This window comes from Gorilla gorilla, chromosome 18 (assembly GCF_029281585.2).
Source record: "Gorilla gorilla gorilla isolate KB3781 chromosome 18, NHGRI_mGorGor1-v2.1_pri, whole genome shotgun sequence".
NCBI lineage: Eukaryota > Metazoa > Chordata > Mammalia > Primates > Hominidae > Gorilla > Gorilla gorilla.
In genome coordinates this window covers 3557539-3988708 of record NC_073242.2, presented here as the reverse complement: position 1 = coordinate 3988708, position 431170 = coordinate 3557539, and the positions used below count along the sequence as shown (strand labels likewise).

The window sequence follows — 431170 nt, the reverse complement described above, 5'->3', positions numbered from 1 at the left end:
TGTGGGGAGGGGTCCCAGGGACTGTACCGGCTCCAACATGTGGGTGGGGAACCGAGAAATGAGCTGGGAGCCTGGGCAGCCAACCTGGGAATGGCTGCTGGCCACCCCTCCCCGCCCCCCCCCGCACCCACCCATCCCCCTCCCCCTCCCCGCGCCCACTCCACCCCCTCCCCGCCCTCCCCGTGCCCACTCCACCCCTTCCCCGCGCCCACCCCACCCCTTCCCTGCCCTCCCTGTGCCCACCTCACCCCTTCCAGAGCCAGGCCGGGCTGGGGCCACCAGACCCTCCTTCTGCCATCCTCACCAATCACACCTGTCGGGCTCCTTCCTGAAGTGTTGGACTCCGTCTCTGAGAACGGCCAGTTCTCCCTCACTGAGGCCTGCAGACCCTCAGGCACCTGGAGCGGGAGAGGGATCTGTGCAGAGCAAGATCAACCCCACGGGAGGCAGAGCTGCCCTGGGCCGGCCTGCACCAGCCCCAGCCTCTCGGAGTCCTCAGGGGCCAGGAGTTCCCCACATGTGTCCCAGGCTTGGCAGAGGCCATGTGTTTCCATGACAACAGTCAGCCGCGGTGTCGGGCGGAGAATGGGCTGTGGACCTGGGGGTGGACTCCGGGGTGGACCCTCACCGTGGCTATGGGCAGGGATCCCTTGGGGGTAGAAAACTGGAGGCCTGGAAGGGGCGTCGGTGACCCCATCACTCCACATAGAGACGGGGGAGCCAAGGCCAGGAAGGGTAGGGTGGAGTGGATGTGAGGCTGGCCTGAGGCACCCAGTCACAAGTCCATGTCTGACCCCTGACCCCAAGGGTCTCACCTGCTTCCTGAGTCCTGCTCAGGTGCACAGAGCAGCAGGATAGTGGAGGGAACGGCATGGAGAGCGGGCGGGCCCTCTGGGTCGCTTGGCACCTCTGCTCCTGTCCTGTGCCCCCGTCAGGGTGCTGGGAGCCCAAGGGAGCTGCCGGGAGACCACTGTGTGTCCCGCGGGCCTGCTTAGGGCTCCGCCTCCACCTTCAGTCCTTGGCCGCCCTCTCCCTCTCACCAGTGCCTGTCTGTAACTCCAGCCCTCTGCTGCCCAGGCACGGGCTGGGTTGTGTGGGGCTCCCAGGCTCCCTTGAGTCACTGTCCCTCTGACACCCACCAGCCACCCAAGCTGGAACCCTGGCCACATGGCCACACCCAGCAGCCTGGGCTCCCGTGCAGTCCTGGCTCCCTCTGCCGCGGCGCCCCGCAGCCCTCCCTAGGCCGGCTGCAGCCCTGGACCATCCTCCCCAACCACTGCCTGCTGTCCCAGGATAGCGTCCCTACCCACACCCTGTCCCCAGACAAGCTGGTAGCTCTGAGCGTGGCATGGGAAGGGCTTCAAGGCCGGGTTCCATCCTGGGACAGGCGGCTCACAACCAGGCCAGTGTGAAGAAGCTTAGAGCCAGACCCAGAGTCCTGGGGGAGCAGCCGCGGCCCGAGACCCCCGGCGCCCAGAGTCCTGGGGGAGCAGCCGCGGCCCGAGACCCCCGGCGCCCAGGCCCATGCCAAGCCCGGTTCCCTGGGACTGGCCCCGAAGTCGCTCTCTTGAAGGTGGATCCCCATGGACCATGCTCCAGGCTCCCCTGGCTCCCGGGTCCCTCTGATGGCCTTGGTAGTGGCCTCCCTGGGCTGCAGCAGCCCAAGGCTCTCGCTTGCTCCTTGCAGTCCTGCAGCTGTTCATCACCAGATTCTGCTCATCGGGTGCTGGGCCTGGGCCAGGAAGTGGGACTCAGCTTCCCTGGCTTAGGGGAAGCCTTCGAAGGGGCCTTGGCCAGGCAGTGCTGCTGTCAGAGCGCGTGGACAAGCCAACACTGTTTCTGGCTGTCACAGGGCTGGGGGCAGGGGGTGGTTCCGGGGATGCTCAGTGCCCTGCAGTGCCCAGGACGTCCACGGGTGACGGTTGAGAAGCCTCGTCTCCAGACATACGGGAAAGCTTTGCCAGGGGCCGATGCTGGTGCGCCCTGGAGGGAAGAGGCATTCTTGGGACGCAAGAGGGCACTGCAGCCCAGGGGAGAGCGGGTGCAGCCTCAGGTGTGTGACTGATGGCCAGACGGTCTCCTCAGTGTGGCCAAAGACCCAGAGTCCTGCCCAGTGGGAACCCGAGGTCCAGGGAGCAAGGCCTCGGGAGGGGCCTCAGGGGGCTTGTGAGACGGGACTGTGTGAGCACGTGCGCGTATTTCACGGGCCGCAGCTAACGAGAGGGTGGCGGAGTGGACTGTGGGTGGAGAGAAAGCTGGCAGCCTTTGCCGTCTGAGGTGGGCGAGAGCTTGGCTCTGCCCAGTGGGGCTGGGAAGTTCTCCCTGCTCCCCCTTCCACTGCTCCCACCCTTTATTTTCCCACCAGACTGGGCCTGGCCTTCAGCCCCTGAGGCAAGCCTGACCTGAAGTCCTCCTCTCAGCAGGGGCTGCAAGGCCAGTGCTTCTGCCTCCGCTGGGGGTCAGGCAGGGCACAGAGTGGCCCCGGACAGGCCAGGAGAGGGGCAAGGACCCCACACACTGGACACGAACGAAACACACGCAAACGCTTAACAGCTGTTGTGGGGACAGCTACCATGCAGCCATGCCCGCCTCGTTCCTCCAAGGGGACCCTGGCATGGGCCCACGGGCAGTGCCGCCTGCTCCCTCAGCAGTCAGGAGTGGCTCGGGGGTGGCGGTGTCTAAAGGGGCTGGTTGCCATGGCTACCATAGGGTTCTGAGGCCCGTCATCTGGTCCCTGCCTCAGCCAATCGGCGGCAGGAGCCCGAGCTGCAGCCCAGAGTCACGCTTCTGCCTCCCAGCCACACAGTGGCCAAGAGCAGGGACCTGCTTCCCAGAGTGGCTGAAAGTGCTCGGACGGACGGCCAAGCCCATCATGGCGGACAGCGGGACGGTGGGGCGTGAGCAGGCACACGGAGCCAGGCAGGTGAGGTAAGCCGGGCAGGCAGCCGGGCGGACAGGTGGACGCGCCTCCTCTGCCCATTGTTCTCGCGGCTGCGGCCGTGCCCTCGGCCCACCCCACCCTCGAGTGCAAGCCCACACGCAGCGCCCGCACCCTCACCCTCAGACCCTCTCCGGGTGTCCCGAGGAAGGGTCAGGGGAAGAGACAAAGGGAGCAGGCTGAGGCAGGATGAATCCTGACGGACCTCGGACCCCAAAGCCGCCCCGGTGGGTCTTCCACGTCAGGTTTCACATGGAGGCGGCATCAAAGACCCCCGACTGATCCAGGCCGGCGTCCCGGCCACCACTCCAGGGCTAGGCGACAAGCCATGTCAAGTCGGTGCCGTTTAAGCAGCATTTTTTCGAGGAAAAAAAAAAAAAAAAGAAACAGAAGCGATATAAAGAAAAAAAATGTCCACCTATGACAGGGGAAGCGGCCAGCCCGATGGATCAGAAGCGCCAAATCCCATTACTTGGGACTTCAGGGACAGGCCCTGCAAGGGCAGCTGCGATTAAGAGCTTGTCAATGGACTCTCCTCTAGAGATCAAAGCGGGGCGTGCTTGTGTGTGTGTGCGTGTGCACGTGTGTGCGCATGCATGCGTGTACGTGCAGGAGCGGACACTGTGGGGTGACAGCACAGAGGTCGTGCACCGCAGCGCCATGGGGCCCATACGTCGCCGACGCGGCCATCTCCACACTGCTTGTGTCCTTGCGGCCGTGTGCGACGTGTGTGGACGCGGCTGGGGGCCTGGGCTGGGTACCTGGTCCCAACACCAGCACCCTTTCAAAGGCCTCCACCTCCTGCTAGAGGCCGTGCCTTCCCCAAGTTCTGCCCAGAGGAGCCCGCAGGGGCCGAGCTGGATGTGAGGACAGCCGTGGCTGTGTCTCCTCCCCCTGACCACGCCCTGCTGCCCACAGAGGCCTTGCGCTCTCAGTTGGCCTGGCAGGCGCGCCCTGGGGGTTCAAAGCTCCCGTTGACACGATTGTTAGGTTATTAGGTAAACTCTGAGAAGCAAATCTTTTAATCCACTGTGGCTAATCCAGTGCACTTTTGTTTGCCACGACAGATGCTGCGGCAACAAAGGGGCCTGGGGCCCAGCACACACAATCACACACTCAGAACTTGGCCGCGGCCTCAGGGTTCCTAGGCAGCGGAGAGAGACATCTTGGGACAGCCGAGCAGAGGGAGGCGGCGGAGGGCACAGGTGGGCGGGGGCACAGGTGGGCCGGGGCAAAGGCAGCTGCCCGCCAGGGGCCGCGCTTCCTCACCTCCCATTTAATGTCCCCTTGCCAGCTCGAGGGGGAACCGCTGGGCACTGGGGTGTGCAGGTATCGGGGCCGCTGAGGATAGTGGGTAGAAGGACAGAGGAGCACCAACGGGGGCGGCAGCGCCCGGAGAGGCATGTGGGATGGAGGCTGTCAGGGCAGGGAAGGGCGTTCAGGTGAAGGAACAGCAGGGACAAGGACTGTGGTCGGTGTGGCAGGGGCAGGAGTCCCCCCAACAAGGACAGGAAGCGGCCTGAGGCTGCCCAGGGAGGTGGGACGTCACCTGCTGCTTCCCGAAGTCAGCGCGAGGCCCCTCGGGGCATGGCCCCTGCACTTGGATGCCACCTTTTTTTGGGAAAACAGCACTGAGGTTGGGGGAAGCCAGCAGGCCCTGCCCTGTGCTCACAATGTGCCTGGGACACCAGACCTGGTCCATGGCCAGCCATGGGCTCCATCCCGCCACCCGGCCTGTCAGAGAGGGTCACACACGGACCTCTGGGGCTGTGAGGCCAGGTCAGGACGATCACTTTGCCCAGGGGGACACTGGCACAAGGAGGTGCCTGCTTTGCCTAGGGCTACAGGCTGGCCCAAGACAAGGATGGGCACTCAGGTCTCCTGGGAGGCAGGTGCCAGGCCAGGCCCAACAGTCTCCTGATGTCAGCAGCTCCCGAGTTGGGAAGTGGTGGCCGCCCTCCCCTCCTACTTCCCCAGCCCCTGCGGCCGGACCCTCCAGGCAGGCCTACTTGACCACATCCTGGTATCCACCTGGCCCCAGTCCCAGCCCCTGGACACCCTGGGGTCAGAACTCTTCAGAAAGGCAGTGCAGGAGGACTCCCCTCAGGACACTGGGAGGTGTGGACAGTACCCTGGGATGGAGGGGACTGCCTCTGGGCTGCCCGGCTGGCCAGGCCCCCGCCCTGTTGCCAGTGCTTTCCTGTTGGCCTTGGGGTCCTGACCCTTGACCCCTGGAGGCCGGCGGGGATGTGGGGACTGTCAGGTCTGCTGGACGGGGCTGGGCGCAGGCGACGTGGGTGACGGCAGGTCTGGGGCCTGCCCCAGGGGACAAGTATGGACCCGGAGCCAGCGGGGACCAAGCATTGTGGCCACAGCAGCCGTTTCATTTCTTTTTCTTTTCTTTTTTTTGTGAGATGGAGTCTCACTCTGTTGCCCAGGCTGGAGTGCCTTGGCACAATCTTGGCTCACTGCAACCTCTGTCTCCTGGGTTCAAGTGATTCTCTGCCCCAACCTCCCCAGTAGTTGAGATTACAGGGGCCTGCCACCACACCTGGCTACTTTTTTGCATTTTTAGTAGAGATGGGGTTTCACCAAGCTGGCCAGGCTGCTCTGGAGCTCCTGAACTGAGGTGATACACCCACCTTGGCATCCCAAAGTGCTAAAATTACAGGCGTGAACCACTGTGCCTGGCCTAATTTTTGTATTTTTAGTAGAGACGGGGTTTCACCATGTTGGCCAGGCTGGTCTCGAACTCTTGACCTCAGGTGATCCACCCGCCTCAGCCTCCCAAAGTGCTGGGATTACAGGTGTGAGCCACCGCACCTGGCCCAGTGTCAGGTCTTTCTCTCACCCAGACTGGAGTGGAGTGGCACCATCTCAGCTCACTGCAGCCTTGACCTCTCAGGCTCAAGCCATCCTCCTGTCTCCGTGTACCTGGGACCACAGGTGCACACCACCATGCCTGGCTAATTAAAAACAATGCTTCTATAGGGAAAGGGTCTTGCATTGTTGCCCAGGCTAATCTTAAACTGCTGACTTCAAGTGATCCTCCCACCTCAGCCTCCCAAAGTGCTGGGATTACAGGTGTGAGCCACTGCGCCCGGCCCACATTTTCTATTTTCAGGAAAAGTGGTGCCCTGTGTGCGTGGCCTGGCGGCATCTCTCCGGGGTGTTGTAGCTCCTTGTTCTCTGTTGGGCTTGGGATGGGGGCACAGGCAGCATCTGGCCTCTCCTGTGGGCTCAGAACTGATGGAAAAAGAAGGCTCAGGGATGAGAGCTGGGGCTTGCCTTACAGCCTGGAAGGCGGCGGAGGGTGGTGGGAGCTCTGCCTGCGATGGAAAGTGTAGTCCTCCCTCGCCTGAACGGGATGGTCCAAGGCCTCCCTCCCCCTCCAGGGGCCTCCCTCCCCTCCAGGGGCCTCCCCTGCCTGCCCACTCCCACCTCTCACACCTATGGACTGAGCGGAGGGGGCAGAGAAGGGGCAGACAGGAAGAGGCTGAACCCAAGGCTTCCCTCAGCCTCCAGAACCCTGGATCAGAACCGTCTGTCCTCTTCCCCCGCTCCCCTTACACTGGTGCAGGGTCGGTGGCTGCACAGTGTCCATCTCTGCAGCTGGCTCTCTCCATCACACATCGTACAGCGGCAAACACTCCCCAGCTAACGTCCTTGGGGTGTCTTCCAGGGTCTCCTTTGGGTCATTTTTTATAAGTGATCTTCCTCAGTTAAATGGATAAACACACTTCAGGCATCAAAACTCACTTTATTATTTTCTTAATTTTTATTTCTTGGAGACACGGTCTTACTCTGTTGCCCAGGCTGGCATGTAGTGGCTCAATCACAGCTCACTAAAGCCTCCAACTGCCGGGTTCAAGTGATCCACCTGCCTCGGGCTCCCGAGTAGCTGAGACCACAGGTGCGCAACACCACGCCCAGCTAGTTTTTAAAAATTGTTTAGTAGAGACAAGGTCTCACTATGTTGCCCAGACTGGTCTTGAACTCCTAAGCTTAAGTGATCCTCTGGCCTTGGCCTCCCGAACTGCTAGGACTACGGATGTGAGCCACCGTGCCTGGCCTTTTCTTTATTTTTATTTTTTTGAGACAGAGTCTCGCTCTGTCACCCAGGCTGGAGTGCAATGGGGCGATCTCGGCTCACTGCACCCTCCGCCTCCCAGGTTCAAGCAATTATCCTTCCTCAGCCTCCTGAGTAGCTGGGACTACAGGTGTGTGCCACCACGCCCCGCTAATTTTTCTATTTTTAGTAGAGATGGGGTTTCACCATGTTGGTCAGGCTGGTCTCGAACTCCTTCGTGATCCACCTGCATCGGCCTCCCAAAGTGCTGGGATTACAGGCGTGAGCCACCGCTCTGGGCCAGCCACTTTATTTTCAAAGTATTCCTTTTAGGCTGGGCATGGTGGCTTGGGCCTGTAATCCCAGCACTTCGGGAGGCCAACGCAGGTGGATCCCTTGAGCTCAGGAGTTAGAGACCGGCCTGGGCAACATAATGAAACCCTGTCTCTAGCAAAAATACAAACAATTAGTGGGGTGTGGTGGCACACGCCTGTAATCCCAGTTACTCGGGAGGCTGAGGTGGGAAGATCACTTGATCATGGTAGATGGAGGCTGCAGTGAGCCAAAATCACGCCACTGGGCTCCAGCCTGGGCAACAGAATGAAACTCCGTCTCCAAAAACCAACAAACAAAAAAAATACCTTTTATGTCTACATTGAAGAAAATAATTTCATGTCTGCTCTTAAGTGTCTCATTTGGTGCCTAGAAACAAAACCTGATTAAATGTCATCCACGGTCAATCAAATAAAAGCCTTCATGGCAAACTCGCGCTCGAAGCACAGGGCGTTTGCCTCTTCAAGGAGCTCTGTGAGGAAGGGAGGTGGCTGAACCTCACCCTGCACACCACAGGCCCCCGCGCGCCTCCCTGCCCCTCCTCAGGGCCTTCCTCTACCTCTCTTCTGCCTGGCCTGCCTCTGGTCTCCTCCTACCCCCACTAGGCTCAGAGAATCTCCCCTCCACACCCACACCACAACCTACTTTAGAAGGGCTGCTGCATTTCCTCCAGGCTTTCTGACCCCCTTCCTGTCCCTGCAGGGCAGGGGCCCCGAGGAGCTGGAGGCCCAAGGGCCTTGTTCTGGTCCCAGTGCCTGGGGACACCTGCCACCGAGGGCCAAGAGGAGGATGGACGTGGACACAGCCCCGAGAGCCTGGCCCGGACACAGCAGCAGCTCTGCAGAACCAAGGCAAGCATTGGGGACCTTGTTGGGAGTCGGGGGGCAGCCCATGGGCCAGTGTCTGAGGTCCTGCTGTCTGTCTGGCCACCCAGGACTCCCTCATCCCTGGAAACTGTGCTTTACCATGGAGGCCACCCACTCTGTCTCCTCTAAGGTTCTGAGGCTGAATGGGCTAGGGGGCTTGCGGGGAGGCCCCAGTGTCCAGCACTGTGGGACCTGGCAGGGTGCCTGCAGCCAGGACCCAGCGGGGCCAGGTGTTAGCCTAACAGTGCACCTTTGTTCATATCCCTAGCCCCTGCCCGCCTGCTCTGAGCACAGTGATGGCCCTGGGAGGTGGGCCTAGGCCTTGGCAGGCTGGGGACAGCCTAGTGGCCCTTGTCCCGTGCTACCCCCTTTCCCACACAGCGATGCTGGCATCAGACACCATGCTGAGTGCTGGCAGGGGCGAGGGCTGGGAGGCTTCCACACATGGTTCCCCATGCAGTCCCACCTGTGGGCATCTGGTGGGGGGTGGGCTGGAAGCTCAGGGAGCCTGGAGCTGGGACTTCTGTGCTTGCCTGGGAGCTCTGAAGGGTGAGGCTGGGCATCCAGGGTGACACAGCCCAGGGAAAGACATGGGGGTGACGTGAGAGGTGCCTGGAGGGAGCTGGCAGGTATGGACATGATGGACACGGAAGCACGGAGGCGGGCAAGTGGCCAGACGCATCTAGGGGAAGGTGTGGGGGAGGTGCCATTAGGAAGGGCCCTGAAGGGCTGTGGGCAGCAGGGAGCCCTGGGAGGCCTAAAGCAGAGGGCAGATAGATAGATGAGGGCTGTTGGCTCAGGTGTGGGGCAGACGAGGTGGGGAGCCCTCACCCAACAGGAGGCGAGCTGGTCCTGTGTGGCCTGAACTGCAGCTGTCTCCTCTGTGAAACGGGGGTATAGCTGACCCCAGGGGGCTGCCTGGAGCATCCCGGGAGGTGCCAGGCCCAATAGTGCTCTGGGAAGGACAGGGCCCTGGGCTGTTGTGGGAGGCGGCAGATCCTGGTACTCACATCCTCCTCCTTGGGGAGGGCCTGATGGTCGGCTGAGGCCTGGGTGGAGAGCAGAGGGTTGGTTCTGAAAGGGTTGGGCTGGCCAGAGCTGGTGCTGGGGCTGCTGCTGGGGGCCCGTGCCTCTCTGCCGTGGGGTGCCTGGGGCTGTGACCTCATGCTCTGTGGCCTGCAGGGCAAGAGACACGGATATGGGCAGCCAGGGTGGTGGGATCGGACTGCACTCCTTGGCAGGGCCGCTGTGGAGACAGCCCAGGGGAGGGGGTGCAAGGGTCTGGACACTCCAATGGCCTTGCTCTGGGGCTGGCCTGGGCAGCGGAGGGAAGGAGAACCCTTCTCTGATACTAGATGGTGCCTGGGAGAAATCAAGGCAGAGGGTCCTAGCCGGTGGGCTCTTTGGAGGTTGTGGCTCCTGTCCGGGTGAGAGCCGCCATATATTGGGGCCTAACGTGTTCCCTGGCGCTGTGAGTCCAGGCTGCCTGGGGACTCAGGAGGGTGGAGCCCACCCCACCTTCCAAGGGCCCTGGCCATCCCTGCCTGCCGACCACCCCACTCCCGGGAGCCTGCTTCCCTCACGGCGGCGGGCAGGCCGTGGCGGTCCCCACGAGGGCCTCCTGTCCAGGGCCGGCTGGGCAGGGAGCCCCGAGGCCTGCAGCCCCCTGGCTGCCCTCCGATGTACTGGCGGCAGAAAAGGGCTGCGCCCCACGTGCGCCCGTCGGGGCGCGCAGTCCGCCCAGTGCTCCCCACGGCCGCGGCCATTCCAAGCACCTGCAACGGCGCCTCTCCCACTCCGCACTCCGGGAAGCCAGAGCCTCCCGGGCTCCGCTTCCGCACCGCCCCTCGGGAAGACGGCGCGACCGCGCCCCCGGCACGCCCCGCCCCCGGCAGGCACTGACCACGCCCCTCTCCCGCCCATGCAGAGACCCCGCCCCATGTTTCTCACCTCATCTTCTCGCTTCCGGCCCCGCCCCGCGCCGGAGGCCCCGCCCCACGCTCTTTACCTCTTCTGCTCGAGGCGGGCCCCGCCTTACTCCCCGGTCCCCGCCCCACGCCCGAGGCCCCGCCCCGCGTTCTTCACCTCTTCTTCTCGCTTCCGGCCCCGCCCACGCCCCGGCCCCGCCCCGCGCTCCTCACTTTATCCTCGCGCTTTCAGCCCCGCCCCGCGCCTGAAGCCCCGCCCCACACCGTTTACCTCGTCCCCGCGCTGCCGGCCCCGCCCCGTGTTGAGGCCCCGCCCCGCGCTCTCACCTCGTCCCCGCGCCCCGGCCCCGCCCCCGCACTTCCGGACGCCGCCGGCGGGGGCGCTCGGGCCTGGGCTTCGGCGCTGTGGCTCGGGCTCTGGCTCGGGAGGCGATCGTGGCCGCTGCCGCCGCCAGAGCCGGCCGGAGTCGGCCCGGAGCCGCGTCCACGCGGAGCGGGCGGGTGGGAGCTGGCGGCTGGGCCCCTGCGGCGCCCCCGCGGCCTGCCCCGCGTCCGCCTCCGGGCCGCCGAGCCGCAGCCGCCGAGATGGGGGCCGCCCCGGGCCGCGCCCCCGCCGGGTCCCGCCCGCCGCGCTGCCGCTGAGCGCATGGGCCGGGCCGCGCCGCGCCGCTCCGGGAGCCGGGCCCGGGGTCCCCCCACCACCGCGCGCGGGTGAGTAGGGCCGGGCTCCGGGGCGGGCTAGGCCGCGGAAGGCCGGGCGGGCGGGACCCGGAAGCGGCGGGGGGCGCGGGTGGCTGACGCGCGTGGGACCGAGGGGGTGGGCGCGCGGGGAGCTGGAGCCGGGGTGTCCCTGGGCAGCGGGACTGGCGGCGCGGTGGCCGCTTGGAGGTCCGAGGCCTCGGGCGCGTCTCGGGGCGCGGAGCAGCTTCAGGGGCCGCGCATCGCGTGCGGGGGCCCGGGAGAGCCGGGCCTGGAGCCCTCCCCGCCGCCCAGAAGTCGGCAGGAGTCCGGCTGCCCCGGAGGAGGACACTCCCGCCCGCCCTCGCCGAGGCCGCGTGCCGGGTCCGGGTCGGGGTTCGGCCTGAGTAGCCGCGTGCTCCGGCGTCCGTACCCTCCAGGTTGATGCCTTGCTGCCCAAACACTGGTCTTTCTCTTGGGTGTGGTTCTTAGATTCTACCCCCTCCCCGCACTTTGGAATTTAGCCCCCCGTGAAACCAGAGCTGCACTGCCCGAGCAGTGAAACTTTCAGCTTGGCATTGAAGAAAGTAGAGAAAAACATGTCAGTTCTCTGGGGATTTTTCTCAGCCCATCTATAAGATAATTTTTTTTTTTTTTTTTTGTAGAGATGGGGTGTCACTATATTGCCCAGCAGGTGTTGAATTCTTGGCCTCAAACGATCCACCTGCCTCAGCCTTCCAAGGTGTTGGGACTACAGGGGTGACCACCGTCCTCCTCTAAGATAATTTTTTTTTTTTTTTGAGACGGAGTCTCGCACTGTAGCCCAGGCTGGAGTGCAGTGGCGCTATCTTGGCTCACTGCAACCTCCTCCGCCTCCCGGGTTCAAGCAGTTTTCCTGCCTCAGCCTCCTGAGTAGCTGGGATAACAGGCATGCGCCACCACATCCGGCTAATTTTTGTATTTTTAGTAGAGACAGGGTTTCACCATGTTGACCAGGCTGGCCTGGAACTCCTGACCTCAGGTGATCCGCCCACCTTGGCCTACCAAAGTGTTGGGATTACAGGCATGAGCCACCGCGCCTGGCCCCTTCTAAGATAATTTATAAAGGGTTCTTATTGTGCATGTCAGCCCCTTGTTTTTGCTCACACTTCTGTTCTCTGCTTCTTCAGGAAGAATCTCGAGCTTACTTGGATCCACAGGCCCTGTTTTGGAGAAAACACAGTCTAAACCGGCTACCCGAGATACTCAGCAATAGCTCGGTTTCAGTTTTTTTTTTTTTTTGAGACAGAGTTTTGCTCTTGTTGCCCAGGCTGGAGTGCAATGGCGTGATCTCCACTCACCGCATCCTCCGCCTCCCAGGTTCAAGCGATTCTCTTGCCTCAGCCTTCCCAAGTAGCTGGGATTATAGGCATGCGCCACCAAGCCTGACTAATTTTGTATTTTTAGTAGAGATGGGGTTTCTGTATGTGGGTCAGGATGGTCTTGAACTCCCGACCTCAGGTGATCCACCCACCTCGGCCTCCCAAAGTGCTGGGATTACAGGCGTGAGCCACCTCACCTGGCTTTGGTTTCAGTTTTAAGATCTCCATTCAGGGACAAGGATGGGAAAGCATGAAAAACAGACTGTTTTTGTTTGATTTTCAGCTGGTGTTGACTTGTCTTGGATTTCTAGTTTCAGAAAAGCTAAGCAGACTTTTTCGGATTACATTGGTCATTGAGAATTTCAGTGATGGGGGAACAAATTACATGTGAAATAGTAGCCCTGAACCTTCAAGAGTTAAATCAATGGACAGCTGGGAAGATGTCAGAGTCGTGTTACTTGCCTCCTCCATGTAAATCAAAATGTAAAAAGTTACGTTTGGGTAAAATAAATACCTACACACGTAGGTAGCATTGAGTTTGCTGCCATGGTGCCTGGAGCATATGCCTAAGCGGTGACGAAAGGGAATTTTAAATACAGTGTCATACTTGTAGGCATCCCGCCCGTTTTATGGACTCACTTTATTGATGGTAGCTACAGGCTGTGGGCCATATTCAGTGCTTGCAGGCATTTGATACTGAGCTGAGTAAACATGACTGCTGTATGTGTGGTGTGTACTTGTGTGTACACTAAATGCTTGGTGTGCTTCCCTGTGGGAACCCAGAGATTTCAGGAATTGGGACATGTTTCAACAACATCAGTAACTTGTAGAGGGGTTCATGTGCTTCCAGGGACACCAAAAGGTCTTCTGTCAGTTGACAGCCAAAAATACACATGATTATAAGAAAATTTTCTTCTGGGCTCTGAAAATTTGGTTCACACATGAATTAAAACATTAGTTTTGGGGCCAGGCAAAGTGGCCTGTAATCCCAACACTTTAGGAGGCCGAGGCGGGTGGATTGCTTTGAGCTCAGGAGTTTGAGACCAGCCTGGCCAACGTGGTGAAACCCAAAATACAATAATTAGCCGGGCGTTGATGGCTCGTGCCTGTAGTCCCCGCCACTTGAGAGGCTGAGGCTGGAGAATTGCTTGAGCCTGGGAAGCTGAGGCTGCAGTGAGCTGAGATCACCCCACTGCAGTCCAGCCTAGGCGACAGAGCGAGACCCTGTCTCAAAATAACAAAAAACAAAACAACAAAACCCATTAGTTTTGGAAGAATTTGCTGCTGTTTCCTGTGGTACAGTAGTTCAGCCCCTGTAGAGAGCCAGTGTTTGGCGTCTGTGACAAATGTCTTTCTTTTTTACATCAATGAATGACTTATTGGTGCCCGTTAGTTGCAGGACCTTGTGCTGGGTGCTGTGGGTCCCGCTACTACCAATAATCAACACAGAAGACTTAAGTCCCTTATGAGAGCATGATGGTGACTTGTGGTTAGCCTCCTTTCTGAGCACTGTCTGGTTAGTCACTTTCCATTCTCCAGTGACTTGGTTCTTCAAGCTAGTGAATGGTAGTACATCTATAGTGGTAAGGCTCAGGTGGTCAGGGTGCAGGCCTTCTTTCCTGTGATGGCGTCCCAGACAGATGACCGTGAGCTAGTGTGGAGGTGCCCACGCCCAGGGTGCTCCCTCCATGCTGATGTGGCTCACGGAGTGACTGCCGCTGAAGTGGTCTGTGAGCAGCAGGATGTCACTGCTCACTGGGCCTTGACCTTTAGAAGCTGTGTGTTCCTGCTGAGGCCAAGATGACATACTACCCAGCAGCGTTCACAAAAAGTCCTTAGCTGCTGAAATGTCATTGGGGGCACAGAGTTGCAAACCATCCTCCATCTATGGGTGCTTCTTATTTATTTACTAATTTTATTTTATTTTATTTTTTTGAGACGGAGTCTCACTTTGTCGCCTAGGCTGGAGTGCAGTGGCCGGCACGGTGTCGGCTCACTGCAAGCTCTGCCTCCCGGGTTCATGCCATTCTCCCACGTCAGTCTCCCGAGTGGCTGGGACTACAGGTGCCCACCACCATGCCTGGCTAATTTTTTGTATTTTTAGTAGAGATGGGGTTTCACCGTGTTAGCCAGGATGGTCTTGATCTCCTGACCTCGTGATCCGCCCGCCTTGGCTTCCCAAAGTGCTGGGATTACAGGTGTGAGCCACTGTGCCTGTCCTATTTTTTTTTTTAGAGACAGGATCTTGCTCTGTTGCCCAGGCTGGAGTGCAGTGGGGTGCGATTATAGCTCACTGCAGCCTTGAACTCCTGGGTCAAGTGATTCTCTTGCCTCAGTCTTCCAAGTAGCTGAGACTACAGGCATACGCCACCATACCCGGCTAATTAAGAACTTTTTTTTGGTAGAGATTGGGTCTCACTATGTTGCCCAGGTTAGTCTTGAACTCTTGGGCTCAAGGGATCCTCCAGCCTCAGCCTCCTGAGTAGCTGGGACTACAGGTGCGTGACACCACGCCTGGCTCTGTGGATCCTTCGTGCTTCCAGCCGTGAGCAGCTGTTGGCTGGTAAAGTGTGTGCAATGTGAGGAAGTTGGTGTGGGGGACAGATTCCACATAGACAAGGAACAGCAGTGTGGAGTGGTGGCTGGGGGATAGATCCCCCTTCAGTTGGTCCTGGGTTTTAGGGTTTTATTTGTTCCCTGTGACTTGTTCAGCACTCCAGGCTTTTGAACCCAACATGCTTCTTTAAAGCCCTCTCTCCAGCCCCTTTTAGCCAGGACCACTTACATCATGGCAGGATGTTGTTTCAGTCACCTGCTTGGCCGGGTTGACAGGCATAGCCAGAGCTCCTGGGCTCCGTAGGACGTGGCAGGAAGGACCATAGACCATGGCAGGGGTTCTGTTGGAGCCCTTATCTACTCTCTTTTGCACACCCCTTGCAGGCTTGTAGCAGCAGCAGCAGTAGTAGCAGCAAATTCTATAGTTCGCTGATGTCTAAGAGGGTGGGTGGTTTGGTTTTCAGCTTAAGGAGTGAAGTCACATGAACTATAGCTTCCTTAGCTGAAAATTGTATTTGCATTTCCTTTTATTCTGTACCTTCTCTGTTCCTTGAAGTACCCATTTACTATTTGCTATCTGAATCCTCATCAGAGAGGCTTTTCAGAGTCAAGTGCAGCATTCTGACAGAGCATTTTAAGATTGTCTCCAGTGACGGTGTCCGAGCGCCTCTGTGGGCGTGGGTGGTGTCCTTGATCCCTCGGTCGATGGGGCTGAAGGTGACCCATGATTATCTTTCTTTGAGGCGTGTGTTGAGAGTCGGAGGAACACCCTGCAGTGTGTTCTCATGTGTTGGAAGGTGTACCATGCGTGACGTGATGCAGCAGGTGGAAAACAGTGGCCGTGAGCCTGGAGGACGTGGGGTTCAGAAGATGCCCACCACCTTCGGGGCTGTAGCGCACCTTCCTTTCTCTCTGAGTGTTGCTGGGGCTGGTGGAGTGATTGTCTCCATCTTACTTGTGAGGGTCCAGCCCTCACTCAGGTTTATACACATAGTCAGGACTAGAGGCAGCTTTCCTTCCTCCGGTCTTCCTGCCTTCCCTGTCCCTCAGCTCTGCAGCTGAGGTGGGAGGTGCTCAAGCTGCCAGCCTCCGTGATGTTCATGCAGTGAGACTTGTGGGGAGTGGCATTCCCATGTCCTGGGCATCCCTTCTTAGCATGAGAGGCATTCCTGTAGTTGTAAAAGTTTCCAGAAATTGCTTTAAAGTAGAACTATGCTTATGGCCAAAATATATCTTGATTGAACATTTAAACTGAGTTTCTTGCTTTGAGTTTGAGCGGGAGGGCGTCATCGTGAGTCTTGTCTTGAGAAAACCTCTGGTCGTGTTTCATGGACCCACCTTTCCTAATCCTTGTCCTCTTAATGGTTTCAACAGGACAGATTGATTCACTTTGGAGCTGTAAGTACTGATGTATTAGGGTGCAGCGCTCATTGTTCATTGACGCAGAGTCCCAAAATGAATATCCAAGAGCAGGGTTTCCCCTTGGACCTCGGAGCAAGTTTCACCGAAGATGCTCCCCGACCCCCAGTGCCTGGTGAGGAGGGAGAACTGGTGTCCACAGACCCGAGGCCCGCCAGCTACAGTTTCTGCTCTGGGAAAGGTGTTGGCATTAAAGGTGAGACTTCGACGGCCACTCCGAGGCGCTCGGATCTGGACCTGGGGTATGAGCCTGAGGGCAGTGCCTCCCCCACCCCACCATACTTGAAGTGGGCTGAGTCACTGCACTCCCTGCTGGATGACCAAGATGGGATAAGCCTGTTCAGGACTTTCCTGAAGCAGGAGGGCTGTGCCGACTTGCTGGACTTCTGGTTTGCCTGCACTGGCTTCAGGAAGCTGGAGCCCTGTGACTCGAACGAGGAGAAGAGGCTGAAGCTGGCGAGAGCCATCTACCGAAAGTACATTCTTGATAACAATGGCATCGTGTCCCGGCAGACCAAGCCAGCCACCAAGAGCTTCATAAAGGGCTGCATCATGAAGCAGCTGATCGATCCTGCCATGTTTGACCAGGCCCAGACCGAAATCCAGGCCACTATGGAGGAAAACACCTATCCCTCCTTCCTTAAGTCTGATATTTATTTGGAATATACGAGGACAGGCTCGGAGAGCCCGAAAGTCTGTAGTGACCAGAGCTCTGGGTCAGGGACAGGGAAGGGCATATCTGGATACCTGCCGACTTTAAATGAAGATGAGGAATGGAAGTGTGACCAGGACATGGACGAGGATGATGGCAGAGACGCTGCTCCTCCCGGAAGACTCCCTCAGAAGCTGCTCCTGGAGACAGCTGCCCCGAGGGTCTCCTCCAGTAGACGGTACAGCGAAGGCAGAGAGTTCAGGTGAGTCCGACGCCAGGCGTCCGCTTTCTGTCCTCACCTCCGAGAGCTGGAGAACAAGCCAGGGAAAGGTGCTGATGAGGCGGGCGTTAACCCACACCGGATGTCCTGCTGCCGCTGGGGTTGAATTTTGGTTCTGTTCTTATTTGTGATACTTTTGCATTTGTCATTAGATACTTTTTTATATTTGTAATGTTGAGAACACTTTTACTGAGAACAGACTAAAATATATGACTTTATGAGTCATTAGGAACATCGGAATTCTTAGAAGTCACAATGACATGTAAACTTTACCCTTCGGCAGTAAAGTCTGTCACATCTTAAATAGGAGCTGGATCTACCCAGTAGACATTGTGCTTTGCGCTTAATAAAGGGAGAAGTGGACGTTTCAGGGCATCGATAAGAATTGGAGAATTGGATTCTTGCCTTTTTTTTTTTTTTTTTTGAGACAGAGTTTCACTTTTGTTGCCCAGGCTGGAGTGCAGTGGCACAATCTCAGCTCACTGCAACCTTCGCCTCCCGGGTTTGAGCGATTCTCCTGCCTCAGCCTCCTGAGTAGCTGGGATTACAGGCATGTGCCACCACGCCCGGCTAATTTTGCATTATTAGTAGAGGTGGGGTTTCTCCATGTTGGCCAGGCTGGTCTCGAACTCCCGACCTCAGGTGATCTGCCTGCCTCGGCCTCCCAAAGTGTTGGAATTACAGGCGTGAGCCGCCGCACCCGGCCAGATTATTGCTTTTGTAATGATCTTCTAAGCTTCTTCCTACAGGCTGAGAAATAGTAGAGGGGACGTTTTACGTGTGGGGAATGGTCAGAGTACTTTGAAAACTTCCTGTGGCTATAGTGGGCATTCCAGGATTGGGCCTTTTTTCCTGCCAACAAAATCTGTTGGTGCTGTTGTGTAGTCCACAGCAGCCTGGACCCTGAGGTGATCCTGGCAGGGTGTGTGGGGTGCGTGTGTTGCCTGGGAGGGAGCAGAGTGGTGCTCAGCCTTGGAACCTGTTTCTTCGTTCTTCCTTCCCTGTGATCCCTGCGTGGTTCCTGGAGGTTTATTTGGCTTTCGGGCTGGCATCTACTGTGCTTGTGAGCAGAGCACGTGCATTTCCCACTCTTTCCCTAGAGCTGGTGACCGGAGGCTCCGGCCTGTGTAACTTTGAAAGCCTGGAGTTCATATGACCCCTGCTGATCTAATCAAGACTCCGAAAGCACAGCCCCATGTGCTGGGACTCTCCCGAGGAGTTATTAAAAACTCGCATTAGTTCTTCAAGCTTACTGTGACACATAAATTGGCTACTTGCTCATAAACACAGGGTTAAACATGTCTAAGGTTACACTTGTAGTCTAAGTGATACGATTTAAGATGGACTGTCGACTGGGCGCAGTGACTCACGCCTGTAATCCCAGCACTTTGGGAGGCCGAGGCGGGCGAATCACCTGAGGTCGGGAGTTTGAGACCATCCTGGCCAACGTGGTGAATCCTCATTTCTACTAAAAATACAAACATTAGATAGGCGAGTTGGCGCATGCCTGTAATCCCAGCTACTCAGAAGGCTGAAGCAGGAGAATTGCTTGAACCTGGGAGGCAGAGGTTGCAGTGAGCCTTGGTTGTGCCATTGCACTCCAGCCTGGGTGACAAGAGGACAAGAGTGAAACTCTGTCTCAGAAAAAAAACAAAAAAAAAAACAAAAAAGGATTCTCTAGGTTAATTGGTTAATTTTTTTTTTTTTTGAGATGGAGTCTTGCTCTATCACCCAGGCTGGAGTGCGGTGGCGCCATCTCGGCTCACTGCAAGCTCCGCCTCCTGGGTTCATGCCATTCTCCTGCCCCAGCCTCGCAAGTAGCTGGGACTACAGGCCTGCCACCACGCCGGCCAATTTTTTGTATTTTTAGTAGAGACGGGGTTTCACCATGTTAGCCAGGATGGTCTCGATCTCCTGACCTCGTGATCGCCTGCCTCAGCCTCCCAAAGTGCTGGGATTACAGACGTGGGCCACCACGCCCGGCCTGTTTTTCCTTTTGTTCATTGTCTTTAGCCAAGTGCTATTTATTTAGCAAGCATTTTAGGACACAATATGCCGCAAAGTTATCCTGTTGAGTAAGCCTGGTATAACTGAGAGTTTCTTTTTTTTTTTTTTTTTTGAAATGGAGTCTTGCTCTGTCACACAGGCTGGAGTGCAGTAGCACTATTTCACTATCTCGGCTCACTGCAACTTCTGCCTCCTGGGTTTAAGTGATTCTCCTGCCTCCCGAGTAGCTGGGATTACAGGTGTGTGCTACCATGCCTGGCTAATTTTTGTATTTTTAGTACAGACAGCGTTTCGCCATGTTGGCCAGGATGGTCTCGAGCTCCTGGACTCCAGTGATCTCAGCCTCCCAAAGTGCTGGGATTACAGGTGTGAGCCACTGCACCTGGCTGGTTATTCTTTTTGCTTGTTTTTTTGTTTGAGATGGAGTCTCTCTCTGTCGCCCAGGCTGGAGTGCAGTAGTGCAATCTCAGCTCACTGCAACCTCTGCCTCCTGGGTTCAAGTGAGGCTCCTGCCTCAGCCTCCCGAGTAGCTGGGATTACAAGTGTGAGCTATCATGCCCAGCTAATTTTCTGTATTTTTAGTAGAGATGGGGTTTTACCACGTTGGCCAGTCTGGTCTCGAACTCCTTTCCTCAAGAGATCTGCCCACCTCAGCCTCCCAAAGTGCTGGGATTCCAGGTGTGAGCCACTGCGCCCGGCCCCGGCTGGTTATTTTTAAGATGGGACTAAAGTTGAGGGCTGGGCTGCAGGAAGAAAATGAGCTCTGTTCTGATTTCTGCCGTTAGAACCCCAGTGCCTCCCTCCCAGCCACTCTTCAGTTCTTGGCTGCGAGCAGTAGCTTTGCTGTCTGTCCTTGGTTTGCTGTATCTGTAATAAGGAGCCTTTGCTATGAAATAGTGGAATACATTGGCTTCTCTTGTCTAATTTTGTGTAGCTCTGTCTACACAGTTTGGGTCCTAACTTGCCTGCTCTGGGGCTGCTGGTGGCAGAGGACCCTGGGGCTTGGGAGTCCTGTCTGCGGTTGAATCCTCTCTGTGGGAGGTGGCCTGTGGTGCAGCCTTGTGGCTTGAAGATCTCTGATGTTGGAATGGTTGCTTGTCAGCACAGACAGGGCATGAAGTCCAGGCTGTGTTCCTCCCATTTGGACCATTCTCTTTGTCCTGCCAGGTGTAGGTGAGGGTGCACTAGGTTGGAAGTCGTGGAAACCCACCCACCTGAGCCCAACCCTGAAGGGCACTGTTGAGGCAGAGCCTCAGGTGTGCCTTAGGGCCTGGCACCTTTGCTTCGTGCCAGTCTGACTTTGCCTGCCTGGTGGGCGACTTCGTGGGCTGCTTGTTGGAGGTGGCTGCTGCACTGACCTTGGGCTCTGGGCTCCCTTGTTTACAGATGCTTCCCGCAGCTCTGACGGAGGGGCCTGCTGTTGCTCTGAGGAGGGCACGTGTGCCGCTGTGTCCTGTGTGTCTCAGCACAGTCATGGTGCTTGCGCCGGGGGCTGTGCAGCAGGGCCACTCCTGAAGGAAAGTGGGGTTCTCCACCCAGACAGACGGCTGCTCCCCAGTGGGGAGCTGGGGATGGTTCTCCAAAGGAAGGCTGCGGGTAATGCAAAGGGAAAAGGAGAGTGGGTACTGAACAGGCAGCCGGTGAGCATCGCTACCACAACAGGGCCTGGAGCTTAGGCCTCACGTGTTAGGGGATGCATTTCCTGTGCAGAGCCAGTTAGTCATCCCGGTGTGTCCGGAATTGGTGGGTTCTTGGTCTCACTGACTTCAAGAATGAAGCCGCGGACCCTCGCGGTGAGTGTTACAGTTCTTAAAGGCGGCGTGTCTGGAGTTTGTTGCTTCTGATGTTCGGAGGTGTTCGGAGTTTCTTCCTTCTGGTGGGTTCGTGGTCTCCTGGCTCAGGAGTGAAGCTGCAGACCTTTGCGGTGAGTGTTACAGCTCTTAAAGGCAGTGTGGACCCAAAGAGTGCGCAGCAGCAAGATTTACTGGAAAAAGAGAAAGAACAAAGCTTCCACAGTGTGGAAGGGGACCCGAGCGGGTTGCCACTGCTGGCTCCGGCAGCCTGCTTTTATTCTCTTATCTGGCCCCACCCATATCCTGCTGATTGGTAGAGCCGAGTGGTCTGTTTTGACAGGGCGCTGATTGGTGCGTTTACAATCCCTGAGGTAGACACAAAGGTTCTCCACGTCCCCACCAGATTAGCTAGATACAGAGTGTCCACACAAAGGTTCTCCAAGTCCCCACCAGAGTAGCTAGATACAGAGTGTCGATTGGTGCATTCACAAACCCTGAGCTAGACACAGGGTGCTGATTGGTGTGTTTACAAACCTTAAGCTAGATACAGAGTGCCGATTGGTGTATTTACAATCCCTGAGCTAGACATAAAGGTTCTCCACGTCTCCACCAGAATCAGGAGCCCAGCTGGCTTCACCCAGTGGATCCCGCACGGGGGCTGCAGGTGAAGCTGCCTGCCAGTCCCGTGCCGTGCGCCTGCACGCCTCAGCCCTTGGGTGGTCAATGGGACCGGGCGCTCGTAGGGGAGACTCGGGCCGCACAGGAGCCCACGGGAGGGGGTGGGGGGCTCAGGCATGGCGGGCTGCAGCTCCTGAGCCCTGCCCCACGGGAAGGCAGTTAAGGCCCGGCGAGAAATTGAGCGCAGCTCCGGTGGGCCGGCACTGCTGGGGGACCCTGCACACCCTCCGCAGCCGCTGGCCCGGGTGCTAAGCCCCTCATTGCCGGGGGCCGGCAGGGCTGGCCGGCTGCTCCGAGTGCCGGGCCCGCCAAGCCCGCGCCCACCCGGGACTCCAGCTGGCCTGCAAGCGCGTGCAGCCGCGGTTCCCGCTCGCGCCTCTCCCTCCACACCTCCCCGCAAGCTGAGGGAGCCGGCTCCGGCCTTGGCCAGCCCAGAAAGGGGCTCCCACAGTGCAGTGGTGGGCTGAAGGGCTCCTCAAGTGCCGCCAAAGTGGGAGCCCAGGCAGAGGAGGCGCCGAGAGCGAGCGAGGGCTGTGAGGACTGCCAGCACGCTGTCACCTCTCACCGGGGTGGAATTTGCGTGGAGGAACGTGCCAGGAGGGCCAGGCCTCGGGTGCTGACCCCTCTGTCCTGGAGGCTACTTTGCCTGCATCTCTGCCACAGTCCCTCATCCCCTGCGGTGGGGCTGCTGCGGTCCAGCACGGCCACAGGCGTCCAGTTCCCCTGTGGGACGCCTGGGTGCGGGTCCTTGTTGGTCCGTGCGTGAGCCGCGTGGTGGTTTCACATACTTGATTTGAGGAAATCAAGTTCTGCTTAGGTCTTTGTCTCAGCCTAGGAAAGAGCTCCATTCCTGGCCCTTTTCTGCATTTGTCCCACTCACCCACTGTCATTTTGAGCTCCTGGGCCAAGGTTTCATGGGGTTCCTCCCTGGCTCCCCCGCTCTGCCTCTGTGGGAACACTTTCTGCACCCTCGGGTCTTTGTTCCCATTGTCAGTGGAACTTTGAACAGAGCTGGCTGGTTCACCTCGTCATTTCAGCGGTGTGGATCAGCAGGCAGGTTCTGCTGTTGACTGAGTGTTGGGCGGGAGGCCCAGGGCCCGCACTCCCTGGCTGGCGGGCTCAGGCTCTGCTTCCCTTCAGGGTGGCTTGGCCCACCAGGTGGCCTTCAGGGCTGGCCTTGCATGCCCCTGCCAGGTCCGCCTGGTCAGGCCCGCAGTCCCCTCGCCGCTGGCCCCTTCTGTTGACTGCCCTGACCTTCCTTGCTGGCTGGGGGACAGGGTCTTCCTAGATATTTTCGTGTGTCTTCCCGGGCCAGTCCAGTGATGCACTTGTGGATAGGGCTGGTCAATGTGGCTGTGGCCAGAGAGTGGACAACAGACATGTCCACAGCAGGAGCAACATGGTGGCTTGTCTTGTGCTCCTGGTTCCTGGAGCTGCTCAGAGGACCGGTGAGTCTTTTCAAGGTGGGCAGCCAGCCCTTGCCGTTCAGGTTCCCGCAGGGGTGCGTGAGTAACCGTCGGACCTGCGCATTAGTTTATTGACTGTGTTTCTGGTAATGGCCTGAAAGGTTAAGAGAAGAAATGGTTAAAAAAAAAAAAGAAGAAGAAAAAGAAAGGGCCCAAGATGTGCACAGAGTTGTGTGTGGAGGACTGGTTTTGGGTGTCCATGTCCGTTGGGCCTCAGGCGTTGGTGCTGTTGAAGGTGCCCGGCTGCAGAGGGGCTGTGTTGCAAGGGTGAACTCTGCTTCCTGTGCAAAGGGTGTGGCCCAGGATGGGGTCGCCCCCAGGCTTGTCTTGTTAAGGGGACCTCTGCTGTGGTGCAGAGGGGGCGGAGGTGCTTGTGAGCCATACTGCCCCTTGTGTGGGCTCCCCTTGCCTGGGTGTGGGGGGCTTTCTAGTCTTCTTTGGGGTATTTGCTTCCCCTGTTTGAGCAGATCTGAAGAGAATTTTTTTTTTTTTTTAGACAGAGTCTTGCTCTGTCACACAGGCTGGAGTGCAGTGGCACCATCTCGGCTTACTGCAGCCTCCACCTCCCAGGTTGAAGCAGTTTTCCTGCCCCAACCTCCCCAGTAGCTGGGATTATAGGCACCCGCCACCATGCCTGGCTAATTTTTTTTTTTTTTTTTTGAGATGGAGTCTCGCTCTATCGCCAAGGCTGGAGTGCAGTGGCACAATCTTGGCTCACTGCAAGCTCCACCTCCTGGGTTCAAGCAATTCTCTTGCCTCAGCCTCCTCAGCAGCTGGGACTATAGGCGCGTGTCACCACGCCCGGCTAATTTTTTTTTTTTTTTTTTTTTGTATTTTTAGTAGAGACGGGGTTTCACCTTGTTAGCCAGGATGGTCTTGATCTCCTGAACTTGTGATCCGCCTACCTCAGCCTCCCAAAGTGCTGGGATTACAGGCGTGAGCCACCACGCCCAGCCTTTTTTTTTTTTTTTTTTTTTTGAGACCAGGCTGGCTGGTTTTGAACTCCTGACCTCAAGTGATCTGCCCGTCTCGGCCTCCCAAAGTGCAGGGGTTGCAGGTGTGAACCACCACGCCCAGCCCAAAGAGAAATTTTTTTGTTTGTGGATGTCCAAGGAAAACTTTAAAAATGATTCCTGGCAAGGCACGGTGGCTCATGCCTGTAATCCCAGACTCTGCTGGACTCTGCTGGTGCTCTGCTGGACTCTGTCACCACAGCACCAGCTTGCATCCCACTTTTTTTTTTTTTTTCCCAAGATGGAGTCTCGCTCTTGTCGCCCAGGCTGGAGTGCAATGGCGCGATCTTAGCTCACTGCAACCTCTGCCTCTCAGGTTCAAGTGATTCTCCAGTCTCAGCCTCCCGAGTAGCTGGGATTACAGGTGCATGCCCCCACTCCTGGCTACTTTATGTATTTTTAGTAGAGACAGGGTATCGCCATGTTGGCCAGGCTGGTCTCGAACTCCTGACCTTAAGTGATCCGCCCACCTTGGCCTCCCAAAGTGCTGGAATTACAGGCGTGAGCCACTGTGCCCAGTCCATCTTGTATTTTTATGCACCTGTCAGTGGGCAAGGACTCCAAACATATTTTTTCTCTTCCTTAGCCACGTAAAGCTCCATAGTCTCAGACAGGTTTCAGCAGAGTCCATGAAAGTATCTGTAGTTGCCTGTCAGGCCAAAGGATTCTGGAACCGAGAGGCCCCTTTGCCTGGGCAGACCTCAGTCATGAGCTGTGTGGGTGGGTTGTGAAAGGGAAGCACTTTGCAGACAGCCAGTGGCAGACGCGCTGATGAGACTGTGTGCCTGGCCCTGGTGCTGGTGCTGACCTGCAGCAGCTGTTTCTGGAGGGCTTGGGGCAGGTGTCCCTGTGGGCCCCTGTGGCCCTTCTTGGAACTGTGCCCTAGCCGTGACTGGCTGCCTGGCACCCCAGCCCATTCTCACATTTTGCGCCAGTGTCACAGATTTGAATTGACGCACACGCTCCGGTTCTGCTCATCCTTGTCAAACGCAGACGTCATTTGTAGCAGCGTACCCTGCAGTTATCGGAGGTGGGGGCCAGGCTGGGCCATGGTGGCTGTCAGGGAGAGAGGGCCGCCTGTTGGCTCTTTCTTGGGCCCGTCCACTGCCTACTTGTGCGTGTGGAGGGAAGCAGCTTCACCTCAGTTTTTCCCTGTGTCACATCTGTGAGAATAACCACTCAGGGTTCTCTCAGAACCCATTAGCTCCAGAATGTGTTCGGTCTCTCCACTCCCTGAGAGATGGAGACTGGTCACAGGGCTCTGTGAAAACACACACAGCTCTGCCATACTGCTATGGCGTCCAGGGGGCCCCCAGAGGCCGCACGCCCGGCTGAGTGCGCATAGGGCCCAGATTCCATGCCCCTTCTCCTTCAGCAAGGACCCTGGGCCCTGTCCGGAGTTGGACGCTGGCTTGTGTGGATTGCAACCTCAGCCCACGGGCTTCCTTTGTGATCCGTTGAAGCATCTGCTGGCAAATGGGCTCAGCTCTTGGCTCAGCTGGCTAGGTGGCCAGGTGGCCGGGTGGCTGGGCGTCCGGGTGTCCTGGCAGGCGCTGTCCTCACTGTGAGCTGCAGTGGGCTGCTTGGTCCTGGGCCCTGCTCATGGCACTCACCCTCCTGCCTCCTTTGAGGTTGCTCCAGTGCTTTTTTTTTTTTTTTTTGGTTTTGACCCACTCTGGATCTTTACTAGCTCACCTGTAGTCTATGGGATTGGTGTCTGCTCCTAAACAAACATTTAAAATAACCCTAAGGAGTGCTACTTGTAATATTCCAGCAAATAGGATGACTTGAATGCACAGTGGCATTCATAGAGTTGGATATGTGGGCTTTTAATTTTTTTCTTTGTTTTTCTGTATTTTCCAAATTCCTATAACAGCATGTTTATAATTAGAAAGTATATTATTAAAAGAATAAAAGCTTTAAAATATGCAGCTATTCAAAAGCACATTTTTTCTTTAAAAAGGATACACGTAAATGTGTCTTTTTTTTTTTTTTTTTGAGACGGGGTCTTGCTCTGTCACCCAGGCTGGAGTGCAGTGGTGTGATCTCAGCTCACTGCAACCTCTCCCTCCCAGGCTCAAGAGCTCCTCCTCCCTCAGCCTCCCCAGTAGCTGGTATTACAGGCGCCCGCCACCACGCCCGGCTAATTTTTTTGTGTTTTTAGTAGAGACGGGGTTTCACCGTGTTAGCCAGCGTGGTCTCGATCTCCTGACCTTGTGATCCACCAGCCTCGGCCTCCCAAAGTGCTGGGATTACAGGCGTGAGCCACGCCTGGCCCACACCTGGTTAAGTTCTTGTATTTATGGTTTTTTTTTTTTTTTTTTTGAGGCGGAGTCTTGCTCTGTTGCCCAGACTGGAGTGCAGTGGTGCAACCTCGGCTCACTGCAACCTCCGCCTCCTTGGTTCAAATGATTCTCCTGCCTCAGCTTCCTGAGTAGCTGGGATTACAGACATGTGCCACCACACCTGGCTAATTTTTGTATTTTTAGTAGAGATGAAGTTTCACCATATTGGCCAGACTGGTCTTGGACTGACCTCATGATCTGCCCGCATTGGCCTCCCAGAGTGCTGGGATTACAGGTGTGAGGCACTGCGCCCAGCTGGTGTCTGTTCTTTTAGGGACACCAGCCCTCGGGTCAGGGCCCCACCTTTACGTTCTCATATAACAATAACACTTCCTTACTTCAAGCACAGCCACCTGATGGTCAGGGCTGACACATATTAATTGGGCGACACGGTTCAGTTCTTAGTGCCTTTTCTGAGTAACGTGCTCACTGCTATCTTGTGTCCACTGGCTCTTTGAGAGCTTTGCTGCTCTCCTGTCTCACCCCTACCCTGAGGTGTTCATGCACCAGGGTTGGTGCTTTCACTTCTGAGCCAAGTGGGTCAAGCATTTTCTTTTTTGAGACGGAGTTTTGCTCTTGTCCCCCAGGCTGGAGTGCAATGGCACCATCTTGGCTCACTGCAACCTCTGCCTCCTGGGTTCAAGAAATTCTTCTGCCTCAGCCTCCCGAGTAGCTGGGATTACAGGCGTGCATCACCACACCCAGCTAATTTTTGTATTTTTAGCAGAGACCAGGTTTTACCATGCTGGCCAGGCTGGTCTCGAACTCCTGACCTCAAGTGATCCACCTGCCTTGGCCTCCCAAAGTGCTAGGATTATAGGCGTGAGCCACCACGCCTGGCCATTTTCTTTCCTGTACAATTTTGTGTGTTTGTTTTTGAGTTAATAATGACCGTTTTTTTCATTTGATTAAATATTTTACTTTCCAACTTAAATCTTCCCATATTCTTCAGCTCAATAGAGTGCTTGTGAATATTCTTCTCCTCACTGTAAAACCTGTTGGATAAAGTATTTTTTCTCTGGAAGTCTTGTGTTCCGAAGTCTTCCATATTCCCACTCTGGTTGAAACAGTTACTCTTTAGGCGTCCTGTGGTACTGGGTGCCTTGGCGCTGGTGTGTGTGGTACTGGCATGCTGTGTAACTGGGTGCAGTGGTACTGGGTGCTGTGTTATTGGCATGCTGTGGTACTGGGTGCTGTGTTATTGGTGTGTTGTGGTACTGGGTGCTGTGTAATTAGCGTGCCGTGGTACTGGGTGCTGTGTTATTGGTGTGTTGTGGTATTGGGTGCTGTGTAATTAGCATGCCATGGTACTGTGTGCTGCATTATTGGCATGCTGTGGTACTGGGTGCTGTGTTATGGGCATGCTGTGGTACTGGGTGCTGTTATGGGCATGCTGTGGTACTGGGTGCTGTGTTATGGGCATGCTGTGGTACTGGGTGCTGTGTAATTAGCATGCCATGGTACTGGGTACTGGATGCTGTAGTACTGGGTGCTGTGTTATTGGTGTAATGTGGTACTGGGTGCTGTGTTATGGGCATGCTATGGTACTGGGTGCTGTGGTACTGGGTGCTGTGGTATTGGGTGCCATGGTACTGGGTGTGCTGTGGTACTGGGTGCTGTGTTATGGGCATGCTGTGGTACCTGGTGCTGTGTTACTGGTGTGCTGTGGTACTGGGTGCTGTGGTATTGGGTGCCATGGTACTGGGTGTGCCATGGTACTGGGTGCTGTGTTATTGGTGTAATGTGGTACTGGGTGCTGTGTTATGGGCATGCTATGGTACTGGGTGCTGTGGTACTGCGTGCTGTGTTATTGGATGCCATGGTACTGCATGCTGTGTTATTGGTGTGCTGTGGTACTGGGTGCTGTGGTATTGGCATGGTATGGTACTGGGTGCTGTGTTATGGGCATGCTGTGGTACCTGGTGCTGTGTTACTGGTGTGCTGTGGTACTGGTGTTATGTGCTCATGCCAAAAGAACCTGAAGGAGAGATGAGTTGGGTTTAGAATTTAGGTTGGGTGGCACCCCCCCATAAATGTGGAGGAATTTGCACCATCACCTTCTGTTTTTCTGAGCTGCACTGGAAAGACCTGGCTCCGTTCTCTTCATACGGTGTGGATGGGGCTTTTTTCCTTCCCTCCAGACATTTTTTGGATGTTTTCTTTATCAACAGTGTTATTTCATAATACTGTGTTTTGCTTGGGGCTTTTTTCTTTCATCGTGCTGAAGAAACTTGCCCTTTAATTCTGGACTTTAAGTGGTATTTGTTTCTTTTCTTTTTTTTTTTTTTCTGAGGCGAGTCTGGAAAAAAAGGCTTGAGCGATCCTCCTGCCTCAGCCTCCAGAGTAGCTGGGACTATAGGCACCAGCACACCCCACTAATTTTTTTTTTTCGAGATGGAATTTCGCTCTTGTTGCCCAGGCTGGGGTGCAGTGGTGCGATCTCGGCTCACTGCATCCGCAGCCTCCCGGGTTCAAGCAATCCTCCTGCCTCAGCCTCCTGAGTAGCTGGGATTACAGGCATGCGCCACCACACCCAGCTAATTTTGTATTTTTAGTAGAGATGGGGTTTCTCCATGTTGGTCAGGCTGGTCTCAAACTCCCGACCTCAGGTGATCCGCCTGCCTCGGCCTCCAAAGTGCTGGGATTACAGGCGTGAGCAATCGCACCCGGCCCACCTCGCTAATCTTTTTTTACAGTTTTTTGTAGAGACAAGGTCTCCCAGTGTTGCCCAGGCTGGTCTCAAGCTCCTGGCCTTGAGCACTCCTCCTACTTTGGCCTCTCAGAGAGTTGAGATTTCAGGTGTGAGCCATTGATTGCATCTGGCCAGAAATGTTATTTCTTTGATAATTCCTTCTCTCCATCTTTACCATTTCTCATTTTAGAACTTATTTGAGATCTTATTTAGATTTTGGGCCATTTAGAGTGATCCTTTAAATTTTAAATCTTTCATATATTTTGCATTTCTTTTTGTTGTGTTTTCATATCTTTTCAATACATTTTTTTCCTACCCTTGCTTTCTGAATATACACTCAAAAAATTATACTTTTTTATTTTTTTTGGTTTAGATCAACATTGTTTAGATCAAAATCTTTCTGGAGATGTTAAGATGTTAAGTGTAATTTTTTTGTTTGTTTTCTTTTTTTTTTTTTTGAGAAGGAGTCTCGCTCTTTCGCCCAGCCTGGAGTGCAGTGGCACGGTCTCAGCTCACTGCAACCTCCACCTCCCGGGTTCACGCCGTTCTCCTGCCTCAGCCTCCCTAGAGCTGGGACTACAGGCGCCCGCCACCACGCCCAGCTAATTTTTTGTATTTTTAGTAGAGACGGGGTTTCACTGTGTTAGCCAGGATGGTCTCCATCTCCTGATCTCATAATCCACCCGCCTTGGCCTCCCAAAATGCTGGGATTACAGGCATGAGCCAGTGTGCCCGGCTTTTTTTTTTTTTCCTTGAGATAGTCTTGCTCTGTCATCCAGGCTGGAGTGCAGTGGTGTGATCTCAGCTCATTGCAGCCTCAACCTCCTGGGCTCAAGAAATTCTCCCACCTTAGCCTCCTGAGTAGCTGGGACCACAGGTGTGCCTCACTGTGCCTGGGTAATTTTTTATTTTTTTATTTTTAATTTTTTAATTTTTTTTGAGACAGAGTCTCGCTCTGTTGGCCAGGGTGGAGTGCAGTGGCACAATCTCGGCTCACTGCAACCTCCGTCTCCCGGGCTCAAGCAATTCTCCTGCCTCAGCCTCCTGAGTAGCTGGGATTACAGGCATGTGCCACCACCCCTGGCTAGTTTTTATATTTTTATTAGAGACGGGGTTTCACCATGTTGGCCAGGCTGGTCTCGAACCCCTGACCTCAGGTAATCCGCCCGCGTTGGCCTCCCAAAGTGCTGGGATTAAAAGCGTGTGAGCCACTGTGCCTGGACTGTTTTTTTAAGTTTTTATCATTTTAATTTCTTTTATTGTTATTTTTAATTTTTATTAATTTTATTATTCTATTGTTTTATTATTATTTTTTATTTCTGTCACCCAGGCTGGAGTGCAGTGGTGTGACCACTGTTCACTTTAGAGATGGGGTTTCACCACGTCGGCCAGGCTGGTCTGGAACTCCTGACCTCAGGTGATCTGCCTACCTCTGACTCCCAAAGTGTTGGGATTACGGGCGTGAGCCGCCGTGCCTGGCCCTGGCTAATTTTTTTTTTTTTTTTTTTTGTAGGGGTGGGTTCTTGCTGTGTTGCCTAGGCTGGTCTCAAACCCCTGGCCTCAAACAATTGGGATTAAAGGTGTCAGCCGTGACGCCTGGCTGCAGGGTGGTTTTTTTTTTAGAGACGGAGTCTTGCTTTGTTGCCGAGGTTGGAGTGCAGTGGCGTGATCTCGGCTCACTGCAAGCTCTGCCTCCCCGGTTCACGCCATTCTCCTGCCTCAGCCTCTTGAGTAGCTGGGACTACAGGCGCAAGCCAGCGCCTGGCTAATTTTTTCATATTTTTAGTAGAGACGGGGTTTCACTGTATTACCCAGGATGGTCTCAATCTCCTGACCTCGTGATCCGCCCGCCTTGGCCTCCCAAAGTGCTGGGATTACAGGCGTGAGCCACCGTGCCCAGCCTCGCTGCAGGTTTTATATCCTGTTTCTAAAAGTTAAATATGCTTTACTTGTGGTCGTGATGTTGCTGCTGCCAGTTCTCTAAACTGTCCTTGGACCATGGGGCCCTCAGTTGTTGCTGGTCCACCACCATCTGCAGGAGCTGTGAACAGAGGACTGTCAGGGACCATTGTCGCTGCTGAAGGCTGCCGACCTGTGGACTCTCGCACTGCCTGTCTCAGGCGTCAGGCCATCTGCGAGCCCCTAACGAGGTGTGGGAGTGTCATGCCATCCATGTGGAAACTGAGGCCCTGGGAGATTAAGTAACTTCCCATCTGCTGTAGTCAGGGTCGGGCCCTTAGTCACCGTGGTCTCTGGAACCCACAGGCCTGGAAACAGCGCTTTTGAGCAGGGGCTCAGCGAGGCTGGGGGTCAGACTAGTGGCCAAGGTGCGCCTGTGTGGAGATCTGAGGGTGACGTAAGTAGAGGCACTGGCGTGAGGGCCCCTCATGCAGTGTCAGGCTTGCACCTTTGCTTGGAAATTCCATTAGCTTTGGAATTTATAGCTTCGTGGTGCAGTGTGGAGTTATGTTGGAGATACCACAAAGATTAAGCATTTCCATGGTGAACAAAAAAGTTTGCAAATAAAAGCAGTCCAGGCCGTTTTTGTTTTGGCTTTGTTATGCGTCCGCTTACTGCTGTGCATTCTACACGCTGATAGGAGTGTTTGATAGATTCTCATGAGTTGGTTGCGTTTGGTTCATTTGGGTAAAGTGAAACTCCTTTTAAAAGAAGCAGAAAAAAATTAAATATCTCATAAAAATAAAGATTTTCTATTTCTGCCTCAGAGTGTTTCTTTCCAGACAGAGGCTTCTTCCTGCTGCACACTCAGAGTCAAGGATACTGGACACAGCTGCTTTGGAGTGTTAGGGACGTCCATGAGCTGTCAGCCCACGGAAGGGCTCCAGGATCCCTGAGAATGTCATAAAGAGGGTAGACCCAGCTTGGAACTTGCAGTTTCTAAATTACTTCAAGGGAACAAACCAGAGTGCTTCATGTACAGAATTTTTTTTTTCATGTACAGAATTTTTACCTTAACTAGATTGATAAGTGTCCAGTGTTTTAATTTTTAATAAGACGTGGCTTTCAGAAGTTGTTATTTTCGTCTTGTAGCTTCAGCACTGAGAGCTGGTCTCCTTCGGGTGAGTTTTATGCAGGATTCAGGGACCATGACTGTAAGCCGGCAACCAGGTTCTGGGTAAGTGATGGATTCAGACTTCTGCTGAGGAGGCTCTGAGGCTGGCGTGAGACTTGCTACCCTGCAGTCTGCAAGGGCTGCAGTCCGGCTGGCCTTTGTAAAGACCCTGGAGCAATAGGGCAGATTGCATCTTGGCAAATGACTCTAAATTGCCTGCAATTTGCTGGGAATTGCCACTTCCAAATGTTTGTTGCAGCATAGATAATCTGAGCTTGTGAAAGGTCATTGGTTCTTCTTTGGAACCGGTAAATTCCTGGGGGCTTCTGCTCCAGGGGTGAAGGCTGGAGTGAGGGGCTAGTGTCTCCTGGGGAGGAAAGCATAAAACATTTTTTGTTCTACTTTTTAAATGTTACCACTCTTCATTACATAAAGTGTTTCTCATCAGATCCTTGTGAACCTAAAAATGTGATGTGAAGCCATTTGTGCAGTTCCAGGCTCTGAAGAGACTTTTGTGACATTGAAGAAATGTGGCAGTGAGCAGCACAAAACTGATTTCAATGCACGGTGTTCGCGCTGAGCAGAGGAAAGAGGCCTTCAGTTTCATAACTGATTGTGCTGAGCACTAACTAGTGAGTCTCATTAGTGAGTTCTTTGGTGCATTATAATTTTCAAAGTGTTCTTCATGTACATTATTTCATAGTTTTCAGTCAATGCAAAGACAGATTGTTGTCAGAGTTCTATATGAAAGGCGTTTGGTAGCCGGCACAGTGGTTCACATCTGTAATCCCAGCACTTTGGGAGGCCAAGGTGGGTGGATTGCTTGAGCCCAGGATTTTGAGACCAACCTGGGCAACATAGGGAGACCCCCATCTCTAGAAAAAAATAGAAAAATTGAGATGAGTGTGGTGGCGCGCATCTGTGGTTCCAGCCACTAGGGAGGCTGAGATGGGTGGGTCACCTGAGACCGGGAGGTTGAGGCTGCAGTGAGCTGTGAATGTGCCACTGCTCTCCAGCCTGGTTGACAGAGAGAGACCCTCTCTCAAAAAAAAAAAAGGGCCGGGCACAGTGGGTCATGCCTGTAATCCCAGTACTTTGGAAGGTCGAGGCGGGAGGATCACGAGGTCAGGAGTTCGAGACCAGCCTGACCAACATGGTGAAACCCCGTCTCTACTAAAAATACAAAAATTAGCTGAGCATGGTGGCGCCTGCCTGTAATCCCAGCTATGCCAGAGGCTGAGACAGGAGAATCGCTTGAACCTGGGAGGTAGAGATTGTAGTGAGCTGAGATCGTGCCACTGCACTCCAGCCTGGGTGACAGACACTCCGTCTCAAAAAAAAAAAAAGAAAAAAAAAGACATTTGGTGTGGGAAATTAGAAAACACAGAACAGGCCGGGCACGGTGGCTCACGCCTATAATCTCGGCACTTTGGGAGGCCAAGGCGGGCAGATCACGAGGTCAAGAGATGGAGACCATCCTGACCAATGTGGTAAAATCCCGTCTCTACTAAAAATACAAAAATTGGCCGGGCGCGGTGGCTCACGCCTGTTATCCCAGCACTCTGGGAGGCCGAGGCGGGTGGATCACAAGATCAGGAGATTGAGACCATCCTGGATAATACAGTGAAACCCCGTGTCTACTAAAAAATACAAAAAAAATAGCCAGGCGTGGTGGCCGGCACCTGTAGTCCCAGCTACTCGGGAGGCTGAAGCAGGAGAATGGCATGAACCTGGGAGGCGGAGCTTGCAGTGAGCCAAGATTGCGCCACTGCACTCCAGCACTCTAGCCTGGGCGACATAGCGAGACTCCGTCTCAAAAAAAAAAAAAAAAACAAAAATTAGCCGGGCATGGTGTTGTGCACCTGTAATCCCATCTACTCGGGAGGCTGAGGCAGGAGAATTGCTTGAGCCCGGGAGGCGGAGGGTGCAGTGAGCCAAGATCACGCCATTGCACTCCAGCCTGGGCAACAGAGAAAGATGCCATATCCGAAAAAAAGAAAAGAAAGAAAACACAGAACAAAGAAATGGTCTGATATCCCACTGCTCAGAGATACTGCTATTCTATCTAGATCGCTCTAGATTTTTCTTAGCACATTTTTTCATCAAAAATGGGATCCTAATTCATGTTACCCACTCTGTATGTTTTTCAGTATCTTTTTTTTTTTTTTTTTTTGAGACAGTCTCGCTCTGTCGCCCAGGCTGGAGTGCAGTGACGTGATCTCAGCTCACTGCAACCTTTGCCTCCCGGGTTCAAGTGATTCTCCTGCCTCAGCTCTTGAGTAGATGGGATTACAGGTGCATACCACCACGCCTGGCTAATTTCTATATTTTTAGTAGAGACAGGGTTTCACCATGTTGGTCAGGCTGGTCTCGAACTCCTGACATCGTGATCCTCCCTCCTGCCTTGGCTTTCCAAAGTGCTGGGATTACAGGCGTGAGCTACCGTGCCCAGCCCACTATCATTTTAAATAATTACTGGTGTGAGCAGCGTGGCAGCACCCGGGGGTTGTGCAGAGAGGACAGGGTGCCTGGCAGACCCTCCCTGCCCGCCATCTCTCCTGGAAAGTGGGGCAGCAGCTTCAGTCTGTGGGGGACTGTGCAGAGAGGACAGGGTGCCCGGCCACAGTCTCCCTGCCTGCCATCTCTCCTGTCTGTAGCACCCGTTGCCATGTGCCTTTCAAAATCATGAGTGTTTGGGTTCCTGTGAATATGCTGTTCTTGTTAAGTATTTAATTTATTATTTTTTTTTTGACATGGAGTTTCGCTCTTGTTGCCCAGGCTGGAGAACAATGGTGTGGTCTCGGCTCACTGCAACCTCTGCCTCCTGGGTTCAAGTGATTCTCCCGCTTCAGCCTCCCGAGTAGCTGGGATTACAGACATGTGCCACCACGCCTGGCTAATTTTTTTTTTTTTTTTAGTAGAGATGGGGTTTCTCCATGTTGGTCAGGCTGGTTGCGAACTCCCAACCTCAGGTGATCAGCCCGCCGCGGCCTCCCAAAGTATTGGGATTACAGGCGTGAGCCACTGCACCTGGCTGTATTATTATTATTTTTTTTAGTGACAGAGTCTTGCTGTGTTACTCAGGCTGAAATGCAGTGGCATGATCATGGCTCACTGCAGCCTCAGCCTCCTGGGCTCAGGCGATCCTCCTGCCTCAGCCTCCTGAGTAGCTGGGACCACAGGTGCATGCCACCACACCTGGCTAATTTTTTAAATATTTTGCAGAGACGAGGTCTTACCTTGTTGTCCAGGCTGGTCTTGAACTCCAGGACTCAAGTGATCCATCTACCTCAGCCTCCCAAAATGCTGGGATTACAGGTGTGAGCTACCCCACCCAGCCCTTGGCTAATTTTTGCAACATTTTTTTGTAGAGACAAGGTCTGGCCTTTTCACTTAGGTGGGTCTTGAACTCTTGGCTTTAAGGCTTTCTGCCTCAGCCCCCTACAGTGCTCGGATTACAGGCTTGAGCCACTGTCCCCAGCCTGGTGAAGCATTTGTTTAGACTCTCACAGACAGTTAGTTGGAATTGTGGGTTTAACTGTGACCTGCAGCCTTTCCCACCCAGTCCCCTAACTAATGTGCAGGACACTTTGGTTGCTGGGCTGTAGTGAGGGCTTTCTGCATCATGTGCCTGGCCTCACCCAAGCACTGTTTGCTGAAATGCTCAGAAACTTTATAAAGAAGTGGCCACTGTCATTTCCGCTTTGTAAGCTAGGAATTGGCAGACTGCCTGTGGTCAGTAGCCAGTAAGTGCTGGTGAGGGGCATTTGGCCGCAGTTTGAGCTGTTGGCCTCCCGGGATGGCAGGTGTGGGTGGCTGCCGGGGCCGCCCCGCCTGTGCTGTGCCTGTCGACAGTCTGCAGAAACACACGCCCTCCCTATCGTCACTGTTTGATTTTGATCATAAAGGGCCTTTGGTGTGTCGTGCGGTTCACAGTGAGTGGGTGGGGGCACCAGCGGTGTTATAAAACAAAGAGAAGGCTGGCTGCAGCGTGGAACCACAGCGAGGCCTCCTAGGCACAGGCCGCAGGGCTGAGCCGGAAGCTCCTGCCTGGTGCCTGGTGACTCATTCTCTTGCCCTTTTGTGTCTGCCACCCTCAGTGACCGGGAAATCACCTGCTCATTCAGTGTGAGCAGAATGGGTGAGAGTGCCCTGCCCCATGGTCATTCAGTGCTGTCTGGTCAGCCCATCACCTGTTCCTGCCCCTGAGGGTGACACCAAGTGTCTGCCGCCATGCAGAACACCCACGAGATACGTAGGTGGGGTATTCTGGGACCTGATGGGGGTGCTGGCAATCTTTTTTTTTTTTTGAGAGGGAGTCTCTTGCTCTGTTGCCCAGGCTGGAGTGCACTGGCGTGATCTCGGCTCACTGCAAGCTCCACCTCCCAGCTTCATGCCAGTCTTCTGCCTCAGGCTCCCGAGTAGCTGGGACTACAGGCACCCGCCACCACGCACGGCTAATTTTTTTTTGTATTTTTAGTAGAGACGGGGTTTCACCGTGTTAGCCAGGATGGTCTCCATCTCCTGACCTCGTGATCCGCCCGCCTCAGCCTCCCAAACTGTTGGGATTACAGGCGTGAGCCACCACACCCGGCCAGTGCTGGCAATCTTGGCTGACGGTTCAGACAGAGGCCACATCCCTGATTTTATGGAGGAAGTAAAATAGAGATTTTTATAGCTGACGGTGGCCTGATTTTGATCACTTTTTTTTTTTTTTGATCCCACTCTGTCACCAGGCTGGAGTGCAGTGGCGCGATCTCGCTCACTGCAACCTCCGCCTCCCAGGTTCAAGTGATTCTCCTGCTTCAGCCTCCCGAGTAGCTGGGACTACAGGCGCCCACCACCACGCCCAGCTAGTTTTTTGTATTTTTGGTAGAGATGGGGTTTCACCATGTTGGCCAGGATGGTCTCCATCTCCTGACCTCGTGATCTCCCCGCCTCGGCCTCCCATGGTGCTGGGATTACAGGTGTGAACCACCGTGTCCGGCTCTCAATCACATTTTTTAGTATAAACTTTGTGACCTTTGGGTGCAAAGGTAGGTTATTTGTTTTATCTATAGGTGTGTGTGTATATGTGTATATATATATATATATATATATATATATATATATCTTTTTTTTTTTTTTTTTTTGAGACGGAGTTTCGCTCTTGTTGCCCAGGCTGGAGTGCAGTGGTGTGATTGTGGCTCACTGCAGCCTCTGCCTCCCCAGTTCAAGAGATTCTCCTGACTCAGCCTCCCGAGTAGCTGGGATTATGGGCGCCCGTCGCCATGCCCAGCTAATTTTTTTTTTTTTGAGACAGAGTCTTGCTCTGTCGCCCAGGCTGGAGTGCAGTGGCGTGACCTCGGCTCACTGCAAGCTCCGCCTCCCGGGTTCACGCCATTCTCCTGTCTCAGCCTCCCAAGTAGCTGGGACTACAGGCACTCGCCACCACGCCCGGCTAATTTTTTTGTATTTTTGGTAGAGACGAGGTTTCACCATGTTTGCCAGGATGGTCTTGATCTCCTGACCTTGTGATCCGCCCATCTCGGCCTCCCAAAGTGCTGGGATTACAGGCGTGAGCCACTGTGCCCGGCCAATTTTTTGTATTTTTAGTAGAGATGGGGTTTCACCATGTTGGCTAGGCTGGTCTTGAACTCCTGACCTCATGATCCGCCCGCCTCAGTCTCCCAAAGTGCTGGGATTACAGGCATGAGCCACCACGCCCGGTCCTTGTTATATATATAGTATATAAGTGACAGCATCTGCATGAATGGGGGCCAGTTGTCAGTATTGCTAAAACAGAAGCGAGACCTCTCCATGCCGGTGTGAACCAGGGCGGGCCTTTTCGTGGCCAGCGTGAGTGAGTGGGACCCTCTGTGTGGTCAGCATCTACATTTTGTGCGCTGTGCCTTTGTCACATTCATATGGAAGTTCATGTGAGGTGAGGAAATGCCTTGCCCTGCTTCTCCCAGTGCCTGTCTGCTTTGGTCGTTTCTTGGTGTTTCCGAAGGCCCCGTCATAAGAGAAGATGGAGCTAACACAGAGCAAGGTGCCTTGTTGGGGAATGGCCCTCCTCTCTTCTTCTCAGGGCTGGAACCTGCAGCCACGTGGGACAGACCATAAGTTGTACACACGACGCTGTGGCAGCCATCACTCTGGGGCGGTGACCGCTCCTTGGCAGTCAGCCCCTGCGGGCAGTGGGTTGAGCCCTGGTCTGGGTGCCCTTGACCAGGTTTGTGTCTGGACTGGGGGAGGCGAGACGTGGGGAGGGCGCTGGCTGTGGCCTGGCTGTTGGCCTCGGGGTCAACTCTGCCCGCTGGGAAGCGCTGCCCCAACTCCAGTGGCACTGCCAAGCAGTTGGAGAAAAACACCGTGGTGCATCCTGGCATGCCACGGCATAAAAGGGATGAGTCCCTGATAACCATGGAGGCAGGGGTGCATCTCAGGATCCTGTGCCAGTGAAGAAAGCCAGAGCGGAGGGGGCGCCGGAGCAGGGGGGGCACAAGCTCCCCATGAGACTGCGTTTATCCAGAACTCTAGAAAAGCCCGACTGACCTCGAGCGACAGGTGGATTTCCCCAAGGGAAGCCTGGGGGACCGGGTTGAATACGTCGGCTCAGGCGATGGTTTCCTGGGGTGCGGGGGCGCCCGCGTGGCTGAGGCGATGGTTTCCTGGGATGCGGGGACGCCCGCGTGGCTGAGGCGATGGTTTCCTGGGGCGCGCCCGCGGGGGCTGAGGCTGTGATCTGGTGCGCATCGGAACTTACCAGGTAGGACTGTAGTTCTATGCCGGTCCACTGAGCATCCAGCTGTGCGTCAGTAGAGCTGATTTTTACCAAGCCGTTTCCTTGCCTTTGTTCATCCCGGAGTTCTGCGCCCTTAGGAACTGTGCACAGGGCGGTGCTGCCTCCCTGGAGGCTTGGGCAGAGCCTTTCCCTGCGCGGGACTCGGAGGCTGGGCCTGGGAAGGGCCTGCGGCTGCCGGAAGCTGCCTCTGCAGGGCGGGTTCTGTCTGCTGGCTGTGCTGTTCCGGGGGGTCGGGATGCAGGTTGCTGATGGCACTGGCCGTGTCTGAGGATTGGACCGCTCACCTGGGGTGCGCCTCCTCCTCCTGGTATAAATTACGACTTAGCTTGTCAAAATAGGGATCAAGTAAGTGTGTCTGTGTCATGTGCTAACGTGAGGCGTGTGGTCTTGTCATAACACTGGAAGCGTCTGCTGACCACCTGCGGGCGTTTTCTGCTCAGTTGTGTTTGTCAAGCTTCTGTTGATCTTCACAAGCTCTGCGGGACACTGGGCGGGTTGGTTGGGAAGCTGCTCATGGTGCCCTTGGCCATGTGATCCTTGCAAACCTCCCCGGAGGACCGCGGGCCCGTGAGGCCTGTGCCTGACCTGCCTTTCCATATCGCTTCTGCCCTGCGCTGCTTCCACCAGTTTCTATGCACCCGCATTCCGGCCCCCAGCCTCCTCCCAGGAGGGCTCAGAAAGGATCCGGCAGGAGACCTGTAGAGCAAATGTAGCCCCCATGCCATGGAATCGGCGTCCTTGAGCAGGTGGCCTCGTGCCCAGTGCTGACCCATAATGTGGCCCGTAAGACCCGTAAAGACCCGTAAATTTGGCCCGTAAAGACCCGTAAGGCGGCTCACTGACACTTGGCCCCAGATCTGCCCCTCATGGAGGCTGCTGGTCAGTGCGGATGGTCCTGGGTATTTCAGATGTGACTCTTGTGGGCTGCAGGGCTCTCATGCACTGGGCTCCCCATGGTCTGCGGGGTTTCCTGTGGGCTATGGGGCTTCCCATGGACAGGTCTCCCCATGGACTGTGGGGCTGTCCTGTGGGCTTTGGGGCTCCCACAGGCTGGTGTCTCCAGGGTGGGTTGCTGATTCTGTGCCGTATTCCATCCCCTGTGGCAGTTTACACCTTTTCCCTTTGCACCCAGAGTGGTGAAGACCTGTGCTTATGCTCCTAGAGAGACGCAGGTGAGAACCCAAGTCACACCCCTCAGTGTTTTGTTTTGTTGGTGTGTGTGTGTGTGTGTGTGTGTGTGTGGTGGAGTCTCGCTCTGTTGCCCAGGCTGGAGTCAGTGGTGTGATCTCATCTCACTGCAAGCTCCGCCTCCCGGGTTCACATAAGTCTCCTGCCTCAGACTCCCGAGTAGCTGGGACTACAGGTACCTGCCACCACGCTTGGCTAATTTTTTGTATTTTTGGTAGAGACAGGGTTTCACCGTGTTAGCCAGAATGGTCTTGATCTCTTGACCTTGTTATCCACCCGCCTCAGCCTCCCAAAGTGCTGGAATTACAGTTTTGAGCCACGGTGCCCCGCCTGTTTTGTTTTTTTTTTTAAATCTTATTTTGGCTTTTTCTTTCTTTCTTTTTTTTTTTTTTTGAGACGGAGTGTCGCTCTGTCGCCCAGGCTGGAGTGCAGTGGAGCGATCTCGGCTCACTGCAAACTCTTCCTCCTGGGTTCACGCCATTCTTCTGCCTCAGCCTCCTGCGTAGCTGGGACTACAGGCGCCCGCCACCACGCCCGGCTAATTTTTTGTATTTTTAGTAGAGACGGGGTTTCACCGTGTTAGCCAGGAGGGTCTCGATCTCCTGACCTCGTGATCCACCCATCTCGGCCTCCCAAAGTGCTGGGATTACAGGCGTGAGCCACCACGCCTGGCCTCTTTCCTTTTCTTTTCTTTTCTTTTTTCTTTCTTTCTTTCAAGACAGGGTCTTGACCTCTTGCCTAGGCTGGTCTCGAACTCCTGGGCTTAAGCAGCCCTCCTACCTCAGTCTCCCAAGTGCTGGGATTTCAGGCCTGAGCCACGCTTGGCTCTCAGTTTTGGGAAGCAAGTGGCACTGGCATCCATGGCCTCTGCCAGGTGACCGCTCCCTGCCATCTGGTGCCAGAGCCCCTTCCCTGGACATGACTGCAGACCAGAGCTGGGACGCAGCTGCAGGCCATGGCTCACCTCTTCCCCCAGGCCACTGCCCGCCATCCTCAGAGGCCTTTTCTGCCTGTGTTGCTTCTTGCCAGGCTTTTGTGTCTGCCAATGTCTGGGCTCTAAAGGATGCACTCATCCGTCCACCGCCCACAGCTCCAGAAAATGAAGAGGGTCCCCGGGAGCCAGCGATTCTGTGTGTAGGATTCACCCACCATCCTCAGTGGCTCTGTGGGACTGAGGTGGCTGGAGACACATGGATGGGGTCTTGAGGGGCAGAAGCACACCAGAGTCTGCATGGACTCCTTGCCTCGCGGACAGCCAGGTCCCACTTGCTTTGGAGATGAGGATGTGCAGCCCAGGGGATTCTGCCTCTGTGCCCAGGTGAGGCACAGGTCAGCACCAGCACCTGCCATGCTAACTCAGCTCCTGCACAGGCCTCCCACACCTGTGCAGAGGAAACACAGCCGTAGGAGCACATCTGTCCCCACACCTGGGCACAGGTGCACACTCCACTGCGGGCAGGTACAGGATGATGGGTTGAGGGGAGACATACTCAGTCATGAGTTATTGCCTCCCGTTAGACCGCACTACCAGCAGGGCCATCCCTGGAGCCTGGGGTGTGCGCCATGTTCCCCAGCTGCCCCTCGGTCACCTCCTCCTGGAGCCTGGGGTGTGCACCACTGTTTGCAGCCACCCTGCCCTGAGCCAGGCCTGGGAGAAGCACCCAGCCTCATGCCTGCGGCGTGCGCTGCCTGGGTTTCCCTGGCCACAAGACGGGGCTCTCTGTGCTTCTCAGAAGGTCGTGCATCTTTGGGTCTGTGCGGCCACCTCCGTCTTCATGTCCAGCTCACTTGGAATTGGGCTTTCATTGGCTCATTCCTGCTTATCATCCAGGGCTCACAGATGTGTGTTCCCAGCCATTTTACTAATTCCAGCCTCTGTCTTTCAGAATACAGCTGGTCTCTAACTTAGGATGGCTCCACTTAGGCCTTTTCAACTTTACAACCAGCCTGAAGCATTCAGGGTGCCCGTCAACGAAGGGCAAGGCTGTGTCTGGATAACCCTTTGAGGTTGGAATCCACTTTCCACCTCATATTCCCAGCTATGAGAGGGTTTAACCCTTCATGGGTTGGAATCCACCTTCTACCTCATATTCCCAGCTATGAGAGGGTTTAACCCTTTGTGGGTTGGAATCCACCTTCTACCTCATATTCCCAGCTATGAGAGGGTTTAACCCTTCGTGGGTTGGAATCCACTTTCTACGTCATATTCCCAGCTATGAGAGGTTTATCAGGACGCAGCCTTGTCGTGAGTTGAGGAGTTCTGTGGTTGGAGAAAAAGGCGATTTGCCTTTCAAAATGGCTATAATTATTTTAGGTGGTGTACTGACCTGTGCTGCTTAAGCAAAACCATCAGAACTTACTTTTAACAACACAGAGGTCTTGGCGGGGTGGGGCACGTGCTATGCAGAGCTCTCCTGGGGCTGCTGTTTGCTGTTTCCCCATAGTGGTTGTCACCAGCAGGTGCCATGTGGTGCCTTACTACCAGGGAGGGTGGCGGCTCCTGCCTCGGTATGGAAGGCACAGAGAGCAGCGGGCCCAGAGCATCCCAGAGCGTGGGTAGCATGAGTCAGGAGGGCCTGTAGCAGTGGTTTTGGGTGATTCCCAGGGCCAGATCTACCTCCAGCCTCCTCTTCCCATGTTCTGGGTGGCATCTGTCACACCCAGGTGGTCTTTTGGCATTAAACATTTTTTGTGGGCAGGCGCAGTGGCTTAAGTTCGAGACCAGCCTGACCAACATGGCAAAACCTTGTCTCTACTAAAAATACAAAAATTAGCCGGGCGTGGTGACGTGTGCCTGGAGTCCCAGCTACTCGGGAGGCTGAGGCAGGAGAATCGACTGAACCCAGGAGGCAGAGGTTGTATCCAGGAGGCGGAGGTTGTAGTGAGCCGAGATCGCGCCACTGCACTCCAGTCTGGGCGAAAGAGCAAGGCTCCGTCTCAAAAAAAAAAAAAAAAAAATATATATATATATATATATATACGCATATACGTATGCATATATACGTATATACACGTATATACATATACATATATACATATATATTTGTTTTTAATTTTTATATTCTTGAGTGTACTTAGTAATTCTAAAGGTAATTGATGAGGAAGGCTGGAACTCTCTCAAATTTGCACGTTTGTGTTAAGGGATGTGGAGGGATGCTGTGAAGCTTGACCTGTTTCTGAATTTCTCCATGAAACCATCACAGCGAAGCTTCATAATTTTGTGTAACTTTTCTGTTTAAATTTTATCCGCCCCTGTGTTGCATTATTGGTGTTGTCATCTTACCTTGCTGGAATCCTTTTAAAGCATTTACCCCTTTGCAGTTCAGTAATTAAAATGATTTGATTTGTGGCCAGGCACGATGGCTCACGCCTGTAATCCCAGCACATTAGGACACCGAGGTGGGCAGATGACTTGAGCCCAGGAGTTCAAGACCAGCCTGGGTGACATAGTGAGACCTCATCTATATAAAAAATGAAAAAGTAGCCAGGAGTGGTAGTGTGCGCCTGTTGTCCCAACTACCCGGGAGGCTGAGGTGGGAGCCCAGGGAACAAAAAAGAAAATGTCAGTGCAGGAAATGCGTTGCTCGTGAGTGTGTGGGGGGCTGTCGGTTCTGAGGTTCTCATGCGGCCTGGGAAGAGGCAGGTGTGATGTGTGGGATTGAGACATGTCCAGGCACAGGAACCAAGGAAAGAACTGTACAACATTTACTTTTTCAGAGGGAGGAAATGGAAAGCAAAAAATACCCCAAAGAAGGCAAGAAAGAGCAAAAGGAAGTAGAGCAGATGTGATAAACCAACCCGATCCGACGGTGGCCCAGCTCCCTCCACATCACACTAAATGTAACCGGACCAGACAGCCTCATTAAAAGGAAAAATTGTCATTGCTACCTTTTTAAAAGGCAGGCTGCTTACACAAGTACAAGAATATAGAATGGTTAAATGTGAAAAGACGGAAGATGAAAGTACCACAGTGACCAGAGAGCCAGTGCCGTGGCCATGCTGGATGTGGGAGCAGCCGCGGGAGTCCCAGAGAGGTGCCTTCCTGGGGCAGGAGGAGCACCTTTCTCCACCATCCATGAACACCTGGGCAGGGGAGACCTTCTGTGTGGCCCTGACATTTGGGCGTCTTAGGCCAGCCTAGAGTGCACTGGCCGCCTCATGGCTTCTCATTTCCTGTTGCCTTGAAGCTAATAGGGTCCTTGTAGCTGTCAAACCCCGCAGGTGTTTGTTTATGACATGGCTCCTGGGCATCGATTCTGCCATCAGCGCCTCCTCACCACTTCACTGGACTTTCCCGTCTGTGATGGGCACGTTTTCCCCTAAGTCACCATGTCTTCTCATGCCTCCTCTCCACGACATTTTTGTTTTTGAGACAGAGTCTGGAGCACAGGCTGGAACACAGTGGCGTGATCATGTCTTACTGCAGACTCCTGGGCTCCAGCGAGTCTCCTGCCTTACCCTCCCAAGTCGCTGGGATTCTAGGTGTGCGCCACCACACCGGACCCTAAAGAAAGCCTTTGAACACACAGAAGAGTTGCGAGGAGTCTGTCACTACCTGGCTCTGCAGGGTCTCCCAGCCTCTGTGTCCCCGGACTCTGCCTGAGTCCTGGCACCTGTTCCAGAAGAGCTGTGCACGTTTTCCTGTTTGAGGTCATCAGCGTGTGGGGCTGGGCACAGCTCTCACCAAGTCTCCGGCCGCATTCTCTCCGCACAGCCAGAGCCGCTCTCACCAAGGCCCCGGCCGCATTCTCTCCGCACAGCCAGGGGTCAGAGCCGCTCTCACCAAAGCCCCGGCCGCATTCTCACCGCACAGCCAGGGGTCAGAGCCGCCCTCACCAAGGCCCCGGCCGCATTCTCACCGCACACAGCCAGGGGTCAGAGCCGCCCTCACCAAGGCCCCGGCCGCATTCTCACCGCACACAGCCAGGGGTCAGAGCCGCCCTCACCAAGGCCCCGGCCGCATTCTCACCGCACACAGCCAGGGGTCAGCATCTCCACGTGTCTGAGAAGTGCAGGAGTAGGTGGAGGTGCTCGCGAAGGGCGGGCATACAGGTGCACACATGGGCATGCGGGCGCGCACACAGATGGATACGTGGGCACGCACACACAAAGCACGCATCCATAGGCGCACGCACAGGCAGGCACGCGAGCACATGCCCCTCCCGCCACTGGATCCCAGCTGTATCTGGGGGGATCCTGGAACTCCCATGTGACCTCCCCTCGGACGTGTCTTTGACCAGAACGTTCTTGGTCGCATCTGCTGGTCGTGAAGGCCAAGCCCGGCCGCCTATGTCTTCAGGTACAGGAGCCATCTGAGTGCTGAGGGCAGATCCTGGGAGCCAGGGCAGTTGTCTGGGATTGTTACGAAGATCAATAGTAAACAGGCTGCCCTTCTTCCTTTTCTTTTCTCCCAGCCGCCTTCTCCCGCTTCTCTCCCCGTTGCTGCCTGACCTTGGTTCTTGTGTGCAGTGGGACTTGCTGTGCGCCGGAGCTTGTGGAAAATGGGAAACCTGCGTTTCTCCTGCTTCTCATTTTAAAGACAAACAGGTTTTCCAAAAATGTGAAAGGCACACCTGGGAAGTCAGAGTGGGAGAAGGATTTGGAATTGGACACGTGAACACAGAAGGCTTCGTTCTGCTGTATGTGGCTCCCAAGTGACGGGACAGGTGTGAGCCCCATGGCAGGATGAGGGCAGGGCACGTGCTTCCAGTGCGTGCCAAGACACACGCGCCATGTGCCGTGGGCTACAGACGCGCCGTGTGCCGTGGGCTACAGACGCGCCGTGTGCCGTGGGCTACAGACGCGCCGTGTGCCGTGGGCTACAGACGCGCCGTGTGCGGTGGGCTACAGACGCGCCGTGTGCGGTGGGCTACAGACGCGCCGTGTGCCGTGGGCTACAGACGCACCCGTGTGCCGTGGGCTACAGACGCGCCGTGTGCGGTGGGCTACAGACGCACCCGTGTGCCGTGGGCTACAGACGCGCCGTGTGCCGTGGGCTACAGGCGCGCCGTGTGCCGTGGGCTACAGACGCACCCGTGTGCCGTGGGCTACAGACGCACCGTGTGCCGTGGGCTACAGATGCACCCGTGTGCCGTGGACGTAGACTTCTTAAACTTCCGTGCAGCAGTGGCCTTCTCTCTTCCATTTGAAATGTTTTTATTTGGCCAAATAGATGTTTATAGAAAGTTACCAAAGTTCAGTGTTCCTTCATAGTAACGGAAACTTTAGTACTTAACCTGAGATCTGAGGTTGGCTGCAGTAGTTGTTAGAGTGATAATATCAGTAGCTGCTGAGCAGCTGTGGCTTAAGTATCAAAGGAATGATGGTGTCATTTACAAATACTGCATGATGCTTAAAGCAAAGAGCCTGAAGCTGCAGGCTGGTATCATTTTATCTGCTCTATGTCAGGTACAGAGAGGAGATGAGGAGTGAACCAAACTTACAAAGCCCAGCCACCGGTGGTCGTTGTTTCCAGAGAACCCCTTTCCCAAGAGCGGCCCCATGGTTGCTGTCAGCCTGAGGCTGCCGTCACCTGGCCGTGACTGTCCGTGGCCCGCAGTGAGCGACCAGGCCATAGTGGGTGGGTCAGAGGGACTCGTGGACGTCGGCGCTGGCAGGGGCCTGACATCGTGAACCGTGTTTTCCATTGTGGTGTGGGGTCCTGCACCTGCCTCCCAAGCAGCTGAGCACGGTCACCCGCACTGTTCGTATGAAAGGCCGTGCTTCTGTGTTCTGGCCCCACGCGATACCCTCCAGAGTGCATGGAGGCCACAGCCCCAGGGGAGATGGCCCCGTGCAGCGAGGCCCTGCCCACCATCGCCACAGGCTATCCCCAGCTCGCGGTGCTCGCTCATCTCCCCAGGCATCCCATGTCACCAGAGTCCAAGGTGCTGGGCTGCCTGCCCCCCTCCCATCTTGTCAAAGGGCCTTGCCTGGCGTGAGTAGAACTGGGGCTTTCCCTAGGTTCTGCTCATCAGGTGGATGGCTGGAAGCCGCGCTGGTCCCTCCCTCCACACCAAGGACTCTGATGCGCAGGTGTGCTTGCACCTCCGACATGGCAGTTCCTCCGGCCACGTGCACGTGCAGGGCGGCCCATTGTGGTAGCCTTGGGAGGTGTCTTGGTTATCTCGTGTCGCTGTGACCTGTGGAGATCCAACTGAGGTAGTCATCACCCCTCGGGGGACACATTCCAAGACCCAGGTGGAGGCCTGAAACTGCGATAGTGCTGAACCCTGTATATACTGTTTTCCCCTCTGGGAACACACCTCTGATCAAATTTAACTTACAAGTTAGGCACAGTAGAGACTAAGAACAATCGTGAATCAAATGGAATGATTGTAAGGGTGCACCATGATAAACCCCCTGTGAGGCTGACGACTGTAAGGGTGCACTGTGATAAACCCCCTGTGAGGCTGACGACTGTAAGGGTGCACTGTGATAAACCCCCTGTAAAGCCGGTCTCTTTCTCTCGCAGTCTTACCGCTCTGTGCGCACCTAGTTTCAGACCTTGGCTGAACGCAAGTAACTGAAACTAGGGAAAGCAAAGCCGAGTGGGGGCAGCCGCTAGAAGGGAGGGGCAGCCTCAGGCACACTGTGGGGATTGGCAGTTCGGACCCTGCAGAGTCCACATGCCAGCTGGTTCGCAGCACAGCAGAGCGCCCGGAAGGGGCACATGCCTTTGACAGGAGTTAGATGTGGTGGAGAGAGGCGCTTAAAATTATTGAGGACAAGATGGATTATTCGGTATTTAATGCTAACAGCTGGCTCTCCATTTTGATGTGAAGGAGTGAGCTAGATTTTATTTATTTTTTATTATTTTATTTTTTACCTCTAGGCTCTGCTGGACTGGCCTAGATTTTGTATACACACATTTCAGGTGAAGGTCTAAAAAAAACTGGAGCATATAAAGAAAAATAGAATATATTTGTAATTTTGGAATAAGGAAGGACTGTGTTTCCAAAATAGAAAATAAATAAATAAATAAAGGAAAAGATTGGAATATCTGATTTATTTATTTATTTATTTATTTATTTACTTTATTTTTGAGACGGAGTCTTACTCTGTTGCCCAGGCTGGAGTGCAGTGGCGCGATCTCGGCTCACTGCAAGCTCCGCCTCCCAGGTTCACGCCATTCTCCCGCCTCAGCCTCCCAAGTAGCTGGGACTACAGGCGCCCGCCACCACGCCCGGCTAATTTTTTGTATTTTTAGTAGAGACGGGGTTTCACTGTGTTAGCCAGGATGGTCTCGATCTCCTGACCTCGTGATCTGCCTGCCTCGGCCTCCCGAAGTGCTGGGATTAAAGGCGTGAGCCACCGTGCCCAGCCTGTCTGATTTCATAGAAATGAAAAATTTTGTTTGACCAAAATCAACCTGAGCAATGTTAAAAAGAAAAATGACATTTAGGGAGAAAATGTTTTTTGCGTATATAACCAGAGATTAATAACAAGTCTATTTGAAGACTTCTGTAAATCACCAAGAAACTCATAATCCACCCCATAGAAAATGGCAAACCATGTGAACAGATAAAGAGGAAGAAGTTTAAATGACAAATACCCTAAACTGCCAATCTGACCATTAATCAGGGAAATGCAGATTGAAAAAAGGTGTCGTTTCCCGGCTAATTTTGCAGTAACAAGAGGAGGTGAATCGTCCCAGGAGCTGGGGAGGAACCTCTGCTCTAGGTAGGGGGACAGGAGGTGGCACCACCCACACACATTGTCACATACCGGCCCTGACATCAGTCCCGTGGCCATGCTTGGACTTGGGCACAGGTGCAGAGATGTCTGAGCTGAATCCCAAGGGCCTCATCCTGATCAAAACCCAGTGTCCTCTCCCGACGTGCACTTCAGAATGAGCAGAACATCTGCGTCCCATTTCTAGTGCCGTGCACGGAGAACAAACCCAAATGATCACGTGTGGATGCTCTGTGTGTGCACCAAAGCCGCCGCCTAAAATCGGAGGAGAGATCTGGAAAGATGCCCGGTGCTTTAATGCACCCCGTTGAAAAGGACAGAGGGACAAGAGGACAGGTGGAGATGTTGGTCTTTTCTCCATGCTCCTTATTTTTCTCCAAATTGCTTGTGTTTTTAATTAATACATGGAGATATTCAGATAACATGAAAATGTGGAATAAAATGAGAGGCTGTTGGCAGGCTGTCACTAACGTGCCCTGCTTGCCTGTTTGCAGGTATGGATCCTGGCGGGAGCCAGTCAACCCCTATTATGTCAACGCCGGCTATGCCCTGGCCCCAGCCACCAGTGCCAATGACAGCGAGCAGCAGAGCCTGTCCAGCGATGCAGACACCCTGTCCCTCACGGACAGCAGCGTGTAAGTCCTGCCCCGGATACCCAGTCCCTCACGGACAGCAGTGTGTAAGTCCCGCCCCGGATACCCAGTCCCTCACGGACAGCAGCGTGTAAGTCCCGCCCCGGATACCCTGTCCCTCACGGACAGCAGTGTGTAAGTCCGGTCCCAGACACCCTGGCCCTTGAGGACAGCAATGTGTAAGTCCTGCCCCAGACACCCTGTTTCTTGCGGATGGCAGCGTGTAAGTCCCACCCTGCTGCAGAGCACGGCCAGCTCAGAGGGGGCTTCGTGCTGACCCAGAGATGCCTGGGCTTTGTCTTCAGGAGAAGCGTTTCCTGGCTCCCCAGGTCTCAGTGAGAGTGCGTCTGACATGCAGGCAGGCTGGACTGCAGAGGCTGTCCCCCACGCAGTACAAGTGAGGGCTCAGCTTTGCGTCGGTTGCTTCTCTCTGTGACCAGGGCTGCTGGGACCTCCCTATGAGGAAGGATCAAGGGTGAACCTAAGACAGTCTGTAGGCTGCCCGGGCTAGAGTTTGCTCTTTGGTTTTCAGAGTCTGGGGTTTCAGCTTAAAGACAGGCACAGGCCAGCTGCCTCACCCCTGGCTGTGGTGAGTGATGTGGTCCCTGAGGGTGGCGTTTCTGCCGACGCTGGTGCAGTACAGGGTCCTGTCTTGTCCCTGTCACCCACTTGGCAAGGGGCTGGGAGCAGGAGTGAGGGCAGATGCTGTGGTTGTGCTGAGGCCTGGGCCACACATGTGTGACGCTCGAGGTGACAGGCGGAAGCTTATTCTTTCATTGTCCAGGGAAACCCCATGTGTAGGAACGTGCTTGTTTTATGACCTCTTCCCTGTGCTTCGCAGCTGGCTTTTCGGGACCTAGGTACACCCCAGGCATTAGATGATGCCAACAGTCTTGTTGCAGTAGGGCACTGGCTGCCAGCCTGTGGGGGTCATTTGGGGTTTTGGTTACCCACGAAGCTCAGACCTTCCCAGCTCTGGTCTGTGCGCCACACGCCACCTGCCCACCAGCCATCCTAGCCAGGGCTGGGGCCGAGCCGCAGGAACCAGGGTCTCCCTGCAGCAGCCTCAGCATTGGAGGAGGCCAGCGGCTATGAACTTGTGAGCAGCTGGAGCCCGCGGACCACCACCCTCCATCCCCACTGCGGCCAGTGGTGTCCCAGATGTCTTTCCCGCTTAGCTGGGTTCTCCATGAGGAAAGCCTGGAGATCTGGATAGGGCTGGAGGAGGAGAGAGGGACTTCTCACCTGCTGGTGATTCTGCCCATCTTTTTATGAATATGTTTTAAGTGATGGTCCCACTCTGTGTACCATTTTTATGGTTCTTTTCATTTTGAGACAGGATCTCGCTGTCACCCAGGCTGGACTGCAGTGGTGCGATCTTGGCTTACTGCAGCTTCTGTCTCCTGGGCCCAAGCAATTCTGCCTCAGCCTTCAGAGTTGCTGAGGCTACAAGCGTGCGCCACCACGCCTGGCTAATGATTACTATAATTTTTGTGGAGACGAGGCCTCACTCTGCAGTCTCGAACTCCGAGGCTCAAACAGTGCACCCACTTCAGCCTCACGAGTGCTGGGATTACGGGCATGAGCCACTGTGCCCGGCTGGTTTGTTCTTTTCATTTGCCTGTCTTTAAATATTTTTCCAAAACCTGAATTTCAGATGAGGAGAACAAGTTGTCAGATTCTGTTTCTGAACCAGATTCAGCCAGCCCACATTGCCGTAGGTCTTGGCCCCTTGGTTTTTCCCCAGGTAGCTGTGGTAGTGCAGGGGCAGCTCCCTGCCCCTTCCGGGCAGAGCTGCTGTGTGTGGCTTCTCCTGGTTTCTTTCATCCTCGTTTAATTTTGAATCTTCAAAATAAAATGTCGTTGACCTGCTTTTCGCAGCACCTGACTTGAGGTTACTGGAGTTGAAGCAGTGCCTGCCGTGGTCCTGAAGCCTCGGGCCAGGTGGTTGGGTGCAGTGCAGCCCACGGAGCGCCTGACGTGCATCCTAGCATCTGGTTTCCCTCTTCCCCAAAACTGTGTTACTACAACAAAAAGTAACCTGCCAACTCAGTTTTCTCAAAAAGTCTCCTAATTCTCTCCAAGAAAAGGGACGTATGTTTCCTAAAGGGAGGACCTGAAATAAATAGGTATTTTTTTCTTGATATTCTGTTCATCTTGGTTTGTACTGAAGTGTTTAACGATTTGGAATGTGAAATTGCTACACGTACTCGAAAGCAAATCAGAGGTAAAAAGTGGACAGGTGAAGAGCATCGTTCCGGTGGGGCAGCTGGCTCAGCTTTTGTGTGGCGGCAAGCTCACAACCATTCCACATGGCAGGCTGTGGACACAGATGTGGGGACAATGTCTGATCCACAGAGGCCTGTGGAGGTTACCCAATCCAAGTATCATGTCTAAGAAACCAGTAGGTTGGTGGCTTCAGGACACTTCAGCAAACCCCGAGGCAAGTGTTAGGTGAGTTTTAGATTCACTTGTTCCTGACGCCCACCGTGGCTGACCCAGACCTGGACTCGGCTCACCATTGCCCACAACACTCAGTGGTGCTGTGACAGCCGAGGATGCCTCAGGAGTTGCCGTGTCTGCCACGCAGCCCTGGGTCGGGCACTCTCTTCAGTTGTCCCGTGTCTCCTGGCAGCTCTGGGAGGCCCCTGGGTGCGACACGGATCCCTGGAGCTGCCGTGCTTCCGAAGGCAGCTTTTCTTTCTTTCTTCCTTTTCTTTTTTGAGACGGAGTCTCGCTCTGTCGCCCAGACTGGAGTGCAGTGGCACAATCTCGCCTCACTGCAAGCTCTGCCTGCCGGGTTCACGCCATTCTCCTGCCTCAGCCTCCCGAGTAGCTGGGACTACAGGCACCCGCCACCACACCCGGCTAATTTTTTGTATTTTTAGTAGAGACGGGGTTTCACCGTGTTAGCCAGGATGGTCTCGATCTCCTGACCTCGTGATCCGTCCGCCTCGGCCTCCCAAAGTGCTGGGATTACAGGCGTGAGCCACCGCGCCCAGCCCGAAGGCAGCTTTTCTAATAGCTGGGAGAGGGCGAAGGCTTTCATGAAGGATGGTTGTGTGTGAGTTATCTTAACCCTGGGGTAATTATTCAGACCATGTATAATCTGACTTACGTGTTTTTTATGATCTTCTAAAGGGTTCATAAAGAAAACCTGTTGTGGGCCGGGCGCGGTGGCTCACGCCTGTAATCCCAGCAGTTTGGGAGGCCAAGGCAGGCGGATCACGGGGTCAGGAGATCGAGACCATCCTGGTTAACACGGTGAAACCCCGTCTCTACTAAAAAATACAAAAAATTAGCCAGGTGTGGTGGTAGGCACCTGTAGTCCCAGCTACTCGGGAGGCTGAGGCAGGAGAATGGCGTGAACCCGGGAGGCGGAGCTTGCAGTGAGCCGAGATCGCGCCGCTGCACTCCAGCCTGGGCGACAGAGCAAGACTCTGTCTCAAAAACAAAAAGAAAAAATAAAAGAAAACCTGTTGCTAAAGAGCTACCTTGTGCCTCCCTCAGAGACCACACTGCCCTGCCAGCTCCTGGAGAGAAGCAGAGTGTGCAGCCTTGGCATCTCTTATCTTTCCGTGGGGCACTGGTTGTCCTGGCTGCCCACTGTGTAACCCTGAAATGTTTTTGGTCCATTTAGCAATGCCCTCCAAGGCAGGCACACTGCACAGTGGTCTAGGCCACAAGCAGGGGCCGGCAAACGTTTCCCGTGCAGGGCTGGCAGTGAATATGTGAGGCTTTGCAGCCACATGCAGTCCCTGTCACAGATTCTTCCCCTACCCTTTAAAAATGTAGAAACCTTGGCCGGGCACGGTGGCTTGCGCCTGTAATCCCAGCACTTTGGGAGGCCGAGGCAGGCGGATCACGAGGTCAGGAGATTGAGACCATCCTGGCTAACACAGTGAAACCCCGTGTCTACTAAAAATCCAAAAAAATTAGCTGGGTGTGGTGGCGGGCACCTGTAGTCCCAGCTACTCGGGAGGCTGAGGCGGGAGAATGGGGTGAACCCGGGAAGTGGAGCTTGCAGTGAGCCAAGATCGTGCCACTGCACTCCAGCCTGGGCGACAGAGCGAGACTCTGTCTCAAAAAAAAGAAGAAAAAAAAATGTAGAAACCACTCTTAGCTGTCAGGCCCTAAAGAACAGGCAGGCACAAGGAGGCTTTGCGGAGGTGCCCAGTAAACACCAGATAGGAGAGCGCGTGGCTGGGCACCTGGGCTTTACCATCACGTGTGAACCTTTGTGTGTACATGTTCCCCTGTGCACACATGGGTGCCTGCGTCACCTGTGTGCACGTGTCTCAGTGGTGGTGGCTCACAGGTGTCATCACCATTGCCTGCTGACCGGCGGTCGGGGCCAGGAGCTCTACTGGCACGGTGCTGGCCCTCCTGCTCCTCTCTGAGTTAACGGCTGCCTCTTTCTCCTGGACAGGGATGGGATCCCCCCATACAGGATCCGTAAGCAGCACCGCAGGGAGATGCAGGAGAGCGTGCAGGTCAATGGGCGGGTGCCCCTACCTCACATTCCCGTAAGTACCGGCTCTGTGGCCCTCAGCCCATCGTCCTCCCCACTCAGCGTGGGCCTGGTGAACTGGTCCGCGGCAAAGGCACTTGCCTGGCCTCCCACGAGCCAGGCTTACCTCTAGGTGTAAGTGTGTGATCCCAGCAACATCTGCAAGTGGCCAGTCCCTGAGGGCAGCAGGGGACATCAAGTCTCAGGCAGCATTTAGGGCCCAGAGGGAGCTATTCATTCAGAAGAGCCCCCACGCCCCAAGGCCACACCCTCCCTGGTGGCAGGAAGTGTCCTGCCTTGTGAAGGTGGATGCTTCCCCTCAAGAGGGGGAGCTCTGAGCCTTTCTCAAGACTCAGAGCCCAGGCCTGGCCCCTGCACAGCCCTTGGGGAAAACTTGGTGTTTTTGTGGCTGAACAGTGGTTGTCTCCAGGTAAAGGTCTTGATTTTAAAGCTGCCTTGGCTTTCGCTGTTGCATGGAATCATGGCATCTTTGCCCAGTCTCGGGCCTGGGGGCTAGTCTTGATTTTAAAGCTGCCTTGGCTTTCGCTGTTGCATGGAATCATGGCACCTTTGCCCAGTCTCGGGCCTGGGGGCTTGGCTGGGCAGCTTGGCTGGGCAGTAGGTCACGGAGCTGAGTGCTAGCTGGAGCCCAGCAAAGCCTGACTCCGTCTACAGAGCATTCCTGCGTTGATGAACGGATTAATGATCTTTCCTTATTTTGATGGGTTGACTTTGAACAGCAAAGATGTTACAAGAAGATGAGAAAAGTGTTTTCTTTTTTTTTTTTGAGATACGAGTTTTGCTGTCACTGCAAGCTCTGCCTCCCGGGTTCACGCCATTCTCCTGCCTCAGCCTCCCCAGTAGCTGGGACTACAGGCGCCCGCCACCACGCCCGGCTAATTTTTTGTATTTTTAGTAGAGATGGGGTTTCACCGTATTAGCCAGGATGGTCTCGATCTCCTGACCTCGTGATCTGCCCGTCTCGGCCTCTCAAAGTGCTGGGATTACAGGCGTGAGCCACCACGCAACCCACTGTTAGCCGCGGTGTCTGAGGTTAAACCACGTGACCATCTGAGTGTCTGTGCAGGGAAGTAGGCATTTTGAGAGCACTGACACAGTCTTGGTCAGGATTTCTTAGCCTTTTAGCTTTTCTGCAGACATCAGTTTCCAAGTAAGGAATTTCTTTGTGGTTGAAAAGAAAGGACGTTGGTTTGTTCTCACTTCTGAGAAGATGCCAGCCAACCCTTGACTCAGGTTTGGCTAAAACTAGGCACTGATGGTGTCTACTTAACAAAAAGTGGCTGACATTGTAGGCTGTGTGTGGCTGCGTGCGTGTGTGCGTGCATGTGCTGTGGAAGATCTGGGGCCCTGCCTGCCAGGCAGGGCCCAAGGCTATCATGAGATCACAGCCCAAGTCGAGGGCGCCTGCACAGCCACCAGCCTCTGATTTTCAAGTCACAGGTCCTGAACGTCAAGAACGCGCGGAGCCGCTGGGATGAAGGAGGCCCGAGAGACAAGACAGCTGAGCAACCACAGGCCTGGGCCAGCCCTCTGTGCCCATGAGGACGGGGCTTGAGTGGGCTGAGGCCCGCGGGAGGCTTCTGTCCACAGGGGTGCCCCGATTTTGGGGTGCTGGTCAGAGTCTTCGTGTGTAGAAAGTGCACGCCACAGACTCTGGATGAGGGGGCGTCAGGCAGACAACCTCCCCTCAGAAGGGTCAGGAAGGACAGAAGCTGTGGAGTGTGTTGGTGCCTGGAACGTGGACCTGGAAAGACCTCTCAGGATGCAACACAGCGAAAAGAGGACGCCTATGGCGAGTCCCTGGTGTTGTCGTCAGAACCTTCCAGAACCGAGGGAAGCACAGAGCCCTCAGGTCCTGGAGGGTCACATTTGAGTCGCCAGGAAGATGAAAGCCAACAGAGGCGGCAGGCACAGACAGGAGCAGGCCCTGCTGCGTTCCGCACCCCCAGAGGGCCCTTGTGTGGTGGGGTGGGGGCCGCAGTGTGTGTTTCTGTGTGAACAGTCTGCAGCAAACAACCTCATCGGAGGTTCTGTAGGAACCTACATCAGGTCCGTGTGGCCTGTCAGGTGGGGCTGTGGTTGGAACCTTTGGTGGGAGGTCCCTCAGCCAGAGGCCCAAGTGAGAAACCCACATCACGGGCACAGCTGCCCGGGGCCTGCTCACTGCTGCTACTGGGAAACTGGACCCGAGGATGGTGGTGAGCAGAGGTGGGGGGAAGCCCAGGAAGCGGATAAGGTAGCAGGTCGTGCCGTGGCCGCACTGCCCACTTCTGCTCTGTTGAGGGCCTTGGTTTTGCAAAAGCTATGCCGTTTCTCTGGTGGGTCCATAGCTCTGCAGCAGGGACAGCAGGAGGGGAGCAGCTTAGACGCTCATAGGAGCAGAACCCTGTTGTGGCTGCACCCATGGAGGCCCAGGCTGTGTGCACCTTGTGAGACTCTTTAACACCTGACCATCAGAGTTGGAGCAGGTTCATCCCGAAAACCCCCCTGCCCCCACTGTCCATGGAAAAATTGTCTTCTACAAAACTGGTCCCTGGTGCCAAAAGGTTGGGGGCCATGGCTTTACAGCATCTGGTACCAGAATCCGTGCCCTGCGGGGAGGGGCCTCTTCATCTTTAGCCTTTGCAGTTACTTGGAAGTTTCACGTTTTCATTTACTTGGCTTTTTCCTTTATGATATTTTTTTCTGTTCCTCTAAAGCTGGAGAGGTTGCCATTCTCTGTAAGTCTGATGACTCTGACAGTTTTGCTGTTCTCAGAACCGTGGTGACGCAGCCTGCAGGGCCACCTGGAGTCTTTTTATGGAGCTCTCGTGGCGGCATGAGCGCTCCTGTTGGCCCCTCAGCCGTGCTGCTCTCTGGGCCTGATGATGGGCTTTTCGTCCTGCCCTTGGTCTCTGTGGTGCTGACTGTTCAGACCATGAGCGCTTCTGTCTGTGCCTCTGGCTGTCTGCAGACACAGCAGCCGTGGTCCCTGCAGTGCTGGCAGCTCCCATTCCTGTGTGTGCCACTCCCACGTCTGCGCCTTGCCCAGCACTGGGCACGGAAAAGCCAGCATGGCCCCCCAGCCACCCAGCCTCCAGGCCCCGGGTGCAGCGGGAAAGGGCGGCTTGTTAGTTCCTTGCCATCTGTGTGGACGCCCTGCTGTCCACACACCCAGACACACCGGCCCACATCCCTGCTGGTGCCAGCCCCAGCCTTCCTCATCATCTTCTAGAAGGACTGGATGCTCCTCCTTGGCTCCAGGACAGACCCCTTCCTGGCGCTGTGCACAGCCCAGACTCCAGCAGTGACTTTTCCCAGCTCTGAGGCATCACTCAGTGTCCTGGGCGTGCCCTTGGCCCCTTCATACTCCACGTTCCTTGAAGTGAAGCCTGTGGCTCCAGGGCCAGCCTCTCTCTGAGCCTCGTCTACTATGGAACATCTGAGCCTGGAGGAGGCCTTTTGTGTGGCCCCTGTGTCCAGTCTCACCCCATCCTTCTGAGGTTTAGGTGCTGTTTCTACTCTCATTGTGTAGATGAGAAACGGGTGCACAGAGCCAGGACCGCGCCAGAGCCCACGGCAGGAGGGCAGGAAGGCCACACACACGGAGGGTCCCGCCTCCCATCTGCCACCCCGCTTGCTTGTCACAGGGGAGCTGTCCCTGGCTGCATCCCTCCGCGGCTTAGACACTAGCGGCCTGGATTTTAAAACCTGTTTTGCTATGAAGGATGTTATTGGAGCAGCTGGCAAAATTGGAATAAGATCTGCCACGTGATGTTATTGTATCAGGGTCAGTTTTTTTAACCATCCATATTTGTACTGTGGTTAGGTATGAGAGCGACCTTGCTTTTGTTAAATACACTCTAACTGGTTCAGAAAAGTGAGCGTGCCTGTGTGTGTGCACGTGTGTGGGTGTGTGTGTGTACGCATGTGCCTGCCAGTAAGGGGATGATAAAGCAGTTACGGCAGAATGTGAGCCCTTGGGGAATCTGGGTGAAGGTGGACGGGAATTCCTTGTTCTATTTTTGCAGCTGTTTTGAAGTTTGAAATTTAAAATGAAGTACCCTCGAAAGTTACACAGGGCCAGGCATGGTGGCTCACACCGGTAATCCCAGTGCCTTGGGAGGCCGAGGTGGGAGGAGTTTGAGGCCAGCCTGGACAGCAAGACCCCCATCTCTGTTTTTAAAAAAAGCTATAGAGGGGCCGGGCACAGTGGCTTATGCCTGTAATCCCAGCACTTTGGGAGGCTGAGGCAGGCAGATCACGAGGTCAAGGAGATCGAGACCATCCTGGCTAACACGGTGAAATCCCGTCTTTACTAAAAATACAAAAAAATTAGCCGGGCGTGGTGGCAGGCGCCTGTAGTTCCAGCTACTCGGGAGGCTGAGGCAGGAGAATGGCATGAACCCGGGAGGCGGAGCTTGCAGTGAGCCGAGATCGCACCACTGCACTCCAGCCTGGGCGACAGAGCGAGACTCTGTCTCAAAAACAAAAACAAAAAAACAAAAACAAACAAAAAGCTATACGGTATATTACTATAAAATACATTGCAGATGTATTGTTATTATTTTGAGACGGGGTCTCACTCTCTCACCCGGGCTGCAGGGCAGTGGCATGATCTCGGCTCACTGCAGCCTTGATCTCCCAGGACTTATGTGATCCGATCCTCCCACCTCAGCCTCCCAAGTAGTCGGGACCACAGGTGCCACCACACCCGGCTAATTAAAAAAAATTTTTTTTTGTAGAGATGAGGTCTCACTTTGTTGGCCAGACTGGTCTCTTTAATTTCTGGGCTCGAGTAATCTGCTCGCCTCTACTTCCCAAAATGCTGTGACTATAGGCGTGAGCCACCACCTGGCCTTTACATTCTTTTAAAAAGGAAAGCCTGCCTTTCCCAGACCTCCCCTGTCCTCCAAATTCTGTGCATCCTTCCCTGCCGTGGGGCCTTGGGGGCCTTCTGCTCACACCTTCTGCAGGCGTCTCCTCCAGTGTTTTTCTGAAGTGGGTGGGGAGCGCCGGCTGTGTGTCCTGAAGCTGCCCTGCTCAGGCCTCGTGATCTGGTAGTCGGGAGACGCTGGAAAGAAGCAGCCCTGTCTCCTGGGTCCGTGGGGAATGAAGGACAGACTGGCCAGACATGAAAAGGGGGGCTGTGAGGAAGTTGATTCCCAACTGAAAGGAGGAAAAAGTAAACTCTTGCTTTAAAATACAACAAAGGCCGGGCCCGGTGGCTCACACCTGTAATCTCGGCACTTTGGGAGGCTGAGGTGGGCGGATCACCTGAGGTCAGGAGTTTGAGACCAGCCTGGCCAACATGACGAAACCCCATCCCTACTAAGAATACAAAAATTAGCCAGGCGTGGTGGTGGGCACCTGTAGTCCCAGCTACCTGGGAGACCAAGGCAGGAGAATCGCTTGAACCCGGGAAGCAGAGGTTGCAGTGAGCCAAGATCACGCCATTGCACTCCAGCCTGGGTGACAGAGCAAGAGTTTGTCTCAAAAAAATAAAATAAAATACAGCATAGATAGCACACGCTCTTTCCCTTCACAAAGAAATGTTTAGCCAGTGACCTCTCAACCCCCGTGCCTCACAGTCCTGTCCCTCGCAGCGCACGCACCGGGTGCCGAAGGAGGTCCGTGTGGAGCCTCAGAAGTTCGCGGAGGAGCTCATCCACCGCCTGGAGGCTGTGCAGCGCACGCGGGAGGCCGAGGAGAAGCTGGAGGAGCGGTTGAAGCGCGTGCGCATGGTGAGTGGGCCACGTCAGTGTCGCACTCCGCGTCGGTGTCGTGCTGTTTTCTTACAGCCGGGATGTCCTGACGTTCAGGACAGCTTTGGCCCCCGTTCTTCATGGGGATGCCCGGGGCTGGCCGAGGCCTGCTGACCCATGAGGCCTCCCGGCTGAATCCCCTGTGCCCCTTTCTCTGCAGCCGAGCCCCAGCTCAAGATGGGATGTCCCAGCGGCCCCATGCCACCCTCAGAGGCCCAGAGACACACCTTGGTCACCTGCATTGAAGGGGCTGGGGGTGACACAGCTGCCTGCTGTGTGCCTGGTCCTTTGTGGGTGGCAGGGCCACAAGCTGAGACTGCAGCAGGTGATCTCAACTTCTTCACCCCATGTGGCTGGCAAGTGAGATGAGCATGTGCAGAGCAGGAAGGGCTAGTGGCGTGCAGGAGTTTTTTCTACGTGCAGTTGGGGGCTGCGATGCCTGAGACTTTCTGCCACCTCCTGGTCACTTTTGGTTCCTTGAGGCCATGGTGCACGGCCTTCTAGGCACTTGTGTTGTAGGACTCTTTGCTTAGTTCAGCTAAAAACAGGTCCCTTTCACATGGCCACGAAAAATTAGGCTCACAGACAATTTGAAGGGTGAGAAGGACAGAGTTTATTGGGTGAAAAGGTAAAAAGGGAAACGGGCGGGCGCAGTGGCTCACGCCTATAATCCCAGCAATTTTGGGAGGCCGAGGTGGGTGGATCACCTGAGGTCAGGAGTTCGAGACCAGCCTGGCCAAAATGGTGAAACACCATCTCTAATGAAAAATACAAAAATTAGCCGGGTTGGTGGCGGGCGCCTGTAATCCCAACTACTCAGGAGGCTGAGGCTGGAGAATCGCTTGAACCCAGGAGGCAGAGGCTTCAGTGTGCCGAGATTGCGCCACTGCCCTCCAGCCTGGGTGACAAGAGTGAAACTCTGCCTCAAAAAAAAAAAAAAAAAAAATCACTTCCCGCAAAGCCAGAGTTCTGCTAGTGTGCTTCCCGCCTCGCAGATTGAATCCCAGGTTCCACCTAGGAAGAGGCGGGGCCCGGCTCCTCCCCGCTGCAAATGGTGCAGACTTCTGTGGCTCCACCCCAGTGTGCGCTCCTCCCAGTGCGCAAGCCGGCTGGAGTTTCTCTGGAGACCCCTTCCCACCTGGTCGTCTCACTTGCAAGGCTGCCTTTGCTGGCCGGGCGGGCAGTGCACACCTGTGACCCCAACACTATGGGAGGCTGAGGCGAGTGAAGCACTTGAGCCGAGGAGTTTGAGCCCACCCTGGGCAATGTGGCAAATTCCTGTCTCTAGAAAAAATTTCAAAATTAGCTGGGCGTGGTGGCACACACCTATGGTCCCAGGTATTCAGGAAGCTGAGGTGGGAGGATCACTTGAGCCCAGGAGGTCAGGGCTACAGTGAGCCGAGGCTGTGCCACTGCACTCCAGCCTGGGTGCCAAAAAAAAATGCCTTTGCTTTTCTCTTAGCCAGATTAATTCCTATGGGAGGTCAGTGGGCACCATTGAGTTGGGGGGTGGTCCTTCATTCTCCTTTCAATGTTCGTGAATATGAATACTTAGAAAATGTATACACTTCTGAGCGTTTCCATTCACCTGATCCTTGATGTAAAATGCAGACCTTCAGCTCTCCTCAGACCACAGGAGACCCCTCAGTACACTCACTCTTTCACCCACTACCCGGGTGAGCTGTGCCCTGAAGCCTGGAGATGCCACCATGAGGATGGACGCAGGGTGCCGCTGGTGGTGCCCATCTGGGACACCGTGCGCCGGGCACTCCATTGAGATGGCAGGCAGACCTTACATAGCTCGTTGAGCAGCTGGGATTCATGGCGGGGACCAGGTGTGGTCGCTGCAGATGGTGGAGCTCTCCATGAAGGGGTTTGTGTGGAAATGTCTCACACACACACGTCGATTTGTTTTATCCTCAGTAAATTGTTTTGCCACCGTGTGGAGCTGCATCCTCTCGTCTCCCCTGGCCGTTGGTCTGAGGGTGACCCTCATCTGGGTAGGGCACAGGTGTGGGTGGTGCCAGCTCCAGGGCTCTGCAGGTGCCAAGTTCACCTTCTCCACAGTCCCCCAAGGAAAGGACTCAGGGAATTTGTCCTCCAATATCGGGAACCTAGCCGGGGCCGCAGGGCTGGCAGGAGCAGCATCAGTGCTGCGTGGTCCCTGTGGCGGTGAGAGTGAGGCCTCGCCTTGCAGACCTGGTGGTCACTGGAGCGGCTCGCTTGCTTCCTGGGGTGGCCCTGAGGAGGCTGGCTGTGCGCACCTGAGGCCAGCGGCGTTCTGTGGCGGCCCTGGGGAGGCTGGCTGTGCCCACGTGAGGCCAGCGGCATTGGGGCCTGCCTGGGAGCCTTACTGGGCTGTTGTCTGAAAACCAAACATTGGGAACAGAGTTACCATGAATATGGACATGTCAGCAGGCCACATCTGGGCCCACGGGCTGTGACGTCAGCATCATCATTTGGGTGACAGGTGAAGGTTAGCAGCCCTTAAACAAACATGCTCACAAAAGAAACGTAAGAAAGGAAGCCTTTGCTGTTTTGCTGCCGTGTTGGCTGCTGTCATTTTCTGTGGAAGCCTTTGCTGTTTTGTTGTTGTGTCGGTCGCCAGCCGCTGTAATTTTCTGTGGAACCCTTTGCTGTCATGTTGGCCCTCTGTAATTTTCTGATCTTTGCGCCTCGACCCATTCGCAGTGTGTGCTTCTAGTAGGGCAGGTTCACATTTTGAGTGACACATTTTTTTAAAAAAATATTTTTGTAGAGATGGAATCTTGCTATATTACCCACACTAGTCTTGAACTCCTGGCCTCAAGTGATCCTCCTACCTCAGCTTCCCGAAGTGTTGGGATTTCAGTCACGAGCCACCGCGCCTAGCCTTAAGCAAGACATGTTAAAGGCAGGCGTAGCCACAGGTGCTGAGTGTGTGGCTCTCCCCTGTGACTCTCAAGGCTTCCCCACCCCATGGAGTCCTGGCTCTGTCCCAGCAACAGGGAGCATGGCAGTGCCCACAGGTGTGTGGATCCAGCACCACCAGGGCCCAGGAGTGGTGGTCCTTCCCTAAAAGGAATAACTCCAGTTTTTTGTTTGTTTGTTTTTTTGTTTGTTTTTTTTTTTTGCTTTGTTTTGTTTTGTTTTGTTTTTTGAGACAGAGTCTCGCTCTGTCTCCTAGGCTGGAGTGCAGTGGCGCGATCTCGGCTCACTGCAACCTCCGCCTCCTGGGTTCAACCAATTCTTCTGCCTCAGCCTCCTGAGTAGCTGGGACTACAGGCGCCCACCATCACGCCCGGCTAATTTTTTTGTATTTTTAGTAGAGACGGGGTTTCACCGTGTTAGCCAGGATGGTCTCGATCTCCTGACCTCATGATCCGCCAGCCTCGGCCTCCCAAAGTGCTGGGATTACAGGCGTGAACTCCAGATTTTTTAAATTACCTATTTTCATTGTGAAATTTGGGAAATTAAAGCACAAAGAAGAAGACAAAAACCATTAGCCGAGTGGTTAAGTTAATCTGTAACATTTCACAGCCCCATGATAGAATTCCTGCCGATGTGGAGCTCGGCCAAGGCAGCAAACGGCATCAAAACTCCAAACACTTTTAGTCCCTAGGAAGACCCTCGGTTAAGATTTCTCCCCAGAGTGCCCGGGCCCTTTAGTCCTACAGAACCAAGGAAAGGGAGGCAGCATAGCTGCATCCGCCAGGGGATGCCCACCACCCACCTGTCCCCCGGCTCTGCCCCAGCGTCCATCTGTCCTCTTTAGTGCCATATTTCACCCTCAGCCCCAGTGCAGGTGCCCACAGCCAAGCCCACACCAGCTCCAGGGCACGCCTGTTCCAGTTGCATTTGGATACTTTTGCAGGTGTGAGAGTTGGGTGCTAAATGTGGGGAGGTTTGTTTATGTTAAAATATAGAGGTAGGTGGGGCACAGTGGCTCACATCTGTAATCCCAACACTTTGAGAGGCCAAGACAGAAGGATCACTTGAGGCCAGGCGTTTAAGAGCAGGCTGGACAGCATAGTGAGATTCCCCATCTCCACAAAAAAAAAGAAAAAGAAAAAATTAATGGGACATGGTGGCATGCACCTGTAGTCCCAGCTACTTGGGAGGCTGAAGCAAGAAGATCGCTTGACCCCTGGAGGTTGAGCTGCCTTGAGCTGTGATGGCACCACTGCGATCAGGTGTGGTGGCTCACACCTGTAATCCTAGCACTTTGGGAGGCCAAGGTGGGTGGATCACCTGAGGTCAGGAGTTCGAGACCAGCCTGGCAAACAGGGTGAAACCCAGTCTCTACTAAAAATACAAAAAATTTAGCTGGGCATGGTGGTGGGTGCCTGTAATCCCAGCTACCCGGGAGGCTGAGGCAGGAAAATTACTTGAACCGGGGAGGCGGAGATTGCAGTGAGCCAACCTTGCGCCATTGCACTACAGCCTGGGACACAAGAGTGAAACTCCGTCTCAGAAAAAAAAAAAAAATTAAAAATAGGCCGGGCACAATGGCTCACACCTGTAATCCCAGCACTTTGGGAGGCCGAGGTGGGCGGATCACGAGGTCAGGAGATCGAGACCATCCTGGCTAACACGGTGAAACTCCATCTCTACTAAAAATATAAAAAATTAGCCGGGCGTGGTGGCGGGTGCCTGTAGTCCCAGCTACTGGGCAGGCTGAGGCAGGAGAATGGCGTGAACCCGGGAGGCAGAGGTTGCAGTGAGCCGAGATCGTGCCACTGCACTCCAGCCTGGGTGACAGAGCGAGACTCCGTCTCAAAAAAATGAAAATAAATAGGCCGGTTGCGGTGGCTCACACCTGTAATCCCAGCACTTTGGGAGGCCGAGGGTGGTGGATTACCTGAGGTTAGGAGTTTGAGACCAGCCTGGCCAACATGGTGAAACCCCGTCTCTACTAAAAATACAAAAAAATTAGCCAGGCATGGTGGCAGACTCCTATAATCCCAGCTACTCGGTAGGCTGAGGCAGGAGGATTGCTTGAGCCCGGGAGGTGGAGGTTGCAGTGAGCCAAGATCGTGCCACTGCACTCCAGCCTGGCTGACAGAGCAACTCTGACTCTAAATAAATAAATACACACATAGATACATGGTAGCTTAGTTCCCGCTCTTTCTTTTGTATTGACACCAGATTTACTCAACACTGTTTTAGTTTGTCAGTCCAATAAGATGAGAAAATAAGTATGAGATGCAACTTGGAATAAAAGTGATCAGATGTTTGCTCTGACAGATAAGCTTCGGCACCTGTTAACTTGGAGAATCAAGTGAAACTCCACCGGCTTCATGTGGAAGCTCGTCAGGCAGCATCACAACATGTACATAACCCAAGAGCCGTTCTGTACAAGGGCGAGGTTCTCCTTAAAATATAATGGGAGGCCGGGCACGGTGGCTCACGCCTGTCATCCCAACACTTTGGGAGGCCGAGGTGGGTGGATCATGAGGTCAGGAGTTTGAGACCAGCCTGACCAACATAGTGAAATCGTGTCTCTACTAAAAATACAAAAATTAGCTGGGTGTGGTGGCGCACACCTGTAGTCCCAGCTACTTGGGAGGCTGAAGGAGGAGGATCGCTTGAACCCAGGAGGCAGAGGTTGCAGTGAGCCGAGATGGCACCATTGCACTCCAGCCTGGGTAACAGAGCAAGACTCTGTCTCAAAAAATATATATATATGCAGGCCAAGGCAGGCAGATTGCTTGAGCTCGGGCATTCGAGACCAGCCTGGCCAATATGGTGAGAATCGCATCTGTCCCCAAAATACAAAAAAATTAGCTGGGCGTGGTGGCACACGGCTGTGGTCTCCGCTATTCTGGAGGCTGAGGTGGGAGGATCGCTTGAGCCTAGGAGGCGGAGGCTGCAGTGAGCTGAGATCACACCACTGTTCTCCAGCCTGGGCAACAGAGCAAGAACTTGTCTCAAAAAAAGAATAAAACTAAACTAAATCTGTGCAGAGCTCCGCCCACAGCCGATACATACGCCGCATTCCTTGAGGCCCTGCTGTCTCTGCTCCTTCTGTCTATGCCCCGTCCTGCCTCTCCATCCTCAGGGACAGGACTGGTGGGGAGGGGCCCCCGGCCACCCTGGGCTGGGACGGCATCTGCTGGGGCTGCTGGGTCAGGCCTGATGCTTTTTGTTTTCCCCAAGTGTGCAGCTGGTGCTGAGAGGTGATGGTGCTGCTTGTCCCCACACAGGAGGAGGAAGGTGAGGACGGCGATCCATCCTCAGGGCCCCCAGGGCCGTGTCACAAGCTGCCTCTCGCCCCCGCTTGGCACCACTTCCCGCCCCGCTGTGTGGACGTGGGCTGTGCCGGGCTCCGGGATGCACATGAGGAGAACCCTGAGAGCATCCTGGACGAGCACGTACAGCGTGTGCTGAGGACACCTGGCCGCCAGTCACCTGGGCCTGGCCACCGCTCCCCGGACAGTGGGCACGTGGCCAAGATGCCAGTGGCACTGGGGAGTGCCGCCTCGGGGCACGGGAAGCACACACCCAAGTCAGGGGCGAAGCTGGACGCGGCCGGCCTGCACCACCACCGACACGTCCACCACCACGTCCACCACAGCACAGCCCGGCCCAAGGAGCAGGTGGAGGCCGAGGCCACCCGCAGGGCCCAGAGCAGCTTTGCCTGGGGCCCGGAACCACACGGCCATGGGGCAAGGTCCCGAGGCTACTCAGAGAGTGTGGGCGCTGCCCCCAACGCCAGTGATGGCCTCGCCCACAGGTGAGCGTGTGCCTGTCAGTGAGGAGGGGGCTTGGGGTGAGGCTGTGTCCCTGCAGAAGGCCAGAACCTCCTCATAAAACTCAGCAAACCCAGGACTGCCAGCAACAGGCAGGAGGCCCCTCTGCTGGAGGGAGTGGACTGGGCCCTGGGTCAGGGGAGTCCACGCCGTGACCTCAGGTGGGAGATGAAGGTTAGGAGCCACAGCCCGACCCTGGCTCCCACTCTGGCCCTCAGTCTTCAGGGGGTGAGCAGTGACTGCTTGTGTGTTTAGAGAGGAAACCAACCCCCAGACAGCACCAGGACAGCGGGCAGGGGACAGCAGGTGGGGGACAGGGGGCAGGGGACAGCGGGTGGGGGACAAGCGGGCAGGGGACAGCGGACAGGGGACAGCGGGCGGCGGCTGCACCACGGGAGCCTTACAGATGCCAGGAGGGGGCCTCGCAGACGAGGAAGGGGCACAGCCTCGGCCACCGGAGGCCAGGGCGACTCGCAGCTCTTGCTCTTGCCCTTGCAGTGGGAAGGTGGGCATGGCGTGCAAAAGAAATGCCAAGAAGGCTGAGTCGGGGAAGAGCGCCAGCACCGAGGTGCCAGGTGCCTCGGAGGACGCGGAGAAGAACCAGAAAATCATGCAGTGGATCATTGAGGGGGAAAAGGAGATCAGCAGGCACCGCAGGACCGGCCACGGGTGAGCACCCTGCACGCAGCCAGCCTCGTGGGGCCTGCTTTGCCACCCCTGGCCTCCGTACAGTCTCAGTGTGTGCAGCTTCAGTGTGTGTGGCGAGTGTCGCCTGTGACGCCTCACACTTCCCCTGTCACTGTGGCACCCTCCCGGGCACCCTCTAGCAGGCTCCCTGGGCCCGTCTCTAGGAGGAAAACCTCATGTCCCCAGAGAGAGGCTGTCCCTGAAGCCCCGAGCAGGAGGGAAGTTGACGTGGCTGTCACCCCGCAGGCAGCACAGATGCTCTCGGAAGGTCATTTCCAGTCTGACCCCCACATGAGAATGACCTAAGTCACCTGGGAAGGCCCCCGCTGACCGTCACTCCCGAGGTGCCCACGGAGGAGCCTTCTGTGCTCACACCTGGCCGTCCTGCTGAGGGCTGAGGAGGGCTCTTGTGTAGCGTGAGCACTTCTCTCCTCCCAGAAGGGCAGAGGCCTTGCGTGTGGTGTGGAGCAAGGCCCCGTCGCCACAGGTCCAGCCCCTGCTGCTGCCCGCCAGGCCAGTCTTGGTGTTGCCCCTGCTCGCCCCCTGGGCCTGCACTCGTGCCCGGAACCCAGCAGAGGGCCAGGGGCCCCACAGTGGTGGTACCCCCCACCTTCCTGTCGTGGTCAGAGGCAGGTCAGCTGGGAAGTGTTGGCTCTGGTGGGTGGATGGCCCCAGCTTCCTCAGTCTTAGGTCCTGATCTGTCCCCCACCCACACCCAGGCCCTGGCCAGGACGCACCTCCCTTCGCATTACTTGATGAGAACTTGTGAGGCAGCTGAGTGCCTGGGGCGCGGCCCTCCTGCCTGTGTTGGAAGCCTGTCCCGCAAGGCCTTGGGGTCCCCATCGGTGCTGACTGGGGTGGGGATGGGCTCATCGTTTTTCTGGGGCTCCTGAGGGAACAGGGGTGCACAGCACCTTGCCTGGCTCATTTTTTGTAGAGGGGGTCTCAGTGTGTTGCCCAGGTGGGTCTCAAGCTTTTGGGCTCAAGCGATCCTCCCACCTTGGCCTCCCAAAATGCTGGGACTACAGGCATGAGCCACCATTCCTGGCCTTCGAGTCTTTTTTTTGAGACGGAGTCTCGCTCTGTCGCCCGGGCTGGAGTGCAGTGGTGCAATCTTGGCTCACTGCAACCTCCACCTCCTGGGTTCAAGCGATTCTCCTGCCTCAGCCTCCTGAGTAGCTGGGATTACAGGCGTGAGCCACCACGCCTGGCTGATTTTTGTATTTTTAGTAGAGACCGGGGCAGGGGGTGGTTGCCATGTTAGGCTGATCTCGAACTCCCAACCTTTGGTGATCCGCCTGCCTCGGCCTCCTGGAGTGCTAGGATTACAGGCGTGAGCCACCATGCCCTGCCGAATCCTTTTTTTAAATAGCTGTATATACTAAATATTGCATGTCCCATATTTTAGGATAAGTATTAATACATTCCACTTTGAGACATATTTATACTTTTTATTCATTAAGACTTTTTTTAAATTTTTTGAGACAGAGTCTCCCTCTGTCACCCTGGCTGAAGTGCAGTGGTGTAATCACACCGTTCACTGCAGCCTCAGCCTCCTGGACTCAAAGCTATCTGCCGGCCTCTAGGATTAGTATATAATTTATATCCCAATAAAGCTGTTACAAATAAAATGTAAAAGCAGCAGCCTCATCCCAGCACTTTGGGAGGCCGAGGCAGGTGGATCGCTTGAGGTCCGGAGTTCGAGACCGTCCTGGCCAACATGACAAAACTCCATCTCTACTAAAAAAATACAAAAAATTAGCCATGTGTGGTGGCGAGTGCCAGTAATCCCAGCTACTCGGTGGCTGAGGCAGGAGAGTCGCTTGAACCTGGGAGGCGGAGATTGCAGTGAGCCGAGATCCGAGGTCGAGCCGTTGCACTCCAGCCTGGGCAACAAGAGCGAAACTCTGTCTCAAAAAAAGAAAAAAAAAAAGTCTCCATGAAAGAATTTTTTTTTTTTTTTTGAGATGGAGTCTCGCTCTGTTGCCCAGGCTGGAGTGCAGTGGCCTGATCTCGGCTCACTGCAAGCCTCACCTGCCGGGTTCATGCCATTCTCCTGCCTCAGCCTCAAGAGCAGCTGGGACTACAGGCGCCCGCTACCACGCCCAGCTAATTTTTTGTATTTTTTTAGTAGAGGCAGGGTTTCACCGTGTTGGCCAGGACGGTCTCGATCTCTTGACCTTGTGATCCGCCCTCCTCAGCCTCCCAAAGTGCTGGGATTACAGGTGTGAGCCACCGCGCCCGGCCTTTTTTTTTTTTTTTTTTTTTTTTTTGAGATGGAGTTTCGCTCCTGTGGCTCAGGCTGGAGTGCAACAGGCCAGTGTCAGCGCACTGCAACCTCCACCTCCCGGGTTCAAGCGGTTCTCCTGCCTAACCCTCCCGAGTGGCTGGGATTACAGGCACCCACTATTATGCCCAGTTAACTTTTTGTATTTTTGTAGAAACAGGGTTTCAGCATGTTGGCCAGGCTGGTCTTGAACTCCTGACCTCAGATGATCCACCCGCCTCGGCCTCCCAACGTGCTGGGATTACCGCACCTGGCCACTTTTTTTTTTTTTGAGATGGAGTCTCACTCTTGCCTAGGCTGGAGTGCAGTGGTGCAATCTCAGCTCACCGCAACCTCTGCCTCCCAGGTTCAAGCGATTCTCCTGCCTCAGCCTCCTGAGTAACTAGAATTACTGGTATTCACCGCCACACTTGGGTAATTTTTTGTATTTTTTGAGTAGAGTCATGGTTTTGCCATGTTGGCCAGGCTGTTCTTGAACTCCTGACCTCAGGTGATCCACCCACCTTGGCCTCCCAGAGTATTGGGATTACAAGTAAATGAGGGATGGTTTTTTGTTGTCTTTTTTTTTCCTGAGACCGAGCCTCACTCTGTCACCCAGGCTGGAGTGCGGTGGCGTGATCCCAGCTCATTGTAACCTCCGTTCCCCAGTTCCAGCCATTCTCGGGCCCCAGCCTCCAGAGTAGCAGGGATTACAGGCGCCCAGCTAATTTTGTATATTTAGTAGCGATGAGGTTTCACCATGTTAGGTTGATCTCGAACTCCCGACCTCTGGTGATCTGCCCGCCTCGGCCTCCCAAAATGCTGGAATTACAGGTGTGAGGCACCGTGCCTGGCCGGGATGTTTTTATTGTGTGGTCTGTGGAGGACGTCCATGTGGCTTGGTGGCCAGGCCCCAGTGCCCCATCCCATCCTATCCCTCAAGGAGGCTGCCCTTGTGAGATGAGTGTAGCCCCACCAGGCCACCTGGCCAGGGTGTCGGCCACAGCCACAACTTGTTCTCTTATTCCCCAAGGTCTTCGGGGACGAGGAAGCCACAGCCCCATGAGAACTCCAGACCCTTGTCCCTCGAGCGCCCCGGGGCCGTGCACCTCTGGGCCGGCCCTCAGCTCCGGACCTCCGTGCAGCCCTCCCACCTCTTCATCCAAGACCCCACGATGCCACCCCACCCAGCTCCCAACCCCCTAACCCAGCTGGAGGAGGCGCGCCGACGTCTGGAGGAGGAAGAAAAGAGAGCCAGCCGCGCACCCTCCAAGCAGAGGTACGGCCGCATCGTGGGGTGGGGTGGGTCGTGGGGGTTACCACAGCGCCACTCCTGGGGCTGAAGCTCCCCAAGGCCTGAGGTCTTCAGCGGAAAAACGGCTCTCTGGGTGTCCCCCAGCCATACTGGGCCCTTCCTTCCACTGAGAACCACTGAGGGGCCACGTGGCAGGCCACCCTGCGGTGGACGGAGGCTGGGGCTGGAGCTTTCACACATCCGAGGCCGCTGCGCTCATTGCTCTGGAGGCGGGGTCCCTCCTCAACCTGAGCCCAGTCTGCAGGGAGGCTGCAGGGCCCCAGTGTGTGGGGAACGCCGGTCCCCAGCCACAGGCTGCTGACTGCTGGGCAGCCTGGGCTTTAGGGCCGGGGTCCTGGAGGCATGGCGGCTGCCTCTTGACAGTTGCATCCCAGGAGCCCTGAGTGGCTCTGCACGGTTGGAAAGCTACGTGCTTCTGAAGCCTGTGCAGATGTAGAAGTGTCATCCTGGACGTCCAGCCCACAGCCCTCCTCACTGTGTCCTCTTGTCGTCCTGGACGTCCAGCCCACAGCCCTCCTCACTGTGTCCTCTTGTCGTCCTGGACATTCAGCCCACAGCCCTCCTCACTGTCCTCCTGTCGTCCTGGACGTCCAGCCCACAGCCCTCCTCACTGTGTCCTCCTTGGCCTTCGGGGCCCCATAGCCAGACCCTGTTCTCTCCCTAGGGCAGGGAGGCTTCTGTCTGGGCTGCAGGGAGGCCTCCCCTTTGTGTGGGCAGCATTTTCGCTCCAGGCCAGAACCTGGCTTCTCCATTTTCAGCTTCCTCATGAGGCCAGTTTTCTCGGCCATCCTGGGTCATTGGAATTCCCGACAGATCAGCGTCTCTTTGAGGGTCCTGGGAGCCTATAGCTCACCCAGGCCCTGGGGCTGTGGTCACAGAGGCCATGGTTGCCTTCAGAGGTCACCAGTTCCTCCTGTCCACCTTGGGTCACCTGGGGCCTGGGGTCCAGGCCCGCCTCCCAGGCCTCCAGCTTTGGGGCTGTGCCACTCCAGGGAGGCTGTGGCTGGGGGCCTTATTCTGCCGAACCAGCATCAGGGTTCAGACCCTTCCCAGCTGAAAGCCTGTGTGGTCTCAAGTCATTAAAGGTTCATGAGCTTCTGCCAGGCTGTGAGCCTAATGACTGCTCTGGGGCCAGAAAGGGTCACAGTTACCTCAAACCCAAAGGGTGACCACTTTATGACCAAACGTCTGTGACCCTGTGATCGTGTTCGGCCAACAAGGAGCCGGAGCCCCCTGCCATGCAGGAGCCTGGAGTGTGGTGCTTGGAGCCGGGGCGTGTGACCGGGCTGTGGTGTGTGGTGCTCGCAGCCGGGGCGTGTGACTGGGCTGGCAGATGAGCCGTGGCGGGCATCGTGTGCAGCAGGTCTGAGGCCCTGGGCGTGTGTGGGCTCTCCTGCCGGGGCTTCCTGGGCCCATCCTTGCTGGGCTGAGCAGGGGTCTCTCAGGTTGCGTCTGCCCTTTCCCCTGGTATCCACAGGCCCCACATGATGGCAGGGGATGCCCGCTGAGCCGTGGGACCACTCCCGCCGTTCTGAGACACGACCCTCCCGCCCGTTTGGCTGCTGGGCTCCAGCATCCCCCCATGGGGAAACCCAGAGTTGCTGGGTTTGTCCGTCCAGGGGATGTGGGTTTTTGCGAGAAGCTGTGAAGACGGAGTGAAGGCCCATAGGCAGGTTGGGTGCTGGGCCCTGTCAGGATGTCAGAGTAGAAACCACCATCAAGGTCGCCCCGTGCACCCCGGTGGAGGTGTCCACGTGAGAGGAGCTGCTGTGCTGCCCCAGGATGGCCTCAGTTGTGGCGCCGGGGGGCCCTCAGCCTCCCTGAGGTGCAGACCGAGTTGCCACGCCCCAGAGCCAGTGTCTACGCCATCGGTGGGGAATTCATGCCAAGAGACCGAAGGACAGACTCTCGGGACGAGATGTCATCCCACCAGAGGGGATGAGGTGGTGGGATCCCAGCACCCCGATCAGAAGCTCCCCAAAGTGCGGTCCAGGGAACTCAGGGGGTCGGTGCCCGGATCATGAGTGTGGGGCGCGCTGCAGTGTCCGGCACCACCGAGGCAGGCCTAGGAGGGGATTCGGTGTCTTGTCCACCCTGCAAACTGGAGCCTGCGCAGGGCGGGTTGTTCGGGCCCTTCACGCTCCGTCCGTCCCTGCGCAGCAGCATTGGTCGAGGCTCCCTCCCCAGGGCTGGTGGCCGCCGGCACAGCCACCTTTGACGCGGGTTGTTCCCTAGGTATGTGCAGGAGGTTATGCGGCGGGGACGCACCTGCGTCAGGCCAGCGTGCACACCGGTGCTGCACGTGGTACCAGCCGTGTCGGACATGGAGCTCTCCGAGACAGAGTACGTGCGTCCTGAGGGTCCTCCCGGTCCTGCCCACCCCAGCCCGGGCGTCCCAAGTCAGGTCCCATCATAGAGCCGCCATCCTGGGGCTTGAGCTCCGGTACCACGCTCAGAAGCAGCTGTGGCAGGAGAGGGTCCCGTGGCATCAGACTCGAAGCTGCCCGAGAGCCTTCTCGTGTCTCCATCAAAGGAGACGCTGACTGTCCAGCATGATGACAAGTGACCAAAAGGCCTGGCTGGAGGCCTGAGCACAGCCAGCCCCTGCACCCACACAGGTGTCACGGCCAGGCCCCCTGTGGGGCAGAGACCTGCCTGCGCCTCCACCCGGCTTGGAACTGGCCGGTCCCTGCCAGGCCTGACTTGAGCAGGCTCGGGGCTGCAGGTGCTGAGGTGCCCGGCGTGCGTCTGCTTGCAGTGTGGGTCTCAACCATGCGCGTCTGTCCAGCCCGTGCAGTCAGTGAGTCGGGGCTCTGCTCCCACCTACAATGCTGACTGCTCTGAGCCCGTGAGAAAGGCTTGCTGTGTCCACACCGTGTGATCCCACATGGGCCGTGTCGACGGCGCCTTTGTGTGCTCAAGGTGGCAGGAGGAGGGGGCACACCCCAAAAGGGGCCTTGAGAACAGGGGTCCCCCAGGCCTTGCCAGGCTTGCCCCAGATGCAGGTTTGTTGTGGTCCTCATCGTGTAGGCGGTCTTGGGGCAGCCTTCACCTGTCCCTGGGGCAGCCCCCATGTGTTGGCTCTTCTCCGATGGGCCTGGCTCCAGGAGGCTCCGAGGATGTGGCACTGGGAGGAAGTCTAAGAGCGCACGTGGCTGGGGGCCTGGTGTGCAAAGAGGATGGTCACATGGCTCAGGTGGCCATGAGGCCTTCCTGCCCTGGTGTTGGCTCTGGAAGCCTCTGGTGCACCCAGCCAGGAGGAGGCCCAAGGGCTGAACCCCAGTGGGCCAGGGGCAGCTTCTGGAGTCACTTGAAGGACACGTGGCGGCGGGGTAGCCGAATGGGGGGTGCGAGAGCAACCAGGCCCCGCCTGTCATCCCGGCACGGCTGTGGAAGCACAGCACCTGTAAGAGGAGGGCCCAGCTCAGCCTGGGCAGGAGACGGTGCCAGCCCCGCCCCCTCTGAAGGGCCTGCTGGCCACCCCCGCCCCAGTCCTCCGACAAACTTCGCTGCCAGGTCAGGCTCATCCAGAAATCACGCACAGTTCTGTTTGTCCAATCCCTGCCCTTCAGATGTTTTTAAGGTTTGGGGGCCGTAGGTCTTCCTGAGATAGGAGCCATGCAGCCTGCCCTGCCATCCTAGAGGTGGGAGCTGCAGTGCGCCTGGCAGCCAGGCCCTGGCCAGTCGAGGGTGGGGCTGTGAGGCAGCGGGGAGACCTTCGTGCTCCCAGTGAGTGGAGTCGACTCCACTGCTGGTGGACTAGATCCCAGATTGAGATGCTGTGCCGGGGCAGCGGGGTCTGAGGCCCCAGGTGTTTGAATGGGGCCCTGCTCACCCCTGCAGGCCTGCCCCGCCTTACACTGGCAGCCTGAGGCCAGCAGGAGGGACCCTGTGGGACCTCAGTCCAAAACCAGGCACCACCGCTGCATCTCTTTCCCCAGGACAAGATCACAGAGGAAGGTGGGCGGCGGGAGTGCCCAGCCGTGTGACAGCATCGTTGTGGCGTACTACTTCTGCGGGGAACCCATCCCCTACCGCACCCTGGTGAGGGGCCGCGCTGTCACCCTGGGCCAGTTCAAAGAGTTGCTGACCAAAAAGGGCAGCTACAGGTGAGTGTGAGGGCTGGGGTGCCCACTCCCCGCACGAGTATGTGGGTACCCAACGGTATGAAAAAGAGGGTTTCCAGCCGGGCACAGTGGCTCACGTCCTAATCCTGGCACTTTGGGAGGCTGAGGTGGGCGGATTGCCTTAGCTCAGGAGTTCGAGACCAGCCTGGGCAACATGGTGAAACCCCATCTCTACTAAAAATACTGAAGAAATTAGCCAGGTGTGCTACTTGGGAGGCTGAGGCAGAATTGCTTGAACTCGGGAGGCAGAGGTTGCAGTGAGCTGAGATCACGCCACTGCTCTCCACCCTGGGTGACAGAGCGAGACTCTGTCTCTACCCCCGCCCAAAAAAAAAAAGAAAAAGGGCTTCCGGCCATTTCAACTCATGTCCCTCATCTGCAACTAAAGCCACTTCTCCAAGCCCTAGGCTGAGGGTGGCATCAGCCTTTCGGCCCCACAGGACTGAGAGGGTCCAAAGGGACCCCCGTCCAGGGCCCTCATCTTTGGGGTGGGAAAACAGAGGCCAGAGGCCTAGACAACGATGGTCTGAACCTTGTGTTAGGCTCCCCTGGGCCGACCTTGTCTCCAGGCTCTGGATTCATCTGCTTTTGCCTGACTGAAAAGCCAGGCCCCCTCCTACCAAGGTTCATTCGCCCTGGGCCACTCAGCCCTGCAGGGCCCTGTGTGCAGCCAGCCTTGGAGGCTCCCGAGTGAGCTCTGGGCGGTGAGCAGAGGGGGCCTGACTCCAAGAGCCTGGCAGAGCCTGGCTGGTGGTTCCCACCGTCCACAAGCCACTGTGCAAACGCCCCATGACTGCGGATGTGGTGCTGAGGGAGGGCCCCAGTTGGGGTCACCTCCATGACGGGGCTCAGCCCTTGGGAAGCAGACACCCCACACCCGTCCACTTCCCCCCTGCAACTCCTGAGAGGCTGGGGCAGGTACTCCCAGGGGGATGCGGGGTGCTCCTAGCAGGCAGTGAACTCACCCCCCATGGCTGCCCACTTCACCCACATGTGGTCATTGCACTGTTCACTGTTGCCCTGGGAGGGGGCGCACATGCAGTGGGGGCCATGGGGCATGGACAGGAGGCTCCTCGGGATGGGGGTGTGGACACGCCGTCCCCTGCCACAGGCCTCCTTCCCACCTGCGGTGCTGCCTGCTCACTGCCCTCCTCACCTCCGTCCTGCAGATACTACTTCAAGAAGGTGAGCGACGAGTTTGACTGTGGGGTGGTATTTGAGGAGGTTCGAGAGGACGAGGCCGTCCTGCCCGTCTTTGAGGAGAAGATCATTGGCAAAGTGGAGAAGGTGGACTGACCGGCTGGTGGGCTGACCGGCTGGTGGACTGACCGGCTGGTGGGCTGGTCGCTGCACCAGGCGAGGCCCTTGGCGGGCACGGGTGTCACGGCCAGGCAGATGACCTCGTACTCAGGAGCCCGATGGGGAACAGTGTTGGGTGTACCACCCATCCCTGTGGTCTACCCGTGTCTAGAGGCAGGTAGGGGATCCCTCCAAGTGGTCCACAAGCTTCTGTCCTGCCCCCAAGGAGGCAGCCTGGACCACTCCTCATAGCAATACTTGGAGGGCCCAGCTCAAGTGGGGCAGCCGAGGTCCCTGCTGCCAGCTTCAGGTGACCCCCCCCCCATCCCCCAGCACCTCCCTTGGGCACGTGTGCTGGGATCTACTTTCCCTCTGGGATTTGCCCACGTACCCTGGTCTGGCTGGGGCCCAGGCCCGGGTGCAGAGGCCTGCAGGGCCTCTGTCAATTGTACACGCCACCGAGTGCCTTCAACACAGCTTGTCTCTTGCCTGCCACTGTGTGAATCGGCAACGGAGCACTGCACCTGCCTCCAGCCGCCGGCTGTGCAGTCCTGGGTCCTCCTTTCTGAGGGCCCGTGTAAATATGTACATTTCTCAGGCCAGGGCCAGCAGGGGCTGCCCGAGTCTGTTTTTCATGCGATGACACTTGTACAATTATCTTTTCAAAGGTACTTGGATAATAATGAAATAAAACTGTTTTTGAACCTGCCCTGGCTGTGGTGTGTCTGCTGCGGGGGGGCCTGGCCTGGGTCTCCCAGCCTCAGCCCCCGTGGTAAAGGAGGGCACACTGGCCTCCAGCAGGCATGGGGATCATCCTGTGACTGACTCAGAGGCTGGCAAGGCTAGAGCATGAACGTGCTCCACCTTCCTGCCCTGGAGCCCCCAGCTGGGCAGAGCTGCATCAGGCCAGCCTTGCTGAGGGACCAGGCACACAGAGTCCAGAACCAAGCTCTTTCTTTATTCACAATGCACAGCTCCCTCCGGTACCCAAGGGGGTGGCTCCTGTCCAGCAGTGATGGGGGTGGTGACATGGGGGCAGCTACAGTTCCTCCTTGGACTCCATAGTGGAGTTGGCCGGTGGCTCCTAGAAAGGGTCACAAGTGCAGCTCGAAGCTCTGCTCCCAGCCTACCCCTGCCCCCACCCCTGCCAGCCCTGTGTAAAGAGGATTTGTGCAGAGGCCTGGAGCCCTGGCTTAGGAACACCCACCGGGAACGGGGCTGCTGGCTCCTCCGGGGGCTCCTCCATGGGCAGCACGCCCCCGTTGTCCAGGAACTTGGAGAAAGTCTCCAGGTCCCTGGTGCTTTTGTATTCAATCACCTGAGGAGAGGCAGGGGGATCTGGAGGAGAGGCAGGGGGATCTGGAGGACACGTGGGGCCCAGCCCCACGCCCAGCAAGATGGCACCCCAGCTTCCTCCCCAGCCACCTGTCCACCATACCTTCCGACCTGGTCCTGCTGGGAAGTACTTGAGGGTAGGGAAGCCGTGCACGACGAAGGCCTCCAGCTCGTTGGCTGTGGCATCCAGCTCAGCAATGATGATGTCCTCGTGGTCTTGGTACTTCTCAGCCAATGCCTCCCAGGCAGGGGCCATCTCCTTGCAGTGGGTGCACCACGGGGCATCTAGGATGGGAGCCGTTGAGCACAGCCATCTGGGCAGCCCCTGCCCAGCCCACACCACCCGTGCCTCCCTCAGCACTCACAGAACTTGACAAACACATTCTTGGTTTCGTCAAAAGCCACCTGCTCAAAATTCTTGCCCACGAGGGTCTTAACTGGCCGCTGATCCCAACCAGGGGGTATCTCCTGGCTCAGGAGATAGGGCTGGGGGAAAACCAGGACAGGCGCTTTGCCAGGGGTCCTCTGCAGGGTTCAGGAGGTCCTGTGCGGGGCCTGGGGGGTAGGGGGGGAGGTCCTGTGCGGGGCCTGGGGGGGGGGGGTCCTGTGCAGGGCTGGGGGCAGGTGGGGGGGAGGTCCTCTACAGGGCCGGGGTGGGTTGTGGGGGAGGTCCTCTACAGGACCGAGGGGGTGGTGGGGGAGGTCCTCTGTGGGGCCTGACAGGGAGATCTTCTTCAAGTTTGGGAGAACTGCGGGGTTTGGTGGGGGGAGGGACCTCTCTGGGGTTGGGGTTGGGAGAACCGTGAGATTGGGAGAACCGCGGGGTTGGGGTTGGCAGAACCGTGGGGTTGGGGTTGGGAGAACCGCGGGGTTGGGAGAACTGCAGGGTTAGGGTTAAGGTTGGGGTTGGGAGAACCCCGGGGTTGGGGTTGAGGTTGGGGTTGGGAGAACCCCGGGGTTGGGGTTGAGGTTGGGGTTGGGAGAACCGTGGGGTTGGGGTTGGGAGAACCGTGGGGTTGGGGTTGGGAGAACCGTGGGGTTGGGGTTGGGGTTGAGATTGGGGTTGGGAGAACCGCGGGGTTGGGGTTGGGAGAACCGCGGGGTTTGGGTTGGGAGAACCGTGGGGTTGGGGTTGGGAGAACCGCGGGGTTGGGAGAACCGCGGGGTTGGGGTTGGAAGAACCGCGGGGTTGGGGTTGGAAGAACCGCGGGGTTGGGGTTGGAAGAACCGCGGGGTTGGAAGAACCGCGGGGTTGGGGTTGGAGTTGGGGTTGGGAGAACCGCGGGGTTGGGGTTGGGGTTGGGGTTGGGAGAACCGCGGGGTTGGGGTTGGGGTTGGGGTTGGGAGAACCGCGGGGTTGGGGTTGGGAGAACCGCGGGGTTGGGAGAACCGCGGGGTTGGGAGAACCGCGGGGTTGGGGTTGGGAGAACCGCGGGGTTGGGGTTGGGAGAACCGCGGGGTTGGGGTTGGGAGAACCGCGGGGTTGGGGTTGGGAGAACCGCGGGGTTGGGGTTGGGAGAACCGCGGGGTTGGGGTTGGGAGAACCGCAGGGTTGGGGTTGGAGTTGGGGTTGGAGTTGGGGTTGGAGTTGGGGTTGGGAGAACCGCGGGGTTGGGGTTGGGGTTGGGGTTGGGGTTGGGAGAACTGCGGGGTTGGGGTTGGGGTTGGGAAAACCGCGGGGTTGGGGTTGGGAGAACCGCGGGGTTACCAGGTTGGGAGAAACGCCAGGTTGGGAGAAACGCCAGGCTGGGAGAATTGCCGGGTTGAGGGGGCCTCTGCGGGGCCTGCAGGGGCGGGGGGCCCTTAGAGCTGCTGTTCCCACCCCCTGCCAAGGTGGTGGGATGAGGTCAGGGTTCCCCTTCCGTTATGAGTAGTCTGCAGCGGACCTTGACTTGGCCGTTGAGGACTGCATGGCAGAAAGCAGTGATGGACGCTGCAGTGACAGGGCCGCCATCCACAGGCGCATACTTTTTAGTGGTTTCAAGGTTGACCAAGCGCAGAGTGGGGGCTGCCTCAGCCTTGAGGCCAAAGTACTGCAGCACGTGCTCATTGTCGGCTGCCACGTCCACCACCACGAACAGCACCTGTGGCAGGGAGTCCATGCTGGCACCGGCCACTCTCCGGCTGCCCCTTTCCCCCAGCCCCCCAGTACCTGCCCCCATCCAGCTGCCTCTCCCCCTGACCCCAGTACCTGCCCCCGGAAGCGGGGAGCTGCCTCCCCAAAGCCCGCTAGGAGCTCCCGGTGCGCAGCCAGCGTCTGGTTGACAAACAGCAGCAGGTGGTTGAGGATCCTGGCCGCGAAGATCTTGGCAGACGTCTACAGTAGGGAGGGTGCTCATGACTCCACAGGACCCCCAGCCTAGGCACCCCCATCCCTGGACTCCTCTACCCTGGGACACCCCCAGCCCAGGCACTGCAGCCTACGCACCTGGCTGTTGAACTCCGTGACCAGGCGCATGCTGTGTGTGACCAGGAAGCGCGACAGATCCCCCACGTCCAGGCCAAGCTCCTCGTCCACGGGGAAGTCTGCCCGCCCCTCATCAAACTGGACAGCAGCAGGTGGGTCAGCGGGCGCTGCAGCCGGACCCCAACCCACACACCTGGGCCTGACCTACCTTCTTGAAGAGAACCACAGTGTCCTTGGTGAGGCCAAACTGCTCAAAGAGCCGCGGCCGGTCGGTGAGGCCAAAGGTGATGTCCAGGGCGTCCTGGGCCAGGGCCAAGAAGGTGGCCACGTCCTCGTCCTGCAGGTCCTGAGGGGCCTGGCCCTGTGAGGCCACCCGGTCCCACCCACAGTCACTGCCCTCATGGCCCGGCCCCCCATGCCCAGTGGCTCACCTGGAAGAAGCCGATGACCACTAGGTCCCGGCCACCGATCAGCGCCTGGGCGGCCGCCTCGTCCTCCAGCCGCATGGCACTGGGCCCCACCCGCCGTCGCAGCCACTCGGCAATGCCCTCAGCGTCCCGTGGTCCTGCAGGGAGTCCCCCTCAGCCTCGGCCTGGCCACCGCCCCCCCGTGACCGGCCTGCCCCTCACCTGTGTACTCCTCCGGGTGGGTGCGGTTCCCATTGCGGAAGAACTTGAGCGTAGGGTACTCCGTCACACCAAACTCCTCAGCCAGCTCGCGCTGCGCGGGCCCATCCACCTTGGCCAGCGTGACCACCGTTGACTCGGCCGCGAGCACGGCAGCTGCCTTGCTGTACTCGGGGGCCAGGGCCTGGCAGTGCCCACACCACGGGGCATCTGGGGGATGGGGCCGTGAGTGCCCCAGGCCACCACAACCCCAGGAGCACCCTCTCCACACCTGACAACCCAGCAGGGAACAAGCGTGCTGCTCCATTCTGCCCTGAGCCCTGGCCGTGGACAAGCCGAGCACCAGTGCTTCTTCGTGGCCCCCCAGGCTGCAGCACAGGGACCAGTAAGGCTTGGGAGAGCTTGAAAGACCCCCCCCACCCCCCACAGCCAGGCTCAGTGGCTCACGCCAGTAATCCCAGCACTTTGGGAGGCAGAGGCAGGCGTATCACCTGAGGCTGGGAGTTCGAGACCAGCCTGACCAACATGGAGAAACCCCATCTGTACTAAAAATACAAAAAATATTAGCCGGGATTGGTTGCGTATGCCTATAAACCCAGCTACTCGGGAGGCTGAGGCAGGAGAATTGCTTGAACCTGGGAGGCGGAGGTTGCAGTGAGCCGAGATAGAGCCATTGCACTCCAGCCTGGGCAACAAGAGCAAAGCTCCATCTCAAAAAATAAAAATAAAAAGACCCTTCCCTTTCGTGCCTTCTAAGGCTGGGGCTCCCGGGCCCATGTGGCTGTGAAGGCCTCCTAGGCAAGAACAGTTCCCATGTGTGTCAAGGGTTGTGAAAAGATCACAGGGCACACGTCAGGGACCTCCATGGGCCCCCAAAGCCTGGACACTGCCTGGGCCTCTGCAGAGTCTGTGGGATGCCCCTGGCAGCTGGAGGAGTGGCCAGCAAGGTGGTAACTCTGGCACCGTGGCTGCTGGTCGAGCAGGGAGGCACAGGTGTTCTCAAGTCCTGCGGGTACCCCCAGTACTACCACACTGCTCCTGCCTGCCCCAACCAGACCCCCAGGCCCCTCCTAGAGAGCTCCTGGGCACAGTGGGGGCAAGTGCCTGCGGGGAGGCCCCTCTTGGGTACATGCCCTGCATTTGCCGGCAAAGGGTGGGGCCCCCAGGTGGGCTCTGCCGGTCCCCGCCGGTCCCCAGCCCCACTGGCCCCAGCACTCACAGAATTCCACCAGCAGGGCAGGGTGCTCCCGCAGGGCCAGGCCCAGGGTGTGGCGGCTCAGCACCAAGATCCCATCTTCCTTGGGGATTTCCTCCTCTGGAGGCTCCTCCGAGGGGCTCCTGGCTCCCTGTTCCTGACCCCATGGGCACGAAGCCCTGAGCAGCAGCAGCAGCAGTACGGGCAGAAGCTGGCGGCTCATGGTGCTGCCAGGGCCCGTGGGGCAGGGGCAGATAAGGGGGCCAGAAGCCAAGCAGCAGCTGCCACGTGGCACACAGGCCCAGTCCCAGCAAAGACAAGGCCCATGCGGCCGCCCCCAGCCCCCAGGGGAGGGGAGGCAGAAAGAGACGACACGCAGGGCACCGAGACAGGGCCATGTTTAATGGGACAGCTCAGGGGACAGCGCCAGGCCCGGGGGGTCCCGGGACAGAGCAGGGGCAGCAGGGGCAGCAGGGGCAGCAGGGGCAGCAGGGGAGGGTCTGGTCACTCACGGGGGGTGCTGGGGATGCTTGGGGGTCCCTGTGCCACAACTGAGGGAGGTAGGGGAGACAAGGACTGGCGGTTCAGTCCTTCCAGTCCTGACAGATGCGGAGACCCCACTCCCAGGACAGGTGGTGCGTCCTGTCATCGTCGGTGAAGAGGGACACCACCAGATAGGGGCCCCGCACCAGCGCACCCCTCGGCGCTTCCTCCACCGGAGTCACAAACTCATACTCCTGGGCGCTCGGGCCGTAGCTGCCCACCATGTAGACGGTCTTGTCCACTAGGGAGAGCGAGGGCATCAGAGCTGTCCTCTGTCTGCCCCCGCTTCCCCCCCGCCCCGTTCCCCCCACCGCTGCCCTCACCGCGCAGGCCCCGACGGTAGGTGTGGTGCAGACACTTGAGGCCGCTGACAATCTCCCTGTGGACCTGGGAACAGAGGCATTAGGGGTTCCTCTGGAGGCCAGGCCTCTGGCTGTTGCCCCCACCCCCATCCCCTCCGCCCATTGCCCCGGCTCTCACCTTGAAGGTGATCTTCACTCTGTAATCAACACCTTCCTTCAGGACAAACACCTGGTCCTTCAGAACAGCCAGGTCCCCTATTGGGGAAACCGCAGCTAGGGTCGGAACTCCCCTACAGGCTGAGACCTGCTCCAGGAGCCCCCACGTGGGGTGTGGTACCCATGAGGTCTGCGACTGTGATGGCCCAGGGCTCCGAACGCAGGGGTACAGAAGCGTGCCTGGGAGGGCCCTACCTGTGTTCAGGGTGCAGCATCCTGCGAGTTACCTGTGAGATCCATGACGACGGGCCCTGGAGCCTGTTCCGACAGCAGTGTCAGCCTGGTCACCTGCACATTGGGCAGGCTTGGGTCTGAGGAGAAACTGGAAGTCTGCAGGATGCCCCCCCACCCCCACCAGGCTCCTCACCAGCCCCCCAGACCCAGCCCTCCAAGCCTAGGCCCCTGCCATACCCACGGCCGGTGGCAGGGGCCCCAGCAGCACCCGCTTGTACTTGGCCAGGCTCCTGTCGTCCGGGTCCAGCTGCCGGATCTCCAAGAGGCTCTTCCTCCCCGGCGCCCGGTACTCGGGCACAGCCTCATCCAACACCTCGTCCACTGCCGGCGGCCCACCCTCCTTGTCAGCCAGGAGGACTGGGGGTGGGGAGGGGCGTGAGCAGCAGCCACTAGCAGACCCTGGCATTCGAGCACCAGGCTGGAGCCCCCTCTGGCCAGCTGTACCTCCCACTATCCAAAGGGACTCAAGGGAAGCCTCTGGGGGCTCAGGGAGAGAGTGAGCAGAGAGGGCAGGGCGGCCTGGGGAGGTGCCGCACCGCACCCAGACCTTCAGGAGGGGCCTCCAGAGACCGCCAGGCCTGCAGCTCCTCTGGCCCAGATGTCCACAAAGGGCCCCCTCCCTGACTCGGAGACCAAAGGGTGGGAGAGCGAAGACTTCAAATGAGGGCAGCCCAGGGTCAGGGGCTACCTGCTAGAGAGCAGCGGCCCTCGGCGGCCCCCCAAACCTACTGACCCTCTAGGGTCCTCTACCATCCTGCTCTGGGCTGGGGTCTCTGAACACTTTCCCACAGTCTAGGAGTTCCTCCCCATGGTGCTGGGGTGCCGGGGGCGGCTATCTCCAAATCCCTGGGCTCAGGCTCTGCGCCGCCTCCCATGGCGCCCCGGGCTGGTGGTCTCCTGAAGCCCCTCTCCCTGGTGCCCTGGGCAAGGGTTTCTGAGTCCCTGCCCACTTCGCTCCAGTCTTCTCGGGGATCACCACACGCCCTACAGAGCCGGAGCCCCAGCCCCAGCCCCACCCAAGGGAGAGGGGCTCCAGGCGGCGGTGTCCAGGGGGAGAGGGTCCCAGCGCCGCCGCTTCACAAGCGGACCCGTCCACACCTGGTCCCTTCCCCACAGGGGTGGAGCCTGGATGAAGTCCCCCACCCCTGCCAGACCCCAGCCGGGGGGTCGGCGCCGCGAGGTCCCCATGCGCGCCCCCAAAGTTGCCGCGGGGGAGGGGCTACTCCCCGCCCGGGGCTGAGACCAGCCGAGCCCCCCGCCCCTGCCCGGCCCGCTCACCTCGGGCGCACAGCGCCAGCCGGAGCAGCTCCAGCAGCTGCGCCCCCAGCTCGCACGCGTCCAGGCCCAGCATGGTGGCGCGCGGCCCGGGCCGCCGCGGAGCCGCCGAGGAGCCGCCGCCCGCCCCGCCGCCGCCCCGCCGCCGCCCCGCTCGGCGCTCAGCCCCGGCGCGACTGCGGTGAGCTCATCCCGGCCGGGAGCGCCCCCCGCGCCCAGCGCCGCGCCCGCGCCGCGCGCCCCCAGCCGCTCCGCGGACCCCGCGCAGCCCCGCAGAGACGCGCGTGTCGCCCGCACGGCGCCGGCACCCGGGTCGCCCCCGCCGGCGCGGCAGGACCCCGCACAGAAGCGCCTGGACGCGGACGCACGCAGCCGCGGTCACGATCCCCGCCGCCCGCCCGGCCCGTGCCCGGCTCTCGCCGGCAGGGCTGCCCCACCCCCACGGCGCGGCGGGAGTCTGAGGGGGTCTCCTGGGGAACCCTCTGCGGGGCGCCGTGGCGCAGGTGCGCCCCTATCCCCAGGGTCTCATTATCCGCGGCCACACCTGGGGCCGGACCGTGCTTCCCCCTTCCCCTCCCCCGCTCCTGAGGGAGCTTCTGTCTGGGCCGAGGGGGACTCCGGGGGCCTGCCCAGCCTTGGGGTGAGGGGCTGGCCCAACACCCTACAGGTTCACGGTCATCAGTAGGGCGGGACCACAGTGGGCACGGGTCGCACGCACACCGAGGTGCGTCTGGAGCCACAGAGGCAACAAGGGCCCCTCAAAGTCTTAGCGACCTGGCTGGGCTGTGTGAGTTCCCAAGAGGGGGTGTCCCTGCAGGGCTCTTGGAAACCCAGTTACCGAGCCCCCTGTCCTCAGGGAGAGGACACTGACAAGGAGGCGGAGTACAGAGACCGGAGCACAGAGGGGGCTTCTGATATTGACACCTAAACTGAGACCTGTGGGTGGGTGGGATGGGACCCGGCAGGGGACAGGGGTGAGCAGGCCCTGGCTGGGACAGCTGGACCAAAGGCCTGGGTCTGAATAAGGGAGAAGGGGTCCGAACACCAGCCTGAGTCCCTTTCTTAAACACCCCTGGCCCCCTATTCCTGGTTCCAGGGACACCAGAAATTAGACCCACCCTTGCCAAGGAGCTCCTCAATTGAGAGAAAACCACCTTGGGTGCTAGGGGGCATTGGGGTTTGGGTGGGGACTGTCTCCCTTGGCCCCCTAACTGCCCACAACCTTTCCAGGGCAGGATCCTATGAACTTGTGCCCAGGCCCCCCTAGAGCGCCACCTCTGCTGACCCTTCACTGCAGGGAGCGGGGGCTGTTAGGACACTTGTCCCCAGGCCCACAGCTCCAGCTCCTGCAGCTGTTACCGGATAGAAGGTCTTGGAGGTGAGTTGTCCAGGTTCTTGGTGGGTTGAACAAAGAATTGAACAAAACGCACAAAGTAACAAAAGAACAACGAAACACAAGGAAACAAAACTGAGTCAGAAGAACGGAGTAAGAAAACACAGATTTACGGAAGGCAATTCACATAGTGGGAGTGGGCTGGAGCAAGTAGCTCCAGAGCCTCTGTAATTAGGATTTTTATTAAGCAAAGGAACCTGACCACAGCCCTTGTGCCCTTTAGAGGCCTCCAATTGGCTACACCCTGTGAAGGATTGGCCCAAGACCAATCAGAGGTGAAGTGGAAACTTCTGTCTTGTTATCACAGCAGCCAGGATGTGGCCTGTGAGCTGCCCAATCCTGCCTAGAACTGGCTGCACCTGCTGTTCCGTTTCTTATGCCCAACCCTTGGCTACCCTCATTCCGTATTCTGCCTCACAGCTACCATGGGTGCCCACCCCTGCAGACAGAGCAGCCAGACCTGGGCCACCTCACCCCACCTGGGTGTGGGGCATGGGAGGGCTCACTGGGATCCAAGCAAGATGGTACCCTGGAGTAAGAGACCCCACAAGCCCCCTGCCCCAGCTCATGCTGAACCTGGCCTCTCTGGCAATGGAAATAGACTCAGACCACTATGTTAGGGGCTCCCAGCCCAAGGCCAACCGCCCACCCTGCCCAGCCCCTAGCATCCTCTGAGTGGGTAAGGATGGGGAGAGGTACTCTGACTCCAAGAAAGCAGAAATAGACCAGATGTGGTGGTACACATCTGTAGTCCCAGCTACTCAAGACGCTGGGGTGGGAGAATCACTTGAGCTCAGGAGTTTGAGGCTGCAGTAAATTTATGATTGCACCGCTGCACTCCAGCCTGGGTGACAGAATGAGACCGCCATCTCTCAAAAAATAAATACATAGCCAGGTGCCATGGCTCATGCCTGTAATCCCAACATTTGGGAGGCTGAGGCAGGAGGATCACTTGAGGCCAGGAGTTCAAGATCAGCCAGCCTAGGCAATACAGCAAGAAACTGAGGCCCTTACAGACAGGGATAAGCGAGGAGCTACGTGTATATTTATCTACAAAAATAAAAATGAAATTAAAAAAAATTAGTGGCCAGGCGCGGTGGCTCATCCCTGTAATCCCAGCACTTTGGGAGGCCAAGGCAGGTGGATCACTTGAGGTCAGGAAGTTCGAGACCAGCCTGGCCAACATGGTGAAACCCCATCTCTACTAAAAATGCAAAAAAAAAAAAAAAAAAAATTAGCCGGGCATGGTGGCGCATGCTTCTAATCCCAGCTACTTGGGAGCTGAGGCAAGAGAATCGCTTGAACCCGGGAGGCGGAGGTTGCAGTGACCCGAGATTGCACCATTGCACTCCAGCCTAGGCAACAAGAGTGAAACTCCATCTCAAAATAAATAAATAAATAATTTAAAAAATCAAGCAAGCAGAAATAGATGCATTTGCACCTTTTAAAAATGATGCTGAGGCTGGGCTCCGTGGCTCAAGCCTGTAATCCCAGCACTTCGGGAGGCCGAGGTGGGCAGATCGCCTAAGGTCAGGAGTTCAAGACCAGCCTGGCCAACAAGGTGAAACGCTGTCTCTACTAAAAATACAAAAATTAGCCAAGCGTGGTGGCGGGCGCCTGTAATCTCAGCTACTCAGGAGGCTGAGGCAGGAGAATTGCTTGAACCTGGGAGGAGGAGGTTGCAGTGAGACGAGATCGCGCCATTGCACTCCAGCCTGACAGAGCAAGACTCAGTCTCAAAAAAAAAAAAAAAAAAAAGATGCTGGCTGGGCATGCCTGTAATCCCAGCATGTTGGGAAGCTGAGGCAGGAGGATGGACTGAGCCCAGGAGTTCGTGACCACCTTAGGCAACATAGTGAGACCTCGACTTAGTTTTTAAAAAATGATCCGACCAGGTGTGGTGGCTCACGCCTGTCATCCCAGCACTTTGGGAGGCCAAGGCAGGTGGATCACCTGAAGTCAGGAGTTCGAGACCAGCCTGGCCAACATGGTGAAACCCCCATCTCTACTAAAAATATAAAAATCAGCTGGGTGTGGTGGCGGGTGCCTGTAATCCCAGCTACTAGGGAGGCTGAGGCAGGAGAATCGCTTGAACCTGGGAGGTGGAGGTTGCAGTGAGCCAAGATGGTGCCATTGCGCTCCAGCCTGGGCAACAAGAGTGAAACTCCATCTCAAAAAAATAAAAAAATAATAAGATCTAGCCTCACTTGAGGTCAGGAGTTTGAGACCAGCCTGGCCAACATGGTGAAACCCCATCTCTACTAAACATACCAAAATCGGCCAGGCACAGTGGCTCACACCTGTAAGCCTAGCACTTTGGGAGGCCAAGGCAGGCACATCACCTGAGGTCAGGAGTTCGACACCAGCCTGGCCAACATGGTGAATCCCTATCTCTACTAAAAATACAAAAATTAGCTGGGTGTGGTGGCGCGTGCCTATAATCCCAGCTACCTAGGAGGCTGAGACAGGAGAATCGCTGGAACCCAGGAGGCGGAGGCTGCAGTGAGCCAAGACCGCATCACTGCACTCCAGCTTGGGTGACACAGTGAGACTCCGTCTCAAAAACAAAAACAAAAACAAAAATAAAAATAAAAATTAGCCAGGCGTGGTGGTGGGAGCCTATAATCCCAGCTACTCAGGAGGCTGAGGCATGAGAATTGCTTGAATTCAGGAGGCGGAGGTTGCAGTGAGCCGAGACTGCCCGGCGGGGCCTGAAGATCCTGGGCCTGGCTTGGGGTGCACCTGGGGGACAGGCATAGCCGTTGGAGGAGGGAGAGAGCTGGGAGTGGAGTGGGGCCTGAAGCTGGGCGGCCGCTGGTGAGACTAGGTGGGTGTCTGTTGAGGTCCTCCCTGCAGTAAAGCTCCTCTCCAACAGTGTCAGGGTGCCCTGGGCAGGGTTTCTGCCCATTCCCCAGCAGGCCCACCCAGGCCTGCGTGAAACTGAGGGAAGTGAGCCATGAGCCATCAGCCACTCTCCTGGAAGGACCCCCGATAAGGGACCCACAGCAGATGGGGACAGCTGGGTCACACTCTGCAGCAGCCACGTGCTCCACTGACAGCCGGCATCCAGCCCATGTAGAAAGCTGACCCAGTCTCTCATGCACCCTGCCCCTAACCAGCCACTGTCACAGCAACGTGTGCAGCCTTGGCCACAAGCATCGCAGGACACAAGGCCTCGGGCAGTCATACCCCTGGCCCTGGCCCCGGCCCCACAGCCAGGCCTCTAGTCCCTGAGTGTCCTCAGGGCCCCACACATAGGACCGGGGTTACAGTGGGCCCTAAACCACGTTTCCCACCCCAGTTCACTCTCCCTAGGGGTCTCCTCTACTCACGGAACCCCTCTCCGTCTCTGAACCCCCATCCCCTCCGCTGCCCTCCCTGAGACCCTCCCCATAGTAACCCCCCCTCCCTGATGAGCCCCTCTGCCTCTCCCAGAGACCACCCCCTGCTCCAGCTGAGCTGCATCCCCTCACATCCCCCCTCGGTCCCCGGCCCACGCCTCCACCCACGAGGGCCTCAGCGTCCCGGGACCTGGGGAGGGGGGGTGACTCGTTTGCCTCTGGGCCGTGGCCGTGACTCTTAGACCCGAACTGGGGCCTGGGCGACTCTGGCCTCGCGGCCCGAGGGTTAACCCCGGCGCGGCGCGGCGCGGGGCGGGGCTGGGCGGGACGCTCGGTCATCCCCGCCGGCCTCGCCCCGCAGCCATGGCCGCCGGCCCCGCGCCGCCCCCCGGCCGCCTCCGGGCGCAGATGCCGCATCTGAGGAAGGTGCGAGGCGGGTGGGTGTCCCGCCGTCCCCCGATTTCCCGGCGCCCGAGGCCGGGAGGGGCCGGAGAGCATGGGGCACGGGGGCGCGCGGGGCGGGGCGGGCCTGGGGCTGAGGCTCTGTGAGGCCGGGAGGGGCGGCGAGGCCTGGGGCCCCTTGGGGGGTCTCCCGGGGTCTCCCCGGCCCTCCCCGGCCCTTCCCGGCCCGCCCCGCGTCCCCGCCGCCAGCTGCGGCCTGGAATCCGCCGCCGCCGCGCGTTAATCTCCGCGCTCCCGGATCCGGGGCATCCCGGCCGGTGCCAGGGAATCAGGGTTGCGGGGGCGGCCAGACACCTCCTGACGACTCCCTCCGCCCAGATGGAGCGCGTGGTCGTGAGCATGCAGGACCCCGACCAGGGCGTGAAGATGCGGAGCCAGCGCCTGCTGGTCACCGTCATTCCCCACGCGGTGACAGGTGAGGCGCGCCCGGGCGGGGGTGCGTGCGCGCCTCGGCCTCCCTCCACCTCCGTCTCTCCCGTGCAGGCAGCGACGTCGTGCAGTGGTTGGCCCAGAAGTTCTGCGTCTCGGAGGAGGGTGAGCGCCCTGCCTCCCACTGGGCCCTGGGGTCACTGGGCTGGTGGCCTGGGCCTGGGTTTTCCTGGGGTCTGGCAGTTCTCAGAGCCCTGCTGAGCGCGCTCTGCAGGGGTGGGGAGCACATAGGGGAGGGGAGGCCCGGCTCGTCCCGCCCTCGCCGGCTTCCGCGGCCCCGCGCTCACCGTCCCACCCCTCCCCAGAGGCCCTGCACCTGGGCGCCGTCCTGGTGCAGCATGGCTACATCTACCCGCTGCGCGACCCCCGTAGCCTCATGCTCCGGCCAGACGAGACGCCCTACAGGTTCCAGGTCAGGCTCGGGGGTGCAGGTGGGAGCCGGTGGGACCCCCACCCCCACCCCCCCAGCTTACCAACTCGGGGAGACAGGAGGGGCGCCGAGCTTGCTGGGATTGGAGTGGGACTCCGCCATGTCACCGTGGGCTGGTGGTCCATCGCCCCCTCCCCAAAAGTCCTGGACCGCAAGTACCGATGTGGTGAGAAGGACCCGGCTGAGGGATGGAGCCTCAGTTTTCCTGGGGGCCACAGCAGGGCCGCACAAAGGGTCGTATGTGCAGAGGATTCTGCTGTCTTCCTGGGGGTCCTTAGGCCCAGGCCCTGAGGGAGGGGCTGTGAAGGCCTGAGGACAGCATTCCTGCCCTCCCTAACCACATCAGGGTCCCGGGCTGACCTGCCGTCGGTTGTACCCCTCCCCAGGCACAGACTGTGACTACATCCAAGACTTGTGCAGGCCCCCAGCCCCACCCCACCTTGAATGGGGGCTTAGGGTGACCAGTGAGGGAGGCAGTCCCTGAACAGGGCCCTAAGGAGCGAGTTGACCTCAGTTCTAGTTGGAGAGACTGGCCAGTGGTCAGTGGAGTCTCTGGGTGGTGGGCAGGCAGGGAGACCCTCAGACACCCCCTGCCCAGCCCAGGCTTCTTCCCAGGGAGGTCTGAGGGTGGGGTGACACTGGGGAGGCACAGACGCAGGAGTCCTGGACACCTTCTCCCTGCACCATGCCAGACCCCGTACTTCTGGACAAGTACCCTGTGGCCGGCTGCAGAGCTGGACTATGGTGAGCAAGGGGACGGCTGGCCCCAGACAAGTTCCCAGGACTGGGGGCCTCAGGGTGATGCCGTGAGGCAGGGCAGAGCTGGCCCCTCTGCAGGCTGTCCCTGTCCTTCCAGCCATCTACCTGGCCAAGAAGAACATCCGAAAACGGGGGACCCTGGTGGACTATGAGAAGGTGGGACCCCCCACACTTCCCGCCCCGGCTGGGTACAGCTGGAGGAACCCAAGCCTCACTCACGGCCCCCCGGGGCCTCATAGTTTACCCCAGAACATACAGCCCAGGCCCCAAAACCCAAGACAGTCCCCAAACCCCCAACTGCCCACACAGTCTCACTGGGGGCAGGGGCCGGGGTGACCCACTGGAAACCTCGCTGCCCCCAGGACTGCTATGACCGGCTACACAAGAAGATCAACCACGCGTGGGACCTAGTGCTGATGCAGGCAAGGGAGCAGCTGAGGTGAGGCCCCGCCCCGCCCCGCCTGCAGGCACCCAACCCAGGCTACTCGGGAAGCCCAGCCCAGGCCAGGCTCTGATGGCCCTGGGACCGTGGAGGGCACCCCTGGGTGTGGCTGCCTGCCCAGGTCCAGGCCTAAGGATGGGGGCGGAGGGTCTGCTGTGTGCAGGGCATGCCCTCAACTCGGCCTCCTCCTCCCAGGGCAGCCAAGCAGCGCAGGAAGGGGGACAGGCTGGTCATTGCGTGCCAGGAGCAGACCTACTGGCTGGTGAACAGGCCCCCGGTGAGCCCACCTGCGGTGAGGGTGGGGGTCACTGGCCAGCGCAGGGGTCAGCGTGCTTCCCTGACAGGCGCTCTCAGGACCACCATTTTGAGCCTGTGGAAGGACCTGCCTTGGAGCTCCTGGTGGGGGCAGGACGTTTTCACTTTGTGACTTAGTTGCATTTCTGCCAATCAGAACCCAGGTCTCCATCCCTAGACCACAGGACAAGCCAGCTTCTCTCTGGGCCCAAGGGCCTTGGCTACAGTGGGGGGACCAAGTTCACAGGCCGGGAGCAACTGGGGCTGTGGGGAGGCCCGGTGGACAGGCCATTTGGAGGTGGTGAGCAGAGAAGAGACAGCTGAAGGCTAGGTCGGGACTCTTCCCGAGTTCCTTTGAGTGTCAGTTTCCACATGGGGGTCTGGGAGGGGAACTTAGACTTAAAGGGGGTCAGCCACCGGAACTGCATCCCCACCTCATCTCGTCTCCCCTCCGCAGCCCGGGGCCCCCAATGTGCTGGAGCAGGGTCCAGGGCGGGGATCCTGCGCTGCCAGCCGTGTGCTCATGGTGAGCCCCTGCGTGCGTGCTGGCCGCCCTCTCACCCTGCACACCGGCTGCACCCTGCTGGACCCACCATGGCACTGCCCGTCTGTCCGTCATTTGGTCCACCCAGAGGGCACTTGGTGCAGCCTCCCCAAGTCCCTGCTCACTCCCGGTCACTCCCTGTTCCCCAGGTCCCTGCTAACTCTCGCTTTCTCTCCCCTCCCACCTGCTGCCCTGGGTGCAGGTAAGTGGAGTGGTGGGGACGAGGGGGCTGGCGGGGAGGAAGGGGGCTCTTCTCCAGAACAGTATCAGGGTTTGCTGGGAATTGGAGGGGTGACAAGCAGGGTTATGGCCTCTGACAGACCTCTGACAGACCTGAGCAGATCCAGCAACCTCCCTCCAGGTGGAGGCCTCCAGAACCAGAGGGACCAGACCAGAGGGAGCATCTGAGCCCCGCAGCAGCAAAACCCTTTGTTCAAACCTGTCCCATCCAGACCCAACATCTGGAAAGATGCACCTAGAACCTCACTGATAAAACTTCTTAAGTTCACGACCCTAACATTTCCCCATACAAAGCTGGTCAGAGAGAGCGGGGACGCAGGCCAGGACTCGCAGCGCGTCCGCCTCCTCCGCTCTGGCTCCAGTGAGGTGCCGACCAATGAACGTCACACCTGGTTCCCCAGTGATTCCCATTAGCAGTATTTCTCAACTATGTGTTGTTTAAAAACATAATTTAAGTACATTTGAAAATGTGACATATTAGGCTGGGCGCGGTCGCTCACGTCTCTAATCCCAGCACTTTGGGAGGCCGAGGCGGGCAGATTACCTGAGTTCAGGAGTTCGAGACCAGCCAGATCAACATGGAGAAACCCCGTCTCTACTAAAAATACAAAATTAGCTGGGCGTGGTGGCGCGTGCCTGTAGTCCCAGCTACTGGAGAGGCTGAGGCAGGAGAATGGCTTGAATCCAGGAGGCGGAGGTTGCGGTGAGCCGAGACCTCACCGCAGTGATGAGCTCACCACCGCAGTGGTGAGCACCACTGCACTCCAGCCTGGGCAACAAGAGTGAAACTGTCTCAAAAAAATAATAAAGAAAAAAAATGACATATTACTCACAATTGCAACTTTGAGAACCTGAGGGTTCCGTGGAATATTCCACAGATCGCCAGACATTAGGCCCCCAGAGGTCTCCTCGAAAGATCCCTGATTGGAAGAAGGGGCTCCAAGGGGCGGGACTGGGGGCCTGGGCCACCATCTCTGCCAGGTCTATGGGGCAGGGGCTCAGCCTGGGGAGGTGCCCTCCTGCTGGGGATTTTGGACCCCAGCAGGGGACCTGCATCTAACTGCAGCCCCCCTGTCCCCTTCTAGACCAAGAGTGCAGATTTCTATAAGCGGGAGGTAAGTTCTGGAGCTGGGAGTGGAGGGTGCCAGGTGCCTTGCCCAGCCCGGGACCTGACTCACAGGCCCCAAATCCTAGATCGAGTACTTCAGGAAAGCACTGGGCAGGACCCGAGTGAAGTCCTCCATCTGCCTTGAGGCGTGAGTGGGGTGAGGGGTGGCAGCTGGAGACCCCTGCTGAGTGCCCTAGCTCCTGAGGCCCCTCCTGCAACAGCCCCCATACCCCCTTCCAGGTACCTGAGTTTCTGCGGCCAGCGTGGACCCCACGACCCCCTCGTGTCGGGGTGCCTGCCCAGCAATCCCTGGATCTCAGATGACGACGCCTACTGGGTCATGAATGCCCCCACGTGAGCCCAGGCGGGGCAGCGGGACTGCGGGTGTGCTCCCAGCCTGGGGGGATGCAGGAGGGTCAGGCCCCACCCTCTCCAACAGCCCTGCCCTCCCCCCAGGGTGGCTGCCCCCACGAAGCTCCGTGTGGAGAGATGGGGCTTCAGCTTCCGGGAGCTCCTGGAGGACCCCGTGGGGCGGGCCCACTTCATGGACTTTCTGGGAAAGGAGTTCAGTGGTGAGAACCCCCCAGCCCCTGCTCCAGTCCCAGTGGGGAGGCTGCTGCCTGGGACCCCTCCCGCCTCGGTTTCCACCAGCTTCCTGGGAACCCCCCACCGGCCCTGGCTGCCACTGTCGATGGGATCCTTGACTGGGTGCCCGGCCCCCAGGAGAAAACCTCAGCTTCTGGGAGGCATGTGAGGAGCTTCGATATGGAGCGCAGGCCCAGGTCCCCACCCTGGTGGATGCCGTGTACGAGTAAGTGCTGCGTGGTGGGCACCGGTTGGCCAACGGGCAGGTGCACCCAGCCGAGACTACCCAATGCTGTCCCCACCCCTAGGCAGTTCCTGGCCCCCGGAGCTGCCCGCTGGGTCAACATCGACAGCCGGACCATGGAGCAGACCCTGGAGGGGCTGCACCAGCCCCACCGCTACGTCCTGGATGACGCCCAGCTGCACATATACATGCTCATGAAGAAGGTGGGTGCTGGGCCAGCCTGGAGGGGCGGGAGGGGTCATCCCAGATGGGCCTCCATGTCCCCACCCTCAAGGACTCTGTCCACACAGGCACTGCCCATGTTGACTCTGCCCCTGGGGAGCGCCTTCCCCACCTGGTTGGGGCCGCCCTGGCCGCTCTCCTGTCAGTGTTCCGTCCTGAGCCCACTCCGGGTTCAGACGGGCTGAAGGACTGGCCCAGATCACATGCTGAATAAGGGTCAAGCTTCGATCTAAAAAGTTTTGTTTTGTTTTCTTTTGTTTTGAGGCGAGTCTCGCTCTGTCGCCCAGGCTGGAGTGCAGTGGTGCGATCTCGGCTCACTGCAAGCTCCGCCTCCCGGGTTCACGCCATTCTCCTGCCTCAGCCTCCTGAGTAGCTGGGACTACAGGCGCCCGCCACCACACCCGGCTAATTTTTTGTATTTTTAGTAGAGACGGGGTTTCACCGTGTTACCCAGGATGGTCTCGATCTCCCGACCTCATGATCCACCCGCCTCAGCCTCCCAAAGTGCTGGGATTACAGGCGTGAGCCACCGCGCTGGGCCGGGATCACAGCCGTGAGCCACTCTGCCCGGCCGGGATCGCAGGCGTGAGCCACCATGCATGGCCTACCTTGTTTTTTTATTTGACTCCACAACCCTGCCCTCACTCTGTGGGGAACACGGAGCCATTCCTGGTTCCTGGTAATGGCTGAGGAGGTGCTGCAGTTTATTCCTCTACACATGGCCACCAGGGCTCTTGCCATTTTTGCTGTGACATGGCCCAGGCAGATGGGAGCTCAGGTCTCCCTGAGTCTGCCTTGGTCTGGGCAGGTCCAGGGTGGCTGCCTCCAGCACCCTGTCCGCCGGAGACTCTGTGGCTGGAGGAGGCTCCAGCCATGTTTGGCTGCCCCTTCGGGGGGAGCTGGCTGAGAGGTGAGGAGGCAGAAGGGTCAGGGGCTGGACGCTGTCTCTTGTAGGACTCCTACCCAAGGTTCCTGAAGTCTGACATGTACAAGGGCCTCCTGGCAGAGGCTGGGATCCCACTGGGGACGAAGAGACGGTGAGCCCAGGCAGTGCCCTGTGGCTGGCAGCTGCGGCCTAGGGGCTGCTGGGGCCCTTCAGTGAGGTGGGCAGGACACCAGCTGGCCAGCCTGTTCTCAGCCCCCTTCTCGCCCACAGCGTGTTCCCGTTTATGTGGAGGCCACGGCACTCGAGCCCCAGCCCTGCACTCCTTCCCACCCCTGTGGAGCCCACAGCGGCTTGTGGCCTTGGGGGTGGAGATGGGGTGGCCTAGCGGACCTGGCCCATCTGCCACTCTAGTCCCTGCAGCTCAACGTCCTGCGTGAATGCAGCAGCCACCCCCGTCTTGGCCCAGGTCCTGGGGGCTGCTGAACCCAGCACCAGTGTCCCCTTGTGCCCAGGGGGCCCAGTCTTGCTGTGGGGTGCACAGCCTCCCTCCCTCCAGCAAGCCCTCCCTGCCCAGAAGGAATGGGTCCAGGTGTGGATTCCCAGGGAGGGGGTTCATTGGCTCAGCTTGGCTCAGGGCAGCGCCTGTTACCTGAAGAGAGGTGAGACCAAGGCCACAGGGAGCTCCACCTTCTCTGGTCTTCAGTCCAGCACTGGGTGCCCATCCCCATCTCTAAAACCAGTAAATCAGCCAGCGAATACCCGGAAGCAAGATGCACAGGCGGGCGGCTTCCCACACACCCGTCACAAGACGCAGACATGCAGGTCTCGGCGCGAGCTCTGCCCCGTCCAAGAGCCTCTCCGCTGTCGCCCAGTGTGAGCCTGAAAGAGGACCCAAGAGAGTGCCGTGCTGAGGCTGCCTCGAGGTTACTGCCTTCCGGAGCTGCGCCTATTCCTCCCTCGCCAAACGCGTTCCAGAATTTGTCCACAGGTGCGCCGGCACCTGCTTTTCCACCTCGAGGCCGCGGCTTCCCCCCCAGATTTATAGACAACTCTGACATTGTCACCCCACTGACGAGGCCCCTGATTTCATAGGGTGGGTCCTTGCCAGGTGTCCCTGATCCTCCCTGCCCAAGCCTTCCTTCGTGAGCTGGCATTGCTCCCCATCCCCTAAGTGCCTCACCACTCCCCCAGACTGGGTGAAGGTACAGCTGGCTCCTTTCGGGGGTGCAGCTTCAACTCTCTCGGCAGTAGGGCGGTGCCATCCCCACCCATAGGGCTGGCTCACATCCAGTCACTCCCAACAGCGTCCAGCACACAAATAAAAGACCCTTGGGCCCTGGCTCTGAGCCCTTCCTGCTGTGGGTGCAGCTTATGGTGTGACTGTGCATGTGACACATGCATGGGTGTGTGTGCGTGTCCATATGAGGCATGTGGAGCACTGAGGCACACGTGGTATGTACGCATAGCATGTGTGATTGTGTGTAGTGCACGTGTGCAGGTGTACTGAGGCATGCATATGTGGTGTGGTGTGCACGTGTCGTGTGCATATAAGGCATGTGGAGCACTGTGAGGCACACGTGTGGTGTGTATGCATAGCATGTGTGATTGTGTGTAGTGCACGTGTGCAGGTGTACTGTGAGGCATGCATATGTGGTGGGTGCACGTGTCGGGTGTATGAGGTATGTGTAGCACTGTGAGGCACACGTGTGGTGTGTACGCATAGCACATGCGTGATTATGTGTAGTGAACGTGTGCAGGCGTACTGAGGCATGCATATGGTGTGTGTGCACATGTCGTGTGTGTGACGCATGTGTAGCATTGTGAGGTACACGTGTGGTGTGTACGCATAGCATATGTGATTGTGTGTAGTGCACGTGTGCAGGCGTACTGTGAGGCATGCATATGGTGTGTGTGCACGTGTCGTGTGTATGAGGCATGTGTAGCATTGTGAGGTACACGTGTGGTGTGTACGCATAGCATGTGTGATTGTGTACTGCACGTGTGCAGGTGTACTGTGAGGCATGCATGTGTGGTGTGTGCACGTGTCATGTGTATGACGCATGTGTAGCATTGTGAGGTACATGTGTGGTGTGTATGCATAGCATGTGTGATTGTGTACTGCACGTGTGCAGGTGTACTGTGAGGCATGCATGTGTGGTGTGTGTGCATGTGTCGTGTAGGATGCATGTGTGGTGCACATTGCATGTATGAGGTGTGCATGTGTATAGTACATACGTGTGAATGTATTGTGCATGTGATGTGTGCAGTGTGTGGTGAGGGAGGGGGCAGGTCCCAGGTGTGTGGAGTCGATGGTGGAGGAGGGACTTGACCCTCTCAGACCCAGGCAGCAGACTTGGGGCATTTGGTCTTTGGGAGGAGACAGCCAGGGGCACTGTGCTCTGGTGGGCTAGGGTGAGCAGGGTAGTGTGTGGGGACGCCTGCCCTCCAGAGGGGGAACAGTGAGGAAACTGTTAAGGAAGCCTTTGGGGAGGGGCAGTTGTCCCCAGCCTGCCCTAAGGCCACAGAGCTGCAGAGGGCATGGCATGGCATGGCCCAGACTCTCTAGGGCCCGCAGTGACCACAGGGCAAGAATCCCTTCTTCACAGTCTGGGGGTGCAGCCTGTTCCTGCAGGGAGGGAAACTTCTGCCCATCAGCAACGGCACCCCTTGGCCCAGCCCCTCAACTCCAGCTTCTCAGGGTGGGGCTCATGGCCCTGCCCACCCCTCCATGGCCAGGGACACAGCTGCTCCTCTGACCTGCAGGGTGTCCCCTCCCTTTGGGGACCCCCTGCACTCCCTCCCATACTGTCAGGGGGCAGCTCTTGCAACCCCAGTGAACCTTCCCTTCTCCCTCCAGCCCACCCTGCCCGCCTGGCGGTTCTCACTTACAGGACGCGTCCGCAGAGCCCTATGGCCCTTTCATACTCAAGGCCTTCTGGGCTGGGTTACTTTTCTCAGGGACAAGAGAACCGCTTCCTGGCACGAGGGCACCCACCTGTTCAACGTCATCCCCCGCATCCCCCTCCCACACCTTGGAAGGAGCAACGGGAATAAGGTTACGCCTGTGCGGCTCTGATGCGGGGCTTTTCACACTTGCATACATGGCCGTGGGACAGGCCTGCAGGGTTCTCTAAAGCCCCCGCCTGCCCCTCACTGCTGCCACACCCTAAGCTGCGTCTCCGGGAAGCCCCTGCCTGCCCCTCACTGCTGCCACACCCAAAGCTGGGTCTCCGGGAAGTCCCTGCCTGCCCCTCACTGCCGCCACACCCAAAGCTGGGTCTCCGGGAAGCCCCTGCCTGGGCTCCTCTTGCCTGCAGGGTCACCAGAGCTCACCCCGGCCCTACCATCATCCCTTCACACTGGACTCCAGCCAGCCCTCAGACATCACGCGGTGCCGAGGCCACTATCTGTTCCAGGTGAGAGCACACCCGCTTGCATGGGGCCAGGGTGCCCAGCTTGGTGGGCAGGGGTCCTCAAACCGGAGACCCCCTGAGGCTGTCAAGATTGCTGGGTGCCCAGTTTCTGACTGAGCAGGTCTGGGTGGGGGTGCTCGCCTCCTCGGCAGCCCTCCCCACCCTGACCCAGGCTGGTCAGCAAATTCCTGGTCACTCCTCCAGGAACAAATCCATTTGACTACTTAGGGAGCAGACAGACAGGCAGACGCACACACGCTAGGCTCACACCTGACCACCGGGGTTTTTCAGGCAGTGCAAAAATGTTTATTCTGCTTTCTTCCTTAGTGGGTGGGTCATCAGGCTGCTTTGGCTACGAAGCTCAGGCTCTGTGACCTGGGCGGCCCGAGCAGTACAGAGCACCATGGCTGCCCTTGGGCCTCAGGAGCAGCAAGGCACAGAGGTGAGTCCTGCATCGGGTGACACGGCGTGGGCGTGTGAGCACCGGAAGGGGAGAGGCAGGCGCTTGCCATGCCTGGGGCACGGGGCCTCTTCAGGGATAGAGCAGCTCCAGTGTCTACTGAGAGGGCACAGACTGACCCAAACACGCATTCCACAGCCAGTTCCTTGGGATATTCACAGCACATGCAGCCAGTAGACAGCTGCAACACCACTAAGGACACCTGTGAGCGGCCACGGGCTCAGCTCCAGAGCAGGCCCCACCCATCCTGCTGGGGGAGACCCTTACTCCAGGCTTCCTCACAGGACCTGGTCAAAAGAACCAAGTCACAACCCCCATGCTAGAGGATCCCCCTGTAGCTCCGGGAAGGGCTGCGAAGCTGGAGCTGTCTCAGGTTCCCGTTGAGGCCCAGTACCCTGAATTCCATGACTCCTTGGGGGACAGAGCACAGGAGGGAAAAGGGGAATGGACTTCTACAGGATGGGGTGGGGGACGGCCTGTCCCGGCGACACCCTGGTTCTTTCTACGCGATGGCCGCTCTGGCCTGGGGAGAAGCTGGCAAGGAGAGGGCACCGGGTAAGGATGGGGTGCTGCACGACCCAGCTCTGCCCAAGGTGGCCAGGGAGACCACTATGAAGGCCGCCTGGTGTGAGCGGGACCCTGGTGGGGTGCAGAGTGAGGCCCCGTGTGGGGACTCAGGGAGGACGCTGGGCGGGAGAGAGGCCCAGGGTGTCCCCTCACCCATGCAGGTCCCTGGGTGTGATCATGGAGGACTGGTAAGGCCGCTGCTGCCCAGTGGCGACCACCACCAGGGTCAGGAGTGGGGGAGTCAGTGCAGAGACCCAGGGAAGGGCCCACTTCCCAGGACGTTTAGTGTCAGCAGGCGGAGTCTCTCCACAGGCTCTGGCTGGCGTGCCTCTACGCCTCACTCTGGTACCGCAGCCGGGAGAACCGGTCCCTGATGGCCTGGTCACTGTCTGGCACACCCTCACCCAGGCGGACCACCCTGCTGCTTGGGACAAGGTCCCGCACCTTGTGCTTGATCACAGAGACCAGGCCGGGTGCCTCTGAGTCTGCCGGGCCTGTCAGAAGGATGTAGGCAGCGTGGCGGCTTGGCTCAAACAGGACGGCTGCAGGGTGGGGGACACAGCTGTCAGGGCGGCTCAGGACCAGCCAGGGCAGACCCCGCGGAACACCCGGGTCCCTGGCCGAGGCTGCACTCACCGTCGAAGGCGACAATGTGGGTAGAGACATTGGCCAGCTCCAGCAGCACGCGCGGCAGGGTGGGGTGGAACATGTACAGGCTGTGCCGGGCCTCCCCGGTCTCCTGCAGCGAGAACCAGCAATGGACCCCACGCCCTTCACTGAGCACTCCCACAGGACACTGCTGTCAGAGTGACCGTGCCTGGAGCTCTATGTCTGCTAGGGGCCCTATCTGGGTCCCCCAAACGCCAGCCCCCAGCTCTGTGGCCACCTCCCAGGTCCTCCCGCCCCACCTGGTCCTGACACTGGTCCTTGCCGGCAGCCACTCCCTTAAGGACATGGCTGTGCGCGCCCCTATCCACCGAAGGCCATCAGCCCCTTCTCGCTGGACTCCTCCAAGGTCACTTTGCCTCAGCTTGCACCACCTCATCCTGACTGTCACTGGACTTCAACTTATGTGAGGTTGCCCAGGCACCGATGAGCTTCTGGGCACTCCCTGGTGGAGCCCCAGCCTGGGTCTCTGGCCCCGGCTCCCAGCATGGCTGCTCCGAGGGTGGCTCCCGTACCGTCTCACTGGTGCTCCCCAGCTCGTGGAGGCCCCAGAAGAAGAAGGCTGAGCGGTGGTCTGCGGTCGGCAGGCTGGCAGACAGTGGACCCCCAGGGAGGCTCGGGAGGGCTAGGCTACACAGGACGGCTCCAGTGCCAAGGTCCAGAAACAGGATCTGGGGAGGGAGGGGACACTGTGGGGGCCAACGTGGGGGCTACCGGGAAAACCTTGAGGCTTGCACAGGCACACGTGCCCTCAGCCATGCCAGCCCTGGAGGCAGATGCTCTGAGGGAGGCAGAACCTTCTCAGCAGCTCTGAGGGCAGCAGCCTCCTGGGCCGCAGCCCCGTCTGCTTTCAGACCAGTCTATCCTCAGCTAAAAACAAAGGTGCCACCTCCGAAGGAAGAACAACGAACCTGTCTGTCGGTGCCAGTTCCGTTTTCAATGACTACAGCCAAGGTGTCTGGTTTGTAGCGGCCGAAGATGGGTTTTCTGGAACAATATGGAGGAAGCGCTCACGAGGGGTCTCAGTGAGGAGACTGAGATGAAAGAAGCACCCAGGAACAGGTCCGCCCCTCAGTCTCCCATGGCCACATCTGGACCAGGGCCCAGGACACGGAGCCGACATCTGGGGCAAGGGGCAAGTACCAGAGACAGGCAAGAGGCCCAGGCAGCAGCACACGGCCTCCGGCCCCAACCCCAGCGCTGTCTCCTCGCCAGCCAACGGGATGTGCCCGGGATGCCGGGAAGGGGTGCAGCACCTGTGCGGTCCTTGGGGAAACCCCGTACCTCAGGACATGGGCTGCCTTGGGTGTCCAGCGAGGCGTCAGCTGCTGCCCGTCCAGCAGCACGAAGGCCTCTGAGCCCACAAGAAGCACATCTGCACCGGCGTTCCCTGGGACATGCATCAGGTAGCGCACTGCTCCAGAGCTAGACAGGAGAGTGGGAGAAAGGGGCGCCAGGTCCCCGGGGCGGCCTCAGGCACCCAGTGGAGGCTCTGGCACCGCTCGTCTCAGGGTGCTCCTCTCAGGCCCCCATAACCCGTTTCTCAGTTCTACAGCTTGAAAAGAGAAAAGCTGGGCACGGTGGCTCATGCCTGTAATTCCAGCACTTTGGGAGGCCGAGGCGGGTGGATCACGAGGTCAGAAGTTCGAGACCAGTCTGACCAACATGGAGAAACCCTGTCTCTACTAAAAATGCAAAAATTAGCTGGGCGTGGAGGTGCGCACCTGTAATCCCAGCTACTCAGGAGGCTGGGGCAGGAGAATCACTTGAACCCGGGAGGCGGGGTTTGCAGTGAACCGAGATCGCACCACTGCACTCCAGCCTGGGGGACAGGGCGAGACTCTGTCTTAAAAAAAAAAAAAAAAAATAGAAAAGAGAAGAAAGACCCCCACTTTCCGTGGAGACAGACAGGCACAGCGTCGGGAACCTTTCTTCTCTTTACTCGGCTTTTATTTGACCATTTCTCACATCTGAGCCCAGGGTGACCTTGCGGTACCCCCAGCACCTCCCTGCCTGTGGCGCTGCTCTGAGCTCCACACAGATTGTCCGAACACTGAGGCAGGGGAGCAGAGCCATGGGGTGGGCGCTCTGCATGGAGAAAGGCTGCGGCCCGGACCCACCTGTGGGAAAGCATCCTGCGGGTGGTGGCATTGAGCATGCTCTCCCAGTGCGGGTCATTCTTGAATGGGCCGTCGCTCCCGGTCACCTTCTCGTAGAGACCCTTCACAGAGCAGCCGCAGAGGGAGCTTGCTATTCAAAACACAGAGGGGCCTGAGGTCACCAGGGTCACGCTGTGAACCCGGACCAGGAGCACGCAGTGCCACATGGAGCCAGGCCCCTGGGCTTCCTGACTCCAGCACCTCGAGAGCAGAAGCAGGACCTGAGGAGCCGCAGAGCAGTCATGCTCCACGAGTGAGGCCGGCCAGGGATGTGGCAGAAACAACGTACCGCAGGGAAAGAGGATGTAGTGGGCACCTGTCCTGGTGACGTGAAGGAGGAAGCCACTTTCCCCGTCCACACCAAGGCTGCCTCTGAGGCCAATCTGGTGCCCGGTGCTGCCGGAGTAGAGGTGGCCACTAACCTGCAATGACACAGGATGACACAGGAAGAGAGGGACCTGAGCCTGGGGCTGCAATGACACAGGGCCCAGGAAGACAGGTACCTGAGCCTGGGGCTGCAATGACACAGGGCCTAGGAAGAGAGGGACCTGAGCCTGGGGGCGGGGCACTCTACAATGGGAGATGTGGAAGGGTAAGGGGCCCACAGGCTCTTGGTTTTGAGGAAAGACAGGCTGACATCAGAGAGTCTGCCACGATGGTCGGTGCCTCCACACTGCACGGGGCACATGAGGCAGGCAGGGCAGCCCCAGTGCCTCACAGGTGCTCCCAGCCCTCAGAGCTTCACCCCCAACACTGCAACAGCACAAATGGGAAGTGTGTACTCCACCGTTCTTGGGGAGGCCCCAAAGCTGCCTGGTAGAGGTGGAGCCCCCTGAGTATGCTGGGTCTATGGGAGTTGGGAACGTGGGGCTCTGGGCGAGTCCCCGGCAAGTGGTCAGACCCGAATCCTGTCTGGGAAGTGGCAGCAGATGGGGAGGTAGAGCAGGGCCGTGTGGCAGGTGGCCTCGTGACTTGGGAGGAGAGCCAGGCTGGGCTGTACCTCCTCCCGCTCCTGGGTGAGAACCAGCAGGTCTGGGGCCCCGTCGCCGTCCACATCAGGCACCTGCAGCAGAGGGCTCAGGATGGATGCATTCCCGCTGAAGCTGCTGCTGTGGTTCCACAGGGTTTCCCCTAGAATCAAGCACACGGTCACGGAACGTGGCCCTGAGTCCCCTTCAACAGCAGCCCGGCAACTGCACGGCCTGTGACAGGCAGGCTCCTGTTGAGGCGTCACCCTCGTGAGCCCACGGCTCACCGCACACTCAGAGCAGATGCCAACAGGAGAGGAGGGCGGCATTCCCGTGCTCGTGAAGGAGCAGCACGTGGAGGTGGTGGACACACGTCCTGCCCGTGTATGGAGACTCGGTGGCAATACGCCAAACACCGAAAGCCTCATTCCTGGGAACCGCAGAGGTCCCCCTTCCTTTTCTCCTATCTGCGTGTCCTGGAACCTCTAGGGCCCATGCTGACCCTCCCGCCCGAGTGGATGAAGCCTGACCTCACCCACCTCTCGAAGCCCCTGCCTCCTGCTGGGGTTGCAGGCGTGCCCTTGGTAACATGCAGGCCCCAGCTGAGAGGCCCCTTCGTCTGCCCTCCACATAGACGGCAATAATGGAGGTGTGCACCCGGAGGCGGATCTACTGACCACAGGTCCCCGTGCAACTCCTTACGCACATACAATCTCATCCAAACCTTTTTTTAAAGACAGATTCCTTGATTCTTAAAATATTTTCAGCCTGCTCTTTATTCTCCTCCATATCCTTAAAATGACAGCTTGTAAGGGAAATATGAACATTCACCAAATCTAGGCACAGAATTCTTCCAGACCGCGATGAGGTGCAAGGAGCCCACACACACACATGGCCCCGCGCACCACGCGTTCTTTCCCTCGTGCTTCCACGAGGCCGGCTCCGCTGGGGCTTGGAGACCTGCACCCTCAGGCTTAGGGGCACTGACAGGCCCCGATCTCCCCTGATGGGCCAAGTGCTGGTTCATGTTCTGGGCTCGCCCTGGGCACTGCCACTACTGACACCCCAGGAGCAGCCGGGGGCCAAGCTGCTCCTCCTCTCTGCTACCCCAAGGCAGGTGACATCGGACTGCCCCTGTGTGTTACAGCCCACCAGCAAGGTGTAACGGGAGGTAACAGACACAGTGCAGCTGAAGGCAGCTGAGGCGCGTGCCTTCCACACGCTTGCAGCCTCACTTGGAGGTTCTCCCCATAACCTTCTTTCCCATCCAGCCACCCTCAAGATCACAGGGCTGAGCCTCGTCGCGGCCTCCTGGCATTGGCCCTCAGGGTGAGGTGGCTCAGGTGAGAGGCCCTCAGTGAGAACCCCGCTGCCTGGCTGGCCTACCTGTGAACAAGCTGACTGCAATGAAAGAACTGGGTCTGCCCACAAGGATGCAGGCAGAAGGTGCCTCACTGCCTCTTGGCTGGGGCACAGCACACTCCACGAGGGCTACGTCTTGGGCCACAGGTCTCTCCCAGAGTGTGCTGCCGTTGGCCCCCGACACAGCAGCTGCAAAGGTGCAGGGAGAGGAAAAGCCTGTAGGGAGAGACACCGGCACCTCAATGTTGCAGCATCCGGGCAGGCAGGCCGGCCAGCCCCAGCATGTGCTGTTCCAGGTCTGTCTTCCTCACACCTCTCCTAGGCCACAGCCCCTCCCTCCCAGGTGGATCTCCTTTATCTTGCAGGCTCCCGGGGCTCTAATGCCGACCCCGGGGCTCAGTGGCTGGGGCAGTGCTAGGACTGGGCTTCCAGGCCTCTTTTTGGTCTGCCAGGAAGGATGACGAGATGGGTTCCAGAAACACCACCATCTGCTTCCCCCAAACACTGAAAGCGAGAGGGTGACCCAAAATGACGATTCCTCTTTCTACAGGGAGCTCCGCCTTTTTCATATAAAATGAAATTACCTTCGTCCACACAGGATCGGCTGAAATTGTTGCTGCTGTTGGTGTTTTTATAAAGAAAAAGAACATCTTGGATCCTGTCCCCGTTTATATCATCCACAGCCAGAAAGTCATAGATAACTGAAAGAGAAAACCACAGACTATACTCCGCGGGCCATGCCTGGTTTCCAGGAACGATCAGGTCTAGCACGACCTACTTCTCTGCTCCATGGAACCTGCCACTGTGAGGGCACCCAACAAGGACAGTGGCTTCTACCTCACTAGGATGAGTAATTTCCTTCCTGAACACCAGGGGGTGGACAACAATGCCTAGCGTTAACCTTCAGAAAGGAACAAGCAGGACATCTGGGCATTAAGAATTGGATGTTCTGGCACCTTCTGTTCAGGGATAAATCCCTCCCTAGACCAGGGGGCATCTAGACAGTCCACACTCCATACTCGTCAGGGTTTACACTTCCTTTCATTCAGAGACTCAAGTGATAAACTTTATGCCCTAAAATCAAACACCAAAAGAGTGAAGTTGGCTGGGCGAGGCGCCTCACGTCTGTAATCCCAGCACTTTGGGAGGCCGAGGAGGGCAGATAACGAGGTCAGGAGATTGAGACCATCTTGGCCAACGTGTGAAACCCTGCCTCTACTAAAAATACAAAAAATTAGCTGGGTGTAGTAGCGCGTGCCTATAATCCCAGCACTATGGGAGGCCGAGGCGGGTGGATCACCTGAGGTCAGGAGTTTGAGACCAGCCTGGCCAATATGGCGAAACCCCGTCTCTACTAAAAATACATAAATTAGCCAGGCATGGAGGCGGGCACCTGTAATCCCAGCTACTTGGGAGGCTGAGGCAGGAGAATCGCTTGAACCCGGGAGGTGGAGGTTGCAGTGAGCCGAGATCATGCCACTGCACTCTCCAGCCTGGATGACAGAGCAAGACTGTCTCCAAAAAAAAAAAAAAAAAAAAAAAAAGACTTCATTGAAACTAAAAGCTTTTATGCATCGAAGGACACTATCAAGAGAGTGAAAAGGCCGGGCGCGGTGGTTCACACCGGCAGTCCTAGCACTTTGGGAAGCCAAGGCAGGCGGATCACTTGAGGTCAGGAGTTTGAGATCAGCCTGGCCAACATGGTGAAACCACGCCTCTACTAAAAATACAAAAGTTACGGCCAAGCGTGGTGGCACGTGCCTGTAATCCCAGCACTTTGGGATGCTGAGGCAGGCCGATCACCTAAGGTCGGGAATTCGAGACCAGCCTGACCAACATGGAGAAAGCCCGTTTCTACTAAAAATACAAAATTAGCCTGGTGTGGTTTCAGCTACTCGGGAGGCTGAGGCAGGAGAATCACTTGAATCTGGGAGGCAGAGATTACGGTGAGCTGAGATTGGGCCATTGCACTCCAGCCTGGGCAACAAGAGCGAAACTCTGTCTCAAAAAAAAAAAAAAAAAAAAAAATTAGCCAGGCATGGTAGCCTGTGCCTGTAATCCCAGCTACTACTTGGGAGGCTGAGGCAGGAGAATCGCTTGAACCTGGGAGGCAGAGGTTGCAGTGAGCCGAGATTGCGCCATTGCACTCCAGCCTGGGGTAGAAGAGCAAAACTCCATCTCAAATAAATAAATAAATAAATAAAAATAAATTATTTTTAATTTTTAAAAATGGGCAAAAGACTGCAAGAATAGACATTCACCAAAGAAGATGCAACAATAGACATTCACCAAAGAAGATGCAAGAATGGCTAAAACTCATACGAAAAGAGGGACCCAACATTTTCAGTCACTGGGAGATTCTAATTCACACCCACTAGCATGAGTGTAATAAGACAGACAATAACAAGAAACTAAAGGCCTCCTCAGCATTGTAGTAGGAATGGAAAATAGTCAAACGGTGCAGTCGCTTTAGAAAACAGCTTGACAGCTCCTCAGAAAGTTAAACATAAACTTACCATAGGGTTCAGCAATTCCACTCCTAGCAATCTACCCAAGAGAAATGAAAACACATCCACACGAAGATCTGCACGTGAATGTTCACGGCAGAATTATTCATAAGAGTCTCAACTGAGAGCCATCCAGGTGATCGTCAGCCAACCCTCCCAGGAGCACTGCTCAGCAACGGAAAGACACAGACAGACCACGACACGAACGAACGGCAAAACATCATGCTAAGTGAAGGAAGTCACACTCCTTCACTTACATACTGTATGATTTCACTTCTAAGAAATGTCTAGAGGCCGGGCGCGGTGGCTCACGCCAGTAATCCCAGCCCTTTGGGAGACTTAAGCGGGAGGATCATCTGAGGTCGGGAGTTTGAGACCAGCCTGACCAACACGGAGAAACCCCATCTGTACTAAAAATACAAAATTAGCTGGGCGTGGTGGTGCATGCCTGCAATCCCAGCTACTCGGGAGGCTGGGGCAGAAGAATCACTTGAACCTGGGAGGTGGCGGTTGAGATGAGCGGAGATTGTGCCACTGCACTCCAGCCTGGGCAACAAGAGCAAAACTCCGTCTAAAAAAATAAAAAGACTAATCTTTGGAGACAGGAGACTAGGTTGCCCAGGGCTAGGAGAGGAGGGAACAGGGAGTGATGGCAAAGGTAATGAGGAATTTTCTCTTTTTGAGACAGGGTCTCCCTCTGTCACCCAGGCTGGAGTGCAGTGGCGTGATCACAGCTCACTGCAGCCTCAACCTTCCAGGTGTAAGTGATACTCCTACCCCAGCCTCCCAAGTAGCTGGGACCACAGCTGCATGCCACCACGCCTGGCTGATTTTTGTATTTTTTGTAGAGATGTGGTCTGTGCCCAGCCTCTTGAGGAATCTTTTAGGGATGATGGAAATATTCTAAAACGGAATTGTACTGACAGCTACATAACTCTACAAATTGACTACAAATCACTGAATTGGGCCAGGTGTGGTGACTTAACGCCTGTAATCCCAGCACGTTGGGAGGCTGAGGGAGGAGGATCACTTAAAATCAGGAGTTCAAGAGCAGCCTGGCTAACATGGTAAAACCCAATCTTTACCAAAAATACAAAATTAGGGCCAGGTGCTGTGGCTCACGCCTGTAATCCCAGCACTTTGGGAGGCCGACGCGGGCGGATCAGGAGCTCAGGAGTTCGAGACCAGCCTGACCAACATGGTGAAACCCGGTCTCTACTAAAAATACAAATATTAGCTGGGCGTGGTGGCATAGGCGGATCACGAGGTCAGGAGATGGAGACCATCCTGGCCAACATGGTGAAACCCTGTCTCTACTAAAAAATACAAAAAAGTAGACAGGGGTGGTGGCAGGTGTCTGTAATCCCAGCTACTCGGGAGGCTGAGGCAGCAGAATGGCATGAACCCAAGAGGCAGAGCTTGCAGTGAGCCAAGATCGCGCCACTGCACTCCAGCCTGGGCGACAGAGTGAGACTCCATCTCAAAAAAAAAAAATTTTTTTTGAACACAAACTGACCCTAAGTGAGGTTTCAACGAGAAACCCTATTGATGGCATTGGAGAAGCCCTGAATTCTCTGCCAGGAAACACTGAGGCTGTCAGTGCTCACACCCACTGACCTGGGTGACTGCAGCTGCTGTTCTCCTAGAAGCAGAATGTCCTGACTAAGGCTGATTCCATTGCTTTTCGTAACGGCCAAGACTCCAGAATGGCAAGGTCAGGAGACAGGAATGAATGCCTGCTTTCCTTTCACTAACCAGGATGTGAGCTGGGTCACCCTAGCAAGACTGGACCATGCGAGCTGGTGCGGCTTTTTTACATTTTATGACAGCCTTCTCTCTATCTTTCACCCACAAGCTCTGTTTCATTAAATTTTTTAATTTAGAAAAGTACCCAAATGGGCTACTTTTGTTTATTTACCCAACTCATCCTTCCTAAAAAAGGGAGAACTGGCTGGGTGCGGTGGCTCACGCCTGTAATCCCAGCACTTTGGGAGGCCAAGGCAGGCAGATCATGAGGTCAGGAGATCGAGACCACCCTTGCTAACACTGTGAAACCCCGTCTCTACTAAAAATACAAAAAATTAGCCAGGTGTGGTGGCGGGCACCTGTAGTCCCAGCTACTCGGGAGGCTGAGGCAGGAGAATGGCGTGAACCCGGGAGGCGGAGCTTGCAGCCAGCCGAAATCCTGCCACTGCACTCCAGCCTGGGTGAAAGAGTGAGACTCTGTCTCAAAAAAAAAAAAAAAAAAAAAAAAAAAGGGCGGGGGAGAACCGAGGCCAGATGTGGTGGCTCATGCCTGTAATCCCAGCACTTTGGGAAGCCGAAGTGAGCAGATCACCTGAGGTCAGGAGTTCAAGACCAGCCTGACCAACATGGAGAAACCCTATCTCTACTAAAAACACAAAATTAGCTGGGCGTGGTGCTGCACGCCTGTAATCCCAGCTATTTCGGAGGCTGAGGCGGGAGAATCGCTTGAACTCCGGAGGCGGAAGTAGCGGTGAGCTGAGATTGTGCCAGTGCACTCCAGCCTGGGCAACAAGAGCGAAACTCCATCTCAAAAATAAAAAGGCTGCTCTATCACTCCCTAAAACTCCGGGAAAACCTTGGACATAGAACTGGCAGCCACTTGGGATTGATTCACTGTTTAAAGGCCACTTCTAGACTCTCAGACACAGTTCTGCCCCCTCCGCCCCATCCCCTGGGAAGAGCTGCTTTGGACCCCACTGGGCGGGGAAGCCGAGGCTCACCAGCGGCACTGTAGTCTATCCTCCACATTCGCTGTGACGCCGGCCGGTCTGGACACGGGATGACGAATGAGACGACGAACACCACAAAAAGGCAGAGAAACAATGAAAGAAAAAACGCCGCCGCTCGGCACCGGGAGAGCCGGGACTGTGGAGGCGCGCTTTTCACGCTATCCTCATGTTTTGATGGATTTCCCAGATTTTCCTGCGATTTTCTTTCTTCATTTTTCAAGGGGTGGATTTCGGCTTCTAAGTCCTTGTGGTCCAACATCACGGGCACATCCCAAAGTTTAACTCCTGGTCACTGTGTCGATAAAGCAAGAGGTCGGCGAGGCCAGCAGTCCCACGGCACAAAGCTGCAGCACAGAGGGCTCTGCTGGCGTCGGCTTCTTGGGGACTGGCTGCAGCTCTAACTATCGGCCATCAGCCCAGGAAATAAAAGCTAAATAAATGTTTAGGGTGTCAGTCTTAACAGACTATACTTAAGAAGGTCTCTAATTAGTGTGGAAAGGCGAGTTAGCTGTGGAGGGCCAGCAGGCAGGAACTATTTTCATCCAGAACACGCTAGTGCTTCCTGCCTGCGGAACCCAGGAAATGCTGAATGAGCTCCAGGGCAGTGCTGGGCCAGGGCTGAGGGCGCTGAAACCCACACCCAGCATGTTAACTAAGCCCCACCTACTCAGCCTCTGAGCATATCTGAGCCACCTTCCACCAGCCTCAAGCACGGATGGAAACGGTGACCCAGGTGCGCACACATGGACTCCCTGGAGGGCCACAGACCCAAAATTCAAAGTACCCGGAGTGAAGATGGGCTCTGGGCGGGCAGGCTTGCACCTCCCTAGCTGTGTGACCAGGACATGTGCTTTGACTGAACTGTGCCTCAGTTTTCTTATCTGTAAAAGAAACAATATCTACTTTAGAAGCCTAAGGATTAAATAATTAAATGCAGCCGGGCGTGGTGACTCACACCTGTAATCCCAGTACTTTGGCAGGCCGAGGCGGGCGGATCACGAGGTCAGGAGATCGAGACCATCCTGGCTAACGCGGTGAAACCCCGTCTCTACTAAAAATACAAAAAATTAGCAGGGCACGGTGGCGGGCACCTGTAGTCCTAGCTACTTGGGAGGCTGAGGCAGGAGAATGGCGTGAACCCGGGAGGCGGAGCTTGCAGTGAGCCGCGGTCACGCCACTGCACTCCAGCCTGGGCGACAGAGTGAGACTCCGTCTCAAAAAAAAAAAATTAAATGCATATAAAGTACTTATAAGATCATATGAGACACAGTAAACATTCAAACACTACCTAATTATTATTAAAATATGTTCATGGATAAGCAGAGACTAACTAGAAAAAAATAAAATATATTCAAACAGAAGTCCGCAGGGGAGGACAGGGGACAGCTGTGTTGAGTGAGCTCGGTGCTGGGAGTAACTTCTGAGCCCCGATTCTGAGGGGAAAAACATGCCCTCTCCTTCCCCTGGTTCCTGCTGGCCAGACCGGGGGTGGATGTGGTGGGGAAACTGGCAGTCGATGTCTTAGAAATCAAAACGGAAAACACATTTGAAGATGGGAAAGGCACAGGGCCCCTGATATCTGCCAACCACCACCACCCAGCCTGAGCTGCTTCGACTGTATTAAACGAGAAAAAAACAAACTTCCATTTTGTCTCAGGCAAGATTTTTGTTATTTTGGTTCCTTTTAAACAACCAAACCGATGTCCTAACACATCATACTGAGAGACTGGACGTGATCATGCAGATTTGAGGTAAAACCTTCACCTACCCAAAAAGGAAGTCAACAGTTTACAGCAAAGGGAGGGGTGAAAGATGAAAGAAGGCGTGCGGAGGTCAGCGAGGGAACGCGAGGAAAAGCTGAGCTGAAAGCCGCACCCTCTGGGGAAGGGTCAGGAAGACAGAGAGATAAGGGACTGCTGGCTTTTGTTTTAAACTGTTCACTCGGACTTTGTCTTTTCCTAATTCTCTAATAAAAGTAATTTACTTAATAACCTGTGTATGACACTAGAATGGCTTTAATTTTAAAAGGGAAAAACGACGAGTCTGGGTGAGGACGTGGACAAATCGGAACATCGTACGTTGCTGGTCGGACTGTAAAATGATGCCGCTGCTGTGAAAAACAGTCTGGCAGATCCTCAGAAAGTTGAACACAGAACTACCATACTCTCCAGCAAGTCCAGTCCTAGGTGTACACCCACAAGAATTAAAAACGGAGACTTTCCGGCCGGGCACAGTGGCTCACGGCTGTAATCCCAGCACTTTTGAGAGGCTGAGGCAGGCAGATCACACGGTCAAGAGATTGAGACCATCCTGGACAGCATGGTGAAAACCCCATCTCTACTAAAAATACAAAAATTAGCTGGGCATGGTGGCGGGCACCTGTAGTCCCAGCTACTCGGGAGGCTGAGGCAGGAGAATGGCTTGAACCTGGGAGGCAGAGGTTGTAGTGAGCCAAGATCACGCCACTGCACTCCAGCGTGGGCGACAGCGAGACTCTGTTTCAAAAAAAAAACCCAAAAAAACAAAAAAAACAGAAAAACAGAGACATGGCCAGCACGGTGGCTCATGCCTGTAATGCCAGTACTTTGGGAGGCCAAAGCAGCAGGATCCCTTGAGGATTGCTCGAGGCTGCAGTGAGCTCTGATTATGCCACCGCACTCTAGCCTGGGCAACAGAGTGAGAACCATCTCTTTTTTTTTTTTTTTTTTGAGACGGAGTCTCATTCTGTTACCCAGACTAGAGTGCAGTGGCATGATCTCGGCTCACTGCAAGCTCTGCCTCCCCCGTTCACACCATTCTCCTGCCTCAGCCTCCCGAATAGCTGGGACTACGGGCGTCCGCCACCATGCCTGGCTAATTTTTTGTATTTTTAGTAGAGATGGGGTTTCACCATGTTAGCCAGGATGGTCTCGATCTCCTGACCTCGTGATCCACCCGCACTGGCCTCCCAAACTGCTGGGATTACAGGCGTGAGCCACCACGCCTGGCCAAGACCCCATCTCTTAAAAAAACAAAACAAAACAAAAAAACCTGGCTAGGCATGGTGGCTTATGCCTGTAATCGCAGCACTTTGGGAGGCCGAGTGAGTGGAGTGCTTGAGCTCAGGAGTTTGAGACCAGCCTGGGCAACGTGGCGAGACTCTGTCTCTACTAAAAATACCAAAAAAATTAGCTGGGTATGGTGGCGCTCGCCTGTGGTCCCAGCTACCCAGAGGCTGGGGTAGGAAGATCACTAGAGCCCAGGGGGGTGGAGGCTGCAGTGAGCTGAGATCACGCCACTGCACTGCCACCTGGGTGACAGAGCAAGACCCCGTGTCAAAAAAAATAAAATAAAAAAAACCCCACTGCAGAGGCTCAAACAAAAACTTGTAAATAAATGTTCATATTGATTCATTATTAACAACAGCCAAAATGTAGAAACAACCCAGATGTCCAACAACATATGAACGTATCAGCCGGGCGCAGTGGCTCACGCCTGTGATCTCAACACTTTTAGAGGCCAAGGTGGGAGGATCACGAGGTCAGGAGTTCGAGACCAGCCTGGCCAATATAGTGAAAGCCATCTCTACTAAAAATACAAAAAAACTAGCCGGGCATGGTGGCGCTTGTAATCCCAACTACTTGGGAGGCTGAGGCAGGAGAATCACTTGAACCCAGGAGGTGGAGGTTGCAGTGAGCCAAGATTGCACCATTGCACTCCAGCCTGGGCAATAGAGGGAGACTCCTTCCCAAAAACAAAACAAAACAAAACAAAACAAAACAAAACAAAACAAAACATGAATGGATAAACAAAATGTGGCCTATCCATAATACAGTGCATAATTACACCATAATGCAGTGGTGTGTTTTTCAGCCATGGTAAAAACTAAAATTCTGACACGTTATAAAATTATGCTAAATACAATGACTAGGATACGAAGGTCCCCTGTGGTGTGAAACGCCCAGAAAAGGCAAATCCACAGAGGCAGGGAGTAGACTCGTGGGTGCCAGGTGTGGAACAGGGAGAGTCGGGAATGACTGCTATGGGCTGTGGGGTTTCTTTGTGGGATGATGAAAATAGTGGTGATGGTTACAAAATGCTGTGATTATACCAAATGTTACTAATGGCAAATTTTATGTTATGTACATTTTGCCACAGTAAGAAAAAATGTGTGCATTCTCCTAGGTGCTGAGGCTTAAGTTTTAACATCTTGGAAGTCAGAAAAGGTGTGCTTATCAAAGGCAGTGAGTTAGAACACGGAAAATCAAACAATGAGTCATGACCAAGGACCTCATTAAACCCAAGCAGCTGGCATGGGGGTGGGGAAGGCAGGGCATGGGTTGTCTAGAAAAGGTAACTAGGGAAAAAGCCAGCAACAGAACGTAGGAGTGTCTCATTGCCAGGGCCTGAGGGGCTGGGGCCAGGGCTTGAAGAAGAGGAGACAGCCATTAATTCAGCAAATCTAGCCACCATGTCCCCAAGGAAGGGATGTGTGAAATGTTTAAAACATAGATTCCTGGCTGGGCACGGTGGCTCACGCCTGTAGTCCCAGCACTTTGAGAGGCCGAGGTGGGAGGATCACGAGGTCAGGAGATCTAGAGCATCCTGGCTAACACGGTGAAACCCCCGTCTCTACTAAGAATACAAAAAATTAGATGGGTGTGGCGGTGCGTGCCTATAGGAGGCTGAGGCAGGAGAATGGCGTGAACCCGGGAGGCAGAGCTTGCAGTGAGCCGAGATCGCACCACTGCACTCCAGCCTAGGCGACAGAGCCAGACTCCGTCTAAAAAAAAACAATAAATAAATAAAACATAGATTCCTTTGGCAAAGGAAAGAAAAAAACGGAGTAAGAACCGGAATGTTACAATTCTGGATTTCTATCTTTACGGCTTTAAACTTCAGAGCTTTAAAACTGCAGCCAAGAAATTCCAGCTCTGAGCCTCAGCTGTCCTCATCTGGTGGGAGCTAGAGCATCAAAGAAAGCGTGCAGGAAAGCACTACTCAAGGAGGGCATCAACCGCCACCGCCAGGAATCTGAAAACACCACCCACCCAGCCACGGGCCCACCAGTCCTCACCTACCTGGTCGTGGGAGTGCCCGGAGGACGTCCTTGATGTGGACTCCTGCTGGTGCATCTGGTCGTGAGCTGTGGACGGGGAATCTGTGCCTTCGCAAGCCCAGGTGGACCTAGGGATCATAAAGCCACTTGTCAAGTGCAGCTCAGGCAGCCTGCGAAGGTGGCAGGTCAGGAACTTAGATCCTCCCAAAGACATGACTCTCAGTGGTGGCTCCACATGAAAATAACTTGGGTGCTTTCGCAATCCTGATGCCACACCCCAGAAGGACTAAGTTGGCCACTTTGGGTGTGGGGTCCCAGTCAGGAGCGGCTGCTGGCACTCTCCAGCTGATTCCAGGGTGGAGCCAAGCAGAGAAGAACAGACTGAGAAGTCTGCCCTTGTTCGGTTCATCCCACTCTAACTACCAGATGATGGCCAGACATCTCCTGACCCTCAAGGGGAGACTGCATCCCCCCACAGCCAGCCTGGAAGCAAGCAAGGCAAAGGGGAAAGGGCCTCTTCCTCTGAAGATGCCGCCCGGCCTGTATTCTGGGTTTTCTGTTCCTTGGAGTTCACAGCAGGCTTAGTAAAGTCAATCCAAATGCAGACCTCAAGCTAGTAAATTACATCGCTCCCTTTCTTAATCATTCTTCTAATATCTAAGCTATGACCAAAGGACACTGCAAGACAATTATTATTAATGTAGTTTGGATTTATAATTTTAAAAAATCAGTAATAAATATATACAACATTTAAAAGGGCCAGTTGCAGTGCCTCACACCTGTAATCCCAGCACTTTGGGGGGCTGAGGCAGGTGGATCGCTTGAGCCTAGGAGTTTGAGACCAGCCTGGGCAACAGGGGACACTTCATCTCTACCCAAAAATGCAAAAATCAGCCAGGTGTGGTGGTGGGCACCTATAGTCCCAACTACTCAGGAGGCTGAGGCAGGAGGATTGCTTGAGCCCAGGAGGTCAAGGCTGCAGTGAGCCATGGCCAGGACACTGCACTCCAGCTTGGGCAACAGAACAAGACCCTGTTTCAAAAAAACCCACAAAACTTAAAAAGTATAAAAGCGTAAATCTCCTTTCATCTTGTGGCTCCCAGGCTCAAGAGGGGAAGCGTGGTACCAGTTTCATATGGGTCCTTCCAGAAGTATTCTCTATGTGGATAAGCATGGAGTATATAAAGTATACAATCTATATGAAAAAAATGTGACTAGAATGGTCGAGTTATAAGGTGGCTTCTAAAATTTAAAGGAAAAATAAAATTCAAACTACTTACTTATCTCTACAGCATGATTTGTCATGTTAAATCAGACCAAACTGGACATTCTGTGGCAGGGACAGAGAAACTACTGTCATTTTCTCAATTCCTGCCTTTTGAATTGGAGAGCCTGGCTGAAAGGACAAACATTTCCCCCATGCACGGACCATCTCTGTAACAAGATTTAGAAGGACAAAGGGAAAAAACTCTCTAAATGCTCATTAGTAACACGGTTGGGGATGTGGGTCATCTGTGTCTTGAAGCCAGTGTCCTCACCTGCAGAGCAGAATGAAATAAGACATATCACATACGTGTGAGGGAAGACAGAAACAGAGGCTTCAGAAGGCAAAGCCCCATTACGGGACGCAAAACAATGCAGGCAATTGACTTAACCAGATGAGCACCCACCTGAACCCAGCACTGGGCTCCACTCTGAGAGGGTTCCCAGACAGTCAGGCCCCACAGTGCCTCCATGGGGACTCTCCCACCACTTGGGCGAACCCAGGTCAGAGTAGAAAATGGCACTGAACATTTTTGGGAGGATCATCATTTTAACTGACAAACACGGGTTTCTAAAACTGAGCCAGCTGTTGAGGCATTTGTGAAAAACACAGACTGATCTAAGATCAAAAGAGTTTGTGAGAAACTGGTTTAAAAATCATTAATAAGGCCAGGCGCGGTGGCTCACGCCTGTAATCCCAGCCCTTTGGGAGGCCAAGGCAGACGGATCACCTGAGGTCAGGAGTTCGAGACCAGCCTGGCCAACATGGTGAAACCCCGTCTCTACTAAAAAATACAAAAATTAGTTGGGCGTGGTGGCGGACACCTTAATCCCAGTCACTTGGGAGCCAAGGGCAGGAGAATTGTTTGAACCTGGGAGGCAGAGGTTACAGTCAGCTGAGATTGAGCCATCGCACTCAAGCCTGAGGGACAACAGCAAGACTTCTCTTAAAAAAAAAAAAAGTCATTAATAAGGCTGGGAGTGTTGTCTCATGTCTATAATCCCAGCACTTTGCCAGGCCGAGGCGCATGGATAGCTCGAGTTCAGTTCAAGACCAGCCTGGGCAACACCGTGAGACCCTGTTTCTAAAAAGAAAGAAAAAAAAAATCAGCCAGGTGTGGTGGCACACGCCTGTGGTCTTAGCTACCCAGGAGCTGAGGTGGGAGGGTCACTTGAAGCCAGGAAGTGGAGGCTGCAATGAGTCGTGATCACGCCACTACCCTCCAGCCTGGTGACACAGAGTAAAGCTCTGTCTCAAAACAAAACAAAACAAAACAGAACAAAACATCACTAAAAAAACAACAAAACCAACAATCAATCAATTAAAAAAACACCAACTGACCGGGCGTGGTGGTTTGCGCCTGTAATCCCAGCACTTTCGGAGGCCGAGGCAGGCAGATCACGAAGTCAGGAGTTCGAGACCAGCCTGAACAACATGGTGAAACCCCACCTCTACTAAAATACAAAAATTAGATGAGTATGGTGGCATGCGCCTATACTACTCAGGAGGCTGAGGCAGGAGAATCACTTGAGCCTGGGAGGCAGAGGTTGCAGTGAGCCAAGATCATGCCACTGCACTCCAGCCTGGGCAACAGAGCAAGACCCCCAACTCAAAAAAAGAAAAAAACAAAAACAAAACAAAACAAAAAAAAAACACCAATCGATCGAAAAAAAAAACCACCAGCTGGCTGGGCGTGGTGACTCACGCCTGTAATACCAGCACTTTGGGAGGCCAAAGCGGGCGGATCACAAGGTCAGGAGATTGAGACCATCCTGGCTAACACGGTGAAACCTCATCTCTACTAAAAATACAAAAAATTAGCCGGGTGTGGTGGCGGGCACCTTTAGTCCCAGCTACTTGGGAGGCTGAGGCAGGAGAATGGCGTGAACCTGGGAGGCAGAGCTTGCAGTGAGCCAAGATCGCACCACTGCACTCCAGCCTGGGCGACAGAGCAAGACTGTCTCAAAAAAAAAAAAAAAAAAAAAAAAAAAAAAGCCACCAGCTACTCAGGCGGCTGAGGCAGGAGAATTGCTTGAACCCAGGAGGCAGAGGTTGTGGTGAGCCGAGATTGCACCACTGTGCTCCAGCCTGGGTGAGAGTGAGACCCTGTCTCAAAAAAAAAAAAAAAAATCCACCAATCAAGATAAACTCCAAATGAATTAAAAATGTAAACATTATTATTATTATTCTTTTTTTGAGACAGAATCTTGCTCTGTCACCTAGGCTGGAGTACAATGGCGTGATCTTGGTTCCCTGCAACCTCTGCCTCCTGGGTTCAAGCGATTCTCCTGCCTCAGCCTCCTGAGTAGCTGGGACTACAGGCACCCGCCACCGCACCCAGCTAATTTTTGTATTTTTAGTAGAGACAGGGTTTCACCATGATGATCAGGCTGGTCTCGAACCGCTGACCTCATGATCTGCCCACCTAAGCCTCTCAAAGTGCTGGAATTACAGGCGTGAGCCACTGCGCTTGGCCAAAAATGTAAACATTATTTTTAACAAACATTAAACTAAAAGAAAATAGAAGAGAATGTTTATGTATTGTTAGGGAAAGTCTTGAACGCATGACCCCAAAGGTGGAAATCATTAAGAAAAACACTGATGGACTAAATCTATTATGAAATGTCTAACCCAAGCCTGTCCAACCCTTGGCCCAGGATGGCTTGCAGTGTGGCCTAACACAAATTCAGAAACTTTCTTAAAACATTCACAGATTTTTTTGCAATTTTTTTTTTTCAGCTCATCAGCTATCATTAGTGTTAGTGTACTTTATGTGTGGCCCAAGACAATTCTTCCAACGTGGCCCAGGGAAGCCAAAAGATTGTTGTTAGCTCCACAAAACAAACCAGGATATTCTTAGGGTTTTCACGAACCCACAAAAGAAAGGCAAGGACTCCAGTGGGGAAACAGGAAGCAAATTCATAACTGGGCAGTTCACTGAAGAGCACAAGCCAGTGGCTGGTGCCCAGGGGAAACACGCTCAGTCTCACTCATAGACACAGCAGGACCAATGACATTAACAAAAGTTAAGCATTTCATTTTATCTGATCTTGAGACAGGGTCTCACTCTGTGGCCCAGGCTGGAGGGCAGTGGTGATCTAGGCTCACTGCAACCTCCTCCTCCTGGGTTCGAGAGATTCTCCCACCTCAGCCTATCAAGTAGCTGGGACCACAGGTGTGCACCACCGCGCCGGGCAAATTTTTGTATTTTTTGTAGAGACGGGGTTTCGCCACGTTGCCCAGGCTGGTCTCGAATTCCAGGGCCCAAGTGATCTGCCTGCCTCAGCCTCCCAAAGTGTAGGCCACGCCCAGCCTAAAAGTGAAGCATTTTAAAATGTGTTGGTGAGAATATACGATAACAGGTCTGCAGTACAATAGTCGTGGGAATTTGAAATGGTAGTTATTGGTCAAGCGCGATGGCTCACGCCTGTAATCCCAGCACGTTGGGAGGCTGAGGCGGGCAGATCACCAGAGGTCGGGAGTTTGAGACCAGCCTGACCAACATCTCTACTAAAAATACAAAAAAAAATTAGCCGGGCGTGGTGGTGCATGCCTGTAATCCCAGCTACTCGGGAGGCTGAGGCAGGAGAATCACTTGAACCTGGGAGGCAGAGGGTGCAGTGGCCGAGATCGCGCCATTGCACTCCAGCCTGGGCAACAAAAGCAAAATTCCGTCTCAAAAAAAAAAGATGTTACCATTCAGGGAAACAGACTTCAGGGTCCAGCCCTGTGCTATTTTTACAACATTTTGTGAATCTATAAGTAGTCCAAAATAAAAAGTATAAAATAGAAAATCAAAAGAGAAAAGAAAACCGTTAGTAAGGGGGAGTGGGGTCAGAGGTTCATGTAAGTTTTAGAGGAAGAACCAGCTTCTCCACAGGCAGCTTAGTTTGTGCCTCAAAGCTACCTTAATATGAAGCTATTTTGTTCCAAAGGCAGGAGTCCTTTCAGTGTTTTGTTTATTTTTGGAAGAATATCAATAGTGGAGTTTTGTGGTAGCCTGAAGAAATGCTGGAAGAAGAGCCAAACCCCCGGCATGTTACAATTCTCCATTACAAAATAATCACCAGCTTCCTCAAAACCATCCATTAAAATTATTTTCCGGCCGGGCGCGGTGGCTCACGCCTGTAATCCCAGCACTTTGGGAGGCCAAGGCGGGCGGATCACGAGGTCAGGAGATCGAGACCATCCTAGCTAACACAGTGAAACCCCGTCTCTACTAAAAATAGAAAAAATTAGCCGGGCGTGGTGGCGGGTGCCTGTAGTCCCAGCTACTCAGGAGGCTGAGGCAGGAGAATGGTGTGAACCTGGGAGGCGGAGGTTGCAGTGAGCCGAGATCGCACCACTGTACTCCAGCCTGGGCGACAGAGCAAGACTCCGACTCAAAAAAAAAAAAATCATTTTCCTTTCCACTGTGGGGAAAAAACGGATATGCACAGCATTTATACTAATACTCCCCAAATACTTACCTGAGCAAATGCCAGAGTTTAAAAGGGGTCATCTCCAAAGTCAGACAATGTGGTGACAATGAAAATGCCCCAAGGGGTGGGAACTCTTACTGCTATACAGCCTCTGCACACGCTTTCACACCAGCCTGGCCACAGAAAAGGGGTGTGTGTTTAACACTAATAAGGCCTGTCTTTGGAAAATTAAAAAGCTGGTCAGGAATTCCTTCACAGGATCTCCAGGTAAGACTTCCTTTTTGGAAACTTGACTCAGCCACCAGAAATAGGGGTAGTTATTAAAAGCCACAACGGCAAGGCAGCCAAAGCCAGGCAGTTCACGATTCAACCAGTTTGCAAATAAGGACACCATGAGATAGGTCCAAAGATTTGCTCATCAATGGCAAGAAGATACCAATGCTTTTCTCTACTGTGGTCATTAAAAATACCAGGAGCCGTAGCCAGAGCTTCAGGAACCTGATTGGCAGAGGAAATCCCCATGGACCCAGGTCAGAGAGACATGAGCAGGGCACTGTCCTTGCTGTACTTTAGCATCCATACCATTGGCCACAGAGAGTCAGGCCATGTGGCTATTTAAAAAAACAGAAAACAGAACTCAACAAGCTAATAACCAAAAATTTAACTTCATGGCCGGGCAGGGTGGTTCACGCCTATAATCCTAGTGCTTTGGGAGGCTGAGGCAGGAGGATGACTTGAGGCCAGGAGTTCGAGACCAGTCTGGGCAACATGGGGGAGACCCCATCTCTACAAAAACTAAAATAAAATTAGGTGTAGTGGCATGTGCTTGTAGTCCCAGCTACCTGGGAGGCTGAGGTGGGAGGTTAGCTTGAGCCCAAGAGGTTGAGGCTGCAGTGAGCTGTGATCATTATCACTACATTCCAGTTTGGGCAACAGAGTGAGACCTTGTTTCAAAAAAAAAAAAAAAAAAAAAAGTGAGGGCTCAGAAAGAAAAGAAAATTTGTCAATATAATACGTATTAATTAAGGTAAAAGACCTGACACGGGATGGGCGTGGTAGCTCCCGCCTGTAATCCCAGCACGTTGGGAGGCCGAGGTGGGTGGATCGCAAGGTCAGGAGTTCAAGACCAATTTGGCCAACATGGTGAAACTCCATCTCTACTAAAAATACAAAAAATTAACCGAGCGTGGTGATGCGCATCAGTAATCCCAGCTACTCAGGAGGCTGAGGCAGGGGAATCGCTTGAACCCGGGAGGCAGAGGTTGCAGTGAGCTGAGATAGTGCCATTGCACTCCAGCCTGGACGACAGAGCGAGACTCTGTCTCAAAAAAAAAAAAAAAAAAAGGAGCTGACACCAAGAATAACTCAAAGAAAGAAAGATAAACACAATACCTCATATATGGTTATTCAAACAGATTATTCCTCTGGCCTACAGAACTATCAGTAAGCCCGCGGTGACTCACGCCTATAAACCCAGCATTTTGGGATGTTAAGGTGGACAGATCACTGGAGGACAGGAGTTCAAGACCAGGCTGTCCAACATGGTGAAACTCCGACTCTACTAAAAATACAAAATTAGGTGGGTATGTTGGTGTCTGCCTATAGTCTTAGCTACTGGGAAGGCTGAAGCACGAGAATCACTTCAGCCTGGGAGGTAGGGGATGTGGTGAGCCAAGATCGTACTACTGCACTCCAGCCTGGGTGACAGACCAAGACTCTGTCTCAAAAAAAAAGGACTATTGGTAAACCAGCTGTCCATTCTAGGCCACTGAGGCTGCCACACCTGTCTGTCCTCCAGGGAGTCCACAGGCTACCCAGTCCTGAGTGGAAACTCTGATTAAGGGGAAGAACAAAACAATCCAGCAACAGTTTGCACAGGTCATTAACATTTCGGCAGGGGTGGGGCAGGAATACCACAGTCCATGCAGAAAGGAAGTGACAGGTCTCTCCCTTTTCTCCAAGAGTTCTTTCTCTAAGAAGTTTACTGAGTCACAGAGAACAGAAAATAAAAACAAAAGTCTCATTCTAATTGCCCTTTTTTTTTTTTTTTTGAGACGTCTCGCTCTGTCGCCCAGGCTGGAGTGCAGTGGTGCAATCTCGGCTCACTGCAACCTCCGCCTCCTGGTTTCAAGCAATTCTGCTGCCTCAGCCTCCCCAGTAGCTGGGACTACAGGTGCCTGCCACCAAGCCCGGCTCATTTTTTATATTTTTAGTAGAGATGGGGTTTCACTGTGTTAGCCAGGATGGTCTCGATCTGCTGACCTCGTGATCCGCCCGCCTTGGCCTCCCAAAGTGCTGGGATTACAGGCCTGAGCCACCGCGCCCGGCCTCTCATTTTTTTAATTGCAGAAATTTGATGAAAACTTTTTTTTTTTTTTTGGACACAAGGTCTTGCTCTGTTGCCCAGGCTGGATGAAGTGGTGCAATCATGGCTCACTGCAGCCTTGAATCCCCGGGCTCAAGAGATCCTCCCGCCTCAGGCTCCCCAGTAGCTGGGAGCACAGGCATGCACCAGCTAATTTTTGTTCAGCTAATCTTTAAATTTTTTGTAGAAATGAGAGCCTCACTATGTTGCCCAGGCTCCTCTGTAACTCCTGGGTTCATGTGATCCTCCCACCTCTGCCTCCCGAAGTGCTAGAATGACAGGTGTGAACCACTGTGCCCAGCCTGAAGCAGACAGCTTTTTTTTTCTTTCTTTCTTTTTGTGTAGACCTCCTCTGCGGTCAAGATAGTGTTTTAAGGCTAGGCACAGTAGCATACACTTGTAATCCCAGCAACTTCGGGAGGCTACAGCAGGAGGCAGGAAGATCACTCGAGCTCAGGAGTTCGAGACCAGCCTGGGCAACGTGGCAAAACCCTACCTCCACAAAAAAATACAAAAACTAGCCGGGTGTGGTGGTATGTGCCTCTAGTCCCAGCTGTGCGAGAGACTGAGGTTCCCTTGAGCCTGGGAGGTGAGCGGAGATCACACCACTGCATTCCAGTCTAGGCAACAGGGCAAGACCCTGTTTCAAAAAAAAGAGAAGAAAACAGTGTTTTAAATGGATAAAATATTTAGTTAATATTTAGAGGAAAACTATGATTATAGATTAATGTTACTATCTAGTTTCACCAGTTAGAAACAGAAACTGGAAGGATTTTGTCAATGGATTAAAAATAATAATAATAAGCCCAGCTGGGTGTGGTAGCTCACAACTGTAATCTCAGCACTTTAGGAGGCCTAGGCGGCTGGATCACTTGAGGTCAGGAGTGCGAGACCAACCTGGCCAACATGGTGAAACCCCGTCTCTACTAAAAGTACAAAAATTAGCCGGCGTGGTGGCACACGCCTGTAGTCCCAGCTACTAGGGAGGCTGAGGCAGGAGAATCGCTTGAACCTGGGAGGTGGAGGTTGCAGTGAGCCAAGATCACACCACTGCACAGCCTGGGTGACAGAGCAAGACTCCGTCTAAAAAAAAAAAAAAAAAGCCCAGATGCAGCGGCTCAAGCCTTAAATAAGTTTGGGGTGACCCCCACTGACCCTGGTTAACCACACTCCCCCCAGAGAACTCAGTATTTTTCTTTCAAAGCACTCATCATACTTCTCTTACCTGGCAGAAAGAAAGCTATTTAAGGCCAGGAAGATGTCTGCTGTGTCCCCTGAGCCAAATGGATGAAAGAGAATTTAAAAGACAAGTAAGATAACTCACAATCAAGATCTGAATTTTCCGACAGACTTCATCATCCATAATCACTAACCAATCTTGTAGCAAGTGTGCCCAAATGCTTGCCCCCAAATCCAGCTGCTATACACACAAATGACTTAAGAAATGTATTTACACAATGTGGCTGTGTCACCACCAAGAACATGCTGGGCATTTGACAGCAATTCAACATGAGCTTCAGAGACACCCACAACAGCCAATGAGGCAGATGTTTCAGCTGAGCAAAGCAGATGTCAGACAAGGACAGCTACTGTGTCCAGTTGTTTACAGCAAGCAGCTATTTCTCTCTCCACCAAGAATAATCTCAAGACAAAGAATAGGCCCATAACCATTTTTCCAGAACCACTTTAAAGATCATGGTTCCATGAGAAAGGCAAAAGTATCACAGCACATGCAGTCAGCACTCAAAAGCCCAAACACAAGTTCCTTTCCTTTGCAGAACTGAAAAACTTTTACAGTACTTGAGAAGGGCTCACAATGCCTCCTAAAAATAAGTTGAGGGTGAACAGCTGACAGGCAACTATTACACAGAATAAGTTTTGTAGTCTGTCCAGAAAACACCATGGGGTAAGCCTTTCTCCTGAATTCCAAGGCAGATTTCCTGCGATTCCCCCACAAATTAGTGTTAATTTTTTTTTTTGAGACGGGGCCTCGCTGTGTCACCCAGGCTGGAGTGCAGTGGTGCAATCTCCACTCATTGCAAGCTCCGCCTCCTGGGTTCATGCCATTCTCCTGCCTCAGCCTCCCAAGTAGCTGGGACTACAGGTGCCCGCCACCACGTCCGACTAGTTTTTTTGTATTTTTAGTAGAGACGGAGTTTCACCACGTTAGCCAGGATGGTCTCGATCTCCTGACCTCGTGAACCACCCACCTCGGCCTCCCAAAGTGTTGGGATTACAGGCGTGAGCCACCGCACCCGGCACAATTTTTATTTATTTTTATTTTCTTGAGTCAGAGTCTTGCTCTGTCGCCCAGGCTGGAATGTAGTGGTGCAATCTCAGCTCACTGCAACCTCTGCCTCCTGGGTTCAAGCGATTCTCCTGCCTCATCCTCCCAAGTAGCTGGGACTACACATGCCCGCCACCACGCCTGGCTAACTTTTGTATTTTGGTTTCATCATGTTGGCCATGCTGGTCTCGAACTCCTGACCTCAGGTGATCCGCCTGCCTCGGCCTCCCAAAGTGCTGGGATGACAGGCGTGAGCCACCACACCCAGCCATGTTACTCATTTTTGTCCTTCATTAAGTAGGGGGCAGAGAAAGAAAAAGATAAAGTATAACTCTAAACTTGGTCACTTCTGCTAAACTCTACAAGATAAGCCAGTTAATTAGGCCTTAGCTTCAATTTCTTTTTTTTTTTTTTTTCTGATCCTTGCACAGCAGGGCTAACCCATGGGCAGTGTGCCCACAGTAGCCTCAATTTACTTCTTTTATCATTATTTTTTTAAACCTTTGATCCAGGTGTGGTGTCTCATGCCTGTAATCTCAGGACTTCAAGAGGCAGAGGAGGGAGGACTACTTGAGCCCAGGAGTTTGAGACCAGCCTGGGCAACATAGTGAGACCTCATTTCTATATACAATGAAAAAAAAAAAAACCTTTATTATGTAAATGCTCAAACATTAACAAAAGTAGAGAACACCAGCCCCATAAACCCATTACCCAGGTCCAACAGTTATCAACAGTTATCAGCACAGAGCCAGTCATTTTCATCTATAAGCCAGCATACTTCTCCCCCAGGCCCCATCTCTGATGATGTTTAGATTTGCTCCTTTGATCTCTCAGCGTCTGCTTCATAGTTATTTGGTTAGGAGTCAGCATTCTTTTTTTTTTTTTTTTTTTTTTTTACATTCTGATATAATCTAAGTTCCATGAAGAATTTTGCAAAGCACGAGTGGGTAAAAAATTCACCAAGTTTGCAGGGTTTTTTTTTTAAATTTTTAAATTTTCATTATTTTTGTTTTTTTTTGAGACAGAGTCTCGCTCTGTCCCCCAGGCTGGAGTGCCGGAGTGTAGTGGCGCGATCTCGGCTCACTGCAAGCCCCACCTCCCGGGTTCACACCATTCTCCTGCCTCAGCCTCCCAAGTAGCTGGGACTACAGGCGCCCGCCACTATGCCCGGCTAATTTTTTGTATTTTTTAGTAGAGACAGGGTTTCACTGTGTTAGCCAGGATGGTATTTTTTTTTTATTTTTGAGACGTAGTCTCGCTCTGTCGCCCAGGCTGGAGTGTAGCAGAGCGATCTCAGCTCACCGCAACCTCCGCCTCCTGGGTTCAAACAACTCTCCTGCCTCAGCCTCCTGAGTAGCTGGGACTACAGGCACATGCCATGGCACCAGGCTAATTTTTTTTTTTTTTTTTTTGTAGAGATGGGGTTTCACCATGTTAGCCAGGATGGTCTCGATCTCCTGACCTCGTGATCCACCCATCTCAGCCTCCCAAAGTGTTGGGATTACAGGTGTGAGCCACCACGCCCAGCCAGGGATTTTTTTTTTTTTTTTTTGAGACGGAGTCTCACTCTGTTGCCCAGGCTGGAGTGCAGCGGCACGATCTCGGCTCACTACAACCTCCGCCTCCCAGGTTCACGCCATCCTCCTGCCTCAGCCTCCGGAGTGGCTGGGACTACAGGCACCCGTCACCACGCCTGGCTAATTTTTTGTATTTTTAGTAGAGACGGGATTTCACTGTGTTAGCCAGGATGGTCTCGATCTCCTGACCTCGTGATCCGCCCTCCTTGGCCTCCCAAAGTGCTGGGATTACAGGCGTGAGCCACCGTGCCTGGCCAGAACAGTAATTTATTAATGCATTCATCAATAAATCAGGCCTGGCCCTAGCTAACTAATCAGATTCCCAGAGATTAGGGCCAGCACCCCAGCTGAAATCACAGGACCAGGCACTCTTTGTCCCACAGGAGTGGTAAGCTGCATAGTGGTTTAAAAATGTTCGGACAGGGGCGGGGGCGGTGGCTCATGCTTCTAATTCCACCACTTTGGGAAGCCAAGACGGGCAGATCACTTGAGGTCAGGAGTTCAAGACCAGCCTGGCCAACATGGCAAAACCTCGTCTCTACCAAAAATACAAAAATCAGCCCGGCATGGTGATGCACACCTGTAATCTCAGCTACTCAGGAGGCTGAGGCAGGAGAATCGCTTGAACCTGGGAGGCGGGGGTTGCAGTGGGCCAAGATGGAGCCACTGCACTCCAGCCTGGGCAACAGAGCGAGAATCCATCTCAAAATAAATAAATAGATAACATAGGCCGGGCACGGTGGCTCAAGTCTGTAATCCTAGCACTTTGGGAGGCTGAGGCGGGAGGATCACCTGAGGCCAGGAGTTTGAGACCAGCCCAGCCAACATGGTGAAACCCTGTCTTTACTAAAAATAAAAAAAATAGCTGGGCGTGGTAGTACATGCTTGTAGTCCCAGCTCCTCCAGAGGCTGAGGCAAGAGAATAGCTGGACCAGGGAGGTGGAATGAGCCAAGATCACGTCACTGCACTCCAGCCTGGGTGACAGAGGGAGACTCTGTCTCCAAAAAAAAAAAAAAAAAAAAAAAAAAGAATTTCATTAACAGGTTTTGTGGTGGAAACCTTCCACTTTCACTCTGAGATCACTTGCTCTAAGGGAAGATAATTACCATGTGAGGACATGGGCCCTAAGGAAAGTTCCATGATGCAAGGAACTGAGGGCTCCTGCCACCAGCCAAGAGGGAACTGAGGCTTCCAGTCACTAGCCTTGTGAGTGAGCCATCTTGGAATCAGATCCTCCAGCCCTGGTCCAGCTTTTATTTTATTTGTTCTTTTTAAATTTTTGACCTCTAGAAAAAACAGAAAAGACTCCATCCAGCTTTTAGACGCCTGCAGCCCCAGCCAACATCTTGGCTGCAACTCCATGAGACCCAAAGTCATAATCACCCAGATAAGCCACTGATCAATTCCTGACCCACAGAAACTGTTGGATAGTAAATATTCGTCACTTTAATCCATTAAACTTTGTGTTGTTACAAGCAGCAGACAACCATTACAAGTCAGCAGAATGGAAGCAGGAGCCTGAAAAGAAAGAGAAGGGGTGGGCATGGTGGCTCACGCCTGTAATCCTAACACTTTGCGAGGCCAAGGCAGGAGGACTGCTTGAAGCCAGGAGTTTGAGACCTGCCTGGGCAACACAGTGAGAACCCATCTACATATTTTTTTTTAAAAAAATACATAAATAAATAAACAGGCTGGGCGCAGTGGCTCACACTTATAATTCCAGCACTTCAGGAGGCCAACAAAGGAGGGTTGCTTGGGCACAGGAGTTCAGGACCAGACTGGGAAAGAGAGATCCCATCCCTACAAAATAATTTATTTATTTATTTATTTTATTTTATTTTTTTGAGACAGAGTCTCGCTGTGGCCCAGGCTGGAGTGCAGTGGCGCGATCTCGGGTCACTGCAGGCTCCGCCCCCCGGGGTTCCCGCCATTCTCCTGCCTCAGCCTCCCAAGTAGCTGGGACTACAGGCGCCCGCCACCTCGCCCGGCTAATTTTTTGTATTCTTAGTAGAGACGGGGTTTCACCGTGTTAGCCAGGATGGTCTCCATCTCCTGACCTCGTGATTCGCCCGCCTCGCCCTCCCAAAGTGCTGGGATTACAGGCGTGAGCCACCGCGCCCGGCCTATTTATTTTGAGACAGAGTCTCGCTATGTCGCCAGAGTGTAGTGGCGCGATCTTGGCTCACTACAACCTCTGCCTCTCGGGTTCAAGCTGTTCTCCTGCCTCAGCCTCCCAAGTAGCTGGGACTACAGGTGTGCGCCACCACACCCAGCTAATTTCTATATTTTTAGTAGAGACGGGATTTTGCCATGTTGGACAGGATGGCCTCGATCTCTTGACCTAGTGATCCGCCTACCCCAGCCTCCCAAAGTGCTCGGATTACAGGCATGAGCCACTGCGCCCACCCAGAAAAAAATTTTTAAGAAAAATAAATATGGTGGCACATGCCTGTAGTCCCAGATACTCAGGAGGGTGGAGCAAAAGGAAAAAAAGAGGGCCAGGTGCGGTGGCTCACACCTGTAATCCCAGCACTTTGGGAGGCCGAGGCGAGTGGAACACCTGAGGTCAGGAGTTTGAGACCGGCCTGGACAACATGGTGAAACCCCTACTAAAAATAAAAAAAAAAAAATTAGCTGGGTGTGGTGGCGGGCACCTGTAATCCCAGCTACTCGGGAGGCTGAGTGGGGAGAATCGCTTGAACCCGAGTAACTGGGATTACCGGCACCTGCCACCATACGCGGCTAATTTTTTTATTTTTAGTAGAGACGGGATTTCACCATGTTGGCCATGCTGGTCTCGAACTCCTGATCTCAGGTGATCCGCCTGCCTCGGCCTCCCAAAGTGCTGGGATGACAGGCGTGAGCCACCGCGCCGGCCCAGCAAGCTCCATTTTTTATTTATCTAATTTACTATCTGTACCCTCCAGTAGAATAGAAGCTCCTTGAGGACAGGAAGTTCTTTCGTGGAGTACTACTATACCCTTAGCTCCTACAACCATCGCTGGTTCCCAGCAGACACTCGCAGAGTATTTGTTGAGTTATTCTGCTCTAATTGAATGCAGACTGAAATTGCAATAAGGGAAGTAGTGTAATCTGATGCTGGCGCCGTAAAGACACCGGCAGCCAGTACACGGAAGGGAGCGCGTCACAGCCTCCTCAGCTGGAATCACAAGGTTTAGAACCAGAGAGTAAGTGAAATTGCCTACCCTGATATCCTATCAGTCTGTCCAAGGGCAAACTCTCTCCTTGACAACTCTCGGCCAACGAACGTAGGGGAGAGCCAAGAACGCTAATCACAGTGTTTTCCTCCCATCTAGCCTCTGTTTTGTGTTCTATGCCTGAGTCCCTCCCACAGACGAGCAGCCTCGGCTGCGCTCGGGGCGCTTTCCCGGCGTGCCGGACGGACAAGCTTGCAGACAGCGTCCTGAGAGAGGACACGCCTCTCTGATCCCCGTGAGGCTTCTCATCCACATTCTTCCACCATAAAAAAAACACTCTCAGGCAACCCAGGCGGCACCAAGAGCGAAAGCGGCCACGGCCGGCTCACCTACGCTGCGCCACGGCGGGGAGCTCGCTACCGGGAGGTAAAACCCCGCTTTGAGGAACATTTGGGCTTGTTCTGAATGCCAGTGAAACCCAGGCTGCGGCAATGGGGGAAACCCGAAAGAATCAGCCTCCAGAGGCGCTGCTGCCGACCCGCTGAGGGACTTGGGGCCCCGCCGCAGCCTCCCGGCCCGCACCCGACTCGGGAAGGCGGAGGAGCTAGGGGGCAGCACGGCGGGGTCCTCCAGGGGCCGAGGGACTGGGGAACCTGGGGGCCGGGGGTCCCAGAGCGAAGGGGCGGCCTGCGGCGCCCCTGCGGCGTGCACGCGCGAGTACGAGGCCGCGCTCACTCACCTGCCGCCGCGCCCTCTCACCCGCCCGCGCCGCTGGCCCCGCCCCCTTGCGTCACTTCCGACCAGCCGGGCGGGCGGGGCCGGAAATGCGCGGGCTCCGACCCCGCCCCACCGCCATGCTTCGGTTGCTTGGCAACGGGGATCTTGGGCGCTGCCTCCGCCGGGAACCTGGCCGTGTCCTGTTTGTCGCTGTCGCAATGGATGCTGAACGTCCTCGACCCTCTTCGTTCCCGTCCCCCCTCCGTCCTCGCTCCTCTCCGTCCTCTTTCCCCTCCTTCCCTGCGTCCTCGCTGCGTCCTCGCTCCCCTCCGCGTCCTCGCTCCCCTCCGCGTCCTCCCTCCCCTCCTCGTCCTCTCCCGACCTTGTCCTCTTCCCGCCTTCTTTCTTGACGTCGACCCCCGATCTCCGTCCTCGCCCCCACCTCCGGGTGCTCCCCCCAGTGTTTCTCCTCTTTGACCACGAGGAGAATTGCTGGCACTGGGGATGCGAGTTTTCGGCCTTGAAATACTGTGCCAGGGCCGGGGGGCGGCGGCTCACGCCTGTAATCCCAGCACTTTGGGAGGCCGAGGCGGGCGGATCACGAGGTCAAGAGATCGAGACCATCCTGGCCAACACGGTGAAACCTCGTCTCTACTAAAAATACAAAAAATTAGCCGGGCGCGGTGGCGTGCGCCTGTAGTCCCAGCTGCTGGGGAGGCTGAGGCAGGAGAATGGCGTGAACCCAGGAGGCGGAGGTTGCAGTGACCTGAGATCATGCCACTACACTCCAGCCTAGGCGACAGAGCAAAACTCCGTCTCAAAAGAAAAAAAAAAATTACTCTAGGCCAGGCATGGTGACTCATACCTGTAATCCCAGCACTTTGGGAGGCCAAGGCAGGAGGAGGATTGCTTGACCTCAGAAATTTGAGACCAGCGTGGGCTACATAGTGAGACTCCCATCTCTATTTATTTAAAAAAATTATTTTTGGCTGGGCACAGTGGCTCATGCCTGTAATCCCAGCACTTTGGGAGGCCAAGGCGGGTGGAGCGCGAGGTCAAGAGATCCAGACCAGCCTGGCCAGCATGGTGAAACCCCGTCTCTACTAAAAATACAAAACTTAGCTGGGCGTGGTGGTGCATGCGTGTAGCCCCAGCTACTCAGGAGGCTGAGGCAGGAGAATCACTTGAACCCAGGAGGTGGAGGTTGCAGTGAGCCAAGATCGCGCCACTGCATTCCAGCCTGGGCAACAGAGCGAGACTCCATCTCCAAAAAAAAAAAGAAAGAAAAAAAAAAGGCCGGGCGCGGTGGCTCAAGCCTGTAATCCCAGCACTTTGGGAGGCCGAGGCGGGCGGATTACAAAGTCAGGAGATCGAGACCATCCTGGCTAACACTGTGAAACCCCGTCTCTACTAAAAATACAAAAAATTAGCCAGGCGTGGTGGCGGGCGCCTGTAGTCCCAGCTACTCAGGAGGCTGAGGCAGGAGAATGGCGTGAACCCAGGAGGCGGAGGTTGCAGTGAGCCGAGACTGCGCCACTGCACTCCAGCCTGGGCAACAGACCCAGACCGTGTCTCAAAAAACAAAAAAAAAAAAGGCTAGGGGCTCATGCCTGTAATCCCAGCACTTTGGGAGGCCGAGGCAGGTGGATCACCTGAGGTCGGGAGTTCAAGACCAGCCTGACCAACATGTATAGACCCAGTCTCTACTAAAAATCCAAAATTAGCTGGACTTGGTGGCGCGTGCTTGTAATCATAGCTACTCAGGAGGCTGAGGCAGGAGAGTTGCTTCAACCTGGGAGGCAGAGTTTGCGGTGAACTGAGATCTTGCCATTGCACTCCAGCCTGGGCAACTAGAGTGAAACTCTGTCTCAAAAAAAAAAAAAAAAAAGGATGGGGTCTCCCTCTGTCCCTCAGGCTCAAGTGCAGTGGCGGGATCACAGCTTACTGCAACCTCTGCTTCCCAGGCACAAGTGATCTTCAAACCTCAGCCTCCGGAGTAGCTAGGACTACAGCTGTAAGCCACCATGCCCAGCTAATTTTTTTACTTTCTTGTAGAGATGGGGTTTTGCCATATTACCCAGGCTGGTCTTGAACTCCTGGACTCAAGTCATCTCCTGCTTTGGCCTCCCAAAGTGCTGGGATTTCAAGCATGAGCCACTGTGCCTGGCAGTTGTCTGATTTCTAATAACTGTGGCAGTTTGGTAGGCGCGTAATTCAGATGATTTAATTGCTTTGTTCAAATGGCCAATTGGAAGCAAAGTCATGCCTTAAAACATTATTTAAAACTTGTCAGCCGGGCACAGTGGCTTATGCCTATAATCCCAGCACTTTGGGAGGCCGAGGCGGGCGGATCTCAAGGTCAGGAAATCTAGACCATCCTGGCTAACACTGTGAAACCCCGTCTCTATTAAAAATACAAGAAAATTAGCCAGGCGTGGTGGCGGGCGCCTGTAGTCCCAGCTACTTGGGAGGCTGAGGCAGGAGAATGGTGTGAACCTCGGAGGCGGAGCTTGCAGTGAGCTGAGATCGCGCCTCTGCACTCCAGCCTGGGCGACAGAGTGAGACTCTGTCTCAAAATAAATGAAAACAAAACTTGTCTAACCGTGTCTGGACTTTTGATGCTTCTAGCCCATGAACAGTCTTTGTTGTATTCTTAGAGTAAGTCTTTTTTTCCCCCTTCCAGGGCAGCAATCATATTAAATTATCATTTGTGAAATGATTTTTTTAAATTCAAATTTTATTTTTTAATTAATTAATTTAATTTTTTTGAGGTGGAGTGTCAAAATAGACCACTCCCGGCCTGTTTTTGAGATGGAGTCTCCCTCTGTTTGCCCAGGCTGGAGTGCAGCAGCACAATCTTGGCTCACGACAACCTCCGCTTCCTGGGTTCAAGTGATTCTCCTGCCTCAGCCTCCTGAGTAGCTGGGACTACAGGTGTGTGCCACCACACCAGGCTAGTTTTTTTGTATTTTTAATAGAGACAGGATTTCACCATGTTGGCCAGGCTGGTCTTGAACTCCTGACCTTGTGATCCACCCACCTCGGCCTCCCAAAGTGTTGGGATTACAGGCGTGAGCCACCGTGATCGGCCTTTTTTTTTTGGTGGGGGGAGAGGGAATTTTGCTTTTGTTGCCCAGGCTGGAGTGCAACGATGCAGTCTCGGCTCACCGCAACCTCTGCCTCCCAGGTTCAAGCAATTCTCCTCCCTCAGCCTCACGAGTAGCTGGGATTACAGGCATGCGTCACCACGCCTGGCTAATTTTGTATTTTTAGTAGAGATGGGGTTTCTCCATGTTGGTCAGTCTGGCCTCAAACTCCTGACCTCAGGTGATCCGCCTGCCTCAGCCTCCCAAAGTGCTGGGATTACAGGCATGAGCCACTGCCCCCAGCCTGGCATGTTTTTTAAGTTTTAATTTCATTTTTGAGACAGGGTCTCGTTCTTTTTTTTTTTTTTTTGGCCTCCCAAAGTGCTGGGATCACAGGTGTGAGCCACCGTGCCTGGCCAAGACAGGGTCTCGTTCTTTTGCCCAGGCTGCCATGCAGTGGTATGATCACAGCTTACTGCAACCTCAACCACCCAGGCTCAGTGCATCCTCCAACCTCAGCTTCCTGAGTGGCTGGGACTAAAGGCACATGCCACCACACCCGGCCTATATTTATTTATTTATTTATTTATTTATTTATTTTTATGTTTGTTAACTCTTGTATTCAACCAACAGTGAGTGTTGTGTGACCCTGTTTTAGGTGCTGGGGATACAGAATGAAGCACAATCATTAGCTGTAGACAACGTAGCCTAATGGAGCTGGATCCACCACTGGCAACCTTAAAGTTACCTCCCTTGGTCCTTAAGATGAAATGCAACTTCAAACTCTGCCATGCTTAGCATCTTGTTGCAAAACAAATAATGGTCCACCTAGTTTGCTATTGGTAGCCCTGTGGCTCTATTAATATTAACCATCTATTGATGAAGTTAACTTTCATAAAGGATTCTACGAAGGTTCAGAGGCATAAAGTATTTAAGGACAAACAAGTACTGGTCAGCAACAAAAATAGCATCAGTATTCTGCTTTCAGAAAAGCCAAGAAAACCAATAAAAAATTCATTCTGAGTATATACAGAACTGCTGGACAGAGGTCATCCTATACGTGTGGTACACGTACAAATATGACATAAGAAGAAGTATGAATTATTGCAGTCATTATTAAACAACGAAGTATGCCAAATTAGTCATCAGGTTTCAAAGAATCATAGCCTTCTTTCAATAGGTCCCGCCACGTTTTAAGGAAACGTGCCTTTTCTGTACATTTGAAGGCAAGTTCTTCCACTTGAGCTGATACTGCAGATGTGGCTTCAAGAAGTTTGGTTAATGAAAAGGCTGCGTCTCCGATCTGCAGCTCCACTTCCTCCAGCGGGTACACCGTTCGGCCGCTGCTCCTGCTCGGAACTGGCCAGCCCAAACTCACTGGGCTGCCAGGGGAAGATGCTGCAGAGGCGTCTGAAGAGGAGGGAGAAGAAGGAGGCAGCGGGGGCGGCAAAGAAACCCGCAACTTCTCAGGGTCGGCCATGGGGAAGGGCTGGGACCGCGGAATCCGACCCGAGCAGCCCAACCGACACCCTATTTATTTATTTTAAATAGAGAGCAGGGGCCTGGCGTTCTGGCTCACAGCTGTACTCCCAGGACTTTGGGAGGCTGAGGTGGGCGGATCACCTGAGGTTAGGAGTTTAAGACCAGCCTGGCCAACATGGCGAAACCCCGTCTCTGCAAAAGTACAAAAAAAAAGTTAGTCGGGCATGATGGCGGGTGCCTGTAATCCCAGCTACTGGGGAGACTGAGGCAGGAGAATCGCTTGAACCCAGGAGTCAGAGGATGCAGGAAGCCGAGATCGCGCCACTGCACTCCAGGCTGGGCGACAGAGGGAGACTCCGTCTCAAAAATAAATAAAATACGGCAGGGCGCGGTGGCTCACGCCTGTAATCTCAGCACTTTGGGAGGCCGAGGCAGGCAGATCACAAGGTCAGAAGTTCAAGACCAGCCTGGCCAATAAGGTACAACACCGTGTCTACCGAAAATACAAAAATCAGCTGGGCATGGAGGCTGACACCTGTGGTCCCAGCTACTTGAGGTCAAGACTTTGAGACCAGCCTGGCCAGCATGGTGAAACCCCGTCTCTACTTAACATTCAAAAATTAGCCGGAGGGGGTGGCGGGCGCCTGAAATTCCAGCTACTGGGGAGACTGAGGCAGGAGAATCGCTTCAACCCGGGAGGCGGAGCTTACAGTGAGCCGAGATCGCGCCACAGCATTCCAGCCTGGGTGACAGAGCAAGACTCCGTCTCAAAAAAAAAAAAAATAAACAAATAAAAAATAAAGACCGGGCGTGGTGGCTCATGCCTGTAATCCCAGCACTTTGGGAGGTTGAGGCAGGAGAATCGTTTGAACCCAGGAGGCGGAGGTTGCGGAGAGCCAAGATCCCGCCATTGCACTCTAGCCTGGGCGAAACTCCGTCTCAAAAATAAATAAATAAATAATAGAGGTTTAATATAATAGAAGTATATGCCAGACTATGCACACATAAGTGCATGCTATAATTCTATTATCACATAAAGTAATTGCTTACATATGCCTTTTTTTTAGTCCCTGGGACAGTAGACCATGAGCTCACAGAAGGACGACCACGAGGTTGTAATCACAGAACCTAATATTAATGCCATGACTGATGGCCAAACGTGGTGGTTCACACCAGTAATCCCAATACTTTGTCGGGCTGAGGCGGGAGGATAAGGAGCCGGGGAGGTCGAGGCTGCAGTGAGCGGTAATCACGCCACTGCATTCCAGCCTGGGCGACGGAGCAAGACCCTCGCTCTAAATAAATAAATAAATAAAATTCCATGCTTTATTTAACTTTCACAAAAATCATGAGGGGCACCTTTAGAACCCTCATTTCACAGATTTAAAAAAACGAGCGTCGAGGAGGTAAATAATATGCTCACGGTTTCATGGCTAGCTTAGAAAAAGCACGGATTTATCTTGTTTTTGATTGACTGTATTTCATTTTATTGTAGTTTACCCTCCGTAGAGACTCGTTTGAGGTCCTGGGGGTCTAGAGTAAAATCAGGGTTGGGATTTTGGTTCCGCCGTTGGACAACTTGCGACCACTCAGAGCCTCAGCTTCCCTAAGCACCCACCCCAGAAACTACATTTCCCAGCAGGGCGTGCGCCGGCGCCGTCGTACTTCCTCCCGGCGTCCCCCGCGGCGGGAAAGAGTCGAGTGGGCTCGAGGCCGACGCGACCATCGTTTGTCGACGCCGCTGCCACCGCCTGCCTGAGAGAAGCCGTCGCGGCCGACCCCGTCGCCTCCGCCGGCTACCATGTCCGCCCAGGCGCAGATGCGGGCCCTGCTGGACCAGCTCATGGGCACGGCTCGGGACGGTGAGTCAGAGCGGCCAACCAGGCGAGGGTCTGGGGTGGGAGTGAGGCGAGGCCGCCGGGCGGCCTGAGGCGGGGGCCGCGATCGTCTGCGCCTGCGCCTGCGCGGGGCATCGCTCCTCCTCCCCCGCGCGCCGACCGCAGGCGCCGGGCCTTTGTCTAAGCCGGTTCGTCTCTGAGGCGGCCGTGGGTCCAGGTCGGGCTCCTCTCTCGGAGTCTGCGCCATGGATGGGGCTTCAGCCTCCATCCTATGTACCGTCCTGCTACTTCCTCCCCGGCGGGCGCCGCGGCTCCGTGCCCCTCCGCGAACTGTGGAGTCGGCGGAGGGCTGGAATCAGCGTGGGCTCCAGGTCGCTGGCAGCCGGGTGGCAGAACTCTTCCGAGGCTCCTTGGGAAGAAGCTACACCCGAAGGAGCCGGATGGGCCTCGAAACCCTGGCCCGCTCTGGTTCTGTACCATTGCAAGGGGAGCCGTAAACTGAGCTTTTCTAACGTGGGTTTCTGCCGAGTACTTTTCCAGCTGCCCCCTTCCCCCCAGCACACAGGAGAGCCTCTGTGTAGCCAGCGCTTGACAGTCGTTAGGTAGGTTGTACTGTGTAGGGAGGAGCTCAAGATCATGATGGTTGTCACAGGAGAAAGCGGTTGCATCTTTGCACAACTATATACCTGCTGTGGTTTGTGTTTTCTTTTCTGCTGAGTAATGAAGTTGTAAGTTCACACTGGCACATTCTCAGGGCTGTGCGGATTATTTGCACTTTATTTCATAGGTGAATAAGTGCTTTTTAGCTTTCTTTGTATATTGAGTTGCTTTTGAATTGCTTCCCATATTTTTATTTCATACAAACTGAACAATTGTGGCCCCTCTATTTTATTTATAAAGGTTCAGTGTATCTTTGCCTGCCTACATCAATCTGCAAGGGAGTTGCAGAAAGCCTCATGTTCATCGAGCCGTGAGTCACAACCAATTTCTAAGCTGTTATAACAAAAAAGTGTTTGCTTTTTTTCACAAGTAACTTTAAAAGTGTAGTTTAGAAAGAAAACATTTTCAATAAAAAGACACTACATTAATCCTGGATGCTTGCAAATCCTAAAATATATTCCTCTAGCGTTGCACAGCTCTGTGTTGTATACACAGACTAGCTTTAAAATTTGTCACATACCACTTTACCTTTACTTTTATGTATCATTCCCCCGACTTCCTTACTGCAGGTGTGGGCAAGAAAACTTTTCCTTTAACACTTTTCAACAGCGGGCATAAAATTCTGCAGCTGAGGTCTTGAAGAATGCAGATGGGTACAGTATGTGTTGGAGCTCACAGTGTGTATTGACTAACCTAGTTCCTTTTTTGCTTTTTTTGGTATTGTCTTGTTAAAAGTGACTCCCAGGTAGCAACTCTCTTTTTTAAGGGTGGGAACGAAAGGGACGTAGGAAGAATAGATCTAGATTATTTAACAGTCTTCGATAGAGTCTGAAAGCTTTCTTCTTCATTCAGTTTTGGGCAAAATACTGCCTCTGCATTTGTTCATAACAAAAAGATTAGATTAATAAGTAGCTTTTGTTGGTGGAAATTACCAGCTCTATAAGTCACCCTTGGTGGTTCATGGACCTCTGATTAGCTTGGGTTTTGCAGTCTCATTGCCACATGTATATGTGGAGCCAATGGCCTTTTGGTGCTCAGCTGTTTACGTCTGACTCCTTGACTTCTTTGGTACAATGATGGAGTCAGATCTCATTAAGTGTGATTCTCCATGATATAACTAGCCTCAAAAAAATGTGTATTCCACTCCAGTTGTAAATATCTTTAGATCAGCTTTTCATTGTATTTGATGGGGAGAACACAGAAATGATAGTCTGCAAATCATCCAGGTGAATTGTTATACTAGTTTTTTTTTGTGGTTAATGTGATAATATTGTCTTATTTAAAACCACAAATGAATTTCAGGAGACGAAACCAGACAGAGGGTCAAGTTTACAGATGACCGTGTCTGCAAGAGTCACCTTCTGGACTGCTGCCCCCATGACATCCTGGCTGGGACGGTAGGTGCATTTTGGGGGACCTCATGGAACACTCTGACATGAGTGCTGTATAGGCAGTGACGGATTTTCTATGTTGAATTTTCTTTTAACTTAAGTCTCTTTTTCTCTAAGTGGCTGAATTACGGCAGGTGTTCCTCCACTTGTATGTATGTTTGCATGCATGCATGCGATGGAGTCTCACTCTGTGTTGCCCAGGCTGAAGTGCAATGGTGTGATCACAGCTCACTGCAGCCTCGAACTCCTGGGCTCCAGCGATCCTACCACCTCAGCCTCTTGAGCAGCTGGTACTACAGGCATGAGCCACTGCTCTTTTCTCAATCCTCCACTCTTTAACAGGCAGAAATCCCTGATGCCCTTAAAATGATAGATTCTATTCATTTGGTAGGATTTTATATTATGGAACAAATTTCACTGTTGTAAAATTCTGTCTGTAAAGTTACCAGATTTTTTTGTAAAGTCATTTATACTGAGATATTCACAACTAAATAGGGCAAGTATTCTAATTTGGCTGTAGCAAAAAATATGCTTTAGGTCAGCCTGAAGTTCTTTGAAGATTCTGTGTGGGTTTGTTTGACCTCAAGTTGGTTGTGTGGAAAACTTTTGATCTAGCAAGGTACATTTTCTTCCCCCAGTTTTTTGGTTTTTAAAAATCAGTTGAGGATACATTGATTTCGTAGTTTTGTGTTGTGCCACCCTTTCAAGAAATCAACATGCTGTCTAATGAATATAGAACCCTACAATTTTAAGTTCACTTCAGATGAACAAAACAGATAAACGCTAGCTTTGTATAATGTGCATTTATTCGAAGTAGAATTTGAAAAGACTGAATAGTGGAAGGTTATCTGTGGTGATTACGCCACTGAGAGAAAAGGAGTCCTGTAGAGACCACCCCCATTTTAAGGTTTCACAGCTACCTCACGGAGGTTAAAAACTATCCTCTCATTTTAAGGATGAAATGTGCATATGTTAAAGGAAGTTTTCTTCATGATGAATCATTGCTTATATTAGGGAGGAGCACCTTCTGGAAAACCGCTCTGATGTATTAAAACTTCTCAAGCTGACTTTTCTGACAGCAAATGCGAAATGAATGCCAAACCTTTGTGTTCCTTGGGGTGTTGTCTGCTGTTTGGCCTGGGATGGGAAAACGTTACTGTTTGCTGCAGATTGTTGTGGGTACCGAGGTCAATACAGATTAATGATTTCAACTCGTCAAAGGAAGTTTCACTGTAGGGTATTTTCATAGGATGCACAACTTGGAATTCTTGATAAACCCATAGTGAAGGAAGTCAGAGGGAGCAGATAGATGTGCACTCTCGGGAAGATTTCAACCATGCTTTCCTTGGCCAGACCCTGTGTAGCATAGCTGCAGAATACTGGTGAGAAAAATAATCTGAATGAGAGTATTTCTTTTCTTTTCTTTTTTTTTTTTGGAGACAGAATTTCAGGCCAGGTGCGGTGGCTCACGCCTGTAATCCCAGTACTTTGGGAGGCCAAGGCGGGTGGATCACCTGAGGTTGGGAGTTCGCGACCAGCCTGACCAACATAGATAAACCCCGTCTCTATTAAAATACAAAATTAGCCGGGTGTGGTGGCGCATGCCTGTAATCCCAGCTACTCGGGAGACTGAGGCAGGAGAATTGATTGAACCCGCGAGGCAGAGGTTGTGGTGAGCCGAGATCGAGCCATTGCACTCCAGCCTGGGCAACAAGAGCAAAACTCCATCTCAAAAAAAAAAAAAAAAAAAGAGATGGAGTTTCATTCTTGTTGCCCAGGCTGGAGTGCAGTGACATGATCGTGGCTCACCGCAACCTCTGCCTCCCAGGTTCAAGCCATTCTCTTGCCTCAGCCTCCCGAGTGGCTGGGATTACAGGCATGCACCACCTCGCCCGTCTAACTTTTGTATTTTCAGTAGAGATGGGGTTTCACCATGTTGACCAGGCAAGTCTGGAACTCCTGACCTCGTGATCCACCCACCTTGGCCTCCCAAAGTGCTGAGATTGCAGGCATGAGACACTGCCTCCCGGCCAGAACTGTGTTTTCTGAAGGTTCCGGAAACTTTGATGCCCTTCCTGGTCAGTAGTGTTAGACCAGTAGAAGGTACAGAAGAGAACACAGGTTGTGGAGTAAAAAACGCCAGACACACTGGATTTAGCAGCCATGTGGAATATTGTGGAAGGACTCAGTGAATGTGATATTTCAGCTCTGCTTGATGTTGGGCATCCGGGGGAATGGCCAGTAGTATTTTTCCCTGCCTCCTTGGCAAAGCTGAAAAGCTACATCCAAAGAGGGTAATCATAGAACCCAAGCCTATCCTCAGTGTGCTTAAGCAGGGACTGTTTTGGGAGCTCTCACATTGAAAAGTAAGTGCTGAATTTTGCTTCATGTGAGGTTTTTTTTTTTTAGACGGAGTCTCACTCTGTTGCCCAGGCTGGAGTGCATGGTGCTATCTGCTCACTGCAACCTCTGTCTCCTGGGTTCAAGCAACTCTCCTGCCTCAGCCTCCCGAGTAGCTGGGATTATAGGCGCCCGCCACCATGCCGGGCTAATTTTTTTGTATTTTTAGTAGAGATGGGGTTTCATCATGTTGGCCAGGCTGGTCTCAAACTCCTCACTTCAGGTGATCCGCCCACCTCTGCCTCCCAAAGTGCTGGGATTACAGGCATGAGCCACCGCGCCCGGCCTCATGAGGTTTTCTTTTTTTTTTATTTTGAGACTGAGTTTCGCTCTTGTTGCCCAGGCTGGAGGGTAATGGCTCCATCTCAGCTCACTGCAAGCTCCGCCTCCCGGGCTCAAGCAATTCTCCTGCCTCAGCCTCCCGAGTAGCTGGGATTACAAACGTGCGCTACCACACCCGGCTAATTTTTGTATTTTTAGTAGAGATGGGATTTCACCACGTTGGCCAGGCTGGTCACGAACTTCTGACCTAAGGTGATCCGCCCTCCTCGGCCTCCCAAAGTGCTGGGATTACAGGCATAAGCCACTGCGCACGGCCTCATGAGATTTTCTAATGTCATATCTTTCTTGACAGTTGAGGTATTTATAATGGAAATCAATTTGCACTTAATACTTTGTTGTACTTAAGGTTTTAGGGTCTACTTCCTTTGGTAGTAGTTTTTTCTTTGAACAACAAAGCCTTGATTAGTTTAAAGCATTTTTTCTGATAGCTACCATTCATTTTTCAGCTACAATGCTTAGTTTGTGGAAACTATGTATTTTAAAGGACAACACCCACAACTTAGAAGAGTGAATGAGGCCAGGTGCGGTGGCTCATACCTGTAATCCCAGCACTTCGGGAGGAGGAGGAGGCGGGTGGATCACTTGAGGTCAGGAGTTTGAGACCAGCCTGGCCAACATGATGAAAACCTGTCTCTACTAAAAATACAAAAAAATTAGCCGGGCGTGGTGGTGTGCCCTTGTAGTCCCAGCTATTCGGGAGGCTGAGGCAGGAGGATTACTTGAATCTGGGAGGCAGAGGTTGCAGTGAGCTGAGATCGTGCCACTGCACTCCAGCCTGGGCGACAGAGTGAGACTCCGCCTCAAAAAAAAAGAAAAAACAGAGTGAATGAAGTAAAAGTTGTCAGATTTTCAGTGACAGTGATTTTAAGTGCAAATTTGGCTTCTAGAACCACTACTGTCCTATCTCTGGGTCTTCTATGTAACCGACCATAACGTGAGTCCCATCTGACTTCAGAGTAAGAATGATAAAGGAGAAGAGTCAATCTTTTGTCAAAATAAACATCACCATACAAGGCAGACCCGTTGTCTGCCGCCTCCATATTAGCTTTATTATTGATGATACTGAGGGATGTTTTGTTAGTGAGTATGCCACGTGCTTTTTTTATTTATTATTTTATTTTATTTTATTTTTTTGAGACGGAGTCTCGCTCTGTCGCTCAGGCTGGAGTGCAGTGGTGCGATCTTTACTCATTGCAAGCTCTGCCTCTCTGATTCATGCCATTCTCCTTCCTCAGCCTCCCGAGTAGCTGGGACTACAGGCGCCCAGCTAATTTTTTTTTGTATTTTTAGTAGAGAAGGGGTTTCACAGTGTTGGCTAGGATGGTCTTGATCTCCTGACCTCGTGATCCGCCCGCCTCGGCCTCCTAAAGTGCTGGGATTACAGGAGTGAGCCACCGTGCCCAGCCTAGCATGCTACATGCTTTCTATGAGACTGCATCCCAAGAGTCAGACATGCAAGCCTATTTTTTTTCCCCCTCAAGATGGATTAAAGGTTTAAAGCCTTCCTTTCTTTTTTTTTTTTTTTTTAAAGACGGGGTCTCTTTAAAAAGCTGGGCGAGGTGGCTCACGCTTGTAATCCCAGCACTTTGAGAGGCCAAGGTGGGCAGATCACCTGAGGTCAGCAGTTTGAGACCAGCCTGACCAACATGGAGAAACCCCATCTCTACTGAAAATACAAAATTAGCTGGGCGTGGTGGCACATGTCTGTAATCCCAGCTCCTTGGGAGGCTGAGGCAGGAGAATCGCTTGAACCTGGGAGGCGGAGGTTGCGGTGAGCCGAGATTGCACTCCAGTCTGGGCAACAAGAGCGAAACTCCATCTCAAAAAAAAAAAAAAAAAAAATTAAAAAGACAGGGGTCTCTGTTGCTCAGACTGGAGTGCAGTGGCTCAGTCACAGCTCACTTGAAGCCTTGACCTCCTAGGCTCAAGCGATCCCCTCCCCTCAGCCTCCCAAGTGGCTGGGACTACAGGCACATAACACCACACCTAGCTAATTGTTAATTTTTTCATAAAGACAGGGTCTTGCTATGTTGCCCAGGCTGGTCTCAAACTCCTGGGCTCAAGTGATCCTCCCATCTTGCCCTCCCAAAGGTGTTGGGATTACAGACATGTGCCACTGCAACTGGTACTAACGTCTTTTTTTTTTTTTTTCTGGTTATGTAGACATGTTCTTTTGTCCTACTGGGGGTGTCTCGTAGTTGGGATGTTGGGTTTTGTTAACATGCACTCTATAACTTGACACCATGATCCTCAGCACACAAACCTCCCTGTTGCTGTGTAGATGGCGAGAGGCAGAAGGTGTCTGCATAGTCCTATACTTAGGATTTAGATTAAAATCATACACTGTTTTCTAATTGTACTGCATATGGTACACATAATAGCACATCATGCTGTTCTTACTGACAACATAAATCATTTTGTTTTAGTAATGGAACGTTTTGCTTGTCAAATGGAGGAACTGAGTGGGACAATTATCTGTCCTCACTTGGATGTCCAGGGTCATTTCCCAGGCTAAGAAAATGTGTAGAGCATGTATTTGGCTATGAACCAGCCTGTTCTCCTTTATTCCCTTTGATACACAATTAGCTACACAAAGGCAAATGTTAGGTTGTGATGTAATTGCCAAAATCTAACTTCTGTCCGCTCTTTCCTCTTCCTCTGTCTCTGCATCTTAAGCATCGAGCATCTCAAGTAGTCAAGACTGCAAGACAATGCCTAGAAATTTGTTGCAGTGAGACTGTTTTCTGGCCCTTTCCTTTTTTTTTTCCCCCTTTTTTGAGACAGAGTCTCACTTTATCACCTAGGCTGGAGTGCAGTGGCACAGTCTTGGCTCACTGCAAACTCCACCTCCTGGGTTCAAGCGATTCTTGTGTCTCAGCTCCCCAAGTAGCTGGGATTACAGGTGCCCTGCCACCACACCTGACTAATTTTTGTAGTTTTAGAGGAGACTGGGTTTTATCATGTTGGGCAGGCTGGCCTTGAACTCCTGACCTCAAGTGATCCGCCTGCCTCACCCTCCCAAAGTGCTGGGATTACAGGCGTGAGCCACCACGCCCAGCCCTGGCCGTTTCCTATCCCTGCCACCCCACATGCTGCCATTTACTGAATCCTTGGACTGATGCACAAATAAAACTGGGCCGGGCTCCGTGGCTCACACCTGTAATGCCAGCGCTTTGGGGGGCCAAGGTGGGTGTATCACTTGAGGTCAGAAGTTCAAGACCAGCCTGGCCAACGTGGCGAAACCCTGTCCCTACTGAAAATACAAAAACAAAAAACAAACAAAAAAAAATTTAGCTGGGTGTGGTATCACGTGCCTGTAATCCCAGCTACTTGGGAGAATGAGGCAGGAGAATTGCCTGAACCCGGGAGGCGGAGGTTACAGTAAGTTGAGATCACGCCACTGTACTCCAGCCTGGGTGACAGGTGAGACTCCTTAAAAACTGGCAAAAGGCAATTAATTTAGTTGTGATGATTACAGTCCAGTTATCTCCGGGTCTAAAATAGAAACTTTATTAAATGCATCAGTTTCAAGTATCACGTGGTCACGATGGTAAAAGCGAAATGAGGCTTCTCAGCCGTATCTCCTGTCTTAATTTTCTGATTGCAGTGTCAGTGTTCCAAAAGTGATCATTTATGCTGGTGACAGTTGAAACACCAAGTCCCGTTGTGTGCTTTCCACAGTAGGTAGGCACTGAGGTCTGCGTTTTTTGTTTCTTTCCCACAGCGCATGGATTTAGGAGAATGTACCAAAATCCACGACTTGGCCCTCCGAGCAGATTATGAGATTGCAAGTAAAGAAAGAGACCTGTTTTTTGAATTGGATGTAAGTTTTATTTAATGTTGATTTATTCCTACTGCGAAGAACCCAATATTGAACTAACAAGAAAAATGTAACATACGTAAGTTATGAAGCAAAATAATAAAGTAGTTGCTTGTTATCCTGCCACTCAAGCTGAGAGCTAGAATACAGCCAGTACTGTTTATATCTTGTGTCCAACGTCCTGTCAGTGTCCTAAATGATGATATGTGTTATCTCATTTTGTTGCTTTTAAAAATTTTAATTACATTTTTATGAGTCCTTGAACAGTGTTTGTTTTTGCTTAGTTTTGAATGGTTTCATAGTGTAGAGTCTTTAAAGTTAGATTTTTTTGGTTCAGTATTATGTTTCTGTTTGCCCAGGTTGTTGCATATTGTTTTCATTGCTGCTTGAATAATTCTCAAACGATCTTTCCTTTCTTCATAGACATTTAGATTGATTCTAGTTTTGCTATTGCAGACAATATGAATATTTTTGCATAACTTCCTTGTCACGTGGATAAGGATTTATTTTGGGTATATTCCTAGGAGAGGGATTGCTGGTTTGTAGGAGATACCCGTATTTATCCTCGCAAGACAATTTTGTAATGTTGTCTTCTTGTTTCTATTTGGTAAAGTCCCATAGAAGTGTCTGCACACTCACCAACACTTTGTATTATCACACTATTTAATTTTTGCAGTTTAGTGGTTGTAAAATGGCATTTCTTTCTGATCTCAATTTGCGTTTTTTAGTATTCAGTAGTTGTGTTATTTTATCTACATTAGTAAATTCTTTTTTTTTTTTTTTTTGAGACGGAGTTTCACTCTTGTTGCTCAGGCTGGAGAGCAGTAGCGTGATCTTGGCTCACTGCAACCTACTCCTCCCAGGTTCAAGCAATTCTGCCTCAGCCTCCTGAGGAGCTGGGAATACAGGCATGAGCCGCCATGCCCGGCTGATTTTGTATTTTTAGTAGAGATGGTGTTTCTCCATGTTGATCAGGCTGGTCTCGAACTCTCGACCTCAGGTGATCTGCCTGCCTCAGCCTCCCAAAGTGCTGGGATTACAGGTGGAGCCACCGTGCCTAGCTTCTTTTTCTTTTTGATACAGAGTTTCACTCTGTTGCCCAGGCTGGAGTGCAGCAGCATGATTATAGCTGACTGTAAGTGGATTGCTGGGCTGAGGTGATCCTTCTTCCACAGTCTCCTAAATAGCTAGTACTACAGATGCACACGCCCATGTCTGGCTAATTATTTAATTTATTTTAATTTTTATTTATTTATTTATTTTGAGACAGAGTCTTGCTCTGTCGCCAGGCTAGAGTGCAGTGGCACCATCTTGGCTCATTGCAACCTCCGACTCCCTGGTTCAAGTGATTCTCCTGCCTCAGCCTCCCAAGTAGCTGGGATGACAGGCATGCGCCACCATGCCCAGCTCATTTTTGTATTTTTGGTAGAGACGGGGTTTTACCATGTTGGCCAGGCTGGTCTCGATCTCCTGACCTTGTGATCCGCCTGCCTCGGCCTCCCAAAGTGCTGGGATTACAGCTGTGAGCCACCGCGCCTGTCCTATTTATTTTTGAGACAGGGTCTTGTTCTGTCACCCAGGCTGGAGGGCAGTGGCGTGATGATGGCTTGCTGTAACCTTGACCTCTTCGTCTCAGTGATAGCCCTGCCTCGGATTCCTGAGTAGTTGCGGCTATAGGTGTGTGCCACCACACCCGGCCTTTTTTTTTTTTTTTTTAGACAGGGTTTTACTATGTTGCCCAGGCTGGTCTCAAACTTCTGCCCTCAAGTGATCCTGCCACCTTGGCCTCTCACAGGTATTGGGATTTCAGGTGTGAGCCACTGTGCCTGGCCAGTAAATTCATTTAGAGTAGCATTTTTCAGCTTTTTTTTGTTTTTGCCCCCAGTGGAGCCTTTTTAGACTCTTTTTTTCTGTTTTTTTTGAGACAGAGTCTCCCTCTGTTGCCCAAGCTGGAATGCATTGGCGCAATCTTGGCTCACTGCAACCTCCGCCTCCTGGGTTTAAGCGATTTTCCTGCCTCAGCCTCCCAAGTAGCTGAGATTACAAGTGCCCGCCACCACACCCAGCTAATTTTTGTATTTTTAGTAGAGATGTGGTTTCGCCATGTTGGCCAGGCTCATCTTGAACTCTTGACCTCAGGTGATCCACCCACCTCACTCTCCCAAAGTGCTGGGTTTACAGGCGTGATTACACCGTGCCTGGTAAGAATACATGATTTAAACTCACTCAATTTTAATTATTTTTTAATCCCTAATCATCCATCGCTAGTATGACCAGAGGTTAGTAGAGGGGTTTGATGCCATTTTGGTTCTTGAGTGAAGACCGGGAAGGAACTGAGCATGGGATGAGGGAGCCAGTGAAAAATATAAAACCCAAGGGAAAGGGTCCCTCCCCTTGCATTACAAGATGTCAATACATTTTACAGTAAATTCTTCCTTTTTTTTTGAGACGGAGTGTCACTGTTGTTGCCTCGGCTGGAGTGCCGTGGCATGATCTTAGCTCACTGTAACCTCTACCTCCTGGGTTCAAGCGATTCTCCTACCTCAGCCTCCTGAGTAGCTGGGATTACAGGTGCCTGCCACCATGCCTGGCTAATTTTTTTTTTTTTTGGAGATGTAGTTTTGCTCTTGTCACCCAGGCTGTAGTACAGTGGCATGATCTCGGCTCACTGCAACCTTCTTCTCTTCTCATGCCTCAGCCTCCCAAGTAGCTGTGATTACAGGCACCCGCCACCACGCCCAGCTAATTTTTATATTTTTAGTAGAGATGAGGTTTCACCATGTTGGTCAGGCTGGTCTCAAACTCCTGACCTCAGGTGATCCACCTGCCTTGGCCTCCCACAGTGTTGTGATTATAGGTGTGAGCCACTGCACCTGGCCTCGAGTAAATTCTGTTTATTTAAAAAAAAAATTTTTTTTTTTTTGAGACAGAGTCTCACTCTTGTTGCCCAGGCTGTAGTGCAGTGGTGTGATCTCGGCCCACTGCAACCTCCGCCTCCTGGTTTCCAGCGATTTTCCTGCCTCAGCCTCCTGAGTAGCTGGGATTACAGGTGCACATCGCTACGCCTGGCTGATTTTTGTATTTTTAGTAGAGACGGGGTTTTGTCATGTTGGCCAGGCTGGTCTCAAACTCCTGACCGCAAGTGATCCACCCGCCTTAGCCTCCCAGAGTGTTGAGATTACGGGCGTGAGCCACTGCACCCAGCCTATTTTAAAAATTTGTTGTGGCTACATAATAGGCGTATATATTTGGGGGGTATCTGAGATGTTTCATTTGATACAGGAATGCAATTCTCAATAAAGAATAAATTCTTGGACCGTGTGCAGTGGCTTACAGCTGTAATTCCAGCAATTTGGGAGGCTGAGGTGGGTGGATCACCTGAGGTCGGGAGTTCAAGACTAGCCTGGCCAACATGGTGAAACGCTGCCTCTTCTAAAAATACAAAACTTAGCTGGGCATGGTGGTGCTGTCCTCTAATCCCAACTACTCGGGAGACTGAGGCAAGAGAATGGCTTGAACCCGGGTGGTGAAGGTTGCAGTGTGCTGAGATCACACCATTGCACTTTATTCTGCTTGGGTGACAGAGCGAAACTCTGTCTCAAAAAAAAAATTCTATTTAAAATAGTAGCCTTGGCCAGGCATGTGGTGGCTCATGCCTGTAATCTCAACACTTTGGGAGGCTGAGGCAGGAGGATTGCTTGAGCCCGGGAGTTCGAGACCAGCCTGGGCAACATGGGGAAACCCCGTCTCTACAAAAAAATGCCAGAGTTAGCCAGGCGTGGTGGCATGTGCCTTGAGAGAGTGGGTTAGAGAGCTAGAACAGGTCAGAGACCTTTTTGTCCTATGTGAAAATGTACAATATACAAGAGTTACTCCCTGAAAACTACCCGCATCTCCCACTCCCTAAAAGTCATTTTTGACCTTACAGGGGGCTCATATTAAAATATTTAGGTCAGGCGAGGTGGCTTATGCCTGTAATCTCAGCACTTTGGGAGGCCGAGGCGGGCAGATCACGAGGTCAGGAGTTCAACACCAGCCTGGCCAAATAGTACAACACCGTGTCTACCGAAAAGACAAAAATCATCCGGTCATGGTGGTGGGCACCTGTAGTCCCAGCTACTTGGGAAGCTGAGGCAGGAGAATCGCTTGAACCCAGGAGGCGGAGGTTTCAATGAGCCGACATTGCGCCACTGCACTCCAGCCTGGACAACCGAGCGAGACTCCGTCTCAAAAAAAAAAAAAAACAAAACAACTATTTGATAACCAGTGTTTATAAGCATGTGGAGAAGAAAAAGGGCCTCCTCCCTCAAAGAATTAGAGTAAACCAGGGCCGGGCGCTGTGGCTCACACCTCTTATCCAAGCACTTTGGGAGGCTGAGGCGGGCAGATCACCTGAGGTCGGGAGTTCGAGACCTGCCTGACCATCATGGAGAAACCCCCATCTCTACTAAAAATTGAAAATTAGCCGGGCGTGGTGGCGGGCACCTATAATCCCAGGTACTCGGGAGGCTGAGGCAGGAGAATCACTTGAACCTAGGAGGCAGAGGTTGCAGTGAGCCAAGATCGCGCCATTGCACTGTAGCCTGGGCAACAAGAGCGAAACCCTGTCTCAAAAAAAAAACAGTAAACCGAGCTGGGCAGGCAAGGGGGCTTCTGCTTGTAATCCTGTCACTTTCGGAGGCCAAAAGTGAAGGATCACTTGAGCCCAGGAGTTTTTGCCTGAAGAACATGTTTCTAGAAAAAAAATAGAAAATTAGCTGGGTGTGGTGGAGCAGCAGTGTTGTGGGAGAGTGATCTGTCAAGACACTGTCGATGTTTTTGTTTTGTTTTTTTTGAGACAGTGTCTTACTCTGTCATCCAGGCTGGAGTACAGTGGCATGATCTCAGCTCACTGCAACCTCTGCCTTCCCGGTTCAAGCAATTTTCCTGCCGCAGCCTCCTGAGTAGCTGGGACTACAGGTGCATGTCACCACACCTGGCCAATTTTCTGTATTTTCTTTTTTTTTTTTTTTTGAGACGGAGTTTTGCTTTTGTCACCCAGGCTGGAGTGCAGTGGCGCGATGATCTTGGCTCACTGCAACCTCCGCCTGCCGGGTTCAAGCAACTCTCCTACCTCAGCCTCCCGAATAGCTGGGATTGCAGGCACGCGCCACCATGCCCGGCTAATTTTTTGTATTTTTAGTAGAGACGGGGGTTTTACAATACTGGTCAGGCTGGTCTCAAACTCCTGACCTTGTGATCCATTCGCCTCGGCCTCCCAAAGTGCTGGGATTACAGGTGTGAGCCACTGCGCCCGGCCCAATTTTTTGTATTTTCAGTAGGCAGGGTTTCACCATGTTAGCGAGGATGGTCTCAAGCTCCTGACCTCGTGATCCGCCCGCCTCACCCTCCCAAAGTGCTGGGATTACAGGCGTGATCCATTGCACCTGGCCTACTGTTGGTGTTTTAAACATTTTTTTCCGGAATTCCACTGTTGGAAATGTGTCTTAAGGATATGTGAAAATGAATGCAGAGAAAAGATGTTTATTGTAACTTACTTTAAGAGGAAAAAAAGATGTAATACAACTATTGAGATAGGATCTTGTTCTGCCCAGGCTGGATTGCAGTGGCGTGATCATAGCTCACGGTAGCCTCCAACTCCTGGCCTCAAGCTATTCTCCTACTTCAGTCTTCGAAGTTCTGGGATTACAGTCACAAGCCACCATGCCTGGCCTAAAAGTATCTCTGCCTTGTGACTTATTTCTAGAAATCTCTATCCTAAGAAAGTAATTGGAAATACATGGAAACATGGTTATAGTAAAGATGTTTGTGGGCCAGGTGCAGTGGTCCATGCCTGTAATCCTAGCGCTTTGAGAGACTAGGGTGGGTGGGTCGCATGAGCCCAGTTGGAGACTAGCCTGGGCAAGATGACAAACCCTGTCTGTACAGAAAATACCAAAAAACTTAGCCAGACAAGGTGGCCTGCAACTATAGTCCCAGCTACTCGAGGGGCTGAGGCTGGAGGATCAGTTGAGCCCAGAAGATCAAGGCTGAAGTGAGCTGTGGTAGCACCACTGTGCTCCAGCCTGGAGAACAGAACAAGAGTCTGTCTCAGATAAATGAATGAATGAATAAATGATACTTATGACAAAATTGTTTATGAGATTGAAATTTGGATCCAAGAAAAATGCCCAAGAAGAGAAATGAATGAATAAATTATAATGAACCTATATGGTAGACTCTGCCCTTGAAACTAATGTTTGTGCAACCTGTCTAATGATTTCAAATTGCTTATGATAGGCAGGGCTCAGTGGCTCACACCTGTAATCCCAGCACTTCGGGAGGCTGAGGTGGGTGGATCATGAGGTCAGGATACCAGCCTGACCAACATGGTGAAACACTGTCTCTACTAAAAATATAAAAATTAGCTGGGTGTGGTGGTGCGCATCTGTAATCCCAGCTACTCAGGAAGCTGAGGCAGGAGAATAGCTTGAACCCAGGAGGCAGAGGTTGCAGTGAGCCGAGATTGTGCCATTGCACTCTAGCCTGGGCGACAGAGCAAGACTCCATTTCAAAAAAAACACAATTGCTCATGAGAACACAAAACAAAGACACAAAATATAAAGCTGTAACGATTTCAACTCAAGCCAGGCACAGTGGCTCACTCCTGTAATCCTAGCACTTTGGGAGGCTGAGGTGGGCAGATCACAAGATCAGGAGATGGAGACCTTCCTGGCCAAGATAGTGAAACCCCATCGCTACTAAAAATAGAAAACATTAGCCAGGCGTGATGGTGGGCACCTGTAATCCCAGCTACTTTGGAGGGTGAGGTAGGAAAATCGCTTGAACCTGGGAGGCAGAGATTGCGGTGAGCCGAGATTGTGCCACTGCACTCCAGTCCAGGAAACAGTGCCAGACTCGGTCTCAAATAAAGAAAAAAAGAAAAAACATCTGCCGGGTGCGATGGCTCACGCCTGTAATCTCAGCACTTTGGGAGGCCGAGGCGGATGAATTGCATGAGGTCAGGAGTTCGAGACCAGTCTGACCAACATGGTGATAACCTGTCTCTAATAAAAATACAGAAATAAAATTAGCCAGGTGTTGTGGCGTGCACCTGCAATCCCAGGTACTTGGGAGGCTGAGGCAGGGGAATTGCTTGAGCCTGGGATGCAGAGGTTGCAGTGAGCTCAGATGTTGCCTCTACACTCCAGCCTGGGTGACAAGATGACGCTGTGTCTCCCTGTCCCCTTCCAAAAAAAAACAATTGTGGGCCTTTATTTTCTGCCTGGACCATCACCTTAAGCTTGATGGATGGAACTCCTGGCACATTTCTACCCAGGATCCTCCCAGTACTCAGTTGTTTTACGTGGGAGAAGATGCCCTCCCTGTCCTCATCATTGCCTGCTTCCAGCCTGAGTCAGCCTCAGCCTGACCACAACAGAGCCAGGCCTTGATATGTTTTATCTGGAAGTTGCCTAGGAAAGGATGTGTGCTATATTTGTTATAAGGCAGTCTATAAATAAACTAAGTTTCTCAACTTGTAAACTGTCAAACAGCAATATTAATCATATTAAGCTCTGAAAAAGTTACAGATGGCCAGGTGTGCGCTCACGCCTGTAATCCCAGTACTTTGGTGGGAGGCAGAGGCCGGAAGATTGCTTGAGCCCAGGAATTCGAGACCAGCCTGGGCAAAGTCTCTACAAAATCAGAAATGTTAGCTGGGTGTAGTGACGTGTTCCTATAGTCCTACCTGATTTGGAGGCTGAGGTGGAAGGATGGTTTGAACCTGAGAGGTCAAGGCTAAAGTGAGCCGTGATCGTGCCACTGTATTCTAGCCTGGGTGACAGAGCAAGATCCTCTCGGGAAAAAAAAAAAGGTATATTTCTTTAGTGTTCACATGTTGAAAATGTAATGAATGTGTCTTTGTAATTCACCAAAAGTGTAATTAACCTTTACCCCCATGTTGTCTGGCCATGTGATGTTTTGAAAAGTTTTCAAAACAACATATATGGGCTCATTTCAAAGCTGTTTTTAATATACCACGAGACCAGTTCTGATTGTATGTAGTTTTCCTGTCTTACAGTTGTCCAGTATAAGAGTGACATTTTTCTAGGTCAAATGTCTTGAGTTAGAGTCCCTGTGTGACCCTGGGCCAGTTATTTCACCTTCTTTTTTTCATCATTTTTGACAGCATCATTGAGGCAGCTGATGATGGCTGCCTCAGATTTGTGAGGATGAAGTGCAGGTCTTTGGAGCCAGACCGCAAGGGTCCTTGGATCCTGACTCCATTGCTTACTTAGTGGTTTGGTAGCTGTACTTCACTTTCATCATCCATGCAATGGAGACCCGACGAGCTCCTCTGCGGCTGTTTTTTTTGAGATGGAGTTTCGCTCTTGTTGCCCAGGTTGGAGTGCAACGGCACGATCTCAGCTCACCGCAACCTCCGCCTCCCGAGTTCAAGTGATTCTCCTGCCTCAGCCTCCTGAGTAGTTGGGATTACAGGCATGCACCACCATGCCCGGGTAATTTTGTATTTTTAGTAGAGATGGGGTTTCTCCATGTTGGTCAGGCTGATCTCAAACTCCTGACCTCAGGTGATCCACCCGCCTCAGCCTCCCAAAGTGCTGGGATTACAGGCATGAGCCACCACGCCCGGCCCCTCTGCGGCTCTTTTGAGGTGTTTAGCTTACGTGCCTAGCGCAGCACAAGGGCACCTGTCTGCTGTGACAGTTCTGACTGACATCATGGGCTTTTCTCAGGCTCAGTGACCACCGGCCTGTGTCAGTGCTGCTGGGCCGGGAGAGCTGGTAACAGCACCAGGCGGTCCGTGTGTGGAGGGACAGCCTCCTCAGTGGAGATGATGTGTGCTGATATTGCCCAGTTTTGCCATACTGTTAGGACACAAGTCTTTGTGCTGGTGCTGTCTGTGCTCAGGGGCTTTTAGGGTTTATGTTTCATAACGCTACTCAGAGATAGAGAGAGGTTGGGTGACTTTCTAGTAAGTGGTAGGTTGTGATTAGGACCTAATTTTTGGAGTCGAATGTCTTTTTTTTAATCATTTAAATCTGCTCTTTTAAGAAACAGGCTAAAGTTGAGAAACACTTTGAAGGGAGAGGGCAGTAGAACAGAAAGCCACCTTTTAAAGAACTTGGCAGCTCTTGGTTGGCTTGTTCTCTGTTGTGAAGTTTACCATTTATAGTTGTTGTTTTCTGTCTGAGCCAGTCTCGCTCTGTCACCCAGGCTGGAGTGCAGTGGCGTGATCTTGGCTCACTGCAACCTCCGCCTCCCAGGTTCAAGCGGTTCTCCTGCCTCAGCCTCCCTTGTAGCTGGGATTCACCTCGTAAGGTGAATTAACCTTAGCATATGATAGTTCTCTTAGTGTTTCCCACCACCCTTTTCAGAGTAAGCAATTAGACGTCTAGAGTTTCTTTTCCTTTATCTCTTTGGGTAAATAGCAACCAGTGGTGCCCGCCACCACGCCCGGCTAATTTTTTTGTATTTTTAGTAGAGATGGGGTTTCACCATACTGGCCAGGCTGGTCTCGGACTCCCAAAGTGTTGGGATTACAGGCGTGAGCCACCGTGCTGGGCCTACCATTTAGTGTTCTTTTTTTTCTTTTTTTGAGACGGAGTCTTGCCCTGTCGCCCAGGCTGGAGTGCAGTGGCACACAGTCTCTGCTCACTGCAAGCTCTACCTCCCGGGTTCATGCCATTCTCCTGCCTCAGCCTCCCGAGTAGCTGGGACTATAGGTGCCCGCCACCACGCCCGGCTAATTTTTCGTATTTTTAGTAGAGACGGGGTTTCACTGTGTTAGCCAGGATGGTCTCGATCTCCTGACCCCGTGATCCGCCCACCTCAGCCTCCCAAAGTGCTGGGATTACAGGCGTGAGCCACCACGCCCGGCCACCATTTGGTTTTTAGGTTATCAGACATCTGAGTCTATAGCCAATTTGGATTCTGCTTAAGGTGCAGGTAATTGCTTTGATGGGTTAAGGTATTGGGAGAGTTGTCAGCTGCCTATTTCCCATTTGACCCCTTGAGTGAATCCCTGAATCTGTCTCAGGTTGGTGATTGATTGCTCAGCTTGAGCAGACAGTACAGGGCCACTGTGTGGGTGAACCTGGAGCATCTCAGACTGGTCTGTTAGGGGCTGTTGTCTGAGGTAAGCACAGAAGAGAAGGCACAGTGACCCTTGTCAGCTCCTTAATACTTGGATCCTGATGAGCTCCAGCCAGCTGTTCACCTTTCCAGAAAGTCCAGTGTACAGGTGCATAGAAGCAGTCAAATGCCGGATCATTTGTTTTCCTGATTCTTTGATTTGAACATACTGAAATGTTTACTAGAGAATATCTGGATGACCAACAAGAAGCAGTTTATGTATTTTTTTGAGAGGGAGTCTCGCTCTTGTTGCCCAGGCTGGAGTGCAATGGCACGATCTCAGTTCACTGCAACCTCTGCTTCCCAGGTTCAAGCAATTCTCCTGCCTCAGCCTCCCAAGTAGCTGGGATTACAGGCATGCGCCACCACTTGTGGCTAATTTTGTATTTTTAGTAGAGATGGGGTTTCTCCATGTTGGTCAAGCTGGTCTCGAACTCCTGACCTCAAGTGATCCACCCGCCTTGGCCTCCCAAAGTGCTGGGATTATAGGCGTGAGCTACCGCGCCTGGCCAAGAGGCAGTTTTTGAATTCCAGAATTATGGAGTGATATCTGGGAGTCAGCCTTCATCAGTGATGCTGCTTGTGCTTTCTCCAGCTTCTTGGGAGACTGGGCACCAGGAGACTTGGAGATTCTTCCCTATCTTGACCTACTCCCAAGTATGCATGTTTTTGAAAAAAATATTTAAGATTTCTAGAGAAGATCACAATCTTCTCCAGTGTCTGTGTAATCCATTGTGGAGCAGTTTATTACAGCTGACCTACTGTCTCCTGTCCGTTTTAGGAGCGGTGACTTAGATTATCACCCCTTAGTGTTTTCCTGTCATCTGCCTTCTCATGTCCACCTTAAATTTAGTTTTTGGTAAAAGATCGTGCTATCTAAACCTGTCATCATTGCAAAGCAAACTTATTTATGTTTATCATGATGCTGACATTAGCAAGCTGACTCATGGTTTAATGTTAGTGTTTCTTACTACTGGTCACTGGCTGACAGTCGGAAAAGTGATGCCCGGTTTTTTGTTTTTTTTTTTGAGATGCAACCTTGCTCTGTTGCCCAGGCTGGAGTGCAGTGGTGCCATCTCGGCTCACTGCGACCTCTTCCTCCCAGGTTCAAGCGATTCTTCTGCCTCAGTCTCCTGAGTAGCTGGGACTACAGGTGCATGCCACCACGCCCAGCTAATTTTTATGTTTTTAGTAGAGATGGGGCTTCACCATATTGGGAAGGCTGGTCTCGAACTTCTGACCTCATGGATCCTCCCACCTCGGCCTCCCAAAGTGTTGGGATTACAGGTGTGAGCCACTGGGCCCTGCCTTTTTTTGTTTTTGTTTTTGTTTTTGATACGGAGTCTTGCTCTGTTGCCTAGGCTGGAGTGCGGTGGTCTGGTCTCGGTTCACTACAACTTCTGCCTCCCAGGCTCAAGCGATTCTCCTGCCTCAGCCGCCTGAGTAGCTGGGATTACAGGCACCCGCTACCATGCCCAGCTAATTTTTGTATTTTTATTAGAGACCATGTTGGCCAGACTGGTCTTGAACTCCTGACCTCAGATGATCCGCCCACCTTGGCGTCCCAAAGTCCTGGGATTACAGGTGTGAGCCACTGCGCCCGGTTCTGTCTCTATTTTTATCTGAAATTACGTTAGCCTTTGCCTAGTTATGGTAAATTAACCTTAGCATATGATAGTTCTCTCAGTGTTTCCCACCACCCTTTTCAGAGTAAGCAATCAGACGTCTACAGCTTCTTTTCCTTTATCTCTTTGGGTAAATAGCAACCAGTTTTTCCTGCTACTTTAGATAGTAGGCAATAACGAAATGTATTCATAGCTCTCAGTAATATTTGTTCTATTGTTTTGTTTTTGAGGTGAAAGGGGGGACCCTACCCTCAGAACATGAGGGAATAATATTTACGTGGCTCACAAAGACCAGTGAGTACATCATATGCATCTCTCACAACTCCCCAGAAGAGGGCCTCCAGCAAGAGTCTAGGCTCAGCCTTTTCTGTCCCTCCGAGAACTCTATGAATTGCTGCCAAGTGTTTTAATTTTCCTCAGAATTTCTTTGTAATGTTATTAAGGGTTGGAGGTCCTTTTACAAATTTTGGAAATAAATAAATCAAATGAGAAGACCATGCTTCCAAACAATCATTCTGTTTAACAGATCCCCTTGATTTAATGCAATTATGAATGTGTTAGTGGTAGTGTAGTTTAAGATCTTCCCCTTGAATCTACAGGCTTTAAAGAAACGAACCTAGGAGTGTATTTCCTATCAAGCAAATGGGTTCTAAGACTTTACGCTTTACACGTCATTGATTATAGTGCTCTGCTTTTCCCGTGCTAGGCAATGGATCACTTGGAGTCCTTTATTGCGGAATGTGATCGGAGAACTGAGCTCGCCAAGAAGCGGCTGGCAGAAACACAGGAGGAAATCAGTGCGGAAGTTTCTGCAAAGGTATGCTTGGGTGGCTTCGGTGTCTGGTGTGTTCTTAAAAATACTGGCTTGTCAATAGCTTTTTTTTTGAGATGGAGTCTCCCTCTGTCACCCAGGCTGGAGTGCAGTGGCGCGATCTCAGCTCACTGCAAGCTCTGCCTCCCAGGTTCACGCCATTCTCCTGCCTCAGCCTACCGAGTAGCTGGGACTGCAGACGCCCGCCACCACGCCCGGCTAATTTTTTGTATTTTTAGTAGAGACGGGGTTTTACTGTGTTAGCCGGTATGGTCTCGATCTCCTGAACTCCTGATCTGCCTGACTCAACCTCCCTAAGTGCTGGGATTACAGGCGTGAGCCACTGCGCCCGGCCTTGTCAATAGCTATTAACTCACCCTCAGCACTGATTGTGTGGACAGTACTCTGTGCCTTACTCCAGTTAAGGATAGAGGGCTGTGATCAAGCATTCATGTGTCATTGAATTCTCATCCCTCAGGAGCTGCTATCTCTGTCTTTTTATTCTGTCCATTTTCGTCCTCTGTACATGGTTTATTATCATTATTTTTTAATTTCAATATATTCTTCGCTGAGTTTGGTGGCTTATGCTTGTAGTCCCAGCACTTTGGGACACCAAGGTGGGGGCAGACTACTTGAGCCCAGGAGTTTTAGACCTGAGCAACATGAAGAAACCCCATCTCTACAAAAAATACATATGTTAGCCAGGCTTGGTGGTGCACATGTGTATCCCAGTTACTCAGGAGGCTGAGATGGGAGGATCACTTGAGCTTGGGGAGATTGAGGCTTCACTGAGCTGTGATCATGCTACTTTGCTTCAGCCTGGATAACAGAGTGAGACCCTGCCTCAAAAGAAAAAAAAAATTATTGTCGGTTTTTTTTTTTTTTTTTAAGAGACAGAGTCTTGCTCTGTCGCCCAGGCTGGAGGGCAGTGGCGTGATCTCGACTCACTGCAAGCTCCGCCTCCCGGGTTTACGCCATTCTCCTGCCTTAGCATCCCGAATAGCTGGGACTACAGGCTCCCGCCACCATGCCCAGCTAATTTTTTGTATTTTTAGTAGAGACGGGGTTTCACCGTGTTAGCCAGGATGGTCTCGATCTCTTGACCTCGTGATCTGCCCGCCTCGTTTTCCCAAAGTGCTGGGATTACAGGCATGAGCCACTGCGCCCAGCCATCTTTTTTTTTTTTTTTTTTTTTTTAAATAAAGATGGAGTCTGTTGCCCAAGCTGGTCTGGAACTCTTGGGCTTAAGCGATCCTCCCGCCTTGTCCTCCGGAAGTGCTGGGATTACAGGTGTGAGCCAGCATGCCCAGCCTCTGCATGTTGTTTTAAACTCTAATATCTCCACATAAAACTGGAAAGAATTGGTAAGGAAATGGTCAAACTGTGGTACATCCATATCATAGAATGAAAAGGAGGTAGATTTATATGTAATTAGACTGAGTGCCATTTACATCACTCTTCTGTTTTTGTCTTCAGTGGAACTAAGTCTCTCCTTGTTTTTTCTTTTCAGTGTTGTAAAAGCATTTCTTAGGATTTACACAATTGCTAATTTGACCAAAGGTGCTATTTTGTTTCAGAAGGTAAATCCTAGTAATTAGGTATTTTGCTTACAGCTTAAATCTGTACATTTAAACCTAGGCATTTTATTACCCATACCCAGAAGAAAAAGTCATAAAGAGAGACAGCCTAGACAATGACCAATCTATGGTGATCCTTGGAAGCATGTCGGAAGTGACAAAGGTGCTACTGGTTTCATTGGAACATAGGACTCGTTTATGGTTACAGTCTCAATGCTGGCAGTAAGGATGCCTTCATTGTTAAGTGTGGATCTTTAGCTCTTCCACTTATTTTCAGTAGAACAGACTGGAAATGGAGCAGGAGAAACCCTTGTTGCCTTTGCATTCACTTTCATTTTCGGATGTCTGCTTACCTCATTCTTTCTCCTCACAGGCAGAAAAAGTACATGAGTTAAATGAAGAAATAGGAAAACTCCTTGCTAAAGCCGAACAGCTAGGGGCTGAAGGTAATGTGGATGAATCCCAGAAGATTCTTATGGAAGTGGAAAAAGTTCGTGCGAAGAAAAAAGAAGCTGAGGTTGGTGAGAGAAGTGTCTTAGGGCAAGAGAAATCTTAGTAATTTTTGGCAGAGTTGACCATTTGAATTAATTTAGCCCATGCTTGCTCCCATTTTTAAAAAATTTATACATTTTGGGCCCAGCACAGTGGCTCATGCCTGTAATCCCAGCACTTTGGGAGGCCGAGGCGGGCAGATCACGAGGTCAGGAGATAAGACCATCCTGGCTAACACAGTGAATCCCCGTCTCTACTAAAAATACAAAAAAATTAGCCGGGCATGGCGCCAGGCGCCTGTAGTCCCAGCTGCTCCGGAGGCTGAGGAAGGAGAATGGCGTGAACCTGGGAGGCGGAGCTTGCAGTGAGCCACTGCACTCCAGCCTGGGCGACAGAGCGAGACTCTGTCTCAAAAAAAAAATATTTATGAACGTTGTTTTTGCAAGCAGTTTTAGCTTCATAGCTAAATTGAGAGGAAAGTACAGAGATTCTCCATGTACCCCCTCCTCAGACAGCCTCCTCCATTCCTAGCATCTGCCCACAGTCAGTGGGTCTACATTGACTCGTCATTATCACCCAAAGTCTGTAGAAAATGTTAGGTATGTCATGAATACATAAAATATATGAGGATACTAGTCTTTTATTTACTGCCATGAAATATACACAAGTCTATTATGAAAAGGTCACATTTGTCAAAACTTAAGCGTATGGCCAGCTATGGTGGCTCTTGGCTTTAGTCTCAGCTGTTCGGGAGGCTGAGATGAGAGGATCCCTTAATCCTAGGAGTTTTGGAGTCCAGCCTGGATAACATAGCAAGACCCCGTCTCTAAAAAAGAAGAGGCTACATGCAAACGCTTACAGACCATACATGACACCATTCGCCGTCGAGAGATGTTAACAAACGTAGCGCAGAGGTGCAGTATTAGATCAGGGCTGCCTAAGAATAGCTGTAATAGGTACTGTACTACTGTAATAATTCATGCCACTTCCTGTTGCCGTTGTGTGGAGCTCAAGGGTCGTGAGTATCCCCTTGAAACACCACGTGACACTCATCATCTCCGAAGGAGCAGTTCACCTCTCCAGTACGTTCCTACTGCAGTAAAAAGTGAACTCACAGGGTTCCTAGGCGTTTTTCATCGTGTTTAGTGCAATACCATAAACTTTGAGTAATGCCATAGGATCCATATGCCACTAGTGATGCTGAAAATGCTCCCAAGAAGGCAAGAAGATATTACAAGAAAAAGTTGAGTTGCTTGATATATACATTAGATTCAGGTCTGCAGTTGCAGTTGCTACCATTTCAGACAGACAATTCATCTTGTAAATGAGCAGTGTAAACATACAGAATTGATCAGTACAGCACAGTACTGTAAATGTATTTTATTTTCTCTTCCTTATAATTTTCTCTCTTTTTTTTTTTTTTTGAGATGGAGTCTTGCTCTGTTCCCCAGGCTGGAGTGCAGTGGCACGATCTCAGCTCACTGCAAGCTCCGCTTCCTGGGTTCACACCATTCTCCTGCCTCAGCCTCCAGAGTAGCTGAGACTACAGACGCCCACCACCACGCCCGGCTAATTTTTTTGTATTTTCAGTAGAGACGGGGTTTCACTGTGTTAGCCAGGATGGTCTCAATCTGACTCGTGGTCCACCCGCCTCGGTCTCCCAAACTGCTGGGATTACAGGAGTGAGCCACCATGCTCTGCTCGGCCCATGGCTAATTTTTTTTTTTTTTTTTTTTGCATTTCTAATAGGGATGGGGTTTCACCATGTTGGCCAAGCTGGTCTCGAACTTCTGACCTCAGGTGATCCGTCTGCCTTGGCCTCCCAAAGTGCTGGGATCACAGGCGTGAGCCACTTTGCCAGGCCATTTGATACCTTTTATGAGTCTCGTAATTTTTCTCATAGTGAAGATCTTATACAGGTTTTGTTAGATTTCTACCTAAATATTTCATTTTTGTGGGTGCTGGTGTAATTGGTCATTTGTTTTTTGGTTTTTGTTTTTGTGTTTTTTTGAGATGGAGTCTCATTCATTCGCCCAGGCTGGAGTGCAGTGGCGTGATCTCGGCTCACTGCAACCTCCGCCTCCCGGGCTCAAGAGATTCTCCTGCCTCAGCCTCCCAAGTAGCTGAGACTATAGGCGTGTGCCACCATACCTGGCTAATTTTTTGTGTTTTTAGTAGGGATGCGATTTAACCGTGTTAGCCAGGATGGCCTCGATCTCCTGACCTCATGATCCGCCTGCCTTGGCCTCCCAAAGTGCTGGGATTACAGGTGTGAGCCACCGCACCCCGCCCTCCCCGCCTCCACCCCGCCCCCCGCCCTGAGACGGTCTCACTTTCTCGCCCAGGCTGGAGTGCAGTGGCGCGATCTTGGCTCGCTGAAGGCTTGATCTCCTGGGCTCATTTGATCCTCCCGCCTCAGCCTTTCAAATAGCTAGGACTGAAGGCGCATGCCACCAAGCCCAGCTAATTTTTTGTGTTTTTTGGAGAGACTGGGTTTCGCCATGTTGTCAAGGCTGGTCTTGAAATCCTTGGCTCAAGCGATCTGCCCAGCTCCGCTTCCCAAAGTGCTGGGATTAGAGTCATGAGCCACCATGACGCCTGGCCTCTTGTAATACCTTTATCTGGTTTTGGTATTATGGTAATGTCCCCATAGAAGGAGTTAGAAAATACTCTCTCTGCTTCTATTTTCTGAAAGCGATTGTAGAGAATTGGCATGATTTGCTCCCTAATGCTTTGGTAGAATTCACCAGTAAACCCATCTGGACCTGATGCTTTCTGTTTTGGAAGGTTATTAATATACAGATCAATTCAGATCATCTGTTTCTTCTTGTGTGAGTTTTGGCAGATTGTGTTTTTCAACATTATAATTTTTTTTTACATGGAGTCTCTCTCTGTTACCCAGGCTGGAGTGCGGTGGTGCGATGGCTCGCTGCAACCTCCAACTCCTGGGTTCAAGTGATTATCCTGCCTCAGCCTCCTGAGCAGCTGAGATTACAGGTGCCTGCCACCATGCCCAGCTAATTTTTGTATTTTTAGTAGAGAAGACGGGGTTTCACCATGTCGGTCAGGCTGATCTCAAACTCCTGACCTCAAGTGATCCACCTGCCTCCGCCTCCCAAAGTGCTGGGATTACAGGCTTGAGCCACTGCTCCTGGCTGTCTTTGAAGGGATTGGTCCATTTCATCTAGTTTATCGCTTTTGTGGGCATGGAGTTGTTGTTTTTAAGAGTTGTTTATATTATTCCTTTAAAGTGGGTGGATCCGTAATGATGTCCTGTCTTTCATTTCTGATATTAGTACAGTCGTATCTTTCTTAAGGATTAAATATTCTGAGGAGTGCGTTCCATGGTTCATCATTGTGAGAACATTATAGAGTGTGCTTAACAAACCTGGATGGTATAGCCATGTGGGCTGTGTGGTGGAGCCCGTTGCTCCTAGGCTCCACACCTGTACAGCATGTTACTGTGCTGAATACTGTAGGCAGTTGCAACACAGTGGGCCCCTAAATATTTGTGTATGTAAACATAGAAAAGGTACAGTAAAAATACAGTATAAAAGATAAGAAATAACACTTGATACAGTTTGGATGTGTGGTACGTCCAAATCTCATGTTGAAATGTGACCTCCAGTGTTGGAGGCGGGTCTAGTGGGAGGTGTTTGGGTCATGGGGGTGGTCCACTCGTCAGTGGCTTGGTGCCCTCCCTGGGGTAGTGGGTTCACCTCAGAGCTGATTGTTGAAAGGAGCCTAGGTCCTCCTCTCTGTCTCACTCCTTCTTTTGCCATGTCATATGCTGACTCCCCTTTTGCTGCCTTCTGCCCAGCGTAAAAGCTTATGGAGGGTGGGTGTGGTGGCTCATGCCTGTAATCTCAACACTTTGGAAGGTCGAGGCAGGAGGATTGCTTGAGTCCAGGAGTTTGAGACCAGCCTGGGCAACATAGGGATACCCCATCTTTACAAAGAAATTAAAAATATGGCCGGGCACAGTTGCCCATGCCTGTAATCCCAGCACTTTGGGAGGCCAAGGTAGGTGCATCACCTGAGGTCAGGAGTTTGAGACCAGCCTGGCCAACTTGGTGAAACCCCATTTCTACTAAAAATACAAAAATTAGCCAGGTGTGGTGGTGGGCACCTGTAATCCCAGCTACTTGGGAGACTGAAGTAGGAGAATCGCTTGAACCCAGGAGGCGGAGGTTGCAGCGAACGGAGATCGTGCCATTGCAGTCCAATCTGGGTGACAGAGCAAGACTCTGTCTCAAAAAAAAAAAAAAAAGCCTGGTGCGGTGGCTCATGCCTGTAATCCCATCACTTTGGGAGGCCGAGGAGGGTGGATCACGAGGTCAGGAGATCGAGACCATCCTGGCTAACATGGTGATACTCCGTCTCCACTAAAAATACAAAAAATTGGCCGGGCGTGGCGGCATGCGCCTGTGGTCCCAGCTACTCAGGAGGCTGAGGCAGGTGAATGGTGTGGACCCGGGAGGCAGAGCTTGTAGTGAGCTGAGATCGTGCCACTGCACTCCAGCCTGGGCGACAGAGCGAGACTCCGTCTCAAAAAAAAAAAAAAAACAAAAAAAAGTTACGTAAATGGAATCATACAGTAGGTAACCTTTTGGGACTGACTTTTTTTACTCAACATAATCAGAGTTTATTTTGAAAGATGTTAGAAGGTGGCATTTAAGGTTTCAAAACTATAGAATGGGACAGAGTAATGTTATGAATATTTGTGTACCACAATATTGTTTTTGCTTAAGATTTTTTTTTTTTTTAAGTTATGTAGCATACTATAATGGAAATTCAAGTTCTTGCTAGTTCCTTGTCTACTTTTTTTTCTCAGACAGAGTCTCGCTCTGTCGCCCAGGCTGGATTGCTGTGGCGCGATCTTGGCTCACTGCATCCTCTGACTCCCAGGTTCAAGTAATTCTCAGACTCAGCCTCCCAAGTAGCTGGGATTACAGGTGCCAGCCACCGTGCCCAGCTAACTTTTTTGTATTTTTAATAGAGACGGGGTTTCACCATCTCGGACTCCTGACCTTGTGATCCACCTGCCTCGGCCTCCCAAAGTGCTGGGATTGCAGGCATGAGCCACTGTGCCCAGCCTATTTTTTTAATATTAGAGGGTCCTGCTGTCAGCCAGGGTCGCCCCGGCTGAAGTACAGTGGCGCAATCACAGGTCACTGCTCCTCCGACCTCCTGGGCTCAAGCAGTCCTCTCGAATCAGTCTCTTGAGTAGGTGGGACTGTAGGCGCGTGCCACCACATCGGGCTAATTATTTTCTCAAGTGATCTGTCTGCCTTGGCCTCTAGGAGTGCTGGGATTACAGGCGTGAGCCACTGAGCCCAGCCTGTTAGTGCCCTTTTTTTTTTTTTTTAGATGGAGTCTCGCTCTGTTGCCAGGCTGGAGTGCAGTGGCACGGTTTTGGCTCACTGCAACCTCCGCTTCCCAGGTTCAAGTGATTCTCCTGCCTCAGCCTCCTGAGTATCAGGGACTACAGGCGTGTGCCACCACACCCAGCTGATTTTTGTATTTTTAGTAGAGACAGGGTTTCACAAAGTTGTCCAGGATGGTCTTGATCTCTCTCTCTTTTTTTTTTTTTTTTTTTTTGAGACAGGGTTTTGCTCTTGTTGCCTGCGCGATCTCAGCTCACAGCAACCTCCGCCTCCCAGGTTCAAGCCATTCTCCTGCCTCAGCCTCCAGAGTAGCTGGGATTACAGGCATGCGCCACCACACCCTGCTAATTTTGTATTTTTAATAGAGACGGGGTTTCTCCATGTTGCTCAGGCTGGTCTCGAACTCCGGACCTCAGGTGATCCGCCAGCCTCGGCCTCCCAAAGTGCTGGGATTACAGGCGTGAGCCACCGTGCCTGGCCTGGTCTTGATCTCTTGACCACATGATCTGCCCACCCTGGCCTCACAAAGTGCTGGGACCGTGCCTGGCCACGTTTCTTAAATAAACAGTGAAAATTGAGTTGGTTATAAATATCTGAAGTTTTGTTTGTGTTTTTTTTAATATTTGTTTAAAAGTCACCTCTGTCATCTTATCAAATATTTTCGTTTTGGAGATTGAATTTGTGGTGGCAGTTCTGTATACCTCACTTTTATTTCTCCATTTTCTTTCTCCAGGAAGAATACAGAAATTCCATGCCTGCATCCAGTTTTCAGCAGCAAAAGCTGCGTGTCTGCGAGGTCTGTTCAGCCTACCTTGGTCTCCATGACAATGACCGTCGCCTGGCAGACCACTTCGGTGGCAAGTTACACTTGGGGTTCATTCAGATCCGAGAGAAGCTTGATCAGTTGAGGGTATGTTCATCTGTTTCTGGAGAAAGCTGAGGAGTCTTGGGGTGTTTTCACATTTCTTTAATTTTTAAAAACCTTATGTTTTGGGTGGGCGTGGCGGCTCATGCCTGTAATCCCAGCACTTTGGGAGGCCGAGGCGGGCGAATCACCTGAGGTCAGGAGTTCGAGACCAGCCTGACCAACATGGTGAAACCCCCGTCTCTACCAAAAATTAGCCAGGTGTGTTGGTGTGAGCCTGTAATCTTACGTACTCGGGAGGCTGGGGCAGGAGAATTGCTTAAACCCAGGAGGCAGAGGTTGCAGTGAGCCGAGATCATGCCATTGCACTCCAGCCTGGGCGATAGAGTAAGACTCCATTTCAAAAAAAAAAAAAAACAACCAAAAAAAAAAGCATTATGTTCTGATCTCTAAAAACTTGAGTTTTATAGTGAAATACTCAGATTTCATCATTTGGATTCACATAAGAGACATGATAGCTCAGAGTCCAAAGGAGCCTTGGAGATTTATTTTGGACCGTGTCGTTAAGGGAAAAAAATGGCAGAGCCTGTTCCCAGGATACATACAGCTCGTTGTGTATCTCTGAATATCTCTGAAATAACTTCCGTTAGGAGATGAGAAAGAATCTCTGGTTGGTCAAGACAGAATGTCACACATCCTGGCTCCTTGCCTGTGAGCCACCTCGGAAGGGCGGGGTGAGGATGGGATTTTTCTGGTAGCATTGTACCATCCCGGCCCAGAGAAAACCTCTGTTCCTTCTTCAAGGCTCTAAGACATTTAAAAACTTTTTTTTTTTGAGACGGAGCTCTGTCGCCCAGGCTGGAGTGCAGTGGCGCGATCTCGGCTCCCTGCAAGCTCCGCCTCCCTGGTTCACGCCATTTTCCTGCCTCAGCCTCCAGAGTAGCTGGGACTACAGGTGCCTGCCACCACGCCCGTCTAATTTTTGTTGTTGTTGTTGTTGTATTTTTAGTAGAGACGGGGCTTCATCGTGTTAGCCAGGATGGTCTCAATCTCCTGACCTCGTGATCCGCCCGCCTCTGCCTCCCAAAGTGCTGGGACCACAGGCGTGAGCCACTGCACCCGGCTGACATTTAAAAACTTTAAGTACGGAATGCTAGGAAGGAAGGTTGGACATATTTCTACTACTTTGAATTGTCTCCCTTCACACTGATGGAGCCCCCCTTACCGCATACTAGGACCTTAGGATAGGATGGTGAGAAATTAGCCGGCCTCCCCCTGTATACCTGAAATGTAGTAGAGGGACAGACGTGTCGCTGACTGCAGAATGCTGCAGTGACCACGGCTGAGGGCCTTTTGTGCCCCAGGAAGGAGCTGCTCACTCAGGCAGCATATGGCAGGGCTGTGCACCTCAGGAGGGTCCCATAGGTGATTGTGTGAACCTGGGACTGTGATGGGAGCTGGTGCAGCAGTGAGGTTATTCTCGGCCATTGGTCTTGAAACATTTTGCTTCCGTGTTCCCAAGAGAATTTTGAAAAGCAATGTACTCTGTCACATTTTTAAGTTGGAATTTTTCTTTATAAGTTTATAGGTATGAAAGACGTAAAAGTGAGGCTGGGTGTGGTGGCCGAAATCGAGCCACTGCACTCTAGCCTGGGCAACAGAGTGAGACTTTGTCTTAAAGAAAAAAAAATTGTTTGTTAGCCACTGGAAATGTTACTTTCCCATTTCTCCTTTAAATTATATTTTCATTTCACAGCTCAGAATTTTGTCCTACTGTAGTTTTTTTTTTTTTTTTTTTTTGAGGCAGGGTGTTGCTCTGTCACCACCCAGGCTGGAGTGCAGTGTAACGAACTCAGCTCACTGTAACCTCCACCTCCCAGCTTCAAGAGATACTCCTGCCTCAGCCCCCCAAGTAGCTGGTACTATAGGCGTGCACCACCATGCCTGGCTCATTTTTGTGTTTTTAGTAGAGATGGGGTTTCGCCATGTTGCTCAGGCTGATCTCGAACTCCTGAGCTCAGGTGATCCACCTGTCTCGGCCTCCCAAAGTGCTGGGATTACAGGCGTGGGCCACAGTGCTTGGTCCTAATGTAGTAGTTATTTTTTAATATCTGCAATCTTTTTTTTCCTTAATGCGTATCTCTGCATTAGAAATGTGAATACTGTGAAATGTTTTTCCCTTCTACCTTAAGAAGCATTAACTTGGTTAGAAAGCTTGTTTTATCATTGCAGCATAGAGTTGACCAAAACAACACAACTTGTGTTATAGACTTTGATAAATAATTATTAAAGTAACAGTGCACAATGTATTTGGAAGTGCACGTCTTAATGCGAAGGAGAGTGGGAGTTCTGTGCCCTAATTAGAGGAGGCCTCACTCACAGTAGTCCCAGAGGTGTCCACCTTCCTAGGCCTCCCAAAGTGCTGGGATTACACATGAGCCACTGCACCTGGCTAATCCTTAATTTTTTTAAAAACTGCCATCCTTGATGCTGGGTGTGGTGGCTCACGCCTGTAATTCCAGTCTTTAGGAGGCCAAGGCAGAAGAATTGATTGAATCCAGGAGTTTGAGACCAGCGTGGGCAACATAAGGAGACCCTGTCTTTACGAAAAATTTAAAAATTAGCCAAGCATGGTGGTGTGTGCCCGTAGTTCCAGCTACTCAGGAGGCTGAGGTGAGAGGATTGTTTGGACCTTGGAGCTCAAGGCTGCAGTGAACTGTGATCATGCCACTACACTCCAACCTAGACAACAGAGGATTTTTTTTTGGTTTTTTTTCAGAGACAGGGTCTCCCTCTGGCACCCAGGGTGGAGTGTACTGATGTGATGGTAGCTGATAGCTTATTGTCACTGTAACCTGGAACTCCTGGACTCAAGTGGTCCTGCGTCCTGTGTCTCCTGAGTAGCAGAGACTACAGGCATGCACCACCACATCTGGCTCATTTTTTTTTTTTTTTTAGATAGGAGGTCTTACTATGTTTCCCAGGCTGGTCTCAAACTCCTGGCCTCACATGATCCAGTTCAGCCTCCCAGAGTGCTGAAATGGCATGAGCCACCTTACCTGGCTTAAATGCCATCCCTAAACATCACCTTAAAGGTGTCCATCCATGTGTGCCCTGCTTCAGACACAGGATGATCATGGGTGAAGGTTTAGAGCTGGAGATGCCAGTCGCCCAGCTCTGCATCCCTGCCGTGCCCTTGTGGGGAGCGTGCTCTCATCCACACTGGGTATGGAAGATTATCCTTATGCCATCGTGGCACTCTGGATAGAGAAGACTAGTGATTCTTTGTCTTACTGGCTCTGACTTGCTCCCACTCAGGGCTTCACTTGACACAGATGAGGGGCATTAAATGTCTTAGAGTTGATATTGGGAGTAGCGGGTACACAGAACGGTGCCCGGTGCTTTTCCACTCAGCTTGCGTTGATGGTATTTTCATTGGCGAGGTTTCTCATCCCCTTACATTGCTTTCTTCATCAAGCCTGATGATTCACATCATCCTGTGTTGAAAGCCAGTTGCAGAGGATTTGTGGTCCACCTCCCCTGGCCTGCTGCCCTCCAACTCAGTTTGGTCTAAAGCCAGCATAGCACCCAGCACCCTGAGGTTGGGCTGCTTTTTGGCTGCAGGGATTCTGCTCCCAGTAGCAAGATGTGTTTGATCAGATACATGCGTTCTTTTTTACCGTAAAGTTTGTAGAGTCTCCTACCTATCTGGGTTGGTTTGAAACAATGTGATCAATTCTCTGTGAGTTAGAAGTATAGCACCACTTAGAATGGACAGTTTGTTACCAAATTGTTAAAATCTAATGATAGGCTGGGTGGTTCAGGCCTGTAACCCCAGCACTTTGGGAGGCCAAGGCAGGGGGATTGCTTAAGTTGAGGAGTTCAAGCCCAGCCTGGGCAACATAGCAAGATTCCATCTCCATAAAAAATGTTTAAAGATTAGTCTGCCATGGTGGCACACGCCTATAGTCCCAGCTACTCAGGAGGCGGAGCTAAAGAGGCTTGCTTGAGCCTGGCAGGTCAAGGCTCCAGTGAGCTGTGATTGCGCCACTGCACTCCATGCAGCCTGGGCGACAGAGCAAGACCCTGTTTCAAAAAAAAAAAGTGGCCAAGCGCGGTGGCTCACGCCTGTAATCCCAGCACTGTGGGAGGCCGAGGCGGGCGAATCGCGAGGTCAGGAGATCGAGACCATCCTGGCTAACATGGTGAAACCTTGTCTCTACCAAAAATACAAAAAAAATTAGCCGGGCGCAGTGCCGGGCGCCTGTAGTCCCAGCTACTCGGGAGGCCGGGACAGGAGAATGGCGTGAACCCGGGAGGCGGAGCTTGCGGTGAGCCGAGATTGCGCCACTGCACTCCAGCCTGGGCGACAGAGCGAGACTCCGTCTCAAAAAAAAAAAAAAAGTAAATGTAAACGAGGCTGGGTGCGGTGCCTCACGCCTGTAATTGCTGCACTTCGGGAGGCCGAGACAGGCAGATCACAAGGTTAGGAGTTTGAGACAAGCCAGACCAACATGGTGAAAACCCGTCTCTACTAAACATACAAAAATTAGCCGGCCGTGCTGGCACGCTTGTAATCCCAGCTACTCAGGAGGCTGAGGCAGAAGAATCGCTTGAACCCAGGAGGCAGAGGCTTCAGTGAGCAAAGATCGCGCCACTGCACTCCAGCCTGGGCAACAGGGCGGACTCCGTCTCAGGAAAAAAAAATGTAATGATAAAGCATTTTTTCATGTGTTATCTTCTTCATTAAGAAGTTTTAAAAATGAATGTGTTGGCCGGGCGCGGTCGCTCATGCCTGTAATCCCAGCACTTTGGGAGGCTGAGGCGGGCGGGTCACAAGGTCAAGAGATCAAGACCATCCTGGCCAACATGGTGAAACCCCATCTCTACTAAAAATACAAAAATTAGTTGGGTGTGGTGGCGTGTGCGTGTAATTCCAGCTACTTGGGAGGCCGAGGCAGAAGAATCGGTTGAACTCGGGAGGTGGAAGTTGCAGTGAGCCGAGATCGCGCCACTGCACTCCAGCCTGGTGATAGTGAGACACTGTTTCAAAAAAAAAAAAAAAGTATTCCCATTTCCTAAAAGTGTCCCTTCAATTTTTAAATTACCAATACTGAGCTCATATAAAGGTGATTTGTTAAGTAGCATTCACACTCTGGTTTGTGTAACTTGCTCTTCCCTCATTTTTTGTTTCATTTATTTAGAAAACTGTCGCTGAAAAGCAGGAGAAGAGAAATCAGGATCGCTTGAGGAGGAGAGAGGAGAGGGAACGGGAGGAGCGTCTGAGCAGGAGGTGAGCCTGAGGGCTGGCACTGGATGGGCTGCACTGGCCTCAGGCATTCCCTGCTCGGTCCATTCCACTGTTGCTTGGAATGGTCAGGGCCTGCTCAATAGGCCATTATCAAAGAAAGTAGTAAGTCCAGGCCTGGTGGCTCATGACTGTAATCCCATCACTTTGGGAGGCTGAGGCGGGCAGAACACTTGAGGTCAGGGGTTCGAGACTAGCCTGGCCAACATGGTGAAACCTTGTCTCTACTAAAAATATGGAAATTAGCTGGGCCTGCTGGCATGAGCCTGTAATCCTAGCTACTCGGAGGCTGAGGTGGGAGAATCACTTGAACCCGGGAGGCAGAGGTTGCAGTGAGCCAAGATCGTGCCACTGCACTCTAGCCTGGGCAACAGAGACTCCATCTCAACCAAAAAAAAAAAAAAAAAAAAGTAAACAGCATATTCAGTGCAACAAAACAAAACACGGCCCAGCGCAGGACTGTGTGTGCATGGCAGTCAGGGAAGGGATCCAAGCTGTTGGAGGCTGTGTGTGGGCACTGCTGTTTATTTACTGAGTGCTGTGGGGACCACTGGACACCTGCTTACAGAGGAGGGGTGGTGCCTGCTCCCCTTTGGCAAGCGTGCTGGGCTGGAGTAGAAGCAGCAGGACCTTGGGGAGCTAGGTGGGAGAATCCAGATGGAGGAGGTGGCAGTTTAAGCCAGGTAAGGGGCGCAAGGAGTCCGGGAAAGTTCTGGGATAGAAGTGATGGGATTTGCTGGTAGTGTGTGAAGTGTGCAGAGGAGGAAATGAAGCTGGTCTCCCGGCTTCTGGCCCGGAGTTGCTGCTTGGTGGGGTTGGAAGGCTGGGTGTGGTGTATTGGAGTGGGAGGAGGTGGGAAGTAGAAGATGCCTCTGGCCACACTCAGCTTGAGAGGCCATCTTGAGGTGGGGCTGCTGAGTCTGATTGGAGTTCAAAGAAGAGGTAGGAGCCAGAAGTAACCACATCCTCCTGGACACAGCTCATTGTCCAGGAAGGTTCCCAAACCACTTTTCCTGAAAGAATTGCTCAGTGCATAACTCAGGGCGAATGTTTATTGTGTTTGTTTTTGAGACAGGGTCTCGCTCTGTCACCAGGCTGGAGTGCAGTGGTGTGATATCGGCTCACTGCAGCCTCCACCCCCTGGGTTCAAGCGAGTCTCCTGCCTCTGCCTCCCAAGTAGCTGGGACTACAGGCCTGTGCCATCACGCCCAGCTAATTTTTGTATTTTTAATAGAGACAGGGTTTCACCATGTTGGCCAGGCTGGTCTCGATCTGTTGACCTCATGATCTGCCCGCCTCGGCCTCCCGAAGTGCTGGGATTACAGGCGTGAGCCACCACACCCGGCCGTTTGTTGTTTTACCAGCAGGAGATTCTGACTGGAGAGAAACTTAAACAGTATAGAAAAAAATATTAAGCAAAACACACAATCCATTTTTTGCATGGAGTGGGACATTTTTACATGCACTGTCATGTTTAGGCCATTTATGTTGTGGATGTACATGGGGCCACTTGACCTTAATGGCTATGGGCATAGAATGAGGCCTCATAGCTTGCCTTTTTCAGCCTCTTGGTTGTGTGGCAGAATGAGCTGATGACTCTCACCTGACAGGAAGCCTGTGTCTGGAACTTCGGGCTTTGCTTTTACTTTTCTGTGTTTTTGGTGTGCCCCACTCGCTGTCTGCACATTCTGTGCTGGTGTGTGTTGTAAAGACTGGAGAATCATTTGTAGGACTTGAGTGCAGCACAGTCAGTGTGCACAGACTTTTCACGGCCCTTGTAATGTTACAGGGCTGCGTCTGATGCTCGGATGTGGGCCCGTCTGTGAGGCTCAGGTGACACTGAGTGTGCCACAGAGTGACTGCCACAGAGTGGCTGTGGGGATGGGAGCATTGGCACTTCCCATTCAGACTGGGAACATGCAGGCAGCTTGAAAACAGCAGGTCTTTGGGGGAAGTGCCTGACTTCTTAAATTTGGAGTCCTCCCCCAAGAGGGTGAGGAATAGGGGTGCTTTCGGGAAGTCATTCACTCTTTTTTTTTTTTTTTTCTTTTTGAGACAAAGTTTTATTCTTGTTGCCCAGGCTGGAGTGCAGTGGCACAATCTCAGCTCACTGCAACCTCTGCTTCCTAGGTTCAAGTGATTCTCCTGCCTCAGTCTCCTGAGTAGCTGGGATTACAGGCGCCCGCCACCACGCCTGGCCAGGTTTTGTGTTCTCAGTAGAGACGGGGTTCCACCATGTTGGCCAGGCTGGTCTCCAGCTCGTGACCTCAGGTGATTGTCTGCCTAGGCCTCTCCGAAGTGCTGGGATTACAGGTGTGAGCCACCATGCCTGGCCTTGTTCATCTTTTCTTCCCCCTTTTAGGTCGGGATCAAGAACCAGAGATCGCAGGAGGTAGGTTTCCAGGTCCATTAAAACGTTCTCAAATTTTTTTTTCCTTAAGCATTTTTCTTAATATTTAACGATTATGCCTTTACAAATGTTATCTGGCAGGTAGGGCTGGCTTGTGAAGGGCACAGGGCAAGGGGTTGCTTGGTGCCATGGAGGGTTCCCAGTGTTAATGAGAGGGAAGGTTGGGGCCTGCAGGGTGACAGGAGTATCCAGGCCAAATGTTTTCAGGAGGCCTCATTGGAAGGACCTAGCCATTGGAGATTAACTGATGGAAATATTTTAAACCTAAATTTGTGGGAGTAAAGGAGACAATGTCAGTAAAGCAGCAAGCAGAATCTGCTGAGGGGTGGGGCCCTCGTAGTGTTGGCACCTATAGAGTCTCAGCCTTGGAACCTTCTGATTTTTCAGGTCACGCTCCCGGGATCGGCGTCGGAGGCGGTCAAGATCTACCTCCCGAGAGCGACGGAAATTGTCCCGGTCCCGGTCCCGAGATAGACATCGGCGCCACCGCAGCCGTTCCCGGAGCCACAGCCGGGGACATCGTCGGGCTTCCCGGGACCGGAGTGCGAAATACAAGTAACTACTCTGACTCCTTCGGTAGCTGCAACCAGGAGTGAGCCCTTCTCTGTGTTCCCAGGGTCTGCTGAGGGCCGTGTGTGGTGGGGATGGGGCTGGGCTCGCCCTCAGGAGTAGGGCTGGGGAGTCGTGAACGGGACTCAGGTCTGGGAAGAGGCGAGAGGGCTGTGGAGGAGCTCGCACGGCGCCAGGTGATGGGCTGCACATGCACTGTCCCCTGCCTGCGTCCTGGGGCCTGTGCACTGTTGCGTCCATGCTCAGAGTGGCTGAGACTTGTGTCCTGACCAGGCCCTGCTTACCTCTGTTTTGGTTTTTGTTTTTGATATTTTTTTTTCCATTGTGTTTTTACGTAGTGTCATGTTCTGTGCATATAGAGTTGTATTCTCCTTTGCACTGTTTATGTTACAGTGAAGGCTCTCCTTATTAAAAATCTTTGCAAAGGTCACTTTTTAATGGCTATCTAACACTCCATATGTGGTGGGCAAGTCTGGTTGGCCTCCGGGGGGTTTCCAGGTATAGGGGATGTAGGGCCTTGCCTGGCCTGGTCTGCGGGTCCATCGACAGTGCCTGAGCGGCCAGCAGAAGGGGGGCAGCAGCCTCCACTGAGCCTCTGGTTCCCATTTCCCAGGTTCTCCAGAGAGCGGGCATCCAGAGAGGAGTCCTGGGAGAGCGGGCGGAGCGAGCGAGGGCCCCCGGACTGGAGGCTTGAGAGCTCCAACGGGAAGATGGCTTCACGGAGGTCGGAAGAGAAGGAGGCCGGCGAGATCTGAACCCGTCTCCCGGGTGCTGTAAATAGTCTGATAAACGTTCACACAGTCTAAAATTACCCTTTATATTTGCTGAATACAACTCATCTTTTGTAGTTTAAAATTTCTATTGTTTTGGAGCTAGCTGTGAGTTTCTAGAAGTGTACAGAGTTGCTACTGTGTTCCGGGGTCATGTTGAGTAGGAATAAATCAATCCGATGCTGCCTCCTGAGGCTGCGGTGGGGTTTCTGCTGTCCTCTGCTTAGAGGCTTTTCACTGTGACCCTGTGCCAGTGCCACCATCACCTCACAGAAACCGTGACTTACTCGTGGGCCACGTCTTGTCTTCTGGCATCCAGTAGATGGCGGGGCACTTCCTGTCCCCTGCACCTGACTGACGGGACCCAGGTGTGCATGGCTGTTTGTTTGCTCGCTCCCACACAACCTTCTGAGTGTCTGAGCTGCCCATCTCCCATGGGGAGGAGGGAGGGGTCCCCATTCTGCATTCATTTATTTAGGAAAAGCTGTCTTGTCTGGTCAGCTGCTACCATAGCCTTAACTTGGGGCTCAGGTGAGTTACACTGCATGTCCCCTTTTGAAGTTACTAGCACAAAACAAAGACCCATGGGGCTGGGCATGGTGACACATGCCTGTAGTCCCAGCTACTACTCAGAAGGCTGAGGCAGGAGGATCTGTTGAGCCCAGGAGATTGAGGCAAACCTTGATTCCGCCACTGCACTCCAGCCTGGGTGACAAGAAAGCCCTGTCTCAAAAAAAAAAAAAAAAAGATCGTTTGACTCGTATCCCATGTGGGCTGATTATGTTTCCCACCTCTCAGTTCTTTCTTTTTTTTTTTGAGACAGAGTCTCACTCTGTCGCCCAGACTGGAGTGCAGTGGTGCGATCTCAGCTCACTGCAAGCTCCGCCTCCCGGGTTCACGCCATTCTCCTGCCTCAGCCTCCAGAGTATTTGGGACTACAGGTGCCCGCCACCACGCCTGGCTAATTTTTTGTATTTTTAGTAGAAACGGGGTTTCACCGTGTTAGCCAGGATGGTCTCGATCTCCTGACCTCGGGATCTGCCCGCCTCGGCTTCCCAAAGTGCTAGGATTACAGGCATGAGCCACCGCGCCTGGCAAACACCTTTCACTTCTTTCTAACGTACCTGCTGTACATCAGGCAGGTACTTTAAGACCAAAATAAAGGGGGACGCAGTGGCTCACGCTTGTAATCCCAGCACTTTGGGAGGCAGATAACCTGAGGTCAGGAGTTCGAGACCAGCCTGGCCAACATGGTGAAACCCTGTCTCTACCAATATAAATTAGCTGGGCGTGGTGGCGGACACCTGTAATCACAGCTTCTTGGGAGGCTGAGACAGGAGAATCACTTGAACCCGGGAGCCAGAGGTTGCAGCGAACCGAGATTGCGTCCAGCCTGGACGACAGCAAGACTCTCAAAAAACCCCCCAAAAACCCAAAATGAAGCCCTTCTGAAAAGGATAACTGCTAACTAATGTGTAGATGATGGGAGCTCCTTCCCTTTTTCACTTTGTGGGAGATTTTTTGGAGGGAATTCCTGAGGTTCACATTGTTAACACACAGTCATCCTCATCCGCTCTGTTTCTGCAGGGGTACAGATGCCACCCTTGAGCTGGTTGGCTCAGTGGGCGCACACGGGCGCTGTGGTCTGGGTCTTTTTGCCACCGGTATCACAGTGTAGCTGGTGGCCCTGCTCTGGGCTCTTCTGCCACAGGCTGTCCCCTCCAGGAGGACAGATGGGTAGGTGGGCTGCTCTGCCAGCCCGTGACACAGGTCTAGCCCAGCCAACTGTCTCCAAGGAAAGGAGGGTGGAAGGGGCCGCCCTGTAAAGGAGTCACTTGGGATTGATGCTGTGCTTTGCAGGCATCACCCATGTTGGTATTCCCTGCGTGTTGCTGTTCCTCCCGTGTCGGTATTCCTCCCGTGTCGCTGTTCCTCCCGTGTCGGTGTTCCCCCCGTGTCGCTCTTCCTCCCGTGTCGGTGTTCCCCCCGTGTCGATGTTCCCCCCGTGTCGCTCTTCACCCCATGTCGGTGTTCCCCCCGTGTCGCTGTTCCCCCCGTGTCACTGTTCCTCCCGTGTCGCTGTTCTCCCTTGTCCGTATTCCCCCCCGTGTCGCTGTTCCCCCCATGTTGGTGTTCCCCCTGTGTCGCTGTTCCTCCCGTGTCAGTGTTCCCCCCGTGTCACTGTTCCTCCCGTGTCGCTGTTCCCGTGTCCGTATTCCCCCCATGTCAGTATTCCCCCCGTGTCGCTGTTCCCCCCGTGTCCGTATTCCTCCCGTGTCAGTATTCCTTACCTGCACCTTTTCCTGCACGTGGGACTCTGGGTACTTATTCAGCATATGTGCTTTCCTCTTCGTCTTCTAGGAGGGAGTGGTTGGGTCTGGGCTCCCTGTTCCCAAGCCCACGTTGTGGTCATGGCTGTGGCTGCCTGGGTGATGAGTGTTGGTTTGCACCCTGGGTTTCCCTGGGCCTTAAGCAGACAGCGTCACCCTCAGAGCCGTTACCACTGTGAATCGTTTGGATCTTTTTCCATCTAGGCATAACTTTGTATGTGTAGACAAATAGTTGTTTTTCCCTTTTTTTTTGGAGGGGGGTGGGGTCAGGGTGTGGGGTTTACAGAAAAGGTGCTGTGCCCCTGGCCTTCAGTACCCACATCCTGTCCCCTGTGTCTGCTGATTACAGCTGAAGGACAGGTCCCCCTGGGATGCAGCATCAGTGTCCTTGGCCATCCCTGGTAGCCTCCAGGGCACCGTCCGTGCAGGGAGAGGAGCTCCTGCTTCTCTACCGTGCAGGGACAGTGCAGCCGTGCAGGGCACCGTCCGTGCGGGGAGAGGAGCTCCTGCTTCTCTACTGTGCAGGGACAGTGCAGCCGTGCAGGGCACCGTCCGTGCGGGGAGAGGAGCTCCTGCCTCTCTACCGTGCAGGGACAGTGCAGCCGTGCAGGGCACCGTCCGTGCAGGGAGAGGAGCTCCTGCCTCTCTACCGTGCAGGGACAGTGCAGCCGTGCAGGGCACCGTCCGTGCGGGGAGAGGAGCTCCTGCCTCTCCATCGTGCAGGGACAGTCGGGTGGGCTCTTTGTACACCTGCCCGGTGGTGCTGACCAAACTGAGCTTCATGCCCCAGGTGCAGTTTTGCTGATACCACCCACAACAGCTCTTCCTTTCTCCCTCCTCCGAAATAACCCACGCCAGGTTCTGCTGTCAGAGTCTGCGATAGACCCATGTTTTCACTTTTTTCACCCAGTACGGCGAGTCCTTCCTTTCCACCGCAGTAGCAGTAAATCTCGCTGAAGATGGCTACTGGGAGATATAGGGGTCTGGAAGTGTATCCCTCCCATGTGAAGGAGTCTGTAGTGTCAGGTGGAACAGGCCCTTGTCTCCACCCACAGGGACCACCTTGGCCTGCAGCCCAGGCTGGAAGAGAACAGAAGAGAAGGGGCCTCTCCAGAACATTTGGCGATTAAAAAAATTTTTTTTTTTTTTTTTTTTTTTTTTGAGATGGAGTCTCGCTCTGTCTCCTAGACTAGAGCGCGGGGATGCAGTCTCGGCTCACTGCAACCTCTGCCTCAGCCTCCCGACTAGCTGGGAATACAGGGGCCCGCCACCATGCCCGGCTAATTGTTGTATTTTTAGTAGAGACAAGGTTTCACCATCTTGGCCAGGCTGGTCTTGGACTCCTGACCTCGTGATCCACCCGCCTTGTCCTCCCGAAGTGCTGGGATCACAGGCGTAAGCCACTGCACCTGGCCAAAATTATTTATTTATTTTTTTGAGACGATGCTTGCTTTGTCACCCATGCTGGAGTGCAGTGGTGTAGTCATGGCTTACTGCAGCCTTGAACTCCTGGACTCAAGTGATCCTCCTGCCCCAGCCTCCAAGTAGCTGGGACATAGGCGTGCACTACCACACTTGGCTAATTTTTTATGTTTTTGTAGAGACAGGTCTCACTATATTGCTCAGGATATTCTTGGGAACTCCTGGGCTCAAGCAGTCTTCCCACCTCAGCCTCTCAAAGCACTAGGATTACAGGTGTGAGTCACCACAGCTGGCAGTGATTTTTTTAAAGGTAAATGGCTCTGTTTGGTGGGTGCTGTCGACGCCAAACTAGCTGGACAGGCTGTGCCTGGTGCCACCTTTGCCTCCTGCACAGGGTCCCCTTGGGCTTGGGGAGCACATGGGCCTTGACCGAAGCCCTGAGTGGGTTAAGGGTAGTCCTGGGGGGAGGAGAGGAGGATGCGGAGGCCGTTTCCTACCCCAGTGTGCAGCCGTCATGGGACAGGCAGGTGCTGGAGCAGGCCGAGGACCCCTATCTGGGGTGGCATCCTTTGGGGGAGGGGTGGCAGCCTGGAGTCAGAGCCACGTTGGCCAGGATGGAACTTTTCCTTTTTTTTTTTTTTTTGAGATGGAGTCTCGCTCTGTTGCCCAGGCTAGAATGCAGTGGCGCAAACTCGGCTCACTGCAAGCTCCGCCTCCCTGGTTCACGCCATTCTCCTGCCTCAGCCTCCCGAGTAGCTGGGACTACAGGCGCCCACCGTCACGCCTGGCTAATTTTTTTTTGTATTTTTTTAGTAGAGACGGGGTTTCACTGTGTTAGCCAGGATGGTCTCAATCTCGTGACCTTATGATCCGCCCGCCTCGGCCTCCCAAAGTGCTGGGATTATAGGCGTGAGCCACCGCGCCCGGCCAGGATGGAACATTTTTTATTATAGTAAAGTGCACACAAAACGTGCTGTTGTAACAGTTTTTCAGTGTACAGTTCAGTGGCATGACGTGTATCTACATTGTTGTGCAGCCTTCACCACCACCTGTAAAGGGGTGGCTTTGAAAAGGCGGAGTACGAGCTACTTGGGAGGCTGAGGCAGGAGAATGGCGTGAACCCGGGAGGCGGAGCTTGCAGTGAGCCGAGATCGCGCCACTGCACTCCAGCCTGGGCGACAGAGCCAGACTCTTGTCTCAGAAAAATAAAAAAAATAAAATAAAATAGAAAAGGCAGAGTACGGCCGGGCGTGGTGGCTTACATCTGCAATCCCAGCACTTTGGGAGGCCAAGGCAGGTGGATCACGAGGTTAAGAGATGGAGACCATCCTGGCCAACATGGTGAAACCCCGTCTCCTAAAAATATAAAAATGAGCCAGGCGTGGTGGGCGCCTGTAATCCCAGCTACTCAGGAGGCCGAGGCAGGAGATTCGCTTGAACCCGGGAGGTGGAGATTGCAGCGAGTTAAGATTGCACCACTGCACTCCAGCCTGGGTGACAGCAAGACTCCATCTCAAAAAAAAAAAAAAAAAAAGGCGGAGTGCAAATTCCCCTGGACTTGAGTGGGCATATGAGTCTCCCCAACAGTGTGGAGGGCCCACAGCTGCTCCCCTAGATCTGCACCTCTGGGTGGGTTCTGTACCAAGTGGGCTGAGCCCTTGAGCCAGGGCCAGCTCCCTCCAACCTCTACATCTCCAGGGAGGATGGGGTCTGGCTCTTCCAACTTCAGTGATGCTCCAGATGTAATCCCAGGCCCAAGAGGGTGTCCACACCTAGTCACAGGAGTCTGAGAGCCTGGTGCTTCCTCAGGGCCCCTGAGCCTCCTGGGCTCCAAGTGCTTGCTCTGTGTGCAAAGTTGCAGCAGCCGCAGGTCCTGTGCTCTGGGAGCACACAGGATGATTGAGGTGAGACTGACTCGAGCTACCCCAAGGACAGAAACTAGAACGTGGATCCAAGAGGGGCGCTCATGGGTGGGCTAGGGGCCAGGTTTTTTCTTTTTTTTGTTTGAGACAGTCTCGCTCTGTGGCAAGGCTGGACTGCAGTGGTGCAATCTCAGCTCACTCCAACCTCCGACTCTCTGGTTCACGTGATTCTCCTGCCTCAGCCTCCCGAGTAGCTGGGAGTACAGGCATGCACCACCATGCCCAGTTAGTTTTTATATTTTTAGTAGAAACGGGGTTTCAACATGTTGGCCAGGATGGTCTAGATCTCCTGACATCATGATCAGCCCGCCTCAGCCTCCCAAAGTGGTGGGATTACAGGCGTGAGCCACCGTGCCGGGTGTTTTTTTTGAGACAGAGTCTCGGTCTGTTGCCCAGGCTGGAGTGCAGTGGCGCGATCTTGGCTCACTGCAAGCTCCGCCTCCCGGGTTCACGCCATTCTCCTGCCTCAGCCTCCCAATTAGCTGGGACTACAGGCGCCCGCCACCATACCCGGCTAATTTTTTGTATTTTTAGTAGAGACAGGGTTTCACCATGTTAGCCAGGATGGTCTCGATCTCCTGACCTCGTGATCCGCCCGTCTCGGCCTCCCAAAGTGCTGGGATTACAGGCGTGAGCCACCACGCCTGGCCAGACTTTAAATTTTTTAAGATTTGAAAATGTTATTCAGTATTTTTAGTTACGCAGAAATGAAACTGCAGCCTCTCTGCTGAGGTTGGAAATGGTGGCCCAGAGCAGGCAAAGCCCTGGAGCCAGTACAGGGGCCCAAGGCCTGAGGGGAGAGGTGGTTAGGATCACCCAAAAATAAAGACAGAAAAGCAACATGATGTGGCCAGGCGCGGTGGCTCATGCCTGTAATCCCAGCACTTGGGGAGGCCAAGGCGGGAGGATCATCTGAGGTCAGGAGATCGAGACCATCCTGTGAATGGTGAAACCCCGTCTCTAATAAAAATACAAAAAATTAGCTGGGCATGGTGGCGGGCGCCTGTAGTCCCAGCTACAGGCTGAAGCGGGAGAGTGGAGTGAACCCAGGAGGCGGAGCTTGCGGTGAGCCGAGATTGCGCCACTGCACTCTAGCCTGGGCGATAGAGCAAGACTCCGTCTCAAAAAAGAAAAATCACTCACCCCCCAACTGCGTTCCTTTTCTGGGATTATATCAAGTGGTAACAGTTGCCTTCTCTATCCCTGTAGTCCCACACCCATGCAAGACTGCTGCCAGTGTTTGGTATGTATTGTCAAGTTGTATCGTGGTTATGTTAATATAAACATGGATTTACGCTTTACATACTAGCTGTGGCATGATCTGTTATGTGAAGGTCCTGCCATTGCTCCATGTCTGTGCTCAGACTGATTCTCTGTGATGGGTACACAGCATTCCCTGGTGACTCTACCATAATTTAATACGTCTCCTGTTTATGAATATATTGGTTGTACATCATATTTTTTATTTTCCTTTTTTTTTTTCTTTGAGACAGAGTCTAGCTCTGTCACCAGGCTGTAGTGCAGTGGTGGGGTCTCGGCTCACTGCAAACTTCACCTCCCAATTCAAGTGATTCTCCTGCCTCAGGCTCCGGAGTAGCTGGGATTATGGCACACGTTGCCACGCCCAGTGAATTTTTGTATTTTTAGTAGAGACGGGGTTCCACCATGTTGTCCAGGATAGTCTCTTCCTGACCTTGTCATCCACCCACCTCACCCTCCCAAAGTACTGGGATTACAGGTGTGAGCCACCACGCCCATTTTTTTTTTTTTTTTTTTGGAGACGGGGTCTCACTCTGTCACCCAGGCTGGAGTGCAGGGGCACGATCACAGCTCACTGCAGCCTTACCTGCCCTGCTTAAGTGATTCTCCCACCTCAGTGTCCTGAATAGCTGGGACTACAGGCACACGCCGCCACGCCTGGCTTATTTGTAATTTTTTGTAGAGACAGGGTCTCCCTATATTGCCCAGGCTGGTCTCAAACTCCTGGGCTGAAGCAGTCTTCCCACAGCCTCTCCAAGTGCTGGGAGTACAGGTGTGAGCCACCGTGTGACCGTGTGCCCAGCCAGGTGCATGTCTTTGAACATCACTGCAAATGTCCATTGGCCCTTGGTCCATCTGAGTTGCCTATCTTCTGGCTTATTTTTCTGTTAGGTTGACTGACTAGAAAGGGGTAGGGAGTATAGGGCCAGAAGGAAGATTATTTGGAGATCTGTCTCTTTTTTTGAGATGGAGTCTCGCTTTGTCACCCAGGCTGGAGTGCAGTGGCTCGATCTCAGCTCACTGTAACCTCCGCCTCCCTGGTTTAAGTGATTCTCCTGCCTCAGCCTCCGAAATAGCTGGGATTACAGGCGCCCGCCACCATGCCTGCTAATTTTTGTATTTTCAGTAGAGATGGTTTCACCATGTTGGCCAGGCTGGTCTCAAACTCCTGACCTCAGGTGATCCACCCGCCTCTGCTTCCCAAAGTGCTGGGATTACAGGCGTGAGCCACCATGCCCTGCCCGGAGATCTAATGTAGTAGAGATAATGACCTTTATCTGCCACGTGTATCAAATATTTTCTCTGGCTCTTGCCCCCCCCCCCCCCGTTTTTTTTTTGAGACGGAGTCTCGCTCTGTCGCTCAGGCTGGAGTGCAATGGTGTGATCTCGGCTCACTGCAACCTCTGCCTCCCGGGTTCAAGCCATCCTCCTGCCTCAGCCTCTTGAAGTTGGGATTACAGGCGCCCGCCACCACGCCCAGCTAATTTTTTGTATTTTTAGTAGAGACGGGGTTTCACAGTGTTAGCCAGGATGGTCTCGATCTCTTGACCTCGTGATCTGCCCGCCTCGGCCTCCCGGAGTGCTGGGATTACAGGCGTGAGCCACCACGCCCAGCCTGTCCACTTTTCCTCAGTGTCACCTTGAGAATACCATGTCTGAGGAAAAGCATCTCTACATGTGCCTAGAAGACTGGAACAGCTACGCATTAAATGTTAGGGGTCTGGATGGGGCCTGTCTCTACCCCGTGTGTGTGTGTGTGTGTGTGTGTGTGTGTGGCATGTCTGTGTTAACACATGTGCTCTTGGATGTGACAGCCATGTCCTGTTCTTGTTTACACATGACACAGTTTGCCGCGTGTCAGGCGGCAGCTGAAGGATGTGCTGGACCTGGGATACACAGGAAGGTGCAGCAAGCCTTGTTTTCGGAAGTTCTACTATGACCGTGACTGGTTTTATGTGGACAAATATAAAAAAGCTTCACTCTCCGTAGTGGTGTCGGGTGACGGCAGGGGTCTGGGTCGGTTCCTGGTCCACCTCGCCAGCTACGTGGCTAGGTGCTGGGGCTGGTCCCACCTCCCTCACCACAACCCCCCGGCACCCCAGGTCCCCAATTCCAGGCCACAGCCGTGGAGGCTGGGCGCTGCGCAGGTACCGGCTCGCGCCGGGAGGGGGCGCTGTTCCCTAACCTGCTCCGAGTCAGCCCTGGGCCTTTACGCCGCCCGCGTGCGTTCAGGCTGCAGGTGCGGAGTTCCCGCGGTGGGTCCGGGCCGCGTGCTTGGCCCAGAGTGGGGAGGACGAAGCCAGCCGCCCTCGGGATGGGCAGAGTCGGCCGTCCTCGCAGCCCGCCGCCCGGGGCGTCCCGCGGCCCCCACCTACCACCCCATTCGGGAGGGTCAGGCCGCACGCAGTTCGGTGCCCCGGTGGCCGAGGCCCCAAACCTGCTAGGGGTGGAAAGAGGCGCGCCTGGATCTGGGCACTGGGGGTGCGCCCCAGGCCCTCGTCTTTCCTTGGGGAGGGGCGGCGCCTTCCTCTCGCGTCCTGCCCTCGAGAGAGCACGGCAAGAAGGCTGCTCCTTGGGGAGGCTTTACTCAAACACGGGGAAGGTCTCCTGGGGGTCCCGCGGCCACCCACCCACAGTTCAGCGGTACTCGGAAACCAGCGCCGAGATCACGTGGCTCAGGAACTTGTCCAGCGACGCCTGCAGCGCGGGGCTGAAGTCTCCGGGGTAGTGCCGGGCGAGGGTTACCAGCAGGCAGTGGCCCAGGAGCTGCGGCGAGCGCTCAAGGCTCACTCGCCTGCACCCGCCCCGCACGCCCCCCGCACCCGCCCCGCCGAGGCCCTCCCGGGGACAGGGGCCCAGCACGGCAGCCGCTCACCTGGAAGCTGGCCGGGTCCACTCGCAGCTGGCACGCGTGCAGGCGGCTCAGCGCGGACAGCGCGTGGGGTAGGTCGTCCAGGCGCTCCACGGCGAGGCTCAGCGCGTCCGCCACCTTCTGGCCGTGGGCTCTGACCTGTGAGGAGCCGGGGCTCAGGTCCAGGTGGGAGAAGTAGGTCTTCGTGGCGGGGAAAGCCAGGAAGGTCCTGCGAGAGGAACGTGGGTGAGGCGCGTCCGGGGTACTTGGGGAGGGAGGGCCCCTGGGGGCGGGGGCGCCCAGCCTCGCGCTACCTCTCCAGGGCCTCTGTCGTGTAGACGCCGACGTTGCTGCCCAGCTTCTTCCACAGGGCGCGCACCAGCGCCCGGTCCTCCGCGGACAGCGCCATCCCCGCGCTGGAACCCGCCGCGCCCTGGGCCCCCGCTGCGCCTGCGCAGACCGGCCAGGGGTCCCGCGGCCTCCAGGGGGCGCCGCGCCGCAGCTTCGCCGCTCTGGGGTCCAGGGCCTCGTCCGAGATCCCGGGACCGCGCGCGCTCAATCTCCGACGGCTCCGACCGGGGCCCTCTGAATCGCCCTGCATCCAAGGCCCCCCGTCTTAGGTGTTCACCATATGGTTTTTAGTCTCTACTAAAAACACAAAAATTGGCCGTGTGCGGTGAGTGCAGTGGCGCCATTCCGGCTCACTGCAACCTCCGCCTCCCGGGTTCAAACGATTCTCCTGCCTCAGCCTCCCGAGTAACTGGGATTACAGGTGCATGCCACCATGCCAATTTTGTATTTTTAGTAGAGACAGGGTTTCACCGTGTTAGGCTGATCTCAAACTCCCGACCTCAGGCGATCCTCCCGCCTCAGCCTCCCAAAGTTCTGGGATTACAGGCGTGAACCACCGCGCCCGGCCATGTATATTATTATAGCACTGAATTTCGGCATGGATTTGGCATTGGAAGTCAGTTTATTCTGCCTCTTGATTCTATTGTGACACTTGCCCGAGTCTGTTTTCTCATTTATTATATAAAACGAGGGTGACAATTTCTTCTCAGATTGTGGGAAACGGATAACAGCTGTCAGGTGCCTGACTCGTAGCAGGTGTTTCTTCAGGGCAATGAACATTTATTGAGTGCCTGGGATGTAACCCAAGAATAATAGTAAATGCTTATGCAGCACTCACTCTGCTGTACCCCTTATATCTTTTTTGTTTTAAAAAAAGTGATAAAATAGTCATAAATTACCATTGTAGCCATTTTTCAGGTATAAAATTTGGTGATATTAAGAACATTTAGTGTTATGCAGCCATCACCACTATCTAGGTCATAACTTTTTCATCATCCCAATTGCCACCTCGGTACTCATTAACAGTAACTCTGGCCCCGGCAGCCACTAATCCGCTTTTGGTCCCTATGGATTTGGCTGTAGCGGATATTGCATATAGATGGGGTCATGCAGTTTGTGACCTTTGGTGTCCGGCTTCTTTTACTTGTCAAATATTTTCAAGGTGCAGCTACATCCTATCAGGGCTTCATTTCTTTTTATGGCCAAATAATATTCCATTGTGTGTGTAGGCCACCACATTTTATTTACACATTCATCTACTGATGTATAATTTTTATAATTTTTTTTGAGATGGAGTTTTGCTCTTGTTGCCCAGGCTAGAGTGCAATGGTGTGATCTCGGGTCACTGCAACCTCTGCCTCCTGGGTTCAAGTGATTCTTCTACCTCAGCCTCCCGAGTAGCTGGGATTACAGGCGTGCGCCACCACACCCGGCTAATTTTTTGTATTTTTAGTAGAGATGGGGTTTCACCGTATTGGCCAGGCTGGTCTCGAATTCCTGACCTTGTGATCTGCCCACCTTGGCTTCCCAAAGTGCTGGGATTACAGGCGTGAGCCACTGCGCCCAGCCACTGTGCTAATTTTTTAATTTAATTTAATTTAATTTAATTTAATTTTTTTTTTGAGACAGAGTTTCGCTCTTTTTGCCCAAGCTGGAGTACAATGGTGCGATCTTGACTCACTGCAACCTCCGCCTCCCAAAGTGCCAGGTTTACAGGCGTGAGTCATCGCACCCGGACAATTTTTGTCTTTTTAGTAGAGACAGGGTTTCACCATGTTGGCTAGGCTGGTCTCGAACCCCTGACTTCAGGTGATCCACCTGCCTCGGCCTCCCAAAGTGCTGCAATTACAGGTGTGAGCCACCGCGCCCGGCCAATTTTTATAATTTTTTCTTAGGCTTAGTCAACTGAAGCAGCAGGAGTGGAGAAGGAAATGATAAATTTATAACTGGTTCTGATCAATTAATTGTAAAAACCGCTGCACTCCAACCAGCCCACTGCTGTACATTTGACATATTTCTACCTTTAGGTAGACCTTTAGGTAGACCTCCATTCTTCCTGATGAAATAACGAAGATACCATCTTCCTGACAGTTGATACTGTACCCACAGGCTGCGGGAAGGACATCACAAACGCAGGCAGAGGGCCTGCCATAGGTATTTACCAAGGGTGATTCATGGGCTCAGGGAAGAAAAGATATTCCTATCAGTTGAGGGCCAGGGCTTTATGGCTACCAGGTCCGGGAACCCTCTCTCTGATACCCCAGGCACTGCAAGGCTGCTCAGCACAGAGAAAACACACACCAGGGAGAAGGGACCTTCTAGCCAGGCCTCTGTGGCCCCGCTCTCCTCTCCAGTCACAATGGGACAGGCTCCCCAGCCTCAGGGGAGCTGAGTGGGTGCTGAGCTGGGCCCTGAGCTGGGCCCAGAGACAACTTCCTGATCTTGACAGCCCGAGGGCATCAGTGTCTGGAGTTTGAGCATTCTGGGGTGACCTGGGGCTGAAAGTAGAGCCCCTGTTGAATTATCTGGGGCCTGCAGTTGCACCCCTCACCCCCGATTTCATCTAGACTGTGCCTGTATCTGGGAGGTTTTACGGAGACTAGTGGGAACGATGGGGGATCAATGCAGCCGCGCTGGAGTGGGATTTCTCTGACCTACCCACCACCCATATCTGGGAGGACCTCTGGGAAACCAGTGAGGTCCCAGGCAGAAAGCCAGCCAGTTCATGGCACAAGAGTGCCCAGAAACGTAAAGATGGATAAATTCATTATTTCAGCAAACCTGCATTGAATCTGAAACGCCTGGGAATAAAACTCGGGAAAGAGCAAATGCATCCTCAAAGCACTCTAGGGTCCAGCGTTTTTCCAGCTGGACTTCGCGGTGGCTCAACTTTCCCTCCTCCATCCCCTCCTCCCGCCCCTGCCTTTTCCTACTCTATCCAGCTGCAGACAGGTCCTAGCCATGTGTGTCCCAGCCATGTGTGTCCTAGCCATGTGTGGACAGCCAGCTGCTGTCCACGCCCATGCCTGGCACGTTTGCTGAGGGAAGAAACTCAGGCACACACAGGCTGCCGCCCACTCAGACTTCATTCAAAGACCAGGGGGGTACGGGTGCAGGAAGGGGAGGAGGGCCTGGCGGGAGGCCCAAGGGGCAAGAAGCATGGCCACCGAGGCTCCAGATTAACGGTATTTGGAGGTCAGCACGGTGCTCACAGAAGCCAGGAACTTGTCGACGGAAGCGTGCACCGCAGGGGTGAACTGGGAGGGGAAGTTGGCGGCCAGGGTCACCAGCAGGCAGTGGTTTAGGAGCTGTGCAGAGAAGAGGGTCAGTGAGGCCGAGGGCCCAGGGCCCGCCGCCGCCGCCTGCGCTACACCTCCCGCAACCCGCGTGATCCTCTGCCCTGCGAGGAAGGCGCCATCTCGCCCCTCGACCCAGATCGCTCCCGGCCCGCCGCTCACCTTGAAGTTGACCGGGTCCACCCGAAGCTTGTGCGCGTGCAGGTCGCTCAGGGCGGACAGCGCGTTGGGCATGTCGTCCAGGTGCTCCACGGCGTTGGTCAGCGCCTTGGCCACCTTCTTGCCGTGGCCCTTCACCTGGGCAGAGCCGTGGCTCAGGTCGAAGTGCGGGAAGTAGGTCTTGGTGGTGGGGAAGGACAGGAACATCCTGCGGGGAGAAGCAGAGTGAGGGGTGGGGTTTGGGTCCGGGGCCAGGACGGTTGAGGGTGGCCTGTGGGTCAGGGCGGGCGAGGAGCCCGGGTCGGAGCAGGGGAGGGAGCCTCACCTCTCCAGGGCCTCCGCAATATGGTCGCCAGCGTACGGGAGGGCCTTAACCCAGGGGCCTAAGATCTCCTTGACGTTGGTCTTGTCGGCAGGAGACAGCACCATGGTGGGTTCTTTCTGAGTCTGTGGGGACCAGAAGAGTGCCGGGCCGCGAGCGCGCCGGGGTTTATGCTTGGGGCGCGGGGGCACGCCCGGCCGGGCGGTGTTCATCCGCTGGCGCGGAGCCCGGGGCGCAGCCTGGACCGCAGGAGAGTCCCCAGCAGGGCTTGCGCGGGGCCGGGCGGCGAGCTTGGCCTCCGCTGGGGGTGCACGCGGGGCGGGGGCCAGGACGTCTCCACCCTCCACCCGCCACTCCACTCCCGCCCATCCCGCTTGCCCGGGAGCAGGGCGGTAGCGGCGCTGGTGGGGCCGGCCCGTTGGGGTCGGGCGCTGTCGGCTCTTGCACCCCGGAGCGCAGCGCCACCCTTTCCTTTCGGGCGCCGGAGCGTCCCTAGTGAGGGAGAAAGTCAGCCCGCACCCCCGCCCCGGCCTGGCACGCGCTGGACGCGCATCGACTCCAGCGGGATCAGGGAACACACGGGCGAGCGAGTGCGAGCCGGGAGGCTTCGCCCAATCCTGGGGCGGAGAGGAATGCGCGCACCCGGACGCCCTGGCCCCTAGGAACTCAAAAGAATTTCTGCGCAGAGCCCCTCCTGCTCTCCAGCCTCGCTTCCTGCAGCTCCCTTTCCCTCTGGCGATAGTCACTAGTGTGCTTGAGTGACAGGCACCGGGAAGGAACAAATAGCAGGACTCAAAAGGCACGGGGCTGGGCTGGGGGCGGCTCCAGATTCAGACTCCTCTACCCGGGGTTGTGGGGTGGCGCGTGGGGGTGGTGGGTGCTGGCTAAGCCCCAAGTCATGGACTCACAGTTTGTGTGACTGACTCTCCCACTGGCCTAGAGGTCGTGGTTCACTGTGACACCCCCAGCTCTCCAAATGCTATCTGATGGAAGACTTGCTAGGTAAATAGTGGTTAAACAGGTAAACAAAGCAACAGCCGGAAGCGGCTGGAGCATTCAACCTCCTCTGGGAGGTAGGCAGTCCTCTAACCATCACACAAGTACACACAGAGGTGCAGACCTCATCACAGGCCCTGAGGAAGTCTGGAGGTGTGGACGAGGCATTCAAGGGGACCAGGGTTAGTCTGAGGGCTTCCTGGAGGAGGTGAGACTTAAGGATATGTATTAGGTGGAGGAGGTGGAGGAGAGAGGAGGCTTGGCTCGGGGAGGGGAAAGGACAGAGGAGACAAGGCCCCTGTGGTTGGAGAATGGAGGTGGGGAGATGTTGGGGTGATGAGGCCGGCCAGCTCCTGCAGGGTGAGGAAGGAAGGGGTGGACTTCTGGGGAAGGGTGAGAGGTGCAGGAGTGCCAGTGGGTGCATCCCTGTGCATGAAAAGTGATGTTTTTTGGGGGGATGGTACTGAGGAGAAAACAGCCTGAGAAATCACTGATAAGTCATTTCCTGGGGGTCTGGCAGAAGATCTTGCTTTGAGGAGTGCATCAGGTCAGCACCCTTCAGCCTGCTCCCTGCCCTGTCTCACCAGGCCCTTACTCAGGCCCTGCCCTGGGTGTCCAGGAGCAAGCCAGGGTAAGCTGCCTTGGGCAGAGAAGGAAGTAGCTCCGACCAGCTTAGCAATGCTTCCCCCATTGGATCTTCTCATTTCCCCTCCCTGTCTGCCACCCTCTTCTGACTCTGCCCACAGCCTGAAGGAAAAAAAAAAAAGATAAGATGTGGGGGCTTTTTCTTTTTTGAGGCGGAGTTTCACTGTTGTTGTACAGGCTGGAGTGCAATGGTGTGATCTCAGCTCACTGCAACCTCTGCCTCCTGGGTTAAAATGATTCTCCTGCCTCAGCCTCCCGAGTAGGTGGGTTTACAGGCATGGGCCACCATGCCCGGCTGATTTTGTATTTTTAGTATAGATGGGATTTCTCCATATTGGTCAGGCTGGTCTCGAACTCCCGACCTCAGGTGATCCTCCCGCCTCAGCCTCCCAAAGTGCTGGGATTACAGGTGTGAGCCACCGTACCTGTCGGATTTTAGTTTATTTTTTAAGTGTTTATGCTGAAATAACAATGCTCTGGGCTGTGAGGCACAGGAAGAGTGGGTGGTGGAGAGGGGAGGGAACTCCCCAACAATTCAGAGAGGTCCATGTCCAGAAGAAAAGCGGTGACAGGGTCCTCTCCACCCTCCCCAAAGCTCAATCCAGTACTGTCAGTGTGGAGGAGGAGGCTTGCTGTGGGGCAGGGGCTGGGCTGGAAGTGCTGCTCGTGTTCCTAGGCTGGCTGAGAGCCAGATGGGCTGTGCGACTTCCCAGCATGGATTCCAGGACTTCAGCACCGGGGACAGGGACCTTTCCAGAAGTTGCTGGCAGCACAGGAAGCAGAAGCACCAGGAGGTCCCAGAGGCCCTGGGTGGGGCAATTAGCTGGGAGCTCAGGGCTGGGCACACAGTGAGTTCTGACTGCACCTTACAAAGTGCAGGAGAAGTGCAGGAGCAAGGCCGCAAGGTGCTCTGCTGAGGAGTCTCCCCAGGTGTGGGCTGCTGGCTGTGAGCATCCCAGCCCCTTCCTCCTTCCCCACTGACTGGGCTGCTCTCAGAGGGTCACCATGACAGAGGAAGCGTGGGTAGGGCCAGCACCCTCACTCCAGCCACCTACCCTCTGGCAGGAAGGGGTGGGAATGAGAGAAATGTTCTGGCACCTGCACTTGCCTCAGTAACAGCCTATTTTGCTAGTTTGTTTTGTTTCGTTTTGTTTTGATGGAGAGCGTATGTTAACTGGGTTCAACCAGGGAGATTTCAAAGGAGGGTGGTGATGCTGGGACTCCCTGAGTAGAACCCTGGATGCCTCTCTCCTCCCCAGCTCCTGATCCACTACCTGCAGGCCTGGCACCTCTCAGGACTGGGGCTGGTTCAGCACCTTCTCTTGAGCAGGCCCACCTCAGCTTCCCCTCCCACACTCCCTGCAGTTCTCCCTCCCCAACCCCATGCAGCTGCAGAGAGGTGCTTGGTCAGAAACAGGAAAAAACCCCGATGGCTGGCACATTCCGGGACAGAGAGAACGCAGGCACACACAGGCTGCCGCCCACTCAGACTTTATTCAAAGACCAGGAAGGGCCGGTGCAAGGAGGGGAGGAGGGCCCGTTGGGAGGCCCAGCGGGCAGGAGGAACGGCCAGCGAGTCTCCAGCTTAACGGTATTTGGAGGTCAGCACGGTGCTCACAGAAGCCAGGAACTTGTCCAGGGAGGCGTGCACCGCAGGGGTGAACTCGGCGGGGAGGTGGGCGGCCAGGGTCACCAGCAGGCAGTGGCTTAGGAGCTGTGCAGAGAAGAGGGTCAGTGGGGCCGAGGGCCCAGGCCCGCAGCCGCCGCCTGCGCTACACCTCCCGCAACCCGCGTGATCCTCTGCCCTGCGAGGAAGGCGCCATCTCGCCCCTCGACCCAGATCGCTCCCGGCCCGCCGCTCACCTTGAAGTTGACCGGGTCCACCCGAAGCTTGTGCGCGTGCAGGTCGCTCAGGGCGGACAGCGCGTTGGGCATGTCGTCCACGTGCGCCACGGCGTTGGTCAGCGCGTCGGCCACTTTCTTGCCGTGGCCCTTCACCTGGGCAGAGCCGTGGCTCAGGTCGAAGTGCGGGAAGTAGGTCTTGGTGGTGGGGAAGGACAGGAACATCCTGCGGGGAGAAGCAGAGTGAGGGGTGGGGTTTGGGTCCGGGGCCAGGACGGTTGAGGGTGGCCTGTGGGTCAGGGCGGGCGAGGAGCCCGGGTCGGAGCAGGGGAGGGAGCCTCACCTCTCCAGGGCCTCCGCACCATAGTCGCCAGCGTGCGCGCCGACCTTACCCCAGGCGGCCTTGACGTTGGTCTTGTCGGCAGGAGACAGCACCATGGTGGGTTCTTTCTGAGTCTGTGGGGACCAGAAGAGTGCCGGGCCGCGAGTGCGCCAGGGTTTATGCTTGGGGCGCGGGGGCACGCCCGGCCGGGCGGCGCTCATTGGCTGGCGCGGAGCCCGGGGCGCGGCCTGGACCGCAGGGGAGTCCCGGGCGGGGCCTGCGCGGGGCCGGGCGGCGGGCTTGGCCTCCCCTGGGGGTGCACGCGGGGCGGGGGCCAGGACGTCTCCACCCTCCACCCGCCACTCCACTCCCGCCCATCCCGCTTGCCCGGGAGCAGGGCGGTAGCGGCGCTGGTGGGGCCGGCCCGTTGGGGTCGGGCGCTGTCGGCTCTTGCACCCCGGAGCGCAGCGCCACCCTTTCCTTTCGGGCGCCGGAGCGTCCCTAGTGAGGGAGAAAGTCAGCCCGCACCCCCGCCCCGGCCTGGCACGCGCTGGACGCGCATCGACTCCAGCGGGATCAGGGAACACACGGGCGAGCGAGTGCGAGCCGGGAGGCTTCGCCCAATCCTGGGGCGGAGAGGAATGCGCGCACCCGGACGCCCTGGCCCCTAGGAACTCAAAAGAATTTCTGCGCAGAGCCCCTCCTGCTCTCCAGCCTCGCTTCCTGCAGCTCCCTTTCCCTCTGGCGATAGTCACTAGTGTGCTTGAGTGACAGGCACCGGGAAGGAACAAATAGCAGGACGCAAAAGGCACGGGGCTGGGCTGGGGTCGGCTCCAGATTCAGACTCCTCTACCCGGGGTTGTGGGGTGGCCCGTGGGGTTGGTGGGTGCTGGCTAAGCCCCAAGTCATGGACTCACAGTTTGTGTGACTGACTCTCCCACTGGCCTAGAGGTCGTGGTTCACTGTGACACCCCCAGCTCTCCAAATGCTATCTGATGGAAGACTTGCTAGGTAAATAGTGGTTAAACAGGTAAACAAAGCAACAGCCGGAAGCGGCTGGAGCATTCAACCTCCTCTGGGAGGTAGGCAGTCCTCTAACCATCACACAAGTACACGCAGAGGTGCAGACCTCATCACAGGCCCTGAGGAAGTCTGGAGGTGTGGACGAGGCATTCAAGGGGACCAGGGTTAGTCTGAGGGCTTCCTGGAGGAGGTGAGACTTAAGGATATGTATTAGGTGGAGGAGGTGGAGGAGAGAGGAGGCTTGGCTCGGGGAGGGGAAAGGACAGAGGAGACAAGGCCCCTGTGGTTGGAGAATGGAGGTGGGGAGATGTTGGGGTGATGAGGCCGGCCAGCTCCTGCAGGGTGAGGAAGGAAGGGGTGGACTTCTGGGGAAGGGTGAGAGGTGCAGGAGTGCCAGTGGGTGCATCCCTGTGCATGAAAAGTGATGTTTTTTGGGGGGATGGTACTGAGGAGAAAACAGCCTGAGAAATCACTGATAAGTCATTTCCTGGGGGTCTGGCAGAAGATCTTGCTTTGAGGAGTGCATCAGGTCAGCACCCTTCAGCCTGCTCCCTGCCCTGTCTCACCAGGCCCTTACTCAGGCCCTGCCCTGGGTGTCCAGGAGCAAGCCAGGGTAAACTGCCTTGGGCAGAGAAGGAAGTAGCTCCGACCAGCTTAGCAATGCTTCCCCCATTGGATCTTCTCATTTCCCCTCCCTGTCTGCCACCCTCTTCTGACTCTGCCCACAGCCTGAAGGAAAAAAAAAAAAGATAAGATGTGGGGGCTTTTTCTTTTTTGAGGCGGAGTTTCACTGTTGTTGTACAGGCTGGAGTGCAATGGTGTGATCTCAGCTCACTGCAACCTCTGCCTCCTGGGTTAAAATGATTCTCCTGCCTCAGCCTCCCGAGTAGGTGGGTTTACAGGCATGGGCCACCATGCCCGGCTGATTTTGTATTTTTAGTATAGATGGGATTTCTCCATATTGGTCAGGCTGGTCTCGAACTCCCGACCTCAGGTGATCCTCCCGCCTCAGCCTCCCAAAGTGCTGGGATTACAGGTGTGAGCCACTGTGCCTGTCGGATTTTAGTTTATTTTTTAAGTGTTTATGCTGAAATAACAATGCTCTGGGCTGTGAGGCACAGGAAGAGTGGGTGGTGGAGAGGGGAGGGAACTCCCCAACAATTCAGAGAGGTCCATGTCCAGAAGAAAAGCGGTGACAGGGTCCTCTCCACCCTCCCCAAAGCTCAATCCAGTACTGTCAGTGTGGAGGAGGAGGCTTGCTGTGGGGCAGGGGCTGGGCTGGAAGTGCTGCTCGTGTTCCTAGGCTGGCTGAGAGCCAGATGGGCTGTGCGACTTCCCAGCATGGATTCCAGGACTTCAGCACCGGGGACAGGGACCTTTCCAGACGTGGCTGGCAGCACAGGAAGCAGAAGCACCAGGAGGTCCCAGAGGCCCTGGGTGGGGCAATTAGCTGGGAGCTCAGGGCTGGGCACACGGCGAGTTCTGACTGCACCTTACAAAGTGCAGGAGAAGTGCAGGAGCAAGGCCGCAAGGTGCTCTGCTGAGGAGTCTCCCCAGGTGTGGGCTGCTGGCTGTGAGCATCCCAGCCCCTTCCTCCTTCCCCACTGACTGGGCTGCTCTCAGAGGGTCACCATGACAGAGGAAGCGTGGGTAGGGCCAGCACCCTCACTCCAGCCACCTACCCTCTGGCAGGAAGGGGTGGGAATGAGAGAAATGTTCTGGCACCTGCACTTGCCTCGGTAACAGCCTATTTTGCTAGTTTGTTTTGTTTTGTTTTGATGGAGAGCGTATGTTAACTGGGTTCAACCAGGGAGATTTCAAAGGAGGGTGGTGATGCTGGGACTCCCTGAGTAGAACCCTGGATGCCTCTCTCCTCCCCAGCTTCTGAGCCACTGCCTGCAGGCCTAGCACCTCTCAGGACTGGGGATGGTTCAGCACCTTCTCTTGAGCAGGCCCACCTCAGCTTCCCCTCCCACACTCCCTGCAGTTCTCCCTCCCCAACCCCATGCAGCTGCAGAGAGGTCCTTGGTCAGAAACAGGAAAAAACCCCGATGGCTGGCACATTCCGGGACAGAGAGAACGCAGGCACACACAGGCTGCCGCCCACTCAGACTTTATTCAAAGACCAGGAAGGGCCGGTGCAAGGAGGGGAGGAGGGCCCGTTGGGAGGCCCAGCGGGCAGGAGGAACGGCCAGCGAGTCTCCAGCTTAACGGTATTTGGAGGTCAGCACGGTGCTCACAGAAGCCAGGAACTTGTCCAGGGAGGCGTGCACCGCAGGGGTGAACTCGGCGGGGAGGTGGGCGGCCAGGGTCACCAGCAGGCAGTGGCTTAGGAGCTGTGCAGAGAAGAGGGTCAGTGGGGCCGAGGGCCCAGGCCCGCAGCCGCCGCCTGCGCTACACCTCCCGCAACCCGCGTGATCCTCTGCCCTGCGAGGAAGGCGCCATCTCGCCCCTCGACCCAGATCGCTCCCGGCCCGCCGCTCACCTTGAAGTTGACCGGGTCCACCCGAAGCTTGTGCGCGTGCAGGTCGCTCAGGGCGGACAGCGCGTTGGGCATGTCGTCCACGTGCGCCACGGCGTTGGTCAGCGCGTCGGCCACTTTCTTGCCGTGGCCCTTCACCTGGGCAGAGCCGTGGCTCAGGTCGAAGTGCGGGAAGTAGGTCTTGGTGGTGGGGAAGGACAGGAACATCCTGCGGGGAGAAGCAGAGTGAGGGGTGGGGTTTGGGTCCGGGGCCAGGACGGTTGAGGGTGGCCTGTGGGTCAGGGCGGGCGAGGAGCCCGGGTCGGAGCAGGGGAGGGAGCCTCACCTCTCCAGGGCCTCCGCACCATAGTCGCCAGCGTGCGCGCCGACCTTACCCCAGGCGGCCTTGACGTTGGTCTTGTCGGCAGGAGACAGCACCATGGTGGGTTCTTTCTGAGTCTGTGGGGACCAGAAGAGTGCCGGGCCGCGAGTGCGCCAGGGTTTATGCTTGGGGCGCGGGGGCACGCCCGGCCGGGCGGCGCTCATTGGCTGGCGCGGAGCCCGGGGCGCGGCCTGGACCGCAGGGGAGTCCCGGGCGGGGCCTGCGCGGGGCCGGGCGGCGGGCTTGGCCTCCCCTGGGGGTGCACGCGGGGCGGGGGCCAGGACGTCTCCACCCTCCACCCGCCACTCCACTCCCGCCCATCCCGCTTGCCCGGGAGCAGGGCGGTAGCGGCGCTGGTGGGGCCGGCCCGTTGGGGTCGGGCGCTGTCGGCTCTTGCACCCCGGAGCGCAGCGCCACCCTTTCCTTTCGGGCGCCGGAGCGTCCCTAGTGAGGGAGAAAGTCAGCCCGCACCCCCGCCCCGGCCTGGCACGCGCTGGACGCGCATCGACTCCAGCGGGATCAGGGAACACACGGGCGAGCGAGTGCGAGCCGGGAGGCTTCGCCCAATCCTGGGGCGGAGAGGAATGCGCGCACCCGGACGCCCTGGCCCCTAGGAACTCAAAAGAATTTCTGCGCAGAGCCCCTCCTGCTCTCCAGCCTCGCTTCCTGCAGCTCCCTTTCCCTCTGGCGATAGTCACTAGTGTGCTTGAGTGACAGGCACCGGGAAGGAACAAATAGCAGGACGCAAAAGGCACGGGGCTGGGCTGGGGTCGGCTCCAGATTCAGACTCCTCTACCCGGGGTTGTGGGGTGGCCCGTGGGGTTGGTGGGTGCTGGCTAAGCCCCAAGTCATGGACTCACAGTTTGTGTGACTGACTCTCCCACTGGCCTAGAGGTCGTGGTTCACTGTGACACCCCCAGCTCTCCAAATGCTATCTGATGGAAGTCTTGCTAGATAAATAGTGGTTGTAAACAGATAAACAAACTTGGCTCTGGGTAGGGAAAGGACAGGGGAGAGAAGGCCCCTGTGGTTGCAGAATGTAGGTGGGGCGATATGGGGTGAGGAAGGAAGGGGTGGACTTGGCGGGGGGGAGGGGGGAGGTGCAGGAGTGCCAGTGGGTGCATCCCTGCTCATGAAAAGTGATGGTTTGGCCAGGCTCGGTGGCTCACGCCTGTAATCCCAGCACTTTGGGAGGCCAAGGCGGGTGGATCAGCTGAGGTCGGGAGTTCGAGACCAGGCTGACTGACATGGAGAAACCCCGTCTCTACTAAAAATACAAAAATTAGCTGGGTGTGGTGGTGCATGCCTGTAATCCCAGCTACTCGGGAGGTGGAGGCTGGAGAATCCTTTGAACCAGGGAGTTGGAGGTTGCAGTGAGCCGAGATCGTGCCACAGCACTCTAGCCTGACGACACAGCGAGACTCTGTCTCAAAAAAATAAATACATAAGGCCGGGCGCGGTGGCTCACGCCTGTAATCCCAGCACATTGGGAGGCTGAGGCGGGCAGATTGCGAGGTCAGGAGATCGAGACCATCCTCGCTAATGCAGTGAAACCCCGTCTCTACTAAAAATAGAAAAAATTAGCCAGGTGTAGTGGGGGGCGTCTGTAGTCCCAGCTACTCAGCTACTCGGGAGGCTGAGGGAGGAGAATGGCGTGAACCTGCGAGGTGGAGCTTGCAGTGAGCCAAGATTGTGCCACTGCACTCCAGCCTGGGTGACAGAGCGAGACTCCGTCTCAAAAATAATAATAATAATAAAAATACATAAAAATAAATAAATAAATAAATAAAGTGATGATTTTTGGGGGGGATCATGATGGAAACATAGTAATAATCAGTGAGAGTGTGGAATGGCACAGAGCTGAATGAACTGGCTGAAACGGATACAGGGGAGACACTTCACTGAGAATAGGAAGTTGTACACAGGTATCTACAGTATGATGGTATTTTTGTCCAAAAAGAGAGCCTGTGGCAGTAGTTGTAGATGTAGCTCTGTTCCCTCAGCATGGGATGGGGCCCATGGGCTGAGTTCCAAACCCTTCATTTTGGTCTTTTCTGGGGGTGGGTGTGAGGAGACAGGAAAGAGAGACACTCTCCTACTTTAAGTAACACAAAAAAGGGTGTGTGTGTGTGTGTGTGTGTGTGTGTGTGTGTGTGTGTGTGTGTGAAAGCATGGATAGATTTTAGTTTATTTATTTATTTATTTATTTATTTTTTGAGATGGAGTTTTGCTCTTGTTGCCCAGGCTGGAGTGCAATGGTGTGATCTCAGCTCACCTAAACCTCCACTTCCCGGGTTCAAGTGATTCTCCTGCCTCAGCCTCCCTAGTAGCTGGGATTACAGGCATGCGCCACCCCACCCAGCTAATTTTGTATTTTTAGTATAACTGGGATTTCTCCATATTGGTCAGGCTGGTCTCGAACTCCCGACCTCAGGTGATCCTCCCGCCTCAGGCTCCCAAAGTGCTGGGATTACAGGTGTGAGCCACTGTGCCTGTCGGATTTTAGTTTATTTTTTAAGTGTTTATGCTGAAATAACAATGCTCTGGGCTGTGAGGCACAGGAAGAGTGGGTGGTGGAGAGGGGAGGGAACTCCCCAACAATTCAGAGAGGTCCATGTCCAGAAGAAAAGCGGTGACAGGGTCCTCTCCATCCTTCACAAAGCTCAATCCAGTACTGTGAGTGTGGAGGAGGAGGCTTGCTGTGGGGCAGGGGCTGGGCTGGAAGTGCTGCTCGTGTTCCTAGGCTGGCTGAGAGCCAGATGGGCTGTGCGACTTCCCAGCATGGATTCCAGGACTTCAGCACCGGGGACAGGGACGTTTCCAGACGTGGCTGGCAGCACAGGAAGCAGAAGCACCAGGAGGTCCCAGAGGCCCTGGGTGGGGCAATTAGCTGGGAGCTCAGGGCTGGGCACACGGCGAGTTCTGAATGCACCTTACAAAGTGCAGGAGAAGTGCAGGCGTAAGGCCGCAAGGTGCTCTGCTGAAGAGTCTCCCCAGGTGTGGGCTGCTGGCTGTGAGCATCCCAGCCCCTTCCTCCTTCCCCACTGACTGGGCTGCTCTCAGAGGGTCACCATGACAGAGGAAGCGTGGGTAGGGCCAGCACCCTCACTCCAGCCACCTACCCTCTGGCAGGAAGGGGTGGGAATGAGAGAAATGTTCTGGCACCTGCACTTGCCTCGGTAACAGCCTATTTTGCTAGTTTGTTTCGTTTTGTTTTGATGGAGAGCGTATGTTAACTGGGTTCAACCAGGGAGATTTCAAAGGAGGGTGGTGATGCTGGGACTCCCTGAGTAGAACCCTGGATGCCTCTCTCCTCCCCAGCTTCTGAGCCACTGCCTGCAGGCCTAGCACCTCTCAGGACTGGGGCTGGTTCAGCACCTTCTCTTGAGCAGGCCCACCTCAGCTTCCCCTCCCACACTCCCTGCAGTTCTCCCTCCCCAACCCCATGCAGCTGCAGAGAGGTCCTTGGTCTGAGACAGGTAAACACCTCCACTGTTGGCACATTCCGGGACAGAGAGAACCCAGGCACACACAGGCTGCTGCCTACTCGGACTTCATTCAAAGATCAGGAAGTGCTGGGGCAGGGAGGGGAGGAGGGCCTGGTGGGAGGCCCAGCAGGCAGGGGGCATGACCACCAATGCTCTAGCTTAATGGTATTTTGAGGTCAACACAGCACTCACAAAAGCAAATAATTTGTCCATGGAGGCACCACATGGGTAAACTGGGAAGGGTGTGGCAGGCCTAGGTCACCAGCAGGCATTTACCCAGGAGCTGTGGAGAGAGAGTCAGGGGATGTAGATACTACTGCCACCTGTGCTCCACCTCCCTGAACGCGTGGGATGGTCTGTCCTATGAGGAAGGCCAGCTGCCCCCACACCCTAGATTCCTCCCAGCCCAAAGCTCTCCCTGACGTTGCCTGGGTCCACCCACAGCCCGTGGACATGCAGCTTCCTCAGCTCAGACACATCATTGGGCATGTCATCTAAGTGGACCACGGCATTGGTCAGCATGTCGGCCACCTACTTGCATTGTTTCTTGATCTGGGCTGAGCCATAACTCAGGGCCAAGTGAGAGGAAGGTCAGGAACATGCTTCAGGGGGAAGCAAAGAGTGAGGGGCTGGGGGCTGTGTCCAGGGCAAGAATAGTTAGGGGTGGCCAGCGGAGCCCTGGAGTGGGTGTTGGACCGAAGGTGTGAGCAGGGAGAGGAGGGTTCTTGCCTCTCCAGGGCCTCCGTGGCATAGTCAGCAGTGTGGTCGCCAACTTTCTCCCAGACCGCCTTGGTGTTAGCCTTGTCCTCAGGAGACAGCACCATGGCAGCTTATTTCTGAGTCTGTGTAAGCTCAGAAGTGAAAGGTGGGGGAGAGTAGGAGCTCTTATGCCTGGGATGCAGGGTCATTGGCTGGCAAGTTGCCAGGAGGTGCCTGGCACAGGAAAGGGGAGGAGGAGTGAGTGAGAGTAGACAGGTTGCCCAAGGCTGCCCTGCGTCTCTTAGTCCTGCCCAAACAGAGACCAGCTCTGTACGTGGTAGCCTTCCCGCTGCCATTGTCCTGAGCTTCCACACGGGGTCCTGAGCCGCTAATACCCATAAGGTATCCACATATGGCCCAGACCCAGGCAGCTTCCTGGATGGGGAGAAGAGCACAGTTTTTCCAAAGTGAAACATAAGCTGCTTTCACACCAAACTCTGCCTGGGACAAAAAGCTGTTAATTATCCATGTAAACAGTTGCGGGGGCTGGGTGTGGTGGCTCACGCCTGTCATCCCAGCACTTTGGGAGACCGAGGAGAGCAGATCACTTGAGGTCAGGAGTTTGAGACTAGCCTGATCAACATGGTGAAACTGTCTCTATTAAAAATACAAAAATTAGCCAGGAATGGCGGCTCATGCCTGTAATCCCAGCTACACGGGAGACAGAGGCAGGAGAATCGCTTGAACCCAGGAGGTCGAGGCTGCAGTGAGCCAAAACCGTGCCACTGCACTCCAGCCGGGGTGACAGAGCAAGGGCCCATCTCAAAAACAAAAACAAAGCAAAAAAAAAAAAGACCCCCAAAAACAAAAAAACAGTTGGGGGATGTAGATAACATGGGGCCAAGTTCTCCAAACTACCCGGCTGGCGTCCCAGGCAGTGCGGGGCAACAGGTCACTGGCACTGACTGGTGGGGAGAGTTTGGCCGACTCACAGTCAGGGCTCCGCTTCCAGCAGCTCTCTTCAGACCTCGTTGCTGACTGCCAGGTCAGACCTGGGTGCCAGGCCTGGTCCAGTGCTCCCCACACAGACCCAGGATGGCCAACCCAGAGCCAACCCTATTCAGGGTTTGGAGACCTCCAAGGTCCCACTGCTTTCCTCAGCCCCTGTTCTTTGTCTGAAAAGCCTGGGGTGGAGCCCTAAGATTCCCTTCCCGGTCCTGGGGAGGGAGAAGAGGGAACCTGGGGAAGGGAGTGCCTTGGCCTGGGCACCTGCAGAGATTGAGACACGGCAGCTGGGGCTGGGTGGAGGGGTGGGGTGGCAACGACCCTGCAGGCACCCACCCTGTGTTATGATTTCAAAAATTATTTCAAAAATCTCGTGAGTTGGACGTTGTTTTTCTATTCGATAGGTAAAGGCCTGAGAGCTCTGGGACACGCCCAGGGTCGCACAGCTTGTCATTGAGCAGGCTGGAAGACTAAACCTGCTCTGTCTGCCAAATTGTGGCCACTGAGGACTTCCTCCCGACCTCATCCCCAGGGCTGCAGGGTCACAGGCAGGGCTAACCAGGCTAGCGCAGGTTTGCCACTGAGGAAGTGTCCATGGGGGAAGGAAGGGGAAAGGAACAGGGCTGCGGAGTCCTCTGCTCTGGGCCAACGAATTAGGTTGCACATTTGGCTCTGGGACCTCGGTTTCTGCATCTCTCTGCAAAAAGGGCCAGGATTAGCATCTACAGGTCCCAGCAGGAAGTGGGGATAGAGGGAGAATGAATGAATAAATGCGTGAATGGGGAAGTGCTTTGCGAACAGTATGGTTGGAAGCCCGATTCAAGAGTTGAAGTCGAAGGCCACCCTCCCTACCCCCGCCACACCACAGTGCTCCCTCTGCCCCACCGCACTCCTCGCCATGGGAGGACAAACCTCCGGGGTGGGGCGCATTTGAGAGTTCTAGGAGGCTCCTTTTAGGTCCCTGAGCTTCTCTGGCCAACAATAGTAACCTCGCTTTGCTAGCTCCCCAAAGACCACACAGGCAGGGGCAGATGTTTCGGGCCTCTGTTTATTGACAGGCACAGACCAAGGCCTGCGCAGCACAGGGCTCAGCGGTATTTTTCGGTCAGCACCACGGCCACACCAGTCAGGAACTTGTCCCACGCCGCTTGCATTTGCACGGTGAACTCGTCCTGCAGGTGGGAGGCCAGCACGACGTGGAAACACTGGATTAGCAGCTGCAGGAGAAGGGGCCGGTGAGACGGGGTCTGCCCCGCTAGGGACCCCCAGAGCCCCCCCCCCTCCGGCTGCGCGCTGCACCATTGCCCCAGCCGGAAAGGCCTCACCGGAAAGTTGGCTGGGTCCACGCGCAGCACGAGCGCGTGCAGGTCCGCCAGCGGGCTCAGCGCGGCGCGCAGGTTGTCCATGTGCTGCACCGCCGCGCCCACAGCCGCCAGCATGCGCTGCCCGTGGCTCAGCAGCTGCGTCGCGTCCTGGCAGGCGCTCAGGTGCGGGAAGTAGACCTTGGTGCTGGGGTACACTGTGAAGAGCCTGCAGGACCAGGTCAGTGACCGGGGAGGAGGGCGGCTGCGTGGGGCTTCACTAGCGCCCACACCGCCCAGAGCCCCGGGGATCCGCACCCGAAGGACCTTGGATGGCGTTGGCGGCCCACGCGCCCAAAACCCTCATCTCCACCTCCCTGAGCTCCCGGAGACCCCGCCTCTACCGACCTGAGCAGCAGCTCCGCCCCGAATTGCGCCTCGTGGCCCGCAATCAGGTCCCAGACCTGCGCGATTTGGGCGCGCTCCTGGGCGCTGAGCATGGCGCCGCCTGACGTGCTCTGGGGGCCGCGCCCGCCGCCCTGGCCTCCTTATAGAGCCTCCGGGCACCCCGCCCGTCCTTATCGGCCCGAGCGCGGCGGGAACGCGGGGACCCTCGGCCTGCGTCGGGGAACGTAACCAGCCCGGGTTCCCGTCTATGTGGAGGCCTCGACCTCCGGGATCCCAGGGTTTCTGGCATTGACCCACGCTGTTGCGCGTGGGCACCTTTACTGCAGACTTTAGGGGCATCTGTAATTACTCCCCTCGGGTAAAGTTACTGCTGTGCCAGGAGGGAGCACATGGGAGGAACCGGAGAGAGAACACCGGGCAGGAAACCCCCTACTCTCTTAGGAGTCGAGGAGGGACCGGCCTCAGGGACCCCCGTAGCTGCCAGAGTCCCGGGATTCGGACGTCAGGCTTTGTGGAAAAGTTCCCTGAGCCCCGACACGCTTCCAATACGCTTAGTGAAGTGACAATCTTTGTGCGATATGGGAAGCCGGGAGACGCACGAACGCCCGCCCGACTCAAGAACCCCAGGAGACGCCGCGGGCCGGCCCGGGACTGCTCCGCTCCACCCGGGCCGCAGCTCCGGTGCTCAGGGGCTAGAACCTCCCCAAGGCGCCCCCCAAGTGATCCCCAGGCCGCGACGACAGTGGGGACGACCGAGTTCCTGCGAAGCCCCCGGACCCATCACTCAGCTTCTCCCCTCCTTCGCTCCAATACTGAGAACACAGAGCCCAGATCGCTCCGTCCTCATCCATTTATTGGAGTCAGGGCAGGAATTGTGGGAGGGTGAAGGGCAGGGGAGGGGCCGCAGCCTGTCCTGGGGGTCCTGGGGGTCCCGGAGGCGGCGCTCAGCGGTACTTCTCGGTCAGGACAGAGGACACGACCGATAGGAACTTGTCCCAGGCGGCGTGGGCCTCGGCCGTGAAGTCGGCGGGGAAGCGCGCGGCCAGGGTGACCAGCAGGCAGTGGGACAGGAGCTGGGGGCGGGGGCGGCTCAGTGCGGGGGGCGGGGCCTAGCCCGGGCCCCGCCCCGCGACCCCGCCCCGCCCCGCGACGCCGCCCCGCCCCGCGACCCCGCCCCGCCCCGCCCCACGACCCCACCCCGCCCCGCCGGGACCCCCGCCCCGCCCCGCCCCGCCCCGCCCCGCGACCCCGCCCCGCACCGCCCGCACCGCGCCCCGCGCACCTTGAAGTTGACCGGGTCCACGCGCAGGATGTAGGCGTGCAGCTCGCTCAGCTTGGACAGGGCGCCGCCGATGTTGTCGATGCTCTTCACCGCGTCGCCCACGGCGGCCACCACCTTGGAGCCGTGCGCGCGCAACTGCGCGGACCCCGGGTGCAGGTCGAAGTGCGGGAAGTAGGTCTTGGTCTGCGGGTGGCTGAGGAACAGCCTGGGACGGGGGGCGGGGGCCGTGAGCTCCCAGCAGCGCGGCCTCCCGCCCACGGCCCACGCGCCCTGCGGCCCTCTCCGAGCACCGGGACACGTCTGCGACCCCGCAGCAGGCCCCAGCCCCTCCTCGCGGGGCCCGGGTGCCCAGGCAGCTGCCCCTCCCAGGCTGCCCTGGGCTAGAGGCCCCCCAGGCCTCTGCAGCTCCCGGCTGATCGCCCTGCTTCCAACGGGTTCTGTGCAGCCTGGTCCCCAAATCTCCCGCCCTCCGCCTCCAGCACGCCTGGTGCCCCCAGCCCCATCCACCGTCTCCTCTGGCCACAGGACCTCCCTCCCAGCCCCAGACTGGGTTGCCCGCCACCCCCTCTGCAGGCTCATGACCTCCCAGCAGCGTTCCAGGGAAGGAAAAGCTCCCTGGCCCTCCCAGGGGATCAGATGCTGGGAATTTGAAGCTGGGACAGTGCCCTGATCCCAGATGCTGGGACTTTGACGCTGGGACAGTGCCCTGATCCCAGATGCTGGGACTTTAGAGGCTGTAGTGCACTGGCTGCCCTGTAAGGCCCTTCAGGCCTAGAACGAAACCTTTCACACTCTGCTTGTCAGAACCTGGGCTGTGCCTGCCCAGGTCTCAGCGAGCCCAGATGCTTGTGCAACTCCTAATCGTACCCTCCTTACCCTGCCCTCCTCACTGAGAGGGAATGCTATCTGTCCCCACAGTCCCCTCCCCACAGTCCTCTCCTCACTGTCCCTTCCTCACTCTCCCCTCCCCACTGTGCCCTCCCCACGGTCCCCTCCTCACTGTCCTCTCCCCACAGTCCCCTCCTCACTGTCCCCTCTCCACTGTCCCCTCCTCACTGTCCTCTCCCCATGGTCCCCTCCTCACTGTCCCCTCCCCATGGTCCCCTCCCCAAGGTCCCCTCCTCACTGTCCCCTCCCTACGGTCCCCTCCTCACTGTCTCCTCCCCACAGTCCCCTCCTCACTGTCCCCTCTCCACTGTCCCCTCCTCACTGTCCTCTCCCCATGGTCCCCTCCTCACTGTCCCCTCCCCATGGTCCCCTCCCCAAGGTCCCCTCCTCACTGTCCCCTCCCTACGGTCCCCTCCTCACTGTCTCCTCCCCATGGTCCCCTCCTCACTGTCCCCTCTCCACTGTCCTCTCCCCACTGTCCCCTCCTCACTGTCCCCTCCCCACAGTCCCCTCCCCACTGCCCGCTCCCCACTGTCCCCACTCACATACCTGGCCTCCCACCCAGTCCCTCTGGCAGTCCCGTCTGACACTCATCTCTCCAGAGTCTCGGTGCCGATGGTGTCGGCCTGCGTGGAGATCTTGGCCCACATGGACACAATGATGGTCCCCTCAGTCTTGGTCAGAGACATGGCGGCAGGGTGGGCGGCTGCACTGGAGTTGGGCCTGCTCAGGACTGGCCTTGGTAGTGCTCAGCCCCCAGGGTCCACTTATATACAGGGAGCTGGGCCCAGCCAGGCTGTGGCCATTGGTCAGCTGAGGGGAGGGGGCTGCAGGGGTGGTGTTTCTTATCAGATCCAGTGACAAAGGGGCCCTCAGGTGGGACTGGGGGCTGAGGAACCTATCGCTTCTGTCTCCCCTTCTGCCCACCCCTGGGCAGCTGGAGCCCCAGCTTCAGGGAGATTGGGGCCCCGATCTGGGCATGAGAGTCCACGTGGTCAGCCCAGCCCGGACTGGCCTCAGGAGTGACTGTCCTTGACCTCCCTGTCCCTGTGATGACAGGGTGACCTAGAGCACATGGGCCCTGGCAGAGGGACGATCCATTCCTCACTTCACTGAAACTTCTCTGGCCCACCTTATGAGCTCCAGTTTGCAAATGAGGAAACCGAGACCCCCTAGAGAGAAAGTGGGACCCAGTGTCACAGGGTGGGAAGGGACAGACCTCTCTCACCTCCGCTGTGCAGCCCCCTCACCTGAATGAGGCTTGGTCTGGGGTTCTCCTCCAGTAGCCTTGTGGGGGACACTCTGAGCCGGGCACCTAGGCAGGAAAGCGTCTTGGGAGGCCAGACTCCTCACAGAAGGTGAGGTCATGCAGGCCTACAATTCTGCTCACTATGTTCTCATCGCAGCCTGGAGGAGACCCTCCTCCAGCTCTATTGATTTATTTCTTTTTATCCTCTCTGTTTATTAACTACTCCCTCCTCCATTAGACAACCATTTCGATGTGCTGAATATATTCCTTTTAGTACGTGTGCTTGCAAAGGGTATGATTTTATGCATGTATTTTAAATTTATATGAATTATAGGTAGATATAAAAATTTTGTTTGTTAGTTTGTTTCTGAGATGGAGTCTTGCTCTGTCTCCCAGACTGGAGTGTGGTGGAGTGATTTTGACCCACTGCAACCTCTGCCTCCTGGGTTCAAGTGATTCTCCTGCTTCAGTCTCCTGAGTAGCTGGGATTACAGGCACGCACCACCGCGGCCTGGCTAATTTTTGTATTTTTAGTACAGATGGAATTTCACCATGTTGGCCAGGCTGGTCTCGAACTCTTGACCTCAGGTGATCTGCCTGCCTCGGCCTCCGAAAGTGCTGGGATTACGAGCGTGAACCACCGTGCCCGGCCCAAGCACATCTTTTTTAAATAGAGGATTTTTTAAAACAAGGGAAAAAAAGGCTGGGCGTGGTGGCTTGCTCATGGGGCCGCACGTGGTGGCTCGTGGTTGTGATGAGGTCGCATCACTGCACTCCAGCCTGGGTGACAGAGCGAGGTTCTGCCTCAGAAAAAAAATAAAATAAAAATAATAATAATAGAAAGAGAGAAAATACATCTTCACACACTGATGCTTTTCCGTTGCTGCGTCGGCAAGCGTGCCCCCATCCCCGCTGACAGGTGCGACATCTTCAGCCTGCAGAGCTCCTGTTTGTGAACAAGCTCTAGTTTTTTCTATTATAAACAACTCCATGAAGAATATCAGTGCTTTGGATCTTTTCCTGGTGATAGACCTCTACAAGGGGAATTACTAGAAGGAGACTCAAGAGTATTCATTTTTTAGCTTTTTGAAACAAATTACTTTTCAAGACAATTATATGGAATTACAGTTGCAAAATTAGCTGTTTGAGGCTCACCGTGGGTGCCCTTCCTGCCCTCGGGGCTGTCACGGCTGGCCTGGAGTAAGTTGGAAGTTTAGCACTACACACCATGGGGCAGCTTTCGGACCGCAGGCTGCAGAGGTGAGGGAATCCCACAGAAGACTGACACCTTTTGTTTTGAAAACTCCCTGGAGGGGGTCTCCAGCCAGAGTCAGGGTAGGGGGAGCAGGTGAGGCAGGTGAGGAGGGTATTGAAAGGACGCACAGGACCTTGGGGCCTGCAGTGTACCAGGCCTTGGGGTTGGGTGCATGGGGCAGAGGGATGCGTGTGCTAGGACGTTAGCAACGGTAAATCAGCCTGGCTTGGAACCGGGTCAGGTGACTCCCCTGAGCCCCCTCTTCCCAAGCAGGGGCACCTTTGGTCCTCAGAGGCTGGGGCATGGGGCAGCAGGGGCCTGGGCGAGAGGGGCCGGGAGATCCTGAGGGCAGCAGATAAGGGCTGTACCACCAGCCCCAAGGCAGGCCCACAGCACCAAGTCTTTTCTCCCTGTAGCTGCAAGCTGTGCCGGGCATCCTCACAGCCTGTGCCCCACAAGCCATCCCGGGCACCCTCACAGCCAGTGCCCCACAAGCCGTCCCGGGCACCCTCATAGCCTGTGCCCCACAAGCCGTCCCGGTCATCCTCACAGCCTATGCCCCACAAGCCATCCTGGGCACCTCTCACAGCCTGTGCCCCACAAGCCATCCCGGGCACCCTCATAGCCTATGCCCCACAAGCCATCCCGGGCACCTGTCACAACCTGTGCCCCACAAGCCGTCCCGGGCACCTGTCACAACCTGTGCCCCACAAGCCATCCCGGGCACCCTCACAACCTGTGCCCCACAAGCCGTCCCGGGCACTCTCACAGCCTGTGCCCCACAAGCCATCCTGGGCACCCTCACAGCCTGTGCCCCACAAGCCGTCCTGGGCGCCTCTTGCAGCCTGTGCCCCACAAGCCATCCCGGGCACCCTCACAGCCTGTGCCCAAGCTGTTGGAAATACCAAGAGCTTCCTTGCACCAACAGCTTTTCACCTTTCTTTCTCCTTCTGGATAGTCTTGTGTCCCGCCTCCACCCCAAGCCTGTGCTGTTATTTTCTAATAATGTGGGTGTGGCAGCTCAGCACCCATCCTGTCTACAACATGACATTAGCCTCCGTCTGTGTCCTGGTGCTCCTACTGATGGGTGTGTCCATACAGACCTCTCTTCCGGACTCAGGCCCCAGGGCCTGATCCAGGGATGTATTTGATGTCCTCATCTGTGTGTCTCCAGCAAATCGTCTCTACAATGGAACCGTGAAGTTCCCCACAAAGCCTACTCCGCTGTCCTTCCCTGGCCTCCCTGACTACTGCCCTTCCTTCCTGAGGCTCAGGCCGGAGAGCACAGCACCCTCGACACCCCCCACTCACTCCTGAAACTTACACATGGAGGAAAAGACAGACAAGGCCTCCTGTCCTCCCTCCCTCTATCCGTAGCTCCTGGCCACTCCCCTGAAGCCCCTTCCCTAGTATTGCCACTCCCTCAAATGTCACCACGTTAATAGACCTACAGTGGCCAACCCATTTAAAATCTGAATCCTCCCCTCCTCTGTCTAAGCCCCTACTTGCCCTGCTTTTCTTTATCCACAGGAAAAAAAAGTTTCTGTTTACAGTCCACTAGAATGTAAGCTCAAGAGGAGCTTCAGGATTTTTTTTTTTTTTTTTTTGACGGAGTCTCGCTCTGTCTCCCAGGCTGGAGTGCAATGGCACGATCTCGGCTCACTGCAACCACCACCTCCTGTGTTCAAGCGATTCTCCTGCCTCAGCCTCCTGAGTAGCTGGGATTACAGGCTACCATGTCAGGAGTTTGAGACCAGCCTGGCCAACATGGTAAAACCCCGTCTCTACTAAAAATACAAAAATTAGCCGGGCGTGGTGGTTCGCGCCTGTAATCCCAGCTACTCGGGAGGCTGAGGCAGGAGAACCTCTTGAACCCAGGAGGCAGAGGTTGCAGTGAACCAAGATTGTACCACTGCCCTCCAGCCTGGGCGACAGAACAAGATTCCGTCTCAAAAAAGAAAAATAAATACATACATATTTTAAAGAACATCCATTTCCTTCAGTAAATAACATCAAAAAGACTGCATTGACACGGTTAAATTCGCAGGACCTTCAGTCCTTTAGGGATGGAGTAAATGGCTGGTATCATTGCTTTCAAAAGGGTCTTGAACTTGATGTTGCTTCTGTTGATGAATGGATTTGGATCAATATTAACCTGATTGTGATGGTTGTTCTCTGGCTATGCAGGCTAGTGTCCTTGTTGATTTTAGGAAATACACAGTACATGGAGGATATTTAGAGTATGGATGTTTGCATACCCCTCTCCAAGGGCTCCGAGAGAAAGAGCAAGTGGAGGCAGGACAGAGAGCAGGCCGATGTGGTAGAATGTTAACAGCTGGAGAGTCTGGATGAGTAGTATTCAAGAGTTGTTCATATTCTTGTTATTTTATTTAACAGTTTTATTGAGATAAAATTCACCCACTTAATGTGTACATTTCAATAATTTTTTTTTTTTTGAGACAGAGTCTCACTCTGTCGGCCAAGCTGGAGTTCAGTGGCACAATCTCGGCTCACTGCAACCTCTGTCTCCTGGGTTCAAGCAATTCTCCTGCCTCAGCCTCCCCAGTAGCTGGGATTACAGGCGTGTGCCACCATGCGTGGCTAATTTTTGCATTTTTAGTAGAGACGGGGGTTTCACCATGTTGGCCAGGTTGGTCTGGAACTCCTGACCTCAGGTGATCTGCCCGCCTTGGCCTCCCAAAGTGCTGGGATTACACGGGTGAGCTACCACCCCCGGCCCATTTCAATAATTTTTAATGTGTTCACATAATTGTGCGACCATCACCATAATCAATTTTAGAAGGTTTCCATCACCCCCCAAAAGCCCCAAACCCACCAGCAGTCATCCTTCCTTCTCCATCGTTGTCTTATTCTTGCAGGGTGTTTTTATTTCTTGATAATTTGAATATGTTTCAAAATAAAAGCTTATGAAATTATTATACATATGTTATGAGGAACAATAAACCACGGAGTGTTAGAGTGCTCAGAATCACCTGGAACAATTCTTTTTTCTGATTATTATATCACCACATTCTTACATTGGTTCATCTATTTAAGTTGGTTTTCAATTTGGGGATTTTCAGTTAGGAGTTTTCAATTTTCTCTCTCTCTTTTTTTTTTTTTAATATAGATAAGGTCTCTCTCTGTTGCCCAGGCTGGAGTGCCGTGGTGCAATCATAGCTTACTACAGCCTGGAGCTTCTGGGCTCAAGTGATACTCCCCTCTACCCCCAACCCAGCCTCCCAAGTAGCTGGGACTGCAGGTGCACCACCACGTCCAGCTAATTAAAAAAATATATATATATTTTAGTAGAGATAAAGTCTTGCTATGTTGCCTAGGCTGGTCTTGAACTCCCAGGCTCAAGTGACCATCCCACCTTGGCCTCCCAAAGTTCTAAGATTCCAAGTGTGAGCCACTGCACCCAGTCACTCTTTTTGTTTGTGTGCTTTGCTTTTTAAGAGACAGAGTATTGCTGTGTTGCTCAGGCTGAAGTGCAGTGGCACAATCATAGTTCACTGTAGCCTTCGACATCTGGGCTCCAGCCATCCTCCAGCCTCAGCCTCCTGAGTAGCTAGGACTGCAGGTGTGAGGTAGGAGGTGGGACTCTGCATGTGCTCCGGAGGTTGGGCTCGGACACTGGACCAAACTGAGGACCAGCTAAAACAAGTAGCAGCTTTCCATAAGACACACCCACCAGTGTGCCATGGGAGTTGATTACCATCCCTTTCCATGGCAGTGACTGGACCACCCAGAAGTTACCACACTCATCCTAGATATTTGTGCATAACTTTCCCTTGATTTGCATATAATTAAAAGTGGGTATAAAGATGAGTGCAGCAGTGCCTCTGAGTTGCTCTCCTGTGCACACTGCCTATGGGGTACCCCTGCTCTGTAAGGAGCAGTGTTCTGCTCCTGCTGTCTGCTGTGGCTTCGATATCAATCAGAGTTGCTGTGTAACACCACCAGCTTGCCCTTGAATTCCTTCCTGGGCAAACCTCCCAGGCTAACCCCCAATTTGGAGGCTACCATGCCCAGTTCATTTTTTAATCTTTTTGAGACGAGGTCCTGCTGTGTTACGTAGGCTGGCCTTCGACTCTTGGCATCAAGTGATCCTCCAGCCTTGGCCTCCCAAGTGGTAGAAATAGAGGCTTGAGCCACTGGCAAGGCCCCTCTTTTTATTTTAATCTTATTAATTTTGTAATTTTTTTTTTTTTTTTGAGAAAGAGTCTCACTCTATCACCTAGGCTGAAGGGCAGTGGCACGAACTTGGCTCACTGCAAGCTCCGCCTCCCGGGTTCACACCATTCTCCTGCCTCAGCCTCCCGAGTAGCTGGGACTGCAGGTGCCCACCACCACACCCGGCTAATTTCTTCTACTTTTTAGTAGAGACGGGGTTTCACCGTGTTAGCCAGGATGGTCTCAATCTCCTGACCTCGTGATCCGCCCACCTCGGCCTCCCAAAGTGCTGGGATTACAGGCATGAGCCAACGCGCCCGGCCTTAATTTTGTAATTTTTTTTAAAGGCAAGGTCTCTCTATGTTGGCCAGGGTGGCCTTCAACTCCTGGCCTCAAGCAATCCTCTCCCCTTGGACTCCCAAAATGCTAGGACTACAGGTATGAGCCACCATGCCCAGCCTGAATTTATTTTTGATAATGTAAAATATTTACACAAATCAAAGGTCAAAACTATGTAGAGAGTCAGACTTGGAGGAGCTTCCTTCCACCTTCCCCTCCATCCCTACCCACCTTATTATTTGTATTCATTTCCGGTTTGTCCTCCCATGGTTTATTTTTGCAGAAATAAGCACATGTGGGCACATACGTGGCTGTGCACAAACACACATGTCCACACGCAGCCTCACACATAGTTATGCATAAGCTCACATATATGTGCACACACATATTCGTGTTTCTCCTCTGTTCCACCATTGTATACACACCATTCTAACCTCTTTATTTTCATTATTAGAAATTATCCTCATTTTAGGCTGGGCGCGGTGGCTCACACCTGTAATCTCAGCACTTTGGGAGGCCGAGGCGGGTGGATCACGAGGTCAGGAGACGAGACCATCCTGGCTAACATGATGAAACCCCGTCTCTACTAAAAATACAAAAAATTAGCCAGCCGGCGGGCGCCTGTAGACCCAGCTACTCAGGAGGCTGAGGCAGGAGAATCGCTTGAAACCAGGAGGCGGAGCTTGCAGTGAGCCGGGATCGCACCACTGCACTCCAGCCTGGGCGACAGAGCGAGACTCCGTCTAAAAAAAAAAAAAAAAAAAAAAAGAAAGAAATTATCCAATTATCCTCATTTTTTTTTTCAGTCGAGCTCTCCATGGTGCGGATACCCTTGGTTTTTCCAGTTAGTCCTGATGATGGATACCTGGGTTTTCAGGTCTTTAGCAAATGAGATGCCCCGGTGGACTTGCGCCCCGGGCTGGTTCCCTCTGCCCTGGATGAGGGGTGCCCAGTGGAGGAGGGGTGCCCAGTGGAGGAGGGGCGCCCAGTGGAGGAGGGGCGCGCAGTGGAGGAGGGGCGCCCAGTGGAGGAGGGGCGCCCAGTGGAGGAGGGGCGCCCAGTGGAGGAGGGGCGCCTGCAGTCTGATCAAACTCTTGGATTTTTGCCTATCAGGGAGGTGAGACATGGATCTCAGTGAGGTTTTTTATTTTTGTGTAGTTTAACTTGCGTTTCTCTTATGAGTGAGGCTCAGCCTCTTTTCCTGTCTCATTTCTGTGAACTGTGATCTGACTGTCTTCATCACGTCTGTATCCCCCACTAGACTGTCAGCCCCACGGGGCAGAGGGCTTTCTTTATTTCAGCTGCGGTATCCATAGCCTAGAAACAGGCCTAGGCTGTCTTATGCCCAGTAAATGTTTCATTGAGGAATGGAAGAAGGAATGAGTGAGCGCAGACGCCCATCACTCCCCTCTTCGTCCTGATCGTTCTGAAATCAGGAAATAGTACACATTCGGGAGAAATAAAGAAGGAAGACCACGGAGGTCCCAGGGAGAGCCGCGGCGGGTGGGCGCCAGCACTGCTCCCCCCTCCGCAAAGGCCTAACTGCACCCCTTCTCCACCACGCCTGGGTCCCGAGTGACCCCCGCTCCCGCCCCGGGAGCTGCACATCCCTCTGCCTCTTAGAGACCCTGGGGTCGGTGCAAGGATCCCTGCGGCCCAGCAGTGGCCCCGAGACAGCCGGGGCGCCCTCCTCCCGCTCCGCCTCCCCACGCGCCCGCCGCCCAGGGACAACAGAGACCAGGTGGACGCTGCTTCGTTCATTGGTTTATTGGCGCATCACGCGGTAAGCGGGGCTGGGGAACCTCGAGGACGGGGGAGGGGCCGCAGCCTGTCCTGGGGGTCCTGGGGGTCCCGGAGGCGGCGCTCAGCGGTACTTCTCGGTCAGGACAGAGGATACGACCGATAGGAACTTGTCCCAGGCGGCGTGGGCCTCGGCCGTGAAGTCGGCGGGGAAGCGCGCGGCCAGGGTGACCAGCAGGCAGTGGGACAGGAGCTGGGGGCGGGGGTGGCTCAGTGCGGGGGGCGGGGCCTATCCCGGCCCCCGCCCCGCCCCGCGACCCCGCCCCGCCCCGCGACCCCGCCCTGCCCCGCCCCGCGACCCCACCCCGCCCCGCGACCCCGCCCCGCCCCGCCCCGCCCCGCCCCGCCCGCACCGCGCCCCGCGCACCTTGAAGTTGACCGGGTCCACGCGCAGGATGTAGGCGTGCAGCTCGCTCAGCTTGGACAGGGCGCCGCCGATGTTGTCGATGCTCTTCACCGCGTCGCCCACGGCGGCCACCACCTTGGAGCCGTGCGCGCGCAACTGCGCGGACCCCGGGTGCAGGTCGAAGTGCGGGAAGTAGGTCTTGGTCTGCGGGTGGCTGAGGAACAGCCTGGGACGGGGGGCGGGGGCCGTGAGCTCCCAGCAGCGCGGCCTCCCGCCCACGGCCCACGCGCCCTGCGGCCCTCTCCGAGCACCGGGACACGTCTGCGACCCCGCAGCAGGCCCCAGCCCCTCCTCGCGGGGCCCGGGTGCCCAGGCAGCTGCCGCTCCCAGGCTGCCCTGGGCTAGAGGCCCCCCAGGCCTCTGCAGCTCCCGGCTGATCGCCCTGCTTCCAACGGGTTCTGTGCAGCCTGGTCCCCAAATCTCCCGCCCTCCGCCTCCAGCACGCCTGGTGCCCCCAGCCCCTCCACCGTCTCCTCTGGCCACAGGACCTCCCTCCCAGCCCCAGACTGGGTTGCCCGCCACCCCTTCTGCAGGCTCATGACCTCCCAGCAGCGTTCCAGGGAAGGAAAAGCTCCCTGGCCCTCCCAGGGGATCAGATGCTGGGAATTTGAAGCTGGGACAGTGCCCTGATCCCGGATGCTGGGACTTTGACGCTGGGACAGTGCCCTGATCCCAGATGCTGGGACTTTAGAGGCTGTAGTGCACTGGCTGCCCTGTAAGGCCCTTCAGGCCTAGAACGAAACCTTTCACACTCTGCTTGTCAGAACCTGGGCTGTGCCTGCCCAGGTCTCAGCGAGCCCAGATGCTTGTGCAACTCCTAATCGTACCCTCCTTACCCTGCCCTCCTCACTGAGAGGGAATGCTATCTGTCCTCACTGTCCCTTCCTCACTGTCCCCTCTCCACGGTTCCCTCCTCACTGTCCCCTCCCCAAGGTCCCCTCCTCACTGTCCCCTCCCCACAGTGCCCTCCCCACTGTGTCCTCCCCATGGCCCCCTCCTTACTGTCCTCTCCCCACTGTCCCCTCTCAACTGTCTCCTCTCCATGGTCCCCTCCCCACTGTCCCCTCCCCACCGCCCCCTCCCCACTGTCCCCACTCACATACCTGGCCTCCCACCCAGTCCCTCTGGCAGTCCCGTCTGACACTCACCTCTCCAGAGTCTCGGTGCCGATGGTGTCGGCCTGCGTGGAGATCTTGGCCCACATGGACACAATGATGGTCCTCTCAGTCTTGGTCAGAGACATGGCGGCAGGGTGGGCGGCTGCACTGGAGTTGGGCCTGCTCAGGACTGGCCTTGGTAGTGCTCAGCCCCCAGGGTCCACTTATATACAGGGAGCTGGGCCCAGCCAGGCTGTGGCCATTGGTCAGCTGAGGGGAGGGGGCTGCAGGGGTGGTGTTTCTTATCAGATCCAGTGACAAAGGGGCCCTCAGGGCCTGGTGGGACTGGGGTTTGGGGGCTATCACTCCTGTTCCTCTCCTGTGGCCTTACAGGGGGTGTTGGCCAGAGTCTGACCACAGAGTCTAGGAGAGATAGGGGCCCCACCCTCCCAGGAAGTCACTCCTGCATTTGCAGTCCAGTTCTGCACCGTCCTTATTCATTTCAGAATCACGACTTGGGGGAACCAGAGGAGCAGGGCCCAGTAAGCAGCCTCCTGGGACCAAGTCCCACGGTCGGCTGACACCGACCTCAGGCAGCCCTGCCCAACCACATGCCAGTGCCCTTCCGCTTTGTCTCTGGATTCCTGGGTCTCCTCCAAGAAAGCAAGGGTTAGGTCCACCCAGCGCTGAGGGGAGATGTATTGGGTCTGTCCCCTGACAAGCAGGAGAAGGCAGCAGGTCCGGGGACAAAGGAGAATTCACCTAATGTCATGTGCTAATAGGCATTGCAATATTGCTTTCCATATTAGTTATTGTAACATCATGAGGCAAATATTCCTTTTAATTTTTTTTTCTTTTTTTGAGATGGAATCTCGATTTGTCGCCCAGGGTGGACTGCAGTGGTGCGATCTCAGCTCACTGCAACCTCTGACTCCCTGGTTCAAGTGATTCTTCTGCCTCAGCCTCATGAATAGCTGGGGTTACAGGCACCCGGCATCATCTCTGGCTAATTTTTGTATTTTCATAGAGATGGGGTTTCACCATGTTGGCCAGGATGGTCTCGATCTCCTGACCTCCTGATCCACCTGCCTCAGCCTCCCAAAGTGCTGGGATTACAGGCATGAGCCACTGTGCCTGGCCAATTTTTTTTTTTTTTGGTAGAGACGGGGTTTCACCATCTTGGCCAGGCTGGTCTTGAACTCCTTACCTTGTGATCCACCCACCTTGGCCTCCCAAAGTGCTGGGATTACAGGCATGAGCCAGCGCACCTAGCCAACATCTTTTCAAGTATTTTGTCTTTTTTTTGAGACGGAGTCTCGCTCTGTTGCCCAGGCTGGAGCGCAGTGGTGCGATCTCCACTCACTGCAAGCTCCACCTCCCAGGTTCACGCCATTCTCCTGCCTCAGCCTCCTGAGTAGCTGGGACTACAGGCACCTGCCACCACGCCCGGCTAATTTTTTTGTATTTTTAGTAGAGACAGGGTTTCACCGTGTTAGCTAGGATGGTCTCAATCTCCTGACCTCGTGATCCGCCTGCCTCGGCCTCCCAAAGTGCTAGGATTACAGGCGTGCACCACCATGCCTGGCCTGTTTTGCCCATTTAAAAATTGGGTGGTTTATTCTCTTAAGGATGAATTTTTAGAATTCTGTGTATCTTCTGGATGCAATCCCTTGTCAGATATGCAATTTGCAAATGTTTTCTCCTAGTTTGTAGCTTGTTAGTTCATTCTCTCAACATTGTCTTTTGTAGAGCAAAAGTTTTAATGAAGTCCAATTTGTCAAAAAATTTTAAATGAATCTTACTTAGTGCCATGCCTAGGAACTGTCTGCCTAACCACAGAACACAAAGAGTTTCACCTATGTTTTCTTCTAAAGTTGTATAGTTTATGTTTATATTGAGATCTACAATCCATTTTGAGATGACTTTTGTCTGAGGTGTGAAGGGCAGGTCCAGATTCTTCTGTTTGCTTGTTTGTTTTTTTGCCTACGGATGTCCAATTGTTCCAGCACTATTTTTTGAAAAGGCTATACGCTTTCTATTCAGTTGGCTTCTCGCACTTATTTGTAAAAAATGAATGGGGCATAGGTTTGCGGGTCCATTTCTGGGCTCTCTGTTCTGTTCTGTGTCTATCCTTTACCACAGCCACAGTGCCTTGATTAATATAGCTCTGTGATGTCTTAAAATTGAATGATGTCTCACAGAATGAGAGAAACATATTTGCAAATCGTATATCTGATAGGGAAGTTATCCAAACACATACAAAATATCTTTTTTGTTTTTGTTTTTTTTTAGACAGAGTCTTGCTCTGTCACCCAGACTGGAGTGCAGTGGCGTAATCCTGGCTCACTGCAACCTCTGCTTCCTGGGTTCAAGCGATTCTCATACCTCAGCCTCCTGAGTAGCTGGGACCACAGGTGTGCACCACCATGGCTGGCTAACAGTTTTTTTTGAGACAGAATTTCACTCTTGTCTCCCAGGCTGGAGTACAATGGCACGATCTCAGCTCACCACAACCTCTGCCTCCTGGGCTCAAGCCATTCTCCTGTCTCAGCTTCGTGAGTAGCTGGGATTACAGGCATGCACCACCCCACCCGGCTAATTTTGTATTTTTAGCAGAGTCGGGGTTTCTCCATGTTGGTCAGGCTGGTCTTGAGCCCCTGACCTCAGGTGATCCACCCGCCTTGGCCTCCCAAAGTGCTGGGATTACAGGCGTGAGTCACCACGCCCGGCCACGCCTGGCTAATTTTTTTGTATTTTTAGTAGAGATGGTGTTTTGCCATGTTGGCCAGCCTGGTCTCGAACTCCTGACCTCAAGTGTTTTGCCCACCATAGCCTCCTAAAGCGCTGGGATTACAGGCGTTAGCCACCGTGCTTGGCCCAAAATATCTTACAACTCAATAATAAATAGACAAGTAATCAATTAAAAAATGGCAGCTGGGTGTGGTGGCGCGATCTCGGCTCACGGCAACCTCCGTCTCCCGGGTTCAAGCAATTCTCTTGCCTCAGTCTTCCGAGTAGCTGGGATTACAGGCATGAGCCACCACGCCTGGCTAATTTTGTATTTTTAGTAGAGACGGGGTTTCTCCATGTTGGTCAGGCTGGTCTCGAATTCCCGACCTCAGGTGATCTGCCCGCTTCAGCCTCCCAAAGTGCTGGGATTACAGGCATGAGCCAGCGCGCCCGGCCTGAATTATATACTTTAAATGGGTGAACCGTATGGTATGTGAATTTTATCTCAATAGAGCTGTTAAAAATTGAGGAATGTGATTCCTCTCGCTTTATTCTTCCTTTTCAAAATTTCTTTGGCTATTCTAATTTCTTTACCTTTCTGTATGAATTTTAGAGTTAGCTAAAGAGTTATCTGCACAAAATCCTGCTGGAATTATGATGCAATCAAAGGCAAATGTTTTCTTTAAGGAGAAGTTTGTTTTGTTTTGTTTTCCCCTGTCAGGAGAGCTTTGACCGCAGGCATTTTTTTTTTTTTTTAAGATGGAGCCTGGCTCTGTCATCCAGGCTGGAGTGTATTTGATGTTTTACTCGTGTAACGGCCCTCATTCTTCCATGCCTGAGATGTGAGATGATGAGATTGTCAGGGGTTGAGGGCAGCAGCAGCCTTTGATGCCCTCCGGGATTAGCAGATGGGAGGGGCTCTCTACCAGGCTTCCAGGAACTCCCTTCTAGCACTGCCTAGGTCCTCCTTGCTGGTCTGTTCCTCGTGCACATTTCACAGCGGCTCCTCTCTCCCAGGGGTGTGCCCACCCACTCTGGCCTTACCCCTGTCTTGCTCACTGTCCTGGGAAGTGCTGCTGACCGCAGGAGGCCAGTGTATCCTTTGCTCATCTGGGGCTTCTTTCAGACCAAGATGAACTGGCCCTCCCTGGTCACCCTTCGCTGTTGCTGGGTTCAGAAGGACACTCCTGGTTCATCTCAGCCTGGCGCCTAGGGGCACCTTGGGCACATGGGCCCATGAGGAGGGGGTGTGGGTCTGTGCCTGAGGTTTCGGCTTCTCAATAGGAGAGAAGGTGGCAGAGAGAGGGACAGAGACAGATGAATAGACTGGCAGAGAAGACAGTGAGTGATGGAGGAGGCTGAGGGTCAGGCGGAGGGAGATATACAGAGCAGGGAAGGCAAGTCCAGAGGCCGAGCACACGGGGCATTTGGGCCGTGAAGGGCTCTCAGTGCCTGGGAGAATTCCTCCAGCTGCAGTGAGGACCTGTGCCCAGAAGGCACTGCAGGGCTGCTCTGCTCCCTAACAGAGGAGGAAGTAGAGTCCTGTTTCCAGGGTAGGTGCCGCCCACGCTGAGGAATGGTCCTTAGCTACTTTGAGGCCCCAGGGCCTCCTCTTTCCCTACTGGAACCACCTGCCCTTCCCATCCTTGGCCCCCACAAGGAGAGGAATTGAATCTGAAATTTCCAAACCTGCAAAGCAGCATTATGGGCAGGAGTTCTTTTCTGTTTTTCCATTGTGAAATACAGCACAAGATGTAGACTATAGTTGAATGAATTATTAGAAAGCGGACAGCACCCCAGTCCTCCCCAAAGGTAACCTCCACCTGACTTCTTGCTTTTCAGTAAGTTTTTTTTTTGAGACGGAGTCTCGCTCTGCTGCCCAGGCTGGAGTGCAGTCGCGCGATCTTAGGTCACTGCAAGCTCCGCCTCCTGGGTTCACGCCATTCTCCTGCCTCAGCCTCTCGAGTAGCTGGGACCACAGGCACCAGCCACCATACCTGGCTAATTTTTTGTATTTTTAGTAGAGACGGGGTTTCACCGTGTTAGCCAGGATGGTCTCGATCTCCTGACCTTGTGATCCGCCCGCCTCCCAAAGTGCTGGGATTAAAGGCCTGAGCCAGGCCTGCTTTTCAGTAAGTTTTTAACTACTCAGATATGCATCTGCAAGCACTTTGGTTGTTTTTGCCTGCTTTTCACCTTCATAGAAATGAAACAATACAGAATGCTCTCATTTGTGTCTGTCTGGCTTTTGTTTATTTGTTTTGAGACAGGGTCTTGCTCTATTGCCCAGGCTGGAGTGCAGTGGTACGATCATAGCTCATTGCAGCCTCGACCTCCCAGGCTTAAGTGATCCTCCTGCCTCAGCCTCCCAAGTAGCTGGGATCACAGGCACATGCCACCATGCCCAGCTAATTTTTTTTTTTTTTTTGTAGAGGTGGGGTTTCACCATGTTGCTCAGGCTTGTCCTGAACTCCTGGGCTCAAGTGATCCTTCTGCCTTGGCCTCCCAAAGTGCTTGGAATACAGGCATGAGCCACTTTATGCAATCTGTTATTTATTTATTTTATTATTATTATTATTATTATTATTATTATTTTTTTGAGATGGAGTCTCGCTCTGTCGCCCAGGCTGGAGTGCAGTGGCACGATCTCGGCTCACTGCAAGCTCCACCTCCCGGGTTCATGCCATTCTCCTGCCTCAGCCTCCTGAGTAGCTGGGACTACAGGCGCCCGCCACCATGCCCAGCTAATTTTTTTGTATTTTCAGTAGAGACAGGGTTTCACCGTGTTAGCCAGGATGGTCTTGATCTCCTGACCTCGTGATCTGCCCACCTCGGCCTCCCAAAGTGCTGGGATTACAGGCGTGAGCCACTGCTCCCGGCCTGTTGGTTATTTATTTATTTATCTATTTATTTTCAAGTCGCAGTCTTGCTCTGTCACCCAGGGTGGAGTGCAGTGACGCGATCTTGGCTCACTGCAACCTCCGCCTCCTAGGTTCAAGTGATTCTCCTGCCTCAGCCTCCCGAGTAGTTGGGACTACAGGCATGTACCACCACACCTGGCTAATTTTTGTATTTTCTAGTAGAGATGGGGTTTCACTGTGTTAGCCAGGCTAGTCCTGAACTCCTGACCTCAGGTGATCTGCCCGCCTTGGCCTCTGTTAAGTGCTAGGATTATAGGTGTGAGCCACCAAGCCTGGCCTTTAAAAAAATATTTTTAATCCAACTGTCTGCACACTGAATGTCCATCTTCTTTCACTCTCTCATGTCAGATTTACCAGACATGTTATATGTGTTCATTTTCATTGCTGTATCTATTAATATTTCCTTGTAGGAATATACCACAGTTTATTCATTGTACTGGGGCTGGAACTTTGTGTTGTTTAGTTCTTGGCTATTATGAATAATGCTGCAATAAACATTCCTTTACATGTCACCTGGTACCCACATGCCTGAAATTCTATTTTGTACACACATACCTAGGAGTAAAGTTGCTGGGTCATAGGGCATATATATTTTCAACTTTAGTAAATAATGCCAAACTTTTTCAGAGTGGTTAACCAACTTATGTTTTCCCTAGTGGTGTGCGAGCATTCTCCTTGCTCCAAATCCTTGTAAACATTTGATATGGTCGGTGTAGTACTCCATTTTCTGTTGCTTATAATAGAATACCTGAGACTGTGGAATTTATTTTAAAAGGAATTTATTTCCTACAGTTACAGAGGCTGAGAAGTTTCGAGCCCAGTGGGGACTCTGTGCAGAGTCCCAAAGTGGCACAGAGTATTCACCGCAGGTCGTGTGGGCTGAGCGTGCTTGTGTGCCACCTCAGATCTCTCTTCTTCTTTTTTTTTTTTTTTTGAGACGGAGTCTTGCTCTGTCGCCCAGGCTGGAGGGCAGTGGCGCGATCTCGGCTCACTGCAAGCTCCGCCTCCCGGGTTCACGCCATTCTCCTGCCTCAGCCTTCCCAGTAGCTGGGACTACAGGCGCCCGCCACCATGCCCGGCTAATTTTTTGTATTTTTAATAGAGACAGGGTTTCACCATGTTAGCTAGGATGATCTCGATCTCCTGACCTTGTGATCAGCCCGTCTCGGCCTCACAAAGTGCTGGGATTACAGGTGTGAGCCACCGCGCCCGGCCAGGTCTCTCTTCTTATAAAGCCACCAGCCCCACTCCCATGACAACTCATTAATCCATTCCTTGGGGGAGGACCCTCATGATCCAACCTCCTTACCCCAAAGGCCCCACCTCTCAATGCTGCCACACTGGGGATTAAGTTTCAACAAGAGTTTTAGAGGAGACAAACGTTCCAACCATAGCAGTCAAACTCCTGGTCTTCTTAAATTTTAGCCTTTTTTAGGCCGGGCACAGTGGCTAATGCCTGTAATCTCAGCACTTTGGGAGGCCAAGGCGGGCAGATCACGAGGTCAGGAGTTCGAGACTAGCCTTGCCCACGTGGTGAAACCCCGTCTCTACTTAAAAATGCAAAATTAGCTGGGTGTGGTGGTGGGCGCCTGTAATCCCAGGTACTCAGGAGGCTGAGGCAGGAGAATCGCTTGAACCCAAGAGGTGGAGGTTGCAGTGAGCCGAGATCGCGCCATTGTACTCCAGCCTGGGCAATAGAGTGAGACTTCATGTCAAAAAAAAAAAAAATTACCTTTTTATTGGGTGTGTGATTTTTGGTGAGTGTGTAGTGGTTTCTCTTGTGGTCTTAGTTTACATTTTCCTGATAATTAGTGAGGTTGAGCCCATATTTACTGGCCATTTCGGTTTCCTCTTTATTAAAGTATTTCAGTCTTGGCCACTTTCCCACTGTGTTGCCAGTCACTGATTTGTAGAAATTTCAAAAATATTCTGGATATAATTCCTTTGTCATTTTTATGTGTTAGATCTCCCCCAACTCTGTATCCTAGTGATATTCTAGTTAAACAAAAGTTTGTAATTTTAATGCAGTCAAACTAGTGACTTTAAAAATCCAATTAAAAAATGTTATCCCTTCCATTCCCAATAGCCAAAAGGTAGAAACAACCCAAATGTCCATCACTGGATGAACAGATAAGCAAACTGTGATATTTCCACACCGTGAGATATTATTCAGCCATGAAAACGAAGTTCTGACCCAGGCTACGACATGGACAAGCCTTGAACCATTACACCAAGTGAAGGAAGTCACACACCAGAGGCTACCTGCTGCACGAAATTGTGGGGCTTAGATAAGCCATTTTTAGGAAATGTCCAGAATGGGCAAATCCCAGCAGAGAGTAGATTAGAGGTTGTTAGGGCCGGGGAGGAGAAAGGCCGGGAGAGATGCCTCCGTGAGGAGGGCGTTTCCATCTGAGGCGATGAAAATGTCCTGGAACCAGGGAGAGGTGGTTGTTGCACAACACTCTGAATGTGCTGAATGCCATTGACTTGCTCTCGTTAAAATGGTTATCTTTACGTGATGTAAATTTTATCTCAAAGTGAAGAGAGTCTTATAGACCACATTTTTTTTTTTTTTTTTGAGACAGGGTCTCACTGTCTCGCCCAGATTGGAGTGCAGTGGCGCCATCTTGGCTCACCGCAACCCTCTACCTCCCAGGCTCAAGCAATTCTCCTACCTCAGCCTCCCAAGTAGCTGGGATTACAGGTACGTGCCACTACCACCCGGCTAACTTTTTTTTTTTTTTTTTGAGACGGAGTCTCTCTCTGTCTCCCAGGCTGGAGTGCAATGGCGCGATCTCAGCTCACTGTACCTCTGCCTCCTGGGTTCAAGCGATTCTCCTGCCTCAGCCTCCCGAGCAGCTGGGATTACAGGCACGCAGCACCACACCCGGCTAATTTTTTGAATCTTTAGTAGAGACGGGGTTTTACCATGTTGGTCAGGTGGTCAGGCTGGTCTCGAACTCCTGACCCTGTGATCCGCCCGCCTAAGCCTTCCAAAGTGCTGAGATTACAGGCATGAGCCACAGTGCCCGGCCACTAGACCACATGTCTAAAAGCTTTACTGTGTGGTCTTTTGCGTTTGGTGACACTCAACCTTGGGTTGACTGTGTTGAGGGGAGTCCATGTCTGTTTGGCTGGCATTTGTTGAGCACTTTCTAAGTTCTGCACATGGCACCATCACTCTTCATTCTGGGTGCTTTATCCTCACAACCGCCCTGTGAGGGAGGGTTTATTTTATTGTCATTAGTTGGGTTTTTTGTTTGTTTGTTTGTTTTGTTATGTTTTGTTTTGTTACAGGGTCTTCTTACTCTGTGCTCCAGGCTAGAGTGCAGTGTGACAATCTTGGCTCACTGCAGGCTCAACTTCCCAAGCTCAGGTGATCCTCCCACCTCAGCCTCCTGAGTAGCTGGGACTATAGGCATGTGCCACTATGCCTGGGTAATATTTGTATTTTTAGTAGAGATGGCGTTTTGCCATGTTGCCCAGGCTGGCCTCAAACTCCTGAGCTCAAGTGATCCACCCACCTCGGCCTCCTAAAGTGCTTGGGATTACAGGAGTGAGCCACTGCACCTGGGCATCATTACATTGGAAAGATAAGGAAACGGAGGCTCCAGGAGGTTATGAAACATGTCTGAGGCTTCCATGGAGCAGGAAACAAGCCCTGATGGTTTGTGTGGGCTGGGAGTCCGGCTGGGGCTGGGGCTTGTCCCTTCCTGTCCCTGGGCCTTGGTTTGAGCCCAAGCCTGTGCAGTGAGTGTGGAAATGCTGGTGTCCACTGGTGGTTTCTGGCCTGAATTCCAAGCTCCAGGCACGTTCTGTGCCTGAGCAGCTGAGGCTGAGCTCAAAGGGCGTCTGGCCACTTACAAGCCACTGGACACTCAGCAGAATGCTGGACTGGGCATCTGCAAACTCTCCCATGAGAGTGGACCCTCGGTGACCCTGAACAGGCTAATTTGCCTTTTGAGTCCTAGTTTCACTGTTTTCACCTCTAGGATGGGGATTAGACTAGCCCCCACCTCAGTGTTGGGAGGGCGCTCAGGAACTTGCAGCATGAATTTTAAATTATTTCTATTACTACTGTGTGTGAGTGGTTCTCCCTGGTGGGGCAGCAACACTCAGCTGAGAAGGTGGAGGTGTCCAGGCAAGTCCCAGATAGCGTCTGTGAACCCCACCCGGCCCTCCTGCAGATGGCGGTGGCCCTTTGAGGCCCAGACCAAGTGGCAGGACCGATAAGGCCTCCTATCCTGCCAAGGGCAGGCCCAGGCTGGGAGGAAGGGTCAGGGGTTTCAGTTTCCAAAAATCTACTTACCGTCAAGAAAGCAGGTCATGAAACAGCTATTTAAAGGTAAAATGAGGAGACTTGGAGGTGTCGGCTCTTAGCAGAGAAGAGCCTGAGGATGTCCCCTGTAGCAAATGGAGCTTGGCCCTCGTGCTTCATTGTCCAGGAGACACTGGGAGAACTCAGAGCTGGGACTCACTCAGGGACCATCTGTTCTGAACCCTGTTACTGGTGGGGAAACTGAGGTCCAAAGCAAGGCCCACTGACCCTCAGGCCAGCGTGTGACAATGATGTCTCATTTCTGTCACAGCCAATGAGGTGCAAACATGGACAGGAGGGTGGCGCTGGGATCCAGAGTGCTGCTGCGAGGGCAGGGACACACCCAGGACCTCTGTGGGCACATGAAGTGCTGCCCATGAGGGTGGCGCTGGGACCCAGAGTGCTGCTGCGAGGGCAGGGACGCACCCAGGACCTCTGTGGGCACATGAAGTGCTGCCCATGAGGGTGGCGCTGGGATCCACAGTGCTGCTGCGAGGGCAGGGACGCACCCAGGACCTCTGTGGGCACATGAAGTGCTGCCCATGAGGGTGGCGCTGGGATCCACAGTGCTGCTGCGAGGGCAGGGACGCACCCAGGACCTCTGTGGGCTGGGGTCATGGTGAGCTCCCTGCACTTTCACCAGTTCGAGCTCTCGTTATGACTGACGATAGTCAGAAGAATGAACAATGAGTGCCAGGGTTACTGGCAGGAGGCCAACCCTGAGAGGGTAACTGGGGGAACAGTGGGATCCTTTGAGCCCAGAGATGTCCAGTCTGGAGCCCCAGGGTTCTGCCCATCAGGGCAGCAGCACGATTAGGTCAGAAGAGCGAGACCTGAGTCACAGTCCTGCTCCATTCGCATGGTCGCTGTGAGGGTCCCTGTGAGGAGGCCTCCATTACCACCACCGGCCACTGCCCTGGGTTCCCCCACCCCTATCTGTCCCATCTCACCCTTCCAGCCTCAAGCCCTGCTCCTGCACTCTCATTTCCATCCCAGAGGCACTCCTGGGAAGTGTGGGAGAACTCACAAACCTTTTGATTATACATAAAATCAAAACACGGACAAGTGGGATAAAGGCTTGCAAAATGTGTAACAGAGGCTATCTATTCCTCAGAAAGAACACAGCCAAACCATCCAAGAACAGACAACCTGTAAAGAAAACAAGAAAAGCAATTCTCTGCAAATAATTAAGTGATGCAGCTCTCTCTCTCAATCAAAGAAATGCAACATAGAACAAGACACCATTTTCCTTTCTGGGAATTTCAGAAAAAAAAAAAATGTTATGCAGGCTGGGCGTGGTGGCTCACGCCTGTAATCCCAGCACTTTGAGAGGCCGAGACGGGTGGATCACGAGGTCAGGAGATCGAGACCATCCTGGCTAACGCGGTGAAACCCTGTCTCTACTAAAAATACAAAAAATTAGCCGGACGTGGTGGCGGGCGCCTGTAGTCTCAGCTACTGGGGAGGCTGAGGCAGGAGAATGGTGTGAACCTGGGAGGTGGAGCTTGCAGTGAGCTGAAATCGCGCCACTGCACTCCAGCCTGGGCGACAGAGCAAGACTCCATCTCAAAAAAAAAAAAAAAATTAGCCTGGTGTGGTGGCGGGCACCTGTAGTCCCAGCTACTCGGGAGGCTGAGGCAGGAGAATGATGTGAACCTGGGAGGTGGAGCTTGCAGTGAACTGAGATTGTGCCACTGCACTCCAGCCTGGGTGACAGAGCGAGACTCTGTCTCAAAAAAAAAAAAAAATGTTATGCAGCCCTGTGCAAGAAAACGCACCTGTTGGTACTGTTGAGCCATTTCAAATGCACGTACCCTTCACCCTGGTGAGGCCAATCCACAAATTTGTTCTGCAAAATACACATGAGTGTCAGTGTTGGTGCAAGAGGGTTACTTGCAACAGTGAAAATGCTCATCCCTCAGTCAAGTGGTTAGGTTCTGATGCATTTGATGTGCTTGGGAAAGTTCTGGAGGCAGCCAAAGAAGCTCATTAACTTTAGTTACCTCCTGGGGAAGCCTGGGATAGGGTAGGTGGGATGATTTTTTAAAAAACAACTTCACTGAGATATAATTTACTATACCATACCAATTTGCATACCATAAAGCTTATCCACTTGAAGTGTACACTTCCATGTCTTTTTTTTTTTTTTGAGATGGAGTCTCGCTCTGTCGCCCAGGCTGGAGTGCAGTGGTGAGATCTTGGCTCACTGCAAGCTCCGCCTCCCGGGTTCACACCATTCTCCTGCCTCAGCCTCCTGAGTATCTGGGACTACAGGCGCCCGCCACCATGTCCAGCTGATTTTTTGTATTTTTAGTAGACACGGGGTTTCACCGTGTTAGCCAGGATGGTCTCGATCTCCTGACCTCGTGATCCGCCTGCCTTGGCCTCCCAAAGCGCTGGGATTACAGGCATGGGCCACTGCGCCCGGCACTTCCATGTCTTTTAGTGTATTCACATTCTCAGAGCTGTCCAACCATTACCACAGTCAACGTTAGAACATTTTCATCACTCCCCTTCAAAAAACCCATATGAATCGCTCCATATTTCTCCTGACCCCCTGGAAGCCCTAGGCAGCCACTAATCATTCTGTCTCTATGGATTTGCCTACTCTGGGCATCTTATATAAATGGAATCATATATTAGTGTGTCTTCAAGATGGATTCATGTGCCGTACTTCATTCCTTTTTATGGCTGAATAGTATTCCCTTAAACAAACTATACCATATTCACCCATTCATCAATTGATATACCCTAGGATTGCTTCCACTTTGGGTTATTATGAATAATATTACTAAGAACACACGTTTTTGTGTGGACATATGCTTTCATTTCTCTTGGCTATATATCTAAAAGGGGGATTTGCTGAGTGTCGTGTTAACTCTAACCTTTGAGGAACTGCCAGCCTGTTTTCCATAGCGAGTGTAGCCTCTTACATTCCCACCAACAGGAGAGAGATTCCCGTTTCTCCACACCCCTGCTGACGCTTGTCTTTTTGATTATAGCCATCGTAGGAGGTGTGATGTGGCATCTATTTGTAGTTTTGATTTGCATCTCCCTAATGCCTAATAATGTTGAGCATTTTTAATTTCTATTTTGCCCAGGCTGGTCTGGAGTTCCTGGCCTCTCAGCGCTGGGGTCACAGGCGTGAGCCTCTACCAGTTGAGCTGAGCATCTTCTGGTGCTTATTGGCCATTTGCATAATGCACTGGAAAAATATTCATATCTTTTGTGCATTTTTCAATTGATTGTCTTTTTATTGTTGAGTTGTAAGTTTCCTCCATTCTAGATACAATTCCCTTATCAGATATGTGACTTACAAATATTTTCTCCCGTTCTGTGGGTGGACTTTTAATTTTCTTGGTGGTGTCCTTTAAAGCACAGAAGTTTTTGTTTTGTTTTGAGATGGAGTCTCGCTCTGTCGCCAGGCCAGAGTTCAGTGGCACGATCTCGGCTCACTGCAACCTCCGCCTCCCGGCTTCAAGCGATTCTCCTGCCTCAGCCTCCCAAGTAGCTGGGATTAGAAGCAGGCGCTGCCAAACCCGGCTAATTTTTGTATTTTTAGTAGAGAGACGGGGTTTTACCATGTTAGCCAGGATGGTCTAGATCTCCTGATCTCATGATCTGCCCACCTCGGCCTCCCACAGTGCTGGGATTTCAGGCGTGAGCCACCGCGCCCGGCCGCAGTAAAGTTTTTAATCTGATGAAGTTTAATTTATTCTTCTGTAGTCGCTCCTGCCTTTAGTGTCACTGCCTCGCCCAAGGTCTCGAAGATCTCCTGTCGGCTTCCAAGTGTTTCCCTTTTTTTTTTTTTTTTGAGACGGAGTCTCGCTCTGTCGCCTAGGCTGTAGTGCAGTGGCGCAATCTCGGCTCACCGCAAGCTCCGCCTCCCGGGTTCAAGCGATTTTCCTGTCTCAGCCTCCCGAGTAGCTGGGATTACAGGCGCCTGCCACCACGCCCGGCTAATTTTTTTTTTTTTTGTATTTTTTGTAGAGACAGGGTTTCACCATGTTGGCCACGATGGTCTCGAACTCCTGACCTCGTGATCCACCCACCTCCGCCTCCCAAAGTGCTGGGATTACAGGCGTGAGCCACCGCGCCCGGCCGCAGTAAAGTTTTTAATCTGATGAAGTTTAATTTATTCTTCTGTAGTCGCTCCTGCCTTTAGTGTCACTGCCTCGCCCAAGGTCTCGAAGATCTCCTGTCGGCTTCCAAGTGTTTCCCTTTTTTTTTTTTTTTTGAGACGGAGTCTCGCTCTGTCGCCTAGGCTGTAGTGCAGTGGCGCAATCTCGGCTCACCGCAAGCTCCGCCTCCCGGGTTCAAGCGATTTTCCTGTCTCAGCCTCCCGAGTAGCTGGGATTACAGGCGCCTGCCACCACGCCCGGCTAATTTTTTTTTTTTTTGTATTTTTTGTAGAGACAGGGTTTCACCATGTTGGCCACGATGGTCTCGAACTCCTGACCTCGTGATCCACCCACCTCCGCCTCCCAAAGTGCTGGGATTACAGGCGTGAGCCACCGCGCCCGGCCTTTTTTTTTTCTTTCTTTCTTTCTTTTTTTTTTTTTTTGATACGGGGTCTCGTCGCTCTGTCGCCCAGGGTGGAGTGCAATGGCGTGATCTTGGCTCACTGCAACCTCCGCCTCCCGGGTTCCAGCGATTCTCCTCTAGGATTACGGGCGCCTGCCACCACGCCCGGATAATTTCTTCTAATTTTTAGTAGAGATGGGGTTTCACTGTGTTAGCTAGGATGGTCTCGATCTCCTGACCTCGTGATCCGCCCGCCTCGGCCTCCCAAAATGCTGGGATTACAGGCGTGAGCCACCGCGCCACGCCCAAGTGTTATTTGTAAAATGAAGAAACCAACATCGAGACGGACGCTGACTCGACCCCGCGCCTTTCCCATCTACACCAGCAAGAGGGCCCCTATGCCCCAAACGCGAACCGTACGGCTCCTGACAGCACCGCGGAACTCGGTGGCTTCCAGAAGGCCCCGCGCCTGCGCATTCCGCTGCCTGCGCCTGCGCCGTTCTCCCGGCCGCCGCCTCAGCACCTCCTCCCGACGGTGTCGCCGAAGTCTCGCGAGCCCGGAGCGTGGCACGTGGGTTGGTAACTGTGGCGCTGCTCCCTCCACCTCCACCTCTGCCCTCCTCAGGCCCCCTCCGCCTCCACCCCTGCCCTCCTCAGGCCCCCTCCGCCTCCACCCCTGCCCTCCTCAGGCCCCCTCCGCCTCCACCCCTGCCCTCCTCAGGCCCCCTCCGCCTCCACCCCTGCCCTCCTCAGGCCCCCTCCGCCTCCACCCCTGCCCTCCTCAGGCCCCCTCCGTCCCCGCCTCGTCCTCCTCAGGCCCCCTCCCCCTCCACCCCTGCCCTCCTCTGGCCCCCTCCGTCCCCGCCCCCGGCCCCACGGCGGGATGCGGGACAACACCAGTCCCATCAGCGTGATTCTGGTGAGCTCGGGGAGCAGGGGCAATAAGCTGCTGTTCAGGTACCCCTTCCAGAGAAGCCAGGAGCACCCGGCGTCCCAGACAAGTAAGTGAGCGCTGGGCGGGGGCCTGGCGCTCGCGGGGGCCGCCTCGTTCCCGGGCCGCCTCATTCCGGGGCCGCCTCATTCCAGGGCCGCCTCGCGGAGCTTAGCTTTTGCTGGGCATTCGAGATGTGCTCGTTGTAGAGTATTTGAAAAGTAGAAAAAGGAAAAAAAAAAATAAAAAGTAAAAAAAATTAAAATCATGCATTGTTCACCACACCAAAGCAACTACTGCTGACATTTCATCAGTCTCCAGCCTTTAAAAAATAAAGTAAAATAAAATAAAATGAGTTTGGGATGTATTCATCTTGAGAAAATGCAAAATTACACGAACAAGGCCGGTGGCGGTAATCCCAGCTCTTTGGGAGGCCGAGGCGGGCGGATCACCTGAGGTCAGGAGTTCGAGACCAGCCTGGCCAACATGGTTGAAACTCTGTCTCTACTGAAAAAATAAAAATAAAAAAACCCAGAAATTAGCCGAGCGTGGTGGTGCGTGCCCATAATCCTAGCTACTCGGGAGGCTGAGGCAGGATAATTGCTTGAACCCGGGAGGCGGAGGTTTCAGTGAACCGAGATCGCGCCACTGGATTCCAGCCTGGGCAACAGAGCAAGACTCCGTCTCAAAAAAAAAAAAAGTTACGTGAACGTCTGAAGTTGTCTTTGCCACCCCCAGTTCCAGCCAGCACAGGGATCACCCCCGGCCGTGTTGGGAGTTGTCTGCCCTGTACGTAGATGCAGATCTATCCACAGGAAAAGAGAACGTTGCGTGAGGTTTTTCATCGCACGAATTGTTCTGTGGCGCCCTTTTCCCATAGTCGGCCTTGGAGCTCTGTCTGCCTTTGCAAGCAGGGATCAACCTCACCCTTGGCTGCAGGCTGCTGCCTTCCCTTGTGGACGGCATGTAGGTTACTTTTGATTTTTCATCATCATGAATGTTCAGTTTTTGTTTTTATTTGATTTATTTTTTGAGACGGAGTCTCACTCTGTCGCCCAGGCTGGAGTTCAGTGGCGTCATCTCGGCTCACTGCAGCCTCCACCTCCCGGGCTCAAGGGATTCTCCTGCCTCAGCCTCCCAAGTAGCTAGGGCTACAGGCATGTGCCACCACACCCTGCAATTTTTTTTTTTTTTTTTAGTAGAGATGGGGTTTTGCCATGTTGGCCAGGCTGATCTCGAACTCCTGGCCTCAAATGATCTACCTGCCTCGGCCTCCCAAAGTACTGGGATTACAGGTGTGAGCCACCGCACCCGGACTGTTCAGTTTTTATTTTATATTTTGTTTTAAAATTATTTTTAAACTTGTTGATATGGCAGAAAGTTTTAAAGATACAAAGGAGTTTAGATTATGGAAAGAAAGTTCTTTCCTACTGTTGGCCCCCAGCCCTCAGTTTCCATCATAGGGGTAACTACTGTTCCCATTTTCCTGTGTCTTTCCAGGACCTTCTGTGTAAATACAGCCGTATGTATTTCTTTTTTCTTTCTTTTTTTTTTTTTTTTGAGTCGAGTCTTGCAGTCTCGCCAGGCTGGAGTGCAGTGGCGTGATCTTGGCTCACCGCAACCTCCGACCCCCTGTCAAGCAATTCTCCGGCCTCAGCCTCCCGAGTAGCTGTGACTACAGGCATGCGCCACCATGCCCAGCTAATTTTTTTTTTTTATTTTTAGTAGAGATGGGGTTTCACCATGTTGGCCAGGGTGGTCTCCAACTCCTGACCTCGTGATCCGCCCGCCTTGGCCTCCCAAAGTGCTGGGATTACAGGCGTGAGCCACCACGCCCGGCCTGCACTTGTGTTTTTTTTCTAAGCACAGGGAAAGTCACACCATACACACTGTTCTGCCCCTGTTTTCGTTTTCACTTCATGTCTGCATCTTTGATGTAGATCAGAACCTGTCGAGCACCCTTGTCCTTCTTACCGGCCACGGTGAATTCCATGAGATGAACATATTGTGATTTGTTTATCGTGTCCTCTTGGTTGATGGATGCAAAATTGTTTTCAATCTTTTGCTAATACAAAAAGTGCAAATGTTCTTTCCAGGTATTGTCATTTTGCAGAATTCTTGTAATATTAAATCCCCAAAGTAGCATGGTTGGGTATAAGGGATAAGGAGCATATTTATTTTTAATAGGTTAGATTTTTCAATCTTTGTTAATTTGGTAGGTGAAAAATTATATCCGGTAGTAATTTTAATGTTTATTTGCCTTTTAATTGAGATAGAAAGCATATTTTCCTGTTTTTGGAGCCATTTGGATTTCCTTTTCAGTGAATGACTTATTTATAACCTTTGCCTAATGTTCTCTTGGGTTGTTTGATTTTTTTTCCTTATAGATTTGAAGGAGTTCTTTATATATTTAATGTAAAAATAGGTCTTGGGACAAAGCTATAGTTACCCTGTTTGCTTCTGTGTAGTTCTTGCCAGAGTTTTGATTTTTATGGAGTTTTCAGTCTAATCTCTTGTGGTTTCTGAGTTTTGTTTTAAATAGAAAGGCGTTTTGCTCTCCAAAATTATTAACAACAACAATAAAAAACTCCCTTATTTTCCTCCAGACTGTTTATGTCTTTTTTTTTTTTTTTTTTTTTTTTTGAGACAGAGTCTCACTCTGTCGCCCAGGCTGGAGTGCAATGGCATGATCTTGGCTCACTGCAACCTCTGCTTCCCGGGTTCAAGCGATTCTCCTGTCCCAGCCTCCTGAGTAGCTGGGTTTACAGGTGCGTGCCACCACGCCTGGCTAATTTTTGTATTTTTAGTAGAGATGGGGTTTCACCATATCAGCCAGGCTGGTCTTGAACTCCTGACCTCGTGATCTGCCTTCCTCGGCCTCCCAAAGTATGTCTTGTTTTTAAATGTGTTTGTCTTGGCGTAAGGTGAAGGCTAATCCTAAGAGCTGATATTTTCTGGGCTCTTGTGAAGAGTTGCAGATGAACTGCGTGGTTGCCTTTGGAGCCCTGTGGAACTGGAGTTATAACAGGCCACAACGTGGCCAAATGATGATTGATTGGGCCAACATAATTTTCTTTTCCATATGGCTATCTGGTCCCAACATAATTTTATTGAATAATTCACCTTACTTCCACTAGTTGATTCTGCTGTCTTTATCATGTGCTAAATTCTCACGTTTACTTGGATCTATTTTTTATCTTTCTTATCTCCTCCAATGATCTATGTGTACGTTCCATAATAATCACTGTGACTTTATATTATGTTATACTATCAGTAAGGTGAGTCACTTGTCATTACTTTCCTTTTTCGGCATTATCCTGGCTGTGCTTTATTATTTTTCCCTGTAAACTTTCGCATCAAGTGTATTAGGTCCCACTCCCAAGCTCTTGGTGTAGGTAGCTTTGAATCTGTTGATTAACTGGGAAGAAAAGCGTCTTTATGTTGAATCTTCCCGTTCAGGAAAATGATATGTCTTCTATTCATTTTTTTCTCCCTTATTAGCTTTTCCATTGTTTTCATGGGCCTTTTGCACTCTTCTTAGGTTCATCACTAGGTTTTTACATTTTTTTACTCCGGTAAAGTATTATTGTTTGTGTATATGAAGGCTCTTGGTGTATGTACAGTTAAATTTTTTTAATTTTGCCTATGCTTTTTCCAACCTAATTGTCATCCCACACTGTGAGGGTGTGTGTGTGTGTGTGTGTACATGTGCATAGGGGCCTACCTCACTTTACTGTGTTTTCTACAGATTGAAAGTTTATGGCAACCCTGTGTCCAGCAAGTCTGTCAGCACCATTTTTCCAACAGTATATACTCACTTTGTGTCTCTGTGTGATGTTTTGGTAATTCTTGCAGTATTTCAAACTTTTTCATTATTATTGTATCTGTTATGGTGATACATGATCTTTATGTTACTATTGTGATTGTTTTGGGGTACTAAGAACCATGTCCACATAAGATAGCAAGTTTCATCAATAATTGTGTGTATTCTGGCTGTTCCCCCATCTGTTTCCATCTCCTTGGACCACCGTGTTCCCTTAGACACAACAATATTGAAATTAAGCTGGATATCTTCAGTGGCCTCTAAGGGTTCAAGTGAAATAAAGAATCACATGTTTCTCACTTTAAATCAAAAGCTAGAAATGATTAAGCTTCTTGAGGAAGGCATGTTGAAAGCTGAACTAGGCCAAAAGCTAGTCTGCTTGCACAAAACAGCCAAATGGTAAATGCAAAGGAAAAGCTCTTGAAGGAAATGGGAAGTGTTACTCCAAGCCAGGCCTGCACCTGTACTCCCAGCTACCTGGGAACTGTAGGCAGGAAAATTGCTTGAGCCCCGGAGTTTAAATCTAGCCTGGGCAACATAGGGAGACCCTGACTCTTAAAACAAACAAACAAACAACGCTGGGCACAGTGGCTCATGCCTGTAATCCTAGCACTTTGGGAAGCCGAGGCGGGCGGATTACGAGGTCAGAAGTTCGAGACCAGCCTGGGCAACATGGTGAAATCCCATCTCTGCTAAAAAAAAAAAATACAAAAATTAGCTGGGCGTGTTGGCCCATGCCTGTAATCCCAGCTACTCGGGAGGCTGAGACAGGAGAATTGCTTGAGCCTGGGAGGCGGAGGTTGCAGTGAGCTGAGATCCGACATTGCACTCCAGCCTGGGCAACAAGAGGGAGACTCTGTCTCAAAACAAAGCAAAACAAAACAGTGAATGCATGATAAAAAGGTAAATAGCTTTGTTTGTTGCTGGTATGGAAAGTTTTAGTGGTCTGGATAGATCAGGCCAGCCACAATATTCTCTTAAACCAAAGCCTAATCCAGAAAAAGGCTCCAACTCTCTTTAATTCTGAGAAGGCTGAGAGAGGTGAGGAAGCTGCAGAAGAAAAGTTGGAAGCTAGCAGAAGTTAGTTCATGAGATTTAAGGAAAGAAACCATCTCTATAACGTAAAAGTGCAAGGTGGGCCGGGCGCGGTGGCTCACGCCTGTAACCCCAGCACTTTGGGAGGCCGAGGCGGGTGGATCACGAGGTCAGGAGATCAAGACCATCCTGGCTAACACAGTGAAACCCCGTCTCTACTAAAAATACAAAAAATTAGCCGGGAAGGGGGAGGGGGCTTGCTGGACACCCCATTGGACCGTCATTTTGATGCAGAGGCCTGTGGTTGTCTTGCCCTTTAAATGTGGTGGTGGAACAAACTGTGGTTTGTCACAGGCATATAGAATGCTTTTGCCCCTGCACAGCGGGGTGGCGGGCTCCTGTAGTCCCAGCTACTTGGGAGGCTGAGGCAGGAGAATGGCATGAACCCGGGAGGCAGAGCTTGCAGTGAGCTGAGATTGCACCACTGCACTCCAGCCTGGACAACAGAGCGAGACTCTGTCTCAAAAATCAACAACAACAACAACAGGAAGTGCAAGGTGAAGCAGCAACTGCTGATGTTGAAGCCGCAGCAAGTTATTCAGAAGGTTTAGCTAAGATAATTGATGAAGATGTCTTCATTAAACAACAGATTTTCTTTTTTTTTTTTTTTGAGACAGAGTTTTCGCTCTTGTTGCCCAGGCTGGAGTGCAATGGCGCGATCTCAGCTCACTGCAACCTCTGCCTCCTGGGTTCAAGCAATTCTCCTGCCTCAGCCTCCCAAGTAGCTGGGATTACAGGCATGCGCCCCCACACCTGGCTAATTTTTTTTTTTTTTGTATTTTTAGTAGACACGGGGTTTCACCATGTTGGTCAGGTTGGTCTTGAACTCCTGACCTCAGGTGATCCGCCTGTCTTGGCCTCCCAAAGTGCTGGGATTACAGGCGTGGGCCACCGCGCTCAGCCACGCCCGGATAATTTTTGTATTTTTAGTAGAGACGGGGTTTCGCCATGTTGGCCAGGCTGATTTCGAACTCCTGACCTCAGGTGATCCACCCACCTTGGCCTCCTAAAGGGTTGGGATTACAGGCAAGAGCCACCGTGCCTGGCTTATCACTGTTTTTGAAGATAACATAAGATTTGTCATTTTAATGATTTGTAAGTGTACAATTAAGTGGCATTAATTACATTCATTATAGTGTGCAGCCATTACCGCTATCTGTTTCTAAAGCTTTTTCATCATGTAAACTGAAACTCTGTAACCACTGACCAATAACTCTTCATTTCCCCTGCTCCCAGCGCCTGCTAACCTCTAATCTACTTTCTGTCTTGATGCATTTGCCTGTTCTAGACATTTCATATACTGTAAGTGCACCATTTGTTCTTTTGTCTCTGGCTTATTCAGCGTGATGTTGTCAAGGTTCACCCATGTTCATTCTTTTTTATGTCTGAGTAATATTCCATGGTATGGACAGAGCATGTTTTGGAAAACATGGCTGTTAACGGTTCCATAACCCTCCTGTGTGTGGAAGGACCCTGTTTTCTTAGCCCTTCCCCTCTTTTCGCCCCCACTCAGGTAAGCCGCGTAGCAGATACGCTGCCAGCAACACGGGCGACCATGCTGATGAGCAGGACGGCGATTCCAGGTAAGGGCTCTGTGGCCACTTCGGGGCGGGGTGCGTCCTGGTCCCAGGCCTGGGCAAAGCCCCACCCTCCTGTTCACCCAGATGTTTTCTCCCTGAGAAGTCTGGTGGTTTTTTTTTTCCGTTTAGTGGGTGCTCTCAGGTAGTGTACAGTGGAGGACAGCGTAGACAGTCTTGGGCTTGCTGAATAATTTGGGCACCTGTTCCAGCTTCAGGCTTGTCTGGTGGGTGAAGCAGGTCAGAGCACAGATGAGGCCATGTCCACGCAAGATGTTTATCTCCTATGAAAGAAACGTAGAGGAAAGCAGACCCCTATGTTGTTGTCTTTGGATCTAATTCCTTGAGCATGTACCCAGAGGTCAAATGCAGGTGCTTGGGTTTAGCACAGCCTGGTCAAGTCCCTTGTTGGTGTCCAGGCTCAGGTGGTGATATGGGCAGTGGGGCTTAGAGCTGGGATGGTGTGAACCTTGATGTTCTTTGATGTTCTTTTAGGCACAGATGAAAGGTGGATCCGGTTCCTTCCTGTGTTTGTGCCCCCTGCTCTCTCTGGGAGGCACTACCAGGGTAGAAACTTCAGAAATGACCACTTCTGCCTTCTGTTCATTTTGAAGCATAGTAAATGGTAACATAGGCCCAGGTGAGGGAGGGAAGATTGTCAGTTACCTGCCCTGGGTTCCCTTAAACACAGACAAGGCCTGTGTGGAGTAAAGGACTTGGCCTCCACTGTCCCAGGAAAAAATAGCTAAGATCCCTGTGCTGGGCCTTTGCTGTGCAGTGAGGTAGTGCTGTTTCTCTGCAGTTCTCTGGCAAGGCAGCACCACACCTGCCATGGCAATTTGCAAGTCTTTTTAAAAAAATTTTATTGATTGGTTGTAGAGATGGGGTCTTGCTTTGTTGCCTAGGCTGGTCCTGAGCTCCTGGCCTCAAGCGATTTTCCTTCCTTGGCCTCCCAAATTTTTGGGATTACGTACATAAGCCACCATGCCTGACCACAATTTGTGGTTCCAAGAGTGTGATTTTTATCATCCTTTGGGAGGATGTTGGGGCCTCTGGCATGACTGATGACTGTCTCTGAGTGGAGTGGGCTTTGGAAGGGGGAGGGGGCTTGCTGGACACCCCATTGGACCGTCATTTTGATGTAGAGGCCTGTGGTTGTCTTGCCCTTTAAATGTGGTGGTGGAACAAACTCTGGTTTGTCACAGGCATATGGAATGCTTTTGCCCCTGCACAGTGGGTAGGTATTTCCTGTTCTCCCTCCACCTGTGCCACAGATCAGCTTAGAGCAGGGTTGGCTGCTGGCCACCCCCCACATTAGCCTTACTCCAAGCTGCAGTGGATGTGAGGCCCAGGCTGCTGAAGACTCAGAAGGAAGGCTGGCAGTACCTAATTCCTGCAGTTAATTTTCAGACTTATAATGACATGACCATGAGGATATTTTCTAGGGAATTAATTTAATATTTAACGTAATGAAGAGGTAAAACTGTGGGAGGGGCATGCTTCTCTCTAGAATCTTTTATTGAAGAATTGCTTCATTCAGTAATTTTAGCACATCATGTATCTGTAAATCTCACTGCTGCCACCCATGTTTTCCAGATACAGGGTTCATACCCTTAGGGGCTCAGTTCCCCTCCTGGTTTATTTTGTCGTGTAGGCCCGCAAGCCCCTGCTCTGCCTTGTCATAGCTCAGAGCATGTTCCTGGAGCAAGGCAGTGAAAGTGCATCAAATCCACTCTCTGTGTCTTTGATTTTTTTTTTTTGAGACGGAGTCTTGCTCTGTCACCCAGGCTGGAGTGCAGTGGTGCGATCTCGGCTCCTGCAAACTCCGCCTCCTGGGTTCACACCATTCTCCTGCCTCAGCCTCCAGAGTAGCTGGGACTACAGGCGACTGCCACCACGCCTGGCTAATTTTTTCTATTTTTAGTAGAGATGGAGTTAGCCAGGATGGTCTCGATCTCCTGACCTCGTGATCCACCAGCCTCGGCCTCCCAAAGTGCTGGGATTACAGGCGTGAGCCACTGCGCCCGGCCCGTGTGTTTGACTGTTGTTCCCAAAAGTGCTTTTCTTTCTGAAATCAGAGCTTCAGTTTACCAGACTGAAGCAGTATTAACAGGCTACACAGTAACTTGTGAGTGGTCGTGGCCTGCCTTAGAAACGTGAGGACACAGCCGTGCTGCTCACTATTACAAACACTGGCCAGTGTGGCCATTTAAATTGAAGTTAACTGAAATAGGCCAGATGTCATGGCTTATGCCTGTAATCCAAGCACTTTGGGAGGCCCAGGCAGGTGGATCACCTGAGGTCAGGAGACAGCCTGGCCAACATGGCAAAACCCTACCTCTACTAAAAATACAAAAATTTGTCGGGCATGGGAGCACATGCCTGTAATCCTAGCTACTCCGGAGGCTAAGGCAGGAGAATCACTTGAACTTGGGAGGTGGAGGTTGCAGTGAGCTGAGATCACACCACTGCACTCCAGTTTGGGCAACAGAACGAGAGTCTGTCTCAAAAAAAAAAAAAAAAAAAAAGAAGAAGAAGAAGATGGAAATTAACTGAAATAAAAAATTCACTTGCGGCCGGGCGCAGTGGCTCACGCCTGTAATCCCAGCCCTTTGGGAGGCCAAGGCGGGCGGATCATGGGGTCAGGAGATCGAGACTCATCCTGGCTAACATGGTGAAACCCCATCTCTACTAAAAATACAAAAAATTATCCGGGCATGGTGGCGGGCGCCTGTAGTCCCAGCTACTTGGGAGGCTGAGGCAGGAGAATGGCATGAACCCGGGAGGCGGAGCTTGCAGTGAGCCAAGATCGTGCCACTGCACTCCAGCCTGGGCAACAGAGTGAGACTGTCTCAAAAAAAAAAAAAAAAATTCACTTGCTCAGTTGCACCGGTCACATTTCAGGTGCTCAATGTCTATATGGAAATAGTGTCTACCATATTAAATGGTTCAGATTTGGAATATTCCCATTACAGTAGAAAGTTCTTTTGGGGCCGGGAGCTGTAGCTCATGCCTGTAATACCACCACTTTGGGTGTCCAAGGCGGGGGGATCACTTGAGGGCAGATGTTTGAGAACAGTCTGGACAGCATGACGAAACCCCATCTCTACAAAAAATACAAAAATTAGCTGGGTTGGTGACCTGCGCCCTTAGTCCCAGCCACTGCGGAGGCTGAGGGAGCCCAGGACATGGAGCTTGCAGTGAGCCGACATCATGCCACTGTACTCCATCGAGCCTGAGCCTTGAGTGACAGAGTGAGACCCTGTCTCAAAAAAAAAAAAAAAAAAAAAAATTGGACAATGCTGGCTTAGAGAGGGGGCTAGTTTTTTGAGGTGCATCATCAAGATATGGTTCAGGGCTGGGCGCATTGGCCCATGCCTGTAATCCCAGCACTTTGGGAGACTGAGGTAGGCAGATCGCTTGAGCTCAGGAGTTCGAGACCAGCATGGGTAATATGACGAAGTCCTGTCTCTACCAAAAATACAAAAAATTAGCCTGGCATGGTGGCACACGCCTGTGGTCTCAGCTACTCAGGAGGCTGAGGTGAGAGGATTGCTTGAGGCTGGGAGGCAGAGATTGCAGCAAGCCAAGATCACACTGCTGCACTCCAACTTGGGTGACAGAGTGAGACCCCCTCTCAAAAACAATTTAAGATATGATTCAGGGTATAGAGATTAACTCTTATTTATTTTTTATAATCCTTTTCTATAATTCAATTATGAGAAAAGAAAATGGATATTGTCCAGTGTCTCTAAGACTTGAAACCAAGGTCAGAAGAGATGTAGTGTTCCCTGGGTATTAGGGGCCATGGTGCTCATGTTTAAATGTACCGTGTGTCCCCACCACTGGTAGGGGCAGAAGCCATCAAGCCAGGTCTGAGAGATAGCCTGGTGTCCCTCAGAAAGGCTGGTGTGGGCATGTCCCTCTCTGTGTGGACACCGTCTTCCTGCTCCCTTCTTTGAAACTGGGAGCAGTGCTTAGGCCACTAGCTCAGAGAATGGGGAGCTAGAGTTTTAGAGAAGTACTGATTTCTTTCATTTTCAAAATGCTCTGAAATCATATTATTATTATTATTATTATTATTTTGAGACGTAGTTTCATTCTTGTTGCCCAGGCTGGGGTGCAATGGCGCAATCTCGGCTCACTGCAACCTCTGCCTCCCAGGTTCAAGCAATTCTCCTGCCTCAGCCTACCAAAGTGCTGGGATTACAGGCGTGAGCCACCGCGCCCGGCCTAATTTTTTTTTTTTTTTTTAACAGAGGGTTTCTCCATGTTGGCCAGGCTGGTCTCGAACTCAGCCTGGTCAACATGGAGAACCCTGACCTCAGGTGATTGAACTCCTGGGCTTAAGTGATCCTCCCACCTTGGCCTCCCAATGTTCTGGGATTACACGCATGAGCCCCCTCACCCAGCTACCATCTCTGCCTTTAATTCTCAGGTGACATCTTGGGGAATCAGGTGGCACTGCTACTGTCCTCAGGCTTGGCCACTTTTGTAGCAGTGGGCCCAACTTGTGGCTGCACTTGGGCCTAGGCCGGATGGGGTCCTTGGCCAGGCTGGCACTCTCTAGCTCGAAACATATAGGTCCTCCCACCAGGCACACATGAGGCTCTGCCAGGGCCTCTCTTGATAGGTTTGCCACTATTAGCTTGTGTTTTTAGAGCCGTACACTGATGTGTTAGAAAGATGCCCTCTCCTTTCTGTAGCTGAGGTTGACACACAAGAAAGCAGGTAGGCATTTTTGTCCCCAGGCTTGGGCATTTCCCTCTGCCCAGCCATCGCATCCATGCTGCAGGGCAGTGTACAGGGACAAGTGCAGGTTCAGGGTTCCAAGTTTGACTCTCGCTTTGCAGCCTACGGTGTGTGATCTTGGGCACATTCTTTAGAATGAGCCTTACTTAGTTCCACTGTTTTCTGTAAGATGCCTGAGGGTGGTGAGTTGCTTTCACCTCTTCCTCCCAGATCAGGATGTTGTAGGACCATCCTTGTCTCTGAGTGTTAGCTGATGGCCCTGCCTCCCTCAGAGGGGCAGACGCAAGTCTGTAAAATGCTCCTGTCAGGAAATGGAGCATTGCCGGACTCAGAAGCCCTCTGTGCTTACTCCTTTTCCTCTGGCGCAAAGGGGTTGCATTGTGACTTGTCTAGTTGTAGGAGACAGAGCTTACAGTCAGGCTTCAGCTTCGAGGATTCTGACTTCTTGGGTGATCTTGGTAAAGTCCATGAAACATCTTAATGCTTTCATACTATACAACCTGAGGAGCTTGGCAGCTGCTGAGGAAAGAGATCCCTTCTGTGGATCTTTGGCCGAGCTCCCACACTGTTTCCACTCCTGGATTCAGGTCTCCTTTCTCTTTCCAGAATACATGGAAAGCAGTATGTCCCAGAACTCAAATATCTGCAGAGGAAAATAAAGTTTTTTTTTTTTTTTTGAGACAGAGTTTCACTCTGTCGCCCAAGGCTGGAGTGCAGTGGTGTGATCTCGGCTCGCTGCAGCCTCACCTCTGGGGTTCAAGCGATTCTCCTGCCTCAGCCTCCTGAGTAGCTGGGATTACAGGCATCCACCACCAAGCTGAGCTAATTTTTTCTTTTTAAGTAGAGACAGGGTTTCGCCATGTTGGCCAGGCTGGTCTCGAACTCCTGACCTCAAGCGTTCCACCCACCTCGGATTACAAAGTGCTAGGATTACAGGCGTGAGCCACCGTGCCTAGCCAGAAAGTAAACTCCTAAACTGTTTCTAAAAATCTCAACTCAGGTAGTGCAGAAGCCCAGATATTTTCTGACAAATATATATGGATCCACCATGACCACTTTATTGCTCCAGGCAGAGGCTTAGGGAAGTCAGGTGTGCTGGCAGTCACAGTATCTCAGGAATTGGAGCTGGTGAAATTCATATGACACGCTATAGTTTTCAGAAGGCTTTTGCCTCTGGGAGTCTTATGTGATCCTCTGTAGGCGATTTCTTGTCATGCAGATGAGAAAACTTTTACCACAGAGATTAGTTTTAGGCTGGGTGCGGTGGCTCACGCCTGTAATCCCAGTACTTTGGGAGGCCGAGGCAGGAGGATTGCTTGACCCCAGGAGTATGAGACCAGCCTGGGTAGCATTGTGAGACCCTGTCTCTTTTGAAGAAAAAAAAGAAAAAAGGAAAAAAAAAAGAAAAGAAAAGATGAGATACTTCTGCACAGGCATCCGGCTAATACATATGGTGCTGGGTCTGACCCAGCTCTGCCAGCCTTGTGCTTACTTCTGAAAAATGACTTTTGTTCCTGCCCAGCCCGTACTTCTGTGTGAGAATTTGACTTTTAGTGAGAAAACCCCATGGTAAGCGTTGAGCGTGGGGAGTGTGTGACCCTGTTTCTCGGCGTGGGGAGCGTGTGACCCTGTTTCTCGGCGTGGGGAGCGTGTGACCCTGTTTCTCGGCGTGGGGAGCGTGTGACCCTGTTTCTCGGCGTGGGGAGCGTGTGACCCTGTTTCTCGGCGTGGGGAGCGTGTGACCCTGTTTCTCGGCGTGGGGAGCGTGTGACCCTGTTTCTCGGCGTGGGGAGCGTGTGACCCTGTTTCTCGGCGTGGGGAGCGTGTGACCCTGTTTCTCGGCGTGGGGAGCGTGTGACCCTGTTTCTCGGCGTGGGGAGCGTGTGACCCTGTTTCTCGGCGTGGGGAGCGTGTGACCCTGTTTCTCGGCGTGGGGAGCGTGTGACCCTGTTTCTCGGCGTGGGGAGCGTGTGACCCTGTTTCTCGGCGTGGGGAGCGTGTGACCCTGTTTCTCGGCGTGGGGAGCGTGTGACCCTGTTTCTCGGCGTGGGGAGCGTGTGACCCTGTTTCTCGGCGTGGGGAGCGTGTGACCCTGTTTCTCGGCGTGGGGAGCGTGTGATCCTGTTTCTTGTCTGGTAAGTTGCTTAGTCGTGATGGTCAACAGTTAATGCTTAATGGTGGCACTTCTGCTAGACTTTTGTGCAGTTTTTATAAAATAGCCTTGTAACTTTTCATGGTTTTTAAAAAAGTGATATGTTTTTGTTTGGTCTTGATGGTCCTGTTCCCATTTCAGCGAGCCATGTCCTCCAACCGATGAGCAATTGGTTGCAGGGTAAGACCGAGGCCTCTCCACCGTCTTTCTGTCTTGATTCCGGCTGCCTTCTCTTCTTGTAATTGTGCTTAATTCCTGATTTCCCTCCATGTTGAAGAGTGACTGATGAGGCACACAGGCATGGACCTCACTGCCCCAGTTCCCCCATGAATGCCCAGACTTCCCACCACCCCGGCTTTTTCTCTACCCAGTCATTTAGCTATTTCACATTACCTGAGAGGCCAAGGCATGACTGGCTGGCACCCGGGAGACTTCTGGGACCAGGCATGTCACACAAACCTCCTCTTCCTCCAGGTAGGCACAAGTAGTCCTGTGAGGGTGGTGGGCAAGCAGGAGTGGACTCTGTCATCTCCCTAGTCCACTGCCGCCCTAGAGAGACCTGTGACTGTTGCTCCTTGTTTTTATTTTTTGAGGGGTTTTGTGGGGGCCTCTCCCAAGGGTTGGGCATTAAGTGTGATGCTCAGGCCTAGATGCTATTGAGTGTGCTTAATAGAGGCAGAAATGTTCTCATGGAATCGATATGTTACTTGTCCAGGAGGGCACGGATGACGTGCGACTCTTCCATTCCCCTTGACAGTGCATCTCCTCTGGGCCTTGGAGGTACACACAGTGTCTGTGAGCTTCCAGCAAGGAGGTGGGTGGGGCGAGCAGAGTTGAGCTCCCCTCCAGGAGGTCTTTCCATCCCTTTTGGTGGGTTGGGGGAGCAGAATTGAGCTCCCTTCCAGGATGTCTTTCCATCCCTTTTTTTGCCCACGCTAGAGAGCAAACCCTACTCCAGAATAGCTCGGCAGTGATAGAAGGTCCTGGCCTGTTTTCTGGCTGGGCTGGTTCATCTTCCTAAACGTGTTTTTCTTGAATTTCCAAGTTATTCCAGGAATCTTCAGTTTTTGTAACAGATGTTTTATTGTGCTGCAGTACATTTATTAGGCCTTTCACCATCAAAATGAGGGAAAAGGATTTTCATAAATGTTGGAAGCCAATAAAACAAAACAACACTTGTTTATGGTTCAGTTTGCTGTTTATAAGTTTTGCCCCACCCCCAATCTCATGACTATAACTCTGTCTTTATGTGTATTACATTACCAGACACACTATATAAAGTATAAAGCCAGATGGCTGCAGTGGCTCATGCCTGTAATCCCAGCACTTTGGGAGGCCGAGGCGGGCAGATCATGAGGTCAGGAGGTCGAGACCAGCCTGGCCAACGTGGTGAAACCTCGTCTCTACTAAAAATATGAAAAATTAGCCGGGCGTGGTGGCACGCGCCTGTAATCCCAGCTATTTGGGAGGCTGAGGCAGTAGAATCGCTTGAACCCAGGAGGCGGAGGTTTCAGTGAGCCGAGATTGCGGTATTACACTCCAGCCTGGGCGACAGAGCAAGACTCCATCTCAAGGGGAAAAAAAAAAAAGCCGCTCAATTGTTTTGTCATGGGGCCGGGCGTGGTGGCTCACGCCTGTCATCCCAGCACTTTGGGAGGCCAAGGCAGGCGGATCACCTGAGATCAGGAATTTGTGACCAGCCTGGCCAACATGGCAAAACCCCGTCTCTACTAAAATTATAAAAATTAGCCGGCTGTGGTGGTGGGCACCTGTAATCCCAGCTACTCGGGAGGCTGAGGCAGGAGAATTGCTTGAACTCGGGAGGTGGAGGTTGCAGTGAGCCGAGATTACGTCATTGCACTCCAGCCTGGGGGACAAGAGCAAGACTTCGTCTCAAAAAGAAAAAAAAGTGTTTTGTCATTATATGTTTGTAATATTAAGGTGTGGGGAGTAGATTTCTCTGTGGGCCAGATTTGCTCAGATAAACAATGGCTAACTACCACCCTGCTGGCTGCCTCAGAGGGCTCCATGAACAGCCACTAAGTCAATGTGACTGTTTTTTTTTTTTTTGAGACGGAGTTTCGCTCTGTCACCCAGGCTGGAGCGCAGTGGCACGATCTCTGCTCACTGCAACCTCTGCCGCCCAGGTTCAAGCGATTCTCCTGCCTCAGCCTCCCGACTAGCTGGGACTACAGGCTTCACTGCGCCCGGCTAATTTTTGTATTTTTAGTAGAGACGGGGTTTCATCATGTTGGCCATGCTGGTCTCGAACTCCTGACCTCAGGTGATCCACCCACTTCAGCCTCCCAAAGTGCCGGGATTACAGGTGTGAGCCACCACGCCTGGCCCAGTGTGCCTTTTTACTTCAGCTCACAGATTTCCAGTTGGCCGTCTCTGCAGACCCTGGCCTCTAGCAGGGAAAGAGCCTTTTATTTGGCTGTTGTGAGGGCGCCTTGAAGTTTAGGTATTTATAAATGCGAACTGGGCTACCACTGCTTGCCTCTGAAAATCCCAGGGACCATCTCACAGCCAAACTAAATTTGGTCCCTGGACTGGTGCCTGAGGGCTGAGGCTGAGACATGGCTGTGACTGTTTATGACAGAGCAGCAGTTTTTAGTGGAGATTTTGGGCTGTCAGAGCAAGGGACCTTTCTGGAGTGGTGGTTATTTTTCTGTTATCTCTGTGTCCCCTGAGTCACTGGGTGGCAGAGTGGAGGGGCACTGTTTAGATAGGATGTGAGGTGTTGGCCCTGGGTCAGTTGCTAGAGCAGAAGTGTTTGGTGGCGTTTTAATACCTCAAACCCTCCTTCAACATTACCATGTCCCACAGATGGGAGTTATAGAACAGAGTGAGCCATTTAGGGTTTTTGAAGAAAGCGTATTATGCCTGTGGTGTAAGGCACTTGAATCCTCCATCTCTGCAGGAGAGACCTGCAGTGGGCTGCTGAGGACTTGGCTGTGGGTCCTACATTTCCCAGGATAACTCTAACAAGATTGATTTCAGAAGGTCCAGCTGCAACCTGACTGGGTTGAGAAGCTATTTCCAAATGGCACAAATAGGTTTGACGAAACCCTCGTATGTGGTTTGTTTGTGGGCCTAGGGTGACTTCGGATGGTTCGAGGGTCGTGCCAGTTCAGGAGGAAGGCTGGAAAACAGCATGAGCCCCACAGCCCATGATAGACTTGGAAAGAATCCTGTAGCTACTTGCCGTTTGCTATTACAGAGCTGAGCTACAGTGCAGTTCAAAGCAGGCCTTGCTTTTTCATCACAGCATGGTGGAGTTATGTTAGTCTCTCCCATCCCTTCACCAAGAAGGCCTCCGGGGAAGAAGCATGACCAGGTTTGCACACTAGAATGTCTGTCCTCAGTGGTCTCTTCTAGGACCTTAGGGGTCTCCCTGCCCAGGGGCAGAGTATGGCCCTGGGGAGGCTAGAGCTTCCCCAAGAGAGTGCACCCTCCTGACCTAGATATTTGATATATTTTTCCTGGGTGGAGAGATATGTATGGGACTTCTCTCTCTTCTGGGTCCAGATCAGAGGTAGTACATTTGTGTTTCTAGAGCGGAGGCCCTCAGAGTCCTGGACTCTGAGATAAGAGTCAGCACCACCCACAGCACCCCTGCAGGTGACACTCCCTTATCCAGATCTCCCCAGGCAGGAGGCATCAGCATTGCCAGTAAGGAGACGTAAGGGCACAGATGACCTTGAAAAGGGGAAAAGGGGAAAAGGGATGCCCTCCCTCCCACACCACAGCTGCTCCCACTTCTCCGTGGCACCCAGTCGTGTGCAACCTGGTATTTCTGCCATTTGGAAATAGCTGTGATCACAGTGGGCTTGCACATCTTGCACAAAGCTTCTTCCCTGATAAAAACCGGAAAGTTTAAGTGTTCGGGATAAGGGAACGGATGGGCAGCCACGCTATGAGGAAGGAAGTCAGCGCTCTGCACGCATCCCTGTGCACTGTCCCGTTGCCCTCCACGCAGCTGTGTGGGTGAAGGGCCGCTCTGTGGGTGAAGGGCCTGGGTCCTGGGAGTTGAAGGTGCAGCACAGCAAACCTGAGTGTAACTGGGAGAGGCCCCTCTGCCTGTGAACTTTAAAGAGCAGCTCCGCAGGGCAGTGCCGGCTCCAGCTGATCCTCCCTTTGAAAGCAAACTGCAACTGTTTCTCTCCTGAATTTAATAGAGCATGCCAAAAAATGACAGCATGTGCCTTCAGTCTGTGCTTCTCATGCCTTTTACCTTGTAATTCTGGTGATCTTACATCCATAACCTCTGGGATTGCTACAGAAGGGCAACTGTTAGTAGCTTCCACCAGCAGTCAGGGCAGAGCAACTCCATGAAGGTGCAGTTTACTGAGACCCTTCCGCTCTGGGGCCAGTAGGGCATGGTGCTGTGGTATTTTGTTAACTTATTTTTATTCTACCTCTCTTAAATTTTAAGGTTTTCAGATGTTATTCTGGCAACAATTTTGGCAACCAAGTCTGAAATGTGTGGCCAAAAATTTGAACTGAAGATTGATAATGTGCGATTTGTTGGGCACCCAACACTGCTACAGCATGCTCTGGGGCAGGTATGGCTCTCCCTGGGCAGGTGGGGCTCTCCCTGGGCAGATGTGGCTCTCCTTGGGCAGGTGTGGCTCTCCTTGGGCAGGTGTGGCTTCCCCTGGGCAGGTGTGGCTCTCCTTGGGCAGGTGGGGCTCCCCCTGGGTAGATTTGGCTTCCCCTGGGCAGATGTGGCTTCCCCTGGGCAGGTACAGACCCTCTGGGCAGGTGTGGCTCCCCCTGGGCAGGTGTGGCTTCCCCTGGGCAGATGCGTCTGTCCTTGGGCAGGTGGGGTTCTCCCTGGGCACGCGCAGACCCTCTGGGCAGATGTGGCTCTCCCTGGGCCGGCAGGCCTGGTCCATTCTGGCTCTGGGGGGCTCAGAACTGAAGCTGACACCAGCTCTGGTGAAGGTACTGGGCAGGAGACCTGATTAGACACTTGCTATGAACTGTGCATCTCCATAAACCCAGAGAGTCCAGTGGAAAAAGAGACAGGTGTTCTTGCCCCTGAAGACAGGTGCTTCAGTCCCTGTCCCTAGCTTTTACAGTCTGCATTCTAGGTCTCTACTGACTGTGGCCCTCCCCTTCATATATAGCATGTCTGTTTCCAGGGGAGGCCAAGATAGTGAGTTAACTAGCATCTGTCAAACCCTTGAATTTTCTACAATGTGGTGCAAGCATTTCCTCTTATTTATTACAAGACACTCTAGTAGCTAATATTAGTATTATTTAGCACTTATTTTTCTGCTAAACCCTCTCTGTATGTTCTCTTGATGAATAGGTGTCATAGCACTGAGGAATTCATCTTGTTAGCAGGATGAAGGGAACTTGTACACCAGAGCCTGCCAGTCAGCTCTCTGCATACAGGCAGGATCAGTGATGGCATTACTCAGATTCTGAAGGGTCGAACACAGTAACGTAGGATTTAGCTACATTTATACAGATCCAGCAATTCTGGGAGGTTCTGTGGTGTTATTCGTGAACCTCCATGGAAGGGGTTTCTGAGGTGGTTGATGAGCCTGGCCCCCTGTACCGCACCCTCCCTTCTCATCACAGCCTCCACAGCTGGGGCACAGTCCCCTACCTGTAGGCAATGAAGGGGAGAGTTGGCAGCCTGCCTGCGGTCACACCCTGTAGACAGGAGTGGCAGTCAGGGGTAGGGGATGGGTGCCAGGGCAGCCTGGGGCCCCAACTCCCCCTGGTGGCAGAACTTGTAGTTGGCTTTGAAGAGTTCCCCCGTGCCCCTTGGAATGCTTCCCTTGAGTGCCCTGGTCCTTGTGAAGCTGGCTGGATTCCAGAACCAGGAGCACAGAAATTAGGACTTGCTGGCCTGCCTCACCTGGGCCCTGCTCAGGGCTTGGCTGTCCATGAACATCGTCCTGTCCCTCAGTTGTTCTGAGTATGCGTCATACTTAGCAGATACAGCCTGGGTGGATGCAGGTGGACACGGGAAGGCAGTGGGGCTGTGGGTCTGGGTCCTTCACCCATTTATGCCCCTCTCCATCTTGTCCCCTGTGGGCTTTGTCAGCTCACTTCTGTTAGCGGGGTGGTGGGGGGGGGGTCAGAGCACTGACCTTCCCACTCTTGTCATAGTTGTGACTTGGTCCATGCAGTAGGCACGCCTCCAGAGCAAAAGCATTCATTGCTTTTCCAAGACCTTGGTGCTGTATTCTGGGGACTTTTGCCATGCCTGAAGTAGAATAGCTCTAAACAGCTTTCCTTAGAAAGTCGTCTCAATTAATTAGAATTATGCATCTTTTACAGGTCTCCAAAACAGATCCTTCCCCGAAGAGGGAAGCACCTACTATGATTCTTTTTAATGTGGTGTTTGCACTGAGGGTGAGTGTTTATATAAATGGTTAAGATCAGGGAGTGGGGCCAGTGGAGAAGCAGCTCTTTTTTTCTAACGAGCGTGTCATTGACTCGGAGCTTGGACTGCAGTGGGCTGGCCCCTCCTGGGGTGCAGGCAGACTGCACTTCATTGTTTACCCCTTTTTGTTTTGGTCAAATACACATAACACTATTTGTCATTTTGAAGTCTATGCTTCAGTGGCATCTGGTACATTCATGTTGTGTAACCATCACCACTGTCTAGATCCAGAACACTTTCACCACCCCAGAAGGAAACCCCATACCCATGAGCAGTTATTCTCTTTCTTTTTTTTTTTGAGACAGAATCTCGCTGTGTCACCCAGGCTGGAGTGCAGTAGCGCAATCTTGGCTCAATGCAACCTCTGCCTCCCAAGCTCAAGTGAGTCTCCTGCCTCAGCCTCCCGAGTAGCTGGGATTACAGGCGTGCACCACCACGCCCAGCTAATTTTTATATTTCTAGTAGAGATGGGGGGCTCGCCATGTTGGCCAGGCTGGTCTTGAACTCGTGACCTTAGGTGATCCACCCACCTTGGCCTCCCAGACTGCTGGGATTACAGGTGTGAGCCACTGTGCCCCGCCCCTGCTAATTTTTGTATTTTTTGTAGAGATGAGTTTTCACCTTATTGCCCCGGCTGATCTTGAACTCCTGGTCTCAAATGGTCTTCCCTCCTTGGCCACCCAAAGTGCTGGGATTCCAGGTGTGAGCCACTATGCCCAGCTGGAGCTTAATTTTTAAGACAGGCCTGCCTTGTTGATAAATAAGAAACTACGAATTAAAATGATTTGTTAATGGCTCCTGGGGTATAGGGTTCTGGGAGAAGTTCTTCACTTTCTGCTTGATACACTTTTGTAGTATTTGCATTTTCATAGCATCTTTGTATTTCTTACAGAATTACATAATATAAAGAGCCACAAAGAAAAATGAATTAAGTAAAAAAACAAGCAAAGGAATAAACAAAATCCATGACGAATGTTGTCCACCTGTCAACACCGATAACCCCTGTGGGACAGTTGATGAAACGCAGCCACAGCCCCACCCAGGATGCTGTAGGCAGGCCCTCACCTCAGGGAACAGTGTTTGCAGGATGCTGTAGGCAGGCCCTCACCTCGGGGAGTAGTGTTTGACAGCATAGCATATGATGCCCTTAGATCTAGCAGTCCCACTGTTAGGAGTATTATCAAGAAAAACAAGCAACTTTTACAACTGCGTAAAGATTTCCCCCAGGCTTGTTCTCAGCAAGAATAAAGATTTTTATAACAATAATTAAACTGGAGATAATCATAGTGTGTAGTAGTTGGGGAGTGATTAAACAATGTGGTGATTATTATACACTGGCCCATCCTCTTGCCATTGAGGGTGAGAAATGGAGATCAGACCAGAACCTGGAGAAGTATGGATTGATTACGGACAGGTAAAAGCAACCGGAGCTGAGCACAATGGCTCACGCCTGTAATCCCAGCACTTTGGGAGGCCGAAGCGGGCGGATCACCTGAGATCAGGAGTTTGAGACCAGCCTGACCAGCATGGAGATACCCCGTCTCTACTAAAAAATACAAAATTAGCCAGGTGTGGTGGTGGACACCTGTAATTCCAGCTACTCAGGAGGCTGAGGCAGTAGAATCGCTTGAATCCGGGAGGCGGAGGTTGCAGTGAGCCGAGATCGCACCATTGCACTCCAGTCTGGGCAACAAGAGCGAAACTCCATCTCAAAAAAAAAAAGCAACAGGAAACAAGATAGTCTAGGACTTCAGCTGGCCGTGATATTGACGAGTAGGAGAAATTTTGATAATGTAAAGAGTTTGTATTTTTTGGGTGGACAAGTCTTTCTTTTTAAAATATATACTTTTGTCATTTTAATTATACTTTCTTTTTAAAATATACACATTTGTCATTTTAAATATATATTCTTTCTTTTTAAAATATACACTTTTGTCCAGGCACAGTGGCTCACTCCTGTATTCCTAGCACTTCGGGAGGCCAAGGTGGGTGGATCACTTGAGCCCAGGAGTTTGACACCAGCCTGGGCAACATAGCGAAACCCCATCTCTACAAAAAATACAAAAATTAGCCAGGCATGATGATGTGTGCCTATAGTCCCAGCTACCTGGGAGGCTGAGGTGGGAGGATCACCTGAGCCTGGAAGGTCAAGGTGGCAGTGAGCAGTGATCATGCTGCTGCACTCCAGCTTGGGCAACAGAGTGAGACCCTATCTTAAAAAAAAAAGAAATACTCTTTTTTTTTTTTTTTAACTTTGAAAAATTTTAAACCCTGAACTAGAGAGAGCAGACTGACAAACCTTATATGCCTGTCTCAGGTGCCTTTAAACCCTGGCTCCATATATTTCCTTCCCTCTCTTTCAAGGCAAGTCCCAGACCTTATGTCTGTTCATCCCTACATACTTCAGAAGATATCTGTATAAAATATGGGCACTTAATTTTTGGCCATGATACCCTTTGTACATCTGAAAAAATTTACTGTAATAAGTTGGCATCACCTAGTACCTGGTCCATTGAAGCTTCTCCTGATTGCTAAAGCCTTCTCACAGCTGGACTGTCTGAACCAGGATGCAAACCCAGCCCAGCTAGTGCATGTGGTGTCTTTATGTGTCTGCCAATCCAGAGGTCTCCCCTCCCTTTGTTCCATCAAATGTTCCACATTTGGATTAATCTCACTGTGCAGTCAGACTTGCTCTCTGTCCCTGTGTTTCCTTCAAACTACAAGTTAACTCTGAAGGCTTGGTTCTATTTGGGTACAAGTTTTGGGGATGAGAAAGTCTCATGGGTGATGCCTTAAACTTCCTGCCACTTTATGTCGTGTATGGTGAAAATATGGTGTTTCTAAAAGTTCCCATTAGTGCTGGCACACCCTAGGTGTTAGCTTTCTCAGCATGTCCCTCACTCCATGTCAGGCCTTTGCAAACCGGACATGCTGGGACACCCCATGAGTGCAGGTCACTGAGCGTCACTGGGGACTGCACCACTTTGTATGTCTGGAAAGGTCAAGCATATGGGCCCTGGACATCCAACTCATGGACACTGTTGTGCCTCAGCTGAATAATCACATATCCAGGATCATTCTCCTCCTTGCTTTGCTCGTGGAAGTATTTGTACACAGATTCTTCTTCTAGGTGGGTATTTTGTTTTGAGGCAATTGTATACATCCCATATGTCAGCCCTCTGGTCCCAAGGACACTGTTGAGGCAATGCCCTTGACATGGAGGAGCAGGTCTGCTGCCCAGTGGTGGGCACGGCATGGGAGCAACAGTCAGTCCTTTCTCTGGCAAGGGATGCTGCCTTGTTGTAAGTCCATCCAGGTGTGAGTTCTGTTTGTGAACATGGGATCTGATGAGAATATAGAGAATTTCTTCAGCTCCAGATGAAGAACGTATTTACTGTCTGGGTCAGGCTTTGCCCCTGAAGCCTGGCTGTGAACACTTTGGGCATGGCCTTCCCTCTCAGATAAACAGGAGGGGGAGGCAGCACCAGAGGTTGTAATCAGCAGTACCATTCACCCCTTTCCCTTGTCTCACCTCCACCCCCGCAGGATGACTCAGCAGTCCTGTTGGCCTCCAGAAGCACTGAGTCATGGTTGGCCCAGTTATCTGCTCCCTCAAGTGTTTTCACAGACCCCCACAGCTGCATGCCTCCGCCCTTGGCTTGGGCAGATGTGCTTGCCTGGCTGACTGTGGTCCCTGATATGTTCCAGAGGGTCGAGGGCCCCTCTTGTTCCTGAGAGCCTCCTGCACTGTCCTTTGACCCAGTCATCATGGTTGCAGAAGGAGCGCTTGGGCAGAGATATGGGCCTGGAGCCTGCTGGTTTTCTTGTTGACCAGTGTGACTTCTGCTGGGAAGAGCTTCTCATCCTTCAGGACCAAAAGTATTCAGTGAACAATTGGCCTGGTGCCTCTCTTTTTGTACCGTGCATCCCTGTAGTAACGTGGCCTGTTGTGACTGAATTCTTACAAATTGTAGACTGGTTCTGCCTACCAGTAGTCAGCAGTACAGTGGTGACCACAGACACTACCAGGGTCTTTGCTCAGGGCAGGTTCTGTTCTTAGTTTGTTACATGGCTCGCCAATTTCTTCCATTCAGTCCTTGGTGAGGGAGGCACCATTGTTGTTCTTAAGAACAACAGTGCCCCCTTAGGGCACCCAGGCATTTCCAGAGCCATCTCTGTTACTATTCAGGCAGCCACTCCCAAGAATAGAGCATGGGGGCTGACAGCCCACAGGTCTATGGATGGGCCCTGGAGGGGACTCAGGAAATGAGCAGCAGTGGCCTTTGCAAAGGAGCCTGGGGGAAAGGAGTAGAGACGCTTTCTTTCATGGTTTGAGTTTTTGCTGTGTACCTGTATTAGCTCCATTTAAACTGTGTCCAGCTGTGTCCCTGTGCACACGTTTGAGTCTGTGTATGGTCTCTCTCCTGCAGGCCAACGCAGACCCGTCAGTGATAAACTGTCTGCATAACCTGTCCCGTCGTATCGCCACCGTGCTGCAGCACGAGGAGCGCCGCTGCCAGTACCTCACCCGGGAGGCCAAGCTGATCCTGGCGCTCCAGGATGAGGTGTCCGCCATGGCTGATGGTGAGTGCAGCAGGGCGTGATGGGCATGGGTCTGGGCTGGCTGGTGGCCTCTCTGTAGCGCAGACCTCTGTGGAGGTGCCGTCATTCAGTGTTAATGGTACAGGTGTTGGCGGGGCCTCACCTACCCCAACACCAGCAGAGCAGTCAGGAGCTTGCAAGCATCGGCTTTTGGTGAGCTGGGCATTGAAAATGAAGTCCTCACAACAGCTTCGCTAGGCAGTGTCCATGATCGTCCCCATTTTGCAGATGTGGAAACTAAGGCTCAGAGAAGTTACATGATCGTCACACTGGGCTGATTGTGCCTGGGGGGCACAGGAAGACTCCCAAGGGGCACATTTGTAGATGAATTTTCCTGGATGGATGTGTTGAAATAGATTTCCCGACCAGAAATATTCTTTCTTCCCACACACTCCTGCATGATCACCGTTCACATAGGTGAGGCAGCTCTGCCTAGCCCTGGTCCTGTTGGAGATGTTGAAGAAACTATTACTCCCCGGGGCAGGAGAGGGCATTGGAAATATCCAGCTGGTGAGGTGGACAGTTTCCAGTTCTTTGCTTTCAGCCAGATTGAAGGAGGACCTAATTGGGTTATCAACTAACCAATTATTAAAAATAATTTTTGCAGACAGAACATTGAGTGTTTTTTGGCCTACTGTAAAGATTTCAAAACATAAAGAGACACCTGTAACAAACTCTCCATCTGCATTTTCTTTGGCCAGCACCTCTATAACAAAAGAGAGAATTAGGAACAAAACTAAAGTCAGACCTAGTTGTTGTAGCAATAAGTAAAATGAGTTATTGACATGAATGAACAATAATAAAGAACAGCCTCTCTGACTCAGGTGCATTTTCAGTACAAATTTACCTGTGGCTGGCTGCGGTGGCTCATGCCTGTAATCCCAGCACTTAGGGAGGCCGAGGCGGGTAGATTGCTTGAGCTCAGGAATTCAGGATCAGTGTGGGCAACATGGTGAAATCCTGCCTCTACCGAAAAACCCCAAAAATTAGCCGGGCATGGTCATATGTGCCCGTAGTTCCAGCTACTCGGGATGCTGAGGTGGGAGAATCACCTGAGCCTTGGGAGGTGGAGGTTGCAGTGAGCTGAGATTGCACCACTGCACTTCAGCAAGGGTGACAGAGTGAGACCCTGTCTCAAAAAAAAAAAATAAATAAATAAAAATAAAATAAATTTTGACAGGTAATTGTCAAATATATAAAGTTTTTCTTTTGTTTTTTCCTCTGTCACCCAGGCTGGAGTGCAGTGGTGTGATCTCTGCTCACTGCAAGCTCCATCTCCTGGGTTCACGCCATTCTCCTGCCTCAGCCTCCCAAGTAGCTGGGATTACAGGCGCCCGCCACCACGCCCGGCTAATTTTTTGTATTTTTAGTAGGGACGGGGTTTTCACCGTGTTAGCCAGGATGGTCTTTATCTCCTGACCTTGTGATCCGCCTGCCTCAGCCTCCCAAAGTGCTGGGATTACAGGCGTGAGCCACCGCGCCTGGCTACCTGTCAAAATTTATAATATGTTTCTGTTTTGGCCAATTATATACTAATTATAATTGTGATAATAACAATCCAAAAGTTTTGTTTTTTTAAACATTATCTTTTTAGAGTCTGTGACTTTATCACAGGAAGTAAAAAGAAATTTTATTTTAAGTCTATGTATATATTTTTAGAAATTTATGAAAAAGGATGAATAAAAGACTTTTTGGCTGGACGTGGTAGCTCACACCTGTAATCCCAGATAAAAAATTTTAAAATTAGCAGGTCTAGGCCAGGCGTGGTGGCTCATGCTTATAATCCCAGCAGTTTGGGAGGCCAAGGTGGATGGATCACTTGAGGACAGGAGTTCGAGACCAGCCTGGCCAACATGGTGAATACCTGTCTCTACCAAAAATACAAAAAAATTAGCCAGACATGGTGGCGGGCGCCTGTAATCCCAGCTACTTGGGAGGCTGAGGCAGGAGAATCGCTTGAACCCAGGAGCTGTAAATCTTGTGTTGTGATTCTTGTAGGAAATGAAGGTCCTCAGTCCCCATTCCATCACATCCTGCCCAAGTGCAAGCTGGCCAGGGACCTCAAGGAAGCTTACGACAGGTAAGACAGGTGGGTGTGCTTATTAACCTCCTTCTTATGGGCCAGGCTGCCTGGGCCTGAGGAGCAGCGTCAACAGGTAGGGCTCCCCGGTACTGACCACTGTTCTCCTGGGGTGTGAGCATCAGGGTTCCCTGAGGTTAGGGCCGGAGAGGACTGGGAAGGGATGGCCATGTGGCCGCTCTTGAAAGAAGTGACCTTGGTGGCCGTTTTTTTTTGTTTATTTTTTATTTCTATTTCTATTTATTTCTTTTTTTTGAGATGGAGTTTTGCTTTTGTTGCCCAGGCTAGAGTGCAGTGGCACGATCTCGGCTCACAGCAACCTCTGCCTCCTGGGTTCAAGAGATTCTCCTGCCTCAGCCTCCCGAGTAGCTGGGATTACAGGCATGCGCCACCACACCCGGCTAGTTTTGTATTTTTAGTAGAGACAGGGTTTCTGCATGTTGGTCAGGCTGGTCTCAAACTCCCGACTTCACGTAATCCACCCGCCTCGGCCTCCCAAAGTGTTGGGATTACTGGCGTGAGCCACCGTGCCTGGCCGGTGGCTGTTTTTTAAATGGTTTGCTGAGTAGCATGCACTCTGCTGGAACTTATATCACAAAAGACAAATCACTCTCCTATGTTTAAGGACTTATATCTCCCGATAGAAGAATGAACAAGGGATCTGAGCAGCGAGCTCACAGAAAAGACAGGTGGTTCAAACATGTGAAGAGATGCATCAATGCATCACAATAAAGCTACACAGAGATCCCATTCTCCACCTGTTATACTGGTTAAGATCCACAATTTCACGAGACTCGATGTTGGCAAAGCTCGGGGGAAGGGGCATCTCGTGTGTTGCTGGTGGGATAGAGGTACAAACCCCTGAGTACCTTTGCTTTTTTAAACCCCTTTGCTGAGTAGCATGCACTCTGCTGGAACCACCACCTCCAGACTCCTCTTAAAACAGAAAACGAGCCCGAAGTTATACATGAGAGTCCGAAAGTGTTTTTAAATCAAACAGATGCAAAATGCCATTTTACTGGGCATGACGCAACAGCACGTTCTGGGCCCACCTTCACTAGGTGGGTGTCACTGACTCCAGTCACTCAAGAGGAAATTGAGGCTCAGTGGGTGAGGCTGGGGCCAGCTGTCTCCTCTCACTCTGAGAGGGTTGGGGTTTGCGACACTGACTGTGTGAGGGCAGCAAGCCTTGAGGATACCGTGAAAACCTCACAGTTGTTCTGATTATATTGGCTGAGCATCGCCTTTATTAAATGTGGACAAGCAGGCCGGGCGTGGTGACTCACGCCTGTAATCCCAGCACTTTGGGAGGCTGAGGGGCGGATTTCTTGAGGTCAGAAGTGCAAGATCAGCCTGAACAACAATGTGAGATCGCATTTCTACAAAAAATTTTTTAAAAATATCTGAGTGTGGTGGCACAAGCGTAGTCTCAGCTACTCAGGAGGCTGAGGTGGGAGGGTCACTTAAGCCTAGGAAATCAAGATTATGGTGAGCCATGGTTGTACCATTGTACTCTGGCCCCAGCAACAGAGCCAGACCGCATATCAAAAATAAAAAAAAAAGGCCGGGCGCGGTGGCTCACACCTGTGATCCCAACACTTTGCCAGGCTGAGGTGGGTGGATCACGAGGTCAGGAGTTCGAGACCAGCCTGGCCAACATGGTGAAACCCCCTCTCTACTAAAAATACAAAAAATTAGCTGGGCGTGGTGGTGTATGCCTGTAGTCCCAGCTACTCAGGAGGCTGAGGCAGAAGAATTGCTTAAATCTGGGAGGCAGAGGTTGCAGTGAGCTGAGATGGCGCCACTGCACTCCAGCCTGGGTGACAGAGCTAGATTTCATCTCAAAAATAATAATAATAATAAAAATTTAAAAAAATAAAGTAAAATAAAAAATAAATAAAATTTTAAAAATACTTTTTAATTCTTTTTTTGGCTGCCTAGTGAGCCGCAACTGCCCCCACCATTGAGTTTGTTCCAGCCTTCCAGTGCTAACCATTTACCTGTGTTATTTTGTATGTGCGCCTCTGTATCTATAAGATAAATTCCTAAAGGCATTACTAATAGGGAAAATGGCATTTGTAATGTTGTGTTTCCTTCTCAGGGATTTGTACCTCTGTCCCATCAGCAACACACGAGATGCCTCTTCCCCCGAGCTTTGCCAACATCGAGTCTCGTGAAATTGTGGATCTTAACCAGTATAATAGGTGGGGAATGGGAGCTCTTTGTAGCTTTATTGTGATGCATTGATGCATCTCTTCACATGTTTGAACCACCTGTCTTTTCTGTGAGCTCACTGCTCAGATCCCTTGTTCATTCTTCTATCGGGAGATATAAGTCCTTAAACATAGGAGAGTGATTTGTCTTTTGTGATATAAGTTGCAACTAGCATTTGTTTGTCTCTTGGTGACCCTGGGGACTGAGCCTCCCCAGGTGTGAGAGAACATCAGCCCTTGCCAGGTGATTGCTTTGTTTTCTGGCCCCTTCTGTGTTGCAGAATGGGACCTTTGTGGTCATGTAGTCTGACCCTGTCTCTGATTCATTGTTATCACACTAATGTTTTCTCTGTGTTGAGAGAATTACTACCCTCTGGCTTTGAATTGCCTGGTATCCAGTCTCTTCCCTGGAAATTGTTCCATTATTCTGAGTGTATGCCTCAACTCGGATTAGATTACAAGCAAAAATCAGGCTAACTTGGAATTAAAATAAAAACCAAGCTGGTGCAGTGGTGTGCTCCTGTAGTCCCATCTCACAGGCGAGGCCAAGGTTGGGGAATCACTTGAGCCCAGGAGTTCGAGCTTGTAGTGCTCTATGCTGGTGTCTGAATAGCCACTGTACTCCAGCCCCAGCAACATGGTGAGACCTTGTCTCTTAAAAATTTGTTTAAATAAAAACCCAACCATTGACTTTATATTTCTTTTTCTTCTTCTTTTTTTTTTTTTTTTTTTTTGAGACGGAATATCCTTCTGTCGCCCAGGCTGGAGTGCATTCTTCTGCCTCAGCCTCCCGAATAGCTGGGACTACAGGTGCACGCCACCACGCCCGGCTAATTTTTGTATTTTTAGTAGAAATGGGGTTTCACCATATTGGCCAGGCTGGTCTCGAACTCCTGACCTTGTAGATCCGCCCGGCTCGGCCTCCCAAAATACTGGGATGACAGGCGTGAGCCACCGTGCCAGGCCCGTTGACTTTATATTTCTAAAGGAAGAATGGACTATGATTTCTTAGGTTTGAATCGTGCTGGAAAGTTGAAAGGAGACAAAACCTTGGACTGCCTGTTGTGTGATCTGCAGGCTGCGGAGGAGCTCAGAACTTGAGGCAACCCAACGCCACCTAGTGGATATTAAAGGAGGACAGGAATCTGAGTTTTGGTGAAAAAGGCTCCTAAGCTGTTGTTCAGCACGTGGCGTTCTTTCCTGACCTACGCATTCTGTTTCTTAGTGCCCAGGATCACATTTCCTCCATCCAAACTGCCACCCTAACAGTCTTGGGTCCTGGAGCTTGCCCCAGGGATGCTGGCAGCTATGTTTCTCTGGCAGGAGTCCAGGCAGTAGTACCCTCCCTGTACCCATCCTTGTCTGGCACTGGCATGGCTCTGCAGCCACCCAGGAGCCCCTCTGGGCTGTGGCCTCTCCTCTGTCCTCATCCCATCAGGTCCATGGTTGGCCTTGAGGGTTTGGTCTGCTGCTGCTCACTCTTCTGCCCTGAGAAGAGGAGACTGAGTTTCCATTACTGATCAGGTAACCTAGGACACAGAGTGCCTTTCTCCTGATGGTGACTTACTGCCAGATCTGGGGGAATCTCAGAACAGAACTGAAAGACCAGAAGCTGTGAGATTAATGAGGTTGGAGATTGGGGTGGGATTTTTCAAAGGAATTGTTCCTGGTTCTTTTTTTTTTTTTTTTTTTTTTTAAATTTAAGGCAGGGTCTCACTCTATTGCTAGGCTGGAGCACAATCTTGGCTCACTGCAACATCTGTCTCCCAGGCTCAGGTGATCCTTCCATCTCGGCCTCCTGAGTAGCTGGGACTATAGGCACACGCCACCACGCCTGAATAGTTTTTGTATTTTTTTGTGGAAATGGGGTTTTGCCACGTTGCCCTGGCTGATCTTGAATTCCTGGACTCAAGCAATCTACCCACCTTAGCCTCCCAAAGTGCTGGGATTATAGGCGTGAGCCACCATGCCCTGCCCCCAGTTGCTATTTTATTTATTTATTTATTTATTTATTTGTTTGTTTGTTTGTTTGTTTGAGTTGGAGTCTTGCTTTGTCACCCAGGCTGGAGTGCAGTGGCACAATCTCAGTTCACTGCAACTTCCGTCCCTGGGCTTAAGTGATTCTCCTGCCTCAGCCTCCTGAGCAGCTGGGATTATGGTGCCCGCCACCAGGCCTGGCTAATTTTTGTATTTTTAGTAGAGATGGAGTTTCACCATGTTGGCCAGGCTGGTCTTGAACTCCTGACCTCGTGATCTGCCAACCTCGACCTCCCAAAGTGCTGGGACTACAGGCGTGAGCCACCACGTCCAGTCCCCAGTTGCTATTTTAATTAAAGCTAGGGTTATGGTGTGGCTGAATAGCCTGGTGGCCCTGTCCTGCAGGACCTAACATCTGTGAATTTAGGCTGGGAATGTGAATCGCTCAGGAGGCCACCCCAGCACTTGTGCCAGACCTAGCACTTGTGTCTCCCTGTGGATCCCAGTGGCCCTCAGTGGCAGCTTGTCACTCATTCATATGGCCATTTAATTGTGTCTCCCAGGAGGCAGGGATGTCTCTTCACTTTCTGCAACACAGCCCCACACTCAGCCTGTGGAGGGGCACAGCTCATCCGCTGGGGGTCGATGGAATGCGTGGGTGGGAATAACAGCAGTGTAGATTCCAGGGAGTGTGAAGAAGTGATTTGCTGAATGGTTCTCCGAGTTAACAGGACCTGTGGTGGGGAGTGATGTCCAGGGTCTGGCTGGGTAGGTGGTACTTGGTGCGGAGCCTTGCACTGCAAACTGTTGAGAGCAGGGTTGGTCCCATGGACCCTCTGTGAATATCCTGAGAGTTGTAGTACCCATTTCCGTAAAAACGCACCTATATATAAACTTTCGTTTGAAATTTCAAGGTAGGCTGTTTGGAACCCACATAGATCTTTTGGGTTATGCAGCATCCCACTACTTATGGTAGGAAGCCAGGCCCATCCGTGGGACCAGAGGATGCAGAGGTTTGCGGGATAGCTTCACAGGTCCTGTCCAGTTCTAAGGTTAGGAATGGATGCTTTCTCAGATGCTAAAAGCTGAGGGGACTAGACTAAGCTTGTGCACATTTCTGTCTTGGAGATGAACGGCGAGAGTGTGTTTGAAGCCAGCCATTCCCTTTTGCATAGTCATTGTCAGGATGCAGGGCTTTGGCTGGGGCACCTATCTCCTGTCACAGACTGGGCTGGGCCCTCTTGGCTGGCCCAGAGCTGTGTGAGGGGCTGGATAAGTCTTGAGGAGGATAGCGTTTTCCTCCAGAGTGTTTTCAGACCAAACCATTAAACACCTTGCAAATAGAAGTGCAAGCTCGGCAGGAAACCTTTCAGGGCCCAAACCCTGCTTGTGCTAAGGGCTCTTGTCTTAAAGCTGCAGACTTAAAAACAGGGACAAACCTTTCTCTTTCCCCTTGTTAACAGACCTCAGTGCAGCTCCTGGCTTACCCTCTTACTGTGGGGGATTTACAGGCTGGAGGTTGGGCCGGCACATTTCCAGAGCAGTCATCCCTCTGACATGTTCAGGGAATTTGCCCAGGTCTGCCATGGCCTTTGGGGCACTCCTGGTGGCAGCACTTGTCACCGCTCTAGGGAGCTGGGTTAGTTCATAAAGAAGCACCAGCCTCAGTGCAGAGTGCTCCGAGGGAGAAAGCAGCAGGTGGGTAAGCTGATGGTTGGGAAAATGGAGTAAAGTCCACGTGGAAGTTAGAGGAACCAACATGGCGTGTCTCTGCCAGAGGAGAGGGCTCCATGCCAGTGTACAAACCAGATCACATGACTGCGGCTCCAAGGACAGCTGACACGGTGAGGGCAGCAGAGATGACCAAGCTGGGAAGTCACTAGAAGAACCTTCATGTGTTCTCCCTCCTGCCCTCATTTCTCCATACCCATAGCTGGAACTTGTTCCTGGCTTTCCATGAGGTGTGTTCCAAGCCCCTGTTCCTTTCCCTATAACTCTCTCCAGTTTCTAATGCTCCATACAATTTGATTACAATTATGTGTCTTTTTTTTAAAACGTTAATTTCAATTTTTTTTGAGACAGGGTCTCGCTCTGTCACCCAGGCTGGAGTGCAATGGCGCGATCTCGGCTCACTGCAACCTCCGCCTCCTGGGTTCAAGTGATTCTCCTGCCTCAGCCTACCAAGTAGCTGGGATTACAGGCACCTGCCACCACACCTGGCTAATTTTTTTTTTTTTTTTTTTTTGAGATGGAGTTTCACTTTTGTTGCCCAGGCTGGAGTGCAATGGCACGATCTCAGCTCAGTGCAACCTCCGCCTCCGCCTCCACCTCCACCTCCCGGGTTCAAGTGATTTTCCTGCCTCAGCCTTCCAAGTAGCTGGATTACAGGCATGCACCACCATGCCCAGCTAATTTTGTACTTTCAATAGAGACGGGGTTTCTCCCTGTTGGTCAGTCTGGTATCAAACTTCTGACCTCAGGTGATCCGCCCACCTCAGCCTCCCAAAGTGCTGGGATTACAGGTGTGAGCCATGGCGCCCGGCCTAATTTTTGTATTTTTAGTAGAGACAGGGTTTCACCATGTTGGCCAGGCTGGTCTCGAACTCCTGACCTCAAGTGATTGGCCTGCCTCGGCCTCCCAGGTTTTGGGATTACAGGCGTGAGCCGCCATGCCCGGCCAATTATGTGTCTGTCTAGATGCCGCTGAGTGAAGCCCCCAGCGTGCAGAGCAGCCAAGTTGTTTTCTTCCCTGCTGCACTCCAAGTACCTAAACTGGTGCTGGGAGCCACAGCACATGTCATAAGGCCTCACTGTGCTCCTAGGTGGAGCAAAGACAGCTACATTTGAAACAATAGGATCCTCCGTATTCTGATTCTGTGGTGTCCCAACAGCCACTTTGAGCTGCATCCTAAATAGGACAGAAACAGAAAGGCCTTGGGTGGGTGTGGTGGCTCACGCCTGTAATCCTAGCACTTTGAAAAGCCAAGGTGGGAGGATCGCTTGAGCCCAGGAGTTTGAGACCAGCCTGGGCAACGTAGTGAGACCCTGTCTCTAAAAAAAAAAAAAAAAATCAAAAAATCACCCAGGCGTGATGTTGCACGTCTGTAGTCCCAGTTACTTGGGAGGTTGTCTTGAGCCCGGGAGATCAAGGCTGCAGTGAGCGGAGATGGCGCCACTGCACTCCAGCCTGAGCAACAGTGAGAGCAACAGTGAGACCCTGTCTCAGAAAAAAGAAAAAAAAAATAGACCTTTTATTTCCAGTGGCCCTCCTTTCTGAGCCAGATGGTGACAGCACAGTGCATGGGGCCACCTCTCGCTTGCCCTTTCTTCCCTGTCGCATACGGATGCCAAGATCCTAACTATTGCTTACTCAGGTTGAGTAACCTGGATCCCCTGGACAAATCTCTCCTGGTGTGATCTTTAATTCCTTAGAGGCTGGGACATTTCTCAGGGTTTGATACGAGTTTTTCACCCTGCAAAGACCCTGACCAAAGAGAGGTAAGGTTCTGGGAGCCTCTGTCTGCCCCGACGTACTTGGTTAGCTTGCAGTTCTGGAAGAAGCTGAGACTGCTGCCCTCCTCTGGGACCTTGGGGCCGTGGTGTTCTCTGAGCACCCCGTACTGACGTGTCGTGAGAGACGTCCGAGGGGCCGTTTGTACCTTCTGGCCTGGGGCAGCCAGAAGTCTGGCCAAGCCTCCCGGACTTAGCCGGATGTGGGTGTGTTGGCCTGTCCTGCCAACTGGGAGCTGAGAATAGCAGAATAGGGTCAGGGGGTGATGGGAAAAGCACTAGTTGGCTGCTCTCCTGGGCAGTGGGGCAGTGAACAGAGGAAACATGATGCGGGGAGGTGCTGTAGAAATGGGCAGTTTGGAGAAGAACTTGTGTGTGTTTTGCTCCTATTTTAGAACTGGTGTCATTGTGAGGCTTCACAGGCTGCGTTCCCTGTGCAGGACACAAGGAAGGTGCCGGCCACTTTGAGTGGCCAGGCCTTGACAAGAGTAGGTGGAGATCCCCCCTGTTGCCTGGAGCCCCCGGGGATGCGGTGAAGGCCAGCTGCAGACAGCTTTGCTTGAGCAGTTGCATCTCCTCTATGTCATAGAACAAGTGCTGTTGGCCCTTACTTAAGGCAAGGGCGCTTTGTGGTGAGCGGTGGAGTGGGGTGGGGCCCTGGCTTCTCCATCAGGGAGTTTTAGAAGCTCCTGGTGAAAACAACTCCTTCCTTGTTTTGTGTGGTTCCCCCAGGGGATGACGTGGGCTGCATCCCCACTGTGGAGCCTGTTCTTGGGGCAGGGCTTCCTAGGAAAGACAGTGCACGCTGGGAGGGCGGTGTGTTCCTTGGCTTCATTCAGGAAATGCAGCTGGGTGCCTATGTGCCTGACACGTTTTACAATGTGTAGAGAGCAGAGAATGAAACCCACAAGCCCCCTCCTCAGGAGTGAGTTCCGGCTGGGGAGACAGCATTAGGCAGCGGGTCAGGGGTTGGAGTGCCAGCGGGGCTGGGGTCAGGGATGCTTCACTGAGAACGTGACACTTGAGTGTAGACCGATGGAGTAAAGGAGCCTTGGGGCGTCTGCAGAGAGTTTGTGGGCAAGGGCAAATGCCAGGGCCCTGAGCACAGTGGGACCTGAGTGACTGGGCACAGGGAGTGAGGCCACAGGAACGTGGGTGTTGCAGGCCCATGGCTGGGGCTGCCCAGGTGGGAGTGTGGGGAGCGGTAGGCAGAGGGGCCAGTGCTCTGGGTGGCTTGGGCCTGGTGGTGCTGAAAAGGCCTGGATTTTGGACATCCCTGCAGGTGAAGCAGATGGGATTTGCTGATGGTTTAAAGTGGACTGTGAAAGAAATAAGGAATCTGGGATGGTGTTGCTATGTTTGGCCTGAGCAAGCTTTGGGATCGGAAAGAACCAAGTTACCCTTACTGATAGAATGTGGAGTGAAAGGTTTTCCGTCGTAGTGAAGTGTTGGGGCTGGCTAGCACGGCTGGCTTGTGGTGACCACTTGGTATCCACACGCACTGCAACTGGGGTGCTGTGGGCATCTGCAGAGAGCAGGGAGGTGGGCACTGTGTGCTTCTCACCACTGGAACACTCTGGGGGGACTTGGCATTCCTTCCCTGCCCTCCTTGCCCTCTGAGACAGCCACTGTTCTGCCTGGACCTGCACCTGTGACTGGGGCTTCATGAGGTGTGCAGGGCAGGCCCATTCACAGGGAGGAGGTACTCTGGGTGTTGGGTGTCTGCCAGGGGTCTGGACGGGCAGGGGCCTGAGTTAGAGTGCCTCTAGTGCACCGAGTCTCCAGGACAGGGTACGGCTTCTCTCAAGCCCTGGCAGTCTGGTTGGACTACAGATTCCAGGGCTAGCCAGAAATATGTTTCTTTTTTTCTTTCTTCTTCTTCTTCTTTTTTTTTTTTTTTTTTTTTTTTCGAGACAGAGTCTTGCCTTGTTGCCCAGGCTGGAGTGCAGTGGCGTGATGTCAGCTCACTGCAGCCTCCACCTCCTGGGTTCAAGTGATTCTCCTGCCTCAGCCTCCCGAGTAGCTGGGACTACAGGCGCACACCACCACGCCTGGCTAATTTTTGTATTTTTAGTAGAGACGGGGTTTCACCATGTTGGCCAGGCTGGTCTTGAACTGCTGACCTCGTGACCCGCCCACCTTGGCCTCCCAAAGTGCTGGGATTACAGGCATGAGCCACCATGCCCGGCCCCCATATTTTCTTTTCTTAAACATAATGTGATCTTAAGAGATGCTCTGCTGCCCGGGTCTCCACCTGCAGTTTCCCCTAAGCAGCAGGGGAATCAGCACCATTGAGCAGGCTGTTTTCTGATCTGTGTGCATGGTTAGAAAGTTTATGTGAACGGGTAACAGCGCCCACTCTCTGCAGCCTGTGCACGTCGGGCGTAGTTCGGCTTCACATCAACAGCTGGCTGGAGGTGAGCTTCTGCCTGCCCCACAAGATCCACTATGCGGCCTCCAGTCTGATCCCCCCAGAGGCCATCGAACGGAGCCTGAAAGCCATCCGGTAAGTGCCCAGCCCCACGTGCTCACTCCCTGCCAGGGCCCTTCCCTTTAGCTTCTGCCTGAGATTTTACCACTTACTTTGTTCCAAAATTTCTCTTTTCTTCTTCCCACTGCGGAAGCTTGCAGGTGGGGCTCTGCCGTTTAAAGAAGTTAAAACACATAATTTTGTATCCAGTTGTGTCCAGAAATGACCAATCCCAGGTTTCTCCTGGGCCCTTCTGGCACCACCTTAGGCCTGGGCAGGGCAGCCTGGATGTGGGGCTGAGTGTCCTAGGGGAGGCCGGAGGGCTGGAGGGACTTCATCTTAATGGTGTTGCCCTACCCCAGGTCTTTTGCATTTCAGTCAGCACTCATGGGATCTCAGTTATTTTCTCTTTTTTTTTTTTTTGCGTGTGTGTGTGTGTGTGTGTGTGTGTGTGAGAGAGAGACAGAGTTTTGATCTTATCGCCCAGGCTGGAGTTCAGTGGTGCGATCCCGGCTCACCGCTACGTCCACCTCCCAGGTTCAAGTGATTCTCCTGCCTCAGGCTCCTGAGTAGTTGGGATTACAGGCGCCCACTGCCATGCCTGGCTAATTTTTTTGGTACTTTTAGTAGAGACAGGGTTTCACCATGTTGACCAGACTGGTCTCGAACTCCTGACCTCAAGTGATCCACTCATCACTCATCTCAGCCTCCCAAAATATACTTTCTTAATTTAATTGACTTTTTTTTTTTTTTTTGAGATGTAGTCTTGCTCGGGGCTCAAGTGCAGTGGCACAGTCTCCACTCACTGAAGCCTCTGTCTCCCGGGTTCAAGCGATTCTCCTGCCTCAGCCCCCTGAGTAGCTGGGATTATGGGTGTACACCACCACACCTGGCTAATTTTTGTATTTTTAGTAGAGATGGGGTTTCACCATGTTGGCCAGGCTCGTCTTGAACTCCTGACCTCGTGATCCACCCGCCTCGGCCTGCCAAAGTGCTGGGTTACAGGTGTTAGCCACCATGCCCTGGCAATTTAATTGATTTTCTGCAAGGAAAGAACTGAGCCCAGTCTTCTGGCACCACCTGTTCCCAAGTCCCCCAATACCCTGAACATTTTTTAATTATAAAAATATATCTGGGCACATTGCTGAAAATTTGGAAATGACAGAAAGCAAAGCGCTGCCTAGTTCCACCCTCCCCAGTCCGTGCTCTTTGCTTTCAATCCTAGCTAAGCATATTTTAATGTACTTCTGTCCCTAGTCTGTGAGGAGGATTTTGCTTTTCCCATATTTGGGACAATTTCCTTAGGAAAGATTCATTCATGTCTTCAATCAACAGATGTTTGCTGGGCGTCTCTGAGGTGGGATACGGAGTCCAGTCTTCGAGCCTTCCCCACTTTTGTCATGTTTTTTTCTGAGGGTGACATAATCCTTGCAGGTTTTGTTTTTGTTGTTTTTGAGACAGAGTCTAGCTCTGTCGCCAGGCTGGAGTGCAATGGCGCAATCTTGGCTCACTGCAAGCTCCGCCTCCCAGGCTCAAGTGATTCTCCTGCCTCAGCGTCCCGAGTAGCTGGGACCCCAGGTGGGTGCAACCACACCCAGATAATTTTTTTATTTTTAGTAGAGATGGGGTTTCACCATGTTGGCCAGGCTGGCCTTGAACTCCTGACCTCACGTGACCTGCCTGCCTTGGCCTCCCAAAGTGCCGGGATTATAGGCATGAGCCAGTCCTTGGCAGATTTTGTGAAGGCCTCCAAACAGACCACTGCCCTTTTCTCAAATCCCGCTCTTGGCCCTTCTCTCCGCAGTTAAGGGCCAGGAGGCTCCAGCTGCATGTTTGTGTCCCAGGTGCATACCTGATGCATACCCGGTGCAGGACCTCGTGCAGGACCTGGTGCATACCTGGTGCAGGGTTCTCTGCACTTTGTATGTTCCGTGTGTTTGTGTCCCAGGTGCATACCTGGTGCATACCCGGTGCATACCTGGTGCAGGACCTGGTGCATACCTAGTGCATACCTGGCGCAGGACCTGCTACATACTTGGTGCATACCTGGTGCAGGGTTCCTGCACTTCGTGTGTTCCGTGACAGATGATTGTTTTGCAGCCCCTACCATGCCCTGCTGCTGCTCAGTGATGAGAAGTCCTTGCTGGCTGAGCTTCCTATTGACTGCTCCCCTGCCCTAGTGCGGGTGATCAAGACCACATCTGCTGTGAAGAACCTGCAGCAGCTAGCCCAGGATGCGGACCTGGCCTTGCTGCAGGTATAGCTCTGGAGGCCCGGATGGGTGGCATGTGGCGGTGCTGGGGCATCAGGAAAGGCAGGCCGCCTGCCACAGTACATCCACAGGGGCTGTGTCCAGCTGAGAGCCGCGGCACAGCCCACCATGGGGTGGGGCCAGTCCCTGGGATGGCTGGAGGTTTTGGCATCTGAGTCAGACCTGGGTTCAGGGCTGGCTTTGTGAGTGAGCCATGGGCCTGACTGGTTCTTCTGTCTCAGAGAGGTAAAGCAAGTCTGTGAGAGAAAGGACTGGGGTGCTTCCAGTCCTGGAGGTTGAGACACCAGAGCTAGGGGGTGGGCAGGGCAGCAGCGGGCAGGGTCATGGGGGTCTCACAGTGGTGCATGAACAAACATACGGGAACTAAGGGCAGGAAGCTTGGATGCAGGGCCCTCCCATGTGCAGAACAAAGACCTAACCTGGTGGCCTTACGCCCCTGTGTGTGCACGTGTGTTGGCCTGTGCACTCTGTACAAGATGCCACGTCCTTCCTGAGCCACATGCTTATGGGCCTGTCCATGCAGAGGGCTGCCCTTTCTGATTAGATGGAGGGCCCCTCAGCCTCGTCTGCGGATCTGGTTGGAGTGTGGGAGGAAAAGCACAGGCAAGGCTGGGCACGGTGGCTCATGCCTGTCATCCTAGCCCAGGACTTTGAGACCAGCCTGAGCAACATGGCAAAACCCCGTCTCTACAAAAAATACAAAAAAAAAAAAAAAAAAAAAAAAAACAGCTGGGTGTGGTGGCGCGCACCTGTAGTCCCAGCTACTTGGGGGTATGAGGTGTGAGGATCACTTGAGCCTGGGAGGCAGAGGTTGCAGTGAGCTGAGATTGCGCCACTGTACTCCAGCCTGGGCGACTCTGTTTCCAAAAAAAAAAAAAAGCACGGGGAGAAATCAGAAGCAGGGGCTGCTGATGGGGTGGCCAACAGGCCATGGAGTCAGCTGTGGCTGCTAGTCATGTGGGAGTGGCCCAGAGCCACGGGACCATTGAAATACTGCCTGAAGGTAGGAGCAGGTGGTGCCTGTGGGTGGCGCCCTCGTCTGGTGGCGGTGTGCACAGCATGGCCACCAGGGGGCAGCAGAGGCTGCCGAGGAACACAGGCGTGAGGTGGGCCCGCCTGGGTCCCTCTGGCTGAGCTTCCATGCTCTTTTGGCCTGTGAAACAGGTCTCTGCTTCTTAGCACATTGGGGGAACTTGTCCAACAAGGCCTGACTCTCAGGCCACTTTTCCCCGAAAGCAGCCTTTTTGGATTCTGTCTTTGAGAGTAAGTCTCCCGCCTCTGTATCTCAGGACCCCTTATCTATCCTCTGTGAGAGCACTTACCAAATTGCCCTTGTATTTCTTTTTTCTTTTCTGAGACAGGTTCTTGCTCTGTCTCCCAGGCTGGCATGTGGTGGTGCCATCATGATTCACCCAGGCTCAAGCATCCTCCCAAGTAGCTGGGACTACAGGTGTGCGCCTGGCTAATTTTTTTTTTTTTTTTTTTTTTTTTTTTTTGGTAGAGACGGGGTTTCCCTATGTTGCCCTGGCTGGCCTCATACTCCCGGGCTCAAGTGATCATCGCACCTTGGCCTCCTAAAGGGCTGGTATTACAGGCATGAGCCACCATGCCCAGCTGTGCCTTTGGACTTCATGGGCTGGACAGGACTCAGTAAAGACCATGTCCTGCCCACCTTCATAGCATTCAGGAGACAGAGAATTTTAAAAGAACTCACCACTCCATACAACCCTGCAGAGTGAGGGAGGCAGTGACCCTCTGTGTCCTGATGAGCACCGGCCACATGGTAAATGCCTGTGGCTGTTCACTGGTCCTGTGTTGAGCTTTTGAAAGGAGCTGGGCCTGGCTTTCCTGAGGCTGTCTGGCAGGAGTTTGTGCTGGACACTGTGCCTCTCATCCTTGCTGTCAGAGTCTCCTTGGACAAAGCTTTGATGTCCTCTTCTGAGGTTGTCTGGCAGGAGTTTGTGTGGACACTGTGCCTCTCACCCTTGCTCTCAGAGTCTCCTTGGACAAAGCTTTGGTCTCCCTTTGATGTCCCCTTCACTTCCCTGCCGTGGCCTTGACTGGGGAGAGGGAAGGCTGTTTGTCATTGTTTTCTTCTGTCTGTACCCCTTCCCTGCTGTCCCTGCTGCAGGTCAGCAGGGCGTTGCTGCTGGTGTGGCGGTGCGGAAGCCCCTGGGGCCCAGCCCTGGTGGGTCACTCTGTTTCTGGAGATAGCCCCCTGGGGAGCATCTGCCTCAGGTGTGAATGTCACCAGATAGTTTAAAGTCCCTCATGTGGCTGGGTGCAGTGGCTCATGCTTGTAATCCCAGCACTTTGGGAGGATGAGGCAGGAGGATTGCCTAAGCCCAGGAGGTCACGACCAGCCTAGGCAACATAGGAAGACCCTGTCTTTACAGAAAATTAAATAATTAGCTGGGCATGGTGGTGTGTGCCCGTGGTCCCAGCTACTCAGGAGGCTGAGGTGGGAGGATCACTTGAGCCCTGGTGTTCGAGGCTGCAGTGAATTGTGATTTTACACACTGTAGTCTGGGCAACAGAGCAAGACCCAGTCTCAAAAAATAAAATAAAATAAAATTCTTCATGTTTATATCAATCCAGAGAGAATCTACAAGTAAATTTTGGGTGTGTCATGATAAAATTAGTATGTTTTAAGACTTCAAACACTACACAAATTATAGACACAGAAAGTTCCCACAGTCCCATATCCCACAGGTAACCTAGATCCCTCCAGGTTTTTTATCTGTATATATACATTTTATTATGTGTGTATATATATATATATATATATATATATATATATATGTATATATACAAACATTTTATTTTGTATTATGAAAATTAGGATCGTGCTGTATATTCGTTGTGATTGGCTGAATAATGGCCCCCACAGATATACACATCCTAATCCCCAAAATCTATGAATGTGAACTCATGTGGGACTTTGGAGATGTTACTAAGTAAAAGATCTTGAGATGGGAAGATCATCCTGTTGAGCTCTAAATGTAATCACTAAGGCCCTTATCAGAGGGAGGCAGAGGAAGATCTGATAAAAAGAGGCAGCGATGTGGCCACAGAGACAGAGTGGAGTGACGTGGCCGCAAGCCAAGAGACACTGGCCGTTGAAGAGGCAGGACGAATTCTCTTCTGGAGCTTCCAGAGGGAGCCTGGTCCTGCTGGCACCTTATGCTTGCCCTGAAGTACTGATTTTTGATTTTCAATTTCCAGAATGGACAGCATCTTGGAGAGGCTGCTGCAGGGAGAGGCAGGAGGTGGAGACCACTATGCTGAGCAGAGCTGGGGGAAAGTGGGCGTGTCTTTTTGAGAGAGACATGCGAGTGGCACATGGGGTGAGGGAACAGGGCGGTGATGGAGCTGAAACCTGCCATGTCGGGGTTGGCGGAGCCATTGGGGGCACTACTCGCACAATCTTGGCTCACTGCAACCCCCACCTCCCAGGTGCAAGCAATCCTCCTGTCTCAGCCTCCAAGTAGCTGGGACTACAGGCATGTGCCGCAGTGCCCAGCTAATTAAATAAAAATTTTTGGTAGAGATGAGGGTCTCACTATATTGCCCAGGCTGGTCTCGAACTCCGAGGTTCAGGCGATCCTCCTGCCTTGCCCTCCCAAAATGCTGGGACTACAGGCATGAGCCACTGCACTCAGTCTGGAGTCCCTGTTTTCTGAGCTGAGGTATAAGTGTCCTCAGCAGCAGGGCAGCATTGTGTCCAGGCAGGGGTGACTCACCTCCACAGAGGCCTACCTGCCAAGAGGGTGGAGTGGTGTCCTGGGCTGATGCAGAGGCAGAAGTGCGAGAGCTTAGGATTTCACACAACTTTTTGTGAAGTGCTGGGGTGCTGTGCTCTCAGACCTCAGGCCCGAACTTTCCTCTGGAAGGGGTTTTGGGTGTGTTTGTGTTTCCTGATGTTCAAGGGTCCACAAGAGCAAAGCTGGGAGGGGGGTCTCTGCGGGAGTCGGGGCACATGGGGCAGACCTGGGGCCTTTGGGTATGTAGGGGTGGCACGCTGAGTGACTCCACACCCATCATCAGGGCAAGGCCATGCTGGAGTTTTAGGGGGTATAAGAGGGCTGTGCCCCTGCCAGGACATCCAGCTAAGCCCCCTGCCCAGCTGGGCCAGCGCTGTGTTCCCAGCACCCCAGACATTCCCATGCTTGTGGCCTGAGACCACCATTCTTCAGTGGGAGTCAAGACAGCATAGGATGGGAAAACAGTGCCACCAAACAGCACAGGCAGCAGTGACAAAAAGGCCATTGTGGCCGGGTGCGGTGGCTCACGCCTGTAATCCCAGCACTTTGGAAGGCCAAGGTGGGTGGATCACGAGGTCAAGAGATCAAGACCATCCTGGCCAACATGGTGAAACCCTGTCTCTACTAAAAATACAAAAATCAGCTGGGCGTGGTGGCGGGTGCCTGTAATCCCAGCTACTCAGGAGGCTGAGGCAGGAGAATCGCTTGAACCTGGGAGGCAAGAGGTTGCAGTGAGCTGAGATTGTGCCACTGCACTCCAGCCTGGGCGACAGAGCAAGACTGTCTCCAAAAAAAAAAAAAAAAACCATTGCTCACAGAAAGTGCTGTGTGCTGGCTGTGCCCCACATCCTAGTGAGAGGTTGGGAAAGTGCTATTCCACGTTAGGGAGGAAGTCTCGGGCCATAGCCACCAGGTGTGTTCTGCATGAGGCTGGGGCCAGCCTCTCCAGGCTGGTAGCCCATGGCCACCCAGGCTGAGAGCTGCTGACAGCTCCGGGTGGGCCAGCCTCAGGCATGGTCCTTGCAGCTTCCCTTTTGCCTGCAGGTTTTCCAGCTTGCAGCTCATCTGGTGTACTGGGGCAAGGCCATCATCATCTACCCGCTGTGTGAGAACAACGTCTACATGCTGTCTCCCAATGCCAGCGTATGTCTGTGAGTGCTGCTGGCTGCCAGAGCCTGGAGCCCCGAGTGGGAAGGGGTGAGGCTGGCAGGGCCCTCCAGATGCTGTTCTCTGTGTTGGCCAGGCACCAAAGGCTGTGGAAGCCCCAAGGCCAGGCTCTCACTTCAGCCTAACTCCTGGCCACTAGCATACCCAGGTCCCAATTCTGGTCTGGCTCTGTGCTCTGTGGCTCTCCTGTGTCCCCCATATGCCTGGCCCCCTCCTCCAGGCTGGATCTCCTAATCCACCTTGAGGGATCAGAGGTGAGATGCAGGATGAACTGTGCCCATGGCTCCTGCTGCTGCTCAAGGGGAAGTGCCCAGGCTCTGTCCACCTGGAGGCCTGCCTGGCCTCATACTGTTCTGCCCTCATCGCACTGTCCTGGCCCACCTGCCACACTTCGCTTCTCTGCTGCCCACTGAGGCCAGTGTTGAGAACACGGTGGGGGGTCTGCTGCACTCACTGGCATGCTCACCTGCCTGCAGGTACTCCCCGCTGGCCGAGCAGTTCTCCCACCAGTTCCCATCTCATGACCTGCCGTCCGTTCTTGCCAAGTTCTCCTTGCCGGTCTCCTTGTCAGAATTTAGGAATCCCCTGGCCCCCGCTGTGCAGGAGGTGAGTCACAGAAGCTCAAGGAGCCCAGAGTGGCAGGTGTGTAGTGGATAGGCACTACCTGCCTGGCTGTTGGTTCTGATCTGAGAGCCCTCAGCACTGCCACCTGCTTCTCCTTGGTTTTGGGGGCTTGCCGTGCAAGTGCTACGTGCCCAGCAGGACCCAAAAGTCAGCTGCCGGGCCACCTGCAGATGCTTGGCCAGTGACCCAACACTTGGGCAGTTGTTCCCTCCCCATAGAGCCCACCCTGGCTGTGGCAGGCAGTTTTTAGTGTTAGAACCGAGTTAAGCAGGAGAGTGCTTACCTTTTCTGGGCCTACAGACCTGCCTTGTACCCCTTTGGGACTGGGGACTGCAAAGGCAGTTTTGTTCTCACTGGGCCAGGCCTGACCCTCTGAGAGTTCTGCTTCTGTCTTCACTCCCTGCCATGGTTCAGGTGGCCACAGGGTCTGTGGGTATGAGTTCTGGGGTCACTGGTCCCCAGAATCTCCTCATTCAAGAGAGCCTAGAGAGGACCCTAGTGGGCCTGGGTCAGGGCAATGGGCAGGCAGGTTGGGAGCTAGGAGTGGCTGGGGGATAGAAGGCCTCCTGCAGGTCTGTGGGATGAACTGGTGCACCTGCATCTGTGGCAGGGCCAGTGGCCTCCCCTGTGGGCTGCAGGTGTCATAGCCTTGTGCTGAGGTGGCTTTGCCATCCTCCCCTCCACTGAGTTCTGGGCAGAGACTCAGAGCAGGGCCAGATAGGACACAGTGTTGGAGACAGACGAGCTGGGTGTTCTCAAGTCTTTGTCTCCAAAAGTATTTGAGTAAGTGCCAGATCTATTAGGCAAAACCAGTCCTTAAAGTCAAACCCTTTCCGTTCTCAAATTATGAATGAGAATGATTCTGGTTTTTCAGCTCCTTTAGATGCTAAACCTGACAGAGCTCTCAGTGCGGTCTTTCATAGAGCCCTTGGTTTCTGGGAGCTGAGCCAGGTTGTACCAGCTGAATAAAGGCACTCTCTGCACCCCTTCTCTTGGGGCAGTGCTTAGGGAGGAGCTGCTGGTGCTCCCTTCTCAGAGGCCTCCTGTGGTCTAGATAACGGAGTGGCTTTTCCAGGCCATGACTGAGTGTTGCTCCAGGCCTTGTCAAGGGGCCTAGGTGGAGCCCGGTTCTGCCTGGGCTCCAGTGCTGGGAAGCCCGTTTTATTTTTGGTTTATTGATTTTATTTAATTTTGATTGCACGTCAGGCTGGAGTGCAATGGCATGATCTCGGCTCACTGCAACCTTTGCCTCCCAGGTTCAAGCAATCTCCTGCCTCACCCTCCCAAGTAGCTGGGTTTACAGGTGCCCGCCACCACGCCTGGCTAATTTTTTGTATTTTTAGTAGAGACGGGGTTTCACCGTGTTGACCAGGGTGGTCTCTAACTCCTGACCTCAGGTGATCCACCCACCTCATCCTCTCAAAGTGCTGGGATTACAGGCATGAGCCACTACCCCCAGCTTTTTTTTATTATTTTGATATAGAAACTTGCTTTGTTGTCCAGGCTGAAGTACAGTGGTATGATCTTGGCTCACTGCAACCTCCGCCTCCCAGGTTCAAGTGATTCTCCTGCCTCAGCCTCCCAAGTAGCTGGGATTACAGGTGTGTGCCACCACGCCCAGCTAATTTTTGTATTTTTAGTAGAGATGAGGTTTCACTGTGTTGGCAAAGCTGGTCTCGAACTCCTGAGCTCAAGTGATCCACCCGCGTCTGTTTTATTTCTTAAATTCATGTGAAGTCTGGATATCTTGCAGTCCTTTTGACCAAGTCTTCTTACTTGCCTGGGATATATCCCCCATTCCCATCCCCAGTTCCCCAGCCCCCTCCCAGGAGGTGACCCTGGCCAGCAGCTCCTTGTTGACCCTCCCAGAGATGAGTAGACAGATGTGTATCTGAGGACACTGATGTGTCTCACACTCCTTGCTGTTCAACGCCTGAGTCTGGGCAGTGCTTTCTCATGGGGACTGGACTCTACCTGGCACAAGGCTCCTCACTGTTCCTCACTGCCAGCCCCACCTGCTAACCCAGAGACACTGGAGGGCCTGGCCAGGACATGCCTTCTCACGGTGGGGGCGGCGGGGGTGCTCCACCCCCAAGCCCAGGGTCACTGGCCTCAGCTTTCTTGTGGATCCACTCTTGTGCTCAGGGTGGACTTTCAGGTAGATCCAAGGAGAGGACTTTCTGCTCTCAGGGTACCTGCCCACAGCCTCTTTTTAAACAGTGTCTGGGCTTGTCTGGAGGTGGACTTGCTGGCTGGGTCCAACTCCAGGGCCAGTGGGCCAAAGAAGAGAGGAGGCAGAGGGGCAGCTGCAGCAGCACAGTGTGGGGGGTTTGCTCAGCGAAGCAGTCACAGGGGCCTCCACGTCTCAGGTCCTGCTCCTCAGCCAGACGCTGGGTGGCCCCGGTGTGTGGTGGGAGCCTGTGCAGGTGTGATCCAGATGTTCCCCTGGCCCCTCTCCCTTCCCAGGAGGGTGAGCGGGCCTTGCAGAGCTGGCTGGCAGCTGGGGGCTCCCTTTCTGAGAAGAGGGCCTTTCTGCCTGTGAGTCAGCACAGGGAGCGTGCTCTGGCCATGTCTAGGGCCATGGCTCCCTGATCCCCCAGGAGGAAGTTGGAGTGGGGAGGGGGACCAGCCTCACCTGCTGCCACCCGCAGACCCAGCTCATCCAGATGGTGGTGTGGATGCTGCAGCGCCGGCTTCTCATCCAGCTGCACACCTATGTCTGCCTGATGGCCTCACCCAGCGAGGAGGAGCCCCGTCCGCGAGAGGACGACGTCCCCTTCACTGCCCGGGTCGGCGGTCGCAGCCTCAGCACGCCCAACGCCCTCAGCTTTGGCTCCCCAAGTAGGGCCCCCAGGGCACCGCTGTGGTAGTCAGGGGAGACGCTTGGGGGTGGCATCCAGGAGGCTCAACGTGGGCAGTGCTGTGAGTGATGAGGGGCCTCCACACGGCTGCACACGCACATGCACGTGCCTCGTGTCCCCCGTGGAGACACCTCTCCTGTCTCCTAGCACCACCGTGACTCTGAGGTGGCAGCTTTGTCTCCGGGCTCTTCAGCAGGCTTGCTAGAATTAGGGGCAGCTCCCAGCCCAGCAAATCAGTGCTGGAATCTCTGCCCCAGCCTGGGAGCAGAGCAGGATCTCATACCACTACCAGGACAGCTGACACCTCTGCGCCCCAGAAGAGCTGTCATGGCCAGTGTGGCTTGAGGGCAGCAGCCTGTTGCCAGGTCCCAGGTCCCCGGTCCCCAGGCTTGGGGAAGGAAGGGGGTGGAAGACTTTGAAAGTCCCCCCTTGGCTGAGGTCTGGCTGTAGGCTTCATGCTTCATGTGAGGACCCCACCTGCCCAGGGTGCTTTGTCCTCCATCCTGGGTGAGGGACAGGATGCCCAGGCCCACCTTGGGGTGTTTGTGGGGCACACATTGCACCTCTGTTCAGGTCCCTTGAGGTTGCCCCCAGAGGGGAGGCTACCCGTTTCCCAAGTCAGCCATATGAGGGGAGTGTCACACCCAGGAGGTGGGGTAGCAGCGAATGCTTGCAGGCAGATGTACCCTAACCCTTGTAGGAGTTAGGGGTGTCACTGGAGGCTGGCTGCTGGCTCTGCCCTCGCTGTTCCCCTGGGTGTCCTGGAATTCCACTTGGTCACCCTGACCCATGCCCCCCACAGCCAGCAGCGATGACATGACCCTCACCAGCCCCAGCATGGACAACTCCAGCGCAGAGCTACTTCCCAGCGGGGACTCGCCACTGAACCAGAGGATGACGGAGAACCTGCTGGCCAGCCTGTCGGAGCATGAACGCGCAGCCATCCTCAGTGTACCCGCAGCCCAGAACCCTGAGGACCTCCGCATGTTTGCCAGGTGGGTGTAGGTTGACCCGTTGGGACTGGGGCCAGTTGCAGGGTCAGGGCAGAAAGTGGATAGGGACGTACGCAACAGAACCACCAAATCCCCTGAGAACAGATGGGGCCCTGTTCGAGATGGAGTCTCTGCATTCAGGTGTGTAGGGGCAGGTGCCACTGCCCAGGCCTGAGGGTTCGGCTTGTCACCAAGACTCCGGGCCATGGGCCTGGCATGCCTATTTTTGGGACTCTTCTCTCTCCAGTACTTCTTAGATGTTTCTTGTCCCTTGAGAGGCAGTGCCAAGTTCTCACCCTCATGGGACTTGGCAGGGGTTTGCCCAGGACTGTAAGCCCTGCGGGCATCCAGGGTCCCCCATGTTAAAGGTGATGTGGCTCAGTGGTCTCTGTCAGCCCCACCCTGACTTGGGGGACAGTGTAGGGGCATAGTTTCCCGGGAGTGGTCAGGTTGTCAGGGACTGAGTTCCCGGTTAAGAACCACACTCCAGGCCCTCGAGAGAACCACTTGCAACTCCTCTGAGCAGCTGGTCCAGGTGTCACCTGCATCCTAGCCTCCTCTGTGCCAGCCTGAGTTGCAGAAAGCACCCTAAAGCAGTGACCTTCCAAATGATGGTGACATTAAAAAAAAAAAAAAAAAGTCGGGCGCGGTGGCTCATGCCTTAATCCCAGCACTTTGGGAGGCTGAGGTGGGTGGATCACGAGGTCAGGAGATCGAGATCATCCTGGCTAACATGGTGAAACCCCGTCTCTACTAAAAAATACAAAAAATTAGCTGGGTGTGGTGGCGGGTGCCTGTAGTCCCAGCTACTGGGGAGGCTGAGGCAGGAGAATGGCCTGAAGGCGGGAGGCGGAGCTTGGCGGGAGGAGGAGAATGGCGGGAAGGCGGGAGGTGCAGTGAGCCGAGATCGCGCCACTGCACCTTCAGCCTGGGCAGCAGAGCGAGACCCCGTCTCAAAAAAAAAAAAGCAGGCTGGGCACAGTGGCTCATGCTTATAATCTCAGCACTTTGGGAGGCCGAGGTGGGTGGATCACCTGAGTTCAGGAGTTCGAGACCAGCCTGGCCAACATATAATGAAACCCTGTCTCTACTAAAAAATAGAGAAATTAGCCAGGTGTGGTAGCACACTCCTGTAGTCCCAGCTTACTTGGGAAGCTGACGCAGGAGAATCACTTGAATCTGGGAGGTGGGAGGTTGTAGTGAGCTGAGATCGAGCCACTGCAATCCAGCCTGGGTGACTGAGTGAGACTCCGTCTCTCAAAAAAGGAAAAAAAAAAGCAGTGACCATTTGGCTCCAGAGCTACATGGGACTCACTGTAGCACGAAAAAGAAGCCACCAGCAGACCCCTGGTCCCAACATCAGGACGCAGGCTGGGGCAGCTCTGGGTTTGAACAGCCGTCTGCCGTCCTGGACCCACTCCGCCCACCTGCTGGTCAGCCGGGACCGTGGTGGGCATGGGGTCCAGGAGGCCTGCCTACCCTTGTTGGGGGGCTGTGGTGGCTGCCTCCCTGGCCTTCACCGCCAGCTCTGCTCAGGCCTGTGGGCAGCTCAGAGCTGATTCCCAGCAGTGGCTCTTCAGCAGAGGCCTCTGGGGGCTGGTGTCAGGTTGGGCTCACGCCCACCCATCCCTTCCAGGCTCCTTCACTACTTCCGCGGCCGCCACCACCTGGAGGAGATTATGTACAACGAGAACACGCGGCGCTCCCAGCTGCTCATGCTGTTTGACAAGTTCCGCAGCGTGCTGGTGGTGACCACCCACGAGGACCCCGTCATTGCCGTCTTCCAGGCTCTGCTCCCCTGAGCCCAGGCGGAGGGCGGAAGGCTGCTGGGGTGCGCAGGTGGGCGCTTGCGTCTCCCCACCCCAGGGCTCCCCCCGTGCTGAGGCTGAGCCCTCTTGGCCCTGAGGCCTGGCATTGGGTGGATGCGGGCTGGCCGTGGCCCAGTGAAGCCTGCAGAGCCCCGCTGTCCTTGCCCCTGGTGGTTCCGCTGTGGGGCTGCTGCCCTCTGTGTTCCTACGCTTCCCTCCAGTCCTTGCCGCACGCGTAGGCATCTCCACGCTGGAGGGGGGCCTGCCAGGACTCCTGTCTCTGGGTGAGGCCGCATCCTTCTAGGCCCATGTGGGCTGTGCGTTTCTCAGACCCTCCTTCTGTCCCTACACCTACTCCTTGGACCCCCCAGTCTGTGGCCACCCTGAAGAATGTGCAGAAACACTTGTGTGGCCTGTCCCTGTCTCTCTGACAGCCTTCCATTTGTGAAATGCCCTGTGGCCCCCTCCCCAGTACCTCTGTCTGCCATGCGCTTCTTCCTCCCAGGCTACCCTGAGCCTTTCCTGGCCCAGTCCTCACCACAGTCCACAGAAGCCACAAACAGGCTCATAGCCGAGCTGTGACCTGGTCCTGACCATCTGGGGCACGAGGGCCTGGGCTGGCCCTGCTAGGCTGGAGCAGCCCTGTCACCTGTGCACATCTTGCTGGTGGAGGCATGGCCCACTGTGCAGGACCCCACCCTCAGGGGCTCTCGGCTCCCACACTGATGATTATCCCCAGCATCCACACCGGGCCTGGCGCTGCGTACTCAGGGCCCCCAGCTCTCGTGTCCTGGAGGAAGAGCTAGCTCCAGACATGTGTTGATCACCTAGAGGAGCTCTGGCTAAGGCACAGTTTTCTAGAAATAAAACATTTATTCTGTTTTTAAACAATTAAAAAATCTTGTCTGGGCAGGCCCTCTGCTCAGGCCTGTGTGTCCTGCTCAGCCACTCTGTCGACCACACTGACCCAGGGGCTGCCCCGGACATAGAAGCGGAGGGGTTTTCGGGCCCACTCCCCTGCATGGCCGACGCCCACCCGGGCTGCTGCCACTACAGCCGGCTCACTGGGCTCCAGGGGACCACGCTCCAGCCATACAGCTTCATCCTGTGCCAGGTCCCTCTGGTCAAAGCTCTTGTTGATGGCCAGGGCCTGGCACAGCTTGGAGGGGCCACTGCAGAGCTCACGGTCCTTGAGGACACGGCTGGCGGTGCCTTTCCGGAGGGTGCTGCGAAGCTGACGCATGGTCTCCAGACCTTCCAGGGGCTCCAGTGCTCGCAGCAAGACGCAAGCCCCGTCCCCTGTGGGACGGACAGTTTGGAAGTGGAGCCTCCCTAGGCTCCTGTCCTCTCTGCCCTAGTACACATCCAGACATCCTGTGCTGCAGGGAGGGTGCAGCTGCCTTCCTCCCTTGGCCAGGGACCTGCTCTGTGCACCTGTACCATCTCCTGGGTCTGACCTGGTGAGAGGGGGCTGCACCTCACTGTGTCCAGACCCCTCTGCCTACCTTGCCATCCTCCAAGCCTGCACCATGAGGTGTGCCTCTTGTGGACACCTCTGGCTTCCACCACCAGGCAGGGCCTCCCCCACTGTGGCCGCCCCCACAAAGCCAGACTGTTAAAAACACATGACAAATGCTGGGTATCAGTTCCTTTCTACCTGGCTTCCCCTGGTCTTGTGACTGGCAGCAGCTATAAAGCCAGCAAAGGAAGCTCCAGAGAGCCAGTCCTCGGGTGCGATCATTCAGCCAGGAAGCAGGAAGCCTTGGCCTAGCCAGGCCCCAGCGCTCCCCTTCTGTCTCACCCACTCAGTGTTTGTGTTGGTCAAGTGGTGGGGGCTAGGAGTTGGCTTAGAGCAGCTGCCAGTGTGCACCGGATGTTGGGAGAGCCCATGCAATGACTCAGTGGAAGGACTGACTGCAACACCCTGCACAGGCAGGGCAGGAGGAGGCTGACGAAGCCCCCTCACCTCCCTTGGGATCCCTCCTCCAGCCTAGCCCCCTCCCTCACCAGGCCAGGCCACTTGAGAAGCAGAGACAGCAAGCGAAGGCTCCTGGGCCAGGGGCTCACTCAAGCACAGATACCCGAATTCCCTCTGCCCTGCAGGTTTGGAAAGGCCCCTTGGATTCCTGGCTGGGGACAATGATGACCTGGACCCTGGCCAGAAGAGCCCTAGCCCTCCAGCAAGGCAGCACCTGCTGTGATGCACCTGTGCACCCCTGGCCCTCCCAGCCACCTGGGAGTCAGAAGCTTAGCCTGGAGGTGGCCAAGCCAGTCCCTACTCTTGGGCTGCGGCCACCTGAGGCTCTGCATCAGCAGCCAGAGGGGAGCACTAGTGGACAAAGCCAGCAAATGCGGCGTTCCTGTGAGCAGATACCCTCAACCAGCCAGCTGTCAAAGTATTTCAAGATAAAATCAAGGCCAAGCAAAGCCTTTAAGTTCCCGTCCATTCTGTGATTCCCACGCTGCTTCCAGCTCACCAGGTGGGGTGCCCGCTGCCCACCCTGACCCACCTCAGTAGGGAGGAGCAGGACCCTCTACATCCCTGTGGGTACAGGGCACATGCCCCTCATTGTCTCACTGAGCCCCCACAGAGCCACCTGCAAATGAGTCAAAGCCTGGCCGCCCTCATCACCACACCCCCGTGCCCTGGCTCCTTCACACAGAACACATCCAAGTCCCACATCCTGACAAAAACACGACCCCTTTGATCACTTCCTGCCGAACCTCCCTTTCCTCACCGACTCCTCTGCCGACCCTAACTCCCTCTGCTGTGCCCACTGCTCCATCCTTGGCGACCTGACCACGCTGCTCTTAGCACTGCAGTCATCCTCTTCTCCAATCAGCTTCTCATCCTCATGAGCTGCCTCCGTGAAGGGCAGGCGACACTTGTGTCCTCGGCCTCCTTTCTGCCTCCACTCCAACCAACCCTTTCTTTTCCTTTCTTTTTTTTTTTTTTTTTGAGATGGAGTCTTGCTCTGTCACCCAGGCTGGAGTGTCGTGGCACGATCTTGGCTCCCTACAACCTCCGCCTCCTGGGTTCAAGCGATTCTCCTGACTCCGCCTCCCTAGTAGCTGGGATTACAGGTGCCCACTACCATGCCCAGCTAATTTTTGTATTTTTGGTAGAGACAGAGTTTCACCGTGTTGGCCAGGCTGGTGTCAAACTCCTGACCTCAGGTGATCCGCCCGCCTCGGCCTCCCGAAGTGCTGGGATGACAGGCGTGAGCCACCGCGCCCGGCCCCACCCAGCCCTTTTTACCCCTTTAACCAGCCCTGCCCCGTCAACGTAGCCAGAGCTCCCGAAACCCTGGCCTGGCCTGGAAGTGGCACCTCCTCGCTCAAATGCCAGCCCCACCTCAGTCCTCCTAGTGGTCCCCTGGCTGCTAGCGGACAGGGCTCTGCCAGCCCTCCAACCCCCCGTGCCCCAGTACTGCTCACCCTGGCTGGAGATGTTCATGCAGAAGTACATGCCATAAATGATGTACACGTACAGGGTCCCCGGCTTCATGAACATGCCTCGGTTGCGAGGGGTCTGCCGGCCACCCCTTGAGTGGGCAGCTTCATCCTCTGGCCCCAGGTATGCCTCGGTCTCCACGATGCGGCCTCGGAGTTCTGTGCCATTAGGAAGTCGCCGGACTAGGACCTGTGGGCAGTCAGTTTCTGCTCAGGGCGGGAAGGGATGGGGGTCCACTCACCCTAACAGTGCCCAGCCTGGACCTCATCTCCCCAGCTCAGGGTGTGTCAGCCGCCCAGGTCTAGCCAGGGACCTTGCCCCGTCTCCATCCTGCCTCTTCTCTTGCTCCTGCTGAGGCTGAATGTGGCCACTGAGGGCACCAGTTGTCTCCTCCAGCCCTGCTAGACAACCAGACCGCAGGCCGAAGACACCTCAGGCCACAGCCAGGCTGGGCTGGGAACCGGCAGTCATGGATTCACCTTGCAGGTCGACCTCCAAGTCCTCTCAGCAGGACCCTCCATTCCCCAGCTTCCTCCTTTCCCAAGTACCCTTGAGAAAACCATCAGCATTTAGCACGAGGCCAGGCATCACGGAAGGCACAGGACCCCAAGGATGTCCCCACATCATTTACCTGGCCAATCCCAGAGCCCGTGAAGTCCCCTAAACCTGGGCTGCTGAGGTGGCCACAAGGGACCCTCATACTCAGCTCCCACCCTCCGGCTTTCTGACAGTAGGCCCAGCTGCCCCACGGTGCCCCAGCCTGGACCATGGTCCTGGTAACGGCCAACAGTTGTGTCACTGCTCGGAGCCCCAGAGTTAACAGCAGAGCACTGGGGACCAACCACATCCCCTGCACCTCTCTCGTTTTTAGGCCAGATAGGTCAGCTGGACAGCCAGGCTACCTTCACCTCAGCCCACGAAGCCCTGTGGTGCCAAAGGCCATGGTCAGTATCACGGGCTGGGGAGGAGGGGCACTGGAGCTTAGATGCTCGCCAGGGGAGTATTCAGCAGGCCTTCCCGGAGATAGGGTGGTGGGAAGAAGGGGTCAGCGCGGGGAGCATTCAGGAGGCCTTCCCGGAGATAGGGTGGTGGGAAGAAGGGGTCAGTGCCTGTGCGGGAAGCCCAGAAATCCTTAGGCATCCAGAGCTGTGAGGACAGAAGTGAACAGGCCAGGCCATGTCCAGGGGAGAAAGGGTGGCCCTGTTCCATCTTCCCTGGAGCTTAGAGGGAATGCCCCTCCAGGGGCTTCACTCTGCACACTCCTGTGCCTCCATGGGGGCACACTGAGGGGGGGGGGGGCCCAACTACCACTCTGGAGAGGAGGTTCCCACAGCCCTTTTCTCATTGTTTCCTTTTCCATCCCAAATTTCTGATCAGGATTTCACTGATACCATTTCCACCAATGGCAGATACTGGGGCCTCTCACCCCTCCCCACCCCCATGGCCAACACACACCCCTCTTCCTTGTTGGCAGAGCCTCCTGGGGGACACCACACCCTCCTCAGCCCGGAGAGTGGCCTGGGATTTCATGGCAACTCACTGCAGTGACCCTTTTAGGGATGAGTGCATGACCCAAGCCTGGCTGAGGGGTCTGCAAGGGCATCCACTAGGAGGTTATGGAGAGGGCAGAGGGCTGTCCCTGGTCCAAGGGACACAGGGTGAGACACCCTCTTCTCTGCTGGACATCATCTTGTCCACCAATGGGCTCAAGTGGGCATGACCGTGGCCTGCCAAGGATGCTGAATAGAAACAAACGTATTGTGGTCCCTGATGCCATGCTGGGCCCTTGCCCTGTTCCTACGATGCACCTGCCACACGTGCCATTTTGTTGTATCACAAATGCCCATTGTATTTTTTTTTTTATTTTTGAGACGGAGTCTCGCCCTGTCGCCCAGGCCGGAGTGCAATGGCGTGATCTCAGCTCACTGCAACTCTGCCTCCTGGGTTCAAGTGATTCTCCTGCCTCAGCCTCCCGAGTAGCTGAGATTAGAAGCGCCCGTCATCACATCCAGCTAATTTTTGTATTTTTAGTAGAGATGGGGTTTCACCATGTTGGTCAGGCTGGTCTCAAACTCCTGGCCTCGTGATCCGCCCGCCTCGGCCTCCCAAAGTGCTGGGATTACCGGCATGAGCCACCACACCTGGCCACAAATGCCCATTACTTAAGGTGCTTTTACAAGGATCCGCATGGGGACAGAATGTTGTTTGTTCTCCACGAGGTCGAGCCCACATTCTAGGGTCTGCTCCTTTAGCACCCAACTCCTGGCACTGGTATTTCTCTTCTGGTTCTTCTTGGTGATTATAACCTAAAAGTAGGCTCATTAAAGGACAAAGGGAAGGCCTTGGAGCCTCTGGAGAACCAGAAAGGCAGGCCTGGGGCTTTGGCATCGAGGACCACCACCACCACCTCGCTCCCAACAGATCCAGCCAAGATGCCACGGCTGTGTGAGCATCTGCTTGTGGGGACAGGCTGCACTGTAGGCCCCACCAGGATGGGACCTGGGCAGTCCCTGCTTCTTACTCCAAGTCTGATTGGCAGAGCCCAGATCTTTGACCTACACTAAGCTGCAGGGGACCTGGGAAGCCAGCACTGCACTGTGAGCCACTACAGCGGGAAGGGGCAGCCCGACACTGGCCACAGCCACAGTTCCCACGTGTGGAAAAACTGAGGTGGATTGCCGGTGAGGAAGGCTAACGGTGCAAGTGCTCCTGCCCTAGATGCCCAGAGCCGGGGGTAGACAGTGGCACCCCTGCTCCACCCTGGCCAAGCAGCACTGACAATCTCTACATTCTTCCCAGATGATCTCAGGCAACTGAGATGAAGCTAAGCAGGGACCAGTGTGAGCAAAGCCGCTAAATGCATGAGGACAAGGAGGACTAACCGAGGGCCAATCCAGCAGGCAGCGGACAGGGGTTCAGGGACAACTGCAGTGACAGGCACTTCAGGAGGGACCTTGCTGCTATGTTCACATTACCTGTCCCAGAAATGCCCGGGCCAGGGGGACTGCCGGCTGGTCGAAAAACTCCAACCCCAGTCGGGTAAGGTGGCCCTTTGGGCTTGAGAAATAGATGCTGCGGTACGGGCCCGGAGTGGTGGGCGGTCCCAACCAGTGCTCCCTGGGGCAAGGTGCCTGGGCTGCGTCGGACGAGCTGTGTGGCTGCCCTGCTCTAGCTGGTCGCTGCTTCTTTTGCCCCATCCTTCGGCAAAACTGTAATGGAAAAAAAATAAATAAGCATCCGAATAGGAGACAACTGTGTGGTAAGGTCAGGCTCAGGAGGTGCAAGGACTGGATTTGACCACCTGCTTTGGTTTCTTCATCTGCAAAGCGGGGGTGACCATCCTGTGGGTTGTTATGAGGCACAAACACCCTGACACACTCGAGGCCTCAGGAAATGATCACGTCTGACGATGGACGGCTGCTGCTGGTGGCAGGGTGGCTGCTCTGCCCCACATATGTGCGAGCTGCACGGCATGGGGGCCCAGGCTGCATGACCTGGGGAGCAGATGGGGGCCTGAGCCTGGGACAGCAGGGCTGGTGCCCTCTGATTCCCACTCATCATGCAGGTCCCAAGCAAACGTCTGAGCTGGTTTCTGGAACCCTGCCCTTTCATCCAACCCTTACCAGAATTCAAAACACAGACAGGATCTTGGCAGGGCCAAGGCCTGACACACAGGGAGGGGTGAGCACCGGGGTGACCACCGCGTGCTCAGGGTCCCTAACTGTCCTCTGCTTCATGGCCCAGGTTGGATAACGAGCAAGTGGGGCAAAGGCAAGGTCTCCTGAGGGACTAGGAGGGTCTGCTCAGACCGAGCAGGCCGCCAGCCTCCCACCTCTGGCCTCCCCATGGGTAGGGGGAACCTAACCACACATCCTCAGCTGTCCTGGGGCAAAGGAGGAGGGAAGATGAAGGTGGCGGGTGAGCGCCGGCCTGGCAGCACCCGGAGGGCTGGTCTTCAGCAGCACCTAAGTCCTCCTGGCATGGGAGAGATGCATTCTTTTTAACGGGAGTGCTGACGTTAATGTAGAACGGAGACTGCCAGTCGGCCTGGAACGGACGCTGACGTGACCGTCTCCGCAGCTCGGCCCGCGCTGCCAACGCGCCGTGGGTTCAGCCCCCCGGGCGCTGCGGCCACTGCTCTCGGCCCGAGCTCGGCCCTTGGCCTATGCTCTGGCTCTGCCCCCGAACCCTCGGGGCGGTGGGCGGTACGCCCGTCCCCGGCACTCCCGCTCCCGCGGCCGCGCTCGCTGCTGCGCCTGGGGGTGGGCGCGTCTGTTCCGCGGGGCGGCCGAGGCGGGCGCTCACCTGGGCCCCGCTGCGCGCGGGCATCCGGCGGCTCGGGCTGGGGCTTCGTGGGACTTGGACCCCGGCGCGGAGCCCAGCAGCCGCCGACCACGGAAGCACCCCTAGGACCGGGGCGGAGCGGCGCCTGCGCAGAAGGGGACGGAAGCCGGCAGAGGGGGGCAGTGAGCGCCGGGAACTGGCTGCGCCCCCGGGGCGCGGCGGACCACGTGGAGGTGGATCCTCTTCCCAGCTCCCACCGCCAGTTCCGGACCGATTCCCGGGCCTGATGCGGTGCCTGCGAAGCGAGAGCGGGAAAGGGGCACCTGGGGGGTGGGGCGAGCCCCCCACTGTGCCCCGGCGCCCCTCCCAATGAGCTGTCCGCCCCCGCCTGCGCCCTGGTCGCCTGGCGGCCTCAGAGCCCACTCCACCAGCCGGTGGTCAGACCACCAAGAGGACGGGCCCATCGTGAACCTGAGTGGATCCTCGAGGGGCCCGGGCGGAGTGGTCGTGCTTTGGGGGAGGGGGCCGGCCGCAGACGTGTTTTCCGGTGGGGTGCCAGCGGAGTGAGCGCCTGGGAGGCCGCCCCAGCCCTGGTCCGGAGTGGGCCAGGGAGTCCTTATCCAGGAAGTGGACGCCAGGCTTGTGCGGAAGCCCCCGCCCCTGGCCGGGGTTGTCACAGGCTGGTGGGGGGAAGGAAGGAGGGAGCGGCGCGGATTCTGCCTCTGCAGCAGAGCCCCCATCCCTCTTTCCGCCCAGGGATGCTGAAGGGAGCTCGCCCACGTTCTGGGTTGGGCCTGCTGGAGCGCAGGCAGCCTCCTCTAGAGGCTGAGGCCAGACCAGGGCTGAACACGGCCTGGCAGTGCGCAGCCGTCCTACGCTTCTGAGGCCTCCCCAACGGCCCAGCGCCTGCTGCGCTTGTAAGCTCTCAAGTGAGATCCATGCCCCTAGGGAGGGGCAGGGACGGTGCTGGGCCCAGTGGACGGAAGGGCCTAGGGGACGGGCCCTGAGGGAGCTGGGCACACTGCTGGCTCCCACGGCCCATGGCAGCCCCAGCACCCAGCAGAGCCATCCCCCGCTTCTGGCCACTTGAAGGTTTATCTGGGTCTGCAGGGCCCCTCCACTATGGCAGGCACAATCCCACCCCACAACCCACCTCTGCCGTACAAAAACCCTCGAGGGGCTTTTCCTGAGCTTTGACGTCTGTGACCCTGGTCCTGGAAAGGAGCACCTGAAAAGGCCTTGAAGAGCAATTGGGCACCTGGCCGTGTCAGGTGGGAGACGCTGGGCAGGACAGACGCACAGGCCATGTGTCTGGAGCCCTCAGATGAGTGTGACACCTGGTCCTACAGAAAGGCTAGCAGGGCAGGACCCTGGTCTCCAACTGCGTCTCCTCCTCTGACCAGCCGTCCCACCCCCATGGGCCCCAGCCAGGACTTCCTGGGGAGGGAGGGGCCATCAGCCGGCTGGAAGCTACCAGCTGTTTGTAGCGCTGTTTGTAGCACTGTGTGCTGCTTCCCGGGGTGGGGGCATAATGTGTCATCAATCCGTGTTTATAAAGCAGCCCTGGATGTGATTCCACACCCTCCCTGCTTATCCCCTGCAGCCATGCCTCCCAAACAATGAGTCTCTCCTTCCTGTGGGAACAGCCCCCCATCCCCCCGAGTGCTCCCCCCCAGTCTAGTAGGGAAACTGAGGCCCCAGTTGAGCCTTTGTCTTCTTGATGGGCAGGGAGAGGATGGGTGTTACTTTGTACTTATATTTATTCTGATGTTACAAGTGATATATGGTCCTTGCAGAACTCACGGGGAGTCCAGAGGCTCCCAGAGGGGTGTTTTTATCCCCACCTTTCTTATGAGGAAAGAGAATCACTTGGAGAGCAGATTGGCCCCTGCCCCAGGAGGTGGAGAGGCCGGCACCGGGGCGCCAGCAACCAACTTCTCCAGATGTTCTGGACTGAGTGCTGGGGGTTGCGCAATCTCTGGGCACACCCCCCCCTCCCCCCACTTCCTGGTTTGTGGTCTAATGCTCCCACCACAGGCTGGAAGTGGTGGGATGAGAGTTCCAACTGTGGCCTGCAGAGTGGGCTGGCGGGCTGGTCCGGGACAAGAGAAAGTGGTGCCAGGTGAGAGGAGGGGGCCTGGGGCTTCCTCTGTCCCCAGTTTGTCCCACTGCTGGGCTGGAACAGGCTTGTTGGAGGAGGCAAGGATATCAGTGGAAGATGGAGGTGAGAACACCCTTGAGGCTTTGAAAGGAGTGAAGACTAGTATTGGTGCTGGGGTGAGCAGCCCTGACCCCCGACCTCCACAATAGGCCACAGGCTGTGGAGGGGCTGGAGCTGCCTCCAGCTGTAGGAGGTGTGGCCATCAGTCGCTGGAGCCTTTATAAACAAGTCTTTGAGAGATGCGGCTGTATTGGCTACGGGGCCAGGGTTCTAGTATCAGCCTTATGACCCCAGGGTGCCCAGCACACTGGCTCCATCTTCTCTCTGATAGAGGTGGGGTGCTGACAGCTGTTGAGGTGGGTGTCAGGTCAGAGCCCATGGACTCCTCTACACAGCTTTGAGCTGGCAGCTTCCCAGCAGGGTGGCTGCTGGCCTCTTGACTGGTCTCCGTGGCCGTCTGTGTCTGCTGAGCCCCGGAGGGCCAAAGCTTCCTTGGGCAGAGAAGGCAGCCACTGGGCAGGCCGAGGTTGGGTGTGTGTGAGCTACATCCTCCCTGCCTGGGGCTGTGCTGCCAGGCCCTGGGCCCAGGTGCTTATGGGAACCCCTTGCCAAACCCTGGGATATGGGGAGGGGGCAGCTGCCTCAGAAATAGCCTATGACTTCAGGCCACTGGCTGGCCTGGCCCCCTTCTGCCTTTTCCCCAAATAGCCAGGAGCTGGTCATGGGCCCATCCCTGGAGCCCTGCTCCCCAGACGGTTTCTTCTGATCCTTCCAGGGACTCTCCAAAGCCCAGGGTCTGACCCCTTGGGCGATTACTTGTGGCCTAGAAGCTGAGCTGAGGATTCTGGGGTAGCTGTTGGGAACACTCCTCTTACTGGTCAGGGCTCCCGTTCCCTCGTGTCCTGGTGTGAGGTCCACAAACCCCGGGGTTGGTGTAGACACCCACCCATTCTCAGACGCCTGCCCACCAGCCCCGGGAGTGCTGGGCAACTGCAGCTGATTTCCATTTCTCCAGGGTGCATGATGCGGGAAGAGAGGGGCCGGGAGCTGGGTTTCCGTATAGGGGGCTCCTCCACCAGAACAGAGAGTAGTAGGGCAGGCAGGAGGCAGAGCACACATATGTGCACACACTTGTCTATGTGGACTGGGTACAATCCTGAGTTTCATGCGCGTCCGTGTGAAGAGACCACCAAGCAGGCTTTGCGTGAGCAACAAGGCTGTTTATTTCACCTGGGTGCAGGCGGGCTGAGTCCGGAAAGAGAGTCAGCGAAGGGAGATGGGGTGGGGCCGTTTTGCAGGGTTTGGGTGGGCAGTGGAAAATTACAGTCAAAGGGGGTTGTTCTGTGGCGGGGAGGAGTGGGGGTCACAAGGTGCTCAGTGGGGGAGCTTCTGAGCCAGGAGAAGGAATTTCACAAGGTAATGTCATCAGTTAAGGCAGGAACCGGCCATTTTCACTCCTTTTGTGATTCTTCACTTGCTTCATCTGGATGTATACGTGCAGGCTTGGGCTCAGAGGCCTGACACTGAGCACACGTGTATGACCCCCCTCTGATCATCCTTCTGATGACCTCACTCAGGAGGCCAGGGTGGGCTGAGAGCCTGGGGATTCCTGGACACAGGCTCTGAGCTGGGGATTTGCCTGCAGAGGCAGACTGGGGCATGCTCCCCACTGAAGACGACTCCTGGGTGCGGGGGATTTCAGCTCTGAGCCAGCTGTGGCTGGTGCTCCTGGCAGCTGGCGATGAGTGTCTGGGTCTTGGAGCGGGTCTACGTGGGGTCTGACAGAGTCCACTGCAGGAGGAGACCTGCTGACACCAGATGCCCAGCTGTGGCATGCTTTGGAGGCAAGCCCAGTCCCCAGCTTTCCAGAGAGGACACCACTTCTGGCCCTGCCAGCCTAGTCTGGGCATCCAGGCCCGATAGGGCTTGCTTATCCCTGGCAGGGTCAATAATGCTAAGCATGGAGACTGTCCTGTCTCTGGCTGTGAGCCTGGCATGGGAGGGGTGGCACGTGCAGGCTACAGGAGCACTGAGTGTTGGCACCGGGGCAGGCTCCCTCTCACCCGGTGTCCGTGATGCACTGGCAGTCATCCCCTGGTGGCGTTACCCTCCACCCCCTCCAAAGCTTTCATTGTCTCCTTCTACATGAGAATTGTGTTGATATTGCCTGTGTTCAGAGAGGACCCACTATCTGCAGGCACCGCCCTATCCAGTGGCATAGACAAGGATATGGGCAGGGGAATCTTGCCCAGGCTCTGGGATCTACCGGTAAGTGTACCAGCACCTTTAGTTCAAATTCTCCCCTTTTCTGTGTAGCCAAGGAGCAGGCCATTGTCTGCGTTGGGCCCTCAGTGCAACAGCTCAGTTTGGAGAGGGCTGGTGCCACCCAGACCCAGAGGATGGCACTGAAGCAGCAGCACCTTGTGACCAGCACAGGGCCTGAAGACATATTTGTCCGAGGCATGGGGGGGCACCCTGTAGAGGGGTCCTTAGGGACCCATGGGACGAAGGGATCCCTGCACCCTCTATCCAGAGGAAGCCTTGGCCACCCACCACTCAGAGCTCCTGGACAGCCCTGCCCGTACTCTGCTGTTGGCACCCCTGTCCCCCACCCTGGGATGTGCCCTGGGTGGGTCAGCCCACCCAGTGTCAGGAGAGAAATGCTGGGAAACTCTCACCAGCAGCCCCAGCGGAAAGCAGAGTGCCATTTTGAGTCCAGCCCAGATTGTGCAGGGATATGAGCCCACCCCGGAGTGGCCGCTGAGCTCTGAGACAGTGAGAAGAGCCCAGAGTGGACACCAGACACTGCGCTGCCTCTGCTGAGTGGCTTCAGGTGGGGCCGGTGCAGCCTGGCCTGAGTGCCTGCTGGTGGAGCAGGGCTTCTGGGGGTAGGGGCACAGGGCAGGGGGAGGGGTAATGACTGTGGTCCTGAACTGAGTGTGTGCATCAGTGTGTACACGTGTGTGTGTGCACGCGTATGTACCCATGAAAGATGTACATGAGTAGGTGGGTGCATGTGAGCACGTGCATGTGTAGGCGAATGAACGCATGAAGTGGAAGAATGTGGGGACGTGCGTGTATGATTGTGAGTGATCGGTGCACATGAATGTGTGTGAGGGAATGTGAGTGCTTGGTGGGATTGGGTGAGTGTGGGATACAGGACTTGGCAGTGTGGGCCTCTGGAGGAGGTCGGGTTTAGGGGATACACACCCATCCTCCACCCTTTACCCGGTGCCTGCTCTCCCTCCTCACTACTCCTCTTCTCAGCACAAATCAGGGCAGGACAGGTCAAGCCTCAATCTGGAGCCAGGGAGAGGCGGAGCCGCCCAGCGCTGATACTGCCGTCCGCTCCCACCAGGTCCTCCGTCGGGCCGAGGCGCTGGAGACCCCAGCCCCAGGTGTCCCCGCGGGCGGACACTGGGGAGAAGGGAGCCCAGCGGCCTTCCGGGAGGAGGTGACTTGGGCCGGGCAGGCGGGCGGCGCGCATTCCTGAGCTCTGAGTCAGCGCGACCGCCCCGCTCCGGCCGGGCCCGCCCCCGGCGCGCACGCCCCTCGCTCCATGGCATTCCCGGGCGGGCCGGACCGGCGGGCGGGCGGGGACTCGGCGCGGGCGCCCTCCCGGCCAGCGGCGGCAGCCCCTCCTCCCCGGCGCCCTCAGGACCCCCCAAAGACCCCCGGCGGCGGCAGTGAGTGAGCGCGGCCGGGAGCGCAGGGCTCCGGGGGCGGGCGGGTTCCGGGGCTGCGTCCGCGGAGCGCGGGGCGAGTCCTCAGCACCCCGTGGCCGGAGCTGCTCAGAGCGGCCGGGGCCGTGTCGGGGCCGGGGCCGGGGCCAGGGTCGGGGCTGGGGAGGGATCGCGGCGAGGCCCCGCTGGGGCGGCCGGGCTTTTCTTCCTGGAGTTTCCCGAGTCGCCCGCGGAGGCGGCCCAGCCCCGGATTCCTAGCCCGGCGCGCCGCAAAAATAGCCCGTGGCCGGATTAGCAGTCCCAGCGGCCTGGCCGGGCCGGACAGCTCGGCTCCAGCCCCCGCCCAACAGCTGAGGGTCCCAGGAGCGGGAGTCTAGAGTCCGGGGGTGCCCCAGGTTCCTCTAAACTCCCCCCACTGCATTTTCCTTCCCGGCCACGACCGGTGGGTGGTGTCTCCGAGTTGAAACTCCAGCTCAGGGCGGGATGGTCCCTGTCCCAGCTGCCCTCACCGATGGGAATAGCAGGAGCCGTGGGGCTGGGGGTGGGGGACTGACTCCGCCTTCTGCCCCACGACACTGACTCCCCCATCTGTAAACATCGAAGCTCCAGGGTGGGCTGGGAGCGACTCCCGAAGACAGACTCTCACTCTGTGCGCAGAGGCCAACGGGGACAGGCCTTGTCCCAGCTGGGGTGACAGCCAGACCCCAGATGCTCAGGGCATTGGCAGAGGGCCTGGTTGTCTGTCATACTGGGGGCATGTTTGTGGGGCTGGGTGGGGAATGGGCAGGGGATCTTCCCTGGCCCCCCAAGACCTGCTTCCAACCCAGGTGGTCCTGACCACAGTTTCTTCTGTGTGTGCCGCTTGAGATGGTGAATGTGTGTGTCTGTCCCGGTGGGTGGGGCCTAGGTCTGGAGGCCCTTCTCCTATCCTGGGAACTCCCACCCGCCAACGGGACTTCCTGTTGGAGACCGGGAGAAGATTCAAGGATGAAACTGGCTTTTCAGGTTTGACCCAGCTAGATGCCTGGGCAGTCCCAGGCTGGGTTCTCCCCACCCCTGTGGAGCTAACCCCAACCTCCTAGCCCCCACCCCAAGGGTGGGCAGAAGCTGGGGACCAAGCAGCTGGCTGGGGCTCAAGGGGTCCCTGAGGTGGAGCCCCCTGCCACCAGGGGTCATTCTGGGCAAGCTGGGCCCCTTTTCCTGAGAATGGGGCAGGGGCAAAGGGAGTGCATGGGAGGCTGGTGGTCCCAGATTGAAGGCACTGGGCCTCAGACCCTTTCCCAGCCCTTCCAAGTAGCCTTCACTGGCTGGGTGGCCTCCATTGCACAAGCAGGCCCCTCAACCAGCACCCCTCATGAGCTGGCCGGTCCCCACCTTGGGGAGCTGACTTTCTAGGGGGTGCTCTTGGTTTAGGGGGAGTCGCCCAGGTCTCCCCTGCCTTTCAGGGACCATCAGGCCCTCCCCTAGGATCTTCCCAGCTACAGTCCCTGCCCAGGGCACCCCCAGTTGCTCTTGGCTGTGAGGGCCTCCGCCACACCAGCTCCAGTTCCCCCACCTCAGTGTCTGTGCCAGGATCACATTTTGCCCAATGATTGGATTCCTTGGCTTCTGCCTGTTTTCTGAGTTGGACGATTTTGGGGGTGAGTCCTTCCTTCTTCAACTGAGATGCCCCTGATGGAGCAGGTGGCAAGGGGTCTTAGAAGGGTTTGACAGCCGTCCACAGCCACAAGGATGAAGAACCCAGGTGGTCTACCTTGTCTTCTGGGGGTCTGCAGACAGGGTCCCTTCTACCGCAGCTCCTGGGCAGACCTGGCCCAAGGCTTTGAGCTCCCTTATAGGCTCTGGGACCTTAGGCAGTGATGGGCTTCTCTGAGCCTCAGTTTCCTTATCTGTAGGATGGATACAGAGGACCCCTCCCAGGGGTTAGACAGACCAGTGTGATCAGTCAGGATCTGGTTTGAGGAAGCTGAGCCAGGCTGCTGAGCACCGAAGCCATTTCTGCTCTGACTTGGTTTCCCTCCTGTGGCCTCTCCAGTCCTATCCTGCTTCTGGTGGGTCCTGGGAGGGGGTTGCAGGGTTGCTGAGCCCAAGGGTGCCTGGGCACCTGGGTGCATGTGTGTAGGGGTCAGTCAGGGACACCTCTGGAGGGCTCTGACTGGTGACTGGGCTGCCCGTCTGTCCTCTGGCCAGACGTGTGCACGGGATGTGGGCCTCTCCCACCTCCAGCCTGGGGAGGGTGTTTTCGCCTAACTCCTGAGACCCAGCTAGACTCCAGACTGGGGACTAGCAGTGACCACCTTACCAGGCAGTTTACACCCAGAATCTAGTGTAGCTAAGTCCTTGCTGCCATCCCCTTTCTGACTGTGTGGCCTGGACAGGTGCCCTGAGCTGCACTTGGTGTCCCCTGATTCCTGGGTGTGTCTGCCATGTCAGCCCGTCAGACCCAACTGAGTCAGGGGTTTAGCTCTGGTGACCCCTGTGCCACATTTGCTAGCTGAGCCTTGGGGCAGTGCCCCCCCCCCCACCCCCCCAAATGCTGGCCCCTTTGTGCACTACCCTCCCAGGTCAGGTCCTCAGGGATTCCTGTGTCTCCAGGCCCTAGGGCGGCTTCCCTCACAGATGGCCTGTAGCAGGGAACCTCTTGTTCTGTCTACTTGTCTAGGGTGATGAGGGGAGGCAGGGCGCCAGTCTGTCCTGCTGGGGACCTGGAGAGAACCCTGCAAAGGTCTCAGGCCTGCCCTGCTCCACCCTGAACCTCATTTCTTCCACAGAAAAGAAGAGGCTTCACTGGGAGGGTTGAAGAGCACTTTGGGGTTTGCAAAGGGCCTAGCAAATATCATTCTCAGCATGATGCCATTAATAGACAAGGCAGAGAGGCCAGGTGACTTTCCCTTCATTAATCCAGAAGACCTGGATGCTGGGCTGCCAGACAGCTGGTGACCCCCTTCTCAAGGGAGACCTAGGATTGAGCTTCAGATTAGGAGTCAAACAGAAGACTGAGGGTCAGAGAGCAGCGTGTGGGTGGGGATGCTGGAGGAGCCACATCCCCCTGGGATGAGGCTCAGGTGAGCTGAGGACACGTCTGGGCAGGCGTCCCGGGGTGAGGCCCCTTGCTCCAGCTGACCTCGGCAGCAGGCAGTTCCCTGGGCGGAGCAGAGCCCAGGGTTGATGGTTCTGGCCCCGGGGTTGGCAGTCAACTCCGCCGCCAGTTGTCCCTGCCAGCATGGTCCTGTGAGTGTGCAGGGCAGGCCTGAGCACAGAGGTGGTTGCTGCTCACACCTGAGGATGCAGCTCTCCACTGGCTGTGGCCACTGTCTATGCCTGGACTGGCCAGAGCTTCTTTCTAGTCTCCTCCCAAACTCGACACCTTTGGAGGGTTCTGTCCCCAGGTGTCCCCAGGGCTGCCCTCTTGTTGCATATGCTCTAGGGCCCTTTCACCCCCCAGCTCCTGCCCCTCAGAGAGTGCCAAGTACCCACAGGCACTCTGTGCCAGGCACTGCTGTGACCCCTGATTTCCAGATGGGAAAGCTGAGGCTTGCTTAGGGTTGTAGGTGGTGGAGACACATGGGGCCCAAGCATCAGCCTGGGCTGTCCCCAGTGGCCTCCCTGCATCGGCTCCTGCTTTCTGGCTCTCCCTGCACCTGTGCACGCGGCCAGCTTGATGGGTGCCCAGACATCCCCAGAGCAGAAACCTGAGTTAACAGGACTCTCCACCATCCCCCACCCAGCCCTTCCACACCAGGCTCTGCAGGCAGCCAGAGGGGACGTCAGCATGCATGGCGCCAGTGGCTCCCTTGACCCTCCTCGTCCCTCAGCCTCATCGAGAGTCCTGCCCGCAGCCCCCCAGCTGGTCCTGGGATGCACTGTGGCTTTGGGTGTCTCCTGATGGGGCTGGGCCTGGGCTGGCAGCTGTGAGGCTGCTGCAGTGACTCAGATGCTGTGTGACCCCAGGCAGTCAGGCCTTCCGTGGGCCACGGTTTCCCCATACACTGAGGGGTCAGCGGGGTGGGGGAGACACTGTTTGGATCCCCCCGAGGGGCTTTCTGGGAACAAGAGCCCACTGTGCGCCTGGGGAAGGCCTGGACACTGAGCCACTGTCTCTGGGAGGGCAATGTGCCGCTCCCTGGCCAGACTCTTTGTCCAGCCTGGGCCTGCCCCTCCCCACGCCTACTCCGGCTCTTCCTTTGGAATCCCACCCACTTGAGGCCCAGATGGGGATCTAGGCGCACAGGGGTGGGGCAGACCAGAACACCCAGCACTGCCCACCCGCAGGACCTATAACTGTCGGTTCTCAGGTCCCCTCCTGCCTGCACTCCTAGCAGCAGGGGTTTTTGTGGAGGTGGGAACCCCGGGAGACCTGGATGTACAGGCATGGCGGCTGGTGCCTCCCTCATGAGCTGAGCACTCTACTGTCTCCTGGGGCCGACTGTGGTCCCCGGCTGAGACAGTCCTGGGGAGGTCAGGTTCCCCGTACACGCTCACAGCTCTCAGCTCTTCTCACCCCCTAACTGTTCCTGCTTGCATCCGCTCCTGCCAGACAGCTCCTCTTCCCAGACCCCGTTGAGATGTCATCTTGAGGAATCCTCCATTACCCCAGATTAGGGACCCAATGGCCTGCGTTCTTCAGTGATCAGTGTCTACCCAGCGGTGGCTTCAGAGCAGGCCAGTCCTGAGCACTGTGGAGGCAGCAGTGACAGGACAGTGGCCCATACATATGCGAATGAACTCCTGTCTTGTGCTGTGCCCAGGGATCCAGGCCAAGGACCGCCTTTGGGTAGTAGGGCAGCCTGAGGCTGCAGGTCCTCCAACACAGGGGAGGTTGGGCAGAACGCATCTGCAGGGCTCTGAGATGGGAGGGAGTCAGGTGTGAGGAGCAGCGGAGAGCAGGAGCCAGGGAAGTCATGGATGTGTGTGAGCCCATCAGCTGGCAACGGTCTCTGTTGGCAAAGGGTCACTCACACTCCTGAGTGAAGAACCAGCTGGATGTCGCCTAGTGCCTCTGGGCACAGGTGGAGACTCCTGGAGAGGCTGGCCCCCTGGATTCAGCCTGCTGATTCCTGGCAGTGGCCCCAGTGTCTACGCTGGGCCCTGCTCCTCTCTGGCCCCCATAATGGCCTCACTAAGAGCATTCGTCCATTTTCTGGGTGAGAACATGCTGGGAGTGTACTCAGAATGCTGTCCCAGCACTGTGGGTTCCGGAAGCCCCTTGCCGAGCACCACCTGCCTTCCCAACGTGTCTGATGCTGTCTGAAATTCCACCCTTAGTGTTTGAGACTCAGAGGTGGCCCCTCCTGGCTATTCCTTACCAGCAGGGTGATGGTACTGCAGTCCGTATGCCCTGTGGAGGGAGGGCTGGGGGACGATGAGGAAGTCTAGCTGTGACCCCTCCACGCTGTGGCTGGGCCGTATCCGGGACACGCAGGTCTGGGCTGGGTTTGGGCCACGAGTCAGATGCAGAGGGGTCTCCTGGTGCAGTTCCCAGAGGGACCTTGACCCACCCAGTTCTCAGTTAGGATGCCTTTCTGTCCGACCCTGTTGCACTCTGGGGCTCTGCATGGGTGAGGGGCCCTGGAGGGATTTCCCAGTGATGTGGAGTTGCTGCCCTTGGCTCTTGCCCCTGATTCGAGGCCAAGTATGGGCCAGGGACAGGAACTCAGCCTTAGGGGGCCATGTGGATGGAATGATCCCTGGACACCATGCCTGGGGAGTGCCTCAAAGCTTTGCCCCCCAGCTCACACCTGGGACCTGAAGTGCACAGTCAGCTCAGATAAGGGGCTGGAGCGTGAGGGGTGGGGTAAGAGCCAGCAGAAGGCATCCCTGAAGTACCCGCTCCCACCTGTGTCTGTTCTGGTCCCTGTAGGACCAGTAGGGGGTGTGAGCAGCATTCCCAGCCTTTCCCTGGTAGTGCAGGGTCGGAAGGAGCCGTGAGCTCTGTCCCAGGCCTGTCCCTGGCTGGCATAAGACCATTAGGAGCTGTGAGCAGCACCCTGGGCTGTCTCTAATTGTGCTGCCCTCCATATATGACTGTGAGCAAGGCAAGCCTGTGTTTCCTGGCCTCAGTTTCCCTATTTGTACAGCATAGGTGGGGCTTTCCTCCAAGCAGTTGAGAGGGAGACCTGTGAGTGAAAGCCATTTCTGGGGCCTTAGTGGGTTGGTTGCCGACCCTGGGGCTCCGAGCTTGTCGGAGGCTGCAGCTCTTTAAAGAGGCTGAGGAATTTGGGGTTTTCTGTCCAAAATTGCTTCAGCTCTGGCCAGCCCCTCACTATCTGTCTTGTGTCATGCTCAGGGGCCCTTCTCAATCTGGGTCTCCACTGGAATTGCCGTGTGGTCCCCCTGGGTTGGGGACAGCTGCAGGTCTGCCAGGAAGGTGTAAGGGGGAAATGGAGTCGTAGTCATATGGCCAGGCAGTGGTGGCCAGAAATCGAACCCTGGCCTATCTGCTCTGGGGCCTTCCGCGGGGCCCAGGCCCTGTGCCTGGCATGTCATGGTAGAGCCAAGCATGCAATGCCCCGCAGCCCCGGCACCGAGCCGCCTCACTGCTGTTTCTGGGCGCGTGGCGTCACCTGGTGGTCACTACGGTGTCTGCGCCCGGGTGGTTTCTGAAAAGTCATTAGTGCCCAGGAGCCTGGGGCCACCAGCTGCTGCTGTGTCACCCTCTTTCCTGAATGTGGTGACTCTGTGCACTGGACCGATCACACACCCCTTACAGGCTGTCATGTGCATAGTGGGCCCTTTGTCCCTGGAGTGGAAGTCTTGGTGGGTAAGAGGGTGAGGCCTGGGTAAGACAGGTGTGAGATTTGGCCTGGGCACAGACTAGGGTGAGCCTCCTGTCACTGAGACCTCAGATCGGCTGTCCCCTGTGTGTGGAAACCCCTGCAACCCCAGCTGTGCTCACTCCCCTCCTTCAAGCCTTTGCTCAGATGTTACTTCATGGGGAGGCCTCACTGCCTCCTGTCAAGCAACCCTAGTTTGCTTCCCCCCGCCCATCATACTTAGCATCTTTTAACCAATACATTCACTTATTTAAAAAGTTTATTGTCTAGACTGTAAGCTCCAGGAGGGCAGGGATTTTGTCTCGTTTCTCCACCAATGTGCCTCAAGCACCTAGAGCAGTATCCTGACCATAGTGTGTGCTCACATAGTTGTCCCATGGACTTATGTTGTCTGAGGACCTAGGATGTGCCCAGCACTGTCTGCTGGGATGAACAAGGCAGGCACAGAGAAAGTCGGTGCTGAGCACACAGTAGTGCTCTGACAATGGGGGACATGAGCGCCACAGCTGGGCTCATCACTGCTTCTCCCTCCTCCCGGGTCTGGGTGCAATGAGTCTTCAGATGTCAGCGTTGTCATTATTGAATAACACACCATGCCCCGCAGGCCTGCCTTGCTCTGCCAGGAACCATGAGTGAGGCCCGCAGGGACAGCACGAGCAGCCTGCAGCGCAAGAAGCCACCCTGGCTAAAGCTGGACATTCCCTCTGCGGTGCCCCTGACGGCAGAAGAGCCCAGCTTCCTGCAGGTAGGCCCTGGCCTGCAGGGACTGTGGGTGCCCCCTGTCCAGCACCCTCACCATGACCCTGTTGCCCAGCCCCTGAGGCGACAGGCTTTCCTGAGGAGTGTGAGTATGCCAGCCGAGACAGCCCACATCTCTTCGCCGCACCATGAGCTCCGGCGGCCGGTGCTGCAACGCCAGACGTCCATCACACAGACCATCCGCAGGTACCAGCACTGCCCAGCTGCTCCGTGGGGTGGGAGCTGGGGGCTGGTGGGGCAGAGGCAGGGACACTGAGGATGGGAATGAGAACAAGGGCCCTCCTGTTTCAGCTTCCTCCTCCATCTCGGTCCCCACATCCCCTTGCCCTCCCCCTGTTCTGGAGACTGACGGCTCTCACCCCACTACCCTGCTCCACTCCCTTCTCTTCAGCACTCACTCTCTCCTTCTCTGTCTCCACCACCCGGATGCTCTGGCCTCTTAGCAGCCGACAAGTACGCTTCGGGCGTGTCCACACTCTGCCCCTCTTGGGTACCCGGGCTGCCCGCAGGGCCTTCCCACAGCGCCAGTCTCTCTCTTGGTCCCTGCTCAGGTATCTCATTACAGGTCATGAGTGTGTTGGTGTTTTCTGGCATGTGCTTGGCATGTGGCCTCTTGGGAGCTGCCAGTGTGGTTGGCATTCCCTGGGGCTCCTAATGGCAGGTGCTGGCAGTGTTTTTGTTTGCATGTCCAAGTGCTGTGGACAGCCTGCCTGGGCCTGTAAGCACCTGCTGTCTGAGCTTTGTGGTGTCCTGGGGCCAAGCTCTCTCGGGTTGAGCTCTCAGCTCCTTCTCTGGACTCAGTGTCTCCCCTCAACTGCCCCTCAGGGATGGTGGGGTGAGGGCCTCTGTGAAGCACTCAACCGGGCAAGGCCTGCCGGCTGCGGTCTAGTGGAAACTTCGAGTTGGCTAACAGTTCAGGGGGTGGCCGGAACCCGCTCATCCTCTTATTAGACCTTGCCCACCCAGACCCTGGCCCCTGGAGTGACTACAGGCCTGGGGCAGGGCATGCTGCCCCGGAGGAGGGCCTTTGAAGTCCCCTGCCTGGGAGGGGGTGATCTGGCTGCCCCTTGCTGAGTCCCTGCCATGCCAGGGGGACCGCCGACTGGTTTGGAGTGAGCAAGGACAGTGACAGCACCCAGAAATGGCAGCGCAAGAGCATCCGTCACTGCAGCCAGCGCTACGGGAAGCTGAAGCCCCAGGTCCTCCGGGAGCTGGACCTGCCCAGCCAGGACAACGTGTCGCTGACCAGCACCGAGACGCCACCCCCACTGTACGTGGGGCCGTGCCAGCTGGGCATGCAGAAGGTATGCCTGCCTGTTGCTGCCTCCTGCAGGCCCCTCCTTCCGCTCTCAGGGGCTGGGGCTGCGGACACAGCCAGCCTGAGCAGAAGGGACTCTCTGGGAGCTCACAGTCTGGAAGGGCAGTCAGACAGCCTGCTCGTGAAGGCACCTGAAACAGTCTCTGGGAAAGGGGTGCCTTGGGATGGGGACATGGTCTTGGGATTGCACCAGGGGGCCAGTGTCTGGATGGGAGAGCATTCCAGGCAGGACCTCTAGGTGCTGTGGGGTGGGAGTGGTGGCCATAGAGCTGTCCAGGAGCCCGTGAGGAGTCAGGAGCAGCAGTCACGCTGTCTTTGCAAGGCCTCTGTGCCTCTGGGTGAGCTAGGAGCCCCCCATGGTCCTGACTGCAGCATCTCCTCTCCTCTCCAGATCATAGACCCCCTGGCCCGTGGCCGTGCCTTCCGTGTGGCAGATGACACTGCGGAAGGCCTGAGTGCCCCACACACTCCCGTCACGCCGGGTGCTGCCTCCCTCTGCTCCTTCTCCAGCTCCCGCTCAGGTTTCCACCGGCTCCCGCGGCGGCGCAAGCGAGAGTCGGTGGCCAAGATGAGCTTCCGGGCGGCCGCAGCACTGATGAAAGTGGGTGCAGGGGCCAAAGGTGGGGTTGGGGGCCGACCCAGCAGCCGGGTCTCACGCTCACTTCCCCGTCCCCAGGGCCGCTCCGTCAGGGATGGCACCTTTCGCCGGGCACAGCGTCGAAGCTTCACTCCAGCTAGCTTTCTGGAGGAGGACACAACTGATTTCCCCGATGAGCTGGACACATCCTTCTTTGCCCGGGTAAGAAGTGCCCAGGGCGTCCCCCCACCCCCCGTTCCCTTCCTCCCTGTGTCCACCCTGACCTCATGTGTTTGCTCAGGAAGGTATCCTCCACGAAGAGCTGTCCACATACCCGGATGAAGTTTTCGAGTCCCCATCGGAGGCAGCGCTAAAGGACTGGGAGAAGGCACCGGAGCAGGCGGACCTCACCGGCGGGGCCCTGGACCGCAGCGAGCTTGAGCGCAGCCACCTGATGCTGTGAGTGCGGCAGGCAGGGAAGGGGGGCAGAGTGAGACCCCAGGGCCCGTCAGGAACAGTTGGGCGAGTATCGGCATTCACCTCTGTGGGCAATGGAAGGGGTAGCCTCAGGGACTGGGAACTCACTACTCACTGGCCACCAGGGGTGGGAGAAGCAGGGCTGGGCATGGCCCCAGTCTCATGGCTTGCCTGTGGAATGGGACAGCAATCTTAGAACCCAGGGGCTGGGCAGAATCCAACGGGGAGGCGGAGGCGACAGAGGTGATACTTGCTGAGTTGCAGAAGACAGTGTGTCCCCGTTCCAGCTCCCTGCCATCCCCGGAGGCCCGCAGTGTTGCTTTTTTACTGGCAAGGAGAAGGCAGATGCCGGGCGACTTGCGCAGCATATTCACCAGGATAGAGACAGGGTGCCCTGGTGCCCCCGGGGAGGGACTGCAGCAGTTTGCGGGGCTGGGGCGGGAGGTGAATGCCTGCTCCCTCCAGGCCCTTGGAGCGAGGCTGGCGGAAGCAGAAGGAGGGCGCCGCAGCCCCGCAGCCCAAGGTGCGGCTCCGACAGGAGGTGGTGAGCACCGCGGGGCCGCGACGGGGCCAGCGTATCGCGGTGCCGGTGCGCAAGCTCTTCGCCCGGGAGAAGCGGCCGTATGGGCTGGGCATGGTGGGACGGCTCACCAACCGCACCTACCGCAAGCGCATCGACAGCTTCGTCAAGCGCCAGATCGAGGACATGGACGACCACAGGTAGGCGCGGCAGGCAAGGCCTGGGTTGGGATGGAGGCTCCTGGGGGAGGGTGGGGGCTCCGGGTTGGGGATGAGGCCCCCGCTGACGCTCCACCCCGCAGGCCCTTCTTCACCTACTGGCTTACCTTCGTGCACTCGCTCGTCACCATTCTAGCCGTGTGCATCTATGGCATCGCGCCCGTGGGCTTCTCGCAGCATGAAACGGTGGACTCGGTGAGCCCCTATGCCTTCACTGGGCCCAGACGAGTGGAGTCTGGGCACTGGACCCCCTCCCGACCCGCTCTGGGAGGAGAGGGCCAGAGTAGGGGCCCGTCTGATCCCGCTCCCCAACCTCCCAGGTGCTGCGGAACCGCGGGGTCTACGAGAACGTCAAGTACGTGCAGCAGGAGAACTTCTGGATCGGGCCCAGCTCGGTGAGGGCGGGGCTGGGGGCGGGGCTGGCGGGGGCGGGACCTGGAGGTGCCCGGCGGGCAGGAGGCCTGGACTGCGGCTGCTCGTCTCCCTCGCCCGCAGGAAGCCCTCATCCACCTGGGCGCCAAGTTTTCGCCCTGCATGCGCCAGGACCCGCAGGTGCACAGCTTCATTCGCTCAGCGCGCGAGCGCGAGAAGCACTCCGCCTGCTGCGTGCGCAACGACAGGTCGGGCTGCGTGCAGACCTCGGAGGAGGAGTGCTCGGTGCGTTTCCCCGCCCTGGACTCCCGCCCTCGTCTGCCCCGTGTTCGCTCTTTCCTTCAGAATTCAGATAGACTCGGCAGAGTGATCCTTCGCCCTCGTTCCTGGCACATCCCGCCGTCCTTACAAGCAAGGCCTTTCTTGTCATATTCATTCCTCCTTATCCCCACCCTCCCCCATCTCCAGCTCCTCGCCCCGCAGACCATCATCTGATTTGGTCTTTTGATTTGGGTGTACTCTTCCAGCGTGTGTCTTAAAGCTTACATAAGTGGTATTTGCCTCTTTTCCACTAAGCAATTTTTAACAAAATTCATCCAAACTTTCATCACATCATCTTATGTGGAAGTGCCATAGTCCATACCAGTTCCCTGATTTAGGACACAGAGGTTGTTTCTGATTTTCAGCTAACAGGAATTATGCTGTCAAACTCCTTGTAAGAGTCTTTTCCAACATGCACGTGTATCTCAAGAGTGGGGGTGACTTGTAGAAGCGGAGGGAGGAGCTCAGTGGTTTTGCCTTCGCCTCCTGACTCGCTGCGTGCCCCTCATTGCCCTGACCCAACTGGACCTGACCCTGTGTCCCCCTCCCACAGTCCACGCTGGCAGTGTGGGTGAAGTGGCCCATCCATCCCAGCGCCCCAGAGCTTGCGGGCCACAAGAGACAGTTTGGCTCTGTCTGCCACCAGGATCCCAGGTTAGTCCTGCCGGCAGCTCTCTCACCTGCCTTCGTCCACACCTTCCCCGGGGGCTGTGGTGCAGAGGGTGTAGGGGCTCCTCTTGTTGGTGACTTGGCTGGAAGGGTGCCAATGCTAGGGGCTTGAAGCCGGGTCTGACCACATACTTGGCTCATGCAGGGTGTGTGATGAGCCCTCCTCCGAAGACCCTCATGAGTGGCCAGAAGACATCACCAAGTGGCCGGTGAGCTGCAGCTGGGGGTTGTTAGGGAGCCCTCCGTGTCATGCGGGGGAGAATGCCACACCCCACCCACTGGTGATACCAGAGATTCCCATCATGGGACCACCTCACGTTTTCAGAGGCTGTGCACCTGACCTTTGCACAGCCTGTCCATCAACCAGCGCCTGCCCCTCTGAGCAAGTAGATCAAGAGAACTAGATGGAGACTTGAAAGGTCAAGTGACATTATTCCAGTTTGATAGAGACTCAGTGTGGTGGCCTGCTTGAAGTCAAGGAAGCCACACCGTTTTCTGCTTTATGAGCCCACCCATCTTTGCCTCTACCCCCAAACGTGGTGTGGGGCCAAAGGTTGGGGGAGGCCCTGACCCAGCTCATCCTCATTTGTGACCCAGATCTGCACCAAAAACAGCGCCGGGAACCACACCAACCATCCCCACATGGACTGTGTCATCACAGGACGGCCCTGCTGCATTGGCACCAAGGGCAGGTACGTGTGCGTGCCAGCGAGTGCAGCTGGTCTCTGGGCTCAGAGCATCGCCCTAGGGCGTGCCTTCTCCCTAACCAAATCCTGAAATAACCCAGTATACCAAGGGTGTGGGGTTAGACGGGGTCTGCACTTCCTTGCGGCCAAAAAAGGTGGGTAGGTGCGGCTGAAACTTGCCCTGGATGCCAGCAATCCCCCTCTGCAAGGCAGCAGTCTCCGAACCCTGGCCTGCCTTTCTAGGTGTGAGATCACCTCCAGGGAGTACTGTGACTTCATGAGGGGCTACTTCCATGAGGAGGCCACGCTCTGCTCTCAGGTAGGTCTGCAGAGTGTCCGTCGTTCCCCTCCCCCAGCTGCTGTGATGCTGATATGCTGCTCTGCGCAGGTGCACTGCATGGATGATGTGTGTGGGCTCCTGCCTTTCCTCAACCCCGAGGTGCCTGACCAGTTCTACCGCCTGTGGCTATCCCTCTTCCTGCACGCCGGGCAAGTGACACTGTGGGCCGGGTGGGGGGGTCTCAGGGTCCTCAGGATTGGCTGGCTGGGGGTGGCAGAGAGGTCACTTCCCTGCTGAATTTCTCCCGACCCCCACCTGCTACTGACTACAGGATCTTGCACTGCCTGGTGTCCATCTGCTTCCAGATGACTGTCCTGCGGGACCTGGAGAAGCTGGCAGGCTGGCACCGCATAGCCATCATCTACCTGCTGAGTGGTGTCACCGGCAACCTGGCCAGTGCCATCTTCCTGCCATACCGAGCAGAGGTAAGGCTGGCCCTCAGGGTGGGGATCCTCCCGTGTGCACCTGCAGCCTGCTGTGAACCTGTCCATATCGAGCACTGAGTCTGGGAGCATCTCCAGTTGGATCCTCGGTCCCAATATGCTCTGGGCCATGGGAAGTGGGGAACAAAGATGAGGCCTTGGGTCCAGGGGGCCTGCCCAGCCCCATGGCCTTACAGCTACCCCAACCATCCCCCAGGTGGGTCCTGCTGGTTCCCAGTTCGGCATCCTGGCCTGCCTCTTCGTGGAGCTCTTCCAGAGCTGGCAGATCCTGGCGCGGCCCTGGCGTGCCTTCTTCAAGCTGCTGGCTGTGGTGCTCTTCCTCTTCACCTTTGGGCTGCTGCCGTGGATTGACAACTTTGCCCACATCTCGGGGTTCATCAGTGGCCTCTTCCTCTCCTTCGCCTTCTTGCCCTACATCAGCTTTGGCAAGTTCGACCTGTACCGGAAACGCTGCCAGATCATCATCTTTCAGGTGGTCTTCCTGGGCCTCCTGGCTGGCCTGGTGGTCCTCTTCTACGTCTATCCTGTCCGCTGTGAGTGGTGTGAGTTCCTCACCTGCATCCCCTTCACTGACAAGTTCTGTGAGAAGTACGAACTGGACGCTCAGCTCCACTGAGCTGGCTGCGGGCTCCAGCGGCCGTGTGCTCCAGCAGGCCAGAGCCAGACATGACAGCCCTGAGCCTCACAGGCTTACAAGAGTCACCTGCTCCATGTGGGGACTGGCCTGTTTCCTGAACACAGACCTCTTTCTTGTGCCTTGTTCACTTCTGTTGAACCCCTCGTACTGCCGGGCATTTATTATACTACTTCTTGTCATAACCTTCTAACTTGTTTCTTGACGACCACCTCATGTGGCCAATAAATGGACTGGGAGCGTTTTAGCTGCCATTAACTTGACCAGGACTTCCCCATCCTTCTTTGTTTCTGGCTGGAAGCTGTGGAGGGAGGTCCTGCAGGCCCCTTGTGGCTGACTCACCCGGGCAGGGAACTGAGTGTCAGATACAGTCACGGGCTCTTTCACTTCCCAGTGAAATCCTTCAGCCAGGCACGTGCACCTTGCTCTTTCTCCTTAGAGTGGCTGGTAGCAGACGCTGGGACAGGGACCTAGGGATGTGCTGTCACACCCTCCCCACATGCTGGGAAGCACCCCGCCCCCACCCTTAGCAGCTCCAATTTCCACCCCACACTCCCTCCCTGTCCACGGAACCTGCTGCAGGGAACCCTAAAGGCTGAGGCTGGAGGGCCCACACACAGCTGTGCTGTGCTCGCTGCCACCGTGAGCTCCAGGATGCAAACCCTAAAGCCGCTCTGCTTTTATTTCCTCCTTGCTGTGGAGATCATGGTAACACAGTTGTGTGGTTTGGGGAGTGGCGTGGCCTCAAGGCTTTGGTGGTGTGGCGCCATCTTGGACTATAGGACTCGCCTGTACCAATTCTCTCCCCTTAACTCACCTCTGTGATGGGGCAATCTGTCTTTGCTACCCAGGTTACTGTGGGTTTTTACTTTTCAAACTAAGAAGCAAACAGGTTTATTTTATACACTGGGCCAGGCCGTGGGTCTGCCATGTGACTAGGGCATTTGGACCCAGGGAGAGGTCAGTCTCAGGCCAAGTACATGAAAGGAGGGAGCACTGGCTCACCCTGTCCTAGTCCTGAGGGCCCCCAGGTTGATGCTGACAGTTCCTGTTGGGCATGCCTGGGGTGAGGCCACCACAACGTCCTTTCTGTGAAAGAGGCACGATGACTCGAGGACCCATTCCTGCTGGGAAAAAGCTCAGCCACCAGTGATGAAGAGGGTTGTCCTGTCTGGAGGCTCACTTTTGCCTCAGCTTTTTGATGAAGGAAACCTCGTCTCGATTCCGGATGCCGTAGCTGAGAAAGAAGGAAAGGCATAAAGCACCTGCCCTACAGAAGGACATATCTGTGACTCCCCTCCTGAGGCTGTGGAGGACCACGAAGAAGCAACAGAGGGGAGGCGTGTGGCTTCCGGGAAGGCCAGGAAGTAGCAGTGGCCATCCTCTCACAGACCCAGAAGCACTCCGACTCAGAAGTCCCTGGGGCAGGGAACTGAGTGTCAGATAGAGTCGCAGCCTTTCGCCTCCATGCCCACCCTGATTTCCTCCCTCCTGGCACTGTGTAGCCCTAAGCTGCCACTGGTGGGAAGCAGCAAGGCCCCTCCAGGTGCCCTCTGCCTGCCATTCTCCTAGTGGGGAGGGCCCCAAGGAAGCTCCTTGGAGGAGGGTGTTATCTCCGGAGAGGGAGTCGCAGCCCTCTGGCAGAGCATGGGGGACTAAGGAGCAACAGAACAGCCGTGCCCTACGGCTCCGGATGTGGCCGGCACCTACTCTCGGAGCTTCTTTCTATCTTCCGTGAGTTTCTCTCCTGCAGAGGTCAGATGGTACGTCCTCCACACGTAGGACCTGCAAGAGGGGAACACAGGTAAACCACATGCCCTGAGCACGGTGAGCTGAGTGGCTCTGCATGACGTGGGCTTGAGGCATGCAGCCCTATGGGACCTGGGGCAGCTGTCCTCCCTACCTGGGCTGTTGTGTACAATGTACAAATTGGGTCTGAGGCAGCTACAAGGAGGCTCTGTTCTCAGAGGGCTGTTTGGGGCGGCTTGGCCAAGCGCACCTTGCTAATACAACAGGTGACAGTGTTGAGACTCAGTGAACAGGACAGTTGATCCAATAGGAGAGTGAGGGCTGACAGCACCCAGGTGAGAAGGGGATGGGAGCCCCTACAGGTGTACCATCCATAACTAGGGAGGCCACTTCCAGACACACTGGAAATTCCCGACGGTGTCCCCAAGTGAAGATACCCAGCAGCTCGGATGGGGTGATGCCGATGGAAGAGCAGAATGTTGGGGATGGCCGAGGCAGGAGTCCCAGGCACAGAACGACCCGCACTGTCTGAACTCTTGTGACAGGGAGCTCATCACTTCAGTGGTGCTGTACTCATGCAGAGCTGAGAGCTGTTTCCAGGTGGTGCCTGGTGACAGTGCCAAGAAGGGCACTAGCCCCAGGAAGGGCTATAATGAAGGGAATGTTGTTCCACTTACCAGCTGATGTGCTGAATGCCCCCTTCACGCTCCTGCTTGAGCTGCACGTATCTCTGGATGGCCTTCTTCAGGTCCAGGACTGTGGCACTCTGCACTACAACCACGGCTGCAACCACGGACACAGATGGGAGAAGATCCATGGTGAGAACCCAAAGCCATAGCCTCTGATGGCAGGAAAGGAACCAACACCTCTGTGCACAGGGCAGGTTTGTGGTTGCCCCAGTACCCCTGGGTATGGCCTGTGAGTTTCTGAGCAGGCTGACCAGCACTGTTACATCTTCCTGCTGTGAAAGCCTGGACCACATAACCTGAAGGGAGGAGGGCAGCACTTACGCATTACTTCTCCATCCATCTTGCACACTCGGACCGTCATTGCCTGGCCGTATTCTAGGGCTATCTGGGAGTTGACTTCTTCCAAAGTGACCTACAAAAGACCAAGGGCAGAAGTGGGAACCCTGGCTCTCTTTACCACCTTGAGCAACACCAAAGAACAAGCCGATAGTGGCCAAAAAGTGGTGCCCCATTTTACGAAGGGCAAGGAAGGGTGGTTGCCCGTATGTTACGGTTTCCCAATTCATCAGAGCCCTAATCTCATGTTCCACTCACATTTTAATGTCCATAGTGGACAGAGTCTCTGGGGGAAACAGGTGCTAAGAAACAGGCAAGAGAATAAACTCACATGAGGACCTGCCCCCAGGGGTGGGTAGGGGCCTGTCGGTTCACCCTGAGTATATCCCTGATCATCAGGACCCAGGCCAGGGCTCGGGACTGAGTAAAGCAGGTGTGCAAAATTTACCGGGGCAGCAAAACACGGTAATAACAATGAATATTTTAATACAACATTTAAGAAATACAAGGCAATTAAAATATCCATGATGAGCAAAATATAAAACATTTAAAATTGGCCGGGCGCGGTGGCTCACGCCTGTAATCCCAGCACTTTGGGAGGCCGAGGCAGGCGGATCATGAGGTCAGGAGATCAAGACCATCCTGGCCCAACATGGTGAAACCCCGTCTCTACTAAAATACAAAAAATTAGCCGGGCGTTGTGGCGCGTGCCTGTAGTGAACCCGGGAGGGGGAGGTTGCAGTGAGTGGAGATCGCACCACTACGCTCCAGCCTGGAAACAGATCAAGACTCAGTCTCAAATAAATAAATAAATAAAAAGACAGTATCGTCCCAAAGCATGATACTGATGCTTCGACACATGATTGACGCTTGAGGCAAATGGAACAATCAGTACTACTAATCTTGCTCTTACTTAAAACTAAGCTTTTTCGTTTACCGTAGGCTCTTTTTTTGCATCAGCTTTGACTTTTAAAGGTATTACAGGCCGGGGGGTGGCTCACACCTATAATCCCGGCATTTTGGGAGGCCGAGGCAGGAGGATCGCCTGAGCCCAGGAGTTTCAGACCAGCTTGGGCAACATAGTGAGACTCCCTCTGTACCAAATATTTAAAAATTAGCCGGGTGTGGTAGCGCGCACCTGTGGTCCCAATTACTCGGGAAGCTGAGGTGGGAGGACGCCACTGCACTCCAGCCTGGGCAACACAGCAAGACCCTGTCCCCCGAGGCCCCTAAATACAATTACATTAAAATGTCATTTAATGCCACTCACTAATGAGGTTTTTGGTTCCTCTTTAAGCTTCGCGCCCCAGGCGAGTGCGCCCGGCCAAGGTTAAAACCCTCGTTTACGCCCAGAGGCGCCTTCCTCAGCCTTGGGCCGCAGCCTCCCACCAGCACCTTCGGAGGCTGCCGGCGCCCGGATGCCCGGCCCCCGGGGGGACGACTCCCGCGCCCCCAGCCCCCGCCCGCACGCACCTGGATCGGCAGATCGCAGAGCAGCGGGTCCTGCACCACCATAGCCAGACCCTCCTGGAACACGTCCATGGCCTCGGAGTGCGGCAGCGCCTCTTCTTCGTCCTCATCTTCCTCTTGCGCCTCGGGCCCACCCGCGGCCTCCGTCTCCTCCAGGGCCGCACCTCTCAGCGGGGCTCTGCCCGCACTGCCAGTCCGCACTAGGGAGGCCAAGCGCGCACGCGCACGAACTGCGGCCCGCCCCAGCGAGGCCGCCCAGCCATTGGCGCGCCGAGGGGTGGGGCGGCTGCAGTGGCCAATGACAAGTGCGAGACGGCCTGCAGCAGGGCTGCGAGCGCGGAATCGCCCTGTCTATTGGTTGGTTGGTGTGGCGGGGAGGCTGCCAGGACCAATGTGAGCTCGAGGCGGGCGGGGAGGCTGCCAGGACCAATGTGAGCTCGAGGCGGGCGGCGCGTCGGCGCTGAGCGGCAGTGGGAGCCGCAGGGAGTTGGAGCCTGCGGAGTTCGAGACCATGCTGCTGTTCTGCCCCGGCTGCGGGAACGGGCTGATCGTGGAGGAGGGACAACGCTGCCACCGCTTCGCCTGCAACACGTGCCCCTACGTGCACAACATCACCCGCAAGGTGGGACCCGAAGGCCGGCGCTGGGCCGCGGGCGACTCTCGCAGGCCTTCCGCTTCCTCCGACTGCTGCTCCATAGCCGCCAGCCCCGGCGTCTGCCTCTGTCCGCTCTTTCTCGCGCCCCTTTCTGGTCTGCAGCAGATCTGTGGGCTTTACTTTCCAATACACTCAGAAAGCCCCACCGTTTCCCACCTCCTTGGGTTCCTGCTCCCACGCTTGCGCCCTTCTCTGCGTTCACAGCAGCGGCCACGGTGATTTCCTTAAAGCTGAGGCACGCAGGTCCGTGCTGTGCGCAGAAACCTTCGGCTCTTCTCCAGCTCACGCAGACGAAAAGCCGGAGTTCTCCCAGGGCCTTCCAGGTTCTGACACTGACCCCCTCCCCTGCGTGCGTCTCCGATTTCAAGTCCTAATGCCCTTCCTGTTGCCCTTTGCCGCATCAACACCGCCTCCTGGACGATCTCTCATCGTGCACATGGTGCTAGCAGGGCCTTTGCACTTGCTGTTGCTCAGTTCACTCTTCCCCTAGATCGCCACCTTACTCATTGGTCTTGTCTTTACCGTATTTTAAATTTCAGCCCCTCCTTCCAATTTATCCTCCTTCCCTTTGTAATTGTTTCCATAGGGCTTATTACCTTCTAATATATTATGTAATGTATTGTGTGCTTTCTTTCTTTATTTTTTTATTTTTATTTTTTATTTTTGAGACGGAGTCCCGCTCTGTCGCCCAGGCTGGAGTGTAGTGGCGCGATCTCGGCTCACTGCAAGCTCTGCCTCCCGGATTCACGCCACTCTCCTGCCTCAGCCTCCCAATTAGTTGGGACTACAGGCGCCCGCCACCACGCCTGGCTGATTTTTTTGTATTTTTAGTAGAGACGGGGTTTCACCGTGTGTTAGCCAGGACGGTCTCCTGACCTCGTGATCCGCCCGCCTCGGCCTCCCAAAGTGCTGGGATTACAGGCGTGAGCCACCGTGCCCGGCCTTTTTTTTTTTTTTTTTTTTTGAGACAGAGTCTCGCTCTGTTTCCCAGGCTGGAGTGCAATGGCGTAATCTCGGCTCACTGCAACCTCTGCCTCCCGGGTTCAAGCAATTCTTCTGCCTCGGCTTCCCGAGTAGCTGGGATTACAGGCGACTGCCACCATCCCCTGCTAATTTTTGTATTTTTAGTAAAGACGGGGTTTCACCGCGCTGGCCAGGCTGGTCTCGAACTCCCGACCTCAGGTGATCCGCTTGCCTTGGCCTCCCAAACTGCTGGGATTACAGGTGTGAGCCACCACGCCTGGCCAGAATACCTTTACTTTTTAGCAGTTAGAATATGTTGGTGCTACGTCAGTCTTAATGTTTGCATGCTACTCCAGTTTGTACTGTGTTGTGGGAGTTTGGAGTTTGAAACTACGGGAAGAGTGAACTCTTTTTTTTTTTTGTTTGTTTGTTTTTGAGCTGGAGTCTTGCTCTGTCGCCCAGGCTGGAGCACAGTGGTGCGAACAACGCTCACTGCAAGCTCCGCCTCTCAGGTTCACACCATTCTCCTGCCTCAGCCTCCTGAGTAGCTGGGACTACAGGCGCCCGCCAACACGCCGGGCTAATTTTTTGTATTTTTAGTAGAGACGGGGTTTCACCGTGTTAGCCAGGATGGTCTCGATCTCTTGACCTCGTGATCCGCCCGCCTCGGTCTCCCAAAGTGCTGGGATTACAGGTGTCAGCCACCACGTCCAGCCGAGTGAACTCTTATGTAATCCTGAAATTTAAGGTTTGGCAGCCCAGGTTTGCGCTGTTCAGTTACTTGGAGTCTGAAGTGTTGTTTTTGTTAGGTAACAAATCGGAAGTACCCAAAACTGAAAGAAGTGGATGATGTGCTTGGTGGAGCAGCTGCCTGGGAGAATGTTGACTCTACTGCAGGTAAGAGGGAAAACTGTTTCTGCTGCTGAACTGTGGATAATTATGAGGCTGTTGATGCCACTGCATGGCAGAGTCTATGATGTCATATAAATGATGTAGGTTTCTAAAAATAGAAAATGGTTCTTGAATAATTTATTTGTATTTGTTACTGTTTAATAATTTGTCAGACAAGCAATATTTGTGCCAGCCTTGGAGTCATACAGGCCCAGGTCAGATTCTCAGGGCAACCTTGTATTGTTGTAGGACCTTCCTTGGGTCTCTTGACTTCTCTGGGGCTAATCCATATTCGTAGACCTCGAGAGCATAAAGTGAATTATACCGTACTTGGTATATAAGAGGCACTCAACAGGTGATAGCTTTGATAATGGCAATGATGAGTAGGTTAATAAAAATAAGAGTCTAAGGAAAAAAGTATGTTCTTTCTGTTTGATATGGTTTGGCTGTGTCTCCACCCTAATCTCATCTTGAATTATAGTTTCCGTAATCCCCAGGTGTCCTGGGAGGGGCCCAGTGGGAGGTAATTGAATCATGGGAGCGGATTCCCCCCATGCTGTTCTCCTGATAGTGAGTGAGTTCTCACAAGATCAGATCGTTTTATAAGCGTTTGCGTTTCCCCTGCTCGTACTCATTCTTTCTCCTGCTGCCCTGTGAAGAGGTTCCTTCCGCCATGATTGTAGGTTTCCTGAGGCATCCCCAGCCACGCACAACTGTGAGTAAATTAGACCTCTTTTCTTGGCTGGGTGTCGTGGCTCACGCCTGTTAATCCCAGCAGTTTGGGAGGCCAAGGTAGGCAGATCACTTGAGGTCAGGAGTTCCAGACCAGCCTGGCCCGCATGGCGAAACCCTGTCTCTACTAAAGATAAAATAATTAGCCGGGTGTGGTGGCGCTCGCCTGTAGTCCCAGCTGCTCAGGAGGCTGAGGCACGAGAATTGCTTGAACCCAGGAGGCAGAGGTTGCAGTGAGCTGAGATCGCACTACTGCACTCTAGCCTCGGTGACAAGAGTGAGACTCTGTCTCAAAACAAACAAACAAAACCCCTTTTTTCTATATAAATTACCCAGTCTCAGGTATTCATAGCAGTGTGAGAACGGACTAATACACGGTTCTAATATAGATTTTTAGAAGTTAATACCAGTGAGCATTAAACTGCAGATTGGGTAAAATACATGTTTATTGCATGTCTGGTAGAGATAGATGTGGCCAGGAGAGGAAAGGGGAAGGCCCTAAATGTAAGTTATATTGAGAGGTGAGAGAGATAACTGATGGTTAGTACTGTGGTTTTCCCCCTATAAAAGAACATATAGGCTGGGTGTGGTGGCTCACGCCTGCAATCTCAGCACTTTTGGAGGCCAATGTGGGCGGATCATCTGAGGTCAGGAGTTCGAGACCAGCCTGGCTAACACAGTGAAACCCCGTTTCTGCTAAAAATACAAAAAATTAGCCAGGCGTGGTGGCATCGCCTGTAATCCCAGCTACTCGGGAGGCTGAGACAGGAGAATCGCTTGAACCTGGGAAGTGGAGGTTGCAGTGAGCCAAGATTGCATCATTGCACTCCAGCCTGGGCAACAAGAGCGAAACTCTGTCAAAAAAAAGAACATACAAATCTGCTATGTGAAAAAGTTAGCAGCTGGCACGGTGGCTAACACCTATAATCACAGCACTTTGGGAGGCCAATGTGGGCGGATCACGAGGTCAAGACATCGAGACCATCCTGGCCAACATGGTGAAACCCCGTCCCACTAAAAATACAAAAAGTAGCTGGGCGTGGTGGTGCCTGCCTGTAATCCCAGCTACTTGGGAGGCTGAGACAGGAGAATTGCTTGAACCTGTGAGGCGGAGGTTGTAGTAAGCTGAGATCGTGCTATTGCACTCCAGTCCAGGCAACAAGAGCAGAACTCCATCTCAAAAAAAAAAAACAAATTAGCCAGGCTCAGTGGCGCGTGCATGTAGTCCTAGCTACTCAGGAGGCTGAGGCAGGAGAATTGCTTGAACCAGGAGGCGGAGGTTGCAGTGAGCCGAGACCATGCCACTCCAGCCTGAGCGAGACTGTCTTAAAAAAAAAATCTTTTTACCTAATATCAGAAATAGAGTGTTTGAAGCCATTTCTGTCAGGTGTAGGGTAAATTTCTCAAAGTGAAATCGCTTTGAAGAGTGCAATGGTGTGATCTCAGCTCACTGCAACCTCCACCTCCCAGGTTCAAGCGATTCTCCTGCGTTGGCCTCCTGAGTAGCTGGGATTACAGGCATGTGCCACCATGCCCAGCTAATTTTGTATTTTTAGTAGAGATGGGGTTTCTCCTTGTTGATAAGGCTGGTCACGAACTCCCGACCTCAGGTGATCTGTTGGCCTCAGTCTCCCAAAGTGCTGGGATTACAGGCCTGAGCAACTGCGCCTGGCTTTTTTTTTGAGATGGAGTCTCTTTTGCCCAGGCTGGAGTGTAGTGGCACAATCTCTGCTCACTGCAAACCTATGCTGCCCGGGTTCAAGCGATTCTCCTGCCTCAGCCTCCCTAGTAGCTGGGATTACAGGCACCTGCCACCACGCCCGGCTAATTTTTGTAGTTTTGGTAGAGACGGGGTTTCACCATCTTGGCTAGGCTGGTCTTGACCTCCTGACCTCGTGATCCATCTGCCTCAGCCTCCCAAAGTTCTGGGATTACAGGCAAGAGCCACCATACCTGGCCGGCCTCTTCTCTTCTTTTCAGCCCACACCAGAATCGCCCTTAATGCTCAATTCTTTTTTTTTTTTTTTTGAGATGGAGTCTCACTCTGTTGCCCAAGCTGGAGTGCAGTGGCGTGATCTCGACTTACTGCAAGTTCTGCCTCCCGGGTTCACACCATTCTCTTGCCTCAGCCTCCCGAGTAGCTGGGACTGCAGGCACCCGCCACCACGCCTGGCTAATTTTTTGTATTTTTAGTAGAGACGGGATTTCACCATGTTAGCCAGGATGGTCTCGATCTTCTGACCTCGTGATCCACCTGCCTTGGCCTCCCACAGTGCTGGGATTACAGGCGTGAGCCACCGCTCCCGGCCCTTAATGCTCAATTCTTGACAATGCAGGCTTTTCCCAGCATTTACTTCAAAACTCTTCCACCATCTAACCATTACTTAGTCTTAGGCGTTTTGTTACAGCAGCAGAAAATGGACCAAAACAGTCACCTTCCATGTTACGTTTCCAGCCAGCCTTCAGCTGGATTTGAGAAGAACCATGGGACTCAGGGAGGGGAGGGGGAGAGTGTGTGAGTCACAGGTGTCCCAGATTCCCTTAGTGTTAGAGTGTAGTGGGAATGACATCACTGTTTGTAGATCTACCCTTGTCAAGGGGGATCAAATGAGCAGGGAGGTTCTTTATCATCTTTAAAGATATTAAGTAGGCTGGGCACGGTGGCTCACGCCTGTAATCCCAGCACTTTGGGAGGTTGAGGTGGGCGGATCACGAGGTCAGGAGTTCGAGACCGGCCTGGCCAACATAGTGAAAACCCGTCTCTACTAAAAATACAAAAAAATTAGCCGGGTGTGGTGGCAGGCGCCTTTAATCCCAGCTACTTGGGAGGCTGAGGCAGGAGAATCACATGAACCCAGGAGGCAGAGGTTGCAGTGAGCTGAGATTGCCCCACTGCCCTCCAGCCTGGGTGACTGCAAGATTCCATCTCAAAAAAAAAAAAAAAAAAAAAGATATTAAGTAATACCTACTCTTTTTTTTTTTTTTGAGTGCACTGGCACGATCTTGGCTCACTGCAATCTCTGCCTCCTGGGTTCAAGCGATTCTCCTGCCTCAGCCTCCCAAGTAGCTGGGATTAAAGGCGCCCGCCACCACGCCTGGCTAATTTTGTATTTTTAGTAGAGATGGGGTTTCACCATGTTGGCCAGGATGGTCTCGAACTCCTGACCTCAGGTGATCCGCCCACCTTGGCCTCCCACATATTAAGTAATACCTACTTTTGACAGTCATGAGCATCATCTTTTTTTAAATGTGGTAACTTCTTTTTTCTCGTTGCCAGAGCCGTGTCCCAAATGCGAACATCCTCGTGCTTACTTCATGCAGCTTCAGACCCGCTCTGCAGATGAGCCGATGACCACCTTCTACAAGTGCTGCAATGCTCAGTGTGGACACCGCTGGAGGGATTAGGGCCAGGATGGCCCAGCTGCCCTAGTGTGTGCTTGCCTTGTCCCTCGGGGTAGATGCTTAGCTGGCAGTATGAGTCGTGTGTCCTGAGGGTCTTTGCTAGTGTGGTGGAAAGATAAACCTTTTGAGGTGAAGAGCCAGGGGGTCAGGAAATATGGCCTATCTGCCAGGCAGGGTGGATGAAGTCGTGAATGTCTGGGAGTTTTTCTGTGTGGGGAGGAGACAGAGACCCATAACTAAATATGCTCTGTTTAAAGTCCTATTCTTTCATCTTCCACTTTATTGGCAGTTGACATTCCCTTACTCCCAATCAACACTCTTAAATATTTGTACTGTTTGTAAAACTTAGTACATGTCCCTAAATATTTAACTGTTACTTGTAAACTTGTGTAATTTATTATTTATTTTAATCAAAATTCTGAATATTTCATTAAAATGAAAGTTCCAATATTGCCTTCTCAGTGTTTTAAATAGCTTAAGAGGTAGAGAGCAAACCCCAAATCACAGTGATCCCAGAATAGACTACATACTTACATTTGAACAGGCTACGAAAATGTTAATCACCGGGATTTCAATTTCTTTCTTTATTCCTATTCTTACTCCCTTATTCATTTTTTTGAACCTTCCCTGATTTGCTTCCTAGGGTTGCTTTAAATGTATAAGATACTATTTATTTATTTATTACTTATTTATTTACTTAAGACAGAGTCTTGCTCTGTCACCCAGGCTGCAGTGCAGTGGTACAAATTCAGCTCACTGCAACCTCTGCCTTCCAGGTTCAAGGGATTCTCCTGTCTCAGCCTCCCAAGCAGCTGGGACTACAGGCATGCTCCACCACACCTGGGTAATTTTGCATTTTTAGTAGAGATGGGGTTTCTCCATGTTGGTCGGGCTGGTCTCCAACTCCTGACCTCAGATAATCTGTCTGCCTCGGCCTCCTAAAGTGCTGGGATTACAGGCGTGAGCCACTGTGTCCCACCAATCTTTACATTTAATATGAGTATTTTCTTATTGTTTGAACATGTTGATCAGTTCCTGATCACAATATGGGGCCTATCCTATATTAGTCCTAGAGTGGCTGGATTTTATTTTTTAACCTGAACAAAGACCCTAGGTTTGAAAGGGTGTACGGGGTCTGTTAGACTTACAGGCTTTTTTTTTTTTTTTAATACTTAGCCGTGCATCTCTTGCATTGTCACTCCTTTAGGAGTGCATCTGTCTTCTAAGGGTTAGCTCTCCTAACTCTTTTAAATCCCCTCTAATTTGATTAATGATTGGGGGCAGCCTTCTGAACAATATTTCACAGGATGAATACCCAGTTTGTTTGGTGGGGGTGTACCTGACTTGGAGGAGGACCATGGGCGAGACCCGATCTTATTTTAGATGAGTTTCTTGACAAAATTTTTTCAGCAGCTGTTTGAGTGTCTGGTTCATGCACTCTACTTTACTTGAGCTCTGTGGCCTGTAGGATGTACGCAGTTTCCACTTTATTTTTAATAGTTGAGTTAAGTCCTGAACTCTTGAAGCCACAAATGTTGGTCCATTGTCTGATCTTAGAGGCAGTCCAAATCTGAGAATAATGTCTCCTAACAACACCTAAGTCACTTCTAGTGCCTTCTCTGTCCAGATGGAGAAGGCCTCGACTTATCCTGAAAAGGTGCAAATGAACACCCACATGCACTGACAGCCCCCCTTTCAGGGCAATTTGGCGAAGTCCATAAGCAGCTTTTCACAGGGCATGGCTGGCTCATGTTTCCTGCACTCCTGGGGGCCAAGTAGGCCCTTGTTATGGATTGTTCTGAACACAAGTTAAACACTGTTTGTTTACAAATGGCTTGAGTAATAGCAGCGAGCCATGGCACATAGAAGTGATGCCTTAATAATGTCTTTAGTGCTGTTTTTTTTTTTTCCCATGTGAGTTCCTTGGTGGAACTGTTTTACAAATCGTGGTCACCATTTCAGGTATGGCCTCCCATTGGAGAATTTTTACCGTCCTTCAATGTAGTTCTTATTTTTCTCGGCAAACCAAGCCCTTTTATTTGCAGGGGCGCTTGGGATCTCTGGGAGGGAATCTCCGGGAGGAGAGGCATAGCTAAGGCCTCCTCTTTAGAAGGTGGAATTGTCACTGCAGCCTGCTTTGCCTTTTTGCCTTTCTATTTTTTCTATTTTTTTTAGCCTTTAGCGTTCTTGCTTTTTGGTGCCTCTCGCAGGGCATCACGGCCACCTCTTTTGGGGCTCGTACAGCATCTAAGAGCTGCAGAATTTCTTCCTTGTGCTTTTTATTTTTTTACTTTTAGTAGTTAAAAGGCTTTTTTTTTTTTTTTTTTGTAAATAGCCTCATGAACATGCAAAGTGGCAGAAGCATATTTGGAATCTTTGTAAATATTTGTCTTTTGGTCTTTTCCTAGCCAGAGAGTTCTTGTCAGAGCTATCAGCTCTGATTTCTAAGCAGAAGTTTGCACCTTTACTACTGAGTCCGAAGTCACCACTGCATACCCAGCTTGGTGGATTCCCTTTAGTGTGAAATCGCTTCCATCAGTAGAATATTCAATGTCTGAGTCCCCGAGGGGCCGATCTGGTAAATCTCTCTGGCTTGAGAACACTTTATCTACCAAGTCCACACAGCAATGAAGGGGGCCTCTTGGCACTGACTTGATGAGGAGCAGTGTAGCTCGGTTTAGGGTATTCAGTCTCTAAAGTCAGTTTATTAGCTTTTTCCACGACTGCATTCACGCCCGCGTCCATGCCTTCTTGCAAAGCTAGCTTCTCTTCCTGTAAGGGCTGCTGCTAGTAAATTAGCCTTTCTTAAGCCTCTGATCAGCCTCCTGATCTCGGTTAATGTACACCTTGGTAGCCACTTTAATAAGCTGAGTAGCATTCATGCCTGCGGAGCTTCCAACTTCTGTAATTTATACCTGATATCTCCTTGGGCCTGCCTTACAAATGTCATATTCACCATGTGCTGATTTTCAGCAGCCTCAGGGTTAAACGGAGTGTACAACCAAAATGCCTTACAAAGTCTGTTATAAAACTGACTGGTGCTTTTAATTTGCACCCTGGAGAACCTCTGAGGTTTTGTGTGTGTGTGTGTGTGTGTGTGTTTTTAGACGGAGTCTCGCTCTGTTACCCAGGCTGGAGTGCAGCAGCGTGATCTTGGCTCACTGCAAGCTCCGCCTTCTGGGTTCACGCCATTCTCCTGCCTCAGCCTCCTGAGTAGCTGGGACTACAGGTGCCTGCCACCACGCCCGGCTAATTTTTTTGTATTTTTTTAGTAGAGACGGGGTTTCACCGTGTTAGCCAGGATGGTCTCAATCTCCTGACCTTGCGACCCGCCCACATCGGCCTCCCAAAGTGCTGGGATTACAGGTGTGAGCCACCGCGCCCGGCCTGTCCTCTGAGATTTTTTATATTGGTTGCCTTTCTCTTTTACCTTCCTTTAGCCTTTGCAGAAATGTTTCTTGGCACCTTTGTAGGTGCTGAAGCTGGACTGCATCATCGGATCCTGGTGGGGGTCCTCTTGTCCTCTTAAGAGGCGTAAGTATAACTTGGGCATGGCCAGGCCTGAGACGGCCTGCCTGACTTTTTGAGCCTTTCACTTTAACTTCCCGGAGCTCTGATTTCTCCCTCTCAGGTGAGACTGGGAGCGTGTATCTGTTTGAACTTAACTCCCTAGGTGCAGTTAGCCTTGGTAAAGGGGGGCAGATTGGAATATAGGGAGGAGTGGTCTCTATTCCCTCCTGTGGTTCTTGCAAACGGTTTTTCTCTTTCTTTTCTGAGACTTTTCATTCATCCCCATAGCTTCCAGGGCAGCTGATTTTTACTTTTGCTTTTGGCTCAGTGGTGCTACAAGCCTCTGTGACTTTCCCTTTAACTCTGTAGCTGCTAGCGCAGCTGATTTCTCTCTTGGCGTGAGCTGTGAGCGTTCTACAACAAACTGCTAGGCAGGGCTGCATTCACTTAGCCATGAGTCAATACCATTGCCTCTGGCTTCCCTATCTCCAGGGTCACATTCCCTTTAGGTGTAAAGGAAATTTGTGCCTGCAGTTTTTGGAGCAAGTCTCTCCTCAACAAGGGCACTGAAGAATTTGGCATATATGGAAACTCATGCTGCACTTCTTGTCCTCCCAATAACACATCTCCTGTGTTTGGAAAAAGGTGTCATGTCTTTGGCCCTAGTAGCTCCCATGATAGCAGCATAGTTCTTTCTATGGGTGCTAATTGGGTGAGTTACCACAGAGAAATCAGCACCAGTATTGACCAAAAGATCCATTAATCGGCCCCCTTCTTCCATAGAGACCACAGGCTCCCCGGGGCCTAAAAAGATGGAGCCCAGTCTGTCTCAGTCCTCAAAATTCTCAGCCCCCGCTGAGCCAGTCAGATCAGGATCTGCCTTTGAAGCACTATGACCAGCAACGGAACGCCACACTTGGGTGTTAGACCATTGACCATCATCTCCATCCGTTTCCTTTCTGGGACACTCATGTTTCCAGTGGCCCATTGGTCTGCACCTTGCACATTGCTTCCTGTCCAGCCGGGACCAGCTTCCTCTCCCTGTCTTGTCTGCCCTCTTCCTCGGCCTCTTCCTTGGCCACACCCTCTAGCAAATCCATGGTTACTTTCTGCTAGTGCGTCAGCTACACATTGAGCCATCTCTTTGTTTCTATTTTTGGTTTTTCTTTTTTCTTTGGTTGGGCTGCCTGGGCCTCTGATGCCTTGTAATATCCCTCTAGGCAGGGCTGTAGCCACCTGGGGCAAGTTTGTGCCACACTGAGCCAACTGTCCATATAGGGAAACTGGTCTGGGTATCCTGGTTGTCCTCCAACTCCAATGACCACCTTAAACACACGGCCAATTAATTCCCTGTCTACTGTAGCTTCAGAGGGCCACCCCACATTGAAAGCAGACCAGTCTATTTCACTTAACTTCTGAGCATCCAGTTTCATCCCATAATCACCTCTAAATCCTTTTTTAAAGTTCTTTATCACGCACGCCAAAGGAGTTGGTTTAGAGACTTTCCCTCCCATTTCCTCCCTTGCGGCACGCTCTCACTCTCACTTTCTCACCTCGGTCCACCAGACCTGGTCCTGGAGTTTCGGACGCTGCTTAGCCAGGCATGTGCCTTCCCCTCTCACAGCCTGCTGCGGCTGTAGACTGGTCTTATCTGCCGTATGCAGCGTCCTATGTCTGATTTCCCCCGCACTCGCCTCGGAGCACACAGCCTGCACTGAGGGATCTGTGCTTCCCCACGTCACTCCCTGCATTGGCCTCTCCCGAGACCGTCTCTTTCACACACTTTCACACACCTCCCTTGCCCCAGGACTCCTCATTGGATGAAACGAGCCTCTCTCGTGTCCCGGGTGAGCCTAGTTAGGCTCCTACATTCACACACATACACACACCACTCCTACCCCAGGACTCCTTATTGGAGGAAACTAGCCTCTCTCATGTCCCGGGTAGGTTCACACACACCCACACACTCCCAGTTGCTGTCTCCAGATCCAGTGAACCACTTTCACTTTGTTAGTGGGGACGCGAGGTTCATCCAAATTGGCAGGCCACTCCTGCCGCCCCCAGCTGCTCTGGGTTGGATTAGTGGTTGGTCCCTGGGAGGTGATCAAGCTCCCATTCATCCCTGTGGGACAGGCTTTCCTGCCTTGGTCCCTTACTCCTTACCATGGTTCCCGAAGTGCTGGTATCATCCTACAGCCCCATCCCTGGTTCCGCTGCGCTGCCGGACAGGGCGCCGGGACGTGGGGAGAGCTGGCTTCCATCTGGGTGAAGCTCCCCCGTGGTGCACCTTGGATGCTGGGTCTTCCCTGGCCCTGGGGCTCTAGTGCCACAGGCAAAGGAGAGAGTAAATCTGTCGTCTCCAATCCCGGATGAACCCCCAGAAATATTTCCGGATTGATAAGGAATCAGAGAGACTGATGGGGTTGAGGAGGATATTTATTATTTAGGAGCACCAGCCCAGTCGGATTAACATCCAAAGACTGAGCCCTGAACAGAGTTACCTTTTAAGTATTTTGTGGGGTGGTGGGAGATCTGTGCAGGGAGAAGCATATTACAGCAGTGACAAACAAAGGTAGTTATTTAATTAATTGAGACATGCATTACATCATTTCTCACTTTTCAAAGAAAAACATGTTTTGTGACTTGAGTTTATCTGTCTAGTGACCTGGTAGCTGCACGGCTAGAGAAACAGGGTCTTCACGATGCCTGGGAGAGGAGGAGAGATAAGGCTCACTAGCCATGGAAAAACAGGCAGTCAATTTTTAAAGGGCTCCAGCTCTTTCTCTTTCTCAGGGGAACTGGGTTTCCTTACATACAACTCGGTTTCTGCTTACACATTCTTTAATTTCTTTTAATTCCTGTTCCAACACAATCCCAGCTCACTGCAGCCTGGACCTCCTGGGCTCAAGCGATCCTCCCACCTCAGCCTCCCGAGGGGCTGGAACTACAGGTGCGCACCATGCCCAGCTTATTATTATTATTATTATTATTTTTGAGATGGAGTTTTGCTCTTGTTGCCCAGGGTGGAGTGCAATGGCACGATCTCGGCTCACTGCAACCTCTGCCTCCCGGGTTCAAGCTATTCTCCTGCCTCAGCCTCCTTAGTAGCTGGGATTCCAGGCATGTGCTACCATGCCTGGCTTATTTTGTATGTTTAGTAGAGACGGGGTTTCTCCATACTGGTCAAGCGGGGCTTGAACTCCTGACTTCAAGTGATCCACCCACCTCGGCCTCCCAAAGTGCTAGGGTTACAGGCATGAGCCACTGTGCCTGGCCTAATTTTTATATATTTTTTTTGTAGAGACAGGGCTTTGCCATGTTGCCCAGGCTGGTAACTTCCATATGTTTTTTATAGGCAATTTTTTTAATTTTATACTTTTTATTTAATTTTTTTGAATTTAACCTCAGAATGTGATTATAGACAAAATTCAAAACATAATAATTGAGTTTAATTTTTGTAATGTGGGTCTATTACCGAGAAGAGTGGATGCCATTTTGCTTAATTGGGGTTCAAAGTTAGTGTTCCCTGTCATTGAAATCAATTGCAAATGTGCATCTGTGAATGCCGGTTACGTCCAGGAGAGCAAGTGAAGTATACCATTGATACCACTGATAGAGTCAATAGATTCACCACTGATAATGGATTCAGATATTTCCCCCAGAGTTCTTGCTGTTGAATAATGCAGTGAAGTCAGGCACAGTGGCTCATGCCTGTAATCCTAGCACTTTGAGGCTGAGGTTGGCGGATCACCTCAGGTCAGGGGTTCGAGACCAGCCTGGCCAACATGGCGAAACCTCATCTTTACTAAAAATACAAAAATTAGTCTGGGCGCAGTGGCTCGTGCTGGGCATGGTGGCACAGCTTATAATCCCAGCTATTCTGGAGGCGGAGGCAGGAGAATCACTGGAACCTGGAAGGCAGAGGTTGCAGTGAGCTGAGATCGCGTCATTGCACTCCAGCCTGGGTGACAGAGTGAGACTCCGTCTCAATAATAATAATGATAATAATAGTGATAATAATAATGATGATGGAGTGAAAACCATACACTTTAAGCACTTTATGTTTTCATAAGCTTCGTACATTTGTCCACCTAAGCTTTTTCCTGCCCCACACATGCTTTTACCGCCGCTAGTTTTAACACATATTTACACTTCCTTTTTTGCTGCGTTAGTGTCTCATCTTTGGGAATATTCTTGCTGCAGTTGTTTTTTTTTTTTTTTTTTGAGACAGGGTTTCACTGTCACCTAGGTTGGAGTACAGTGGTGCAATAACGACTCACCACAACCTGAAACTGCCGGGCTCAGGAGATCCTCCCACCTCAGCCTCCCGAGGAGCTGGGACTATAGGCGTGGGCCTCCCTGCCCAGCTAAGGGAGGGTGAAGGGCTGAGCTTGCCTGAAGACCCTCCCGTGGGTGTGGCAGAGCCTGTGGTCTGAGGGAGGAGTCTAGCTGCAGGGCAGCGCACAGCTTCACGGTGGCCCAGGGAACCAGGACAGGCAGGCCGTGAGGCCCAGTGGTCATCCGGGCCAGGCCTTGATGCTGAGGCCATGGAACAGGTGAGGCTCTAAGAAGGGCCCAGAGTGACCATGGGCTGGAGGCTATGTCCACAGACCCAGTGCAGGAGAGGGTGTCCTGGGCAGTGATGTCAGCCAGGCTCCCTAGCAGGACTGGGGGTGTCGGGGCAGCTCTTTCCCAGGTGGCAGACACTGGCTTCCCCTCTTGCTCTCACAACTGTCCTGTGACCTGGTGTTGTCTGAGCTGTGGTGAGGCCTCCCTGGTGACATACAGGAGCACGGAGCATGTGGGTGGGGGTGTGTGCACCTGCCCTGACTTCCTGGTCCTGTGGTCAAGGATGGGGGAAGGCAGATCTGCCTGTAGCTCCACCCCATTTGTAAAGCACTGTGGTGCCTTCTGCTGGGGCATCTGCTGAGTGGTGCCTCGCAGGCACTGCCCTCGGGAAGTTCACAGGCTTGTGTAGAAGCTGATGGGAATGTGCCAAGAACAGAGGTGTCAGGAGCCAGGTATTGGGCAGGTCCTAGGTCTCTGAGCCTCAGTTTCCTTATCTGTAGGAGGGTGGGAACCCTGCCCTGCTCAGCTTACCAGGTGCAGCTGTGAGTTTTCAGTGCAGAGGAAAAGCAGAGACCTTCCCCTCAGATGGCCATACCCCCTTGTCGCTGTACCAACACTCTAATGCTCCCCTAGGGAGTGTCCTGGCCTCCTCCTTTGTAGCTCTCAGGTGTCACATGTGGGTCTTGCCCTACCATCCCCTCTCCCTTTCTAGAAATAAGGACTGCTGAGCTTGGAGCCACCCCACTCCCTGCTCTCAAGCCATCGGCTCCTGGGTTAGCCTGTGGCTGGCCTGGCCTGATTCTACACCGATGTGGGTGTTTTTCCACTGCTGGGGCAGTGGTTGTCCATCCTGGGGCCTGGGTCAGCTCTCAGCTGTGGCCGTTGTGCCTGTGCTTCCCCCAGGTCCTGGTGGTCACTCCAACCCTGCCCTCACATATCTCAAGAGCAGGCTGACTGTCTTCCCCATTCCTACCTTTCCAGTAACTGCTGCAAGAAGGGACAGACATTGCTGCAGAGAACTTGCCACGGTGTTTCATGTTGTGGCCAGTGGTGCCAGACTGCACGCTCCATTCTAGGGAAGGGTGAGCCTTCCCGATCATCAGTCTTAACAGGGAACTGTCCTGTGGGTACCTGGGTAGGCTGCAGGAGTGGGATTAGAGTAGTGCCTACTGCCTGTTGAGAGTGTGTGAGTTCCTTAAGAGCGTGCATGCTGGGCCAGGCATGGTGGCTCATGCCTGTAATCCCAGCACTGTGGGAGACTGAGGCGGGCGGATCATGAGGTCAGGAGTTCAAGACCAGCCTGACCAACATGGTGAAACCCTGTCTCTACTAAAAATACAAAAACTAGCTGGGAGTGGTGGTGCGCACTTGTAATCCCAGCTACTCAGGAGGCTGAGGCAGGAGAATCACTGGAACCCAGGAGGCAGAGTTTGCAGTGAGCCAAGATGGTGCCACTGCACTCCAGCCTCTGTCTCAAAAAAAAAAAAAAAAAGAAAAAGAAAAACAAGGCATGCATGCTGTAGTCTGTGTGTATGTCTGTTTTTGTTCTCCTCCTTAACACTAGTCAGTCTTGTGTAACCAGGCTGGCCCTGCTTCCTGCTTAGAAGCTATTGGTGTATCATCTGGAGCTGCAAATAGGGTGATAGGGCATCAGTAGCCTTCCCACACTCAAGAGCTCCCTGACACCCAGCCCCTCATCTCCAGCCAGCCTCTGGCTACCCCAGGAATCTTGGGGCTCAGGCCTAACACTCCAGCATAGAGGGCTTTGCCGTTCTGGTGTACTCTCGCTTGGAGGCATCTTGGAACAGGGGTACAACAGAGCTCTGGAAGTGCTGTCTGTTGCATCGATACCCCGCTGCCACATTTGTCCACCTTCCTGGGGCAGAATCCTGGGATGGGTCTTTATTTAAGGAGACAAAAGGGAGAGAGAATGCATAGAGGCTGGGCATGGTGGCTCACTCCTGTAATCCCAGGACTTTGGGAGGCCGAGGCTGGTGGATCACTTGAGGTCACGGGTTTGAGACCAGCCTGGCCAATACGGTGAAACCGTCTCTACTAAAAATACAAAAAAATTAACTGGGTGGCAGCGCGCACCTGTAATCCCAACTACTTGAGAGGCTCAGGCAGAAGAATCACCTGAACCCAGGAGTCGGAGGTTGCAGTGAGCCGAGATCATGCCACTGCACTCCAGCCTCCAGCCTGGGCAACAGAGGGAGACTCCGTCTCAAAAAAAAAAAAAAAAAAAGAGAGAGACAGAGAAGAAAAAAAGAAAGAGAGAGAGAAGAAAAAAAGAATGCATAGAGACCATCTGTGTGACCCTGGGCAAGCCATTTTCCCTGCTTCACTCCTTGGGACTCAGCCTGTGAATGGGGACAGTGCTTCTTCCTTACAGAGCTGTTGTGAGAATTTTCATTGAAAATGCACCTGTGGTGGTTGTAAGTAGTGGCTGGTTCCCCCAATCCTGACCCCCCCCTGCAGAATGGGGCCTGGGCCCAGGGACAGGGCATGGGCTGGCAGAGGGTGCCCGTCCTAGAGAGGAGCCTTCTTGGTGGACGTGGAGACCTGGCTAAGTCCGGATCAAAGTTTGAGGGTGCATCTGACACCCTGCAGCCATGAGTCTGCAGCTGGGTCAAGCGGCCTTTCTGAGCTTCAGTTCCTTATCAGTAAACCCTGGGCAGTGGTGCCCAGCGTCTTTCACAGGACACCGTGTGAGTGCAGATGGAGACCCGCTGAGCACTCTGCTGGGGAGCAATTCATGGGGAGCACCCCTCCAGAGAGGGATGGCTCGCACAGGCCCTCAGCCCAGCCCCTTGCAGGCTGGATCTTGGAGAGTGAGGCCCTGAGGCGAGACATAGGCACCTGGCTCCTGGCCTGCACCTTTGTCTGCACCTGTGTCTGCTCGGGAGTCTCTATCTCAGGGGATGGACGAGGTGAGGGCTGGGCACTAGTGTCTGTATGAGGTGTGTGGAGAACTAGGGCATGTTTGGGAGACTGGTTTGTCCGATGTTGAGACCCTAGGGAAAGGTTTGGCCCCAACTGTGCTGGGGCATGTCCTCTAGGGTTCAGTCTGGACCTCAGTCTCTATTCTTGCTTCCTTTACCTCCCTATCTTCAGTCCCTGGACAGACCTTAGTCTCCCTTCCTTCACCCTCTTGACGCCTCTCTGGGTCTGACTTGCCCATGTACCACGGGTCAGAGCCCATCACTTCCCAGGCCTCTCAGTGCTTTCTTGGACAGATTCTGGGATCATTCACTGGTGACTGCCCTGCTAGGGTGTCAGCTGTCATATCCCCCCGCAACCCCCCAACTCAGCTCTGCCCTCAAGCACTCACTGTGGGCTCCCGACCATCACTGTCTCCAGGGCCAAGGGCTGGAACCTCCACCTGCCTCACCAACAACATTCTCAGGATCGATTGCCACTGGTCTGCCCCAGAGCTGGGACAGGGCTCCAGCCCCGGGCTCCTCTTCACCAGGTGAGCTTGGAGGGCCAGGTGGGCATGCACCTGGACAGGGATGAGGGTGAGGTCCCCAGGATGGCAGCAGATATGCTAGGATAGTGTAGCAGCCCCGTGGTGCTGACACATGCCCTTTCCAGCAACCAGGCTCCTGGTGGCACACGTAAGTGCACCTTGCGGGGCAGTGAGTGCACCGTTGTGCTGCCGCCCAAGGCAGTGCTCCTGCCGTCCGACAATTTCATCATCACTTTCCAAATGCGTGTCTGGGAGGGAGCAGGTCAGCCTGGTGGACCCGGAGTACCTGCCCCGGAGACACAGTGAGCAGCGGCTATAGGCCTGGGGCAGGGCCCTTTGGCAAGAACATCCTGGCTGCTTGCGGGCTGGGAGCAGGGCCCTGCAGCCTGTGACCCCTGTGGCCCAGTGAGTGTTCTCAGTCCCAGCCAAGTGAGATCCAGGGCTGGGGGCAGGCTTGGCCCCTGTGAGGGGAGGGCCCACGTGGTGACTGCAGGGGCAGGGTTTTGTAGAAAATAAAGATGCAGGGCTGCTAGTTGGGGCAGGGGCTGGCACTTGAGTCATGTGAAATGCACTTCGGTCATACCAGGAAGGACTCCAGTAAGATGCTGGGAAGGACTCCCAGCAGCAGACTGTGAAGGAAAGGGGAAGCAAGATTTAGAAACCACCTAGTCTAGCTGCAGAGGTCAGAGGAAGTCGTTGCTGTCCTGTCCCTCCCGAAGGTTTTCTGGACCAGTCTCCCAGTGAGGTGCCTGGTCTGAGAGGACCTTGACGATGCCCCTTGGGAATCTTTCAGATCCCCGGTCTTGGATGTGCTGACTGACACACCTAGACCCATGGGGCTTCAGCCTTACGTAGACTCACTCTGTTCCAGTGAAGCTGGAGCCACTCTGACTTGCAGAGCAACATCATCTCTGGCCACTGCATCCTGACCTGGAGCATCAGTCCTGCCTTGGAGCCGAGGACCACACTTCTCAGCTATAACTATGGTCTTCGAGAGGCAGGAGGAGGCCTGGGAGGTAACGCTTTGGCTGGCTTCCCCTGGGGGCCTCCCTCCCGGGAGCAGCAGTCCAGGGCAGGCTCCCCACTGTAAATAAGGAGAGGTCACCTTGGAGCGAAGAGGAGGGGAGGAGCTAGAGCGGGGTGTGTGTGCACACGTGCTGACATGCACATGTGTGTGCCTCGTGTGTGTATGCGAGTAGGGTCAGTGCGCCTGTGTTTATGTGTGTGCACGTGTAAGTGTGCCCGTGTTTGTAAGTGTACGTGAGTGTGTGCCTCGTGGTTGTGTACGTGAGTGCACATGGGCATGCCTACAGGTATGAGTGTGTGTGTGAGTGTGGTGAGTTGCTTCTGTGCACACACTTGTGTTTATGAGTGTGATGCAAGTGTGATGAGTGTGAAAGTGCCTGTAGACACGTTTGCCTGTGTGTGCGTATGTGTATTTGTGGGCAAATGCAGCTGTGTCTGTGTGTGAGTGTGCCTTCTCCGTGTGTGTGTGCACGTGAACCTGCTGAGTGTGCTTGTGTGAACACAGATGTGTTCCTGTGTGTGTTATGTGAGCGTGTGCGTGTGTGTATTCTCGAGGGGGACCCAGCCCCACCTTCAGCACCTGCTAACTGTCCCCACCCCCACAGTGGGCCCAGCACAGGGATCACATCGTCGGGGTGACCTGGCTCATACTTGGAGCCTTTGAGCTGGACCCTGGCTGTATCCATGAGGCCGGGCTGCGTGTCCAGATGGCCATGCTGGAGGATGACGGGGCACAGGAGCGTCACACAGGCCGGTGGAGCGAGTGGAACCAGCCCGTGTGCTTCCAGCCTCCCCAGAGACAAGGTGGCCACTGCTATGGCTGCTGCACTTCCAGAGTCTGGGTTGGGCATCCTCTCCCCTGATCACCTCACCCCTGCACCCTTTCAGCCTCCTGGAAGCCCCTCCCTGAGGCAGCCATGCCCCAGTTTGACCCCCTTCCTCTGATGCTCTGAGGTCTGTAGGGAGGAAACAAATACTTGCCAACTATGGGGCTTCCTGGGAACCCATAGTCAGTGGCTCCTGTTAGCAGTGAGGGTGGCAGGGCTGCACACCAGGGTTGGTGCTCCTGCCTGGAGGCTGGACATGACCTCAGTGTCCTTAGTGAGGGCTGGGCTGACCCTTGCGCACTGCAGTGCTGAGACGGCCCAGGGACCTTATGACCCACCATGTGGCAGATGGGAAGAGTGAGGCCCAGGAGTGTGGCTCACACAAGGTCCTTCAGCAGGTGACAATTGTGTGGCAGAGGGGAAGAGTGAGGCCCAGGTGTGTGGCTCACACAAGGTCCTTCAGCAGGTGACACAAACCTCCAAAGCCCATCACAAACCTTCCACTTTGGCCCAGGGCACTAAAGGGCGCACCTTTGCCAGGTGGGTTTGGGGGGAGCCTCCTGGCACTGACGCTGCTCACAGCCCTGGGCCCTTCCTGCCCACGGACTCTCTGATCCCACCCTGGGGGTGGCCAGGCAACACCCCTGTTGCTGTGTCCATCTTTCTCCTGCTGACTGGCCCGACCTACCTCCTGTTCAAGTTGTCGCCCAGGTAGGTAGCTGATGTGTGTGTGTGTGTGTGTGTACATGTGTGAGCGGGTAAGAGTGTACATGTTAGTGTATGTGTGCAGATGTGTGACTGTGTGCATGTGTGAGTGTGTGGTGGGTGGGCCGTCAAGGGCCACCCTTGTCTGGTTCCTCCCCTTCCCTCTCCACTGCCTGGTCCTGGATGGGGTGGGCTTTTCCAGTCTCCACTCTGGGCCACTAGAGAGTTGTCAAGTTGCCAGGGGAGAGAAGGGAAGGGGGGTCTGAGGCAGAGGCTGAAGATAAGGGCAGCTTGGTCCCGACCAGACCCAGAGTCACTGAGATCAGGAGCCCGGGGTCCTAGTCTCCTGCCTCTGGAGGAGCTTGGTTTGTTCATTTGTTCACATGTTCTACGAAAGGACAGCTGGGGCATCTGGTGTGTTCAGGACCCTCTTCTCACCCTGGCAGATGCCTTAGAGAACAAGATGGACAAGGGCCCTCCTTAAATAAACCATCACGCCTCATGCACCACATGTCAGGTTACAAGAGCGAGTGCAGGGGCCATGTCAGGCCGAGGATGTGAGGAAGAGGGTGTGGGGAGAGGGGTGTTGGGTGGGGCTAAGCGGGAGGGTGCTTGGCTTCTCCTTGGAGCAAAGGAAAGTGTGAAACTGTGTAACACGACCTAGTTTATGTTTTGAGGAATGGATTGCTGGGAAAGGGGGACATGGGGGACCTGCTGGGGGCCAATGGGGGCCAGTGGGGTGCCCACAGGGAGATGATTTGGCATGAGCCAGTGAAAGAAGTGGAGATAGAGCAAGGTGGAGGGAATTGCAGGGTCTTAGGGAGAGAAATAGAGGGAACGTGTGACTGGATGAGATATGAGCAGTGACCCCTGAGGTGGGGAAATGGGGCACAGCCTTGCGGGGAGGTTGGCGAGGTCTATTTGCACCTGCTGGGTTGGAGCCCCAGGTGACATCCTTGTGGGAGGGTCACTGGATCCTTGGCAGCAAGTCAGGTGCTCAGGGAGACACTGGGTGGGTGGGAGCCACAGACATGCTGATGGCAGAGACAGAGTTCCTGGAGGCGTGGCTCCCTCTGCGGGCTGAGGATCTAGCTGATAACTCCCCGTTCTGAACCCACCATCGCAGCTCATGCTGTAAAGGACGCGCGCCTCAGTATAAATCAGTTCTATGCGGCCGTTAGGCAAGGAGGCCCAGTTGGGTCCTGCCCTGACAGTGGGTTGGGATGTGATGAGATGGGAGAGAGGCAGTGGCAGGGACGAGGTGGGCGGACCCCCTGCTGATGGAAGGAAGCTCAGCCTCTGCAGTGACCTCAGGCCACCTCGGTCCCCACAGGCCTCTGACTGGCCTCTCCTGGCCTCAGGGTGAAGAGAACCTTCTACTAGAATGTGCCCTCTCCAGCGGTGTACTTCTAGCCCCTCTACAGTGTGCACAATGGGAACTTCCAGGTGTGTGCAGAGACCACGGCAGGGCGTCGGGGGCAGGTGTTGCCCAGAGCTCTGGCCTGCCCGAGATGTTGGCTTTCATGAGGGTTGGCGGCCAGTATGGGAAACTTGTTAGTACTTGGAGCCTTTTTTGTATATTCAGTGTATTTCAATTTATATGCTGTGTCTCAAGTGGGGAAAAACTAGCTTTATTCTCCATTACTGATTTCTTTTTGTTCTCATGTCTCCAGTTCCACTGTTGACGGAAAAATGTAAATTTCTCACGACTTATCTCTGTCCCCTCTGGTTTGCGGCTGTCTGCACCCACCATGTGCCTCACCTCCTCCTTCTGCGAAGGTGTCTGTCCTGTGGCCGTGGGGAAGGGTCTGTGGTATGTGCGCTGCCCTGGGGGCTCTCACTGCCTCTGGGCTCCTGCTCTGCCCTGTCCCCTGGTCCCTATGGATCGCAGGCTGGCACCACAGCTGAGGAGTGGGCTCTGCACTTCCCCCGCTTCCCCCCATGTTGGGCCCCCACAGCCCAGGAACCAGTGAGCAACTTAGGGGTCGCGTCAGCCCCTTCCCTCCCTGCTGAGCCGGCGGTTCATGCCCCCTGGGTGGGAGGAGGGGGAGAGGGAGGGCTCCAATGAATGGTCTCTGGTTTTTCCCCTCTGACTTCTCACTTTGGGCAAAGGACAAGAAGCAGTGAGGGCCCCTTCCTGGGTTCTGGGCCAAGCTGACCCCTCTTCTCCAGGATCTTCCCCCCCTGTGCCCTAGGGCATCCCTGGGCCCTGTGTGGCAAGGATGTCCCTTCCACACCGGGGCTCCAACTTACTATGCAGAAAAATCCTTTTTTCTCTCAATGAGGAGCCTAGTTTTCAAGATTTTTGTCCAAATGTTCAATTTAAAGCATAAATCGGGCACCTGGCTCTTGGCAGAGTCTCCCCCTTTCCCCAAGGTGGTAGGTGTGACCGCCACGAGCCTGGGCAGCCAAGTATAAGGCTGAGCAGGACACAGATTGTGACTGTCCCCTGGACTGTCATCCTGTTGCGGGCACCAGCCCTTCCCTAGAGAACGAGGGCACCTGCCAGGGGGTATTTAGACCCGAGGGTGGGGATCTGGTGCCATAGGTTGGTCTCCAGGGAGCAGTGCAGTGACGGAGGGTGTGTTGTGTGTTTAGGGAGCAGTGCAGTGACGGAGGGTGTGTTGTGTGTTTAGGGAGCAGTGCAGTGACGGAGGGTGTGTTGTGTGTTTAGGGAGCAGTGCAGTGACGGAGGGTGTGTTGTGTGTTTAGGGAGCAGTGCAGTGACGGAGGGTGTGTTGTGTGTTTAGGGAGCAGTGCAGTGACGGAGGGTGTGTTGTGTGTTTAGGGAGCAGTGCAGTGACGGAGGGTGTGGTGTGTGTTTAGGGAGCAGTGCAGTGACGGAGGGTGTGGTGTGTGTTGTGCATGGGATGGAGGTTCCTGGTCTCACCAAGGGAACAGCTTCCTTTTGGAGGCGGGGCCTCCTGTGGCCCCATAGAAGGATCCAGGTCTGCTAGCCTTAGCCCAGTGCTTTGAAAGTCACCAGTCCTGACAGCGACTCGTGTGTGTGTGTGTGTGTGTGTGTGTGTGTGTGGTGGGAATGCCCAGTCTCTGCAGCTGCTGAAAGGCCTTGAGGCACATGCTGTCAGGAGTTGGCTCTGTCCTGGGCAGATATCACCATCTGTACCTTGGTTCAGGCTGCCGTGAGCACCAGGCCCTGTGCTGGTGGAGTGGTGAGGAGCCTGAAGGGACTCAGGGTCCCATGACGAGGCTGGGCTGGCACATGGAGGAAAGACAGAATGTCCAAGATACAGGCGCTGCTTGGCCTCTGGGTGTGGCTCTCAGGAGGGCTTCCTGGAGGAGGAGGGATGCTGGGCTTGCCAGAAAGGAGGCAGCTCCTCCCCGGATGAGTTATGAACATGCTACCTGAGCCCCTCCCTCCTCCTGCACTCTGTTCCAGACTCGGATGGGGGGCCCACAGGGCTGGTGTGCTGCTGAGCCAGGACTGTGCTGGCACCCGACGAGGAGCCTTGGAGCCCTGCGTCCAGGAGGCCACTGCACTGTTCACCTGTGGCCCAGCGGGTCCTTGAAATCTGTGGGCCTGGAGGAGGAGCAGGAAGGCACTGGGACCTGAGCTCAGAGCATGTGCTGCCAGCAGGGTGTACGGAGTGGAGGGCACAGCCACTTGCCTATCTGCCACAGGAGGACTGGGCCCCCACGTCCCCCACCGGGGCATGTTACTCCCTTCCGTCCTTAGCAAGGCTCGATCCTGGATGTTCTAGGTCCCTGACTTGCCAGACGAATCATGTCCGTTTTGGGAAAATGGACTTAAGTCTCCGGAGCCCTTGTCTAGGACTGAACCTCCTGAGAATGGGCCCTTAGCAGTGGTCGGAGGTCCTGTCTGGATGGAGGCTCAGAGGCAGCTTCAGAGAGGAAGGATCCCTCTGCTCAGTGCCTGTGGGGAGCAGCCTCTACCCTCAGCATCCTGCCCACAGGTTATTCCTTCCGCTGTCCCTTTTCTTTATCCCCGGCCTCTCTGAGAAGAGGGGTGTGGTCTCTCAGCTGTTCCGCCCTCATCCCCTTAAAGGGCCAGCCTGGGCCCAGTGGACACAGGTAAGGCACCATGACCACCTGGTGTGACCTCTCTGTGCCTTTCTGAGGCACCTTTCTAGAGAGTAAAAGGGGCTTCATGGCTGTTCCAAAGTGCTGATGGCTGGGAAGAGGGGCCAGAGGAGGAGTGAGGGGTGAGGTTTGGCCAGCCCTAGGCTTTCTGGGCTCTAGGGATAGCGTGGTGGATGCTCAATGACAGTTTCGGGGACAGCAGTGTGGAGGCTCAGGGGCAGCTCCGGGGACAGCAGGGTGGAGGCTCAGGGGCAGCTCCGGGGACAGCAGGGTGGAGGCTCAGGGACAGCTCTGGGCTGAGGTCAGGGTGGAGGTTCAGGGGCAGCTCCGGGGACAGCAGGGTGGAGGTTCAGGGGCAGCTCTGGGGACAGCAGGGTGGAGGCTCAGGGGCAGCTCTGGGGACAGCAGGGTGGAGGTTCAGGGGCAGCTCTGGGCTGAGGTCAGGTTGGAGGTTCAGGGGCAGCTCCGAGGACAGCAGCGTGGAGGCTCAGGGGCAGCTCTGGGCTGAGGTAAGGGTGGAAGCTCAGGGGCAGCTCTGGGGACAGCAGGGTGGAGGCTCAGGGGCAGCTCTGGGGACAGCAGGGTGGAGGCTCAGGGGCAGCTCTGGGCTGAGGTCAGGGTGGAGGTTCAGGGGCAGCTCCAGGGACAGCAGGGTGGAGGCTCAGGGGCAGCTCTGGGCTGAGGTCAGGGTGGAGGCTCAGGGGCAGCTTCATGGACAGCAGAGTAGAGGTTCAGGGACAGTTCCTGGGAGGCCAGAGCCCTCATTCCTCCTTGTCCTCATCCTCCCACTTGCTCCTGGAAACTGAGAGATGAGGCTGGAGCTCCCAGTCAGTGCTGGAAATGACCATCCAGCAGTGATGGTGGCCTGTGAAGGGTCCTGCTTCTGTCCTCAGCCTCTCATGGGGTGGGCTTGGGGAAGAGCTGTGGTCTGGAGAGAGCGGCAGATGGAGCAGAACGTGCCTGCGTTTGTTTCCTAGGGCTGCTGTAACAAAGTGCCACAAAATGGGTAGCTTAGAACCACAGAGATTTTTTGTCTTAGTTCCGAAGTCCAAAAGTTGGAAATAAAGATGTTGGCAGTGTTCCTGACTACAGGTTCTTAGGCTCCCATGAAACAGAAGTTGATACAAGGCCAAGCAAGCTTCCCAGACAAGGCTTTATTAAATCTTATGTCCCTAAAGGTTGGGCAGAAAAGAGACGTATTAAGTCTTACGCCCTGAAGGTTGGCCAGGAGGAAGGATTCTTGGCTGGCTCACCAAGGGGAGTGCGTTGTGGTGTCTTGAGGGTGACATGCATAATTTATGAGTTAGGTGAATGTTGTTACACCTACAGGGTGGAGTGAAGGGTACTCAGATGCAGTAAAGAATCGTGCTAACACATACGTTGCGTGATCAGAAAATAGCAGATAAGCCTATACCTGGGTGGGGACTTTAGTATTATAATGAGGCCAGGGGTAAGGATCAGTCATTCTCCTGGCCTCGTGCACAAGTGGGTGACAGAGTCAACTCTCTTTAGTAAGACTTACGGCCAGATGCTGCTTATCTTAGTTTATTTCAGACGGTTGGCAAGGTCTGGCCAGCGGGTATGGCACCTGGAAGGTGGTGCAGCAAGGTCTGGTGGTCAGCGGGCACGTATGGAGCAACACGTTAGTGGGGGTGGGCCGAGCCCCATTCTACTCTGTCTCAGCAGGGCCATGCTCCCTCTGAAGGCACTAGGGAAGGATCCGTTTCGGGCCTCTCTTCAGCTTCTGTTAGTTTCTTGGCTTGTGACAGCAAAACTCCACTTTTTTTTTTTAAGATGGCGTCTTGGTCTGTCGCCCAGGCTGAAGTGCAGTGGCGTGATCTCAGCAATCTGCAACCTCTGCCTCCCCGGTTCAAGTGATTCTCCTGCCTCCACCTCCCAAGTAGCTGGGATTACAGGCGCGAGCCACCATGCCCAGCTAATTTTTGTATTTTTAGTAGATACAGGATTTTGCCATGTTGGCCAGGCTGGTCTCAAATTCCTGGCCTCAAGTGATTGCCTGCCTCCCCTTCCCAAAGTGCTGAGATTACAGACATGAGCCACTGCACCGGGGCATGTCATCTGTATATCTTTTTTGGTGAGGTGTCTATCTTTTAACTGGGTTGTTTTTCTTTTTGTTATTAGAATTTGTTTGTATATTTAGCACACAAGTCTTTTTCAGGTTTGTTTTTAAAATATTTTCTCTCAGTCTGTGGCTTGTTTTTTGATTCTCTTAACCGGATATTTCACAGAGTAGTCATTTTAAATTTTAATAAAGTCCACATTATCATTTTTTTATTTTATGAACTGGCTTTTGATATTGTATGTAAAGACTCATCACCAATCCAAACTCATATGGATTTTCTTCTATAACTTTTACAATTTTATATTTGAAAATTTAAGTCTACAGACTATCTTGAGTGATTTTTTAGGGGTGAGCTATGAAGTTTGTATCTACGTTCATTTTTTTCCCTATGGTTTCCGATTGTTCTGTCGCCACCTGTGGAACAGACTTTTCTTTCCCCATTGAATATTTTTGCCCCTTTGACAACAGCAGTTGACTATATTTATTTGGGTCTTTTGGGTTCTGTATTCTATTCCGTTCATCTGTTTGTCCATTCCTTCACCAATATCATTCTCTTCATTACTTTAGCTTTGTGGTCAAGCTAACAGTAATGAGTGCACTGCTCCTAAACGAGGAGTATCTGCATTTATTTATATATTTTTTATTCTTCCCAACCATGATCCAAGGTTTTCTGAATGCATATTTGGATGTATTTTATTACATTTATACTTAATAAATTCAGTTTTGGGGGTGCTATTGTAAATGATTTTTTTTAAATTTCAAGTTCAAATTATTCCTATACATTATTGCTGATAGAAAGAAAGTCAGGCAGTGCATGGTGGCTCACGCATGTAATCCTAGCACTTTGGGAGGCTGAGTTGGGAGGATCACTTGAGCTAGGGAGTGCTAGACCAGCCTGGGCAATATAGTGAGACCCACCCCCCCAATAAAAATAAAATAAAATAAAATAATTAAAATAAATAAATAAATAAATAAAAGAAAATCAGGTGGGGCTGGGCACGGTGGTTCACACCTGTAATCCCAGTGCTTTGGGAGGCTGAGGTTGGAGAACCTCTTGAACCCGGGAGCTGGAAGCTGATCCCAGGCGCTGTGATTATGCCACTGTCCTCAAGCCTGGGTAACAGAACGAGACCCTGTCTCTTAAAAAGAAAAGAAAGAAAATCAATTTAGTTTTGTCTACTGGCCATCTTCTTTTCCTTTCTTTCTTTTTTTTTTTTGAGAAGGAGTCTCGCTCTGTTGCCCAGGCTGGAGTGCAGGGCACAATCTCAGCTGGCTGCAACCTCCGCCTCCCGGGTTCAAGCGATTCTCCTGCCTCAGCCTCCAGAGTAGCTGGGATTACAGGCACGCGCCATCATGCCTGCTAATTTTTGTATTTTTAGTAGAGACGAGGGTTCACCACGTTGGCCAGGCTGGTCTCGAACGCCTGACCTCAAGTGATCCGCCCGCCTCAGCCTCTCAAAGTGCTGGGATTACAGGCGTGAACTGGCCATCTTCTTTGATTGCTATCTCCATGCTTTCCGGTGAAGGCACGGGATGGCGGGCTCCATCTCAGTCGAAATTTCCAAAATCTCGGCCTGGAAAAATCCAGACGCTGATTTCCAGAGATTCCCCAGAGCTGCCGCGAGGGGGCGCCCGGCCCTGCCAAACCCGGAGGGTCGCGCGCGCGAACCGTGTCCGAACCGCACGGCGGCGTCCTGGGGCGCCCACTGTGGGGACGGAGCTTCCTCTCCTCAGCACCCACCCAGGAGCGGCCGGGGCTTGGGACACCTGGGGACACCTGGGGACACGTCCGCTGTGAGGACAGGGAGACGCTCCGGGACACCTGGGGCCGCCGAGGCAAAGGTGAGGAAAAGGCTTCCTGCCCGCGCTGCGAGTGCCGCGGAGCGAGCGCGGCCGCGTTTCCCGTCGGGCTGTTTGTACCTGGACTTTGTGCAAGCGTCCCTTCATGGAGGCTTGGGCGAGTCACCCCCAGCGCAAGGCCAAGATGCCGGTCACGAATGCGAGTTTGTTTCTGGGGAGGGACCCTGGTACCGGGAGAGGAGGAGGAACGCGGAGACGCCGTCGGGCGGTGGGGATGTTGGGGACTGGCAGGCGCCACAGCCTGAGGTCGAGGAAATAGGCGCCCCCGGATCAGTGCTCGTTTTTTGTTTCGTTTTGTTTCTTTTGAGACGGACTTTCGCTCGTTTCCCAGGCTGGAGTGCAATGGCGCGATCTCGGCTCACTGCAACCCCCGCCTCCCGGGTTCAAGCGATTCTCCTGCCTCAGCCTCTCGAGTAGCTGGGGTTACAGGCATGCACCAACACGCCCGGCTAATTTTGTATTTTTAGTAGAGACGGGGTTTCTCCATGTTGGTCAGGCTGGTCTCGAACTCCCAGCTTCATCAGGTGATCCACCCACCTCGGCCTCCCAAAGTGCTGAGATTACAGGCGTGAGCCACCTGGCCTGGTCAGTGCTCCGTGTTTTCAGGCTCATTTGTTAACATAGTGGAAACAACACAGGAAAATGGAAAAGTAGGCACATTATCATGCTCACGCCACTGCACTCAAGCCCTGGGCAACAGAGCGAGACCTTGTCTCAAAAAACACAAACAAATGAAAACAAAACCAAAAAAACCATTGTGTGCGTCTAATGGAAGTGAACTCGTCAACAACGGGTTTTCTTTTGTTGAGAAAGCCTGTTTAATTTGCAGTGTATTTGTAATGGTACATAAAATGACGTCTGTTTTATAAACATTCTCATCCTAAGTTAGTTGAAATGTATTAACTATATCAAGCTTTGACATGATACCGTAAAATTAATTGAAGAAAGTCACTAATCTTTTTTTCCCTTGGCCTTGAACATTTTAAATAAAATCAGATTTCGTTAAGGTTACTTTTAATACTGAGCTGTAAACCCGTATGGCCGTGCAGTGTCTTTTCGTATCTTTTTTTTTCTTGTGTTTTTTTTTTGAGATGGAGTCTAGCTCTGTCTCCCAGGCTGGAGTGCAGTGGCGTGATCTCAGCTCACTGTAACCTCCACCTCCCAGGTTGAAGCAATTCTCTGTCTCAGCCTCCCAAAGAGCTGGGATTATAGGCGATTGCCACAAGGCCCAGCTAATTTTTTTGTATTTTTAGTAGAGATGGGATTTCCCCATCTTGGACTGGCTGGTCTTGAACTTCTGACCTCGTGATCCACCCGCCTTGGCCTCCCAAAGTGTTGGGATTACACGCGTGAGCCACTGAGCCCAGCCTCTTTTTTTGACATGGAGTCTCACTTCGTCGCCCAGGCTGGACTGCAGTGGCGCAATCTCAGCTCACTGCAACCTCCGCCTCCCGGGTTCAAGCACTTCTCCTGCATCAGCCTCCTGAGTAGCTGGGATTACAGGCCTGCATCACCACGCTGGGCTAATTTTGTATTTTTGATAGAGGTGGGGTTTCACCATGTTGGCCAGGCTGGTCTCGAACTCCTGGGCTCAAGCCATCTTCCCACCTTGGCCTCCCAACGTGCTGGGATTACAGGCGTGAGCGGCGGTGCTGGCAGAAGCTCCTTTCTTGGATTGCGTGCCTGGCTTCGCTCTGTTGAGGGTGACCTGGTTGTGGGGTCCCCTGAGATGCCAGGAGGGAAAAGTGTTTTCAGCCCCTCCCTCCTCCATTTGATGGCAGCATGCCGGCTTCTGATCTGCTCTGCCTTTAGCCCCTCCTTACCCCAAAATAGTCACCAACCTTTGTAAGAGCTGTCCACCTATCAGCCTGATAGGCTTTAAACCAACCAACCAAACAAACGACGCTTTATCACGGGACTGAGGAAACAGGGCTGATGACCCCACGCACCGCAGCATCTCAGCTGAGTGATCTGGTGAGAAGGAAGACAGGGCTGTGTCTTTCATTCCCACTGACCTGCAACTCCCCATCTGGGATTTTGCCCCCAAAATAGTCCAAAATGTATGCTCAGATTGAACCACATCACTGCACCGTTTTCGGTGTTGGGATTATGTTAAACTGTTCACACTGTGTTGTAGAAGAATGTTTAACAACGTAGAAAGCTATGGAATGAGACCATGCCATGGGTTTGGTCAGAGCCCCAGCAGCCTCAGGGCAGATGTGGACGGGAGGGCTCCCAGCGACACAGACGCGTAGCCATTGCATCAGCGCTGGGGACCCAGGAGCAAAAATCGACTCTACGGTGCTCCCTTTGTCCAGCACTCAGCGGCGTGGAGGTTTTGTGGAGATGGTCATGTGGGACCCTGGAGAGGGGAAGGAGGATGGCGGGGCCCTGAGTGATCACCACTTGGCACGACAAGGGCCTGAGCCTCCTGTGTAGACGCCTTTCATGTACGGCAGTGGAGGTGGAGCCATGTGGGTGGGCCTCGAGGGCAGTCTGATGGATTGGGGTCCCCGAGCAACAGCAAGAGGCTGCGGGTGTGGCCCAGGGAGGAGGGGATGGGAATGTCCTGACCGTCCAGGGACTCAGCCAGCAGGGTGGAGAGGAGGCAGGAGTGTTGAGGTCTGGGAGCCGGGGCGGAACCCGCCACCGCCCTCTCTGACGCCCCCTTCACAGCAGGCCTGTAAGCCTCAGGGAGAGGGTGCGTCTGCTGTGGTGGAGGCCGGTTGGGGCAGGGACCACACCCTCCTGCTGCCTCTGACCCCTCAAGTGCCCACTGAGATCCAGAGCCCCAGCTCGGGTGACCCTGGAAGGGCACAGCCTCCATTTCCCTGGCCTTTGCAAAGCCAGACTTTGCCGCCTGACTTGCAGGTTGAGAGGCCACGTGTCTCCTTGGTAATTCGGGAGCCCCTGCCATCCATGGTTTTGGGCAGATGGTGTCCCGGTCATGCCTGGCACCTGGGTGTACATAGGCCCCATGACCCTCTGGCCAAAGTGCCCTCTGCACCATGCCATGTGTTTCTTATGGGGCTGCAACCTCTTGGGGATTATTTATTTTATTTTTTGAGATTGGATCTTTGTCTGTTGCCTGAGCTGGGACTAGAGTGCAGTGGTGCGATCATAGCTCACTGCAGTCTCAACCTCCTTCAAGTGATCCTCTCCCCTCAGCCTCTTGAGTAGCTGGAACCATCAGTGCCTGCCACCATAACCAGCTAATTTAAAAAAAAATTTTTTTTTGTGGAGATGGGGTTTTGCTATGCCGCCCAGGCTGGTGTCGAACTCCTGGACTCAAGCGATCCGCCTGTCTTGGCCTCCCAGAAGGTTGGGATTGCAGGTGTGAGCCACTGTGCCTGGCCAATATTTTGAATATGATGAAAAATGTCTGAGGCTGGCCAAGTTTTCAGTGGAGAGAGAGTGGAGTAGGTTTGCTGGGGCAGACATGAGGAGAACTCAAGTTGTTGGTGACTGTACCCCAGTAAGAGTTGTTGATATCTATGGAGTTAAATGGGCAAGTTACAAAACCATGTAGTATGTACTGGCTTTTATAAAAGAACTGTTTTTTTCTATAGCAACTTCTGCCACTGGAGGTTTATGGTATAAAACATATATGTTCCCAAAGGCAGTAGCACACATATATGCATGCACACGCATGTACACACATGCACACAGGAGTGTGTCAGCTCCAGGAGGGCAGTGCTCGGTGTTGCTTGTTCCCTTGGTGTTCTCAGGACATAGACGCAGGCCTTGCCTGTCATGCGTGGGCCTCGGGAGTGCCAATTGCAGGTGCACCAGTGAGGGAGGGGGAGGGATGGCGAGAGGGGTGAGTGCCAGCCAGCGGGAGCGAGGTCCTCACGCCTGAGACACTTGCTCAGGAGGGCCGGCCACAGGAGGAGCCTCTGGAGGGAGGGACCCTCTGCCCCCACAGCCCAGCTGGGCTTCCAGGCTGCTCCTCTGCCTGGCTCCTCATCGTTCCCTAAGGAACCCTACCTACTTTGTGCTAACCCAGGAAAAAACGGAAGTGCTAATACAGCAATAGTGGTGTCTAATGCCAAGGCCTGAAATTGATTGCTCACAATACTGCTTGCTTTTAACATAAAAACAAAATGATGTATAAAAATAAAGCTTTAGGGAGACATAAAAAGTTAGTAGAAAAGATAAAGTTGACAACTGCAGTCACAATGAAATGAGAAAAATAAATCCAATGAGAAATAACAATTGTTAACAGAAGAAAGAATAGGATTAATCAAAGGAAACTTTTTACAGCCAAGGAGAGAATGTAAACAATCTATTATGGTTTTCAGACTTAATTTTTTGTGACTACCTATTAAGTTTTACAGATTGTATTCCTTTATAAGATATTTTGTAGATCTGAGATTCAAACATCAGATTAAAACAGATTAAATCCAATTATGCCTTTCTATTAAAAAAACTAACTCTTATAAAAGTTAACTATTTTTTATCACATACGAGAAATCTGCAAGATTAAAATGCTATTAGAGAACAATGGCCTGTCCAGGTGCGGCGGCTCATGCCTGTAATCCCAGCACTTTGGGAGGCCGAGGTGGGAGGATCACGTGAGACCAGGAGTTCCAGACCAGCCTGGGCAACATGGTGAAACCCAGTCTGTGCAAAAAAAGCAAAAACAAAAATCAGCCAGGCGTGGTGGCATGCGCCTGTATTCCCAGCTACTCAGGAGGCTGAGGTGGGAGGATCATTTGATCCTGGGAGATGGAGGCTGCAGTGAGCTGTGATTGAGCCACTGCCCTCCAGCCTGGGTGGCAGAGCGAGACCCTGTCTCCAAAAAACACAAACAAAAAAGACAACGGTTCCTTACTTTTTTGACCAAAAAGTACACTTATATACAAGGGATGGAAATTACCATTTCTTCAGGTAGTGAAATTAATTTGTGAATTAATATTTTGAAAACTCTTAGTTCTTAAAAGACCTCACATTTTCAAGAATAAGTAGGTGCCATTGTTTGGAGAATGGAGAGTAAGCAGATGATTCTGAAAGAGAAAGAGGCCATTTTGGCTCCAAAATACATGAGGTCAGGGTTTTCTTCAAAACCTATACTATTTTGTGATCATGTTCCTCTTTATTTTTCTTATTATATCATAATTTTAATGCTATACATTTAAAATCCTGTTAAAGGACAATTCTGCATCTTACCCTTGCAAAATGTATGAAATGTCTCATTTGCAACTTGAGGCTGGACAGTGGTACCTGCATGAACTGGTCGTTTTACTGAAGCTCAGAAGCAACTCACGGTCAGCTGGGGGTGGCCCCTTCTGCTGCCAGGTCATCTCCATCAAAGATGAAAATGCCCTCTACATCACCCGAATCAAAGGGAGCAGGTATCAAGCACGCACGAATGCAGGTCTTCCCTTCCAGAACTGTGACGTCGCACATCATCTCCAGAGCCTTGGATAATCGCAAGTTTTCCAAACCAATAGGGCCTGATTTTCACACCTCAGGTTCTTACCTGCCAGCATATTATTACTGCTCAGAAAGCACTTTAAAAGCAAATGCATAAATGATGTGGACAGACATGGAAGGTGTCTTTAAGTCCTCTGGTGGACTGAGGCACTGAGATGAAGTCAGGAGAGGAGACAATGTGAAGGTCAGGCCAAGACCCAGGCTGGAGATTGGACAAGGGAAGCCTCACATCGCAGTGCAGACAGCAGGTGCGGATGTGACAGGTGCGGATGTGACGGGCCCTGAGGGAACCCAGGCTGGGCCCCCAGTGAGGGGAGCCCTGGGGAAGCCCTACCGAGCTCCATTGCTGGCTGGCTGCTGGGAGGAGTGTGGCCCTGCTCGGCAGGGGCTGTGGGCTCAGTGGCCTCCTTGCAGCCAGCAGCATGTGCTCTCTGTAGGGAGGTCTGCGTGGTGCACCTCCACATCTTAACATTGACTTTGGGAGGAAATGGCAGCTTGCTGTGTCCACTCAGCAGTATGTGTGGGGGAGGCACCGCCAGAGCCACTGCCCCTGCTCCAGGTCTCAGCCCATTGTGACGCCTATGCCATGTGGTGCCACAGAGACCATTTTCCATGAAGACTCTGTAATCAGTAATGTGTCAGGCCTGGCCAAGCACAGCCCAGATTCCGCCTCTTCAGTCACTCAACTCTGTGCTCATTTTCACCCACAGCCCCCAGACACGGAGCAGAGTGTGGTGGGAACCAGAGAATGTCGAAGGCAGTGCTCCAGCTTTTCATTCTGCTTGAGGCTCTGAGTTTCTGGGCCATGTTAAAATTTGAATTTGAAATAGTTATAAGCTTTCAAAAGTATTCTCAAAATAGTACAAGTAATTACTCTTTACTCAGATTTCCCAAAGGTTACCATCATACCACACTTGATTTATGATTCCTGTGTGTGAGTGTGTGTATTCAGATAGACAGGAACATGGATGGATGGGTAGGTAGGTGGGAAGTAGATGTGTGGAGAGATGGGTAGATGGGTAGGTGGATTGTTAAAGAGATAGGTGGATGGGTAAGTAGATGAGTAGATAGGCAGGTAGATGGGTAGGCAGATGGTTAGAGAGATGGATAGGTGGGTAAGTAAATGGATGAATAGATGTGTAGAGAGATAGATCAATGGGTAAGTAGATTGTTAAGAGATGCATAGATGGGTGGGTAAATGCACAGATCGGTAGGTAGATATGCAGATACATGGGTAGGCAGATGGGTAGGTAGGTGAGTAGATGGGTAGGTAGATGAGTATATGTATAAGTAGATGAGGAGATGGGTAGGTAGATGAGATGGGTAGGTAGATGAGGAGATGGGTAGGTAGATGAGTAGTTGGGTAGGTAGATAGGCATATGGGTAGGTAGGTGAGTATATGTGTAAGTAGATGAATAGATGGGTAGGTAGACGGGCAGATGGGTAGGTAGATGAGGAGATGGGTAGGTAGATGAGTAGATGGGTAGGTAGATGGGGATATGGGTAGGTAGATAGGTAGATATGCAGATATATGGGTAGGCAGAGTAGATGGATGAGTAGATGAGGAGATGGATAGGTAGATGGCAGATGGGTAGGTAGATAAGTATATGTATAAGTAGATGAATAGATGGGTAGGTAATGAGGAGATGGATAGGTAGATGGGCAGATGGGTAGGTAGATAAGTATATGTATAAGTAGATGAATAGATGGGTAGGTAATGAGGAGATGGATAGGTAGATGGCAGATGGGTAGGTAGATAAGTATATGTATAAGTAGATGAATAGATGGGTAGGTAATGAGGAGATGGATAGGTAGATGGGCAGATGGGTAGGTAGATAAGTATATGTATAAGTAGATGAATAGATGGGTAGGTAATGAGGAGATGGATAGGTAGATGGGCAGATGGGTAGGTAGATAAGTATATGTATAAGTAGATGAATAGATGGGTAGGTAATGAGGAGATGGATAGGTAGATGGGCAGATGGGTAGGTAGATAAGTATATGTATAAGTAGATGAATAGATGGGTAGGTAATGAGGAGATGGATAGGTAGATGGGCAGATGGGTAGGTAGATAAGTATATGTATAAGTAGATGAATAGATGGGTAGGTAATGAGGAGATGGATAGGTAGATGGGCAGATGGGTAGGTAGATAAGTATATGTATAAGTAGATGAATAGATGGGTAGGTAATGAGGAGATGGATAGGTAGATGGGCAGATGGGTAGGTAGATAAGTATATGTATAAGTAGATGAATAGATGGGTAGGTAATGAGGAGATGGATAGGTAGATGGCAGATGGGTAGGTAGATGAGTGTATGTGTAAGTGGATAAATAGGTGGGTAGGTAGATGAGTAGATGGGTAGGTAGATGCACAAGTGGGTAAGTAGATGGGTAGATGGGTAGGTAGATGGTAGAGGGCTAGGTAGATGGGTAGACAGTGTATTAGTCTATTTTGGGACTTGTATAAAGAAATACCTGACACTGGGTAATTTATAAATGAAAGAGGTTTAATTGGCTCACAGTTCTGCAGGCTGTACAGGAAGCATGATTCTGGCATCTGCTCAGCTTCTGGGGAGGGCTCAGGAAACTTACACGCATGACAGAAGGTGAAGGGGAGCATGGAGTCTCACGTGGTGTAGCAGGAGCACCATGAAAGTGGGGAGAGGTGCTGCACACTTTTAGACAAGCAGATCTCGTGAGAACTCTATCAAGAGAACAGCACTAGGGGACAGTGCTAAACCATTCATGAGAAACTGCCTCCAGGATCTAATCACCTCCCACCAAGCCCCACCTTCAGCATTTGGGATTACATTTCAACATGAGATTTGGGCGGGGACACAGATCCAAACCATATCAGCTGGGTAGGTATGCAGAAACATGGGTAGGCAGATGGGTAGGTAGATGGTAGATGGGTAGGTAGATGGGCAGGTGGGTCGGTAGTTGAATATATGTTTTCATCACTGGAGACTTCCTAAGGTGCTTGTTGTATTGAAAATTTCTTGATTACTAGAGTTGCAGTTCACCTACATCCATATTAAAGTATCCATATTATGAATATTTTAATAATAATCCCATTAATTGACTTCATTTATGCTTTTTTACACTTACAAAACTGTAATATCTTTTTTTCACATTGAATTTGCCAGCGCTCAAGGCTCTGTCTTTTGTGGAGCTATGTGCCTGTTTTATTTCCGTGTTTTAGAATCGACATGCAGTCGGGTCCTGCCTTCTCTTCCGAGGGCTGAAGCTTCACGACTGCACTCTCTTTCTCATGAAGAAGGGCTTTGTCAGGGTATACGCCAACGTCTAACCACTGAGAAATTACGGACTTAATAGGGAAAAATCTATTACAAATGAAACGGCCATGAAATCATGAGACATCCGTTCAGTTTGAGGGTTCCCACTGGCCAGCACCTGCGCTGCAGACTGGACGGCACCATCCAGGGAGAAGAGCCGGGCAGAGAGGGTTCCACGATTTTATGAGCCAGGAGACATCAGGGGGCCTGTGGAGCTCAGTCTGAGGGGCTTTCTGATGGAGAGGAGGGGTGGGGTTTCACATACTGGGGAGCCTAAAGGCCTGGCACACCACACAAGTTAGAATTGGCAAGAAGGTGGATTTCAGAGCCACGCGAGGATAATTCTCTTGGGAGCAGGACTCTTTGGCGACACGAAGCTTCCTGGGAGAGAAGCTAGGCACCGCCTGTGGCTGCTGGGGAGGAGGCATCCTGCAGGCAGTGAGAGATGCTCTTTTATTGTTCAAGGTCTGAATTTGATGGCTGCCTCTGTATTGGTCCAGTTGGGAAACAGAAACCACCCTGGTATTTCAAATGAATGTGAGGTTGAACTTGGGCATTGTTTGCATAGACACTGGAGGATGGGGAGGGCACTGGGCATGTTAGTTCTCTATTGCTGGGTAACTGGTGACCCTCACTCAGCCAACAGCAACTCATTCATCACCCACGGCTCTGTGGGCCAGGGTCAGGGGCTGCACTGGGTCCCCTGCTAAGGGTCTCACAAGGATGAAATCGAGGCGTTGACTGGCCTGGGCTTTATCTGGGGGCTCTGAGAAGGGAACCTGCTTCTAGGGCCATCCAGGGAGTGTGCAGAGTCCAGTCCTTGTGGTGCAGGACAGGGGTCCCCCTTCCTCGCCACTCTCAGCCTCTCAGCCCCGTGAGGCCGTCTGCACTCCCCATCATGTCCCCTTCCCCACCCGACGTCTTCAAATCATCAGGAGTGGCTTGAGACCTTCTATCGCTTCAAACCCTCTGCAGTTCCTTTCTGCAGACTCTCTTCCGTGTCTGCTTGGAGAAGCTTCCCTGCATTCCAGGGTTCATGTCATTGCCCTCTGCCTGCTGGATTGTCCCAGATACTCCCCCTGTTTTAAGGTCAGTAACCTTATTTGCATCTGCAAAGCCCATTTTGCCATGGGACAGCATTTGCTCACAGGTTGTGGGGACTGGAGTGTGGGCGTTTTGGGGGGCATTTATCCCAGGGTAACGGGCAGCCCTGATATCAGAACCGGAGGGAGGCAGCAGCTGCCCTGAGGCCCAGGAGTGAAGAGGGGGATTGGGCTCCCAGTGTGGCAGAGCTCAGAGGAGAGCACTCCCCGGTAGGCACGCAGGCCCAGAGGGCAGGGGAGTGTGACTCGGAGGTCTTGAGCCCCAAGGCCAGGCTCCAGCGGTGACATGAGACCTGGCAGAAGCTGGAGCCTGTCGGGTGCTGGAATGGAGGGTGGCTTTCCTCTCTCCCACCTTCCAGGTCTCTGCCAGTGCTGCTGTTTGGCAGAATGTTCTGGAACTTCCCTGCTGGTGGTGATCTGGGAAAGGTTTGCAGATCTCAGTTCCAGAATCCCAGAGCAGAATATGGAAGCGGGGACTCCGTGGGAATATTCAAGCCACATGCCCTCCGAGAAACCCTCAGACTGGGAGATTCTGGGACTGTAGATGGTATTTATTCTGTAGACAGCATTTTTATCACTGAGAATACTTGACAACATTCTGCACATGGTGAGTGAGGAGGGGTGGCTCAGGGTGCACCCAGGGTGTGTGTTTGGCACTGGGTCTTTGCATCCTGCAGCTGGGGCCTGACTTGGTCCTGCAGGCAGTCGGGAGTTGCTGCCAACCCAAGGTCGCTTCCCAGAGGGTGGAAGGCTGTGGAGAAGTGTGGGCGAAACCCAGTTTCTCCATTTAGACGCTGTTGTGTAAACTGTGCTTGCATATCAGGGGATATGTAGATTCCAATGAGTTTATCAAAAGCAGGACATACGTTCTGAGGTGCAGAGCAGATGGCGTTCTACTGAAATAGGCAGGGGAGTTGATGCCAAGCCATGCCCAGGTCGTACTGACAGGTGGCATGGGTGAGATGGCTCCCGGGAGCTCCGTGGAGACTGCAGGGCGGGCAAGGGACACAGGTAATGAGGGGCCTTCGAAGAGGCCATTGCACACAGTCTCACAGTCTAGGCTTTGTCCCTACCCCACGTGGAGTGCATTTTCCAGGATGTGTGGAACAGAAAAATCCATGCGATGTTTGCCTTGAGAACAGCTTATTCTTATTTATGTTTTTATTTATAGAATAGCTATTTTTCTACGAAAACATGATTTTATTTTATCATGGGATCACAATGTTATTTATAAGGGATAATTTCATGGGGAGCCGTGGATAGAGGCCTGCAGCTGGTGGTGTTCATCATGTAACTGATTGATGGGAATTTGCGTAGAAAGTCCGAACATTGTTTCGAAAGTGAGCCAAGGCAAGCTGTGTAGACAAGATAGTTTCGTTGTGTTCTTGGGGGAATATCCAGCGTTCATCAATGGCCCTGGAGCACCTGGCAGAGACTGTCAGCCCTGAGTGGCCAGCAGAGACTGCACCGCAGCCACGGGGAAAGGAGCCATTAGACTCAGCACCTTCCGTTCCCACTTGGTGATCTGCCCGGTCCTGGCAGGAAATAGGTTAACCACGGCCAGGGAAGGACCAAGGCGGCCCCGGTGGGCATCACCCCACCTGCCTGGAGGCAGTCGCCACCCGCAGCTCTGCCCCCACCCTCCTGGTACGGTTTGATGTGTCCTCTCCAAGTCTCCTGTGGAAACATGGCCTCCAATGTGGAGGTGGGCCATGGAGCGGATCCCTCATGAATAGCTTGGCACCGTCCTTGCCATGGGAGCTCATGCACGATGTGGTGGTTTAAAGAGCCTGGTACCTGCCCCTGCTTGCTCCCGCTCTCGCCCTGTGACGCGCAGGCTCCCTTCACCTTCCACCACCAGAGGAAGCTTCCTGAGGCCTCACCGGGAGCCACTGCTGGCGTCGGGTTTCCTGCATAGTCTGCAGCACGGTGACCAGTTAAACCTCCTTTCTTTACACTTCACCCAGCCTGGGGTGTTCTTTCATAGCAATGTGAAAATGGACTGGCACAGGCCTTCTGGGCACCGCCTGACAAACCCAAGCCAAGCCCCAGCCGGAGCCCGCGGTGGGAGTGGGCCGGGCAGGTGGGGCTTGGGGCAGAGGGTGCAGGGCGGGAGTGTGTCCAGGTGGAACCAAGTTGTCCAGCGCCACCCAGGGGTTGCCGTGGCACCAGTGGGCGTCTGTGGCTTTCCGATGGTCCCTACGTAGGGACCAGGCACAACAGCTCTCAGATGCACCACGAGGCCTGATGGGATTTGCACAGGTGCGGGGACACTGTGGCCAAAATGGCTTCAGATGATCTTTTTCAGGAAAATATTGTCTCAGCAGTTTGCAGCACCCGTGGACCATGGTCACCCCGACCCGTTTTACAGACCTCACTGACTGTGAGGGGATGTGTGTGATCTGAACTAGGAAGTGTGGGTGAAATGAGCATGCACGCGTGTGTGTGTGCGTGCGTGTGTGTGGGTGTGCGTGTCTGTGCATGTGTGTGCGTGTAAGTGTGCACTGTGCGTGCATGTAAGTGTGCATGTGTTTGTGTGTGCGTGAGTGTGCATTGTGTGTGCGTGAGTGTGCCTGTGTGTGCGTGTGTGTGCATGTGAGTGTGCCTGTGGGTGTGTGTGCGTGTGTGTGCATGTGAGTGTGCTTGTGTGAGTGTGTGGCCATGGCCGTGGAGGGAAGTTCATGCCAGTGAGCTGGGCTGTCCCGAGACGCCTTTAATGTCAGGACGCACGGGGTCTGCAGCTCACCCGTTACCCACTCCACATGGGCTTTGCTGAGATAGGCAGCTAACTTCACTTTTTTTTTTTTTTTTTAAATAACAACAACAACAAAAAAACCAGTGTCTCACAATGTACTTTTATTATGCAAAATCAAAACTCACCCACAGTACTAAGGAAGTTTAAGGCTTTCTAAGGAGATGGGAAAGGACAAACCCGCGGGACAGACAAAAAGACAAAAGGAAAATGGAAGCGTGTGTGGGAAGCAGAAGGGCAGCCCCCGGAAGAGAGCACTGAGTGCGGTGCGCCCAGACCCCCGTGCGCCCAAACCCCTATGTCCCTAAACCCCAGGGTGCACAAACCCCAGGGCCTAAACCCCAGAGCGTCTAAACCCCCGTGTCCCTGAACCCCGGACTTAGCTGTTCTTTAAGCTTCCCTATTTTAACAACTTCCAAACAATTTTAGTGGAGTTTTATATTTACAGGATGACGGAGAAGAAGGCAGAGTCCCATGGACCCCACGTCCACGTCCCCGTACTGGTGCATGTGTCGTAACTGACCAGCCCACACTGATCACTGATCCATCATTATCGAAAGGACAATATTTCATTCCGGTTTCTTAGTTTTCTCCCTCTTTCTGTGCCAGCCCCGCCTCTGGGACTACCTGTGACGTTTAGTCACCCAGCCCCTGGGGCTGCCCTTGGCTGGACGTTTCTCGGGCCTTCCTCGTTTCTGACGACCTTGAGGGTTTTGAAGGGTTCTGTTAGGAACTCTGCGGAACGCCCCTCTTGGGGTTTGGGCTTTCTTGTGCACCGACAGGACCATCCCTGACCCCGAGCTGGATCACGAGCTGGGTTCTCCTCGCCCAGCGGTAAATCTGTCCAGAGCTGCTTTCTATCAGTGTGGACTTGCGGATGCTTATGTTACACCTCGGGTTACCGCCCAGCGCTGCTCTGTTTTCCTGTTCAAATGGTTCCAGCGTTGGCCTCGGGAGCGCTTTTCACGAGCCCCAGTGTCCTCGCGGCGAGCCCCGTCGTTGTGGTGTGTGTTTGTGCATCTCCTCACTTTCTGACACTACAGATACTTCCAGTGTCTCCAGCTCCAATCCGTCGGTCTCCCCATGGATCGTTCTGGCCCCGCCCTTTGCCCCTGCAGCCCCACCCCCCACCACAGTGAGAAACCCACGCCCCCACCTGCCGTCCGTTCACGTCGCTGCCCAGATCCAGCGTCCACGGGTAGAGGTTTCAGAATTTCAGACGGTGTTTCCATTTCCTGTTTGCATGTGTGTGTGACGCGGAGGCGATGGGAAGCATTCTGTTTATCTGTGGCCTGGGGTGAGGCTCCCCGTGCAGGGCCATCTGCCCGTGGGCCTGCCCAGACCTGGGCTTACCGTCCTGGAACGGAGAAAGGAATCATGAGCAGTGGTTTCGGGAGGCTGGGAGGGGCGAGGCCGGGGAATGGGGCTGGGGCAGGGAAGGAGGTCATGTGCTGTCTTCATAGGCTTTGATATTTGAGGCATGTGGCTTGTTACTATTTGAGGATAAAATTTGAAAACCGTAGCACGAAGGACTTAGGTTAGACATCGGAAAGCACTTCCTGGCAGTGGTTACCGGGCAGCTTTCTGAGCTTTTCCTAAGCCACCCTGTCACTGTGAGGAGGAATTCCCTCAACCTGCCCTCCAGCGACAGCCTCCACCTCATGGCCAACCCCCGAGGGCGGCTTCTGGGGCTTGCCCTGCTGTGGATGAGGCCAGTCTTGCTCCCCACTCTCTCTGGACTGCGTGGGGAGTGACTCCTGGACTGTCTGCAGCCTCCTGGACCCTGGCTCCGAGTCAGATGAGGGTTCTCATCTGGTTCTTGCAGAGTCTCCTGCTGAGCCTGGTCTTCTGTCCACACCTGGGTGGTGGAGGCCGCCCCAGGAGCCTCTTTCTCCCCCTGCACGGGAGGCCGGGTCTGCTCAGCCAGCGCCCTCACCTGCGGTCGGTGAGCTGCGCACGGGGAAGCAGAGCCTGGCGGCCACGTTGGCCTCCTGTGAGAGGGTCGAGGGCTCCATCCCGGAATGGGACTTGAGCAGTGCTTCGGCGACGTGTCTGTGTGTGTTTGTGTGTGTCTGTGTGGTGTCTATGTCTGTGTCTATCTGTGATTGTGTGTCTATGTGTGATCATGTGTTATTGTGTCTGTGTGATGTGTGTGTCTGTGTGTGATAATGTGTAATCGTGTGTGTCTCTGTGTTTGTGTGTGATGTGTAATCATGTGTGTCTCTGTGTGTGTCTGTGTGATTGTGTCTGTGTGTGATCATGTGTCTGTGCGTAATGATGTGTGTGTCTTGGTGTGTGATGGTATGTTTAATTGTGCATGTGTCTGTGTGTGATTCTGTGTGATGGTGTCTGACTGCACATGTGATTGTGTCTGTGTGTGTGATGTGTGACCGTGTCTGTGTGGCTGCACGTGTGTCTATGTGTGTATGTGTGATGGTGTGTCTGGTGTGATGGTGTGTGATTGTGTGTGTGTGCGTGATGGTGTGTGAGTGACTGCATGTGCGTGATGGTGTGTGAGTGACTGCATGTGTGTGATGGTGTGTGTCTCTGTGATTGTGTGTGATGGGGTGTATGTGTGATTTTGTGTGATGGTGTGTGTGTGTCTGTGTGACTGTACGTGTGTGTGAGGTGGGCGAGCAGGGCTGCGGGGCACAGGGCAGAGGAGAAAGGTTGCATGTGGGGGTTGATCCCTGGCTGGAGGAGGCTGGAGAAGCCCTGGTGGGCAGGGATGCGGTGGCCTCTCCGGACCCCTTTGCTGCAACATCACAGAAGGAGACGCAGTCTCTGTCCGGCTTGTGGGCACGGAGCTCCCACTCTGGATCTTTTCACTCTTCGATGCTAAGGGGGCGGCTCCCGGAGGGTGGGCTGGTTGCCAGTAGAACCGGTGCGGGTCAGCCCGGCGCACCCAACCCCACCCCACCCGAGAGGGAGAGGCCCGGATGGGGTCAGTCCCCAGAGGCCTGTGGCCTAATTGGTCATGTCTGGAACCCCTTAAAAACCCCAAATGAGGGTCCAGGGGCCTGCATGGCAGTGACCATGGTGGTTCCCGGAGGCCCCCCCACCTCTCCTGTGCCTGGCGTGTGCCTCTCCCAGGCGGGTGACAGTGAGGCGCCTCCACGTCCTGGGAGCTGTTCTGCTGAATCTGGAAGCCGGGGACCAGGGGTGCTCCATGTACCGTGGGTGTTGGAAGTGGGGGCGTCTTGTGGGCTCAATGCCTGTGGAGAGTGGGTGAGCCCTCCCTGGGCCAGGTGGGAGCTGAGGACTTACTGGTGTGAGAAGAAACCTGCACAGCCGCGGTCAGGGGGCCGTGGGGAGAGCAGCACCGGGGACCCCACCTCACAAGGGGGACAGAGGCAGAGGGAGCCAGGGGAGGCAGGAGCCCTGGCTTGGGGTGTGCTTTGGGTTAGGTCCTCTCATCTCTTATGTGCCCCCTCATCCTCGCTGGCCCTAACTCCAGTTCCCAAATTGCTCTGAGGGAGGACTAAAGTTCCAGAAAGGCTGTGTGAGCCAGCCACCAGTGCCAGCACGAAGCTGCGGGGACCACAGCACCCCCTGTCCTGGGAGGTGCCTGCTCCCCCACAGCCTGTCCCCCCGAGAGGAGCCAGGCTCCCCCCATCTCCCATCCCCCTAGAGGAGCCACGCTCCCCCCAACCCCCATCCTCCCTGGAAGGAGCTGTGCTCCTCCTATCCCCCGGAATTCTCCTTAAGAAGGCCATGATCCTCGGTCCTCCTGTCCTCCCTGAAAGGGGCTGTGCTTCCCCTGTCTCCATCTTTCCTAACCACAGGTGCTCCACCTGGCCTGTGCTGGAGGCTGGGAGGGTGGGCCCAAAGGGGGAGTCTGTGTGAGGGAAGCGTGTCCCTGTGTGTGTGTGCATGAATATGTGCACACATGCGGCTGTGTGGGTGTGTTTCTCTGTTTCTGTGTGCATGGGTCTGTGCATGAGCACAGGTGTGCATGTGTGTGTCTGTGTGCATGGGTCCGTGTGCGAGCACAGGTGTGCATGTGTGTGTCTGTGTGCATGGGTCCGTGTGCGAGCACAGGTGTGCATGCGTGTGTCTGTGTGCATGGGTCCGTGTGTGAGCACGGGTGTGCATGCGTGTGTCTGTGTGCATGGGTCCGTGTGTGAGCACGGGTGTGCATGCGTGTGTCTGTGTGCATGGGTCCGTGTGTGAGCACAGGTGTGCATGTGTGTGTGCACACGTGTCTATGTGCGCATGCTGTCTCAGGGCTTGTCTGTGCGTACAAGTGTCTTTCTGTGTTTCATGGTTGTGTGTGAACACACGTGTGTGTCTGCATATATGCCTGTGTTTTCCCGTGTCTGTGTGTGCGTGTGTTTGGGGTGGGGAAGGCTCCATTGTTTAGGACGTGTGTGACCTGCCTCGCCATCTCCCCTGCCATCCTCTGGGTCATTCTTGCACAACACTGGCCTGCTGTTTGGAGCCGAATGGGCACAGTGAATAATGTGTTTCATTTATTTTCACAAACCCGTGGTTGCAAAGCCAGCGTGAGACGCAGGTGAGGCCGTCACACCCCTCGTCCTGGCGGAATCCATGCCTCCTTGGGTCCCTGCTGCCAGGACCCCACACCTCTTTAGATTAAATAAACCTTGGCGTAGGGGCAGTTTACGGAAACGAGAGAATTGTGTAACCATCGACCCTGTGGACAGGTTTGACTCTTGGGGTTGAAGATCCGCGGTGACGTCTTCCTGATGCCGCTGCCTCCTCTCGTCAGTGAAGGGAGTGGGACTTGCCGGAGAAAGAAGCAAAGGCTCCAGCCCCGGCTGGGTGAACCCTGCAGCTGGTCCTCACCGTCTCGGGAGGCAGCTCCGGCTTCTGTCCACTAGGTGAAGCGCTTGCCGTTTGCGATGAAATCGTGGAGCATTGAAAATTCCCAGGCTGGCGAAACGCTAAGGGGCATTGCTGGTCAGCAGGCGGGGCCCGTGCTGGTTGGAGCTGCTGGGGCTGAGATGGAATGGCGATGCCATTGGGTATTCCCTGTGGGAATGCAGCTGCCGTCCGCAAGCCCCCGCGACCTTTCTCCAGGGAGAATGAGGAGCCCACAGCGGGGTTAGGGCCGTGTGCTGCAGGGCGGGGCCTCGCCTGGTCGCGTGGCAGCCTCGAGGTTTGTAGCAGGTGATGGGGTGAGGAGCAGCTGGGCCCCACTAGCTCTTGGCCGCGTTGTCCCTCCTTTCACCCCCAGAAGTTACCCCTGCACTGTAAACCCCATGGGGCATTGAGCCTCCTATTTTCTTCTCCTGCTTCACAAGTTTAGAGTATTTGCTTAAATGCAATGCTTAAAGCCGCCCAGATGTTTGAGAAAATAAGTTTAGTGAGAAACAGGAGGCTTCACCTCAAACCATTTAAGGCTGCTGTGAGAAATTATCCCCATCCTTAAAAGCCTCCAGATGTTTGAAACTCCTGTTTTGTGTAAAATAACACCAACAAATAAGTAAAAACAAAAACCTCCTTACCGACTGCATTCCTTTCAAGTGTTTAACTGTTTAACTTCAAAGTCAGAAGTGCCCTAAACTCAAAAACGGCACCAACAACTACTTGAGTGGGACTCTTTTGTTTGCAGTCATCAGGAACTCAATTCAAGCTGATAAAAGCCAGAAAAAGAATGTCATTGAAGGGGCAGGGGTTGTTGATGTATGCAATTACTAACTGCAAAGGGGCATTCAGGAATGGGTGGATCTAGGGGCTTCAGTGGTCTCTATCTCTTACCTATGCCTTCCTCTGAAATGAGTCCCCCAGATTTCTCCTCCTGCCAGCTCCTGGCAGCCACGGTCATTTCTTTGCAGCCTCAAGTCTACTCTGAGATTTCCTCTTCCCAGCAGTTCAAACAGGAGCCTCTGATTGAGACGCTTGCACTGGCTGGGGCCTTGTGCCCACCTCTGAGCCCATCACTGCAGCGGGGCATTGGGTGCTTTCATCGGCCAGGCCTGGGTCACGGGACCATCTCGGAGGGCAGGGTGGGGCAGCCCACGGAGCCCAGGCTGCGTGTCTCTGGAAGAGAATCGAGGTGGGACTCGGGAGGGAAGGGTGCTGGGCAGGGAAGGTAGGGAGTGCTCAGGGGTGCTTCAGCGGAGGGACCTGGAAATGGCTCTGGCTGGCTGTGGTCAGTTTCCTGCTCCTTGCACATCCAGAGAAGGAAAGGACTTTTTTTTTTTTTGAGATGGAGTTTCACTCTTGTTGTCCAGGTGGGAGTGCAATGGTGAGATCTCGGCTCACTGCAACCTCTGCCCCCGGGGTGTGGGTGATTCTCCTGCCTCAGTCTCTGTGGTAGCTGGGATTACAGGCAGATGCCACGACGCCCAGCTAATTTTTGTATTTTTAGTAGAGACAGGGTTTCACCATGTTGGTCAGATTGGCTTCCAACTCCTGACCTCAGGTGATCTGCCTGCCTCGGCCTCCCAAACTGCTGGGATTACAGGCGTGAGCCACTGCGTCCAGCCAGGAAAGGACTTTTTAAAGCTTTGGATTACAAGAATGGGTGATGATCTCTCTCGGCTTGCCTGGCATCATTTTGAGAGAGGGTTGTCTGTTAAACCCTTTTAAATACAAATAAGATGCATATTAACGTTTAAGGAAATCTAATGTTTTCCACAATATGACTTTGAGAGCCTTAAGCTCTTGCGTGTATGTTTACCGGGGACGGGACCGTGTCCTTTGTGGAAGTCCAAGCCTCACTGTGATGACATCTGGAGGTGGGCCTTTGGGAGGTGATTTGGGTTAGATGGGGTCATGAGGGTGGGGCCACATGAGGGGATTCGTGCCCTCCTAGGAAGAGGAGGAGACCAGAGCTCGCTCTCCACCGCCTGCTGGCCAGGAAGCTGCCCTAGCAAGAAGCTGTCCCGGCCGGCCCCGACCTCAGACCCGCAGCCGCCAGACTGTGAGCAATGGAGGTCTGTGTGCGCCCCCTCTGTGGTGTTGGTTACAGCAGCCCCTCAGACGGAGAGTGAAGAGTGTTTAGATGGTTCTCCGGGAAGCAGCGCCTGAGATACAGGCTCAGGGCTGCCGGCTCACTAGGGAGTGAGGCTCAGGGGAAAGGGGTGGGGGAAGAGCAAGGTGGGTGCGGGGGGCAGGCGAGGGAGAAGGGGGGAGAGGGAGGGGAAGGGGAGGGGGGAGGAGAGGGAGAAGGGAGGAACCGAGGGGACGTGGGGTGCTCAGCGCACGGGGGCATCTTCCAAATGGCCACATAAATGAGCGCAATTCCGGGTCCACCCGAAGGTGCGGGGGGAGGTTCCTCCCCCGGTTTCCACCTCACAGAGGATGCTGTTTCCCCGCACGCGGCTGCTCCTGGAGGGTGAGAAGGGGTTGCAGTGGTTCCGCTCAGGGCCAGGTGGGGCAGGAGGCCGGACCCCTGTCTTGGTGGACGCTCGGCCGCAGCCCTCTGTTGTGGCCTCAGCAGCGACTCCAACCGAATCTGTGGCCAGAGGCTGTGGGGAGTGGAAGCTGGAGGACCCAGGCTCTGAGGGCGTCTGACCCAGGGAGCCCGCAGCAGGCAGGTCACCCCCACCTCTGGCCCCGTGATGCTGCAGGGACCCCAGCTGTGGGAAAAGCCACGCTACTGTCCCCCAGAGCAGAGGACCAAGTGCTCAGCTGCAGAGCCCGGCCGGGGGTGCTCGGCCGTCATGTCTGCAAAGGCCTGGAGCAGATGTGCCCAGGCCGCGGGGAGGAGCCGGAGGTGCCCAGGCCCCGGGGGGCAGCCGGAGGTGCCCAGGCCGCGGGGAGGAGCTGGAGGTGCCCAGGCCCCGGGGAGGAGCCGGAGGTGCCCAGGCCCCGCGGGGAGGAGCCGGAGGTGCCCAGGCCCCGCGCAGGGGAGCCGGAGGTGCCCAGGCCCCGCGGGGGGGAGCCGCAGGTGCCCAGGCCGCAGGGGGGAGCAGGAGGTGCCCAGGCCGCGGGGGGGAGCAGGAGGTGCCCAGGCCGCGGGGAGGAGCAGATGTGCCCAGGCCCCGGGGGGCAGCCGGAGGTGCCCAGGCCGCGGGGAGGAGCCGGAGGTGCCCAGGCCGCGGGGGGGAGCCGGAGGTGCCCAGGCCGTGGCTGTCCTGAGGTCTCCGCTGGCCCGTCGCTGTCCTCTCTCTCCTGTGCCGGGGTGGCTGCCCTGCAGGCTCCAGTGAATATAATTTTCTCTTGGCTTAGCTGCATCCTGCAGTTTTGATGTGTCTTTTCTTCATCACCATTTATTCAACACATATCCAAATTCTGCTATGATTTCTTTTGGCCACTGGATTATTTAGAAGCATATTGTTTAATTTCCAGGAAGTTTAGCATGTTTTAGTATTTTTTTTCACTTCTAAGTTTACTGAGGTCAGAAAATATGCTCTGAATTTTAAATTTAGATCCTTTGAAATTATTTGAGGCTTTCCCTATGTCCCAACATATGGAAATTTTGGTGAATGTTATGTGTACACTTAAGAAGAAGAGGAAGCAAGCCATTTTGGATACAAGGTCTGAGGCAGAACAATTGGGCCGCTCTAGTTGATTATGTTGCTCAGGTCTTCCTTATCCTGACTAATTTTATGTTACCCAGTTACCGAGAAAGGCACGTGACAATTCCCCTATGCTTGTGGATTTTTCTCTTTGTATTTGGCTCTCATTACTCTTAGTAGGGTGCTCCTAGGTGGGATTTACATGTATCCCCCTTGGGATTTGCTGATCTTCATGAATCTGTGGATTAACGTCTTCCAACAGTTTTCAAAGATTCCCACCCATTATTGTTTCAAATATTTCGTCTGTCCCATCAACTCTGATCTCTCTCTGGGATTATGCATATCTCAGACCTATTGACTATGTCTCATCTGTTATTTTTTTCCTTTCTGGATTTTCTATTTATTTTTTCCCATTCCTTTCATGTGAGTATTTTCTATTACTTCTGTTGAGGTAGTTTCTAATGACTTGCATTTATGTTTACAAATTCTATCTTCTGCTGTGTTCAATTTTTATTAAACCCACCAATTTCATTCTTAATTTCAGATATCATACTTTTCAATTCAAGAACGTCCGTGTTATTATTTTAACGTTTCCATTTCTTTGTCGGAATCCCTCATTTTCCCATCTGTTGTTACTGAGCTCATTCATCACAGCTGTCTTTAAGGTCCTTCTCTGGCAATACCATTTTGGATCATCCGTGGGTCCCTTTCTGCTCTTTCTTTCCCTCTTTGTTATAGGTCACATGGTCTTTATTCTTGACACACTCTGGTCATGTGTACCGAATGCTGAAGCTGGTGAATTATCATAACAGCAGTGCCCTGCTGGTTCCAAGCCATGTTGTCTTTAAGCATAAAGTGCTCACCGTTTCCTCTTCTGAGGAGTGGATTGAGGCCTGATCATTCTCGGTGGAGGATGGAGCCTGGTGAGAGTGAACTGCACTTTCTGTTGCACTGAGGCTCACCCAAGCTTGTCTTGCCCCTCGGGGTGGCTTCCCAGGGCTCCCAATCCAGAGCCCGGTGGCTGGTGGCTCCCTGTCTCCCCAGTACTGGAACAAGCAGGACAGAGAGGCAGGTGCTCAAGGGAGGGAGACATGGGTGTTCAAGGGGGAGAGACATGGGGGTGTGGAGGAGAGAGGTGTGAGTGTGAGATGTGGTCATGCACAGGAGGAGGCTGCCCTGCTGCAGGACAGGCATCCACCTCCTGTTGATCCTCCCCTTTCCAGGGAAGAATGGGATCGACATGTCCCCTTTCCAGGGATAGGAGGGGTGGAAATCTTTTTGACGCTGCGGGAAGCTTAGAGTGGCCATCCCTTTGTTCGCCTGGGGTGAGGGTTTTTGTGGAAAGGAGACATTAAGTGTCTTGGTGTCCGATTGGTTGGACACGCTATTGGCCTGTTATCTACAGTACTTCTTTACATCCACCCCTTAGGATCAGTTTTCTCCTCCCCATGGGTACATGTCCTCAACCTTGGCAAAATAAACTTTCTAAAGTAACTGAGACAGGTCTCACAGCCTCAGGAGGCCCTGATGACATGCTGAAGGCAGTCGGAGCACAGTTTGGTTTTATACATTGTAGACACGAGACATCAGTCAGCATATGTAAGATGAACATTGGTTTGGTCTGGAAAGACGGGAAGACTGGAAGCAGGGAGGGGGCTTCCAGGTCATAGGTAGATAAGAGACAAATGGTTGCATTATTTGGAGTTTCTGATGAGCCTCTCCGAAGGAGGCAGTCAGATATGCATTTATCTCAGTGAGCAGAGGGGAGACTTTGAAGAGAATGGGAGGCAGGTTGGCCCTAAGCAGTTCCCAGCTAGACTTTTCCCTTTAGCTTAGGGATTTGGGGGCCCAAGGTTTGTTTTCCTTTCACACCTGTTAGGCATTTGGGCTGTTTCTACCTTGCGTCGGCTGTGAATAATGCTGCCATGAACATATGTGTACTTTCTGCCATGAACATATGTGTACCTGCTGCCATGAACATACGTGTACCTGCTGCCATGAACATACGTGTACCTGCTGCCATGAACATATGTGTACCTGCTGCCATGAACATATGTGTACCTGCTGCCATGAACATATGTGTACCTGCTGCCATGAACATGTGTACCTGCTGCCATGAACATATGTGTACACACTTTGAGGCATGAGGAAGAGCAATGAATAAACTACTGAACCGTCTGCCTTCAGGGGCCACACATGACAAGCCTGACCCTAGACACCACCAACAGTGCACACGTGAGGATGATGGGCAGACATGGCAGGGTCAGGGCGAGAGTGGCAGTGGAGGGCAGGGAGAGTGGCAGGGAGGCCTGTGAGGGGCAGATGTGGAGAAGGAAGGCAGGGGTCTGCAGCTCTTGGGGGGTGCCTAGGGGCACTCGATGTGAGAGGCAGCTAGGACGGGAGGTAGAGAGTGTCGGGGGAGCTGGCCCAGGCAGTGGATGTCATCAAAGACCCCCAGGAGCACAGGTAGGGCTCACCCAGGGCTGGCTGGGCAAGGGCCTGGCCACATCGTTTGTGTTGGACAGAGACTTGAAGGCAGCTGGGCTGGGGAGCTTCACAGTGGAACAGACAGCCCTGGTGTACCCTGGTGGAGGCTGTGGCTTGGGGGAGCGGGGGCAGCCTACGGGCTTGGTAATGGAGCACATGTGGCTTTCCCAGCTTGGTCTTGAGTTGAAAGGTGATGAGGAGTCCAACTCAGGAAGCCACAGTCATTGACCAAGTCCTGGCTGTCTGGGATACGGTAATGTGGCCCACAGCTTGGCGTCACTGCACTCCAGCCTGGGCGACAGGGTGAGATCCTGCATGTGAGTCTGTTCTTGCATTGCTATAAAGAAATACTGAGGCTGGGTAATTCATAAAGGAAAGAGATTTAATTGGCTCATGGTTCTGCAGGCTGTACAGGAAGCATAGTGCCAGCCTTTGCTTCTGGGGAGGCCTCAGGGAACTTCCAGTCATGGTGGAAGGCAGTGGGGAGGCAGGAGTACGTGGTGAGAGCCGGAGGGTGGGTGGGGGCAGACTCTTAAACAACCAAAGCAGTGAGGAGGCAGGATTACACGGTGAGAGCCGGATGGTGGGTGGGAGCAGACTCTTAAACAACCAGCTCTCCCGAGAACCAACCGAGCAGGAACTCACTCATCTCCCAGGGCATGGTGCTAAGCCATTCACGAGGGATCTGCCCCCATGATCCAACAGTTCCCACCAGGCCTCACCTCCAACACTGGGGAGCACATTTCAACGTGAGATGTGGAGGGCACACTCATCTAAACCGTATCACTCCGTCTCTAAAAAACAACAGGAGTTTATTCTCATTTTTGGAGACCAGAAATCTGAGACCAAAGTGTTGGTGGCCTCACTCCCTTCCCAGGCTTGAGGAGAGAAGCCTTCCTGCCTCTCTTAGCTCCTGGTGTCCCGAGGTGTCCCTGGGCCTGTGTTTTTGTGCCTGCATTGCTCCCATCTCTGCCTCTGTTCATGTGGCCTCTCCACTTTCCTCTCTCTTCTGTTCTGTCTGTGCCAATCTCCCTCTTCCTTTCTTTTATAAGGACACCAGTCAGTAGACTTAGGGTCCACCAGGGCAACCCAGTGTGATCTCATCTCAACGTCCTTCACTTAATTACATCTGCAATGACCTGATTTCCAAATAAGGTCACATTCACAAGTACTGAGGTATATTAGTGCGTTCTCATGGTGCTATGAAGAAATACCCGAGACTGGGTAATTTATAAGGAAAAGAGGTTTAATTGACTCACAGTTCTGCATGGCTGGAGAGGCCTCAGGAAACTTACAATCGTGGCGGAAGAGGAAGCAAGCATGTCCTTCTTCATATGGTGGCAGGAAGGAGAAGTGCCCAGCAAAAGGAGGAAAAGCCCCTTATAAAATCATCAGATCCATTAGGCATGGTGGCCCAGGCCTGTAATCCCAGCACTTTGTGAGGCTGAGGTGGGCAGATCACAAGGTCAGGAGTTTGAGACCAGCCTGGCCAACAAGGTGACACCCTGTCTCTACTAAGAATACAAAAATTAGCCAGGCATGGTGGCGTGCACCTGTAATCCCAGCTACTTGGGAGGCTGAGGCAGAAGAGTCGCTTGAACCCAGGAGGTGGAGGTTGCAGTGAGCCGAGATCGTGCCACTGCACTCCAGCCTGGGTGACAGAGCAAGACTCCGTCTCAAAAAAACAAAAACAAAACAAAAAAGACCCATCAGATCTCATGAGAACTCACTCACTATCATGAGAACAGCATGGGGGGAACCGCCCCATGATTCAATCACTTCTCATGACACATGAGGATTATGGGAACTACAGTTCAAGATGAGATTTGGGTGGGGACCTAGCCAAGCCGTATAGGGTTAGGACTTAGACATATTTTTGGAAGACATAATTCAACTCACTACTCCACTCTTCCCTAACTCGGCTATATATCAGACCCTCTTGGGGATCTTATAAAAGTTACATGTTATTATAATTTCTGTTCCATAATCCCAGTAGGTTGCTCGGTGCCTGGTTCTGACGCTATCCCTCAGATCCTGTGGAAGTTGCTGATGCCAGGATGCAGTTGCTCTCCTAAAGCAGAGTGGGAGATCCTGAGGGAGGGAGCCTCCTGCTTGTGTGTCTGCGGTAAGAACGGCTGCGCAGACGCTCTGAAAGTCCTTATGCCTCTGTGTTGTTCCAAATAAACTCACTTATCCTGAGAGCCGCTCCCTTTGCTGCTCAGGATGGCACAATCTGGTGCCAGAAATAGGACTAGAAGCAAGATGACCTTCAGAAGGAAGTGACAATTCTTGGAACTGCTGTGTAGTGCCCGCCTGAGGCCTCTGAGCGCTTCCTTTCCGCGGCCCACCTCTTCTGCTGCGTGCATCTTCTCCCAGGCTGAGAGCCCTCCTTCCGGCAGAAGCTTGACTTCGCTTGGGATCTGCCTTGGACCAGGCCACCTTAATATAGGACCTTGCATCCGTCCTGGGACCCTGTGAGGCCGGGTTGTCCTTTCTGGTCCTGGGGAGCACTCTGGTTTGTTTGTTTCTGTGCGTCCATAAGTGATGAAGTGATTTGGCTTTTTTTACTTCTGCTCTCCCTGCTTGTTTCAAAACATCTTTAAAGAGCAAATATCACATACAGCGGTTATATGAATTTCCTTTTGCTCTCAAAAGTGCAGTAGGAGACAGAATGGGATTCTCAAAGTGTAAGGCACGCCCGGCTTTCGGGGGCTCAGCTGGTCGTACGTTCAAACATTGTGGCCCTTTGTGCACATTTTAAGCCCATGGACAGATGACACCAAGGGTGATTTGGAATTCCAGTGGCCATTTGAGAATCATTCCAACTCCCCAGCCTGGTTTCCTAGAACTATATTAGAAAATTGCAGCTATTGGGTTAAACAGTCTGAATGAGGCACGTATTTTTAATTGCCATCTTGAGGCTTCAAAGTGCATTCAGGACTTTCAAAAGGCCTCGCTGCAAAATACCGTCTCCACGCCAGCCAAGGCGCCTCCTTCCCAGAGCCCTTCCCTCCCCTTCCCACAGCACAGCCTCCTCCTCCTTCTGGCTGACCTCCCCACCCGCTTTATTCAGAGCTCCCCTGCTTTTCTCCACAAACACCAATTCCTCTTTTAACACATGGCATCTCTAGGGAAGTTCTAGATGAAGGAGATAAAGTAATTAAATATGCTATTCTGGCATATTGACAATTTAGTTAGAATCACTCGAAAAACAGCAGGCTTGCTTCTTTTTCAAAGCTACCCATGCTGATTGCAGATATAAAAAAATGTTTTCTCCCCACTCTTCCTTAATGGGCTCTACCCTGAAGTTAGCAATCTAATCAAGAAGCAAGCAAAGCTGAAAAGACTGTCTATCAAACCAAACACTGTCTGGCATTTAGCTGGCTGTTTTGAAACTGTTTTGTAAAAACTCACGTCTATAAAGGAAAACAGCTTTTGGCTTCCAGAGGCAAAAACTGTGAGAATAAATGAGTGAAGTAAGATGTAATTAGGATTTCCCTGCTGCCATCTCTGTGCTGGTAAGAGTTGTGTCCAGTTAAGAAAATTAATATCCTCCTTTAGATGGAAGGAAAAATAGAGCCCTTCCTCTGCTACTTCTTCATTGCTTTTAGCAGAAAAGAATATCTGTGTTAAAGAAGCATCATCTGGAATGGTCCTTCCTAACTCCTTCAATGGCCAGTTTTGATTAAGAAGGAATTAAAGCATAATTGTAGGTGAATGTAAATGACTTTAAAGTTCATCAACTTTTCAATGATAGTTGTTTTATAAACTGTGTCTACTTAAAATGAAGTCCAAACATATTTTGGGGGAAACTTGAAGCCTTAAAATGAACTTAAATAATAGATATTCATAAAATGAGTCATTTTCAAATAAGATAAAACCCACTGCTACAACTATAATTAAAACAAAACCAAAAAACACACCGATTTCAAAGCTGCCTGGAGGTTTTTTATTCTCACCAGCCCTAGCTGAAATGTAAACATCCAAGAAATTAACTTCTGCACCCATTGGAGACCATAAATAGGGGTGAAGGAAGCAAGCAAGCAAGGAAGGAAGGAAGGAAGGAAGGAAAGGCAGCCTTCTTATCTTCAAGGATGAGAAGCTGAAGCAGACAGAACATTGTACAGACCTTGTTAGATAACTCATATGTTTTAAGCTCCCTGGAATGATTTAGTGAATTGATAACGGCCTCTCTGGGGTCTTCATTTCCATACGGGGGCTCCCATGCTATGTAAAACCTGTATGATGCTTCTCTCCTGCTAGTCTATCTTATGTCAATTTAATTCTCAGACCCAACTGGGACGCTAAAGGCTGGGACATCCCACTTTGTCCTCTCCCCGGAACCTGCAGGTGGGATTCCAGGACACCTGACACAGGGCAGAGGCAGGAATTCTTCCCAAAGTCAGCTCTCTCACGCCACTACCTGGAATGCCTGGTTGAGAAGGTAAAAGGTTTTCTTGTCCCTTTTCAAATTTGGATCGAAAGGAGAACATTGTAAGAAGTGGTTCTTTATATGGTGACTCTTGTGAATTTGGTGCTGGGTGCCCGTTGCTTTTTGGCCACAGCTTCCCAGAAATAGCTGCTGTTTTCTTTGTCTCTGCCTTTTGTGGGGTTTGTCCTAAGGCCTGTTTTCTGTCTTGAGAACTTGGACATAACCAGTGAGGATGCTGTCTCTGGTCTCTGCCCACTGAGAGATCCGAGCTGCCAGGCATGCTTCTGATGGCGGTCACCGGCCAGGACCCAAACATGAAGTGTCTCTGTTCGACCACATCAGCTCTCAGGAACTTAGCTTAACTGCCTCGCCATGGTTACCTTGTTACCAGTGAGCATCTTTACTTCCTTAGCATATCTTCAGGAGAAATTTTGGATCCTGAAGGGGGCTACATCCTTTGCATCCTTTCTGGGGTCCTCTTGCATCCATGGTTAAGCCATACAGGGCTTACTAGTTTTGAATCACAGCGGAAGTAGGTTTACCTTTGGTTTGGAAGTTGGTTAATATTTGGAGCATTATAGGAACTTTTTGTTTGTTTGGTCTTCTGTCCTAAGCTAAAATGGAACTAGAAGGGAGGAAAGAAAGACTTCAATACCACCGGGAATGTTTACTGTTGTCCTGGTTAAAAGCTGATAATAAGATATTTGAAAAGGGACTTTCTTTAGAGCTCCCTGATGAGAAGTCAGGCTAACTGGAAGCTGATGCTCAGGCTATAACTCTTGGTGGCTCTCTGTTTTCTCTGCCAGACTCTGCTTCTCCCCCTGGGAACTTCTCAGCCAGCCGAGCCATCCTTTCCCAGCACTGCTGACTGTGTGCTGTGCACATTTTTTGATTGGCGTGATTCTTGACTGTTTACAAATGGAGCAAATAAAATATCTTTAAGGTCTTTCCTACTTAGTAAGAGGCATTGTTTAAATTGACTTAGAAATAAATGAGCATACCTACAACTGTAAAAAAAAATAGGAACTAACCCAAATGTTTTTAAAGTTCACTTGACCTGGGGTAAACTTTGGTGAATAAAGGTGAGTTTAGATTTGCCGGTTTGATAAAAGCAGGTGTCTTCAGAGTCCTCAGCGTTAAAGATGATGCAGACACGCAACTTTCATCTCTGCTAAATGTTTAATGGTAAAGCATGAGTCTGACCTAAAAACAAGTGTGCCCGCAGAAGTGAGGCGGCACGCCCGTTACTCCTCACGCAGGAAGCGCAGCAATGAAACAAAACGCCGTGCGTTTAACTCTTCGGTTTCTTGATTTTGAGATGACTGCCTGACAGTCACATGCTGTAAAAATGGTTAATAGGAAAACACCTCAAGATGATGGATGCTTAATATCTCAGGAATTTTCTCAGGAGTAACACAGACAAGTTAAAATACTAAAACATTAATGGCTGAACATAAGTGTAAGCTTATTCCTGGCTTCGAAAGTTCTGTGGAAAGATAAAATTTGTTTGGGTCTATTAGAAAACATTGTGTCTTGTTCTACATTGAGAAATTGTTCTATGAGGAAGCACGTTTCTGAAAAATTATAAAATATGTATTCATAAAATGTTATCATATAACAGTTCAAAATTGCTTACTTCCTAGGTTCCACTAAAAATTAAGGGCACTAAGATTTAAAAATTCTAATTAATGTGTGTAACTCTATATACAAAGTATGAAAAATAATGATACAATTTTTGGTATTTTTGGTAAAAAAATTACAAAAGACGAGGTTTTTTTTTAGAAGAAGAATTATTTTGTCTAATTTGGAGGTTATTTAAAGGTTGCTTGAAAATGCAAATTTCGAAAGGAAATAGAAACACGGCAGAAAGGAACCAGTAAATGGGACAAAAATAAGCAAAGAAAGTTATATCTTTGGTAAGGAAAGTTGAAAAGAAAAAGAGAATAAAAATTTTTTTTTATATGAGAAAATCTTGTGTGGCCAAAATTATAAGGGAAAAAAGAGTAAATTTTTATCCTAAGTTAGAGTGATTGGTTGTTCCAGTATAAAAAAGAGGAAGTATAGAATGAAACTGAAGGTTTGAACAAATTCTAGAAGGTTTGAGAAAATTGCAGAAGGTTTATGGAAGATGAATTTTATGAAATACATTTTGTATGTGATCAAGTTGACTAAAAATAGAAGGAAATAATTTATAAGTCTTTCTAAAATAGAATATTAAGATCTAGGCTGGGCGTGGTGGCTCATGCCTGTAATCCCAGCACTTTGGGAGGCTGAAGAAGGCAGATCACTTGAGGTCAGGAGTTCAAGACCAGCCTGGCCAACATGGTGAAACTCCTTCTCTACTAAACATACAAAAATTAGCTGGGTGTGGTGGCGCATGCCTGTAGTCCCAGCTACTAGGGAGGCTGAGGCAGGAGAATCGCTTGAACCTGGGAGGTGGAGGTTGCAGTGAGCTGAGATTGCGCCACTGCACTCCAGCCTGGGCGACAGAGTGAGAAGAAGAAAAAAGACCTAAAGTTTGCCGACATGAAACTAGAATTTGGTCCTCTCTGTTAATACGACAAGATTTTCTTGTAGTATTGATCTCCCCCTGATTAAAAAATAATCAGGGTGTTCCTTACCTTTTTGGTAACTGTCGCAGGTGAGTGGTGACCCTCTGGGGCTGGTGGTGTGGTGAGAAGAAGAATTTGCCAAGACAGTTGCAGATAAAGAAAAGCAGATTTATTAAAGAAAGTATGAAAATACATTGCAAGAGTGCAATGGGCAAGTTAGCAGAGAGGAGCTGACTGCAAGGAGGCAAAGGCTTGGTGGGGGTTTTATAAGACAGTCTTTGTGCTGTGAGCTGAAGAGGGCTTTGACAGTGCTGATAACGCCAAGGTTGCAGTGAGCTAACTTGTAATTTTTCTGTCAGTCAAGGGTCTGGTGATAGCTGGAAGACTGAGTTATTTGTGCAGGAGGGTTATGTGTTCTGGACCATGAAGAAAGGCAGACTTAAAACTTATGTGCCTTCTCTTTTTGCTTCCTTCAGTCCTGCCAGCCCCACTCCCCCTCTGTAATGAGGCCTCCACAGTAACTGGCCTAAAATAATTTATCAAGATAATGTCGTGTACTTTGCGCTGTCTTTATTAGGTTTTTGATTGCTTGGAAAAATTCTTCCTTTAAAGAGTTAGGGTTTTTTTTTTTTTTTGTCTGTGTAACTTTATTTGCTTTTAAAGTATTTTAATTATCACTATAGTTAAATGGATGACTGTTATTTCACAATGACCTATTATCCTGTTTTAATTAAGTGTTTTAAACCTTTGACATTTTTGACAAGCTTTCCCAAGATCAAATTCTAAATTAAATCTTTTTATTCTTACCTTGTAAAAGAGATATATTAATTAAGTTTATTTGACATGCTAAATTATTAAATATGTGGGAAGCATTGTAAACAAGAAATGATGTTTAACCTTTTTTTTTTTTTTTTTCCTGAGACGGAGTCTGGCTCTGTCACCCAGGCTGGAGTGCAGTGGTGCAATCTTGGCTCAGGGCAAGCTCCACCTCCTGGGTTCACGCCATTCTCCTGCCTCAGCCTCTCGAGTAGCTGGGACTACAGGCGCCCACCACCACACCCAGCTAATTTTTTTGTATTTTTAGTAGAGACAGGGTTTCACCTTGTTAGCCAGGATGGTCTCAATCTCCTGGCCTCATGATCGGGTTGCCTCGGCCTCCCAAAGTGCTGGGATAACAGGAGTGAGCCACTGCGCCCGGCCTTAACCTTTCTTTAAGTTATATTTGTATGGATACAGTATTAGTGTATTCCAAAAGTTATATAAAATTCTTAAATATCTGATATATCTTGGCATAATGTTATCAGTAGTAGTTGTAATTATTGTGTTAAAATGTTCTATGCTATGGAAATAACCAAAGTTCCTTGTCAATTTCTCATTATAATGAACTCTCATCAGACTTTTAACCATGACCCGTCTATGTTTTTGTCATCCATGTAAAGATCCAAATCCAATTTATTGTTTTGATGTTTCTCTAAAAGCTTTTGCAATCAACTACAGTCCAGATTGCTTCTAATGAAATGACTTTGGCAGTCCTCTTGAACTCTGATTGCTGATACCTTTAAGATCATACCGTTGGACAGAGTAGATATTTTTGGGACTCTGTTGAAGAAACTGATGGGTTCATAAATCTGCTAACCTAGATCAAGCAGAATGAGAATTAATTACATGGGACTGAATGAATTGACAAAAAGGAATTATGGGTTTTTACAGTTTTAATTTAAAATATTTTTGGTTCTCTATCTTAATGTTTTGTTTTCCAGGTTTAAGGAGAATAGTTTTCTTAAGCTATCTATAATTTACACCAATTTGGTAAAGTATAACTTTGTGAACAAAAATTGAAACATAGGCTTGTTTCCCTACCTTATCTCTCCAAAATTTGTGAACTATTTGTGAGTATGATTATGTTTTTGGCAATACAGTCATTTGTGTAAGTTCAATAAGAGCCTGTTCTCTTCACAGCAGCATACAATGGAAAATATTGGTTATATTACCAGGTTTTGACTGGAATGCCAGGCTTAACGTTGCTCAGAAGTTGCTTCTATGAGGACGTCTCCCAGCAGCTGTCAGTGTTTCCAATGAGTCATTGCCGGCCCCTGCAATGAGCCTCTCAGGCTGGTAAGTTTTGTTTCAGAACCACTTCCTGAAGCTTCTTTTGCCTTTAAAAGCTTCCTCTTGCCCCAGCCTCCCAGGGAATGCCTGTGGTCTGTCATGGCTCACACATCCTGGTTGATAATCCACTGCTGTTCTCCAGGGAATGCCTTCATTTTGAGAGCTGCTCGCTGCCTGTTGTGGTTTCAGTTAACGGCCCACCGCTGTGTGCAGAGTTCACCAGCCGCTGTGGTGTGCAGTGTGGCAGCTGACCTGCCTGCCTTGTGGTTTTCTAATCCCATGGAGGGGACGTCTTAGGTGTTCTCACCAAGAATGCACAGCAAATGTGCTGGGTGGGCCACATCCTCCCTCATGTTTGGTGCCACCAGTTTTATAGATTTTGGCTACCGTGGGTGTGTGTGGTGGTTTTCGTTGGTGTTTACGATGCAGCTTCCTTGTGCTCGAGTCTGTCGAGCACTTTTTCTTGTGTTTATTTGCCATCATTTGGCGAAGTGTTCAAATCCTTTGACCGTTGTTTCACCAAGTTGTTTTATTATGAAATTTTAGGGGTTACTTATTCTGGATGTCAGCACTTGGATAAATATTTGAGAATATTTTTTGCAGTAAGTGACATCATTTTATGTGGATGAACAGAAGATTTTAATTTTGATGAAGTCTAATGGATATATGTGATGTCAGTGTATTTTGAATGCATACATATGTATATTTAATGCATTCTTTTATGATGATTGTGCACTTCATATGAAATGTGGCAACCATGCCTTGCCATCCCGGAGGCCTCTGCTTCTCTGATCTGTGGGTGTCATAGGCACTTCGCTTACACACACCTTACGGCACGGTTTCTTTTGCTCTAAGCCTGCACGTGTGTTTTAAAGGTAATTTCTTCCGTTAGAGAAGTCGCGTATGCTCACCCTGCTATTTGCCATTTCTGGAGCTCTTTATCTCCTTCTTCATATCTGCATTTCCCTCTGGAATCATTTCCATTCAGCCTGAAGAACTCTTCTGCCTGGGACTCCACCTTCTTTTCTAGCAGCTGGGCTCATTGGGAGCTCTGTCCTCTGGTGGGTCTGGCCAGGGGACGCTGGGTTTTCTCTTAGGGTTTCAGTTGGCCCGTGTGGTGCCAATGTCAACGTGTCTGTAGGCCAGAGCCAGCAATGAGCACCCCCTCGGTCTGGCCCTGAGCTCCAAGGCCCCACTCCCATGGGATCTTGCTGCCAGGACCCCACTCTCTGCATCTTGTCCAGAGTGTCGAGGAGGGCAGGGTCCAGTGGGTTCTCTCGGCCCTCCCAGGGCTGAGTCTGTGCTCTGACCTTTCCTGGGAGGCACTCAGGGCCAACAGAGCAACAAGGGGCCTTTCCCTGTGGCTCCCTCCCCTCTGGAGAAAATGGGTCAGACCTGGGTTTCTCCATAGTCACTGTCCCTAAAATGAAGCCGGGCTGCCAGAGGCGGTTGCATCTCCCGGCACCAAGACCCCAGAGTCCCTGTGAGAAAGAGGACCAACGACGATGGAAGCCTTTCTCTAATGTGCGCACAGCCAGGCCGCTCCTCTGAAGGCACTGAGCCGCCTCTAATCACAGCGCCACACTGGCCACAGGTCGCTGGGTATAGGATGAACCCAGCTGTGAAGAGGATGCATTTCCTGGGAGGTTTCTGTGAAGTTACTGAACTGCCAAAAGGTAAGCAGTTTTAATTGATTTGTGAGTCTTCAATTAAGCACAGCAGAATGCTAATTAAATATTCTCTGTTCTTTAAATAGAGAATGCTTTAAATAATTCAGCACAATCTTTGCATATATCACACCATTCAGCTGAGGTGCCTGTCAGCAGTCAAGTGATTGAGAGCACAAACTGTCCCAAAGACACAGCCCCCTTCCCTCTGGGGACGCGCACAGCCTGCAGAACAGATGTCACCTGATGCAGTGTTGTGGTTTAAAAACTCATTATGGGAAGCATGAGGCTGGACGCAGGGGACCCTGGAGGCGATGCAGGGGCTTTGGCAGCCTGGAAGCTGTTGGAGGAGGGGCCCTTGGTGGAAGTGGGGACAGTTTGAGCCTCCGGCCTCCAATTCCCTCCCGCTGGCTTCTGGGCCGCACCTCCAGGAATCCAGCTAGACCCACAGGGCTGTGACTCCAGACTTTATTAAATGTTTCCTCTAATGGTTCTGGCCATTCTGCTGGGCCATTAAAGGCCACCCCAGGGCCACAGATATGAGCGTGGTGTCTGTATGTGGTCCTTTCATGGAGGGCAGGAAGCATCATCATTACTTTTTTAACGGTTTTCAATTTGTGTTGACAAAGAGCCTTAGTGAATCTGTTGGAAGAAGAGTGACTTGAAAATGAACCTGACTCCCTGTATCTTAGTAGTCCATATTCTCTGATACAGTTAACGTTTTCCTTCCAACCTCTTCACTGTTCAAGCAAAGTGGTATTTTAACTATTCACTGTGTGACACTTTAATAGGAGTTTTGATTAGCAATTTCAGGATGTGGAATTGCTACACTGCACCAGGTTCCTGCAGGAGCAGCAGCCTCAGCCCGTGGATGGGACGTGAGATCTTGGTGTTTCTCCTGGAGGAAACGCTGTGCTGCTGTGTTGATGACGGGGCGTGTGTGGGGATGATGACGGGTGATGGAGTGTGGGGATGATGATGGAGTGTGGGGATGATGATGGGTGATGGAGTGTGGGGATGATGATGGAGTGTGGGGATGATGATGGGTGATGGAGTGTGGGGATGATGACGGGTGATGAAGTGTGGGGATGATGACGGGTGATGGAGTGTGGGGATGATGATGGAGTGTGGGGATGATGATGGAGTGTGGGGATGATGACGGGTGATGGAGTGTGGGGATGATGATGGAGCGTGGGGATGATGACGGGTGACGGAGTGTGGGGATGATGACGGGTGATGGAGTGTGGGGATGATGATGGGTGACTGAGCGTGGGGTTGATGACAGGGCGTGGGGTTGATGACGGGGCGTGGGGTTGATGACGGGGCGTGGGGTTGATGACAGGGCATGGGGTTGATGACGGGGCGTGGGGCTGTTGATGGGGTTTGGGGTTGATGACGGGGCGTGGGGCTGATGACGGGGCGTGTGGCTGATGACGGGGTTTGGGGTTGATGACGGGGCATGGGGTTGATGATGGGGCATGGGGTTGATGACGGAGTGTGGCGTTGATGATGAGGCGTGGGGTTTATGACAGAGTGCGGGGTCGATGACGGGGTGTGGGGTTGATGACGGGGCATGGGGTTTATGACAGCTTGTGTCAGACGAAGCCACATCAACTCATTCTGAGCACCCCTTTCCTCAAAACATAAGGATGAGCATGACCAAAATCTCAAGACATTTTTCCTAAGTCCTTAAGATGGATGAACTTCTACAGGTAAGTAGGTAGATTAATAAACAGAGGTAAGGAATGTTGGCATGAAGAAGCTCCCTAGGCCACTGTGTGGCTGAAGCTCTGACTGGTCATGCTGGTTAAGGATGCATCTGAGCAAGATCGGTCGCTGACAGGTAGGTGTGTAGAAAATAACCTATATGTGGTGGTCCATTTTCAATTCTAAGTGCCTTCATATAGGTTTAAGCAGGCTATGTGGAAATAGAGAAATAAAGAAGCAGAAATGTACTGAGTCACCACCCTGCCCTCCTTCCTGCTTTCCTTTTCACCCAGCGGCCAGGTGCCTATCAGTAGGAGCCCCCTCAACTACCCTCTCCTCACCCCATCAAAGAATTTAGTTTAGGCTAGCTTGCAACATAAATAATTATACCTTTTCTTATCAGCTACGTGCAGCCACCAGGGCCATAGTCAAATGTTTGAAGAGTCCTGAGACAGTTGCAATGCATGGTGGGCTGCAATAAAATGCAGCAGAAAGATCCTAAAGAGCATACTTGAAATCTTAATCCAATGACCAATAGGTGATGTCCAGGAAGATTGTAACCCCATTTACTCAACCAATGAGGAACTGGGGGAGGGACCTGCACACTAGGGGATAAATTGCTTGTTGAAACTCTGCTGGAGGTGGCTGCATGCCAGCCAGACACCCAATCTTGCAAGACTGTCATTGAAAATCTCTGTTTTGCTGTTCTCCGTGTCTCTGCGTCCAGCCTTTGGGTTTGGACGGGTGAGTTTGCTTCTCACAGGTGTGACTCTGTCTCTATTTGCATCAGGTTCAGTTTCTTCCTGGTTGACCTTGTGGGTGTGAATGTTGTCACAGACCTGCCAGGCCATCTTTCTGCAAGAAGATAAAGGAAGACCAGGAGTGCCTGCCGAACTCCTACGGAGGAAGTCTAGGAGAGGAAGGGGTAGGACCAAGGGCACTGCTGTGGGCTGAAGGTTTTCGTCCCCACAAATCCTTACATTGAAATCCTAAACCCCAGTGGGATGGTGTTTGGAGATGGGACCTTTGGGACGTGATTAGGTCATGGGGTGGAGCCCCATGAGGGGATTTGTGCCCTTGTAAAAAGAAACACCAGAACCAGCCTCTTCTCTCTCTACTCACCACCCTTCCTCTCTGCTAAGGACAGGGAGGAAGATGGTGTCTGCAAACCAGGAAGCAGCCTTGCCAGACATAGGATTGGCCACAACCTAGACCCCAGACTTCCAGCCTCCAGAACTGTGAGAAATAAATGTCCATATTGACTAGGGGCTCAGGGCATGGGGGAACTGGTTCCAGACCTGCCTCCTGGGAAGTTGGGAGGGGGCATTTCAACCTGTTAATTTCTCAAATTATGTAGTCATTCAAAAAGAAATAGAAACACTTCATTAACTTTGTGGTTGCCAAATTATTGATCAATTCTCATAGAAAGTTATAACATTTCCCCTTTTGGTACATTTCTGTTAAAAAGAAGGTTGTCTTTCCAGCCTTATGTTTTGTAGTTTAATTTGCTCACATTCATTATAATCCATTATTTAATACATTTTTCTTCCATTTGATCATATTACTTGCTGATAGGAAGGACTGAGTTCATTTTCAGCGTGTCTGGCTTTTCCATTTCTGTGGCCTGGGGAGGTGGGTGGCTACATCATCATCCATGGTCTCTGAAATATCCTGTGTTACCAAGGCCTGCTTGTTCCACCAAACTGCTCCATAGGCAGTTGTGACACCCAGAAAGATGCTGATATGGTTTGGCTGTGTCCCCACCCAAATCTCATCTTGAATTGTAGTTCCCATAATCCCCAGGTGTCTGGGAGGGACCCAGCGGGAGGTAATTGAGACATGGGGGCGGGTTTTCCCATGCTGTTCTTGTGATAATGAATAAGTCCCAAGAGATTCTGATGGTTTTATAAACAGGAATTTCCCTGCACAGGCTCTCTTGCCTGCCACCATGTAAGACCTGCCTTGGCTCCTCCTTCACCTTCCGCCATGATTGTGAGGCCACCCCAGCCATGTGGAACTGTGAGTCCATTAAGCCTCCTTTTCTTTATAAATTACTCAGTCTCAGGTATTTCTTCACAGCATTATGAAAATGGACTAATACAGATGCAGCTAGCATGAGGGAACTGTCCTTGCCAACTTCGAGTTGTTCTCAGAAACTGCAGTAACTCGATATTGGGAACAGAAATGCACTACCCTGAGGTCAGGGACTTTAGGATACAGTCCCGAAGCTTCTGTTGCCTTCAATGCCTTCACTGACGTGGGATTTAGGGATTCAGAGTCCTGAAGCTTCTGTTGCCCGGGTAAGCCCTCAGTGCCTTCACTGACATGCACAGAGCTGCTCTTTCCGTGAATGGATGCTATCCCAACCAGGAGGCCTGGAAACTGCGGCTTTGCTGTTTTGAGTTTATGGAAGGAGTCCTTGGTGACCCTCACAATCTGGAGGCTGAGAGTCCAAGGTCAAGCAGCTGGTTCCTCTGGAGGCTCCATGGAAGAAGCCCTTCCATGCTGGTTTCCTTCCTCTGGTGTTTCTGGCAACCCTTGGTGTTCCTTGCCTGGTGAATGAATCACCCACCTTTGCCTCCGTCTGTCCATGGTGTCATCCCTGTGTCTCTGCCCAAATCTCTCTCTCCTTATGAGGACATCGAATGGATGACCTCATTTCGACTTGATCACATGTGCAAAGACCCTATTTCCAAATGAGGTCACATTTTCAGGTGTGAGGGTTAGAACTTCAACTATCTTTTTGGGGGACACAGCACCATCCACAGCCGTGAGGACATTGGACAAAGCCCAACTTGGACCTGACTCGGGTTGTCGGGGAGGGGCACAGGGAGATTTGCCTTTTTCCTGTTTTGGCATTTTCCACGTAACTCATATTTGCTACTTTAGAGGAACCATTTATGGAAAACTACAGGATAAAGGAAAAACAAATGGTGGAGGAAAGGAAATCTGTCAGCAATCAGAGAGATTGTTAATTTCCTTGATGAGGAGCCAATTGGTTGAAAGGTGCCTGTAATTTACAACTTCAGCCTTGGGAAAAATGTACACAGTTATTTTTTGGTCTCCATGAAGGAAACGTTTAGACGGGCACTCATGGGGCTGATTACCGATTCAGAGGAACATGCAGGGGGCATCCACCCTCCAGGCGTGGGAAGAGAGAAGCACATGCTTCCGGGAGGCCAAGGCTGAGCCGGGCTTAGGAGTGTCCTCTCCGGGTACTAAGTTAATTTTATGGGAGCTGAAGCCTCGCTGCTTCTCGGAGCCTGGGGAGTTGGGAGCACTGGCCCCGGGCTCTGTGTGGCCTGGAACTGCGACTGCAGCTTGAAATTCTCGGGCTCAGCTATGGCGGCCTGTGCCCTTCTCCAGGCATGGTTTGGGCCGTGTCCCTGGAACAGCAGCTGAGGTCCTGGTGCCAGCCCCATCACAGACGGCAGGGGACCTGAGACAGACATGGCCCCCTCTGCCCAGGCCCCCTTGCTGGAAAGGCAGAGGCACATCTGACCTCTGGGGACCCCACTCTCACCTCGGAGGATGTTTTAGGCCATGCTGTATGTTGCCATCTTTGGGAAAAACTAGTTTAATGAAGGAGTCATGAATTTGGCGAGGGGCCGCCTCTGCTGACGGTGCTTCCTGAGTCCCTGCCCTTCACTGGGGCACGAGGGCACATGTGCCTCCGTTGTGCACCTGGGTGGGTGGGGCTGGCCGTGACCGGCTGTTCCAGGTGACACTGCCCTGGGAGAGCTCCTTGGCAGGGCTCTGGGGTGAGCTGGGCAGGGACCCGGGAGGTCAGAGGCCCCTGGGTCTTGGCCAAGCAGCTGAAGAGCTGGTGCTGGGAGTGTGTGTTGAGGGGTAGCACGGGCCGAAGGGCTCCTTCCCACCGGCTCTGTTGGCTCAGCCTCGAATTGTCTGCAGGGACGCCTGCTGGCCACACATCACCGTGAGGATGCACTTGACTGAATCTGGAAGAATCCCAGGGCTGTGGAAGATTTTGGAAGATAAAATGCCCCCAAGGAAGCATTAATTAATAAATGAATAAATATGCCCAGGCTTAACCGAATTTCCTGCAACAACTATTCACTGGGCAGGCCCTGGTAGGGTCCTTGCCTTCCCCACACCTGTTTGAAGTGTAGGTCCTTCTCAGAATAGGCAGAAGGAGCAGGTGGCACTGATGAGATGGAGCGGTCGTCACCCACATTCCCACACCTTACCAGGATGAGGATCTCCAAACTGGGGCAGAGCTGGGCTCCATGAGTGAGCATTGTGTTGAGAAACCACCCTGTGTAAGTACAAAGAGGCTTGTCCCACAGCTCCTGGTCACCAAAGGCTGTCAGCAACTCTCATCGGACCTTGGGTCTTGGGCACATCCCTCCAGCCTCAGTGCCCCGGGAAGGAATTCACAGAGAGTGGCTGCAACCTCCCAGGGCCATGTAGAGGCCAAACCAGAGCGACTGTGGGTAGAGCGCCTTGCCCAACCTGGGCCCGGCTACAAGGGCATCGCAGGCCAGACCCTTCACTCGGCTCTCCCCATGTGCCCACGTCCTCCGGGAGCTCCGGCTGTCACAGCTGAAGGTAGAAATCTTCTTACGGTCCCCCACACTGTGTCTGCACAAAGTGAGACGCTGACTTCCCAACTCACCCACCTGCTGCGCTGGGTCAAACTGATAAGAGCAGCCCCTGAAGCCACAGAAAAATCCTAGGCATGCCAGGAAAGTGCGAAGCCCCCGGGGGCCCTGGGATGTGAGCTCTGCGCGTGGAGGTGTGTTGGCTTGGGGTCATCTTTCCAATGGACTTCAGAGCCTCCAGGAGACCAGAGAACAGAGCTCTGGGACAGGGGGGCACAGGCGCGGTGTGGGGTCAGCTTGTCTCCCCGAGGAGACTCCGCAGTCCAGAGCTCTGGACAGGTGGGCACAGGCACAGTGTGGGGTCACTTGCCCCCCTCACCCTGGGAGACTTCACAGTCCAGGCAGAACTCACCGGAAGGAAACAAACTCAGGTCTGCCAGGGCACATTTTGCACTTGCCGTGAGTGTGGTGGTTCTGTTAACATTCCCGGTAAATCCGCTGTCCCATCAGGACACAGGAAGGGAGGTTCCTGGGGCAAGGGCCTTGCCAGGGGCATGTGACTTCTGGTGGAGCTCCGGGCCCCGCAGGTCTGGACATGGCTGTATTCTTCATTAGTGCCATCTCTGGGCCATGTTTCTTTAAAGACGTGACAAAGAGTCTCTTTATTTTTATTAATTGAATCATTAATTAGTTTTTGCATAGGGAAGTTGCCAGGTTTTAGTTGTTTTAGAGAATTCTCAGTTTCCCAAATAGATATTAATGATCAAAGCTCATTTTCAGTCATTGGAGGGGGGGCAAAAGGAGATGTAATTGCTAATTATTTGGAATCATCTGAATTGCAATCACTCGAATGGCAGACGATTTATGCAACAGCCTGGAACCTTGAAGCTTGTTTGGAATTCTTCCAGGTCAAGAGGCTGGGAGGTGCCCTCTGCCTTTCAAGATCAGAGAGTAGCTGATCCCCCTCCTGCCGTCATTTATGGACTGAATAACCACAGAGAGTGTGAGGCCGGCGGAAACTTGGCAGTGCCTGTTTGTCATTGTCAGTTTCAAATACTTTTTAATTTTGAATAGTTTTAGATTTTCAGAAGGGTTATGAAGATCGTGCAGGCAGTTTCTGCAAGCTGCTGCTAATTTCCCTCGGCTTCCACATCTTTGCTGCCATGGTCCACCTGCAGCAGCCAAGAAAGCCGCGTTGCATCGCCACGAGCTAAACTCCAGCCTTCGGATTTCAGAGCTTCCATCCATGTCCTCTCTCTGCTGTGACCCCACCTGGGGTGCCACATTGTGTCTGATCCTCCTGTGTCCTCGGCTTCTCTGGTCTGTGACATTTCTGTCTCTCCTTTGCCACGACCCTGGCAGTGTGGAGGAGCCTGTTGGGCACCCTGTGGATGCCCCTCAGTCTGGGTTCATCTGTCCTTTTCCTCATGGTTAGCCTGAGGTGGTGGGCTTCCGCAAATAATACCAAGGAGGTGAAATGTTCTTCCCCTCATGGCCTCTCAGGGGCATAGAACATCCTCTTGACTTCACAGGTGGCGTTAACCCGATCGCTTGTGTGAAAATAGCGCATTGGGAGGCACTAGGCTGAGGGCTTCAGTACCTCAGAAGCAAACCCAGTTCCTGCACACAGAAACCCCATTCAGGGTAAGGGGTCCTGTCCTAGGAAAGAAAATTCAAGTTTAATCAGAAACTGCCAGCTAACCTCAAAACAGAGGCTTTACGACTGCTGTTTCACTTTAATCAATCCTTTTTTTGTTCTTCCTTCCAAGAACACTTGATAAAGGTTTTTTCCCTCATGCTCCTTGGTAGAGCCCAGACTGCTGTAGTTCGGTGCTGCCCAGCTCATGGATTCCTGTCTCCTCAAATAACTCTTTACACTTTCATGTGCCTACGTTTATCTTTCAACACTTGGATCAGGTGGCGTCCGCCAGGTGTCTTCGCTGTAAAGTCACTGTCTTCCCTTCCACCGCTCCACTCTTTGGGATGAGTCACGAAGCCTGTGCTACCTTCAGGGGAGGGCTGGGGAAGAGTTAAACTCCATCTCCTGGAGGGGCTGCTACATATGATCATATGATGTTATTTGGAGTAAGAAAGATTTGCCTCTTCTCCACATTTACTTGTTTATTCAATTATTTATACCAGTATGGGCTCATGAATATTTACTTTATATTTTTTATTATAATTCAATCATCCAATATATTATTTCTTTTGTTGTTCAAATTTTTCCATCTTTGGCCATTGGCAGCCCTTTCACATTGGCATCTGTGTCCGTTGGACAATCCCCCATCCTTTTGTTTTTTTGAAAATTTCCTTACTTTTTGATATCATGAGATACTCCAGGCACATCTTGTCTTCCCTCTGATCCACCCTAGAATCAGCCGTGGTTCCCCTTATTGGAGAATGATATTTAGAAACAAAAACCTGGGTGCTGGGTGTGCTCAGTGGGACGAGGGTGTCACTGCCTCCAGCCCTGTCAGTGAAGAGAGCTGCATAATGTGCATGCAGATAATACCCTATGTGTGAACACATACTTCAGATTATCTCTGGATCTGTCCATCCTTATATCGATGCAAAGCTAAACATGAGTTCACACTGATGTCTCTGATTCTGATCTAGTACCACAGGGTTCAGTCTAAACTTCCTCTTATTTACAAATAACCTTCCCCTCCAACACAAGAAGCCTGCCTCCCATGGTTTGCCATCCGTTGACTTATCTGTTCAATCCCAGTGTATGTGAATTGTTAACTTGTACCCCTGTGGGAAATTTACCAACAAAGGAATGATATTAATGTCCTTTTGTCTTTAGCTTTACAATTTCCACTCAAAACATCATATTCTGAAGTTACTCAGGTCAGCTTCCTGTTTCTTTAAGTTTGCCCTCATTACTGTCTGCACTTTGTGACGTGCAGTCATGTGTTACCACCCCAGTGCCAGAAAGAAGAGCTCCTCGTGTGTCCGCCGATGGCCAAGCACTCCTCTCCTCAGCCCCTGGCAACTGCTAGTCCAAGCTTGTCCAACCCACAGCCCGTGGGCTGCATGCGGCCCAGGATGGCTTTGAATGTGGCCCAACACAAATTCGTAAACTTTCTTAACACCTTATGAGATTTATGCATGGACTTTTTTTGCTCAAGAGCTATTGTTAGTGTTAGTATATTTTATGTGTGGCCCAAGGCACAATTCTTCTTCCAGTGTGGCCCAGGAAAGCCAAAAGATTGGACACCCCGGCCCTAGTCTGTTCATTCCTATAGTTTTAATTTTTCCAAAGTATCGTATGAATGGAATCATGTGATATGTAGCCCATGAATCATGTATATGGGTTTTTCACTTAGTAGAGCACATTTAAGATTCATCATTGTTGCTATGTGAATCAATAGCTGGTTCCTTTTATCTCTCCGCAGCTCCCACTGCACTGAGAAGCACGTGTTCTCCATTTCCCTGGGGGAGACCATTGTATTGGGCAGTTTGGAACAAAACACCATGGACTGGGAGGCTTACACAACAGAAATTTATTTCTTGCTGTTCTAGAGGCTGGGAAGCTCAAGGTGCTGGCTGCATATTCATTCTGAGGCCTCTTCTGATGTGCAGGCAGCTGCCTTCTGACTTGTGCTCACATTGGAGAGAGGGAGTCAGCTTTGGTGTCTCTTCTTGTAAGAACACTAACCCCATTCACAAGGGCCCCACCCTCATGACCTAATCACCCCCAAAGGTCCTGTCTCCAGACATATCACATGGGGCAGAGCTTCAACGTACCAATTCTGGGGGGTCACAAACCCTCCGTCCATAGCAGACATCTTGGTTGCTCCCAGTTTTTAGAGATTAAGAATAAAACAACTGTAAATATTTACGTGCAGGTTTTTGTGTGAACAAGTTTTCATGCCAGCTGGGTAAATAGCTAGGGCTGTGATGGCCAGATCCTGTGGTAAGATTCTGTTCCACATTCTAAGAAACTGCCCAACTGTCTTCCACAGTGGCTGTGCTATTTTGCAGTTCTGACAGCAATTCTGTAGCTCCACAACCTCATCAGCACTGGGTGGTGTTGCTTGAATTTTGCATTTTAGCCATTCTAATTGGTGTGGGTAGTAGTTCTCATTTGGGGTTCAATTTGCTTTTTCCTTTTTTTTTTTTTTTGGCAGGCTGGACATCTCCTAGAGGGCAATAGATTCTGGTTTTGTTTTTTTTTTTAGACAGAGTCTCATGCTGTCACCCCGGCTGGAGTACAATGGCATGATCTCTGCTCACTGCAACTTCTGCCTCCCAGGCTCAAGCAATTCTCCTGCCTCAGCCTCCCAAATAGCTGGGGTTACAGATGCTCACCACCATGTCTGGCTAATTTTTGTATTTTTAGTAGGGATGGAGTTTCACCATGCCAGCCAGGCTGGTTTTAAGCTCCTGAACTCAAATGATCCACCCGCCTTAGCCTCCCAAAGTGCTGGGATTACAGGCGTGAGCCACCACACCTGGCTGAGGGCACTCGATTCTGAATAAATAGGCTGTGAATTGGAGATCTGCGTTAACCCTGCCCAGGGCCGGGCTGTGTTTGCTGTAGCTGTGTGTGTGTATAACTTCAGATTCCTCTGTGACCTCCTTTTGTCTCCCTTTGTGGTTTTGGGCTTTCCTTTGCTGTTCCTCGGACAGCCTGTGTCTCTCAGGTCTCTTAGCTGTAATCCAGTTATCCCAGAGCTTGTCAGTTAGAGGGGAGGGAAGGGTTGGGAGGGGCAGTTCCCTGGTCTCTGTCTTTGGACTTCATGGGGCCTGTGCCCCCATCCTGCCATGGCCTTCACAAGGGTTTCTGTCCTCGCTCCAGAGTGAGGCGCTACCCATCCCCCATCCCCCACCCATCCCCTCCCCACCCCCATCCCATCCCCTCCCCATCCCCCACCCATCCCCTCCCTATCCCCCACCCATCCCCTCCACTCCACCCCTCCCTCCCCACCCCATCCCCTCCCCATCCCCCATCCCCTCCCCATCCCCCACTCCCAGCCTCGGCAGGGGTGCCTCTGTTCCTTGTCTGTGTCCTGGAGTCCAGCATGAAGACCTTTGCTTGTGAATACCCTTCCCTGGGACCAGGACCCTTGGGGAAATGCCTGATCCCACATCTGGAGTAGAAGCACAGGTTGACCTTGGGAGCTGTTGCCCTGTATTGCAGCTGCTGTGTGCAGGGGGCATGTAGGCCATGCATGGGTGTGGTGCTTCCATCCAGCTCAAAGTGCGTTGTCTGCTCTTAAGTGTTCTTGGCAACACGTGATCCCCAGTTCAAGGCTGGTGTGTATTAAGTTCTCATTTCTTTGGAGAGACAAAAAAGATGGAAAGCGGCATTGCTTGCTGAGCCCAGGGAATACAAAGGAAAGGCAGGCCGAGGGGGAAACCAGTGTCAACAGCGGAGGTGGCTCTCTGATAACCTCGTGGAGCTGGAGTTTGGAGTGCAAGTACTCAGACATCCAGAAGCCCTCTTTCTCTGTAACTCAGCTATCCATGGACGAAACCAAAGGAATGGCCTACATTTGCAACCCACTCTTGATTTCTCCCTTTTGCAATGCCAGGGAGCTGTGTTGGTCTGCTCAGCGAAATACCGCAGCCTGGGTGGCTTGAACAACAGAAGTGTATTTTCTCAGCACTCTGAAGGGAAGAGGACTGAGATCCGGGTCTCGGCAGGGCTGGGCTCTGTGGAGGCCACTCTCCGTGGCTTGCAGATGGAGCTTCTTTGCTGTGTCCTCACAGCGTCGTCCCTCTGTGGGTGTCTGTGTCCTCATCTCCTCTTATATAGCACACCAGGCAGGTTGGATGAGAGCCCACACTGGTCACCTCATTTTAACTTTATCACCCTTTTTAGAAGGTCCTATGTCCCAAAACAGTCACATTCTTTGGGGCTTGGGGTTAGAGCTTCAACACATGAATTTGGGAGGAGCACGACTCTGCCCGTAACACCAGCAATGGATTCGGGCCTGTGGACTTCAGCAGCGCTGCCCTTTGTGTGGAAGTGACGGAGTCAGCCTGCCCCATGGGTTCCTGGGTGTGAGCTTCGGCCGCACGCGAATGGTCTATTTGGCGACTCTGGCCACGCTCTTAGGACAAAGGACATGGATTGACAAGTGGCGGGCACGGACTGAGGTGCAGATGATGTCCACGGACACGACAAGTCCATGAGGCCTGCGAGGGCCCCGGCCACCCTGGCCTCACGTTCCCTGAGTCTCTCCTGTAAGCCCAGCTTCCCACCCTTCAGGGTGTAGATGCCCATGTTAAAATCCAGATTCCAGCCCGGGAGGCCTGAGGTGGGCCTGAGACTCTGCATTTCCAGGAAACACCCAAGTGACGTGCCAGTATCCCTGTTCTCACGCCATCTCTGTGTGCAAAACTCTAACTCACTCGTGGCCGGTGCTCCTACCTCCTCATCACTCTGCAGAGAATGCAGTGATGTCAACTTCAGTTGAAGGCTCGTGGCCAACATGCTCACGTGGACACCCGCAAAGGGACCACCCAGACTGTGGTATTTTATTGAGCGACTAATACAGCTCCCTGGCATTGCAAATGGGAGAAATCAAGAGTGAGTTGCAAATACAGGCCATTCTTTTGGTTTTGTCCACAGATAGCTGAGTTACAGAGTAACTGTGTAGTCTGTGTGGTGCAGGGGGTGGCAGAGGGGAAGGGGCAGGTGAGGCTTGGCATGAGGGGCTTCTCATTGCAGGCGTCCGAGGGAGTTCAGTGGAGGAGTAAGACCCAGGGAGAGCCCAGCTGGGCTGAGGCTTGTTTTCTGCACATGGGTTGCTCCACTGTGAATAGTTAATGAACTAAGTGTCATTTTCACTAAATCTTTCCTTTGCACCAAACTCACTACCATTCTTCATGGAGTCTTTCTGGGGCTTCTGTTTGCAATGACTCATCTGGGGAGAGGACGGAAGGACAGTCAGTGTCCAGCTTGGTTGGTAGATGGGTAGGTCAGATGGAGATGAGAAAGACCTTTTCCCCTCATCACTCTCACGCAGTTAATCCAGAGCCCCTTAGAGAGGTTTACAACTGGAGCTGCTATTTAAAGGCCTAAATGAGAATGTAATAGTAATAATGATCCTCATTTTTATTCTCAGCTGACAGAGCAAGGGAATGTGTGTGAATGCTAATCCATGCACATACGTGTCTATAAATATTCTGCATGGAACCATCTGTGTCTATGTCAAGCTAAACTGGAGTTCATACCAGGGTCTCCAACCATAGCCCATCCCCACTGGGGTCCTTCCAGCTCACTCGGCTTCTGGATGTACGACTCCCACAGGTGGAGGAAGGCCCCCAGAGAAGTCTGCTGAAAATTGTTATTCATGAATGGAGGTTGGACTTCTTCAGATACGCTTCCCGAGTCTGTTAACATGGTGATGTGATGTTTGCCCTTCATGTTACTCATAGGGACTATTCTGTTAGCTACCAATTCTGCTGCTTTAAATAAAAACACCATTAAAAAACAAAAAGAAAAGAAACAAATTGTAATAAAAATATTTGCATACATATACAATCTGAAAGACATGTATCAAAAAATAAACGTCCTTCGTTTACAAATCAAATATACCTTTTTAAAAAAACAGACAAGACAGACATTAGACAAAAGGTGATACAAGAATGACCAATAAGCAAATTGAAAGCGCTCAGTATCCTCGGCCATCAGGAAATGCACATTCATCATAATGGGATGCTGCGTGACGCACGTTGAAATAACTGGATGTGAAGATCCTGGCCCCGCCCTGTGCCGGGAGGGTCTGGAACATCTGGAATATTCACGTCGCCGGTGGGGAGGAGGTGCACAGGCACTTTGACCATAGCGTGGCAGGTCCCCCACAACTATATGTACACCTGCCCTGTGCCCAGCAAAATGTAAATGTCTTCCACAAATAGTCCTGGACAGGGTCTCTCAAAGGGGCTTTAACTGTAACAGCCCACACCTGGAATTGTCCACAGTCCTGGGCGGGATCACTCACAGGAACAGCCCACACCTGGAATTGTCCATCGTCCTGGGCGAGGTCACTCACAGTAACAGCCCACACCTGGAATCGTCCACAGTCCTGGGCGGGATCACTCACAGGAACAGCCCACACCTGGAATTGTCCATCGTCCTGGGCGGGGTCGCTCACAGTAACAGCCCACACCTGGAATTGTCCAGCGTTCCTCAGCAGGAAACAGTTAAAGAAAGTGTCTAACCACACATGGAAGGCCACTGGGCAATGAAAATGCATGAACTTCTGGCGTCCACAATCTAGTGGATGAATCTCAAAAGATACTTCGAGCAAAAACACCGGACAGAAGCGTCCGTGCCGGCCCCGCAGGCTGCCTGTGTGCCAGGCTATCCCGTGCCATCTGATCCGGGAGAAGCAGGACTTTCTTGCACAGGTACTCAGCGCTGTGGCTGTGGGAGGAGCCGGGAGGGCCCTGGCGTGGGTGGGCTTGGGGAAACTGTAGGAGCTGGAAATATTTCATATCTTATTTATTTGGGGTGTTGTTTACAGGGGAACTTGACAAACTCATCTAATGGTACAATCGAGACATCTGTGTAAATAAAGTGTCAAAAATCATCCTGCTGACATCCATGCTCCCCGCCCCACGGCGCTTCCCGGCCCTCAGCCCTCCTGTGCGGCTCCTGCCCCCTGGCCAGGGCATCTCCCAGACCAGCGCTAGGCAGCAGGCACTGTCCTAACCCCAGAGCCTGTGGGCCTGGGGCATCAGTGAGGAGGAGGCTGAGGAGGAGGCTGAGGACTGATGGTTTGCAGGTTGCTCCGGGAGACCAGAAACCTGGTGAGGAGAGGCATTAGGAGGTGAGGTAGGAGGCGTTACGAAGGCCCACGAAAGCTGCCTGTTTGGTTGGTTTTAGTGGGGAGATAGTTTTCCAGTACAGAATTTCTACCAGAATGCCCCATACATAAAATATAACCATGACATGAGATGCTTTGGGGCAGCCTTGGGGTGGATGGGACCTGTGTCCCCCTCTGCAGTCCTCACAGGCACCCCCCTTGTGGGTCTCAGGCTGAGATGCACCGAGCCAGCTGGAAAATGCCGGGTCAGGGGGCTGCTCAGGGGCGGCTTCTCTTTAGGTAAAGTCAGTGAATCCCGATGGCCAAGTGCGAGGCATCGGGGAGATCGCAGAAAGGGTCGAGGGACTCAGGCCCAAGCCCGGGGTGACAAAATCTTATAAGTGGAATCATAGAGTATGTAAGATGGCGTGTGTGTGTGTGTGTGAGAGAGAGAGAGAGACAGAGAGAGAGACAGAGAGGAGAGTGGGGGTCTTGGTAACCTTTAGGTCACATTTGGCAGTTTAAACATAAACCTGCTTCCAAATTAACTGGCTTTGGAGACGTCTGTGACTCATGGGCACACCGTGCCCCTGAGTGGAGAATCTCACCGTCAGCTTCTCCGGCTGTTGATGTGCTGATCGGCACCCACTGACACTGAAAGGATGCTGATTTGTTTCTGAACCGTGAAATGTTGATCTGATTCTGTGTCATGACATTCTGCTGACTTGCTTCTGAATCACGAAGTTTTGCTGGTTTGTTTCGGAATCATGAAGCTTTCTGATTGCCTTGTTATAGCCCTCACGGTATGATCAGTGTGCACTGGCTGTGCCCTCCAACCTGTCCCCCCATGAGAAGGATGCCTCTGTTGTGAGGAGTCCTCTCCCTTCTCCTAAACTTTTCCGGAAAGTCTTCCACCTAGTAGCCGACCCCAGAACATGCTCAGTTCTGTGGGCGTCTTCCCAAGTGGATCCCCGTGTTCAGCTTCCAATAAAACTTTATCCAGTTACTTCTGCCTGCACAGCCTTAGTTTCCATCAGAAGTCTACACGTGTGTATGTGTATAGACACACACACACACACACGTGCGCACGTGCACACACATGCACGTTTTGTGTCTGGCTATTTTCACTTACAATTTTTTTTTTGTCAGCCTAACAGGTGAATCTGATTTTGATTCTTTAGATGCTGCCTAAGGAAGTTGAAGAAAAAAATTCCTTTTTTTGTAGTAGCTGGATCTGTATCCAAAATTTAACGTATTGTAGCTCTCCTGCTGTGCCAGGCTCAGTTTGTTTTAAAGATTTCCCGGAGGGGATGACTCAGAAAGAGGCTCTGAGGGTGTGGCATCCTCTGCACACTTTGGGTGCCACCAGCTGACGTGTGACTGTGACTTCACGGGCGGTGCCCCGGCCTCACATGCCTCGTGGTTCTCTGTCTCACTCCTGCTCACGGGCGGTGCCCTGGCCTCACGTGCCTCGTGGTTCTCTGTCTCTCTCCTGCTCACGGGCAGTGCCCCGGCCTCACGTGCCCCGTGGTTCTCTGTCTCTCTCCTGCTCACGGGCGATGCCCTGGCCTCACGTGCCTCGTGGTTCTCTGTCTCGCTCCTGCTCACGGGCGGTGCCCCGGCCCGACGTGCCTCATGGTTCTCTGTCTCTCTCCTGCTCATGGGCAGTGCCCCAGCCTCACGTGCCCCGTGGTTCTCTGTCTCTCTCCTGCTCACGGGCGGTGCCCTGGCCTCACGTGGCCCGTGGTGCTCTGTCTCGCTCCTGCTCACCTGCGGGGCTTTCGTCTCTGCCCAGGGATGAAACCATCATGTGGCTTAATTGATATTTTGTGAAAGCTGCAAATTATGTGTGCAGTCCTGTCAATAATTCCTATTTGCTGACTTTCTCTTTTCTCCAGTATTCTACAACCATATGTACAGTCAAAGCTGTCCACCTTTTACATTCATGATTGATGCTCCATAAATATGCTGGCTAGATAAAGCCGCAGCTGTTAGGCAAAGGAAAGAAAGACACATTTATCTGAGACCCGAGGCAGCTGTCAAGCAGTGGGAATGGCCCTGAAGGCCATAAAGAACCCAGAATGACCGACCGGGATCCGGGTGGACAGGAGCGGGGGGGTGGACTCTGACCCCAGCCACGCCCACACCTCCTATCCTTGCACTGTTCCGGGGATGAAGTGGATTTTGGGAGCTGGGCACGGGGCACAAACTCTCTCTAACAGCTGTGGTGGAACCAGGGCTCACTGCAAAACCCCTTTCCTGTTGGGATGCCTCATGGGCTGGACCCCGTGAGGGCTCTTCAGAAAGGTGAGAACACGCAGTAAGACCTTTCTCCAAAGATACTGAAGATGACAGCAACCCACGGTTAGCACAATTTTATAAAGACTGAAAACTTGCTGAGCCTGTGCAGTTAATAAGTGGAGACACAAGGCAAAATCCAATGATAAGCAAGTGAAGATCCATCGTTATGCGATGAACAGTATTTCCATGAAGTTCTGCTTAGTGAGAATAGAGATCACATGCTCCCTTCCATTTTTCAAACATTATTTCTTGTTCTTGCGGTCTGGAAGAAAATGACTGAAAGATTACTTTGTTTCTCTTTGATTCACTTTAAAAGATGTGGGAAAGGGAACGCGAGCTGCCCAGCTGCCCGGGAGACCAGGTTACCTTCCTTTACCCCGGAAGGCAGCCTGCCCTGCTACAGCGTTGCCTCATGCTCCGATCACCACACACATCAATGGCCGGAGGAGAGGGTCAGGATAACTCGGGACGGACTCCTCCCAGGAGCTCCCTGGGCAAAGGCGATCCCATCGGGGAAGCGGGATTCCCTCCTCCAGTAGGGAAGAAGCGCCCTCAGCAAGGAGACTGCTGAGGCGTGGGGACGCTCTGCTCTGCGTTTGTGGAAACCAGGCACTCGCCTGGCACAGGGTCTCACACCCCAGTCTCGGTGCAGCCTTGTGTGGGTCTGGTGCTTGGGAGGGCGCGTTCCCCACGTGCCTACTGAGGAGCCGCTCCCTGGCTCAGGGCTCCTCCTCCACCCAACACCAGCATCTCCACACGGTTGGGTGCAGTTTTAAAAGCCGCTTTCTCAAGATATTCTTCACATATCATGACATGTGCACAGGCAGAGTGCCAATCAAGTCCTTTCAGAGTACTCGGAGATCCAGTCGATGGCGTTGGGCGTACTCGGAGATCCAGTCGGTGGCGTTGGGTGTACTCGGAGATCCAGTCGGTGGCGTTGGGTGTACTCGGAGATCCAGTCGCTGCGTTGGGTGTACTCGGAGATCCAGTCGCTGCGTTGGGTGTACTTGGAGATCCAGTCGGTGGTGTTGGGCGTACTCGGAGATCCAGTCGGTGGCGTTGGGTGTACTCGGAGATCCAGTCGGTGGCGTTGGGTGTACTCGGAGATCCAATCGGTGGTGTTGGGTGTACTCAGAAATCCAGTTGATGGCATTCATTGTACTCGGAGATCCAGTCGATGGCGTTGCGTGTACTCGGAGATCCAGTTGGTGGCGTTGGGTGTACTCGGAGATCCAGTCGGTGGCGTTGGGTGTACTCGGAGATCCAGTCGGTGGCGTTGGGTGTACTCGGAGATCCGGATTGATGCTGAATATACGGGGTCAGGAAGATGCAGTTCCTGACCGCTGGGTGTGGTCCCTGGAACAGCCAGGCTGCGCTGGGTGCTGAGGCCACTGCTGTCAGTGAGGAGAGACCTGCTTTTGCAGGTGGATCAGAGAGTTCTGAACTCCTCTGTCATTTCATTAGGAAACAGGTTTTCAGGCCCTGGGCTGCAGCTCCTGGTGCTGAGAACTTTCCAGAAGGTTGGTGGCTCCTGTTCTACGCCTTGTCAGGGAAGATGTGGGTTCGCCCCAGGTGCTCCAGAAAGGTCGTGTTCTCTAGGGAGTGAAGACGGGTGGGCATAAGCGTGGGTCCGGGGCCACCCTCTGTCGTCTGCCAGCGTGTTTCTCATCCAGCCACGTCTCGGAAGGTCTGTGACTGCTGAAAACATTGTGTGCATGAACGTTGGGGAAGGAAACCCACCCAGAGGAGGGGCACGCGCCACCCCAGGCGTCAGAGCACCAAGCTGCAGAGAACAGAGGCAGCAGGTGCCCGGGACACACGGGGGAGACCGCAGGAGCAGCCCGTGTCCTCTGTGGCTCAGTCCCACGAGAAACTGGAGGCCAGCGCTTCACAGCTCCCATTTGCAGAGACCAGCTCCCGTGAATGAAGCAAACAACCTGATGTTTGCATTTGCAAGAGGAACTGTGATTGTACCAGGGACGGGGTCTTCAGGTTGTGCATGAGAGTCTGGGGTCCACGCATGGAGAGGGAGTGGTGTCAGAGGGTCAGAGCCCATGGGCGGTTCTGGGACATGGAAGCTGGTGTCGAGTCAGTCGGGGACGTGGCCTCCCTGGCACAGCCAGGGTGAGTGTCCTCTCTCTCTAAGGCGAGGCAGGAGGGGCCTCTTGTTTCTCAGCCCCCGCAGCTCTGGCCACCCCAGGCTTATGGCACATGGTAATGGATATTTCTGAATGTCTCTTTGGCCAAATGAGTCTGGAAAATGATGTGCTAAGGTGCTCTTGGGATTGTTTTCATGGATCCCAGGTTCGTCATGTGTATAATGTGGCAATCTGCACCGTAAACCCCGAGCTGCGCAGCCTGGCGCGGCGTGCGTCCGTAACGCATTTAACCACCATTTATTGTTGTTATTATCATTTTTATTATTGTCATTATTTGGGTAATAGTAAAGAAGTGTGCTTTATGTGGCTTTTTGTCGTTTTTTAAGCCAAGTTGGCAGTTTTTTGTTTTATGCATGTTTCTCTTATTTTTAATTTCTTGAAATGTTCCTCCCTGGGTTCTCGAGGCAGATGATAAAATAAATGTTATGCGTTTTTCACATTTCCAAAGAAAGAGTAGGGAAGTCCTGGAAAGATGTGCTAAATGTAGGAGCCAAGGATTTCAGAAAAAGCAATTTCTGTTTTTGCAGAAAGAAATCACGCATTTCAAGTGAGTTACTATTTATTTAAGTTAATCATTTATTAAGCTATTTTCATATGGTGCCAATGTAATCACTGGACATACATGTTAAGTCTAGGAAAAAACTATCATTTTTATTAATTTAACTAATTAATTATCAGAAATGCTGAATTGTGGCCAAGGTATGTGGCGTTAACTCATCAGAATCCCTAAATTTAGGACCAGATGGGGCTGGCGGCAGGACACTGACACTCCCAGGGCGTGGGACCAAGGGCCACAAAAGAGCAGGTCCCCTGAAACCCTGAGAGCTTAGCAGAGGCTGGGCCTTTGTTGAGAAACTGGTTCCCTTCACAGAAGAGCAGCCCTGGACACACCCTTTCCCCTCCACAGGCTCCGCTGCACCCACCTGGTAAACCTGACTATGTCCAACTCAGCTCTGCTGCAGTGGAGAAAGTGCCATACTTTGTGACCTAGTTCACCATTTCTCACCTCTGAATTTGTCTAAACTTCCTTCTCCATCTATTCATCTGGCCTTCTCTCCACTCACCTCTCTCTATATTAAACTACCCATCCATCCATCCATCCATCCATCCACCCACCATCCATTCATCCATCCATCCATCATCCACCATCCACCATCCACCATCCATCCATCCACCATCCACCATCCATCCACCATCCATCCATCCATCTAACATCCATCCATCCATCCACCATCCATCCACCATCCACCATCCATCCACCATCCACCATCCATCCATCCACCATCCATCCACCATCCATCCATCCATCCACCATCCATCCATCCATCCATCCACCATCCATCCACCATCCATCCACCATCCACCATCCACCATCCATCCACCCATCCACCCACCATCCATTCATCCATCCATCCATCCATCCACCATCCATCCATCCATCCACCATCCATCCATCCATCCATCCACCATCCACCATCCATCCATCCACCATCCATCCACCATCCACCCACCATCCATCCACCATCCATCCATCCACCATCCATCCATCCATCCATCCATCCATCCACCATCCATCCACCATCCATCCATCCACCATCCATCCATCCATCCACCATCCATCCATCCATCCACCATCCATCCATCCATCCACCATCCATCCATCCATCCATCCATCCACCATCCATCCATCCATCCACCATCCATCCATCCACCCATCCATCCACCATCCATCCATCCACCATCCATCCACCATCCATCCATCCATCCACCATCCATCCATCCATCCACCATCCATCCATCCATCCATCATCCATGCATCCATCCATCCATCCACCATCCATCCATCCATCCATCCACCATCCATCCATCCATCCATCCACCATCCATCATCCACCATCCATCCACCATCCATCCATCCATCCACCATCCATCCATCCATCCATCCATCCATCCATCCATCCACCATCCATCCATCCACCATCCATCCATCCACCATCCATCCATCCATCCACCATCCATCCATCCATCCACCATCCATCCATCCATCCATCCACCATCCATCATCCACCATCCATCCATCCACCATCCATCCATCCATCCATCCACCATCCATCCATCCATCCATCCACCCATCCATCCACCATCCATCCATCCATCCATCCACCCATCCATCCACCATCCATCCATCCACCATCCATCCATCCATCCATCCATCCACCATCCACCATCCATCCATCCATCCACCCATCCATCCACCATCCATCCATCCATCCACCCATCCATGCATCTGTCACTCTGTTCTTCTACTCACCCATTTAGCCACCCACCTCTGTCCATCTGTCATCCCTGTCTAGCTATTTATACACATCAAGACGTAATCTGGCACTGCTGGGCAAGGTTAGTGAATAAACTCTGAAATGTTTTCCACAGAGGCAACCTTGGCACTCAAGTGACCAGAGTCGCCCTGTATTAGCTTCAGATGCTGTAACAAAATCCCCTAGACTGTGGCTTATCTGACAGGAATTCATCCCTCAGAGTCCGGAGGCTGGAAGGGCCAGGGCTGGCAGGTGCCACGTTTGGTCTCTCTCTGTGGCTTGAGGATGGCCCCCTTCTCCGTGTGTCCTCACATGGCAGGGAGAGAGACAGCTCCGGCCTCTTTCTCATCCTATAATCACCCCACAGAGGCTCCACTCCTAATCCCATTACGTTGGGGTTAGGGCTTCAACACGTGGGTTTTGAGGGGACACATTCCGTCCCCCCTGTATTCAGCATCAATCAGGGGAAGGAAGATGAAGTATGAAATCGCCAAGCTGTAAAACCCTAAAAGGGAAAGTGAACGCTCCTCTGCCAGTGGCTTTGGGCTTTAGTTTGACGTTTTGAAATTCAGACCTAAACCAGGTCTTTGACATTTGATACGGTTTGGATCGTATCCCCACCCACGTCCCATGTGGACGTGGAATCTCCAGCGTTGAAGGCGGGGCCTGGTGGGAGGTGATTGGATCACGGCCGGCGTTCCCACGAATGGTTTCGCACCGTGGCCTCCGTGACGCCCTCGTGACCCTCAGTGAGCAAGTTATTGTGAGACCTGGTTGTTTGAAACTGAGTTGGAGGGGCCCAGCTCAGCGGGCACGACCCTGCTCTGGGCCACGCTTAGGCGCTTGTTCCTAACGCAGCCCGTCTCTCCCTCCCGAAGAGCCTGCTTCCCTCACCTCCGCCAGGATTGAAAGTTCCCTGAACTCCCCAGAGGCCGAGCAGAAGCACGAGGCTTCCTGTACAGCCTGCAAAACCGTGAGCCAATTAAACCTCTTTCCTTGATAAATGACCCGTCTCAGGCATTTCTTTATAGCAGGGTGAGAACAAATGAATACACCATTCTAAGTATTAATATAATAACTTGTCCGCTGGTCTCACAAAACCTACCCTTGCTGTATATTAACTTTGTGATAATGCGTATTAATTTATAAGTGCATTTTAAATTCTTTGGCAGTTTTTATTTTTATAAATTAGATATGTCCTTAGTTCTTTTTACATTTGATGAAAACATTGAGTCTTCCAATGAGTGTCATAACAAAATAGGTTTTTTAAACTTTGTATACAAATGTTATATACAATATTATAGAGAGATATTTTATAGAATGTGCCCAATGTTGAGAAGTTAAAATATTTTTATTTTGCATTGGGTAGAAAAAAAGGAAATGGGATAGATGCAACCTCTCTTAAAAGACATTTCTCTTCCACTTGCAACCGTGATGTGTAACCAGCAGCGCAGGGGTCACGACCTTCCTTCACACATGCAAAGTGTAAGGAAGACCCCGGCCAGCAAGACACTTCTTGAGTGGGGGATTTTTAACATTGCGCTGAAATGGAAATGCCAGCTCTATAGAAGGCATCATATTTTTTAATTTTTAATGTAATGTAATTTATTTTAAAGACAGGATCTCGCTCTGTCACCCAGGCTGGAGTGTAGTGGCACGGTCAGTCACGGCGCACTGCAGCCTGGACCTCCTGGCCTTAGGGCTCCTCCTACCTCAGCCTTCTGAGTAGCTGGGACTCTGAGCACATGCCACCATGCCTGGCATATCATTAAAAAAACCTACACTTTCTTTTATCTGTTTTAAATAATATTTTAATTATGCATTAGATATTTTAGTATTTTTGTGCGTGGAAGTGGCTTTTGAACGTGTACTAGGAATTGCCTAATGGTTTCAAAATGCACATTTTTAAAAGCATCTTTGCTCTTTATCTAAGAAATGCGGGATATCATTTTACAAGGTTAATTATTTGATATATTTGGATTATTATAATAAGTGTTTTAGTTATCCTATGTATACTGAAAACACATTGCTGTAGTATCATGTAGCTGTGTAACAATTACTTAAATGATTTGTGTTGTCCATTTGTATTTGAACTTTTCTGGATGGAAATGTTTATACTCGGCTTACCTGAGATGGAAAACACTTCTGTCTGGGGTTTGAAGAGGGCAGGGTGTTTGGCGCTGGTGACGTTTGCACCCGGGATGCTGGGTCTCCCCAGGACCCGTGGGCGGATTCAGCCTCTCCCAGCCTCCGCCCCTGCTGCCCCAGCTGGGACCAGTTCCCAACTCAAGGCTTAGTCCCAAGCCTGGTTAGCAGAAGGTCAGCTTATTCCCTTGAGTCCCTAGTGTCAAATGAGAGGCCCTTCCTCCTCTCATCACGGAGATCGAGATTGCGCTCCCTGTACTCGACGGCCAGCCACTGCATGAACCACTGATGGAGCAGCTCAGATGACAGACACCCCCGTCCCCAGCTCCCGAGGCAGCTCAGACCACAGACACCCCCGTTCCCCAGCTCCCAAGGGGGCTGAGACCACAGACACCCCGTCCGCAGCTCCCGTGGTGGCTCAGACCACAGACACCCCCGTCCCCAGCTCCCGAGGGGGCTGAGATGACAGACACCCCCATCTCTCAGCTCCTGAGGCTGGACATCCAAGGCCAAGACACCCAAGGGCTTGTTCCTTCCAAGGCTGCGAGGGAGGCCTGTGCTTGGCCGTCTTCCCCCGTGTCCTCACCTTGTCTTTCCCTTGTGCGTGTCTTTGTGCCCAAATTTCCTCTTTCCATGAAGACCCCGTTTGCACTGGATCAGGGTGCACCCTAATGAACTCACTGTAATTTGAACTCTGTGAAGACCCCATCTTCAAACAGTCACAGTCCGAGGTCCAGGAGGTTCAGTCTCCAGCATGTCTTTTTGGAGGGGCCCAGCTCAGCCGGCACGACCCTGCTCTGGGCCACGCTTATGGCGTCTGTCCCTTACAGGACACCACAGTCACCCCACCACCACGCCACGCACTGACACATCCCCCTGGGGGCTGGGACTCTGCTGGACATTTCCCAAGTTATCCAATTGGTTTCTGAGTCTCTCAAGGATTCTTGAGAACAATGAATATCTCCTTTCAGGACAGAACTCCTAGCGGCTTCTGCTGGGTCCACTCCTTCACCTGGAGCCGACCCTGCCTGCTGGGCTCTTGGCCACTGGCAGTTGCGGAAGGAGATGGGGTGGGGAGGGGCCCACCGTTCTCCTCACATTCTGATTCTTGCTGAGGTGGTGACTAAGGCTTCACTCGGTACCTCTGCAATAGGGGAGAAGGTCACACTCAACTCTGAATAGAGCAAAGGCGGCTGACTTGTGCGGATGAGCACAGTTGGGGCGTTGGGGGACAGAAAATGACCAGGAGGAGATGTCGAGGCACAGGTTTCTTGTTGAGGGCAGGGCAGCCGGATCAGACAGGAAGAGTGAGGTTGGGGAATTTGGTCAGACACCAGGAGTGGAGTGTTCTGGGTAAATGGATGTCACGGGATTCTTGCTAAGGCTGAGCAGGCCCAGCAAGCTCAGGGTGGACACAGAAGGTCAAGGCCCAGGCGTGTCGGAGAGGCTCAGTGGAGCCCGAAGGAAGGAAGGCTGGTCGAGGAGGGACCTTTGCCACCACCGAGGCCCTCTGACGCCACCTCATCTGCTCGACCTGACAACATTTCCCCCCAGGGAGGCGGTGGTGCAAGTGTGGAAGTGTCTCCTGGACTGACCGCCCGCCCTCATCATTGGATTCCATCTGCAGGTGCTGAAGGTACCCTGCACAATGGGAAACAGTTGGAATTGGAACTTTAACCAGAGTGATAACCGTGAGAGTTACCTTGCAAAGTGCCTCCGCCTGTTCCTTTTATTTCAGAGTCGGCTGCTCCCACACTCTGTGTCCAAGACTCTCGGACGTGAGGCTGAGAGCGGGAGTGGCAGAGCCTTCTTTAGCTTCACCTGCAGCTGCCGGCCACGTGCTCTGACACCTCTGAGGCCTACATCTCCAGATCGCACCTTCCATGGGTCCTTGCTTTGTATTTTCCCGCAACTGGACTCATGCCTCCTTTCTCATTCTGCAAACCTGCCAAGGCCATGCAGGCGCTCTGGCTCTCAAAACCAGCTGGGATGCCGGGACTCAGGCTCACTCTGAACCACCTGCGTGCGCAGGGCTGGGCAAAGACCTGGTGCAGCCAAACCTCAGAGGAGGAAAGGCAACGTTGTGAGCAAATTAGAAAGGGGTCGGGGGAGAAATTCATACACACATACACATGCATACACACATGTATACACACACGTATACACACATGTATACACAATACACACATGTACACACACATACATGCATCTACACATACACATGCGCACACACACGCACATACACATATACACACACGTATACACACATGCACATACACACGTATACACACATGTACACATACACACATGTACATACATACATACACATACACACAGGCACATTGGTATATACAAGTATACATAGTGCTGATCTCAGTTTACACAAAGCAGTCTTTTCAAATGTTTGCCTTGGAATAAACAATCTTTCTCTAGTATTTTTAAAAAATAAAACCAAAGACACTGACAAGTCTGATGCAAAGAACGAAGCTACTGCTGATCTGCCTGCTTCTACCTGGACAAGATTGACTCTGGGTAAAAATAAGAGAAAGCAGGGAAAAGTTGAAAATAGGGACGGAGCCAGCCTGCAGACACTACCTTCCTATCCTTCCCTTCTCCCTTGCCTGCCTGAGGAGCAAAAGGCCTCGTCTAAGGGAGGCTGGACAGAATCTAAACAGATAAGTCAGCAGTGAAACCGCTTCCCGGGGCACGTGCAGCAGGTGCAGTTGCTGGGTCAGCATCCCCTCCTCCCGGCCCACAGCTTTACTGGAGGAGAGCAGCAGGACAAAGCCAGGCTTACCTGGGCCACGCGGGGCCTAAGTTCTGCTGTGTGGGAAGGGCGGGTGCTGGAGAGGAGTCCCTGTGTGCAGGGCATGGGTCTCACCTTGGCTTCTGTCAAAGCTCAGCCTGCACGGTGTTCCCAGGATGCAGCTGGTGATCGCATCCGTCCTAGGAGGACACAGTAACTGGTATCCAGGGCACTCCTAATGTGGCGTCTGATGCCTGGGGGTCTCTATGGTAATCTCGGCTCACTGCAACCTCTGCCTCCCAGGTTCAAGCGATTCTCCTGCCTCAGCCTCCCGAGTGGCTGGGATTACAGGCATGCGCCACCATATCCAGCTAATTTTTGTATTTTTAGCAGAGACGGGGTTTCACCATGTTGGCCAGGCTGGTGTTGAACTCCTGACCTCAAGTGATCCACCCACCCTGGCCTCCCACAGTGCTGGGATTGCGGGTGTGAGCCACTGTGCCCAGCCCACCAGCCTCCTTCTCAATGTGCTTTGTAAAACTTGCTAACAAGCATTTTTTGAATCTTGTCTAACAATTGACACACTGGTCATAAGCAGAATTTGCTTCTCAGAGGAATTCACACTGTATTTCTTGACAACATTCTTTTGCGGGACCCCCAGGGTTCCCATGGCACAGCTGCGGTGGACACTGTGAGACCTCCCTTGTCCTGGGGAGTGGGTGGTGGCCTTCGTCGCAGGCAGAGCTGGTCGGAGGAGACGCCTGTCCTGGCCTGCTTGTCACAGCCAAGTAGGCACCAGGCCAGAAGCTGCAGAGCCCAGGCAGTATTGCTCACCTGTCCAGTGCGTTGTCTGTATTTATGGGAAGTTTTCATACACGCATGCAATGTGCGATGTTCAAATCAGTGTCGCTGGGATGCCCACCGCTTCAGACATGATTTCTTTGTGTTGGGAACATGACTTTCTCTTCCAGCTCTCTGAAATGCACAATAAGTTACTGTGAACTCTACTCACCCTACCGTGCTCCTGAAGGCTGCAACGTATTCCTTCTATCTCACCATACGTTTGCACCCATTCACCTGCTCCTGAAGGTTGGAACATATTCCTTCCATCTCACCATACGTTTGCGTCCGTTCACCTGCTCCTGAAGGCTGGAACGTATTATTCCTTCCATCTCACTGTACATTTGCGCCTGTTCACTGACCGCTCAGCTTTTTCCTGCTTCTACCTGTGAGTTTGGAAGCGACAGAGGATACGCTGTTTATGCGTTGGAGCTAACACTAGAATTGCTAATTGTTTTTATCATTACATTTTACTTTATTTTGTAACTTACTAACTAAACTCATTGCTGCATTAATTTTGTGGTTGCTTTGGGTTTCTGATACACATGGTTAACATACCACAGTCTTCCTCCGAGCAATGCTGTGCCATTTCACGGCCCGGGAAGGATCCCCTTCCATTGTCTCCCCGCAGCCACAGTGCTATTACCAACGTATGTGTTATTCTATGCGTACTATAAACCCAACGATGCGCTGATACTAAACGTGTTTTAGGAGGTCAAGTATCTTTTAAGTAGATGAAAATAATGAGAAGTATTTTCTGCGAAGCGTGCAGGAGCCATTTCCCATATTCTCTTCCCTTGCTGGAGGGCCGGCTCCTTACCCAGCGCCCTTGACTTCACTCGGTGGATGTCCCCGTAAGCGCGCGCCGCCAACACTGGCCATGGATGTCGTCATCTTTTCTGCTTGTGAAAATGTCTTCGTAGCACCCTCATTTTGGAAAGATAAACCTGCTGGAAAAATATTCCAATTTGACCGTGTATTCTCTCGTTAGTTAAGACCTCCCACTCTGCCCGTTTGCTGGGTTTCTTGGCTGTTTCTCTCTGCAGTGTGCCCTATTTCTGGGTCTGCGAAGCGGGAGATTTTGCCATTTCATTAGAATGTTCCCTGATGTGCTTTTCTTCATGTTTCTGGTGCTTGGGGTTGCCGGAGCTTCCTGGATCTGTGTTGATAGTTTTTATGAAATTTTGACATTTTGGCCAGTTTTTTCCTACACATTTTCTTATTTTTCCCCAAATCCACTCTCCTTTGTGGACATCAACTTTGAGTATATGAGGCTTTGTGAAGCTTGCCACAGCTCACAGGTCCTCTGTCTCCGTTTGAGCGATCTCTGTGGCCGTCTTCAAGTGAACCGATTTCTTCTTTTGCAATGTTCACTCACCCTCCACCCCACCAGATTTGTTGTGTTTTTATTTCTGACACTGATGTTGTTATCTCCAAACTTTGATTTTGGCCTTTCTGATTTTCCCTGGCTCTATTTAATGCGTCCTGTCTTCCCTCTTCCTTCCCGAGCATCCGGAACACTATCCATATGGCTGTTTTAAAGTCTGTATCTTCTATTTCTATTGTCTGTTCTGTTTCTGGGTCAGTTTCCATAGATTGATTGATTCTCCTCTTCTTGGAGTCTATCGACCAGGGGCTCGGGGTGGCTGGCTGTCCAGACACCCTGTGCTCCTCTTCAGAAGGAAGTCTTATGAGACCACTGCTCTCCCAGAGGGCAGAGGAAGCTGCTCAGCTCTCACAGCATCCACAGGACCCCCCAAAACCCCTGCCCAATCCTGGGTCTGAGTCCCTCCTCTGAATGCACAAGGCCTCAAGACACAGCGTCACAGCATCCGCAGGACCCCTCCAAGACCCCTGCCCGATCCCGGTTCTGAGCCCCTCCCGGGGCTGTGAATACACAAGGCCTGAAGACACAGCGTTCAGAGGAAGGAGCTCAGACCTCCCCAATCGAATGGTATCTTCTTTGAGAGAATATGGCGCCACGTTTGGGGTTGTCAACTGCGGCCAGATCAGTACGTCTTCACTTTGATCAATTGCGGCCAGATCAATACATCTGCACTCTGATTCCCACGTGTCTATGCCTTCCTGCTCCTCAATGCAGGGCCCCGGATGAAAGGAGTGAGTGCTGAGTTTTGTCTAAATCCAATCCTTGCAAGAGTCACTGAAAGTAGCATTATAAATTGTTTGCAAGAGGCCTTTGACACTGAAAACTTGGCCATGTGACTGTTGTCCAAAAATCCTGCTTTCACATCTATGAGTTGCTTATTTCTAAACTTTGTTGGTGAGAATAAAGTTATCTAATACTCAATGACTCAATGCTGTGTCATTTTTCTTTTATGGCACTTTGCATCAATCAGAGGAAATTTCCTCAGTTTTATTAACAAGCACTCTGCTTTCATCAAAAATCGCAGCTCTTGAATCGCGCTCAATGCCCAAACTTAAACTTTACAAATGCGTTAAAAATTATGTAGTATCCTCCATGTGACTGTATCCATGACTGCCTTGAAACTCTTGCACAAAATAATATTATGAGTACTTTTTTTTCAATCAATGAGAATGCTTTCAGATCATTAAATCATATATGAAATGAACAGGCAGAAAGGTGTTAAGAAAGCAAAAGGAACCCTCTTTCTCCAATCTGTCCTGAATATTACAAACAATATTACAAATGATAGCATGTATAAATCTACACTCAGCCATCAGAAATAACCCAGAAATAATGGCTGGTGCACACTCACCACCCGAGTCCTGTTCCTGAGGCTGTGCTGCCTTCTCCTGAGTGACGGGCAGTGCACACTCAGCTCTCAGGGCTTTCTTCCTGGGTTGTCGATGGGAAGCAGCATTCAGGAAGCCGGAGCCCAGTTCATGACACTGGGGTTTGCTCAACATTGCTCAGTGTCTGCTGTTTTCCCCCGGGAGACCTGGGCGGGACATGCCCTGGGAGACACCAGAATCAGGGCTCCCAGGGGTCAGGTCAGCGCTCGGCCCCTGACCCATCCCCTTGTGGACTTTCTCTCTGGGCAGGCTGGTGATCTCGGTGATCTCGGCGTGGTGAGAACACAGCTGCACGGGGTCTGTCCTGCTCTGTGGTCCAGGTGTGGTCCAGGTGTGGTCCAGGTGAGCCCGCTCGCCAGCTGCAGACAGGATGAGAAGCTCATGAAAGAGGCTTCGGCAGGTGTGGTGGCCACAACGTTCTCTGACTCTGGGAGCTGATCCTAGTCTTGTAGCCGCTGGGCACAGACCCTCGGGCTGGATGTGAAGACCCCAGTCTTCTGCCGCCTTGTTCCATGGTCCCCCCCGCCGAGTCCCAGATGGTGGATCTTCTTGTGTGCTACCAGAGGGTGGCAGGAGGGGGCGCTGAGCCTGCCCCCAGCCCCCTGGCTCCGTGTGGTAGCACATCCCGTATGCAGACTTGTGTTAGAATGGTCTGTGTTGATATCTTAATGTGGTAAATTCTAGACTCAGGATAAATTCACTTAACGTCTCTACCAGGGTGTAATGTAATATTGAACACATGTGTAACGTGCTTTAAAGGTGAGTCCACACTCCAGACCCAGCTCTTGTTCTTCCTACACGCTGATTACCTATACATTGTACCTAAATTGGCATATAACCCAAATAAACACCAAAGTATCATCAGATCCATTGTGGGTGGAAAACCTCATAATTATCAGTCTTTTAAAGGCAAGTATTTACGTGCTTGGGCTCATCATTATTATCCTAATAGTGTTATTTTTTTAAGTCAAAAAATGCTAAACACAGAGCATGTAGAATCAGAAATTGCATAGATTTGCCTCAGAGAAAGACGCCCCTTTTTATAACAAACATAAAATATAAGACATCTGAAAAAAGCTGACCCTGAAAAATTATCTTATGGTCACATTTAGTTTCCTTTTTTCTAAAAAACTGTATTTTATGACTGTTTTAATGGAAACATTACAATTTCTATTACATTATGGAGTAAAAGTGGCAGCTCATGCTAGTGTAATTATATGTAAATTATTCAACCTTTAAAGACAACAGTGTCTCCTGAGTTTCAAAAAATACAATTTTTTATTTTAGCCTTTTCTCCAATATTAGGAGTATATTTTACTCTACCAAATTAAATAATTTAAGCTTAAAGTTGGATTTCCTTATGTAGCACTTTAAATATAAGAATCTCTCATAAGTCTAGCTACCTTCAAAAACAGTTGTGATAAAACAATTGTTTATGCCTCAGAAACATTTTTGAGATTTATATTCTGCTCCTTATGTTAATATTCCGAGGATTATATTCATCCCATTTTTAATGGACCTCAAATTCATTTCATGAGAAGTAAAGACGCACTCGGCAGCAAAGTCAGACAGCTTGCCATGTCATTAAAAACCTCATTCTCTTCCTCTGTTTCCCCTTCCACGGTGAATTTCTGTGTGATATCTTAACACCTCCAGGGTGGAGAGATGAAATCAGCTTTTTGAATCATTCCTGAGAAAAGAGGTGTGTGAGAAAACACAACTGTGAAATGTTGTACCAGCCAAACCGAGGCACTGACAATCCCCTGGCCACTTCCCTCGGCCGATCGTCTTCTCGTTAATGCTTCTTCGTGAAATGCATTAATAGAATTTTAAAAAGGATGCTCCATTTACTTTAGACTTGGGAAGAACAAATTCTCATCAACTCTTCTTTACCCAAAATACAAATGGCCGCTTTTTAATCTTCTCAAGGCCTATTTTCCTATTAGTTTAGCTTTTTGGTAAGCCTCATTCCCGAGCTGTGCAATTCATCCTCCTTGGTCTCCCTGCAAAAATTGTAGAAAAGGATGGAAATTTTCTCAGAAACACAACAAAACCTACTGGAGTTTTGAAAGGAGTTGCATTGAGTTACTGGTCAGCTTGAGGTGGACAGACTCAAGTGGAGTCTTTCAATGTAAAAACAGAGTATAGCTCTCGTATGTTTAGGATTGACTTAATTTCTATCAAAAACATCTCATGATTTTCTGTGTAAGGCTCTTACATATCCTGCTTAGATTTTTTCCTACCTATTTATAGTTTTCCAATTTCATTTTCTGTTTGTTTCTGATATAAAATTGTGTTTCTGTTTCATTACCTTGTATCTAACACACTTACTCAACATATTAATTAATTCTCATAACCTTTCCATAAGTTCCTTGTGGTTTTCTATAAACACAATCATGCCATCTTTGAACAAAATGAGTTTATGTCTCATTTTCTAATATTTTAATTTTATATATGATGTGAGGTTATGATCAAAGTTTCCTTTCAGAATTCAAGTTTTCAACTGTTCCAGTGCAACTTATTAGAAAGATTATTCATTCCCCACTGAATTTCCTTGGGACCTTTGTTCAAAATCCATTGACCATATGTACCTGGGTTTACTTCTGAACTCCTGTCCTGCCCTGGGGACCCCTGTGTCCAGGCCACCCTCCAACGCCATGGGGACCCCTGTGTCCAGGCCACCCTCCAACGCCATGGGGACCCCTGTGTCCAGGCCACCCTCCAAGGCCATGGGGACCTCTGTGTCCAGGCCACCCTCCAATGCCGTGGGGACCTCTGTGTCCAGGCCACCCTCCAATGCCGTGGAGACCTCTGTGTCCAGGCCACCCTCCAATGCCATGGGGACCTCTGTGTCCAGGCCACCCTCCAATGCCAGGCTTCCCCAATGACGGTGGTCACAGTTGGTCCATCTGAGATAGTTCCATGAATTGAGCTTCACTGGATCTGCTTAAACTGTTCAGTTCTTTTATTCTAAGGAGATTCTGCTGATATCTTCCTTCCTCCTGGGTATCTGATTATCATCAATTAAGTGTCAACCATTTTAGTAGAAAAATCGAAGAGGTAATTTTTCTTACTAAAGTGAGATAAGAAGAAAGAAAGAAGTAACATTTGCTCTGTAGGGCATCTGCGCATTCTACTAAAACTTTGGGGTAATCTTGGTCCAGTTCCAGAGACTGAGTTGACTTATGGGGAGCTGTGTTCACGGGGTGGACCAGCCTGGGGTCATGTGGATCTGGGCTCGGCCCCAAGCCCCTCACCAACGCTCAGCCTCTGTGGCTGTACAGTTGGGAAACAGCCCCAGGGGAGGCTTGTCCCTGAGTGAGCACTGCCCACCGGGGCCCTGTTCTACAGCATATTCTGACTCAGCAGCCCCTTCCTTACTATCAGCCCTCTCGCATCTTCAAGGATGTTTTCTTACATCTTTTTCCAGACTTTCGGTTGTTTTCTGTTGGAGGGTGGTATGGGGTTACTTGGTAGAGCAACACTCAAAGCCTTCCTTTTTTAAATGAGTACAGACAGGTAGTGGTCAAGATAAAAACCAAAATAAAGAAATTTAAAAAGCCCAGAGGAAACAAATAATCAGAGAATACAGATAATTTCCAAAAAATATAATGACTGCCCTCCAAGAGATGATGGGACTATGCATTCATGGAACAAGAACAGATTGCTGAGAATAATTATCCAAGTATTAAGTGTGGGAGCTTGATAAGGCTTGGCTCCGTGTCCCCACAAAATCTCCTGTTGGCTCTTAGTCCCCAGCGTTGGAGGTGGGGCCTGGTGGGAGGTGCTTGGATCTCAGGGTGGATTCTCATGAATGAGCTAGCACCATCCCTTGGCACTGTCCTCGAGACAGTGAGTGCGTTCTCACGAGATCTGCTCATTTAAAAGTGTGTGGCAGCTCCCACCTCGCTCTTGCTCCTGCTCTGACCCTGTGAGACGCCTGTTCCTGCTTTGCCTTCCACCATGATTGGAAGCTTCCCGAGGCCTCCCCGGAAGCAGAAGCTGCCATGCTTCCTGTGAAGTCTGCAAAACTGTGAGCCAACTAAACCTCTTTTCTCTATAAATTACGCGGTCTGGGGTATTTCTTTATAGCAATGTGAGGCTGGATTCATACAGAGCTCTTCCTGAGAGAAAAAAGAGTGTGAAACACAGTGAGTGATCAAAGGATCAGGCAGGAAGTTCTAACATTTGAGAAGGGCCTGGGAAGGCGGAGGTGGCAGACAGCATGGGAGACAGTCAGCAAGAGGGCGGAAGACACGTCCCAGGCCCCGGCAACGGAGGGTCCCAGCGTGAGAGGACCCCCAAGGCTGGAGCTGGGTGAGAGGGGAAGAGAACCCGTTGAGGCATCCTGGTGACTCCTTAGGGGAGGAGACCCTGTGCACTTCCAGAGAGAGAGGGGATTTCCCAGCCCTCACACATCTGAGGGCCTGGGGCGAGGGGGTGCTGCAGCAGTGGCACCATTCCCCTCAGACTCGTTCATCAGGACTTCAGCTCTGCCCGTCCATGGGGATGTCTGCACACACAGTGTCCTCGGCACTGCCCTCCGTGGGGACGTCTGCACACACAGTGTCCTCGGCACTGCCCTCCGCGGGGACGTCTGCACACACAGAATGTCCTCGGCACTGCCCTCCGTGGGGACGTCTGCACACACAGTGTCCTCGGCACTGCCCTCCGTGGGGACATCTGCACACACAGTGTCCTCGGCACTGCCCTCCGTGGGGACATCTGCACTCAGTGTCCTCGGCACTGCCCTCCATGGGGATGTCTGCACACACAGTGTCCTCGGCACTGCCCTCTGTGGGGACGTCTGCACACACAGTGTCCTTGGCACTGCCCTCCATGGGGACGTCTGCACTCACAGAATGTCCTCGGCACTGCCCTCCGTAGGGACGTCTGCACACACAGTGTCCTCGGCACTGCCCTCCGTGGGGACGTCTGCACTCGCAGAATGTCCTCGGCACTGCCCTCCGTGGGGACATCTGCACTCAGTGTCCTCGGCACTGCCCTCCGTGGGGACGTCTGCACACACAGTGTCCTCGGCACTGCCCTCCGTGGGGACGTCTGCACTCGCAGAATGTCCTCGGCACTGCCCTCCGTGGGGACGTCTGCACACACAGTGTCCTTGGCACTGCCCTCCGTGGGGACGTCTGCACTCACAGAATGTCCTCGGCACTGCCCTCCGTGGGGACGTCTGCACTCAGTGTCCTTGGCACTGTCCTCCGTGGGGATGTCTGCACACACGGTGTCCTCGGCACTGCCCTCCGTGGGGACGTCTGCACTCGCAGAATGTCCTCGGCACTGCCCTCCGTGGGGACGTCTGCACTCGCAGAATGTCCTCGGCACTGCCCTCCGGGACGTCTGCACGCAGTGTCTTTGGCCCAGCTCAGGTTAGGAGCACTCGCTCTGGAGGCCTGACTGTGCTTTTGTAAATTTTCACAAACAGTCACTCAATAGGTTTTATTTTTTGTTTCTAATGATTCAATGACCAATTCTGCTAAATTTCACAGAGCCGAAACACTTGAGAAAATTGGTAGTAAAGAACATTTGGAATCCCTGAGGATTCTCAGAGTTGAGCGTGTGTGGTGGTTAGCTGTATTCCTCCACTGGGCTGGGCCACGGTGCCCAGGTCTGGTGGGACATTACTCTAGAGGCCTCTGGAAGGCGTTGGATGGGTGGGCTGTGAGGAAAGAAGATGAGCCTGCATAGCGTGGGTGGGTCTCCTCCGATCCGTTGAAGGCCTGACTAGAACAGAGATAACGCCCTGCACCAGGAAGGAACTCTGCGTCCGACGGCTTCAGACTAGACTGGCAGTGCTGGCTCTTCCCCGGGTCTCCAGCCGAGGGTCCACCCTGCAGACCTTGGACCTGCCGGCTTCCACGGTCACACGAGCCAATTCCCTAAAGATAAATCTCTCTCTGTGTCTCCCTCTTTAACAAAAGGCCACCTTTAACCTTTAACAAAAGGCGACCTGCTGAGAAGTCCTTGTGCTCTGTGCTTTGAACTGAACATCAACAAACAAAATGGCACTTAGAGTTTTTAAACTGACCAAGGGACAAGCCTGGAGCAGCCTCTTCCGGGGCCTCGATTAACCAGGAGGAGGTGGCTGCTGTGCCCCCACCCAGGTGACAGATTGGGGTGCCGGCACCTCCCCTGAATCTCAGAGTCCAGGGAGTCACAATTCTACAGGGACGACAGAAACACACAAAAGTGGGCATAAAATAATCATCCATAGAAGGTTTGTCACTTTGATGTCTCTGTGAACTGATTTAATGTGGTATAGAAAGATGGTCCCATTACTTTAGAGGTAGTTAGATATCTCTGTATAATGCCTGTATATAATAACTCTTATGTGATACAGAAAGATGGTCCCATTACTTTAGGGGTAGTTACAGATCTCTGTAGAGCTCCTGTGTGTAATACCCATATACTATGCCCCTGTTGATTCAGATAGATCAGTTACTTCATAGAATGAATCTGCGTGTCTATTTTTAGATGGATGAGTTGCTATGTTTTACCATTACTATTCTTGCTACATTAGTTCAGCTTCTACAGGTAACCAAATGATTTTCATTATTGTATATTTATAATGTCTAATCCAGTTATTTTCTGGAATGAGAGTACAAATAAATGCATTTCTCAAGCTGAAAACATACTTGTTTCTCAGACAAAATCCACTGAGTTTGCACTTGCCATTAGTGAAAAATGCCGTAAAAACCCATACCCCTGCTGAGGCCTCGGAACCTGAGAGGTGTGGCCTGTCTCCTCTAAGCCATTTATCATCCGTGGTCCACGTACACATCAGAGAGTCGCCAAACGCTTTCCTGATTGCTTCTCCCAAGTACCCCAGGCAGGCACTGTTGTTGGCACCAGGGAACACCCCTGGGAACAGAGCAGATCCAACGCCAGGCCCAGGAGAGTCGCCTCCCGGTGACGCCTGAGATGTCTGTGGACTCCAGGCAATACTTGTGCAAGAGGCCCTGGGGGCCAATGGGGCATGATAGTGTGACCTTCAAATTACCAGTGTGCATGGCACACAGAAAGAACACACAGTGTGACCGTCAAATTACCAGTGTGCACGGCACACGGAAGGAACACACAGTGTGGCTGTGTGATTGCCAGTGCACACGGGGGGGGGGGGACACACAGTGTGACCGCATGTTTGCCTGTGCATATGGGGGGAACACACAGTGTGACTACATGATTGCCAGTGCACACGGGGGGAACACACAGTGTGGCTGCGTGATTGCCAGTGCATACAGGGAGAACACACAGTGTGACCGCGTGATTGCCAGTGCATACAGGGAGAACACACAGTGTGGCCGCGTGATTGCCAGTGCACACGGGGGGAACACACAACTGTGCTTTGGGAAGGACTGATTGGTTGAGGGGAGGAACCATGAATGGTCATTTAAAACCATTTTAAACCTTTTTATTAAACAAAAAAAAGCAGAAATCACAAAAAAAGGAAAAGCAAAAGTCAAAGTTATACAACACAAAGTTGAAGTTTTCAAAACCTGAAAATGAAGTGTGTGTATTGAAGGGAGTTTCATATCTTTCATAAATGATCACTAATGCAGAAAATTTCACCTTCAATTACTATCAGTGTATTCATCAGGCGTTTTGGAATTCGGTTTATCTTAAATGCCTTCTATGTTTGTAGGTTTTTTTCTTTGAATTAGAACATTTTAAGGTATGTATACCTGTATGAAAATAGACGCATGACAAACACGTCATAAATAGAAGATGTCTTCACTCTAAAGATGCACACAGGTTTTTAAGTTACTATAAGTTTTTACTAGTTATCTACTCAGGTAGCAAGTTAATAGGACCACAATCAAGATTGTCTACTTTTGAAAATATCAACCAGGTAGACAATTATGGGACAAAACGACGTCCCGAAAGGACTTGGGGCTGTGGTGTGGTGAGACTCTTTGGAGATGCTGGACACCAGTGCTGATGCCAACGGAAAGAAAGGGCGTGGGGAGCTGTGGGTTTCCTCATGTTACGACCACGGTTTCCTGGGGGTGCAGCGCATTCTCTGATGCTCTGACCACGGGTTCCTACATGGGGCGTGTTTTCTTCATCATCGTGGGCCCTGTGTTTTAAGTTCTATAACCAACATTTCCATGGAGTCTCTTTCATACTCAAAACCCATGTTTACATTTGTAAAAGAAAATTTCCAGTTATCTATTTAAACCTTCCAGTGGATAATAACGAAACTCTAAAACACAAGCCGCTAGGCAGAAAGTCCACACCGAGGTGCTGGGGTCGCCTCAGAAGCCGACAATGCCAGGAGCTCCGTCCAGCCCAGCAAACTGAGGCAGGAGGCTGGGTTTCAGGTCCTGACCGGCTCAGAGAGAGGGCGGCTTCCAGTCTGGGTTCGTTTCTTACTGAGAATGTACTGTGGATGCAAGGTTGGTACGGGGGGAACAGATGCTTAATTCACTGGGGCCCCTTCCCTGGGCAGGAGGCCCACGAGGCTGAGGAAGTCAATGAATAAGGACAACCACCTCGTGAACAAAACCCAGCCCAAACCAAAGCAAATGAAAGCAGCCTTCCGTGTCGCTGGTGCTCTAGTGGGTGGAAATTACTAGCAGCTTCTTGCATATGGTTGACTTTTGTGCTTAATATCTAGTGTTTTCTACTTTTGGGATTTTGTCCTCGGATGCCATGCAGAGGTCGTGCTGGAGTGGATAATCCCAGCTCCACGCCCGTGCCCCACATCGAGGTGACTTTGGGTGTGAACGAGGCAATGGAATGCTAGACTGACGTCTTCATGCTGTTGACCAACAGCTTCCCAGCGATGGCAATGGTGGGACAGGGGTCATTCCGTGGAGAGTCGGGGCAGGTGCTGTGTTTTCAGAGGTCACAGCCACCACCGCCCTGCTCCGAGCTCCAGGTTTGGGATGGTGTCACCAAAGAGAACTTGGCCTCTGCGAAGGGCTGTGCGGGGAGATGCGGTGGAGAGGAAGAGCCGCCGGGGTGTTGAGACGATGATTTCAAAAACTTCTGTTGAAAGTGAGGAATGCATAAGAAGTGGGAGGTTTTCAGTTCTGCTCTTCATGGCTCCCATACTGCTGGTTACGGCCCATTTCCATCCTTCTTTTTTATTTATTTATTTATTTTTTTGAGAGGAGTCTCGCACTGTCGCCCAGGCTGGAGTGCAGTGGCACGATCTCAGCTCACTGCAAGCTTGGCCTCCCGAGTTCAAGCGATTCTCCCGCCTCAGCCTCCCAAGTAGCCAGGGTTACAGGTGCACGCCACCATGCCCGGCTAAGTTTTTGTATTTTTAGTAGAAATGGGGTTTCACCGTGTTAGCCAGGATGGACTTGATCCCTGACCTCGTGATCCGCCCGCCTCGGCCTCCCAAAGTGCTGGGATTCCAGGCGTGAGCCACTGCGCCCGGCCCTTCCATTTCCATGTTTCTTACACTGAGCCCTTGGTGGAATATTTTTCATTTATGTAGCTTTCTCATCTAAATCATTCCAACTCTCCTGCCAACATTGCATTAGCATGACCTTCCCCTTCTGAGATCGTCGTGGGGCAGTAGAACGTTTTATACCTAATTTTAACCTCAGAATCGCAGTGTTGGGGGGAGTTCTGGGGGAAGTGAAAAGCCGTCTTAGCCTCAGTCAGGCTCTGCTTCTAACACGTCTACAACATTCCCGTCAGTAGTTGGACTAAGATTGATTAAAGCAAAACAAACAGAAAACCGTTTTGAAACAGGGATGACGCTGCATGTCGGGGGAGCCTCCCTCACCGCCTCGGGCTGGGCCACGCAGACCCTGGCCAGGCCCCGGCCAGGCCCCGGCCAGGACTGCCCGACCTGGTCCCCGGGGCGATGGATGGAGAGAGGACTCCACACTGCTAGGTGAGTAGATCTCAGAGGCTCCACAGAGAAGGGGGAGCCGGGGCCTGTGCAGCGAGTGGAGTCCCAGGGATCCAGCCTGGAGCCTGCGGTGGGGTCGGGCAGGCCTGGGGGGTCTTCGTGGCCCAGCCCGAGGTGGCCGGGGAGGCTCTCCAGGGATGCAGCCATCGTCCCTGTTTCAGTGCAGTTTTCTGTTTGTTTTGATCAAATCCTGGACCAGCAACCGACAGGACGGCATCTGGGGGTGCGCGTGGGACATGCCTAGCCCCTGCCAGCCCGGGCAGACTCCGCACATCTGCAGGACACACTGAGTGTCGTTACAGGCAGCTGCAGGCCTCTCTGGGGGGCGTGGGGTGCCCTCCACCCCTCCATCCTTTTGCGGGGCTCCCCTCCTTCCATACCCTGGGCTTCATGCCCCGTCAGGGGACACCCACGTGTCCCACCCAGAGCTCCGCCTTTCGCATCGCCAGAGACGGCTAGTGTCTCGCTCCTCTCGGACCCAGCCGTGCTGCGTCCTGCCTTCCAGCCCGCATGGAGCGGATGAGCTGAGACAAGGGGCCGGATGCGAATCACAGCTGAAAAGGCCGCTCCGGCCTGATGGGCAGGATGTCTGCACTTTCACAAGACTTTTCAGCCACCTTGAAAAGGGATCCTGAGAATATTAGATCCTATTGCAGGGTTAAGGGTGGGAAATTGTTTTAGGAACTCCCGATTCCCTGATTCTCAGAAAGTCAAGCTGAACCTCCTGCCGACAGGAAAGTTTGTGCGCAGCTGAGCTTGGCGAGGCCGCCAGGCCCCGAGTTCCAGGGAGAGGCAGGTCAGGGCCTGGCTGCCGTGCAGCTGCCCCAGAAAATCCGCAATGGAAATTTGCCTCTCAGTACTGAGGACATTGCTCTCACATGCGGTGAGTTTGTTTTCTGAAGAATCCATCCACTTTATCTGAGTGTTGAGTTCATGTGTGTGGAGTTGTCATATTATTCCCTGTTTATCCTTCAGTGTCTGCAACAATGACCCATCTTTCTTTTCCAATGTTGGTAAACTGTGTCTCCCTCCCCTCCTTTTTTTATTCAATGGTAGTGTTAGAAGTTCATCAATTTTATTCAAATTTATTCAAAGAATTGGGTTTGGTGTCATTCATTTCTCTATTGTATTTTAAAATAATTTTGTTGTTTTTGATCTTACCTTTATTATTTCCCTACTCCTGCTTGGTTTTGATTCATTTTGGTTTCCTTTTTCTACCTTTTAAAAAGTGGAGACCTACGTTATTGAGAACTTTCTATCTTTTTAGTATAATCTCTATTAATAGAACAGTGTTACCATTCCTGACTGTGGACTTTTGTCTATTTCTATTTTGGGTTTTTAAAATTTTTGTTTCAAGTGTTTTAGAGTTCTGGCACTTGGTGAATTCACATTTAGGACTGTTGTTTTCTTGACCCTTTTGTCATTATTTATTTCTTCTCTTTATCTCTGGTGATTTTGTTTGCTGCAAAGCCTACTTTGCCTGATACTAACGTGGCTTATCCTGCTGTCTTCGATGAGGGTTTGCATGGCGTTTGCTTCACTTTTCATCTTTTGATTTTCATTCTATCATTCTATTTGGGGTGATTTAATTTTACACGGTGCATCGCTGTCCAGGAAATAAAATGTACATCGTTAACTTTTCACACTTTGCCTGGAACCCATATTTGCTAGTTGGAATTTGTGAATCCATCTTCATGTAGGTCTCCTTCACCTGCACCTCCGGTGACAGGAGAGTTATGAGCTAGGTCTGCTCACTGAGTCTCCACGAGAAAATATTCTCATTGAAAACATTCCTTTCTCATGTTTTTCTCTGTTGTTAAGACTGGATAATTTCCGTTTAGCTATATTCAGATCCACAGACTCTTTGTTCCATTCTGATATTTCTTTACCTTCTGCTGTAAGTCCCATCCATGAGGATCTTTTTTTTAATATTGCCCCTCCATTCTAAGATGTCCATTTGTTTTGTATTTACATCTTCTAGTTCCTTCCTGAGATTTTCTCCATTCCCATTGGATTCAAGAGTGTTTGTGACTATGGGTGGAGTGATTTTCATGTTTCTGTCAGCAGATCACAACATCTCAGTCATCTTGGCATGGGCATGGGCTGGCTGGCTCCTGTGTGAGTTATTTTCCTGGTTCTTCATATCCTAGTAAGGTTGAATTGCATTCTCGACATCATGAATATTATGTTAGGAGACTCTGCATCTTATTTCATTCAGTGAAGAATGTTGATTTAGTGTTTGTTTGTTTTAATGAGCATTAACCTGATTAAATTCAGGCTGCAAGTTTCAATAACATTTTGTGGTCTAGGCTTCCACAGCCAGTTCCTTTCTGAAAGCCTTCAGTACTGTTTGCAACTGCCCTGAGTGTGCACCGCCAGGGTCTAGGCTGAGGTCTGTTCATGAGCTCAAATACATGTGAGCAACTCAGGGCAGCCCAGGAGGCCACACGCCACTTACCAAGACTCTCCCTCTCTCGAATCTCCCTCAAATGTCCTCTCTCCCTGGGACCCCTCATTTTTGTTCTCGAGCTAGAAAGCTGGGGATTTAGTTACCTCCTAAGCTGTGCACTCCCACAGCTGAGCCAGGCCTGGGCCAAGTGCTGGGCAGACGGAGGGAGAAAGAAGCAGTGGGTTTGGCCCCATCTTGCTGGAGCCCCACATGGAGAGGAGGTTCCCCTGTGGGGCTGGGTCCTGCCCTCTGCCATTGTTGGCACAGTTGCTGCCACAGACCCAGGTGATTGCCGAGGGCAGGGGGCAGAGGGAAGGGTGTGGGGAGGGTGGGTTGTCTGCCCTTCCCCTTAGGTCCTCTCTCTGTGGCCCCAAGCTCAGACTGTGTGGTCCTTCCTGGAGTGTCCTGCACGTGGCCCCTGAGAGCTTGCGGACCCTGCTTCCTCAATGCTGGCAGGGGATGCAGGAGGGACGCAGGAGGGGACGCAGGTGCACCCTCTGCCTGGTCACTGCTTCTTGTGTTCTGCACCATTGTTCTTTCCGGAGTCTGTGGTCAGGGACTACCTGGGAGAAGCGGGTGGCACGTCTCCCCTCCTCAACCAGGAACAGAAGCTCCCTGAGCAGGGCCTTCGCAGCGAGGACTCCATAGGGCTCCGGCCGCAGACCTGCCTCGGCTTGCTTGTATGTTCAGTCCTAATGCTCAGGAATGAAACTCGCTTGGATATTTATGTAAACTTTTGTCCCTGGAGTCGTGCAGCTTCAACCACTGCGTACTTTTCATGGAGTCCTTGTTCACATGCATTAGTTTCCTTTTCTAATATTTATACTTTCATGGTACATTAAAATTTGTTCTGTAATGTTTCTGTCCCCTAAAAATGTCTTTAAACAATGAAATTAGATACATATAAAATACCGACGCTTCTTCAGTTATGTCTTAGCCTGTCCGTGTGATCATGAGCTGGGATGGGTCAGCTCATGTGGTGCTGAGGAACCACATGGCTTAAGAGTTGTGACGATTTTCAGGACTTTGTTATGTAGAAGATGGTTTCTGTTTCTACTCTGAATATGAACGTACATTGGTAGCAACAGGACGGGAAAGCCACCTCACGGCATGTCACTACGTGTTAAGAATTCTAAGATGTATTGTCCCGTGAAGAACTTCCAAAGGGATGGCTCACTGACTGACGGTTCCTGACCGCATTTCACTGCTTCAGGGATGGTTCTGCTGCATTGGTCTTTCCTCGTGGGTGACGGCCAGGATTTCACCCCAGTGCAACCTACTGAAGCCCCACTCCTCTGACTTCAGAGCTGTCCAGGGCCCAGCCAATGAGGCAGCTGCCAAGAGGTACCACATACAGGTTGAAAGCACCTTTTTTCAAGGAGCTTACAGGACAGCTCCGGGAACTGAGGCCTACACAACAATGGAGAATTCAGGCTTTGTTTCACTTTCTTAAAAAAGAAGTCCAATTAGATGTATGAGTATGACCATGACCATGCATAAATATAACTAATTTCTGAAAGTGCTGCATACGTGAGTACTGGTTCTCGGGTGCCAGTACAACGCCATGTGTGTGAGGCTATCAACACTACGAAGACGAAAGGCACGCCCAAAATACAAGTCAGAACAGGGGCAAGCACTGGAGGAGACCAGTGAAAGGCCACCTGCCACCCCCAGAGCCTGGTAGAAAGCAGCTCGCCCAGGAGGGCTGGCCGGGTTCTGTGCCAGCTTCCCAGGGCTACTTAACAGTGCTCCAGAGACTGGGGCTTCAACAACAGAAACCTATTGTCTCACAGTTCTGGAGGCCAGAAGTCTCTGAGATCAAGGTGTAGCCGGAGGTGGTGGCAGGTGCCTGTAGTTCCAGGTACTCAGGAGGCTGAGGCAGGAGAATCGCTTGAACCTGGGAGGTGGTGGAGGTTGCAGTGAGCTGAGATCACACCACTGCACTCCAGCCTGGGCAACAGAGTGAGAATCTGTCCACAAAAAAAAAAAAAAAAAGGAGGTTCCAAGTACTATGAAGAAAAATAAAGCAGACTGGACTTGGTGGCTCATGCCTGTCATCCCAACACTTTGGGAGGCTGAGGTGGGAGGATTGCTTGAGACCAGCCAGGGCAACATGGCAAAATCCTGTCTCTCCAAAAAAAAAAAAAAAAGTTTAGCTGGGTGTGGTGGCGTGTGCCTGTAGTCCCAGCCACTGGGGAGGCTGAGGAGGAAGGATTGCTGGATCCCAGAAGGTGAAGGTTGAAGTGAGCCAAGATTACGCCATTGCACTCTGGCCTGGGTGACAGAGCCAGACCCTGTCTCAAAAAAAAAGAAAGAGAAGAAAAAAAAGAAGAAAGAAAGAAAAAAGAAAGAAAAAAAGAGAGAGAAAGCAAGCAAGCAGAGATGGGGGCATGCAGGGGAGGGGCTGGGGACTCAGGGGAGGGGCTGGGGATGCAGGGGAGGGGCTGGGGACTCAGGGGAGGGGCTGGGGATGCAGGGGAGGGGCTGGGGACTCGGGAGGGGCTGGGGATGCAGGGGAGGGGCTGGGGACTCAGGGGAGGGGCTGGGGACTCAGGGGAGGGGCTGGGGACGTAGGGGAGGGGCTGGGGATGCAGGGGAGGGGCTGGGGACTCAGGGGAGGGGCTGGGGACTCAGGGGAGGGGCTGGGGACGTAGGGGAGGGGCTGGGGATGCAGGGGAGGGGCTGGGGACGTAGGGCTGGGGATGCAAGCTTCCCTGAGCTTCCACAGTTCTCTGCTCCTCTCCTGTCTCACGGGGCGTGGGACCCCTGGGGCTTGCGGTTGTTTTGCGCCAAGCTAATATCTTGTTCTTCCCAACAGACGGAGGCTGATTGAGGCTTCTCTGTCCTCCACAGGGAACAACATTGGCCTAAACCTGCAGACACCATTGCAAAGTCAGCTCAGGTGAACCCGCTGGCAAAGGATTCCAGCGTGGAGACACAGAGGTTGACATTTCTTGCTGTGGGTGATTTAATGTTGGGCCTCAATTTTTCACTTCCCCCGTAAGAGTATGACACAGCCCCAGCCTTCCTAGGGCCCAAGGGAGGGTGGATGGACTTATCCATCCCATAGGTGCTGCTCGAGGCTGGGTGACTTGCTTCCGCCAATGAGATTTTCACAGACACGGCACAAGCAGAAGCCTGGAATGTGTGGGCACTGCCAGGCCTGCCCTCTAAGGCTCTTGATTTTCCCCACGAGATGCGCGAGCCCCAGGGGACGGCGGCTCTGGCTGTGGGATGAGAGGCGTGTGGAGCAGGCATGGTTCCCATCCTTAGCCTGGAGTCAAGGCCAGACTAGATCAGCCTAAGCCCAGCCACGCCATGGGTGCAGGAGTGAAGAGCAAATGCCAACGGTCCATGACAGTGACTTTCAAAGGGGCGTGTCATGTGCCTCATCCCAGCAACAGGGAAGGCATTTCTCTATCAGTCAGTTGGTAAATGATTATTGACAAACAATGTGTGGGAAGGTGGAGTGATTTGAGTAGATCTGGCCTCTACTCTCATGGAACTTCCTTTCTAGAGGCAAAGGCAGATGTTGGATGGATAAATATAAATGATTCTAATAGGTTGATGCAGCAGTCATTAAAAGTAATGGCAAAAAAAGAAACGGGGAGGAGCCGCTGCTGCGGTTCATTAATAGTAACGGCAAAACCCGCGATGACTTCTGCACCAACCTAACACGGTAACCACGGGTGTGCAAATGTGGCGATGGGCAAGTTCCGAGAGCTAGGAGAGCATCTAGCTTCCCGGAGTCAGGAGATGGGGGTTGGCAACCTGACCAAGGTTAAGTCCAAGGGAGGGGGGTGGGCAGGGAGCGATATGTCAGTGGAGACTCCAAGGATGAATGGTATTTGGAGAGTAAACCCCAGTGGTGAGAGGGGGTGTGTGTCTGGCACAGAGAAGAGCCTGTGCAAAGGCTGGCAGGGCGAGAGGTCACCGGGTGCTCTTCCACCTGAGGGGCGACCAGCAGGCTGGAGCTGAGTGAGCTGAGGATGCAGAGCCCGGGAAAGGCACCCCAGGCAGACGGCACAGCAGGGGAAAGGCTGGAGTCAGGCCTGAGCCTGTGTGGTTTGAAGAACTGACAGAGGCCTGTCCAGCAGAGGGGAGAGACCTTAGGCCGGAGTGGAGGGCAGGGCCGTGTTGGGCACTGTGGGCTGTGGAAGGTGCTGGCATTTAAGAGGGGAATCCATAGACCAGGGCAGAGGGGAGGGGAGGACCCAGCTGGGCACCAGAGTGGAGACCATAGACCAGGGCAGAGGGGAGGGGAGGGCCGGGCTGGGCACCAGAATGGAGACCATAGACCAGGGCAGAGGGCAGGGCCATGAGGGCGCTGTGGGCTGTGGATGGAGCTGGCATTTAAGAGGGGAGACCATAGACCAGGGCAGAGGGCAGGGCCGTGAGGGCGCTGTGGGCTGTGGATGGAGCTGGCATTTAAGAGGGGAGACCATAGACCAGCACAGAGGGCAGGGCCGTGCTGGGCTCTGTGGGCTGTGGATGGGAGCTGGCATTTAACAGGGGAGACCATAGACCAGGGCAGAGGGCAGGGCCGTGCTGGGCACTGTGGGCTGTGGATGGAGCTGGCATTTAAGAGGGGAGACCATAGACCAGGGCAGAGGGCAGGGCCGTGCTGGGCACTGTGGGCTGTGGATGGGAGCTGGCATTTATGCTCGGGTGATGGGAATATGTTAAAAGATTTTAAGGAGGGGAGTAACAGTTGGGATTAATGTGTATTCTGGGAATCTCAACAAAGTAAATTCATAGTTTGAATTTTCATAAGCCTTCTGCACAGGCAGAGAGAAATAAGATCGTGTCTACAGCTGTGTGATGATTATATTAAAAATATTACTAAGTTTTAAAATGTCATTTCAAATGGTGTGTTTCTATCTCACATTGGACATAAGTAGATTGCAAGGTTAATGGAAAGTAGAAAAGTTAACTAATGAACATAAGAGACATCGATTTGAAAACAAAACATTTATTCATTTACTTCCGCTGCAGTTTTCTTGACTGCTGAATTTCATGACAAGGGATTTCAGGGAGGGTTGTGGGGCGGAAGACTTGGACGGCAGCTAGTGATACCGCTGTTCAAACCTGAGGGTGGTGGAGCCGGAGCCTTGGGGAGGGGCCGATGCTGCCTTTTAAGTCTGAGAGTCGTTGAGCTGGACGTCCATGGAGGAGCCGGTGCTGCCACTGATGTCTTAGATTGTGGAGCTGAAGGCAATGAAGGAGCTGGTGTGGCTGTTCCTCTGTGAGGGTGGTGGAGCTGGAGATCCAGGGGGAGAGGTGTCCTAGTTTGAGGTTCGTGCAGCTGCAGACCCAGAGAGGAGCTGGTGTTTCTTTAGTTTGAGGGTTGCGCAGCTGTAGAACCTGGGAGGAGCTGACGTTTTTCTAGTATTAGTGTCCTGCCACTGGAGAGGAGCTGATGTTCCAGGAAGCTGATGTTCCAGTTTGAGGGCTGTGCAGCTGGAGACCCTGGGGAGAGCTGATGTTCTAGTTTGAGGATTGGGGATCTGATGTTCCAATCCTCTGTGTCTATGGAGACACAGAGCTGTCTGTACTTCACGGGACCCCCTCCTTCAGATCCAGAAGACACTGAAAAGAAACGCAGGGCTTTGAACCTGGGCTGGGGCTCCCGGGGCTGGGCGGCTGCTGCCTCTCGCTGAGGGAATCCACACTCTCAAGGCAGCACCTCGCAGAGCAGGTCACCTCGACTGCCCCATGATGTCCACGAGGCTTGTTCCTGTCTTACTACGATCGAGAAGACAGCATGTGATTTTATGAACACCCCGTAAAGAAAACCTGAAAACCGTGTTCAAAGAAATGCCGTTGAGCAAAAGGGCAGCTGTGGACCTGGCAGGTGGGGCCTGCGGTGCCTGGGGTCACGGCCAGCAGCCCCGGGAACAGCTCCGTCTCAAGGACATCTTAAGGCCAGTAGGGGCATTTGGGACGGCAGAGGCCTCACCCTGAAAGTGGTGGTTTCCACAGCTGGACACGTCCACAGGACCTCAGAGGGGAGGGTCAGAGCTGAGAGCTGAGATCCAAGCCGTGGTGTGGGTGAAAGAAGGAGCGGGCAGGGATCGCTCTCGGGGAGAGGCCTGGATCTGGGCCTGAGCAGAGCCGCTGCGGACCAGACACAAGTGGCCACGGCAGCCAAACCAGATTCCTGGATCCCGGCCGACGCCCTTGGAATTCGGGTCACAGAGCCTTTCTCACGCGGTTTTCATTTTGCCTGGCATGGATCGAGTTTCTTAGTCTACAAACGTACAAGGGCTCACTTCAAGGCCACAATCCATCAACACAGCCAGCGAGGCTCATGCTCTCAGTCAATTTTCTTACTTTAAAAACCTATTTTACCTCAGCCTGCAGTCCCTGAGATGGATGGGTGTGAGCAGAGCTGTGAGGAAAGCAGCCCCTACTTGTGAGAAACACCTGTGCCTCACTGGGCAGACTGCAGGTGCGACCCACGCAGCCTGCAGGTGGGAGGCGGGACCGGGCTGGCTCAGAGGTCGGGTATGGAAAGCCATGGCCGAGGCTGACATCCACTCACTCCCCCAACAGTCCTCTCAGCTGGACAGCAACACACACCCACACTCTCATGCCAATTTGCACACACAGCCATGATCATTGCACACACATGCACACACAGGCTGCTGCACAAGTCACACCTACTCATTCACACTCATGCACACTTACATGATAGATGCAAAATCCTTGTGTTCCAGGGGAGGATGTGAGGACGCAGGGGTGTGTGGCTGTCCATCCCACCGTGAGGGTGCAGGTGTGTCTGTACTCCTCCATGCTGGGTCCTGGGGTGTGTGTGCAGGTGTGTCTGTCTCCACCTCTGCCCCAGGTCCTGGGGTGAGTGTGTGGCTGTCTGTCCCACTGTGAGTGTGCAGGTGTGTCTGTACTCCTCCACACCAGGTCCTGGGGTGAGCACGCGGCTGCCCGTCCTGCCGTGCGTGTGCAGGTGTGTCTGTCTCTCCTCTGCACTGGGCCCTCAGTGTGCTGCTCCCCCATTCTGTGGCTGGGAAAATTGTGATATCTGTGATTTTTCTCATCAGTCACAGCTGGAACTTGCACGACTCTGTCTCACACCCATTCACACAGCCGTGAGGACATTGATGTGCAGCCTCGACCTCCTGCAGCACATTCATCAGGCTCCCATCGCCACTGGGCCATTGTCAGGGCCTGGTCGCCCACCTGGCTGAAGCCTCCCCGTCATCACACCCCTCACCGGAGCAGCCCCAACTCACAGGCTGTTAGTTGTCACCATCAAGCACACCAGAAATTTTAAAATGATTTCTCTAAGCCAGGCACAGAAAGGCAAACATTGCTCTCTCTCTCTCACTAATTTATCAGATTTAAAAATTGAAACAATTGAACTCATGGACATGGGGTAGGGAAGGACGGTTGCCAGAGGCTGGAAGGGGTAGTGGGGCCGGGAGAGGTGGGATGGTTAATGGGTGCAAAAATAGAAAAATGAGTAAGACCTGGTGTTCGATAGCACAACAGGGGGGCTACAGTCAGTAAGAACTTGACTGTGCATTTTAAAATAACTTAGGGAGTGTAGTTGGGTTGTTTGTAACTCAGTAGATAAGTGCTTGAGGGGACAGACGCCCCATTTTCTGTGATGTGCTTACTTCACACTGCATGCCTGTATCCAAACATCTCACATACTCCATAAATACATACACCTATGTGGCCACAAAATTTAAAAAAATCATTTATCTAAGGATAAAAGTGAAGTTCCCCTCGTTTCATGCAGCTTCCCTTCAGTGCTTTTGTTTTTCAAGATGAACCTTCCTCACTGGTATTGTTGGCACCAGGAGTCTGTTCGGGACAAGCTCCCGCCATTTCTCACCACTCCCAACTTCGGGGGAGTCTCTCTAAACACACGTGTTTTGTGGTATTTGGCTGACATTCTGACTACTGTAAGAAATCAATGCATGACATACAAATTCACACAATTTTGGGGAGGGAGAGACAGCAGGTTATGCTTTCAAAAATTTTCATGATTTTAGATTGTTTTTTCTTTTTAGAAGTTTTCTTTTTACGTGAGATATTTGACTCAAGCATTGTTAAAAATGCAACAACATCATAAAAGTTTGGTGGTTCAAAAAATAATGATGACACAAAACTCTAGTGCCTCTACACTTGGACAGTTTTAATTTTTTAATTTGGTAAATCTGGTTACAGAAGCCAAGTGATTTTTCAGGCACACCAAGTTTTCAGCGCTTGGCAGGAAGTAGAAATGAACATGTCTAGAATTTTCCACCATGCAGACCTTCAGAGCATGTGTGCCTATGTCTCGATGTATATGTATGCACATATGTGCAGACGTGTTTGTGTGTGTGTATGAATGTGTATCGTGTGTGTACATGTGTGTTATCATGGATTGCTTTTGCTAAGCAACAGATAATGTAGTGATTCCAAAGGAGTTTCAAGCTCATCTTTATTCTTTTTTATTTTGCTGAGTAAAAAGTACAGCTGTAGCGGAACGTCCTCCTTAACTCACTGTGCGAGATGGATGTCACACGGATGACTATAAAACGTAGCATGCATGACGTATGCAATTTATAGAAAGAAAACCAGATGGAAATAAAAGAAGAATAAAATTGGCGTAAATGACCCCAAATCACACCTGAAACACACTCTGTGGCCACTGATGGCTTCGGGCACTCTGCGTTCGGGAGGCCTGGAAAGTCCCAGCTGCGAACATCTCCGCGGCCCCGTGACTCGGTTCACCGCATTGCTCAGACATCCACGCCTCCCGTTACTTTACCTTAAGCCTTGACTTATTTTTCACCTTTTAAAGTTAAGATCCGTGATCAGTGAGTGCCACTCTGTGGGGAGTCACGTGTTTGAGATGGGAATTTCCACAGGCAGCTGAGAGAAGAGGATGGAGTGGGTGTCCCTCCGAATGCTGGTGTCTGATGCCTCAGTGAAGGCGAAAGGGTTGATCGTGAGAGGAGAAGAATGAGCTCATTTGTGGAAGAAACGATAACTGCTGACCACAATACAGGCCTTCAGGAGTGGTGCTGAGTCCAGGGAGCATGTATTAAATGCCATTTATGTGGCAATCACAAAGCTAAGGACTGTCCAGCCTGTGGAGAGTAAATCTCCTTCCTGCCTTGCAGGCTGACAGAGTCCAATCATTAGTGACCATTCATGCCAGGAAGGTGGAGCTGCCTCCCCAGATGCAAACAAATCCTGTGGCTTTTCCCTGGTAGCCTTGGTGGCGGGTCCCGGTGGGGAAACAGTGACAGATGGGGGTGATTCCCAGGGGTCCTGTGAGAGGCCATGGTCGGAGGGCTGGAAGGAGGCGGGAAAGGTGCTGGTTCATTCACAGCTCCAGGTGGGCTGGAGGCATCCAGGCGGGACTGTGCCTGGGAACACAGGTGCCACCCACGGGGAGCTGCTGTTCTAGAGAAGGCCATGGGTACCTCTGGGAACCCAGGAGACCCAGTGACCCACAACTTTTATCACCTGGCTTCACAGATGGGATCTGGGACTTGGCAGTTAAACCGCTTAGGGAGGTCCCGTGACTGCCAGGTGGGAGGGCTGGATTCGAATCCCAGAGGGAGGTCGCCTCCACCTTCCGCCACCGTATCCCCGACTCACTGCCTCTCCACCCTGGAGATGGGGAGAGGGAAGAACTTCGGAGACCAGGGTGGGTGGGTGTGTCCCTTCACCCCGGGGACTGAGGCCTCCCTCCTCCCCGTGACATGTGACCCCCAGGGCCTGCAGGTGCCCAGACAGCCCAAGCTCACGGCACCCTACAGGGAAGCCTTTGATCAGGTATGGAAATCAGGGCTGAGAGTCGATATCCTAAATCAACCTTTAATTTCCAGAAGTGCTTTAAGGCCCACTTGAAAAGGGAAGGAAAAGGCAAAAGTTTATGGTGGGGGTGGGGAGTCCCGTTGGCCACAGCCTGGCCACTGTCACCACTTCAGATGGTCACTGTGGCACTGGGACCAGTGCTTTTGAAGGACAGACACACTGGCTGGCGCTTTGGAGACTGACAACCTTGACCCCTGCCAGGCGTCCTAATTACAGCCTGGAGGCGATGGGACAATGCACTCCCAGCTCTTGTTTGTTTGTTTGTTTCGAGACAGAGTCTCACTCTGTCGCCCAGGCTGGAGTGCAGTGGTGCAATCTCACTGCAACCTCCACCTTCCGGGTTCAAGCGATTCTCCTGCCTTAGCCTGCAGAGTAGCTAGGACTGCAGGTGGGTGTCACCACACCCAGCTAATTTTTGCCTCGGCCTCCCAAAGTGCTGAGATTACAGGTGTGAGCCACCGTGCCCGGCTAAACTCCCAGCTCTAATTCCGGTTTCTCTCTGGAGTTTTGTTCTCCTCAGTTGACTCAGCAAAGATGAATCCAGCCTCTTAGAGAATAAAAGTCAATGGGGTTCATTCCACCAGCCAACTGAAGCAGAGAGGGTGCGAACGAGGAACATCCCACGCAGAAAATTGAGACCCACAGAGGACAGAGGGGCCATAGACACCTGGGGCCGCTGAGTCTGCAGAAAGTGAATCCAGCCTGCAGGGCTGAGGCTGCTCAGATGTAGCAAAACTTGAAACGCCACTGTTGAGTTTTCTTCCCGGGGAGGATGGACCCAAGAGGCCGTTCCCCACTTGGACGGCAGCCAGCGGTTTGCACCCCAGACAGTGGCCCTGGCTGAAGGGTCATCTGTGTCC

The 431170-nt window shown here is 53.3% G+C and overlaps 19 protein-coding genes, 2 long non-coding RNA genes and 2 pseudogenes across 73 annotated transcripts; 9 read left to right on the top strand and 14 right to left on the bottom strand.

Annotated features, from left to right (window-relative positions):
* Positions 1-10705: 10705 nt before the first annotated feature.
* On the top strand, positions 10706-76856 carry AXIN1 (axin 1). Of its 2 annotated transcripts, XM_055364715.2 has the most exons (11): positions 10706-10845; positions 16104-17062; positions 49311-49451; positions 53878-53974; positions 59565-59702; positions 65909-66438; positions 66953-67123; positions 70441-70686; positions 72958-73065; positions 74664-74831; positions 76019-76856. In XM_055364715.2, exons 2-11 carry the CDS (start codon positions 16185-16187, stop codon positions 76143-76145), a joined length of 2604 nt encoding a protein of 867 aa, XP_055220690.2. In that variant the 5' UTR covers positions 10706-10845; positions 16104-16184; the 3' UTR covers positions 76146-76856. The 2 variants fall into 2 exon arrangements, with proteins under 2 accessions (XP_055220690.2, XP_055220691.2); XM_055364716.2 differs by lacking the exon at positions 72958-73065.
* Positions 76857-77085: 229 nt separating this feature from the next.
* On the bottom strand, positions 77086-81995 carry PDIA2 (protein disulfide isomerase family A member 2). 9 transcript variants are annotated; one of them, XM_004056864.5, is made up of 11 exons: positions 81736-81995; positions 80520-80726; positions 80322-80455; positions 80099-80236; positions 79912-80028; positions 79675-79800; positions 79370-79567; positions 77849-77969; positions 77587-77768; positions 77356-77466; positions 77086-77232 (listed from the first exon to the last, which is right to left on the bottom strand). In XM_004056864.5, the coding sequence occupies exons 1-11, from the start codon at positions 81932-81934 to the stop codon at positions 77188-77190; spliced, it is 1578 nt and encodes a 525-aa protein (XP_004056912.4). In that variant the 5' UTR covers positions 81935-81995; the 3' UTR covers positions 77086-77187. The 9 variants fall into 9 exon arrangements, with proteins under 9 accessions (XP_004056912.4, XP_055220710.2, XP_055220711.2 ...); XM_055364735.2 differs by having other exon boundaries at positions 80099-80191; XM_055364736.2 differs by lacking the exon at positions 77356-77466.
* A 96-nt stretch (positions 81996-82091) lies between these two features.
* ARHGDIG (Rho GDP dissociation inhibitor gamma) lies at positions 82092-84645 on the bottom strand. Of its 2 annotated transcripts, none has more exons than XM_055364738.2 (6): positions 84285-84645; positions 83184-83405; positions 83000-83083; positions 82735-82811; positions 82578-82641; positions 82092-82495 (listed from the first exon to the last, which is right to left on the bottom strand). In XM_055364738.2, exons 1-6 carry the CDS (start codon positions 84355-84357, stop codon positions 82296-82298), a joined length of 720 nt encoding a protein of 239 aa, XP_055220713.1. In that variant the 5' UTR covers positions 84358-84645; the 3' UTR covers positions 82092-82295. The 2 variants fall into 2 exon arrangements, with proteins under 2 accessions (XP_055220713.1, XP_030858914.1); XM_031003054.3 differs by having other exon boundaries at positions 83184-83363; positions 84285-84632.
* A 4679-nt stretch (positions 84646-89324) lies between these two features.
* On the top strand, positions 89325-96999 carry RGS11 (regulator of G protein signaling 11). Of its 8 annotated transcripts, none has more exons than XR_008672438.2 (17): positions 89325-89441; positions 89796-89892; positions 89961-90011; positions 90212-90318; positions 91029-91080; positions 91193-91251; positions 91458-91534; positions 91733-91814; positions 92289-92357; positions 93701-93730; positions 93810-93871; positions 93964-94077; positions 94180-94295; positions 94447-94534; positions 94617-94755; positions 95729-95877; positions 96364-96999. XR_008672438.2 is itself a non-coding variant. In XM_019011662.4 (17 exons), the coding sequence occupies exons 1-17, from the start codon at positions 89379-89381 to the stop codon at positions 96392-96394; spliced, it is 1320 nt and encodes a 439-aa protein (XP_018867207.3). In that variant the 5' UTR covers positions 89325-89378; the 3' UTR covers positions 96395-96999. The 8 variants fall into 8 exon arrangements, 7 of the variants coding, with proteins under 7 accessions (XP_018867207.3, XP_004056910.4, XP_018867206.2 ...); XM_019011662.4 differs by having other exon boundaries at positions 95729-95811; XM_004056862.5 differs by having other exon boundaries at positions 95729-95811; positions 95931-96999.
* Positions 97000-99356: 2357 nt separating this feature from the next.
* FAM234A (family with sequence similarity 234 member A) lies at positions 99357-132160 on the bottom strand. Of its 17 annotated transcripts, none has more exons than XM_063699837.1 (15): positions 131369-131455; positions 115579-115684; positions 111476-111569; positions 111303-111399; positions 110510-110810; positions 105840-105956; positions 105280-105471; positions 103926-104056; positions 103215-103347; positions 102887-103016; positions 102051-102191; positions 101678-101753; positions 101282-101437; positions 100737-100839; positions 99357-100642 (listed from the first exon to the last, which is right to left on the bottom strand). In XM_063699837.1, exons 5-15 carry the CDS (start codon positions 110775-110777, stop codon positions 100431-100433), a joined length of 1659 nt encoding a protein of 552 aa, XP_063555907.1. In that variant the 5' UTR covers positions 110778-110810; positions 111303-111399; positions 111476-111569; positions 115579-115684; positions 131369-131455; the 3' UTR covers positions 99357-100430. The 17 variants fall into 17 exon arrangements, with proteins under 17 accessions (XP_063555907.1, XP_055220699.2, XP_055220700.2 ...); XM_055364724.2 differs by lacking the exon at positions 111476-111569 and adding an exon at positions 128887-128989 and having other exon boundaries at positions 131369-131416; XM_055364725.2 differs by lacking the exon at positions 111476-111569 and adding an exon at positions 128887-128989 and having other exon boundaries at positions 110510-110862; positions 131369-131400.
* Positions 130986-176510, top strand: LUC7L (LUC7 like). Of its 4 annotated transcripts, XM_019011654.4 has the most exons (12): positions 130986-131055; positions 137557-137776; positions 138653-138722; positions 139715-139809; positions 146270-146368; positions 158834-158944; positions 160889-161032; positions 167128-167304; positions 172464-172552; positions 174930-174959; positions 175365-175532; positions 176161-176510. In XM_019011654.4, exons 5-12 carry the CDS (start codon positions 146273-146275, stop codon positions 176300-176302), a joined length of 957 nt encoding a protein of 318 aa, XP_018867199.1. In that variant the 5' UTR covers positions 130986-131055; positions 137557-137776; positions 138653-138722; positions 139715-139809; positions 146270-146272; the 3' UTR covers positions 176303-176510. The 4 variants fall into 4 exon arrangements, with proteins under 4 accessions (XP_018867199.1, XP_004056914.1, XP_063555919.1 ...); XM_004056866.5 differs by lacking the exons at positions 130986-131055; positions 138653-138722 and having other exon boundaries at positions 137576-137776; XM_063699849.1 differs by lacking the exons at positions 130986-131055; positions 176161-176510 and having other exon boundaries at positions 137604-137776; positions 175365-175569.
* Positions 135528-135979, bottom strand: LOC129527464 (renal cancer differentiation gene 1 protein-like). Its single transcript, XM_063699850.1, has one exon. It carries the CDS (start codon positions 135910-135912, stop codon positions 135571-135573), a length of 342 nt encoding a protein of 113 aa, XP_063555920.1. The 5' UTR covers positions 135913-135979; the 3' UTR covers positions 135528-135570.
* A 9311-nt stretch (positions 176511-185821) lies between the features above and the next one.
* Positions 185822-186573, bottom strand: HBQ1 (hemoglobin subunit theta 1). Its single transcript, XM_004056857.5, has 3 exons — positions 186417-186573; positions 186127-186331; positions 185822-186017 (listed from the first exon to the last, which is right to left on the bottom strand). Exons 1-3 carry the CDS (start codon positions 186509-186511, stop codon positions 185889-185891), a joined length of 429 nt encoding a protein of 142 aa, XP_004056905.1. The 5' UTR covers positions 186512-186573; the 3' UTR covers positions 185822-185888.
* A 2949-nt stretch (positions 186574-189522) lies between these two features.
* Positions 189523-190786, bottom strand: LOC101146261 (hemoglobin subunit alpha-3). Its single transcript, XM_004056858.5, has 3 exons — positions 190234-190786; positions 189912-190116; positions 189523-189761 (listed from the first exon to the last, which is right to left on the bottom strand). Exons 1-3 carry the CDS (start codon positions 190440-190442, stop codon positions 189633-189635), a joined length of 543 nt encoding a protein of 180 aa, XP_004056906.4. The 5' UTR covers positions 190443-190786; the 3' UTR covers positions 189523-189632.
* A 2560-nt stretch (positions 190787-193346) lies between these two features.
* Positions 193347-194271, bottom strand: LOC134757486 (hemoglobin subunit alpha-like). The gene is made up of 3 exons (XM_063699834.1): positions 194057-194271; positions 193735-193939; positions 193347-193585 (listed from the first exon to the last, which is right to left on the bottom strand). Exons 1-3 carry the CDS (start codon positions 194254-194256, stop codon positions 193457-193459), a joined length of 534 nt encoding a protein of 177 aa, XP_063555904.1. The 5' UTR covers positions 194257-194271; the 3' UTR covers positions 193347-193456.
* Positions 194272-197155: 2884 nt separating this feature from the next.
* LOC115931067 (hemoglobin subunit alpha) lies at positions 197156-198051 on the bottom strand. The gene is made up of 3 exons (XM_031002843.3): positions 197866-198051; positions 197544-197748; positions 197156-197394 (listed from the first exon to the last, which is right to left on the bottom strand). The coding sequence occupies exons 1-3, from the start codon at positions 197958-197960 to the stop codon at positions 197266-197268; spliced, it is 429 nt and encodes a 142-aa protein (XP_030858703.1). The 5' UTR covers positions 197961-198051; the 3' UTR covers positions 197156-197265.
* Positions 198052-204125: 6074 nt separating this feature from the next.
* Positions 204126-204914, bottom strand: HBM (hemoglobin subunit mu). Its single transcript, XM_055364714.2, has 3 exons — positions 204803-204914; positions 204419-204623; positions 204126-204310 (listed from the first exon to the last, which is right to left on the bottom strand). Exons 1-3 carry the CDS (start codon positions 204892-204894, stop codon positions 204182-204184), a joined length of 426 nt encoding a protein of 141 aa, XP_055220689.1. The 5' UTR covers positions 204895-204914; the 3' UTR covers positions 204126-204181.
* An 832-nt stretch (positions 204915-205746) lies between these two features.
* Positions 205747-206663, bottom strand: LOC129527462 (hemoglobin subunit alpha). The gene is made up of 2 exons (XM_063699715.1): positions 206085-206663; positions 205747-205875 (listed from the first exon to the last, which is right to left on the bottom strand). The coding sequence occupies exons 1-2, from the start codon at positions 206661-206663 to the stop codon at positions 205747-205749; spliced, it is 708 nt and encodes a 235-aa protein (XP_063555785.1).
* A 9034-nt stretch (positions 206664-215697) lies between these two features.
* NPRL3 (NPR3 like, GATOR1 complex subunit) lies at positions 215698-289565 on the top strand. 11 transcript variants are annotated; one of them, XM_063699828.1, is made up of 15 exons: positions 232304-232788; positions 239150-239219; positions 246259-246297; positions 250556-250685; positions 252421-252495; positions 256957-257110; positions 259127-259208; positions 269277-269414; positions 271479-271635; positions 276459-276565; positions 277058-277187; positions 279857-280046; positions 280869-281061; positions 282695-282897; positions 284970-285293. In XM_063699828.1, exons 1-14 carry the CDS (start codon positions 232671-232673, stop codon positions 282858-282860), a joined length of 1749 nt encoding a protein of 582 aa, XP_063555898.1. In that variant the 5' UTR covers positions 232304-232670; the 3' UTR covers positions 282861-282897; positions 284970-285293. The 11 variants fall into 11 exon arrangements, 10 of the variants coding, with proteins under 10 accessions (XP_055220683.1, XP_055220684.1, XP_055220680.1 ...); XR_010131482.1 differs by lacking the exon at positions 246259-246297 and adding an exon at positions 289120-289565 and having other exon boundaries at positions 232306-232788; positions 284970-289001; XM_063699827.1 differs by lacking the exon at positions 284970-285293 and having other exon boundaries at positions 282695-283267.
* Positions 215743-217706, bottom strand: HBZ (hemoglobin subunit zeta). Its single transcript, XM_055364712.2, has 3 exons — positions 217346-217706; positions 216159-216363; positions 215743-215984 (listed from the first exon to the last, which is right to left on the bottom strand). Exons 1-3 carry the CDS (start codon positions 217438-217440, stop codon positions 215856-215858), a joined length of 429 nt encoding a protein of 142 aa, XP_055220687.1. The 5' UTR covers positions 217441-217706; the 3' UTR covers positions 215743-215855.
* Positions 283720-291776, bottom strand: MPG (N-methylpurine DNA glycosylase). Of its 3 annotated transcripts, none has more exons than XM_019011651.4 (5): positions 291758-291776; positions 290626-290749; positions 289296-289529; positions 286305-286509; positions 283720-284165 (listed from the first exon to the last, which is right to left on the bottom strand). In XM_019011651.4, exons 2-5 carry the CDS (start codon positions 290647-290649, stop codon positions 283789-283791), a joined length of 840 nt encoding a protein of 279 aa, XP_018867196.2. In that variant the 5' UTR covers positions 290650-290749; positions 291758-291776; the 3' UTR covers positions 283720-283788. The 3 variants fall into 3 exon arrangements, with proteins under 3 accessions (XP_018867196.2, XP_055220685.2, XP_055220686.2); XM_055364710.2 differs by lacking the exon at positions 291758-291776 and adding an exon at positions 291076-291245; XM_055364711.2 differs by lacking the exons at positions 290626-290749; positions 291758-291776 and adding exons at positions 289622-289814; positions 290186-290378.
* An 830-nt stretch (positions 291777-292606) lies between these two features.
* On the top strand, positions 292607-310818 carry RHBDF1 (rhomboid 5 homolog 1). Of its 5 annotated transcripts, none has more exons than XM_063699824.1 (18): positions 292619-292828; positions 303826-303966; positions 304036-304166; positions 305071-305284; positions 305690-305899; positions 305975-306097; positions 306177-306334; positions 306818-307072; positions 307174-307285; positions 307411-307485; positions 307586-307747; positions 308337-308437; positions 308598-308661; positions 309050-309144; positions 309382-309457; positions 309527-309627; positions 309750-309903; positions 310118-310818. In XM_063699824.1, exons 1-18 carry the CDS (start codon positions 292823-292825, stop codon positions 310535-310537), a joined length of 2598 nt encoding a protein of 865 aa, XP_063555894.1. In that variant the 5' UTR covers positions 292619-292822; the 3' UTR covers positions 310538-310818. The 5 variants fall into 5 exon arrangements, with proteins under 5 accessions (XP_030863629.2, XP_063555894.1, XP_063555895.1 ...); XM_031007770.3 differs by lacking the exon at positions 292619-292828 and adding an exon at positions 296363-296451; XM_031007769.3 differs by having other exon boundaries at positions 292607-292828; positions 303826-304166.
* On the bottom strand, positions 304121-307317 carry LOC129527459 (uncharacterized). Its single transcript, XR_008672436.2, has 3 exons — positions 307198-307317; positions 304379-307012; positions 304121-304209 (listed from the first exon to the last, which is right to left on the bottom strand). It is a non-coding gene; the product is annotated as an uncharacterized lncRNA (long non-coding RNA).
* Positions 310819-311219: 401 nt separating the features above from the next.
* SNRNP25 (small nuclear ribonucleoprotein U11/U12 subunit 25) lies at positions 311220-315037 on the bottom strand. Its single transcript, XM_004056854.5, has 5 exons — positions 314803-315037; positions 313315-313405; positions 312982-313087; positions 312266-312340; positions 311220-311792 (listed from the first exon to the last, which is right to left on the bottom strand). The coding sequence occupies exons 1-5, from the start codon at positions 314869-314871 to the stop codon at positions 311735-311737; spliced, it is 399 nt and encodes a 132-aa protein (XP_004056902.1). The 5' UTR covers positions 314872-315037; the 3' UTR covers positions 311220-311734.
* Positions 315038-315232: 195 nt separating this feature from the next.
* Positions 315233-321892, top strand: POLR3K (RNA polymerase III subunit K). The gene is made up of 3 exons (XM_004056852.5): positions 315233-315421; positions 317227-317314; positions 321318-321892. Exons 1-3 carry the CDS (start codon positions 315311-315313, stop codon positions 321443-321445), a joined length of 327 nt encoding a protein of 108 aa, XP_004056900.1. The 5' UTR covers positions 315233-315310; the 3' UTR covers positions 321446-321892.
* A 10384-nt stretch (positions 321893-332276) lies between these two features.
* Positions 332277-339370, top strand: LOC109023117 (interleukin-9 receptor-like; annotated as a pseudogene).
* Positions 339371-343355: 3985 nt separating this feature from the next.
* On the top strand, positions 343356-408737 carry LOC129527809 (uncharacterized). Its single transcript, XR_010131481.1, has 5 exons — positions 343356-343535; positions 376039-380452; positions 380670-380765; positions 381442-381546; positions 408385-408737. It is a non-coding gene; the product is annotated as an uncharacterized lncRNA (long non-coding RNA).
* Positions 408738-411359: 2622 nt separating this feature from the next.
* On the top strand, positions 411360-414143 carry LOC134757444 (uncharacterized; annotated as a pseudogene).
* Positions 414144-431170: the final 17027 nt, after the last annotated feature.

Coding starts and splice junctions, on each gene's coding strand:
- AXIN1 (XM_055364715.2), top strand. CDS start 16,185: ATGAATATCCAAGAGCAGGGTTTCCCCTTGGACCTCGGAGCAAGTTTC. Junction 17,063..49,310: donor AGCGAAGGCAGAGAGTTCAG/GTGAGTCCGACG, acceptor GCCTGTTTGCAG/GTATGGATCCTGGCGGGAGC. Junction 59,703..65,908: donor GGTTGAAGCGCGTGCGCATG/GTGAGTGGGCCA, acceptor GTCCCCACACAG/GAGGAGGAAGGTGAGGACGG.
- PDIA2 (XM_004056864.5), bottom strand. CDS start 81,934: ATGAGCCGCCAGCTTCTGCCCGTACTGCTGCTGCTGCTGCTCAGGGCT. Junction 77,467..77,586: donor CAGCAGGACCAGGTCGGAAG/GTATGGTGGACA, acceptor GCCTCTCCTCAG/GTGATTGAATACAAAAGCAC. Junction 77,233..77,355: donor AGCCAGCAGCCCCGTTCCCG/GTGGGTGTTCCT, acceptor GACCCTTTCTAG/GAGCCACCGGCCAACTCCAC.
- ARHGDIG (XM_055364738.2), bottom strand. CDS start 84,357: ATGCTGGGCCTGGACGCGTGCGAGCTGGGGGCGCAGCTGCTGGAGCTG. Junction 82,812..82,999: donor CGTCGTCATGGATCTCACAG/GTAACTCGCAGG, acceptor TTTCCCCAATAG/GGGACCTGGCTGTTCTGAAG. Junction 82,496..82,577: donor CTACCGTCGGGGCCTGCGCG/GTGAGGGCAGCG, acceptor CGCTCTCCCTAG/TGGACAAGACCGTCTACATG.
- RGS11 (XM_004056862.5), top strand. CDS start 89,379: ATGGCCGCCGGCCCCGCGCCGCCCCCCGGCCGCCTCCGGGCGCAGATG. Junction 90,319..91,028: donor AGACGCCCTACAGGTTCCAG/GTCAGGCTCGGG, acceptor GCACCATGCCAG/ACCCCGTACTTCTGGACAAG. Junction 91,081..91,192: donor GGCTGCAGAGCTGGACTATG/GTGAGCAAGGGG, acceptor CTGTCCTTCCAG/CCATCTACCTGGCCAAGAAG.
- FAM234A (XM_019011656.4), bottom strand. CDS start 110,777: ATGTTGGACCACAAGGACTTAGAAGCCGAAATCCACCCCTTGAAAAAT. Junction 101,438..101,677: donor GAACTGGCACCGACAGACAG/GTTCGTTGTTCT, acceptor CTCCCTCCCCAG/ATCCTGTTTCTGGACCTTGG. Junction 100,840..101,281: donor TGGGGAGCACCAGTGAGACG/GTACGGGAGCCA, acceptor TTCTCGCTGCAG/GAGACCGGGGAGGCCCGGCA.
- LOC129527464 (XM_063699850.1), bottom strand. CDS start 135,912: ATGGCCGACCCTGAGAAGTTGCGGGTTTCTTTGCCGCCCCCGCTGCCT.
- LUC7L (XM_004056866.5), top strand. CDS start 137,716: ATGTCCGCCCAGGCGCAGATGCGGGCCCTGCTGGACCAGCTCATGGGC. Junction 137,777..139,714: donor CATGGGCACGGCTCGGGACG/GTGAGTCAGAGC, acceptor AATGAATTTCAG/GAGACGAAACCAGACAGAGG. Junction 167,305..172,463: donor AGAAGCTTGATCAGTTGAGG/GTATGTTCATCT, acceptor TCATTTATTTAG/AAAACTGTCGCTGAAAAGCA.
- HBQ1 (XM_004056857.5), bottom strand. CDS start 186,511: ATGGCGCTGTCCGCGGAGGACCGGGCGCTGGTGCGCGCCCTGTGGAAG. Junction 186,332..186,416: donor ACGACAGAGGCCCTGGAGAG/GTAGCGCGAGGC, acceptor TTCCTCTCGCAG/GACCTTCCTGGCTTTCCCCG. Junction 186,018..186,126: donor TGGACCCGGCCAGCTTCCAG/GTGAGCGGCTGC, acceptor CGCTCGCCGCAG/CTCCTGGGCCACTGCCTGCT.
- LOC101146261 (XM_004056858.5), bottom strand. CDS start 190,442: ATGAACACCGCCCGGCCGGGCGTGCCCCCGCGCCCCAAGCATAAACCC. Junction 190,117..190,233: donor ATTGCGGAGGCCCTGGAGAG/GTGAGGCTCCCT, acceptor TTCTCCCCGCAG/GATGTTCCTGTCCTTCCCCA. Junction 189,762..189,911: donor TGGACCCGGTCAACTTCAAG/GTGAGCGGCGGG, acceptor TTCTCTGCACAG/CTCCTAAACCACTGCCTGCT.
- LOC134757486 (XM_063699834.1), bottom strand. CDS start 194,256: ATGAGCGCCGCCCGGCCGGGCGTGCCCCCGCGCCCCAAGCATAAACCC. Junction 193,940..194,056: donor GGTGCGGAGGCCCTGGAGAG/GTGAGGCTCCCT, acceptor TTCTCCCCGCAG/GATGTTCCTGTCCTTCCCCA. Junction 193,586..193,734: donor TGGACCCGGTCAACTTCAAG/GTGAGCGGCGGG, acceptor TTCTCTGCACAG/CTCCTAAGCCACTGCCTGCT.
- LOC115931067 (XM_031002843.3), bottom strand. CDS start 197,960: ATGGTGCTGTCTCCTGCCGACAAGACCAACGTCAAGGCCGCCTGGGGT. Junction 197,749..197,865: donor GGTGCGGAGGCCCTGGAGAG/GTGAGGCTCCCT, acceptor TTCTCCCCGCAG/GATGTTCCTGTCCTTCCCCA. Junction 197,395..197,543: donor TGGACCCGGTCAACTTCAAG/GTGAGCGGCGGG, acceptor TTCTCTGCACAG/CTCCTAAGCCACTGCCTGCT.
- HBM (XM_055364714.2), bottom strand. CDS start 204,894: ATGCTCAGCGCCCAGGAGCGCGCCCAAATCGCGCAGGTCTGGGACCTG. Junction 204,624..204,802: donor GGGGCGGAGCTGCTGCTCAG/GTCGGTAGAGGC, acceptor CTGGTCCTGCAG/GCTCTTCACAGTGTACCCCA. Junction 204,311..204,418: donor TGGACCCAGCCAACTTTCCG/GTGAGGCCTTTC, acceptor CTTCTCCTGCAG/CTGCTAATCCAGTGTTTCCA.
- LOC129527462 (XM_063699715.1), bottom strand. CDS start 206,663: ATGAGCCTGCAGAGGGGGTGGCGGGCAACCCAGTCTGGGGCTGGGAGG. Junction 205,876..206,084: donor TGGACCCGGTCAACTTCAAG/GTGCGCGGGGCG, acceptor CCCCGCCCCCAG/CTCCTGTCCCACTGCCTGCT.
- HBZ (XM_055364712.2), bottom strand. CDS start 217,440: ATGTCTCTGACCAAGACTGAGAGGACCATCATTGTGTCCATGTGGGCC. Junction 216,364..217,345: donor GGCACCGAGACTCTGGAGAG/GTGAGTGTCAGA, acceptor CCCCCGTCCCAG/GCTGTTCCTCAGCCACCCGC. Junction 215,985..216,158: donor TGGACCCGGTCAACTTCAAG/GTGCGCGGGGCG, acceptor CCCCGCCCCCAG/CTCCTGTCCCACTGCCTGCT.
- NPRL3 (XM_063699828.1), top strand. CDS start 232,671: ATGCGGGACAACACCAGTCCCATCAGCGTGATTCTGGTGAGCTCGGGG. Junction 232,789..239,149: donor GCACCCGGCGTCCCAGACAA/GTAAGTGAGCGC, acceptor GCCCCCACTCAG/GTAAGCCGCGTAGCAGATAC. Junction 257,111..259,126: donor GGTGTCCGCCATGGCTGATG/GTGAGTGCAGCA, acceptor TGATTCTTGTAG/GAAATGAAGGTCCTCAGTCC.
- MPG (XM_055364711.2), bottom strand. CDS start 289,660: ATGGTCACCCCCGCTTTGCAGATGAAGAAACCAAAGCAG. Junction 289,530..289,621: donor AGATGAAGAAACCAAAGCAG/GTGGTCAAATCC, acceptor TTTCCATTACAG/TTTTGCCGAAGGATGGGGCA. Junction 286,510..289,295: donor CCCGGGCATTTCTGGGACAG/GTAATGTGAACA, acceptor GACTGCCCACAG/GTCCTAGTCCGGCGACTTCC.
- RHBDF1 (XM_031007769.3), top strand. Junction 305,900..305,974: donor CGGCCGCAGCACTGATGAAA/GTGGGTGCAGGG, acceptor CCCCGTCCCCAG/GGCCGCTCCGTCAGGGATGG. Junction 308,438..308,597: donor GTCTGCCACCAGGATCCCAG/GTTAGTCCTGCC, acceptor TGGCTCATGCAG/GGTGTGTGATGAGCCCTCCT.
- SNRNP25 (XM_004056854.5), bottom strand. CDS start 314,871: ATGGACGTGTTCCAGGAGGGTCTGGCTATGGTGGTGCAGGACCCGCTG. Junction 313,088..313,314: donor GATGGATGGAGAAGTAATGC/GTAAGTGCTGCC, acceptor CCGTGGTTGCAG/CCGTGGTTGTAGTGCAGAGT. Junction 311,793..312,265: donor GATAGAAAGAAGCTCCGAGA/GTAGGTGCCGGC, acceptor CTTCTTTCTCAG/CTACGGCATCCGGAATCGAG.
- POLR3K (XM_004056852.5), top strand. CDS start 315,311: ATGCTGCTGTTCTGCCCCGGCTGCGGGAACGGGCTGATCGTGGAGGAG. Junction 315,422..317,226: donor TGCACAACATCACCCGCAAG/GTGGGACCCGAA, acceptor TGTTTTTGTTAG/GTAACAAATCGGAAGTACCC. Junction 317,315..321,317: donor GAATGTTGACTCTACTGCAG/GTAAGAGGGAAA, acceptor TCTCGTTGCCAG/AGCCGTGTCCCAAATGCGAA.